Below are 576,716 nucleotides of genomic sequence, written 5' to 3' on the forward strand. Positions count from 1 at the left end.
AACAATGTCTATTGTTGGATGATCTAAAGCGGTTTCAGGGTAACCGTTCTTCGTCCCTTTTTTAATGGCCAGGTCTCGTAATTTATGACCTCCTTCGCTAACGGGTACCTATAGTGCTCAAGTTGAATACCCTTACTTCAAAATACAATTGGATTATTTGGTTTACATTAGGGAAATAAGTGTTAATAATTAGATTATAATAGACTTACCGATACATCTTAGTGTCAACAATCCAAATAATTATAAAAAACAAACACAGTCACATGCAGTAAGATACTCATGCTGTTAGAAAACCGCACCTTCTACACTAAATGATTTTAGCCGTGTTCGCGTCCCGACGATTAATTCTTGTTGACGCGCTTCCTAGTTTTTACTAACTCGACTATCTTAAAACGCTGACCGATCCTGATTATTCCTGACCGTCTCCCAGACCTTGAAACTCTGACCCCCTTGACTGTATTTCCCGCCTCCCAACGTTTTCAAACTGACTATCTTGAACCGCTTTTTCTAACCACCGACTATCGACTTCCTTCTTCCGTTCTTCAACGCTGACTCTCTTGAACCGCTTTTTCTAACCACGACTATCGGCTTCCTCCTTCCGATCTTCAACGCTAACTGTCTTGAACCGCTTTTTCTAACCACGACTATCGACTTCCTCCTTCCGATCTTCAACGCTAACTGTCTTGAACCGCTTTTTCTAACCACGGCTATCGACTTCCTCCTTCCGATCTTCAACGCTAACTGTCTTGACCGTCTCCCCGCGCTTTCAAATCCAGACTATCAAAAACTGACTACCCGCCCGCGCTCCTTAACCACGACTATCGACTTGCTTCTTCCGACCTTCAACGCTGACTGTCTTGAACCGCTTTTTCTAACCACGACTATCGACTTCCTCCTTCCGATCTTCAACGCTAACTGTCTATCCGCCCGGGCTCATTAACCACGACTATCGACTTGCTTCTTCCGACCTTCAACGCAGACTGCCTCGACCGTCTCCCCGCGCTTTCAAATCCAGACTCCCCCTTCTCAAACCAACCCCCCAAATCACCATATGCGATTTCTAATTTATGTTCTTTTGAATTCTGAATGCTTTTTGTTTTCAAAAGACAGAAATGCACTAAAGGAACACATCAATTATGGCCCTAGAACCTGTCACATTAATTTTAAATCGTCTCAAAACCAATAAATTGTTACTCCTCCAGTGAAATGTCTAACTCTTTGTTCAAAGGATGAAACTTGACTACCCCCAGTCCAGTGGCGTGTTGGCCCACCAGCATTTTAGCTCGGCTTACTATTATCAACCACCATCACGGAGGTCTCTGACGATACAGTGCATGTTCCTATATTTTTTTTTCTCTACCCTAATAAATCTAAACACTTGTTTTAAAATCAGTTGTCCAACATCTGGTAATCTCCTATGTCGTGAGACCAACTGAAAATTTCTTTCCCACCATAATAAATCAACAATAAAAAAAATTTATCCCAGGGCGAGTCCATCACACCCTTAAGCCTCCTACCCGGTCTCTTATTAGGGCTGCAAAACCTTCCATAAGCATGAAAAGTTGAGGAATTTATAAAATGTATTTAAGTTTTTCTGAAAATATCTAAAGAGCAGGTTCAGGATAATTCAACCACCGATATGTTTAATTATAACTAACCACCAACCAATCATTTTGACACTGAATTTCAAAATTTCATTGAATCCACGTTGCCCGTAAAAAATCACTGAAAAGATGCTAGTAATTTTTATTAATTTTTACAGAGAATTATGTAAACTAGCAGATAAAAACCCGCTGCAAACTTCAACGGTTCTTTTTGAGAAAACAGAGGGCGCCACTTCCCGTTACAATAATCCTAAGCTGTACAGTCACTAAGGTAATAATGCTCAAATATCCGCGATTATCTACCCCCTGATTTAAAAGTCACCCCATCTAATATTACGGTCCTTTCATTCCTGGAAGTTTCCCAGGAAGAAAGGACCAGCGTTCACCTTAGCGAAAAGTAGCGGTATCCGGAAATTTATGGTGATTTGGATTGGAGTGGTATCTGAGAGAAGATATATTATTATAGACGGATTATCTATTCAGTTTATCTCTAAATGCTTGTATTTATCGCTATCCGGAATTATTACTGATTAGATTTATTATTAAACAATAATAATTTTAATGTATTAATGTTTTCTTAGGCATTTGTGATTAAAACCTCCATTGAAAGAGCTAAATCAAATATTTATTCTTTTTAAATACATCTATTTGAATTTTACTTTTTTTAGTAATGTAAATCTCGATAGCGGATATTAACTAACTTCCCGACGTCCGATTGAGCTGAAACTCAGCGGATAGACTCGTTGTCGATGAAAATGCATTCTATAATTTTTTGGAAATAACTTACACATACGCATATACAGGGTGTATCGGCACTAACCCGACAAACTTTAACCAGCTATTCCTTAGCACATTTGGAGTAAAAAATTTCACGGGCACTTTGCTGTCCGGTAGCATTTTTTTCAATTAAAAAGAAAAAAATTAAAAAATTTCCACACTACAACACTGTCATTGGCATTGCTTTTTGTGATCAACAGCTGTTATAAGCAAGTATGTCGAAAAGCGTCTTCATTCTTTCACACACACTAAATAATAATAGTTAAAAATGAGACGAATGGTGCCGTGCCATTTCGTTGTGATTGTAAAAGTGCGCCAATATAGGCACACACGTACATTATTCAACGGAATTCGAATAAAATATTGCCAGATGGGTTTTAAAACTTTGACAAAGAATAAACCAGTGGTGACATGTGGTGAAAATATGAATAGTAAATTTTTTATTAAAAAAAAACGTTACCGGACAGCAAAGTGCACATAAGATTTTTTTCTCCAAATATGCTAAGGAATAGCTGGTTAAAGTTTGTCGGGTACGTGCCGATACGCCCTGTATATACGCATTTCTCTGAAATGAATGACTGATGGTTGTTGACTACAAGGAATCGGAGGAAGTACGAAGGTTCAATCTCCAGTCTAAATATAAATAATATAGATTTTATAAGATATTTTAAAACAGATGCTTTTTACGGGTGGATTTTTTTTATTCTTTACCGATTTTTGAAGATGAAAACAGATTAAAAAAGTATTTTAATGATATTGTAGCTATACAATGCGAGAATATACAAAGCGGGAAATATGTGAATCCAAATTACTTTTGGAGTCAATATTGTTGTTTATATATTTCAATAATTTGGGCTTTCCTTTTCGAGTAAAACGAGTCCGAAGATTGAATTTTTTAAGTCAAATTGATTGTATTTTGAAATGTATGAAAGCATAGACTCGGCTCCGCAACTCCTTAATTGCCGAAAAAAAACGGAAAAATGATATATTTTTTTGTTTCTGTTTTTATTTTTAACTCCAATCAGGAGACACTGATAACTAATAATTTCACTCAGTGCCTATGTCATCAGGGCTTTTTTTAGTTCTGGGAAGCAAAAAGGAATGCCCACTCCCACTGCGATGCAAGGCGTTGTGGTTAAAGTTGAGAGTCCGGCTGAAGAGGTAAAATGGTGTCCCTCTTTCGGTTTCTCCCGATCCGGCCCACCAAGCACCTGGTGGACTGGATTAAGAGACTCATCCACCACCTCAACCCATGAACCTGGGCACCCCTGCTAAGTAGCCAAACGTATCGAACCACCCGAATGAATGGTTTCCGGGGCGCCTGCCTAACAAATTATAAATGGTGTAAATTTACCAGTTTCCGCTTATACCACAAGTTTCCGGAAAATTTGTATTGTCCGGTCACGGAAATGGTACTATTAAATAAATTTAACACTTTTTAATTTATTTATAAAATAACTTAAGGAGTAAAACCTCAAATTGTGATATTTAATCATTTAGATTTAGTCGCATATGCCATATAGTACTGAATCTTTCTGTTTAAAATTTTTTCGTTTGAGAGTCGTCAATATTGTCTTTAATGATTAAATATTTAATACTATTTGATCACCTCCATGGCAGAACAGTAAGCTTAGCTTCTGACTTATAGGTAACGGGTTCAAAACTCCGGCGCGGACTAATAATTTTTAATGTAATTTATCTGTTTTATAAAACATGAACCTACGTAATTTAATTAATTATGTATTATAACTGAGTGGTAGACCATATCTGACTAGCCAGTCCACTCTTTCCACATATCTTTCCCCCACATCTTTCGCCTCACGACAAACCCCTAATTAGAGATGCCATACTCTCAAAGGCTCCGGGAAGTTTTAACTTATAACTATGTACATGTAGAAAGTTCAGCGGCTTCCAGTAGTCTGTCATTTGGTAAAGTTGCCGGTTTCTCAAATTTCTGTAAATAGAAGTTAACTTGTTTATTTTCTATTGAAACACGTCTTTCGTGAACTGAAATATCCATCCACTTAAATCACAACTCAAAGGAAATAGACATTCAATCCTTTATAATGTACATTTTTCTTTCGTTATTTCCCAAGAAAGACTTATCTGGTACATTAAAAGTAATGAATGTCGAAAGCCCATCAATGACCGACGGGAAAATACGATATATATTCTCGGAAAAATCTTGGCAATCTCAAAGTATTTAGTGTTAAGTTAAATTTAATTTATAGTTATTTTAGAAACAAATATTTCAACATCACATCAATGGGATGACATTTCCAACATGTTCAGGTGGGGAGCACTATAAAGGAACCTGTAAAAATGGAGGAAGTTATGTCATTTTAAGTTATGTCAGTTATGTCATTACGAATCAGAATAATGATGAAGTACTTAACTTTAAATTGCATTCGTTTAGAAGTGGTGTGTCTTATACCAGGCCGTATATCATGGTTCGTGTGTTCATTTTATTACACTCAAACAATGTTATAGAACTATGTCGGTTGGTATTTGACCGGCCGGTGGCCGAGTTGACATCGCGCTTGTGTCCCACTCAGGTGTAGTGTGTTCAATTCCTCGGCTGGCTAAGTCCTCCATCACAACACAAGCAACATTTTCTGCTTACTGTGGTGGTAGTAGGAGATTTTCAAAAAATTGTCAGGTTATTCGTAATTCGGGAATGTTTGTCTTTCTTTTAAAAATTAAAAAAAATAAAATGTCGTTCGTAGTATATGAAGACATGATTATATTTAAAAAATATATGTATGTTATATTTAATTTAAAAAAAATTGAAACGGCACTAGTGTCCCAACTGTTCCTAACCGACAAGAGCCAGTGAGACTATGGCATCCACAATTGGGGTATGTTGTGAGGCTGAAGGTAATGGGGTGGGGAAGGGACGGGAAAGAGGAAGGTGAGGAAGTACCAGACTATTCATATATAGTCTTCAAACACGGCCACAGCCATTTCAAGCAACGTTTCAGTTCTGAATGATGTTCTTACAACAGGGCGATACTGAGAGGATCTTCCACTCTGAAACGTGCAGCAAATATACTTAATTTTAGTTTAAATGAGTAAACTGTGAAATAACACAAATTAATCAAATAAAATTTACTTGCGCATGCCGGGATTTGAACCCTTGCTTGCTAGTCGAGAGCCTTACCACTCGACTACGAAAGCCGTCAATATGAAACATTATGTGTGCACAAATTTTACCAAATTTCAAAAAATAATCAAATATAATAATAAAACAACGTAAATTTCTACAAAATTTATTCGACAATAATTCAACGTTTTGCAATAATAATCATATTAATTAAATGTATCATAATAATTCAATCAATGTCTTTTCAAAACATAACAATTCACATTTAGAATGTGCCTTAAAATATGCGTCTTGAACAGGGGCTACTTTTTATACTAATGTGTACAAAATTTTATACTTTCCTAAAAACGATATTTACAAAACACTTACAATCGTGGACACATTAGAATATCATGATCAGTGAGGTGCGGAGTACATTTACTATGTTACAATACAATATACTCGTATATTGTATGTGGTAAGTGGTAAGATATTCCTTTTAGTTTCTAGGGCGAACAACATGGTTGTGCGTGATACAAAACTAAATAGGGTTTTAATGTTGACACAACCATTGTTCATGTTACTTTTTAGGCGGTACCTGATTTATAAATTAACACATTTTTAAGCAATTTATATACCAATTCAAGATAATTAATTGTAATTTTTGACATTACGACTTCAGAAAAATATTTCGTGCTGTGACAAAGAAGTTCCCTTATTTTAAGTACATACATATACATATTTAGACTTTCTTTCCTAGTTTTGCATTTCAAAAGTAATTAAGGACTTACAACAAAATAAAATCAATATTCCAAAAAAAATGATTTATTAGTATTTTTTTGCATTAACGATTTTCTTCTTTCGGGCGTTGACTTTTATAAAATAAACTAATATTTGTGACTTATTTATTTTCTAAAACATGAAATTCGTGAGAAACTAAACATTACATTTTTTTAATGAGCATTGTGAATTTTTTTCTTCTTGTTTGCGGGACGTACGCCGATTTGCATTATTTATAAAGTACTGCACGCCCCTGGCGATTAAAAAAAAGTTTTAATACATAAGCTTTACCACAATAAATGATAGTTAATAATAAATACATTGTTCATGAAAACACAAATATATTAATTCTTACATACCATTTCATTATTGTAAAATTGAATCACAAAATAATACAATGAAAACATGATAAAATTAAAAACAGGTTAAGGGTGAGGTTTTTAGTAGGAATTTTAAGCTAATGTTTTAGTAGTGTTCTTTTTGTTTTTTTCTTGTTTAAAATCTTATAAACTCGTGAATATTATCTTAAAGTTTATTCACAATGGGGTCATTGCCACACTGAGTAATGGTAAATGGTATAACTTCCATTGAACTGTAAGTTAACCCTCTGAGAAGACAATTAATTAACATGGGAAAAACCAATAAAAATTATGTGATAAATTCTATATAATAGAATGTGATATAGAAAATAAATCTTAGATTTGCGTCACAATACAAAAAACATGCTTTACTGTAGTGTAATTAGAAACAAACAAAATTACTTAATTATCTTGCTGTATTATTTCTTACTAATATAATCGCATGGAAAGTAGAACACACAATAGTCAGTAGAGTATTTTTAATGTCTAAAAAATTAAGAATAAAATGACGATATTTATGGCATTATTTTACATTGATAAATACATTTTCTATAACGATTTAAAACTATACTATTTTTTATATGCTGCCGAAATGGATTGTTTGTTTTTGTTCGTGAATATGGCGTAGTTGACGTCACGCCGACTTACCAGCTATCAGCGTTGTAGCCAGTACAAACTGTTCAGGAATGTATAGTTTAAGATCGTTTTTAGAATCAATAATTATGAATTAAATTAATTAATTTTCAGTTCAATGATCAAAATCAGAAAAAATAACTTTAAATCTTTCACAATTTTTTTACGGTATCCTATTGCCCCGGTCCACAAAGAGGACGTTGGCGTGTATTAAGAAAGCAGTCTAAAAAAGTGGACTTGTGATCTCGCTCACTCAATTATAATTTGTATTTTAATTTACAGCTCTAGTACTTATACTTTTATGCCCCATATAAGAACTCTCTTCTGGTCTTCTTTCTTGAAATAAAATTTACGGTGAGTTAAGACTTTTCAAAATTTACTGAGGTTTGATGAATTTTAGGTATCGCTTCCTGGTAAAAATATTTAAGTTTTACAAAGTACCACAGGGTGGCAAGATAACAGAATAATAGCATTACGATACTTTGAAACTTTTTTGTAAGACCAACCTGAAGGTTAAACCGATCCAGTTCGAAATAAATAAGTGGAAAAAGTATTTGGATCAAGATATCACAACAACAACAAAAAAGCAGAAATCAATCTACTACCGCATATTAAAAATCTTGAGTTTATTCACAAAAAATTAATTTGAAATTACATTATTACAATTAATTGTTTTAGAACAAGTTCGGGCCTCAGAGGGTTAATTTACTTCTTATCTTACGAAGGATCAGGGGTTATCAGTCGGCTTGGTATTAATATATTAAAGTCAGCTGCTTTCACCTAAATATGTTGATGTTTAGCAACTGTGCACATGGTAATTTACCTTACTAAACGTAAACATCATAAAATTATTGAATAATTTACATAAAATAAATTGAGTTACTTTAAGTATTTAATTTGATGTACAAACATAACACAATCAAAACAACACGTGTTCAAAACAGATATTGATAATGCATACGTAATTTTCAGGTTTATTGTAGTTTTATGACAATAATGAAATAATACATTTATTAGCACTAAAGGTAAAGATATAAATGGATAACATATTTTACGTAAATAGAAACAAAGTTCGGAAAGAATCGTTTTAAAGAATAAATACTTTTTCGGGTAGAATATGTAATTGTCTCGTTATCTGATTATAATCGCAATATTTTTATGTGACAGAAATAGACATTGAATCAATTTAATTGCAATTGTTTTTTATCTTTTCTGATATAAAACTGTGATAAACTTATCTTTATATATGCACATTACATTATCATATGTGACACATGACCAAGTATCTTTTTATTTCTCAGAATTTGTTAAGTATCAATGTTACTATTTTTAACTGTTAATTTGTAATGGAGTCCAGTTCTATTGTGTAAATAAAATTTATTTCTTTGATCCATTTATTTTTAATTAAGACCGAATCGGGTACAGCCTGGAATGTTTGTCTTTGGACTGGTACATTTTAAATCATTTTAGGAAATTTAAAAAATTTCAATCACCTATAACCGAGAATTTTGCATGTTAAATTAATGAATGCAAAGACTTTATTAAATTATCTGCGGAATGTAAGTTTTTCAGCATGTTATCAGAGGTTTAAAATATTCTAAAATAATTATGGTGATTTATTTTTGAGGTATCATGCCGTGTTGCGCCACCTCCTTCTTTAGCCAACGTTTCGGATAGCATTGCAGTGTGAAACATAATACCCCAAAAACAAATCGCTTTATTACTTTTGGCCGTAAAAATCTCAAACCATAGCTATTCAAAAAGAAGTTTAAAATAAATCTCAATACGCCGTTATTAAGGTATAATTTAATGGTTCAGTCTTAAATGAACCAGTGAAACTACGTTATGAAGTTTTTTAATCATGAAAGATAATGTTATTTTCCATGTTCGATAGTATCTCTGTAAAGTTATGACATGTAATGTATTTTTATGGCAAACAATTTAATCTCTTCAAATAAATATAAAATAGTTTTAAAGATCGGGTCAAACACGTCGTGGGAGCAGAGAATCGGTAAAGTTAGCTAGAATGTCATCTCAGCTTCGCAACCATCTGAAAGTTGACGATAATCAGTTGCCGGAGTTAACTGCTGTGGATATACTTGACTGGAAACTTTGAAAAGATAGCAGGACGTACATACAACGGTTCGTAAACTTATATCAATTTTACAGCAAGTTTCTGGATTGCAGTCTCGCAAATTCTTTGACACAATAAATTTAGAGCTTTCTGCAAAGTAAAATATTAAAACAGTTTTTAGAATTTTTATTTATTTGTATAGTGAGTAAGTAATATTTAATTGTTGGTTTTGTAAGTTGCATGTATCACTAACCCCTTCAATCAGGCCAAGCTATTAGCAGCGCCTCTAGTGGTAGATTTATGTGTACCATGTTCGGATTTCTTGAAGAGCTATTTATTTAATTGCACGCAAATACGTCGCTTTTTGACCCATGACACAATCAATTTTTCCAAGAAAATACCTAACTTCAATAATCGTCAGTGTATAGTATATATAGACGTGTGTTGAGTTGAATCTCGACAGAAATGTATTAATAAATCTAAAATTTCATACTGCGTTACTTTTAAATAATTTTCATAAATATCTTTGTTATCAATGATAAAATGACCAAATAAATTTACATTATTTATTGTGAAAAATTCTGTTTGAACGAGATCGACGGCCATCTTGGCTGTCTACGCCTCTATGTAGATGGTTTTGCTTGTACGTACTCCAATTTCGAAGGATTGCAATTATTACACAAGCAAAACAAAACAGCGTTTGTAGTTGCGGAAACATAACTATACAATTTATATAAAACGTTTAAACCACAAAATAATGATATATCCATCATCTTAATATAGGGATACCGCTGATAGCTCAGTTGTAACTTAAAACTCTTAATAGACATATTGTACCCGAGAAGCATACGGCATCAAGTAAAAAACACGAAATCTTTAGGAGAGCCAAAAAACGATGTGATTTTGGCAAAAACTCTCGTAAATTTCACAAATATTAAAAAAGATAATTGCAAAAAAACAACATTTATTTCAATTATCTATCAATTTTTTTTTGACAAAAACATAGTTTATTGGCTATCGTGAGACATTGGACTTGAGTCCGTATACTTCTCGAATAGAGAATTCTGTAACACACCGAAATTACAACGGAGCTTCCAGAAGCAGTACACAAATTAATGTGAATCAAGCTCTATCGAGTCTATTGAGGCGGGATCAGCTATGAGTCTCGTGACGTCACGGAGCGCGGGTTAAGTCGGTGTGACGTCACCGATCCGGGGTTAAGCTGGTGGGTGAAGAGCAGTAGGGTGAGCGTGAGGGTGCAGAGCAGAAGCCGGTGAAGGGGATGAGGTAGGGCGAGGGCCCCCGTGTCGGTGGTGGCGGGGGCTGGGCCCCCCACGGCGGCCCTGGAGCGCCACTTCACTTGATACACGGGCGCCGTGCGAGTCATCGCCAAAACCCTGAAATAAAAAAAAGATTATTAATGATCTTGTTTTAGCAAGTAAAAATAAAAATAAAACTTTTAAATGGTTGGTTACATCATCCGTGGTATTGTGGTGTAGCAAACCAGTGGTAAAATAACCTACAGTCAATCTTGTCGAAAGTTATGCTTAACTCTTTATGTAGGAACTTACCCCCCCTTTAGATTAAAAAACCGGGATCAAAAGAACAATGAAGATGTTTGCCCGGTCGGTGGCTGAGTTGACATCGCGTTTGGGTCCCACCCAGGCGTAGTGTGTTCAATTCCTCTGCTGGCTAAGTCCTCCATCACAACACAAGCAACATTTTCAGCTTACTGTAGTGGTAGTAGGAGATTTTCAAATATTGTCGTTATTAAAGGTATATTAAAGGTTATTCGTAACCCGGGAATGTTTGTCTTTCTTTAAAAAAAAAATAAAAACTTAGTATATAAAATTACAAAAAGTATGTGATTAATTGACATAAAAATATGACTTTTTGAATGCGAGTTAATATACGAGTAAATGGATTGTAATTAGGTGATAGCTACTTATAATGTTTTTATTTTAAATAAATAATGAATGTGCCTTCTTTGGGCATCCCCAACTTCTTTTACCATTCAAATTCGTGTCAAATTTTCTCCTTAGGTACACTATTTTCCTTGTTGATCCGTTCTACAAGCCCAAACCATCTGAGTGTCCCTCTCTCATTTCTATTGGACATAAAAATTAATTAGATCGTTTCACCCTAGGCAGACACGAGTCCGGTCTTTGTCTACCATTTACTTACGCAAGTTGAAATGACTTCATAATATACCTTTACTTGACCGGTCGGTGGCTGAGTTGACATCACATTTGGGTCCCAATCAGGCGTAGTGTGTTCAATTCCTCGACTGGCTAAGTCCTTCATCAAGAAACATTTTCAGCTTACTGTAGTGGTAGTAGGAGATTTTCAAATATTGTCAGGTTCTTTGTAACCCGGGAATGTTTGCCTTTCTTTTTAAAAAAATACCATTTTAGAAAAGAGTGTGATAATAGGTTGTTGATTTTATATTTCTTTTGAAGCCTCCCCTAGTCTTACTTGAAAAGCTTATTTTATAACTGAAAGCTTTAAATAAGAACATTAAGAACTCGACTAACCTGACGACGACAGTGTTGAGTCTCCAGGGCAGCGTGAGCAGCTTGTTGGTGTCCCTGGGACAGAAGGTGTGTAGGACAGCGCCCACGTGATGCTGTTCCTCAGCAGCGGCGGAGTACTCGTGGACCGTGATATTCCACGCTCCACACGGCCGGGACTGCATACAAAATAAAATTATATACAATCCATCTATCCCGAAAAATCAAGTGTCTACTTTTTTTGGATTAACCGGAAATTTTTTTGCTATAAATTTCTACTTTTTCACTATCTATCCCGGATAATCGAGAGCCTCCTGTATTCGTATTACCGAGAAACCCAATTAAACGAGTACTTATTTCTCTCTCCCCAAAAATGGAGAGTCTAACTGCATTTGGATTAACCGTAAAATCCGTTCAACGGGGATCTTCTAATAACTTATGATGACACAATACCCTAATAACGGGTGTATTCTCGAGGCTCACATTTTGATTAATTCCTACGAATTCTTACATATACTAACTTTCATTTTTCAGACCAGATACCAATGGACCTAAGTTATTTATATTTAAGATTAATAAAAAAGCAGTACCGTTGCTATTAAAATTTTATTTCTTACATAAAATATTACTTATTACATTACATAAACAGTTGAATTACCATTAAAATATTCAACGTAGAACGGTGAGAAAAATATGAAACATTTTTTAACTAATAAATTAGCGGGAGGCATCAGATTATTTTTATCTAGAAGATGAATTAGTAACATCCTGGCAAAGCATAGCATGACGAGGAGAGTGGTGCTGTTGAACGAACTAGCAAAGAATTTGGATGTAAGTGACTGTTCTCTAAATGACCTAAAACAATTATTGAAGAGTCACAGATATTGTATCTCCACTTAAACCATGGAAATTAGATAAAAATACTTATAATACCCACACCCAGGCTTCGCCTTCGTGGGATTTTTTTAAAATTATGTACATTTATTACAATATTCTTTTTACATTTTTCAATATTTTGTGTATCTAACTATCCATGTATGTATAAAAAAAATTTAAAATAAACCCCGCGGAAAGAACACTTTTCTAAGCCTGTTAGGGCGAATTCGACCGTAGATCCGCCCAACACGCCAAGACCGCGCGTCGTATATTTTTGTCCACGCTTTCTTCACTTACGTCGTTAGGATTCCGACTTTATTTTAGGGTATTATGTCGTTTCAACAATAATAAATATGCATATTGATGACCTTTAAGTTTGGGAGCGATCACATGTGTGATTACCAATTGCTTCGTTGTGTCGACCACCTTCTTTGAATGTAATAATTTACATGACTCGAAATATTTTATCAAAGAATGTAGAATAATTCCGGGTGGTATAGGTATTTCTAAAAAGTTTCACAAATCAGTATTTTAATGATTACAAAATTCTCAAATAAAAGAAATTGCCTTAAATAAGGTCGTAATCAGATAAAACATCAAGTAAAACAATTAGGTATAACATTAGCAGTGGAAATAATGTTACACACGGAATATTAGGCAATGGTAAATGTTTGATACCCTGCCCCGTAATAGGCCTTAATTCACGATTTGTATTTCGACTAACACGCAAACTAATAAATAAAACAACACATATATATTCAAATACGGTAAAGTTTTTACATTAACATTATATTTTAATAGTAATTGCAAGTTACAGCCCGGCCTTACACGAGTTTCAACTATATTTTGTTAAATCGACCACTTAAAAAATATGGAAAAACAAAATAGCGCTATCTCTAGTTGGATGATTTAAAAAACATACATTTTTGTGAATAACGCACAAGAGTCCCAACCGCTCCCAACCGCTTGTAGCCTGTGATGCTATGGCATCCTCAATTGGGGTATGTTGCGAAGTTAGTGGGGAGGGAAAGGAGATTGGAAAGGAGATGAGAAAGAGGAAGATGGGGACATGCCCGGCCATTCAAATCTGGTCACCAAACACGGCCATACTCATTTAAAGCAACGTTTCATTTCTGATTGGTGGTCTTACACCACAGGGTGATACTGGTGTAAGAAATATATATATATATATATATATATATATATATATATATATATATATATTTCTTACTACGAAACGTGCTGCAAATATATTTTCTTTTGTTTTAAATGATTAATTTATGAATTAAACCCGCGACCTCCGGGTTTCTAGACCACGGAGGCCGTGCGATGATGATACGAACTAGAAATTACTTTGATCTATAAAATTATACACATAATTAGCAAATTTCATAACTACAGATTAGATATGTGCATTTTACTCGATGACAAATATTTTTATTCAAAGGTTTTTTAAAGCATAAGTCATGATTGCAATAACATTACTAGATGAAAATTGTATAGTTAGAAAATACTCGTAAATCCGTTCAAATTTCATGATGGCAAACAGTGAAATCAGCGTTACGTGATAGATATATTATATATTTACAAATCTTTTACGCGGTTTTATTTCGATTACTGTATAATAATGACTAGCCATTTAATAAATAAAGATTCGAAATTTTAAAATTGGAATTTAATATGTCATACGGCATATATTCTGGTCTAGTAATGTGTAATTTCTATCACCTAAGAAATTCTAAAAATATAGTACTATAGGATTCATATGTCTTATACTGATTTATAAATGTGGAAATTCTAACTATACAATTGTAAATGTTCTCCAAAATGCCCTGGAAAGAATCTCAGACTTGTATTAACGTAAAAACGAAAGAAACCATTCATCTGTTCTGAATGCAATTACTAATGTTATCCAAATTGACCCTGGTAATAAATAACATCTTTGCGATTCTTTCAAGGAGAAAAGAAACCATCCTGTCACTTCGAATGCAATCAACAATGTTCTCAAAATTTGTTTTGATGGCATCACCATTCCATTGTAAGAATATTATGTACTAAATACACAATTTGGCTGTCCTGAAACGGGAATCCTTCTCAGTTGGACAGACAAAGCTTCATTTTGTTTTGTATTGTTTGTAATTTATATATATATAAAATAAATAAATACCTATTTTTTTTATTTCGAAGATGCTCATGATCTTCCTTATTAAATTTTACACATTTGATCCACAACTTGATAAATAGTTTATCAGGTGTGTAAAATTTCAACACGTTTATTAGTAAGGGAGGGAATTATTTTGTTTGGGTACAATTTCTGATTATGAAAAGCAGAAATGTCATAATTTGTAATTAATATTATAATAAATTTACAATATAGGAAGGCAAATTAACTCAATATTACAATTAACAAAATAATGGTTATACTGACAAAACTAATACCTGCCAAAAAACGTTTTATGCGATTAAAACCTTTCATTTCTATTTTAATTATTAGAAATAAATTATTAATCTAATGGCCATTGTGTGGTTAGGCCACTGCATTGCTAAAGTAAACAAAACCACTGCTGGTTACAAATAATGGTAGTGTAAAGTACATTTACCCCAGCGAATAACTAAATTATTATGAATTTCTCGATGCAAAACAAGCAAATGCTAATTTCGTGATATAATTAAATGAGATTTGTCATCATAGTGTGGATGGTTTTACTGCTTATTCAGTTGATTTCACTCAAATAATAGTTGAATCAAACAAAGAAATACTATATCAAAAATAAATAAAACAATTATATTAAAAATAATAATTTTTAATATAATTGTCTTTTTTTACGTGCATACGGAGTAGCAACTGCTCCCAACCATCTGGAGCCAGTGAGACTATTGCATCCCCGATTCGGCTATGTTGTGAGGCTGAAGGTAGTGGAGATGGGAAGGAGATGGAAAGAGCAAGGTGGGGAATTACCTGGATATTCAGATCTGATAATCAAACACGGCTAAAGCCATTTCAGGCAACGTTTCAAATCTGAATGCTGGTCTTACACCAGGTCGATACTGAGAGTATCTTCCACTCTGAAACGTGCCGTATATATATAAATTGTAAAATATTTCAACTTAATAAAATATATACACTTATGCACGCCGGGATTTGAACCCGCGACCTCTGGATTGCTAGTCAAGAGCCTTACCCCTCGATCACGGAGGCCATCAGTTTGATTAAAAAAAATAGCCTTGTCAGAACTAGAGTTATCAAATATTTAAAAATACTGCTGAAAACAAACAACTATTTAATTAAACTTTTTTTAGTAACCTTTAAAGAAAACGTATGGGAAAATTAGGTGAGGAAAACATTGTTAATTGTGTAATTGAAATATGCGATCGACAAAAGTGATGTTAAAAAATCAAGTTACAATGGCCGAGTGGTAAGATTCATGTCCCAGTAAGACAGAGATCCTGGGTTCGATTCCAAGTTGCGACCGTTACCTTTTTTTTATTTTATGTGTTTTCTGTTTCATGTTTCTTTTAGAAATATAAGTATTATCTTCTTCTTCAATAACTATAGATAATTAATTTTATTTAGTTAAAACGATGCCACAAAGTGAATATTACAATTTTATTATTAGAGAAATAAAACCATGTTCAGGTTGATTTGCTTCGAACATTCATCCCGCACGACATTGTAAGAATTCATCGATTATAGTCATTTTTTGTTATTGTTTTACATATGAACGATTATAATAACAAAAATAACAACATTTATGTAGAGCAGTTTTGTGTTATTTCACTTCAAATGCGCTTTACTTTACATAAACTGAAATATAATGATTTTTTAATCCGCACTCTGCGGTCATGTACTTAAGAATTACTCCTCCATACAGCGCTCCTTACTCATGACGTAATTGATAAAATAAAAATGACAACATATTCAGTATCTGTATACAAAAAAATAAGACGGTAACAAATTTGTACAAAGCAATATGAAGATAATACATCAAAAATATCATCGGAACAAAGGACCGGATGAATAGATGTAAAACGGGAGTCAGTTTATATTCAGCAATAAGAATATTACACGTATATACAAAGTACAATTACCGGTGGCTTGAGAATATGGCTGATTATAATAATTTGATAGAACTTTAAGATTTATGAAGAGCGGAATTAAACCGTTTTCAGGTGAACTTTGGATATAAAAGTGCCGAGGGAAGTTTATTCCAATTGAGCTGGCCAGTTACATGAAAAGTGCAATCATAGTAGATGGATCGGTTTGACCTAGAAACTTCGATAAAACAATTAGCAACATCGAGGTCTGCTAACCTCAGAGAAAGCTGTCTTCATAGCTAAATATCGATTCTCCGTTCGTTTCGGAGTCAAGCGCATTAGAATTGTCTTATTATTTTTGTTTCGGTATTTGATACTACTACTATCATGTAATGGCAATAGTGATTTATTTTTTGGGTATTATGCCGTGTCGCGCTGCCTCCTTCTACATCCAACGTTTCGGACAGCATTAAAGGGTCCATCATCTGAGCAGATGTATAATAATGGTCATTACTCACAACTTTTTATGTAAACAAATGTAGCGTCATTGGCCCAAACGGATTCGACTCGCAGTGTATACGAATTCTTTCCATTCTAGGAGCTTTGTTAGTTCAACTCATCATTTGTTCGTTATTAAGCCAAGAAAAATGTGTATATTGTCAGTTAACCGAAGTTTATCTGATACTACGGAGGCCACGCTAAAATTTGTCGTCGGTCGGATATTTCTTATCAATCGTTGACCGTGCTCGCAAATATCGCAAACTGACGATATTGACATAGAGCTTTATCAATTGTCCGTGCTAGATCTCCTGAACCGATATATTCTTAAATACCCAGTTTTTTGACAAATTTGTTGCCTTGTGAAAACGTAAAGTGAAAGCTTGTGATGTTTGGATACTCACATAAAATAAACGAGACAAACATACTCCAAAAAATTTTTTGTTTAGAATATGAGAAGATTTATTGACAGGCGGCCCTTGAAGAAACACATTCACACGGAACAGGGCGCAGGGACGGACAGTCGGGTTTGGAACTTGAGTGCGTTGACAGCTCCATGAAATCTATACAAATGAGAAGTGTTGTGTGAAATTGCAGTGAATTAGTGGATTCAGATGGTGTTAATAGTATTGTGGAATTTTGAACTAAAGTGAAATATTATTGAACCGGTTTTGTGCGAAGTGAAAGTGGTTGGACTCAGTGAGAAAACAATTAATAATAATGACAATAATAATAATTGGAAAATTTGTAGAGCGCCGTTTTGTAAAAACCCACCTCAGGGGCGCCAGGTGTTGTGCAATCGCGATTGTGTTATAAAGTTGTGTTGATTTAAATGTGTAGTTCAAACTAAATTACTTGTCTTAAAAACATGAAAATAATAAAAATAATGATCGCGTTTTTAAAACAAAGTGAACATATAAAGGCAGGAAGTGTTTAATCGGGCTAAGTTATTGATTTGGCGAGATGGCATTCTATCCACGGAGACCGAAACCCAGAGAATCAAATAGATTATTAACTGTGGGTTCGAATCCTAACAGATTAGGGAGGTACAATTTTATTTACAGGAATATTTAATTACCCTTTTATAAGCGTAGGGAGGAGGTCGAAAATTAAAGTGATTTAGCTATATAGTGTAACCAGGTAAGTTTCACACGAGGATTTGGAGGTGACTAACAGGGTGAGTTTTTTTATATTATTTATTAAATTCCAGAGGACCCCCTTTAAAAGACGGATACAACTAAGTTTACGACACCTGCCGCCCAAATAATGTTATCATTAAAAGGAATACCCTAGACGGATTGTCAATCAGCTGTGAGTGAGAGACAGGCCAATGACTTTTCATATATAGGACGAGAGGCGCGGAGTACAGTCAGTCAAAGGGGAAGTTTTGCTAGCGTATGCCGTCCCAAATTGAAAGCGTTCGGATGCAACCAGACGGAACAAAATGAAAACTTTTCTTCTGTTATTTGACTTTTCTAATTTAATACTTTTCATCTATTGTTTGACTTTCTAAGTTACGAATTGGGATGCACGAAAACAAATCTAAAGTCGAAAGAGGGAGATGGTAATCTCCGAAATAAAACTACCAACCGAACAACTTTTCTCAACAGGTATCTTTCGAGAGGTAGGCAGCCTCTTTAAATTAAATGCAAAACATCAAACCAATTATCCGTTTATACCTTACCTGAGAGGATAGGTATTCAGTAGGAGTTACCCATACCTAATACACGAGGATGCTAGTAACCTCATAAAATAAATACTGGAACCAAATATTAAAATACAGACAGTCCTCATCCCAAATTTGGCATATCGAGTAGACCTTACATATATCTCACATGATAATTGGCTGAATGGGTAGGCACACAACCTATCGTTAATAAGCGGGCAAAATGTCGACAAGATCGTCGTGTGTTATATATGTATTGACCTAGAAAGGGATGTAAATCCCCGACGACGTGGGAGTTACAATGTTTTCTAGAGGTGGCTCGTAACTTAGGACCTTACGTGTCACACTTTCGCGACTAGATTCGTGACAAGGGATGTCATGGCTTTCCCCTTCTACACTCAGTAAAGTAGGTTATCCTGGAGGTGTTTGAGATTGGGGCAATTCTGAAATTGGTGATGAGACCTGGTTTTCTTTATTCTGGCGTGAAGGTTGCCGATTTGGAACAAGGGGAGACCCGGCCGGTTGTGATATCCAGACACGCAGATATCGATCGCCTTGCTCAAATTATCATCCATCAGTTTTGTTTGGTAAGAGGAGGAGTCAATCTTAGCTTGAAAAAAATTCATTTCCTTTCCTCTCCTTCCCCTCCCAAAAAATATACATGGATGGCGCCGACAACTAACACCATAAACTTATCGTATGTATATCACATATATAAAATCTAACACTTTATTATATTCACATTACCCTACGATAGGTAGAATCGAGTAGCTAGTGGGGGGAGAGCAGGCGACTTAGAAGATAAGGTTTATGAAATGGTTTTAAAACACAGCAGTAATGAATTCAACTCACTCTATCTCAAAAGAACCAAGGGATACCACACATATATAGATAACTAGGTTTCTAAACCGAGAAACAAAAACCCAACACAACGTTCGGTGAAGCCTTTTTATACTGAACCGTCACGTGAAATGAGTACGTTCAAGGTCGTACGTCGCGTAGACAAACTAGGATGTACACACTTGAAGGGGTGTGTAATAAAGAAAAGACGGCAGGGAGGACCTTCCTACCCCGGATATATATATAACCAAAGCCTTATGGAAAAGTTACCTACGGGACTTAAGGAAAATGTATCGTAGAAAGAAGAGAAGGAAAAGTTTGAAGTAGAAAGGGCAGATCATTACATCTGATGCCGCAAACCAGGAGAGATAGATATACAAGCTGGTTTGAATTCATTACTGTTGTTGAAAAAAAAAAAATGGATTTCATAAACCTTATTAATTCACATTAACAGCAAAAGAAATGGTATCTATCGTCAAAAATGATAACAGAGACATCGTACTTCAAAGGCAAAATAGAATAAACAGACAGACCCGGAAAACATTGAATTCATTGTGACGACAAAAAACATCTAAAATGTTCATAAACAACGAAGCCAAAGGATAAACAAACATCGAAATCGGATTAATTATAACACAAGAATAAGATAGCTGGGACAAATCTAAAATAAACATTGCATTCAGATATCGTGAAGTATATGGCATATTTTATACCGTTGATATTTGAATAAATGTAAACAATTATTGTTTATTCCAGATCTAAAAGGCAGAGAATGTTTAAGTCATAAATAACACAGACGGACAAAAAACCATCGGATCACAGCCGAGGACACAAAATAAATCAACATGAAAATAAATAACACTCGAACATAATACAAATAACGCATTGAGATGGAAAAAAACACAAAGTTAAGTCAAGTACTGTTATGTAATAAACAAAACTCGGAGTTTAAAATTCTAAAATAAACAAGTGTGACATGACATATTGAATTTCTACCCATAGCGACACGAAACACTTGAAAAAGCTGAGGGCGGAAAAAAACTCACCAGTAGAACAAGCCGATAATCACGGAAACCAAAAAATAAACAGATGGTAGGTTGCGAAGAAAAAACCGAAGAACAGGGGCGCTCAACATTTTGGAAGAATTAAAATAAAATTTAAAATAAAAATAAAAAAATAAATACAGAGGTATTCGAGAAACGTAAATTACCTATAGTTATTTCTAATCCCATCGACTAACACGAGGAAGCGAGATTACCCGCTGGGCTTAGAACTAAAGGGAGGCTGTGATGTTTGGATACTCACATAAAATAAACGAGACAAACATACTCCAAAAAATTTTTTGTTTAGAATATGAGAAGATTTATTGACAGGCGGCCCTTGAAGAAACACATTCACACGGAACAGGGCGCAGGGACGGACAGTCGGGTTTGGAACTTGAGTGCGTTGACAGCTCCATGAAATCTATACAAATGAGAAGTGTTGTGTGAAATTGCAGTGAATTAGTGGATTCAGATGGTGTTAATAGTATTGTGGAATTTTGAACTAAAGTGAAATATTATTGAACCGGTTTTGTGCGAAGTGAAAGTGGTTGGACTCAGTGAGAAAACAATTAATAATAATGACAATAATAATAATTGGAAAATTTGTAGAGCGCCGTTTTGTAAAAACCCACCTCAGGGGCGCCAGGTGTTGTGCAATCGCGATTGTGTTATAAAGTTGTGTTGATTTAAATGTGTAGTTCAAACTAAATTACTTGTCTTAAAAACATGAAAATAATAAAAATAATGATCGCGTTTTTAAAACAAAGTGAACATATAAAGGCAGGAAGTGTTTAATCGGGCTAAGTTATTGATTTGGCGAGATGGCATTCTATCCACGGAGACCGAAACCCAGAGAATCAAATAGATTATTAACTGTGGGTTCGAATCCTAACAGATTAGGGAGGTACAATTTTATTTACAGGAATATTTAATTACCCTTTTATAAGCGTAGGGAGGAGGTCGAAAATTAAAGTGATTTAGCTATATAGTGTAACCAGGTAAGTTTCACACGAGGATTTGGAGGTGACTAACAGGGTGAGTTTTTTTTATATTATTTATTAAATTCCAGAGGACCCCCTTTAAAAGACGGATACAACTAAGTTTACGACACCTGCCGCCCAAATAATGTTATCATTAAAAGGAATACCCTTGACGGATTGTCAATCAGCTGTGAGTGAGAGACAGGCCAATGACTTTTCATATATAGGACGAGAGGCGCGGAGTACAGTCAGTCAAAGGGGAAGTTTTGCTAGCGTATGCCGTCCCAAATTGAAAGCGTTCGGATGCAACCAGACGGAACAAAATGAAAACTTTTCTTCTGTTATTTGACTTTTCTAATTTAATACTTTTCATCTATTGTTTGACTTTCTAAGTTACGAATTGGGATGCACGAAAACAAATCTAAAGTCGAAAGAGGGAGATGGTAATCTCCGAAATAAAACTACCAACCGAACAACTTTTCTCAACAGGTATCTTTCGAGAGGTAGGCAGCCTCTTTAAATTAAATGCAAAACATCAAACCAATTATCCGTTTATACCTTACCTGAGAGGATAGGTATTCAGTAGGAGTTACCCATACCTAATACACGAGGATGCTAGTAACCTCATAAAATAAATACTGGAACCAAATATTAAAATACAGACAGTCCTCATCCCAAATTTGGCATATCGAGTAGACCTTACATATATCTCACATGATAATTGGCTGAATGGGTAGGCACACAACCTATCGTTAATAAGCGGGCAAAATGTCGACAAGATCGTCGTGTGTTATATATGTATTGACCTAGAAAGGGATGTAAATCCCCGACGACGTGGGAGTTACAATGTTTTCTAGAGGTGGCTCGTAACTTAGGACCTTACGTGTCACACTTTCGCGACTAGATTCGTGACAAGGGATGTCATGGCTTTCCCCTTCTACACTCAGTAAAGTAGGTTATCCTGGAGGTGTTTGAGATTGGGGCAATTCTGAAATTGGTGATGAGACCTGGTTTTCTTTATTCTGGCGTGAAGGTTGCCGATTTGGAACAAGGGGAGACCCGGCCGGTTGTGATATCCAGACACGCAGATATCGATCGCCTTGCTCAAATTATCATCCATCAGTTTTGTTTGGTAAGAGGAGGAGTCAATCTTAGCTTGAAAAAAATTCATTTCCTTTCCTCTCCTTCCCCTCCCAAAAAATATACATGGATGGCGCCGACAACTAACACCATAAACTTATCGTATGTATATCACATATATAAAATCTAACACTTTATTATATTCACATTACCCTACGATAGGTAGAATCGAGTAGCTAGTGGGGGGAGAGCAGGCGACTTAGAAGATAAGGTTTATGAAATGGTTTTAAAACACAGCAGTAATGAATTCAACTCACTCTATCTCAAAAGAACCAAGGGATACCACACATATATAGATAACTAGGTTTCTAAACCGAGAAACAAAAACCCAACACAACGTTCGGTGAAGCCTTTTTATACTGAACCGTCACGTGAAATGAGTACGTTCAAGGTCGTACGTCGCGTAGACAAACTAGGATGTACACACTTGAAGGGGTGTGTAATAAAGAAAAGACGGCAGGGAGGACCTTCCTACCCCGGATATATATATAACCAAAGCCTTATGGAAAAGTTACCTACGGGACTTAAGGAAAATGTATCGTAGAAAGAAGAGAAGGAAAAGTTTGAAGTAGAAAGGGCAGATCATTACAAGCTTAAATATTAAAATATAACCCGTGTCAACCGTCTCAAACCAAAGACTTACATAATAATACACACTGTTCAAACAAAAGTTATTGAAAAGACGCAATGTCAGAGTTTGGTTAAATACAAAATTTCGCGTTTCAGTCGTTTTAAGCAAAAATGATTTCTAGAGCGTGGAAGGTATTTAAATTACTTCGCAGAATCCACAATCACATCGCTGGAGAAATGCTTCAAATGTTTTCCTCGAGAAATCATTGAAAACGAATCTTTAGCGCGGAACATATTGTACGGCTTATGCATATTTTATGGACGCCTTTGGAGTTCAATACGAAAAATACAGCAGACTCTAGACTTACAAATTTCGGATTAACCGGATTTGGATTAACCGGGTTCGACTTATCCTGGTTTGGCTTAACTGGCTTCGGCGGAAGAGGAAAGCGGCCTAACCGGGTTTGATGTAACTTCAAGAGGACGTATCAAATATCCAAAATATTTTTTTTAAATAAAAAGAACATGTTCAACGATATATCACACAATGTTCCGGCAGTTTTTCGTGTACCTACCGCTTAATAATAATTTATGTATGTGTACAGAAAAAAAAAGGTTTTTTTGGAAAGTGCATCTCTGGGCATCATCTTGTAATTTTTTGTATAAACCTATATAGGCCAGTGCAATTAGCGCCAAAAAGGGGGTCGCGATCGTAATTATTCCGGTAGTCTCATTTTTTTATATGTTTTATAAACTGGTCCCCTGATATAAAATCTGAGTTTCCGACCTTGGCGCACCTGTGCTCGCGCCGCTATTTTGAAAAAATCTAGTTTTTCCCAAATATCTCATTTCCAGTGCAAATTTCGGCTAAAATAACTAAACAACTTTAATAGAACATAAATTTACCTACAACTTTTGTGAAAATAGTTTTCTTCTATCTCTAATAGGTACCGAGGTAGAGAGTCTTAAATGTGCGTATATTTTTCAAAAAACTAGTTTTTTGCCTGTTTTTTTTTTTTATTTTTTTTATTATTTTAATATAGATCATAGTTACATTAATACATACATATTTTGCAAAATATAATATTTAGGTACATAATTGGTCATGTATACCTTATCAGAAAAGAGGAGCTCTTGTGCCTGATAAGGGAGCCACGATTCTTACTTAGATTCAATGTTATAATATTATGTTATGTGTAATATATAAATATAATATTTTTTTAATATTTATAAATTTTTTTTAATATAAGTTTTTTTGGAAAAAAAGTTTGATTTTATTTATTTGTTCTTGTTGGTTCGTAATACAGCGCAATTCGGAAGGGAGATTATTGTAGTTTTTATGGCTTGGTAAATATAATGGTTTTGCATTTGAGTTGTTTTAAAGATTGGCGTAATAAATTGATTTCCATTTCTCATCAGTTTGTAAAATTCTTGATATTCTGTGTTATTTTTTTCTTTACACATTTTTATAATTGAAGTTTGCTTAAATATATCATCAATATTTGGTACTGGAAACAATTTAAAAAGCAATTTTGTTGGGAAAGTAGAGTTTTTTTTAAAGTATTACCTTTATAATAATTTTTTGCGAGACTTTTACTGAGTTTATGTTGTTTTTATAAGATCCTCCCCAACCTATGATTCCGTAAATAAGCAGGGAGTGGACAAGAGCATAATATATTTTTTTAGTATTTTCACATTTAAAATATTTCTTAATCTAACAAATATATATATATATATATATATACATTACCTTATTCTCTTTACTAACTCCGTAATATGGCTTTTCCATTTCAAGTTTTCATCAAATGTTAGGTTTAGTTTTTCGTAAATACCTCGCTTCCAGTGGAATTTCAAGAAAATTTTATTGATACTAATTATGGAGAACACAAAATTTCCAAAATATGTGAAATTTTAATGTTTATATAGTTTGTTTTACCGATATAAAGTATAAACTAATCTAGGTAGGTACGCACAAAAAATCTAGATTTTTATTTGCTTTTTTAAAGAAATACATCTGAAAAGATGAGGAAATTTGCTATGTCTAAAGTTATCCACCAGAACTTTGGAAACCTAACCTTAAAACGTAATGATGCGATAGTTTCTCTTGCGGCGGTGACCAGCAGTGTCAAAAATCAGGGTGTGACTATGGCAATAGATCCATTAATGCTATTCCATCGTATGTGTATTGCCAAAAAGTCTGAACTTAAAGAATATTTCCAATGTGAAATCTTTCCTGTCCCATTGTCTCTTTTCTCAGAAGAAGGCATGCACAAAGGAACGAAGTCAATATTTTACTCATCATTCAACCCTCTACCAAATAATACAGAACTGGGAAGCAGTAAAATACACGTAATTGATGGAGGATACTGCACAAAGTTGTATGGGGTCGTGCTGAATCTTTTTCAGTGATTTTCCAGCAATATGTCAGGTATGTACAAAATTATTATGGATCGAATGCAGTAGTGGTCTTCGATGGATACCCAGATTCTATAGAAAAGAAAAGCACTATAGGGGTGGAAAAAGCAGAGCGTGCCAAATTTTGTTTTTTGAAAGTATGCATCCACAAGTGCCACAGGAAAAGTTTCTGGGAAATGAGAAGAACAAGTCTCGTTTTATTTCTCTACTCAGAACTTCATTTGCAAGATCCCAATTAACGACAATACAAGCTGAAGAGTATGCTGACGTTCTTATAGTAACCACAGCAAATATTTCAACATGATGCAGTCATAATCGTTGGTCAGGATATTGACCTGCTGGTACTCCTCACAGCTATCTCACCTCCCAACGTATATAACCAAAAAGTTGGTAAAGGTAAATCACCTAATGCGTTGTACTCTAACAAATGTTTTAAACACATTGAAATAGTTGAAAACATTTTATTCCTTCATGTTAGTAGTTGCGATACAACTGGAGCTCCGTTCGGTCAAGGCAAACACAAATTTTGTAATATTCTTCTCAAGAACCACTCAGTGAATGAACTTGTTCGTGTATTCAAGATTCAAAAGCAAAGCCAGAAACAATCACTTTGGCTGCAGAACAATTATTTGCAATTTTGTGCGACGGCAATGAGAAATCAAATTTGGAAAATTTAATGTACATCATTTTTGTTAAAGGAATAGAAAAAGAACAAATTCAATTAATCCAGGCTACCACCCATCAAAGATACAGTCCAGCAACACGCTTCAAGAACATACTTGCAAGTGCAGACTTGGCTTGGTCACGATAAAGATCCAACTGAATGGGGGTGGAAAAAGGATACCGTTGGGTAAATAACTCCAGTATAAATGTTGAAGGAAGCTGCACCTCAGGCCTTGCTGAACTTTATATAATGTCAATGCAAAAAGGTTGCGTTGGAAAGTGCACCTGCAGAAAGTCGGGTTTGAAAAGCTCCCTACTATGCATTCATTGCAATGGAAATTCCTGCGAGAATGCTGTAGAAGCCTGATGAAGGTGATGACGATGACGAGAAATATGATGACCCAATCGCCACAAATTTGGGTGATGAGATAGATGAAGAAGCTATTCAGGGCTAGGAGTAAGAAATTATAGTTAAGGGCTCGTACTTCTGTCTAAACTGATCTACCATTAATTTTAATTTTTGTTATGTTGACAAAGTAAAAAAGGAAAAGAATGTCAATAAATGTTAATTTTAGGAAAATAACAATTTTGACGATTGATGTCAACGTTTATGTTCCTACAACAATTATTGTTAAAGAAAAATAAAATCAAGGAATGCCAAGTATAAAACACTTTACCTCTGCTTCAATTTTCGGCCTGGTTTTGGTGGATTAAAGCTTGGATATGTAATGGAGATAAAAATACATAAATCATTTACCTATTTCTTTTATAAAATTTTTTTTTCTACAAAATTAGTAACAATAAATTTTTCACAAAATTGTACTGGAAACGAGGTATTTACAAAAAACCAAACCTAGTCGCGCAAAAAATTGTTTTTTAAAAATACACGCACCTTTACGACTTTCTACCTCGGTACCTATTACCTAGAGATAGAAGAAAACTGTTTTTACAAAAGTTGTAGGTAATTTTATGTTCTAAAGGTGCACCAAGGTAGGAAACTCAGATTTTACATCAAGGGATCAGTTTATAAAACAAATAAAATAATTGGGACTACCGGAATAATTACGATCGCGAATCGCTAATTGCACTGGACTAATAATAAGTGATCCACGCTCATATCGCGAAACTGTTTGTATCGGAAACTGTTTCATAAAGTTAAAAAAAAATCCTAAAAAACCAAAAAATAATTGTATTAAAAATCGTCCACTGTAATCGTAGCTTTACTTTTGTAAGTAATGCACGTGTGCAGTGTGCACCCTCATATTTCAAATCTTAAATAGAATAGCTGATTGAGGGAGAAGAAATAATATTTATAAAGGTGTGTTTATAGGAACGCTTTATAAACCACAAAAAAAAAGAATTTTACCATTACTTTTTATTTGGGAACTGATGGAAAAAAACTTAATTTATCGATTTTTTTTTCGTTTATAATCACCTCTTAATGTTTCGCGGTATGAGCGTGGAACACGGTCTATAATAAATTTTATAATGGAGTATTAAAATCAATTAACAGAAACAATAAAATCCGCTCAACAAGGTTTTTTCACAAACTATCCCTCGAAAAAAAGTAATTAAACTCTAGGTATATCTCAGAATAACTGGATAATTTTTTTAAATTTAATTTTAATTTTTCATTCAGAAAAATAAATATACGCGATTTTTCCATTGATTATTCTAGTTTTTCGGGATTCTACTGTATTTTGCATCACTAGAAAATCCATCTAACCTTGGAGTAATAATATATTTCTACATCATCAATCCCGTTTGATGTAGCTACTATTATATTTGGATTAACCGGAAATTCATTCACCATCTATCCCGAAATATCTAAATCCTACTGTATTTGGATTAAACATAAAACCGCCTTTTTTATTTACCGTCTATACCAGCGAATCGAGAGTCTACTGTATAATATGAATCGTTGTGCATGTCGAATGCGCGGTTGAGCGAACACAAAACCCCACCTTAGCCTTTGTTTACCCTCTGCAGATAAAAATTCCTTCTTTTAAAAAACATCTCAAAAAAAAAATTGTCTTTACGATTGTTTTGCTATTATTTTCATTGAAGTAGAGTATGGAGCATCGAATAGAATGCAAGGCAGGAAGAAAAAATGATTTGGACATTAAGAGTGGACGGATGGAAAAAGTAGAGTAGGAAGAATTCGAGAAATATATAATAACATAATTTTTATCAAATAAAAATTAGTTTTTTTGATAACATGTAGGTAATTCTAGACGAATAATTAATATTTTGTTACACTCTGAAATTGTACATAAAAAAGTATTGCGTTAAATAAACATTTTTTAAATGTTAAATAATGAAACCTTTGTATTTTGGTATTGTTAATTGTGAAGAATTTATTATTGTCTTAGGACGGGTTGTTTCGGAGAATTTGAACAATTCATCAAATTTCAAAGTTCATTTCCGGGTTCTGTGAAAGTCCTATTCAAGTTCTGTTAGTATATCATTAAAGGCTATTTGCTTGACAGAAATTGAAAAAATCTTTCGCATAACTGGAAAATGAACGATGAAATTTGATGAATTGTTCAGATTCTTCGAAACAAACCGTCCTTAGAAATAGGGGCTACCAAACGCTGATTGCTGAAAAAAAATATTTTGCCATTAAATACGTACGGTAATGGAGTGTAACAAATCTATTGCAATTTCTACTTTATTTTTAATTTTTATGTAAAGTCAGGGGAACTATGTCATCCGGTTATGGTAGGGGCAGTAGGAAGGTCTTAATTAATGCGGGTCTTGAAGAGGCATGGATTATACGAAGGATGAAAAACAGTTGCTACATGAAAGCCGACTTTCACAAAACCGAGTCGGAGAAACGATCCATTCTGATGAAGCGGACATCAACTGTGAACGGGTGTTCCGTGAAAATGCTTCTAGTTCTTTCGAGCAGGCTCCGTAGAAATACCTGTCGAACAGGCTAAGCAAACTACCATGCCGATATACTAAAAAAACAATATTTTGCTAAAATATTGCTCTCACTAACTCAGTAATAGAATTAGGAATATGTTAGCTATAAAATAAATTATTCATTTGAGTAAAAATATTGCCAAATTTCAAACATACACAAATTTTGTGATCCCGCGATCTTCGAATTTGTAGTCGAGGACCTTACCTCTCGGCCACGGAGATTTATACATACTCTACATAATATATACTCCGTTCGTCTTCCTCCTTTCTTTCATTTATTTCAACCTAACAATACCCCCCAGTTGGGCAAGTTGGGACTATAGAGCAAACACATTAAAATTTCGACTGCTAAATTAATCAAAATTGTAAATTTGTTGCCGCAGGTAAATATTTTCTAAGAATAATGTTTTCCCAGTAGAATTTGTCACACAATACACTATATGAATGGTACTGTCCTGTCCTATTTCACACATCACGTGGAAAGAGAAATAGGTCACACTGGGAATATTTAGAATTACGTATAAATATGCATGAAGGTTGTTAGCACTTCAGTTCTCTCTTGGTCGGCGATTCTAAGAAGCTCGTGTCGCTCAATTGTCTCTCATCAACGTGACTTGCTCGGTTGTCTCTTTTAGGTCAACAGCGGTCTTTTGAACGCCCTTCACGCGGGCGACGTTTAATCAACGGGTTCCAAAAGTCGCGAGGAGGCTTCTAATAGTCGTTGACTCTTGGCTGTTTTGAAAATGTAGACCAAGTCTATAGATATACATATGTAGACGTCGTATCATACAACACTAAATGCTTGAAGTGGTTCCATTTTATTGCAGCCAACTAGATTTACAACAATTAATAAGCAGACGCGTATATGCGTCTGTCAACGCATGACGTAGCACGTAGCCAAACGACTTTGCCCTAAATTGTTGATTTAACCGCTGAAACCGTGGTAAAAAACTCTCCGAGAGAGCAGACGTAATAACGTAAGTAACTTTTCACAAGAAAGGGTGTTATTACAACATTAAATTAACTGCGAGAATGTTTTTTTTGCTATCCGTAATAATATGATGTTACAGAAATACAAATACACGCAACCGTCAAAAAGAGCAGCACATTCGGCAGCGTCCGTAAATTGCCGTAAACGTGCCAGATCGAATCAACCGAATCGAATAGATCCGAACAGAGCCGAACCGAGCAAAGAACCTAGATGAATCTAACTGAACCGTGCTGAATCGAGTCAAATCTAGACGAATCGAAATGAACCGAGCCGAAATGAATTGAAACGGTCGCGATAGTACCTACACTACACAAAACCACGCAACTCACCACAAAGAAATGTAACCATTTGAAGTCGCGTTTTTGCGGGCTGACAAGTCCATTATTATAATGGAGTTGTATTTATAACGTCATTTTATCTCCAAAGAAAATGTACACTCTAATATTATGATTTTTAATTAAACCATATAAATGTTATAATCTACTATAATACCCACGCACAAGCCCTTGGTGGGATTTGTTGCTACGTACTACAATGTATTTTTTGATTTATATAACTATTCCAATGCCATATCAAAAAATTCAATAGAAAAATATAATGGAGTAACCTTTTGCCTTCAATATATTAGTTATTCAACGCTCTATGTCCTACGTGCAATTCAAATGTATACTGTGCTGAGATTGAAAGAGAGAGAGAGATGAAAGGGAGATGAAATAGATTTTAAATATCGACTAAAAACTTGAAACTGGAATACACATACATGTGTGCGAATAAAAGCTAAAATTAACATCTAATAAGTTCAAACTGGCGCGGAGATTGGTATAATCGACGGAAAATGTGGCACTGGAACAAATAACCAAAAAATGTTTGAACCTTTGAATTTTTTTGAACACTCTCACAAAATAAATTAAAGCTTTTTTTTTCTAGTAATCATATGTTTGGAAGATATATTTTTTAAACTGATTTCGTACCAACTAAAATTCCATATGCACGAAGAAAACGGAACTACGGCAATATCATTTATGCGATTGTTGTAAGGTTGAAGGATTTGGGGTAGGTAAAGAGAAGGGGTGGATGAAGATTTGATAAATGCTCGGCTATTCCGATCTAGTCACTAAACATAGCAAAAGTTATTTTACCCAAGGTTTTGATTATTAAAGGTAGTCTTTCATTAGGGAGTTACTGATTCTTTTGCTCTGCATTAATTGCTTAAAATTTAGATTTTTCATCGATTTCGATGACTTCTTCATTCAATAGGCTCAAATTTCATTAATATAGAGCACCTGACATAGATATTTATAGTAATATAAAAGTAAAGCTCTTCTAGAATTTATCTTCAGATACGGACTACCGAAATGTATGAAAATTGGGTGAAATTCTTGGATCCAGTTTATTTAAAATGATAAAAATAAAATGTTTGAAAAGTATCACGCCCAACCTGTGACCTGTGACACGATTCTGGAGATAGTATCTGGAAGCTGCATTCAAAGCTTTCATATGTCTTCGCAAACACCGCCCATCGTCACCGCCCTAGTCTCGCGCCTGCCGCCCACGTTAAGATACTTTGTTCTTCGCGTGGAATATCTTATAAGAACGAATGCCAAATATATTAATTATAGTTTGTATTATCTAAGCTGAGACGTGTTCTAAGTTAAGTGCAGAAAATACTGAAATATCTGTGAAGTTAAATTAATATTATGTAAATACATTATTTAAGTTAAATTATATTACGTAAATACGAACAAAAAACATAATAATACACTTGTTAAGTTCATCACAGAAAAGGGATTTTTAATTCAATATATAAGAAATTTTGTAGGTGTGGTAATGTTAAGATCAGAGAAAAATCTCAGGACAGTGTAAGAGCATGCACAAGGTTGAGAAAGGGACCCTTTGATGATTTGGACACCCCATACAACTACCCTGTTAAAAAAACGGTTAGTGTTTTATGTATTTCTGATTAGGCAGACAGTTACTTTTCACGATCATTAATGTGTCACTTGCATACATGTTATAATTGCTTGAAAAAAATCGTGTGACAAGATCTTTATACTAAGATTTCGAAAATGTTATATAAAAAAAAATTGGTTTATTTAAAAAAGTCCGGTCTCCCATTTTCTTGTATTTATTTTCTTAATTTATTTTTTAAATATCTCAACACTGAGATTTCCGTAGACTTTGACAATTTGCATTTTGACAGTTTCATTATTTGTCGGTACTGGTCGAAACAATGAAAAATCTTATGCTTATAGCAAAAGTATTTATGCATAAATAAGCTATTTTAATAACTTTGGTAAATAATTACCATAACTTTAGTTATTTTTACGATCTTTGACCCTACGGTAGTAAATGAATGCGTATTTCAACAATAAAATACAACGACAATAACACGGAGTCCGCTAAAATTTTGACATATATTATGACTTGAAGTCATAGCATATCAAAATCGTTTATACTTAAAAACACAATATAATCTCTCATTTTATTACTATATTGAAATCCTTTTCTCTTATTTCTTATTCTTATTTTCTTATTTTCTTATTTCTTATTCTTATTTCTTATTCTTATCTCTTTCCTTCTTTTACATCCTTTTCTCTTTTCTATTTGATGTAATTATGTTATATATATGTTAAATTATTATTTACACGCGTTTTTTCTCCGCCTTTTCAACACGAGCATTTGCTCTAAAAAAGGTGTATCAAGATGTACTAAAAAGAAAAAAAACTCAATGTAATGTAATAAAATGTAATTGTAAATTTAATGTTATATTTGTACTTCATCATAACTTGAAATAATCTAATAAAAAAAAATAAAAAAATAAAAACAAAAAAAAGTTCGTACGTTTCTTTGACTTCTGACTTATTGGCTACAACTATTTCTTTTTAAAACTGAATTTTGATTATTTGTTTATTTCGCGAGGATAAAAAAATATGTATAACTTTCAAGTTTATAAAAAGAAAAGTCCGATTTCACGGATTTAAAATTAAAAAAATCGACTAAAAAATTATGCAGAGTGCATTAGAATTTTTGCCTAAATCGAAAAAAAGTTACGCAAGTGGCCTGTTAGCTCACAATATAATATAGGTATATCGTATTGGGATGATGATGAAGTTTAAAAATAATGCATTATAAGAGTAAAGAACAAGTTTAAGGAAGGGAAGCTTAAATGGCTTCGACATTTAAACATTATTTTTATAAGAAATTTATTCATACAAAAATATAATCATAATAATAAACTGTTTATTTGTGAAAAATGAAGTAACATTTCAATTTTATAGTAATGTATTTTTATTTAAAGATGTAACCCATTAAAAGCTATGCATAAGTGTGTGGGGGATGTTATGTCTTTATTTATTAAGAAGATTCTTATTGCAGGTTTTGTTTTCTTAGTTTTATTTTTTGACAAAAATGTGTAGAGGGGATGAATGGTGAACGGGGTATCTGAAAAATATATGACGTAAAATTAATAAGAGAAGAAATCGGGGTCGTCCCGGAAAGACATGGCACGATGGAGACATGTCGTTATAATATAATAGCAAATACTGTAACCTAATTATTAATTAAAAACTTCTCAATTTAAATTGATCCTCTTTAAAGCATGTATTAACAAATCCCCCTTACAGCCTCTCAATCCTTCTTACAGCCCCCTCCTTGCACATTCTCGATGGGACTGCCAGTGGACGGGTGTAATACTCTCCGGTAATATTTATATATGTTAAATGTAGATTCCTACAATATAAACATGAATGTATATGTGTTTACTTTCTTTTTTTTTCTCTTTCTCTACAGATGGCCTAGGCTTTAAGCAGTTATTTCGTCCTGTATTATTTTTAGGCATATTTTATTCCACTATACCTGTACATATTTTAATATTGTTATTTGTGTTTTTGTGTAATATTGTAGGCATCCTGCAGCCTAACCACTATGTAGGGACATTGGAGGTCTAGATTCATTTTATAATAAATGTAGAGTCGTTAAACAAAAAAAAATTAGAGTCCTTGTGAGAGCCCTGAAGGGGTAACCATCTGTTACTTATACCAGGGCGGGTAAGCGGTGGATAACCTCCAGCCCCCTCCTTGACCGGCATCATAACGTTACCCAGCCGGGTGGCGAAATATTTCCCCCGTATATGCATCAGATCTGACAGACAGTGGAGCTATGAGCGGTCACATACAAAGGGAGCTTATTTACCTTGGAGAATTTTCAGTCGTAATGTGAAATTTTGTAAGGATTTGTTTATGCTTACGTAAACTAAACTAAAAGATACATATTTAGAAAGCTGGGCAGACAAAAAGGTTTTTTTACTGGTTGGAATTTAATCGATTGTTGTTCGTCCGTATAATAACACAATGTTTTGTCCGCGCTATGTTCATAGGAACCCATTAAGGCGGGTCCTTACAAAGTGTGGCCGCTCGTAGGTGTGAATTTCATTGGGATTTAGCGAGGGGTGGGTGGGGAGGATGTTATCCTGTTTATGTTCTTAAGCCACGTCACATAACCCTACATTATCTAACAAGGGAGGGATTCTCAAACCATTTACTCCAAAGCACTCAAAATAGCAAGGGCGGGCGGGCCACGTATGCGAAAAGTCACGTTGATTTAGGTGTAAAATGTCTTACAATAATAATTATTAAAAAGACCTTGAAAACGTGAAAAATTATGGGATATTATAAATCCAAAATAAAAAAAAAACATTAAAATACTTTGAGTTAATTGAACTACATTTCACGAACAGACAACCGAAATTATTATTTTTGATATGATGGCGGAGTTCTACGAATTTAACATAATCCGACTTACTTGTTAGATGTTTACGTGTCTATATATTATATTATGTATGATGTAGTGAGCTGTTTCTCCTTGTCAACTGTATCTCAAAATCATTAGTAAGTAAGTTATTAATAAATTTATGCAATTCCTGAATGATTTCTTTCGCGCTGTGAAGGCTTTAATTAATAGCAATATCTTTCTGTGATCTATCTCGGGTGCATAGAAGTAAGCTAGCAAACGTAGACTACCTTGCTTCTGAATAAGATATACGGTCTGTTGTGAACGAAAAAGGGAAGTTATAATACGTGACTCACACATACTATAAACTAGTTGTTCTGCGAACAGTAGACCTCTAGTAATAGTGGTTATTCCGATTTGACAGCACGTAACGCTCAGGCGAACTCTATGAGAGTAAAAAGGTAATATCCAACACGCCTATGATCTTGACAAGATAAAAATATTACAGAAAGACTAAATGAAAAGCGCTCGAGTCAAAACAGCACTTCGCTACGCTCAATCAATAAAGGGAGATGGCCTAAAAGCCATACTGAATGTCAAATAAAATGAAAGTTATGTATAAGGTGTGTAGGTATAAAACAAAGGCGTGGCACCGCTTAGGTAGTGTCATACTAATATTGTTCATGGCTCATCTCCCATGTTACAATTATCTATGATGTATCTCGAATAAGTTTAAGAGTTGGGTGTTCATAAATATCATTGATATTTTCAACGTCACTTACAGACAGTAACTATATTTTGAAGCATGTCACAAAATAGTAAAACTGCCTTCGAGATCTTTTATAATTACATGTACCTCAAATTATCCATAATATATTGGTGCATAACCGTTGTTTGGAGAAGATGAATAAATAAATCATATAATATATCTCAAAATAATATAAAATAAAGTTGCTATCCGTGTTTGTGCGCTACGTTCTTCTAAACCACCGTATTTTGATAAGATTTTCATTATCATTTAGAGAATTTCTTCCGCAAGGTTTACATATATAATACGTACATATTATATTTATAGAAAGTAGAGAAAAGTCGATGTTTTATAATAAAGTCGTAAAGTATATTATCGGGCACTACATTGCTAATACTGTCTAAACCTTATGAGATACATCAAAATAATGTACTACGGAATTGTACATATTAAAGAGGCCTAAAGAAAAATCCACTATGGTATTTGTCCACCTCCTAAGGATAACCCCCAGCAACGCTGGGTACACATCAGCATGTTTAATTTAGTTTAATTAAGTTTTTTGCCAAGCTCAGAAGCGCTCAGCACGCCACTGTGCAATTCTATGATTATACAATATACGTACGTCACTAGGCGAGCGAGCGAATCGGATATTTATGAAAAAGATAATGCGATTCGGTTGTTTCAACGAACGGGAGTTTTTTGTTCCACCAAACATCGCTGATGGGAATTATCTTCAAAGGAAACAAAAAGTTCAGTTCGTGCTCGAATTTAGTTGGATATTTTGAAAAATAAAACTACGCTTTTGATTGTAAAAATTGCGTTTGTCTATGTAACAATATGTTTGAATCTGTCAAAATTGGGAACGAATCCATTTTTGTTGTTTGTTGTCAACGTACGTATTTTGAAAATTTGTAACTTTGTGTCGAACATTTCCAAAAATAATGAAACCCATGCAAATTGAAAAAAGAGCTGTTGACCAGCAATTAATTTTTTCTCAGGAGATTTCGAGGAACTATTTTAACTTCATTGCCCGAAGACAATAACACTACGACATTCCATTTTGGGGAATATTTTCTTAGGAGATTTCTAAGCACTATTTTAACTTCATTGCCCGAAGATAATGTCACTACGACATTCCTTCTTGAGGAATATTTTGAGGTTGAATGAAATGGGGGAGGAAAAGGTTGAGGAAAAATTGGAGGAAAATAGGAAGTGTCAGACTATTCAGATCTGGTCACTAAACATATTCTAAAGCCAATTAAAAAAACTCGGCGAATCTATATTTTGGTTGTTTAACGACAGTTCTAACAATTCTAAGAGAGTAGAACGTGGTGTAAATTTGCCATAGTAAAATGTGTGTAAATTCTTTACCTACCTGTGTGAAAAACCCATCTAAATAAAATACCTGTTCTTTTGTTATTTTGGGTCCAGATATTCGTGTTAATTAGTCCAGAGTCAAGGAGCTTATCGATCTGTCACAGAGGTCAGCAGGATTACGTCGTTTCGGTTAGAAATTTCCACGGAGGTTTTCGAATAATTATATCACAGGGCTGAGTGAATTCAAAACCTTTATGCATGATTAATATTCTAATTAAATACGTTTTCACGAAGCATTACATATTACCAGTATTTGCGGTATTCTTAATTATTCCTTCACCTCTTTACTTGTAAAATTTCACCGCTTAGGAAGAATTTCCTAGCTTACGGTTTAGCGTTTAAAAAGGCGTAAGATAATTAGATAATGTATTAAGTAAAATTGCTATTCAAGACTCCCTTGTCGCCTGAACTCCTGTGATAGAAGATACGAGCCAGATTCATGCATAAGTGAACGAAATTTACGGGGAAATGGGCTCAGTCAACCTATAAAATAAACAAATACTTAATGAGATACCACTACCTACGTTAGAGTGCAGCTACATAGTAGTTTAGTAGAGCAATAGTTTCTTTCGAGTCAAACAAACGAACCTGCCTATGAAAATATGGTTCTTAATTCAACAATTGTTTAACTACCTACCGAATAAAAATAACACACAGTAAAAGCGATCAGTTGAAAAATAAATTAGTCGTGGTTATTAGTAAACAATACAATCCGAAATAGGTGCGAGATTTCATCAAGAATCATCGAGAGTACTCACTGCATAAATTGTGATATAAATTTTGGCAATGAAGTGAGATCATTCAACTTAATTTCAAATAATTTAAATCTTGAAATGGCTTTGGTCGTGTTTGGTGATCAGATCTGAATAGCCAGGTACTTCACCACCTTCCTTTTCTGCATCTCCTTCCCCTCCTTACTACCTTCATCCTCGTAACATACACCAAATAGGGATGCCATAGTCTCACTGGCTCCAGAAGGTTGGGAGGAGATGAGACTCTTATGCGGTTTTGACAGTGAAATTGACTTTTTGTTATTTGTTTTTGGGGTGTTATGCCGTGTTACGCTAACTCCTTCTTTAGCCAACGTTTCGGACAGCATTGCAGTGTCCATCATCAGGGCAGATGTGTTATTTGAGGTTGTGTTAAAATGTGAGCTTATGTATGAGGTTGTGATACCGTGTTGCCAGCTCCAACCCTCTGAGCTAACATTAACGTATCATTTTATATTTAAAGTTGTTTTATTCGTTTAGCTCTGGTGTATCCGTCAATTACCGGATACCAAGAACTATTGAGCTTAGCTCCATCGTCTCTATTAATGTTTACGGGATTTTTATGAATTTCAATGGCTTCCGTAATCAGCCGTGCTCTATAAGTTTTGGGTCTCCCCAGGATTTCAGGAACAAATCCAAAGTAATGCCCGGTGTCAATCAAATGCTCGGCAATTGCCGATTTGTCAGGGTGGCCGAGTTTACATACATAAGCTCATATTTTAACACAACCTAAAATAACACATCTGCCCTGATGATGGACACTGCAATGCTGTCCGAAACGTTGGCTAAAGAAGGAGTTAGCGCAACACGGCATAACACCCCAAAAACAAATAACAAAAATACTTTTGGCCGTGAAAATCTTAAATCATATTTAAGTGAAATTGACATTTAACTAAACTAAGTGAATCTCTTGTGATTGGTCAACACCATCGCCATCTTTCCTACACCAACTATACAGATTGATTCGGCTTGCATTCTCAATCGTGCCATTCGTTGTGTGTATACAGAAACGGGACGATAATATACACGATGACTTATAATAATAATATTTGTATGATTTTTTTCAGCACCGTTTTTGTAAAACAAATCACATTAAGGTGCAAATCTTTTTACTCAAAAATGCAAGCGATGCGGAGCATCCACAGCATGTATGGACGGACCGCGCCTGGTAGGTACAGAACCGGCCCTGAGCCGAACGGCGCCTAAAATTTAAAATACGGCGTAAAATTTTAGCGCCGCTTATCAAAACCAGTAGACAGAAGGTAAAAGATCACTGTAATCAATAAAATTAGGATGATTTGTGTTTTCGTGTAGCGTCGCGGTCGTGTTAATGAAAAAATAATCTGAAAAGCGATGTGTTATGGTACGTATAATATAAACATACATATTATACGTACATCTATATATGTACACGTGTACATTTGCGAACTTAAACGCGAACCGAGTCACGAATTATGGGAAAGGAACGAAGCAACTGCAAGCGGCGTTTCGCGCCATTTTGCGGTTGCTTTTTTCCTTTCCCATAAGTCGAGGTTCAGTTTGGCAGTTATGCTCGCGTTTGTATACTTACCCTTAGGTGTGGTATTGCCTTGGCACTACGGCGCACACAAGGACGGGAAAATGAAACTACGGCGCAAAAAATAGGTGAAAGGATTGTCTTCAAACTAATTATAAATACCTTTGAAACGTTCTTTATAAACCAGCTCAAAATTAACCACAATAATTTATTCTGAGAACGCAATCCAATAGTCTGCACATTTGCGCAAAGTCGACTTATTTTTCGCTAGGCCAATATTGCTTAGCTGCGTCTGATTCATTGATGTGGAAACCACGCTTGTCATAATATTTTCCCTATTTTAAAATCAGAAAGTTTTCGACATAGATACTGAAGGCATGTTATTTAATTTACAATATTTTTAAACATAACAGTTTTACAGTAAGCTTTACATAATATATGTTTTATGAAATAAAAATATTTTCTTTAGCTAGAGTTTTAAAAAAAGTTCCACGGCGTTCCACAATATTTTCTTACTAGTTCGAAAACACATCTTATAAGTAGGAGTACGTAAATTTCGTTTTTACGAAAGAGATGCGATAAAAGCGAAATCTGCATTTTATTTGCGATAAAAGCGAAATTTGAAAATTAAATACTTTCGCACCTTTTTACGTTACGTGCTTTCAAATGTTAATCAGACGCGCTAACAATTATTACAACTCTGTTCAAAACAGACAGAGACGGCACGAGTTGTTGCATATATGAGGAGCGAGCGTATTGCGGGATCGTGTTTTGGAAGACGCAAGTCAATTGCGCCTTTAAATTCGAGTTCTGTTTTCGTAGGCGCGAGCAATTGCGCCTTAAAATTCGAGTTCTGGTTTGCTGCTTAGCTAAGAAGTAGTGTAGATTGCGGGATCGTGTTTTGGTAGGCGCGAGTCAATTGCGCCTTTAAGTTCGAGTTCAGGTTTGCTGCTTAGCTAAGAAGTAGTGTATGTTGGCGTCCGTCCATCTCTTGTCTTTCAATCAGTCACTCGCTCATGCGCGTATGGTATAGTTGTGTTACTAACGTCAATATGGGCCGCGGAAAAGTAGAATTATCTGAACGAGTAAAAAAGTTCAAAGAGGATGGCTTGTATTTAAGCGATAATAACATCGTAACGTGCAAATACTGCAACGTGCGTTTGGAAGGAGAGAAGTTAGATACTTGGAAGATGCATACGACTTCTGTTACTCATTTAAGAAAGAAATCTGATCCTGATCCTCAACCAGGGTCCTCTGGAATAAAAAAGCAATCCACAATAGTTGGTGCTTTTGAAGTGAAAAGCGTGCCAAAACGGAAAAAGATGAATTTGTGCTTGGCAATGTAAAAATGTGTTTGAAAGCAAACATTCCGTTGAAAAAACTATATCATCCAGCTGTTTGCAGTTGCATGGAAAAATATGTGCCTGGCTCGGGTAACCTGCCTTCTGGAGATAATTTGAGACGTAAGTACGTACCACAGTGCGGTGTTTCGGAGAAAGATGAAGTGAAACAAAAACTAAAGGATCAGCCTGTAGTTGTGGTGGCCGATGAAAATTTTGACAAACAAGGCAAATGTGTCTTTGCAGTTTTACTTAAAACTGTCTCTTCAGAACCACAGCAGTCTTGTTTTTTAGCAAGTGTATATTTTTTAGACACTGCCAATGCTTCCACTTGTTCTCAAGCAATAATTGATACTTTGAAAGAATACGAAATTCAATACTCTCAAGTACATGGTTTAGTGTCTGACTCTGCAAGGTACATGGGTGCATGTTTCAACTTGCTAAAAATACTACTGGGTGACCATGCACTGTACTTTCAATGCTGGGCGCACAAAGTGAATCTTGTGGGTGACATTTTTATAAAAGAATTTAAGGAACTGAACTCTATTGTGGCCAAGACAAAGTCAGCCTTTTTGCATTCTAGAAAAATGAAAAGTTCCTATTTAAACTTTCTACGACAGCATGCTCCACAATTAACTCCAAAACTTTACCCTACGCCTGTTGTAACCAGGTGGAATTCTTGGTTTAAATCTGTGATTTATTTGAATGAGTATATGCAGCAAATTATCGATTTTCTTAATGAATACGAAGACGACAATTCTAGCACTATTTACCTTAAAGAATGTTTTGAAAATGATATTCTAACCAGTAAAATTCAAGTTCAACATACATTCGTATCAGAATTCTGTCCGAAAATTATGAAACTATTTGATAATTTAGAAGGTTCAAACTATTCTTTTGCACACATTTTGTGGAGTAAATTAGAAGATTTGAAGTCTTCTTTTCAGCGTCGATGTAAAGGCTCTTTTGGCGAAAAAACAATGAATATTTTATCAACCGAAAATTCTATCGATCACAGCATGATGTTGAAGACAGCAGCTCAAAAGAGCTTGGATAAATTGTTGGTACACCATGGGGGGGGCCGAATCCAACAAATGAGTGCTACAAGCACATTGGCAGATTATTTTGTCCATCGGAAGCAGCAAATGTGCCCTCTTCTTCTGTCAATTGAAATTCCATCGTGGAAAGCTTCGCAAAAATTCCGTTTTTTAAAAGTGTACCACAAGAAGAACTAATTGACGGGTATTTTCACAGACAATTACTTCGATTGGTCGGCCAAGAAGCTCCTGTGGATGTAATGCAAGTTTTAGTTACATCAAAATCTGTCTACCCTGGATTTGCAACAGCAGCTATTCAATGTCTCAATAGCCCTGTCAATAGTGTTGATGCCGAGAGGTACTTTAGTATCTACAATTGCCCTGTCAATAGTGTTGATGCCGAGAGGTACTTTAGTATCTACAATTGCCCTGTGTTGATGCCGAGAGGTACTTTAGAATCTACAACATTGTCGTAACTGATCGCAGGCAAACAATGAAAGATGAAAATGTAGAAATTACAACTATGCTAGCCTTTAATTGAGTTTTTAACACTGTATTTTTTTTTTTGCGAAATAAATGCGAAATTTTCTATTTTGAGATTTTTAAATGCGAAATCACGATTTTTTATTGGCGAAATTTACGTACCCCTACTTATAAGTAATATAAAAACGTTAATTGTAATTCTCCATTTTCCTCTTTTAAATCGAGGGCTTTCTTTTCAGGTAGTCTTGGCGACCCCGCTCTAAGGAAATGAAGACTAAAGAGAAAAGAATCACATATTTATAATGTAAAAATGAACAGTTTTATACGTTATAATAATTTTACAGTTTAAACACAATTATATGTCATATTTACCTATCTCATTAATTCTAAATACAGAAAAAATTGTTTTTGGCAATCTGCAAGCATAAGTAATCCTATTTAGGTATTTTCTAAGGTACTCTCCTGTCAAGCATTTTTGATCAGAATAAGAAACAAAAATGTTTTTGCAGCCGTAAATCGATAATTCGGCCTTGTTTGCGGGGCCCAGAGCGGTACGCGCTGTATAGGGTGGTAGTATTAACCTACTATTGCGTAATGTAAGTACCCTCGTTGAAATGGTAAGTCACTTTATTTTATTACAAAAAAAGTACTAATTTCGGTTGTGTCACTCTTGCGTAACTCTGGTCCAATTACCTCTAATTTACTTTGAATTTTTCATTTTCAAAATTGGAACTCATTGCAGAGGGATGAGATTCAGACGAGCGATACAGTAGGTATCCTACCTATTATGTTTGATAATTACTTAGAATTATATTATCCTGTGATTTTTAATGAGTCTGCGATAGTATATTACAGTAAAAATATATTTTAAATGCAAGGGGTTACGTTTTGTAACTTTAGTCAAGTTTTTTTCTTAGCATATTTATTATTGACTGGGAAAATAATTTTACTTCAACATTATTTGCAAAATTAATTTGTGGCGTCATTTTAATTATATAAAAATAAGATACTTTGTATAAACTATTATTTAACCAAAAAGGTTCGACATGTTTCGAAACCAATGGTTTCCGCGTCACGTTAAATAATGTTTTGTCTTTATTTATTTACTTAATTACCAATCGTTTATCCTGACCAAAAAACCACTGGTTTCGAAACATGTTTATTGCTTTAGCACCATAATTTAATTAATTTTTGTTTCGGTTAGTTTTAAAATTTCTCTTTTAAATAATAAGTACCTCAAAGATTGTGTTTCCTGCCATTATGTACTTTTAATGTGCACTAATTTGGTAAGTACTTACCCGAATGCATGACAAATGGTTTTAGTGTATGTTTCAAAAAATAGAACTGTTTGCATCTTGTGATTTTTCGGTGTCTATTGTCGACTACTGGTGTTTGAAATTCGGCATCTGCAAGATTGAACAATTTTCTTCTCCTCACAAAGACAAAAATCTGCTGCGCATATTGCATGGGCCAAGCGAAACCTTACAATTACAGGAAGGGATCTAGAAAAGGTTAGTGCACGTTTTTATTATAAGCTTATGCAATTCTTGACCATTATCTTTGAGGTGAAAATAATTTTAGTCAGTTATGCTTTCTTGGTTATAAAGCCCGTTTTTTTATTCCAACATCGATCATTTTTGATTAAATATAGAAAAAAATTCTCATTTTCATATAAATAAATTTAATTTATCACTACGAATATATAATTGAGTTACGAAACAGTAAATGGCCATTTTAACGAACCCAATCCTGAGGTGAAAGCTCGTTAAATAACCTGCAATTTATATTTCAAATTCAATAATTTACAACCATTCTTAAGATTGAATATTATCGGTTATTAAAACCAACTTCAGTCCATTGCACCGTCATTAAACTTGCACACAAAGTAAACGAATGCAAGAATAAATCGAACCTTTGATTAGGGAGTTGCTTTTCAACGAACTTTTATAATGAGAACGGAAATAGCTGATGATATATATTAGTATTGGAGGTGGTGTTGATACAGGGGTAGGTAGGAAGGATAACGAGACAAGTTATTAAAGCTATCCTTTCCTGGTACATTAATTAGGTTCAGGACCAACTTTACAGCAATGTGGGTAGAAGCTCGGCTGCACGAGTCTTGTGGAACTTCTTGTAGCGACACTGAGTTTCCGGAACATTTTAACGCATCGTCAGTTTGTTGGGACAACACGCCAAATGGGATATCCACAGTTGAGTGCGGGGCACAGGTCAAGAGGCTTAGTTCAAGAGGCACTTGGATCATCTCTTATTTGTTTCAATACGTTGCTGAGAGGATGCTTTTTTGAAAACAACTTTTCACACTTAAAGCTAATTGAAAAATTACTTTTCTTTATGACTATATTTTTATGCATTACAATTTTTCTTATCATTTTCAATGAGCTTTTCAGCAGGAGCCTGGCGTTAAATACTACATTTTATAAATTTTATTATTATAAAAGGCATTAAATATTTAATTATTTTTTAAATGATAAACTAATGTTTATAAGACAAGGTTTTTATGCATAGAAAAAAGGATAATAAATTATTATAAGCAATAATTAGTCGCCTGTATTAATACAAAATCGAAAATATCTCCCGAGTAAAAATAAACGCCGCCGACGGGAATTGAACCCATTTGACCATCTGACAGGACATCAGAAGGCGCGGGTAGTAATAATTTATTATTAAATATGTAGTTTTTGATTCTCTAGACGTTTCAACCTATCTGTTTTCAGCACGCATCTTAATTAGGTACCCTCCATTAGGTTATCTGAATAGCAAGGATTTATCGATGATGTCGATAACTTGTCATCGTATCCGAGCACGGCTGCAGATCGCTTATTTACGAACAACAAATTAAGAATATTTAGTCGCTATAAACTGTTGTTTTTTCATTGGAGTTCTGCAGTCACGTTTGGGAACGACGAAAAGTTACAGACATGAACGATAAAACCTTCATCGATCGATTCCAATTTATTTGTGAAAAATAACAAAGATGTTTTTTTTGAAAAACCACTGTGAAGCCGTGTAATAATTTATAAAAGAATCAACGTGGAAAACTAGTTTTAAAAACTTTATTTATTTAACATGAAAGAAAACCAATTTCATGGCAATCTTGCCATCAGCCAAAAAGTTCAAGTTATTTCAGCTTGTACTCCCATAATCAAAGATTTTAATTGACATTCTCTTTCTATCCTTCTCTCGCCTGGCGCAAAGTACAGTAGTTGCACTCAAATGAAATCTGCACAGTGTAGAGTGCAGAGCGCAGAGTTTCGGAATTGCATGCGTTAGCGAATAAACAATTAAGCTCGCTGAGAAAGTTAGTTTGTACAGCTTGTAGAGACTGGAGTAGGGCGGCTGGAGAAGTTTATTGTGCCTGACGATATTGTTAAGTGAACCAAATATTTGGAATTCCAGAACATTGTTTCCACTCTGCAGACGAGGAATACAAATACTCCACCATGTTTACAGAACATATATTAAGGAGTTAAATGTACCACGATTTGCAACCCAAACATTCTAGGCGGGTTAAGTAACACGGATTCTAGCAGAAACAACTTCATGATCATACCAGTTGTCTGTGATAGAATTTTAATTGTAACGTGAAATAATGGTGGATGAAAACGTATGTTTAGTTTAACACTGTTATGAGACTATAAACTAACATACAGAGTGCTCGAGATTTTTTTAAAGATATTCTTCGCAAGGAGATTTGTTGGTGACTGGTCCACAGTCGCGTCTTGTTGTGGATTGTTGTTCTAGCAATTGATGTTGTTGCATTTAGCGGTTTGTCGTACATATGTATTTATCTCTTGAATATATATTATTATGATTTATTTATGTATTTATTAACTGCCTTTTTCGAGGCTTTTATATATGAATATTAAGAAATATATATTATTTATTGTACATAACTGAATTGCTTAATTAACAACATTTTATATTTGTTTAAAGATAAATTGAAGATGTCCAAAGACTTGGTATAATTGATTCCCCCCATTAGTATTCTGGGCAGAGAGGAATACATATGGTAGTTAGTCCCAGAATTTTTGCACTGAAATAAATCCTGACTTCTAGTATTACGTTGTGGAATCCGGAAGCTTATCAATTATCTATTTTAGCAATACCAGACTATCAACTAAATCAAAAACAATCAATCAATATCAATAAACATTTAGAATTTTATATAGAAATACCAAGTCAGTAAAAATTCTTCTGTCTGACAATTTGAGCATATTCATATAATTTAAAAAATAGTTCAGCTGGAATACAAATTTTAAAATTTATAAAACTTAAGAATATGTTTTGTCTTCTTTCAACAGCTTGTACATGTGTATTATAATGTGGGTTCCAGACAGGAGAATTGTACTCAAGTTGACTTCTTACATAGGCAAAATATAACAATTTAATACACTTTATATTGTTTGAATTTCTGGTTAGCCTAGTTATAAATCCCAACATTATTAATCCCTTAATAGAGATTTCTATCATGTGGTTAACAAATGAAAGATTTGATTGAAAAGTGATGCCTAAGTCTTTGATTTGTGTTAATGTCTCAGGAGCATTGTTATCAATGTTGTAATAAAAAATAACTAGATTTTTTATTCGAGAAAATCTAACTATTTGAGATTTTTAAGTAAAGTCTATTTTAATGTAATGACACCAAATTAATAATTTGTTGATATTGTCTTGAAGAATCATATTTGGATAATATAAAATAGATTAATTTTCCTTGTCTATATTATCTATATAACAATGAGGGCACTAAATCAGAAATAACATGGGAAGATTAAAATGATTGAAATGTTGATACCAGTGGTTCGTGATCAAAGGGAAGCTGTGTGCAGAGGCGTGCATTCCACATAGGTACATAAGCACTGCCTACAATGCCTCAATCGCATACAAATATGAATAATATTGAAATTTATAAACTTATTGCAAGAAATCAATTTAAAATTTAAAAAATACGCGCGAAGTTCCACCTACGAATCGCAGCGCAATGCGCACCGTACCGAGACCGCGCACTATAACGTGTGAAAAGCAGAAACTAAGTACGCCCAATGTCGCTCACGTCACAGTATTTAATGTTTAACTTTTTAAGACTGCAAACAATATGTACTTGGGTTCAAGAGATTAGTGTCTGAATAGGCAGAGCATTTCCGAACAAATTGCGACGGCCAACAAATATAGCATATCAGTGCCATCTGTCGTTACCTCTAGATATTAAATTAATACAACTGAAATAGCGAAATAATGACATGATTATACGTTGCCTTTCTTATTAAATAAAGTCTTGTTTTTATTGTGTCTGCATTTATTAAGCGGAAAAATATGGAAATTTTATAAATCTAGTAGTAGGCGTGCAGTATGCATAGGGGAATGATTGGGTTTATGAAATCAGTAGCTTAGCCATTCTTAGCGAAAAATTTTATTAAAGGAGTACCTAGTTTTCTATGGTAAGATTTTAAATTTATTTTACTAATGAATTCGCTCTTTTCCATTTTCCTACCCTTATCCAAAACTATGTACAGGCCGTATGTAGTTTTATAAGTAAAGTAAACCAATCATTGGAGATGCCATAGTCTCACTGGCTACGGATATTGGAGAACAGTGACTCTTAGATAGTATTCACATAAAAGCAGCTACAGTCTAGCACCCTGAATACATTATTTTCAAATAGTGGGTTTTTCGATGAATAGACTTATAGTGAATAGTAGTGCGTCGACAAAATATGCAGACAGCCCCAAGCTCAGCAATTGTAATTAGTAAATTTATTGCACAGAAAATCCAATGGAATCGAAAAACCATTAGCTAGGTAGAATTAAAGCTGACAGAATGCTAAAATAGCAGCATTCAATCAAAACAAAAAGGTTTTCCAGCCGTTTGAATTTTAGACAAATTTCCATTGAATTTGAGGATAAAAATAATATGGTTTACCTGATTTGTTGAGATTTCAATAGTGAGTTGTCTTTCCACGTTGGAGTCCAGGATCCACGTACAATGTTGATGGTAGAAATTGTTTATTGTTCCCATAGATGAAAGATTCTTAGAATATATTTCGCCTTTGGAAAAAGAGAAAATATTGAATTAGAAAACAAGTAATACAAAAGAAAACATTTTGAAATCATATAACAATAACAAAATGAATCAACCTTCTTGAAAGTTAAAGAAATCATGTAAATTTCCAGTTAAATTTGCATATAGTTAACTCGTAACTTTAATATAGCTTAAAACTTACGGAATGGATTTTTGTTCAATGTCTCGTACATTGTTAGTCAGAAAAACTTATTATATTCAGTATATTTGTTAATTGTATAGCTGTTAGGAGTTACTTTATAAGAAGAAGAGAAGATGATTGTAAAAGTTGTATATTAATGTGTGTATATATATATGTGTGTGTATATATAAAAATATAAACATTTAGAAAAAAGTGGGAGATGCTAAATGAAAGATTTAAAGATAATTCCACCGAGGTTGATTGACTTGCAATTGCTTTATTATTATATTCAGAACAAAGTGGGAGATATTACAAAAAAGATTTAAAGGTGATTCCAGCAAGGTTGATTGACGAATGACTCGCAATTGCTCTATTATTATATTCAGAACAAAGTGAAGAAATTAAAATGAAGATTTAATGTATTTTCAGCAAAGTTGATTGACGACTGACTCGCAGTTGTTCTATTCTTATAATATAAAATAATATCGCGCCTATATTATCCCAAAGGATTGTAAAATAATCTTTATTAGTCGAGAAATTTTGTCACAAATAAAACAAATTAACAATGATGTAATTACTGCCTGTAAAGGTTAACTCTTAAGTATTTTATATTATTTAATAAAATGTTAATTTATTTAGGGCATTAATTTCCATGCAGAAAGAAATATTAATAACCCGAACAATGCGTAATTAGCCACTTACTGAGGAAATAATTCTTGGATTCATGTAACATGTACAATAAAGATTCTGAGGGATTTATTGTACGGGAAAATGGTGGAGTTAAAGGACACAAAGCCCACGGCTAATTGGGGTTGAGTCGGAAATCTCCCTGCCTTATACCGAAAAGAAAAGGTAAAATACTAGCGGGATACTTTACAAAATACAATACATGTGGAAACAATTCTTTTCGTTTTTGTTGTCGTAACTTCATTAATAGAATTTTTCTGGGAAAAATATTTACGATCTTTTGGATTGTGCTATTGTTGCCAGAGTCTATACTTGGAATTGGTGTGATTTCCGAAAAATCTTATCTCGCAATAATATCGAAGTAAAAAAAAACGGAATTCTATCTAACGGAATTCATACTTTTGCTAAATGCCCTGAAAGAGAAAAAACACCGGTTTGTGCAAATTGCACATCGCAAAATAAGAAATATGGCGAGAAAAATAAAACAGACCACACAGCTTTCAGTAACTTATGTCCGTACAAAAATAAAATGCTGAAAGTAGCAAGAGACAGAATAGACTTCGAAGAAAAATGACAGAATTTTTATATAACGCACTAGACGAAAAAAATAATATTGACGAAAAAACATATAGCAGCTATCAAGAATATCGTACCCACCAAAACGATCTCAATCTCAGTCCTTTAATTCTACACATGAATATAAGAAGTTTGGAACGAAACATGGATGAATTTTTGACAACAGTAAATAATGATCTCAGGAAGCCCGCTTGCATTGTGTTAACGGAAACACATTCAAGTGGCGAAGTGGCGTACTATATACCGGGATATACCTGTGTATCTACTACAAACCGAATTAACAAAAACAGTGGAATCGTTATGTTCCTACAAAATAATTGTGACATATTGTGCGAGGAAGAAATTAATGTGAATGGAACAAACTGCTTACACGTACAAATGAAGTGTTATAACAAAAAAATTGATATTATCTCTCTATACAGAACGCACTCGTCTACTGTAGGTTTGTTTATAGAAGAATTAAGACATGTGTTATTAAACTACAGAAACGCGAATACAATAGTTTTAGGTGACATTAATTTAAATATATCGCACGATTATACATCGAACGATAAAGATAATTACTTAAATATGATGGCGGAATTGAATTATGTGTCGTGTATTAACTCTTACACCAGAAACGTCAATGGGCAACGTCCATCATGCATTGATCACATTTTCACAAATATCAAGGATATAAATAATTTAAACTCGGGAATTATAAAAACCTCAATTACCGACCATTACATGACTTTGCTACATTACAATCCAATAATACCTCAGGCGATAAACCAACATTGCGGACAAACTGCTAATAATAAGAAAGAAATATCTATTGTTAATATCGAATCTTTGAAAAATAAATTGTCATCTGAATTATGGTTAGATATTCTCCGAAGTGAAAACGTCAACGAGTGCTGTAAAATATTTGAAAATAGATTAACAAACTTTATAAATGATTCAAAACAAATTATTCCAAAAGGAAATACAGCAAAATTTCGTAAAATCAAACCGTGGATAACACATGGGCTTGTTGTGTCCATAAGACACAAAGAATGGCTTTATAAAGAAACAAAAAAAAAACCACTAGACATTAAATTAAATGTTCATTTTAGAGAATACAAAAATAAATTAACCACGCTCATAAAAAACACGAAAGAAATTTATTATAAAAACAAACTTGATGATTCTGAAAATGACAGTAAGAAAGTTTGGAATATAATCAATGAAATCATGGAAAATAAACAAAAAACCAAAAGTAATACTATTAAGAGTGTAATACAAAACAATAACATAATTAACTGTATTGAAGAACCTAAAAAAGGAGCAAACGCTTTTAATGATTTCTTTGCAAATATAGGAAAGAGTCTAGCAGAAAAAATTACCGTGAAAAAAATAAATAATATGTATATTGAAAATATTCCGAATATAGAAACTAAACTTGAACTCTTCGAACCAACCAATCCGTCTGAAATTGTACAAATTATATCAAAAATGCGAGGTGGTTCTGCTCCGGGATTTGACGGTCTCACCGTAAAAACACTAAAAATCATTAAAAATTATGTTTCTACACCAATCTCTCATATTATAAACAATAGCTTTAAGACAGGAGTTTTCCCGAGCACGTATAAGAAAACCATAATCTCTCCAATATTTAAGTCCGGTAGCCCGGAGGACATTTCTAATTATAGACCCATTTCACTCTTATCTAATATATCGAAAATTTTTGAAAAAATTGCTAAAAAAAGACTAACTGCATTCTTAAATAAAAACAAAATTATAAATGAAAATCAATTCGGTTTCACAGAGGGAAAAAGTACCCAAGATGCCATTGCAAAAATTTCATCTAGTATTCAGAGTACCCTGGACAAATCAAATAAATGTATAGGAATTTTTATTGACTTAAAGAAAGCATTTGACAGCATTTCCCATGAAAAACTTATATTAAAATTAAAACAAAATGGCATTGACCAATTAGCCCTTAAATGGATAGAAAGCTACTTAACAGAGAGACCTCAAATTGTAAAATTAAACCAAACTTTTAGTACACCACTAACAAGTACATTTGGCATTCCTCAAGGCACGGTCCTCGGACCATTACTATTTTTAATGTATGTAAATGACATTTTCCAACAGAAAATCAAAGGTGAATTAATCTCTTATGCTGATGATACTGTTTTATTAATAAAAGGTCAAACATGGGAACTAGTTAACAAACTTGCAAATGAATGTATTAATATCTTAAAATCATGGTTTGATAATAACCTACTCACACTTAATGCTAAAAAAACAACATATGTATTATTTTCACTACAAAAAATACCTAAACACGAAGTAAATATCATAATCCATGATGAAAATTGTGACAATATCAACTGTCAACTACTTAATCCTATGTGTACTGTAATCAACTCTTCTTCTGAGATCAAATATCTTGGTGTGATCATCGATGAAAATCTGAAATGGAAAAGCCATATTAGGGAGTTAGTAAAGAGAATAAGGAAATGTATATATATATTTGTTAGGTTAAGAAATATTTTAAATGTGAAAATACTAAAAAATGTATATTATGCTCTTGTCCACTCCCTGCTTATTTACGGAATCATAGGTTGGGGAGGATCTTATAAAAACAACCTAAACTCAGTAAAAGTCTCGCAAAAAATTATTATAAAAGTAATACTTAAAAAAAACTCTACTTTCCCAACAAAATTGCTTTTTAAATTGTTTCCAGTACCAAATATTGATGATATATTTAAGCAAACTTCCATTATAAAAATGTGTAAAGAAAAAAATAACACAGAATATCAAGAATTTTATAAACTCATGAGAAATGGAAATCAATTTATTACGCCAATCTTTAAAACAACTCAAATGCAAAACCATTATATTTACCAAGCCATAAAAAACTACAATAATCTCCCTTCCGAATTGCGCTGTATTACGAACCAACAAGAACAAATAAATAAAATCAAACTTTTTTTCCAAAAAAACTTATATTAAACAAAAATAAAAATATAAATATATATTATTATTATAATATATATTATTATATTTTTATTATTATATCTCATTATGAATTATGAATCTAAGTAAGAATCGTGGCTCCCTTATCAGGCACAAGAGCTCCTCTTTTCTGATAAGGTATACATGACCATATATGAACCTTAATATTATATTTTGCAAAATATGTATGTATTAATGTAACCCATATGATGTATATTAAAATAATAAAAAAAAAAAAAAAAAAAAAAAAAAAAAAATCTAACATCCAAATGCTATGAGTATTATTTATTCATTATTTATGGCAACATATTCTCCTCGCCTTACCTGTACCAACCCCAAACACGTTTCCCAGTCTATTTAGATATAGTTATAATTTCATTATTCATTTCTATATCATCTGATATCGGTGAAGGCAATGATTTATTTTTCCCCTTCTTCATTCTTTTCCCCACGTAACTTACTAATTGGTAATGCAATAAAACATGGAGTATGTTTGGCCAAACCTTTTCGTACACTCCCCAAAAATAACCTTTCGCACTTTACACAGAGTTGGAACAACTATTTCAATATATTTATTGTTTTTGTGTTTAATTCGTAGAACTCCTTTTAATTTAATTAAAATCAAATTTAATGATATAATTCTTTAGTTCTGCAAGTATTTTTTGGTTTTTGTTATTTTTACAGCTGTTCCGGCTTTCAAGGCCATTTTCAAACTGTGGTTTTAACCACGTTTAGACGACTTATTTATATGATTCTATTTTACCCCTCCCAATTTAAAATTATTTACTACTGGTTAAATCGATTTACTGATAAAATAATTGTGACAATAGATTTCATATTCTGTGGGGGTATTTTGGAGTCTGTTTTCCCCACATTAATGTTATCTTAATTGTTTAATAATGATGTAGCCGCTATTAATTTATTTAAATGTGTTATATTGTTTAGGTTTTGTGAACATACTAAGTTTTAAATTTTCCTTACTTTATTAATGAATGTTATATTAGGGTCATTGGTTATTTTACTGATTTCTAATTGTTCAAGTAAATTTAATTTAAGGCTATATTCTTTTTATATGTAAGGGTTTAAGTTCATTGTGGTAATTACTGAAAGAAAGAAAACACTTCTGTAGGACTGTCATGAAAGCAAAATCAGTTTTGGGACACAATCCGATCTTGCTTAAGCCTGCATTACACCTGCCAAGTGCTCTGCTGATGTGATCAGTACAATCAGTGCTCAGCCTAGTAGCGGGCAAGTGATTCGGCGAGACAGTGATGGAAGCAAAGCCAAATGACTCGATCTAGTACCACCTTCACCTGCATACTCAAATACTCGTAAGTGCTTCACACGTTCTCATCAATCAGAATATTTAAATTTTTTTAGGAGCGTTTGACGTTTTAAGATTTTGAGATAGGATTAAGTAAAACTCTTAATTTTTATCTTTTCTTCCATCGCGAAACCGCGTTAACGGCATTTTAATTGACTCGTCTACACTTCTACATGACATATGATCATCGTTAATCTCCAATAAGCTGCTTGGCCGAGTAACAAAGCTGTTGACTCGGCCAAGCAATCGGCAGGTGTAATTTGGCCTTTAATTTGGCCTTTGGGGACATTTCAAATGTAAAAAAAGCAAAATTGCGCTTTGGTTATTTGATGACACTGTTTTAAAAGTTCTGGGAAACACCTCAATCTGTATGATATCATATATTACCCGAGTGCGTGGTGACGGTGTGGTGTCCACAGAGGGCGTCGTCGTTGAACTGGTAGGAGGCGCCGAAGGTGAATCCCTTTGCCGTCCATGTGTAGTGCCCCACGGAGTACACCAGCTGCACGCCCGTCCAGCTCCTCAGTGCCACGGGCAGCCACTCGGCCTGAAATAATCATCACTTTCATAAGGACTCTCTTTTCGCTAAGTGATAAGATAACCCTTGAAAATCCCCCCCATCATTTTCAAAAATATACTTTTAAATGTGAATATCGCACAACCTCTCCCAACCGTCTGGAGCCAGTGGGGCAATGGCGTTTTCAAATGTGGTATATTGTGAGGGGTTCCATGATAACTCAACACATTGTCTATTCAAAACACCTTTCACCCGTCATAACACAGGGTCATCCCTAGCATGGAGGGTGAAATATCACAAAAACCATATGTACCTTCTAAGTCTTGTATTAATAAAATAAAATAAACCTTAGAAAAGTGAAATAAAGTGTGTTGAATTATGACTTTGGTGAGTTATCCGGTCACCGTTGTGAGGAAATAAGAATAGGATTGTGAATTAGGATTGGAACACCCGGGTATTCAAATCTGGTTACCAAACACGGCTAAAGCCATTTCCCGCTATGTTTGGATTCTGAATGGTGATCTTTCATCACGGTTATACTGCGAATATCTTCCCCAAGTGTCTGGGGGTAAAGTGCGCTAACTTTGGCAGGTGATTCTACATGATGGCACAAGTAAAAAAAATGTTTATTTTCCCATACAAAAAATTCAACATTAAACCTAGAAACAACCTTAAAACATTGGTATTTCCAATAAACTAATTAAACTTTTTTACTTCGAAAATTATGTAAAATCACCCTTGAAGTTATCGCACTTTACCCCCCGGACACCCTGTATTTGATAAATAATTTTTATTATCAACCATAATTTCTACATTCCACCCACCTTAATTCATTTCTTTTCTCAAAATTCGGAAGGTGTTCGGAAAATTCGTCTTAAATTTCTTCTAATGATTGGTTTTACTTAACAAACTGACCGACAGCTGTGTAGATATTTGGCTTTATCTCGTAAAATTGGTGTGACCAACGACAACTTAGTGTTACACTTAAAGATAAGTTGACAGTGTTAATTGACTTTTCATTGAACTACATTGAAGCCACAAATGTGCTAAGAAAATAGTTACCAGTGTTAGTTTAGAATGATAAATTACACAGATATCTTTTAAAAATAAGCAAAATGGTCGATGTTAAGTGTTGATTTCCCACAAACAGTTCTCCAACTCGTCGTGGAATGTGATTTTAAATAATAGGTTCTTTGTGTTAAATCAGGGATTTATTAATACTTCGCGTATTACAATGGTGACTCAATAGTCGACCTAACTATGAGCTGGCTAAATGAGATCTGAAAACACCAAGTTTGTCTGGGAGCCTTCTCACTGGCCCTGGCGACTACTGGCTACTCGCTGCCATCTTGCGGACTTCCAAGCAAGCTCTATGCACTGCCCTCTAAGAGTGCATCTGTGAAGCTCTTTCCTCCCAACATTAAGTTTTACCTATTTAAAATGCACTAGCCTCGGTCAAAACATGAAAGAGTTAAATCTTAATATATAAAAATGTTCAAGTTTGTTGTCGCAAAACTCGAAAATTCTTCGACCGATATCGCTGAAAATTTCAAGGTTTGTTTTTATTAGTGCCAGGAGTGTTTAAAGAGTTTGAATGATAGAAGAAGTCGTGGACGCTCGAGGAATACTAAGGAAATATCTCTGGATGTAATGTAGTTTTTTAACAGTAACACGTGAAAGAAGTCCGAGATACCGGAGAAAGACATTGGCAGTAGCGATGGGGTCCACCAGCAATCCATAAAATGCTAAGGGATTTACAATATAAATCAACATACATAACACGGCATAATACCCAAAAATAAATCACTATAATACTTTTAGCAGTGAAAATCTCAAATCGTATCCAATATGGAGATGTTCATTTTTAATAAATCTACGCGTGCGAACCGAAGGATTATTTTGGGGTTATGTAGTATTTTTTTAATTCCACCACGTTATTAATTCCTTTTTTCTCGTACTAGCTGACGTGTACCCGGCGTTACTAAGGGTTATCCTTAGGAGATAGACATATACAATCAAGTGTTTTTCTGTAGACCTTTTAAGATACACAATTCCGTAGTACATTATTGCAGGGTATCACATAAGGTTTAACCAGCGTTAGTAATGTAAGCGTCCGAAAAAAAATTTTTACGACATGATTACATAAAATCGACTTATATCTACTTTCTATAAATATAATATGCATGAATCATATATATAAACACTCCGAAAAAAATTCTCAAAATGATAGTGAAAACTCTATGAAACTTTGTTGCGTAGCTTAGAAGAACTAAGCGCACAAACACACATACTGATGGCGACTTTATTTTATACTATTTAGAAAAGGTAAATATTAATATTTAAAGAAAACAGTTCCACAGATTTGTGATATTACATTTCTCGTAACTCATCATTATATAATAACCACAGATCTAATAAAATATGTAAAACTATGCTTGCGATAACGTCTTAAAATATCAAACAGCTGAATGGAAATTCTGATGTAAAGTTTAATAATACGTAAGAGAAGTTTTAATCTAAAATCTTTTTTGTTTCAGAATGAATAGTGCTTTTTACCGAGAAGTAAGACATCATTAAGCAAAACCTTTATTTTTTTCAGATTTCCCAAAAGAAATTAACTTACAATGGAATAAGGCTTCGCAAATCCTCAGAATAAAATACCGAATTCGCAGGAAGTAATTATTATTTTAAGAAGAATTATAATAATGACTCGCTTTTTCTTACTGTCGTAGTTACTATCCCATTTAATACATGTGAAAGAGGAATAAAATTAAAGAAATATTATTACGTTTAAAACCGTAAAAATAATATATTAAAGTAATAAAAATGTTTGTGCGGGTATCATTATAATTATTAGTAAGAACGCTTTTGAAGATTTGGCCACAGGGGGTAACGTTGAATTAATTATCTCCTTGTTTTTCTAAAGAGCTATCTGCATATATCTGTTACCCTGGAAAAGAGTTTTAAAATCATAGTTAAAAATATAAGTAAATAAAATGAAGTATTTTACCATAACACGGGTATGTGCCAAGCATGGTGGTCGAAAAATCCTCAATGCATGTAATAAACAATTTCAACGAATAAAGAAACTTAAAAAAAAAATATATATACAAATTTTAAAATGTCTTTTAAAATTTTAAAATATTGATTTGGCTGAGGATTGAACCTTCCCTTCCAAGGATCGGAGTCAATCGCGCTATCGACCTTGCCAGATATCGATCGTGTAGGACCGACATCTATTACCTATATTGACTGCTGAAATTTCGTCCGATTTCGGGGAAATGCGTAGATGTTCGCGTTTGTGTACGTGATTCACGGTTCAGTTGTAGGTAAAGAATTACCAACAGTTGGAGTAAAATTAACACCTTTTGATTAAACCGACTGCCAATCTCATCGCACAATTACCCTCCTTTTATTCATAAACACGGGTACAATTAATCAATAAGTAATAATCTATTATTTAAGTCAACTTTGTTATAACTATCTTTAATTGTGACAAACTAAACGATATTGATTCAACTTATAGACATTGACGGTTGTAACACATATTTAAGCACTGAAAGTCTCCTATGTGCTAATTATATTAGGTACGATAACAGTTAATATCAATTGTAGATATGTAGTCAATAAAAGTGTTTTATTTGAAATAATCCATCACAAATACGTAAAATTTCATTTATTCAAACAACTTTCATTCTTACTATGCGTAAATTTAGCATGTTATTATTCATTAACTCCTTCCTGTTCCATGTTTTAACAATATATACTCACCCTCTCTCTGTGAATAACCTAATATCTATCTATTAAATGTAACTGTTGTTAATATCACTTAAAATGGGCGAAGCCAACTAAGTGCCGCCCGCAGGGCCTAGCAGAAACTTAACTGCTAGTTATGTTTATTACGCTTACGTCAACCTTACTTTTAGATCTCCCCATCCGAAATTCACGGTATTTTATATTAAATAACTGCCCTACAATCTTACAAATATGTATGTATAATTATAAAACTTCCTAGTTCATCACCAGCGCTATAAACTGAGTGTTTATGTATCTATAATGTTAAACAATTGTTCAAAAAATAAAATCATAAAACCTTCGGGGAATATTAACACTCACGTTTTTGGGAACATCGATAAACAAAGCAGTATTTCATTCGAGCAGCTTAAAATTACCGACACCAGTTTGTAAACAAATGAATAAAATTGAGGGTTTATTTGTGCCCAGCGGGTCTGGTCGGTCAAAAAACTTATGTAACAGTCGCCTAAGGTTAAATATTAAAAGTTTTGACTTTACTGACCTCAGTAGCCCGGAGTTAAGTGGGGACACGCACCACAGGGCCCAGGGTAATACCCCAAATACGCCGAATACTGCCAACTTACGAACACCCCCAAACTCGAGCCCTACAAGGCTGAATACAGGTTAATAATACCTATGCCAGGAATGGCGAACCCATGACAAGCGACAGTTTTCGATGACACCTGAATAAAGTTTGAATTTAGTTTCATCATTATTAATAAGATCTAACTTTTTACGGCTATGCTCACAGGCTGAACGTAACGAACCTTTTGTATTCTACTTTTGCAGTATACGTGTAAAAATCAGTGAATGTTTTTTTCATGTTCCGTTATTATTTTTCCATGAGCCCGTTGTTTCACAGTACTTGGACAATAACGAAACTTGACTTTTTTTAAATTTGTAATTTAAATAGTTGATCTGTGAAATAACCCGTCCTAAGAGTCTCTAACAATGAACTATACGATTTGTAAAATTGGCGACCGTCACTGTGATAGTGCTTCTAAATCAGACGTGAATAAATAAAATATGCGTTGAAATAATAAAAACGTGAATGTTTCGAGCTCAGATTAATACTAAAAATAATAATAATAAATTGTATATTTGTGTATTGTATCTTAGTTAAAGACACAATACACAAAGGTAGTATGTAACAAATAGAACAAATGAGGTTTCGTGACTAACTTGTGTTGAGGCAGTAATTTTGAAAGTTACTTTAAATATTTATGAATATACCTACATTTATATAATAATATAATCGCTCAATATTTATGTAACATCAATAATTTCGAATTTTTGTGAGGGCACCGGTGAAAGCCCTATTATTACATTAGATCCAAAATAAAATGTTCTTTTTGAAATTTGTTTGAGCATCACATTTTTTTATGTTCTTTGGAAGAGTATTGTACAATCTTTTTGCAATTAACCTAAAATATCTTTGACCGAAAGTAGTATGTATTACAGGAATTTGGAGTAAACCTTTATAAGGTACTCGTGTATAGTATAGCTGTTTGTGTATCCCTGATTAGAAAAGTTGTTTGAAATGGATTTAAAAAATTTTTAAGTTTGCCTATTTTAAATATACAGGTATTTTCCAAGCATCACCTTCATGCTCGTATAAAATGAGTAAAAATAAGTAAAATAACTTAGGGATTCGATAGATTCACTTGTTACGAAAAATTTGAAACATTAGTGCGTTGTATTATAGGAATATATTTTTCCAACATTGGAATCTGTTCTGACCCACTTCAAGAACTAGTATGCCGTCCCTGGCCCATCACATATACACACATACTCGGTTATAGATATGTTCAATGACTCCGTTTAGATTAGATTCGACAAGAAAGGCGAAAACAGCCCTTTGACTAACCAAAAGGGACCGGATATTGGAACGAAATCAAAAGAACCGAATTTTACAGAAAGACAACGGAGGCAGTATTTAGTAGCTGAATCAATTCAAAGGCAAATTAAATTACCTTCAGTAGATTTCAATTTTTTAAACAAATCGAACTTGGCAGCGTCCGCGTATAACAATAGTACTAAAAGCGGAATAATTTTTAATTTTTAATAGAATTGACGTTCCAATCTGGAAATAGTGTAAATAAAACCTTAAAATTACATGTCATCAGAGTAGACCCCATTACAGATTTTTTGATAATCCTTAACTAGCTGAAGTCCCCGACGTTGCCGGGTCTTTATGCAGAATTTTTCTCTTATTTCGAACGTTAAGTGTGCAAAATTTCATCAAGAAGTATCAAAATTCTGCTTTAAGGGGTGAAAACAGTCGATAGGGGGTATTTTGTCGAAATCTCATATCGACAGTGACCTCACTATTATTTTGTGGGTCAAGTGTGCAAAATTTCACCAAGAAGTATCAAAATTCTGCTTTAAGGAGTGGTAACAGTAGACGAGGGTGGCTTGTCGAAATCTCATGTTGACAGTGACCTCACTTTTATTTTGTTGGTCAAGTATAGAAAAATTTAACAATTATAAATAAATTAATTTAAACTTACCTACACAAAATGAACCTCCGCTTACCATGAGTGACTTTTCGGTTACAAAAAACACAGTCGACTGAATTAGAACAAAAACGCCTGGTTTTTGGGAAAGGGAATAGATAAAGAAACGAGGGTCAACCCTTCTGGCAGTCGAGATCACGGGAAGGGTATTGGAAAGTCGTCAAACCTTAGAGGTTTCTCCGTTCCTGCCATTTCAGAGCTCTCACTTTAGCAACGATTCCAAGACAAAAAAGAACATTAATTAAATTATTTAACAATCTTGCATATAGATCTATTCTAAAATTGCTATAAATATGTTCTGTTACATACTTTGGACTTTACAAGAACATAACCCAAGAAAAACTACAAGATTTTTAGCCTCCTTCACATTTAAATGGAGTTTATCGAAAATTTTATAAAAAGTGTACTCGGGGTTAATCAGGGTTGTGAATAATTTGTGTGTATGGCTGTAAATTTTAAGATAAACGTCGACTTTTCTCTTCTTTCCATAAATATATAATTCCGGAAGAAATTCTCTAATTGATAGTGAAAACCCTTTCAAAATCCGTTAGAAGCACTAAACACACGAACAGACAGACACAGATACAAAAATTATTTTATACTATTTATAATAAATATTGTTTTGTGTTAAACTCGTTGCAGCTTCTCGTAGGATAGCCATGAACTGGAGGTTATCCACCTCTTACCCGCCCTGATATAACTAACAGTTAATTACTCCTTCAGGGTTCTCACAAGGACTCTATCCCTGCATATAGCCATGACCTGTAACTGTAAAAATTTGTAACATTTTGTTTTTTATTTATTTTATAAATAAACAGCAGGGTATTATTGACTGTCCCTTGCCACACATTTAGCCCATTACTTATAAACGCGGTGTAAATATTGCGCAAGGTCAGAACAATGAAAAACTTAACTTATTCCCGCGACGGTAAACGACATTAAAGCAGGTTTAAGACCGGCTTTACTGCAACAATGTAAGAACTTTAGAATATTGAACGAATTGGCGAAAATAAAAGAATATTGAGAAAAATGATGAAAAAATGCTAACCTAACCAAACCTTAAATATATTTTATCACTCTTCTGTTTTATTGCCATTCGTCATTTTAGAACCGTCCCATTAACAATGATTCCATGTCAAAACAAAACAGTGAAAAAAAATAACATTGAAAAAAAGCTACACTATACTAGCTACAAACATAACCTAACATAACCTAAGTAAAGTACCTATCCTAATCTAAACTAACCCAACATATCCTAGTACTTAAATATGTTCCGTTTTGTCAATGTTCTGGTTTATACGGTTACCCTTAGCAACATAACAAAGAACTTTTCGTTCTAGTATCTTTCTACACAGGACGAAATCTGCCAACGGGGAAATCCTTAAGGCACAAAAAAAGAGACCGAATATCAAAGGTTGCCAGTCAGATACTATTTTTTGAAATTCTATTATTTTTCAATGTAATTATTGAGGAAAAAAATATTATTAAATAAAACCTCACATTGTAATATTAATGAAAACATTAACCACTCTCAAACGAAAAATTTGAAACAGAAAAGACAAAAAGATCAAACGATCGCATTTGGGAATTGAACCTTGGACATCTGCTACGCCGGTCTAGCTCTGACCTCTGAGCTATAAGAAAATGAAGATAATATTTGTAGTTTGTAGTCAAAGTATGATACAGTTAAAAATGATAGAAGTTGAAGTCGAATCAGCTCAGAGCAAAGCCCGGCAAGGCAGAGGTCCTGGCTTCAATTCCCAGATGCGAACGAATCTTTTCTGTTTCACGTTTTTCGTTTGACAGTGGTTAAATGTTTAACTTTAATGGTCCATTATTTTTAATAATTTAGTTCAGTTTAGGGACTTCAACACTTAACATAAATCAGCTAATAAAAATAAAATTGCCAACAAAAAATTTAATGATGAATAGTTTAAGTATTGAAGACTAAGAAGCGATTCCTAAACGAAAATTTGAAACAGAAAAATCGGAACAAGATACGGTCACATCTAGGACTTAAACCCTTGCGTTGCCGGGACAAAGCTCTACCAACTGAGCTAATGGGACCCTATCTCCTTCGGACATATTTACCTGTATCATACTTCGAATAAGAACTACCAACATTGTCTTCATTTTCTCACGGTATATGTTTATTGGCTACTATATTTATACATGATCGCAAGATTTTACTCAAACTAAATGCAATTTAGTGAGTGTCTTAGATAAATATGTCTTATTTTAATTTTAATGTCCTACATCTATTGACTTTTTCTGCAAGTCAAGGATGAATATTTTATTATTGGAATAACTTAGTGAGTAAAACCTCCAATCGTAATATTTAATTATTGAAGACATTTACAATTACAACATTAGAGATACTACACACATTTTTTGTGCACATTTAAACAATATTGTAAGGCAAAAATTTGTAGAAATGGTTAAATAATAACAGCATTGTAACAATGGTTTTATTTAACCAAAGTAACACATCAAAGAAGGAAACGACGGTTCAGAAATAATAAACAAGGCAATGTGACGAGAAAGGAAGAAAGACCCATGGAAGAAATAAAAAAATGTTTCCAAAGAAATTGCAAGAAATATGTCGTAATGTGTCACGGCTCTTTATCGATGATCGTTAAATCGTATGTTCTAGTTATACTGGCAGCAACATGATACAATAAAATAGTATCCAATTTATATAAAAAGCTTCCGACAATTTTAACAATCCCGAAAAATCGGTCCAGAGAAATGAACACCACTAAAACATAACTAGCCCCGTTTTGTATTCAATCGGCGTTCCTATCGCCGCTCCGATTATGTTTCTAGTTCCTAGCCCTTGGTATGAACATAATAGGGGATGAAAAAAGGGTTTATATGTAATGGACACGGAAAGACTCGCATTCATAAGTCTCAGAGAACAAAGAGTTGCGCAAAGTTCGTACTGTTTCCTTAAAGATAAAATAAAATTACCCTTTTCTTTGAAACACTCGGAGCGCAAGAATTTCAGAGTTCACTTTGTCTAATGTTCCCTATTTAGGTACCTATATGGTGCATTTTTTAATGGAAGGCGAACAATGGAACTAGGTTAACTTGTACTCGCGTCAATCTGGGAAGTTTAAAGTCAGGAGCGCAGAAAAGCGATGAAGAAAACAGATGTATCTCATAGCTAATGTAAGGGAAACGTTGGAATTGAAAAAAATTCGCAATACATGAGATCTCTCGCGGGATCTGTCGCGGGCGGCTGTCATGTTTTGTTTCCATCGACCTCAATGTGTATTGGAGCACTCAACGTATTAATTTTCTCCGCGGAAAATAACAAACTTATTTCTATGCCACTGACATTTCGATTGGAAAATTATTTTTTGGACAGATATGTAATGAACATGTAAATGATAGGTTAACTATTTGAGACGTCTATTAATGTTTGTTAATAATATATCTTAATTTCAAACCAGAATACCTATGTAATGAATGCTTTCCAGAAATTCCTACATTCAGCTTGCATAGATTTTTTATTCGGAATCACTGCGTCTTTGCTAACATCTATTTTTAATTCGTAATCAACTGTTTATCAAGATCAACGGAGCTTTGAAATATAAATTTTATTTTCAAAGCACAATCAAACGACGCTATAATGGTTTGTTCAATATTTTTAACAGTTAATAAGAATGACGGGGCTATTTGGGTCTAATAATGACGGCTAAACAATAACTAAAAGCAGAAAACCTCATTAAGAGGATTAACGCTTGCAGTATGGCATCATTTTCACATCTACCCTGATGATGTCAGGAAAGGAAGCGCAACGCGGAATAATTTAATTTAACCCACACATTTACTCTATAGAATCTTAAATGGTCTCATTTGGCCATTTTCTCATTATGTTATAAAATGAAAAAAATTATGTTATAGTAAATTAATACAATTCAAATTTTGCTCAGTTGACCTTCGAGGAAAATAATGTCATTTCACCCGCCAGACATCTGACCTTCCCCCGGGATAGGCCATCCCACCCCATTCCGATATTTGTTTATTATATTGTACGCCATTCCTTTCACATTATTATTTTGCTCACAATCGAAGACCCTGCCAAAAATACAGTCATCTTATTACCAAATAGAGCTCCGCTTTCTCTCGTCTGGACCAGATTTTGTATACGTCATTTCTCTCTAGAACTCTAGGGCAAAATAAATGCTTCGCTTTATACACGCTTCTTGCTTTTTGCTGACAATAATAAGGTCCTTAAGAAAATTAAATCCTACCTTGACTGTTTTGTTTTCATCTAAATGTTGATTCATTTAATAATCGGTGTAAAATTAACTTCTTGGAATTGGAACTAAATATTGAAACATTAAAATTTGTGCAAATACAGAGTCAATAAACAGATTCAGTTTGATTATAAACCAAATAGTATCTGCAAATAGTCCGTCTGCATTTCTATTAAAGACCTGTGGGACACTTTAGATTGCAAGCTTTCTTTTCGAGACCACTGTTAACTACTGTCACTCAACTCTGCTTCATTCATGGTTATTATCTCTGAATTTAAACACATTCTTTACTGTTCGTTGGTTCGCCCCCATCTAAAATATGCTAGTGTCATTTGATATTTTTTATATCGACTTGTTTTGGTAAAAAACCTTTTATCCAAATTTTTGGTGGTCACTTTTCAGTAGTTTCACATAGAATAGATTTCAAAGTACAACCTGGTAAAAAAATTATTGCTAATTAAAAACATAATTTATGCATATAAAGGTTACTTTAAAAAAAAGATACCGTACATGAAATTACTCAACCATCAAATTTCTCAAAATTTAAACAGAATTGCAATATTTTACATCACAATTTTGAAAAACAGATTACCTCTTTCACACAAACTTCATGATTATTAATTATCTCTAATTCCGTAAATATTCGTATTTATCGTCTCCTGAAATTTTTAGGTTTTGTGTCTTGAAAGGTTTTACCGTACCACAGTCGATATGCTATCCATATTCATCATATCGAATCCATACAACATCTCTTCTTGTGAGGAATTGACTTGAAAGAGGCGAGAACTCATATGATGATATTGAACAAACTTCATATCTTTCTTCTTTAAAATATATTTGTCCTCGAGAAATTTCCATTTTTTTTAAAATTAGAATTTTTTTAAAATATCTATTTAAGTATCTTGTAGATTTTCTTAGAATTTCTCAGAGCACACCAGAATTTTATGAATCCGGGGTAGGGTGAAGGAAAAATCGCCTTTTAACAATGTCGAACGCTACTGAAAATAAAAACATTTTTTAAAAAAAGAATCCCATCAATATTCCTGATTTTAATATTTCACTCCTTAAAGAGACGCCCTTCGGAAAACGGAGAAAGATGGTACCTTGCCGCTTATAAAGTTTCCAAAAGATGCATAAATTATCGCTGATGGCATATTTATATGAGCCAGCAAATAACTCTTATCCCGTTTCAATATCACGGAAATGGAAAAGGGTGACTATTTATGTGCCACAAAAGCGATGAAATATGCGATATTTATCTACAGAAAATGGGATGTTTGTTTAAACAGCATTTCGGTGTATTCGCGCTATTCGTTTCACGCATAAATTGACATAAAAATTACATTTCAGTTCGTAAAAAGTCAACCGAACGGGAGTTATTCCGTTTATCGCTGTTTGAAAATCAATATTTCATTATTTAATAAACATTTGCGTTTGGAATGAACAGAATTGCATAAGCGAGCTTCGTTTGTTCAACTAAGTAATGGAACAATATTTGCTGTGTTTTGGAATGCAAAAAGAGCCCGCGCATGAATATTCCGCCAAATTATCTCCGTTTCGTGTTCATCAATAGTGGGACGGAAAAAAGGATGAATTATTGGGGAACGGTTGTTTCAGAAACCGGGAAATACTTGTAGTCTGGTGAAATACTGAGTGTAGTAACAATATGTTGTATAATTAATGATAAATACATTATCATTAATTATACAGCGTTCACGACTAACGGTTGATGCATCATCAAAGTTATAACAATGATGTATCATTTGGGTAAAGTTGTGAGAATGATGAAGAAAATGGGAATGTGGGAGGAGGCAGGGAATACAAAAGTCCCTGGATATTCAAATCTGCTTACTAAACAATCCTAAAGCCATTTCAAACCAGTTTTAATTTGAACGATAGTATTTTATCAGGGCGGTGCTGAGAATAACTTTTAGATTCACATTTATACTGAATTAGCGACCCGCAAAAAATCACGGTAGGTAGGTATATTATAATTGTAGGATTTGTGAAGCTGAAAGAATTTATAAAATATTTGCGTCAGGATCACACTGCATTTAAAAAGCCAATATTGTAAATTTTATTCAAAATATATTTATTTTGTTGAAAAATTGGAGAAACGTCAAAAAATTACCTTTCGAATGAACATTGTTGGCAAACTATAAATATTATCTGTAAAATTTAAACAAAAGAAATACACTATTCAAACAAAGAATAATTAATCGAATAAGAGTATTTTTTCTTCTTCGTTTTTTCTGATTATATTCCTACTTTCTCGCTTGTCGGAATTAACTTATTCTATAGAATTCACACAATTATGAGTTCCAATTTCGAAAATTTCAAAGTAAATTTTAGTTATTTACGCAGGAATATTTATATCACGCACAGCATCACAGACAACTGAAATCAGTATGTTTATTTTAAATAAGTATTCTTTATTTGTGAATAAGTCTTTTCCAGTAGGGTAAAAATTTGTTAGCCTGCGCTGGAATTCGACGAAGAATTTTCATCGCTTAGATATATCCAAAGAAAAAAAAAAGATTTTTATTTTAGAACTGCCTCGCTCCGGTGTAACGAGCTGCTTCCTTCCGACTTCCGAGTCAAATGCGTACACTATAAAGCTACGGAAGCTTTCGGTGTTCAATCTATTCAATGTCCAAGTCTAAAGAATTCATTAATCAACTAGTGAAAGGCGAGGCAGGATCAATTGTTAGAAAAATTCAGTTTACTAACAACCAAGTGGTTTTGCGACGGCGAAATAAAGCCGCGTAACTTTTAAACGAGAACGACGCGACAAAAAATATACAATTTTTGTTGATTGAACCTCCGCCATTTTGTGAAAAAAGTCACAGGATATTGAGAAAGTTTTGATTAATCGAGAACAATCCAGAAGTGCAGACCTGTTTGGTTGGGATGATAGAGAAGAGAGATGCATATTTGGTCGCTGCTCGAGTTGGATTTGTCGCAAGTAAATTCTATATTGCCCTAGTCTAGGCAGAGGCAGTGGTAGTGCAGTCCTTAAAGTAATCTCTATATTGCCTTAGGCTAGGCAGTGGCAGTGGTAGTGCAGTCCATAAAGTAAATTCTATATTTTCCTAGGCTCAGGCAGTAGCAGCGGCAGTGCGATCCATAAAGTAAATTCTATATTTTCCTAGGCTCAGGCAGTAGCAGCGGCAGTGCGATCCATAAAGTAAATTCTATATTTTCCTAGGCTCAGGCAGTAGCAGCGGCAGTGCGATCCATAAAGTAAATTCTATATTTTCCTAGGCTCAGGCAGTAGCAGCGGCAGTGCGATCCATAAAGTAAATTCTATATTTTCCTAGGCTCAGGCAGTAGCAGCGGCAGTGCGATCCATAAAGTAAATTCTATATTTTCCTAGGCTCAGGCAGTAGCAGCGGCAGTGCGATCCATAAAGTAAATTCTATATTTTCCTAGGTTCAGGCAGTAGCAGCGGCAGTGCGATCCATAAAGTAAATTCTATATTGCCATAGGCTAGGCAGTGGCAGTGGAAATGCAGTCCATTATAAGTCAATTCTATATTTGCAGTACAGTCTATGTAGGTTGAAAAGCTGTACGTACCTGTACGTACTGTATATATGTAAATATATCACATATTTTCCCTTCTATTAGCTTATTTAAATCTACGAAAAACATCGTATACAACGCAAGTAGGGTCACTAACATCTATAAAAAAGAAGTTATTCAATATTTTATTCAGATGTATATTATCTAACACACACGGAGAAAAATGATTTTTACTAATTTATTAAGAATCTCCTCAAATTATTGGTAATTACGGTTAAAAACGAGATTTCAGGCCTTACGAATGAATTAACAGGTTTCATGATAAAGTTTTAGTACATTACGAATATATTATGAGACTAATATATAAAAAATACCAATAATTTAAATTTATGTTTAATAAACTAGCAATAGTATTTTTTCTCCGTGCAAAATTTATACCCGAACTTGAAACTATACACAGCCCACCTTTGGTCATAGAGCAAATGCACGCCACTGCCCCTAGGCGGTGAAACTACCCCCCTGCACAGGGGCCGATTTACCTGTGGTAGATATTTGAAATTCCCCATGAAATTATTTCATATCCAATCAAATATTTTTTTCTAATATCTCATTTAAATCCATGATAAACATAGTACAATATGACTAGCCGAAGTAGGAGGCAAATATATATTTAGTTGATGAATAGGTACTTATATTCATGAAGAACTTGTGTAGATAAAGAATGCAGTTTTGGAGTGCTGTGACAAGACATTTATTTATTCGAAATACTTTTATTATTTTTATTTCCCAATTTTGTGCTGTAGTGTAAATTATATTCTTTTTCCATGTCGGTCTCAATTTGAGATTCAAGTTGTAATTAAACTGTAACAGGTATGTAGAATTAATTAGGCACCAACTAAACCTAGAAAAATAACAGTGCGTTCATAGTTCATAAGGGTTTTTTCATTCACTGATTGGTTAATTGTTAGTTTTTGTTCATATGAAGCAGATACTTTGTGATATGACACCACAAGTTAAAATAAAATAATAATAATAATAATAAAGTGTTTATTACGGTATGTGGGGAGGTTAGTGTAGTCCCGCACATTCCATATAGAGATACAACGAAATATATAATCAAAAACAAAAAGATAGAACAGAAAAACAAAGAAAAGAAAACAGAATAAATTGAAAATAAAATATAATAAAATGATAAAATAATAGAATAATAGAAAGTTGAAGCCTTTAGGGAGCCGTGACTATATTAGGCGCTAGTATTTTTCTCCATTGTGCGTCAATGCTGGAGGATGGAGTGAGGCGGGCTTCCATAGTGAGGATATTTCCAGAGCTTCTTATCCTTTCCCTCATTCCTGCCACCCTGGATCTAATAAGGGCTGCATATCCGGGAACTCGCCCCTCCGTGAACATACGTAAAGCAATTACTTAGTCAACATCACTTTTATTTTTTAAACATAACACCGACCAGATTTCGTTACAGCTGTAGCTTCTTCAGGGCATTACAATACGCTACTAAAATCTAAAATCCACTAGTAACATGTAACAAAAATACATTATGTGAGTGAGTGTTTATTTAGGAAAGGTTTTAATATAAATTATTAGTTTGTTACAGATTGGATATCGTTAGGACGGGAACGCTATATCACACAGCGGATACCCGAATAGGGCCGACTGAATCCGCCCCTGCCTTGGTACAAACACTCAACTAGTGGAGTTCACATACTTAACATGTTAGTGAAGTTCTAATGGTATAATGACGTGACGCCCGTGCTTTCAATTTCCCTTTGTTTTGCAGAGCTTTGATTACCGGAATGAATGAGCAAGGAAATTGGAATTTTTAAATTAATTATATAGAAATGTGCAATTCTTAAAATATTTATTAAGATTTTGTAATAATTCTTTGAAAAGTGTAATATGTTATTTATTTGTAGATATATAAGATAAGCATCAAACTAAAAAAACTTAAAATTATATTCAAAACAAATACTTACTTTCCTTTACAAGAACCTAAACACATTTAAAACTTCACAAATTTCTCACAATACTAGAACAAGACATGCACACCAACTACTTATACCAAAAACCAACACATCCTTTGGATAAAAACACTAAAGATTCCAGGCTATAAAACTATACAATTCACTTCCAACACAATATAAAACATCTAATCTTACCGAATGCAAAAAACACATATAGAACTGGCTACAATCCTTTTAATATTTAATTTTGTTATATTTTATATTTGTTTTTGTTAAAACTATGTCAAAATCGATAAAATATTTTAATTTTTATTGTTTCTCTGTATAAAAAATCTCCACTGTATTGTTTACTATAATATAAATTTACAATTGAAAAAGTCCTCCACAACACAGGTGAACTCCTAGCGTGGAGGACTACACCTTTGTCATACAAATATAGTTAAGAATAATAAAAATATATATATATATATATATATATATATATATATAAATACATAATTATAACAGTGAAGTTAAAACGTTCGAGGGAGAAAAATTAATAAATCTAATGCTTGAAATATCACTAATCTAATATGATTTTAGCGCGGCCTTCTAAGTGTCAGATAATCTGTCAATATGCACATTTTGGATAGAGAAAAAAAATAAAGGATAGTAAATAACTGGCTTATTAACAGAGATGAACTAACTTTCCTAGAATTGAAACAAATTGTATACACGATCCATTGATTTATTTCATCTAAGACGCGAATACTTGATTCCATTTCAACTACTATTTTTTTTTAGTTAATACTACATGCAGAATGTATAAAAGATAATATTTCAATTCGAAATTGTCAATTTATTAGTATTTTTAACTTTTAAGTAGCCGTCTGACGTTTAGGAATATAAATTTATGGAAAATACCTCCAGTGTTGCCAGCGTAGATCGAGTTATTTTATAATGCATTATCAATATCAAACTGTCTGTCAACAGTGCGACCATGCTAGGGAAATCGGTGTTCGATCCGATATTGTATAGTTCTCGATTTCACTGTATAAACCTCCTGAGATATATAAATATTCAGAAAAGTTTAATGAGCCAACATACTTATAAAAAAATTCAAATTTAATATAAAAATACTAATAGTTTACATATAATTTAAAACAAAGCATTTTCATCTAAACTGAATAAATATAGTTTTATTCTTCAAACACAGACAACTTATTCATAAAGGCTATCTTTTTCAAATATTCAAATTATTAGCAGCATAGTTTACATAAGTTTCATTTGCTCAGTCATTTTTTTTTAAATTTCTTAATAAGAAAGCCATTTATCAGTATAACCGCGTGTAATGAAAAACAGGCATTTCATTAAATTTCTCATATTAAAAATCATTGCCTAGGGGAGTGGGAACTAGAGCCAGGATGAAAACTGAAATATTCCTGAAAAAAACTTCTTTTTTTTTAAAAGAGAGGAAATGAATGTTCTTGTACACGAATAAATATTTTACGAAAAAGAAAATAAAGAATGTTCTAATGAAGGTTAATATTGTTACATTAATTTCCTCACATTATTAGTTACATAGTATATAAAGCGAATGTAAAACTATGCAGGTTGGTTCAGCTCGAGGAAGGAATATATTAATAAATTTGTGGCTCCCAAATTTAATATGGAATCGCTACTTTCGAGTTTCAATCAGAAAAGTGGGAATACCTTCAGCCAGACAACCCAAAGTATTTTCTGCTAAATTTGCTGCCGACTTTTTCGAGGTTTTTGAGCGCTTCGAGAGCTCACAAGTGTAGGCAGGAATTACGGTTTGATGAAAAGACGTGGAGAATGTCAAAAGTAATGGAATTTACTAACGTACAATGTATACATGTACATCATATTGTTTAAATATTTTTTTGTGATGCTACTAATAAAAGTACTATGTTAATTATGGTTTTTTAATGATTTTCCATTCATAGTTCACACATAATAGGTAAATTTAACACAATAAGTAACGTGGAGCCCTTCATACCATACGTTTTGCAATATCACGGATTAATCGGTTATTAGCGTGGTACTATTTGCAATATTATTAAATTATTTGTAATGTACCTACACTAACTACGAATTAGTTGATTTAATAAGGAAAATGTTTTTTTTAACCTTCATTTCAGTTCTTCACCGCCCACTTGCAGCCTTCACTGATACCGCCCCCGGTGCTCCAACTTATACAGGATGTTTTTATGTAGATGTTTCTGAATAAGTCAAGTGTTCAATCGCTTCTTACCCTGAAGTTCCCACACAGGCAGGCTGCAATCTGTCCCCCTTCCGCCAGCAGGAGTAGGTGGTCCAATTGCTCCAGTGGCAGCAGCGCGGCCCGGCACTGGCAGCCGCTGTCTCCGCACGCGGTCACGCAGTGGCGATCGTGGGATACACGCCCCAGGGAGTTTATCTATAAGAAAAACAAACAAGTGACAGTGAAAAAAGGCAAAACAGAACAGTGACAAACAAAACATTGAGGAAAAGTGAAGGCAAAAATGTAACCCAACATAATGGCATGGGGGCTCCATCGACGCCAGAGTCAAGTTAGTCTCTCACAGGGCGTACTGTACAGGGCCCGCAGATACTTTAATAGTACACTACTGCTGACCCTGTTGCATTTTGCGAGTGCGCCTCACTGTTGAATTTGGCAGCCACTTCTGGTCTAGAGCCCAAAAATACCTGATCCTTAACTCTATTCAGAAACGGGGGGTCCGTTGGATAGATTCCCCTCTATTTACAAACGGATTGCAATCCTTAGATCACAGGCGTCAGGTAGGTATGCTGTCCTTGTTCTACCGGTATTACAATGAAAGATGCTCCAAGGAACTAGCGTCATTGATCCCTTCGGCACCGGTGCATAGTCAGAAAACACGCCAAACGCGCGCCCAATATGTACACGGATGAAATTTGTCGCATGAGAACGGGTCGCTTTTACGACTCATTCTTGTATTCAACAGCTCGGCCTCTAAGTTTTCTTCCTCCTAACACATAGGTCTATTCAAGATCCATGTTCACTCCTTTCCTTCTTCAAAAAGACCCTCCACACAGCATATCCAAATATGACACAGGCCTCTTGTGTGGAGTAAATGTAACATAAAAGAATTATCTGTCATTTAATCATGTTTTGTTTTACCCGGTTGCCGTGGGGATCAACAAAAAAAAAATAAGAGGAATGCTGTTGGCTTACTTCATGAGGATCGGTCGAAACTTTGAGTTTGAGTCAAAATCTTGGAGTTGCGTCTGTATAACAGTGAAAGTATCGACATTTTTAGTACCCAACTAAGAGCACTTGCTATAATTGAATTATATTTCTTTTAATTCGAATGAACTTTGCGCGCAAAATGCATTCGCAGATATTGGCCTCCGTGGGAAAGGCTCTTGACTAGCAAGCTGGAAGTGGCGGATTAAAATCCCGGAGTGCGCAATTATTTTAATTAATTTGTGTTATTTCACAAATAGTATGTTTGCTGCACGTTCAGGAGTGTAAAATACTCGTAGCATCGCCCTGGTAACTGCAGCAATGTTGTCTAGGGGCTGTCAGTCATGATGACATATGGATGATTTACTGTGCCTAATGAACGGAACCTGTTTCCTAGGACTAATTACTGTTGACCCGTTGGCGCATATTGTCAAAATTTCCACAACAGTTTGTGCTTTTTTTAGTTTTCACAATAATCACATGTTATTACGTCGAGCGTTCCACGACTACAAAACGGAATAATGGCATTTGACAGGTGCGCGTTTTTGTTCTGCAAAACAATGCAATAATTGTATTCATTAGGCAGATACTTATAATTTTTTCGTGTTATTTTAGCAGAATTAGCCGTAGGTAAGAGAACAGCAATGTACCGTGTTAGTGACACATTGATTGGGTTAGGTTGAGTTACAATAGTTTATTATAAAGAGGGAGCGATTACATCGGAGCCATCAGTGGCAGGTAAGAAAACAGAAACGTCCTGTGTTAGTGACACATTGATTGGGTTAGTTTGAATTAGAGCTGTTTACGAGAAAGAGGGAGAGATTACAACGTAGCCATCAGCAGCAGGTAAGAGAACCTTAACGTTCCGTATTAATGACACATTTATTGGGTTAGGTTGAGTTATATTTGTTTACGAGAAAGAGAGAGAGATTACAACGGAGCTATCAATGCTAGGTAAGCGAACAATATCGTGCCGTGTTATTGACACATTGGTTGGATTGGTTTGAGTTGCAGTTGTTTATGAAAAAGAGGGAGAGATTACAACAGAGCCATCAACGGTAGGTTCTCTATATTGGAGTAAGTCATGGACCTAAAAAGCCCTGGAAGGAGAAATTTGAGAACAATTTAAAGTCTCGGGGTGAGGGGGAAGATGTATGGAAAATGACAAAACCTACTTTATTTTTTTAATGACGTTTCCCATTCCTTGTCTCATCAAATATCCTAAAATAATTATAAACCGTAATAACTGCATGATAAAACACAAAAATATTTTATTTTATTTTATTTGGAAAACCAACAGTTATAATAATTACAAAGTATGGTGTATTAAGTGTTAATTATTTAACCAATAATAGATTTTCACTTAAGTAGATAAAATATAGTAATAGTAGTTCATTACGCACCAGTTTGCATACAAATCAGTTTGAAAGTTAGTAATACAAGATGGCTGCCAGAAAATTTCCCCTCAACTTAGATTTGACTTCATTGCTGCTCATAAAAAAAAATCACAGAAATTCTCTGTCCTGGGCTTTTTAGGTCTACGGAATAAGTAAGAGAATAACAAAGTATTAAATCAAATAAAACACTTTGTTTATTAACCACGACTTTATTATTATTACATCTACCGGTTTCGCTACGGTCGAGCTTCATCAGGATGTGAAATATAACTAAAAACTAAGACAGAGGTGATGCATATTTATAGGAAAACAGAGGGAGACAGAATATAATACATTATAAAAGTGGGAGGGGTCAAATATTACATAGGCATAGTGAATTGAAGATATATAATAACAATTAACATTTTTACATGAATTATACATATAATAATACATTTTAAAGACATAAGAAAAAGCATAAACTTATTATTTAAGAGTGGAAAGGATTCTGGGAAACAAGTTAAATATAGGACTATAGAATGTGTTTTTTTGATTGGATAAATTAACTTGTGTATTTAATAAATGGTCTGATAAGTTACTGTTTATAGATTTCCTGATTTCTAATGATTCTAAATTGTCTAACCTAATGCCTATACTATTTTTATGTAAGAGGCTAGTACCTGTTATTTTATCAAATCTATGGTCTGCTGATATTAAGTGGTTGGCGAGTTCCGAAAAACCTTTACCATTTAAACACCGTACATGTTCCTTCACTCTGGTGTTTACATTGCGCGATGTTTTACCTATATAAAAGGCGGGACAATCACTACAGTTGAGTTTATAAATACCCGAATGGCTTAGTATGTCATCCTTGTCTTTAGTATTAATCAAAAATTTTCCTAGGGTATTGTTTGTATAAAAGGCAGGTTTAATATCTAAAGGAAGGTTCCTAACGCTTTGATTTGAAAAATTATTTATAAATAAAATCCTACGCCAGTGGTGAATAGGGGTGTTGATATTAATTGGCGGAATACTGCTATATAGAAATTTGTTTGTGGAAATATGTTTTTGTTTTTTATTAAGAATTTTATCAATTAAGGCCGAATCATAGCCATTATTTGCTGCTATTTGTTTTATTATTGATAATTCATTTGAGAAATGATTGGTAGATAGAGGGACGGAAATTAACCTATGTATCATTGAATGGAACGCTGCATGTTTATGGGAGATGGGATGATTAGAAGTATTGTGGATGGTTATGTCTGTGTAGGTCGGTTTTCGGTATATGTTAAATTCAATTCTATTATTTATCAGGGTGAGCGTAAGGTCTAGAAAATTTAGAGAAGCATTGACACCTACTTCTAGGGTAAACTGAATTTGGGTATGGAAAGAATTTAAAAGCTGGAGGAAGATATTTAACTGTCGATCCGTACCTGACCAAATACAAAATATGTCGTCAACATATCTTTTCCATATTAGCACATTTTTTAGGAGCGGCGATTTACAAGTAAAAATTTTATTTTCTAAATTATCCATAAATAAATCCGCGATCAAGGGTGAAGTTGGAGAACCCATCGCCAATCCGGTAGTCTGGTTATAGATGATGTTATTAAATTTAAAATAATTTTGATTTAAGCAGAGATTAAACAAACGAGAGAGGTCATTACTAAAGTCACATGGTAATTTAGAGTTAGTCAGTAATTCACTAATTAAAGATTTACATTCTGTTGTTGGGATATTAGGGAACAAGTTCACTACATCAAAAGAAATGAGTTTACTGTTACTAGGAATAGTTAGGTCTTTTAAGTCGTTAATTAGTTCTAATGAATTTTTAATAGTATGTTTTGGGGAAAACACTTTAGCATTATTGAACACATTAGTAATAAATGATGCTAATTTAAAATTTGGTGACTCACAGGAAGAAACCACAGGTCTAATAGGGGTGTTAGCTTTATGGATTTTTAGAACTCCATATAACTTGGGGACTTTAGGGTTTTTTGTCAAAAATTTTACTTGGTTATGTGAGTTATCTATAAAGATTGGGGTTTTACATGATTTTAAAGCATTTTTAACATTATTGAGGAATTTATTTGATGGATCTTGGGATAGGGTCTCCACATTACCATTATTAATGAAATCACCCATTTTTGAATGATAATCACATTTATTCATAATAATAACAGTATTTCCTTTATCGGCTTTAGTTAGAATTAATTGGTCTTTCTCTAACTTTTTACGGATGTTTAACAAGTGGCGTGTTTCTGGATTAGGCATGGGTTTAAATTTCGGTATTAGATTTTTTAATAAATCAGCACTTTTATAAAAGAACGGGTTTGGACTGTTATGCAGGGCGGTCTCTATGTCGACGGCAACATTTTCAACTGCGTCGTTGAAACTGGTTTTGTTATAGTTTAAATTATATTTTAGGCCTTTCGACAGAAGGGCCAGTTCATCTGGAACAAATTGTGTAGACGACAGGTTCTGCACTCGATCAAAGAACTGGTGATTTGTATCAACAGGTATGTTATTGTGGATATTATCTACGAGGCACAAGTTTTTTAGTTTGTTTTCTAAAATTTCACGTTTTTTAAAAACTTTTAAGGATGCAAAGTATCTGACTTTATCGTCAAACATATCCCATTCCACTGGGTGAAGTACATGAACTAACTCCGTGTGCAAGACATGTAATTTTAGTTTAATGCTGTTTCGTTCTTTGTAAGCATTTTTTAAATCTTCTTTAAGCCATGCTATTTTGGCTTTTAACACTGAAGATTTCGGAGTTAATTTGATATTTATGCGGTTGAAATGACCACTTAAATAGTTAGGGAACACTTTGAATTTTAAACACTGTTTATAGAAAAATATATTAATAGACATAACTCTGTACTTAATTGTATAGTTTTTATACATTGTTGCTTTATTAGCTGTACTTGCTGATATTATTTTTTCGTAGGAAGCAATCACTTTGTGGTTAGACATATTATATTAAATCAAATAAAACACTTTGTTTATTAACCACGACTTTATTATTATTACATCGACCGGTTTCGCTACGGTCGAGCTTCATCAGGATGTGAAATATAACTAAAAACTAAGACAGAGGTGATGCATATTTATAGGAAAACAGAGGGAGACAGAATATAATACATTATAAAAGTGGGAGGGGTCAAATATTACATAGGCATAGTGAATTGAAGATATATAATAACAATTAACATTTTTACATGAATTATACATATAATAATACATTTTAAAGACATAAGAAAAAGCATAAACTTATTATTTAAGAGTGGAAAGGATTCTGGGAAACAAGTTAAATATAGGACTATAGAATGTGTTTTTTTGATTAGATAAATTAACTTGTGTATTTAATAAATGGTCTGATAAGTTACTGTTTATAGATTTCCTGATTTCTAATGATTCTAAATTGTCTAACCAATGCCTATACTATTTTTATGTAAGAGGCTAGTACCTGTTATTTTATCAAATCTATGGTCTGCTGATATTAAGTGGTTGGCGAGTTCCGAAAAACCTTTACCATTTAAACACCGTACATGTTCCTTCACTCTGGTGTTTACATTGCGCGATGTTTTACCTATATAAAAGGCGGGACAATCACTACAGTTGAGTTTATAAATACCCGAATGGCTTAGTATGTCATCCTTGTCTTTAGTATTAATCAAAAATTTTCCTAGGGTATTGTTTGTATAAAAGGCAGGTTTAATATCTAAAGGAAGGTTCCTAACGCTTTGATTTGAAAAATTATTTATAAATAAAATCCTACGCCAGTGGTGAATAGGGGTGTTGATATTAATTGGCGGAATACTGCTATATAGAAATTTGTTTGTGGAAATATGTTTTTGTTTTTTATTAAGAATTTTATCAATTAAGGCCGAATCATAGCCATTATTTGATGCTATTTGTTTTATTATTGATAACTCATTTGTGAAATTATTGGTAGATAAAGGGACCGAAATTAACCTATGGATCATTGAATGGAACGCTGCATGTTTATGGAAGATGGGATGATTGGAAGTATTGTGGATAGTTATGTCTGTGTAGGTCGGTTTTTGGTATAGGTTAAATTCAATTCTATTATTTATCAGAGTGAGCGTGAGGTCTAGAAAATTTAGAGAGGCATTGACACCTACTTCTAGGGTAAACTGAATTTGGGTATGGAAAGAATTTAAAAGCTGAAGGAAGATATTTGGAATTAATTTATATGAATGTACCTGTTAGACAAACTCGAAACAAAGACACTTTTAAATGTAACAATAACCTCAATACGATAAGTTAGGTTACAGTAGTTTATGAGAAAGAGAATATAAACGAGACATCAGCGGTAGGTATCACTTATTGGAGTAGGTAAGAGAAGCACAAAGTACCGCGAGTTAACTTTTGTTGTCTTCTTAGTGTTAAAAAAAGAATATAACTTGTGGATGATTTATCCTTTATTAATTAATTTAAACAATACAACTTAAAATATGTAAGTACAATTTCAAAGGGAAACTATTAAGTGAACAATACGACAAGCAAGTGCTTGGATTCGATACACGGAATCGAGTCGTCTGGAAGCTGGAGTTGGGGTTTATATAGTCCATGCTGGTGCGGTGGAGTGGGGCGTCATCTTCCTATTTTCGGGCTGCGTGTCAAAGTGTCAATGTGTCATTCCGATAATGGGGTTATTGTACCAGTGCACGTGGAACACGTGGTCTTTCTTAAATCGATCCTTTGTTTTGGGATTGCTGCGCGTGTGGCCGCGTGTTGTTTTAAGTTCATCTAAATGTTCGTTTGTTTATTAATGGTCTTCTCCAAGTAGCCGTAGAAGGGTACGTGTTGGTATGTCGTTTCAGGGATTGTGATTAGAGTATATCGTCCCGGTGATTGTCCTTGTCCGGATGCAACTGCTATCCATAAACTATTAAGGTTTAATAGTTTATTTTAGGCGAGATGAAGTGCTGGTTGTAATGGGCGTGCTGCGATGTCTTCCTGTAGGTGAGGGTCGTCTTGGGTGGTTAACTCTCCCCCCCTAAAATTGAAACTCCTTCGCACTGTGAAGGGTTTATATCTTCTCCAAAGGATATATCCGATGGCCGTAATTATCAAGCAGCTGGTAAGTGTGATGTGTATAGTTCCTTCAAATCCCGTCGTGGTGGTAGGGATATCGAATTCTCTGCGTGGTTCTTGTATTTCATCTACATGTAGGATGGGTAGTTTTAGTACATGTAATTCTTCCTTTGAATATGTGATGAGTAATGTTTCTTGGTTAACGATTCTTCCCATAGTGAAGGTTTTGCCTTGTATACTGCACTCGTCATTTGTTACAAGTACAGATTTGGAAATTACTATATTTTGTTGGTGTTGAGGGCATTGTGCTTGTAATGCTGTTGGTTCGTTGCGAAACAGGTACATCATATTATCTCCAATGACATGTGTATATTCTTCTGGACATATAATCTGGCGTAGACTACAGTTTTGTTCGCTGTGGTTTTCTAGTACGGTAGTTGTGCAGTCATCAATAGAGTTGAGTTCCTTGTTGCATATGCTGAGGCTGTCTGTAATAACTTGGCACTTGTGTGCATTATACATCTGCTTTCCATCTCTCAATAATCGTCTCGGTAGGAGGTGGGGTTGGAAACATTTATTGTTAGTTTTGGAAATGATGGGAATTATTTCGTTATACATATAAACGGTGCGTTCTACTAAAGTTAGAGAGAGAATAAAGTGTAAAGTTTGTTTAACTTTAACGAATTTAACTTGCAAAAAGCGTTGAATAATATCAAAATCTTTAGAAGGTAGTTGTTCAGGATTTACATGTGAAATAGATTCCATAAATACCTTCGGTTTTATAATGCTAGGGTGGTACATTCCATGAGAGGCAAACGTGATAGCTTCCGTAATTCTAGTTATTAACTCGGTAATAGTTTCCGTCTGATAAATCAAATGTGTAATCAACAAGTCTGTTTTATCTTCATAATGGTCATGGCTCATTTGAGACCAAAGTACCAATTGATTATGTGAAATATTTTTTAGTTTGCCGTAATAATCCTCCAATGTTCTTGAACTCAACGAGATTCTCTTTTCATTTATATTTTGGTTAGTTTCAATTCGTTGCACTAATTTATCCAAATCATTATCATCTAAGTTTCCCGTAATTCCTTTAATTATTGAACCGAGTCCGTTTATTAGGCCTCTTTTATTCCTATTTATAACTAAATTATCAATTATCTGATTATTATGATCTATTAAATATTTCAAACGTTCTAATCCTACGTGTGGTAAGGTTACATTGTTACATTTTATAAGTTTATCGTAATTAATTCCTAGTTGTTGCGATTGTTCAATTAGTTTAGATAAATCTAGGGTATGAATGACGTGCCACTGCCCTTCGACGGCTCGTGCATTTCCCAGGGGCGCGACGATGAAGTGCTCATTGTCTGCTAATTGGCGGATCCGTAGCGCTTGCGTCATGGCCGTCAGCCTGAAACAATTTAACACTGTCTTTGTGAATTGTTGTTAGGCCTCTCAGACTTTTATATTCAAGTACATTATGTGGTAGTATTTTAGTAATAGTGAACGGTCCTTTAAATTTATTTTTATGTTTACCCCGTGCGGTAACCTTTATAAGTATCTGTTGTCCCACGGACATTTCTTGCTGCGTACGTGTTTTGTTTACTCGTTCGCGTGTTTTATTTTTTGTTTTATGCTGTAAATCATGTATCAATTTTTTGAGTTCTTTACATTGATTTGCGTGGTCGGCTACGTAGCTTTGGGTAATCACACCATTAGGTTGTGGTACTCTGTTCCCATGACAAAAGTGTACCTCGTTTGGTGTATGTTTAGTTACACCATGTATGTTATTATTATAAGCATTCAAGGCTAAATTAATTTGGGTTTCGGATGTTACGTTCGGTATTGCCGTGCGTATTAATCTCAATATTTCTGTCAGAGTGGAGTGAAAGCGTTCTATATCAGCTTTTGATTGTGAATGACCAGTAGTAGTCACATGTGTTTTAATATTGTACGTTTCTAATAACTCTCGTGTCGTAGTGGACGTGAACGTGGTTTCACGATCTAAATGTATTTCTTTCGGTATACCGATTAACGAAAATATTTTAACAAGTATTTCACATATGGCGACATTGTTGTCGACAGTGATTAAAGTACAAGATGCCCATTTAGAGAATCTATCTACAATGGTTAAGAATTTTTGACGTCCGAAATGGTAAGTATCAATCTGCCATATTTCCATTGGACAATTGGGGGTAACGGTAGCCTCTAATGGGGCAGACTTTGGGTGTCTTTCGTATTTAGAGTTTTGACATATTATACATGTTTTTAAAAAATCTTTTATTTTGGTCCGCATGTTATTGAAATAGTGCGTCCGTTTTATTTTACTAAGTAAGGCATCTAGGCCCATATGACGTTGGTTCTCGATATGCGTCGAACGAATTACTTCTTTTTGTTCTTCTAAATTTATGGGTTCAATCTTAACATTTGTGAAACGTATTAATTTTAACGAGTTCTTATCAATATTTTTTCTATAGCATTCGCTTAAACACTCATATAGTCTATCATTATTTATAATTACTGCGTATTTATCCTTATCTAAACATGTTTTAATCAATTTTAAAAATACCGCTTCCGCATTTGCTAAAGGAATGCACCATACAAGGTCCGTACCTTTTTCTTTAGCTCTTAAACTATTCTTCTCAATATCGCTTAATTCGATAAAAATCCTATTCATACGCGGGGGTGGGTGTTCGTTACGAATTGGGATTCCACCCTCATGGTCATCCACATTGCTATGCACGGTGTCAGTGACACTCTGGGCACCCGAGGTGGCTTCTACTCGTAATGAATCGTGCTCCTCACCGTCCTCACTACAATGAATTTCGACCCTTGAAAGTGCGTCGGCTACATGATTATTACAACCTCGCTTATGTCTAATTGTATAATCATATTCTTGGAGTTTAAGTCTCCACCTAGTAAGTTTAGCATTGGGTTCTTTCAATTTGGTTAACCATACTAACGGTTGATGATCCGTTTCTATAATAAAATGTTTACCATAAATATACGGACGGAATTGCTGGAGGGACCATAGTATACCAAGCAATTCTTTTTCCGTCGTATTATACTTGGTTTCCGTTTTCGACAGTGTCCTAGAAATATAGGCAATAGGTTGAGATTTTTGGCTCAACACAGCCCCCAGAGCAATGTTACTTGCATCTGTGGTTACAGTGAATTCTTCGTTAAAGTCGGGATATTTTAATATTGGGGCATTCATCAGTAATTCTTTACATAGCCTAAATGCATTTAAAAACTTTTCGTCTTGGTTATTTATTTTTACGTTTTTTCGGGTACATTCTGTGAGTGGTTTCGTCACTCTGCTTAAATTTGGGGCGAATTTACGGTAGTAACCGATTAGTCCTAGAAAAGATTTTATATCCCTGACTGTCTTTGGTAAGGGAAATTTTCTTATAGCATCAAGTTTTGCGGGATCAGGTTGCAGTCCATCACCATTAAGAATATGGCCTAAGAATTTAATTTCTTCCTTGACAAATTCACATTTATTGATATTTATTTTTAAATTTGCTTCCCGCAGGGCGTTGAAAACTATTTCTAAGCGCCTGAGGTGTTCTTCTTCGTCGTTGGCATATACTATAACGTCATCTAAATATACCAAACATATTTTCCCTATGTATTTACGTAATACATTATTCATCATACGCTGAAATGAAGCAGGAGCATTTTTTAATCCGAATGGCATTCTAACAAATTCGTAGTGTTGATTAGGAATAGTGAATGCTGTCTTTTCTATGTCTTGATCGGACATTTTGATCTGGTGGTACCCACTTGTCAGATCTAAAGTTGAAAAGTATTTATTACCATGTAACTGTGAAAAAATGTCTTCGATGTTTGGGAGCGGAAACTTGTCACTACGTGTCTGTTCGTTGAGTTTCCGATAGTCTATGACCATCCTCCACTTTTTTATACCCGATTGGTCGAGTTTTTTCTCGACGATGTGGACAGGGCTTGCCCAAGGCGAATCGCTTGGTCGGATGATTCCATCCTTCAGAAGTTGAGCGACTTGTCTTTCAACTTCAAGCCTCTGTTCGTACGGTAATCGATAAGCGCGTTGATACACGGGCTCTTCTTTAAGTAATTTTATTTCATGTTTTACATGAGGTGAGCAATTAACTACCAGTTCTTCAGAGAATAAATCCCTATTTTTCTCCAATAACTCATCAAGTTTACTCATATCCATTACATGGAACAACTGAACTTGTTTGGTTGGAGTTTTTAAAATATTATTTGAGTTGTTTAAAATTAATGTTGCATTCATTAATTTTAACATATCTATTCCCATTAACACATCGTATTTATGGGAAAAGTCAAAAATATAAAAACGCATTTCAGCATTATTATTGCCGAATACTTTTCTCCAAAATGGCGTCACGACTGTACCTCTATGGGCGGTCGTAGAGTGCGCTGTTTGTACAGTAAACTCTTCATTTATATATCTACAGTCACGAAACAATCTATTATATACATTTTTAGTCATGAATGATTTGGAGCTTCCCGTATCAATCAGAATTTTCATATTTAATGGCGCTACTATATATGGTAGGCCATTATTGATATGATTCAGGTGGATTAGGTTTCTCGGGGAGATTCTTGGTCTTCCCAAAAATCCGGCCGTTCCTGATCATTGCTGTTGGTATAGAATAGCTCCTGCGCCGTACGTCCGTTGCCGAGGTCGATGACCGGGCCTTTAGGAGGTCGGGACATTGGGGCCGTTCTCATACTGACATCACCGGCACGTGTCTGGTGCGTATTAAAATTGTTGTTGTTATTTCCGTGCCACGGGCGGTTTTGTCCGAACTTATTATTATGCGTCTGGTTATTATTATGCCACGGTTTATTATTATAGTTATTGTGATTAAAATTATTATGTGGTTTGAACGAGCTTTGCGTTTGCGGAGTAAAAGGTTTATTTGATTGTTGTCCTGGCCGCATAAAATTAGATGGTCCTGCTTGTGGAAACACAAGATTTTGTTTAGACCGCTGGTGGAGCTCGCCATGGGCCTCCAACATCCTTATTTCTGTGCACAGGGCATCATAATTTTTTGTTAAGTTTGCGCATTTAATGTGCGTTGGCATGAGGTTTAATAAAGTATTTCGAGCCGTATCTTTGTATGGTTCCATCAATATGTGAGCACTAGGCCCTCCATATTGATCGGAAATTTTAATTTTAATCGAAAAGAGAATTTGGTTGATCTCATGGATCGTTGAGGAGAAATCCTTCTGACCGCGGTTGAAGTTTATCAATTCTGTTTGTAATAACGTCACAGACTTATTGTCCCCACATTCATTTTTCAATGTTTCTAATATTGTTTCAATATTGTTATCATGATCGCTCATGAGAATTACGTGAAGTGCTTTCCCACGTAATCTTGAGATTATTTTCTCAACATTATTTGGCGTATTGCCGTTTCGAGTAATATACCCCCTGGCTGATTTTATAAATAAATTAATATCTTGGGGAGAGCCACTGTACTCCAATATCGATTCCGAGTATTGGGGAGCGGGCCTCTCATTTGGCTGTGCCATTTTAATAAATTAGAAATATACGAAGTGACTTTTAATTAAAAAAAAAAAAATAGTTTTCTCTCTAACCTTTTGGATAAGGAAGGGAAGGGATCTATCGTACGTATGGGATAGACGATCAATTGAAAAATGTACTCACAGAAGTATTGATGCGATGATCTTCATTGCCTAGTTAACGAATTTGTTTGGTGTGTGGTCCTCTTCGCGTCGAGATATTAAAGAATATCTAAGAAGTCCTGGCTACGGCCAAGTTTAACAGCTTCTTCGAAATGACCCACGTACTGGGCGCCAGTTAACTTTTGTTGTCTTCTTAGTGTTAAAAAAAGAATATAACTTGTGGATGATTTATCCTTTATTAATTAATTTAAACAATACAACTTAAAATATGTAAGTACAATTTCAAAGGGAAACTATTAAGTGAACAATACGACAAGCAAGTGCTTGGATTCGATACACGGAATCGAGTCGTCTGGAAGCTGGAGTTGGGGTTTATATAGTCCATGCTGGTGCGGTGGAGTGGGGCGTCATCTTCCTATTTTCGGGCTGCGTGTCAAAGTGTCAATGTGTCATTCCGATAATGGGGTTATTGTACCAGTGCACGTGGAACACGTGGTCTTTCTTAAATCGATCCTTTGTTTTGGGATTGCTGCGCGTGTGGCCGCGTGTTGTTTTAAGTTCATCTAAATGTTCGTTTGTTTATTAATGGTCTTCTCCAAGTAGCCGTAGAAGGGTACGTGTTGGTATGTCGTTTCAGGGATTGTGATTAGAGTATATCGTCCCGGTGATTGTCCTTGTCCGGATGCAACTGCTATCCATAAACTATTAAGGTTTAATAGTTTATTTTAGGCGAGATGAAGTGCTGGTTGTAATGGGCGTGCTGCGATGTCTTCCTGTAGGTGAGGGTCGTCTTGGGTGGTTAACTCGCGATAGTGACGCTCTGGTTGGGTTAGGTTAGGTTACAGTCGTTTATTGGAGTAGGTAAGAGAAGCACAACGTACCGTGATAGTGACGCTCTGGTTGGGTTAGGTTAAGTTACAGACGTTTATTGGAGTAGGTAAGAGAAGCGCAACGTACCGTGATAGTGACGCTCTGGTTGGGTTAGGATAGGGTACAGTAGTTTATGAGAAAGAGAATATAAACGAGACATCAGCGGTAGGTATCACTTGTTGGAGTAGGTAAGAGAAGTACAACGTACCGTGATAGTGACGTTCTGGTTGGGTTAGGATAGGTTACAGTAGTTTATGAGAAAGAGAATATAAACGAGACATCAGCGGTAGGTATGACTTGTTGGAGTAGGTAAGAGAAGCACAACGTACCGTGATAGTGACGCTCTGGTTGGGTTAGGATAGGTTACAGTAGTTTATGAGAAAGAGAATATAAACGAGACATCAGCGGTAGGTATCACTTGTTGGAGTAGGTAAGAGAAGCACAACTTACCGTGATAGTGACGCTCTGGTTGGGTAAGGTTAGGTTACAGTCGTTAATTGGAGTAGGTAAGAGAAGCACAACGTACCGTGATAGTGACGCTCTGGTTGGGTTAGGTTAAGTTACAGTCGTTTATTGGAGTAGGTAAGAGAAGCGCAACGTACCGTGATAGTGACGCTCTGGTTGGGTTAGGTTAGGTTACAGTCGTTTATTGGAGTAGGTAAGAGAAGCACAACGTACCGTGATAGTGACGCTCTGGTTGGGTTAGGTTAGGTTACAGTCGTTTATTGGAGTAGGTAAGAGAAGCACAACGTACCGTGATAGTGACACTCTGGTTGGGTTAGGTTAGGTTACAGTCGTTTATTGGAGTAGGTAAGAGAAGCACAACGTACCGTGATAGTGACGCTCTGGTTGGGTTAGGTTAGGTTACAGTAGTTTATTGGAGTAGGTAAGAGAAGCACAACGTACCGTGATAGTGACGCTCTGGTTGGGTTAGGTTAGGTTACAGTCGTTTATTGGAGTAGGTAAGAGAAGCACAACGTACCGTGATAGTGACGCTCTGGTTGGGTTAGGTTAGGTTACAGTCGTTTATTGGAGTAGGTAAGAGAAGCACAACGTACCGTGATAGTGACTCTCTGGTTGGGTTAGGTTAGGTTACAGTCGTTTATTGGAGTAGGTAAGAGAAGCACAACGTACCGTGATAGTGACGCTCTGGTTGGGTTAGGTTAGGTTACAGTCGTTTATTGGAGTAGGTAAGAGAAGCACAACGTACCGTGATAGTGACGCTCTGGTTGGGTTAGGTTAGGTTACAGTCGTTTATTGGAGTAGGTAAGAGAAGCACAACGTACCGTGATAGTGACGCTCTGGTTGGGTTAGGTTAGGTTACAGTCGTTTATTGGAGTAGGTAAGAGAAGCACAACGTACCGTGATAGTGACGCTCTGGTTGGGTTAGGTTAGGTTACAGTCGTTTATTGGAGTAGGTAAGAGAAGCACAACGTACCGTGATAGTGACGCTCTGGTTGGGTTAGGTTAGGTTACAGTCGTTTATTGGAGTAGGTAAGAGAAGCACAACGTACCGTGATAGTGACGCTCTGGTTGGGTTAGGTTAGGTTACAGTCGTTTATTGGAGTAGGTAAGAGAAGCACAACGTACCGTGATAGTGACGCTCTGGTTGGGTTAGGTTAGGTTACAGTCGTTTATTGGAGTAGGTAAGAGAAGCACAACGTACCATGATAGTGACGCTCTGGTTGGGTTAGGTTAGGTTACAGTCGTTTATTGGAGTAGGTAAGAGAAGCACAACGTACCGTGATAGTGACGCTCTGGTTGGGTTAGGTTAGGTTACAGTCGTTTATTGGAGTAGGTAAGAGAAGCATAACGTACCGTGATAGTGACGCTCTGGTTGGGTTAGGTTAGGTTACAGTCGTTTATTGGAGTAGGTAAGAGAAGCACAACGTACCGTGATAGTGACGCTCTGGTTGGGTTAGGTAAGGTTACAGTCGTTTATTGGAGTAGGTAAGAGAAGCACAACGTACCGTGATAGTGACGCTCTGGTTGGGTTAGGATAGGTTACAGTAGTTTATGAGAAAGAGAATATAAACGAGACATCAGCGGTAGGTATCACTTGTTGGAGTAGGTAAGAGAAGCACAACGTACCGTGATAGTGACGCTCTGGTTGGGTTAGGTTAGGTTAGGTTACAGTAGTTTATTGGAGTAGGTAAGAGAAGCACAACGTACCGTGATAGTGACGCTCTGGTTGGCCGCCGGTACAAAGTGGTGTCGGCAGCGCAGTGGCCCGTCCACGTTCCAGAAGAGTGGGGCCGCCGCGGGGCTGGTGAGCAGGCCGCTGGGCGCGCTGCTGGCCCCGTAGTACTGCGCCTCGCACAGACCGCCCGGCTGCAAGGTGCCCGACACCTGCTCTGGAAGGGGAAAAACAACATCAACCTCAATAAACTCATTCGACACTAAAATGCCCGTGCTTCGGATCTGTGACAAAACAGAAAAATCACCTAACCTAACCAAACTAAAGATAATAACATAGGTTGTTGGTGCGTGGGTAAGTAATGTGAAATTTTTCCGCGTAGTGCGTTTCATTATATGAGTTCAATGAACTTTAATTTAAAAATATTGGAATTATATCAATTATTAGAAAAACGATAGTGTAGGTCTTAAAAGATGTTCCCCGTCACGCGTTGCTGTGGTTTAATCTATCTATACAGCTAGAAAAACAATAGCGCGTGTTGCTTTTACGTCCAAGAGATGGCGTTATTTAAAAAAAAATCGTCTCACAGGTGACTTGTACTCGTATATAATATATGTAGGTATATAAAAATACAAGCGTATTCGAAGGCAAATTTATGTCAAGATTTATAAGGAAACGTAAAAGAACTGTCGAAGATTTAAGATTTTGAACAAACAAATTTTTAATTATTTACAAAATAGATAGGTATATGTACACATTATCTAGTAAGACGGTAAAGTTTACAAAAATATAATTTTGTCAAAAACAAGTTATTAAAAAAATAGAATCAGCTAGTGTAATGCGAAAATTTTGCGTCAGCTCTTTAGCGGGACTCTTTAGTTTTTTCAGATATTTTCTTTGAATGGCTATCCTTTTCAAATGCTGTACTGCTTTCTTTGTTTGATTAGTATGAATATGAAGTGTTTTTTTTTTAAATTTTAACAATCTCATTGGATAGTAGACCGATGTCGTAAGTTTTCAAGTTTACTAACATTTGTCTAAAATGGACCGAAATGACAATCTAGTCTCCTTCAACGAAAGTTGAAAAATCTTCCCAACATATCTTCAATTGACATATTTGGTGTAACTCGAAGTGATCAGCTAAGGCAAGGGGACTCCATTGAAGCCAGAGTCAAGTAAGACTCTTAGCAGCTGGGCGTACTGTACAGGGTCCGCTGGTTCTTTAATAGTATACTACTGCTGATCCTGTACCAATCGAAAGTGTACCCCACTATTAGATTTGTTAGGCACCTCTAGGCCTCGATTCTCCACCAAGTCATTCCACTCGAACAACGAGTGGTTCAACCTAATGAATTTGAATTAACTTTTGAAGTTTGGCGTATGTAAATGTGTACCTTCGACAAGACTCAAGAATAAGAATGTCGACTAATGTATGTAATTTCGACGGCGATTGCGAGCGGCCTGGATTGGAGAATCGATACCCTGGTCTAGTGCCCCAAAATATCGATTGAACGGAATGGATTGCAATATTTAGAGCACATGCGACAGGTAGGTATGCTGTCCTTGTTCTACCGGTATCACGATGGAAGTTGCTCCGAGGAACTAGCATTATTGATTCCTTGAACTCGCGCCCAATATATTTACGTGGTTGACATTTGTCATACAAGAACGGGTCGCTTCTGCGATTCGTTATTGTGTTCAACAGCTCGGGTTCGGAATGATTTGCCGAGTTCTGTGTTTCTTCCCTCCTACAACATAGGGTAAATTTATTCTTTTGAAATGTGTGTGCTATGTAAGCATGAAGAAGAGATACTTTCTTGCGCGATCAATCCTCTTATAATTATCCTCGCATTTCAGTACAATAATTATTAATATGTGGTTTTCGTAGTTTAGTTTTAGTGTAGCCCTCAAATACCATGTAACAAAAAACTATGAAGCTTAGCCCCTACGTTTACTTTTGACGATTTGTCTTTTAAGGAATTTGGGAACAAATCCAAGGCCGATTAGGATTTTAACATTGTTTAGTGACTATATCTAAATAGCCGAGTACTTTGTAAACTTCTCCTTTAATCCCTCCTATTTTTTTCTGCCATACAAATTGGGATTCCGTAGTTTCTCAGGTTCCGGACGGTTGAAATTTTCAAGCGATATCATATTAAAAAGGTCTGTTTTCTGAGAAATCTCAATGCCTTATAATTGAATAATTCTACAAATTTATATTTTTACATCAACAATGGGTATATTATTGTAATACCAAGTTATTATGAAACAAAATCAATGATAATTATTCAAAGGTTTATCGGAAGAATCACAACAACAACGGTCTAACAGAACCCTCTAATTTAATACTGCTTTCATTACGTATTCAAATATTCAATATCGACTGAATAGTGAACTAATAGAATTTAAAGTGGTACATGAATCGGCAATTAAGCTGTGCTCTATTATATAGGACTCGTAGAGAGTAACTTGTAGTTAGTTCCATCCCACGAACTCTGTGATTGCTCATCAACGCGATATGTATTTATGGAACTAATTAAATAATATAAGCCGACTAATTTGTAATTTATATTCACACATGACAAGTGCACACTTCGGAAATAATTGGAAATAACTGCGGTACTTTTCAATTTCGCTGCGATATGTCGATTTTAACCTATTGTAGATTATTAGAATTTGATCAATAATTATTGTTTCTCTCAGTTATATCAGGCAAGGAAAGATTGAGAGATTACGTGGAATCTGTAGATGGCAATAACACTTAAAACATAAAACAGTGGGAGGATGAACATTTCAAATTTTAAAAATTAACATTTACCAAACTTGTATCTGAAAAATGAAATTAGTTGTATGGTGCATTCGGGAGCAAGTAGCGGTATATGAATTATAGTTAACAATAAGATATTTTTTTCATATGAATACTAAATTCACCTGGGAATAACTAATAAATGTCTATTTTATTCAGTTTTTTTTAAAAGTATTAAAATAAGTACAAAACTCTCTTCTAAAATAAATACCACGTTCTCTTACAAAATTTATATTTGTTAAAAATCGAGCTAAAAGGAATTCGAAAATTGAACGTGTTCCAATAATCGATTTGTTAATATCGTGTACGACTTTTGTCGACCTGGCTTGCTCTACAAGGTCTTCTGTACTCCATCGGTGGGGTTGATTTCCACTTATTGCGGTCCTTCACCATTCGCATGCAGTCCTCGATCCTTCCCGTCCTGCTTCAATGCTCGTCAACCCAGTCCATCCACCTCTTGGTCTGCCTCTAAATCACTTTTTCTGAGACACCCACGTAGCTATTACTTTTGGTGGTCTAATACAGTGATCTCCAACTTTTTTGTAGCCGCGGACCGGTCAACGTCTGAAATCTTACCGCGGCCCGCTGAGGGTGGTTAAATTAAATGTTAATATTCTAAAATGTTTTTAATATTTTTATTGAATTGTGTTCAACGGTATTGTGTTGGCGGTTACTTAGCGTAAAGATGTTTTCAACAGAATAAGTTTTTTTTCGCGGCCAGGTACTATTTGCTCCCGGACCGGTACCGGACCACTGCTCTAATACATAAAATATACAAATAACCGGTTGTAAGCATTTTCCCTGTGGTAGACAAAAAATAACATTTTTAACTCTTTCTAGTATGATGAAGTATCCAAGTGAGGCATCCTAAACCTGGGAAATTGGGCCACGATGGAGTTCATAAACTCCTTTTGTAGCAGTAGTCAGTGAAACATACGAAATGGTCGTAACTTCACGAGAATGCAGAATGTGCACGAGTAAATACTTTGCTTTGTGAACTTCCACTAAATCAGGGATGAAAGGTCAAAAGAAAAATACTATTGGGATATCTATCTTCCTATCTATCTATACTATCTATCTTCCATTACGCATATACTTTATTGAAAAAACATATTCTTTTCTTCCAATAGTGGCATTGTGTGAACTAAGTATAAATTAAAAACCGGTCGGTGGCCGAGTTGACATCGCGTTTGGGTCCCACCCAGGCATAGTGTGTTCAATTCCTAGGCTGGCTAAGTCCTCCATCACAACACAAGCAAGATTTTCAGCTTTCTGTGGTGGTAGTAGGAGATTTTCAAATATTGTAAGGTTATTCGTAACCCGGGAATGTTTGTCTTTCTTTTAAAAAATTAAAAAAAAATTAACTAATTATTTAAAATATCTAAGAGAATGAAAATATAAATGAAATTTGTTTTTAGAAATCTGATATACATTTTAATAAGAAATTATACCTAATTTTTGTTTAATTCATATAAATTTTACTGACGTCTTATGGTCACATAATTTCTTTTATAGATAAATTAGTTCCCAAAGTTCTGTACGTGAAAGAGATTGGTTTTATATGCAGTTTTCCAATGGATCAAGTTTTGTCGAAAATAATTTAGGAAAAATTATCAACGGAAAAACATAAGCTTTTGAGAAACTGTAATTGAAACCTTGCCATGATCAATTGTTTAATGCTGCCAACATGTTTTCTCATCAACATACTTGCATTATTATAATTCCAATAAAAAATAAAAACCAAACACTTTGATAAACGTCTCGTCTGCAGTACATATTATTTCCTTACTTCAATGTTAAAAAGCGATAACACAAGTTTGTAACAGACGTGGACATGGGACATGGGACGTGAGAAATTGGACGTGGGACATGAGACATGGATTATGGGCAGTGTGAAGTATGACATGAGACACAGGACACGGAATATGGGATTTGGAACACATATCATGGAACACAGGACATGCGACATCGGACATCGAACACGTAACATATAGTGAAATGCGAATTATTGTGACATGTGACATCGTATATGGGACCCATGAGATATAGGACACACGGGACATGGGTGAAATTGGACATACAACACATGGGACATGGGGAACGTGAGATATGGAACACATGGGACATAAGACACACGGGATATGGGGTATCTCACTTGGGCCATGGGACATTTGGCATGGGACATGGGACACATAAGTCGTGGGACACATGGGAGAGTTAATAGAAAAAATATATATTTACCGTCATGAAACATAAACGCCCCATCTAGGTACTCCGAGTCGGCTTGCGCGGCCTGGTGCAGCGGTGCCGGCCGCCGGAGCAGCAGGGTGAGCGAGCGGCCCTTGGAAACGTGCGTGCCGGGCTCCACGAAGCGGCCCGCGCCGTCTCGCGCGAACCTCGACGCCGGGCTGCACAACTTCAGCAGGAGCGGCTTGTCCAGCGCGTTGTTGCCTCGGTCTGTCCACTCGCCGTCGATCACCTCGATGACGGAGCGACACGAGGGGGCTCTGGCAAAAGAAAAAATTGAAATTTTTGGTAAATTATATAAAGTTACTTGAGAGGTGGAAAAAACTAACTAACTAAATTACGCCGCTTTGTATTGGCACAAACTGCTCGCTTCATTAAAATTTATACACCGTCTTATCTACTTTACTGCAATTCTGACTGTTGATATGGAATTTACTTGATTGAACTATGATTTATTTAACCATTCACTTCTGCGTCATATATTCTCTTTACACTCCTTTATTCGTTCATCCGCTCTACGTGCCCTAACCATCTAAGCATCCTTGCATTCTCTACGGATCTCCACATTTTTAATAAGGTCGTACATGATTTTACCTTTCATATTTCAATTTAATTTTTAATGAAAAATGCAAATCTTAGGTTAGGTTAAGTTGTTTAGCATAGTGTAATTTCGTTCATGTGTAATTCCGTTCGTGTGTAATTCTGGTAGCGTAATATTAGTACGTGAAATTCACGTCTGTTGAATTTCGTCGTGTAACCGGAGAATACGTATAAACCTTCAATACATCTGAGAATTGGAATCGAAAAATTCAGAGCTTCACTTCAAATCATCAGAATTGTTAGAAAAATGCAATCATTCTCAACGATTTTGAAAAAAATGATCATTCCGATCGACACTTTCCCTGTAAAACATAAATACAAAGTACATTTTGGTAAAAAAATATTTGTTTTAAAGAGCATCTCAGATGCTTAAGCGATAATGGATTTTCTGAATTGGCCAATCATCTTATTGATAAAGACCATACGTTCAATCAAAACACCGGTGCTAATATTCTACACTCAAATGGTTATGGTAACATACTAAATAATTTAAAAGCTCTCTTAATAAAGAGAGCCGTTAAAACCAAAATCAAAATCCTCAATTATTAATTAAATGTGTCCAATAGCCCAATATGAGGGAACCCTTAATAATATGTTTAAGTGACACTTTGTCTCTTTAGATATAATATTTATCTCAATATGCTTTCTTTCTCTCTCTAACTATGTTAGATTTTAAGTTTGTGCTATCTCATGTTATGTTTTGTCTTACTTTATATGCATATACAGTGGCGGCTTGTACTAAAAAATGAGTAGTGCGCTAAAAATATTGCTAATCTCTACCTATTGGAATGATCGGTATGCGAACCGTAAACTGAAGTGGCGCCATCTCACCGAAGAGTAAGAGGCATTGGCGAGCGCCGTTCCTGTTTCCGACAAATTTCAATGCTGTGGTCGACATCTATGCTCTGCGCGTATAGATAATTTATATTCCCGGGATACGTTTCTCGATGAGCGATATAGAATTCGCTCGCAACACGTAACTTATAACACGTGATAGAAGAACGAAATTTCGAACCGGTTGAATTTTAATACTTTTATTACTCTTATTTGCTTTGATTTTCGATGATATTATTTTCGGTTGATAATTATCATTTTTAGATTGACTGATATTTTTGGGTTGCATTGCTCCGACGCTCCTTAGAGCTAGCCGCCGCTATTTATATAAACACACACATTGTACGAGGCGTATCCAGAAAGTAAGTGTACTGAATTTTTGTAGGTTACAAATTTGTTTATTGAAACAAAAAAATTACACGGTTACCGTAATACATATTTATGTAAGCTATTTTTCGACATATTCGCCATTCCTCTCAATGCAGGTGGTGAAGCGGGGCATCAACTTTTTGATGCCTTCATCGAAGTAGTTTCCCGCCAACCCCTTCGTCCACTTCTCCACTTCTTCCTTTACCTCCTCGTCCGTTGAAAACCTTTTTCCACACATGTACAGCTTCAGGGAGATAAAGAGATAATAATCTGAAGGTGCTAGGTCAGGGGAATGCGCGGGGTGGTTCAGGACATTCCATTTAAACGAGGCAATCAGTTCCTTCGTGGCGTTGGCCGTGTGTGGTCTGGCATTGTCGGTCAGCAGGCTGACTCCCTTTGTCAGCATGTGCCTCTCCTCTTGTTTTGAATCGCCTTTCGCAATTTTTTTAGGGTCTCACAGTATCTTGCAGAGTTGATGGTCTCCCTTTGAGGCAGATATTCAATCAAAATTATGCCTTGACAGTCCCAAAACACGGATGCCATGATTTTCTTGGCTGAAATTGTGTCAAAATTGAAGGTCTTCCGCTCCTCTGATCATCATGCACAGATGTACGACCGTTTTTAAACTCACGATACCACTTGTACACACTCGTACGATTCATAGCTTTATCACCATATTCAGTTTTTACCTCATTATAAACCTCAAACGGAGGTTTTCCCTTTCAAACGAGATAACGGATGACGCCGCGTATTTCGCACTTGGCGGGAGATTGGATTGACATTTTTCACGAAACGTTTTGTCGCGTCGACACTTCTCAACGTACTGACCTTGAACTAGTCTCGTTGCGGAAGAGAAGAGTCAGGCTACACGGAAGTGTAGCCTACATGTCGAAAATAAAATTCATTCGGTCGTGAGAGCCTCAGTACAGTTACTTTCTGGATACGCCTCGTATTTTTAGATAAGTTTGGTTTTATTCCCTGAAGATGCATGTACTAAGCGAAACCAGTAGGTTTTAGAAAATCGAATAAATTAAAAATTTATGATTTAAGATTTTCACGGCCAAAAGTATTTTTGTTATTTGTTTTTGGGGTATTATGCCGTGTTGCGCTAACTCCTTCTTTAGCCAACGTTTCGGACAGCATTGCAGTGTCCATCATCAGGGCAGATGTCTTAAGACATCTGCCCTGATGATGGACACTGCAATGCTGTCCGAAACGTTGGCTAAAGAAGGAGTTAGCGCAACACGGCATAATACCCCAAAAACAAATAACAAAAAAAAAAAAAAAAATTATCTATAAGTTTATTATAAGTCATAATTTCATAAGTTATTGTTGTAATGTATTATTTTCATCAACTCACGTGCTTGAATCCGCCAATTGGTCAATTTGGTTTCTTTGATGGAATCTAATAATGGAAACAATATTTTATTTAGTAACATTCTAGCAAATTGAAACTGCCAATATTATGTTTGACGGCATCAAAGGTATGGGGTTATTTCGGTGTATCCCAAAGTTGGCGACTTCACCTCCCGGAGAGGGGGCGGTAGGGGAGTCCTAAGGGGGCGGTGGTGGCCTCATTGAAGGGCAGCAAAGCAGCGGTGATTGCAGTAAGAGGTCATACGAGAAAAATAATCTTCACTGTTTAATATAAGTTATTTATTATAAAATCAATATCTACACACATTTTCAGTACCCCGCCGTGCAAGAATCATATCGATGAATCTTTCATGCATGTTTCAACCTTTATTTTTAAGATAAAGTATCTACACAATGTGTACTGTCTGGTCACCGCAGATTTATTCTTACTATTGTATGTCTACCTAACCATAAATCCCATTTTCCGATCCTGTTGTCATCGGGAATTGTATATTGCCAGTTATTGGTACAAGAGATGCAACGAATATATTTGACTTTTTTTAATATACACCTTTCAACCGAATGCTCTCTACTATTCGGCCGAAAACTGAATACCTAATAATGAAAATAAAACTCATTTCAATAAAAAATGTCTATTTAATAAAAGAGTATTACGTTTATTAATTAATTTTAAGTTAGCTCACATCGTGGGAAGTGCTAATAATTTTAGAAAAGTATTTATATAAAAATTAACATTATTTGTGAAACATAATATTTGAAATAACATATTAAAAATATGTTATGATGCAGTTGCGTAAAGTGATTGATTGATACTTTGTTAATCAAGTACTAATTTTATTTTTCTTTTCTGCGGAATTGTCTATGGTTTTTTGGTGCTACCAACACTTTCCCGCGGAAACGTAGGAATGCAAGTTACTCTCCCTGGGGAGTAGGAGGCGAAGCTGCTTTCCAAAGACAGTCGTATTTTTTTTATAATGACGGAAGTCTGATAAATAAGTTGGGTTTTATTTTTATTTAATGTTGAACGGGCGTTAATCCACGGTCAATGGGCGAGACTCGCGGTCTATTTGAGACATGTTGAACGCGAGATCGTTTTAAAATCACGTTGGAAAAAGTGTTGAATCGTGACCGCCGCCATGCGGTTAGAAAATATATAACGAGTGTTATCAAGTCAATCGTAGACTCGGATGCCTAGATATGTAGACAACTTGATTGTGCTGACGTAGCCGGTTGGAACCTTATTTAATTTCTCTGCCTGCATCATACCACCACACCTCTACTTCTACGCATGTCCATTGGGCCGGACATCACCCGCAGGCTGTTCCTGCATCATTCCACAACGACTTCTACTACCACGAATGTCCATTGGGCCGGACATCGTCCGCAGGCTGTTCCTGCATCGTTCCACAACGACTTCTACTACCACGAATGTCCATTGGGCTGGACATGGTCCGCAGGCTCTTCCTGCATCGTTCCACAACGACTTCTATTACCACGAATGTCCATTGGGCTGGACATGGTCCGCAGGCTCTTCCTGCATCGTTCCACAACGACTTCTATTACCACGAATGTCCATTGGGCTGGACATGGTCCGCAGGCTCTTCCTGCATCGTTCCACAACGACTTCTATTACCACGAATGTCCATTGGGCTGGACATGGTCCGCAGGCTCTTCCTGCATCGTTCCACAACGACTTCTATTACCACGAATGTCCATTGGGCTGGACATGGTCCGCAGGCTCTTCCTGCATCGTTCCACAACGACTTCTATTACCACGAATGTCCATTGGGCCGGACATCGTCCGCAGGCTGTTCCTGCATCGTTCCACAACGACTTCTATTACCACGAATGTCCATTGGGCTGGACATGGTCCGCAGGCTCTTCCTGCATCGTACCTCTTCTACTTCTACTTTTACTTCTTCTTCTTCTTCTTCTTTCGTATGGTGGGGGGTCAGAGGGGGACATCTAGATCTGCGAGCCATTTTAGGGCCTCAGGCGTCGCCATGTGGACCTCATCAATCCCACTTCTACTTCTACGAATGTCACTTGGGCCGGACATCGTACTGCGAATAGGCCGTTCAGCATCACGGTAGAATAGTTTAGCTCCTTTGGTCGGTCACAGTGGGGGTTGAACAGTTGTATATTTTGTAATAAGTGTATAAAATGTAATTTCTACCCAGCCAATCAAATACATGTTGTTTGGCTACTAAATGCAATTTTTAGTTTGAATATTTAACTATAGTACCTAGCCTTCCATCATAACGCAGGGATTGCAATTAACAGTGCCCATGAGCCCTCGAAATAGTAATCATGCTTCTACCCTCAAAGGGTGGCACCCAGGAAGCGCCCTTAAACATAATTCCACGTCACTCGGGAATTTTGGCGCATTACGTAACGTAATAAAGTTCATGGGTTCTTCCTGGTAGAGCTGCTTTTGGCTGAGTACGCCACCAATTCTTGTCCAGGCCTGCTGCTGTAACAAATACAAATTAACAACTATATTTGAGGTGGACGTACTTTCTAAATACTTCATTGAAATTAATCATATTTTCAACCTCAATAATGTCATTCTTATTTTTTTTGTTGGACGGCCTGGTACACCAGAGATTTCTGGATGCTTCATTTGTTCCTTGTGGACAATCCAATTCGCTTTGCATTTCTTGTCCCGTATCCGTGTATCTCGTAATTGTCATTTATTTTTTCTTTCATTTAGACTTCATCTCTATTTTATTTTATGTATAAAAATAAATACATTAAAATGAATAGTTCGCTTCACTGTCATAAAATTTAGCTCCTTGAACATGTCTCTTATCCTTGAGTATATATTATAATTTTCATTGATTTATTTTCCAATATTTGCATTTTCTTCATATTCTCTTCATTGCAAAGAAAAATAATACTTGAACAGTAATTGTTGAAACGACTGTATTATATATTATCTGACACGTTATTTGATATTTAAAATCACAGGCAAATTGTGGAGAATAAAAACCAGTTTCTCTACGTTTGCTGACAGCGGAAGATATGGTTCTTATTGGATTATATTAATTTGCAATTGAACTTTCCTCCATCCCCTCATATTTACAGAAGCGATAATATTCGGCGGTCGAAAATTCGGCGCTTAGGCGGAGATCGCTGCCAAATGTTAGGCATTTGGCCTAATCACTATTCGTTGCATCACTAATTGGTACAATTTTGACCATTCAACAACTTAGAAGTGACGAGTTCAATGCACGTTGTGCGCAATAAGCATTTCGGATTCGCCGTGCATATGAGTAGACAAGAGTGAACATGCGGGGACAAGAGAATATCCATCAAAAGGTAGGCCTATTTCAATATTCTTGTGGCACCTTCCCAGCTGGAACATTTTTTCTGCACCCCTGATTAATTAATTTCGCATCCCGGATTGCAGTTTACAAGAGCTTTTGAAACACGTCCTAGGATATTTTTTTCCAAAATGGAAGATCTTAAATATTGCCGTTGTTGTCCAGCGCAAAGCGACAGGAATGGAACTTCATTACACTACAAAAAACATACACGAGAATCGTGAAATCAGTTCTGGATTGTTTTTGTGTGGTTAGCAATTAAAACTCTGATGCAGTGGTATGATCTGAAAGGTGGGTGTGGGCTTTAAAAAAATATTTCAAAAATTGGCAGTAAGCTAAACAGTTTGAGTAGCTCTGATCCATATGATATTGCGTGTGCGTGTGTTTGTGTGTTTGTGTGTTTATGTGGGTGTATCTCACGATATTCCGTGGGTCTTCTCACGTCACTGCTCCTAATGTAATATTGTCCCGCAAATTGATAGGATATTTGATTTGGAGCAAAAGTAACTTTCATGCGTCTATGGGTATACGTATATGTAAGCGAGGGATACGTAAATTGGAAGAGCGTGCTCATATTATCAATATTTAATAAAATAGATTTCAAACGACGTTAGAAATACGGTTTTACGTCGGTATTTCAAACGGTGCGGCGGTTATTTTAAGGAAACAAATCTATATTTATGAATCAGCTTAACATAAAATAGGAACAGCGTTATCCCGTCAAGGTACGTAAGGCAAAGTGTTACAACTAAATAAAACCCTTTCTTTACAATAAACACGACGTCTTTTTATCAGATTGAAACATATTTATATTGGTGACGACTGTATTGGACGACCAGGAGGCTAATGCCCGTTCTCTAGTAATGTAAAAGTATCTTCAATCTTGAGATAATCTTGGGCATCTATTTAAACTGAAGATATTGCAATTTACTCTACCGATTAGTTACTTACTCTATGACCAGAGCCATCTGTGCACAATGACGGAAAATAAGATCTTAAATATCAGAAATTTAACGCCTATCCAGTTTGAATTAGATAGTTGACTCTCGATAGACACTCGTTGACATTTTACAAACAAATGCAATTTTTCTGCAGGGGTGGGTGGCAATCGACCCGAGGAGGGGTCGTACGTACGTCATCGACGAATTTATCCTCCTTTTCACGTGTTTTTTATAAAAACGAAAAAGACAGAAGAAGATACTGGAACTATGTCGTCACGTTCGACCTCTATCTCGGACTACTTTAAGAAGGAACGTCCAATGCATACTCTTCTGTTACTGACTTTACTCGCATTATGGGTGGGGGATGCCCACCAGCTGCATGGCGGGCCGGATCGGGAGAGGCCGCATGATAAATATACGATCTTTGACCTCTCCAGCCGGACTTTTTCGATCGCAACGCCTTGCACCACAGTGGGAGAGGTGGATTGATAATAATAATGATAATAATATTTTATTCCAGGATGTGGGGAGGTTAGTGCAATCCCACACGTCCCATATAGATATACATTTTTTTTGTACAATAGATATAATAAATTATCAAATAAGGAAAACTGTGCAGGGTGTGGTCTTGAGTGCGCTCGGGCCCAGCGCTCACTCAGGAGTGGCGCTTGGTGCTGGTAGGCTGCCGTCACCAACGTGTTAGCGGAGGCCATTAGCCGCATCCTGGCTCCAGTGACCCGGTGTCTCATCAGACCGGCAAATCCATTCAGTCCTAGTTCCGTGAACATTGTCGACGCGCTGCTGTATCTTCGGTATCCAAATATTATTCTACAGGCGTCATTATATTGAATTCGGAGCCGTTCCATCGAGCAAGATCGGTAGTGACACCATGTCTCACACGTATACAGGCCAGTACAGAATGCGTTGAACAGTATTTTTTTAACGGTATTGCTGCATTTGCAAAATCTGCGGGCAATCATGTTAGACACTATGCTTAGGCTTCTCCTTTGTCGTTCGATATCGCCATCGTCCGATAGGTCTTCCCAAGTATTTCACGTTCGAGCATGTATTTATTTTTGCCTCGTTAAGGTATACGGGGAGCATCTTACTTGTATCTTGACTTTTTCCGTGGTGGAACGCAATCACCACGGAAAAATGCGTGACTCCTGGACACACTGACCCCCAGATTCCCTCCCACCCCTCATACTATTTTTATTTCCGAGAACTTCCTCTCCTTCCTTCCTTCTTTTAAAATTACCCTGCGCCCAGCATCCCAAAATACGTATGACGTAGACCCTGTAGGAAATTAACTTGGACTTGCCATGTTTTCGTGCAGCAACTCTGACTACACCCGTCCACTCGATGCAGGTTATATCAGATGTGTGTCGGTTAAACAGAGCTCTCGAACAATTAAGAGAGTCACATTACAGATATTGCCAGCGCAACGAGGTCATAAATATGACAGTGCCACTCAGGTGCTGTTGTAGTAGATCAAAGGTGATAAACATGAAATATGCAAAGCGATATGCTAAGCAACCAAACATCAAATTCCTCCCTTCGTTGGCTTCAGCCGAAAGATCAGAGCTTTGAGTTTATTCGGAGTGCCGTATATTCTAGTTATACCACTAATATTATTTTTGAATGCTTTATATAGTGCGTATTTACTGTGATATATATTTTTCTTCTTTTAGTGGAGTATCAGATACCTAAATAACACATTATAAAAACTTTTTGAAGAATCCATTGTCATATTTATATAGGACAGAAATTCGAGAAAATTGAGCTCTCATGTTCTTGATTTGTCAAATACATCTACGCCACGGATACCGTCATGTCCTATACCATAATTTGTCAAATACATCTATGTCACGGAGACCGTCATGTCCTATACCATAATTTGTCAAATACATCTATGTCACGGAGACCGTCATGTCCTATACCATAATTTGTCAAATACATCTATGTTACGGAGACCGTCATGTCCTATACCATAATTTGTCAAATACATCTATGTCACGGAGACCGTCATGTCCTATACCATAATTTGTCAAATACATCTATGTCACGGAGACCGTCATGTCCTATACCATAATTTGTCAAATACATCTATGTTACGGAGACCGTCATGTCCTATACCATAATTTGTCAAATACATCTATGTCACGGAGATCGTCATGTCCTATGCCATAATAATATACCATAATATACCGTTCTACCGTTCTACTATAATAACACACATACATTATCACATTATTACTCACCAATCAGTCGATAACACATTTTGGGAAATGAACATGCTAACATCGGCGACATTTATTTATTAAAATTAGCGCAATATAAACATGCAATCAAAAATTATTTTTCATAATGTAACTTTATATACGCAATATGGACATGTTGAAATGAAATGATGATATTTCTCATTGTTCTTTTTTTGTTATTTTTGGTTGTGATCCACAAAATAATTGTATGTTATTTTTAAGTTTAAAACCACTATTATGTAATGATATTATTTTTATTACTTTTGTACTCTATAATATGTTTATTGATAAAAGGCAGTATAGCCGTTTATGTATTTAAAAAAAAAAATAATAATAATTTGTCAATTACATCATTGCCACGGAAACGTTGATGTTACCACAAAGAAGATAAGAATGCTGATATATTTATAAGAATTTTAAACTATATAGTACCCAAAATTTTTAACCTATTACCAATGACAATTAAAAATAACAACATGTATACTGCTAATGTTAAATATAATCTAAGGAAATGGTTATTGGATAATAATGATCTATACTGATGCCCCTGAAATGGAATTCATATTCTTAGAAAATGGAAAAACAATTATTTTGTAATACCTGACTACCTACCTCTATTTATGAAACTATTGATGTACTTGTTGATAATACTAATTTGTTCATACATTTATTTTTACTTGCTTATTATATGAGGCTTTTATGCTGCTATTTAAACTTTTCTGCAATGTAACCGATTTATGTAATTATGTACCGTTCAAATTTTATCTTATGAGTGTATAAATGTTGTCTCTATGTCCCTGCTGACAAACTACATAAGTAGTTTATCGGGTTTAAATGTGAATAAAAAAAAAATAAAAAAATGATTTTGCATTATTATTTTGATTAACATCTATCTGCCTTAATTATATGTCAATCCTAGTTCACTGAATTTATTTTATATTAATTTTTAGACGTGTTTTTAGAACCGGTTGGCAATAATCTTAATTAAAAAAATCCCATTGAATTAAAACACTGCGCAAGGAACAAATTAATTCAGACTCAGGAGGCGGATTCAAAAACTCCATATCACCAGATATGGAGTTTGTGAGTCTTATAAACTTTTCAAACGAAATACAACTTCTTTATTGGTTTTGGATGCACGGGAATCCGCAGAAATACTCGTATATGGGGATGGGGATACGTGACCTAAACAATTATCTACACATGTTTTTTTTCAAAATGTTATATTCCTGTTGTATTTCCTTTATTGGACAAGAAAATGTTTTCATTTTGAATATGCGTTTGTCAATACAGAAGATCTATATTCTGAATGATGTACCTAGTCGCACAAAAACATCTTCAAAGCTATTCATACCTACCTGCTCACTTTTATAAATTACTTGCGGCTTCTACGGGAGTGGAATATTTTTCGGGATGAAAGTAGTGTATATCGCTTCCCAGTCACGGGATATGATGGGATTAGCGATTTTTCGATGATAATAAAAATAATCCTGAAAGTACCCATAAGGACTCCATCAAAAGAAATTTTTAAACAATTTAACGTGTTCAGCGTTATAAAACTGTACTCAAAAAATGCACCACTCAATTTTAAATAAAAATATGAACACCTTGCTGAACAACACACCTACACTACAAGAACGAAAACCTCAAATCTACTAAACATTCCAAAATTATATACATCTTTCGGCCAGAAGAACCACTATTTACATGCTATAAAATTATATAATGCCCTTCCTATTGAAATTAAAACCACCATGGATGTAGAAAAGTTTAAAAAAGACATCAAATTATGGCTAACTAAACATGAAGATGAGGAAATCATAAAATTTATGAAGAAACCCCAACGCAACCTACAGACAACAAACATAAATACTTTTTGCTTAATTTATTTTATATTTTGTGGGAACCAACAAATCAGAAGATGAGGAAATCATGATCAACACAAATACAACAAACAACAGTCCGCCTCGGAACCGGAATACCTAGTGAAGAGGACTGAGAACAAACTACATCACTTTATATATTTTACTTAATATTGTATCATTTTTACTTTACTTTATATTGCCGTTAAATAAAAAAAAAATAACTTACAGAGGTGAGTATTCAGTAAAATGCTTAAAATCGAAGTACTCGATTTAAGGTTAATGATTCAAATTCTTCACAACTCAAACATTGTTCGAGTTAAATTAACTAAATACTGTACAAATATGAATACTTACATAAAAATGTTTAATAGCTTAAAATTACTGTATGCTTTAACTCTTCAGGCTAATTTGTTTGGTAATTAATCAAGCTAATTTGGGAACAAACAGCTTGTACCCGTAGAGTCAATTTATTCACTTTTCGGAACAGCTCACTTGGTCTTAGAAATCCTTTTGTCTCCCTTACCGTCATATTAAGAAATATCAACGAAACGGTGTTAGAAATAAAAAAAAACACAAAGCTTTATATTCAAATATTGAAATTTACCACAGGATAATTAAAATATAACCCTCTATGAAACCAAAGGTTCCGACTGCGATTTGGGGAAATTTATAAATTTTTTTATTGCCTTTTTTATATGAAACGATAAAAAGTCAGGTAGCAGTAATGTTTATAACACATTCATCCAATAAAATGTGTATTTTATTTGCTATCAGTAATTTTAGGTCAGTGTTTAGACGTAAAAATGCAAGGTGAGCCATTTTTTAAACATTTTTATGTTTTATATCAAAATTTTAATATAAAATTAAATGTTTATTTTTAATCATTCAAATATATTTACAAAATAAATGGTTATTTTACGAACGAACCTTCGATTCCGTGCAATATGGTTCACTTGGGGAATTATTTATTTATGTCTATTCTTAAATACACATTTTACAAATGATTACAGTGGTTTATACTGTAGTACAGAAAAAATGTACAAAAATAAAGAAAATAGGTTGATATAGGTAAAACTGTGTGTGGGTGATATTGTATGTTACGTGAACACCTCATTAGGAGAACCTGTGCTGAGGTGTTAACGTGTTTGTGGTTAAGTGTGACAGTTTTGGCGTAAAGTTGTCTTACTGACATGACGTCTAATGTTAATTATTAATTAGACTATGAGTTTTGATGTTTTGAAAATTTTATTTTATAGTACTTCGTATTTTTATTTTAAATCATTCAGGGAAAAAAATTTCTCACGTTTTCGTTGAAAAAAACTGACATATAATATTATATTATTTTCCAGACAACCCTGCATGCACATATTCTGAAAGTGCGATGACCTTAATGATCATTTGAACAACAGTATTTCAACAAACTAGAGAGTAAATCAGAATAGGTCGTTAAACGTAAGAAATAACACCCCCCGAATGATGAATTAAATCAGACCCATGCGGACAACGGTCGGTCAGTATTGATTTGCAAATGTGGGGAAGATAATCCTAAAAAGCAGGTGATTAATGATTCTACCCTCTTTCTGAAAGCAGAACCCTAGAAAATGATATCTTCGATTCATTGACGGTTGTAATGGCATTATCGTAGAATGATTTATATTCATTGGAAAAAACAAGATGGATTGTGTGAGACAAGCTAGATCAGATGAATAAGTACACTTGTTGTAAAAATAAATATAAAAATGACATGAATATTGGTTTAAAATAAATAATCATCATGAAATATGAAGTCTATTTGTCGGTTCAATGTTTTTATACTGATTCGTTGTGTGTATGGTTCGATAGAAAAAAACAAATAGTGCCACACAGAACATTGTAGAAAAATAACAAACAAACAATGAACCTAACCTAACCTTTACTAAACTAACCCTACCTCACTCTTACCGTATTGTGTAATGTAAAAAATTAAAAAAGTACGTTTTTTTTCGAAAATTTAATTTATAAGAATACTTCAGGTTAATCATAAGTGTAAAGCAAGAACATTAATGTGATTATCCGCTTTTTATCCATTCCAGATGACTTAAGTAATGTAAATATCCCACGAAACGTCTATTTTCAAAGTTTTCATTGTTGTAAGTGCTTTACAACACACGTGTGACTTAACATAAGTGTGCTCATCGTTATTATAGATGGTTTTACACTGTTCTTAATGTTTTCAGCTTAGTATGGAGACTTTATGGGAAATAAAATATTAATAACATCACATCACATATTTATGTATATAGTGCATTTTAGTGATTTTCACTCGCATGTGAGCATTATTCTAAACCCTTAAATATAATAGGTTAACCCTTAAATAAAATTACTCCCACAGTACTGTTAAAATGACAGTATAATCCAATTTTTCAGCTTGGTTAGTACTATTGATTTAACCGTAAAACCAATATTTAATCCCTCAGGCCTCTGGCATATTAACCATTATACTTAAAGACGGTGTTAGAAGGTCGGAAAATACGAGTGTATTTCCGTTTTGCAATAAAATCCAAATAAATGGAATATTTCTGAACGTATCCGAAAACTAAAAAGTGTTTTTGAAAGATGATGAAATAAGCTTTCAAATTTTATCGTCAGAAATAAATTTTAGATATATTAAAATTTTGAAGGCAAAAATAAAAAGTTTAAAAAATTGCACACCTTTTTTTTTCGTTTAAGCACTGCACTAAAATAACAGAAAACAAAAAAATATTAATTTTATTAGAAAAATGTATTTTAAATATTACTGACAATTCAGTTTTTTTTAATCGTTTCATATAAAAATAATTTTAATTTTTTTCTCAAATTGCGGTCGGAGCCTTCGATTTCGTAGAAGTGCACATTTTAGTTCTTCTATAGTTTACATCTAGATTTGAATATAGAGTGTAATGTTTTCTCTTTCAAACACCGCGTAGAACATATTTCTCACTATGGCGTAAGGGAGTTACAACGATTTCTACGAAACCATATGAGCTTTTCCAAAAAGCGAACATACTGAATATAAACAAATTACTAATATTTGTTTGTTCGTAAAACTGAACAAATTAGCCTGAGGGGTTAAGAGAAAACTAAGAAACATTCAAAAATTGGCAGTGCCTTTTCACGTTAATCTAAAAACTAGTTTGAAAAGTGTCTAAATTATTTATGCCGATGTAACCGAAACGTTTTATTCAGCTAGGTAAGTTTTTGTTGGAAGATTTTTTTTCAGACTACTGGAGCCTTTTTCAACCTTTATCCTCCCGCTTAAGATAAACCACTAAAAAATGATGTGTTTTTTTGATTCAACGAAATCGCCAAAAGAGAATATTGTCAAGTTGAGCTTTCTGTAGGATAACACTTTTTGTGAACCGTGTGCCCGAAGCACAATTTTTCTCATTTAATTTTTTTCTTATTCAAATATTATTTTTTATGTAAATTATAAAAAATACTAATTTCGGTTGTGTTTCTATCTGTAACTTCAATGAACTCTGGAACTCGGATTTGCTTTAAATTTAATGGTCATTTTCATAATTGTAATTATAATATTCAGTGATTTTTCACGAGTCTCCGCTAGAATGTTCTCATTATAAATGTGATTTAATCGGAAAAAACAGTACAGGAAGAGATAGCAATAAATAACCTCACATTGAAGATATATTATCATAATTAATTAATATTTTTTAATAATGTGTTAATACGTACTACGCCATTTTCTATTTAGGTATCTTTTCTGATTGGTTAAGTTAAATAGTAAAAGACATGATAAAATAATGCTGTAGCTTCGGATTGACTAACAACTCTTTGAATGGTAAAAATATTTTGGACTTTTATTTAATAGATAGATTACAATGAGCTCGGATAACTTTATTTGAAGGCGTTAGGAATGATTCACGACCCCGACCTTGAGCTCGCAATCCTATTTAATATCAATCAATCCCTGCATTATCGAAAACTTTATTGTTATAAATGATATCTACGAATAACCTCTTGAACTACCATGGTATCATCGACGTCCGGACCGTCAGTCTCCGCGGCTCTCCGTGAAGCGAAGGACCGCGAATAATTGAGAATTGTTCGATGAGAAAACGATTAAAGAAGAAGAAAGCTACCTGAGTTTGTAGTTAAAGAGGGAGATGTGCACGACGTCTGTGTGGCGGCCGGTAAAGGTGATGCGGCACTCGGTGTGGAAGGGCAGGGCGCGCGTGTCGAAGCTGCCCGACCGCCCATTCCGCTCGGCCGAAAAGCTCAGCTCGCAGCGGGATGCCGACCCCTTTCCTTCTCCTCCACGCCCTCCGCCCGTATCTGCAACAAAACATATATATATTAGCTGTGGAGTTTAAGTTTAGCGTGTGGGTGATTTTTTTTTGATTATGGATTCTTTCGTAATCCTCTAACTAGCTAGGGCTTATAGCAATAAACTTTCATATTTCTAGCTGACTAGTACTGCGGCTCATTTGGCCTTATTACTATCACCATCTGATGGTTGTATTTACTTAGGCTGATTTTACGTTACATTAAAATAGCGTGTGGGTGGAATTATTATAAATGTGTATTTATGTTGAATGTTCTTATAGTCAAAACAAATTTGCAATCAACTTTTGCCGTTAGTTTTGGTAATGTGGCAAGTCGGATATTTTCATCCCAAAAATGACACCGGAAGTCGTCACTTTCCAGGACTCCTCCCGGGCCGAAATCTGGATGAATGCGTTTTAACTAATCTTATTTGGGGTTAGCGCCTACAAAACTCTCTACTTATTTACCCATAAAATAGTTTTTGTAACTCTTCTGATAACAGCGAATTTCTCATAGTTTTGGAATGATTCCGAGTTATTTCAAATGTGCTGAATATTTCATATTTAAAGTTGTCATCAAAAATATACCATCTTAAAAATAAGATAAAATTATCTATGAAATATTTTATATTTCTAAATAATAAAATTTTAAAATCAAATGAAAATGTTAACAAAAAACTTTCCGGAAAATTTTGTCTTGAAACGTCCATAATTTTGAAAGAATTCGATATTGATAACACATATTCCCTTTGTGTGGGGATTTAATAACTTCATCACTTCACTTTTTTATGCCGTTTTTGCTACACATTGTACAAAGACTACAATTTTTATTTAGAATTATTACTAATATAAAATGTCTCTTAACATTACATTTTTCAAACTTATGCGCGTGCGCTACTTTTACGCACGTCTTTTTCCCCGCAAATGACTTGATTCAATTTGATTTGGCATTTGTGATTAAAATCATGTTTTTAATAATAATCTCTATTCCAATGACCAATTCACTATTACGTTAGTATAATTCAATGTATCTATAATATTATTATCCTAGCGTCTGGACGGTCTGGGCCCTCTGATTGGTCGAATTCAAATAGTATGTTTCGGATAAATTCCGCTAACTTGAAAATTAAGACCCGATTTCATACTAAAATAGTATCGCCTCATAATAATACGAGATTTCTTCAAAAGAATCGTTTCTGCTCATATAATTTTTGGATAATATCGAAGAAAATTTGAAGAAAGTTCATAATCCATTGGATTAATTAAATTACAATGAAAATTATCCACAGTTACGTGATTATGTTTAACGTTTACAAAAAAGCACGCGTTCCTTCAATATGGCCGATACGCACGGTTATAGATGGCCAACAGAGCGCACCTCTGGCGGTATAAAAACGGACCAAATGACTGGCGCGAATATTTAAATATGCAGCTCACAATACTTGACTACTTGACCATTAACAAGCGTAAAGTAGAAGATTTCTTCTGGAAGCTTATCACTTTGTAATGGCATCTTCATTATTATTTATATATTTTTTGCTGATTAATTATATCTGATTTTATATTGAAAATTAAATTATTTATTTGCGATGATTTATATCCTGAGTGAAGTATTTTAAGACCTGAATTTTTATCGAAAGTGTGATCATTATTCAAAAGATGATTTACAAATTCAGATTCACTATTTCCATTTAGAGCCCTGAAATATTTTTTACTTCTGACTTCAAAGTTTCTATTAGTTCTACCTTTGTAAAAGAAATTTCATCCCAATTGAGTTTTTGATGATTTTTCCTGATTTTTTTGTTCGATTTTTATTATTTAGAATATATTTCTTCATTGTTATTAGTATAAAGTTGAATAGTACCAGGATTGTTTTTATGATTTAAGATTTTCACGGCCAAAAGTATTTTTGTTATTTGTTTTTGGGGTACTATGCCGTGTTGCGCTAACTCCTTCTTTAGCCAACGTTTCGGACAGCATTGCAGTGTCCATCATCAGGGCAGATGTGTTATTTGAGGTTGTGTTAAAATGTGAGCTTATGTATGAGGTTGTGATACCGTGTTGCCAGCTCCAACCCTCTGAGCTAATATTAACGTATCATTTTATTTTTTTAAATTTTTTTTATTTAAAGTGGTTTTCTTTGTTTAGCTCTGGTGTATCCGTCAATTACCGGATACCAAGAACTATTAAGCTTAGCTCCATCGTCTCTATTAATGTTTACGGGATTTTTATGAATTTCAATGGCCTCCGTAATCAGCCGTGCTCTATAAGTTTTCGGTCTCCCCAGGATTTCAGGAACAAATCCAAAGTAATGCCCGGTGTCAATCAAATGCTCGGCAATTGCCGATTTGTCTGAAAAAGTTGCGATGGGCAGTCCGTTATCGCCAGTACTAGCCAACTTTTTTATGGAGAAGTTTGAAGAAGTGGCACTCGACACAGCTTCGGCTGTCCCTAAAGTATGGTGGCGCTACGTCGACGATGTCTTCGCCATTTGGCCTCATGGAACGGAGAAACTAAACGAATTCCTGGATCATCTTAATTCTCTCCACAGCAAAATTAAATTCACAATGGAACTGGAAAATGAAGATAAAATCCTGCCCTTTTTAGATGTGGAGGTGATGCGGAAACACGATGGTAGCCTAGGGCGTACTGTATATAGGAAACCAACCCATACAAATCGGTACTTACACGCTGATTCGCACCACCACCCAGCGCAGAAGAGAGGACTTATCCATACATTGGTGACCCGAGTGACCAAAATATGTGAAGAACATAAAATCGGAGCGGAACTTACGAAGCTGACCGATGCACTGGAGCGTAACGGCTACCCAGCAAGTCAGACAAGGCAAATCATAAGAGACAAATCTGCACCAAACGAAGACAGAATTGAACAAGAGTCGAAAGGCTGTGCCTTCCTGCCTTATGTGCACAATGTGACAGACAAAATTGCCAGGCTATTGAGAAAGGAAAATATCAAGACTGTTTTCGGAACAACAACAAAGATACAGGACTTACTGAGGTCTGCAAAGACTAAGTTTCCTCTGGAAACAGATGGAGTGTATAAACTCAGCTGTTCCGGATGTGACAAGGTCTATGTAGGCCAGACAGAGCGGACTATCTCCAAAAGGATTTCAGAACACTTCAGAGCTTGTAAACTCGGCCACCCTGACAAATCGGCAATTGCCGAGCATTTGATTGACACCGGGCATTACTTTGGATTTGTTCCTGAAATCCTGGGGAGACCGAAAACTTATAGAGCACGGCTGATTACGGAGGCCATTGAAATTCATAAAAATCCCGTAAACATTAATAGAGACGATGGAGCTAAGCTTAATAGTTCTTGGTATCCGGTAATTGACGGATACACCAGAGCTAAACAAAGAAAACCACTTTAAATAAAAAAAATTAAAAAAAATAAAATGATACGTTAATATTAGCTCAGAGGGTTGGAGCTGGCAACACGGTATCACAACCTCATACATAAGCTCACATTTTAACACAACCTCAAATAACACATCTGCCCTGATGATGGACACTGCAATGCTGTCCGAAACGTTGGCTAAGGAAGGAGTTAGCGCAACACGGCATAGTACCCCAAAAACAAATAACAAAAAAAAAAGGATTGTTTTTATATATAATTTTAGAAGTATCGTTATCCACAAACAGAATTCTACGCCATTGCTTATTTCTATCTTTAGAAATACCGTTTGAAGAAAATATGTTAAATTTTTTTATTTAGTATTTCAACTTTCAATTTATTAGAATAACCGTTATTAAATGCTATTTGTCTTATGAATATATTGTTTTATGGTTATATGCTATTTGTTTTTTTCAGGTCTTAAAATACTTCACTATAAATAATTTAGAAATTTTAGAAATTAGGAAACATGTTAATACAAAAGCAGATATAATTAGCATGAATTTTTTATAAACTCTCTTTTAAATATTTTCCCGCTTAACTGGTCTTTCCCGTCTAACGATATTGTAATTCCTAATTCTTATAAACCCAGCCTACTCTTACCCCTCCCCCCTCCTTCCAATTCTTCTTTCCAATTGCAATCTATATTTAATTTTTGACTTCGGTGTATACACAGTAAAATGTAAACATTATATTTATTTATTTATTGGACAATTTGCATAGCGCCGCTTTTGTGAGATATCACCTCAGGGGCGCTATGTTGTAATAATCTACCTTTATATATAGATTTTTACTCTCCTGATGAAGGTGTATATATAATCTAAATTTAAACTTTATTAGATACAGTAACAGTTGTAGGTAAAGAATTATCAACAGTTGGAGTAAAATTAACACCTTTTAATTAAACCGACTGCTAATCTCATCGCACAATTACCCTCCTTTTATTCATAAACACGGGTACAATTAATCAATATGTAATAATCTATTATTTAAGTCAACTTTGTTATAACTATCTTTAATTGTGACAAACTATACGATATTGATTCAACTTATAGACATTGACGATTGTAACACATATTTAAGCGTTGCAAGTCTCCTATGAGCTAATTATATTAGGTACGATAACAGTAACAGACATGCAGTTAATAATAGTGTTTCATTTGAAATAATACACAATCACAAATATAAATCACAAATACGTAAAATTTAATTTATTCAAACAACTATCATTGTTATGATTTATTAACTCCTTCCTGTTCCGTGTTTTAACAATATATACTCACCCTCTCTCTCTGTGAATGACCTAATATCTATCTATTAAATGTAACTGTTGTTAATATCACTTAAAATGGGCGAAGCCCAATCAAGTGCCGCCCGCAGGGCCTGGCAGAATGAAACCCGCGAAGCAGGTTTTTAACTGCAAGTTTATTATTATTTGTGTTATTTTTGTCAGTTTTAATCCATTAATAAAATCATTTTGTGAATGTGAACGTACTTTTGCCGCTTAAAGTTAATGAAACTTCCATGAAAGTGCTATTGTTTAGTAACATAAATGCCTTATGCATTTGTAGATAAATAGAAATAATAAAACAACGTTTGTATTGATGACAAATTGATCCAAAATGTCTGTTGTTCTGAAAATTCTCTTGAAATGCCTTCTTGACTGGATAAGCAATGTATATATCTTTTCAAAAACTATTTGATGTCAGGTTCTATTTAAGGTTTCAATTAGAAAGATTTTCAAATACACGGTGGTATATCAATTGAATAGAATTTTCACCACTTTTTTCAACAAGACCGTAATGATTGATTATCTAATAGAAAAAAGTTTGTGCTTAAATATTTAAAAATAAATTTTGTAGATGAAAAGATCTGTTTGATGGAGAAATGATATTTAAAAATGCACTATGATGTACGTATACTTATGATACAGTTATGCATGGAAGCAAAAGTCAAGGACATGGCACGCTTTAGTGAACCGGGAAAATACACGGACTTGGCCGAGAGCCATATTATTATAAAATGATGCAGTAGCTACCAGCTAGTGAGCAGGGAAAGATTAATGAATTTGGAGGAAATGCGACATATGGACTTTCGAAATTCCATATTCAGTAAATTGAAGATCATTCGATATATTTGTAGGATCTTGGTATTGTGACAATGAAATATAATGATGTTGTTGTTGTCACAGGGTTTACTGTTAATCAGAATAACACATCAGTTGAGTTGCACAGTTGGGAGATGGCTCTGGATCGATGATGATGATGAAAGCAGGCGTAGACGACGATGGCGGCGATGGAGTCATGGAGACCGGTCTTGTTGCTGCGTTCAGCACTGACAAAGACGTGGGGTCTTCCCAGTACTCCAGTGTAAACGAGGTAGGCAAAGGTGCGATGGACTGGTCTGCAGATGAGTGGAAGATGCTGACCGGCGAATGCCACGGGGCCGAGGCGCAGGCTAACGTTATGCCAAGGCGGACTTGTTGACTGGAGTGATGATGTACTTAGGTCCTCCACCGCTTATATAGCTGCTGATTCCTTTGTTCTTGTCTGCCACGGGTCGGAGTAGCATCTGGACTTCGAACCCGCAGAATCGCTGACTGGTTCATTGTATGAGCATTTGCATCACCCTGTATGCAAACATTCTTATCAGCAGTTTTACGTATCGCGGTACCGATATTTTTATTGAAGTTTGTAAGATCGATTGCTGTCTCAGCTTTTTAACTCGTGCAGTCTGGTTATGATATGATGACCCTAGGAGCGGTGACGTAACCGCTACATATTGTTACAACTTATCGAGATATATTCTGGAACAGGGGTACCCAACCTTAACTAGCACACCGCCCGCCTTCCTAATATATTTTTTTCAACGCTATTAAAATAGTTTAACAAATATACATTTTGACGGCCTTCATGGTCAAGGGATAAGGTTCTCGACTAGACTGAAGGTCGCGGGTTCGAATCCTGGCGTGCGCATATTATATTGGATTAATTAGTGTCATTTCACAAATTACTCATTTGAAATAATATTTGCGGCACGTTCTAGAGTGGAATATACTCCCAGTATCGCCCTAGTGTAAGACCGCCATTCAGAATTGAAGCGTTGCTTGAAATGGGTTTGGCCCTGTTTAGTGACTAGATTTGAACAGCCAGGTACTTCACCATCCTTCTCCTCATAACTATCTTCAGCCTCACAATATACCTAATTGGGGATCCCATAATCTCACTGGCTCAAGACGGTTAGGAGCAGATGGGACTTTTGTGCGATTTCACATAAAAAAATATATAGATATTTATATATTTTTTGGAAAAATCACAGAATATCACGACCAACTGGTTAGTAGCTTGGTAGTTATTTTAGTTTAGTTTTGTCTTCCATAATTGCGCAAGCCACTTTGTAACCCGGAAATGTACCTATTTAAGTTTAAAAAAGGTTATCTTTTTAAACTATACTTTCGAAATGACAAAATAATATTAAACCATCAATAATATCTAATCACTAATTGAATGCTTTAAAAATTAGATTATAAATTGTGTATCTACGACTTATTTGAATTCATCATAAAAAATAAATACTTTGTTTTTTTTTTTAAATTCGTCTTACTTCCATTTCAGCCATTCACCGACTCCATTTGCTATCGATGCCACGGCACCTCTCTCCTAATCTTACCGAAGCCATTGAAGGGGCAAAATCGCCCATAAGTAAAGGTCAGATGGCATGGAATTGTATTCAGAATGCCGACAGAGTAACCACCAAACATAAATCTATTTGTGCTTCCAGATTGCAGACGTTCAATTGGACGCTAAAGAAAAAGTCAGAAACTGTGCAGAGAGATTGGTCCTGCAACAAACCGAAAAGGAAATAAGGACTCGTCTGGATATTGATTAAATTCGTCATCATTGTTTGCGAGCACGGTCAACGAATGATAAGAAATGTACCGACAGCCAATAGAAAAATATAGCGCTGCCTCCGTAGCATCAGATAAAATGTCAATATACACATTTTTTTATAATGTCGTTCGTCATTCCAAATTATTGGCTTATTAATGAACGGAATTGAACTAAAGTAGCTCTTAAAATTGAAAGAAGTCCTTTAAAGGCGCGAGTTGAATCCGTCAGGGCCAATGACGTTACATTGGTACGAGCTTGGAGAAACAAAATTTGTTAACACAACAAGTTGTGAATAAAGACCAAGGGGCCCACTCTGTATCTTTAGGGTTAGCAAACCAGTGTGTTCGTAGTTTAACCATTCCTCGCCGGTGCGGTAAGCTGATTGAACATCGTCTCGAATTAATAAAAAAATCTATGTAAATATACTAAACACAGAGTAAAATTTTTAGGTATTCCCCCACAATACTTTAATGTTTTGCAAACCCTTAAATGCATACTGTTGTAAAACTGCAACATACCGTTCAAACCACCTTTAACTCTTTGGTGTATACTTAATGCATGCCGTTTTAGAATTATCAAATTCACGGTAATATATTTTATCGAGTGGCATCACCTTTTTTTTCTTTCACGAATGTCAAATGTCACTTTTTCTTCAACTAAGTGAAGATTCTCGAAAATTGGTTGGAGGTTAGAATTACAGTTTGGTTTTGCTGTTATTATTTTGATTTTCTTAGGTAAGTAGATACAATAATACAATACTTATATGCAATAACTCGTATTTTTCCGGTACACTTATTAGTTTTGAGAATTTTTTTAGGTTTTTTATTTTTTTTTTCATACGTAAATTGTTCATATTATTTTTTATTAAATACATGGTGTTGTAAATTTGCAACATTTTTTTTTTCAAATATAATTAAAAAATTACAAATAAAATAAATTCTTTATATTTCCTTGCATATGCATGTAAATATCTACAAAATATATTTTTTTCCAGAAAATTTAATAAATCATGCATTTAAGGGTTAAGTAATTACAATATATAAAAAAATACCGAGTGTATAGCAACCGGAGGACGAGGAATTTTTGAACATCGTAAGGGAAGGGTCAATACGGGTTTGTGACGTGGCTAAACTGGTGGCAGGAAAGTTTCGAAAGATACAGAGTAAGCCCCCAGATCAACAAATTAACCCATTTTTAGTGTTAAAAAGCAAATGCGTACTGCCGACGCATATTTAGTTTCGTATTTCAATTCCACATTGTCAATTTATTAATATTTTTACGTGGCTATCTGACATATCACGTTCCAAAATATCAATTCATAATCAACACTTCCAGTGTTGCCAGCGTATATTGATTTCTTATTTATTGCATTATCGATATCGGTCTGGTTTTCAACAGTGTGAACGTGCTTAGGAAATCGGTATAAAATCATCGATAGTCACGCCTATCTAGCCGATATTGTAAAGTTATGGATTTCACCGTGATAGATCCCCTGGGGGCATTTTGTTGAACCAATGGACACACTACCGGATTTGGTAAAGAGGGTGTTAATGGTGGTTTTGTAAGAACAAAATTTAAAATGCTTTATGAATATTATGTACTACTAAAAAAATAAATATTGCAGTGGTTTCGATTTAATCCATTTGATTAGTTGCGGAGATATATTCTAGTGTGGGATTTAGATAGCAATATGTACGATTAAGTTAAATTCAACCTCATGTTGGTGTATTTATTTGTCGCATTTACTTTTTATAATGCTGGAGAAATTCTGAGTATATTCGTGGAAATTTTCCCTTTGGTGCTAATTAAATAGATTTTTTTATAGATATCAATAAATGTACTCTTTTCCGTGAGTTATTAATTTGACTTCGTATTTTAATATGCTCAAATAATAAACTTCTTATTTATTTTTCATTCCTTTGAAGCGAGTTATTCTTGTACGATAGTGGTCTGATATTAATTTTTCTTCCTTTTGAAATATCACTCTTTTGAAAATTTGCACAGTCAACATATTTCGATCGGCTAGGATTTATCATAAAAAACGCAGGATTAATGGATATGTAAATGTCGACAAGGAGTAGGCAATAAAGTAATCCCAGAGAGAGGTCGTACATAATTCATCTACGATCGTCCACTTCCTTCTCACATGTCTTGTATGAAAATGAAAAAGACAGAAGATGCTAGAATGATGACGTCACGCACGACCTCTCTCTGGGACTAGTGTATCTAGAAAACAATCTAGATTGTGAGGCCTTTAGCCATTGCTTTTTAACAAATTATTATAAGCATTAATTACTCGCCTGAAATATCCATACAAATTGAAAATATCTCCCGAGTAAAACTAAATACCGCCGACGGGAATTGAACCTGCATCTTCTGATGTCCAGTCAGGTGCTCTGGACCACTGAGCTTCGTCGGCTTATTCTCAACCAATTCCCGATCAATTCCCGGTTCAATTCCCGTCGGCAAAATTTATTTTTACTCGGGAGATATTTTAAATTTGTATGGATATTTCAGGCGAGTAATTAATGCTTATAATAATTTGTTATCCTTTGTGCTTTGCATAAAGATCTTGTCTTATAAATATTAGTTTATCATAAAAAAATATTTCTTTTTAGGTCACCGGTAAATTCTGTATAAATTATTGATAGCTAGTATCTACCCTTGTAAGTTGACGAAAGGTTTTTTTATATGTATTATTACATATTCCAATTAAGATAGGAAGATGGTAATGGTACATCAACCTTCGTTGTCACAAAACAATATTTAATTAAAGACATTAAATTACACAAACCTATGGGTCCCTTACATTAAATCTCATAAACATATGCCGGGTTCACAGGCAAACCTTTCCACTGACAAGCTCTCAATTGCTAACGACAAATTCCTTAGTTAAGAATTAGTTCACTGAAATGGAGATGCCAAGTTGTCTGAAAGGTCTTTTCATTGTTCCTTGGAACCGAAGCGTAGTGGAGAAACTTAAATCTGATTTGTGAACACGAAGACGGGAGTATACTGCTTCTTGTAGTCGGCTGAAGGGATGGAAAGGATAGCCGAACTGAGAACTGAATAGTGAGCACAATGAAATCGCTTCCTCAACCCTATCTCACAATCTTCATTTCACCATAATAACATGAACATGAGTAAAATGAACAGAATTTCTCTAAAAACCTTTCGTAAACAAATATGACTTTGATCATATTTATAATCAAACATTTTTATAATTTTATAAGTTCTGGCTTGGAAAACTAGAAACATAATCTTTATAAATGTTGAGATATTGGAGCATACTAAAAAAAACCCTAGACAGATATGATACCCTCAGGTAATCTGAATTGGTCGAATCGGCCGTTGGCGGTAGTGTAGCCGGGGTCATGCTGTCTGTCAATTTAGTTTATTGATTAAATAATGTTATTTCTGTCGTACGCCGCCAATATGAAATTAAACATTAAAATCGTTTTTGTCTCATTCTTTTAAAAGTATATGTGCAGGAAAACTATCTGAAATAATTTGACGTTTCAATTAATTAATTCTTCTCTTTTCGCAATCACTTTTGCATTTCTATTTCTCAATCCATTTTTAAGTCCTCGACACTTTAACCACCCCATTTATCAAACTTTAAAAAACCTCATAAAAAAATATCTATAAAATGAAGTCGTCAAAAAATATCCAATCCGTCAATGATCCCCACCACACCAGCGCCGTCTGCTTTGAGATTTCCAAATTACCTGCCATTAATGGTGAAAATGGCATTGGAACAGGCATTTTCAATATCTTATATCACGAGGACGAGAGTAATTTATTTATAAATTTTTAATCGTATTATAGACCACCCTGCTTTACTCAGCCTTATTACCTTCTACGTACAAAAATATTTTTTACTAGCTGTATCCCGTCACGCGTCGGCTCAATCTGTCTGTGCAGATAGAAAAAAAAACAATAGTGCTTGTTGCTTTTACGTCTAACAGATAAGGATGTTTAAAAAAAGTCTTTTTGTCCTACAGATTACACTGTGGCGTCGAGAAAAATCTAGATTAACTAATTAATAATAAAGCGCTCGACCTACTCAGTACCTACTCCCGAATTATGTACCTGCAGTCGAAATCGCATCGTAAACAAAGCAATCTACTTACTACAAGCACCTACTTGTCCACCAGGTGACAATACGTCACAGGCCGTCTTTCACATTACGAGAACTCGCCAGAAGGTTCGAGTCTACCGCCTATGCATAATTGCCGCGCTGTCGAAGATTCTTGAAACGCACAGACTGTGCGAGTGCCTAGGATTTAGTTTCCATTTAACTACCTGATGTTGCTACCGGTCGAACAGTATAAATAAGCCCGACGCAGCGAGTCAGTCAGTCAGTCATCAATCTGCCGCCAACGATGTACTAATCTCACGAGTGACGGTGCGCCCCCGCGCCCCCCGCGAAGGACAAGATACCCGGTTTCACCCGTACCATCATGGACTTTATCGGGACATCATCGTAGCGCCTCTTCCAGATCACCGTCCCTGGCAAGCGCTACTCGGATTACAAGCGCCCTGGTTCCAGTGTCTCTGACCAGCGCTTCTTCCACGCCACCATGACCACCTCGAGGACACGCAGCATCCTCACTGGTCTACGCTGCTCCCGTTCAACTGCCTACAAGGTCCGCCGCACCTTCGGCCTCCGTCAGCACTGGAATATTGATTCCCCAGATCGGCAGTGCCTGACAGACATCGAGTCCGGTCTCAGCGCGCCGTCGCCAACTACCGCCTGGACCACAACACCGCAGCAACCGGAGTATTCAACATTTGTCCTACATCATCTCCTCGTCACGGCAACTGACTCAATAAACACAGTGACCTTCACCACACGACTTTTATTCCGTGCTTCACCTGATCCCCAAAACACCATTAAAAAAATAAAAAAAACACGTTTTTATCTCTCAAAGGTAAAAGATATACGCAATAAAAACGCACGCGTATTCGAATGCAACGTTGTGTCAAAATTTCAAAGCAATCGGTGAAGAACTTTTGGAGATTAAGATTTTGAACAAACGAAGATTTATATCTTTATTTATATAGATTACAACAACAATATCCGGACCGAGTCAATGATTATCGTACATAGACTGCATGCAGTCTAGTACAAGTCTGGGCAATATTTACCCAGAAATAGTAAATGTTTTATGTTGCGACTAACAATCGTATATTGTAAAGATATCGATTTCACCGTGTTAGACCAAAATCTCCTATATCACAAGGCAGGGACACTGAACCAAATCAGTCTCCTAACTTTTATGAAACCTCCTAATAATTTATAATTATATATTTTTTTAAATTAACTAAAAAAATTTAAGATGTTTTAATAAATAAGTATAAATTAAAACGAAATTTTTTGTAAAATTCCACACAAGTTAGGAGGCTGATTTGAATGAGTGTCCCGGTCTTGTGATATAGGTGATTTTGATTATACCCCCTGAAGAAGAAACAGCTTTATAGATTTGAAGATTGATAATATCACCCGATGTTCTTATGCTGTAATTTTTAATTTTCATGATAAACTTTGGTACTGCTTGTTATTCCAAGTTTTTGAGGAGTAAACCGATCCATGTCTTGTTGATTTATATTCTGGGTTTGTTTACTTTACAAATGTCAAAATAAAATTGCCATTTGGCGCCATTTGCAAAAGTTATAGCGTTTTCCAATAGGGTGATTACTTTTGCTTCATCCTGTATTATACACAAAGAAACTAAACTAGACTTTGAAACTAAATAAACTAAAATATTTAAAGCCCCTTCAATCACTTCAATCAAGATGGTTGTTAAAAGCACGAAATTTATAAAATAATTTAAATGAGTCCAAAACTGCCTTCAAAATGTTTTCATATTAATCCGAAATCTGCGAGAAGTTCTTATTTATTGTTTCACAAAGAGCGAGAAATAAATTAGTTTAGGCAACACTAATAAAAGTTAATAATCTAGTGCTCGACGGGAAAGATTTTTGTTTACTGTATTTTTTTCTTCAACCGATTATCATTTTTTTATCGAATAACGATAAGAAAATTTGGAATGAATTATTTTCGAGAGTGATTTTATAAATGACAACAGTTTCGCGGAATCAACGGAGCTTGCAATTTTTTTTATACAGAACGCTTTTATTAAAATTACTTTTCCAGAGAAGCAAGTTTATACTATAATCACCTCCTTTTTGAAAGAAAATAATTTGTTTGTGAAAATTTTTAAGAAAATACATTAATACGTTTTTGGTTTCTTTATGTCAGTGAGCATGTTTTAATTGTAATTTAGTGAGGTGTACACAAATCAAATTTACCAGAATGTGTTTTTTTAATCATCCAAAATAATAACTTATAATATAGATACAAAATGTTCCCCTGTGTCCATTGTAAGTTTAATAATAATCGATGAAAAATTAATTTTTAAACATTGAATTTAATGTAATTAAAAAAAAATTAATTCGCCAGTCTGGGGCTTAAATGTACACGAAGAAAAATGGGTATTGCTTATTTATTAAAAATCTCTTCAAATTATTGGTAATCTCATTAAAAACGGGTTTGCGGCCGTTTCCTGATAAATTTTTAGTGAAGTCCCAATGCACCTGCATTCACTTTAATAATGTACAATGACCATATGCGGAAATATTAAGATTTTTGTGAACACGTTCCGACATGGTAATAATAGATTCGTATTTTTATAAAAGTTTATTAGGAAACCTATTAATTCATTCTTTAAGGGCCTGCATTCCGTTTTTAATCGGATTACGAATAATTTGTAGAGATTCTTAATAAATTAGCAATATTCAATATAAGTATAAATGTTCTTCGTGTATTATGTAAATTACCTTTCTTTAAAATCGGTTCTTCATCGGTTCAATACACTTTTTGAGATTATCTGTTTAGTGAGGAAAACGTACTTTTTGGCTATTATTATAACACACTCTAAAATTAAATAATAAATTTAAGCACAAAATTAAAAAAATAAAATAGTCACAACCTTGGAAGGAAACTGCGCTGATCATTACACCATATTTCCACCAACTATTTTAAGAACAGCGGCCAAAATTCGTTATATTTACTGAAAATAAAAATTATTTTCTTACATAAATTTTTACGTTTGAACGTTCTTGACTCTTGAAATATGCTTAAAATTTCGGACGGATTTTCACTGAATTAGTATTTTTATATAAAATTTTCAACAATACATTTGATATTCCAGAATTTCTCACATTTATAAGCCTTCGGATTCCATTACGTAATACTTCAAGTCGGGATTTTTTGATTACAGATATTCTGGGACTAACTACCATATGTATTCCTCACTGTCCAGAATACTTATGGAGGGAAATAATCACACCGAGATAGTGAACATCTTTCTATCTAACAAATACAAAAGATTGTTACTGAGGCAGTTTAAGTATGTGCAATAAATTGTATATCATAATTCTTACCAATCTCATGGAAAAATCCCTAAAAAGGGTGTTAATAATTTAATAAATCTACATAAAAAAAATTTTAATGTTCGTTTGTTCAAAATCTTAAATTTTCGAAAGATCTTCACCGATTGCTTCAACTTTCTATTATTCTATTTTATTTTCAATTTATTCTATTTTATTTTCAATTTATTCTATTTTATTTTCAATTTATTCTATTTTATTTTCAATTTATTCTATTTTATTTTCAATTTATTCTATTTTATTTTCAATTTATTCTATTTTATTTTCAATTTATTCTATTTTATTTTCAATTTATTCTATTTTATTTTCAATTTATTCTATTTTATTTTCAATTTATTCTATTTTATTTTCAATTTATTCTATTTTATTTTCAATTTATTCTATTTTATTTTCAATTTATTCTGTTTTCTTTTCTTTGTTTATCTGTTCTATCTTTTTGTTTTTGATTATATATTTTTTTGTATCTCTATATGGAATGTGTGGGACTGCACATACCGGAATAAACACTTTTATTATTATTATTATTTGAAATTTTGAAACAACGTTGCATTCGAATACACGTGTTTTTTTTATATATTTAGATAGATGTCACCTGCGACAAGTAAAAATATTTTTTTTTTAAACAGCGTCATCTGTTGGACGTAAAAGCAATACGCGCTATTGTTTCTCTGTCTGCGCAAACAGACTGAGCCACAATAAAAAATGTATGTTTGAATACTAATTATCACGTAATTTAGAATTTTATAATGTTACACGTACACAACAATTTTGTCTTTAATCATAACAATTTCTCAGAAGAAGAATGTAGAAGGCGTGTAAGTAATTCCTACTAGAGACTCGAGACTATGGTGGTTCAGAAAGCTATTGATCGAGAATGGTAATACCTTCAGGGAATAATACCCGCTTAGGAATATCAGCTCGATAAGTCGGGTGCCAATCCTGGGCTAGAGCCAAACACACAAACACTCCCGTTGTTTACACTCTGACTTTGAGGGTTATATGCAAAAGAACAAAGGCTTTCAATATCGATGTGACAATGAAAGTTTTCTTTCGATTTGAATAAACACGATATATTTGAAAAACATTGTTTTCGAAAATGTGTGAAAATCTTTTTTATGAAAAGAAATTTTTCTTTGTAATATCTTCAACTTTTTCATAAGGTCACGTTTATCCGAAAGAAGGGACCCAACGGAGCTATCAGCGGCAGGATAATTTAAAAAAAAAATTGATTTCGAACATAACTATAATTTACAATGTTATTTAAAAAATAATTTACAACAAGACAACCCCATTTATTATAAAACTTTTTTTTTACTATAATACGTCATCTTTTACTTATAAAAAAAAATATATATATATATATTTTTATATATGGTTTGAATGACGGCGGTGAACATTTATAATGTCTTTTGAAACTTTTTTTTGGTTTGACTGAGGATTCAACCTTTCTCCTCAGGGACTAAAGTCAACCGCGCTAACTACTGAGCCAAATGCCAATTGGGTAGGAGGTAGGATTGACATTTATTTTGTATATGAATTCCTGTATTGTCATCCATTTTCAGAGAAAATGAATGAAGAAATGCGTGATTGAAGCCAAAAGTTGATATAATGTAGTTTAAGCCATATCGGTTGTCGGAAACTGGGTTAATATTCACTTCCAATACGCCAATTTATTCATACATTCATTCAAGATAACGACATCGAGTCTCAAATAGATGTAGTTAATATAAAAACATTTGGTCGGCAATTCGAAGAGAATTATTTTGATTTCAAGTTGGTTCTTTAATGTTAGTCACGCAAATCAAGACTAAAAATCACATTACTGGTCTCAGTTCATTGTACTTGATGTAAAATAGCAAAAGTAAAGTTGATTCATATTAAACATACTTCTTATACTAGTGTTAATCGTGGTTCGCAAAAACCACATCGTAATTAATCACATGGTTCCATATTTAATACTTTTGTTGTTTGAATTAAAATAGTTAAACTAGTGAAACCTCATAAATTTTTTACACTAAAGCTGAAGTAGTTACATAACGAAAACCATAATTATTTGAGAATACTCTCACATAAAGTGGGAAGGTAAATGTATTTGTTTTTGAATTTCCCGGAAAGAAATGTGATAAAGCAGCGCAACGCCATGAAAATCAATCTTCTTTGAAAAACACAGGAACCTAAACGAAAAATCCCAATTTAGGAGAAAGAAGCAAATGTACGAATAAAAAGTTTCAGGCTGATGGGCTCTCCTGAATATTAAATAAAACTAGCCCTGGAGAGTGGAGAGTACGTACCTAACTATAAATCTATCTCATCAAGTTAAAACCCTCCTCAGACGGGGGTGAAGGAAGGCGCTTCTTTTACAGATGGTCACAAATTGAGGGACGCAATATCGCGCGGGTACTAGTCCTCAATCTGTCCAACAGGTAGGAGATAACAGTATGGAAATATGGAACTATTTATAAGGCCTGCGCAGCCTGAAAGGTTCGAAAGGTCACGTGTTACTTCTCCCGGGGAGCCTATTTGTTTCTTTGACAAAGGGTATAATTTTTCCCCAATCTCCTAAGTGCTCATCCTGTGTTATCGAGAGCCATTTGGGTTTGAATATCATTTATACGTTAGAAGAGTGTTTACTTTTGCAGGTGTGAAGGGAATTTACGCATAAGACAAAGTTAAAAAGTGTTTTCTTCGCGGGTGAACTAAAATGATTAATATGAAAACTTGCTCCAGCTTGAAGGTTTTAGGCATGATTATATTGCTTTAATTATTTTACAGAAGATCAAAACAATGTTTTGAAAACGAATTCGACAGACATTGTTAAAAGTTGATACAGTATAATATTTTGAAGTATTAACTTAACTTTGTATTAACAAAGTATGGTGGAATTCCATCGTAATGAGTTTAATGAAATTTTTGCAACAATTACAACTCGGTGGAATTCCATCGTAATGAGTTAAATGAAATTTTTGCAACTATTACAACTCGGTGGAAAGCCATCGTAACTACTTTAATGAAACTTTTGCAACTATTACAACTCGGTGGAAAGCCATCCTAACGAGTTTAATGAAACTTTTGCAACTATTACAACTTGGTGGAATTCCATCGTTACGAGTTCAATGAAACAAATTTAATACTTTATTCCACTTGATAATTTCATCAGACCGGATAGGTTCAAACTCTTATCTTCAGACGGGACATTTTTTCCGGAATATCATAACACTGATCAACAAAATGTACACGTCTGAAGATGAACGCGAGTTATTGTTTTTTTTGGTTATTATGTCGTGTTGCGTTCGTTCTTTCTTTAGCTAACGTTTCGGCTAGCGTTACACTGTCTGTCATTAGAGCGGATGGGACGTTGGCTAAAGAAGCAGGAAGCGCCACATGGCATAATAACTAAATAATAAATTATTCATGAAAATACCGTGAAGATCTCAAATCATGTATGAAAGTGATTGTAACTGATCCGGTCTAGTAAAATAAAGAAGTAGAAAAAAGTTTTAAACTTGGTTTGATTTTACTAATTACAGGAATTTAAAAGAAAAGTTTCTTCTTCGCATTTCAATACACACAACCGGTATTTTTTTCTCTCAAAGTAATGTTGTTTTTAAATTGTTTTATTAACTTATTGACATTTAAGTACAGTATTACTTAGTAGATTATTTTAAGCATTAAAAAGTCACCAAACATATTAAAGTAAATTTGAAAATATCACAGTTGGGGTGACAATATTTTACCATTTCGATCAGACATACACAGAGAAAATGAATATTGCTGATTTATTAAAATCTTTTTTTTGTTTTTAATGAGTTTTTATTATTCACAATGTACATTTGTTACGTATAAATTGTTTTTTATAAAATTAGCGACCGGTTTCGACACGTCCGTGTCATTAACTAGCTATTTTAAAACTAAATTTTTAAGTGCAGAAATATGGGGTTTTATTTAGTTTGGTTCTTTGGTGGGAGGGATTTGAGGGAAAGGGAAGGGGGTTGAGAGGTTGAGGAGTTAGAACACGAACTATGTTTAAAAAATAATAATTTCTCCGAGTTCGCTAATCATTTGATAGAGACAGGCCATAGCTTCAACCGGGATAAAACTAAGTTTAAACATTCTAACATTAATAAATATTTTAATTTGTGCGCATTAGAAACATTAGAAATCAACAAAAAAAATAATTCAAGCATTAATATAGTAAATAAAATAATAGCACCTTGCAAATCACCTCTATTGACAATGTTCCCCGTTATTTTGACTCCTCCCTCTGTTTCCCTCTCAACCCCCTCCCCCTCCCTCGAATCCCTCCCACCAAAGAACCAAACTAAATAAAACCCCATATTTCTGCACTTAAAAATTTAGTTTTAAAATAGCTAGTTAATGACACGGACGTGTCGAAACCGGTCGCTAATTTTATAAAAAAAAATTATACGTAACAAATGTACATTGTGAATAATAAAAACTCATTAAAAACAAAAAATGTCTAGAAATTGTTACATAGTGAATGCCAAAGAAATACAAAAAATATTAAAATCTTGTTAAAGGAACAGCAGGCCGTTTCCTAATAAAATGTCAGTACTTTCCGAATCTATCGGAACACCTCTTCATGCACCTGCCCTGTTAATATATAATGTCGAAATGTGAAAATATAATGATTTTCGTCGATACAATGATGACGTCGCGTTAATACATTTCGTTTTTGCGAAAAGTTTAACATGAAACCTATCAGTTCGGTCGTTTAGAGCCCGTAGTCCAGTTTTTAACAACATTACAAATAATTTGAAGAGATTTTTAATATTTTATATCAGTTAGTTGAAAGAAAATCAACCCTTAAAAAAATAATGTATTTTTATTAATATATGTGATTAAATTTTATTTTTAGTTTGACAGAGGGTTAAACCTTCCTCACCAAGGACTGGAGTCAACCTTGTTTACAACTGAGCCAAATTTTAATATTAAGGGCTGTAATATCATTCAATATCAGATAAATTCATAATTGTTTGCGTGTGTATGCGTGTTTGTAACAAAAACTTGAAGGAATTCATTGTCATCGAAAACGAGTCTATGTAGCGAGTTTCAGCTCGCTTGGATGTCGGGAAGTGGGTTAATTTACACTTCATTCAAGAAAATAAAAGTTAAATTAAAATATACTTTATTTAAAAAAGATAAACCTTTGTTCACAAGACAAGATTTAATGCAACGCACAAAGGATAACAAATTATAATAAAACGTAATAATCATAAGCCTGAAGCACCGACGGGAATTGAACCCGCAGCCTTCTGATTAGTATGTGATTAGCGCACCTGAGGGTATAAATACAATAATTAAAAATGCACAGAAAATACATTTACGACACTCGTTTGCCACCTTAGTACAACTTTATTGAAGATACAATAGTATGACGTATCATAAAAGAAAACTTTAATATATTTTGAACATTTTATTTTTCACAAAAAGTGCGGAATATACCCACAGTCTACACGTGTCAGAAGCAATATTCATAAATGTCCAGAAGTGGTTTGAAGCGTCAGTAGGCCTGATCCTCGCTTTTAATGGTAACAGTGTGGAAAGAAGAATACAAATCAGAGCTGGAATATTGCAGAAATAATTGCTTTCGTTATCAGTCTGATATTATCAATTGTTTTCGGCTTCGGGCTTCCAGTGCCACCGTCATTTCCCCCATCTTGTTCACCTGTAGGGGTTTCTAAAAAATACAAAATGAAATTGATTGGTATCGTTACGTAAAAGCGAAGTAGGGAATAAATGAACGAATAAATTGTTAAGCGAAAAATAAATACTATTCTCAACTGAGGGAACCGTAATAATAACAAGAGAAGTAGGTACTGAAATACAGTTTACGGGAAGTTTAGATTCTTTTCATGTTGAATACAATATAACAAAAGGGAATACTTTTTGATGTTTCTGCCATCCGTTAAGATAAATCACCTTACGATTTTTTTAACCAGAAATATTTTGATTTGGATCGAAAAACAAATATAAAATAATTTTATTTCATTTGTTGTTTGTTTTGCTTATTTCTCTTCAAGGATTATCTATCCCACGAACTATCTAGAAGGGTGATTATCTCTGCTATTCAAGTGCTTTCCGATGCGAAAATAACTGAAAATACAAAGACTTTCTTACTATCGAAAAACAAAAAAAATATATTTTCTCCCAATCAAGTAAATATCTAGCGATTATTTTTAATAGTCACAAGAACCGTTTTCGAGTCGCACGCTTCATGAAGTATGTCTCTATTATGTTAAAACAACCTAAATGTCGCATTCATTCTTTATTTAAGCTTTCATCCTCGGTCCATTTAATTTGCATACAAACGTTTTACATAAGAAATTGCCCTTTCCCCCCCTTTTCCTACCTTTCTACCCCGCACCATACCTCTCCGAGCCAACCACATTATTATTCTACGTTTTTCATAAAATATTTACCCCACTTTTGAGTCCGCGTGGCAAAAGGTAATTTTAAACACTGCTTAGGTAGACTTATTACACGTATTTTAAAACCTAATTTCACAGTTTTACGTGTAATTTATTGGATGTTATTTTTATACTTTAGATAAAATTTTGAGGCAGGTGAAGATTTGATTTACTTATTAAGGTAAGTATCGTTAATTAAATCGGGAAATTGTGAAATAAGTATTTATATATATATATTTTATTTTTGTTTATTTTTTTTATTTTTTAAGTAAGAAGATCATTTATGGTTTACGAATAAACTGACAATATTTGAAAATTTCCTACTACCACCACAGTAAGCGGAAAATGTTGCTTGTGTTGTGATGGAGGACTTAGCCAGCCGAGGAATTGAACACACTACGCCTAGGTGGGACCCAAACGCGAAGTCAATATTAGTTGTCAAACTCCTGCTTTTATGAGACGCCTTCATTTCAAACATTCTCCAATTACCGAAAGACCACGTAGGTAGATCCAATGAAAAATATATGTAATATTAAAGGTAGAAAGTCTTGCGGCGTAATTTATAATTTAAGACGGCAGTAATATCTATGTTCGAAGCTATGCGATCAAATCAATTTCTATTTGTAAATCATATGTGTTGGATGGGTGGACAGAGCCTTCCATCACAAAAGGGTTAACTAGGTTTCACTGGTTTGGACGTTTAAATGAAATAATATCAGTAAAGGTTCCGTCACTAAACAAAGAATACGCGTACGCCATGTGCAAACGGAGGTGACTTCATTTTAAAAAGCGCCTTCACAAATCAGAAATTGTTTTCATTGATTTGGCTGAATTATTATGGCATATATTTTCAGAACGATAGTCTCACTTTGTTTTTAATGGAGATCTTTTTCATAGGCTGGCATAGGAAAAAAGTTATTTCTACATTCTTGTACACGTGCAGAGAGAATTTGGAGCAATTTTAAATTTCTTGGCTTGGAGTTTATCACTGATATTATAAAATGATTGCAAACCATTATCGACTCCCGGTACCAAAGATCTCACTCAGTATGAAGTACTAAGGTTCTCTCTTCTCGACATCCTAATCAAATCATTAAATTTGCCGACACATCATTACGGTTAATAGTCGTCTGCGGTGCGATACGGAATCTAACGATATCCTCCGTCTATTAAAAATTTCAACATTCAAACAACATTATACATTATTTCAAAGCTTCATTCTAAAAAAATTCGATGCTTTAAGATTTCTAATAATTTAAAACTTAACTTAACTTTGTGACATGCACTTGCTACACGGAGAAAAATGATCATGTTAAAAAAGTGAAAGCATGCCAATTTCCCAATAAAATATTAGTCAGTCAAAAAAATATGATTAAGGAACGCGAAAATATTAGTTATTGTATGAATACATGTTTCGCTGTCCTCATAAAACATTCTATTTTAACTGATACTTTTTTATGAACTCTGTAAAAGGCCCGCAGTCCCGATTTTAGCAGGAAAACGATTCATTTTAATAAATTAACAGTATTTTATATTAAAAAGTTTTTTCCGTGTCGGATAAATTAGACGACAGTACGTAATATTGGCTAATGAAAGAAATACAAGATAAATTATAAATAAAAAATATTATTGCTTGCTAGCCTGTTTTTTTTTTAATTCTGCACTAATACATACTTATTTTTCTTACCTACTAACTTACCATGACTACACTATACTACTACACATCTTGAAGATGCTATTCTGTACTAATCCATAATCATTCTTACCTACTAACTTCCCATTACTACACTATATTACTATACATGTTGAAGATGCCATTCTGCACTAATACATAGTAATCATACTTACCTACTAACTTCCCATGACTAAACTATACTACTAGATGCTATTTTGCACTAATACATAATCATTCTTACCTACTAACTTCCCATGGCTACACTATACCACTAAACATGTTGAAGATATCATTCAGAACTAATACATACTAATCATTCTTACCTACTAACTTCCCATGACAACACTATACCACTAAACATGTTGAAGATATCATACATACTAACACACTAATACATACTAATCACACTAATACGAACTAATCATTCTTACCTACTAACTTTCCATGACTACACTATACTACTATACATGTTGAAGATGCTATTCTGCACTAATACTAATCATTCTTACATACTAACTTCCCGAGACTACACTATATTACTACACATATTGAAGATGCTATTCTGCAGTAATACATACTAATCATTCTTAGCAACTAGATTTTCATGACTACACTATACTACTACACCTCTCGAAGATGCTATTCCATTTCGGAATTTCCATTTGAACCAGAAATGCTTTTACTCCATCCTCTCTAGATTAGTCAATAATATTATATTAATGAAATGAGCTAAAAATAATTTCGCTCACCTCCAAATTACAGAAAATAGGTGAGCAAATGACGCCAGAGTTCACCGTTTAACAGTTTTTGCTGTTTCAGGTGAACAGGTTCTGACAGTTAAAGTTGAAAACGTATTACCTGGTAGAATGGGATAATATTATAACCACTATAAATTAAAATATTGAAACCTTTACCGACCCACTTTACTATATGGGGCGTTAAGGGTCATACCCGACAAACTTTAACCGGCAATTTATGAACTAAGAGGGGAGTAGAGAAGAGGGGTTAAGGTAGGAGCTGCAGGAAATATTTTTTAATGCGGGTCTTGAAGAGACCCTGATTATATTAATAAGGAAAAACAGTAGCTCGTTCCACATACGAGCCGTCTTACACAAAAAAAAGAGTTAAGGCCCGTTATCATGAAGCGGACGTACGTGCACCGGTGCACCGGAGATCAATGCTGTTAATTCCAGAGAATATGCTGCATTTAATACCTGTAGAACAGACTCAGCATGTTCACATTGCGTCTGAGCATTGATGACCGCAATCAGTCATGTTAACAATGAATACTTTATCAGACGGACCGCCCTCTTTAGCTCAAAATCAAGTAGGTTTATCAAGTATTGTGGGGCTCCAGCCTAGAGGTGGCTCCCAAAATAAATTGTTGGGCATACTTGAGATTTGTATATGGTTAGCAGCTGGTCACTATTAGAGAATCTACTAGCCCGGCGCAATGAAGACAAATGTGATCTCCACAAATTTTACTCCAAATGAGCTGAAGAATTGCTGGCAATAGTTTTTCAGATATGTCCCTCACCCTGTATACTTCATCCATTACACCCTAAATCGAATTTTATTCACAAAGACATTTTAAAACAAACAGTTTGTTAATGTTGGTGCTTTGGACAGAGAGTCACAATTCGAGTTGATTGTAACGTAACCAAATTGACAATTTTCATTCGCTTATTTGAATTGAAATATGGCACGGTGTCTTTAGAACGATGCCGACGAACGATAAATGCGTAGAACCATAGAATATAAGATAAAACAAGAAGTGCCTTTCACAAAAAAATTAATGGAAACAAATGTTCCATTTAGTCCATTAGCCCAGCATTCTGTCTACCTGCACTCGCCTGTAAACACAGTTTTGTATTGAAAATTCAGGCCTCAATTGGGAAAATATTTGAATCAAGAAACACGCCCACAAGGCATTTCTTGTGTTCTTCTTTATTTTATACGTAGAACGGAATGGCATGACAAATTGGTTTCAGACTGATTGAAAAGAACATGGAAGGATTTGCATAATCACATGTTCGTTTTCTGAGCAAATTTTCTCTATTAGCATGCACAGCAAAATCCCACTGGTTTTGCATAATCCATTTAATTTTCCACATGCAAATCGTTAATGAAGGCAATATGCAATGGTTTGAACTCTTTTCTTGAACGAAATGACATGCACCAATATTTTGAACAGCTTTTGAAAACAAGATAAAACTCAAATTAACTTCCTTTCAATTTATTATAATGAGACGTATTATCAAGTATCAGGTAATTGTTTGGGTTAAGTTGCTTTGTTGATGTACTTTTCTTCTTTTATGACTGGAAAAAAGCCAAATGTTTTAACTTTAAATCTTGTAATTTTTCCTGTGCTCTGATTTGCTTACGGTACAAGTACTTTTAAATACAGAATACAACATTTTTTTACAAAAAAGGATTAGAAAATTATTAAACAGTATAAATATACAAATATGATATTTAAATTTTATAACTCAAAATTTATAATCAGTCTATAGGAAACAAAGCGGTAACTAACAATTTCATCAATTTGGGAGGCGGGTTTGGTATCGCCGCTCCGAGAACCATTTATTGGATAACCAACACCTCTGCCATTGGTTACCCGAAGTGGATCGCAACGTTTGGTGAGTTGGCAGGGGTGCCAGAGTTTATTGGGTGAGTATTTTCCAGGACGTGCCTCCCCTATTAATTAAAAAAAACAGATTTTCCTAATGCAAATCTGGGAATCAAATAAACATAATGTTATTATTATTGAGATTAACGGGAATGGATTTTGGAATTCTCAGATCATTATCTGGGACCTCATAAATTAGAACTCTCAAAATATGCGGTTAATGGCCACGGAACCGCGTAAAAAGATAGAGACATAGTCCCCTGATTGTGAGGCATATGGGGTGGAATTGATATATAGCTCCGAACTGTTACCTCTGGCCATTGGAAGCAGTGACCAGTGACCAGATCAGAGATCATCTAAACGCGTGTGTTAAAATAATAAAAAAAATGGTTAAAAAAAAAAACTAACTAACCATCACGCCGTTTCCCCGCAGGGGTAGGCAGAGAGGACGGACCGCCAAACAACTCGGTCTTGGCACACACTCCTTGCCTCATTCACATTCATACATCGTCTCAGACATACTCTTCTATTATTCTGACTCTTGACATGGCCCGACTCTAGTATCTGATTCACTTGATCGTGCCATGTCTTCCTCGGGCGTCCCCGACTTCTGCTACCATTCACATTTGCATCTACCTTACACTCCTATCTTCGCTCATTCGCTCTACATGCCCAAACCATCTAAGCGTCCCTTTCTTAATCTTACTCATTACGCTTACATCAGCCTTGCACTCTTTGCGGATCTCCACATTCCTCACACGATCAAACATGGTTTTACCACACATACGCCTCAGGGATCTCATTTCAACAGCATTCAATCTATTTTCATCCTTTCTTTGCCAGTTCCATGCCTCACTTCCATACATCAAGGTAGGTACCAGCACTCCGTTGTGGACTGCTAACTTCGCTTCTTTGGACAATTTTTTGTTAGCGCCAACTGCGTTCAGTCCCCCATTAACGGAATTACCTGCATTTACCCTTCTTTCAATATCAAATATCTAAAAATGGTTAAATATGATTAAAAAAAAAGAATATTGTACAATATATACAAACATCAACAAATATCGATGGCCATTCAAAAATATCTACAGAAGTAAAATTAAGTGTACGATTGTTCAAAATCTTAAATCTCCGAAAATTCTTCACCGATTGCTTTGAAATTTTGACACAACGTTGCTTTCGAATACACATGTATTTTTATATGCTTACTAGTATGTGTGTAGGGTAAAAGTATTGTAAGAAGTATTATTTTAATCCTACCTAGTTATTTACTTACATTATTTAAACGCCCGAATGGCTTTTACACACGATTCAGTACAAATTTTTTGAACATTACAATGAAAGAATATAAGTGGCATGACATAAGAGTTAACAAAATGCCAAATTTAAATAAGTGAAATAAAAATAGATATTTGCCAATATATGTACTCTAAATCAATAATTATTATAACAAAAACGTATAAAATTATTTTTAACAATAATTCATACCAGGTGGAAAAAAAATACGGCGTTTGAAGTTTGTCAGCTTCAAATTATTGTCGAATACATCCATATCATTTAAAATTTGTTACCAAGTCTTTGGGGTAGGCAAACTATAGTTGGAATCGATGTATTTATATAAAATGTTCATGTTTGTCTAGTTGTTCATATAGGTACATGTAGATTTATTTGATGCAGATTTTCACAACAAATCGAATTAAGATTTTAACAATTTTAATAAAAGATTCAGGTAGTGTTGTATTGTATTTTAGGTACGCATAATTATTTATATTTGTAGATAATTGTAATGATTCATTGATGATTATGAGACTTTATATATTGGAGATATTAAATAGTCACATATTACTTATTGTTTAATTATCCAGGGTTTTTCAATAAGAGGTGTTATTTTGAATAGCCCGCTATTTCAGTAGATGTTACTTTGAAGCTGTAATTTTTTTGACATTTGACAAGTAGAAACTACGCCATTGATAAAAAATGGAACGATACACGCTTCAACAACGCATTGAAATTATTAAAATTCACTTGAGTGAATCAAATGCAAATCATCTTGAGTGATGAGGCCCATTTCCACCTCGGTGGCTTCGTCAACAAGCAAAATTGTCGCATCTGGGGCTCGAAAAAACCAAACAGTTATTGTTGAAACGCCTCTCTATCCTCAAAGTGTGACTATTTGGTGCATTTTATGGTCCTTACTTTTTTGAAAATGAGGCTGGAGCAACAGTTACGGAGAATGGATTGCGCTATCGAGAGATGATTAATGATTTTTTATGGCCGGAATTGGATGGTATTGATCTGGACAACGTTTACTTTCAACAAGACGGCGCTACGTGCCACAAAAGCAATGAAACTATTGATCTTTTACGATTGAATATCAAAATAACACCTCTTATTGGAAAACCCTGTACATCCACATCATTTAAAATTTGTTACAAAGTCTATTAAACATTGGGGAAGGCAAACTATAGTTGGAATCGATGTATTTATATAAAATTTTCATATTTGTCTAGTTGTTTATACAGGTACATGTAGATTTATTAAATGCAGAATTTCACAACAATCGAATTGAGATTTTAACAATTTTAATAAAAGAGTTTAAGAGAAAGAAGACGGCGCTACGTGCCACACAAGCAACGAAACCATTGATCTTTTACGATTGATTTTAACCTCAACATGAGTGAACACCAAATCTGATTATTCCAAGAAAACGTACAGTGAAATAAGTCGAGGTGGTAATAGGGAAAAGTACAGTGGAATACTTCGAGGTGGTAATAGGGAAACATACAGTGGAATGTGAAAGTGAATCGGTAGTGAAATTGGGTTTACCTGGAGCGTGGGCCACGGCAGAGTCCTGGGAGTGCGTGGTGTTGAGGCTGAGGGCAGCGGGGGCGGCTGTTGTGGCGGGCCTCTCGAAGAACTCGATGCTGGCCATGAAGCCGTTATAGTCGTAGGGCGGCACGTGGTCCCCAGAACTAACAACACATCAATTAATACCATGTTAGTTTACGTAAGTACCTACAGATAACAGAAATTTATAGGAGATACGGTGTACGAGAGGTTTGCATTAGTATGGGTAATGGATGTTGGCAACACCTTTGTGTGCCAAGTTTCATACCTTTAATGGTTCATCACACATCTTCCTTGTTCCTATCATTAATTAATTTATTTATTCAAGCTTTGAAGACTTTTACATATATATACACATTATTAAAGGTAAGTTCTGTGGCATTTAGGGGTTACGTCTGCACTAATTAATATATTCGCACTGTACCACAACCGTCAAAGTATTAAACATTATTATGAATAATTAATTCATTAATTTCTCAGAAATGATTACAATAGCAGAATAAAACAATGAGATACTACTTGATGGATACCTACTGTTAAAAACACGTATAAAATTTTTAGTTTTTTTTCTGGTTCTGATTGTTGCACTTAAAATGTAAAATATAAAATATTCACAAATTATCATTGATTTTGAAACTAGAATTAATCGAAAATTTCGAAGCTGTTCCGGGACTCGGAACAGCCTTTATAAACGTTGGCTAGCGTGGCGTCACAAAAGCCCCTAGCACGAACATATCGATTTGGCGAAAAATAAAAAAGGCGTTCTCTAAATTATTGTAGAAAATTTATTTGTCAACATACAAATAAATCAAATATCATTACGATCGTATTTTTCTCTTCTTCATTTGTATGGCAATAAAAAGTAACACTAATATCATATTCAAATTCAAATATCCAGTAAGTCTTCCAAGACGAGACGATCGATGGGCAATTTGACTGACCTGAACTCCAGCAGCAGATTTGGGCCAGCGAACTCCAGGAAGGTCGGCCTAGGCTCGCAGACCTTCGCCAGAAGCGGGTCCGTGGGGGAGGACCCTTGGTACAGCGCAAGGAAATCTGTGGCGCATCGGCTGGAATTAGGAAGAAATACACATCAATTATTCCTACTAAGTCAGTGCAAGGATGAAATTTAATTATTAAGCGGTAGATGTGAAACAACTCTCCATAATTAATTTAGGCATTAAGTTTAAAACTTAAGGCTTTTGATTAATTTTGTAGCTGGCGCTTAAGCTCTGCATACCCAATTCCAAAAAAAAAATTAAGTTGAAGATAATACTTAAACATTTGTTATATCGAAATGTTAATTATATGAAAATCTCTTCGTAGAAAAAAATCGCAATGTAAGCTTCGAAAATTATTAAAAACACGTTTGTTTGTTATTTAATATGTTATAGGAATGAAAAATTCACAGTGTATCTTTATATACAACAAAAGCATTTGTTGAGAGAGATTTTTGCTTTATTTCAAAGGAGTCGTATTTTATTAAATATTTTCACCATTGTTATCGTTTTTTTAATATTAGCGCGCTTCTTCTAACATTCGTATTTACATAATTCCCTTTAAAACCATCTCTGAACGCTTACTAAAAGGCATTAAGATTAAAGCTGATTCTTTAGTAGATAGTTAACTGACTAACTAACTAACTAAAATAGTTAACTAAATACGATAAGATAGTTAACTAAAACCATCCAAACCACAATTCTTGCACTATACAGGTCACCTAAACACCAAAATATTTCATCCTTCCTTAAATCTTTAGACTTGGCCTTATTTAACTGTACACCAAATGAAGAGCTAATGGTGATCGGTGACATTAACATAGATTTACTTAAACCAAAAGCATCACAAACACTCGACTATAAAAATCTCATGACTCAACACGGGCTTATTTCTTATATTAATGCTCCTACTAGAGTAACTGATACTAGTAACTCATGTATTGATCACATATTTCTACGATAAAAAAAAATGCAAAAGGAATTATATATCAATCAACCATAACGGACCATTTCTCAATAGCAATTGGTTTTATGCATAATAAACCCACTACCGAAACGTCACGTAGTAATATAAAAAAGAAACACATTAATCTCGAGAAACTAACTTCTAAAATTATTTTAGAAAATTGGCTCTCCACTCTAAACTCCACAGACGTAGACATTGCTTTTAATACTTTCTCTGAAACTCTCTTGCAACATATTGAGGATGTCACTGAAGAATCCCATGTGAATAATTCAAAAAATAAAAAACTGAAACTATGGATAACAGATGGCCTAATTTTTTGTATTAATAAACGGGACAAGCTTCACAAAAACTTACTCAATAATCCAGACATTCAAGCCCAAATATTTTATAAAAAAGTACAGAAATATATGTAATAATATCATTAAAACCACAAAAGAAAACTACTACAAAGAAAAACTGTCCAGAGTCGGTAATAATAACAAACAAATTTGGAATATCGTCAAAGAAATATCTAACACTGATCACCTAGTACAACCAATCAATAAATTAAACATCAACGGCCAAGACACCTCTCTAAATGACCATCCAGACACTGTGACCAATCACATAAATGAATACTTTTGCAATATCGGTAAAAATCTAGCATCAAAGATTTTAAATAAGACATCAACCGATGAAAATGCCCTTGCCGACATTATCAATCAATGTGCCAGTGAAACAGATAATATACTCACCTTAAACCCGACCAACTACGATGAAATTTCTCAAACTGTTAGACAATTAAAGCCCTCTCATTCGTGCAATCATGACAAAATTTCCTCAACTATACTAAAAACAGTTGAACCCTTTATAATCCATCCATTAGTACATATCATTAACCTCAGTCTCACTAAAGGTGAATTCCCAAACAAACTCAAACTTGCCCTAGTTCAACCAATTTTTAAATCCGGAAATCCTGCTGACATAACAAACTACAGACCAATTTCTATATTATCATCACTATCAAAAATTATTGAAAAAATAGTAAAAAAAAGACTTATCGACCATCTTACAAAATATAACATACTCTCGTCAAACCAGTATGGCTTTAGAGAAGGACTAAATACAGATTCAGCTATTTTAGAACTAACATCACATATAACACAAGCCTTAGACAAAGGTGATAAATGTTTGGCAGTATTTCTGGATTTAGCTAAGGCATTTGATACAGTATCTCATCCAATCCTTCTAGCCAAGCTTAAAAAAATCGGAATAAAGAATAAGGCATTTGATTGGTTCAAATCGTACCTCACAGACAGAAAGCAATGTGTTAAGCTACCATCGCATAAACCATCCCATTCAACTAGCATTAACTTTGGTGTGCCACAGGGCAGTGTACTCGGTCCCACACTTTTTCTCATTTATATCAATGACTTATGTAAACTATCTATTATTGATGGCAATATAATCACTTTCGCCGATGACACTGCCCTAGTACTAAAAAGTAAGACATGGGAAGAAACATTTCATAGAGCGGATCTAACATTGCAAATTATTAAACAGTGGTTGGATGATAATCTACTCACCCTAAACATAACTAAAACGAAATATATAACGTTGAGTCTTAATATTCCGAGTCAGCCTTCAATCAATCGTACACTAAAAATACATTTTTGTAGAGATAACTCTAGTTGTCTTTGCAATCCACTAGAACGAGTAGATTCCATCAAATATTTGGGTGTAATAATTGACAATAAACTACGATGGGAAGATCACGTAATAAATGTTACAAACCGTATACGGAAAATGGCATATATCTTCAGGTCATTACGAAATATTCTAAATAAAAATACACTAAAAACGGTATACTTTTCTTTATGCCAATCAATTATATCTTACGGTATAGTAGTCTGGGGAGGATGCTCTAACACGATATTAGATCCATTAATTAAAGCTCAAAAATTGATAATGCGGACTATTTACAAAGTACACTATATTCACCCCACGAAGGACTTATTTAACGACTTCAAAGTACTCAACATAAAATCCTTATACGTCAAAACATATCCTCCTACTATAAATTCAAACATACGAAAAAAAATATTTTTGAATCGACCCATAATACAAGATATTCCAACAAATCCAATTATACTATTCTCCCAATAAAAACCTCAATGGCACAAAGACAATTTAACTTTCTTGCTCCAAAAATATTCAATAATTTAACGTTAGAAATAAAATCAATAGCCAAATACGACAGTTTCAGGAAAGCGCTCGGGGATTTTTTGATGTGTGATTGTTATAGTGTTAGTAGCCTATTCCAAGTACTCAGATAGAGGTGTATATATTGTTTATATGCGTGAGGATGCGTCATATGGGTGTATGTATACATGTGTTGTTATATGTATATAGGTATGTCTGCTGCTATATACACATGTGTGCTTGCATGCACACATATTAAAAATTATATATATAATTATGTACATTTTTACAATCTAATGCTAATTTACTTCTTTCTCCTTTCTCCTTTCTAATTTCTATCTTCTACTCTTTATTACAATTTTTCCAAAATTTTAGCTTCATCTATAGTTACTAATTTCATATGTTTACACTAGATTTCATATTTCATACAAAGTAATTACACTCAATTGGTCACCATGAAACAGGCAGCCGCCTAGTATGGTGATTCATTATATCTACTTTATGTAAATTTCAAAACAATGTAACATGTATTAAATAAAATTAAAAAAAAATTAAATTAACTAACCATCACGCCGTTTCCCCGCAGGGGTAGGCAGAGAGGACGGACCGCCAAACAACTCGGTCTTGGCACACACGTCTTGCCTCATTCACATTCATACATCGTCTCATACATACTCTTCTATTATTCTGACTCTTGACATGGCCCGACTCGAGTATCTGATTCACTTGATCGTGCCATGTCGTCCTCGGGCGTCCCCGACTTCTGCTACCATTCGCATTTGCATCATATATCCTCCTTACGCTCCTATCTTCGCTCATTCGCTCTACATGCCCAAACCATCTAAGCATTCCTTTCATAACTGGCTACAATCCTGTTAATATTTAATTTTTTATATTTCACTTTTTTGGAATATCTATGGAAAAACTACTGTTATAACTATGGAAAAATCGATTTTATATTTTAATTTTTAATGTTTCTCTGTGTAACCAACTCCACTGTATTGTTTTAGAATTATATAACTTTACAATTGAAAAAGTCCTCCACAACACAGGTGAACTCCTAGCGTGGAGGACAATATACTATACCATTGTTTAACAAATATATTAAAGCATAAATAAAAAGCATAAAAAAAAAAAAAGCATAAATAAATAATCTTACTCATTACGCTTACATTAGCCATGCACTCTTTGCGGATCTCCACATTCCTCATACGATCAAACATAGTTTTATCACACATACGCCTCAGGGATCTCATTTCAACAGCATTTAATCTACTTTCATCCTTTCTTTGCCAGTTCCATGCCTCACTTCCACACATCAAGGTATGTACCAGCACGCCGTTGTGGACTGCTAACTTCGCTTCTTTGGACAATTTTTTGTTAGCGCCAACGGCGTTCAGTCCTCCATTAACGGAAATACCTGCATTTACCCTTCTTTCAATATCTCTGTCAGCCTTCCCATCTCTCGTAAACATACTTCCTAAATACACAAACTCATCCACCTGCTCCAAGTATTCCTCATTCAAAATTATATTGCACACTGTTTTCGTACTCTCTCTTTCAAATACCATTACTTTAGACTTACTTACATTCATCATTAACTCATTCTTTATGCATACTTCGTTCATCCTAGACACGAGAGACTGTAGATCATCTATACTTTTAGCAATCGGCACGGCATCATCAGCATACAACAGGCAACATACTTTCAAATTATTCAAATTCGCGCCCAATCCCACCTCTTTCAATTCTTGCATACAATTATCCATGTATAGATTGAATAACCACGGTGACATTACGCAGCCTTGTTTAACACCCTTTGTGATATCAAACCACCCCGTAAAACCACCGTTTACTCTAACACATGCAACGCTTCCCTCATACAGAGACGCAATTGCCTGAGTCAGATTTGTATTCACTCCATACTTGGACAACACCTTCCATAGTCGTATGCTTTTTTTAGATCTACAATTACATGTAAATTACATGTAAAACGAAAAAACACCGATAGTAAAATGTAAAACACCTATAGTAGTTTGTTCGAACTCACACTAGAAAGTTACAACTTGGATTCATTTGAAGTTTTCACATTTCATTTTTGTTTGTAATATCTTTCTTCTTTCTATGTTAATATAAATTAATATTTTTTTATTTGTACCCTAGAGACTCCAAAACTACAGGACCGCTTTGGCTGAAAATTTCAAAGTTTGTTTTTATTAGTACCAAGAGTGTTTAGAGAGTAGTTTGATATCAGAAGAAGTCAGGGACGCCCGAGAAAGACTTGAGCTATATCTCTACATAAGAATGGAGTCAAAGTAAAGTCTGTATAGTGAAGCTTTTCTAAGGTAACAATATGTGATACAGCAGTGAATTGTAGAAAAAATCACAGACGCCAGAGGAAGACACAAATCAAATAATTATTTGCAGTAAAATGAGGCGCACGTCACGAATGGAGGAATGGGTGTAAGAAGAATGTAATGAGGAAGGCATGGCACGATCAAGTGAGACAAATACTCATGTATGGTAAGATACTTATGTTTGGTCAAAATTTTACTCCAAACAATTCATGTCTCCGAGCAACGAGAAAACCAATAGTTTGGTGTTAAGACTCAAAATAAAGCAAAAGCAGTTCTTACAAATAATGTTTTGTTAAGAAACTTCCTTAAATGTTTGCTTCTAATTATGTAGTTTATCACAGAAAATGGCGAAATTTATAGTGAAGGACTTGGTTTATGATAATGGTGTCTTGTATTAGGTAGCCAGTGGAATTTTTTCTGTAGTTAGTCCGTGACAAGAAAAATTTATGACTTGTTTGCGAAATCTCAGAATGAACCGAATTCGATAATTAGGGAATCTTTATGGGAAATACTCAAGTTTTTTCTTTGTTCAGATTTTTGGCGATCCACTCAGAATTCTACCGACTTAATACTAAGTACATTGCGATGGTAGGGATGGGTATTTTAATAAAAATAATATTTGTAAACAACTATCTATATTAATTGTTTCGTTCATTCTCATTCATCGTCTCATACCGTTTGGTAGTGTTAAATTTATATCCATTATGAAAAAGATGAAAGGTAAATTATTTATCTGGGAGAATATTAATGAAGATACAAGATTAAGTAACATTTCTACCAATTTTCTTTATTAATTTACATAATTTTATAGATTCGCTGGACACGCTTTACGCATTACCAAAAATAACACCTGGTTTTAGCTCCATTACTACAGGAGACGAGTATTCACGTCGGGGGAGATGAAAGAGTATATGCAAAATACGTTATTATGTTTTTAGCTTTGGTTATATAAATAATTAATATACGATAGAAGTCAGATCAACCATATGGTCAAAACACGTGAAATTTTTAACTTGGATTAAAAAAAGGAATTTTCCATTTCCCCCGATGAAAATATTTCTTAAAGTAATTAAGTTGAATCGAATTGTTTTCTAAACGTGTCCAGTATTTTTGAAATTTTACCATTATTTATTCCATCAAGAACGAGATTGGTTTTTTAACCCCTGGATCTAGACCAGTCATTCCCAAAGTGGTTTATATCGACCCCCAGGGGTCTACTTTGACCTCCAGGGATCCATGACAGTGAAAAATATTAGGGGTGTTTGAGATGTAAATAGTCACGAGAGTGGATTCCATTTAGGCAGTAAGTCACCAGAATTTTTGCTTCCCGTAAATGTATTTATCAAAGACAGTTAACTTATTACCGGTCGGTGGCTGAGTTGACATCGCAGTTGGGTGCCACCCAGGCGTGGTGTGTTCGATTATTCGGCTGGCTAAGTCTCAATCACAAAACAAGCAACATTTTCCGCTTACTGTTGTGATAGTAGGAGATTTTTAAATATTGTCAGGTTATTCGTAACTCGAGAATGTTCTTTAAAAAAAACCACAAATAGTATCGTAGGTACTTACGTAATAATTTGTTATAATAGATGTGTACCGAAATTTCCTAATTATTATGTCGACTGTGTTTTGGTAAATCCCTTCAAGCCACGTTTTTCGGAAATGTTTTTTTTCTGTGGTTTCTAGTAGAATAGTTTTCAAAGTGCAACATGGTAAAGTAATATTTATTGATTGAAACAATGAAATTTTGATATCCAATCAGGCTCATCCATCCCATTAAGAGTTTTTTTGTATGAAAAACTTAATTTTAACATTTTTAATTTTCCACTCTAAAGTAAGCCCTATCAATATGTCAGCTTCAATAGCACATTTAAGTTAAAGAATTTGTAAAAAATCAATATAACAAGAGCAGGGAGTTTACATAATGCAGAAAAAAATGGCATATGGTCTACGGAAAAAAAATGTTTGGGGATCTCTGATCTAACAATACACTATCGTTAATGACCTTAATTACTGTACTCGGAAAATCGCGAGTCTTTCAATTTCAAATGTTTTACCCATATACCTACGTATTAAATATTACAATTTTAAATGCAAAGAGAAAGATCAATGTTTTCTGTTTTTAAAACTGTTGTATCATAATGCAAAATAAGATAGAAAGAGTTTTTGGGGACGTGAGGACGGTGACCGATATAACACAACGTGACTCGGCGGCCTTTGATGTTTCGTGACAAAAACAGCACAACGTGGCCCGTGTGGTTTTAATAAAAAATTTGAAATTATAAAACTAATCATTTCGGCTTTAAGCGCTGACAAATTCTGTTGCAGAAATTCTAGAAATTGTATAAAATAACGCACGCTGAGTTTCTAAAGAAATTTTTTAATCAAAGAGCAACATTTTGATCAAAATATGGTATAGAAGAATATACTCGTAGCTGCGAGGGATTCTGCAGTACATTGTGTAAATAATAAAAGCATACATTATTGATGTTCATATAATCCGCACATCCAGATTTCCAAGGCTTGAATATATTTCAGATGAAAATTTTTCCGTACGCATTGTGTTACCTAGGGGCTAGTATTTGTAACATTGTTCCTTTATTTGTAAAGTCCTTTTAGTAATAACTTTTATAATTTTTTTCTACTTGTACAGTTAATATTTTTTGAATTTCATTATGACTGATCAAAAAATTATTATTATTTCATTTAATATTTCTTGGTGTCGAATTTATTATTAGACCGAAGGAGATAGCGTCCCATTAGCTCAGTTGGTAGAGCGGTGCCCCGGCAAGGCAAGGGTCTTGGGTTAGAATTCTAGATGTGACCGTATTTTTTTCTGATTTTAGTTTTAAGATTTTCATTTAAGAATCGCTAATATTGTCTTAAATAATTAAATTAAAAATTTTATTTATTTTCTTAGGATTGTTTCGAAGAATTTGAAAGATCATCAAATTTCATTGTGATTTTCAAGTTCTGTGAAGGTTCTATCCAATTTCTGTTATTATTTAAGTATTGTGAAACAATAATGATATAATAACTGAACTCGAAATTTGATAAATTGTTCAAATTCTCTGAAACAACCCATCCTTAGAGATAAATGGAACATAGATACAAACTAAATAATGTCCCTAGGCATACGCGTCTGCGGCATTCTTATTATTTTACTCACAAAATTAAAGTAAATCAAAAAAAATAATTAAACATAAGTGTCTTACAGGCTTTTTGCTTTATTTTGACAGATTATTAAGTTTTCACCGCGTAAATCGATCGGACCATGTCAAAATCCTTAGTTTTACGTTTTTTACTGCCTAGATCGATCGGAACATGTCAAATACCTTGGTTTTACGTTAGTCCATCTATAATGGAATTCACATTGCCTACTATCACGAACAAGCTTAGTTAAAATATTTATTTCTTAAAAAATATTTAAATAAATCTCGAACTAAAATGTATGAAAATTGTGTACCATTATCTTTGTCTATAGATCACGGAGTATGGAATAATCCCATGGGCAGGAGCAACACTATCAGCCATAGATTCATTATCGAAAGCTTCAAAATTAATCAGTAAAGTGATACTCAAATTTCCAATTACAACAAGCACTGTATGTGTATATATATACAACAAATTTTTCATCTATTTAAAAAAAAACAAGTCGTTTTTTACGTAAAACACGCGGTTTTAATAGAAAGAACCTTAACAAATTCTCTATACAACATTTGGCTAAGGAAATTGCAAATACACTGGGACTAAAATATGCAATAATTTTCCTGATTAAAGAAGAATATTAAAAAATCTAAACAAATTTCAAATCTTGGATTGATTCAAAGATTGGACCATCAACAAATCGTGTGTCGTGTAATAATTAGTCAACTCACACAAATATAATTAGTTCTCTATTATTGTCAACAAATATGAAACTGAATTAAATAAATTTCTCATTAATTTTAGCTTTCAACTTATCAAAAAAAACCTTTCAAAAATAACCTTAAATGTACTAATCAATCGATAAAATAAACTGGCCTGTCTTAACACAGGATGTGCCTAGTGAGACAGGCCTTGTAAAAAATATGTATAAGATTGTATAAAAGTATTTTAGAGATGGGCAATAAATACATTAATTAAACTGTGTATTACTTAGTTTTAATTTTTTAATGGCATTTGATATTCAAATAAAATATTCAATATAAGTCAATTAAAAAAAAACAACTTATTTAAAGTAAGATTTTTCAATCCAAAAATTACTTTAAGCTTAACATACTTGTTTTTAATTTCATTTTCTGAAAAATTCTTTATCATTCAGCATATTGTAAACACAAAGAAAATAATACTGGTCTACAACAGGATTACATGTTATTAAAAAAAGGATATTAATTTTTTGTTTATTTGGCCCACGCTAAGAGATAAAATATGAGATCCCGTATTTAGTGTTTACATAGGAGATAAAAATACACGATAAGTTGTGAAAAGTCTGAATGAATTTTCATTCCAAAGGGTGTTTCGTGTTTATTTAGGCAGCAGTACCAAAGCTGAATTTCGTCTTGAGTTGATTTAGAGATGAAAACCGCCAAATCTGACAAGTAATTCAATATGCGGGACCACGCCACCGGTGTCAGTACTACTGTGAACACTCCGCCGAAAGGTTGATGTAATTTTTATTATTTGTTCAATAAATCAATAAGGGTTATTTGTTCTGGCACATTATATTTGACTAGGTTTACTATACTGGACGGCATCTACGGCGTAGTAGTCGGCAAAGAGCTGCTCGCGAGCCATATGCGAACCGTTGGGTATTTGAAAATAAGGGTTAAATAAATTTTTTGACTTTTTATTTATTTCACATATACGGCACAACAAGTGCCATTAACATACTAATTTACGGAGAATAGTACAGCAACATAAGGAATGCAACAATATAAATGTAAGTATAATGGTATAATCAGTAAATAGTAAGTAAGGTTAAAACTATGAAAAAACAAAGAGATATAAATATAATATAAGTAGCAATCTGTAGTATAGTAATAAATCAAAGTAAGAAATTATATGTAATAATATACAATGAAGATAAAATAATATACGAGTAAGAATGAAGTGCTTATAAAATGTCTAAAAGGCATTTAGAGTTTGTAAAAAATAAAATAAAAGATAATAGAAAGGGATATACTATAAGAAAATGAAAGGAATAAAATATATACTTATCTTATCTTAATATAGACTTATCTACTAAATAATGTGTAATGTTTAATATACTTACTGTAATATCCTTGATATTGGTGTATGAGATCACCTATATATGTCACTGGATTATTTTATTAGGTTACCCATAGATGGCGTTAGCTGTCTAGAATTGTAGATACCGAGGAGACAGTAAATAAGGGGGAACCTCAAGTTCAGGGACCATATTATTCCAACCGTCTGCTAAATAACGTATCAGAGCCATTGAAAATCTATCACAATAAAAATGTTTTGTTGATGCCGGAGTTTTATTTAACCAGAACGTTCGTGAGAAACCTCGGAGACACATCATTTACAATATTATAGAACACATTAGCTGCTCTGTCTGAATCTATTTCGTCAGTTCTAATTCTAGTAATAGGTATCTAACTATATTTTGTGAACGGAAATGAAACAATATAACCTTTTTAACATTTACCGTTCTTCAGCTTGAAACTTTTTCCGAAACTGGCTTGCGCATTCGTCAAAAAAAAAGATTAAAAATATTCGAGAAGAATTATTTGGTATATTATGGTCTAAAATCTGTAACAAATTCCAAAATCATTGTTTCAATAAAACTAAAAACGCCCTTATTTTTAAACAGATGGTTTGGCAATGAATTCCCGTAAAATTTTAAAATTTAGTACGTGGGTAATATAACATTATTGTAGTAGTTTTAGAATTGATGTAAAATGGAAAAAAAATAATATCTAAATAAAATATACTTAAAAAGTTTTTATAGTTACAAAAAAAAATCAGCCATAAAAACATTAGCAAAAACTTTTATCTACGCAAAGTGGAAAATTCATGAAAATTCATCTCTAAAATACTTTTATGCAAAATTCAACAGTTGAACTGGATTTCTTCAGGAAAAGAAAAACATATTTTTTCTAAGGCAGTTCCAGGAATTCGGAATTTAACTCTACCCCAGCTAATAAAGCTTTTGTATAAAGCAATAGTAACGATTTCAACTTGTCTCCTTTTGGGATTGACCGGATATTTCTTAAATTTCATTGGTGGGTTTGACGATCTGATTAAACAAGATTCCTGCGTTTCCCCACCCAACATGTTACCCAATTACCTGTACCTGTCTGACTGAGTGGTGTAGCTACATCAGTGAAATTTGCAATAATTTAATGTCTCTTAAGAAAACCTGTGCAGTGCACACGTTTCATTTTTCAAGTGTTCCCTCGGTGCGTTTGATTAGAGTTAATACGGAGCTTGTACAGTAGCATGGAGCGACATTTCAAAAATCAAATCCCGGTATTGTAATAGCTGCCAAAAGATGCTTCATGTCATTCATATTCTCGTAAAAATACTTAAAAAAATCTAAACTTATGTCTTCATTCAACAACCTAGCGATTTCGTAACGTAGAAAACGTAAATTTAGCCTTTTTTCCCAAAATCTGAGTACAGTCTCAAAAATATAAAATAATATCCATTACTTTCAATTGCATTTACCTTATTGAACATTACATGTTTTATAAAAAAAAAACACTGCATAAATTGCTGTTAAACTAGTGAGTTTGTGAGCGCTGTGGAGGTGGGGGGGATAATTTCGCTCCTATTGTTTCGTCGCAGAAACTAGATGCGACTTGCATCTAGTTTCGTTTCGGCTACCGCTGACGTGTTAGAATCCTTGTCCGATTAAATTTTAACACATATAATTGTTGTGAAAATGAATGCAAATTACACGAGAAGCAAAATTTTATGTCCAATATTCGGGGCACCAACTGAAATGAACTCTCAAGTGTTACCTACTGTCTCAGAAGTGATTAAACATTATTTGTTCTTACGATATGAGCGTAATCTTAACTCTACAAAAAAACCCTCAGTGTTCGAAATAAAAAGTGTTATATCTGCAATTGTTGAAGGAATTTGGAAGTGCGCTTCTATTCCCATTGTTTCACACAATCGAGTGATGAAACTGATCCAAGATCATTATAACGAATACTTAAAACTTAAAAATTGGCCAAAAAAAGTGTGCATTATTATGTTAAGTTAAATTCTTATAAAATCAAAATGAATAAACTTTTCGATATTGCTTCATGCAAATGTAACAATCTGAATATGTGTTCCTGTGAAAAGACGCGCAAAGTACCCACCAAAGAACAAGCATTCCTTCAAGACCAAAGATCCTTGAGAAAAATGATGCTGGGAGCAATAGACACCGACACAACAAAAAAATTACATCGGAAAATGAGGATGCAAGCTCGTTTATCTGAACTTGCTTCGAAGGTCAGCTCATCTACAGCATCAGCGACAAAACCACGTCAACCATTTTTTGATGAAAACCAATCATTTTCTTCACATTCTTCGCAACCTCCAGAAAATTCCCGTATGATGTTAAAACTCCCCACTTTGGCCAGAATCTGCGATCAGTATGGTTTGTCAGAAAGGTCGGCATCAGCTGTTGCAAGTGCTATATTACAAGATTTTGGCATAGTAACCGAAGACGACTCTAAAATGGTGATTTGATAGGAGCAAACTCAGACGAGCTAGACAAACGTGTCCACTTCTTTAATAAAAACATGGCAGATGTCGTCGGAGTCAACAAAAATTCGAGGTCTATATTTCGATGGAAGGAAGGATAAAACCTGTCTCAGGAAAAAATAGGGGATAGATATCATCGGAGAACGATTTCAGAAGAACATTATTCCATTTTATCTGAGCCGTGGTCTCAATATGTTGGACATGTTACACCATCATCAGAAACTGGCAAAAACATCGCAAAGAGCATGTTACACCATTTAAAAATGAATGGTTTTAATTTGAATGATTTATCAGCGATTGGATGTGATGGGACTGCTGTCAATACAGGCAAAAAAATGGAACTATTAGATTCATGGAATTGGAATTAGGTCATCCGTTACAATGGTTTATCTGTCAGCTGCATGCAAACGAACTTCCCCTTCGCCACTTGTTTCAACACTTAGATGGTGCTACAACAGGACCTAAAGGGTTTTCAGGACCTATTGGAAAACTTCTTTCAAGCAGCTCTAAAAACACCGTTATAAATTATTCACCAATACACTTTGAGATGCACAAACTCAACGCAGAGGAATTGAAAAATTTGAGCACGGACCAAAAATACTTGTACGAAATATGTTTTGCAGTTTCAACAGGTCACTGCCCACCAAATTTAGCAAACCGTCATCCAGGTAGTATTTGTCACTCACGCTGGTTGACGACAGCAAACTCAATACTTCGATTATATATAGGAACAACTAACCCTTCAGTGAACCTAAAAATGAATATGTTGTTAAAGCATATGCTCCGACATGGTTTGAGATAAAGAGACACCCGTCGTGTAAAGATGGGGCATTACATGTTTTTACTATAATAAAACTCACCCGATATTTGAGCACCGATCTACGAGATATAATTAATCCAGTAATTCAAAGAAACGCCTATTTTTGCCACCCGGAAAATCTGCTACTATCCATGATAATGGATGACAACCTTATTGTAAGAGAATTGGGTTTGAGACGAATATTAAAGGCGCGAGATAGATGTCCGAGTCCATCTGTTGTTAGAGATTTTATTATTCCAACAATAAACTTTTCAGCAAGTAAATATTACGATATTATCAACTGGCAGGAATGCGAAATTACACCGCCACCGATACTATCCGAAATCAGTAATGACGACCTAGTCAAAATGATAAATAATTTCGGTGAAGAAAAGGACAGTATTGAATTTCCCAGATTTCCCTGCCACACTCAAGCGGTCGAGAGGTGCATCAAATTAGTTACCCAGGCATCGTTGTCTACAGTTGGGCCTGAAGAAAGAGATGGATTCATTCGGGTGACAATAAAATCTAGGCATATAATGCCCGAATTTCACACCAAATCTCATTTCAAAACACGATAAATATTATAAAACTTCGATAATGTTTAAAAAAATTCTCTTTGTTAAAGTATTTTATTTAATAAAAAAACATGTTTCTCAAAAACACGAAAAAAACAATAAAAAATCAATAATCCTCTTCAAAAAACCAAAAATAGACCCCGCCTTGAAACTATGGTAATTTTATTTTTATTTTCACATGTGTTATGCACCTTATTAGCTATAAAACCCTTAATAAAATTGTATTTTTGCTATGAATATCGCTTGTTTATAATGCTTGGCAGAGTTTTCAGCGACTTTTTTCATACAATTTTTTTCTAAATATAAATGTGCTGGTTGTTGAATAAAGGAATGTTTCGATCGAGTTGATTTTTTTAGGCAAAAGAGGTGTTATATAAAGGCAACTTTTTTTTGCTCTTACAGTACTGGCATCTTTAAAAAAAAAGTCCCATACAACGTCACTCCACCCTATTGTACAGTGATGATGACGCAGTGTCACTCAAATCCATAAAATCGATCAAAAAGGCCAAGGGGTAGGTAAGAATCCTTTCTAATTTGAACTGTTAACTGTTAACATCTACCACAATAGTTGTGTAAAATTTTGATTACAGGCCACAATAAAACCACCGAATGATTCACATACAATATTGCCACTACATAACTTAAAAAAAATAATAAATCTAATTTCTTAGGCTGACTTATTCTTCGACTCAGTCCATTGAACAAACAAACCTGCCAATGGCTCTTGAAATTGTTTTATATTGTATATTTAGGCGACTTTTGAATTACTGGTTCGATTACCGCGACAATGGAAAATATTTTGACGGTGAATCTTTCATATAAAAAATTGTGCCATGTTTTTGATGGCTGAGTTACAAGAAGCACTAAGAAACGGCCTTACAGATGTCAAAGGATTATATGACAACTTAATTAATTTGATGGCTTTGATGAAATATTGAAAAGTAAACGACTATTTACAAATATTTCTGCTAATATAATATAAAGTAATGAAACATTGAAATTCAAACATTATCCGATAGCTTCTTAAGTTAGGAAAGAGAGACAAATATTGCCTACAGATGAAATGAACTGTTGCCGGCAACACAAAACTAATAACGGTGGTGCGAGAGAAGAATTAGTAAAGATAATAAACATTTTTTACAGGGATCCTCCGACAGATTTAAGTTATTCAAATATAAGATTAATAAAAACGTTAAACGTTAAATATTTTAAATAGAAATATTTAAAATAAACTCCATGGAAAGTCAATTTTCAAGGTCTGCTGGGGCAAATTCGACTGTCCATTACGCCTGTCCGCACGCCGAATATTTTTTTTACACGACTTCACTACTTGTGTCGTTAAGATACCCACATTATTTAAGAGAATTGGTTAAGTCATATTTGTATAATGTCATTGAATCATGCATATTTTCACTATTAGTTCATATATCCATTAGTGAATAGTAGACCTCGCTCTTAAAGATGTGTTTCTAATTTGTACTTATTTAATAAATAAACACAATTTTTTCTCCGAAATCATATAATTTGTAACCTACTTTAATTCCTAATTAATTAACCTATATTTTATATACAATATAAAAAAAATATCACATGAGGAAGTATACAATTTAAAAAAAAAAATCAGTATCTCAACAAGAATTCTAGTCCCTTATGGCATACTTTACTTCTTTATAGCCCCTTATCTCTCTGAGGCATCCTCTACGTCTTTAGAGTCCTTTATCTCTTTGAAGCATCCTCTATTTTTAAAGTCCCTTAGCTCTCTGAGGCATCCTCTACTTCTTTATAGCCCCTTATCCCTCTGAGGCATCCTCTACTTCTTTATACCCCTTATCCTTCTGAGGCATCCTCTAATTCTTTATAGCCCCTTATCCCTCTGAGGCATCCTCTACTTCTTTATAGCCCCTTATCCCTCTGAGGCATCCTATACTTCTTTATAGTCCTTTATCTCTCTGAGACATCCTCTAATTTTTTATAGTCCCTTAGTTCTCTGAGGCATCCTCTACTTATTTATAGTCCCTTTATCTCTCTGAGGCAACCTATACTTCTTTATAGTCCTTTACTTCGCTGAAGCATCCTGTACTTCTAGTTTTTTAAAATCAAATTACGCATCGCATACCTACCTTTCTGTTCTCATAACATTTGGGAGGATAGATATAAAAAAAAAATTGAACGTGTTTTTTTTTTTTTTTTAATGTGACACCTCACAAGAGTGTCCCTGCCTGTGCAGTGTACAGACAGGGGAACTATGTCACCACCCGGTTGAGCGGCGTTGTGAGGCGTAATAAGGTAGGGGCTGTAGGAAGGGATTTGTTAATGCGGGCCTTGAAGAGGCTCGGATTATAGGAGGGAGGAAAAACAGATGCCGGTAGCTCGTTCCACATACGAGCCGACTTACACAAAAACGAGTCGTAAAAACGGCCCGTTCTCATGAAGCCAACGTCAACCGTGAACGGGTGTTCAGTTCGTGTCCGTCGAGTTTCGCGCACGTGCACCGGTGCATCAGGAATCAATGCTGCTAGCTCCTTGGAGCAGGCTCCATTGAAATACCTGTAGAACAGGCACAGAATGCCTACATTGCGTCTATGCATTAAAGAAGGCAATCGGTCTGTTAACAACGGATTGTCAATCAGACGGATCGCTCTCCTTTGCACAGATTCAAGCAGGTTTATTAAGTATTTTGGGGCACCAGCCCAAAGGTGGCTCCCAAATTCAATAGTTGGGCGGACTTGAGACTTGTACAGGGTCAGCAGCCCAACTTTTTGGAGGCCTGATTTACTCGGGCTTCTATGGATCCCCGATACTTGAGCTGGTCTGATATAGTAACTCCAAGCATTTCAATGGAGTCTTTATTGGGGAGAGTGCTCCCATCAAATTGCACCAGACAGTCATTGATCTCCCTCTTTGCCGAAATCAGACACGCTTGGGTTTTTGATACGTTGAAACTGACCAAGTTGGCCTTACCCCAGGCACGAACCATCTCGAGGTGGTGGTCAATTTCTTGCTTCAAAACTTCCCGAGCTGTTCGGACATCATAGGTGGAAGGGGGTCTGTCAAAAAGATAACCCTCGTGAACGGTGCTGTCATCAGCGTAGCAGTGAATCGGTGCACATTCAACGAGATCGTTGATGTGAAATAAAAACAGCGTCGGAGACAGCACAGATCCTTGTAGCACCCCCGCATTGATTTGGTGCGGTGAGGAAGAAGAGCCATCAACCACGTTTTGAATTGTTCTTCCCCTCAGAAAGTCCGCAATCCAACTATGCAGAGTTGGGTGGATCTCATACGATGGTAACTTCCCGATAAGCGTCCGGTGCCAGACTCTTTCAAAGGCTTTGGAGATATCCAACCCAACGGTTTGAGTTTCACCAAAACGTTCCATGTACCGCCCCCAAATATGCGTCACATATCCGAGTAGATCGCCACACGATCGGTTTTGACGAAATCCATATTGCCGATCGCTTAGGATATTGTTATTCTCGAGATATGTGAGCAATTTGTTGTTAACCACCCTTTCTAATACCTTCGAGAGTATGGAAGTGATGGCTATGGGGCGGTAGTTAGAAGGGTCGGAGCGTTCCCTTTTTTTTGGGATTGGGTGGACGATTGACTTTTTCCAAAGATCTGGCACCTTTGAGAGAGAGCCTAAATAATTTCGCGAGCACTGGAGTTATTTCTACAGAACACCTCTTGATGACCAAGGCAGGTATTCCGTCCGGCCCACTGGCTTTGTCAACTTTCAGCTCGTTCAAGACTCGGAGAAACTCTCTGTTCCGGATCTTCGGTTCCTCCATTTGAAAACCGCAGTGCGGAATGGAAGGGGTAAGTAATTAAATAAATCTACTGTCATTCATTTAAACAAATCATTTAATTGCACCACTTTTCTTGTCGCGCTATGCTGCGCTAGGACATCTGCTCTGCCGTCTGGTATCTATAACAAGTCAAGATATCACACCACCCAGACAGATTGCTAGAACCGCCCCTGCGTAAGCATCTTCACACCATTAAACCAAGCATTTTCCGTCTAGCTTAATGGTTGTAAACACTAGAGCATTTAATTTTCCGGGTAATTATCTTTTTCACGATGCTACTAGAATAATAATTATGTAATCTCCATTCTCAGAGAAGCTTACGTGTAAAATAATTACACGATTGAACAGAACTACAAAGGCTGCGAGTTCCAGAGAAACGTTCGTACCGTATGGGTAAAACTGAGTGAAAATTATAAAGCACGCCGTCATCGCTAGCTGTAGGATATAATAAATAATTTTTAATTGACTTTTAATGCTGTGCTTGAATTAATGACGAGTAATGAGCTGCCGTGGTGCCACAGGATTCGCTGTTCATTCTCTACCAGTTAGTTTGGACCGCAACCCACGCTTTACCACCCGTTTCACCGCATTATTACCGGGACTTGTGGCTAACAATATTTTTATTTTCTCCCCCGCCGGGCAAAAATGCGAAAATATTCGAACAGCCAAATTTTAATTATATTTTTCGCTTTGAGTCTCGCTCATTATTTCTCTACTTTCCTTGAATTCGTCAGTCTTTGTAATACTGATTGAGGTGTATTGGAGGAAAGAATTGTTTTTCAGTCTATTAAATATAGACCAGAAAATGTTTATTTTGAAGGAATGATGTTTACAAAAAATACAAGGTGTTATTCATTTTCTCTACACACGATAATATTGAAGCATGTGATTTTAGATTTTCATTACAAAATGTATTGATTTTAATTACTTTTGGTTTTAATCTAGCAGGAGTAGGAGGATAGTGCAATTACAGTCTGCCATATAACATTAAAAATTATAAATATTAAATGTATGTAATGACAACATAACATAAAAAAACACAATATTTGCAATTACAGTTTGCCATATTACACGAAAAATTATAAGCATTAAAAGTATGTAATGACAACATAACACAAAAAAACACAATATGTGGAGTTACAGTCTGCCATATTACACGAAAAATTATAAACATTAAAAGTAAGTAATGACAACGTAACACTTAAAACACAATATAAATAAATTAAATTAAAATATCATCGTTATTAATATTTGTGTAATTTTGAAGTTTTGCGCTTCTTCCGTCTGTAGTCAACGTTTCAGACAGCGTTGTAATGTACATCTGCTCTCACGAAAAATTATTTATAATTAATGCTTTTGTGCTTAGTTAGAAATCAATTTTATTATTTTTTATTATTTTTAAGAGAGGCTTAACGCATAAAAATAATAAAATAGCATAACTTAATACAGTATTTGAGGTGATTTTTCACAAAAACAGTGCGATACAAATTATTCACTTATTATTATTGGCTGAGCGCAGCAAAGTTCCGTTTTAGGTCAAGCGTTTTGCATTTCGTTGATTTGTAAAATTGTTTGAATGTTCCGTGACCGGTCAATCTTGTAAAGATGGTAGCTGTGTTAAATAGTTCCTTTTTACGAGTTGTCTAATCTACTACGGCTACTGTTCACAGAATTGCTCGCTAATAATACATAAAACTCTTGTTCTTATTTGATTAACGCGTACCAAGAACGCACATCGTAATTAAAATATAAATTTTCACTAATAAGGGCTAGCGCTGGTCAGAGTGCAGTTATACATAATATTAAAATAATAATTCTTACAACTGACTAAGTCAACATTTTACAATGAAACAAGCTAAACATTAGTGTATCGCTAAAACTGCGTCGTACGTAGGCGAACAAAGCTATTTAATTTAGAAAATTAGGAAATACTTAGAATTGAAAATAGGGCTTAATAAATTTACACGCGAGTAATTACTGAAAAGTGGCCCTAAATTAACAGCGTAACGTAAATCCTCGAGGTGGGTCTCGAAATTTATCCCAGTCTAACCACAATTCTGAAATCTGAGCGATTTGCTTTAATATGACGAGCAAATGAGCATACTTGGATCAATCACATTAACGTTTGATGTTCAAAGTTCGACGCAAACTCCTTGAAATCGACTATGTAAATACAAATTACGCATGGCGCTGGGAAAACGGCACAGATCGTGTGATGTTTCTTGATACACTTATCGCCGCTTATATCAATAAAAAACTGAATGAATTCTTAGTTAAACATAAATTAATACAATTAATGATTAAATAGGCGAATGAAAATAATAATTATTTTTAATGATAAACTAAGATAAGGTTTTTATGCATAGCATAAAGGATAACATTTTATTTTTAAGCAAAAATTATTACCCTGAAACACCTATATACAATGAAAAAATCTTCAGAGAAAAAATACATTCAGCCGACGGGAATTGAACAAGCAGCCTTCTGATTGCCTATTTTTAATTAATATAGGTGTTTCAGAGTAATAATTATTGCTTAAAAATAATATATAAAACGATTATTTCTGTTTAAATAATTATTTAATAAAAATTGTCTGTATGTTTCAGATCCAAAGGATGCTTCCACAGAATAAAAAGTACAGAAAAAATAATACATTAGAATAAACAACTAAGCGCAGATAAGAGTATAGTAATTATTGTAAAAATTATATAAATATACTATAATAATTATAAAATAATTTTGGTATTTCTTTTACAAAAACTATTACAAATAAAATCAACAGAATAAATAAGCAATCTAGATGTACTTAAAAAATAAATGTTTTTTTTTGTCACTTCTTTTTATTTTTATTTATTTATTCATATTAAACTCCCATATGGGCTTTTACAAAAATGTACCTATTAATTCAGTGGAACAGTAGTAGTGTTAAATAAATGAAGAAAAGTATTATGCTATCCTTAATAGTAGTTATTACTGATATATACACACCAAGCAGTAGAAAATATAGCATTATGCATGTAACAATTAATAAGTAGTTTGTAACCTTAAATGTACAAATTATTAAAATAAAATTAATAATTAAAAATAAAATAAATGCAGTTCCGTGCAGTTGAACACATCGACAATTTCTGCGAAAGTGTTGCCAACTGCATGCAATCAAGGTACAAGCGAGTATTTATTTGACTCAGTACTGATATTATTGTTGCAATTAAAAATAGTAGTTCCAGTTGGTATATTGTAGGTGATTGAACTAATAAATCAGAGTGTCTATAATTTCAATAATAATTTTTAAAAATAAAAGTCATCTCGGAAACGAGCCTTCATCTGAGAGTTAAATCATCAAATGGTTGTAATTTATAGTTTTTATTGACAGACCAAGTTTATAGTTAACATATCTTACAAATTTAAGCTGAAAATTTTCTTTGGTGAGTGGGTTTTAAAGGGAGGGGAACAGATATAAGAATTGTATTCGACATGATTTGGAACTAAAGAACAATAAAAGAGATTTAAAGTTGATATATTTTCAAAGTGATTTTACGATCATTACTGAGAAAAAGGCCAAAAATTTTTAATCCTTAGTTTGTCAAATGATTATAAAGTGATATTGCAGTAATTATTCCCATGGTAATAATTCAAGTTTTTCACAGTTCTTACAATAAATTGTTGACAAATTATGACATAATGTAATACTATGCAACTGTAGGGAAGATTTTTATATTAATTTTATTATGTTGTCAGGGCGGCTGATCAGCAAAACACTATTTACTTGGACAGCGTTAATTTTTACAGTTGAAGGGAAAATAAATTTTGTGATTAGTCAATTTTATCTTAGCTATTGCTCAGTCTAATTATCTGAAAATTTTATCTAAGCTATCGCTCAGTCTAACTATCTGACAATTTTATCTTGGCTATCGCTCAGTCTAATTATCTGACAATTTTATTTAAGCTATCGCTCAGTCTAACTATCTGACAATTTTATCTTGGCTATCGCTCAGTCTAATTATCTGACAATTTTATTTAAGCTATCGCTCAGTCTAACTATCTGAAAATTTTATCTTGGCTATCGCTCAGTCTAATTATCTGACAATTTTATTTAAGCTATCGCTCAGTCTAAATATCTGACAATTTTATCTTGCCTATCGCTCAGTCCAATTATCTGATAGCTGGTCTTCTTCTGCTCGTACAGAGGCGGGATTAAATGACATAAGCACGATTCTGAATTCAAAACGTGCATTTTTTTAAGTTCTTACTTGTAAAAATATTTCAATTGGATATTTTTAGGTAGCCTAAATATGTCAACAATCATCAACTTTTTTTTTGAACCTGTTACAAAAATTCTATTGCTAACGGAAATAATTTACTGTCTCACGACTTGATATATATAAACGCACGTTAATTGCTTTCTTTATCGTATAACCACTGTTTTTAGTTTATAAATAAATTATTTCACCAGCTTGAAAATTCTTAATTTGCACAGGGAATTTCAATTAAAATATTTGAACTTTACAAACAAATATAACGAAGAAATTGAATATAGTCCTATTTTGAAGAATACGTTGGAAAGCTTTTTGTGTTCAAAGTGTTGTTTCTGTAAATTAGTTAGAGTTGCCTGAATCGGAAACTTCTCGGAGTTGTCACGTGATATAAATATATAATCTGCTGACAGAACAGACATGGTTTCTATTTCAAACTTCGGGCTAAAATGAATGTTAAAACATAGCAGGTATGTTTTGAAATTCTGAGGAAAACGGCATTTATTATCTAAAGAAAATTTATAATAATTTATTGTTATAGATAATGTTATTCTCTTTTTTAACATTGAAAACGCATAGAAGGCCGTGAGGAAAATTATTTCCATCTTTGGGGATACTGTGTAGCGAGTCTTTTTAAGGAGAGAAATAAGTGAATATAGGTCTTGAAGAGACACATGTTGCAGGAGGGAGGAAACACAGAAGCCAGAAAATCGTTAAACAGCCGAATTTTTTTAGTACTCAAGAACCAGTCGTAGAAACGCCCATTAAAATACAATTTCTAAGATAATGGTGGTGTTTGGGGTATCGAAAATCATGGGTATTTTGTTGAGAGGTAGGTAAACAAAAAATATGTATACTCGAAAAGAAATAAAAACTATTTCTTGATCTTTATTCTTTGACACTTTAAGATTAGTTTTTTCATGCCCAAATGTAAAATTTAAAAACAATTTGAAATATCTACAAAATTTACCCAACTGATAATCCAGGGGAGGAATATTGAAAACATGATGAAGGAATAATAATAAATAATTAATAGATTCGAAACTTATACAGTTGCGCAGAGTTCTGTCGATATGAGACAAACCCCGATACGAGATGGCAATCAAAAGAAGAAAAGGTTGATTTGCATTACACGTAGACATTGTCGTGAAATTAAATTTAAATGAATTTACCATAAAATTTAGGTAGAACTTGCAGGCAAACTGCCGAGTGGCAGCTTTGCGTGACCATTTTTTGTTATTTTTAAAATTCTACAATAATAAAGGTTTATTGGTATTTAAGAGTAACTAATTATTCCAATCGTTTTGCCATTAATCATAGTTGTTGTAGGTTTAAGGTAAATGAGAATGTTGTCAGTTTACCATTTTCAATAGTACTTTGATATTTCTATTTAATTTTAGTAAAATAAAACTCGTCGCCATACCATTTTCCAAGAAAATGTTGTGAAATATAAACAATAAGGAACTCCAGACAATTTTTTATCTTTAATATTCACCTTCTAAATACCTTAGCTTAAATTGGTGACGGATCCAAAATCTGTCAGGGTATCAATAGAAAATGGTCTTATATTAAAAAATGTTTCATAACACTGTCTTATTTTTATAATGGACCTTGTGGCGCCATGATACACAGGTGCTATTATAATTCAAGCAGTAAAACCCATACGCCAGAATTATTTAAATTGTGTTCTTGTCTATATTATATAAACCTTGATCTATTCTACTTATTATTTGTCTGTTTCAGTTTGTCTAAGGTTTACAATATACAGTCAACTGTAGTTTTTAGTTTATTAAAATACATTTTTATTTCCTTAATTATTTTGTATACTTTCCAACGTAAAACAGTTTTTAAATTGGATGTTTGTTTGATGTAAGTAAATAAATAATTACTTTCAATGAAACGCACAGCTGCATTTCCTGTGAATTGAGTATTCACGAGTGAATATTCCAGGACGCCGAAGGCTGTTAATGTAGCCAGCTTAATTCACGTGTTTATAATGGAGGTTGTATGTAAATAATTTCCTTGTGAATGAATTAAATCCCCGGCAATTTAAGTTTCCAGGTACGCTGAACAGCATTAAGCTGATACTCCGAGGAATTACCGGAGATTTATATTATATAGCTTACTCCACTGAGAACAAGGAATATCACTATTTCGGTTTAGTAACATCAAAACCTCGTTACTAACTTGTTCATTACATGAACGTATTGATTTTCAAAGTTCAATACAAGCTCGTATTTGAGAACGTTTTGTTAGAATTAGAAAGATTAACAACCTTACTAATAAAAAATCACTTCACACCGTTACACGGTGTTTTTGTTACACATTGTATGTTTCTACTATCTTGGTACGAGATCACCCTATGGTAGGCAGGAAAGAAAAAAATATTTTTCTTCTTTTCACATAGTTTTATTGTTATTAAATACAAACACAAATGTTAATGACTATCAGCCGCGGCTGAAGTTTACTGGTAGGTACCAGATTAAAGGTCTAATTTCCCTTAATCAGTGGTGGAATTCCACTACTTACCACTTCTGATAAAAGACTGTCACAGCCTACTCTCAGATTAAGGGTCTAAATTCCCTTAAATGTATTCAAATTCAACATGCTATAGCATCTTAAACAAGAGCGATTGGGAACATTAATTAAATATTTCTTATACACTGTATCGAGGAAATTATTTTAAATAAGCATACTGAGAGCATAAGATCAATGAATTTCCTTCATATGATATAAGATAGTCAATAAGGTCATGTAATCTACATTTCAAAGACTTTTTTTAAACCGATTCTACGATTTTTTTTGGCAGGTATTGCATAAAATTTAAAAAGTTACATGTTTGGTGCTTTTTTAACTGGTGGCAGGAATTGCATAAAATTTAAAAAGTTACATGTTTGGTGTTTTTTTAACTGGTAACCTAAAGTATACATTTTTTCAATTACCCCATCAGATTTTAAGATTTTACAGATCTTACAGATCCATCTGTTATCTTACCTACTGCTTGAGTTAGCAGACCACAAGCTTATTTCCAGTGCATTTTTTTAGTGTCTAGTCTTAAGGCCCCGTAGTAGGCGTTCAAAGACGGTTTGAAAGGGAGTGTAAGAGATAGAGGGAGCGCGCTAATATTAAAATATTAAAAAAAACGATTATAATTAAACGAAAAAGGTAACAATAATGAAAAAACACTACTCGTTTTAAAGAGAGAAAATCTCTCGAAAAAGGCTTTAGTTGCATTTAAAGATACACTGTGCATTTTTTCTTGCATATAACATATTTATTAATTGAACAAAACTTGTTTTATATACTTACCGTTTCGACATTACAAGTGTATAGATATCATTTTTTTTCCACAGTTTGGAGATTAAAAACTTAAAGAGTTAACGAGAAACTTGGTAGAAATTGGGTGTGCGGGGGTATATACTAGCCTTATATGGTCGGGAAATCTCTTAACATTCGGCGCTTTATAAGATAGTTTCGTATCGAAATAAATTATCAAAACCTGACCTACAAAAATATCAAAAATAATATACTGCACAGTAGTAAAAAACCAGACGTTTATTTCGGAATTCCAGGAGGTTATCACCTTTTTCAGTTATTATTTACCCGTGCGAAGAAAGAAGGAATTAAAAACACTTGCGAACTAAACGCTTACTAAACAAACGTTTTCATATTGTCATGCTGTCATACATCTGCTATGTATTTCATATTTCTAAAACTCATTGAATACAGTATAATTATCGCTATTAGTTTTTTTACTGTAGGAACCTTGAGGCTAACGATAAACAATTAAATAGCTCGATTTGTTTTTCGATAAGTATAACGTTTTTTATTGTGAGTTCTATATCGAGTCAAAGACAAAAAACAATTGATGTAAAATGTATTTACTAATGACAAACAATCGCTTTTTGCCCCGTCATCAGGGCGACCATCTTGCCACTGAATAGATGATACTTACTAGAGATTCCTTCCATATAGATTTGAATACAAACCAATTAGGTTGTTGACTTAGTACCCTTTGTTTGTAGTCCATTTTGCTCGCGCTGTCTCTTTTACATAGTTTACACGGAGAAATATGATCCTGTTATAAAAGTGACAGCATGCCAATTTCCTGATAAAATATTAGTAATTCTGAATATATAAAAAAATAAGTGTTCCTCTCCTAATAAATATCATGACGGAATGCGACAATATCCTACTTATCTCAATATCAGTGTCAATATTTGAATGAATGTGTTCTCATAAAACACGATTCATTCGTTAAAAGCCTACAGTCCCGTTTTTAACGGGAAAACGAATAATTTGAACAGAATTTTAATAAATGAACAGTATTTTATATCGGTAAGTTTTCTCTGTGTTACCCGTCTCAGTTGATCGAAATGAAAATTTCATAACGATGATGAAAGACAGTTCCACATTTGAAATTTAAGCAAAGTCAGACTTTTGGATCATGAAACACGTCCATTTCTAGCTGTTTTCTTTATTCTATGGCCACAGCGAAAATTTGAAATGCTGTTATTAAGTTGCTTGGAAAATAGTAGATCCATCAGGTTTGCTGACTTGCCAATTAGGAACAAAAACACACAAAACTTAATCTAGGTCGTAACATCGACAGTTTACTGCGGATATGATTTAATATTGATTGCTAGGATATGGCTTGTAAAAGCAACTAACGAATACCTAATGTTTTTATTTGATGACTACTGCATTATCAATCATCTCAACATGAACACCTCAAAATGTTATGTTATTACTTTCACTAGAAACAAAATAAAATTTGAACATAACTACCACATAGCCAGTCAAGTACTTAAAAAGGTTACACAAATTCGTGACCTAGGTGTTCTGCTTGACAGTAAACTTACATTCGAGGCGCATGTTGATATGATTGTGAAGAAAGCCCTTAGAATGTTAGGATTCTTATTCCGTATTGGAAAAGAATTCAATAATATTCAAACACTTAAAATATTGTATTTTTCTTATGTTCGCAGTCATCTTGAATTTGCTTCTCCCACATGGAATCCTCAATATAATATTTATGTAAAGCGCATTGAAGCCATCCAAAAAAAAATGTCAGTCATCTAAATTTTAAGATGAATATTGGTAACCACGGGATTAACAGCTCGATGGAATATTATGGACTAAGGCCATTAAAAACTAGAAGAGACTCCGCAGATATAATATATCTCTATAAAATTATCAATGGCCTTATTGATTGTTCACCCCTTTTGTCTGAGATTAATTTTAGAGTCCCAAGATTTAGAACTAGAGATAAATCACTTTTTCATCTTCAAAAATGTTCTACTAATCTCTAAGACTTCAATTATTTAGTCTGTAGTCTTTGAATTGGCGTATTTTATAAATAATTTTTAGCAGACTTTGGAAGATTTTTGACTCACATAGCAGTCAGAGTCGTGTGTCACGCGTAGGTACACGCAAGTATAATAATTAAGTATGTAACCTTATCAAATATATGTATAGGACTAAGTCTTAATTATAGTATTGACGTTGCACTTTTTTTAGAAAAAAATTAATAAAAAACAATTTAATTTAAGCTTGCAATGCTCTAACAAGACGTGGGAAGAAAATTAACCAAATTCCCGCCATGTGCAGCAGAATTTGTCACGGCACCAAAAGAGCTTTCAACCTGCCTAGAAAATTCTATTCCTGGCCTGTCTTCACCCCAGTAATAGTGTGAAAGGTAATTTAACTTTGCTAAATAATTCTGTGGGATCGTTTAAATTAACTTCATTCCTGCCACGTACATTAGCTTACGTAACGATACCAAAGGAGCTCAACGCCTGATTTGACAACTCTATTCCCGGACTGTTTTTCCCCACCAACAGGGTTAATCTAAATACAATATTAGATTCTCACAACCAAAAGTATTATCGTTATTGATTTTTGTATAATATGCCGTGCTGCTGTACAAATATAAATATTAATCCATAAATAATATAAACCATGCGAATATAGATAGATACGATGAAGATAATTTATACATTTTTTTTTTACATTAACCCCACTAGACGACCTGAGGAAAATAATTTACCTCAGGGCTTATGTCATCTTTTTAAACTTAGGACGGGTTGTTTCGGAGAATTTGAACAATTCATCAAATTTCAACGTTCATTTGCGGGTTCTGTGAAAGTCCTATTCAAATTCTGTTATTATATCATTATAGGCTAGTTGCTTGACAGAACTGAAATAAAAACAGAACTTAAAAATTCATTCACAGAACTTGAAAATTAACTTTGAAATTTGAAGAATTATTCAAGTTCTCCGAAACAACCCGTCCTTAGAGTATTATTGCTTTATTAGGTCGCCTCACCAAACAATTCACGTTAAAAATGTTCAGAGAAAGTTTTTACGATTTATTAATTTTAACAACATCCCGTTAGAACAAATTAACTATTCTTTTTATTTATTTAATACTCATATGTAAAAATATACAATTCAGGATCAGAGTGGGATAAGCGACTTTTCATTGTAAATTTGGATCTTGACTAATTTTAATTTTTTTCATTTCAATAATTGACAATTGGATAAAATTAAAAAAACAAATGATGATAATGAAGTGAAAATATCGGAAATAATATCTTGAAGTTTGTTTTTTTTTTTTTTTCGGGTTCTGGTTTCGGTTTCTTTTCTGGGTGAAAGTCCTGTTCAAGTTCTTTTATTATATCACTATATGCTAGTTGCTTGACAGAACAGACATAATAACAGAACTTGAAAATAAACGTTGAAATTTGATGAATTGTTAAAATTCTCCGAAACAACCCGTCCTAAGACTTACCTACGTACTACGACACACTAGGCACACTATAACAAAGTCGTCACACACAAACTAATTTTGTGGCAAACTCGCCAATTCCTCGCCTACATAGTTTAGCAAATGAATATTACAATGACGTCAATATTTGTAAATGTTAAAAATTCGATATTTTAACAAACTTCCAGATATTATTTCCGATATTTTACTTCATTATCATAATTTGTTTTTTAATTTTATCCAATTGTCAATTATTCAAATGAAAAAAAAAACTTTAGCAACCATTGTTTTTAACCCTTGGGTAAAAAATGTAATCATTTCAATTTACCCAATGTAAAAGCCCCACGGGCCTATATGAAAGAGTAAATAAAGAAAAATACTATAAAAATTAAATATAATATACATATAAATCACGAACGAAGCGTTGAATTTAGGTGCACTTCCTTAAAAAATAACATTCTACCACAGTCTAGTATCGTTCTTTTTTACATTACCTCAATACAAGGCCTTGAGGAAAATAATTTTCTTCAGGGCCTAACGACCTTTTCTTCAGGTTTAAGGATGCTGTTTGGGGGTTCTAAATTTTGGTCATTCTAGTATCTCATATTAAGAAAAAGACTATTGAATGTTGAAGTGCGGATAGTGACTCACCCTCTAGGCAACAGCACGGCCGTGAAGTTGAGCTTGACTCTGGTGTGCACAGAGCTGGTGGCGATGCGGTAGAGGCAGCGCGCGCGCGGCGGGTACAGGCCAGGGTAGCCGGGGCTGGCAGCCACGCAGGCGCCGCGCACTCGGCAACCCACGTCCTGGTACAGCCAGTCGCATTCTGGAAGAAGGAAATAGTACGCAGTGTGAAACCTACGAGTAACTTGAAGGAACTAATAGGGAAACAAAGGAGAGACACGAGGGTAACGTAGGGAAACTTAGGGGAAACCTAAGAGGAACCCGAGGGAAACCTCAAGGAAACCTAAAAGAAATACATTGGTAACCTAAAGGAAATTGAATGAAAATACGAGGGTAACGTTAGGGAAACTAAAAGGAAACCTAATGTTTATACGAAGGTAACTTAGTGGAAACGCGAGGGCGACCATAGGGAAACTGAAGCGAAACCTTAGGAAAAATCCGAGAGAAGCTTATGAAACCTAAGATAAACCCAGGGGAAACCAGGTACTTTGTGGAGCGTCTTTTCAGGGTCTTAAAAATAATTGTAGGTACACATAAATAATTAAAAACAATAATTTCCAGGAGAGAATGGAGTGAACTTTGAAGTAACCAAGATAAGGACAGTAAAAATGGCTGGCAGAAAGCCAGGTCTGATTTTCACAGAAATTCTTAAAAATTAAATTGATTAACTTTTGAACACGTGTTTAGCCTGTTTCTACACAGTACTAAAAGAATAATGACGTTGGATTGTAAAAGTAATAATTTCTTGAAACATTGTTTTTAAAAAGGTACTTATTCAAACATACCTAATTCTAGTATCAAGTTCAAAAAGTTGGGGTCGAAAGACACTTTACTGTTTGTAGGGATGGGTAAAAGAAAGGCAAGTTTAATGAGTGACTGAGCCACTTATCCTGGCCTAGAATACCCACTTCCTCGTCTCCACGTGATATCCAGGGAACACACAGACTACACACTATTAATTTAATGAAATATAGATTAGTTATGGAGAACCTTATCGCGTGTATCGGATTTCAGCGAGGCTGCGCTTGGCGGAGCCCGGATTGGGTAGGAGATAAGAAATATTAGTGAATTTGTAGGAATGTATCGAACAGATCTTTTAGGATAGATTACAAGACATGAAAATACCATGTAAACATTAAATTTAGTTAGCACGAGGACAATTTGTTTCTTCAACTTGTTCTTGTGATAACACAGTTTTCCCAACACACATACGAAGCGATTTCATTTAAATTGGAACCAGGCCATTATACAATGCCCTACTTCAATCCCTTTTTTGACTATTTCCATAATTTTGAACAGTTATAACCAGCGAATTTTAGTTAATAAAAACTTAAATAAAATCGTTTTTGAGCTACAGGAAATTGTTTTTGTTAAAAATCCATATTTCCATCTTCAATAAATCAAAAACTATATTAACTTTTTTCCATTCGCTCCATACAGGAGGCCCAGAGGAAAAAAATCCTTATTGGCCTATTTTATCTTTGCGGATGCTGTATGTAGAGTTATTTTGTTACTTTAATATCTATATCAAACTACTTTGGACAACTTTCGATATATCATATGTTCATGTGCAACTTTTATCGCTTATTTTATTTATAATATTTTAAATTTAAAACTCCCAATCTGGTTTAATAAAGGTTTGCTCAATACAAACACGCTTTACAACAAACTGCACATATTTGCTTTTAGAAATATCAAAAAGTTACTCTTAAGAAAATACTATCCCTTGGGGCCTATGTCATCTTTTGGGATGCTTTTAATACTTTCGTTAATCTCAGATTGCTTAACATACGATAAAACTCCAAATAAGTTAGCAACACAAAGACGATTTCCAATTAACTCGATTCAGAGTTAATAACCAGCAACTATTGTCGTGGAAAGCGACTCCGGGTAAGTGGCTCGGCAGTTAGGCCCCTCCACCGCTTGAAAGATAGCAGAAAAAGACAAATAATTAGTTTTATATTAACATTTACTAGCTCCAGTCCACCACCCGTTGCCCCCCGGCACCAGTATTCCACCCCCTTCACCCCAACAGCCTCCCAACCCTTCTCTCTCCAGGCTGGGGATTGGTTAATGAGTTTCCCCCGTCCTTAGGTGGCGAACGAGGTTCATAAAAGCATAATCATGTTCAATTTCGTCCTACTTCAAAGAACAGCCATCTTTACGACAAAGCTCGGCTGCGAAAATATGATAATAGTTTTCCACTCGATCGTTTAATTTACCCGATAAGAGATGATACCTTAATATCTGTCGTAATCATGGCTTATTAACGTTATTATTTTATCTTCAACCTAATATTTCTATAGAGGAAAGCTTTTTAAAAGGGCGATGGTAGATGTTCATTCATGAACTTCCGTTTCAGCTGAGCTCTAAAATTCATTAAACAAAAAGCTTCAAGAATACTTCCTGCTTTTTTTAATTCCGTCCTAAAGAGAAGTTTATAAGCTCGCAATGATTTTTTCACATAGGCAGGTATTTATTTATGAGTAGGTACTTTTGTGCGGAAAGGTCGTTTTATAATGTTCTTGAAAGTAGTGACTTTATTTTCAATTTATTTCAACTTTTTTTCCATGTTATAAGCACTCTCGTAATCCATGAAAAACGTTATGATAATTATAGAGGGTGTCCGGGGGTAATGTGCACTAACTTTAAGAGGTAATTCTACATAATGGTAGAAGTAAAAACAAATTTAAGGTAGTTTTTAGGTTAAAAAGTTGAATTATTTGTATGGTAAAATAAATATTCTTCATTGGCAAAATATTTGTGTATGGGTAAATGAACGTAGGAATTTTGAAAAAAAAAAATTTCTCTTTAATTCTACCATCACCCCCAACTCCCGAAGTAAAAAAATGAACACCGAAGCTATCTTTAACACCGGACAACCTGTACATCTAGCGCTGACTTTTAGAATATTTTATAATTAACAGATTTGTGAAGCCGAAAGTGTTTATAAAATAATTGCCTACCAAAAATAATAATAATAATATATATTTTTGCTAACAATAACGCTCTCAATAACGAATTTCGAACCCAGAATTATAGGTAGGTACCTACTTTATCGCTTGCATGAATTCTTGGTTCCGATTTCGATCAGTTCCGATTTTGAAAATGATAATAAAATTAAAAGTAAATTTGAGTTAATTAAATCAGATTTCACATTTCACACACATCACAGACAACCGAATGAAGATTGTTTGACTATCAGAATTTGTGTCAGAATTTTGAATTCTTGAAAAATCAGTTTTTAAAATAATAAAATGTGAGTAGGTACTTTATAGCTTTGAATTTTTCATAAAACTGAGATCAATTTTGTAAATGAATCTTAAATTCTACGATTTTACGCAGGACTAACCGACTAACGAACCGTCAACCAAGTTTCGTATGTTTGATTATATAAAATGATGAATCCACAACTGCGCAGAGTGGGAACCTATCTTGAACCTTTCCGGTTGTCCTGCGGAAAATACGTAATTCACTATACTGCGAAGATCGTATATATTATTTTTGTATAAATGATATCTCCGGCCTTAAATTACCAAAGGATAATATGCTAAAACTGAACCTTAAGTATAGACGAATAGTGATTGAAATACTATTTATAAGACTATTACTTAAATTGCTGTTAGAACAGATCATTCAAAAACACAGTTTTTTGACAAACTTGAACAAGTCCTATGTAAACTAGATAAGATTTGTCTAACGAACCAAGAATTTCAATGTTGTAGCTATGGTTAAGATAAAAGTAGGTATTCAGCTTTCATTTTAGCCATCAACTCATACCAAAACAACAACAAGACTTGTTGAAGAGTCACCGAAGTGAAATGCTCAGATTAAACCCTCGTGGCCCAATTGGAGAATTCGCACAATTACTCTCTTAACTCTCTCCTTAATCATAATTACACAGGGTGTCCGTGGGTAAAGTGGGTTAACTTTGGGAAGTGATTCTACAAGATGGTAGTAAAAAAGATGAAAAACTTTTTTCGATAATCTATTTTTTTTCCATAGAAGAATATTTGTTTTCCCATACAAACAATTAAACTTTTTTTTTACCTACTACGTGAAATTTTGGAAATTCGAAAAAAGGTATTTTTCTTTTTACATGTACGATCATGTAGAATCATCCTCTGAAGTTAGCCCACTTTACCCTCGGACACCCCGTATAGCAATCGCAATACGCGTTGAGTATCGGCAAACTAATGTGACTCTTATGGCATCGCCTCTGAGTACTCCCTTGTAACCTCCTCTTCTGACACGTTCATCGCTTGTGAGAGAGAGGGAGAGATAATGACCGAGCTATCGGTAGTATGTATACCGTGTGAGACAAAGGGGAATCGAGAGGAACATCATTGTAACACATCAAAAACACAAGCCGCTGAAAGCTCCGTTGTATCCTCTCTTTTTATATGTGTGTCGTTAATAAGAGAGAGGAAGAAGTTACAGCGAAGCTATCAACGGTACGCTTTTAGCATACTTTCAGGTGGGAGTAATATTGCTTTTCTATAAAACCAAAATACCTATAATGTTATAAGTTATAACTGTCCGCCTATAATACGAATTATATTATCTTTTTGGGTTTAATACCTTCATATTTAATACTTTAGTCTGGAACCCACGTTATAATATTTTTGTACAAGCTATTGTAAGAATATAAAATATATTCTTACGTTTCCTATGTTTTAATGTGGGTATTCCAGCAAATTTGTTGAATTAGAATACGTTTTTAAATGATGTCTGGCTATCACCATTGAAGTAATAATCATGTATTGTTCATCATTGTGCTTTCACACAAACGAAGTATTGAATTCCGTAAGTCTAAATTTAAACTATAGGGCGCACGGTGTGATGGACTCGCCCTGGGATAAATTTTTTTATTGTTGATTTATTATGGTGGGAAAGAAATTTTCAGTTGGTCTCACGACATAGGAAATTACCAGATGTTGGACAACTGATTTTAAAACAAGTGTTTAGATTTATTATGGTACTAGAGAATAAAAAAAGGAACATGCACTGTATCGCCAGAGACCTCCGTGTTGGTAATTGTAAGCCGAGCTAAAATGCTGGTGGGTCAACACGCCACTGGACTGGGGGTAGTCAAGTTTCATCCTTTGAACAAAGAATTAGACATTTTACTGGAGAAGTAACAATTTATTGGTTTTGAAACGATTTAAAATTAATGTGACAGGTTCTAGGGCCATAATTGATGTGTTCCTTTAGTGCATTTCTGTCTTTTGAAAACAAAAAAGCATTCAGAATTCAAAAGAACATAAATTAGAAATCGCATATGGTGATTTGGGGGGGTTGGTTTGAGAAGGGGGAGTCTGGATTTGAAAGCGTGGTTAAGGAGCCCGGGCGGATAGACAGTTAGCGTTGAAGATCGGAAGGAGGAAGTCGATAGTCGTGGTTAAGGAGCCCGGGCGGATAGACAGTCAGCGTTGAAGAACGGGAGAAGGGAGTCGTGGTTAGGGAGCGCGGGCGGATAGACAGTCAGCGTTGAAGAACGGAAGAAGAAAGTCGATAGTCGAGGGTGAAAAAAGCGATTCAAGAGAGTCAGGTTTTGAAAACGTTGGGAGGCGGGAAATAGAGTCAACGGGGTCAGAGTTTCAAGGTCTGGGAGACGGTCAGGAATAATCAGGATCGGTCAGCGTTTTAGGATAGTCGAGTCGGTACAAACTAGGGAGCGCGTCAACAAGAGTTAATCGTCGGGACGCGAACGCAGCTAAAGTCATTTAGTGTAGAAGGTGTGGTTTTCTAACAGCATGAGTATTTTACTGCATGTGACTGTGTTTGTTCATTATAATTATTTGGATTGTTGACACTAAGATGTATCGGTAAGTCTATTATAATCTAATTATTAACACTTATTTCCCTAATGTAAACCAAATAATTCAATTGTATTTTGAAGTAGGGGTATTTAACTTGAGCACTATAGGTACCCGTTAGAAAAGGAGGCTATAAATTACGAGACCTGGCCATTAAAAAAAAGGACGAAGAACGGTTACCCTGAAACCGCTTTAGATCATCCAACAATAGACATTGTTTATGAGTTAGACTATTTTATGCAATTTAAAATGATTTAATAATTCTCCAGTAGTTATATTTAGCGCCAAAATTTATAGAACACAAACCATTGTATTTATGCAGTGTTTTTATGGTCCGGCGAACGGTTATTAGTCGAAACAATCAGATACCTATGGGCGGAATAGTAACGGATAGAACGGTTATTAGTCGAAACAATCAGATACCTATGGGCGGAATAGTAACGGATAGAACGGTTAATTAAATGCTTCAATGCCTGTTATTTGACAATGAGTTGTCGTATCCTCCTTGGGAATTCAACTTATTCTTCACGGAATTCATAGAATATATTTAATTAAATATAATTTATTCAAACATCACTCTTTTCATTCATTTTTTAATCGGGATAACGCAGCGGATTGGAGCTAGCCGCCGAGAGAATTCATCTGTCTGGCATTCCTATTCTATCAAGTGAGATTTTCAATTTTCATAAGTTTGGCGGGGACGGAGTGTACGAATTTTCCGTAGGCTGTCCTATCTTACCAAAGCGACAAAAGCGAAGGGAACGAAATTTGTAATTGGCTTGCCTAATAGGGACTTTTGTGTTAGCAAAGTCGATAACCCTGGATACCGAGATAAAGTCTATTTTAGTATAGCAGCGCCGGCTTTTTCCCCTGCTATTGGTGTGGTTGAGTTATTCCCGTAAAAAGCACCGGTTTCTGTCGAAGGTGTTGGCGGACCAGCCTTAGATAGTCACCCTGAATGGACCCCTGTTTCGAGTATTTTCAGCTGGTGAGAGGACGCTTTCACGGAGTTCAAATCGAAGGGAACGAAAATTGCTAATGGGCTTTCCTACTTGAGTTAGCTGGTAGACGAAGGAACGAAGCGGGTAATGGCTATGCTATTCTTGTCTGGCGTGTGGGGAGAATTTTTTCGCTGACAGAACGAAGGGATCGTGACGAATATGAAGTTGTTTCGGCGCTTTCTGACGTCCTTCCTGTCAAATTCAATAAGTACTTACCCCACTATAGGAGGAGAAGTCATCCAGAATTAGGTTGGAAATTGACTCCGACTGAAACCGTTTGAGCTGACGGAGATCGGATGATTTCAGATTCACGACCTGATGATTCCAGTATCCCTGATCCTTAGCGCCGGAAGTCGAGGATATCAATTTCTACCATTCTTTGATATTTGAAGCGAACGGAGGGTAACCAACGATAGAGCGAATGACCATGACTTTGAAGTGGGGTAAAATCTCCCGTCTAGGAAACATTCGTTATGTCGGATGGACGCCCTCATCCAAATTAAATATTGACATGACTATTTTGAGTGTGGACGAAAGACTTGAAGTATGTTCTGTATTGTACATATGATAAATATGTGTCATTACCTCTACTGGAACGAGAAGCTGTATAGACTGGAGCCAGGAGCTATTTGGAGTAGCGTGACTGCAGAGGCGAAGTCGAACAAACTGAAGCTGAATTCATCATTATCCTTACGAGCGTAAACCAGAGGGGTGTTCACGGGACTCCCGAACTCCTGACGTTGCTGATGCAAACCACTTCAGTATATGTTTATGTTTGAGGTTAGTAGAGTGGACTCCTAATTTTCGGCATGCTGGCGATGCTTAACTCATCATCGATTTGGGGGAGGTTGACGCGACCTAGACCTCGCGCTACCCACGTGACCCAAATGGTTCCTGACACCAGGCTATCATGCCACCGGACCGGAGCAGCTCCTTGTACCTAACGGTATAAGATGAATCTTCATCATTCATCATCAACATCAACATCAACAGTTACCACCAAGGACCCACATTCCACCTTCATCACCCTCCGGCAGGAGGCAAAACATGTCATTATTTCATCTGTCGCTGAGCGATATTCAATTCATTTCTGGAGGTGTTGGGATTGGACCATCAACTTGGCTGCTCTCGAGCTGGTCACGTTGATGGATGGGATTTGGACGGAGACCAATCGAAAGCAACACATGTTTTGTCTCTAGCTATTCCCGAAAATACCTACTCATAGAAATAACTCACAAAACTAACAATCCTTAGTCAAATCATTAACTTAGAATCTTGTGCATCTTGAATTGAATTGTCTATAGCGAATTTCATGTACTTGTAATTAATTGTCTCATTATATTAGCACACTATCGACTGCAGCAACCGGAAACGTTTGGGCGAGCAAACACGGTAGGAAAAGGTAGTTAAAATCAGGGTAGTCGGTCATTGTCTTATTTTCAAACCATACAGAATGTAACACGCCTCATCTAAAAGAACCAAAGTTACCACAACCAATTAAAAGGATCCTTCAATGAATTAATCCCTGTCGAAACAAAAAATTGACACAACGTGACATATTAATTCGTTAAGATTGAAGGGTTGATAAACCGCGAGAAGTTGCAAATCAAACGTAACAAAATGTTAATTCGTTATAACGCAGGGGAGACGGTAAAAACATTACAACGGTTTACACCCGCGCTGTGCAAGTGGGTTCCCTACAGAGGACTTGAACATCCTGATGATATAAAAAGGCTTGAATTGTTATGCAGAGGTATTTTAGCTGCCTTCGTATTTTTATGTAAAATTCTAAATAATGCAGTTGATAGCCCAGAATTGCTTGGATTGATAAGCTTTCGAATTACGCCGCGTAATACTAGAAATCAAGAGTTTTCATTACAGGAATTCTGGGACTAACTGCCATATGTATTCCTCTCTGCCAGAATACTAATGGAGGGAAATAATTATATCGAGTCAGTGGAAAGTTTCAATTTATCGCTAAACAAATACAAAATGTTGTTACTGAGGCAGTTCAGTTATGTATAATAACAATGTGTAATTATTAACTATGAAAAATAACTTTGTATGTTTACTATTTATACGTAAAAGCTCATAAAATGCGTTACTAAATAAATAAATTTAAACCGCTTTTTATAATTTGAAATAAATAAAGTGAATAAGCTTAGAATACTTTACAAGATTTTAATATGGCAACGTTAGAAAATACACCCGAAGGGAAAACACTTAGAATGATTTATATAGCGCCGTTTTTGTGAAAAATCATCTCAAGGGCAAAGCTTCTGTAAACAGACTTCGCGTCCAAAAATGTGTGTTTTTATTTTTTTTTACACAATCAAAATCAAAATTTGCTTTCAAGAAATTTACGTACATACCTACTTAAATGTAAACCATAAATATTTTACGAAAGTAACATTTTTTATTTCAAAAAAGGAATTATGACCAAAGAAATTTCACAATATAAATGATGAATCTTTTTAAAAACTTTCTTCGAGCTACCATAGTATTGATTTTTCCAATTTGACAGCTCGTAGTAGGAACCACAATCATGCGAACTCTGGAGAGATAAAAATTTAGTATCCAATAGGCCACCATCTTGAACCAGAACTAGAACCGGAACGCAGCAAACAAATTTACAGACAGATGGAATTACAAATGGTAGAAAAGGATTTCGCTACGCTCAGTCAAAACTACAACGCATTGTTATTAAATTAATCTTGGCAATTTATTGGAACCCTTAGACTTGAAAATGTAAAATATACGTACAATTATAATACGATAGCTATATAAACGGTATCTCATAGGTAGGTACTCTATAGGACTTGCAGTATTGACCCAAAAGGCGAATACATGGATGATTAGTACACGTACAAGATTGATTTGTTGCATGAGAAAAAGATGTTTCTAGAACTGGCGGTTATAATATTCTTCTGACCTAAACCACAGGTATTTTCCTCAAAAATAACTCTTGCACAGTATCTCTAGAGAGGAAATAGGTCCCGAGGGAAGATCTTCTCTGTGGAGTTAACGGGAAAAAAATACCGCCGAGCTGTTTACAGAGCTCATTAAATAGACAGCGGGGTCCTGCCGTGCCTTGCCTTGCCTTGTCTTGTCTCGCCTTGCTTTCCCCTGCCTTCTCTTGCCTTGCCTTACTTTGTGAGATTGGAGGGGAGATAGGGGAGGAAGAAAACAGAATAGACGATAAAAGGTGCTCCTTTCCAACGGAAATTACCAATCTATAAGGAAACTATTAATCATTGTAACTCAAGTTGGCAAAAAAACAACGAAGACTTTCCCGTTTCACGAATAATGTGATGTGAATAAGATAGCACACACACCTACCGTAACATCTGACTTAAACAGCACTCAGAATTATTCGCTTCTTCAACGAGTTTCGGAAGTTACGTAATTGAAAAACGTACTGAAAATCAGTTAGACGAACACAACGCTAGAAGCGTACGACTTCCGAACGTTTTCGTTTAAAGCATTTTATATATGTGAAACATTATTCGAATTCAATCTCTCTCAAATTAAGAAGTTAAATGCTCGTCACGGGTCTGAACGAAGCCGTAGCAATAGAGCGGGGAGCTGCTTCCAGTTTCCAGGGTTTGATGAGTGAAAGCGTGACACGGTAGGGTATTGTGACACGTTGTTGCCGAGTTGATAGTCGTTGCCCGGTGGTGTGTGCGCTGTGGCGGTGTTGGGTTTCCCGCGCGCGCGGCATTATGGCGGGAAGCTGCAAGTGACAGATGTCATCGGCCCAAAATGGCTTTGCTTTATAAATCGACGACTCACGGCGATTATCGCTCTTTACGGAATAGCTCCCAGGAAATAAATCGTTATAAATCACGACAGAGTGTTTGCAGAACTTCGCTCCTTCTTCTGCTGTAATAAATCCTTCATACGTGTTGGTTATTTTCAAATCGGCTTGATATATTTATCTTTTGGGGATAAATCACCATTGTACAAATTTACTTTGCTCTATAATGGGGCTAGTTGTGATATGTATGAAGAAAGTAGGTTCCCGAACACACATGTTTGAATTAGGATGATGAGAAAATAATTTGATATGCCTAAAGCACGCGTACGTGAGTTTGCTAAAATATTCGAAACAATAATGTGGTTTTAAGTAGCATATTCATGATAGAAAACGAAGAAAAAACAACAGAGGTCACCTTTCTTTCGAGGGCTCTAAATCTTCAGTAAATAAATGATTTGAAAACATCTATTTAACCGCTCAACTAAATTAGTTATATCGGTGAGCAATGGTCTGTTCGATTTCTCTGGCAAATAATCATATTATTCCAGAACACAAAAACGATGTGTACCTACGTATAAACGAAGCACAATTGCTATAATCTGTGCGACGTTAAGTCCCCCTGATAAGCGTTCAAAGATGGTTTGAAAGGGAAATATGTATTTTTTTTATAAGCAATAATTATTAGCCTGAAACACTCATCCACATTGAAAAATCTCCTGATAAAAGATACATGACGCCAACGGGACTTGAACCCGTGTCCTTTGATTTCCGGTAAACTACTACAACTCTCGGTATGTACAACTCTGACCACTGAGCAATAATTATTAGCAATAGCAATAAATATAAGCAATAGCAATAAAATAAAGTTGGTTGTTTCAGGTGAAAAAATGTAACAAGCAGTAATTGTTGAATGAAACACTAGTATATATTGCATTATTTCGCGGATAAGAGATAAGCCGCCATAGTTCAGTGGTCAGAGCTGTCGACCAGAAATCGAAAGGACACGGGTTCAAGTCCCGTTGGCGTCATGTATCTTTTATCAGGAGATTTTTCAATGTGGATGAGTGTTTCAGGCTAATAATTATTGCTTATAAAAAATAATTGTTACCCTTTGTGCTATGCATAAAAAATCTTGTCTTAAAAATTAGTTTACCAAAAAATAATAATTAAGGTTAATATGTAAATACGAATTTTTATTTATTTATTTATTTATTTGACGCCCAGAGGGCTTTTACATGGTTGGTAGTATAATTTTAATTTGACAAATACTTTCAAACATAAAAAATAAGAATAAAATTACATTTGATAAAAGCTATGTAACAAGTTATACAAACACAAGAAACAAAAACAGAAAATTACAGCTATTTGTTGGTTTACATGATGTGTTTGTGTTTATATATGTTAGAGGGAGCGCGCTAAATTTAAAAACCGATAGTAATTAAGTGAAAAAACAACTGCTTTAGTTGCATTTAAAGAAACATTGTGAATTTTTTCATGCCTATAACATATTAAATAACAGAATACAAAGTGTTTTTAATAATTTTCGGAACTTACTTTGCAATTTTTTTCTATCGAGGAAATTTTATATAATTAATATTTCGGAATAACAAATAAGGTATTATCTTCAAAAGAAACTTTTTTTAACGTAAAACTTAACGAGAAAACTTGTTACAAATCGGTAGAAATAGGAAATGCGAGGGATTAAGTCATAAGTAACTGATTTTATAGAAGAATAAACAGTTACTCTCAACTCTAAGTCTCCTTCAACGGAAGCAACCTTCCGAACAGGACTTCCATTGATATGCTTGGTGTAACTATAAGTGACCAGCTCAGGTACGGGGGCTCCATCGAAGCCAGAGTAAAGTTGGCCTCTCAGAAGCTGGGCGTACTGTACAGGGCCCGCAGATACTTTAATAGTACACAACTGCTGACCCTGTACAAATCGCAAGTGCGCCCTACTGTCGAATTTGGCAGCCATCTCTGGTCCGGAGCCCCTAAATATCTGAAAAAACCCTTGACTCTGTGCAAAAACGGGCGGTCCGTTTGATAGATTCCCCAATCTTAACAAACGGACTGCAATCTTTAGAGCACAGGCGTCAGGTAGGTATGCTGTCCTTGTTCTATCGGTATTACAATGGAAGATGCTCTGAGGAACTAGCGTCATTGATCCCTTCGGCACCGGTGCGTAGTCGGGAAACACGCCAAACGCGCGCCCAACATTTGTACACGGTTGACATTTGTCACATGAGAACGGGTCGCTTCTACGATTCGTTCTTAAGTTCAACAGCTCAGCTGTGGAACGAACTGCCGGCCTCTGTGTTTCCTCCCTCCTACAACATGGGACTCTTCAAGACCCATGAAGTCACATCACTCCTTCCTCTCCACAAAAAGACTCTCCACAAAAAGACCCCTCCACACAGCATCCCCAAAGATGACATAGGCCCTGAGGGAAATTATTTTCTTCAGGGCCTCCTGTGTGGAGTTAATATAAAAAAAGAAACAAAAAACTTATTAGGTTGATGATTTAGTATAATCTGCACTTTATTTTTTTATCTATAAATATAAAAAATAATGTTTCTTTGTTTTTCCCCTACTGACTCTAACTACTAGACAGATATCGCTGAAAATATCAAAGTTTGTTATTATTAGTGTCAGGAGTGTTTAGAATGTAGCTTTAATGGTAAAATAAGTCGGGACGCCCAAGGAAGACTTAACGCATTATCTCTCCACTGAAATGAGATACGGAGTCTAATAGTGAAGGGTAAAAAAAGTCGGGGATGCTCGAAAAAGACGAAATGCATGCATTAGAAATCTTTGCACTGGAATGGAATGGAAAGGCCTCAGCACGGGCAAGCCAACCAGTGAGGCCAACATTACTGGAAAACTTTGAAATTTAAAAAATATTGTATCATATAAAAAAAATTAAAAATGAGTTACGAAGTTGAATAAAAGTTGTAATATTTAAATTTTTTATAGCAACAATGTGGTATAAGGTAGTGAAGGGTAGAAGTCGAGGACGCCTGTGAAAGATATGATACGATCAAGTGAAAAAGCCTTACGGCTATTTAGAAGAATTGAAATATATAACTAAAACATGGCCTCATTTTCATTAGGGCTGAAATACACTGTTAATTATCTTTTCCCCCCCTCACCGAAAGCATAGGTACCTAATTAGTAAGATAATTTTTTATTCCACATAAATTATTTACTATTTTATACCATTTTTTTATATGCTTTTCGACTACCATACTAGACATAGGCCCGTATTAAGGTTGTCGAAATTTTGTCTGCCAAAACAGTTTTACAGCTTTCGTAAGGTATGAATGAAATTACTAATAGGTATTAAATATTTCAAATTTATAAAGAATCTCTTCCAATTATTCGTAATCCGGTTAAAAACGCATGAATTGATCGGTTTCTTAATAAAAAAAAATGTAAAATACGAATGTATTATCACGATTTCGGAATCCGTCTTCATAAAAATCTAAATATTTCCGCATTTCGTTATTGTATGTTATCAAAGCAAATGCAGGTGCATGAACACTTGATCCGTTAAAATTGGGAATTTACTAAAAAAATACCAGGAAACGACCTGCAATTTCAAGAAAGATTTTTAATAAATAGTACGAGCAAGACATCTCAAGAAATAAATCCAGCACAAGTAAATGAAAAAGGTTTTTCAAGCAACTTCAACAAAAAGGTGGAGCAAAATGAAAGTTTTGTGTTAAAATACAATTCTTGAAAATATAGTTGAATCTTGTTAGCGCCTTCCTTTCGGCGCAAGTTCTAAACAAAAAGGTCGCCCCGAGCTGCGTAAGTTCCCCGGAACATTATACACGTTAAGTGCACTATCTGAGAACAAGTCGTCCTCCAGAATAGGGGTCAGAATAGATAAGGTGTCCAGTTTTCTCAAATGGAAATTGAAGCAGAGATGGGGAGAGAATGGCTTATAACAATTCTCGCCAATCCAAAAATCTCCCAGGCGAGGCGCTCCGAATGTTAAACTTATCCACACAATTCAACATAATGGAGTCATTTTCCAAGTGCGAAGACATTTGAACAAATATAATATTGATCTCAAGGGTAACTTTGTATTCAATCTAGTTTATGTTCTGCGGGTTATTTTCATTTTCAAAGAGAAATATATTTTTCGGATTTTTTTATTATTCTTATTGTTGATGTGTTCAATCTTTGGATTGAAGAAATTTTACAGTCACTTAAGAAAATTTATGTTCTTGAAAAAATGTCGGTAACTCTATTAGCCGTCGAGCAAACATTGCTGGGAAGAGGTACTTAAGTTATGGATCGATATTTATAGCTGAGGGGCGGACGAGTAGTGTTAAAGATCTCCTATAGATTACAGCAATATGTCTTCCGATTTATATTGGGGAGTAAAGGAGTTCAGAGTGGCGAGTAAAGATTCTACAGTTTTATAAGTTATATTTTTTTAATTTACTGGTCGATTTATTAGACGAGATGATTGCATATTTGCAATGTAATTTAAGCACTAGTCGATCAAATTTAAGAAACTCCAACGTTCTATTAAATTATTATTTCAATATCTAATATGTTTACGTTTCATGTTGTCGTCACAGGGTAAATAAAGTGACTTGTATGTCCCCTATCAACCTTACGATTTCTTCCTCTCTCCCCTTGCTGTACCTACAAAATGCTCCCCTTGGCAGATTTCAGATCAACATTCCGCGTCAAACGTTATTTCATTCAATATTTTGCTGATTTTTCAAGTAAAAAATATATAGTCGATTACTCCGCTGCTGGGGAGAAATCGTTTCGTCGATTTTCAAGAGAACCTACGTACACAAAACGCCGGTCGTATAATACACTCATATCTCAATATTTCGTACATAGAATTGGGATACGCGTGGTCTGGTGGCGAGTCGGCGCTATTTGTAATGTGCCTGCATAATGTCAGGAGGGTGTTTAACTAGTTTTATCCCGTGGAACACCTGCGCCCGTTACCCGTGGTCGAGGCGCTTCTTATGTTATGCAAGGGCACGCACTTCTCCTTACCAAAAAATGATCATAAAAGCTTAGTTTATGAGAGAACACGTCGCGTAGGTGAAGGTAGAACCAGACAGGTATTAATTGTACCGTGGGTAGAGAGGTGTGTACGTGTATTTGTGCGGGTGGAGGTTGTGTTCTTGCTGCGGCGAGTGGTTCCGGTAATCCGTGTGCTCGGGACTTTACGATACGAGCTCCGGTTTATTTCAGTGCACATGAAGCCAGTGTTTTCTGCTAAATCGTGGCCTTACTCGCCGCTTGGTATAAAAATGTGATACGGTGGTGGGTTCGCCGGCACCTTGAGTTAATACTTTAGCGTTTCTCCGGCAAGATGGGACTGTTTTATTAAAATTTATTTGATCCCTTTAACAGTGTATTTCCGGCGCACTGGTGATACAGTTGAACTGCGGAAGCGCGCTCAACTGTAAACAATGCATTTTTACGAGTTTAACTTTCATTGAATGTATTTCAATTACTTGCTATTATTACAGAGTTGTAAAAGAAGTATTTAGGAGTTATATTATTATTATTTGTTAAGGCGACGCACTACGTCGTGTAATAATTTAAATTGAGCCGCTATCAATAACAACCCTTACGTAGATGGCGATAAGGTTTAAATTCCCGCTTAACACCATCCGCCTGTTTTGATTTATGCAAGAAAAAAACATGGCCAAAAAGTGCCTTTTATTTTATTTTGTGGATGTTAAATAACTTAATTTCCACATTATACAATAAAATCATAACCGAAAATGGGTTCGTAAGTAGGAAATTTTGAACTTTAAAGTAGTTTTCAGAGGGCCTTATACATCATTTTTTTGGGCTTATAAAAAGACTATCTAAAAAATACTCGATTATTTCAAAGGCCAAGCTGTATTATACTCGCAGTATTTAATTAAACCGTCTGAAACATTTCTAGGCGACCAAATTTTCAAACCAAAAACACATGATTTTGCATTACTACGTATGGCATCGCCTTAACCATGTTCAGTTACGCGAACCGATTCAATTTACATAAAAAAATCCATTTCTAGTTAATTTTTAATTCAAAGGATTTGTCATGTAAAAAAAAAAATTTGGTCAAGATTTCTATTTAAAAAGCGATATAAAAACTAAAGCGGTTACCGTAGCATGAAAAATAAAATAAAATTAAATTCATTAAAAATATATTTTGTAGAGTGCATAAACCCTTTAATCAAGGGTAAACGTAATGTACGTCATAATTTGCTTGTTCATGGATGGCAATAATTAAATTATTTTAGGAAAGACCTTTTGCTAGTTAAGCTTTAAAATGTCAAGATCAAATATTTGTTTGCGTCTGTACATGCGCAATATGAATATGAATAAATAATTTTGTCCGTGTACAAAGTCAATTCTTTCAAGAAATGCATACAAATACAATATATTGCGTTAGTGATTCAATACAATATTGTATTTGTATGCTTTTCTGGGAAGAATTGAATTTGTATGCGGACAAAATATTTATTCAAATTCATATTGCTTACGTACGCATACAAATACTTCATCGTAATATTTTAAAGCATAAAATGCAAAAGAGTTTTTTTTTTCTAAAATAATTCAAAATTTAAAGTCTATGACGAGCAGATTTATTTTACCCACAGAAAATTTTAATTTATTTTTTTTTACACTTGTTTCCTTTACATATATTTTCTTTCTTACTACCTTTCAAAATTCTACTTTAAAATATACTGAAATATTATTTCAGTATTTGGCAATTTGACAAAAATAAATTAATAAATCAGCTAGAACGAAATAATATGTCGATGAAATACTTGTTTAAAATCAGTACCCGATGAAAAATAGTGTGGTAAGTGAGTGGGTTGGTACACAATGTATGTTATTTATTAAAACGAATAATGTTAATGGCACATTACTGAGACATATATCAGAACATTAAGAGCTGCATGATTATTATTAAAACCTTTGACAAGGATAATCTTCTCTTTGTCCTGGAATTCTTTTGATCAATGTCTGACTGAAATTATGCTTCCTCTGAAGATCCTTCACAAAGTCGAGCTAAATTACCTTTCTGAATTCTTCATTTCGCCCCCTTCACCTATATATATGTTAATACATGGAAATAATTTTGTAAGATTTATCCAGGAAATAAGGTAGGAACAAATAAAATAGTATGAACATTGTATTTGTACATGAGGTGAGATTTGAATACTACTCTTCCATGGAAGAGTTAGCTTGTAGGTAGCTAAAACAAATCTAAAGTGATGTGAATGTGAAGCGTAATAAAGACATTATATTATGTATAAGTTTGTAGAAGAAATTAATGAGATTAAGGTTATTTTGTAGATCAATTCACGAGGAAATATTTTTATTTGATAAGATTGTCTTTTAAAATATTATTTCACAGTGTTTAAAGTTTAATTCCGTTAATGGAGGACTGAACGCGGTTGGCGCTAATAAAAAAATGTCCAAAGAAGCGAAGTTAGCAGTCCACAACGGAGTGCTGGTACCTACCTTGATGTATGGAAGTGAGGCATGGAACTGGCAAAGAAAGGATGAAAGTAGATTAAATGCTGTTGAAATGAGATCCCTGAGGCGTATGTGTGGTAAAACCATGTTTGATCGTGTGAGGAATGTGGAGATCCGCAAAGAGTGCAAGGCTGATGTAAGCGTAATGAGTAAGATTAAGAAAGGGACGCTTAGATGGTTTGGGCATGTAGAGCGAATGAGTGAAGATAGGAGTGTAGCAGAAGTCGGGGACGCCCGAGGAAGACATGGCACGATCAAGTGAATCAGATACTCGAGTCGGGCCATGTCAAGAGTCAGAATAATAGAAGAGTATGTATGAGACGATTTATGAATGTGAATGAGGCAAGAAGTGTGTGCCACGACCGAGTTGTTTGGCTGTCCGTCCTCTCTGTCTACCCCTGCGGGGAAACGGCGTGATGGTTAGTTAGTTAAAAGTTTAGATTTTGACATTTACGGTTCTAATTTCTTCCGGTAGTCGATTGAAAAAAGTTCTTCTTTTGTAGGTATAATAATTTTTGGCCATGGAAAAATTTATGTCGAGTACGATTTTAAATATTGTTGTTGAATATTGGTACTTGTATTTTGTAATTTTTAATGTACAGATCTTTAATGAAGGTACTTGAAAATCTTCGAATAAGCGATCTGTTGGGTAGTCGCTGGGTTTTTAAATGAATACATAAAACTTATAACATTATTAACCATTGGATTATGTACCTATGACTGATGAAACATAATATTTTGCTTATTTTTAAGCGGCCTCCGTAGTCGAGGGGTAAGGCTATCGACTAGGAATCTGGAGGTCGCAGATTCAAATCCCGGCGTGCACAAGTAAATTTTATTGGATTAATTTGTTTTGTTTCACAATTACCAATATTAAATATGTTGTAAGCTTGCGGCACGTTCCAGAGTTGAATATTCTGATGAAAAACGAACATCCTTTGTTTGAAACGGCTTTAGACATGTTTGTTGACCAGATGTACATAGCTAGGTATTTCTAATATTCTTCTTCTTAGTTTCCTTTCCCTGCCAACTGCCTACAGCCTCACAATATACCCCAATTGGAATGCCGTAGACTAACTGATTCCAGATGGTTGTGAGCGGTCGGCGCCGGTAAGAATATTTTACAATCCATAAACTCAAAAAGTCATTTTATTTCTTCAATTGTATTAAACTCAAATACATTATGAACACACTCCGAGTACAGTACAACCACGAATACAGAGCCCTATTTTGCCTCCCCTGGTGATTCAGCGCCTCACAGATGTTCACCGAAGGAAGGGTGCATGGGTTCGCTGCTTTGAAGCGCCACAGAATAGCCGGGACCAGTCAACGCTACCAGAGATTGGACAACACTCTTGTCCAGGCCGTTGCCCAGTGGCAGAGAGCGCCTCTACAACAGAGATGGAGAATTTCACTCAAGCCACCATAAAGTCCTAATGTGCTCATCAATGTATTGATTATTTTTATTTTTATTTATTTCTTTATTCATTTTATTTTTATGTATTAACTTAAATGTAAACTTTTATGGCAGGCAGAGCATTGCACACACCGCTATGTCCAGCCATTATTATTATTATTATTAAACTCAAAACTCAATAGCATTAAAAGCCCAAAAACCCAAAAAGTCATTTTATTTCTTCAATTGTCAATAGTATTAAACTTTTTATAAGAAAGAAATTTTTTGTTTTCTAAATCGGGAAGAAATTTGTTTGAAAATAATGTTTTGTCTTGTTTATTTGTCAATATGAAGGCAGAATAACAAAAACATCTCAATGCTAAAAAATATTATGAAGCCTGCCAATTTCTAGGTCTGTCTGAAAAACTACCCCCAAACGAGCATCATTTATTATTACCCTTTTCAAATAGGAAAACTCCCTTCTCCCCGATCGTATCGTTCATGTCATTTGGTACAAACATATTTCCCAAAATACAAAACGCCAACAATAATTAAACATTAAGCCCTCGGTACTAAAAAGTTTATGTGTTAATGACGCGCTCCGTTAATGATGGAATACATTTACGTATATATTTGAATGTATGAAAAGGAAAAATAAAACGTTTGTTTCAAACAAGTTCAGTCATTCGGGACAATCTCCCAGGGACCGAGACATACATATTTATGAGGAGCGTTGATCCGGAGCTGATAAAATTGGGTTAAAAATGAGAGGTCAAGGCAAACAACATTTTTTCAACGGAGTATTTTTTGGGAGAAAATAAAAACAAAAATGTTTGTTACTAAAAGAATAGGTAGCTAATAATTGTTTTCGAAAACAAAACTATTATAGTTATTTGATTTAGAGAAATATTTCATTAGTGCAATTAAAATTTCATAAAATCTTTTGAAAATATTTTATAGACTTGTATTTATTAGGTTTTGGGGTATTATGATGCGTTGCGCTACCTCTTTTTTAGTAAACGTTTCTGACAGTTTATTACTGTGTCCACCATCAGAACAAACTGTATGTAGATGCGATAGCATTTTGCCACCTCCGATCACGATACCCTGATGATGGACGCTGTAATGCTGTCCAAAACGTTGGCTTAAATGGAGGTAGAGCAACATTGCAAAATACCCAATCATAAATATCTATAATTCTTTCGGCCGTGAAAATCTGAAATCATATCATATTTTAGAATGTTCTAATGAACGATCTATTTGAAATTCTGTTAATCGCTATTCTAATAAATATATATTTTTGATTCTAATAAACGATCTCTTTGAAATTCTGCTAGTTGCTTTTTTAATAAATATATATATTTGTGATTCTAATAAACGATCTATTTGAGACTCTGTTAGTTGATATTCTTGTAAATATATATTTTTGATTCTAATAAACGATCTATTCGAAATTCTGTTAATTACTATTCTAATAAATATATATCTAAGAATGATATTTTTGAATTCCCATAACGGTATCTTTTATTCGATAGAAAAATAAGCGGTGGAAATAAAGTTCGATATTTTAGTGAAAAGAAAACATCAGTGGAAGGGTAAAAAAGCACATGGGAGCCGGGAGCTCTGTTACAGACCAAATATAGGATTCCCTTGAGCAATTCCAGAGAACAAGTGTCTGCACTTGTGAATAGCTTCTGCGGTAGACAAATAATGTTACAGAACAAAATTACCGGTGAAAAAGGAAAAGCTCGAGGAATAGGCAGGTTTATTCTGTTCAATTTGGAGCTTTTGGAAGACAGATCCACTGGAAGACGAGAAACGTCTTTTCACAAAACCGGAAAATTGTATTGTTTACATTTTACGACTGAGTTTCAAAACGACAAGAGACAGGAAGTAATTGAGTGATGTGCCAAGATGTCAAAGAGAATTTCCACAAGACAAGAGTTTCTCTTTCACAATTGAAAAGAAAGAAAAAAAAACACAAAAGAATTTAAAGTCAATTTAACAATGGCTGCTGTAACATCGTGGTTGTAATAATAATTGAATCTTTTCATTTGTCCTGAAACGGAACTCTTGAAAGCAAGCTCCCAAAAAATGTTCTATTTTTACAGGAATACTAAATATACATTTGAAAATAATAGAAAAAAATTATGACCCTCCATTCATATTTTACAGGCATTTTGATAAATTGAAACTGTAGATAATTTATTTAATGTGAATGTGCCATATAATTTGCGAGGACGTGACAGGAGCACATAAAAAGGAGGATAAACTCACCGGTGTTCAGGATCCTAGTGCCCCCGCGGGGCTGGAAGCCCACGCCCTGCGAGTTACTCAGGGCTGTGAAGCTGTAGTAGGCCAGGAACTGAGACCGCGCTGTCCTCTCTGTTATCCTGGGAACGATAAAATATATACATCTTAGAAACATCCCAAAAAATTACAAAAAAATTATAATAATCTAATAAGCTAATCACCAATTTAATCCCATTGCTCTATACACTCATAGAAAAATCACAGACATTAATTAGAAAGTATTACATTTCGTTACCCTGAATAAAGCACCGGACCAAACGATTTATATAGAATATCATATCTTAAACCTAAGCAAAATTCATTAGTGGGATGTACACGTTTGAAAAATATTCAAAACCTTACGAGATGTAGATATTTTCAACTGTCGAAAGATACAATTCAAACTGGATGAATTTAAAATATGAAAACTATAGATTAATATCTACTCATTAAAAGTGTATTCAATATGCTCCCTTATCCTTGTAAATGTCTTTATCGTTATCCCACCAGAGTCTAGATTCAAGCATCGAAGCGCACTTGAGAAAGATGTTAGCCACGTCAATATATTAAGGGTGGAGACACATTACGTAATACGCATCATGGTTTGGCCTATTTCAGTATATCGCTCGCCATACACTACCGATGGGAATGTATGGTGAGCGATTTGCTGAAGTAGGGAAAACGACGAAAATATAGCGCGCTTGCAGCGTGGTCTGTCACAGGCTTAAAGCTTTAACGTATTTTTTTACCACGTTTAATAAAAAATCTTTGCTTGTACATTCTCACTTTTCACGTGTATGTATATTATTGTATATGCTTTATGGGATGTTATTGTTGCATATGATTGTAATATTATTATACTATTATTGTATATGTTTTATGGGATGTTATTGTTGCACATTATTGTAATATTATTGTACTATAATTGTATATGCTTTATGGGATATTATTGTTGCATATTATTGTAATATTATTGTACTATAATTGTATATGCTTTATGGGATGTTATTGTTGCATATTATTGTAATATTATTGTACTATAATTGTATATGCTTTATGGGATGTTATTGTTGCATTTTATTTTAATATTATTCCACTATTATTATATATGGTCTATGGGATGTGTGGAATCGTACAAACCACCCCAGATGCTGGAAAAAACATATATATATATTTTTTAAATTTTATTTTTTTTAAATTTTTATTTTTTTATTTTATTTTATTTTAAAAAGAAAGACAAACATTCCCGGGTCACGAATAACCCAACAATGTTTGAAACTCTCCTACTACCACCACAGAAAGCCGAAAATGTTGCTTGTGTTGTGATGGAGGACTTAGCCAGCCGAGGAATCGAACACGCGACGCTCGGGTGAGACCCAAGCGCTATGCCCACTCAACCACTGACCGGTCATTATTATAATTATTTTGTTTTTGTTAATGTAGTATATAGATATAATTGCGCATAACTACTTATTTGGTTTATCGTACGTTGTTTGATTCTTCAATACTGTTTGATACCTAAATATAATTAAAAAAGCAAAAGTAATAAAATAAAATAAAATACTTTTTGTTTTAAAAGCATGAGCTTTTAATAATTTTTATAACCGACTGGTTACGCTTTACTCAAGCATCTTCAGGGTACAGATTATTATTAGACAAGAAGTACAAAGTGTGAGCTTATATATAAAAAAAAATTGAGGGAGACAACATGATATAAATATTACAAACACAGAGAAATTTCTCTGTGGCGGTCTGTGACTTCTTGTATAAGGGATGCTGAAGTATATACCTACTATCAAATATATATTGGAATACCCCACGAATAAGATGCAATTACTGAAAAAAAAGTATATCATATCAGCTCTAAAAATCTTTTATGCTCCACAGCATTAATTACATATCGAAAATTAAATTAATTACTTACCTAGGTAATCGAAATATATTCAATGTTTCCATCGGTTTTGGTTGTTCAAGCTAAACTGTCAAAAATGGTCGGGCAAACAAATGTCTAATCGTACTAAAACAATCCACTAGCTTTGAGTATGCTATTCTGTGCATTATGCCCATAGGCATTAAAGTCTTTATTGTGCATTGAATGGTCTTGCCGAAAACGTATTTGGCCTAGGCAGATCTACAGACCTACGAATATCAAACTCTCTCTAGCTTCATGAATACGGAATGGAGAGGAAATTCACTCTACATTGTTGCTGGTGTCTGTGTGTTTACGAAACGTTTGAGCCTTGAGAATATATTGTATAAAGTATTTCAACCCGCTTCCCGCGTCCACGTCGTTGTCATGGTGTTTTTAAATTATACTATAGGGATATTACAGTACCTAGTGCTGTTTAAGTACAGAAAAAGGTGCAGAGATTTTTTTAATTCGGATTAAATAAATAAAAAAAATTATGATTTTATTAATTTTAGGCCCAAAAAGGGAAGAGCGGCATCTAAAGTACTTATGAAGGGACCGCGCTTGCTAAGTAAGATTGAAAAGTTTTAGCTATTTACAATATTGGAAAGATTTTAGCAAGTACCCCACTTTGTAGTAGGATGAACAATAAACCTTTCTTTATCCTTGGTGGTTTTCACTTAAAAAAAGCGTCGAGCAGTTTGTTTTGTTTAGTGTTTAATTTTAAGCGCAATTTTAACCACAATGCCCTTTAATTTTATGGTAAACTCGAATCTCTGTTTTAAATGAATATTTTTTATGACATCCTTTATGTGCGGTAAATGGGATAAGCAAGGTTTAAGATATTTTGCAAATTTCATTAAAAATTCTATAAAAACAACGGACGTAAAATATTATGAAGCGATAGGAAGAAGATTATTTGCAATTTAAAGAAAACTGATTGTAGAAAGATAATGCTATTCCGAAATATTTTATCTATTATCGTAACGGTACAAAAATGATCGTTAGATATTTTTTTTCATTTGAAAATAAAAAAAAAATTCCCCGACAGTGAATATACAACTTACTTATCCAAATCAAACATGATCGCAACATAAAAATATGCGTTTTAAGACACTTTAGACAACTCTGAAATTTCCCGTTTCAAAAAAGACCCAAGTATCTCCTACTTACACTATCGGATGTGGTTTAATTGCATAATGTGGAAAATTATTCTCTAGGTTATGATTTGAAAACATTTTAATATTTGTTCCCAGAACTTCACAAAATAATGTACTTCGCCCTCTGTTTTTTTTTTTAATAAATAAAATAAAACGGTGTTGAGCTGGCATTTTAACATTTTTTCACCCGATTTCAAATCTTACAAGTATAAAAACAATTATTATAACCAGTGGTGGCTCGTGACTTTTGAGTGTACTAGAGTCGTAATATTACAAAAAATAGCGCAGTTTCAGTTTGACTGTGATTTCCGCCGCACGGATCTCCTCAAAATCTTCATACAAAAAATCAAATTTACAATAAAAATCGTTTTCAGATACAACAACATCAATAATGCAATTTTTTTGTAATATTAGCACTCTAGTACACCCAGTAGCCACTGATTATAACAAATTATTATATTATTATGAACAGAGAAACTTTAAATAAAAACCTAAAAAAAGGACAAAGTTGAGAAGGTAGGTGGGACCCATAACAAACAATAAAGCTTTATAATTTTGATAATTTTTATATGTTATGTATTTCAAAAGAATAAATTGCGAAAATACTTTTTATTTCAAAAAAAAATAGGCGAAAAAAAATATTTTTTATGTATTTCAAAAGAATAAATTGAGGAAATGCTTTTTCGAAATAAAAAAAAATAGTCGAAAAAAATATTTCAATTTTTTCGACTATTTTTTTATAAAGCATTATGTCCTTTGCTTTATTTTGTCGTTTTCAATTTTTTGGGACTATTTATTCTTTTGAAATATATGTTATGTATTTCAAAAGAATAAATTGTGAAAATGCTTTCTCGAAATAAAAAAAAAAATAGTCGAAAAAAATTGAAAAAGATAAAATAAAGCAAATGACATAATGGTTTTGCTGTATTCGAAAAGGCATAAAATGAAATTGCTAATAAAGCATTTAGGCTGAAAAGCTGACTACTTTTGCCCTGTGGGTGTAAATCTTAAGTTATTAGGTTTGGAACTTGAATGAACCCTGTTGTCGTATCTATTTTTCACTGGATAAATGATAAAGCAGATTTAATTGTTTATATACTTTATGAGACAAGGTAGGGCTACTTCAGGGCTCGGCTGTAAACACAGGTTCTGTCTGTTATTGGATTGGTTCGATTTCTGTTTTAGAAATACAAGAAACTCGCTTTAAACACGTTCGTACGCGGGGTATAGCAGTTCTTTAGCGAGGTAGAGATTAGAATAGTGCAAATCAGTATGTAAATTGTTTCTTTTGCAAATAAACGCGGACGAATATTTTAAATCGGAGTGTTTTCTTTAAACAAGTGAACTAAAATCTTAACAGAAATAGAGATTGAAATTTCAAAAGGGAATTAATCCCAAAGGACTGACAATATTGTATGTACATTAGTAAAGCAAAAAACATTGATGCCCTACATCACATCCTTTGTCAAATGGAACAACTTTTCCCATGTGTAATAAGTACGGCCCTGTATGTATGGTATAAATTTCATAAATGCCTGTTTAATGTATATAGTACATAAAGTATACAAGGAGTTAACAAACTGCGTCGTACGCAAGTAGCCCAGACCATTTTGCAGGATAATTTGGCTCCCTTAGGGGAAATAGAGTATAACATATTTCATTCCTTTTTACTCAAGAAATATGGTTTTATTAGCTTCGTTTTATTTTCCTAACCATGCTACATGTGAGGGTATAAAGTTTTCTTTGGAAACCTTCCTAGAATAATATTGATGTACGTTTTATTGGTTTTAAGGGTCATTCAGATCTGGTCAAACGGTCAGTTTTGACATGTTATTTTTATGGTGATAGCAAGATTTGATAGACGGGTAACCTTATTTTATTTAGAAATATAACCATCTGTTTCTTCTACAATAAAATAAACACATTATTTTTACAACTCTGGAAAAAAAGACAATTATTTTTTGGCTTAATACGCTCACATACAGTAATTCATGATAAACTTGAAACCGTTTATTGTCTTAGCAATATTCACATTTAAGTTACTAATAGACGTCATTTAAGGAGTCATAATACATTCCATCTTGAATTATAATATAACAATAATTTATTCAAATCACTGTCCACAAAATCTGTTTAAGAATGTTACAATGTGACAAATATAGATAGCACTGAAAAAATATGCAGTTAAAAATGACGTAAGTTATTATAGTAAATTAGTTTGGTGGTTAAAGCACTTCCCCGGCAAGAAAGAGGTCCTAGGTTCAATTTCCAGATGCAACTAAATCTTTTTCTGTCTTTTCTGTGTCACGTCTTTCGTTTGAGAGTCGTTGAGGTTGATGATAATGATTAAATAATACAATTTGAGGTTATACTCGTTAACTTATTCAACTTTAAAAACACAATATTTTACTGTATTTATTTCCACTTAATGTAAATTACTTAAATAGTTGAATAAAGGTGGACTTGCTGCCGCCAGGCAATTTAAAGGACCCAGATTTATAGAAGAAATAAAATTATGTAGCTTTTTTTCGGCGAAAAGTTTTTAGAAAAATAAATATAAATTGTCTCTAAGTGGAATGGCATGGGCAGGGAATTAAAGTTGGTGGAATGGAAGATGAGAATTAAGTTGGCGGGAACAGAAAGTGCCTCTATAATTTTTCCTTGATGGTGGTGGTTTAGAGGGATCCCTTATTCCTTGGGGCGCGGGCGGCTTGTTCCTATTATCTATTAAACATTAATATGTGTTAATTATTTGGTAGATATGTTGTAATATATCTATATACATATTCTCGTTTGTTTATTCTTTGTTTATTCTCGTGATATTCTTTTATGACCTGGAAAATTTAATTCCTCGTACGGTTCAACAAATCCCGGAGTATGTGCGACATATTATTGTTAGTGACTTCAGTTTACGTAGGTTTGGGTCAAGATTATCCTTTGAAAATATATACATATGTACACTGAATTCTGGATTGTTTATGGTTTCTTTAAATTGTACCACAATTTAACATTATATTTTTAACCATACTAGGAGAAGCCTCTGTGGAGGTTAAACAAATTACAAAATAATCTAAATAACGATTAATTAAAGTTTTTAGCATAAATAAGTTCCCAGAAATAATATTTACCTACATAGTACCTACTAGGCCAGTGGTCGGCAAAATTATTGGCCAAATAGCCAAATATGTACATTACAATGATTAAAAAAAATTCTGAGAGCCAAATCTGTTTTTTAATTTAGTAAACCGTTATTATAATTTGAGACCTTCATTAAATTAAGGTATACCGAATAAAACTTGATTTCACACTTAATAAAGATTTATTCGTTGATAAACAGTAATATGAAAGTAAGGTATCCATAAGTTTAAATCATGACAATGACTGACAAACACTTAATGCGAACAATGCCCTTGCATCTCCGGTCCAAGTCAGGTTTGTATGTTGTTGTTTTTAATTTTAGGCTTGATTCCAGGTTCTCATCAATATGACGACTTCTCAGCTTACTCTTATGCTTAAAAACGATTGTTCGCATGAATATGGAGAACCAAAAAGGGATAGAATATCGTCAGGAATACTATTGCAGACGTCGAAAATGATCATGTCTTCCTTCTCCAGGTCTTTCAAAGCAGACCACTTGTGTTGTGAACTAAGATCACATTTGTTCTTCTCCAATATTTCCAAATCAATACAAAGACGTTGAAATTTAGAGCTCCATGTCTCCTTTTGTCAATGCCAAAAGGGGAAAATTTCAACTCAGTTATTGTAGCATTAAGAGGATTTTTGAAGAATGCTATGGTCGTTCTGCTGTTTTTGAACTCCTGAAACCTGCTGATACCTGCTACCCGTGGATATTTGTGCCAGAGCCGCACTCAATAAGCTAAAGAGCCGCATGCGGCTCCGGAGCCGCACTTTGCTGACCACTGTACTAGGCTGAAGGAAGCCAATTCCCAAAAATTCATTTGAATAAAATGTAGTTAACATGTAGGGTGACCATGTGTTCATAGATAGATAGCTTCTCGGCTAAGTTTCGGGAGCAAGAAATAAAATTGTTGAAATCATAGCATTCCCATTTTCAAAAATTACCAGTAACTTGATTTAAGTATTTTTAGGAAGAGACACGCACTTAAGGCAACAATTCATCACAATTTTAATAGTAATTAACTGATCAATGAAATATTTGTATACAGAATAACACCATTTCATCTTAAATTAGCTCAACATTCGAAATAATGTAATCCATTAGGTTTACAGTCGTCAAAACATAATTCCACGCCATTGTTCTATTTCCGAACAGTCGCAGACTTAAGTGAATCCTGTCAGTTGACACAGACACAGATGGACCCGTCAAAGTGCCTAAGAACAAGGCACCGAAATATATGAGTAGGGTCAGCAGACCTTCTGCTGTTTTCAAAACTTGCCTCTACAAATAAACTCGGGAAATGCTGCACGTGTGTTGGAGATAAGAGGTTTGGATTTAACGGACTTTTGGGGGCTCGTGTTCATATTTTTCGCGGTGACTTAGGGCCCCAAGGGCTCATTATCTCAAATATAATACTCGCAAAAAGGGGATACGTTAAGGTTTAAAAGCATTTATTATTTAAGAGCGAGCATATTTTTTTGTGGAATATTTGGTTTATCTGAGATATTAAAACAAAGTAAAAAAAAATATGTTTTTTGGGCCACAGCAATTTGGAATTCGCATGTTTTGGAAATGAGTAGGTGATTTTGTAACATAACTTCGTTAACATTGTAACGTTTTTCAGAAAACTTTACTTATACAAGTACGTCAATGTGTTTCGGCAACATACTTTCCTTAATCAGGGCACATATAAACCGAAATAAAATTTATATCTTCCGTCATAAAGGCATTGCTATAAGTTATGTAACTACGCAAGGTTAGTACCTACAATTGGCATTGCGCCTAGAAAAATCTGCCAGAGGAATATTTCTATACGAAGCTGTTAATTTCGTTAAAAATCGTGTAAGCGACTTAAATTTTTGTCGGGGAAATGACCAATCACAAAAGAGGTCGCGATTTTCAATTTTTATCTGCCAATCATAACAAACACCGCAAATCGATTCAAGAAAATACCTTCGTACATTATTTACAAATGTAATAATAATCTTGAATAATTTAGAAGATGTGTGTACCGTTATTAAGTACTGTTCAAATTCCACAATGAACTATTCTGTAGTCAAAGTGAATACCTAATTTCAGAACTAAATATCAGTCGAGTAATCGGGTACACAAATTTATGTTAATTTAACCGTATGCAAGGATGAATACACTAAAATGTTCAGTAGTTGACGGTTCAATGCTCCTGAATTATTGGTGTTAGAACGTGCACAACGCTTTACAGAAATTTTCATCTAATTTGGTCTAGTGATGTATATTTGACTGTCATAATTTACCGTAGCCACTGCAAAATTTTAATGCAAAATGAGGGAGGAGTTTATTAACAAAACGCTAGCTATTATTTGAGGTTAAAAAACAAAACCAAATAGGTTGAAAATATGGCATCGAGTTTTATAACTGGGGCGTGTTGTGGCTTTTTTATCCAGTACAAACAGATTCCATTGAGTATTGTAAAAGCAATTTTTTGTTGCTATGAAAAAACCATGCCATGTAAGAAGAAGAAATGGAACAAAAAATTCACTTCTGCTCTAAAAATATCTACCAATCATTTTACACGAATAAAGTTTATTAGGAAACCTGTCAATTCATCCAGGAATATGAATAATTTGACGAGGTTTCAATAAATTAACTTTTATTACCAGTTGGTAATAAAAGAAAATAAGAATGTCGTTATTGCAGGATGACGTATTGATAATTACGCGTAAATCTTCCCAGAGTCTTATCGAGTCTTTTAAGCGGAGAACAGGAAATGCCTTACAAGAAACTTTCTGGCGGGCTCCTGAAAGATGTTTATCTGCATCGTTCTTTTATGGAAGTCAGGGAAGTAAATCTTTGTTGTTAAGCAATCGAGATAATGGCAAGAGGAGGAAGCGATGAGACTGCCGATCCTGCCAACAATTGTTATCCAAGGAGCACTAATTTGGTTCTTTAATAGTCCGGGAGGGGTAGAAAGATCAAATATTTACTTTGCGAGAACAAATATTTAGTCAAATTGTGGAAACTCTCATAAAACAAACAACGTTTTTTCCCCTTCTATCCCGTAAACGTTAACGGCAAATTGGACGCAATTTAAAACCGTGAATTTGGGAGAGGTGAATTTATTTTATTTTTATTCACGGCGATGTTTTTACTTTGTACACATTCATTGATTTGTGTTTTAAGTTAGCGCTAAGTGCTAACTTAATTTTGTTCCGAACACTAGAACCAAATGGAATTGACCCGAGAAGATATTATTATACTCGTAGCATAGGTGCTTATACTGATTACGCTTTTAGCAATAATAGCTTCTATGATGGCTTGGAGCCGATTTCTATCTCTCTTAGACCAGATCTGCCGTTAAACTAAACGTGCACCTAGGTTTGTTAGGGTTATGGACGTGGAACTACATACGAGTAAGCTGGACGTAATTAGTTATGTAATGACCAAATCTTCTTTGGGAAGACTCTTAGCTTTTATTAGAACATATATTTCCTGATCTTTAAGATTGCCTTAGCTGATGTTCTATTTTTTTCCAAGTAACTAACATTTTCATGTTTTTATTTTAATTACATTTTTTTAATTTAATTAAGTCAGAACATCAGTAAGTATACAACAGACATAGGTTAATATTAAGAAAATTGCAAAGTATATATATATATATATATATATATATATATACCAACCTTCCAATGTACAAAAGTATGTTATTTCAAATGATCTGCATAGTGATAAGTAAATAGTATATGTTCCCAGCTGTTAATTAATACCTCCCCGTTTGAGAATAAATCGAGTTTATGTTTTTACATTATTTTCTTTTCTGGTCGTGAATAGGGTATTTTCACTGATTTTTTACATATAGATAAGAGTACAATAACGATGATGAAGGTATTTTTATGTTGACGAATAAATTTTTTGTAATGATTTAAAAAGTACCATTTTCGATTTTCCGCCAAAACAACGTGTTCGTGAATTCGGCGGCGTTGACGTCATGCCGGGCACCGTAGGTGACAGCCGTCCTACCAGCCAGTGTCGGCTTATATATCATAATGACGTTGTAGCCTATTAGAACGGTTTTGAATGTGCGATTTTTGAAATCAATAATTATAACTGAAAATATGAATGTTTCACATTTTTAGTACAATGATCATAATCGGAAAAATAAACTTTAAATCTTCCTCACATTTATAATGGTATTCCTAGCTTGTGAAAGTATCCCATTGATAATGCATAAAATGAGAATAGTAGTTTTACATTATCTTATAAAATATATAGCAACAATTGAATATATCTTTTTGCTATTGGTACAGCGACCGAGCATTTTTCTAATGCTTAGTTAAGGTCATTTGATGAGACGAGGAATGGGATGTTATTAAAAAATTAAAAAGAAAAATACAAAAAATACCCTTTTGAATTTTTCATTCATCTTCCTCTCACCCCGCGGCTTTAAATTGTTCTTGAATAGCTCCGCACAGGGCTTTTGAAATGATTTGTAGGCAAAGAGGTATGAAACGAACTAATTTTATTTTATATTGATAATGCGTATAACGCCTTTTGTTTTTTGAGGTATTTGAAGACCCAGGGAATGCCTGTCTTTTAGGTTCATGGATAATACAGTCAATATAATATTATGTTTGGTAGCGAGACCGTTCAAAAATTTAATGAAAATAAATAAATTGATAACCAATTATTATAAACAATTTTTATTATCCTGAAACACCTACAAACATTGAAAAAAAATTTGTTGAAGCCGACGGGAACCTAATGTAATTAACGTAGTGCACCCGACCGGCAATCAGAAGTCTGCGGGTTCAATTCCTGTTGGCCGCTGCTAAATTTTCCAGGAAGATTTTTTTCAATTTATATTGGTGTTTCATGCTAATAATTATTCTTTATAATAATTTGTTATCCTTTGTGCTTTGCATAAAAATCTTATTTGGTAATCAAAAGTTTATTTAAAAAACATAATGAATTGAAAATCGTTTTAAATAAATGCGTTAAATGTTTTATTTTTAATTAATAAAAAAATCTTGTGAAATTCCATTGTAATTATTAATATAATTTAAAAAAAAATTTTTTTCAGATTTTTAAACGTCAAAGTTTTATTTTTTTTAAATTTTTTTAGTGCAATGAAGTTTAAAATTGGTTTTAAATAAACCCATAAAACGTAACCTAATGTTAACTATATCATAACCTAAACAAACCTACGTAAACCTATCATATTCCAATGTTACATAACCATGTCTTGCAATACCTATCCTAAATCCTACCCTATAATTATGTGTTCATTTAAAAAGTACAAAGTTGTACACAGTTATTATACATAACTGAATTGCCTTATTGTGGTTTTTGGTAATAAGTTGGGTTTCAAAACAATAGATGGCACCAGTCATCAAGCTTACTCCAGAGTCCGACAGATGTCGCTAGAGTGTAGAAATTTCCTGTGGGATATTATTGACAAGACAACAAGCTTCTCGAAACAGAGAATTACCAACCTTCGGGTAATGAACAGTGTAGCTAAATCCAGACTTAATTATTGTAACGTAAATAAACGCAATTATAGTAAAAGAACCTTTTACTTTTCACAAGAGTTCCAAACACTAAATCTGCAAGAAAAGCAGAGATATAACACTTACTAACCACATTTTGTATTTGTTTAGTGAAAAATTGAAAATGTCAATATGTTAATTTATTCTTGAATGTTAATTGATGAATTCTTACCCAAAATACATTTCATTTGTATAAACATTTTTTTCATAAAAATATATAAGCAAAAAAATAAACAGACAAAACAAGAAGTGTATTGGAATATCCGGAGTAAGAGAACATCAGATAATATTCGCGAAGTATTTCGATAAAGCGACAAAAAGTTTAATTGCTCTCTTGTTCAGTTTCATTTCGTCTGCTCTGTAATAAGTCAAATGAATTATAATCACGATTATTTGAGAGTCTTCCCAATAGTTTGAAGAGTTTTTCGTTAACTCGTAGACATCCGGGAGTACTTTATTGACGCCGAGATTTTAGTTGATTTCAAATTCTAAGGGGAAATTTATTGCTGCGACCAAAATGATTTACACTGTTGAAGTTGTTCTCAACAAAATGCCGAAAGAATATTTTATTTTTGTTTCTTGCTAGAGCAATCCCGATGAGTTACAACACTCATTGTAGGACAAGAGGAATTTAAAATACATAGATGGGAGTTAAAAGGTACAATTTTACATTTGTATTTTCATATCAAAATTATAAGTTTCACATACGAAACAATACAACAATAGAAAAAGAGAGGTCCAGTAGAAAAAACAAGAAGAAACAAAAAAGGGATATACACATAAGCACAGAGCCAAGATAGGATTTAGTAATAATATTTGGCTAATTTATATAGCGCCGTTTTCGTGAGAAATCACCTCAAGGGCGCTGTACAAATATATTTCTTAAATAGTTAATACTAGAACTACTGACTTATCTCTATGACTTATATCTAGTGACTTACGACTAAGGCCTATAACTACTATCTTAACGACATATATACGAGTATTTACATATTTAGCAACTTACAACTAAAATTAATATTAACAATCTAATCTTACTAACGCCAGAAGAAGAAGGAAGTTCCATTATATTAGGGTGTTTTATTGTTAGCTGGATATATATGTTAAATTAATGAAATTAATGAATAAAATCAATCGTCAATCTTAAACGCATTTAGATGATTCATCTGCCAACAATTAAACCGATTGACTTGTTATGTTCCCGCTGATATTGTCCATTGTCCATTGGTAGGCAAGTTAATAGAAAAATTGAATAAACGGAAGCGCTAGGTAATGTAACAATTACAGTATAAAAAAAAAAGAAGGAAGGTAATTACCCACTAACATTGGTTAACAAAGATTATGCTCGATTACAAATACAGGGGATAAAAAAGGAGAGAGAATAAAACAAAATAAAGTACAACACGACAAGAATTACGTATTTTCGTTTTCATATGTTTAAAAAAATATTCTTTTAAAGCCTTACTTTGAATTTTTAGATTATGCTTGCTGTTTTTATACATATTTGAAGAGAGTTATAGAGTGTGTAGGAAATATATTTAAGAGATTTTATTCCATATTTCGTAGTGTGTGTTAGAAGAATGCGGATTTTATTGTTATTCCGAGTATTGTTGTTGTGCATGTCTTGATTGTAAAGTAGCTTCATATTATTGTGGGTTGATTTTTGGGTAATTTGTAGGACGGTGGTTGTGATGTCATGTTTGGGAAGGACTGTGATTGAAAGGATACCGGAAATTGAATAGATGTCCTTGACATGTTGTCCCATGAAATACCAAGAACATTTCTGAGAATTCTGTTTTGGACCACCTGCAGGTCAGCTATCAGTTTCTTTGAGGCAAAGCCCCGGATACAGCAGAGATAGGATAGGTGTAATATACCATGGCATAGTACACTGAAGTTAGTATATGAATGGGTAGAAGTTCTTGAAGCCTATATAAAACCCCAGTAACGGGGGTAATTTTCTCCTTCACATATAATATTATGGTTTAACTTTTAGTAAGAAATACTACTCATTAATTTGAAAATATAATATTGCACCTACCCCTAGATAAAAAAATAAATGCAATGAATAAATTCTTTGATATAAAATTGTATTATGAAAATTCGTCGTTTGAACAAAATTTGAAGTTAAAACCTTCTACCCCGTGCCCAACTTTTTAAATAAAATACTAGTAGATCCGCAATGCTTCAAAATTGCCTATGTATTTCTCGGGCTTCTCCGACTTTTTCCACCATTCACTCATGTATACCACAATGTTACCGTTAAAAAAACATTACATCGACTCCGTATCTCATTCTGGTGCACAAATATTACATTTAGTATTCCTGGGGCGTCTCCGTCTTCTTCTACCATTCATACAAAATAACTTATTAAACACTCCTTGCACTAATAAGAAAAAATTAAAAAATGTTCATCGAAATCGGTTGTGTGGGAGCACAAACATACACATTCTGAATTTTTATGTACGTATATTGATTTTGTTTTTTTTTTCTATTGTATCTTTCTTCTTTAATTTCTTTATAACAGTTTGTTTTATTTTTTTCTCTACACAAAACAACAATTGTTTACTTTAAAATTAATATGATTATGATTATACCATTAAAATTATTTGTTTTTGGGGTATTATGCAGTGTTACCTCCTTCTTTAGCCAACGTTTTGGACAGCATTACAGTGTCCATCGTCTGGGCAGATGTGTAATGTGCGATGTGTGCCTAATGTGCTGATCATGGATTTTATAATGCTGTCCAAAAAGTTCGCTGAAGAAAGAGGTAGCGCAACAGGGCATAATACCCCAAAAACAAATCATTATAATACTTTTGGCAGTGAAAATCTTAAATTATTTATGATTATTCCAATTAGTTTTCTTGTTCATCAATAATAATATCTTTTTCATATGCTCTTGCTACACCGAAACCGAATTTACATTGTAACTAGGTCACCATTAATAAATATTTTAATTAATTGTTTTTCTATTATTTTCGGAAGTCGCCAAATTTTGTTATTTTAACATGATTAGAAATATACAAACGTATTTCTTGATTTGATGTCAAGAAAAGTTGGTAGAAATCAGTTAACTTACTCACTTAGTTTAATTTGATTGGGTTCAGAAACCGGGGCAAAGCATCACGTAGATTAAACGTGAACCAAGATAAGATAATTCTGTTCTGTTTGTAACGAGTAGATAAATTACCTTCAATTCCAGAGACCTGTATAGCAGAGACATAAAGATATAACCTACGCGAAGGTTGTAGTATACCATAGTACGGGGCGGATATGAAAGCACCCGCCTAGTTTGTAAAGTAATAATTTCAATGCAAATAATCGCATCCAAAAGATGAAGTTTTCCCATCAAACTGTAAACACAGCAGAGGCTGAAATGTATGATCAGAACGGATAGGGATTTTGATACGTTGGTGCTGGAACCTTATTTATTTTTATTTATTTATTTATTCGAGACACAAACAGGATATTTATAAAAACATTAATTATGGATTACAAAATAAAAAAAAGTACAATTATAAATATCCCTAGACTAGTGTGTCTGCAGCAATCACATTTGCACATTCACATAAGCAATCATGTAAAACAATGACAGTATTTACATTTTTTTATTAATTTTTTTTTTTTTTTTTTTATCTTAGTACCGAAATCGTGGAGATATTTCTTGTAACAAATTATATTATTTGCAAAAATATCTATGACAGTGTGTGTTTTAGCAAGATTATTGTATGATCAAGACATTCTAGACATAGGATTAAAAGTGTTATTGGCAAAAATTTCGGTCCAAAATATGTTATATCAGGAGGTTATAACATTTTATATCAGGAGGACTGTGTATACATACGAATGTGGGCATACGTATAATAAGGGAAATTTTATCACCTTAAAAACATTGTAAGCAAATTTTTTTTTACTGTATATATAACGCATTAGCAGAATCAATCATAGGATATGAAGTAAATAATTATGATTTAATGTAAAACGTACTTATATAAAATAGAACAAATACAAATCAATTTCCTAAAATAGATTTCTAACAAAAAAATTATCTGACTTTATGAAGGCTATTAAAAAAAACTGTTTTCATTATGCTCTTTGCCACTGTATGTGCTCCTCACACATAGTAGAGTAGATTACTAATTAACGCTAGAAGAATTCTGAAACACAGAAATGAAAAAAAACCTGTTAACCACAACTACCCTACTAAAAATAGAGAAGCACAAATGTTTATTGTTAATAAATCGCAAAATGTATACGCAGATAGAACAAAAAGGCATAACATTCTTGAAAGGTTTAACGCATTACCCGAAGACGTTAAAAAAGAGATCTCTATTTGAAAATCAAAACAAAAGTCAGGTTGTTTTACCTCCGTAGAACATGAAAATAAAATACATTATTTTTTAAACAAACGCGTAGGCCTGTAATCCTTACCATGTCCTTAATCCTTAACGCACTAAAACTGTTAATATAGCACTAAATACCCATATTTTTTAATGTTAAGTATTAAAAGATCAAGTTTAGTATTATAATGTTATATTAAGTATTTTAATATTAGGTATTAAATTAAGAATTATAGTATAAAGTTTTAAGTATTTTTTGTAAGCAAATGAATGAGAAAAATTAAAGAGATTTCTTACAATCAAATTGCTTACTCAGTTTTGTAAAATACAATATTGTTCATAAACATATTATTAAAATACAAAACTTTTAGATTTTTTTTGCAATTTTTTTTAACATTGGCTCCTTTGTCATCTTTGGCGATGCTATGTCGGGGGTCTTTTTATGGAAAGGAAGGAGAGAAAGTCCTGGGAAAGAAAAATGTATGAAGGGTGGGTAGGAATCCAGGAGTGATGGACGTTTGAATCCATCCTTCCCACTGAGGTGCAAGGCGATGGGTCGATAGAGTCTGGATGGAGAGATCAAAAGGTCTCTTTTTACCACTCTCTCCCGATTTGCCCGTCACGCAGTGGGTGGGCAAACGCATCCAATACCAAGACCTAGAAAAAACTCGCCCCATGAACCCGAGTACCCCTGCTAATTCACCAAACGTAGCGAACCATTTGGGATGACGTACGGCAGGGGTGTTGGTTACCCGATAAATAGTTCCCGGGGCGGCGGTACCGTTACCTGCCCCCGTAGGCTCAACAAGAGGATTTTTGAAAGGAAACTTTTGTTGTTCAAAATTGAATTTTGTAAGTCCCAACAGCCCTAATCGTGTGGAGCCAGTGAGACTATGGCAACCCCAATTGGGGTATGTTGTGAGGCTGAAGGTAGTGGAGATGGGAAAAAGGAAGTTAAAGAAGTATCTGAATATTAAGATCTGGTCACCAAACACGGCTAAAGCCATTTCAAGAAACATTCCAATAATTAATGGTGGTCGTTTCAGTACTGAAAACTAGGGCCATACTAAGAGTATCTTCCACTCTGGAACGTGCTGCAAATACACCTTATAACAAAACCTAATCAAACGTTTTTTTTAAATTATTTTTCTTCAAAGTACAATGCCATTAAATGGCAATTAAGCAGTTTTCAACGGGATGTTCATGTTCACATAATAACATTACTAATTACAGTACAACTTATACATAGTATTTATCACTAACCACTGCCATAATCAGTAGTATTACTAATACAGAGTATCTCTGCTTAGTAGCCATTTTTCAGCGTATATCTGAATCTCTAAGGTATTCCCAATTTTTTATATTGCTTAGTAACATGTTGTAATATTAAGTAATATTTTGGGCACGATGTATTTCAGGGTTCGCTGTTCGTATTTACTGTCATATTTTGGTACAAGCATTCCATCATTTTTTGTGAACCTAGTATTGTGTTCATGTTCCACCTTCCTCTTATATTCGGTGTCTGATATATGCTGAATCAATATTTTGTGCCATAATAAGGCCTATACCGGCAAGACATTTGAGTTCCGATACAACAATGATATGTTTTGCCTCTGTCAAAATATCTGTTTTGGAACTAGTAATTTAATCATAGAATTTTGTGGTCCTTCGAGCGGGATGTTATTATATAATAAAAAATATTAATCAAATAAAATTTACTTGCATTCTCCGGGATTAAAACCCTCGACCTCGGATTGCAAGTCGAGATCCTTACCCCTCGACAACGGAGGCCGTCGAATAGTTTTAAAAAATATAAAACTAATGTAACTTTGGTGACTTAGATGGATTCTTACGTCCGTCACTCCTGAACACATTGACCCCAGATTCCTACCCGCGCTCATACCCTTTTCCTTCCCAGAACTTATACCCTCCATACAGCTTCCTCAAAGATGACATACGCCGCGAGGGTAATTATTTGCCTGTGTGTAGGTAGTATGAGCAAAAATAACTATGTTATAGGATCAGTTATTCACTTTTTAATGTTGTAGGTACACAGTGTCCGGAAACTAGTGGTGCAAGCGGGGAACTGGTGAAAACACATAGTCAAATTATTTTTGGATTTTTTGGCATCTTAAGGGTTAATTTTTTGGGTTTGTATTTCGACGCATTTTAAAAGACAATAAATAGCAGATTTTTTCAAAATTTACCTAACAATTCCAAATTTGAACTCGATTCGCTCGAAAATGAAACTTTAAATAAAAAAGTTAGAGCGAAAAATCGACTACAAATCAGGAGTAGTATTCACAGGTTTCCCAATTGTTTTACAATGTATATGAAATATTTTATTGTATTATACAGAGTGTCTGGAGGTAAAGTGCGCTAACTTAAAAAAAGATTAACAACTTTTCTCGAAATTGGTAGAATATATATTTTCTATGAAAAAATATTTTTGTAATGGAAAATAAACATTGGAATTTCGAAAAAAGTTATTTATTTTTTACTTCTACCATCATGCAGAATCTGCCAAAGTTAGCGCACTTTACCCCCGGACACCCAGTATTATGTAAAATACTTAATACATGAATTTACGAAACGCGTGATAAATGTAAACATTGAAAAAAAAATACGCAAGCATAGATATTTCATCATATTTAAAGAGATTTGGATCAAATCTTTACAATTTTATCTACAGACCTCCACCGACCTGTTTCTGTCTTTTATAAATTTCGGTAAATGTATAAAACTATGTACCGATTGAAAATGCTATAAATAAGAATTTTTCACATTTGAATTTGATGGGTAGGGCATTTTCAATATAATAAGAAACCAAAAATATAAAAAGTTCGCTAAACTGACCAATAAATTACTTTTCAAGCTTATTGAAAGGTAATGGAACATTTTAGCTTAAATACGCTATTTAATCAAAGCTTGCAAATTAAACGATATTGTGCTTTTATTATTAAAAGCACGGCTTCTTTGAGCTGTCGAATCTCCTGAAAGTAACGACTTTTCAGACATCGTTACTGAAGTAAATGCCACTTTCACGCACGAATTCAAATAAATCTTAATTACTAAGAAACACGCCGCATGCTTTACTTCAAACAAGCATTTAAATACCAGATAGTAAACATTTAAATATTATTTCTCAGCTAAAAAAAAATGTGTGAGTACATTAACTTGAGCCGTTTGAAGGTTTTTTCGCTGAATTTCAGATGGATAATTTAATATCTTTTGATGGAGATGTGCCAACGCAACGTATGTAGAAATGCGATTTGCTTGCTTTAGCACTGTGATCAGTTCATCCGACCGGAAATCAGTTTAAATTCATACCGTGTGCTTATCTCTGAAGAATGTTGCCTAAGAGATTCATTTTGAGAATTTTTTTAAATACGTACTTGGGTGTATTTATAATAAATCAGCCTTACTTTGGTGGGTGGCCTACCGAATTTACATTTATCAATCTACATGTGTTAACATGATCCGATTAATGGGAAGGTTAGATTAGTTTATGGAATTTAAAATAAGAATTGATGTTCTTATTGAAATGCAGATCATTTATTACATACACAACAACAATATTTATAATACCCGGTTGACAGCGTACATGTATGGTACATCCGCTGCGTAACGTGCCAGATCGAGAGAGGCTGGTTTGGAGTGAACTGGTCTCTCAACCCTTCACAGACATATATTTATATGTCTCTCACTCCTGAACGCACTGCTCCCCAGATTTCTAACCAAACCTAGTACCTTTTTACCTTCCCAGAACCTCCTCTACTTCCTTTCCTTAAAAAGAAATCAAGAGCATCCCAAAAGATGAAATAGGCACTGAGGGAAATTATTTTCTTTAGGGCCTGCAGAGAGGAGTTTGTGTGAAAATAAAATATTTTTCAAGGTTTTTAGTGCATTCTTTAATAAATTTTCGGTTAGGCTTGTAGAATTCATGATTTATTATAAAACAAAAACAACAATAATAATGCCTACATTATATTATGACCGGTCGGTGGCTGAGTTAACATCGCGTTTGATTCCCACGTTGTTTCCTCGGCTGGCTTCTCTAGTCCTCTATCACATCACAAGCTAAATTTTCCTCTTACTGTGATGATAATAGGAGATTTTCAAATATTATCAGGTTATTCGTGACCCGGGAATGATGTCTTTCTTTAAAAAAAATATCACGTGTGTGTGGTTAATATTTATTTATTTGAGTACCTATGTCCATGTGATATATGTGCCATACGCCTATGAGTATATTTGAGTATGCTATATGCCTTTGAGAATGTTTATGCCTATCAGTATGTTGCCCGTTATATCTTTATATATATATACATATATTTTATGTCTGCAGTGAAATCATTTATTCTTCCGTCTCTATTTTCTGCATTGTAAATTGTCGTTGTATTTATGCTACAGTATTATAATAACATATTGTAAAAATAACCTGATGACTAACTGCTCTGGTAGTTTGGCGGGTATTTATAATGAGGAATAAAAAAAGGCATCATAATGAATTAACAAACTTTTCAAAAAAGTTGTAATCAAAATCGATTATTTTAAATTGAAAAAGTCATTTTCATACATGCAGGGCACACACAAGGTGTAAATAATGTTCCTTCCACATTTATTGTTTTTAAATGGCACGTTTAATTAATTCTAAGCTTTGTCTAACTTAAAGAAAAAGCGCGGAGAAGTGAAGATTAAGGTGAAATATTAAAGTTGTCAGTAAAAAATGAACAGCTTTCTTGGATATTCATTTGAAACCTTGAAGCGTTCAGCGAAAAGCACAGCTTCCTTAAAACATAATAATAATGTCATTTTGTTCAAAACGCCCGGTTTTATTCAATTCATTTTCAACACGGGCTGTTAGACAAGCTATTATTGTTGAAAACAGATTTTAAATATGCATATATAGACTAAAATGGGGTATCTTTGTCGCGCCATGCAACTGAGAACTAAAGTGGAAATTGTAAATCTACAGAAATGTTACTGTCAACAGTGAGTGTTCCAAGAAATAATTTTTAATGTTGTAAATAAGTGGCTGATGCATGGGTTTTCAGCTTTTGGATTCTCTCTTCAATGAGATTATTTTAGTATCTCGGGGTCATTTTGATATTAGGTATTATATTCTTGAATACGTGTAGATTTTTTTGTAAATAGCTTGTTATTATTGTTCGTAAAGAAAACGGTGTCTCGAGTACAAACAATTTCATGAGCTTGATATCACAGTTGAAATTATTCCTTATGAAATCGTAAACCAAATTACCAACTTTCTGAATTTCATTATTAAACAGAATTGAATTGAAAGTTCCTACGCGACATAAGCGTTCGTGAAATCTTTTTAATGAAAACAATGTAAAAAAATCGAATCAAAATGCTTGTCTTATAAGATTGTGTTAAACAAATAATAAAATTCTCTCTGATGTAGACATCTTCAATTCAAATAAATATGAATTCTCAATTAAAAATATATATTTATATCCCGAATAAATAAACATAAAATATAATGATATATTAAAGAGTATCTCTTTTTGCAATTTTATTTATTTCTAAATTCACGCCCGGCTGGGCTTTTACATGTTATTTTTTTTTTTAAAGAACATCTAAATAAACACAACAATATAAAAAAAAAAAAAAATCAAAGTAAAATCAAAAAAAAAAAAGAAAAATGAAGACATAATAAAACACAACCTCTTAATGTGATGCACTACGTAGTAAAGCAAAATCATGTATTTTTGGTTTGAAAATTTGGTCGCCTAGAAATGTTTCAGATGCTTTAATTAAATACTGCGAGTAGAATACATCCTGGCCTCTAAAATAATCGTGTATTTTTTAGATAAGTCTTTTTATAAGCCCAGAAAAAATAATGTATAAGGCCTACGAAAACTGCTTAAAGGTTCAAAATCTCCTACTTACGAACCCATTTTCGGTTATGGTTTTATTGTTTAATTTGGCAAATTAAGTTATTTATAAAATGATCGAAAAACATTTAAATATTTGTGCCTGAACATCCACAAAATAAAATTTTATCCATGTTTTTTTCTTGCATAAATCAAAACAGAATGGTGAAAAGCGGGAATTTATTCCTTATCGCCATCTACGTAAGGTGTGTTATTGATAGCGATTCGATTCAAAATATGACACGACGTAGTGCATTGCCTTAAACAAAAACAATGTCAGAATGAAATAAAGTGGAAATTAGACACTCCACCATACAAGATGGAAAATAAATACTACGAATATTACAAAACTTTGGTAATATTAACAGAGCTACGTAGTTTCTTTAGTTAAATTATATTATATTTGATATTCTTCTTTCTGAAATAAATTGGGTATGGACTTGTTTATATTTGGTGAATGATGTGTTAAATATATCAACAACATTTTTATAGTCATTACCCGAATTTTGTATATGGCGAACGGGGGTATAGAATTGAGATTCTGTGTTGGAGTTATCACAATAGAACGGTAGATCACCTCGATGTTGGTTAGCGAGGTATATGTAAAGAAATCAAGTATAATAGTTCAGGGCTGTCAATTATTGAATTTATGGTTTTATATAAACATTTAAGGTCATCAACTATCCTACGTTCAGATAATGTTAATAAATTGAGTTGACATAGTAGATAATCATAGTTGACGCATTCTCTTGTAATGCCCATTCTGAAATTAATGTAATATCTTAACTATATTATTGTTAAATAGGTACGGTTTTACTTAAAACGTGGTGATTCAATTGAAAAACGACCGTATTTGTGAAAACCTTACTAATTGAAATGTAAAATAGAAACTGACAAAATAGATCTAGAAATATACATAAGATATATTAATTGCGTATCTAGTCAAAAAACAACCGCTGTATTGTATGAACTTGAAATAATAATAATTTCGGAATTTTTCCAAAGTATAAATTTTCAATATATTTTTTTCATTTGAAGAAGTCGGAAAAACAGATACGATTCTAGAAAATAGATAAATTTAGTCAGATTTTTTTAGAAATAAGCTTTCGTATTTAAAAAGTGAAATATTTTAATTTCAAACATAAAAAAAGCAAACTACAACTTTTTTGATCAAAACGTTGTAATGTTTTAGAGAAAACTAATTTCGAAAAACACAGCTCTTTTATTTAAGAAGTATGCAAGAAAGCTGTCTCTTCACTTTATTATTGTTCTTACAAATAAAAAAACGAACCTTTTTTAACCTGCTTTTAATTTGCAGAAAATAACAACCGTAAAACGGAAATTTTCAAGGTATTGCTTGCACATTTTAAAACGTTTAGTTATACGATACATGGTTACCAACACGTGCATTCGGCAGTTATGTTTGAAAAAAACATCACTTTAATGAAGTTTTTGTTAAATACAGACCGTAAAATTCAATTTTAATATTGGAATAACCGTTTAACCCCACTTTCTGACTTAACAAGACAGAACACAATTATTATGTAATGACTTGTCTAAAACTGACGAAAAATAACACAAATAAAATATGTTGAATTGTGCGAATGTAATAGTAAATTTACCATTTTATAAAAAAAAAGATTGATATAGATATTACAGAAGACATAAAAACAGCTGTCAATGGTGGTATCTGATGGTGATATGAATAGCCAGGTACCCCTCCACATTCCTCTTCCCATCTCCTTCCCCTCCCCACTACCCTTCAGCCTCACAAAATGCCCCGGTTGGAGATGCCATATTCATATCCACTGACTCCAGAAGGTTAGGAGCAGTTGAACAAAACCAACTCGAAACTAAACTTTTACAGTCTTTATACAATTTGTAACAAAAACACCGTTTAACGGTTGTGAAGTGATTTTTATTAAAGGCTGTTAATGTATTAGTATAGATAATGAGGAAACCTATAATTGATTTCGAACTTTAGTAAATTGCACATGTTTAAACCAAACATATTGTAAACTGTTGATTTCCAAAATAAAATAAATAAATATGTATTTTGTAATTTGTATTAATAACATATCCCTGTTATACCTACAGTAACTAGTTTAAATATTGTGATTTATTTCTTCCTTCGTAGCCTAGATTTGAAAAGGCAAAATATTAAGTTAAGACGTATGTTCATAATATTTGTAAATATAAACCAAATAACCGGCAAGGATACATTTATAATACATCTCCCTCCAAATGCGACAAACGAGTCCTTTGAGGATGTTTGATTATTACGGCTTAAGCAAATTTACCTCCACGATTACCATAATCTCATACTGAGAAACGGAAATATTTGTTCCTAGCTGCGATATCCCTCCGCAAAGAAATGGGCGTATAACTTAAGACTTAAATATTTGAAAAAAAAGGGTATTTGATGTTGAAATGAAAAACCCGTGTAACCAAGCGTATCCATGTTCTTGCGAACATACTTAACAAGTGAAAAAAATGCTGGCAGGATTTTAAAGGTAAGATGTAAATTGACATTTCTTTTCTAAAAATAAAGTTGTTCGGTCCTTTTTGGCTTTGATAAAGAAAAAAAAAGCATTACATTTGTATCCTCATAAAAATGTTTTCTACGTGGAAATTTACCAAAGAAAGTTTATTTTCCATTTAATTTACAGGAGTAAATTGATGAATATATATAAGCTATCAATTACGTAATGATCGTCCGTTCAGATTAGTATATTAGAATTTTTATAAAATCTATAATCGATATCAATTTGTTAAGGGATCTAGAATTGTTTTGGTACATCTGTCCCGACCTAAAGAAGCATGTACCTTAAACGATTAGTACTGTGTCAAATGCTATTAAAATCTTGTGAAAATATACTATAATTTAATTGTGATTTCGCCAGCAGCATTAATTTTTTTACATTTAAAATCATTTTTTAATCCCAGTCCTAAAGCAGTAATTGTCGTGAGTTCTCTGTATTCTCGGTGTTGCGAAATTGCTACAGTCCCACACAATGCTAGGAATATATATTTTTTAAGTCTCCCAGATAGTTTACATTCCTACAGGTTGGATGAATAATGATTCTCACTCATTTGATTCGATGAACAAAGTCAAAACATGAAGCAATATATAGTTGGAAAATTTCACACGCAATCATTGACTAGCAGTTCTGTGCACAGTAGATCTCGCGTCGAAAAATGGATGTTTCTAATTTTTCCTTACTTAATAAATCAAAACAAAAATTTCCTCTGAAATCATAAGACTTGTTCGTAGGTAATTACGTTTTTTTAATTTCAAATATGGAATTATACAATTCGTCCGAAGAAAAACTCAGAAATAGATCACTTGATACTGTATTCGTATAATTGAAATCTCACATAGGTAGTAGGAATTTTACAGAAATGAACCTTCCAGAACGAATTATATTATTATCCAGTAAAATAATTGCACTGAATATGTAGTGTTTTTTTTTTAAATATGAAAATATTTCTTAAACATTTATTGATGATTTTAAGGAACAAAACTGATGTGGCGATTGGCATATTATAAATGGTTTGAATGTACATATGACTTGAAACCGAGCACACTTACGGTATTTTGTTTAGCCATTGGCGTTTAAATATAGCCATTTCTTGATATTGTGTAAAACAGCTTCAGCATTGTTAAATATTTGCTCCCAGTTTTCTCCATTTGGGAGGATAACTATACATAAGAAAAATTATATTACATACAAAAAAACGTAGTCACCACTAATCTTCCATCGATCATCTTCACGAAACCCGTAATGCATCCAGTACTACAAAGACATTCCTTGTTCAAAGACAATTACCTTACTTAGGGGCAAAAATGTTTAACCTTACACATGATAGATAGAAATCAAAAAGTGCACGCATTCTGCGTAAATTGGTTAAAATGTGCTTCTGGAGAGAGGGTCGAAATCGAGCATATGCTAACCTACAGATAAACAACAAACGTACGTTCATATAAATTATTCAATATTTTTGGCCTCTAGAACTAGAATTCCCACCACACTTCACAAACTCAAATATATGTACTATAAACACGTCGTAAATCAGTTAAAATAATAATTCTTACGCATATAGATATATGCATAGATATATTCTAGAAATATTCGTAGATATATTCTTACACAACATAGAAACAATGAAAAAAATCTCTTATATTGTAACCATGAAATTAATATCCACAATGTTACGTAAAAGTAATTTCTCCAATTTTTTTAATTTATTCATATTTATTTGTTTTTCATTACCTACTTAATATGAACTAAACCTATAAATTTGACTGTCCTGAACGGGAAACCTTTTCAGTTGGACAGTCAAAGCTTCATTATTCTGTAATTGTATTTTTTAGTATCTAATAAATAAATAACCAAAGGTATCAGAATTCACATTGTTTAGTTGTTAGATTGATTAATCCAGGGCCGGAAATTTGGGGCATCCTAACCACAGTGCTCAGTGGTCAAAAGATTGATTAATCGCATTGTTTGGAACGTATCAACGCAACGTCTTAGTTGATTAGTCAAATTACTGCGGATATTTGGGAGGAATATTCATATCAATGACTCTGGTTGCCTTAATATTTATTTGTTTATTTACGCCATTTTAAAGGCTTTCACATAAAATTTAATACCTTAGTAAAATAAAATTTAATCATTGAACTTAAACGAATATTTGAAACAAAAAAATCAGAACAAGATTTTCAAATTTTTCTTTGCGGGTCGCTTATATTCGGTGGTTAAATATAACAATTTGAGGTTTTACTCTTTAAAAAATAAATATATAATCATCCTAGACTTGTAGAAAAGTCTATAGATGTCGCACTTCCAAAAATATATATATATATTTATCAAAGACACTATCTAGATTGCATCTAGTTCGGGAAGAATCTTGCAATCATACATAAAGATAGCAGCCAATAAAAATATGCGTTCAGAAAATGTTGGTAGTTTTTAGACGAAGTTGCGTCAGTCAAGAAAGGCTGAAGACCTTGGTTCATTTCCTAGATGCGACTGTATCTTTTTATGATTTTGATGTTTCAAATTTTAGTTTGAAAGTTGTTAATATCGTCTTGAATGATGACATATTTAAATTTGAGGTTTTACTCATTAAGTAAAATCCCATTAATAATAATATATTTATTCCCAGCTACATGAATTGGATTTGCAATTCAATTTATCCATATTGGCACAATAGACAAAAAGCTAACTAACTTAACATCACGCTGTTTCCTCGCAGGGGTAGGCAGAGAGGAAGGACCGCCAAACAACTCGGTCTTGGCACATATTCTTGCCTTATTCACATTCATACATCGTCTCATGCATACTTTTCTACTATTCTGATTCTTGACATGACCCAATTTAAGTATCTAATTCATTTGATCGTGCTATGTCTTCCTCTCATATTCTTCGCACACTCTTTTCTTTATTCATTCGCTCTACATGCCCAAACCATCTGAGCGTCCCTTTCTTAATCTTACTCATTACGCTTACATCAGCTTTGCATTCTTTGCGGATCTCCACATTTCTCACACGATCAAACACGGTTTTACCACAAAGGGTAAAAAATTATTCTATGTAATACTCGTATGTACAATAAATACAAAGAAGTGAGAAGAGAAAAAAAGTTTTGATACCTGCCTAAAGTAAATGGCAGATATCAACATTAAAAATTTTTCATTACTAACACCAAAAAAAAGTTACCGATTTATAATGGAATTAATGAAAATATCAAAATAAATTATTTTATTTCCAAGCCCACGTAGCCTGTGGATTGGGAAATGAATTAAATAGGTGGTTTGTTTTCGATTAATAAACAAAGAATAACTCAGGAAGTCTCTGTAAGTATATTATCATCTTGATGTTACTGGAGAAATAATTACAATATATTAATTAAACAGCAGCGATACTGATAGAATCTGTTATGGTATAAATTTATTTTCCTCCTGGAGCAACAAAACTCCCTCGAACGGTGAGCTATGAAGTGGAATTTCTATGACTATTTGACAAACAGACGTGTTGTCACTGTGAATTCCCCGAGAGGCAGAGCCGGCAGCTGGCCAGCCTGCTGAATTTGGTAGTTTCCATACACCAACCATATAAAAAAAAAATAAAAATATATATTTATATATAAATATGACATTTTTTGTATAGCACTGTTTTCATGAGAAAATCAACTCAATGGCGCTTAACAACTTGATTTATGTACGAGTATTTAATCTATTCCTATCAATTAGACTTTTAGCTGGCAGAGAAATCAAACCCACGAAGTATGGATGGGAACCCGATGCATTTTTAAACTCAGTTACTTACCAGTCAGTATAAATTTAGTTCATATATCTAAAAATTCAGTCTCCATTCCACACTACATGAGAACACATACATTTTAAGTACAAAGTAAAAAACGTACCAATCCTGCCCTGAAGAAAATATTTTTTTTGTTGAGAAGAGCTTGTTGCATGGATTTTTAACAAAAAACAGTTTTCTGTTAAAAAAAAATAAGCAATAAATAAATGTTTTTTTTGTTATTTTACGACAAATTTGTTTATCTAACCAATTTGCTCGTTACGTGACTACAATAAATGGTGCTATTTGCTTAATTTTATAAAAAAATACGGCGAATTTTATAAAAAAACCTTAGCCACACTAGACAAGCCTTTGAAATAGAAAGCATTTTTTTTTTTTTTTTTTTTATTGTTGATACATTTTTTTTTAACAATATTTCATATTTCAATTTAGTAATGTTGGCCTCACTGGGTTGTTTACCCGTGCTGAGGCCCCCATTTTATAATTTAAGAATTTATACATTTAAAAAAATAAAAGAAAAACAACATTAAAATAAAGATAAATTTAAAATAAAAAATAAAGATTAAAAATTAAAATATAATTATAACACTAAAAGAAAAATATCAAAAGAGAATTGCAACTAGGTAATAAAAAAATGGCAAATTTTAACCGGTGCACGTAGTTTTAACGAAAGTTTTAATTACACTTTCATCGTTGACGGTAGTTGGTTAGCAAAAAAACTAAAAAAATAGATTTTGCAACTTAATTTGACAGCTGTGAAAGCAATGAGTCCACATGACTAAAATGAAAATAAAAAAATAATAATAGATTGAAAATCTAATACTAATGCTTAAAAAAATCCTGAACGGCTAAGAAATCCAATTAATATAGTTGCTTCTCGCACTAATTTTATGTTCAACTCTTGTCTTCAGATATTGCATCGTGTGGGGAATGAAACATGCTCTGTTGATGTATTTTTAATAAAAAACATCGCTTCCTTTAAAAAGAGTATATGTATGCAGATATTAAGCAAAAATCCTGTTGATTGTTAACAATAACAAACTTTATACTCTGTAACTATTTTCATAATACTTACTTCTTTTTGTATGTAATTGTTGTGTACCTTTTATTTTTGTCATAATAATTACAAATTTACGTACATTTAAAATAGCAAAAAAAAAAAAAAAAACAATAATATATTTTATTATTACAAGAATATTACCAACTTTTATAAATCGCTAGAAAATGTTTTACACCACTGCCAACCGGTATGCTTCGAGTATGTTTGTAATTATGTTTTGTGTAATATTGTGACAATTATAATTGCTGAATGTACTGTAGCCTGAGCCCAAATAAGTATTTGCTGGTTGAACTCCTTTATACAATATACAATTTACTTATCGTATACTAATACCTACCTGTGTTGTGCCTACTTATGTCTTTCATGCTCAGCTTATTATTTTATTTACTATGTTATACTTCTTATGATGCTAAATACTTGCTATAATGTTCCTGTATGATTTACATTGCATCTAAAAGCCGTCAAGGCGTGAACAAACAAATAAATAAATGTCAGATGCCAAATCATTCACGAACGGTAAAAATATAATCCTCATTGTGGCTCATTATACTTACTCAAGGAGCACTGAACACAAAATAAATAATGATTTGATCTATAACGCTTTGAAAGAAAACTGATGTCGCCAATTGAAACAAGAGCTTTTGACTTATGTGCCCCAGACAGGCCAATGAAATTTGAGTATCTGTTCAAGAAAGAATATCAATATTTGAAATTTTTTGAATATTTTCACAGGTAGTAAGATAAATTGACCTTACTTCAGGCACGCAAAGATGCCCACAACATACTCTATTCGTTTATATCTTCAGTGTCAAGAGGAGGATGTGGCTTAGCTAAGGGAGGCATGAATGCTGGTTTAATTGAATTCGAAGAATCTCAAAAGAAGAAAGAGATTAAAGATAAGAGAAAAATATTCGACCCGATGACATTTACGAATTGGTATTGTTCGTCTTAATGAGGTTATCTGGAAAACGTTTATTGTTTTCTTATTCGAATCTCCGATAGACCCAGAAATATAATTAAGATTAGTTATGTTTACCCCGGGGAGTGCTGGGGTTAGATACAATATTTTTATAAGCGTTTTTATTGGTTTTCCATCACTGAGGGTAATAACAAACTTTATGGATACGAATTCAATTACTTTCAAAAACAATCGGAAGGAAATAATTTGATTGGGATTTATATCGTAATTAAGTATTCTCAATTGGATTTCCAATTAAGTTTTATGCAATCGATGTCCTCATTTATGACAAGAAATTAATGATCAAAAAGGCCTTCGGCTAGAAATTATTTACTATACGTTTCCATCGACATTTATCAATGGTTTTTATAAAATTAAAACTTTTGAAAGTATTTATTTTTTAATGTCTGAAACATAATTTATAACCGATTGATTTCTATGTTTCTAGAAGGTTGTGATGGTGGGGGAGAAACCAATCGAGAAAGAATCCAACAGTCCAACACCAATCAGTATCTCAAGATACAAGAATAGTAAATACATCAAGTAAAATAATTTAATGAATCATTAATAAAATATTTTGATTACTTATTGACACATCGATAGGTAACTTGACTGTGCCTATCGCTAAATAATTTGTCTTTCGATAAACGGAGTCCATCTTAATATATATTTTTTTAAATAAGTAAAAAGTAAAGTATAGTATCTTTAACTTATGAAGCAAAAAATCTATGGATAAAGCAGCTAATACTCATGAACTTCAAATTAAATCGGTTTAGTATTTTTATTTTTTATTTCTCATAATTATTTCTATCGTGAGTTAAGGGGCTTTGACAAATCAATTACATGTCAAAATACAAGATACTGCTACATTTCCGATCCATTTAAAAAAAAATGACAGTAACAATAAGGTGTTGAGATTCTGTCAAAGCCATATTGTACATGGTGTCCGTGGGTAAAGTGCGCTAACTTCGGAGGATGATTCTACTGAATTTTTTTTTTCGAAATTCTAGTTTATATGTAGTTTTTAGGTAAACAAATATGAATTGCTTGTATGGGAAAATGAACATCGAATTTCAAAAAAAGTTATTTTTCTTTTTTACTTCTACCGTCATGTAGAATCGGTTCCATGATAACTAAACACATTACAATTCAACACACCTTTAAAAAGTGATATGAAGTCATTAAAAGCGATGAAAAAACTAACCTACGTATTCTGTCTGTCTAGTTTTGTTTCATCACTTTTCACGAATTTTACATAATTTTTTAAAGGTATATTGAATTGTCATTGGGTTGAGTTGGCCAGTTACCAGCGCTACTGGAATATTTTGTAAATGCACCTAATAAATATGATGGAAGGTCCTATAGGTGCCGATACTCATAACGCACCTACGTGATTTGGAATTTATTTCAAAAGGGAGAATGGGAGATTTTTTAGCATGGAGTTTGAATGGTGCTCGAATTATAATACACTTTTATCTTATTACCTTCATGCCGCGACTAGACATGGTTGCAATTCCTTTAATGAAAATCAGTAGTTTTCCAGTTCCAAATTACCTTGGAGGCGGTGAGTCGACTAACTTCTGACAGGGTTAAAATTTAATGGTAACTTTGCACCCGGAAAACCGCAACTGGTCTTCAGTTAATTTACACGGCTCACCTTTCATACGATACCCAGCAACGTACAGCGTCATAATTCTATGGCGAGCATTTATAAACTAAGATGATAAATCATGAAGTTGATGTTTCAGGTGAAATTGCTGCATTAATTCAGCAGTTTGTGTTGCAGGTTGAAAGGCGAACTTTCAACTCACTCTGCACTTCGCAAAGTGTATTATATTTGTATGTGTTGTTTGGAAAGTAATTTATCGGATTGGCATAAATAAGTTATGGATAACATTATCAGTTAGTTGGTCAGGTGATCCAAGATGTCGGGTTCCCATAAAGGCATTGTAAGTTCAATCATCTGCCTCGCCCCACTGCACAACCAACATTTTTTGCTTATAAAGATGGTACTAAGAAGAATTAAAATATTGTCGGATTATTCGTAGCTTAAAGATGTTTATCTTTATTTTTAAAAGGAACAAATAACCGTCACCTGTGGAAAATTCAGCACTACTGTCTTCTTAGAAAATTGTTTTTCTGTAAAACAAAAGTTGTTAAAGTTTAAAGAATGGATAAAAAAATCGTGCTATATTTGCAAAATATATTTACATCAGATTAAAATCATTTCAACAAATGTCGGTACCTATATGAATTACAAATGGTAATTGTAGAACTTACTGAGCAGAAACTTTGCATGAAATGGTTGTTGATATGCTTAGTAAATAGATCTGAACAGTCAGTGACTCCTAATAGTCCCAAACTTCCTCTTCTCGTTTGGCAATTTTATATCCCCACCGGCTCCGGGCAGTTTGGACTCTTGTGTGGTATTAATATTAGGACATCTAACATTGTTGACACCCAACCTGCTACCCAAATACATGTCCTTGTCTGAAAGTGTGGAACATCTAGATAAGTTACATTGACAACATTTTATTTGACATTACTAATCTGTTAAGAAAACCTGTGCAGTTTATTCGTTAAGTATATCAGTGCGTTTAGTTCGAGTCTATACGGAGCTTGTGCAGTGTCGCTCAAATCGATAATATCGATTGAAAAGACCAAGCATAAGTCAGAATCCTTTCCAATTCTAACTGTTAACCACAGCTAACCCAATAGGTCCACAGTAAAATCACAAACTGATTCGCATACAATATTTTGATTACAAGTATAATGATACCCGTCCAATCACAGTAATGTTTGATAAAAGCAAAAAATAAATTCTAGAGATTACATTCAGCTTCTAATACAAACTCCCCAACGAGAGAACGATAATATGAAAAAAACACTACAGTAAATTTTCTCAAAAAAAGCTAATTTATTTTCAACAATACTGCCAGAAAGCTAAATGTGTTAATATTGCTGTGAAATTTGGCATATTTCAATAAAGCTACAAGTATTCGAGTGTGTTATTCGAGGAAAGGAGTAATTCGAACCCACATCTCTCATAGAACTTGTCAGGCGTGGGAGAGATCGTATCGGATTATGTCGTGTATGAATTTAATTTCAATCATCAACATTCTATATATATCACCCTAACTATCATGACCTGGGTTTGGCCTGTGCCAGAAATTTGCAAACTCTTAACTTAAATCAACTTCCCACAATCGAGTAATTGGACACTTTTTAACTTATTCATATGTTTTTAGTTTTCAAAGTAGTTTTGACTTTAGAAACTAAACAAATGTTTAGAACACGAGATATTAATTTATCGAATAGGTAAGTTATTTGAACTTCCTCTTATTTAAGTTTTTATCGAGTTCTTTGTTGGCTTATGAAAAATAATTAGTTTAACTGTTATCACACATTTTAAGATGACTAATCCTTTGTGAGGTTTATCACCAGACTCGTCTTATAAATATTGTAATTAATATTGAATTATTTTTTTTGGTTCCTTAATGTTTATTTATTGTTTATTGTTGTTGTTATACGCCCATAGGGGCTTTTACATAGATTATAAATAAGTTTTACATAAGTTATCGAGTTAGAATTTATACTAAGAGTTATAAAAGTGAAGAATTTTAAAAAAAATATACAAGTAGTTTTTGAAGAATATGGCGTAAAGAAACATTTTAAACAACATAATATTTAACAATAACAAAGAACAAAATATAATATAAAACATTACAATAACATTTCTAATCGTTAAATCTATTACAATAATTTGTATGATTCCACAAAGTGTTGGTTTAATTTGAATTTAAGATTATAAAGGGAATCATGGAATATATCTATAATACCACCAAACTTGTTGCCCAAATCATGCATCCTATTGGTAAGTGAGTTTGACTGATAGTTGGTTTTATATGTGTCGCAAAAGAATGTTGTATTTTGTCTAGTATTTCTTGTCGGTACATAGAGTTTAATAGCAGCAACGATGGCAGGGCTGTCAATAAGGTTGTTCATGACTCTGTATAATAAAATTAGGTCTGAAATGGTTCTTCTGTCAGACAGCGTAATTAAATTAAGTCCATTCATCAAATTTACATAATTAATGTTTTCTATTGGAATTTTAAGCTTGAAATTTAAGTACCTAAGAAATTTGTGTTGAACCCGTTCTAATTTGTTAGAGTGTACTTTATAGAAAGGAGACCAAATAGGTGAATTATATTCCACTTGGCTTCTAACTAGTGAAATGTAGAGTGTTTTCATGCAATCCAATGACTTAAAATCAGTTAGGGTTCTACAAAGGAAGCCAAGAATCTTTAAAGCCTTATTAGTTATATCATCTATATGCGCTGTGAATGTTAAGTTTGATTCGAATATAACTCCCAAGTCACGAATTTGTGATACTGGTGTTAATTTAACATTATTTAAATTATATTCATGTAAGATATGAGAATGAGTTCTGGAAAATCGTATTACTTGACATTTCTCAATGTTCAAAAATAACATATTTTGTTCGCACCATTTAAAAAATTTATCTAAATTAGCTTGTAAAATTAGGCAATCATATATATTTCGTATTCTTTTAAACAATTTTAGATCATCTGCAAAAAGTAGGACTTGTACATCTTTAAATATGTTTACAATGTCATTAATGAATATTAAGAATAATATTGGGCCAAGGTGGGACCCTTGCGGGACACCACTTGTGGCCTCGAATACATAGGATTCTATAAAATTAATCCTGACACAAAGAACTCTATTACTGAGGTAACTAATAATCCATGTCAATAAACTACCTTTGATGCCTAACAGTCGGAGTTTGGATATAAGAATATGATGTCGAACCTTATCAAATGCTTTACTGAAATCGGTGTATATAGAATCCATTTGTTGTTTCAGACTGAGCGATTCAGATATGTAATTATTGTAGATAGTTAAATTACTTAAGGTAGATCGACCTCTGATAAAGCCATGTTGGTTAGGAACAATAATATTGTTGATAGGTTTTACAATGGTATCTAATACTAATGACTCGAAAAGTTTGGGTAAAGCAGACATAATACAAATAGGTCTGTAGTTAGATATATCGCTTTTGTCGCCTTTTTTATGAATGGGCGTTAAATAACTCTTTTTCCACAGAGCCGGAAAACAGCCAGACGCTAAGGATTTGTTAAAAAGTTTATGTAAGGGATATATCAAACTATCAATGCAAGTTATTAAAAATATGGGAGGAATACCATCCGGTCCAGCAGATTTATTACTATCTAGTGCTTTTATGCTTCTTTCTATGGAATCTAATTTTATGAAACATTGACTTAGGTTTAATGACTCTTCAACTGACGTACTGGAGACTGCTTTGATGGGAATATCTTTGTCGTAGACACTTTTAAATGAGTCAGCAAAAAGATTAACTATACCCTCAATACTGTCGGCACATTTTTCTTTAAAGAACATGCTATTAGGATATCCACAGTTGTCTTTTCGTTGGGATTTAGTAAAATTCCAGAATTTTTTCACATTGTGATGATGTACCTCATTTTCAATTACGTTAACATAGTCACTATAGCACTTTATTGATAATTCTTTACATTGTTTTCGTAGTTTAGTAAATGCTATATAATCGTTAGAATTTCTGGTATGTTTATATTTTCTGTGGATACATTTTTTTTTATTAATTAAATTAGTTAGTTCCCTTGTAAACCATTTCGGATAATTAGATGATGTAAAGCTAACCTTGGGAACAAATTGTTCTATAGAGGTATTTAAAATCGAGTAAAAGTATTCTAATTGATCATTTATATTATTTTCCTCATCTAAAAAGGACCAATCTGTTTGGGCAAGGTACTCCGTAATATGATGGTATTCAGCTTTGGAAAAGTTATACGATGGGACACTTGTTTTTTTTGAAGATGTTAAAGGCCTATTTGTTATGATAATGTCCAACGGTGGGTGGTGTTGATCTAATGGTAATAATAATTCGTCGGATAGCTCAACCACTATTTTCGAATCACTTGAAAACACTAAATCCAACATTCGATTGTTAAAGTTGAAAATCTTGTTTGATTGAGTTAGTCCCAAAAATAAAGACATATCACGAATTTCACTACATTTAGCACACTGTAAATCGGCTTGGTTTGTAGCAGGTCCGTTGTCATCTTGGCTGGTCCAGTTAGGAAGGTTATAATCACCAGCAATAATGAATTTTGCTTTAGGATATTTGAATTTGAGTACTTCTATGTCCTCATTGTGATTTTTATACGTTTGCAAATCCGATGCAGGTGGGATATAGACACAGCCAATAATAATTTTTCCATTAGGTATATTGAGCAATACAAAAATTTGTTCAACACTTTTGTGTTTTACCGGTAATTTAGTAGATGATATATTCTTGGATACGCACAGCATCACACCTCCTCCGTTAGACTTTTTGCTCGTAATAGAATTTCGATCAGAACGATATGTGGTATATTGATGTAGGCCTAATTCTGACGAGCTGATATCAGCATTTAACCATGTTTCAGTTAAAAACAGAATATCGTGTGAGAAGATTGGGGAGTTAGTTTTTAGTTGGTGCAATTTTGTACGCATTCCCCGTACATTTTGATAATATCCTGTAAGTCTAGAAAATCTGTTCTGTTTGTTTTTTAGTTTTTTGCTTGGGTTTTGATGATTTTGGGAATTCCGTTGAAATGTTTGATTCGTAAATCGACTTCGCCCTTTTCTTTCCTCTCTTCTAATTCCTTCCAGAGGTCAGTTAAGTGATTTCTTTGTTGTAGTGTCCTGTCAGGTTTGATTATAATTCCATTGGACAGAGTAGTTTTGTTAAAGAGTATTAGTTTCGCCTGTTTGACTTCATCAAATTCTAATTTAATTGGCCTGGTTTTGTTTGGAATTTTACTTCCGAGCCTGTAAATTTTCACATCTTCTAGATTGAACTCGCTATTAATTTCACTAATAGCTGCTAATACCTTTTTTCCATCCTCCAAGACGCTCACTGTAGTTGAGTTCGAATTACACTCGGGGACGTTGAGTAAAATTATGTTCTTCGAGCGGGTCTTGCGTTCCTCTATCTCAGCGAGCACCTCAGAAATTGGCGTTGTTTCCTGTGGTAATACTTTCTTTTCAATGATTTTTTCGAATGTCATAACTTTTCCTTCAAGAACTCCAACAGTTACTCCTAGGTCTTGCATAGTTCCAGATAGATTAGAAAGTTTACTGAGTATTTTTGCCATTTGGTCTTTTGTTATTTTTAAGACAGGATCGGTAATGGCATTGTGGATGCTATTAATCTCCTCCTTAGCTTTGTTTAGGAAAGCAATTGCTTCATTATTATTCATTTCGAAAGTTAAATTTAAATTTTTTTTTTTTTTTATAAGAAAATAATATGAGTGACAACCCTGCTCGCAATGTACAGGTAATTAACTCAAGTAGGTAGCGGGAGCGTCCACAAGTGTTATCCAGTAAGTGCGAGGGAGAGAATACCTTATCCTGTTACTTGTTAGAGCGAGACGTAGGGAACACTGTGCACAATTGATTATTAAACAAATTGATTTATAAATTTTATAATAATGGTGAATATTTACGATGATTTCGAAATGATTATTAATAAATAAACGTAGTGCACTAAATTATGTTGCAGTATACTGAAACTTGTTTAAAAACACTGTTTTTTTTTGTTCTATTTATAAGTTTCTGCTTATTCATACTGTTTAGATATAAAAAAATAATTTCTCCACGTTAACACTTGTAGAAACTGTATAATTTTAACTCAATAGATAAGAAAGCGACTGCAAAGTCCAATCAGTCAGTTGTCCGACGACATTCGTGAAGTCTGTTTGTCATTTGCAAATTTTTACCCAAGATACTCTCAAGAGGAAACCGGAAACTTACAGCCGATGTCACCGGTGTGTCCAGTACAGCATTATTAAGTACATGAGCTCGATTGGTTGGTCAATGCATGTCACCGCATTCTCCTGACCTTGCTACAATGACCTTAATGGCTTCTGTAGTCGAGGGGTTAGGTAAGGTTTAAATCCCAGCGTGCGCAAGTAATTTGTGTGTTTTTATTCCCATCAAATAATAATATTCCGAATAGCAAGCTGTTGCTTGAAATTACTTTAGCCGTGTTCAGTAACCAAATTTGAATAACAAGGTGCCTCAAATATTCCTCCTCCCCATTTCCAACCCCTCCAACAATTTCACAACATACTCCAATTGGGGATGCCTGGCCAGAGCCTCATAGTTAGGAGCAGTTGGGATTCTTGTGCAGAATTCACATAAAAAATACAATATTACAACCAAAGATATTAGAAGAACGAGATATGCTATGGTGGCCGCCGGACCGTAGACGGAGTACTACCTAATTAGGGTACTTTGAATACTATCGGGACGTGTACGCACAGAAATCTGTTCTATGTATTAGTGCGGATACCTTAGCGTAAGCGAAGGTGTGCAGTAGTATTGGTGAACAAAACCGGCGACACTGGGCAAAACAATTCCACACAGTATGAACTGCTCATAGCACATCTCGTTCTTCTAATATGTTTGATTACAACGCATTTTCCGCTCTCTATCTCTCAGGGTAGAGTGTAAAGTTCGATTTTAAAACCCAGAGAGATTCACATCACATGCGAAAGAAATTAAAATTCTGAATATTTGAAATAATAAAAATCCACACATTCGAATAACCAAATATTTACTTCAATAGCCTCCTTGTTCCCATCTCAATTCCTTCAGCCTAACAGTATTTATCATATTGGTGATGCTGTTGTCCCACTGGCCCGAGAAAGCAGTGCGGTATTTGATAAAAAAAAGAGCAGCAGGTACAAACACGAAATGTGAAAAAAAGAAATCGTATTATTTAACAATTATAAGGTTTAAAGTTGAAATTTAACCAATGTTTGAGGTTTTCAGAGCTGGTATCTGATTTGAAGAAGTGCCCATTGTGTGCAGGAGCCGGTACATTGTGTGCAGAAGGTAAAAGGTTAGAAAGGGTTACGAGTTCATTAAACAAAGCAAAAATTTGTACAGGAGCCGCAGTTTTCCTTCCCATGGTCTAAGCCTATTGCAAAGTCAACAATTGTAAGGAATACAGCCTCAAATAGAAAGCCATACCTTTGTGCGCCGTTTACTAAATAAGTCACGTGCCTTCTCCAGGATGCGGTGGTAGAATTTTATCACACATGATTCTACTGGATTTCGTAGCTGAAATTGTTAGAGCTAAAAATAATTTTTAAATTCTATTGTGAAATGCCGAATGCTCTTCATTTTCCCCATTTCAGAAGAAATTAAATTTGTTCAAAATTATTTTTATTATTAAATTTTAAATCATAATAGTGGGCCCGGGCAGACGTTGTGCAGCCACACTTGGGCAGTTTCGGAGATTAGCGTGTATAAACACAGTGACAAGTAATTTTTATATATTAAGATTTAACCGTCTTAGGAATGTTATATTATTGACCAATGAAATAACGACACAGCTCACGCTGTGATTCTTTAACTTTTATATTTACTATAACAATCGGAGGGGACGAAATATCATTAACCCCTCTCTTCTCCAATCCTCATTGCATCGACCACATTCATACACAGTTTTCAATTATTCTGACCCATTCACCGATCATAAAGCATAATCGGTCTTGCAATATTTTTGGATCTCTTCACTTGTAATACGGTCCGATATAATTTATCTATACGTACGCCTCAGAGACCTAAAATTATCTTATTCTACATGACATCTGTATAAATCACCGTAAATTAGCATCAGAGTTCTATTGTGGACTGTAAAGGTTGCTTTGGTTCATAAGTACTCAAAATAAACTTTTGCAATAACATAGTAACTATCATGTTTTTACATGGCCGTGGTATTTAAAGTTCAGAAAAGATTTCAAGAAAAATTAAAACATTACTTTACTTTTAAATGTTGAATTCAAAAGTTAGTTCTTCTGGGCAGGTCATTTTGCTAAATTAATCGAATTCAAAACAAACGAATAATATAACGACGCAATAAAGCACATTTCAGTCTTGGATCTTGGCCAATAAAGAACGAGAAAAAACATCAGAGAACAGAGATATAGATTGCGCTTCGTGGCCCCGGTGCAAAAACGTTTGACCTACCTTCCCATCTCCCCCACTGTCTAATCTCACCCCGGAGAACCTGCGGCTGTTTTCAGGGATTCTGATAGTTTCAACCCCAACCAGATCCGGATGTCTACAGAATTTTAAGGGTGGGCCGAAATTAACATATTTTTCTCATGGAATTTCTTGAGAGATAAAATAATATTGATTCGAATATTTTTTATTTCATTTTGATATATTTTATTCAAATTATGTTTGTTTGATCAAAATTGAAATACATCAAAGAATATGTATTGACATGCAAATAATATTAAGGAAAACAGTTTGCGCGGCCTTTTTCTAAACTTAAATTTAGATTTGAGGCCAAAATACCGAACCAAACTGAATAATTATTTTTTTAATCAAATGGTGTAGCAAATATCTATTGCTCATACGATAAAATATGGGCAATTAAAGAAATTGATTTTTCACAAGTTTAAAGGCAAGTTTGGTAATTATTTGTGACGTAATGGTAATTAATAAAAAATAGAATAGTGTATTTGTTTGAATTGGAGAAAAGCACCAAATAGAAATATGTTTTTTTGGTATGATCGGGTTTTAATGAAGGATTTTTTAGTTTTCCTAAAAACAATACCAAAACCCTGTGCTTTCCTAAAAACTATACCAAAATCCTAAGCTTTAGTAGGAATCTTGAAACCATTCGTGACACTCGTTATTTAAAAAAAATATATACGTATTTTATTTTTAGTTTGCTAGACGCCTACCAGAATCTTTGTTAGCGCCCTTGAAGTAATTTTGCACAAAAACGGCGCTATAAAAATCATCCAAATATTATTATTATTATTAATTATTGCAAACATACATTATATATTTCTGAATATAATGCGTTACGTTTTTTTGATCTTTAAATAAACAAAGATTTTTGAGAATCTCCAGCTAATAATTACAATCCATAATACATCGACACTGTGCAACCTAAAATTAAGTGCCCAAAAATAATGCAGTACGCCCAATACTGGGTTATCCCTACTCCAATACCATTTAATTTTTTTTCGGCAGCTGACTTCAACAATAAAAATTATTTATTTAGTGTCTTAAAGAGTCATATTTTTTAATTAAATTTTTATGCCACTCGAGCGACGATAGAAGAAACAGAACAACCAAACAACGCGTTAATACAACCAGGAAACTTTCACAACTGGAAACAAAATGACATCGCAACAACCACAAAACAGCGCTGGTTAGTTTAAAACAATAAAAAAGTGATTTATCTATCCAAAAGTATTTGAGAGTCAACGCTAACTAGACATTGCTGGGGTTATCGTTCATTAAAAAAAATGATGGCGGATTTACACAATTAAAAAAACTATATAATGTTTAAATTCCTTTAAAAAAACAGATGTTAAAATTTCAAAGTAATTATTGATAGTACTTTTTGTGGTGCGTGGAACCTCAGTAAGTTTTCTTAATGAGGTTCACTTAAATATTTCATTAGAAAACCTTTTCTAAAAATTGTTTTCGAGATGTTTTCGAAAATCGCGCATGCGCATTTGTACGTCAATTTCGAATACCGCGGGGAGAATCCATTGAATCTTCTCGTAACAAAATACTGAACCGTTTGTTTTGCTCAAGAAAGTTTCGTAGTTTATTTTTATTATCATCTTCATCATCACTTTTGGCTCTACAACCCCTGGTGGGTCTTGGCCTCCTCAAGAGTCTTCCTCCACTCATCTCGGTCCCGCGCCAGCTCTCTCCAGTTTCGAAGCTCCAAGGCAGACAAATCTTTGAGGACGTTGTCGCTCCATCTTAACCTTGGCCTTCCCAGGCTCCTTCTCCCTATCGGTCTTGAGCTCAGCAGGGACTTTGGTTCTTGATGCTCGGTCATTCTCTCCACATGACCTAGCCACCGAAGTCTTCCCAGTTTTATGAACTTTGTGACGTTTACCTCCTTAAACAGAGTATAGAGCTCATTGTTATAACGTCTGCGCCAAAATCCATTTTCTAGAACTGGTCCGAAGACGCGCCGCAAAATTTTCCTTTAATTTAATTTAAATTAAAAAAAATTGATTTTAATTTTCCTTTTTACCTTTATCTTTATTATACAGAATTATTAATTAGTATTATATCTACAGACATTTTAATTTATTTTGTGCTTAGACACCTAAATAGTTGACATGACTTCAATTTTTGTTGTTTAGTGAGATTACGGTACAGTAGGTGGGTCCACGTAAGCAATGGGTTCCATGACAATTCAATACAGTGGCAATTCATGACACTTTTTTTAAAAGCATTTAAAGTCATTAAAAGTGCTGAAAAAAAAACTACATCTAACATAACCCAGTTTTTTTCACTATTTCATATCACTTATCAAAAGTATGTCGAATTGACTCTGTACTGAGTCATCCGATTAACAAACAATGTCGGTTCCTACCATCAAAGAAGTGCTCGAGAGGCCACTGGTATTTTATATAAAAAAATGGCAAATACAATAACGACAATCAAAAGCTAATCGACGGATCCCGAAATAATGAACCAATTAACAATATTAATCTATCGTTATGAAATTTAAATGCAGGTATTTACTTTCGAACGAAATTAATGCCTTATCCAATTAATTCGAGTTATCATTTATCATTTCACCCCAGCCCAGTTCAGCCCCGCTCTCCCCTCCCGTCGATCTTGATTGCGTTGTGGTGTAGAGAGGACCAACCGACATCAATTAAACACAAACTTAAGGAATCGCGGGGCTAAATGGGCCAGCCCTCCCCGCATACCCTATTAGGCTATAGTAGCCCCTACCTAGCACTAAATTCTGTGGCAGAACGGGAGATCAAAAGGGCATGGACATTTTCAAGAGATACTTGTGATTCCTGATTCGCGATAAGAGCAGGCATTCAATTTATTTCTTTACCAAATGACAAAACATAAAGTGAGGAGTTCTTAGAACGTTTTCGAGAAAACGAAAATAATATTAAATGATAAATAAATTCAAAGGAAATAAATATATTGAAAATGTTTCTCGCGAAAGTCGTCTCATAATTTTGGGTTGGAATAAATTTATTTTAAGCATCAAGTATTAAAACATTTAATTTAAAGATATTGAAATATTGGCTTTACTCTTAGGTTAAGCTAGAAATCGCATATCTGTTCTTGTCCTACCGAAGATGAATCCTTAACCACTCGAGTGATCGGTGTCTAATATATAAATTTACCATATTATTTAATTAACCATTTCTTAAAATATTAATATCAAAAAATATGAACTGCTTACTGCGGTTAAAAGCCAAAGAATCCACATAGATTTCACTATTTATCCTATACTTTTAGGTAATATAAATTTGACATATTATGGCAAGTGCTACTGAAGTATTTGATCTTACGATAGTCGTCCTTTGAGGTACTATGTTGTCACAATCATTTCGGTTAAAGAAAAATAATTATATTTCGCTTTCTATCAAACTACAAAAACAAAATATTATTTTTATTTAAACATTAGCTCCACACAGCAGCTATATGTCGTCTTTGGGGATGCTATGTGGAGGGGTTTTTAATGATAGGAAAAGTTGCCAACTGAACATAGATGACAGATTCAGTGAATATCGTATTGGTATAGGGTTTTAACGATCCACCGTGTTGGATACCCAGGAGGTCGGCTGCCTATTGTGATGCAGGATATTAATGTTACCCCTAAATTCCACGGATTGAATAAAATACTAACTAACATATGTATTCCTCATTGCTCAGAATACTTATGGAAGGAAACAATTTACCGACTCAGTTGACATCTTTAATTTATCTCTGAACAAATACAAAATATTGTTATCGAGGCAGTTTAGTTATGTACTGTATTATAATTTTTACTATTTAAAGGGCATAAATAAATTAATAAAAGTAGAATACCGTTATAAGATTCCCAATTGCCCCCAACCATCTGAAGCCAGTAGGACTATGGCGTCTCCAATTGGGGTACTTTGTGAGGCTGAAGGAAGTGGGGAGGGAGGAGATGAGATGAATGTTTTTGTGTAGGTACTTTGGTAATATTTAATTATGTTCCCAAAAGAAAATATCGCGTATAAAAGGAATGAACGTTTATTACAAATAATTACGTGTGGGCAGGAAGTTATCAAATTACTTTCTAGTAAAATATATTACCAAATAACAAAAATTAGATTTTTCGTATAATAGACCAATTGACAAGGGTAGTTCAATGTGACATGAATAGTCTCATGGTCATTTTGAGGTCACCATGTCATGAGTGTTCAAAAAACCTTTGCGTGGTGCGTGATGGATAAGTGGGAATGACACACGAAATAAAGTACCTACTTTTAAAGTGTAGTTTGAAACAAAGGTTGGCAATAAATTTCAGTCGAGTAATAGAATAAAGATGAAATTATCTATTTCGTGAGTAATGTGAAGGTGTAAATAAAGATGAAATTATCTATTTCGTGAGTAATGGTAAAGGTTTAAATAAATATGAAATTATCTATTTCGTGAGTAATGGTAAAGGTGTAAATAAAGATGAAATTATCTATTTCATGAGTAATGGTAAAGGTATAAATAAGGATGAAATGGTGTATTTCGTGAGTAATGGTGAAGGTGTAAATAAAGATGAAATTATCAATTTCTTTAGTAATGGTGAAGGTGTAAATGAAGATGAAATTATCCATTTCGTGAATAATGTTGAAGGTGCAAATAAAGATGAAATTATCTATTTCGTGAGTAATGGTGAAGGTGTAAATAAAGATGAAATTATCTATTTCATGAGTAATGGTAAAGGTATAAATAAGGATGAAATGATGTATTTCGTGAGTAATGGTGAAGGTGTAAATAAAGATGAAATTATCAATTTCTTTAGTAATGGTGAAGGTGTAAATGAAGATGAAATTATCCATTTCGTGAATAATGTTGAAGGTGCAAATAAAGATGAAATTATCTATTTCGTGAGTAATGGTGAAGGTGTAAATAAAGATGAAATTATCCATTTCGTGAGTAATGGTGAAGGTGTAAATAAAAATGAAATTATTCATTTTATGAGTAATGGTGAAGGTGTAGGTAAAGATGAAATTATCTATTTCGTGAGTAATAGTGAAGGTGTAAATAAAGATGAAATTATCTATTTCGTGAGTAATGGTGAAAGTGTAAATATTTAGGTTAATTTTTAAATACGAATAGCATTTGAATTTCGCCTTTGTTTTCGGGAATTAATGAATGCAAATCTTTGAAGTTTAAATTAACCCATGCGATCGAGCTGAAACTCGGCAGAAAGACTTGTTGTCGGTGGCAATGCATTCTATCATTTGTGGCAATCACGCCTACAGTCGCGGACAATTCTCTGAAATTGTATAGCATTACAGAAGTTAATATACTAAAAAAATTGACTCCCTGGGGAGGAAGGTTCAATCCTCACTCGAAATATTTTTAAAAGTTAACAGCAGTTTAAAAGCCAGTCCCTGAGGAGGAAGTTTCAATCCTAAGTCGAACAAAAAAAATCTTAGAAATTGGCTGCTATCCGGCCCAAGAGATGGCGCAACAAAGTAAAAATTAACAATATCATTAAAAAAAATATTTGTTTTTCGGAATAACTTTATTGAGTAAAACCTCAAATTGTAATATCAATAATTAAATATTACAATTTGAGGTTTAACTCAATAAAGTTAGTCCGAAAAATAAATATTCATTCTAGACTTGCAGAAAAGTCAATAGATGTCGCACATTAAAAATAAAAATAAGATAGGTTTATCTAAAAAGACGCTGTCTAGATTGCATTTAGTTCGGGTTGAATCTTGCGATCATACATAAAGATAGTTACCAATAAAAATGTGCGGTGAAAAAATGAAGACAATGTTGGTAGTTCTTATTCGAAGTATGATACAGTTAAAAGTGACCGAGGGGGATAGAGTCCCATTAGCTCAGTGGTAGAGCGGTGTCCCGGAAAGACAAGGGTCCTGGGTTCGAGTCCTAGATGTGACCGTATCCTTTTCTGATTTTTCTGTTTCAGATTTTCGTTTAGAAATCGCTAATATTGTCTTCAATAATTAAAAAAAAATAGTAAATATATACAACGCTGTAACACCGGGTGGTGAAAAAGTTCATCAATCAAGTAATTTTAAGTATTAATTCTAGTGAGAGAATTCTAACCCCTTTCGAAATAAGTACCAATCATTCCTGATTTATTTTACATTTTACGGACTTTTGTTGCACACTACATCTCATTAATTAAAGACTCGCGACGAGCGCTTTACAAGAGTTGTTATAAGTGGGTACATGATTTAAGATCTCATTTGATACTTCAAAAGAGATTTCTATTCCAATCATTTATTCCAAAGTTACATTAAATCATATTTTTAAGAGATGAGTCGTTCAGATGGGCTGTGACAAGTAATTCGATTAAAATATTTGTAATACCTTCAGAAATAAGTACAAATCCAATTGATTTATTCCGGATGTTTAAAACGTTGCACACTACGTCTCATTAGTTCCCATTTAAGTGATGAGCCGTTTGGATGAGTTGTCGCTTGTAATTTGATCGCCTGATCCCGCGAAATTAGGGCGGAATCAGGGCATACGGCGGACTAGAGACAAGGCGAGACGCGAGACACGACCCGGCCGGGCGGAAATATCCTGTCTCGCCTCAGCGAGCATTCCGGACCATTTCTCACGCACGGGCTAGCGCCAGAACAAATTATCATCCAGCATTTAAATATGAATATTTTCCTCGGCAGTCGAGAGTCTGCAGCGAGTAGCGTTCCGCCTGTGCGCCCGACTGTTATGCCTAAACGGGTGGTGTTTATACCGGCGCTGCTCCAAGCTGAAAAGGCCTAAGTAATAAAAGGCTACTTTTAAAAAGAGAAAATATACAAATATACGGTTTTACTACAGCATGTGAAAGTTTTGGTTGAATATCGCGGTTTGTGCTCTTATCGCGAAACTTCTGAAACCCGTGAAATATCGCGAGATTTTACAATTGTAGGATTTATAAAATACCATCTGACGTGTACCCGGTGTTGCTCGGGGTTATGAATGTTTTAGAATAAAGTTGAATTCTCGTGTACTTGAAAACTGGGTGCATTTTTAATGTGGCTATAATATTATCGTAACAATTGAAAAACTTAATTTTTAAATGTATTTGTTTCACTTGATCGTGCCATTTCTTCCTTGGGTATCCTCAACTTCTTTTATCTCTCACTTTCGCGTCATGCATTCTCCTTACCCTCTTTTTTTTCATCACATACGCAACATTTTACCACATTTATGTTTTTGATTCATTTGATCATACCTTCGTCGGGTGTCCACGATTTTGTCTACCATTCACTAATACATAACACATCATCACTGTTAAAAAATATATCATTTAGAATTTTATTCGACTCCGTATCTCATTTCTCGTCTTCTTCAAGTCTTTCTCGGACATCCTCTACCATTTTAAACACTTTCTAAACACTCCCGGCACAAATAAAACAAACTTCAAAATTTCCAGTCCATAAATTGGTCAAGTAGTTTTTGTGTCTATAGGGCACAAACAAAGAAAAAATCATTTACATTTACACAAAAAATATTGTCAAATTTTCATCAGATTCGATCAATTTGTGAAATTCAACCCGTGAAATTTAAAAAAAAATATTTATCAATAATAAAAAAAAATCTGACCATGGGTAAAATTAATTAGAGTCCATACTGCTCCCAACCGTCTAGAGCCAGTGAGACTTTGGCATCCCTAATTGGGCTATTTTGTGAGGCTGAAGGTAGTGGCAAAGGGAAGGAGATGGAGAAGAAGAAGGTGGGAGAGTACCTTGCTATTCAGGCCTGGTCACCAAATACGGCTAAATCCATTTCCAGCACGTAGGAATTTCACGTAGGAATATTATTTTCACATCTCGCACCGACATCCCAAGTAGTAAATTATTGCTTATAATATTTGTTATCCTTTGTACTATGCATAAAAAACCTTGTCTTATAAACATTAGTTTATCATTAAAAAAATCATCGTAGCAAGTAGTTGTGATTATTATTTATGAAAATCATACGTATTTATATCTAAGACGGTCTCAAAATTTCATCTCCATGGCGAGCTTTATGTTCTCTTGTTTCGGACTTCTGGTTAACGGTTTTAAAACCCGAAATGGTCAAATAAATTTGAATTTATTATGCATTGTTTAGTTTACATATCTTTCAAACTTCTTCATGTACACTTTTATCGCTGTTTAGTTCAAATATGTGTTCTGTAAAACACCCAATTTGGCGTAATAAAGGTTCTCTAAATAAAAAAATGCTTTCTTATAAACTGTTCATGTCTTATTTATTTTAATATCAACTAAGTTACTACACATTGCTTCATACTTATTTTGTACTGATGGTATTGTACACAATTATCGAATTCCTTTGTACAACAGAACTCTCTATGATAACTTGAATTGTACCTGCTTATATCTTTCATACTCAATTTATTATACTATAAACTTATTATTGTACTCCTGAACAACTTACCTATAACAATGTATTCATGTAAAAGCCTTCAAGGTATGAAAAACTAAATAAATATATCACGTAAAAGTAACACACACATATAAAAATAAAAACTCAGCTATTCAGTTTTTGATTACCATATTTGAAAATGTTTGAAATGACTTTAGCCATATAATGTGACTAAATCTGAACATCTGATTTCTTCGCTACCTAACTCTTTCCTATTTTCTTCACTTCCCCACTTCCTTAAACCTCAAAACATACACCAAAATGTAACCTATCTCCTTTGCACCAGGCAGTATTGTTTTAAAATAAATATTTATTTCACGAATTGAAACATACAAATTCTAACTTTAACCTCCCTGAAAAGCAGCATTTTGCTACTTACACCCTTTTGGCTTGGGGCAGTCGATATTTTTTATGCGAGTAAGCAAACAATTTTTTATGCGAGTAAGCAAACAATTTTTTATGCGAGTGAGCAAACAATTTTTGCGATTTTTAAAAGGCTTGCGGGCTCTGTATACGGTTTTTGTATACGTGTCGGCGTAGTTCGCATCGCGTTACTCTCTTGCTAAATAGGGCGTTCCTGTGTGATGTTTTGATTATGCACCGTGATTCACGCTCTTACCGCAAAATAACAGACTTGTTTATGACTACACGAAAAAAATACATCATAAAAAAATGTTGTTTTTAACAATTAATTTATTAAAAAATCATCCCGCAAACAAGTTAATTTACTCAAATACATCTATTTCAAATATTTTATTTTATTATTTATTTGTTTTAAGGAACATTCAAACAGTCTTAATATTAATTTAATATACAAACGAGGATGCATAAGAAACAGACCAATTATAAATGTCCACAGATGGTTGACTTGTTAATATATAACTAAGTATTTAGTGAATGTAGACTAAAATATAAAAAGCAGGACTAAGTAACAAATTTAAAAGACAAACTAAGTAATAAGTATAAAATGGAATTAGAACAAATGAAATACATCTATATAATGCATTATACAAGAATATATGTGTTTTAAAGTATACAGGATGGATGTGAGAGTGTTGAGACAGGATTTGGCGTTGTAGCGGGATGGGGGAGGAAAGGAATGAGGGAATGTAATTAAGGTTTATGTATTGACAGACGATTGTCTTAATATTTTTTCGTCCTTGTCCTTTCTTAAATAATAAGATTTTATATAAGTCCCATTTGCTAAAAACTGAATGTCACCCTATCTGTCTTTATTATCTACTTTGCCTCTTCTTTTGAATAATGGTTAATGATTAGTTATGGTTCAAATATTGTTACAATATACTGTCAAATTAACCATCTGGTAACACATCTAATACTTATTTTTTCTTTAATTTTGAAATATTTTGTGTTTGTATGTAGAATTACTTTATGTTTGTGATACTCTTATGTTTGCTTCACTCAAATGTAAATTGTTAACCTCGGTACAGGCTTAGTCCTAGTGAGGTTGATTTTTATGTGAAATGTTTTATGTATAGTGAGATGCAATAAATAAATAAATTTTGCCGCGCAAGCGAAAGTAAACAAAATAATAAATTAGCAATTTAAGGCGAAAATTTAATGCCAAATCACTATTTTGATTGATCTTTACAACGAATTGGTGTACATTATGAATACCAAAAAATATGCTTTAGATAAATTGAAGATTTTCCTATCGCTTTGTTTGAGTAGAATACAAATAAAAAATAAATTACCCAATAAAAAATATAAATACAAACTACAAACAAAATATTTTTTTTTCAATAGAAATGTATGAACGCATAAAGGGAAACAACTTTAAAAATACATTTTTTCTTCATATGAAGCGGTTACTTTGTGATTTGACATTATAATTTAAAATTAAACAATAACTTTGTAAACATCACTTAAAGTTATTGTTTAATTTTAAATTTAAAAATACAGTATTATAGCTAAGATTATCTGTGACAGTTTCAGTTGATAAACTTTTTTGCTTTCTTATAAAATTATTTACAAAATAAATAAAAACCAGCTTTTTGCTTGAAATCAAACGTTCCTCGATTCCGTTTGTAAAGCGATTTTAATGCCTATTACCTACGATATAAGGTATACCAAGAATATAAACATTTTTATCTTGTAACTTCTTCTTAAAGATAAAATAAGGTACAATTAGATTAATCATTATGATTTTGTGATATTCATACCTAAAATGTGATACAACCAACTTCTGTAACGATAGTAACTAGCAGTGAACATGTCAGCATGTATGTCTATAATTGAAAGGTTTTTGTTGTACCAACTGCAGGTTCTGTCCATAAATTCGTTTTGATTGTAGTTGGTGTTGCATTTGTAGAAAAATATAGAAAAGGTTCTGTATTGCAATTAAAAATTATTAAAATATTATATTATAAATATTTTTTTTTGGTTTGGCTGAGGGTTGAACCTTCCTTCCCAGAGACCGGAATCAACCGCGCTACCGACCTCGCTAGTTGCCGAGCGGGTAGGACCTACAATCATCTCATATACTGACCAAAAGTCATGCGATTTCAGAGAAATACACATATGTCCGCATGTATGTAATTCCCACCAAACGACGGGTATATCTGTTAAGTTTCAGCTCGATCCGCTTCCAAGATTTTCATTAATTCACTAAAGAAAACAAAAGTGAAATTTAAATACATGTATTCAAAAATACATATTGGCGACATGTGCAAGATACTCACAGTGTCGCCCTGGTGAAAGGACACTGTTCAGAACCGAAACGTAGCTTCGAATGGTCTCCTTTTCCCCATCTTCTTCCCATCGCTACTATAGTCCAGTCAGTGGGGGATAAAAAAGGGCTCCACCTTGCAAAAGGTTAGGTAGTAGCGATTTTCACATATGTTGTTAAGATTGGGACTCTAAAGAAAAAAAAAAGTTTTCGACCTTGGAGGGGTCGAGCTCGATCCGCCATCTTGGATTGAAGGTGCCAATATTTGGTTTTTTCAAAATAATTATGAAGTGGTTGATTTTACAATCAAATTGTCGAAGGCAAACTTAAAGACAACTAAATTACCTACATTTTTTGTACAAAGTTTTTTTTTGTAAGTCTAATAGATAACGAGTTACAGCGGTTGAAAGAAGAAAATTTTGACAAAAAATTGTAAAACCCCAGTTTTCTTTATAAATTTTGTACCAACATATTACACAATATCATTTTAACGTATTTCTACGTTACAATATACTTATATAGCATCATCCGTGTGCTCGATGACGTTGATTTGTTATAGTGGGATCCTAGTCTACAGCTGACTTGGCAACACTGATTGAGTCCTGGTTACAGGACGTTGCCTGGATGCTCATGTCTGCAAATGTTCTTTTCGGTGAAACAATGCCAGTTCAAGTTTCACAAGAAAGATTTTTAGCCAATGAAAATAACAAACTCCGTCTGATTTCGATGCTTACAAAGCAATTTATACAGGATGATTTTACAGTTAAGCAGGCTGAAGAAGATGCTGATGAGTTGATTGTCAATACTGCGATTTCCTTGTGTTCATCATATGACGCTGTTTTCATTATTGGCGAAGACGTTGATCTCCTAGTTTTGCTGACAGCATTAGCACCACCCAAAAGTAGTATATATCTTCGCAAACCCGGGAGAGGCAAAACTTTTGAAAGACTGTATTCCGCGAATAGTGTGAAATACAAAGAGGCGGCTGAGAATATTCTGTTTCTTCATGCCTTTAGCGGCTGCGATACAACATCGTCCTTCTTCAACCAAGGAAAAACAAAATTTTGTTCGCTTGTGCAAAACGACACAAGACTCAATGCCATGATAGGAATCTTCAAACAACATGATGCAACACCAGAAGACATAGCAGTTGCAGGAACACGCTTTCTTGTTGCTTGTACGGGGGTGACATGGATAAGGAAACCTTGGAAGAAGTCCGCTACAAACGTTTTGCAAAGTCGACAGCAAAAAGCAAATTCAATCTTGCCTCTTTGCCACCAACGAACGACGCTGCACGGTACCATGCATTTAGAACGTACCATCAAGTCCAAAAATGGTATGGAATCCAAAAAAATCCAGAAACTGGGGCTGGAAACGTGACACCAACGGGCTTGTTCCAGTACGAATGACAAAGAAACCAGCACCCGAGACTTTATTAAAATTTATTTCATGCAATTATTGTAAAAAAGGATGCGGCGTTGCATGTAGCTACATGAAAGCTGGATTGAAGTGTTCTATTGTATGTGGGTGCTGTAATGGTCAAACATGCCGAAATTCGCCAGAGGTTCACATCGACGTCGAGGACGAAGAAGAAGAGATTTTGTCAATGGAAGCCCAGAATCTCAGTATCACAGGCAATGAGTTAGATGATGACATTGATGACGAAGACTGTTATTAAGTAACATAATTTATAGTAATATAATTCATAGTAATGTAATATAATTTCGAAATCTACCATCGCTGGTATATCTGTGGAGTAGACCTACTGGGGATACCACAATAAAAAAATGCACCATGTTCCCCACCTCATGGTGGTGTGGAAATGAATTAACAAAATTATTATAATTATGTAATGAATAACCCGAAAAAATTACAAAGTTAAGAATTTCATTATTTTTCAGAAAAATATTCACATTTCCGCCACTGTAACTCGTTACCTATTAGACTTACAAAAAAAAACTTGCAACAAAAAATGTAGGTAATTTAGTTGTCTTTAAGTTTGCTTTCGACAATTTGGTTGTAAAAACGACCACTTCACAATTATTTTGAAAAAAACAAATTTTGGCACCTTCAATCCAAGATGGCGGGTCGAGCTCGACCCTCCCAAGGTCGAAAACTTTTTTTTTTCCTTAGAGTCCCAATCTTAACAACATATATCAAAATCGCTACTACCTAACCTTTTGCAAGGTAAAACTCCCCACTGACTGGACTACTACCTTCAGTCTCACAATATGCTACAGTTACTGTTGCGATAGTCTCACTGGCTTCAAAGAGTTGGGAGTAACTGAACACATTTAAACAAACTCAAATTTGGTGACGCCTAGCTCACCTTTTGTGTAATTTTGCTGCTTCAGAACACACCTTTCTGCTTTATAGATTATAAAAACGGGTTTGCTCTTACAATAAATTGAATCACAATAAATTAAGTCGATCAGTTTGTTATTCGTTATCTTCAACAATTTATGTTATAACCTGAAATATAATTTTTGTGAAATTAAAAAAATGAATAAAAGTTAAGTATTAAATTGGTCTTGGTAGAAAGTTCCCCTGGAAAGATCATGTATTTCCTTCCTTTGTAACTTCTAAACGTTCAAAAGGTTAGTTTTAAAGTAAGTATTAAGACCAATATCCTTATAACGCTGAAGGCTCTATCTAAAGCCTCCCAACTAAACAGCGCTCTGAGATAATGTGGGCCGAAGAACAGTAGAAGAGAGACTGGAAGTTACAGGGAAAAATGTGTCTAGATTGGGCTGATTTTTTTTCTTCACAATTCCATGTGGTGCGAGTAACGAAAAGTTGTCTTTGTATCTAAAACATCAATATAATATAGTTTTAAAAATATTCTTAGGCTCCCCTTATCTTCAGGGTCCTTTGAAGTTTAACAAATATGCTAAATATTCGATGTTTTCAGTCTCTTTATAAAATATTTTGGTACAGTTAAATGATATTTATTTACGTGATCTTGTTGAATAAAGTCTATAAATGTAGTAGATACAACTAACATTTATTATTTTTGTATTTTTATGACACTAACACGCCCGACCGCATTCCCCAACCCACCCTCGCCAGGGCCTCGTGCCCTCCTATATTTGCGTTAGTCGACTAAAGGACCAAAAACTCTCCGACGGTCAGCAAAAATAAAAAAAGGAGTCTTTTACAGTTTACTTCAAGATCGTTGATAAGTATCGGGTCGAGCTGGTGTAGCAATCGAACCTGCCGTCATGTAATGTTATCATAATCACGAAGAATAATACGATTAAAACAACAGAAGTATGTACCACATCTAAACTCTGAAAGCAAAAACTTGGTTTGAAGTAGGTGGATTATGTTTTGATGGTAAAAAGGACAACATTTAAGATTACATAAAAAAAGGACATACATATTATAAAAGCACAGTGGTTGAAGAACATGTATCCTTCGTTGATCATGTAACCAGGCTCATATCTCTTATCGCATGCCACCCCTAGGTCAGACACTGCCGTAAACATAACCAAAACACTAATATCGTGTAACCAGGCTCATATTTCTTATCGCATGTTACTCCTAGGTCAGACACTGCCGCAAACATTACCAAGAAGCGAATAGAATATTTTACTAGTCAAAACATTTTACTTGACCATTTAAATCAATTGTTTGTGACGGTTAATACACGAATAACTGGAGGTTAGGTTAACCAACATTTGAATCGTCTAGTATAGTGGCTGTTCTGTCTTTTTCATTGCAACGAGCTGCTTCTACGCAGTTTGATTAATAAGTTGGATGGTACAGCGATTGCACTTTTTTCCGGCTTTTCATAATTATTATCCAATGCTGCCATTAGATTTTAGCACCGATCAAAATTACTTGTTTTGTAAACAGCAGACGTTGTTATCCCAATCTTTCCAAAAGAAACCCAGGAGTCCAGGAGTGGTATCACAAGCACGTTGGATTATTCCATCGAGGCGTCACGCCATCAGAAAATTTGGCCATATTAACCACGATTGTCACGAAAACTACACGAGTCGTGCAAAGAAAGAGCAAGGCATATTTTAATATGATGAAAATACTCTTGACGATGATAACCGATGATTCGCCTAACACCAAATAACTTGGGATAAGGCGTTTATTGAAAGCCAGAGAGTCAGCCCGTCGACACACAGGTCGGATAGCAATTGACATAAACCGAGTGCTGTAAATTAAGCAGACATTTAAGATCGTAAGAGTAAGGTAACGGTCTGCAGAGAGAACATTTAAAGTGCCGTCATAGAATTTTGTTCACAAACATAAATTGATATGATATATATTGGCAAGAAACGCCAATCGCATAACTTCCCATTTCGAAAGATGTAACGAAAGAAGAACTAGAGGAATGTATAATGCCAAGAATTGAGTTCTATTTTCCTCAAATATGACAGGTTGCCCTGTTTCACACAATCGGTTGAACGTTGTGTGGAGGTTGTTACTGGAGCATCTTAGAAAGTGTGTGGCAAGAATAATAGGGAAGGTTTTATTACTACAAACATAAATTCTTGATTGTTTTATTACTACAAACATAAAAAAATGAAACAAAACGATATTTCGTACCGGAATTTATTTATGCATTCTGTAGTAATTATGACTTCAATTCATAATGCTGTAATTGGTTTTCATTCTAAATAAATTGTTATTGTAATTATAACTCTTTCTTCGCATATTGCTTGGGAATACTTCACAAAAATAATTTTTTAACTAATTTTCAATCGCTCGGGGGAACCTAAGGATGATAATATTAATTATTTTTTATTAACATTAAAGACCTAGGACAACTCTTTATCAGTAGCACGTATTGCAACATGACATTTTTTTCGACGTACTGTAGCGGCTCGCACTGTATAAATTCGAACTGAAGAGATTTAACGATAGAAGCATTTTGAGGGCGTGTCTCGCGTGTATGAAATAAGTTAATTTTTTCCTGGGTCCTTTTTCAAAAATGTAAGTACTGTCCCATATTTATTCACTTAATTATTTTTTATTGTAAATCTCCCCAACTGTCCGGAGCCAATTGGAGTACGGCATCCTTAATTTGGGAATATTGAGATTCTGAATGGAGCGTGAGAGGTAAAGAGATTTTTAAATTACTTTATCAATTAGTCAGTCTTTACAAATTCATATTTACTCTTTAATCTTTTAAAGAAGGCTGCATTATTGATCAGTAAAATAACGACAATTGCAATTGAATAAAAAGAGAATACATTATAAAACAGTTCTTTAAAAGCGCATCTACTTAAATCTACAAAAAGTGTCATTATGAAATACATCCTGTATACCTTTATGTTTAATTTTAAATATGGGTTTATTTAGTTGTAAACCCGTGTTGCATGATAAAAAGAACGAGGATGTTAACGGCTCGATAGTGGGGGGCGTCAAATATGTAAAATCAGAAATGTCTTAGGTTAAATGGCGATATAAGTTTTCGATATTTCTTGTGTAGAACGTTCTGTGCTATTAGTAGCTCACACACTTCTTTAAATGTTCTGTTCAGTGTTTCTTGTGTAGAACTTTCTGTGCTATTAGTAGCTCCTACACTTCATGAGATGTTCTGTTCAGTGTTTCTTATGTAGAACGTTCTGTGCTATTAGTAGCTCACACACTTCTTCAGATGTTCTGTTCAGTGTTCCTTGTGTAGAACGTTTGTGCTATTAGTAGCTCACACACTTCTTCATATGGTCTGTTCAGGGTTTATTGTGCAGAACGTTCTGTGCTATTAGGAGCTCCCACACTTCATGAGATGTTCTGTTCAGTATTTCTTATGTAGAACGTTCTGTGCTATTAGTAGCTCCCACACTTCATGAGATGATCAATGCAGTGTTTCTTATGTTGAACGTAATATGCTATTAGTAGCTCACACACTTAGCGAGATGATCTGTTCAGTGTTTCTTGTGTAGAACGTTATGTAATTAGTAGCTCACACATTTCTTCGAATATTACGTAGTGTTACGTGTATAGAACATTCTGTGCTATTAGTGCCATGTGTTAAAAGAGGTTTTCGTTGCTGGGCGGCTGATATTTTCCCGTCAAACTGTGTATAAACCCAATTACGGGCAGATCCTAACCAATCACGAGTTAGATTGCATTTTGATGTGGAGCTATCAGCTCGAAAATTCTGTATTTGCGTAGAGCAGTATCGGACCAGCCACAGAGTTCAGGCTCTCCGAGAATGTGAATGTGTTTAACCGGTTTATTATTTTATAGAAAATTGACGTCAGTGTCAACGTCATTAAAAAAGGAATAATGGACTGTAAATTTGTTTGTAAATTCCGTTTCTAGCTTCGAAAGCATGTTGCTTCCATTTTATTGTTCAATTAAGCCTTACTTATACTAGATGGCTAACTTTGACTATGTGGCTAACTTTGTTTGAGTTTTTTAATACTATGGTAAACTATTTCTTTATTGTTTTCATTAATATTTTAATCATATAATTTAAAATATACTTGCTTCCTAATTAATAACCATAACAAAAAATGTTATTGGAACATAACTGGTTTGTTTTATATTCAACTAAATAAATAATCTCAAACTCAAACTACTAAAAAATAATTAATCGTCATTGGGATAGTGATGTTAATAGGACAAATTGTGTAATTCCACAGTGAAAATAAAATATTACATGATTTATAAATAAGTAAGCAGTTATTTAAGTGTATAATTACTTACAAATGTTGTGGTTTCAAAGGATACTTTTTGTTGTTGATTTATTTCATAAGAGAAAATTAGAAACATACTTTTTTAACGTGAAGTTTACAATTGACAGAACTAATAGTTTTAAAGCTTCAAATTATGAAGGAAACATGGTCAAAATTATGCACAACATTAACATTGGTTGCATTTCCTTAAACCCATCTCAAAAAAAAAAATAATGAAAATAATTCTTTATTCCAGGATGTGGGGAGATGAGCGCAATCCCACACATCCCATAGAGAGTATAAGTACATATAATATTTACATCATAGGTATTTTATAAATAATGCTAAATATGAAGAAAAAAAAATAGATTAAAAGTAAAAGTTAAAATGAGATTAAAGCAAAGAAGCACAGGAATCCATCGGACCTAAGATTGTAGGAGCAAGTATCTTTCTCCAATGGGCTTCAATGCTCGATACTGAAGTAAGACGGGATTCTATGATGAGAATATTTCTGGAATGGTTTATCCTTCCCCTCAGTCCTGCAATCTTGGTTCTTAATAGAGCTATACATTCTGGAACTCGCCCTTCTGCAAACATTGAGGAGGCACTGCAGTGCCTGGGAAGTCCGAACATCAATCGGTATGCGTTATTGTATTGCACCAGGGTACAGGGTGGTGCAAAAGGCTATAAAGAGCGTCTTTTTCATTCGTGAAATGCAGAGCCGAAATCTTCTACTGAGCATGTTACATTTTATACTCAATACTCGCCCCTGCCTGTCAATATCTTCATCATCCGTTAGCTTATTGTTGATAACATGTCCTAGATATTTTGTGGTTTCTACTATTTTCAGAAGCTCACCATTCAAAATGGTGGGGGAATTTTTTTTTGGGCCCTCCCCGTGTTTTATGACCAACAATGCTGTTTTTTTCGCATTATAAATCATTTTGGTTTCGTGTGCAAATTCTTCACAGCTTTTTAGCAGAATTCGTAATCACCTTATTGACGGTGCCATCAGAACCATATCATCTGCTTAACTAATATTATTAATACACATACCTCCAATGTGGCAGCTCACTCCAGCATTGTTTAACCTGTGGGTTAGTTCATCCATGAATATGTTAAATAGTACTGAGGACATACATCCTCCCTGTCTTACTCCACTTTTCAAGAAATAGGGTTCTCAGAATCCATCTTTCCACTTTACAAGGTTTTGCTGTTGACGGTGCCATGTTTCGAGAATTTTTAACACTTTCCATGGTATCCCTCTTTCCTTTAGTTTTTTTTCCATAATAAGGGGTAAGAAACTCTGTCGAATGACTTACTAAAATTTACCTACCTTAATTAAAAGAGCCCCATAGCAAACATCAACCAAGAAATAAAACGCAATACAAGCACAAACGGTAATGGAGTTGTATTTTTAAGAGTTAAAGGTGTTTGTATGTCTTATATATTCTAATATATTGAATCTGTTCAACATCGGTTCTTAAGAGGGATTGCTAGGAGGCTAGGATTAGTAAAAGGCAAATACTCATATGATGAAATTGAACTAACTCTTTAAAAGTCCGTCGGGAAAGAAATGACCTCATTTGCTCCTTCAAAATTATAAATGGTATTATTGATTCACCTACTCTACTGCACCTCATTCCCTTCAATATCCTCTCGCACAGACTCAAAAATAATGAACTGCTCTTCCTCAACCATCATTCGACAAATTATGGATATTATTCACCAGTGTCCAGAATGTGTAGACTGGTCAACTCAAGTCAAAACCTTAACTTTTTTGGGATAAGTCTGAATGATTTTTGCCAGTCGCTAAATAAGTGACGGAATATTATAAGTGTCCTGTGGTCCTGACCCACGGCGTAGTCTTGTCTTGATTCGACTTGTCACTTTATTTTCTTACATTATATCTGCCTTATGTCTTTGCTTTCATGTACCTTTGTATACTCCTGTATTTTTCATTTAACTGTATTCGTGTTATTATTTTGTAATTTGGACGATGTCCGTTAATAAATAAATAAATATATTCTAACCGTTCTAGCCAAAGACATGGTACTTTGTGTACATCCAGTACCCCGTAGCAAAACCAGATTTTCCCAAATGCATATTAATTTAAATATACAATTCACTGCGTACAAGATTTGAAGAAATCGTTTGCACGAAAACATTACTATTATAAAAGAAACCGACCGGAAATTGACCGGTCGGTAACCGAGTTGAAATCGCATTTAAGTCCCACCCAGGCGTAGTGTGTTCAATTCCTCGGCTGGCTAAGTCCTCCATCACAACACAAGCAACATTTTCAGCTTACTGTGGTAGTAGTAGGAGATTTTAAAATATTGTCAGGTTATTCGTAACCCGGGAATGTTTGTCTTTCTTTAAAAAAAAAAAATAAATAATCATCTCTTTTCTTAAATAAACTGAAACATATACATTTTCTTATATAAGTCAACAGTCATCTGTAGTAGATTTACTAACATCAATTTTGTTTTGATTGTACCAACAGCACAATATTTATATACTTTAAAAAAAACTTTTCAGTGATTTATTTTCCTGGTACAACTTGTTGTTGCATTATTTTTTTCAGGATGGGTGGATTTTATTTTAACAATTTGTTGTCAACTAGTAAGATAGCTCTTAAACCAAGCTAACATGTTGCCTTTTATACTAAGCTTTTTTTAAATTTCCAAGTAAGAATTTTATGTGAAACTATATTGAAAGCTTACCTAAATTAGTAAAACCGTGTTTTTAAAAGCATTGTTTGTAAAATTTTCAAATATAATTTAAATTGGAAAGAGTACGTCTACCTAATTATGTACATATACATCAAAAATTTTAATAATAAATAAACATTCATATAATTTGAAGTCCACACGTTCAAAGCAAAAATTTAAATAATAACAAAAATATTTTTTTTTCGAAGGAATCAAACACTGTGGGCTTTATACACCACCAGCCTGTCAGGCAGTGAGCCCCGACAGGCTGTCATTATTAATTAAAATAAAAAGTGGTGTATTACAAAGTGTGTTTTTTTCATTTAGTAAAGATGTATTAATTTCCGCCCTTTGTGTGTCGAGAAACGACGGGACAGTTTGTTTGCATGGATGTTTAATATTCTCATCTGCGCTTAATATCGCAGAAATATTCTGTGTCTTTGATATGGTCAAGGTAGAGCATTACGGGCAGGTTTCCTTTGTAGACACAAAGGAAACTTTGAATATCTGCCCTACGGATTGTGCTAACATCACCGGATCGCCTACATTCTCGTGGCTTGCACAGCTAACTTCATCCGATCTTTGTTGCAGTTAGTTGTTGGCTTCGTTTATTTATTTATTACACGCCCTAGTGGGCTTTTTTTTAAAAACAAGCATTTTGTATGAGAGTAAACACTAAAAAATTAATACAATAAAGAAGAATGTAAACATAATAGCAAAAATGAATCCTCACGCATATAATTGAATTTAAAAGATTCAACAAAACAAAATAGTAGAAGCGGAGAAGTTACATGGGTACATAGGTATATTTGTGTCTAAAAGAATAAAAGTGATAGAATATACAACATTTATACTGATTAGTTTTCAAATGGAATATATTACCCAGATCAGAATATTTGTTTCCGAGATTGTGAAGTCTCGGAATCGGAGAATTTTGGTAAGCTAGTGTCCTGGTGTTATTGAAGTAAAAAGGTAAGAAATGTCGGCATGATTTTTTGGGGACATGGATATTGATACATTGAAGTAATTCGGGATAGTCAATTTTAAAATGTAGTATTCTTTGTAACAGTATTAAATCTGTGGTTATTCTTCTTTCTGAAAGTTTCAATGGAGACATTTTATCCAAGAGGTAATTGTAATTTATGTTTTGTATAGGAATATGCAATTTATAATTTATAAACCTTAGAAACTACCGTTGAATATTTTCAATGTTATCTGAATGAATATTGAAAAATGGAGACCATTACGTAGAGTTATACTCAAGTTGGCATCTGACAAGGGTATTATATAACATAATAAATGTTCCTAAATCATTGATATCTTTTGCAGCTCTCAAAACAAAGCCAAGAGTCTTTAGGGCCTTGTTGATAATATTATTAATATGACATACAAAGGTGAGTTTACTGTCGAACATAATGTCTAGATCAATAATTTTACTAACACAAATTAAATTTTCATCATATTAAGTTAAATAAATGTAGTAACATACAGTCACCCGGTCCAAAACCCGATACGAGGAGAGCGGATTGAACAAGAAACCCTTTCATTGTATTTTGTTTTGTTTTCTCTATACCATACTATTTTGTGAAACATCTCTTAGCACACTTAGTGGAGTAAGTGAAACAAGGCAGGCAGGAAGAAGGTCTTGCACGGAAACGGGACGCGTCGTCCCGTTTCCGTGCAAGACGACGCTCTAGCACGGAACTATGCTTCATTCGGCAAACCTCGTGAATTGTCGGCTCTCCGCCCGGCCGCCAAACTGTTAATTATGACGAATTTTAAATATATTTCGTATAATTCAATTATAATAAAATATTTATAAAAAAATATTAAAACTTACTTTCATTTAAACTTCCTGTAATACAAATCAATTTCGATGTTTCACATCTATCTGCCTGACGTCAAGTGACGGCAATTTTTATTTATTTATTTAGAAGTTGAATTTAGCGATATCTAGACTATTCTAGACCATTAAAAGTCCTGGGCCACTGCTGATAAATTCTAGATTCAACGATCGCTCGATACAAGACTACGCAATAAGTGAATATGCGAAATTTAATACAAATAAACTACAATCTTCCTCCCACTCTATAGGCGTGGGGAGATAAGCTTATGATAATATATATTGCCTTGAGCGAATATTTTATTGTCAAACCTCCAACATGTTTGGGAAATTGAAGAAATAATACTTGGTTTTATACGTTTACGTCGCTTCTCCAATTTTAGTAGGTAAAATATTATTTATTGTCAAAAAACTATAGTGGTTAAATAAAATTATCGTGTTCCGAGGTAGTCAAAGCGTATTAGATTAGCGAAGAAAGCAATAGGTTTGCGTCTTGAAATTACACTTAAATGAAAACATACTATCGAAGAAAGTAATCGGTTTGTGGCTTGACATTACACTTAATGAAAAAATATTATCGAAGAAAGCAATCGGTTTGTGGCTTGACATTACACTTAATGAAAACATATTATCGAAGAAAGCAATCGGTTTGTGGCTTGACATTACACTTAATGAAAACATATTATCAAAGAAAGCAATCGGTTTGTGGCTTGACATTACAATTAATGAAAACACATTTTGATTTAACATTTTATTTTTTTATTGTTTCTTCACATGGCATCATTTTTTATATTTCAGTTTTTGAAATCACTAGGAGGACTAACCTGTGGTAAGCTTAAAAATTTTATCTGAATAATAATATATAAAATTCCGTCTACGAATGTTAGCATTCGAAAAAACTCGAAAAAGTAGTCGATTGATATCGCCGAAAATGTGAACGCTTGTTCTTATTAGTTCCAGGAGTACTTAGATAATGGTTTGAATGATAGAAGAAGTCGGGGACGCCCGATGAATACTAAACGCAATATCTCTGCACTGGAATGAGATAAGTAGTCGAATTCAAGTCGATGTAGTTTTTAACAGTAACATTGTGGTAAATAGTAGCAAATGGTGGAAGAATTCGGAAATGCCCGAGAAAATTTTTTTTGAGGTTCACTAGTGTAATTATAAAAAATAACAAAGTAATATTAAATGAATAATATTGTTGCATTAATGTTTCTTAAAAATAATAAGTACACGGAGAAAAAATAGTATTGCTGATATATAAAAAAAAATCTCTTCAAATCAATCTTAATCCGGTTAAGAACAAGTTAAACTTTTAATACATTCTTAATATTTCGGAAAACGTGTTCATGCACCTGCACCATGCCTTTTGAATATATAATGCAAAAATATTATGATTCTTTAAAAGTTTAAGAGAAAACCAATCAATTCATTTGTTAATGGTGTTATGAAAAGTAGATTTTTTTTAGTAAAATATTAAAAAAATTCAATCTGTAAACTTCACCCGCCATAACACCTAGCATGGCGGGTGAAATAATACCAATTGTGACTACTCTGCAATTTTAGGTGTTATGGCGGGGGAAGTTTACAGATAAAAAAATTGAATCTGTAAACTTCACCCGCCATAACACGTAGCATGGTGGGTGAAATAATACCAATTGTGACTACTCTGTAATTTTTTTATAAAAAATATAATAAAAAAAACAATTATCGACCAAAAGGACAGGGATGACAAAAAATAATGTATTGTGTTATACTATTAATTTAATTTTAATGTCTGTATATCCTGAAAAAAGGTTTAACTAACCGAAACAACTTGACAAAATATAGAAATAATTTTAACAAGTAATATGAGTATTTTATATTATAATGAAGAGCATACTACGGTTTTCACATATTCTTTATTGAAATTTGTAATATGTGGTTATCATATATAAGTGAAATTTCACCTAATGTAATAACTGAAAGCCCATCAATGTTGACGGGTTAAATATAATTATTATTCACGTGATAAAGCCGGCAACCTAGATGGAAGTTCTTCAAATTGCTCTCCTGAAATTTGCAAATTAATTGCATACCCCACATTACTTATACTTCCAGTCAAAACTTTGCCTTAAAATCAAACTTTCAAACACACACCTTCAAGTGTTATGCTTTTCAATATGACGTGAAACACTTCGACCCCGATAAAATGTGTACATAAATGTAATATTTTTAAGTCGCTGGAAGTATCATTTGCCACAAGTATACTTTACTTTAGCAGGATAGTATTAAAATTGGGATGCGTTCAGATATAATAATCTTTCAAACCACTTGAGCATATTTTAGGCACCTGTAAGCATCGACAATGTTTCGAATTAACTACGAAATCAGTCGTACATTGACCGCCAAAGAGTGCACATTGAAATAACCAAACCATGCGCAGAAAAGTAAAGTAAGGCGAAGGTTTGCAGCGTTGTCCATTTTGAGACTTAACCATGCAGGATCCGAATGTTCCTTCTTTAAAGGAATCTCCTAGTGTAGCGACCCTGAAATTGTGTGAGGTGGCTAAATTCGGTATCAATGCATAGTAATAATATTACGCACGTAGTATTGTGTTCTTCCACTAAAAAACGGTTTAGTTGCTACTAGACAAAGTTAATAAAACAATATTGGTTAGGCACTTTAATATAATAAATTTTTGTTTCGGTTAGTTTATAACTTCATAGTATTAAATAAATACCTCAAAGATTGTGTTTCATGCCTCTATGCAGTTTCAACGTGCACTAATCTGGTAGGTATTTACTTGAATGCATAACAAATGGCTTAGTCTATTTTGATAAAATACTTCAAAAATAGAACTCTTTGTCGTCATGCTCAGTGCTTTTCGGTGTTCTATTGTCTCTTACTACTGTTTGTTTGGAAAATTTGGAATCTGCAAGATTGAATAATTTTTTTCTTCTAACCTAGATACAAAAAATTGATTGATGTGCTACCTGGTAAGAACTTAATCTGCTGCACATATTGCACGGGTAAGACGAAGCCTTATATCTATAATCTTTGAGGTGAGAAAAATTTGGAATCTGCGTAATAATTTGTCAATTGTTATACTTTCTAGGGTATAAAGCCCGCCTTTGTTGGGGCTATATACACGTTCCAACAAATATGGTGAAAATTTGTGTTTATAATGACGTCCCCGTTTGACTTTAAACCACAAATTTGATCTACTTAATTTCTATCGTAAAAATGTATAAACTGAACATTTACCGAAATTGAGATATAAATATATATATATATGGTATAACATGAAATCTTGGTATAATTTCGACGAGCTGGAGACAAACTACGTGACCATATGTTTGGCACCAGGAGGGTTCAAAAATGCTTTGGATAAACTACGACATCAGTTGTTTAGTGGCCGCCGAAGAGCGCACATTTTAATAACCAGACACTGCGCAGATAAGTGAAGTTCGCCAAAGTCAAACAAAGATTTGCGCCGTAGTACATCGTGGGACTCTTCTACGCAGGATCTGAATGTTCGTTACTAAAAGAACCGCCTGGCGCAATGACGTTAAAAATGAGTGAGAAGGGTAAATTATAACAAACCTGTAAAAGTGTCAAACTAAATTGTCTAAGAAAATAATAAATTTTGGAAACAAGCCCGAACTTTTATTAAGTACTTTACGCAGCCAGCAATTTGTGTGCCATTGTAAAGAGGACTAGTAATTTGTAAGCAGATTTTATTTCTAGAACCAAGTGGTGATATTACAATGCGATTTGCAAGTATACTGCGAGATTCATTTATTGCCAAATCACCGAAGTGGTATGGTCACGCCGCCACCCGCGCTCCGCGCAAGTTGGTTTGTTTCCCTTTCCCCGATTGGCTCGTCTGTTATTTTGGATGTTTACGGTTCAGACAAATAAAATAGTGTAATTGAATTTAAAGATTGGAAGTTGACTTGTTTGGAATTTATTTAGTTTTTACTTCTTCCCGAGAAGCATAAAAACTCCACAGAATTTAGATTGAAACTTAAACTTCACTTGTGTCTGAAAATCGTATCCATAAATAAACCATAAGTCAAACCCTTATTTCCGAGAAGGCCCAAAGAACCCGAATTTGTTTTTTTGAGGAAAAAATTCCTTTTATGCAGATATATCGATCTCAGATTGTATAATAATATTCTCTTGTGTACCTATAGTAATTTTCTTAAAGATAATTCTTATATTTCTTTACTATTTATTGAATGAGCGTAGCGAAGTCCTCTTTCAATTCGACCATTTGATCAGTCTCTAAATTTGTTTGTTATGTTCCAGTTCCGGTTCAAGATGTTGGTCTCCTTGATTACTACTTTTTTATTCCGCCAGAGTTCGCTTGGCTACGGTTTCTACTACGAGCAACGAAAACTGTCAAATCAAAATTATCAATATTGCGGTACCCATAGGCCGGAAGACAGTTTAAAAAAAGATTTTTTATTGAGATGGTGACATTTCTTTGAACGAATTGATTGAAAAATTACCCACATTTATGGTTTATTACTAAGTCGGTAAGTATTTACGTACTTACTAAAAAATCTTACGATTTCAGAGAAAATTTTGGTTTTTGATTTATTAAATAAGGGAAAAGTAAAAACATACTTTTTAACGTGTCTACTGTTCAAAGAATAACTAATACCTTTTTTTCTATGGCACACTATTCTACTTTATAGTTTTCCTCCCTTAATTGATAGTTTTTAATAAAATATTTTTCTTCGAACTATATGATTTTTTAGCAGTTCTTTACTGATAAAAAAATAAATAAATGGGGAAAATTTAATTTAACCAATGTAATATCTTGGTATAATAGTAATGAGATGAGGGAGGGTAATCCTTGCTTAACACTTGTACCTCGTCTCGAGCCATGTTAGTTTCTACCGAACCCACGTCAAAGTCTATCAATTTAACCGAGACCAAACAAAGAATTTTGTTTATGCAGCGTTTAATTATTTCCCACGTTATGAGGGACGGCCATTATTTTACAGAATACGTGACTCTGATTTCTGCCACAAATTACTTAGTCCAGACAAGCGAAAGTCTCAAAGCGCGGCCCGGAGAATTTTTCCAAACATAAATCTCATAGCTCGTTGCGAAGCGAGACTATTCTTTCTATCGAATATAAATAGCCCAATTAAAATTTTCTTTGGATTACGTAAATAATAACTCAAGTTTACAAGTTTTATTATCAATCTTAAACGAGCTTTGGATAATAATCTGTTAATGGCGGGTACTTTAACCCTAAGAAGTTTTCTCCAAAAACAAACAATATTTCCGCACCCGAAGCCGTTGAAACTATGAACATGAACATTCCAATAAAAACTTTGTAAAGTATCCACATATATGAACAGTAACGTACGATAAGTGTTTTCAGATACCTAGAAAGTTGTGGTATTTTTAGCAATTATTTTTTATTGCCTCGAAATATGGTACAAACATACATTTGGAGAGGACATAAATATCCAGTTTTAAAACCATAACCCAACAAATATTCTCAGAGTTGGATATAAGTTTTATTATTACAAGGCAGGCAACGAATATGGGGAAGTTCTTGATGTTTGCAATCCGAATTTATATGAAAACGAGAAATTCCTAACATCACAACTTCTTCACCTAACAGTATGGAAACATGTGATGTAAATTAGCTTTACTTTTTGTTTTGACATTTCACCCTTGTTATGTTGCTTAAACTTAACATATTATTATCCTGATTATGTGTATACATGGAATATGTATTATTGATAGATACCATCCTAGTTAGCCCTTCAAAATGTTATAATTCTAATATTATACAATGTGAATTTTGTCAACTTTAATGTTCTTGGTTCTGAAAAAAGATCGCAAATAGATTTAGTACTTAGTTGATCTATTGAACTTCAAATTACGCTCAGTTTCAATATTTTCCAAACAAACCCGAATGCTAACCTCTTTACAGCCATAGGATAATTACAAAAGCTAACCTAGTAACTTGCGTTAGTTGTGTGTACTAGGATAACCGGACAATTCAACACATCTTTTATATGATATAAAGCCGTGAAATGTGATGGTACGAATACCATGATAAAAATGATCCAGTTAAAAAAAATGACAGCATGCTAACTTCCTGAAAAAATATTAGTCATTCAGCATATAGTGATAACACGTGTTTTTTTCCGAATACACATCATGACGGAATGCTACAATTTAAGTATGTCAGTATCAATATCAGTATTTGTATGAGCACATGTTCCGCCGTCCGCATAAAACGTTTGATTTGACTGATACTTTGTTACGAACTCTTTCAATTAAATCGTCATAGGTCCGTCGCCCCATTTTTAACAGGAAAACGAATAAATTGTCCAGATATTTATTACATTAACAGTATTTCATATCAGTAAGTTATCTCCGTGTAGGTTAGGTTTATAGGTTTGTTTTTTCATGAATTTTAGTGATTTTATATCAGTGTTAAAAGGTGTGTTGAATTTTCACTGCCTTGAGTTATCATGGAACTGTGTAGTGGGTGTCACTAGGTGCTCTCTGTTCTTTGCCTCCTTGACTCGGGCACATGAAATCGAGCCGCGACGAGTCGAGCGTGCGCATCAACTACATTCATTTCGAGTTCTCTCGGGTTGTCCTACTGAGAGAGAAGAAAAGAAGAGTGATATAATATAATATAACGTATGTACTCACTCAAATAGTAGAGTGGTGTCCCCATGATCAGCGAACAGCACAACTGGCGGAGTGTAGCGCTCATTGACACCGCAAAGCTCTGTACCGCCCAACCGAAGGGCGCCACCGATACAACTGAAATTCACATAAAAATAAATTATTTTTAAATTCGATTATTAAATCAACGAAGTATTCCCAGATTATCGTAATACAATGGTTTATCTTCATAAATGGGTAGGCGATTCTAGACAGTTTTAAGGTTTCTGTGTTCGATTCTTCTTATTTTGGCATCAATTATTAACATTGTTAATATCTTGTTTTATTTTACACTCATGATTTGTATTGTGTTTGTAGTTTAAAAACAGACTCTGCGTTCTTTACTGCAAGCAAGAATTAATTTTGCAACCTATTAGGAAAACCAGCCCTTTCCTTACATCAGCATCGTTCGATTAGAATTTTTTATTATTATTGTTGATCATAAACTAAATTCAAATGCCATGCTTCTTTTTAAGCATTTTTTGGTCTTATTACTTTGCATCTGTAATAAAAATTAAAATAGATCGACTAAGACAAAATTTTGTTTTGGTTATTGAATTAACTCTCCCCAGAGATGGTCACATCAATTCTCTTAAAAAACTGTCATTTCCAGATATCGGCTTTATTGTGGGAAGATTACATTAATCTTACGTGGTTTCATTGTGTTCCCCACGATTAAGGCTTCAGTGCGGGAGACTTGATCTGTTCCGATGTCTTGCCTGACTAGTTGCGGAGCTGGCGGTCATCTATCGTCATTTTATGTTATAACATTAATCTCACTTGGTTACATTGTGTTTCCCAGCAGCCACACAAATGTAGCGCTGTATCTCAATCCGCTGCCCTAAAGCCTGTCGGTCTTGAGCACTTCCAGTGCGGGAGATAAGACTTGTCGCGATATCCTGCCTGACTTGTTGTGGAACTGACAGGCATTAATCATCACGTTACATAAAATTAAATTGTAGCGGCAGCTATTTCTAGGTTATAGAAATTCAACACATGCAACGCGCATCACATTGGAACCTACTAGTAAAACGGCAAATGTACGCTGCATCTACCTATCTAGAATAATAGCAAAGCCGCTAGCTTACCTCCTTATAGTCTGAAAGGTTCTAGACTTTACTAGCCTCGTGTGACTACTATGTAAATACCACATTAACAATACTTGAGCTATATTGCAGCGCCGGAGACTTGAACTGTTCCGATGTTCAATGTTGCTGAGAAGCTGGCGAGCATCTATCATCATGTTGCACACTATAAAATTAATCTCACCTGGTCCCATTGTGTTTCCCAGCAGCTACGAGCCTGTAGAGCTGTATCTCGACCCGCTGTCCCGCGGCCGGCTGCAGCCTGTAGGAGCAGGACGTGGGCCCTTCCAATGCGGGAGACTTGATTTGTCCCGATGTCCTGCCTGACTTGTTGCGGAGCTGGCGGGCATCTATCGTCATATTGCACACTGAGAATTGAAAAGAATTATGACCGTTAGTTTTCAATAATAGTTAAAAGCGCTTATTAAAAGAATACCTTTGGGTGATAAAAAATTTACAATAAATAATACAGTATATACCTCTGTGACATAAATTGACAGGTTTCCGCTTACCTATATTTGTAGTAATGATTTAGAAAACATAATTTTTTTACAGTGTTTATGTAGTGATTTGTCGGAAATTTGTATGCCTCTGTAAAAATTATATTTTCGTCATATTTTATAATGTTGCCCTCCCCGGAATGAGTCATGTTTGGTTTGAATGAAACCTGAAAAATCACAAAAACCTACTTTTTTCTTAAAAGTATGTAAGAGCAAAGCACTAGAGATGATATTTCATTATTGTTATTGTTATTTAGGTTAGGAATGCACAAGGGAAACAAGGGAAATCTTTGTATTTGAACCATGTTTGAAGTTATTTACTGATGTTAGACGGTAATAATCACCACAACGCCTAGCTTTTTGGTCTAAACATTTTTAATGACAGCAATAAGCAATGCACTGAATAAAGAAAAATTAAAAAAATAGTATTTAAGTAAAATATTTAAAAAAACTTAATAATTTTGCGTTTTTGGAGAAGCAGTTAGTAAATATGAACTAAATTTAAAATATCATTAGCACTGCAAAGGTCAATATTATTTCCAAAGAAAGAAGAGTCAGGAATTCGCCCAGTTATCACTAAAAACGTGGGCTTTATAAAGTAATATTTTAAATGTCTTTTAATTTTTACTGTAAAATAACCTACAGAGGGGAGAATGCTCAATTTATTCCTCTCTAGTACTTGGCACTTTGTGTGCCGTACCCCCCACCACTTACAGTGCTTCTGTTAGTAGACTTGGTAGAGTCCACAGACCCCAGAAAGGATATTTTAAGACAAATAACGTATTCCCGTTGAAAGGAAACGAGAAAAGCGGGAATTAACATCCCTAATGAGTCCGTAGAATAATCCCAAGATTATATTATATTATAAAACCTTTTGCCGAAGAATGAACACGTTCTATTTCCTACACGCATATTCCTTCTGCGCGGATTACACGTATTATATAACGTATGAGTTATCATTATTAGATTACGCATTTTACCTTTCAGGAAGGAGATAACTGAAAATAATTATTAGATCGGTTGGATTATGCCGAACAAGGGGAACATAAAATGAACAACGCAGTAGGCTTTGAAAATATTAAATATTAAATGAAAGCGACTTTGATTAGTGATTTAAATTCATTTCAAGAACTTTTACGTAATGAACTATAATTATCTTTTATCAAATCTGACTGATTTATTTTAAAAGTATTAACAGGATTAACCCATTGGATCTAACCATGGCAATGTCTAGGGTTAGATTAGGTCAAACCATATAAAACTAATTTCAAATGTCAATCTATCTATACACGATTAAGAAATCGTTTTGCAGTTAAAAAAAGTTTTTATGTCCAGTTTTACACACATCAATAATTGTTTTAAAACTGTGAATACATTTTTATATACGACGATTCAATACACAACTAAATAAAAAAATTAAAATAACCTCATAGTTAAAACTTCTGTCGGATTTAGAAGATTGCTTTTTTGGAAGAAAGTTAATTCAGGGACTAATGGGTTAATAGTCCTACCCAATCGAGTAAACCTGACTGAGCATATCGATATGTATAGGTATTTAAGTACCTACTTACAAATAAATAAATTATAAACATACCTAGTTTTTTGGACGCGAGGCCTACACTGTTACAGAACTACGACGATGAAAAAATATTTACTCTAATCAGTAGCCTGATTGAGTGTTTGATGAAGTGCTTCTGCGATGTCGTATATCGACTCTCGACTATCTAATAAATCACTATCTTCTCAAAATGGGATTTAAGATTAAAAAAAATGTAATTACCTTATAAAACGAACCTCATTTGTTGAGCAATTGACAACGATTCAAATACAGAATCAGAACATTATAAAATCAACAAATATTTAATTAAATGGGAAAATTCAAATTAAGGCATTCAATTAATGAACCCCATATTGAAAATTAGTTAGTAGTACTGCGTATCATACTGAAAATATATATAAATTAAAATATATAAACACAAAGCAAAGAAATAATAATACAAAAAACAAACTTCTACACAAAGAATTAAACATTAACCAAAAGTAAACAAAACACGCACCAGAATCCAACTAAAGTTAGGTTTCCCAGGAGGATGAGAGCTCGCAAAAGTCACTTATGAAATTTGTTCTGCATTTCTGAGAAGTTTGGCGAGTCAATAGTACCGTGGAGGCAGGAGTGGTGGGGGACCAAAGCGACCCCATAACCCATAGAAAGCCGCACTTAGAAACTTGTGCCACACATCAATAAATTATGAAGGTTTTTGTGAGAATGGCTCGGCACAATGTGGATCTGCACCCAGCCCAGACGTCTTATCCTACTCAGTTTCTTAGATCTTAGAAATTTGGAGATTACTACTAGGGAAGCTTGCCAAAACTATTTCAGTGAGATGGGTGACTTCCGACTTAATTGCAATCTTAACTTCATGCTTTATTATATTGTTTTGATTGTCGCTTTAGAAGTCATCAAGTAATGGCTGCTTTCACCAAATGAAAACTGAATTAATGCGATGTTAGCCAAAAAGTTAAAAATATAGCATTCATATGGTAAATCGCAAACTGTCTTGCATTCTTCTCTCTACATTTAACCCCTAAAGCAATTTTGGGAAATATTTCTCACAGACTTCAATCCCATGGAGTCTTTTTGAGAGATATTCCTCATAGCCTGATAAGGACTGGATAAAATTCATCTCATTATCTAATAAAGTGATTTAAACACTGTTAGAAAGAGAAAACATATCGCTCTGCATACAAAAGTTAACCATAGAAACTCCGGAAAATTGAAATAATTCAATGAAACAACATTTAACATTTGAAAAATATTTGTGACAACCAGTAAATGTTTTAATAAATATTTTTATGTTAAACAAAAAAAGTCAAGTGACAACATTTCTTGTAATATCTTTGTCTAATTTCATATATATATATATTTTTTTTTATTTGTGTAAAGTGTAACATTTACCTATGTTTGCGTTCAAAATTTGATGTTTTTAATTGCGCACGTCGATTTGTAATATTAAAATCTAAAAGAATCTTTCATCTGCCACCATAAACTGTATTCTTTTAAAAATACTTTCAAAAACAGCGAATTTATTTGGAATCGAATTTAATGCGAAAATATTTCCTGGGCAATCATCGTTTGACAGATCGCTTAAACCGACATAAGACTCTAATATCGGGGGTTTGCTCGACGCTCACATTTTAATTATTTCTGAAAAACGTATTAATAAATTCTAAAATATTTCTAGAGGGATCCCTACGGATGTAAGTTATTTAAATTTATGATTAGTAAAAACAGGACCTTCCCATTAAAATATTCAAAAATATGTAAAACGTTTTGAAAATTTTATGCAATTAGTCGTAAGCACTAGAACCATTTGTGATTTTAGTAATAAGTTCATCAGAAATAATTTAAATAAACCTCTTGGAAAGATCGATTTTCTAAGCCTGCTAGGGCAAAGTCGACCGTAGGTCCGTCCGTAACGCCGGGCCGCGTGCCGTATATTGTTTTTACACGACTTCATCACTTATGTCGTTAAGATTCCCACTTTATTTTAGAGATTTGATATGGCAAATTTAAGCCCGTGTATTTTTGTGCACGGCTGCTCCACTTACGTCGTTAAGATTCTGGATTTATTTTAGGATATATATTTTAAAATATCGGAGTCTCTACGGGGGTTAATTTCGCATTCCGCCTCAGGTAAAAGCGCCCATTTCTTGCAGTATCGCCCGTGAAGTGTCTAAGATCCCGAGGTACGTCATAAAACGTTAGGGATTATTAGGTTTAGTGTACCGCTCTGATGCAATTAATGAAATAACCGTTGTACTTATGATTCATGCAAATATCTCCTCAACTTATAATTTAATATGAGAAGGATAATATGTCTGTGGTCTGAGCTACGATGAAATAACTACTGAGGCTAAAGAAGGGGGTCCGGGTTTGATTAAACCCGAATTCCATCGTCTAATATTATAAAATCCGCTTGGAACGCAGATGGACGCAATACTGGATGATATGAATTTATTCGCTTTTTATCAATTATTGCCCTAATAATAATTTGAGAGTCCGGCTGGAGAGGTTAACAGGTCTCCCTCAACCAGTCTCTTCTGATCCGACCCACCATGCAGCAGGTCAAACGCAAACGCATCCATCGCCAAGACATAGACAAACATCACCCCACAAACCCGGACACCCCTGCTAAGTCAACAAACGTATCAAACCATTTGGGGTGACCTATGGCAGGGGTGTTGGTTATCCAATAAATGGATCCCGGGACAGCGGTACCCGTACATTGTTACTCGATTCATACATTAAGTACGATTCATGTAAATTTTTTCATGAAACAGATTGAAATATAAACAGTAAATCTTGACGGGTAATTAAAGCTATAAAAGTCCATAATGGCTCTTGCGTGCGTGTCAAGTACCTACGTACGCCGCACCCAGTGACCCAGACTTGTGAAGAGCGGCCACTACAAGCGGTAGGTACTAATGGTATGTAACCGCGCGCACAAAAGTCTCACCAACACCGTTTACCCGGAGCACTGTAAATCGCATTGACGCACAGCGGCGCCCCATCCTCGTTTCTACCTAATACTTTTCATTTGGTTCTGCCGCGTACCGCTTTGCTATCAAATGTTTATCATAAATGTTAATAATAAAACATACACAAATTACAAAATACGAACTATACACAACTGCATCTCATAATTATAATAATTATTATTATATTGCATAATTTTTCTATTTTATTCTATGTTATTATTTAAAATAATACCCATGCATTTGTTATACCGAAACGTGAATTATATGAAATCCCATCGATAAAAAATAAATCGCAAAGTAAGCTCCAAAAATTATTAAAAACACATTTTGTTCTGTTATTTAATATGTTATAGGCCTGAAAAAATTGAGTGTATCTTTAAATGCAACCAAAACATTTGTAAAAACATTTTTGCTCTTTTTCAAATGCGTTGTGTTTTATTAAATATTTTCACCACTTTCGCTTAATTATTATAGTTTTTTATATTAGCGCGCACCCTCTAACATTCGTATTTACATATGTAGTTATGTTCGGTATTTTTTTTATTAATAAATAACTACGAAATTTGGCTGAAGCGGTTTTTAATAATACATCCGAAAACAATAAATAAACTTAGAAAATAAAACAAAATGATTTACGAAAGGAAGGTTCGAGAATGTTCCGAAGCGCGTCACGTAGGCAAAATAATTCGATCTCGATATCGCGGTTGCTGGTACTGTACTGACCATTTCGTTCACGTTGTCGCTTATCTAGGTGTAAAATAAAACATTCTCGAACATTCCAGTTGCTACAGAAAAAAATATTAAAAAAATGAAAGAAAATCCAAAAAGCTTGTTTGAAAACTTCTAGAATAACGTTCGAGTCAAGTAGTGGCGTACCACTACACATACCTCCCTTCAAACCATTTTTGAACGCTTACTACGGGGCCTTAAACCGGCCTACCGTTTGTGTTTTTTATAGGGTATTTCGAAGTAGTTTGGGGCTTAGAGCTGGCTACAAAAATCAACAGTGGGGGGCACTTGTGTTTTGTGAGGGGTCAGCAGTTACATACCATTAATTATTACCTTTTAGAACAATTAAAACTAATGACCTAAAATTAATTCAAAATTTTTAAAAAAAATCTCCTCTCTTTTCTTTATCCTGGTGGTTTCGATCTTTTCTGTTAAACTAGAGGACCGACTCTTTTGACGTTTAGCGGTAACAGCAAACATCCCCCTGTCATGTAAACAAGCATTGTTAGGCTCGTTTAGCTTAATGCTTAAGTTTTTTTTAATGCGGTGGGCGCCAACACGCGGGCTTAGACGTAATATTATGTCTGCTGGGATCCTTTTGGGAAAACGCGCTACATAATGATCCTTTGTGAAGAACATCCCTTTGATGTTGTGTCATTGTGTATGATTTCTAAGAAATGGGCCACTTACGATGTTAATTTTTAAAATGGCAAAAAAAGAAATAAACGTGCATTAAGGGTTTTCTTTATAATATTGTAGCGACAAAACCCCATAAGAATACCTGTCTAAAATAGTACGTGTAGAATGACCGTAAGAATTGTGGCATTTAGTAATTTCAGTATAAATTACATAATTATAATAATTAGAATAAAAAAACTTTGTTTTTAATACCACTTTATTATATATATTTTCAATGTATACAACAAATCGGTTTCGGTTTACCCTGAACCTTCGTCAGGGTTGTATAAAAAACATGTTTTTTTAGTTTCAGTTTTTTTTTAGTTCATGTTTCAACCAATTTTTATTATCTACAATAATAATAATGATAAACGAAACCGGTTGGTTTTATTTATTGATAATATATACAATAAAGCGGTATTTAAAAAAAGATTTTTATTGTGATTATTATAATTTTTGTATAATTGCTATTTGTTATCCTGTCTTTTTATTGATATTCCGTCTTACTAATTTTATTCGTACATGCCCCCACAACGTAAGTGGGGTTAAGCCGGCCTTGAGCCTGGTTTAAGACCGTTTTAACCAAACAAACGCCATGGTAATAAGTCAAGTTTTTCACTGTTCTGAAATTACGTGCAGCCTAATATTTACACCACGTTTTTTAATAAGGCTGATTGTGTTTAATTCTTAGAACTCCATTTAATTTAATTTAAAATTTAAAATAAATGAAATTTAATAAAGTTATAATTAAGTTCAGCAAGTATTTTAGTTTTTACTATTGTGACTGCTGTTTCGGCATTCAAGGCCATTATCAAAATGTGATTATGTCACATTGAGAGAACCTATTTATATTTGTCTGACGTATTAAGTTATTTATTAATATTTTTCTTAAGAAACTATTCAACCAGAACATCACTCGTTTGAGAGACTTTCAGAAAACAAAATCCCCGCTTTGATTAAGACAGGTTTGTCTTAATTGTTTTATAATTAAACCTATTATTTCATTAACTTTTAAATATATTTTATGAAAAAACAAAAGTACTTAATTGAAATAAGTGGTACGCAGTTTACAAGATTTGAAATTTATTTCTGGGTTTTTTCCGTTTACAAGAAAGCGTTATTTACTAACTAACTAGATTTATTAACATATTATGTGATTTTTTTGAATCTGTGCTAGTTCTAAATATCTGCATTAATGATAGAAACAATATTCAATATCATTATTTTATTTGTAGAAGATTTATGAGGTCCCAGTCACACCGTAGCTCATCAAGCGACAGTTTCGTGGTGCGCTAAAAACGAAATTAAAATGGTTACGGTCCGCCCATTGCCCATTATGCTGCGAATTCATAACCTTTATGCTCACAGGCCTTTTAGACTCGAGTGATAATTTTCATACAGCCTCGCGCAGCATCATTTTTCAGGGATGTAATATCTTCCCGGAGATGGAGCTAGTGTCTGGAAAACAGCGGTGACAGAGAATTTATAGAGAATTTGTTACTTCACGTCGTAAAGCCTCGGTCACACAGCGCAACTTCGTCGCTGCTATTTGAATTACTATTTTGCTAGTGATTCATCTCATCATTCTACAGGTATTAAACCAAACGTATTGGCAAACAAACTTGAAACACTCGGAGAGAGATTATGTTCAATGAAAGTTAAGACATCCTGTAAATTAATGATATTTATGTGCTACACTAAAACTGCCAAAACTTTCTATACAGAGAATGTTTTTTATGTGAAACTTACAAATTTAGCTACTACTATTTTACTTAATTATTGTTCATCCTGTGTTATGTTCGTAAAAATCCTAGGGCATTCAATACCTAAATAAGGAGCAGTGAAAATATCAGAATATGTTTGTTAGGCGCGAATTTGGCGGTGATGTGAAATAAAATAATTACTAAAGCCTATAGACGCGAATTTAGTGGTGATGTGAAATAAAGTAATTACTAAAGCCTAAAGACACGAATTTAACGATGATGTGAAATAAAATAGTTACTAAAGCCTAAAGACACGAATTTAGCGATGATGTGAAATAAAATAGTTACTAAAGCCTAAAGACACGAATTTAGCGGTGATGTGAAATAAAGTAGTTACTAAAGTCTAAAAACACGAATTTAGCGGTGATGTGAAATAAAGTAGTTACTAAAGCCTAAAGACACGAATTTAGCGGTGATGTGAAATAAAATAGTTACTAAAGACACGAATTTAGCGGTGATGTGAAATAAAGTAGTTACTAAAGCCTAAAGACACGAATTTAGCGGTGATGTGAAATAAAGTAGTTACTAAAGCCTAAAGACACGAACTTAGCGGTGATGTGAAATAAAATAGTTACTAAAGCCTAAAGACACGAATTTAGCGGTGATGTGAATTAAAGTAGTAACTAAAGCCTAAAGACACGAATTTAGCGGTGATGTGAAATAAAATAGTTACTAAAGCATAAAGACATGAATTTAGCGGTGATGTGAAATAAAATAGTTAATAAAGCCTAAAGACTTTATCTTAAAAAACAAACGGAAAGGGTTGTGCAAATAGTAACGAGGCCCAAACTAAAAGAATGAGAGTTTTAAATTGGAACATTGAACCCGATTATCTGTTTATTTGTTGATGTTTATTCGTCAAATATTTATATAATACTGAAAAATAAAGATTTTAAAATTAAATGTCAATATTGTTTTCAATTCACAAATTTATATTACAAGACAATCTACGTTTGTTTTAGAAACAAATAAAACAAAATTGTTTTAATATCTCTGTAAATAAACTAGTCCTAGTGATTGATTGGTTCAATAAGCGATTTTTTTGCCAAAAAAATATCCGTTAACAATTCCATATGCATAGCAGTTGAACCACAAAGTAATGTCATTAAGGTCAATTTGATTGTTGTTCTGTATCCTTGACAGTGAACCATCATAGCTGGAGGACGTTAAAAAGACATTTAGTCAACGGTGTCGGCCCTAAGGCTTTCATTGTTATGTTACCTTTACAGACAGTATTACCCCATTTTTCCGGAAAATTACCAAAATGAAACATGGAGCTGATTTTTCATACTTACTCTTACATGTGCCTGCTTTATTTACAGCGAAAAATTCTATTTATTAAAACATTACGATTATAAGAAATGACTCAATGACTCTATCATGGATTCAAAATGTTTCATGATTTGAAGACAAAGTAAGGCAGTTCGAAAAATTAGTAAGAAAATGTTTTTCTTGTTCAAGGTAGGAAAACATCGACCATTTCAATGGATCCTGTGATTTTATCAATGCCCTGTGTGAGTCTATTTTTATAGGTGACCTTCTGATCCTGAAGTCATTTGTATCAGATTTTCGTATTACTAACATAATTTATTACGACATTTTATTTTACTTGAAACTTTTTACATGTATTGGATACTAATGATATATTTAAATAATTTTGAATATAAATATACGATCTCCGTGGTCAAAGGGTTAGGCTCTCGACTATCAAGCCAAAGGTCGCGGGTTAAATCCCGGCGTGTGCATGTAAATTAAATTTTATGAATTTGCGTTATATCAAAATTGATTAATTTAAAATAATATTTACTATACTTGCCGCACGTTCCAGAGTAGAAGATATCTCTCAGTATCGCTCTGGTACAAGACCACCGTTTAGAATTGAAACGTTGCTTGAAATGGCTTCTGCCATGTTTGGTGACCAGATCTGAATAGCCAGGCACTCTCCCACTTTCCTCTTCCCCATCTCCTTCCTCTCCCCACAACCTTCAGCCTCACAACAATCCCAATTGGGAACGCAATTATCTCACTTTCTCCAGACTGTTGGAATCATGTGCGGTATTCACGTAAAAAAAAACTGTTCATGACTCCCTCTATTCTAAAAAAATATTTGATTAAACAATTGTTTCAATGTAGATATTACTATTTTTTTTGATTTTTTAAAAATGTATGTATAAGTGTTTGAAAGTAACAATAAAGTGTCAATGATACAATTTTAATCATTTTTAGGCCTGCATCGCTCGCTAGTATCAGACACACTCCAATAATACATTATTAATGATCAGGCATTCGGGAGAACAATGCATGATATTCCCGCGGCATATCTTTCTGGCCGAGAATTCCTGCCTACAACATGCATAAAATAGGAATTCGGAAAGTGAAAAGAGAATTTGAATAAGAGAAAAGTGATTTATGGCGGGCTAAAGTCGAATTACTACGGCATGTCAAGGCGCAGACTCAACGTGATCTTTGCCAGCTCTCGAGGGAGACTCAGACATTACAACACACGTGGATGCTGTATGCTGTACGTAGGTATGATTATACATTAAGATTATACAAGTGAACACACTTCAGATCACATTTTAAATGAAAACTTTACTGATAACATTATGTAGCGACAACTAGAAACTTAATGCTAACATATAAAAACCACAAGCCATTTCAGGCAGGAAACCCTAGTAAGGAGGACTGTGGAAACTGTGACATTTACTATCGTATTATTTATTTATTTTTGCTTTATATTTATATCAACGTTGTAACATACAAAAACTCGCTGGAGCAGTTCTCCGTTTAAAACTTCAACGGTACTTTTTCAAAATAACAGAGGACGCTACTTCTGTTTACATTAATCCTTAACTGTATCTACAGTCATTATGCTACACTATCACAAATTTTCGAAATTATTTTTTCAATAATAACAAAATCACTTTTTGGCGTCATTTTAACAAAATAAAACAGCCCAATTTGTTTTATTTAGAAAAAATTCTATTTTTCAAAATAAAACTAATAAATTAAAAAAAACAATGGTTTTCTAGATCAGGGTGTAGAAAATAAATATCAGTTTTGAAGCATATTGATCATTGTCATTAAATGGTCGTGTAAACAAAGTAATTTTATTGAAAATTAAATTTATGTTTTTGAGTTTGGTAATTTCTCTGGCTTGAAAGTTAAATATAATTATCAAAAAAAGGTTCAATTGCACTTCGTGGAAGTTCGTTCGTTTGAGGGGAAGAAAATATCTTAAATATTTATGAAGATAAACCAGCAGTTGGAATTTAAACATTGATTGATATTGTTTCAGATAAGTTTAGTGTCTAGATCCGAATATTAAATAGGTATTTCCCAACCTTTTTATTATTATTTCCTTACCCTCCTAATAACATTGATCAAGTTAAGCGCACTTGAAGTGAAATGACACTAAACTGCGCTATATAAATGCCATGTTATTATTATTATTATTATCATCATCACATTCCCAGATTGGGTAATCCATAATTTGGCGGTCAACGGCAGTTGCAACAACAGATACATAATGATGTCAGTACAAAATTTTGATTTGGACAAATTATTGGGAAGAATTTGTTCAGACCTATTTTATTTATTTAAATTCGTTACCAACCTGTTGAACTCCCCTAAACTTCTTTCGTTAATATGATTCCAAGTGCCTAGTCGATCAGTTCGTTTCAAATTACCATATCATTGCAACAATACAGGATCTAACGCTGAACTCAATTCCATAATGAATCGCCTGCGTGTACTTGGAAATAAATATGTTTTGGATGAATCTATAAACATTGCTAGTTTAACCTCATACAAACACTACTCAATTAAAACTGTCTGTCAGTGCTTTTCAGATTGACTATAATCAAATACAGTTTTAAAGTATTAATTTCTTAACACTCATTACATAATATCCGGGATTTATAATATGTTGTATTGTATTTATAATAACCTACTCATTGTACTTTTTTATGTTGATACTACTATTTCTATTGTTCTCTTTTATGTATTTAATATTTATATTTTTTTTATCTATGTATATTCTGTATTCATGTGTAAAACAATTGTTATTCTTTTGTAAAAGCCGCTATAATCGGCGTTAATAAATAAATAAATAAAAAAAAAATTCGTTTACTCGTTTTTTTAATTTGTTAAGGGAGGAAGGTAATGTCGGAATCAATTTGGATAAAGATTTTAAAATAAAAAAAACATGCTATATGGTTTAACCCTTACAGTGGTTAGATCAGAATAACAAGGTTTCCCTTATCATCCACTAGTCTTCTCTTCCTGTCTAACAAAATTCTCTAATGTTGGAGGTTGTATAGTAGCGCAGAGCGATATATGGCACAGAAGGACGCTAAGCAAGAAATTCGACATACCTACGTACAAGAGAGTGCAGTCATCTAGTAAAGAAGCAGGTATTCTGCGTTCTGTACGATCTCCATCGTTTGAAAGCTTCAGGCCAGGTACACACAGGGCGTCATCAACATGCTCCGAGTGCGGAGAACAACATGCCTTTGATTTATTGTTATTAAGTTTAATTTGTAGAACTCCATTTTATTTTTTTATTTTTTATATATACAATAATATTATTATTGGGTTTATAAAAACAGTTTATTTTTAAACAAGTTCTGCTGTGTAATTATTATTACGCGTGACAGCTGTTTCGCCCTCTGAAGGCATTATCAAACTGTGGGTAGCCCACTTACAGACGATACATTTATATTATTTCTAGCTAGGTATTTTAATTTCATTTACTGATTTCTTAATTGATTTCTAAGTAAAATATTAAAAATTATTAATGGTTATTACCCCAGCAAAGTTTCCCCAATTAGTGTAATGTTTAAATTTGACTGAATGTCTTTATGTTAGTTATTCCCAAACGATGACTCATAGGGTTATTTTAATAGCATAATTAAGTACTTCATAGTGCACTCATATTTGCATTAGGTTTGAAGATATCTAGTAGGGGTGAACGAATTATATTTGTTTGTTCATTAATTAGAATAGCTTTCGGATTATTAGAGTTTTTGTTAATTTCTAACTGCTCTAAAAGATTCAGTTTACGGCCTTTATTTTGTATGTGTAGCGGAGTTGGTTTATTATTATCATTAAGTGAGTGATTTTCATCTAGGAGATGTTTGGCAAATTGAGATTGTATTTTATTATTATTTTTAAAAGATCTTATATGTTCTTTAAACCTAGTGTTAAAGGACCGGCCCGTTTGTCCAACATAAACAGCATTGCATTCGTCACACTGGAGTTTATAAATGCCACTATTTTGTAATTTGAGTACCTTACTTTTTGAGTTTTTAAGAGATGATCCTAAGTTGTTATTTGTGCGGAAGGCAATATCTAAACCACACTTTTTGAGGACTTTGGCAATTTTATTAGATGTCTGTCCGATGAATTCTAAACACCCGAATTTATTATTCGTCTTATTATTAGTCGTTGGGTAAATTAATTTAAGGTTATTTTTGTGTTTGTTATTATTAATTATTTTTTCAATGTCTCTACCCTTGAAGCCATTATTTTTAGCAATAGTTAGGATTGTATTTTTTTCCTTCTCGTATGCTTTCTTGTCGAGTGGGATATTCGTAAGCCTATGTACCATTGAGTGGTAGGCAGATAATTTATGTGACCATAAATCTTTACACCCATGGTCACATAAATTATCTGCCTACCACTCAATGGTACATAGGCTTACGAATATCCCACTCGACAAGAAAGCATACGAGAAGGAAAAAAATACAATCCTAACTATTGCTAAAAATAATGGCTTCAAGGGTAGAGACATTGAAAAAATAATTAATAATAACAAACACAAAAATAACCTTAAATTAATTTACCCAACGACTAATAATAAGACGAATAATAAATTCGGGTGTTTAGAATTCATCGGACAGACATCTAATAAAATTGCCAAAGTCCTCAAAAAGTGTGGTTTAGATATTGCCTTCCGCACAAATAACAACTTAGGATCATCTCTTAAAAACTCAAAAAGTAAGGTACTCAAATTACAAAATAGTGGCATTTATAAACTCCAGTGTGACGAATGCAATGCTGTTTATGTTGGACAAACGGGCCGGTCCTTTAACACTAGGTTTAAAGAACATATAAGATCTTTTAAAAATAATAATAAAATACAATCTCAATTTGCCAAACATCTCCTAGATGAAAATCACTCACTTAATGATAATAATAAACCAACTCCGCTACACATACAAAATAAAGGCCGTAAACTGAATCTTTTAGAGCAGTTAGAAATTAACAAAAACTCTAATAATCCGAAAGCTATTCTAATTAATGAACAAACAAATATAATTCGTTCACCCCTACTAGATATCTTCAAACCTAATGCAAATATGAGTGCACTATGAAGTACTTAATTATGCTATTAAAATAACCCTATGAGTCATCGTTTGGGAATAACTAACATAAAGACATTCAGTCAAATTTAAACATTACACTAATTGGGGAAACTTTGCTGGGGTAATAACCATTAATAATTTTTAATATTTTACTTAGAAATCAATTAAGAAATCAGTAAATGAAATTAAAATACCTAGCTAGAAATAATATAAATGTATCGTCTGTAAGTGGGCTACCCACAGTTTGATAATGCCTTCAGAGGGCGAAACAGCTGTCACGCGTAATAATAATTACACAGCAGAACTTGTTTAAAAATAAACTGTTTTTATAAACCCAATAATAATATTATTGTATATATAAAAAAAAAAAAAAAAAAAAAAAAAAAAAAAAAAAAAAAAAAAAAAAAAAAAAAAATGCCTTTGATTGTTGCCTTGATGGGACACGAAGCGGAACGAGACATCGCTGCTAGAATTCCGAGAACATGTTTGTGCTGCAATAGGGCTCTTCTAAAATTGTCTTGTCTTGCAATGACATAGGCCACTTGTGGCTTTTACTAAAGTTATTATTGATTATACCATTAATAATATATTGCTGCATAACTACATTAATTTCGTTACCGATGTTTCTTAAATGCTCTTTAGAAGTTTGTCTTGAGCTGTGTAACGGGTATAAATTTGTTTACAAAATATCTGCTGTATGATAGATATATCATCCATTTGCTGAACAAGTTTCTTATTTTAACAATCTTGACATTTGGGAAGATAGGTATAAAATAGGTTTTAAGGTTAATTCAACATATATATTGTTTTAGAAATTTCATTCCCCCTGCAATGCTATGCTGTGCTAGAATATCTGTTCTACGGTGTGGTATCTTGAATAAGTCGCAGTGACGACAATGGTTGACGTTTTGCAGGTTCGTAGGTAATAGCCAAAGCATTCCAAGAAGAATGGGCTATCAAAGACGACTCTATTCACGCATGGTTAAAAAATAACATTAACATTACGTTGACCACTTTTCAACTTTTCTTTTCCCCAAATCCTTACCCTGTCAGTCTCTTCAACTTGACAAACATGCCGCAATTTTTAAATTTAATAATTGTATTATTATTTTGAAATTTAAAGATGATATATCATATATGAAATATTAATGTAAAATAGAATAATTTCTTTGTCCTCCTTACTAGAAGGTCCTGTGCTGAATGGAACTAGGTTTTTGATAGGGTTTTTTTTAATGATTTCCATGGTTCAAACTTCATGGTTTGGGTAGGTTTATTTCAGCAACCTTTGTGAAAATGTTTTAAAAATACGAGTCATTTCCTTTTTTGATATTTTTTAATCCATGATTCGATTTGAATTAACGTCGCTATTTTTTGTTTTAATTTGTTTGATATTGGGTAGACGGTTCGTTCCATAACTATTTGGTTTGCGCTAGTTTTATAAATATCGTCATTTTGTATTTTATGAGATGATGAACCAGAGTATTTTTTGATTTAATTTTTTGTTTACTTCGAACTATTTAAAAGTTTCTGGTGTTGACGTCCTAATAGTCTTAGGGCATGTTCCGTTGGCTCTGGATAGTTAGGTTTTAAAAAATTTACCATAAAGTGATATTCATAACTGTGTTGGACAATATATGTTGGACAAGTATTGCATCCAACGTTGATTTTAGTTAATTTATTAAAATCACATTAAATACATTAGTTCGTAAATCGGTCCACAGTTTGACATTTAGTTTATTTCCAGTTGTTTTATCGGGATCTAATTGATTTATCTTCTATCCCATTTCACAGTACATAATATTATATTTATTTGCTACATTTAAATCATATTCTCATCTCAATCCATCTACTTTGATATCTCTCAAATTCCAAGCATTTACACAGCTTACAATATCAACAAATACATAGGTATTTTGAAGCTCAGAGATCAAGGTAACATATCCTCACAACTCTTTCATCCCTAGTTCCATATTACTTTAACAGTCACCCTAGTTCCAGGAATGTTTATGCATTCCTTTGTATTAACTTTGCCTATAAATTTGAAGCTCAGAGATCAAGGTAACATATCCTCACAACCCTTTCATCCCTAGTTCCACATTACTTTAACAGTAGCCCTAGTTCCAGGAATGTTCATGTATTCCTTTGTATTAACTTTGCCTATAATATTCTTTCGCTCGAATGGTAAGCATACGCTCGGATCATAATATAACAGACAGCGAAGTAAATCCGCACAAGTAATTGAATATAAAATATTCTCAGCAAAGAATAATTTCATTTGTTCGAAGTAAGGCCGTGGCAAATTGAGTTAAATTTCGCTGTCCCAGCTTTGTGTATTTTAAAAAGTATCGCGAAGAAGTAAAATTTTGCGACTTTTTTCACGGGAATTAGCACAACTTTGATAAAAATTTATCAGCTCTTCGATAATAGTATCTACTTAACATATTCCTATCCAAGTCTAATTTATTAAAAATATTTTTTATTCTGGAAGTTTTTCTTATTGCAACACGATAATGTGGTTTACCAAGAACAAATCATTTGACGATCACTTTTCTAGCCATAATATAGTTTTGTAAAACAATAAATAATAGTAAGCGTGGAGTGAGTTCGGAACAAAGAATTTATTGAAGTAATACTAAAAAAATTACAGTAAACATTGAACAGTTATTAAAACACCATGACTATTTTCAATCTCTGACTATATTCGAAAAGTAAAGAATTACTCCAGGCACCCTTCTACCTCACTGAATAAGGTATTGAGCCAAGAACTTCTTTAAGTCCTCGCTGGAAGGGACGACATATCTCGTTACCAGTATCAAATCTTGAGGCTCAGGATCTCTGCTTGGTTCAAGGCCCTGCTTATCTGCTTTTGTAGGCCGCCGGCGGTACATTCTAGGTAGCGGAAAAGCGAGCCACTTATTGGTGAACCGTGAGCTGCATGTCCAGTAGGAGATCAACGATGACCTACGTTTGTAGATAAGGGTACCGTATTAGATGTAAGCGAGAAAGCATTTGGGCTTGTACGGTTTAAATTTTTTTAAGCAACACGAAGTTCTGAAATTCATTCTTTCAAAACAAAGATTTAATTTATACAATAGACTTTGGTCAACCAAAATCATCCTAAAAAAACACATTGAAAATAGATATTTTTCTGTTAATTTTTTCATTCAAGTGATGAATATCTGATACAACCTCTAAATACAAAGTATTAGCATGTATTGAATAATAACAGTATTGTTAAAATATATTATCTTCGAATTGATCGATTGTTTTAAAGGTGCAGTCTCTTGAAGAAAAAAAAAACAGGCGAAAAAATAAGTGACGATTGATTTAACAATCGATAAAATATTATTCGAAATAATTAACTCTTTCTTAGCACTTCAGGCCTCTGGCATATTACATTTGTCCGAGTCCGTTAAATTTCTCAAAGATGCTGTCAGAATGTGAACATTTTTTTGCGTATTTCCGCTTCTCAATAAAATTAAAACTAATTTTTTTTTAATTATTAAAATTTAGAATGAATTCATAAAAGTTTTAAAAATGGCTCACCTTGCGTTTTTTCTTCTAAAAACTGAACTAAAATTACTGATATTGAAAAAAAACACATATTTTATTAGAATTATGAACATTTCTGTCACCTAACATTTTTCGTTTCATTTAGAAATAATTAATAAAAAATTCACATATTTCATAATTTTTTCTTAAATTGCGGTCGAGCACTTTGGTTTCATAGAGTATATACACATATATATATTTGTTGATTAACTTCTATATTTGAATGTAAAGCATGGTATTTTTTCTTTCATTTAGTTCATATTTACAACTACGACGGTAAGTAGATACAACAATTCCTGTAGGAACATGTGAGCTGTTCGGAAAAGCGAACAAATTGTCTCTACCGATGTTTGTTCAGAAAACCGAAAAAGTCAGCACGAGGAGTTGAAATGATAAAATAACATAAAAATCAAATTAATCGAATTATTCGCTCGAATATGAGATTTTAAGTATATCAAAATATACCCAACACTAATAAATCATGGACCAATTCCCTATGGAACTGTGGGCGCGTGCACCTGTGACCAACTAACAATAGAGATGGGATTATTACCGCTAGGCTTACTAGTATTAATCGTCCTCAATTATCGATATTCTATAATCCGCTCAAAAAGTGCAAAAGTGGGTACATAAATTTATCTTGGAGTTTATTTATTAATAGCTGTTATAAAAATAATCTCCGTCTACCTTTAATTACAGACACGAATTTAATCTTTAATATTATGAATGTGTTTGACCTAACAAAAATTTACTCCGAATACTGTACTGCGAACTACTTTCGGTCAACGAAACTTTAGGTACCAAGATTTTACATTATTTTCCAAGATAGCATAAAAATGTGATACACAAACAAAATCAAAAATAACATAAAAATTTGGATCAAAAGTAAGGATAGGGCCTTGACTGGTGAACTCACCCAAATTAGAAATTATCGATAAGAAAACTAATAATAATAATAATAATTGGATGACTTGTATAGCGCCATTTTTGTGCAAAATCACCTCAAGGGCTCTGTACAAACTTATAGTACATTTCTACAGTGATCTATATTATTACGTAACTATTTATGGAGAAAATATACAGTACAATACTTACCTGGTAGGTCACTTGAGAGTAACACTTAATTAACATTATCTAATTGTTGTAAACTATTGATAATTGTAGGTATATTCATATCCTCAACAACTTCCTCAACAAAGGCTAGCCGCTAGCCTAATGAAGCGGGTTACGAAAAACATCAAATTATAACTACACGTTTTTTTTGTATTTGTTTCTTAAATCTTTATATATTATTATTGTCTGTTATTTACTTACTTAATTGCTAAAAAATATACGTAGTCACATTTAACATGTATTTTTATTTACAGATTTCTTATTATAACGATATATATATGTAGGTATATATTTTTTTGTTTTGTTTTTTGTCCCTAATTATTTTTTTTTATGTATTGTTTAAACATTTACAGAGTGTTAACAATGATTAAATTCATAAAATTATCATTGGAATGCACATAGATATTAATGAATAATAATAATATTATGCACATATTATTGTGTTGCTCCAGTAAACCACTGTTTAGTTTTCACTAGGCGTAGTTAATAATTTTCGAAACAACACAATATTACACTGAAAATTTCTATTTTTAATGAAATTTCGTTTGACTTTAAATCAGAAGTTTGCAGGTTCAATCGTAAAAATGTTAACACTGTCCATAGATATCCAAATTAATAGACTTGCCCTAACATGAAATCTCGCTATCATTTCGACGAGCTGGAACAAACAACTTGACAATATTTTTGGCACCAGGAGGGTTCGAGAATTCTTTGAATAAATTACGACATTAGTCGTGCATTCACCGCCGAAGAGCGCTTATTTAAATAATCGGACCATGTGCAGAAAAGTAAAGTCCGCTAAAGTAAGATAAAGATTTGCTGGGCCATTGTGGGACTTTTTCTACGCAGGATCATAAAGTTCGTTTTTAAACGCCGCCTGGCGTAGCGACGCTTAAAATGATTGGGGTGGATAAATCATAACATGTTCGTAAAAATAATTGCTTTGAATAAATAAAGTAAAGTTCGCCAAAGTAAGGCAAAGGTTTGAGGCGCGGTACATAGTTGGACTCTTCAACGCAGGATCTTGTGATGAAAGGCTTTAAATCACAGTGAAAAAACAGATAAACCATAGCTGCAAAAAAATATACAAATTATTTATGAAAACGGACATGCTAACGACATCTGGCGGAGAAAGAATTGATTCAGCTTGCTTGCAGTAGACACCTGTAATAGTTGGAATTAAATCAAGGTTCCGGGACGAAAGCAGAGAGGTCGTAAAATCGTCTAGCACGAGAAAGAAAACCCCCTTTCTAGGCCTAAAAATAAATATTGAATTTTGTCAACCAATAGATCTGAACAAAGAGCTATAAAATTTTGAGTAACCAATCAGTGAACGGAGGGGCGTGTGTCTACGAAAGACAAAGGAATGAACTATGGACCCGAAATTAAAATAGATAATTAACGACATTTCGATTCCCACAGAAATTAGAGGTGAACGCACTTTAGGGTAAGCATCGACTTTCAAGGTGACAAACTCCTGGGAATGTTTACAATAACTGAGAAATTTAGGAGGTAGCGAACCATTGTAATCGAGTGCTTTGAAGTTTTCATGTTGGAAAAACACACACACGAAAATGCAATGAAAAAAATTATAAACGTGATAGTATAAAAAAGGACGGGAAAAGCGAAGGAAAGTTACTGGCGGAATTTTCAACTGTAGTGCAGTTATTTATGATAGAAGTAGGGTGTCGAGTTCGAAAAAATCGTACTAAAGAGAGGTGAGAGTTTTGGAAACAATGGAAATTAATCGTTATCAATTTAAGATGAAACGGACATATTGGTAAATCAATTTTGAATGAAAATCTCGCAAAAAATAGACATTTTAGAAAAGTGCGGCGACCGAATGGAAGGATAATACAGAGATTTTTGAACTGCTACAAAGGTCCTAGGGACATGAAAATTGAGTATCAGAAGAAGACAGTAAAACTAAACATATAGCGATAGATTAGATTCAGGAAAAGTAGACATTTTACATAATTATTAGGTTAGATAGATATTAGAGCTACACAAGATTACAGAGGGATCGAAACAAGATAAAAGGTTGACGGTCTCATGTGTATTTTGGAATATAAACAATCGAAATCCGAACATGATTTTTATTTACGTTAAGGTAATAAACGATTGGAGAGACGATTAATTTTAACGTGGACCTTATGGAATGTTTATTTAAAGCAAAAGAGATTAAAACTAATGGCTCTAAAATTAAACTAAATTTACGGCCGTAGTACATAAAATCTGAGACGTAAACATATGTCCAGACGTATAATTTATGTGAAATCTTGTAAGTGAGGGATGAAGAATGGGCGGAGATTGGGTCAGACAATAAAAGTGACAGATATCCCAGAATCAAATTAGGTATATCTCCCATAGAAGTGTGGAAAACTATATATTAATTAATAATAAATGAAGTATGAAATTTTCCTGGAGACCACACACATCGGGAAAAGTGAGAGAAAGATAAAAGAAAGGGTAAAGAACGGAGATAAAGAATAATCCAAGTGGAGAAAAGTGATACAATTCAAATTTATCCGTGAAATAAATAAATACGACTTGGAAAATAATTAGTTATAGAGTTATGAGAAATAACAAAAGAATAAAGAAGACATTGTGCAAGAAAACGTCGCGGATAAAAGAAAATCCAAAAAGATAAGGAAAAACTCAAATCTGCGACATAAAGATAGAAAGTACGGGTGGAAATGGAAAAGCTCATATAAGTGACAATAAAATTAAGTAGAATTTTAACAAATCGAAATTCAAAAATGCGTAGTAAAGATTTCGACATGGATTTAAACAATTTTCGCACGAGATGCATGAAATTGAGATCTATATATATGTTATTGAGGACGGACCTATCGCGAATTGAGAAAAAAAAGGAACGCAAAATCATGAGATTTTAACTACATTTTGTATGAACAGAGGACAAAGGAAGCTTGGGCGATTAACGCAGGCTTACCCGATTCGGACCCTATCGATTTAGAGTCGTGAGATAAAAATTAACAACCGCCCAGAGCCGGAAAACAGAAGATCGTATGTAGGAACAAGTGAAATTAGGGGGAGATGTGTTGGGATTTGCGAGTTGTTAAAAGACAGAATTGATTATCAAAGAAAATTCAGATACGTCTTTTGGAACCTGAGAAGGGTATAAAATGGCGGTGCAGACCAGTTTTCGGACAGTCAGTCGAGATTTTGAAAACGGAGTTTACGTCGCAGTACTACGTCTATTGGTAAAATTCTAGTGAAATAATCTAAGTGTTAAATTTTGAACAAGTCTAAGTATTAAATTTTGAACAAGTCCCTGGACTTAGGAAGTTTTGTGAAAAGTTAGAAATTTTAAATTCAGTTTAAATTCCTTTGAAAATCCCATCAGTGAAGTTTTGTTGGGTCAGTTTAATTTGGTTAAACAGTGAAAATAAATATAATTTAAACTCAGTGCTTAAAAAGTGTTTAGTGAAGTGCAAAAAAGTGACTACTGAATTAAAAATTAAATCAAAATTTAAAAATAATTATTCCATTCAAGTGAAATTAAAATTCGATTGAGAGTTTTGTCGTTCATTTAGAGTGGATGTGCTCGTGAATTGAAATTTAAAAATAGATTATAATTTAACATCAATTTGAAAGAAAATAAAATAATAATAGTAATAAACATTTACATCTTAGTTTAAAATAAACACAATTTAAACAGTTCGAAAAAGAAATAACAACAAATGCTCAAACCTTTGTTCTAAAAGTAAAAGTTCGAAAAAAATCTAATTTATTAAGAATCGAGTTAATTAAAAGGTTGCGCAATTCGGAAAAATTTTCGTATAAATTTATATAAAAGAAATTTAGAATCAATAAATTGATCGATTAAAACCCATCGTGCGCATAGCGACCGTGTTAAAAGTGTTTGTCGTTCTAATCGGAATTTTAAACATCAAGCCATTATTTCGAAAAAGAATTTGAGATAGCTATCACTCAAAGCCTAAACTAGAAAGGTGTTATTAAATCAACGGGTTTTCTGGATTAGGATTTCGTTCGGAAGAAAAATCAATTATCAGCAAATTTATATGATTCAAGCAAGAATAAAATATTAAATAGGAATAAATAGTCGAAAAGATTTATTTTGAAATTAGTTGGAAAATTCAGTTAATTAGGTAGGATTTTCTTCGGCAAGATTTGTTGTGTGGCACCCAACCGGAAAAATCTTGTAGAGGGTGAGTTTTCCTTTTATAAATAATTTTCAGGCCCAAGGAGTGAGGAGGCACAGCTGATCAATGGTATATCATTTAAATTATTAAAACAACAAAACAAAGAATTACACATTAAAATATGTATATTGTGTATTTGTGTATATATATATAAATATAAAATAATATATTGTATATAAAGAATATATATATATGAGTAATGTAATTATATATATGTATTTTATTTATTAATCGAAGCATCGAAATGGTAGCGATTTTAATACCTACCCGAGGACATATCTATATTATTGAAAAAGAAAATATGTATTTATTAATATTCCAGACTATGTAGAATCATATAGTACTCTTTTTTTAACATATTTTGACAATCGAGATATGTGTACATATATATATATATATATTTATTCTTCAATTAAACTCTAGTAAATTTACTAAATTCGGAAAATGAAAAATAGTTTAACTTCAATAAAGGAATTAAAAATATTTAAATTAACTATGCACAGTGAACGGTGGCATAACTGAATCACAAGGAGAGCGCGAGATATTTTAAAATAAACAATCTCACATCTGGGTTGGTGGGTCAGATGAGATGTTTACATTGTTCAATTTGTTGATAAAACAAAGCATACACTGAAGAATTGGGTCAGTCAACTGCATAGTTTGAAAACGACCTTGGCCATAACTAGATAATTTGTCAGGGTTATAAGGATAATTAACAGGATGTCATTGTACAATTTGCAGCGATTTTTGCGTATTCAAAAATACCTATCATTCACAAACAACAATTGAAAATCACGGGTTAGCAAGATTTATATCGAAAAATTACATGAAACATTTAAATATCATTGATTAGATAGTCGCATAGATTTTATTAGTTACCTGAAACAGCTGGAAACTGCGTGCTTACAAATACTTATCATTCACAATCAACAATTGGAAAATCACGGGTTAGTAAGATTTATATCGAATAATTATACAAAACATTTGAATGTTATTGATTGGGTGTTCATACAAAACCCCATCAGTTGCCTGAGACATTTGAGAGTCGAGTACTCTCTAATTTGGCAACCAACTACTTGAAACAATTGGAAAATCACGGGATAGGATGAACAAAATTAATGTTGAAACCTGGAGGTAAAATTTAAAACAAATACAGTTCATCAAACAGGAGGCAGTGGTCGCTCCTACAACAAGACCATTAACCAAACCAAATAGAGATGACGATTCTCTTAAATAAAAACGTCAAAACCAAACAAAAAGCCTGGAGTTCGATAGCTCTTCAAAACAAACTATCAATAAGACCATATTCTACTAGTATTTATTAGTATAACCTTATTCTTACGTATATATTCGGTTACCAAGCCTAGAGTTTCGCAGAACTCTTCGTGCGAGATCCGAGCTTGGAATGCGAGGTAGATAGCCTCGTATTGCGAGTTATAAACCTTTCCCAAACTGTATGTATACATATATTTATTCGTATGTACTGTTTACTGGAGGATGCGGACCTGCATACAGCTTGCATTTTAGGTCTTCCGGACCACTCTCGCATCCTTTCTTAAACGTGGAATGAGGATTCACGACCCGTAAGTCCACACCAACCATGAGTATATGATTGTATATAGGACGAAACCGGTTCGCCCTAAGTAAATTGTAGTCCAAGGAGGGGTCGGAATTTGGGGGTATCGGGACTCGAGGGAAAATTTGAAGGCAGTGCATGATGACGTGGTAGGCTTTTTGGGACGCGATAACTTAGGTATCAATCAAAGAGCCGTGTCAAAGGATTGTGCGAATTTCTCGTTGACTCAAGATCATCTCGTTTACTTGCAGGAGGATTTGGAGCCAAATTATGCCAGCAAATGGGCTATTCCGAGTTCGTCAAATATGCAATTAACTAATTACATTAACCTACTAAATCAATCTTTACATGTACCTTATAGCAGCAGAATCATAAAGGAGTGGCGCCAAACTGACACAAGAGTTTACCAAAATCAAATTTACTAACAATTAACCATTTGAGTTATATTTAATTACCTGTCCAAATAAACATGTATAATATTTTTTATCAGCGTTTAACTACGACTTTGTTAGGGTGCAGGGAATCAGGATAATTACAATAGGAAAGTTAGCTCATTCAGGGAATTCATTTAAGTCTAGGTTTGCAATGGAAAGGCCAATTAAATTGTGAAACTCAACGCCTCGATCAGAACCAAGGGGGTTACCACAAAAATGAAGGTAATTAAAATCCTATATCATAAATTAAAAAAATTACACAACGTTTGATGGAATTTAATTACAATATAAATACGGAAATATTTGCGTTCAAGTTCGTAAATAACGTATTAATTAGTTAAGTACATATGTCTATAAAGATATATAGTACAAGAGAGCTTTAAGTAGCTTTCTGTAGATATCAAAGAAAAGGGTCCAATTTTCATGGAGGCTTATGTGTTGTAGGGGAGGAATTTTCCATCCCTGCGAACACATATGCAAAGCCTTAGAAAAAAAAAATTAAATATCGATCATAGCCAAGAGAGAAGAAAATTTTATATTGTTTTAAACAAAATAAATGAATGGCGAAGAGGTAAAATATTACAATCTGAATGTTCGTTTTTAAACGAACTGCCTGGTAGAAGTGACGTTAAAAATGAGTGAGAAGGGTAAATTACAACACACCTGTAAAAGTACCTAGTTAAATAGTGTAACAAAATATACAATTTTGGAAAACAAACTCGAACTTTGGTTTACCCGATTTGAGATATCTTGTTATGTTTTTTCGTAGCCAGCAATTGCAAAAAGAACTAGTAATTCTTAATAGATTTTATTTTCAAGTACTGAATAGTGATATTACAATGCGAGTTGCCTGTATACTGTCAGATTCATTTATTGGCGGATCACAGAAAGGGAAACGGTAACTCCGCCGTCTTTGCTCCACGAAACATAGTTTGTTACCCTTTCCCTGATTGGTTTGTCTACCAATTTGAATGTCTATGACACCGACCTGGATAGATTGACTGTATAATGAATGCACGGATTTTTTAATGAATTTGTCATACAGATCAAAAATAACGTAGATATTATTTTCTTAGTCGTGAATTAACTATTATGTACATTATTAAATTTATTCTTTCTGGCAATCTTACTCAAATTAACAGAGACTGAAAAATCAAATACTCATGATCACAAATTTATTTTCGCATTCAGGATCCCATTCTAATTATGAAGGAATTGATTGAACCGTGAAATTAATCTATCCTTTTGCTTGAATTATTATTAAAATTAACATATTTATCCCATTTTATGAATAAATATCATATTCAAAACCCGCAAGAAACTAGTGTTTTACAAATTAGATTTCTTCGAACACACTGTAATTTGTTCTAGAAACTAAAGTGGAGAATCTATCAAGATATTAATAATATTGAGATCGGAAATTTCCGAAGAATTCTAATTAGTATACCAACAAAATGGTAAATCAGGTCAAGTAAACCAACACAAGTCTAAAAATCTCGGAACTGTCTGACCTCAACTCCGGTTAACTTCAGATATTAAATATTGAATTTTCTCGTAGGAACTAAGTTTAAAACATTATTTTTCTTGGATTTTCTGCATCGCTGGTCTTCTCTGGAATAGAAATTTATAATGGGACCTTAACGGAATGTGTTGAAAACCCACCGCTACATGTTTTGATAGGTCAAATTTTCCATATTCTATTTTGAGTATCTAATTTAAGAGGTAGTCACAATTACTAGAATCTCATTGGTCATTCTGATATTCTAGTAATTGTGATAATATTATCATCTTATTTAATGTTTTATTAATTTTATTATAGCAATCGAAGTTTACAAAAATCTGTTTTTTTAATATTTATTACATTTTATTTTGATTAATATGGCTTCTACAATTCAGTTTGAATCTATCAATTGGTGCAGACTTATTAACTCATCATTATATTGCATTACTTTGTACAACAGACTATAATAATAATATTTTTCCTTTTTTGTTGCCTTATTTCGTTGCACGTGCTTGTATTGTGTCCGCGAATGTCTGCAAATGATTTCGTTTTAACAGACTTTTGATAAATGTTATTTATTATTTTATGTATTATTATCATCACGCCCAAAGTCAGCATCTGTTGTACTGTTCGCCAGTTTACTTCCTTCAACATTTTAGTTACAATTGACGTGTCATTTCTAAAAGTAGAATTTCGAAAGTAGAATTTAGAAGAAAAATACGTATTTTTTATCTCACGCTATGTTTTATAAAATAACTGTATTTAAAAAATGAAAAATGTTGATAAACACGGAGGACTATATTATTCTTTGAAAACTTTAATAGAATGAGGCCGTTCTGTACTTAATATTGATTTTCTTATCAGGCACGTCAGTGATGATGTTCTCTTTAATATTCTAGTTGCGTTAGCAGAACTGCCTAAAAAACACATTTCCGCTTGACATCATGATGTTATCAATTTCCGACTAAAAACACGTTTTTCACTACACTATGGAAAATAAATAACAGTTTTGCAAGTTCCATTAACAACAAAAATCAATTTTATTTCAGGTTGTTTAGCAATATAATTCTTGTTTATTTTTGCAAAAAAGCATAGGTTTTTATGCTTTTAAATTTTTTAAATCTCACCCCTTTGCCTTTTAATTGTTGCAAGTTTTTCATCATTTTACAAGGAAAATTTTCCCCTTATAAGATATGGTTGTAGTAGTTTTTCAAATATTATATAGGTTATACGTAAATCAGGATTTTTTTAATTAAGAAAGAATCATTGCATTTGATTGTTGTAGTGTTGCAAACGTGAAAAAATAGAATAAGACACTTTTTATTTTTAATGAGACTGGGAAATGTTAACTATAATAGTTCCCCTTTTCATGTGAATACCGCCTAACAGTTTAAACTGCTGCCAATGAAACTATGGCATCCCAAAGTGGGGTACACTGTGAGGCCGAATTACTGAGGGGAAGGAGATGGGAGAGATAGGTGTGGAAATAATGGCAATTCAGATCTGGTCACCAAACACAACTAAAGCCATTTAAAGCATCGTTTCAATCTGAATGGTGGTCTTACACCAGGGCGATACTGAGAGTATATTCTACTTAGGAAAATGCTGTAAATATAGCGCATTATATTTTAAATGATTAAATGGTAAAGTAACATTAATCAATCAAATTAAATTAACTAGCGTTTGCCGGGATTTTAACCCGCATTGCTTGTCAATAACTGTTGAACCGTTGAATCAGGCAGTCACATCTGGTCTGTGTCTTAAAATACCTGGCATTTCCTCCTTCAACATGTTGACTCAGTCCTCTACTCACAGCATCCCCAAAGAAGAGATACGCCAAGAGGAAAATTATTTTTATCATGGCTAAAAAATTTATTTACCGAACGGAAATTTTTTAAGATACTTAATTTATTTTATGGGATCAAATTATTCATGCTAGAGAATCCTTCAATAATTTTTGAATAATTATGCAAATAGAGGACTCATTTTTTACAGTGCGCAAGTTGATAAAAAATCATCATAATACAATTAGCGGAATGAGTGAATAAAAAAAATGGTGAAATAAATATTTTGTTTGGATCATTTATCGTTATGACGGAGATAATTTTAAATGTTTTTTGTTCAGTGTGGGAGGTTAAACAAAATAAGTGTTTTATCAAAAATGCATAAATAATGTAAAATGTAAGTTTCCAAATAGAAATATTTTTAATCAAATAAATAACTTTGTAATAAAAAATGATCGACATGTTTCAAAATCAATAGTTTCTTCATTAGGATAATATAGATAGGGTCAAAATCAATGATTTCTTCGTCAGAATAATATAGATAGGGTCAAAATCAATGGTTTTTTCATCAGGATAATATAACAGGATAATTTAGATATGATGAAAATTATAAATTTAAATAAAGAAACTATTGATTATTTTATATATTTATTCTGATGCAGAAACTATTGCTTTTGAAACATGTCGATCCTATTTGATTAAATAGTGATGTTCACAAAGTTATCTATTTCGTTTAAATTAAAATGACGCCACAAACTGATTTTGCAATTATTGAAGAAGAAATAATTCAGTTTAATCCGTAGAATAGCTCCGTTATTGCACATTCACAAGTAATATTAGAAGTCATCTAGAAAAATCACGCTGAAAACAATATGTTTTCATGATTATTACAGTTTTGCAGCGAACACGAAGTGTTCTTTTGCTTAACGACTCTATTTATAGAACACGCTTTCATTGCTGCCTCTTCAGTTCAACTATCATCCACAACTCCGGGAAGTAGCGGGCACACAGGGTGCTTTGATTATTCCGAACACATATATTGCGCACAGATTATTCCGAACACACGAGAATCTCGTAGCGCATAACCGCGAGGAGTCGAAGAGCCTTGTCCATCATTGAAATCGTAGAGGACGTGATGAACCATAGTGATGAGGAAATGACTAAGAAGATGACAAGAGAAAGAACTATTAGTCATTGATAGTCCCAAATGCAACATACAAACGGAAAGTGAACAAACCGAACCCCTTTACTGAGTTGATGTATATTCGTTTAGGGAATTGTTGTCACGGCTAGGATCAAAAAATAATACCGATGAATTCGCGCACCATTATTAAATTTAATGGTTATTGTTAATAAAACAATATAATTATAGCAAAACGAGAAAAATTCATTGAAAATATTTACGCTATCGGATACAGAAAATATAAAAAAATGAACATATTTTGTTCTGGCGAATAATCAGTCCGTATTTCAAGTAATTAATTATTCATCAAGCTATTTTACCAGAGGGGTAGACATAGAGAATAGACCACAACACAACTATATATTGACACTCACTCCTTGCTTCATTCACATTCGTACACCACTTCGTACATACTCTTCCATTATTCTAACTTTTAACACGGCTTAACTCAAGAATTTTATCCACTTGATAGTGCCGTGTCTTGCTCGGGTGTCCCTGACTTCTTCTGCCATTCACTACCTCATAATTTATTCTCCATCTTCGTGCATCTACTATATATGCTTTCCTAATTGCTCCTTTCTTAATCTTATCTATTACGCTTAAATCAGCTTTGCATTTCTTCTGATCTCCACATTTTTGACACGGTCATTGTTCAACAACATATACGCCTCAAGGATCTCATTTATATAGCATTCAATCTTCTTTCATCACTGCAACACATCATACATACGAACTTCAATGTGCGCAATTATTTGCGTTCAGAATAAACGCTGTACGGAATAATATCGTGTTTCCGGAGTTTATCTTGTGCGCAATAATTTGTGTCAGGAATAGCCACGTGCGAAATAATCACTGAACCAATGAACATTACGAACAGCGAACACCCTTCCCTGCTAGCGCTAGCTTCTAGCTATTTGCTACGTATGCGATTATTATATGAACAGGGTAAAGTGGCACTATCGCGCTGCAAGCGATACACGGAGCATAATCTTTACTTGCAATTAACTTTAGCTTAATTTCCTCGTTACTTCGGGGGCGAGAAGTCGACTCTGATTACTCTTGACGCTTATGAGCTTCTGAGATAACGATAATGTACCTTGGAAATGGAATATAATAATTTATAAGGGATATACTTACACCTTCATAAGCACATTACAAGTGAACAGCATATGGTGATATTAATATTGATCAGAGTGGTCTTAAGTACTAAAAAATATTTTTTTGATTCTGATCATCTAACTAAAAATGTGTAGTTTTAATAATTTGATTCAAAATTATGTTGATTTTTAAATCGACCTTAAATCGCAAATTTCTGGAAATGATTCGAACTGGCTACAATGTCATTGTAATGTAGGCAACGCTACTGGCTGTTAAAACAGGACCTTAACAATGTTAGCCAGAGTGAGGCCACCAATGCGCCTTTTTGCCATTTTGCGCATTTTTTGCGCACTTTTTGCGCACTTTTTGCGCATTTTTTGCGCATTTTATTGCGAATTTTTTTCCGACAAAAGGTGGCCCTTTTGTTGGCAAAAAATAGGCTTATTTTAAATCGTCATAGAAAAATTATTTGTCAATCTATAAATATGTAGTAAAAATGGAAACTACGAGTATATTAAAATTATGACGTTTTCCGTATTGTTTTCAGATTCCTTAATTAAAAAATACCCTAATTGGAAAAACCCTATTCGTAAGCCGTGAAAATACTCGATTCTGGCAGGGCCTGTGTTAGGTATTTGTGTTCTTATATTTTATGATATAGTACGATTTAAGATTCCCATGGCCCAAAGTAAAAGATATAGTTAGGTTAGGTCCTCTCATGTTCTATTTCCTTTTCCCCTTTGAGCCAACGTTTTCGTCAGCTTTGTATAGTCCATCATCATATCTGTCCTTAGGACAAATACCGCCAGGTTGTCCTAAACATTAAGGAGCTCAAGAAGGAGAAAGCTCATCATGGCTTAGTGTTTTAAAAATCAATCAACAATGTTGTAAAGTGTTTTAAATTTTTCTGAAGAATGCAAGGTTTTTCTGAAACACATTTTTTAAGAAGAATCAAGTAATCAAACAATTCGTGTTTTCGAATGTATTTTTACATTTAAATTTTTTTTAAATCCAACAAACAATATGGCGTGGTGTGCCTTAATATTGACAAATAAATTGATGAAAATGAGTACCGATATTTTGATGGAAAGCAATCTCTTTGTGGTTTGATATACTAATAAAATAAAACAACAATAGTCAGTTTGAGAGGAGGGTTTGGGTATCGCCGCCCTGGGAACCATTTTTTGAATAACCAACACTTCTGCCATAGGTCACCCCAAGTGGTTCGCTATGTTTGTTTACATTTAGCAGAGGTGCACGGGTTTATCGGGTGAAATTTGTTCAGGATGCGGCTGCCCACCAGCTGCGTGGTTTGCCAGATTGAAAGAAACTGGTTAGGGAGACGCTTTGATCTCTCCAACTGGTATCTTGACCCATCGCCTTGTGTCGCAGTGGGAGGGATATATTCAAATGTCCATCGCTCCTGGACACACTGATCCTAGATTCTTACCCAACCTTCATAACTTATACTTTCCCATAATTTCAAAACAGCATCTCAAAAGATAAACTAGGCACTAAAGCAAATTATTTTCTTCTGGACCTTCTGTGTGGTGCTAATGTAAAAAAAAAACTTTGTATAGATCCACGGATCTTTCTGAAAAGTTACGAAGCTGTTACTGTTAATGTCAGCTTTAGTCATGATCCAATATTCATTTTGAAAATTTACTAAAGCTGACAGGGAGAATACAATAATGATAATCCCTCAAAGTGAATAAAATACAAAAGGGTAAGACTTCATTAATGGTGACAACTTCGCAATTCTTCAGAAAGATCCGTGGTTATGTACAATGTAATTATTGTTTTATTTAATGTAGATATTTTTTCTGACCAAACAATTTGCAGAAGAACATCGTAATACTACTGGTACGTTGTACGTAAGAAACTTATCAAACTCATCATGCAAACATCTAGATTGTTCAGTTCTGGAGGATTTAGTGGTATTACAAGATACAATATTAAAAAGTATATTATACAGATTACCAGAAATTACTGCCTAGCTTCGTCCAAAATTTCAACACCATTTGCTTAGGCTATCAATAGATCTGTAATAAAACTTCCAAATGTAACAGTTTTCTTTTAGTACTGTTACGTACGTAGGGAAGTCTTTCTGAAAGCAACTCGTGAGACTTTTATTTCAGATCTCACCGTCACTTTATTGAACAATTGAAAATACCGTATGCGCACAGCGTCCTAGAAGTGATTATGCACAAAAGCGGCGCTATACAAATCATCTAAAATATTATTATTATTGTCTTATTTTTGACAGTTGGTCAGTATTTTAAGGCTTCTCGATCGCGATGGAAATTATACAGAGTGTTAAGGGACGTATTCGACTTAATTTAACCAGTGATTCCTGACATTATCTTAACGAAAATTTATTACTTTTTAAATTAAAATAATTATTTTTTTACTTTTGTTTTGGGTAAAAAAATGCTAATGAAATTTCGGTCTCCGGTATCATTTTTTTTTTCAAAATAAAAATAAAAAAATTTCAAATTTCAAATTAATCTTCCACTTATCGTAATATGACTTTAGTTGAAAAAAACGTAAAATATGTCAACGGAGACCAAAATTTAATTTTTTTTTTACTCCATACAATGTAAGGAATCACTGGTTAAAGCTAGTCAAGTACACCCATTAACACCGTGTATATCTGTGACTTAACAAGGACATTTTACACAGAAGTTGCCCAAATATCATTATAAATTAAAGAGTAAAAAAGCTATAATCTTATTCATTCATACATTTTTTACATTATCTCCACACAGGAGACTCAGAAAAAAGTAATTTCCCTCAGGGCTTGTGTCATCATGAGGGATGCTGTGCAGAGGGTATTTAAAGGAAAATATAGAGAGAAAATTCTGGGACTGTAAAAGGTGTGCAAGGTGGGTAGGAATCTTGAGGTCAGTGTGTCCGCTGTGGTGCAAATTGATATATCGAGGGAGTCCGGCTGGAGAGGTCAAAAAGTCTCCCTCAACCAGTTAATCCCGATCCAACCCGCCTAGACTTTGAAAAACCTAACCCCATGAACCCGGGCACCCCTGCTAAGTCACCAAACGTAGCGAAGCACTTGTGGTGACTTAGTGCAGAGATGTTGGTTATCCAATAAATGGTTTCTTGGGCGGCGGTTCCCATTCGTGCCTCCCAATTGTAATTTATAAAACTTTTAAAAATATTTTTTTTACTTAGGACGGTTTGATTTACATAATTTGAACGATTCACCAATTTTCAAGCTCATTATTGGCCAGTTATTTCGCACAACAAGTTATAACGGAACTTGAATAGAACCCTTAAAGAACTTGACAATTAATTTTGATATTGTATGAATTGTTCAAATTCTGTGAAATAACCCATCCTAACCCATCCGTACTGCACAGTAAACACTTTCAAATTAGTGTATTCAATATAACAAATAACATGATATCAATCAAGTAGGTGCTTACTTACGTAAAAGTTTTTAGTTTGTTTATCTCTTTCGACCCATTTCTTTTGCAGCAGAATGAAATAAAAGAGCGAAGCATTCAATAGTTCCTAGACGGTATAAAGATAATGGCCCTGTCAGTTCCGCCCTTTTCCGTCGATAGCAATCTAGTAAAAGCTCGGCGACAAAAGTGCAATCCGGAATCACCGTTTAAACCTTGAACGCTTTTAGAAAACTTTATTGTGAATCTTTATTTGCAGCGGCTGTTTCTGAAATTGTTGGTAACCATTAAACATTTTACTAAAATATATTTGTTTGAACATTATTTTATTGAATATAAACGTGTTCTAAAATTTACACAACAAATAAACAACTATTAATGTATGATAAGTGATTGTTTATTAGTTGTGTCAAACTTAAAAAATGCTTATTGGTAAGGGGTTGGGTAAATAACTAATCGATTACCACACAGTGATTGCTTCCTATGTAACTGAAAAATTTTCGGTTTGCCTGAAGGAATTAAAGATAAGACGAAAAATGAGGATTATGAGGAACGGAGTCTGTTAGAATATAGAACATTGCTTTTCAGTTTTGGTAACTTAATCTAAATTAACAGTCTTACTAATAAACGTGTTTTATGTTTTACGCAACTGATAAACAACCGTTTACGATATTCTAGTGGTTGTTTATCAGTTGTGTAAAATTTTAAACACGTTTATTAGCAATCAGATTGAAGTCACACAAAAATATTCCACATGTTTGACGTACTAGACATACTACAATTATACACAAAAACCACTAATCTACACTTTTTATCAAAAACAAAAACTTCAACAAAGAAAAAATAGTCCAAATAGACCAATTAGACTAGCGAACGAAAAAAAATAAAAAATCCAACGGTAAACACAAGCTTTGGACTAATACACTGCAAATACAAATGAATGGGCAGTAAAATCAAACAGTGTTCTATTATATATAACAAATAAGGAAAACAAAAAACCTTTCGGAGACAAAACAAAAAGCCGGTTTAAAGAACAAAAAAGACAACATTACAAAAATATTTCAACGTAAAAAAATTTCAACAAAATAAATACATAATATACAACACCAGCACAATGCCCACATCATTATGTGTAATCGTACCTTATATAAGGTACAAGAATTACAGATTTTTCAATGTAATTTTTATTTTTCTTAATCACCGCCTTGATATTTATAATTTTTTTCGACCTTATGTCCGGGTTAAATCTTCCCCACAGGGATAACTAAACCCTTCCACACAAAACAAAAACCACAACACTTTATTAAACAGTAAAATGAGGGCCTCAGCACGGGTAAACCACCTAGTGAGGCCCACATTATCAAATAATATATTAGTACATAAGTATTGTACCATAATAAAAAAAAATGCATAAAAATCTTGTTTATTTTTGTAGGAAAGGCATTGATAATCTCCTACTAGATATCGTCGACATATATTATATCTTCAATTATCGGTGAAAATATTTTGAATTGTCAAATTTTACTATTTTTAATGATAAACTCATGTTTAAGAGACAAGGTTTTTTTCTGCATAGCACAAAGGATAATATTATTTTTAAGCAATAATTATTAGCCTAAAACACCTATATAAATTGAAAAAAATCTTCTGAGAAAAAATAAATGCCGCCCGCGGGAATTAAAACCGCAGTCTTCTGATTGCCAGTCAGGTGCTACTGTTTTATAATGTTTAGTTACTATACATATATAAAAGCTCCTATAAAGGGCGTTAAAAGCAGTGGGCGTTTTGTTTCATAAGAGTAAAGTGCAAAGCAGAGAGTAATTGAGTGCTTCCCACGTAAAAAGTATTCAATTTGTTAACCACTGAGGACGGTATTATTTCATGTACTATTTTTGATTATTTTCCAGAGTTTATTATGACCTGTTTGTCATCGGCATACCAAACTAATATGGGGAATGTTGAATGTTTTATTTTGTAAACATGATCAAAATGATTCAATTTCGTCATTAGCTGACGAAAATAGATTATTTTTAATACAAAAAATTGTATCACGATGGCATGTAGACGTTCGAGAAACCCTATCAAATTTGATTATTGTATTAATAAAGATATATTGTCACCAGTAAAATCCATCAAGGACCTCGGGGTAGTCTTTGATCCCAAATCTTGTATTTTCACATTATGTTGATATCATCATGCTACAAGCTTCGAGGGTTTGTAATAAGATCTTTCTAACAGTTTTCTAACCCGGAAGCAATGATGTCTATGTATGATTTAAGTAAAAGGTATACAATTGAATATGCCTTAGCAGTATGGCCCCCATACCAGCAAAAATACACTGAGAAATTAGAATAGACAAAGAAAAAATCCTTAGATACCTCTATATGAGAATGCATGGATTCTCATAAATATAGATTCATGCACCGCACTACTAAAGTCTCCAGTCGAGGAGTGGAGACCTTGCAGTAACGGCGTATAAAATTAATAATAATTTAATAGGTAGCCTGGGAATATACCTCCTGGGTATCGATTCTCTAATCCAGGACGCTCGCAATCGCCGTCAAAAGTACATACGTTGGTCGAAATTCTCATTATTGAGTATCGTCGAAGGTACATACTTAAATAGACTTCAAACAACGAGTGGGTCGAACCACTCGTTGTTCGAGTGGAATGAGTTCATCGAGAATCGAGGCCCTGGAATGCTATAAGTTATTCGTGCCACACAACTACAGACAGTTACGGAACCATGTTCTGCTATGTATCCCACATAGCAAGACACGAGGTATGACGTTATTAAAAAAATATTTCAATTATTTACAAAGTATTTCAATTATATACAAAGTTTTTCGAAATCATACCTAGACAGTGTTTTTTTTGTTTGTTTTGAAGATCAAGTATTCACAATTTCATCAATCTCAACATAAAGCTTTAGGTTTGTATAAAAATCATGTGCCCACACGCCCACCGCCTACCGCCACAGATAATCTTCTCTATATTAAAATTTTATTTATTTATTTATTTTGGTATTTATATATTTTTTACATTTGAGTTATTCAGTAAAGTTGGCCTCACTGGGTGGCTTAATAGAAGATAGACAAACTAACTCTTTGGTTAAATAAGACAAAAAAAGTTTTCTATTTTAATTAGGCGTCGTTTCTGTACATTTAATAGTTCTTTTTTGAATATTTATGAATTTATTTTAATTTTTAACCAATTGATAAAAAATAATTTTTTATATTTAAAAAATCTCAAATTAAAAAAAGGAAGACAAACATTCCGGGGTTACGAATAACCTGACAATGTTGGAAAATATCCTACTACTTATATAATTATTTATATAATATCCACGGTATAAACATATGAAGCAGAATAATGACATGTCACAGAGTACAAGCATAATCAAACAATAGTAATAATTAAAACAAAATAACAATTAACTGTGCCATTTGATCGTACAATGACGACAGAAAGTATAAAACTAATACAAGCTCTAGGAGGAGACACAATTACATACAAAACATTATAAACAAGTATGACTAGACTTAGGTTTAATAAATAATGATTTGGAAGATGTGGTATTATAGCCTTTTTGTACCTAGCTTTTATTTACTAACTTCATGTAATCTAGGTACAAGCGAGTGTTTAAAATGCTCAGCCCTGGAATTGTTACACCCAAATAGGATTTTAGAACGAGTAGCTCTTATGGGTATATGAAATTCGATGAGATTAATCAAATAAATCTACATTACCATTCACAATTTTGAACATAAATATTAACTCGGATATAATTCTTCGATATGAATGTTTTAATAAATTAAAATTTTTCGTTTAAAGTTTTAAAGTTTTAAAGTTTTAAAATTAATGTGTTATAGGAATAAGTGTTGAATTTTTTCGATTGAATCTAATGTATTTAAAAATGGGGGAACAGATCGAGGAGTGATATTGGACTTTCTTTCGAACTATAGATGTACACTACATTTATTTTCAAGGTTGAATTATTTCTGAAGCCTCTGGAGGTTCAAAGAATGAAGTCAAACCTCCACAGTAAGCGAAAAATGTTGTTTGTGTTGTGATGGAGGACTTAGCCGGCCTAGGAATAACCGGAGTTTCTACATATTCGCACATTTCAGAACATCTTCGTAACCTTCACTGGCTTAAGTGCCCTGAAAGAATCCAGTACAAATTGTGCTGGATGGTGTTTAAATCCATACATGAAATGGCCCTACCCTACATCTCTGAACTATGCGTCCCGGAAAACACTGGTACGACGCAGTCAACTCTGAGATCAGCAACATCATCAGCTGCATGACTGATGGAACCTAAGCGCAAGCCAAATACTAAGTTTGGTGATCGCGCTTTCGGAGCATCTGGGCCGAAGGCTTGGAATAAACTTCCTCAGGAACTAAAGATCCACAACAAGTCCTACAGAATTCAGGTCTAAACTAAAAACTTACCTTTTTAAGCTGTCATACCCTTAAATTAAATATACCATTCCTGAGAAAAAGTCCAGTTATATCCAATTTTCCAATTATGTCCTAAATCCTATATCCAAATTTCGTTAATAAACAATCAGTTAAACTTAATTAAGTGTTAATCTCAAGTGACCTACCATGTAAGTATTGTACTGTATATTATTGTCTATATATACCTGTAGTTAGTAAAAACAAAGATCATTGTAGAAACGTATTTTATATTTGTACGGAGCCCTTGAGGTGATTTTGCATTAAAACGGAGCAATACAAATACAAATCATCCAATTTTTATTAATATTATTAGGAACTGAACACTGACTGGTCGAATAATAATAATTTAATTATTCCTTTTATCAAAGCCAATAAAATAATTGAAAACGAACCCTACCCCTCTATTTACAACACAACCAACAAACTATTAGTTATAGAGGTGGTTGTCGTAACTTAAATCATTATTTCGCGTAATTAAATTGCAAGCAAACTGAATAAGTGTTTTCGCGGTGAAAGAGGAATGCAATTTCATGCATATTATTCGTTCCCGTATTCGTGGAAAATTTAATATCGTAAAGCGTGGAAGGAAATTAACAATAATAATACTTGCACAATACGGTGAACTATGAACTGCTTTTAAGATTTACTAGAATGCAGTGAGATTTAGTAACAAAGTTACGAGTTCACGTATTGTTAAGAAAACTTGAGCTGTCTCAGATGTAATATTATGCAAGTATAATATAAAAACTAAAATTCTTAATTTGTAACTGTTATCATAACAATACATTTATTATGACTTTAACAATGGTTTAAATATTTGAAAATACAGTAAGTATACGTTATCTAGTTTAAAGTAAGTAATGGTTGAATAGGTGAAGATTATGTATTTAAGAAGTATGTTTACGAGAGATGAGAAGGCTGACAGAGATGTTAAAAAAAGGGTAATTACAGGTAGCACCATTAATAAAGGACTGGACGCGGTTGCAATTGTCCAAAGAAGCGAAGCTAGCAGTCTACAACGGAGTGCTGGTACCTACCTTGATGTATGGCAGTGAGGCATGAAACTGGCAGAAGAAGGATGATAAAGACTGAATGCTGTAGAAATCCGATCGCTGAGGCGTACGTGTGGTAAAATCGTGTGTGGTCGTGTAAGAAATGTGAAGATCCGCAAATAATGCAAATCTGATGTAAGCGTAATGAACGAAGAAAGTGTGTTAGCGGAATATATGACTCAAATGTGAATCAAATACTTGATACGTGCCATGTCAAGAATAACAGAAGAGTATCCATGAGGTGACGTTTGAATGTGAACGAGGCAAGGAGTGTGTGGCAAGACCAAGTTATTTGTTTGCTTCCTTTAAAAAGCAAATATTATACATACAGCTAATGCAATAATCCTTAACAGTTTGTTATTATTTTTACTTACCTTTTTTTAATAGCTATATAAGAGCTCAATAAATAAATATACGAAGAGAATTGAAAATACGACTTTTCGACGTTGGTACCCAAATTTTAATTATAAAACAAATTTTCATCAAGGATGTAACCGCTTGAGAGTACCATAACGTCAGTGTCTTGCGTGTTTACTAGCTTATATGTTTGCACATGCGACATTTTAACCATTGGAAGCATATGATATAAATAAAGTACGTTCACACTTACTGTTTGCGCAGTAGGGCTCCAGCCCGCACTGTGCGCACCGGGTGGGCGTCTCCCGGCCGCACGCGCACGCGCCATCCTTCACGCAGCACGCGCAGTCCGTGCGCGAACTGTCCCAAGTGCACGTGCAGCCTGTGGTCGACTGCGTCCAGAGGTCGACTTGACCTGTGCATGGAAATCCGTATTAGCGACAGTGTGAATAAGGCTTAATGTAATTACATAATTGAAATGCATTGAGGCGTACGACACTTTAAAATTATTCGTTTTACACCATTTATTTGTAAGCTCTAATTTATTCACAAGCTTACCCTACACTCCACAACAATAAATTCGCATTGCATTTCCTGCCATTTAAGTATTAATTTATTTGTACAAATGTTGCCATGTTTAAAGACCATAGACTAAATTAGACTAGACACGGCATATTCATTTAAAAATAACCCCAACACAATTTTGGTTTGGTTCACATGCACATTTATGAAAAGGCCCACGCATTATGTCGCAATGCGAAATGGGCACTGTGCATTGCGTTTTACTTTTTGTTGGTCTATTTTGCTTCTCAGCTATGCTGGGCAAGTTCATTTTTTCAATCACAAAAGTAACCGAGTTCCAAATATTTAAATTTGAAATATGTCCATTAGGGTGTCCCAAAAAAATTAAAGTTGTTATTTTTTAACGCATACCCTCTAATTTTGTTTTAATAATGACAAAACACTTATAATTTTTTTTTTGTTTACTTTGGACAACTGCAACCCGTGCCGAATTGCATCGAAAGATGTCAGTACTTGTACATTAAGACGCCAGCGAGCAAACGTGTTGATGAGCTTGTAGTAACTTGCTATTTTGTTAGTAAACGAAAATCACTCGTTCAGGCAAGATGTTGTTAGATTTACGCACTTCTAAAAAGAGTATATTTTTAATAGGAGTCGTAAAACACCAAATATCCGGTTCTAAACTGCCATCTAATGGACAAGTTCTTGAAGTTTTGTTCTACAATATCCGGAAAGTGAATTTAACTGTCAATATATACCAAATATAGCCATAGTTGGTATTAAAAGCTGTGTTTGAAGTAAAAATCAGTCAAGTGACTACAAGCCCTGACATAAAACTCTTCAAAAAGTTTCGAGATAACTGTAAAAATGTTGATCCAGATAAAATTCAGTGCTACAGAGAAAATCTCACATTGCACCTAACCGCTTCCGAAATCGATGATTTGCTTGACTTTTACCGTACTGCACTGACAACAAAAATACTTGGAGATGACTAATGAGAGTTTTTAGAGCTCTGTGTGATAGTTTTAGGAGGAGATACAGCGAGAAAATTTAAGATTCGGCCTCCAGGTGCTCGATGGATGGCAAAGGCGCTTTATTCCTTAAAAATATCATTTATTTGTGCGCAATTTAAATTTACCGGTAAGGATAAGGCGGCACTTTTAGACGTTTGCACAGGCAATAATGTGTATGAACAGTCATAGTAACATCCTATGTCTAGCCATGGTTGTGCTTTTTGAAATCGATGAAGGCTTAAGAAAAAATTGATGAAAACATCTCAATGGCAGCTTTATTTCTGTTCAGTAAGCAGTTATGGTATTTGACCGATGAAGGATCTATTTTATCGCTGTTTGACGACGCTGTGGATCAAACAACTAAAATAAAAATACTCGAAATATCAAAAAAAATAATTTATCAACCCATGACAAACGTTACATCCCATCGAAGGAAGATCTTGATGGTAAATTGTATGGTAAGTTTATTAAGTAGTTTAAATTATGTTTTGTATTGAGGTTTTCGTTCATATCATAATTTAGTGACTTTTTTTTCAGAGAAAAATATTTACGACTTCATTTCAGTCAAGAGCAAGTATTTGTTTGATCGTCTGAAAACAGTTTTCTTAATCTCACGGTCGAAGAGGAACAAAAATAATTTTTGTTATGATGCGTTCAGGAACACCGGAAGATTTATCCTGACTGTAAAAAACAAACTATGAATAAAAAATTTAATCAATAAACCATTTTAAATATAAAATACTACATAATTGAACATTTGTGCATTTTTAAATTTTATTTATCCGACAAAAATGAAAGTTGAAAATCTTTCCATATTAACTATGTACCATATGTTTGGCATCAAGTCGGCACGGGTTACCGGTGTTTAATCAAAATAATATTTATTATTTGAGTTATTGGGATCAAATGGAATAAAATAAGAGGGTATGCATATTTAAATTCATGAAAAAAAAATTCTTCCTTATGTCCTGGGACACCCTAATGTCCATATTACAACACCTCTGACAACAAATTCTCCGTGGTTTCGCTTACGAGTTTGAACGCTTGTACAAGGAGTTTAAACAGAGTTGGGTTGTTAAGTTCATCTCCATATTTGTGACGTACGTTACGTGGCGTTATTTTAAAAATGAATTTAACTAGACAGGGCTAATCTAGTATAATACATCAATGTTAAAGACACATTTAAAAAATAAGATGAAAAACTCATTTTGACGTTTGGGAGAAAGATATTAATTTAATTTATATTTATTTTCATACTAACCCCACACAGGAGGCCCTGAAGAAAACAATTTCCTTAAAGGCCTACGTCATATTTTGGGATGCGATGTGGAAGGTAATTTTTAAGAAAAGAAAGGAGAAGAAGTAAAAGGTATCAGGGTTGGTTAGGAATCTAGGGATCAGTGTGTCCAGGAGTGACGGACATATGAATATATGCTTCAAGGCAATAGGTTGAGAGACCGGTTGGAGAGATCAAAAGATTTACCAAAACCAGTCTCTCTCCATCTGGCACATCACGCAGCTGGCGGGCAGGCGTATCCTGAATACACCTCTCTCCATCAATCCGAGCACCCCTGTTAAATCACCAAACGTAGTGAACTACTTGGAGTGACCTATGGCAGTTGGTTATCCAATAAATGGTTCCCGGGGCGACAGTACCTAAACCCGCCTCCCAAATTGACATTTTTATTTATTTAAAATTTACGGCACAAATTCCATTTACATACAAAGTTTTTATTTTATTTTTTTTACATATACATAGTGCAGTATTAAATATTGATGAGAAAAATTAAAGCATTAAATTTAATTAAAACATAACAATTAAAATAACAGTAAAGAAAGAAGCAATGACAATAGCCTGTTGTGTACGTGTAGTGACCTCATTAAAATAAGTGGCGTTAAAATGTGTTATTAGTGCAGCTTTATACTTTACTAGGGGAATATTAAAAGTATCTGCGATTTTAGCATAAAAGTTTTTTTTTATATTTTTTTTTTTTATATTAACTCCACACAGGAGGCCCTGAAGAAAATAATTTCCCTCAGGGCCTATGTCATCTTTGGGGATGCTTTGTGGAGGGTCTTTTTGTGGAGAGGAAGGAGTGAACATGGGTCTTGAAGAGTCCCATGTTGTAGGAGGGAGGAAACACAGAGGCCGGCAGTTCGTTCCACATCTGAGCTGTTGAACTCAAGAACGAATCGTAGAAGCGACCCGTTCTCATGTGACAAATGTCAACCGTGTACAAATGTTGGGCGCGCGTTTGGCGTGTATCCCGACTACGCACCGGTGCGGAAGGGATCAATGACGCTAGTTCCTCAGAGCATCTTCCATTGTAATACCGATAGAATAAGGACAGCATACCTACCCGACGCCTGTGCTCTAAAGATTGCAGTCCGTTTGTTAAGATTGGGGAATCTATCAAACGGACCGCCCGTTCCCAAGTGTGTGCAATCTTTTTATAACTGAGTTATATCCTGGAATTGTGGTATAATTGTCACAATAATACATACTAGAGGACCTTGATCTAATGGTAGGTACATGAAATTGAATCAACATTAATATGTCAGGGCTTATATGAAAAGAACATTCAATTTTACGTCTATGCTTATGAATTATACAAGCACTATTAAATTTATTCTTCAATGTGATTCCCTATTGCATCCGTCACCCTTTTTCAGAGTATTGTTATGTTTATCTGTATGATCTTCTTCTTCAATGTTTAATCTTATATTGATGGTTATAACCTTCAAATCATTCGAAAAAAAATTCTTAGAAAAGTCAGTATAATTAAAACGTGTCTCGTATAATTAAAAATCGGATATTTTTATCTAAGACACTATCCAGGTTACAAATAAATTCGCTAGAACTTTGTAATAATTTAATACAGCAGCCAAAAATAAGGAAAAAAAATAGTTGAAGACAATATTGTTAATTCTGAATTTGAAACAAGGGATCAACAAAAATGACATAAAAAATCGGTCACAATAGCCAAGTGGATTGAGACGTTGTCCTGGTAAGATAGATATCCTGGGTTCGATTCACCTTTTTTATTTTCTGTGTCTTGTTCTGTTTCATATTTCCTTTAGAATTATTAGTATAATCTTCCTCTTCAATGATTAGATTTAATTTACTTATAAATCTTTAGTGTTCAAAGTCTGTTTGTTTGCAATTGCAAAATATACTAATTTACTTACGCGATATTTGCACAGTTTTTCCTCCCTTAGATTTCTACATATGTAAAATAATTTCAGTTAACAACGATATTTCCAAGTTTTTTTTCTACGGAGCTTTGATGTTTCGAAATATTTATTAATATTTATATATAAATTTTATAATTTATTTTCTCTAAATTACCCGAGAATTGACTGTCTGTTGAGTTCGATTTCTTTTTATTTAAAGTATCTGCTGCAGTAAGAAGCAACCTTTTAGCAATTACACCCCACTTACGGTTGTCGGTACTTAGGTGCATCCCTGCAGTGATTCCTGCATAGTTCGATGAAGTTTTAATTTTTCAAAATTGGAACTGTTAAGTATAAATTAAATGAAAGAAATGATAAAGTAGGTACAAAATTAATTTTATTAGCGATTAATTCCTCATTTGAAATGAGTATTTATTTTGTTTAAATGTTTGATACGAGTCGTAACTTTTCGAGTTTACTATTTAATATTCGAAAGGTAAATTTCTTCATACAAAGGCAATCCATAAGCAAATATTTTTTTATAAATACTTAAATAGTTAAACAAATTTCGTATTTTTTTCACGGGTCGGCGCTAGTATTATTTGTACAAAAACAAGAACCTACTTCTTTGTTAACTGAAAACTAACAAAATATTAAGAAACTATCCAAAAATATGTGCATGAAATACATTTTAAAATTAAATATATATAAATTCAACATTTTTTGTACAAAAAATATAAGAAACAAATAATTTTGTATAATATGTGAAAAACTCGAAATAAGAGAAAAACTATAAAGGGTATGTGGGTAGGTATAGATATTTTAAAATTCCAAACAGGATTCACATTAACATTGTGTATTTATATAAAAAAAAATATTCGGCTAAGAGCTAAGCTAGCACAGCCCCAATCCTCAACATTGTTATTAAATGGAAAAATAATATGCCGTGCATTTGAATAAATCCAAACACGAAATAAAAATGGGTAAGTTTTCCCGGTGAAGTTAAGTCTGAAAATGATATATAATAAACACGCTTCCACAAAAAATAGTTCTTTTCCATGGAAAATGAAATTTTAAATAACTTAGGTCTGTTAAAATTGAATTGAAAGTGGGTAGAGTCATGGTAAAAAAATAAGGTACAATAAGTGGTTAAGCACCTAATATAATTTTATTTTTGTTTCGGTTAGTTTATGGTTTCTTATATTTAAATAAGTATCTTAAAGATTGTGTTTCATACTTCTAATCTGGTAAGTACTTCCCGAATGCATGACAAATAGTTTTTGTTTATGCTTCAAAGTACTTACCCGAATGCATGACAAATGGTTTTAAACTATGCTTCAAAAATAGAACTACTCGTCATTGTGCTTTTTCGGTGTCTATTGTCACATACTGTTGTTTGAAATTTAGGATCTGCAAGTTTGAATAATTTTCTTCTCCTCACAAATTGATTAACGTGCCACCTGATGAAACAAAAATCTTCTGCGCATATTGTATGAGCCAAACGAAACCTTACGGAAAGGGATCTACAACAGGTTAGTGCACGTTTTTATTATACGTTTAAAGCAATTCTTGACCATAATCTTTGAGGTGAGAATAATTTGTCAGTTATACTTTTTTGGGTAAAAAGCCCGTTTTTTGGGGGCTATTTACACGCTACAACAATAAGTAAAATACATAAAAAGTTATGGAACAATAAAAAACCTTGGATTAGGTACACCGAAAACATCTTATCGGAGGTGTTTTTTTATTGCTATTGCTTAAAATACATATTTCATGACTCCTGCTTTGCATATCAATTAAAACTTTGAATATTCTGGTGGCCATTTATCTAAATAGTTATCGCATAATGTTACGACGAATAAACGGTACAACTTGATTCCGTTTATTTATTTTAGACCGAAATGGTTGAACGAACATTTCCTATTGATACGATAATATTCTATTTAGAGTAATAAACAAAAAATATTATAAGCAGCATTAAAGAACGTGGTGAAAATTTTATACAATTGATTGGCAACCCACGTGTACCCCATTTTTAGAAATAACATTAAATGTTTTTACAATAGTAATATTTTATGAACAAAAACTCGATTTATGAGTATTACAGAAGGCATTAAAAACTGTCTTAACGGGAAAAATAAACACAAATATTGCTGGATTTATAAAAATAGAGTTAATGATTTTTTTTATTAGTACCAACTTGAATCTAAACTTTTACAGTCTTTATACACACAATGTGTAACAAAAATACCGTTTAACGGTTGCAAAGTGATTTTTTTATCAGTTAGGCTTAAAATGTGTATATTAATGCATTTTACTGGTGCCATTTTGTGTTTTATTTGGTTTTACGCCCAGACTCTCTTTTACATATTACATTATAAATTATTTAGTAAAGATTTTAAATAAACCAGACTTAAAATACCCATATCAGAGTGAAACCAGTCAGGTTATAATAAAAAAAGTGAAACAACGTATTATGGTCATCTTCAGACTGATTGCTGTCAAAGTGAAACGTAGTTTCTTAATCGTTTCATTTCAACAGAATATCATTGAAAAAGTAATTGAATTTATTCTATAATGTGTAAGCAGTATTTAAATATGCGATAAATTATTTTTTGATATCTGAGATGTCTGAATTATTCAGAAAATAGAACAAACACCGGTCGAGATTTTAACAGTTAATTGGGCAATTCAAAATACAAAAGATCATGATAAATTTGTCAGGTTTCCACCCAGGCATTTTGAGTTCCATTCTTGCTAGCTAGCTAAATCCTCTGAGCGCTGAACAAGCATCGTATTTAGAGTAGAATGAGTTTTTAAAATTTGGTCAAAAAAATTGCAGCCAGAAATTTTTGTCCACACAGAGAAATTCAATACTTTTGCTATCCCATTGCTTACCATTTGATGTTTTCGCAATACAATACTAATACAGTTTCTGCTAGTCCAGATTATTTATTTATCTTGTTGATTCAGTCCAGAAAATTAGTCAGCGCTGTACAGAGTGGTTGTTATCCCCTAAGCTATTGATCCGCTTGTTGTTTGCTTCCGGGTCGGCCTTGGTTATTTACGGAGAAATTTGATGCATGAATAATTTGTTATCCGGAGAGACGACCCGAACTCAAAGTGGCAAGCAACCTTTAGTAGAGAAACTTTCCCCAAATCAATGACGAAGGAAATTGAAAAAAAATCACATTATTTTTCATCGAAATACGAAAAGTTATCAAGGGGGGAGAAGTGACGATAAGGTTTTTTTAATGCAATATTGTAATTGTTCGTGCAAAAAATATTTCACGTTTGAGGAAAATTAACTTTTATAAAAGAAGGCTTCAAACTTCATAAGATTTAATGGTGTTAATATTTTATACGCGTACGGAATGGAATACAATTCTGACACGAAGAGAAGCAAGTCGTAGTTTAGTGTACCACCTACTTTAGAACTCATATATTTAATTGTGCATGATATTCACAAGTTACAAAAACTACCATAATTTCAAGCGGAAAATTACTTTGTTTAAAACTCTTCATTCTGTAATATGGAACCCACATTTAGGTGACTTTGACGATCGAATATCGCCGTTATTATTTCTCATTGGCACTCAAAAATATCTGGTTATAGAGTAAATTTAAGTACTAAAAATGCTGTAGATAGTTTCTTTTATTTACATTATAAATTATATTAATTTTATGTCTTAATCCATAGCACCATACGTATAAATTCTTACAAGCTCATGTAATGTAAAATGTAAAATAAACCAATCTGCATTTCTCACGTTTCGAGAAAACGGTGCCTGAAGATCATTTGACGAATTTTCAAATATTTGTCAATAATCAAATGACTGTAGTTTAAAAAAAATCTGCAAACACTAACAAAGAGCTTTTATTTTATGTGTTTTTTTAAAAATAAAATACGTAAAATCTGTAATAAGCAAAGAAAAACATCTAACAATAACGGTGAAATTAATTTCGCAATTTTCGCATATATGAGCGATTGCGGAGTTAAATTGATTGCCAATATTTCGTCATTTATTTAGTTCAAGCCACATGGCCAACACTAAAATAAGAATGACACAAGTGATTTTATATTTTTCTATGTGCATTTTTAAAGATACTCTGATGAAAGAAGTCACCCCTTTTACGATGCACCAAATGATTGTCCTATTTAATACTGTCCGATCACAAGTTATTTGAATGAATGAATCAATGTTGGTGTTTTATATAATTAATTAATGAACTTACTGCTTCCGTCGACGTAGATTGGGGTCCAGGCGAACTGCGCAGCGGCGGGCCCCGGTCCAAGCCGCAAGTAGCAGGATAGCAGAAGCAGTGTCAGGCAGCGCCGCATCATGCTTGTTCATCCTACCTCTCCGCGCCGCGCATCTTTACTCTTCCTGCGACCTCCGCTCCAATACAATCTGCTACCCTAGTACTAGCACCCCATTCCGCAATACAACTAACCGACCCAGGTACGCCACGCTTTAAGATTTACATCACGTTCGGGAATTGATTTTACGAAGAATACCTGATATTATTATGCTCCCCGGGCGTTCGGATTTGGTTAGATCCCAACAAAACCACTTTATGCCGTCGCGTTTATGAATAAAGCTAACAATAACACTTTAAATATCGTTATTTATTATTTAAACACACACATTTAATTCTAGGCACACTTCACAATGAAACGAAGTCGAAACTTAAAAAAAAATCAAAATTTAATCACTAGCAACTTGCACTTCGTTGTAAATAATTCGGAAGGGAGTTCACCTGGAACAAGAGAAAAGAAAATTAATCTTTATACATAAGTAAAATGGAAAAAAAACAATTTACGTCAGAGATCCCAAAAAAAGTGATGTTAAAAAGTTGTTTAAAGTCTTTAATTGTCTATCTGGTCTTTGAATGATCAAATTTGAGAAATATTTATTTATTTACTTTTTCATGTTCTCCATAAAATTGTTATGCACCAATATATTACGGAAAAGATTATAAATTTGAGGTACATGTAAGTATAAAAGGACATGTAGGAATTTTTACTATTTTGTGACATACTCCAAGAGGTAGTTGCTAAACTGTCTGTGAGTGACGTTAAAATATCGATGGTCGGTACAGAATCGTTAAGCAGTTGAGTCGCGAGTTGATCGATGAGTACTGATAGGCTCAAATATCGCTTTCGGATTATAAAAAAGTGCATGTGATCTCCTACAAGTATACTTCTTAGAATTCTTATACAAGTTAACTTCTTTCAATATAAGTGGATTAAGTATCGTTCCAGAGATTATTTTTAAAAAATGTTTGTATAATAATATTTTTGACGTGCTTCTAAGATGTTGAAATCGAGCATTCCTGTTGAGAACAAGGGTGGGTACAGGAATGATAGTACGTATATTCTCTTATATAGGTCTCCTTCAACCAGTCTCTCCCAATTCAGCCCGCCACGAAGTAGGTGGGCAAACGCATCCACCGCCGTATATAGGTAAACCATAAACTTCTTTTCTACTTTTTTGTTTTTGGGTTAAGGTTTAGTTTAAAAAGGGCCCAAATAATGGAGCTGTATTCCAGGACACTGTGAACATCTGCTTCATACGTTCTCCGTATTGCGATTCCCTTAGTAAACGTTCTCGCATTACGAAGAACAAATCCAAGCGTTTTGTTGGCGCGGGAGACAATGTTAGATATGTGGAAATTGAAAGAGAGGTTTCTATAAAAAATTACGCCATTTTTGCGTGTTAACATATTTTTATGAATGTGATAGCATTTCTAGATGCTGAAAGGTAGGTTGTTCAGTCCTTACCATTTGAAAAGTGATTCAAGGACATTCTACAGAAGAATGTAATTGATGTGGCTTTTAAATATCATCCTAAGAGCGTTATGCAAAATACATAATATTTGTTAAACTGTGGTTAACGTTAGCTTATAATGCATGACCATTTTAACCAGATTAAACGAGGAGGCAATAATTGGTATTTGAATATTTATGGGTGGCAGGACTGTGAAAAGGTTCGGACTTGTGGCATAATATGAAGCCTTTACTTAACCGGCTTAAATACAGTTTAAGCCTCTCACGATGCAATGCGAATTCTAATCATTTTAATTTATTTATTGGCCAGTGGGTACCTAATGCTTAACTAACCTCTTTAACTAACTTCTTTTAATGTTTGTGTTTATCTTTAAAGTGACAGGTTGAACACAAAATCTTGTGCCTTTTTAATGAATAAATTTCTTAATTTGATCGTATCCACCATACACCTACACACGGAGAAAACTGAGTATTTTTAAAATATTATGAATCTCGATCTTAAAGATTGGTAGTCCAGTTAAAAACGGTATGCAGGCCTTAGGAATGACTTGAAGGGTTTCCTGATAAAGTTTTAGTAAATTAGGAGTATAATATGACAATGTCGGAACACGTGTTCGTGAAATTCCAAATATTTACGCATCGTGATAATAGGGGAGAGTATGGAATATTGGACCGGTCGTTTAATTGGACCAGCGTAAAATTAACGAAACTACAAAACATATTTTGATCCTGGCAACACTGAATGTTGCGCAGCTAACTTCAATGTTGCCTTACTGACCGGCATCACATTCGAGAAGAATTAACAGAAGTGACAGGGACAAAACGAAATCTCTCTGCTTCAACGTAATATTTGGAAAACTTTCATACGTCTTTAACTGCAACCATGTTTAACGTTTTTTGACTATCTTTTCATATTAAACTCGGTAATTTACATAGTTTTATGCCCGCAATAACCTGAATTTCCAAATATGTAGGTTATGTTTGATAAAAAAAATTGTTTGAAAGAAGTAAGAGTTCGATTAATTGGACCACTGTGAGTTCGGCAAATCTGACCGGTCCAATGTATCCTACTGAATGGTGCTACAAGTGAAAAAAATGTGATTGCAGTTAAATTTGTATTTATTTTAGATGGCGGATAGTAAACATTATTACAAAAGGAAACAAGAAGACCTATGGCATGCAATATTTGCGTTTCTTAATGAACATGTTGGTTTGAATGAATGTGCCCGTGTTTATAAAATTTCAGAACCGACTTTAAAGAGGCATCTAGATAAGGATGAATAAAGAAGAATACACAAAGGACGAACAACAGTTTTTTTTTCAGAAGCAGTTGAAAATGATTTAGTGAACCATCTCCTAACACTGAAACAGTGTATGTTTGAAAAAGACGCGTGGTGCTCAGAAAGCTTTCATATTAACACCAAGCCCTTATAAAAAATGATTTGGCAATATCTATTCAGAAACGTCTAGGTAAGAGACCAAAAATGGAGCCTATTAACAAAACCAGTAAATGCGTAGGAATCAGAAAAAAGAAAAGATGAAAGCTGCAAGCAATATATCGCTCAAAGGTTAAGGCATTGGAAAGAAGACGACTAAACCCAATAAATACAACAGCAGCAGTGATTAAGATAATGAGTTAGAAATTGTGTTGGACGACTCTGATAGCCTACCATCTGCAAATAAGGAAAATGCGTGCGGTATATGCAATGAAGATTATTTTGATTAGCAAGGACCAAAAGTAGACTGGGTGCAATGTCTGGGTGTAAATGGCATCACAAAACCTGTGTAAGCAACCCAGTTATTTGTAATAATTTCTTGAAAAAATAAAGCGTTCACTCGTATTACAATACATCAGGTAATATTAGTAAGGTGGGTTGGGTCTGGTTGGGCTAGTTATTTCATGTTTATTTTTTATGTAAAAAAGGTATACATTCTAACAAAAGAATAATCCTAGGTCCAATTTACAAGACCCACAGGTCCAATTTAACAAACCGGTCGGCTAATTTGGAACAAATGCCTAAATTAAGTAAAATATTTTTAATAAAATAACTGTTAACATTTAATATAAAATAATAAACGGACTTTGTAGTCTGATAACGCACCTTTCATGTCAGTAAATTTGAAGTCCTCTAATGTAATGAAATCCCAATAAATTTACTTCTTTCCGAAAAGTGGTCCAATTTAACAGACTCTCCCATATATTCGCAATTCACTAAAATTTTATCAGGAAGGTCTGCAATACCGTTTTAATTGTACTACCAATAATTTGAAGAGATTCTTAATAAATTGGCAATACTCATTTATCACATTAACCTAACCTGTTCATTTCTGTGTTACATATATTGAAACATAACATTATATTATTATTAATAATAATTATTTTTTTTATTTTTATTTTTTAAACATTACATTTATTACATTATATTATTATTATTATTAATAATAATAATAATATAATGTTATGTTTCAACATATGTAACACAGAAATGAACAGGTTAGGTTAGGTTAGATATATATATATAAATTTGTATTTTTTTTAAAGAATTTTTTCATTCCTGGGTAACGAATAACCTGACAATATTAGAAAATCTCCTACTACCTCCACAGTAAACGGAAAATATTGCTTGTTTTGTGATTGAGGAATTGAACACACTATGCCTGGGTGGGACCCAAACGCAATGTCAACTCAGCCACCGACCGGTCAATATAATAATAAATAAACTTTAAATTGACTTATGTTTATTCTGATATCTATCATCTTTTGAATGTGATATTATTAGCGGTTAATTCCCGCAATAAAATAAAATGTCATGAAAAAAATAAAAATCCTAATGGCGACTATCGTTCGAAATGATCATTAATATTTAAATGGAAACCAATATTTAAAAATCTGAAACTCTTCTATGGTCAACACGGAATATAGAAATCAATGATTTCAAAGGAATTTTTATTCAGCCATTTTCAATAATATCTACTTTATCTCAGTCCAGCCTCTTTCAAAACTCAAATCTGCTGACATAATAAGGATTTATAATTGAGAAAATTAAAAATTTAATTAATTTAGTAGATGTACATTTCTTCCAGCGGTGGCCGGCTTCCCTTGAGATTTTACCTTAATTAAGTTATTTAAAGAATTTTTTTATTAAGCTCAACTCCAATTAAGATAATGTTCAAGTCCAAGTCAAAAGATTTTAATCAATGAAACAGTGTTGATATTTTAAGGCAATAGTTTAACAGCATTCATTTGGAGGCAAGTATCATGTTAATTAAATTACTGCTGTGTTTGAAGTCTCGGTTTTTCAGTGTATTAAATGTATTTTTATTAGAATAAATAAAATTCATCTCGTTACGTTTTCAGACAGCAAAATTATATTATATAATATGTTATAAAATATATAATTCTTCATATTAATTTTGAATCAATTCTTCAAATTAATTTTGAATAAATTAATAAAGTCTTCAAATTAATTTTGAATAAATTGATAATTTCTTCAAATCAATTTTGAATAAATTCTTCAAATTATTTTTTTCATTTATGATATAAATAAAATATATAATTCTTCATATTAATTTTGAATAAATTTTTCAAATAAATTTTGAATAAATTTATAAATTCTTCAAATCAACTTTGAATAAAACTTCAAATTATTTTTTCATTTATGATATAAATAAAATTTATTATTCTTCAAATTATTTTTTTCATTTATGATATAAATAAAATTTATTATTCTTCGTATTAACTTTGAATAAATTCTTCAAAATAATTTTGAATAAAAAAATAAATTCTTCAAATCAATTTTGAATAAATTCTTCAAATCAATTTTGAATAAATTCTTCAAATCAATTTTGAATAAATTCTTCAAATAATTTTTTTCATTTATGATATAAATTAAATATTAATTTGAAGAGTTGTATCTTTCATGATGTCAATAACTTTGCCAGCTGATAAATATTCCGTTCACCACTCAACATTCCAGTCCTTAGAGCAAAGCAGACAACTAACGTGAAACTTTTATTTATTATGTGAATATCGCACAAGATTCCGAACTGCTCCCATCCGTCTGGAGTCAATGAGACTATTGTATCCCCAATTGGAGTCTGTTGTGAGACTGAAGGGAGTGGGGAAGGTATGGAGAAGGGGAAAAGGAAGGTAAACTATTCAGATCTGGTCACCAAACACGGCTAAACCCATTTTAGACGGCCTCCGTGGTAATGGGTAAGTCTCAATCTACTCGTATGTAGGCTTTCGACTATTTAGGCTTTTCTATCTAGGCTTTCGACTAGCAAGCTGGAGGTCGCGGGTTCAAATCCCGGCGTGCTCAAGTAAATTTTATTTGATTAATTTGTGTATATCACAATTTTTTCATTTGAAAAAATTTATAGTATATTTGCGGTATATAGTATGGTATATTATTATGATATATAGTATAGTATATTATTTAGAGTATATTTACAGCACGTTCCAGAGTGGAAGATACTCTTAATATCGGCTTGGTGTAAGACCACCATTCAGAATTGAAACGTTGCTTGAAATGGCTTTGTTTGGTGACCAGATCTGAAAAGTAAGGTTCCACCTTCCTTTACCCCATTTCCATACTTTCCCCACTACCTCCAGTCTCACAAAAGACCCCAATTGGGGATGCAATAGTCTCACTGGCTCCAGACGGATGGGAGCAGTTGGAACTCTTGTGCGGTTTCACATTAAATTTTTTTTTTAATTCTGAATGGTGGTCTTATACCAGGGCAATACTGAGAGTTCTATTCTGGCGCGTGAGTTTATTCTATAATGTTTAAAGAAAACTAATTATCAATGAATTACCACGCACAACAGAAATGCTGACAAAACTCTGGATTGTAAAAAATTAAATATTTTGGCTGTTACATAACGCATTTGAAAATTCGCAAGAGAGAATAATAAAACAACACGAGTCGATCAGAATCTCATTCATCGGCCGTTAGAATAAATAATTCATAGAGGTTTCAGTAAGAACGAGCTTCCTAAACGTAGAAATAGCCTAAAATCTATCCTGCTCGGAGGATGTATAGAAAGGCGACTGCGCCGTCTAGTAGAACACAGTGGCGGCTCGTGACTCCCCCAATCTAATATTATTAATTTGGAAGGAGGGTGTGGGTACCGTCGCCCCGGCAAACATTTATTGGATAACCAACACCCTTGCCATAAACCGCCCTAAGTGGTTCGCTACATTTGGTGACTTATCAGCGGTGCCAGGGTTCATGAGGTTTCTCTAGGTCTTAGCGGTGGATGCGTTTGTCTACTTACTGCGCGGCGGGTCAGATCGGGAGAAACAGGTTGAGGGAGACCTTTTGGCCTCTCCAGCCGGACTATCTCTCGAGCTTTCGCCTTGCACCACAGTGGGAGTGATGTCACTCCTGGAAACATTGACCCTAAGTTCCTACCCACTCCCTAAATCAGAATTCTCCCAGAATCTTCTCACCTTCCTGATCCTCCACACAGCATCCTCAAAGATGACATATACCTTACGATTTTTTTTCGCCAGGGCCTCCTGTGTGGAGTTAATGTAAAAAAAATAAAATCATTAGACAACAGAGGTTAAGCAACCTATCAACAAGAATGTGAGCAAGAATGTCGTCGGTCATACAATTTTTTTTCGAAAATCACCATTTTCCCTAAAAAACTATTCGTTTTTCACATTAAAAGTACATCGTCAGAAATCAAAGTGTGTCAATAACAACTCAAGACACGATAATCACATAAAAAAATCTACTGATTCGTGCTCAATACTTTTCTATAAAAAATAGTGTTAACATATCTCACACTCCAACTAGGCGGCTTTCAAAAATTTGCACGCTCGCACGGTTTACCGCTGAAGCGCCACAAGTATGTTTTGTATGAACTATTTCTTAGAATGGAAAGTGCTGATTTTGAAACGCACATACGGAATTAATTTCTGACTCATTTTCGGGCAGTATAAACACGGACGGGTGATTTTATCAGTACAGGATTTGAATAGCGCGCTATTTAAACTATGTCAAAAGATTTGTTAAATAAGTTTGTATTGTATGTTTTTGTTGTGGGAGTTAACTGCGTAAACGCACTTTAGAGAAAACCGCCACTGAAAGAACCCCTATTCAAGAAACAAATCTACCCCACGCTGGCAAGGGCCACTACGTTCTTTATTCTGGCAAATGTGCCCCAATGATGGATTGTTTGACGTGTGAGGATATGTACAAGTATTTGTAACTTGTATAATACTAGTAGAAAGATTGATCACGCGCTTCGGAGTAATAAACAAACCATCAGGTAGCGTTTGATTGATTTTTATTGTGAATCCTGTTATTTAAAGATGATGTGTTTCCATATTGGGATAGTTTAACATCTTTTCTTGATAGACATAGTATTATCATAACTATTTTGAAAGAAGCATAATTCTTGGAACAACCCACCAGAATACTTTTTTTCTTAGTTTTCGCGTATGTAAACAATGTATATTAACTCTTGACAGGCCAAGATGCCAAACAAAACGTCCGTAACCAAGTGGGTCTTCCGATGGCTCCATGCATTTTTCTGTGTTATGGGCTTTTAAACTATAAAAATCCCAATTATTCAGTCAATTATTAGTGGTAACTTATGTATTTGCGCAGGAATACGTAAAATACTTAAATGATATGTCAAGTATTTAAGCTAATATTAGGAGGATAGTAATTTTGGGTACTACCTACTCCCTCACTTGGCTGCGGGATAGTTATTAAACCAATGATTACCAAGAGCGGCAGTTTTCTCTAAGGTGCGTTTGTACAGCGAACTCCCATCAAAATATAGGAAAATAAGATAAACCTGTATTATAATTAACCAAGTTTTAAACAGCGCGTCATTATAATTAAGTAAAAATCCGCGAGTACGCATTACGCTGAACAAAAGTCTGAAATGAATCCCATTTGTGTATTGTGTATGACAGTAATAACTAAGGGACTGTTTGATCTAAGAAATAGTACGCACAAACACGCCAGCAGCGCTAGAGCTTTGCAATCCTTGGTTTTTTACTAGGTGACCGTGTGCGCTGCGACTCGTATTTTGCAAGATTTTTTTTGCTGTATTTATTGTTGTTGTTGTTTCAAAGACCCAATCCTGTCTGATTACGTCTAAAAGGGATCCAAATGATAATCTAGTCTCCTTCAACGGAAGCAATCTTCCGAACAGGCCTTCCATTGATATGCTTGGTGTAACTATAAGTGACCAGCTCAGGTACGGGGGCTCCATCGAAGCCAGAGTAAAGTTGGCCTCTCAGAAGCTGGGCGTACTGTACAGGGCCCGCAGATACTTTAATAGTACACAACTGCTCACCCTGTACAAATCGCAAGTGCGCCCTACGGTCGAATTTGGCAGCCATCTCTGGTCTGGAGCCCCTAAATACCTGAAAAAAACCCTTGACTCTGTGCAGAAACGGGCGGTCCGTTTGATAGATTCCCCAATCTTAACAAACGGACTGCAATCTTTAGAGCACAGGCGTCAGGTAGGTATGCTGTCCTTGTTCTATCGGTATTACAATGGAAGATGCTCTGAGGAACTAGCGTCATTGATCCCTTCGGCACCGGTGCGTAGTCGGGATACACGCGCCCAACATTTGTACACAGTTGACACTTGTCACATGAGAACGGGTCGCTTCTACGATTCGTTCTTAAGTTCAACAGCTCGGCTGTGGAACGAACTGCCGGCCTCTGTGTTTCCTCCCTCCTACAACATGGGACTCTTCAAGACCCATGTTCACTCCTTCCTATCCACAAAAAGACCCTCCATACAGCATCCCCAAAGATGACATAGGCCCTGAGGGAAATTATTTTCTTCAGGGCCTCCTGTGTGGAGTAAATATATAAAAAAAAAAAAAAAAAAAAATTGTGTTTTATGTAGTTATTCAAAAAAATACTGAAGATGTTACCCCTTAACATAAAAAATAAGAGTTTGTTATGTTAACATTCAACATATAGAGTATTAACGTGAGGATACATATCCTCACGTTAATACTCTATATAAAACTATGTTAATATTCATTGAATCGCTGACCTGTATTTTGTTGGTAGATCGCTAAAACATTGATGTGATGAGGTAATAGGGAAAAATAGACGCAATATTAAAAAGTCCAACTTATAATCTCCGATTAAACTCCCAATGAACTCTCAACTGCCAATGGCTACGAACCACCACTGATTTTTTTAAAAGATACAATTATTGTTTTCGTATATTTTTTTATCCTTTTTTTTTTCACTTTATTTATTTTCATTTCTTTACATATACTATACATATTAATAGACAGTAAATAATAACATAATAAATATTACCAAATTTATTACTTGCTATTGCCACTAGGTTACAATTAACCGTTGCTAAATATAATTTATTATATTCACAGTTCCTAGTCCTAGTAATGTTTCGAATATTGAATTTACAGCTTAAAAACTAACTTCTGTTCTATAAACTAATTTTTAAAATTATTATTACTCTAGAAACTTTGGGTATGTGGTAATGTGAGATAAATGAAAGATGTTGTAGTATCACGGGATTTATTGAAGTCAGTGTAGATGTTGCGATGACTTCGGACCGATGCCCGATGCAGTTGGCGGGCGTGATCGGTGGCTATTTCACCAAGCCGATGATCGACACCACGTTGGTGGACATAGTCAACGGAGAATCCTCCCGGACGATGGTCAACATGTAGAAGCAGAGATGGTGGGTGTGGCTCTTACAGGTACTCCAGTGTGAAGTAAGAGCTGAAGAAGCTCAAAAGGCAGAACATACCCGTGATCCTATGCAGAGTAAGTGGGGTGCAGCGCGGTGTGCGGAGGCAGTTCACGGGACGGGGCGACCGCCCATCTCAGTTGCCGCTGGCCATTCGTATGGTACTAACTGACATGTAAGACTGACTTGGTACTGGTATCTATTGTGCAATTTCGAGTTTCGGGGAATATTTTCTCCATGTCTCGTGAACTGAGGGTGTAAAGTACCTGGGGGATGGTTTTTTTCTACCCGATGAGTGGGCTGCCTATAGCAACTTATAGGACTGAAATACTATATTTTTTTGTATTTTTTATTTTTTTTTTGTCTGTAGGTATTTTTAAAATTTTATTTATATATATATTTTTTTTTTTTGTAAAAGATTTTTTATTTTGATTTTTATATATTGTTTTAAATAAATGTGTTTGTAAAATTTATACTATATTTTTTGTATATCTGGTTGCAATTTAATTTTTTATTTAAGTCCACTCATCAAGGGGGGAAGGTTATAGAGACTGGGAATGGATAGGTGGGTTTGTCGTCGGGACTTGAGCGCCCGAGACATGCTATGCTTGGATTTGAGTGCATAGGAAGTTTCGTATAGAATCTTTTGGCTAATTCTACCACATGTGTTTTAAATGGGGGGATTTTCGTGCCTGAATTAATAATGCTGTTTCGGACAAACCAAGGGCTTTTGGTATATCTTCTAAGTGTGACATTCTGGAATGTGGCGAGACTTTTTGTGTTACCTGTGCCCCAAATGGGTGAGGCGTATGACATGATGGGGCGTATTTGTGTTTTGTAGATGAGTAGTTTGTTTTGTATGGAAGTTTTTGAGTTTGAGTGTAGCAACGGGTAAAGGGCGTTGGATGTGTTTTTTGCTTTTTGTAGAGTGTTTTTTATGTGTTTTGTCCATGTGAGTCGTCTGTCAAGTGTAACTCCAAGATATTTGGCCGATTTTTGCCACGGTATAGATTGGCCGTACATCGTTATTTCCTCTCGCGGGGCGCGGCTGCCCTTTCTACGAGAGAAAAAGACGGCCACGCTCTTTGAGGGATTCACGTCTATACGCCATTTATCGTACCAATCTTGGAGTAAATCAATGTTTTTTTGTAGTCGGTATGTAATCATCCTGGGTGAACAGTATCTAACCATAACTGTGGTGTCATCTGCGTACAAAGCTTTGTGAGAATTTGAGTTTTCAGAGAGGGGGATGTCGTGAGTGTAGACATTGAAGAGGATTGGAGAAAGCAGAGAGCCCTGCGGGACCCCTGCTGTCATGAAACGTTTTTTTGAAAGAGCGCCACCGTATTTTACTTGAAAAGTACGATGGCGTAGAAATGATTTGAAGGCACCGAGTAGTTGGGGATCGATGCCTGTTTCGTGGAGTTTGAGAAGCAGGCCGTTTATCCATACTTTATCGAAAGCTTTGGCTATGTCCAGGAAAATGGCGCCAGTTGATCGCTTGGTATTGAAGCCTCCGATAATGATTTCGGAGACTCTGAGGAGTTGATGGAGGGTGGAGTGATTTGATCTAAAACCGTGTTGCTCTTCAGGTAGTGTTGAAACCTCGTCAATGTGCTTGAGGAGCCGTGTCAAAAGGATCTGTTCGTAGATTTTACCAATATTTGATAGAAGGCTGATTGGACGGTGATTTTCGCAGAAGAGGGGGTCTTTTCCCGGTTTTGGGATGAGAATGACGTGCGCGTGTTTCCAGCTTTTCGGGAAATAGCGCAGTCTGAGGGCTGTGTTGATGAGATTTACTATCGCTAGTATTCCTTTTTGGGGGAGGGCTTTAAGAGCGAAGTTTGTGACGCCGTCGGGGCCGGGGGCTTTTTTATTTTTCCGGCTTTTTATAGCGCGGATAACCTCGGCTGGGGTAGTAAAATGTATATTTGTATTGGGGAGATTATTTAAAACATTATTGATTTTGCGGTTGACATTTGCAATGTGATCTAGATCGGCGTGTTTGAAGCTGGGGCTGAATTGATTTTCAAGACTGTCAGCGAACGCCTCTGATTTGTCCTGATCGTCGAAGACGAGACCGTTTTCGGCGTGAATGGGGTGGTTAGGGGTGGGGGTGGCTTTGAGAGTTTTGGATAATTTCCACAGAGAGCCGTCCTGTGGATTTATCTCTTGAATTTTCAAATTCCAGGTGAAATTTACGTGCTCTTGAAGTTTTTTTCTGATGAGGGCTTGGATTCGGTTTATAGAAGTTTTCAAGGTGGGATTTTGATATTTTTGCCAGTGGCGGCGTAAGATATTTTTTGTTTTAATTAGGTCTTTTACTGAATTTGGGAGGTTTTCCTTGAAATTTATTTTGGGGGGTGGGGGGAGAGGTTTTGAGGCCTCGTCAATTGCGGACATTATTGTCTTCGCGAATTCGTCAACCGCTGTATCTAAATCTGAGGGATTTTTAATGTGGGGATTTATGGATATTTTTTCCCCGACTCTGTGCGAAAAATATGTCCAATCAGTTTTTTTGTTAATTTTTGCAGGGGGGGGGGTAAGAGAATTCGTTGAGAGTTAGCAACACGGGGTTATGGTCGGAGGAAAGGTCGCAGATGGTTTCGATACTGTATGCCCAGGACGATTTGTGAAAAAGTGCAATGTCGAGTACGTCAGGTCTGTGTCCGATGCTAGAGAAAAATGTTGGCTCTATGGGTCCTGCAATGTTTATGTCGGGGTGAGAGTTGGCAAAGTCGTGTAGGATACGTCCGTTTTTGTTGGTGAGCCTACTATTCCAAGCGGGGTGTTTTGAGTTAAAATCCCCCGCTAGAATAGTAGGCGTTTGTCCATCGAGAAGCAATTCAAGATCCGACTTTTGTAAAGTCTGAACAGGTGGGTTGTAAATTGAATTAATTCTCAATGGACCTGAATGTTTTGTGAATACAGTGATGGAGGTACTTTCAATGGTGGTCAGGGGGGGGGTGATGTTGTGTTTGTGGGCGAGTTTAGTTTTCACGAAGACGGCTGTGCCACCGCCCCGCGAGTGTAATCGGTCGTTTCGGTACAGTGTGTAGTTAGCGATTTTTGGTGTGTGTGAGGGATTTAGGTGTGTTTCATTTATGAGTATTATGTCTAAATTATGTGTGTTGGTGAAAATTCGTAATTCGTGCATGTTTTTGTCAAGACCATTGGCATTCCAGAATGCCAAACGTAGCGCGGAGGGCTTGGTAGAATTAGCCATTTAATTAGTAAAGAGGGCAATGATTTGAGGGGCTGCTACAAAGAGAATCGAGAGGTAGTCTGCCGGAGAGGTGGCAGATTGGAATTTAGGGAGTAGATCAGCGATGAGTTCGCCGATCTTTGAAAAGAAGTTATTTTTGAATAAGTCTGAGAAACTAAAGGGGGTAGCTGAGGGCTGTGGGGTGTTGGTGGGGGGGGGGGGGGGGGGGGGGGGGGGTTGACGGAGAGGGGGTGGAGGTTGGAGGGGGGAAGGGGAGAGGGGGTGGGGGAAGGAGGGGGGATTTGGTGGGGGGGGTTTAATGCCTGAGCATAGGAGGTGGATGGTTGGACTGGGCGGGAGGTGAAAGTGATTAAGGGAGGTACCTCAGTTCGACGGGGCGTGGATGTGGAGGGTGCGGGGCGTTTCGGGCAGTCTTTGAAGTTGGCCGGGTGAGGGCCGGCGCAGTTGGCGCAGGTAGCCGGGCCGTCCTCTCTCTGCTTCAGACAGGTGGCGGTAAAATGGGGCCCCGCGCATTTGACGCAGCGGGGGGGGAGATGGCAGCCTTTGGCGGAGTGGCCGAAAAATTGACATCGGTGGCATTGGGTAGGGGCTGATTTGTGGTCGAGGAATTCTGCTTTGATGCGAAGGTGGAATATGTGAGTGATGTTGAAGATTTGTTTTCCCTCTTCGCCGTGGGTGAGCTGCACGAGGACCATCGGGACGTTCGTGCGGTCGGGTCCCGACCTCATCCTGGAGACGGAGATGGCCGGGAGACCGAGGTCCTGCAGTTCGAGGAGAATCTCCTCCTCCGAGATTTGTGTCGGGATTCCCCTCAGAACTGCCTTGGTGGTTTTGTCCTCGTGCAGCTCGAAGGTGTGGAAGTCTGTTTTTATCTCTTCCAGCATTTTAGTGGCTAGTCGGAAGCTAGAGGAGTCGGCTGTGTGGACCACCACACCCGTCGGGATGGCTTTGGCGTGAGAGATGCGCACACCGGCGTTCTCCAGCTTCTTTCTGATGGTATTCCAGTTAGAGTCGGATTTTATGATGATGGGCGGGATTTTGATGGGACGTCGGGCGGGAGTCGGGGTGCTGGTGGTGTTTGTATGGTCTATGGTATCTGCTCCGTCAGTGGTGATTGTGTCCGATATTGTTTCGTTAGAGGAGGGCGGGGCCAGGGTTTGGAAGCGGTTGGTGGTAGCGAGGGTCTGAGGAGGCGTGGGCGGTTTTTGCTTGATCGGGTTATTCGGGGTGGTCCAGAGAGGCGGGAATTCCTTGGTTGGTGATGGAGGAAGTGCAGTGAGGCTTGCCAGGCTGTGGTCGGCGGAGGTGGAGGCGGTGGAGGTGGAGGCGGAGGTAGTGGGCGGTTGGGTGGCGATGGGCGGGGTTTTACGTGCGGTGCCTGAGAGGTAGGTGGTGGCCGAGGGGTTTACCCCATCCGGGTAGAAGGTCACCTTACGTTGGGGGGTTTTGGTGACCGTTCTTTTCATATTGTTGATAAATGTCTGGAGAGCCTCAATTGGAGGATCCAGCTTCTCCAGTTCAAGGAGGTATGATTCCATGTCAGTGGGAGGAGATGCAGGTCAGATAGGGCGGGGCACGGGTAGGTCGTAGGGCGTGCGGTTTTATATAGGGCACACATGTTCGAGATTATTAGAGTTAGGTACTATATGTACTGCGCCCTGCTCTGAAAGACCTCGAGCGATCGATGTAGTAAAACTTACTAGTAGGTAGTAGCTTTCCGTTACAAAACTAATAGTTACGCCTTAAATATATGTCAACATTTTGTAGTATTTTTGTTTTTACAATATTCAAACAATCAATCGAATATCCACTTATTTATTTTGCTTTTTTAATATATATATTTTAATTTTTTAATATTATTTTCGGTTATGATCTAGCGTGTCAATTTTTCAACATATTTCATCTCTTTTTCACGTATTTATAGTTAAAGTATATAAATATCTACTATATCGTTACGTAAAATATATGTATAAATATCTTTAAATTAATACACACATTGCTAGGTTTTCGATTCGGCTTCGCAAAGAACATGGATCGATGAATGAGAACAATTTTTTTTTTTATTTGTTAAGAGTTGAATATTTTATTAAGTTTGAAAATCTAAGCAAATTAGAATACACAAAGAATTCCAACTTGAAGTTATCCCTGCTTTGAGGTGTGACAACTTCCTGACCGGTTCAACTTGACGCGCGGAAATTGCATTTTCAATATCCTTTTATGTGGACTTCCTCCCGGTGTCGCTTTTTCATGGCGTCACAATCAGGTGCGATGGACGCTACAGAGCAAGTCACGTTCGCAGGTCGTATAAATAATGGATGGTTGTTTAAATAATAACGGCTGGCGAAGGGTGGCTCGCGGGACATGGTAGAGGAACCAAATCGTTAATCTTACTGCGTGTTTTATTCTGATTTAATATGTCGTGTTTTGATGAAGATGATTAGAAACAATGTAGCTATCACTGTCGATAGCGTTTGCATCGAAAAACGTTTCAAACATTTTTTTGAAATGTAAAGTAGCGTAGTAATTTTAATTTATTTATTTTAAAAGAAAACACAAATGCGAGTCCCAACTGCTTCCTACTAACCGGAGACAGGCATCAAGTGGGAAAAGGAAGGACCTGGCTATTCGGATATAATCACAAATTGCTGAACCATTTCGAGCAGCGATTCCGAATAGTTATGTTTCACCAGAGAGATATTAAGAGCATCCATCTACAAAATTTCTACTAAATAGCACACATATATTTTATCGAGATAAAATGTACTGAAAAGCACTAAGCAAATGTATAGTTCATTATCGAAATATACAAAAACGGTTTAACTACACCCCGCAGTTCAGTTGTGTCCGTAAAACTTTTAAACAGCATTTTTACATCATAAATCTGCGTAAACAATTTATCCCTCGGCCGTGTTAGAAGGAAAATGTTAGCGGTTTTCTGTGACGGTATTTGTCACCCCACAGTTAAGATACTGTGTCGTGTGGCACAGCGGGCGTCCCGAAGGCCTGTGGACGGCAATCATCTATGGATACACAGCCTTCGTGTGAGATAGAGCCTTCGCTATTATAGATTGAACCACCCTTACATGTTACTTGCTTTCTTGGGAACCTGTCCCATATCCTTTCTCCCATATTTCTACGCGTATTTCCTCATGCCAAGAAACGAGGGAGCAGCTGACAGGGATGTTGTAGAAGGGTGGTTTATTTACAAACCTTTGCGAAATTTTCCGGAGAATTATTTACGCTCTCAGATGTCATCTGTAAATAATTTTCCTTGAAAGCAGACAAATATACGTACGATCGTGGTATGGGCAGGCGTAGATCATTGACCGTTACGTATTGTACATAAAATACAAAATCGAATCCAAGTGTGACGCAGATTCACCACTCGTATTTTATTGAAAAAGAGAAGTAGCACATATTCTGTTGATTTGACTTTAATATTATTGAAATCATTTTTTATTTGCTCTTTTTTTTCCAAATAAGCAATGACTTTCTTAACAGTACAATAATTTCTCAAATTGGATTTCTATATATTTAAGATACACTGTATTTGAAATCGTGCAAAGGGGAATGAGTTCTGGCAAATGTATTTTCTTTCTAATTTAATCCGGATCTTTAAGAAGCCGTTCGTTTCGTGGCTTCTTAAATCTGCCATATTTTCTAAGTAGGTCTGCAAACAGGAAAACATACGCCATGAGTTACTCTAAATAGATACACTTATTTCAACATCAGTTTTTAAAGTCAAAACTAATAGTTTCACACTATTTAAACTGTGTTTATAAAACAAACAGGAAAGCAAGTAAAATAAAATAAATAAAAGGCCTGGAAAAAGGCACCTTCTTTCGCAAAAAAGTCTCACGTAGTGCAAAGCATGAAATTCATCATTTTGTCCCACATAATGTTTTGCGAAATGCTAAAATTCTGATTTTTATTATTATTCAGTCCATGTTTCTCCGCTTTTGAGTTAAACCGGATTTCTTGTTCATTTTTTAAACGCGGGGAGCGGGAATTTCAGATCAAATGTATAAAATGCTTCGTCTACATGGTTGAAAAACGACGTCGAAATTTATGGTAAAGGAAATTATTCTTCAATAATTCAATAAAGCAATCTTCCATTTCAACGAAAAAACATAACTTGAATCAGTGAAAGCAAAAACAAATGTTTCGACTGATAATTAAAATTCAATTATTTCCTTACTACGTAATTACTTTTACTCACCTTTTACAGACAAGAGTATCTTAAATTTATAAAAAAATATTTCTCGAAAATTTATCGCAGAAAATGTTTTTTGATTTGTTCAAATTTAACAAACTGTTAATTTGAAATTATCCCAGAGTCAAGTATTTAACAGCTCAACCACAAAGGGCTCCAAAATTATGCGGATTCAGAATACCGTGAAATGTTGTTGTGGTGTACTATTATTTTCCTCTTGAATAGAAATACACTTGATCGGGAGATTTTAATGACACTTTGGTTCGTTCTGAGATTGCGGGGTTTGTTTATTAAGGTGTCGTTTTAATAATTAATATCTAACTGGACCCACGTCCATTTTATGGAATGCTCTAAGATATTCTCATAAATAAACCACTCACTAGATCGATGTCTCCGGGATTTTTGCATTAAAAAAAGTTTGTACACTACTTAACTACGAATATGGCCGACGGAGCGGTGATGATAGACAAGTAAGAGAAACTCAAGGCCATTTACAAAAAGGTGCGACCATAGACAATATAATTGCACTCAGAAATTCATTATTTAGCCCAAAAAATTATTTAAAAAAAAAAATGTCCTTGAAGCAGAACAATATCAAAATATTTCCATAAGGCATATTTCACATAAATTTCATATGTTCTTATTCTGGAAACGGGAGAATCGCTCACTAAAGATGCTCGCCTGTAGATTGGCTATCTTCGTAACCATTTGGGTATTATACCCAAACGTCAGACAGACGTCTCTATCATGTGATACGACTAATTAAGACACCTTAAAACTTCATAAAACTGTGTATCCTGAAAACACCTGTTGAGAGACTTTTGAACTATAAACATATTCACAAACATTACAGTTGCCGAGTTATGATTAATTTTGTAACTGATTTAATTTTTGAAACTTTTGATTTGTGGTGAAAATCCAAATTAATATTTAAGAAAGCACCCTGAACAGAAGTAACAATAGATTTTTGAAATCATTATCTTATTGCTTTTTCCTATTTTGAGTTTTAAAAATACATTCACCGATCATAATCGTAAACAATTTCTTCACAATACGAAAACAATTTATATGGAGATTCCACGCGTTCATTTCAAACTTATAATTAACGTTCATATTTCAACGTCACCATGATCCACTCCTAAAGCAAACGCAAAATTAATCTTCCCACGGAAGCTGTTGATTATTTTATATTCTCTTTTTTGTATAATTAATCGGAAGGTTCAAACAGAAAATTTGACCCGGCTTATGTTCCCCTTGTTAAACATGCTCCAGAAATTTCCCCGAAACGAAGGACTAAGGTTTAAAAACTGTGGGCGATACACAAGACTGATGAAAAAATCAAAAAAGGTAATTAGAGTATCATAAAAGTAGCCACCGAATCGAAAATATTGGCAAACAAGATTTGAAGTGTTGTTCAATTTACCTACCTATATATTCTATGTACCCCGTTAAACCTTCTCGCAGTCAGCAGCAAAGATAATTTTGAAGCAATACGTGAGTTTATTAACTTTGAAACTTTTAAGTCAACGGAAATAAATAACTTAAGGGAGCCGGATGCAATTCCAACTCAGCCACTGACCGGTCAACAAGTAACAGACAACACAACATTGTACTGCTATTTATGGTGCTCAAATTGCTCAGAGTGTTGGAGTAAAGAATAGTTATAGGGTATTGTAAGATATTTTTGAAACCGTACAAACAAAATCGGACAGGTACAACAGCGAGTAATACTAATTAATTGTATGAGAACTGCCAATAACACGATTCACGAAACTGGGACAGCGTTGATGTGCAGAACTGGCAGCAAGAATGGAGGAAAGTCATCCACCTAAGAGGCTCCTTTACAGCAGAAAGAGTTCTAAACTTGAATATCTGTATGGCGTGTAGGTGAACACCGTAGCCTTAGGCACAAGGAACAGGAGGAGACATGCAGGAGTGGAAACGTATCACAAAGGGAATAGTGATTCTGACCTTGACGGATCTTCTTTTCTCCATACCAAATCAACGCCGACGTTCCACAAGGATCTGCGCCGTCACCGATGTTATTTTTTTAGCTCTTCAACGATCTCTTGAATGTGTATTTATATACTGCTATGCTGAAAGCACCATTTATGAAAATTTTGAATATTTTTAAGGTCGGAAGATCTTCCCGCTCTGTCATAGAGTCGTCATGATGGGTAACACATCTATTACGTACTTCATCATTGGACAGGGTATAATTATTGTATTGTGTTTGAAGGAAGTCAAAGGTAACAGCCTAATTAAAGTGTATTGGGGCTCAGAACGAAAAGGATCGGGGGCGGTGAAGTGTGAGAAGGTTTACATAGCGGAGTTGACTTTTATTTATTCGTATGGGAACCCCTTTTCGTGGACAATTGCCCAATTACCTGCTAAGGCAACCAATTGAATAATTTAATTAGTCAACCCATTTATTTCTCTACTCGTCATTTTTTGCTAAAGAAGAAACAAGCAGAAGGGAATAATAAAAGTGTTTATACATCTTTTTACATCGACAATCTAAAATAAGCTGAATACACACACCAAACAATTTTTTATGAAAGAAACTCGTTTGAATAACGTTTTATTTGTTTGGAAAACAATAAATGTTCCAAAATAATTGCTTACATTTTTTTAGTAAGCTTGCCTTAATAGGATATTTCAGTTTTTTTTTTTTTTTTATCTCCCGAGTGAAAATAAATGCCCTCCGCCTGTGCTATGCATAAAAAATCCTTCTCTTATAAGATTATAGTAGTTTTATTTAGTCAATGTATTAATTAGATTAATTACAACAGCGACTAACTAACTTTTATGTTGAAACAATTCCATTTAAAACAAAAATTGCCATCAGAAATAATGCATTAGCAGAAAATCTTAATTACTTTGAACAATGCTTAACTTCTTGATAATTCACTTTTCCAAAGATTTAGGATGAGCGAACACTGAACACTGAGCGGCACTGGAAACTTTTGATGATGAGTCGTTTTGAAAATAAAGCGCGCTTCATTTAGCGAATTAGCATTCTATAAAACTTTGTCAACTTTTACGGCTATTTATCACGCTAATTGACAAGAACATATTGCCAAAGCTGCGGACTTTTTAGCTACATGGAATGAAGTGCATGATGGTGAAGTGAGACAATTAATATTGTAGAATAAATTATATTTGTTTCCCTGTATATGCGATTGAAACTAGCGACTATACTACGTTTTACGTTATTACGTAGGTAAACAAATTATAACAAATAATATTGATGGCCTTTCAGAAACTGTATTACTGCCGTTGTTTGTGGTCAGTTTTTTTTATGTGGTGATCTTCACTGCAACCAACTTGTGGTGGACTGGTTCCTCTTAGTGTGTTAATTCTGGTAGAGATTTAGTGATATCTCTGAGTATAATAATGATGGGTAGACTGAGAATAATACACTTACTGTGTAGGTACACTAATTACTGTTTATAGTCGCACTTCTGGTACAAGTTAATTAAAGGAAGCTTTCTGGTAAAGTGACACGAAATTAGCAGACATACCCATTTATACGAGTCGGCATAATAATGCTATCACTTTCATACAAGAATGGTACATTTAGACATATGTTCATTACAGTTAGCATGTCAAATGTTTATGGTATCTCTGATTGAACCTCAGAAGGTAAAGCATGGGTGCTTGATAAGCCCTAATATGATATTGACTGAATTCAACTTCTATGGTTAGTTAGTGATATTTGCGAGCACGGTTGATTGATAAGAAATATTCCGACCGACGATAGACAGTTTTTAGCGAGGACTCCATAGTATTAGAAAAGTTTCGGGTAACTGTCAAAATACCTACACATTTTTTACAAATAATATCGTATCAAAATTCCTGGCTTATGAACGAACGAAGTTGAACGGATTGAAAGAATTCGTATATGCGGCGAGTTTACTCCGTTTGGGCCAATGACGCTCCATTGGTTGGGGCTTGCAGAAATGAAATTTAACACATAACAAGTTGTGACTAATGACCTCATTAACTAATTAACTCCCTTTTTAATGTCAAAAAGTAAATCATAATTGTATCATGTTTGACGTTTCGGAATGTCAATTCAGAGTAAATTCATCCAGTCTTGCCAGCGTCAGTTGATTTATGGTTTATTGAATTATCAACATTTGTCTGGCTATCAACAGCGCGACCGTACTCAGGAAATTGGTATAAAACTATCGATAGTTACGCCTATCGATTCAATATTGTAAAGTATCGATTTCACTGCGCTGGACCTTCTGATGGTACTAAATAGTCGCGTTGACTAATACCGTATTTAATAAATAATTATAATATCTGTCAGCAATGTACGGGACATGTTTGCCTGCACAAGAAAAGACTGTAAATAATAAGCACCGGCACACATCAGCCCTCAACCTGGATAATGATTTAAGTAAAATACCGTGAGGTGTTCTATCCAAACCATCATGAAAGAAAGACAATTCAAATCAAAATTCACATTTTAATTACAAGTATTGTATAAGTATACAGAACGTACAAAGGGGTGTAGCTTATAGGTACTTCCTATTTCTTACAGCCAACCCAATTCACGAGAAATAGTTATATGTATTTCAATACAACTGAGTTTTAATACACAGATAGAAAACTGAGACAATCGGAATTATTTTAGCGATAATTTCAGATTGGAGCACATTGTGCATTAACGCGCCATACGATACAGCAAATGGCGTAGGCGACTGTTGCAGCAGTGGCCAGTTCTATTGGTAGCCAGCAAAAATTGGCCAGCCTTTAGGTGATCAGCATCATTGGCTGATTCAGTTTGTAGCCAGCAAGAATCGGCCAGCCTCTAGGTTGTCAGCATCAATGGCTAACTCAGTCGGTAGCCAGGAAGGATTTGACAGCCTCTAGGTTGTCAGCATCAGTGCTGGTTCAGTTGGTAGCCAGGAAGAATTGGCCGGCCTCTAGGTTTTCAACGTCATTGGCTTATTCAGTCGGTAGCCAGGAAGAATTGGCTAGCCTCAAGGTTTTCAGCATCAATGGCTAATTCAGTTGGTAGCCAGGAAGAATTGGCCGGCCTCAAGGTTGTCAGCATCAACGGCTAATTCAGTTGGTAGCCAGGAAGAATTTGCCAGCCTCTAGGTTGTCATCATCAATGGCTAATTCAGTTGGTAGCCAGGAAGAATTGGCCGGCCTCTAGGTTTTCAACATCGATGGCTAATTCAGTCGGTAGCCAAGAGGCCTTGGCCAGCCTCTACTTTGTCAGCATCAGTGGCTAATTCAGTCGGTAGCCAGGAGAAATTGGCCAGTCTCTAGGTGATCAGCGGCAAGTTCAGTCGGTGGCCAGCTGGCATTTGTCAGCCTTTAGGTTTTCAGCATCTGTGGCTGGTTCAGTCGCAGGAATTCAGCGGCGGCATGGTCATTTGATTATAAGGGCCAGCACACGGAGACGCCCATTATTGTAATGATGACAGATGCGTCTGGCTTAGCTGATAGAGTGCCGGCAGTAAACGCCTCGTTGCACATAGTAATCTTTAAAATGATTGTACCGTGATGGATGAACAGAAGCGACTACAGATTTCAGTTGACACTCAGGAATTTATAATTTTAAATTATCGCGTTGTAACTGGAGGTGTTCCGTTCACTCGTGGTAATTCTTGAATGCCCGAATATTTTGTTTTATTTTATTTTATTTTTATTTTATTTTAAATACGTAAACGGCTATACTGCCTTTTATAAATACACATATAATAGAGTACAAAGTAAGAAAAATAATATTATTACATTACAGTAGTTTTAAACTTAAAAATAACATACAATTATTTTGTGTATCACAACCAAAAATAACAAAAAAAAGAAAAATGAGAAATATGATCATTTCATTTCAACATGTCCATATTGCGTATATAAAGTTACATTATGGAAAGATAATTTTTGACTGCATGTTTATATTGCGCTAATTTTAAGAAATAAATGTCGCTGATGTTGGCATGTTCATTTCCCAAAATGTGTAATCGACTGATTGGTGAGTAATAATGTGATAATGTATGTGTGTTATTATAGTAGAACGGTAGAGTCAGTCTATTGTTAGCGCGACCAGGGCAATGAAATCGTATTAGTTCTATTAAATCAGGGGTATCCAGGACCGAGTAAATTATTTTATATAATATTAATAGATCACAGATTTTTCTGCGATCTGATAAATTTACGAGATAAGTCCAGTTCAATAACAAATTATAGTCCACGGATTCTCTTGGAATACGTAATTTAAAATTAATATACCTAAGGAATCTATGCTGGACTTTTTCAATCGCTTGAATATGGATATTGTAATGTGGAGCCCAAATCGTAGAGTTATATTCCAAAATGCTTCTCACTAGCGTTATGTATAAAATGCGAATAGTATCAATGTTACAAAATTGTTTGGTTATTCTAATAATAAATCCTAAAATCTTCATTGATCTATTAATAATATTAGTTATATGGCTAATAAATGTAAGTTTTGAGTTAAAAATAATACCTAGATCATTTATTGTTTCTACTGAGTTTAATATAATTTTGTCAAGATTGTATTCATAAATTGTCGGTTTCTTTATTTTATTAAATCTTATTATTTCACATTTACTAATGTTAAGTGTCAGTTTATTGCATATACACCAATTAAACAGGTTGTTTAAATTTTTTTGTAAAATTATGCAATCAGAAATATTTTTAATTTTTTTATATAATTTTAAATCATCAGCAAATAACAGGATATCCACATCGGAAAAAACCTCTACAATTTCATTAATAAATAAAATAAACAGTATTGGTCCTAAATGGGAGCCCTGTGGCACACCACTAGTGGCAGAAAAGGCATCCGATATTACGTCATTTAACTTTACAAAAAGTTGCCTATTTGTTTAATAACTCTCTACCCATTTAAGGAATTTCCCGGTTATACCCATACTCCTTAATTTATTTATCAATATTTTATGACAAACTTTATCGAACGCCTTGCTGAAGTCAGTATATATCGAATCTACTTGACATTTATCTGCAAAGGCATTCGCTATAAAGTTTTCATATATTAGTAGATTTGTCAGAGTTGATCTATTCTTCATGAAACCGTGTTGAAACCTTGTTATAATCCCATTTAATTTAAAACTAATTTTATCCAAAATAATTTTTTCAAATAGTTTTGGAATAGTTGACTGTATACACACAGGTCTATAGTTGCGTATATCGCATTTGTCACCTTTTTTTAAATATGGGTGTGATGTAACTATTTTTCCATGCAATTGGAAAATATCCCGATGACAATGATATATTAAAAATTAAATAGAGGGGATACGACAAGGCATGTATTGTATACAGTGTATCAATAGAATTGGTGGTATTTTGTCAGGACCCGAACTTTTTTTATATCTAATTTGTTAATATGGGTTTTAATTTCATTTATATCTATGTGAATGTTAGAAATTTGTAAATTGATGTTAGATGAAAAAAAAGGAATTTCACTATTATCAATTGTGTTGTCATATACATCTTTAAAAAATGAAGCAAATAAATTAACAATAGTTTCTGCATTATTTCCATTTATGCCGTTATAATACATGCTAGCAGGTATATCAATTTCATTTCTTTTTAACCCATTCATGACGAACTATTTTTTTTTCGAATTTCGCGCAGAAAATTCACAGAGTGGTTGGTTTTGAAAGTAGAATAAGAACATTTTTTTCGGAATTTGAAAAAATCGTCTCCTCATCCCCCAGGAGCCTTGAGAAGGATGAGGTCCATATGGATCTTTCGGCAAATAACTAGTCAGAAATTTCATTTTTTCATCTTTATTGTTCAAAAAGTGTAATTTTCAACAACATTATTTAGTGTGATAGCCCTCGAAGCATTTCACGCATAGTCCGACCTTGCATGTGATGCAACGGATGCGCTGCTTGCTTTTACAAGATGCACAAGACAGTTTTCCTCCCTTATTAGTCTCAGTTATCGGTATTGGCCCAGGATAATGGGGGACGGAGGTATCATACTGCATCGCCGTTTGACCTATTTTGGTGAGTTTGTCGGGTGCCTTGAAGTATTTCTTGATAGAATACTTCTCGCAGTAATGCTTTGATATTTCTTCACGGAATTCTAACTGCCCCAATTTAAAATTGCCCGTGGCTTTGCGCTTCAGAAGCCAGCAATTCTGAATGGTTACATCAATGGCCCAGGTAAAAATGGACCACCACCATTTCTGTTGGCGAACAGTAATGCGATAACATGCAACGTTTTGGTCCATTCTGTCAGTTCCGCCCATATTCGTGTTATATTGATGAATTGCATATGGCCTCTGTATACTGATCTTTTTTTGCTCCTTCCGTGAGTAACGGCTTGCTAGATCCAATGGATTCTTTCCGTATTTTGTTGAAGCTACAGAACAAACAGCGTTATCAACCCATTGAGTAACGTAGATGGGGGTCTTGCCAAATGATGTCTGCGCACTTTCAGTATGTCCTCGAGAAAGCACACCTTTGTTGTATTTTGACATTGTTGCCTTCTTCTTGGGGATAGGAGATGAACTGGGAATCCGATTGTCTCGAATTGTACCTGTGCCATTGTATCCATAAAAATGCAAATAGTACAGCAATGGCATACCCGTAAAAATATTATCAAAGTAGAAGTGATATGGCAATTCGCGCTTTTCCACTGGCAATTGATCGACCAACATAAGTAGTAGTGAAGCATTCAAGCCTACAACACCATACTCCTTTGGAATCCGGGGATTGCTGCCTTGCTAGATCTCAAAATTGATCAAGTAACCGGAGGGTGTATTTAGGCTCCACTGAAAGTTGAATCCAAACGCTCGTCTCCGAAATGCTCTAGATTAGGGTTCTCTTGATCTGAATCATAATCGGGCGTATCTTGTCCCTTTTTGTGTCGACGGCGATTTACGATTTGGCAATTAGAAAACAATTGCGCTCGAGAAATATTGGCAATTATTCCACCGTCATCTTCATCAGCTGAATCTGCTCCGGACAAATCACTCTCATTTGGCGGCTCCACATACACATCCACATCCACTACCTCATCATCCTCCAAATTCGTATCCGATTGTTCTTCAAGCAGTAACATCACTTCTTCAACAGTCAGACCCCTAATAAACACGAAAAAACAATGAAATCTGCGAAAAATTACAATTTATGTATAGTGAGATCTGCCGAAAGGTCCATATGGAGCCAAAAATCAAACCTTCAATTCAAAGTACTCTCTTTGATACAATAAGGATTATTTTTGTAACAATATGTCTATAAATAGTTAGTAAATTTCATTCTTTACGGATCATAAACGGTTTTGGAAAAAAAAAATCAAATCTACACATAAGTTTATTGGATTACTTACTTCACTCGATTTGACATTTTGAAAAATTTGCACTTTTTTTCAAACTCCGTTTATACACGTCTGTCCACGCCGGCACATGCAAACGAACTGAGCGCCTCTAAGACAAACGTGTTCGTACATGCTTGTAGACTACATAAAACTGAATTTCGCATCGCCATTTTAATATATCGGCATGATGTGACTAATTGAGGTCCAACACTTTTTCGAGGTCCATATGGCACCTTCGTCATGAATGGGTTTGACTTTGAGTACTTCCATAAAGTGTTGATGTCGTTATTTGCAATTGAATTTTCCACATTATTTAAGTATTCTTTGTAAATTTTTTTAGAAAGATCGTGACATTGGCGTCGAATTGAATTGAATTGAATATTATCTTTAATTGATTTAGAATTTTTGTACTTTTTATGTATTTTCTTTTTCAATAGAGTCAAGTCAATTAAATCTTTATTGAACCACTGAGGGAAAACATTATTTTTGCATTTAATGTAAGGCACATTTTTTTCTATGATATTGTGTAATATTTTATAGAATACGTTTATATTTTCGTTAATATTTTCTTGTTTTAAAAAAGTCCGATCAGTAGCATTTAAGCATTCATTAATATGATTAAAATCAGCTTTATTAAAATTGTGAAGTGATTTTTTGCACTGTATATTTGGTATTTTATTTAGTGATACGCTAATATTTAATGGAGGATGATAGTTATCTACAGGTAATATTATTTCACCTGATTTTACTACAGTTTTTTATTTTTCACTTGTTTTAACTGACTATTTATAATTTCTCCCACAAGCGTTCTTTTGACATCAATATCATCAAAAAAACTTGTTTACCGTTCCGCACGCAGGTGTTCTTATGAGTCAGCGTCAGGTGTTCAATATTCATTTTTTCCGGCTTGAATCGCCTAGTCACCGATTATTTTGATGCATTTTTCAACTGGCAAATATTATAATATTAAATGCAATAAAATCATGTTTTCATGTTCGATACAAACAATTTGAATTGATAATGCTGGATTACACAATTTATGTACAGAATACCAGAAAACTCTTTCTTCGCTCTCTCCGCCATTTATTATCCTTTTAACGACACTCCAATAAAGCTCGTTTTTGCTTATCACTTAAGAAACCTGTGCTCTTGCATTTAATGTTTAAGTGCATTTAATGTTTTAGTGCATTTACCCATTTCTTTAAGTACCTATAAAATCGAACAGAAATCCAATACAGTATGATCAAAACAATAATTTAATACGATTTTTTTGCGAAGAACACAATAAATGGGATGTCGGCGTGTTTCAAAAGTATGATCATTCTTTGCTTAAATTTGAAAGAAAAAAATTCGTTTCTTCATCAGTATGACCAAATTCGCTCAGTTCGATCAAATTTAATGGAGAGACACGATGTCAGGCAGTATAAGAGAGATGGCGCGCGTGCTAAACGGGCTAGAATCAAAAGACATCGGCGTCCATTTAAATCTACGTGGAAGACATTTGTAGTATGTATAATCTATTCAATAGTAGTAATCAACTCATATCAAACCCAAATAACAGATGTGGATGACAAGACAATTAAATACTAGAAGGACAGGAAAATGGAAAGTGCGTTAAAATGAAGTAGATTATTTTTTATTGTGGCAAACTCAAAAGTAATATTTTGAAACGTAACATTGAAGTGTACTCATAACATGAAGAATATGATTTTTTACACACATAGCAGGAATCGATGGAAATAGAACACCAAATATATTCCCCTTTGCTTTGTGTTGGTTCGTTGTATTTTATAACCAGAAACGAGGGAATACGTTTTGCATAATAAATCCGTTTCCATATGTTTTTCTCTCATTTTATTTCATGATCCGATAGGCTTATTGTTATATTTGAGAACAACGAAGTGTTTTTCTTTTCGTTTTCTCATTTTTTCGCAACTAGAGTAATAGATTTTCTTCCGAAAAAAAAAACTCATTTGAAGTTCGAAAAAATTCTGCAATTTCATCTATTATTTAGCGTTTTCGCGATGGTGTACCGAAATTTTGGCGAATTTATCTATTTTCTGGTGTTTTCGTTAGGTTAAGTAATGCCTAAACCCTCAATTCATTCGGTTAGGCAATCTAAATGTTTACACTAACGGGAAGGGTGGAAGTGGATGGTGGAGATGCGGGGGCGTCTCCGAGGTATCCGCTCATCTGCGCGAAGGAATAATTGGAAAAGTCTTCGGCCTGCGGTGGTGGGGATTTATACATTTTTATTTCAATTCAAAATCAATCAATCTCCGCGCACGCCGAGCCCATTTCCTTTTATTTACTTTCTTTGCGAGAATCGATGAAAAAAGGAGAAGGGAATGAAGTGGAAAATAAATCAACGCGAGCGGATAACGAAGGAATCGTATAATCTCTCTTTATTTGCTTAGTCGTTTCTGCGCTGAGGAATCTTTGTAATCGTATTACACGAGTTACGTCGCTCGAACATAATAAAACAGAAAATGAGGAAAAATTGATTCGATGTTTACACTGATTAGAGAGGAACTCGTAGAAACGAAAATAGCTTGCTAGAATTGAGCTACCCTTACATTTTAAATTTAATAAAAAAATCTGCTCAACGTTTTTCCTTTCTCAAAAATAATCCACAATTTCCACGAGCATTTATGTATTAATGTGTCGCCCTTCCAATAACTTATTAAAACCGCAGATTTGTAATCCTCAAATAAATAATTTGAAACATTACATAAGCGGTACAAATTGAAAGCAAAGTAAACCGACCAAACAATTCGATCCCTTGTCAAATATCGAATATCCGACTCACGAACATTCCCGTTACATAACATTTCTTTACCGACATAAGAAGGGTTGGGTTTTTAACAGAGGTTTAAAGCCTTTTGTGACGATAATAATATTATACATGTCTGAAAATTGAAAGGATTCTATAAATACGGCGTTTTCAAGGCTTGTCGATAAGGTTTTCATTACCAAGCAAAGAATTATTGAAGGATATGTTTACATGCTTAGAAATCGTACGTACGTTCATTGCTCCTAAAATATACAATGCATTGAACACCGATATATGGTCAAATGATTTTATATTCCTTTTTACTATCCGTGTTCAACATTAACTATTTGAAAGGGAACGAGCTTTCTTTAAAGAATACACCAGTTCCTAACACTGTTTAAAAAAACAAATTTAACTCTATCATTTACATCGCTAAATTTAAATTTGGCCGTAAATGGGTACATTTCTAGATAAGTACGTACCACGATTAACCCTTGTTAAAAGTGTGAAAAGTACAATAATTTGGTCGTATTTAATGTATTGTAATCTTGATTAATATTGATTAAAAAAATATTATTAATAAAACGTTATTTTCCTTTACACAATTCAACAAAACATTATTTTGCAAACTTATTTTGGGGCACGATTTTAATAAAAAATAATCACATTTTTCACCACTTTTACTGTTTAGATAAAATCAATGCAACGTGAAGAATTTAAATATTATATCTATTCAGAAAACCCCTTTGAATGATTCTCCGCTAAATTTGTTCCCATTTTAACAACCCCCTCGCTCCCCCACCGATCCTTACACTGCCACTACATCTTTAAGTCTAAATTTATAATTTAGTTATGAGTAAATCCTGATAAGGTGAGCATTACTCATGAACTCGTATTTCGGCTGTAACTAAACAATAAATGTGATTGAAACTATTGGCCAGTTGATTCACAGAATTTGAACAATTCATCTAATTTTAAAAGTTATTTATTAAGTTCCGTGGAAGTTCTATTCAAGTTCTGTTTTTTTTCTTCACAGAATTGAAATACAAACAGAACTTGAATAGAACCCTCACAACTTGAAAATGAATTTTGATATTTGACGAATTGTTCAAATTTTGTAAAAATTCCTGTAATAATAATACGTATTATTATCATTAATCAGTTATATATCTTCAATATTTTTAGTTTATCAAGTGGTTCAAAACTAGCCTAACAAAAGTATTCTTAATTTTATCTGATTCGTATTTAACGACATAAAAGAATAAGTTAATAATGACATCAAATTAAAATGATTAATTAAAATTTGACTTGAATAAAAGTCCGTTGCGACCATGAACCTAGAAATATACGTACATAATAATACCTGGACAAAGCATTAATGCGATTTTGTATGAAGTACATTGAAGCCAAATCTAGAGTAAGGGGAAATTGCCTGGCGGCAGAAAGCTTGTATGGCAAACTTTTGAAATGATTTGAATGCTAAGTGGTATAAAATTAACTATTTTAATATTGTTAATGCAGCGTACACAAATCAGCTTATGAATATCTTTTTGGATAATTTTTGTGGGGTATGGGACATGTAATTATAAAATGAAGTAGTTTTTGGTATTTTTCACAAATATTCCGGGGCATCAAATTGTACTCGAATAGCTCGTCTAAGGCCTTTTAGGTTGATAGATGCGGCAGTGACATCGAGATGGTTAGATATTCCATCTCTCAATAGACATACATACCGATATTACAGATACAGTACGCGGGAGATCCCCGGAGAGGGACTGCGAGGAATGCGATGTTGACGACAGAACAGGGTAATTCCCTGTTCGCGAGCGGCCATTTCGTTCGCCGAAGCGGGAGGACGTTTACGGATTATCGCATGCTTTGAATTGTAAAAGTCTTGGCATTTCAAATTTTTCAACTCATACGGGAATTCCTCGATAGCGGTAGGTAGAAGCGTCAATAAATATGTAATGACAGTGCGGTTGGGGGATCTTAAGCATTTGCATCTGAAAATATATTTTGTAAACTATTCCATTTCTTATCCTCTAGCTTTTGATTTTGACAGTTTATTTATTTATCAACGGTTCTAATGACAGCTGTAAACACCTTTTAGAACCATCCATCGGTCATAATTATCACGATCATCTTGGAAAACGAGATCCAATATCAAAAAGCATCTGGTATCGAAAAATAATGCTCTATCTGAAATAACCGAATTTGTTAAACTTTTTTTCAATAGTGTACAAACGATTTGTTCGAAATCTTAACTAAGTAATACCGCCGAGGACAATTATTTATAAGAAAATCTCGAAATGAAGCTCAGGTTTAAAAGCCAACATTACTTAAACCACAAAACCAGTCAGAACGAAATGATATCTTGACTCGAAGCATTCCCGAATTAACGTGTGTTATTCAAATAATGTCAAATGTATTCAATAACAATACACGTTGCAAAGCCGTAATTCCATTTATCCCAGCCAATGTTTTTGAATGCCAAGAAAGCTAGCCCGATCCGACATTATCCCGGGGGCGGGCCGCCCCTCGCCCGCCGCCCCCGCCCAGAGCCGCGCCGGGACGCGGTTTCCCCGCAGTTCGGGTTTCGGGATAAATACACTCTTGACGCGGTACTCGCATGTTGTTACAATGAATTCATATGAAAACACATTAATCTCCCGGCCGACAGTCCTCGGTGCGATGCCGTGTTATAATGTTTGCAGGATTTTTCTGTAACCATAAATTTGGGGCATGGCATCGCCGCGGGACCCCCAACGTAGTCCGCCCAGTCACATATAAAGGGAAAGTCAAATTGTCATTCAATGTATTGTTATCTGTGGCGCATTCATCGCCCTTGGCTTAAAAATACTTCATACACTGTGACAGAGAGACGTATGAATGGTGAATGGAAAAAAGTATTTACACGATTTTATGAAAGGATAAGCAGTAAGGACCTCCTCGCATTTTATGACGCTTGCTTTATTAATAAAATACTCTAACACTTAAAAAGCATATGCGTCAATGTTGCCAACAAAACAAGATTGATTTAAAACGGTTTTATTTAAACAGGGTTCGTTTAAGACCAACCTTTTTAAAACATTTAATTCTATTACGTTGGCAGTTTTTCTCATAAGCAGTCTTCTTATGTGGCTTCGATTCGGGGTGAACCTAGGAATTAAACACAAACACTGTACCAGTCAAATGTGTTAATACAAGTAGATTGTAGCATTACTAAAGATGACCCACGATTATTATTTAATAAGATAGACACATTAAAGTTCTTCGGTGAACTAGTGCGTATCTACAACAGAATGTTTTTACTTCTACGATACAAGAACGTTTAAAATTTGACACAATTTTACATGATTTTCTGCTTAAATTCATTACCGCTTTAAGTTTCAGAACCAGTCATACTGTATAAATAAATAGGATGAAAATTCAAAAAGCGTTTTCGTTTATATTGTAAAGTAATAGAAATGACTGGGAGTCAAGAAATATATTTAGATTTGACAGATTGCTAGATGGCTGTCACATTTACTCAAAGAAAACAGCTTAATTTGAATAAATTCCGAGAAAACAGCAATTATTCTTTTCAATCAATTTATATGAGATCAGGAGGGATGTTTTTTGTACAATCTTTTGTTTACTGAGGAATTTTCAAACGTTTTATTTTTTCTGATTTAAATTAATTTTAAATTTGAAGCGTTTGAACTTATAATCTAGGGCTCTAGGGCACGTGGCGGAATAAGTGTTTGCAAAAGGCGAATATTATTGTGAAGATTTCTTTCTGCAGGTGTTTTAGTGTTTATTATTGTGACAGCTGTTTTGGCTTTCAACGCCATTATCAAATTGTCGTTGTGCCACATTGAGCCGACGTATTGGTGTGATTTAAAAAAAGTATGATGTTTAAGTGATTTATTAATATTTTCGGTAAAAACCGATTGACTAAGAAAATCAATTATGTGACAAATGTAGTGGTAAGTTTATCTTATTTAAACTATGTTTAAAACAGTTAAGCCACGTTTTGTTCGATACCTATGTTGTTGTTTTGGATGATACGCATATAAAGAGAACATTCAATTTGTTTGTTGGTTGAAGATTTTTTGTTTATGTTAGCGACGGCCGGCATAGTCCAGTGGTAACGCATTGGACTGCCATTCCGAAGGTCGCGGGTTCGAACCCGGCGGGCGCAAATAAATTTTATTTGATTAATTTGTGTTATTTCACAATTAATTAATTAAAATAATATATAGTATATTTGCGGCACGTTCCAGAGTGGAAGATACTACCAGTATCGCCCTGGTGTAAGACCACCATTCAGAATTGAAACGTTGCTCCAAATGGCTTTAGCCGTGTTTAGTGACTAGATCTGAATAGCCAGGTACTTCCCTACCTTCCTCTTTCTCTTCCCCACTTACCTTCAGCCTCACAACATCCCCCAATTGGGGGCCATAGTCTCACTGGCTCCAGACGGGAGCAGTTGGGACTCTTGTGAGGTATTCACTATATAAAAAAAAAAGCCTGCGATACTAGAGACTTCTAGGTCTGAGTCAGAAGTATGAAATCGTTGGACCACGAGAGGGCAATTTGTTTTCATCGAGTAATGCTTCCTTGACTTTGTTTATTTTAACAATCGTCATATCAGAGTATTACTCGTATTTTTTTCTATTTCACAAAGATTTCATTTTAAGAGAAGTGTCCTTTGTTCATACACAGAATTTAAAAATAAATGAGTTTTTAATTTATAAATTCATTTTATTAATTTTTTGGCATAACTTTATTGAGTAAAACCTCAAATTGTAATATTTATTTATTGAAGACAATTTTAGCGATTTCTAAACGAAAATCTGAAACAGAAAAATCAGAAAAGGTTACGGTCACATCTAGGACTCGAACCCGGGACCCTTGCCTTGACGTGGGACGGCTCTACCACTGAGCTAATGTGACCCTATCCCCTTCGGACCCTATTCCCCGGCAAAACAAGGGTCCTGGGTTCGAGTCCTAGATGTGACCGTATCCTTTTCTGATTTTTGTTTAGAAATCGCTAATATTGTCTTCAATAATTAAATTATAATATCTTTGTTAAATTTTTATTTACTATTATTTAGATAATTCATGGATACTGGAAGAATTAGGAAGAGGAAAGAAGAAGGAAGAGATAGAAGTCGGCTAGCTGAGACAGGATACTTGATATATAACACTTTATTTAAATTACATACAAAATTTCATTTTGGTCGGTGGTTCCCGGTACTCACGTTCGGATATATGTACAAAATTTTTATATTTAGAGTACTAAATATTATTTGGCCTGTATTTTAATGTTTAGTTATTCAAATTTAGCAGCAATTTAGGAAAAAAATTACAAAAAATTTTTTGAACATCGGAAAATCAAATTGAGAAACAGTCAAAGACTTCTGATTTATTTTACATCATTGACGGGTTTTCACACAGAGTTGAAAATATAAATAAATAACAAACACCCATGAAGTTAGGAAACAAATTTAAATACGTTTTTGATTGTTTTGACTGCTGGGTAATGTTAACAAAAAGTTTAACATTTGTACCCGAAAACTTTCATATTTTAATGAACGGATTTCACATCCAAATACGTTCTGCTTCTGAAAATGTGTTATTTTATATTTTTTTAAGATTTACTTAAATATTTTGCTTGTGAAAAAATACAATGACTTATTCATGTAATATTTTATTAGAGAAAAATGGAGAAATACCTATTTATTTTTAAAATAACTATATAAATGCGTAACAGTGAAATGTAGTGTAAATGTCAGTGGGGTGTAGATTTAATGTGTTCTACTAACATCACTGGAGCGGAGATAGAGCTAGATTCGGATAGATTATAAAATTGATCCTCTCATATAGATGAGATGAAATTATGTGTTACATGGTATGTATTTGTATAATAAATAAAGCTCTAACTTAAAATGCGGTTAGTGGCAATCGAAGAAAAGTATGCAGCCCTGCTTAAATCTCACAAGATTTCGCAACATCGCAACTGAGTCCACAGAATTTTAAGGAACACAGGATCTTTAGGGGCAGACATAAACTTAGATATAAGTTCCTCGGGGAAATTTACAACGTTTTGTGAGACATTCTACGAAGCATTTTTTTATCAGAACTGCGCCACGAACTGTGGGTTACGCCGTTTGAAAAAAATAGGTTACTGTATGGATGTTTCGTATATCATAAGCGAGGACTATTGTTTTAAAATAGAGGTTTGGAAGGAACTCTCGATACTTATAGCGGGTGTGTATTTTTCAGAACTATTTATGATGTTCATTTTATTGCAACAATTTATTCAGGTAGCATTTGATATTTTTATAGTCCGGTTTTGTGCAATAAAACTACCGACAGTCGATCTGTTCATAGAAAATAAAGTAATTAGATTAATTTTCCGGTACGAAAAATAAATAAATTTTAATTAACGTTACTGCGAAATAAAGATATTTGCCTAGTTACCAGAGGAAATAAAATTTAAAATATTAACGAATTTAAACTTAAATAACGAAAACGTGTGATTGATTTACACATTTTTTTTGTAAATAAAATACAAGGCTTGCATTACGGAAAAGATTGCTATGCATTTATTTAAAAATCAACTGTGAAAAATTGATAGAAACGTAAAGAAAACCGAAATTAGACAGACGCAGATTATTCTCTTTTGCGACTCCGATACAGAAAAACAAAGATAAATGTTAATAGACATACGTAGATCCTTTTTTCTTGTGACCCTGATACAGAAACATAAACATAAATGTAAATAGACATCCGGAGATCCTTCTTTCTTCCAATTCTGATACAGAAACACAAAGATAAATGTAAATAGACATACGCAGATCCTTCTTTCTTTTGAACCTGATACAGAAACATAAACATAAGTGTAAATAGACATCCGGAGATCCTTCTTTCTTGCAACTTTGATACAGAAACACAAAGATAAATGTAAATAGACATACGCAGATCCTTCTCTTTTGCAACCCTGAAATAGGAAAATAATAATGAACGTGTGGTTTTGTGGCTGCTAAGGACTTTCAAAGGCTCTGCCGCACACGTGATCCCGAAACATTGCAGCGATACCATAATGTTCCTTTAGCGTTATTCCATTGTATGACGCCGCGGCATAAATAACCTTTAATTAAGACATTGGCCATTAAACCAACAATTTATGTAACGGTGAATAAAATCGACGACTTTAACTGCTCGTAGAGAACAAAACACGACATTGTTTAAGGTGAGTTATTACACTTTTATGTTATTTATTCTGACATAAATTATGATAAGAAGCAACCAATTAAGAGTGGTATGCTTTGGTAATGAAGCCTTTCCAAGATCTCAATGAAATTATTCGAAAAAGCAGAATAAATTATTGCAAAAATTAAGGACCCGTTTATAACACGAGTGTTATTTTGTTGTAAGGTTTTTCGTCTTTTAAAATCATCGTGATATGATTTGCAATAAAGAATCTTGTTATAAAAAATCCTGTAAGATATAGGATGCTAATTACGGCCGCGTGAATTTCAGTTATTTTACCGTGGCTAAGATAACAAGACTAAAGCAAACATTTTGGTAGTAATTAATCACAACGAAAAAGCGTATGTTTGGTGGTAAGAACTTTTGTTTACCAACAGAGGATGTTCCTTGCAATTTATAAATATAGTTAGAAGAAACTGTGAAAACAGACATATTTATAGCTCGATTAGTTACTCTTAAGACACCATGCAGCTTTAAAAGTAACCATTACACTGATTCATTGCATTTGCAGTGTCTGTATTTACAGTCTACTATACGAATTTTACACAAATATTGTAATAACAGAATACAGCGGTTTCCCCGGAAATGTTCAATGCATCTATGAGTACGTATGATTATTCTATTAAGCTTTTATCAATTGTGTAAACTTATGTAAACCTAAGGTGTCCAGTCATATCTATAAACAGAATATAGAGTTAAAAATACTACTAGTATTTTTGATTTAATCCGCAGTATTACATTCAACAATATATTTCATTGTTATTTTTACTCTACTGTGTTGTGTATTTTTAGTATTTAAATACCTATAAATTAAACATTTTCACAGTGTGATACTTAGCTTGCGATAAATTTTCTAGCATTATTTGTTTGTTTTTGTGAAATATACGCATTTTTAAAAGGTGAGTTCAATAGAGTTATTTTATAGTCTTGCATAGCGCCGTGTGGGGGTGTTTTGCAAAAGAGGTGTTATTAATAATATTATAAGTTGTAGCTCCCATGAAACTAGTTCATCACCGATGGTAAAATAAGATGTGAATAATAAATATAAAAATCGCGTCCCCTGATAAGTGCGATGATACTCACAAATTTATGTAAAAAGAGGTAAGAAGGTAAGGTTAAAAACAACGGTAATTGATTCAGTGAATAAAAACCTTAATCACACGAAATGCAGTGGGGTGAAATAACCTCCCCATTTCTATAACCTCTTCCGTTGCATTTTTATGTGAATATCTATGGTATTTACGATTGAAGCATGTTGTGAGGCTGGGGTAGTGAGGAAGGGAAGTAGTGGAGAAGTGGAAGTTTTTTGTTGTATGTTTTTATTTAGTTATAAAAATTTACATTTTTAAATCAAGTGTAAATAACTTATTTCTATGACATTAAGGACACTTTACAATACATCTATAATTTATTATTTACAGTATTTAGGCATAACCCACGAAAAACAGTAAGGCTTTTAACTTCTTTAACATCTGTCGGTAGTTCATTAAAAATCGTAAATCCTTTAAAATAGATACTATTTTTCGTTCCCGACAAATTTGTTTTTGGAAGTCTAAAATCTCCACAGTTTCTGGTCGGGTAGCCATAACGAAATAAAATTTTACATTTTTAAACATGTATTTCGGAAGCATCTTATTTTTTAGCTTAAATATAAATATGAAGGTATTGTAAATTATTCGCTGTCTCACGCTTGACACTCCAAGTTTTTTCTGCGTAATAATTAATGTTGGGGAATTACCTGGAAATTTTTGTTCTGGTCACCGAAAAAGGCTAAAGCAATTTCAAGCAATGTTTCGATTCCGAATAGTGGTATTGTACCAGGGCTGTATTGAGAGTATCTTTCACTCTAAAAAGTGCTGACTATACATAATTCACTAGGTATGTCGAAAGCTGAAAGCATTTGGAATATTTTCATTTTCGTTTCGACTTTATCGTGATTCGTATCCGATACCCCCGAGAAAAGCCAAAGCTCCTGCTCGTATACCATAGCGTCGACTATTATTAAACTTTAAATTCTTGTGCCGGAGAAATGCTGTTAATTTACAGCACTCTCACATATTCGAGGAAACTGATATTGCAGAAACCTCTTAAGCACATTAACGGTATTTCCTTTGAATTCAATTCCTTGTTACAAACCCTCTTTGTTTTCTGTGGTTAAACTAATGGTTAACATCTAAGTATGCTGAAATAATAATAACTGATGCTCCTTTTTCACATAAACATCTTTTAATGATATCTCTTTGTGTTTCGCGAGTGAAACTTGTTTATTGAGCCATAAAGACACATTAATTCAGTCGACAGATAAATCCTACATTTTCATCTACTTCACATTTTTTATCTGTTAAATGGCACACACAGAATTAACCGTATGATATATTGTTCTCATATTGTTAGGATTTATTTTATATGTGCGCCATTAAGTTTTTCATGTCAGTCGCTTAAAAAAGCGCGAATTAATGATAATCCGGAGAAGATATAAATGTTAGTGTGAGCACATCTCGTATCAGTGTTTTTAATGATAACTGCTCGGAAGCAGTTAAAAGTTTTATGGAATAAGCCAATTTAACTTTTGATTAAGTGGTGATACAAAGTTGCTGAAGTGTTTGTTTGCTCGATGTGTCTTCAAATGTTAAATAGATACTACTACATGGTGCACGGACTAATTTCGAAGCGTATACAGGAAGTCTGGCAGACTATGGATCAAACGTAGTAGGGTGATAGTGGAGGTTATTTGAAAACAAAATGACCAAGCCTGTAGTGATCCAATTCTTAACCTTTTCAATGCCATTAAAATTTTGGTATTTTTTTTAAATACTCTGTCTAAAATTATTTTATTAGTATTTTGGTAGGCGAGTGTGGATACCGCCGATCCGGTAAACATTATAACCAACACCTCTGCTGTAGGTCACCCCAAGATATTTGCTACATTTTATGAATTAGCAGGGGTGCCCGGGTTCATGGAGAGAGGTTTTTTTTTTTTCTAGAAGTATTTGAAGATTTAATTTAATTTAATTAGATTTAGTTTCGCACACGTCAGCAATAATTTAAATGCGTGTATTTATTTTTTTTACACATAATGTTGAAGATCTCCTTATATTTACTTTAATACATACTCTACTTTTATTTACCAATAAGCCAGTAAAACTATGGCATATTCAATTTCAATAATATTTAAGCTGTAAGGAAAAAAAAGAGGATATCTTGGGAGGACCTCGCAATTAATATCTGGTCAATAAGAACAGAATAGTCCATTTTAATATTATACAGGTACGACAGAATTAAAATTTTTGAGTCAGTCTTAAACGAACAATTAAAAAAATACTGCCGTTCTCAGAAATGTTTAACCCGCCTCTTGTGACATGAATTTGAGTTACATCTTTCGTGTCGCCGGTCCTAGGCACCGGGTTTTATCAGATTTTACTAAAAATCAAAACTTCATGCTACTTTTACTTGATCAAATATTAAAAAGATATATATTTTAAATAAAAAAATAAAGATCTATCAAAAATCACATTTCGTTTATTAATATTCACACTTATTATTTAGAATACTAAAAATTAACAAGTTTTTTTTGACATCAAAACTTTTAGCAATCATAATTGTTTATAGCTAATCAGCCTTTGAATCAGCCATGAACTTCAAAAAACAAACAAAAAAGATTATCCTTCCGAACCAAAAAAATGGTCTCCGAAAATAACTCTTCTTCAAGAGCCAAGCAGCTAGTGTATGTTAACACTAATGTTGACACAAATATTTCTTGCAATGGCAGCAAGTTTATTTTGTGTTTCGCTTTAATAATAATCACAATAATCATTCTATCAAAAATGAACCAAAAATAAATACATAAACTTTAAAAAAGTTAAAATTCTAAAATTAAGCTTCGACTGTTTAACTTACTTAGTCTGACTACCGGTTGGGGACGCGCAATGAGGTATGTAAGTACATTATCAAAAAAATTATTATTTGTTTCATACTTTTGATACTCATTTCAGAACGGTCTAGTAAGAGTTACGAAATATATTTTTTACTCAATTTAACTTCTAGGCTGCCAGCCATGAAATTATTGATAAATTTACAATGAAACTCGTCAAACACTACCATGGTAGACAGTCCTGGAACCAGCACAATATAATTTACATAAAGTGGGTAAATACCGATGCCTTGATTTTGAATTCTCGTCAATATTGGACCTAACAAAATTTCGAACAATAGAATACATTAACAGCTTATCGGTTAACACAATATAAATGGGGAGGCTTAGTATGGCAGTTTGCATTTTTAATAACTGTCAATTTCTTTAGAGAAGTGATTGGGGTTATTCGATTTAAAAATTGTGTACAAAAATGAAAACAACAATTTTTAGTAAAGCCTTTTAAAGGCGTTGACAGGTTCTGGTATGTCGACGCTAGTGCGCGGATTTATTTGTTTGGAAATTATTTGATTTTATTTATTCATTTAAAAATAATACAGTGAATAATCCTCTGTATTAAACTCACTGTGAGAGCATGCATCAGAGTGCCCACAGTTATAATATTTACTAAAGTGTAATGTTTTACTAATGTAGCATCTCACAATCATGTTGAGATATTAGCCCGGAAAGATCGTTAAAATCAAAAATAATATAAAAGCAGTAGGCATACATTCATCATTCGTAATATATTATACAAATTCATATTGTTGACGCAACTCCCTTCAACAAATGTTTCTGCATTCTCCCACCCAATTTCCTGTCCCTGTCTGGAGTCAGTGAGGAGTACATACCTGCATCACTGACACTGCAACAATTTATGGTATTACCAGGCAGTTAAGAAAACATGTGCAGTGAACATCCTAAGTACACCCTCAGTGCGTTTTATTCTAGTCTATCACTGAAGCTTTTGCAGTGTTTATCACCCGCAGTTTCCATCAAGGCCATGTTAACGATTTGCAACGAGACGTATACCAACGGCGAGGGGTAAGTCAGAATCTTTTTAGAATTCTAACTGTTAACGACAGATCCCCAATAGTTTTGTCAAACATTAATTACAGCACACTTTGTGAATAAAACCACAAAATTGATTTGTACACAATATTTGCTACTCCACATATTTCTACCGATGATAACTGATGTTTGGCTTGTCGGCAACCGTGGTCGAGCGGTCAAATTCTTCAGTCCAGTGTGGAAGATTCATACTATCAGAATCGCCCTGGTGAGTGACGACTTTCGGATTCAAAAAGTTGTGAAATGGCATTAGCCATGATTGGTGCCAAAATCTGAATAGCTTGGCATATCACAACATTTAGCTTGGCTTATTTTCTTTTCCTACTTTATTCAGCCTCACAAGGTGCCCGAGATTGGGGATGCCATAGTCCCACCGGCTCAGTGGAGAGTTATTGGAACTCTTTTGTATTATTAAAAAAATGTACGAAATTTATTTTTATTAACTTTTAAGTGACCTCCAGGTTATCAAAAATATGATGCAGAAAGAACCTTGTGGTTTTACCTAAATGGAAATTTTAAACAATACCCGTTTTAAAAAAAAAATTAATCTCCAATTATACCGTGTCGAGTGCAGCGCATCATCCATATTTAGGCCCTGTGAGTGGGTTTCCGTGTACCTCCCCACGCATCCTGACCCTGTGTAAAAAATAGAAACCTACCCTCCACCCCCAATTTTATATTTATTGCTAGAGAGCTAAAGTCGCACGCGAGGGGTTGGAAAAAAAATCCGCATTGTTTATATTTCATTGTACATATTTTCCCACCCTTCGGAACAAGGGAGTCCACTCCAAAATTTAATCCTTACCATTTAATCATATTATTTTAATATTACGTTTACGGTTTTAAAGCCTAATGGAACGGCGGATGGAATAATATCACTCTGGACCGAGTCGGGTGGAAAAAGTGAAAGGGTTGTAACTTGTTTTGTATTAATTTATTTATGTGTGCTTGTTTAGGCGTGCCTTTTATTGTTTTGTGTCTGGCTTTTAGAATTTCGGCATAAATCAAAATGGAAATTAATTTCCTAATTATGGGGTGAAAATAAATAACAATGGAATACGCAACACGATAGATGATCTATAATAATTTTTTAACGTGAATATCTATTTATTCGCGCCTTAAAGGCTTTTACATGTATACATTGTTTTAGGTACGTTATTCAGCAGTACAATAATAAGTGTATAGTACATTACATAATAAACTGAGTATGAACAATATAAGCAGGTACAATACAAGTCAGTATATATATATTATAATAAGTGTATAGTACATTACATAATAAACTGAGTATGAACAATATAAGCAGGTACAATACAAGTCAGTATATATATATTATAATAAGTGTATAGTACATTACATAATAAACTGAGTATGAACAATATAAGCAGGTACAATACAAGTCAGTATATATATATTTATTTTGTATACCTATATTTAATAATTATAGGTACTAACAGGAGTACATAATAAGTACTTAAGGTACTATAAAAGAAGCAACGTCTAGTAACATGAACAGTTTGTTGTTAAGCATGTTTGTATTTAGCAAATTTTTACTACGCCAGATTGGGTACTATACAGAACATAGCATGTTGTACATACATTCATATAAATATTGAATAAGAGTGCTAAGTGTTAGATACAAACCGGAGTAAGTAGGACTCTGGCATTTCCAATTGAGTTATGCTGTGAGGCTGAAGGTAGTGGGGAGGGGAAGGAAATGATATAGAGAAAGGATAAAAATTACTTAGCTAGTCACCAAATGCTGCTATAGCTATTTAAAGCAAAGTTTAGAATATAATCTTATACCAAGGCGATGCAGGGAGCATATTCCTCTACATTTGTAGAACCGTCTAATGTTTCCTTTATTAACGTTCCTTCAAAAGGTTACTAAAAAAAACACTTTTGACCCTTGTTTTTGGTATCTGAATTATTTATAAAAATTGACGGAATTCCACTTTCAAAATCAATAAATTCCCCCTTTTCTGCGGACTCTTCAAATTCAAATCATTTTCGAATAAATCGTCTTTTTTTGTCAGGCCCGAATATTAAATGATTGATAATGCGGGAGAATTTTTTTGAAGTGGGACTACTTCCGGAAGTTTTATAGCAGAATCTGGAAGTGGGAAGCTGTAAACTGGAGAATCTGTAGGTACAGTCTGACAACAAATTTAACATATTTTATAAAATAGAACAAAAAAATTTCATCGATTTTAAAATAAAAGTACCCCATTCAAAGGCTTAGAAAATAATTAATTGGCATGAAATGTTTGACTGCCGAATCTGACAGATGGACTTTAACCGGAAAAATCACATAAATCATTTTTTCCAAATGTTTTTGTTATTTGTTAAAACAGGATAAATGCGCACTCATTCTACGCCATTCTTAAATAATAATTTAACATCTAAAAATGGCTTCTTAGATATGTATATATGTATATCTCGATAAATTATAAGTTCAAATATAATTTTTTTAGGAAACACTGTTGTATCATTTTTTCTGGAATTGACACCATTTTCCGAACACCGTTTAATTTTTATGTTACAAAAATTTAACTTGGAGTAAAGTGCTTTTTAATTTATTGTCTTTTTTCTTTAAGCCTTGTTGATGTTGACATTTAAAATAATTTAAACGATTGCAATGCCCTCCATATATTCCTACAATTTCTTGACAGACTGTGGGTGGGATGCTGAGGAAGTCCATTTCTCACGTCTGCGGTGGAGAGTATAAATCACGTGACATATTGTTCATTCAAGGTTGGCGGTGGAGCCGAACTGTGTAAAGTTAAAACCTTCCCGTTTCGTTAGATGGCGCCCGGATAGTGGGAGACGGAAGGGGGTAGAGAAGAGCACCGTGAATACAGGACGAAGGGGGGTTCAAGGGGTATTTTATGACACCCATTAAAAGCCTTTTCTAAAAATACCTCGTTCAAACTGATTTGTTTATAAATAGCCTCATTGCGTGTTTTTAAATTATAGATGCTCAGTATAATAGCGGCAAACGTAAATTGTATGATAATTTTATGTGTAAAAATCTACGGTTGATACAATTTCTGAGCATTAATTGAAGTAAAGGGAAATTGTGAAAGTCAAATTATACTTTTAAAATTTTCCTTATGAAATTAAGCCCTCTTTTTCGTCTATTCGTCTATTGTATGGTGGAAAAACGGGGTTAAAAGTCTGAACTGGAAAATAATGGATTATTAAACTGTATTTATTTATTTATTTATTAACGCCATTTTTCGGGGCTTTTAAATATAAATATTAGGAAATATAAATTATTAATTGTACATCACTCAATTTCTTTAGTAAAATATTTTATATTTGTTAAAAGATAAATTGAAGATGTCCACTGGTAAAATTGTTTCCCTCAATTAGTGTTCTGGGCAAATAGGAATACATATGGCAGTTAATCCCAAAATTTCTTCACTGAAATAAATCCTGACTTCTAGTATTACGTTGTGGAATCCGGAAGCTTATCGATTCTAGCAATACCGGACTATCAACTAAATCATTTAGAATTTTATATAGAAATATTAAGTCAGTGAAAATTCTTCTGTCTGATAATTTGAGAATATTCATATAATTTAACAGAGTATTATAGTTCAACATAATTACTGGAATACCCATTTTAAAATTTATAAAATGTAAACATTCGTATTCTTCCAACAGCTTGTACATGTATATTATAATGTGGGTTCCAGACAGGAGAATTGTACTCAAGTTGACTTCTTACATAGGCAAAATATAACAATTTAACACACTTTATATCGTTAAACTTTCTGGTTACCCTAGTAATAAATCCCAACATTTTTAAGCCCTTATTATAGATTTCTTGCCACGAAGTGGGTCTTTATCCTGCCAAAGACATTTAAATCGTTGTCCCCGTATCTCTGCTATATAATAAAATAAAATATTTGGAGAAACTCTTTCCATAGCGCAATAAATACAATAATAATTTAAACATAATTTAAACCGGCTTTTTTAAATTTCTTCTATTAGTGAAACATCTTCAGATCTGTCTTGCTATCCATGTGTTACACAAGTTTGTTTACAAATTTGTTTTGATTCCCAGAAAAGTCACATTGGTGAGTTTTGTTACCTTCGGCCTACACCTTGCGGGTACGTATTACTGAAAAAGGTAAAAAGCGAGATCCAATCCTTCCGAGGCCTACACTAAAATAAAATAGAAGGCTTTCATCTAGAAATGATAAAAACTTATCTGGTCTCATAGATTTCATTAATTCCTGCTTTGGAAACGAAATCCTTTCGAGAATGCAGAAAATAAAGAAGCTGCACGATATAAAATCAGAGTCAATTGTTGCTTAGATCACTATCATCCCGACAATACTGTGACATCTTTTCAAAACGATCTTTAATGGCGCCTATTGTGTTGCGTAGAATGAAATCTTTTTCTGCGAAAGTAAGGGTGTCATGAAACTGATTCCTTTATCGTTCAACGATAATTGAAACCTCTTTAGAGAGGTGAAAATATTGTTATCGGGGCACAATATAGGCACTGACTTACATTATCATTTCTTTTGAGAGTAAAAATTCCAGTGTAAAAGTTGAACACTTGCCAGAAAAATTTTACAATCAATTCAGTCTACTCTAATGGAAAATTAGGATAATTAAGTTCAATTAATCATTCAAAGTTTCAAATTTATTTTTTTAAAGTTCTGAAATAGCAGACCTTGCCAGAAAATTAATTGGAAATCACATGAGAAATGACTAATAAAATTAAAATACAAAATTCGCATAAGGATAAACAAGTTTTTTTCTGATAAATGCTCAAGATTCGTATTTAAATTTTGTCGAGACAAAGACGATTATAAAAGAATGAAACCTGACTTATCTCAAAACCGTTTTTAATGAAATCCTTATTCTGATAATACGACATTGATATTTGTTAAGATCCACAAAACAATTGCGTTGTTAGTAAAGTTAACATCGCTTCATTGCGTTGATCACTTTTTTAAACTGTCTGCGAAAAGAAAACAATAATTAATAGATTTTATTACCACCCCCAATATCTTATAGGAAAATTTTTGATATTTCCAACGCGAAATAGGATATTTTTATGATCACATATAATCAGACCGAAGGAACATGGTTTTATTAATTTAGAAGTTTCCCAAAAAATCTTACTTTAACCTCTTTTTTCCCGCTCACAAACCGTTCATGTTGCTGGCCTTTGAATTTCACCCTAGCTGGAATTTTTCGATAAGCAATTTAAACCCATATGCCATGAGAAAATGAATATTTTTTTAACAGAATCGGTTGCAGAAACACTTAAGAGTAAATTTTTTATTCCATTTTTTCCCTTAAAATGGATCCCAAGAATAGCAAAAACATCAATTTCTAGCAGCAATATTGATATTAAACGAGAGTTTCTCAGTATGTTATTTGATTCTAGGAGCTATAAACAAATAAACCACGCCCGACATTCAACCCAGAATTAAAGTTTGATATATTTGCAAAGTATTCAGTACATCTATTTAGCAAGCTGTCGTCCCTTGGCAAGCGTAACAAGCACTGAGATAGCCAGGGGTGGATTACCTACAGGGCGAAAGGGTTTCCTCGATAAATGGTTTTTAACAAATTTAACGTTTTCAAACGAAATTAATGAAAAAAAGTATTAATTACATTATGTATTGCTCTTTTTATCATACGGAAACTATTCTTGTTAGAACTGACGTTTGTATGAGTAAAAGTTCACGGCGCCATAAGATTTAATTTTTTTTCTAAAGCTTTTTCTTGATGTTTTTATGTTATATGTATTTTTTTACCTTAGCTCCAAACAGGAAGCCTTGAGGAAAAAAAATCTCTCAGGGCCTATGTCATCTTCGGGGATGATATGTGGAGAGACTTTTTGGAAAAAGGAAGGAAAGAAAGTTCTGGGAACGAAAAATGTATGTGGGGTGGGTAGGAATTTGGGGGACAGTGTGTCCAGGAGTGACAAACGTATGAATCCATCCCTCTCACGATGGGTTGATAGAGGTCAAAAGGTCTCCCTCTACCAGTCTCTCCCGATCCAACCCGCCATAACCTTGACAAACTTCACTCCATGAACCCGGGCACCCCTGATAAGTCACCAAACGTAGCGAACCGCTTGGGGTAACCAATGGCAGAGGTATTTGTTATCCAATAAATGGTTCCCAGGGCGGCAGTACCCATACCCCCCTCTCGAATTGTATGACCCGGATATTACGGCCGGCATAGTCCAGTGGTAACGCATTGGACTGCCATTCCGAAGGTCGCGGGTTCGAACCCGGCGTGCGCAAATAAATTTTATTTGATTAATTTGTGTTATTTTACAATTAATTAATTAAAATAATATATAGTATAGTTGCGGCACGTTCCAGAGTGGAAGATACTACCAGTATCGCCCTGGTGTAAGACCACCATTCAGAATTGAAACATTGCTCCAAATGGCTTAAGCCGTGTTTAGTGACTAGATCTGAATAGCCAGGTACTTCCCCACCTTCCTCTTTCCCTTCCCCACTTACCTTCAGCCTCACAACATCCCCCAATTGGGGATGCCATAGTCTCACTGGCTCCAGACGAGAGCAGTTGGGACTCTTGTGAGGTATTCACTATAAAAAAAAAAAAAAATAATTACTTTTATTTTTTTTAACTGGCATATTTTTGGACTAATTACACAAACCTCTCCGCAATCTGATATTATTGTTAACGTAAATAAACTTCAATGAAAAAAAAAATTAAATAAAAATTGATAAAAAATAATAAAAATAGGAAAAGCGAGGAAAAAATGGATTCAATCCATAGTTTTTATTTCACGAAATTTCCTCTAAATAAAGTTATTGCATTATTTGCTTACCTGACAAAATAAATGCCACTTTGAACGGATTACCAATAAAATATTAAAGTAGCTACTTATTAGATATTAGATATTTTTTTCCTGTATAATAATTGGCATATTTATTTATTCATATTTTTTGTCGTGTCCATAAAGGTGGCCAGTCCACGCCTGCTGGTGATGAGAGAGCAGCAAACGGCAAGCACAAGCAACAGAATAGAGGGCAGAGGTTGGCTGAGGGTTGGAGGGTTAAAGAGTGGAGGGTTGTAGGTAGGTCTGCGGCGCCCGCTCATCCCTTATTAGCAGTGGGAAAGTTGGCTGCGGTCCCCCGCCGGAACAACCGCCACTTGGGTTGCTTTATTACACAATGAAAGAAAGTCCAATTACCAAGTTGCGCACCCCTGGCTGATACTATAGTGACGAGTAGCACCCGTACTGCTGTGAGCTGTGCCCGGTGTTCTAGTGGATACGGTGTCGAATTTAACAACCCTGGAGTCTGCAGTACCAGCTCTGCGATGAGAGTCTTAAAAACTTGTGTTTCATTAAAGTACACAAATTTTGGCCCTTTGCTGTTGGTAGTTTGCTGACCACTGGGTGGTGGTATCATCAAATTTATGCGCAGTGATGTATTTTCACAAACTGTTAATACCGTTAAAAATGTGTGGGTGATTTTTTTTCTGTTTCTTTAATATTTTCATTCACAATTATTCATTTTAAAACGATCTGAAACAGTACATTCCGAAACGGTTCCAACCGGCTACAACGTCATTATAACACAGAAAACCTAAACTCTGGTAAGACAGCCAATATCGCTAGGCATTTAGTCAATGTTATTTTTATTTTCGCAATTCGCAATTGGCTCATCTAAACGCTATAGAAAATGTATTCATCAACATAAAGTACCTACATTTTTTTTGTTTTTTTTTAATCGTTAAATGTGGAATTATGACGTGCTCTCATATTTTTCAGATATGTAATACATTTAGGCAGTGGCTGCTTGTGATTTTTGAGAGTGATAGATTGCTTAGTTTTAAAGTTTTCGACATAATTGTTTTTTTTAGTCCAAAACAACATTTATTTTTAAGATTTTCAAGGAAATTTCAGTTTGACCGTGCACCGTACGGATTTCCTAAAAGTCTTCTTACAAAAACCGAATTTTCCAAAAAAAAGAACACGTCTTCGGCTAGAACAACATCAATCTATCAGCAATGTTTGTAGTATTAGCGCTCTACAGCAATCAAATGTCACGAGCCGCCGCTTTATTTAGATAATATATGCTACATGTCATACATGTTTATAATGGTGACCGGACAACTCATCAACATGATTCAAAACACCTATAAAAAGTGATTAAAAGTTTTTTAAATTTTTTTTTAACGGCAATATAAAGTAAAGTAAAAAAGATACAATATTAATTAAATAAAAATATAAAGTAATGTAGTTTGTTCTCAGTCCTCCTCACTAGGTATTCCTGTTCCGAGGCGGACTGTAGGTTGTTGTATGTGTGTTGATCATGATTTCCTCATCTCCTCATTTTTTTTGGTTCCCACGAAATATAAAATAAATTAAGTAAAAAGTATTTATATTTGTTGTCTTTAGGTTGCGTTGGGGTTACTTCATAAATTTAATGATTTCCTCATCTTGATGTTTAGTTAGCCATAATTTGATGTTTTTTTTAACTTATATATATCCATGGTGTTATTAATTTCAATACGAAGGGCATTACATAATTTTATGGCATGGAAATAGTGTTTTTACTGGCCGAAAGATGTATTTAATTTTGGAATGTTTAGTAGATTTGAGGATTTCGTCCTTGTAGTGTAGGTGTGTTTTTCATCAAAGTATTCATATTTTTCTTTAAAATTGAGTAGTGCATTTTTTTAGTTCAGTTTTATAATGGAGTTCTTATGTTCTTCGTTTTTATGTTCATCACTTTTAGCTCTTATTAAAAGTGATGAAACAAAAACAAGGTTAAATAGGTTACATAGGTAACTAAATATCACCCTTTAAAGGTGTGTTGAATGGTTCCTTTGCCTTTACGCTCATGAAAAATTGACAAATCGTAGGAATTTCTAGGGCGTATGTGTTCGTCACTGACCCTCATTATATGATAAGGGATAGAAAATAAAAAAAAGATAATTTCCTGATTTATGACGGGTTATTCGTTTATTTTAAACGGCGTTCCACTTTTACCTCAATGATAAACGGTCATAAGAATGGCATGTATTTTATTTAACTTTGCATTTAACCACTTCGGTAAGCCCAACGACGAATAAATAAATTGAAATAATTCATTAAAAAGTTAGAGAGAGCACAAACACACGCAGAATGTTATGAAGTCAAAAGTTAGAGAGAGCACAAACACACGCAGAATGTTATGAAGTCAAAAGTTAGAGAGAGCACAAACACACGCAGAATGTTATGAAGTCAAAAGTTAGAGAGAGCACAAACACACGCAGAATGTTATGAAGTCAAAAGTTAGAGAGAGCACAAACACACGCAGAATGTTATGAAGTCAAAAGTTAGAGAGAGCACAAACACACGCAGAATGTTATGAAGTCAAAAGTTAGAGAGAGCACAAACACACGCAGAATGTTATGAAGTCAAAAGTTAGAGAGAGCACAAACACACGCAGAATGTTATGAAGTCAAAAGTTAGAGAGAGCACAAACACACGCAGAATGTTATGAAGTCAAAAGTATTATAGTACAAATAGGTTGAAAAGATAAAAATTGTCTGGAAAAGCAATTTCCGTGAAAATATCAAGGGCAACCTGAAACGAAGTGGTAATATTAACTTTTTACCAATGCCATGTAAATATATTTTACCGTAAAACACTTTGTCTAATTTTTTGACGCGTAAACTTTAGAAGTTGAGCGTAAAATTATATATTTCTGAGTTTGGGAACATTATGTTTTCTCTTAAACGTGAGTGGAGTGAACCCAAAGGAAATTTAGTTTGAGTATCGAATTGTGTTTTGGCACAGAAAATTAAAGAGAATATTTCCGTAGATAATATTAAATAACAACGAGTTGAAGTAATTTAACATCATGTGGAACATCTTCACCAAAAACATGTCTTGCAAAAACCAAAAATCCTTGATTGATATCATTACCATATTTTAATTTTATTTCCCTAATTTCTAAATTTTGTAATTAGTGTTTATTTCTTTTTTGTCTAAAAAAACTATGATTCATTCTTTTATTTGTATTAGGTTCCTCTCATTTACGTTTGAACGTAGATCTATCTAATTAATAAGTTATGTTGTTGAGCTTACAATATATAACTATTAGCACATAAAATAACCAAGTAATATCTATGTAGCGTAGTGAATTAAATATTGTGTTTCAGTAGGAATGTCGTTAGTTCGATACCCGCTAAAAAAATTCAATTTGAATTTAAATTGTTTATTTACATGAATGTAGCATCCGAAACTGCTAACAAATAACAGCTTCACATCGACGTGAAGGTAGACTGCGAATAATTTTAATGTAACGAAATGAAATGTTCGTTGCTGGAATTGGGTGAGAGTATATGAAGGAATGAACAAGGCATGGAAGAAAAGAAAACGGGATGACCTATCACTTCCCACTGTATCTCTGCAAAGGAGCATACAACACAATCACAATATAGTGAGTTCCACCGCGGTACCTCTAGGTAATTATAGCCACAACAAAACGCATGCGTAATTAAACGTTATTATGCACTTCAAAGATAGTATTAATAGCTTCCTTCTTTTTTACTTTTCAACGAGATTATGTTTACAAAAACACCAACAACTCACTTCTAAGGTAGTCATAATTCTTCCTCTGTTTGTTATTGGGCTGTCCATTCAGAAACTTTGATTGAGAAAAAAATAGTTATTTCTTATAGTAATTAAGTTGAAACCAAGTGATTTTTTGCGTACTAAGCATGCAGCGGAATTAGACAAGTATATCAAAAAAGAGTTACAGAGTAGTCGCCATAAATAGTAAAGTGAAAGTGAAAAAAATCTCCGATGAAAAGTTTTACGAGTGAAACTCCTTAAAAAAAAGAAAATAACATTGCCTTCATGAATAAAGCTTGTTGGTTAAATGTACGAAGACACCGGTCCCGAATGTTGCCAATACCTGACTTTGACTCTCTGTAAAAAAGTGTCAAATAAATATTCACCGTAATGGGGAGCCACCCCAGACTGAGCCACTTTGTATTCCAGACGCTCAAAATACTAAAACGAGTTAAAAAAACCTTTCGTTCCGAGGTAGCGAGTGACTTTAATTAAAGTTAAAGGTATTCTTCTTTTTATAAAACGAGTAAAAAATGCGAAGGCCACACATTTTTCTAAGGAAAAGTCAAGTAGTAAGCGACCAATGAGACTCGCATTGAATTCTTCTTAGGAAATTTTAAAAGGCTAGTTCAAGTCTGAACCGTTCAATTTGGGTAACGGTTCTAGTTTATTTTGGAGTTGGACAGTTTTTTGCCGACTATGTAGTAAAGGATTAGAGCTTGCTTACTCAATTAAGCCAGTGTTAAAATGCAATTATGTTTAAAAGATGACTACTACTGCCCTCTATGTTATAAATCTTAAGATATTAGGTTTGAAGCTTGACTGAACCGTGTCGTTTTAATTATGTTTTACTGATTATACGATAAAGCAGTTTCTATATTGATAAGGTAAGATGCTACTTCAGGGGTTACATGTAGGTAGAGAATTCTATCAGTGCTTTGTTATTACGTTAGTTCGATCCATTTTTAATAAATACTAGGAAATTCTTTAAAAATCACTTCTATGTATTTTATTTGTGGAACAAGGCAGTTTTTTCCGAACTATCAAAGGGGCCGAGCCGTCCTTTATCTAGGATGAGATTAAAAACAGTGAAAGTCTTCATGTAAATTGTTCCATTGTAAATAAACTAGAATATTTAAATCGGAGTGTGTTTTTATTCACTCAGTAAATTATATAAAAAAAATTATAAATTGTCATTAATTAATTGTCATCTTTTTGCCAATGGATTCCATAACAGCGCTTATACAGGGTGATTCAACATAAATGTGGTGTTATTATTATTTTTTCGATATTTCGTTTTTCCCATGCAAAAATATTTTTCCATCAAAAGGTATTTTTTCCAACACAAACAATTCAACTTTTTACCAGAAAATTATTGAAAACATTGGAATTTAGAAAATGTCATATGTTTTTTTATAACTTGTACCATCATAATATGAATGAATCACTTCCCGAAGTTTAGTGCCCTTACCACTGGACACCTTCTATGAGTAAAATATGCAAATTTTGTGTTTCATCTCATATAAGAGCATATCCTATTCTTTTCTTATATTCTTCATACTCTCTACTTATACGGCATAATAAGACTCTAAGCAACATTAGCGTCAGAAAATTTATCGGCTTAGCATTAGTCAACCTATTTATTACATATATAAAATATCTGTGTATTATATAAACCGTTTGTTTCTTACAATTAATACATATTATGTATTTTGATAAGTATCGGGCATTTCGCATTCCGAAAGTATTTCACAAGAGCGAAAATGATTTAAAAATGATTATCGAGAATGTGCATCTATATGTAAAAGATTCAAGATTTAGATCATTCTGCACGCCGATATACAAGAAGATGGAATCGAAAATATTTATGGGTTGAAATAATGTTACCGTCGAATACTTCCATTTACAGTTTAAAAGAGATGCTAGCATAGTCACAAATATCAACTCAAAGGGTGACATTGAAGAACGCGTCTACGGGAATTTACTCGAGACACGAGAAAAGCAACGCCTGGTTGAAGATATATGAAGGTCACAGACGATGGTGGTCAACGTCGCGTCGGTTTAAAATCACTGGGCACAAGAATGATATATACATATGCCTCACACCAGTCCTCAACATGAAAGTACCGCACAATTGAGATTATTGAGTGCCGAAAGTTTAAACATTCATCTATCGTTGTCTTTTTCACATTTTATTATATTATTAACTGAACTTTGGTGCAGAATTTACGGGATCTAATAATCATTTATAGAACAAAAAAAAAGTATTTTATGTTAGTTAGTTAGTAAAAAATTCAGAAGAAGATTCGGTAGCATCCAGGAATCAATTCCAGGACTTTGACCGTGTCCCGGCTGTGTTTAAATGATTAAATAATACAATTAAAAGTTTTACTCATTAAGTTATTCATAAATTTATAAATAAATTGTGATTTTTTATTATTATTTTTTTATTTTTATTTATTAACACACGTTTGAGGAGATATAACATATGAATAGAAAACACTATTCAGTATTTATTGTACAAAACTGAACTGCCTCAGTAACAATCTTTTCCACTGACTCGGTATAATTATTTACATAAAATAAAATAATTTTTATTTTAAAACCACGAGTTTTTAATAATTTTTAGAACCGACCGGTTTCGCTTTACTCAAGCATCTTCAGAGTACAAAAAGTTTTTTTATTTTATTAAATATGTCAAACCACAAAGTGATTGCTTTCTACAATAATAATTGTTTTACTCCAATCTGGACAGTGAGGAATTGATATGGTAGTTAGTCCCAGAATTTTTTCACTGAAATAAATTAAAATTTCTAGTATTACATGGTGAAAGTCATAAAGTTTTTCAACGCAAACAATTCTGGACTGTAAAATGCATAATTTTAAATTTTATACAGATATACCAAATCAGTGAAAATCTTTCTGTCCGACAATTTAAGCATATTCATATAATTCAAAAGAGTGAGTTACTATAGTGATTTATTTTTGGGGTCTTATACCGTGGTGGGCTATTTCCTTATTTAGTAAATGTTTTGGACAGCATTGCAGTGTCTATTATGAGGGTAGATGTGTTGTGTTGTAGTTCAACACAAGTACTGGAATACCCACTTTAAATCTAATAAAACTTATGAATTTGACATAATTTTAATAGCTTGTACATGAATGTGGAAATGTAGGTTCAATTAATATTTTAATAATATCTGTAAAAATATAAAATAATATATCATTTCAAGAGCTGTAGGTACTCACTTCTTGTACTACGTTGTGGAATCCTAAATCTTATCAATGCAATCAATTGTGGACTGTGAAATTCATCACTTAGAATTTTACATAGACATACCAAGTCAGTAAAAGGTGTATTTTCAAAAGTCAATAAAGATCCGTTTACCGTTCCAGACTAAACAAAATTGTGACAAGTTATTATTTCCACCCGAGATAAAATAACATTAAACAAATTTTTAAACGCTCCGTTCAAAGACGATAATTTAGCAGCAAGTCAACCATAATGTGGTGTGACATTTACCTGTGAGTAAGCTGAGAACATGGAGATAAGAAACGGAAAGGTTTTTCACCATCCTCCCGAGACAGGTTTGCTAGTATAGCCTGATTAATGCGGTCGACGCTGGCCATTAGACGGGTGCTCCAAGCTGCCGTACGACGCCGACGCCCGCCGCACGACGCTCTACGATACGACGCCGGATTGAGATGGCTCGCGGACGCAGGGCTATTCCGGGACCGAACGTTTTGCCGGGTAATTTTGAGAAGCGATTTGTTTTTAGTACACTACTTTACGCTGGTTTATGATGAGATCCTACAAATTCTGGTCAATTAGTGGAATAATCTTTTTGGGGCTTGTTGTTGGTTTATACAAAACCGGAAAATAATTTTAAATCGATGATATTTCGAATAAATTAGGCAAATTACTTGGATTTTAAGATAGCTAACTAGAATGACTAGAAGTGATTGAATTTTATTTTCAATTCAATGAATTGAATTGATTGAATTGAAAATAAAATTGAGTGGTTGAAATGACCTGTTCAATAAAAATAGCCTTTTATAATATTGGCTTACTTTTAGGCTGTTGAGCTGAAGGTACAAGAGTTTTCCTGTGTTAAGTCTACTTCTCGGACAACCAATAATAACAATAACGTAGAAGAGTCCCAACTGCTGAGAACAGTTAGATTTTGGCATTCAATGTTGTCAGGTTGAGGAAAGTGAGGAGGAGAAGAAGGAATTACTCAAACGTCGCTAGCTAATCCAAGCAATACATCAATTTTGAATCGTAGGTTTTTACTAGTGCGACACTGAAAGCAACTTTGACATCATAATATCAGACTTCTTGATTTTTTTAATCCTATGATATATTTTTTAAATAACTTGCATTTGTAATTTTATTGAAAAGTTATTATAAAAATATTCACCAGATTTTTTACGCCGCACTAGAAATCAGCAGCGTTACGGCGTTACGGCATTTTGGCAATGTGACTAAGGTACCCCGCGCTGTATTGCGTTCGTGTTGTTCTGCAGGTCACGTGCTTCACCCCTCCCTATACTTATCTCTACCTTACCCCTTCGTCAACCCGCCCTACCAGTCTGGTTCATCCAAGATTGTCCTTAACCCCCTCCGCTCCCCATCCGACAGCTTTATATGACCCAAGAATGTGAAAACCTAAAATCTGTTTCCCAAAAATAAATTATAAAGTTACTTAAGGCGATGCCATACGTAGTAATGCAAAATCATGTGTTTTTGGTTTCAAAATTTGGTCGCCATTATAAATGTTTTAGATGCTTTAATTAAATACTGCGAGTAGAATACATCTTGGCCTTTGAAATAATCGAGTATTTTTTAGATAAGTCTTTTTATAAGCCCAGAAAAACATAATGTTAAGGTCTATGAAAACTGCTTTACAGTTCATAATCTTCTACTTACGAAACCATTTTCGGTTGTAATTTTATTGTATAATGTAGCAAATTAAGTTATTTATAAAATGATCGAAAAAAAAATTAAATATTTATGCCTGAACATCCACAAAATAAAATAAAAGGCACTTTTTGGCCATGTTTTTTTCTTGCATAAATGAAAACAGGAGGATGGCGTTAAGCGGGAATTTAAACCTTATCGCCATCTACGTAAGCGTTGTTATTGATAGCGGCTCAATTTAAAATATTACATGACGTAGTGCATCGCCTTAACGCGAACATTTCTATTGCTGAAAAAAACATTGAGGGATTTAATTTTTAAGGTTGCCGCTCTAATTTGTTGTGTAGGTGTTAAACATTCCTTTCATGACGAAAAACTATAGCTTACGTGATAAAAGTAACGTTAGATTAGTTTTATGCGTGTTTTTATTATTATACTTTGTCACAGAAGAAGAAATGATATACGACTCGCATGACGATGGAAGTAGAATTATTCAATAACGACCCAGAGAGACAGAAGCTGTAAGTTAATCAAATGCTTGAGTCAGTTCTCATCAGTAGATGGAATAACAAAATAGTGCGAATTAGACAAATATGCATTTAAAAATGGATGAAACTAGGATTACATATCAAGACAAAGTTGTAGGTACTATATTCATTTACTGTGTTTGTAGGGTATTGGAGAAACGGTAGGGTAAACACATTGTTTTTCTCCTCCCAGGAGCCTTGATGAAAATATTTTATTTCTCGGCCTATATGTCATTTTGGGGATGCCGTTTGAGAGGTCTTTTTTAAGGAAAGGAATTTCTGGGAAGGTAAAAGGTACGAGAGATGGGTAGGAATATAAGAATCATTGTGCCTGAGAGCAACGGCCATAAGAACATATCCCCCCCACTGCAGCGTAAGGCAATGGGTTGTGAGACCAGTTGGAGAGGATAATGGGTCTCCATCAACCAATCTCTTCCAATCGGGCTTGCCACGCAGTTGGTGGGCAGACGCAACTGTCGCCAAGACCCGGACAAACTTCACCCGGGCACCCTACTAAGTCACCAAACGTAGCAAACCTCTTGCGGTTACCTATTGCAGACGTGTTGGTTATTCAATAAATGGTTCCCGGGGCGGTTGAAGATTTATTGAACATTGAAGATTCGAGATTGAAGATTAATTGATTAATGACCGGTCGGTGGCCGAGTTGACATCGCGCTTGGGTCCCACCCAGGCGTACCGTGTTCAATTCCTCGGCTGGCTAAGTCCTCCATCACAACACAAGCAACATTTTCCGCTTTCTGTGGTGGTAGTAGGAGATTTTCAAATATTGTCAGGTTATTCGTAACCCGGGAATGTTTGTCTTTCTTTTAAAAAAAAAAAAAAAATAACCATTTACGATGGTTATACCTTTATTGCATTGACAGATGCTTGTTAACAAATACAATCAAAATAATTAAAACGTTGGCAATGTCGCTACTGATTAATTTAATTCTCAGATCCTAAGGATTCCGATACGTAGTGAAACGTTAAAAGTCTTAATAGGCTTTAATTTACTAAACTAGGCTAACCTTTAGCGGGAGTGGCAGGACCTAAAGCGCCGTACTGATTCTGTTACTCGAACGGCTTTCATGGTAGAGGAGTTATACTCTCAAAAACAATTCCGGTGGTTGCGGGTTGAACGCTGTTGTTTCAGAATTTATTAATTGATTTAAAAACGAGATACTGTGAATTTGTGGCACTTTCCAGAGTGGAAGATACGCTTATTATCACCATGTTGAAAAACCACCGTATATAGCTAGATACTTCACAACCATCCTCTTTTGCAACCTCTTCCTTTTCCCACCACCTTTAACGTTACAAGATAATATATTTAAGATGCTACAGATTCAGGCTTTGTCAGTTAGAACGGCACACAAAAAAATACTCGATTGAGCAACTTTTTAGACAATTACGTTTTAAAAATTGATAAAAAAAGTTTGACGGTCCACCTAGTAGGTATGTAGGTAGGTATTATTTACAGTACTGCAGATCAAGTCCCCATTCCGCCAAATGCACAACTGCCCAATACTGCGGCACTAATGGCCTAACGATATGGAGTATAGCGATTTAAGCGAGACTGAAAGGGCAGAACAAGTATTACTGAAAAGCCAGAGAGCTTCCAGCTTGGAACTGATCCAAGGTGCGGCACCAACCAACAACATGGCGGATTCAACGGGATGATAAATCACGGGAACTAGGACTACTACAAAAAGAATCCGCATTTCGCACAAAAGAGTATTATGATTTACATGGATGGAAATGATTTTTCCCGCCGCACAGTGCAGCAATCACACATAAGGCTAGGGAAAATATTTATTCTTTTATTTTCCAAATAAATAACATTCTCTACATTCATATTGGAGGATTAATGCATGTTTCTCACAAGCGAAAAAAATTGTTTCAGAAATAGTCACAGGAAGCAATGATCAAGGTCATTAGAGATTACGCATATTATAATACAAAGGAAAGTGTAATCAATTCAATCAATTGTCTGTAAAACCAAAATACCTGAAAAAACCTTCGACTCTGTGTAGAAACGGTCCATATGATGGATTCCCCTATCTTAAAAAACGGATTGAAATATAAAGTAGGTAAGCTGTTCTTGTTTTACCGGTATTGGGAACTGTAATGGAAGATGCTTCGAGGAACTAGCGTGATTGATCCCTTTGACACCGGTGCATAATTGGGAAAAACGCTAAACGCCAACTCGTTATTGAGTTCAACAGCTCGACTGTGGAATGATTTGCCGGCCCTTGTGTTTCCTCCCTCCTACAATATGTCAAGAGCCATTTTCACTCTTTCCTCTTCTCAATGTGTGGAATATAGTTTTTGAGTTCAACAGGCCTTCGAAGGCGTAAATGTTTAAAAAAATAATGTTTATTGTTTCTGTGCAATTAAATGGTAAGGCTTCGTTTTTTTACATTTAATATTTTTTTATAATTTTTTTTAATTATTGTGATAGCTGTTTCGGCGTTCACGGCAATTACCAAATTGTGATAATGTCACATTTAGTCGACTTATGTATGTGCTTTTATTTACCCCTCCCCTTTTTATTTGCATTACGTTTAATGTGATTTATTATATTTTGGGTAAAACCCGATTTACTATGGTAGGTTTGTCTTAATTGATTTACATATATATTTTAGAGATGAATAAAAACACAAAATTAAAAAAAAAATAAAAATTGGATCAGTTTTGCAAAGAGCCTTTGTCAAGCGGATTTGGAACCCTTAATCTCATGATTGTCGGTCAGCTAAACCACTGAGCTACGTCAGCTTATTGCAGACCCGCCAAATAATTCAATATTTACTAGTATATTATTAAAAAAATATTTCTTATTACATTTTTGATGTGTAAATGTGATAAGCAATAATTGTTGAATGAAATACTAGTAAATATTAAATTATTTGGCGCGTTTGGAATAAGCCGACGTAGTTTGTTGTTTTAGAGCAGCTGACCGGCAATCGGAAGGCTGCGACTATTTTTACTCTGGATATATTTTCATTTTGAATGGGTGGGTATTTCGGTTCCATGAAAACTCAACACAGTGGCAATTCAACACACTTTTAAAAAGTGATATAAAGTCATTAGCAACGATGAAAAAAATAATTTTTAACCTAACCTAACCTACTTAACTCAGTTAATACAGTTTTTGTTTCATCACTTTCCATGATTTTATATAACTTTTTAAAGATGTGATGAATTATCATTTTGATGATTTATCCGGTCACCGTTTTCCATATATTTGATATTTGAAAAAGTGTTCGAAATATCGTTATGTCCGTCAGTTTTGTAAGCAAGAACTGGCAGCGGAAACACTATCGATTTTCTTGCACGAAAGAAACACCATACAATAAAAGCATTTGGTATCGTTCGCTTCTTTTGTTGACAGTTCATTACTTTAAGAAATGAAGTAAAAAAAACATAATGTATCGTCATTATCAGTCCATGGTTTTCCCCTATTTAGCTTTGTCCAAACATTCCGCACAAAGTGAGCCATTCCCAGGTAAAAAAATAAATAAATGGCGGTCAAAATGGAAAAAATAATGTAAATGAAATCAATTGCGACTATTAGAACCAATTGCAAGTTTTTTTGACTTACTTAGTTGGGAACGAAGCTTTGACTTGTGCGCGCACGATTTTAAACCCATATAAAAACCTACAACGTGTTTACTTTATTATCATTTAAAGGTTTATTCTTGGTAACATGTAATTAATTAAAAGCTTTGCCAATATTTTGTTACTTGTTTTAAAAGCAAAATTGCCTAAGCAAACTAAAGCAGTGTTGCTCAACTTTATCCACAGTTCAGAAATTTTAATGAGAAATAAATAAACACACCAAAACTTCAAGGCATTTTGAGAGCATGAAGTGTACATTTTTTTCTAATGGTAATACCACTTTTAAAAATTATGGTTGTAAGCCAAAAAAATATGAAGCAACGTTAATTTTATCACAAAGAACTAGAAAAGAGTAAAAAATGGTTTTTTAAAGTTGATGAAGTCTTAATATATTATGTATTAATGAAAAATATATATTTATGCTTATTGTACAAGAACTTAATAGCAGTATTGAAAGAAATATTATAATTTATTTCACCTGAATACATTTCAAAGTAACGTCGCCTAACCCAAATGTGTCGACTAAATTATAATAATATAGAGTGTGCTGAGGTAGACATTTTTGTCGACAGTTTATACATTTCCATGAAGTTTGCTATATACACCTTGTATCTCTTTGTGTTTCTTGTATTTCTTGCTTATTTTTGCATTATTTGTCAGTTGAGTGAGTTTTTTACAATTTAATTTTTTTGTTATTTTATAAAGATATTATGTTTCCTTTGTTTGAGTAGGTGTTTGGAATTTTTTGATTTTTATATTCGTATAATAGCAAAGTTTTTATAACCGAAACTTTTTAATGCAAAAACTAATTTTTAAAAGAACATACTCCTGTACATACACTTGGTAAGTTTGTTATTAATGAATGCAGCTATAATATGCTGAAGTATTTCTCGGTTGGTTTAGAGAAGTTTGAAGCCCCTAGAGGGCCGCAGCCTCCAGTTTGAAAAGAACAAAGCTAAGCGGATAGAATAAGTTGACTTCCATAATTATTTTAAAGCAACTTTGATTTATTACCCGATAATCTTACTGAGCAGTGACCGAATTACTTCCACTCGGTATTTTTATTCTTTCAAATGTGTAAATTACAAAAAAAAATCACAATTTAAATGACAACGTTTCATACACACGTGGCTGCTACGAGTGTTGTAGCCACTAGTTTTAGTTTTATCTGATGATATTTGGCTGATTTATATAGCGCCGTTTTCGTGAGAAATCACCTCAAGGGCGCTGTACCTGATTGGAAGTAATACTTCACCAAAAGAAAAGCTATTTTTAAGCATATTGAAATAATTTATAATGCATTCCACAATGCATTGTGTGCCTCTATCAAAACAAAGAATTATAAACTATTAATTAGTACATTTACCAGTCTTCTGACAGCAGATGATAGCCAACCTCCGACAGGAGAGGGCACTAAAAGATACAAATGCCTCCAAATATTTAATTGAAACCAATTTTTGATTTTTATTATTTTTATTTATTTATTTATATATACGCCTAAAAGGTGATACATGATGCAGTTGTACATTGGAGAATATCTGTACTTTACATGAGATACTGACAGTAAATAGATGTAATCCATTGTAAAGTAGGTATAAAATACACAATTGTAAAATTTTGATCAAATGTAATGAGAGAATATTAAGAAATAATTTAAAAAAAATAAAAGTAAAAAAAATAAAAATATTGTGTAACCTCAATTTTTTTACTTATTTAATTTCGGAAAAAAACGTCAGTTTAATTTCCAGAGTTTGCATAAAATTAATTATGAATTTCTTTCCTGAAACTGTACCTCGAATAAGAAAACATAATAAGAATAAAAAACATTGAACATTATGAGAAAATTATATAAAAACAAAAAAGTATTGCTCGGAATAAAATATTGAAAATTAAGTTTAAAAAAATATTGAACGTTATAAAAAGTATTGGAAATGATGGGAAAATTATGTTTAAAAAATATTGCTCCTTATAAAAAGTATTGAAAATATAAAAACAAAATATATTGCTCATATATTTTTTTAAATTTTTGCCAAAATTATATAAAAATAAAATATTGCTTTTATTAATGCTTATTCTCGTGTAATTGAACATGTCATTTTAAGACGTGAACGTTGTTGGCGACATTTTTGCGTGTGATTTCATACTGGTCCGTGACCCACCTTCCTTATTTTTATTATCTATGGGATTTACATTTATCTTAAAAAAACGAAACGATAATTATTATTATTTATTACGTCGAGGGGAAGTCCCAGCTTTCATCTGCAGTGACAAAAGAAAATCCATGTATCCGGGTACCAGGGCAGCAGAAGCGGGAGAGGGTCTAGGAAATCCGCTAGGAGGAATCGATCCATCAAAGTGAAGCCGGGCTTCTTGTAGGGATTACGTCATCATCACCGCCCCTGGTAGGGACTTTTAATCATGCCGCCCGTCCTATCACGCTGTGCAGTGTACATTGAAATTTCTGCTACCCCGGGAAGAAAGCCATTGTATCTAATATTAAGAATTTGGGACAAAGGGATGCAGACGTTTTGATTAGATTCATGCAAATCATTTCCATATTTGCCAGAAAATATTAATGTGCTTCAGTAGGAAAACTTCAAATCATAACAAAATGTGACAAAATAATTATCAATTATATTAATTTTGGTTGTGGGTCTGTCTGTGAGTGGTTATAACTCTGGTACAATGAACATGTTTTGTCTTGTTTAGTCTAATTTTCAAAACTAGACTAGAATCCGTCAAGAATTCAGACAAGCGATACCTGTATTTTAATATTGTTAAAGAAAATTATTTTAACTGTCATTTTCAATTTTATCTGATATGCAATTTTGACAAAGGGATCAATAATTATTTTTTATTACAATTCTTTTTTTATTTGATATATTTATTTCCTGTAAAAACTTCTTTTAATTTACAAGTTTCCGTTCTTGTGATTAAATAATAAAAAAATTCAATTGTAGTCTGCCCCAGAGTAAAAGAGACTTACTATTTTTACTAACCCATTGATGTAATTAATTATTACTTTAACAGTTAATTAATTAAATAACCAAAAGGCCATTTTTCCGCAGAAGTATGCGAATATGATGGATTTCCAAAATTTTGTTTCATTTACAATTATTCATGCACTTCTTTTATTCTCACTCCTCCGTTTTTCCTTTATTCAGTTAAGATGTACCAGCAAAAGCAAAGAGGAAAACATTTTGAAATATTAATATACGGCACTTTATAAATATTCTCATCTGCGTTCCCTTTGTATTTTTTATATTGATTTATTAGAAATATATTGACTAATCTTTTCAATATTAGAATGGTGTCAAAATGAAATCATGTTGAGCTTTCTACCAATTTAGGTGTCGTATTTACATAAAACTTTCGCATATACTCTCCAGGATAATAGTTTGAAACGAGATCGTTCTAAGGATGTCATTTACTACATGGCGGAATATCGTGTCTGCTGAAATAAAACGAATTTCGCAAGTTGTTGAAAATAATTTAATCATATCAAATTTTATTATCGCTTCCTCGCGTGACTATCTGAAATTTATCGTCATTCGCAATTTCTTCGAATCTTTTCTCGTGGCCCATCAATAATCTTAGAAACAATTTCGTGACATGTCACGGGTAACGAAATTAAGGTGAAAAAGTAACGTATAAAAAGTGAATCGTTCCTGGGAGGAAAATGTTCGGAGAAGATTTTCTAACTTTGTGAGTTTTCGCCTTATCTGAACATTTGTCATGATTTAGCAAAACGGAGGCTTGCAAATAAAATACAGGCAGCTTTAAAAGTCAACTTCAGGGAAGACTTTTTGTTAAAAGTTTTACAACAGACCTTTTATTCAAAGTTTCTTCTTATTTATTATAATAAAAAATGTCACATTTTCCCAGAGATTCATCAGTTCGGTGTGAGGAGCAGTTCGCGCTTGTACCACTCTACACAAAAGAGTGCTTTGTAACGTGCCAACTGTGTAAGAGCTCGAAAAAATTCCCTGAAATAAACTTCTACGATATAATATTAAGATTTTTTTAACCTTGATATTATTATAAAGATTATTTTAGGTACACACATAATCTAAAATAATCATTTTTATGAAGTAAAATTCCAAAAACCTACTGTGGATAATGGGAATAGATTTAAAAAAATATTTGTAATGAATCTTTTTGTTGCTTAGTGCTAGTGAAATTAAATTTTATAAAAGTTTGTTTGATTAATAACGAAAAAGCTAAAGTCATATTAACATGGATTTCACTATGGATTTTTAAACTTTTTCAATGGAACTATGTCATTCCTATTGACATACGATGTGAGGCTGAAGGTAGCGAGGATTAATAATCTGAGATTATGTATTTTTTCCAATTGTAGTGAAATCAACTAGATTTGGCGATAGCTGGAGGTTGAGATCTAATTCAATAAAAAATCCTTGTCCGATTTAAAGTGAACATTAGATTTCTTGCGGCCCGATGTTAATGCGTTAAACAGAATCTAACTTAATGATTGCCTTTATTTGTATAGGAACAATAGAAGAACGTGCTATAACATCTGTTTTACTGCTAATTCTCAAATTCTGTGGCGATTATCTTCATGACCATCGCGGAGCTAGAACGAACAATAAACAACTAGCCGCAAAGGAGAAAAAGAAAAGCTGCACAGAGCGGTCAACAATAAAATAAACCGCAAGAGTCAATGTTGCCAGCATACACCAAAGAAAGGTTAAATACAAAAAATAAATGAAAATACTTCAACTAAAGCAAGTTTCGTGTCCTAAGTCCGTACTCTAAACGCAGGCAGGCGGGACAAAATAGTTTTTGAAAATAATGTTCGTCATAACTATTTTGATTTTTGACTCGAAATATCGGTTAGTAAAATACTTATTTAATTATTTATTTATTTATGTATATTTTCGAAATCAACAGTTGAATTTTATATTTTTTTACATAAAGTACCTAAATATTGCACCAACAGTAAAACTAATTACAAATTTCATCCCTGTGATAAGATACGATCCGTATGAACACAGCGCAATTACACAAAACAAACAAACAAACAAACAAACAGAAAAAAAACATAATAATACAGGATGTAAAACAAATCAAATTAACAATACATTAACAACAACGAAGAAGTTACTCATGGACACGTAAGGAAAATCTTATTTTATGGAATTTTCATTAATTTATTCAGCGTGAAATTGAAGATGTCCACATTAAAATGTAAGCTGTTATGAATTGACGGCCTCCGTGCACGACGGGTGAGACTTTCGACTAGCAAACCGAAGGTCTCGGGTTCAAATCCCGGCGTGCGCAAGTAAATTTTATTTGAATAATTTGTGTTATTTCAGAATTTATTTATTAAATAAATAGTATATTTGCGACTCGATCTATAGTGGAAGATACTCCCAGTATCACTCTGGTATAAGAACACCATTTTGCTTGAAATGGCTTTAGCCATGTTTGGTGACAGATCTGAATAGCCAGTTACTCCTCCACCTTCTTCTTCCTCATCTCCTTCCCGTCTCCACTACCTTCAGCCTCACAACATACCCCAATTGGGGATGCCATAGTCTTACTAGATCCAGACGGTTGGGAGTAGTTGGGACTCATGTGCGGTATACACATCAAAAAGCGGTTTTTTAACCTTACTCATTACGCTTACATCAGCCCTGCATTCTTTCCGAATCCCTATTTTAAACACGATTATACGTGGCTTTACGACACATGCGCCTCAGGGATCTCATTTCTACTTTCATCTTTCCAATGCTATTCCATGCCTCACTGCCATACATCAGGGTAGGTTCCAGTATTCTGTTGTGGACCGCTAGATTTTTTGAACGCACGAACAAAAAGCGACAAATCAAAAATGGAACATTTTTAACCATCGTAGAAAAACAGTCAAAAAGAAAATAAAAACAATACCTTTGTTATAAAAACCACATTTAAACACTTCATTTAAAAACAAATTTCCACCAAAACATTTAATTCTTTCATCAAGTAATTGCAAAAAAATACTTTTAAAAGACCAACTTATAATCACGAAGTTGTGCAAAAATTACCAGCTAAGTTGGAGAAAAAGCACATTTTCCTTACTTAAATTAATTAATAAATTTATCTTTTTTTTTTAAATTTATGTGGGCGGATTATTAAAATATTTATTTCCTGAGAAAACATAATTGTTTTGCATTTCCTTAGCGTTACATTTTGTAATCTCTATATTCTATTGATATCTTTCTTATCTTTTCAGATATATAAGTTTTATTTTAGATATCGTCTACTGTAGGTACTGTCAATGTTGGAAAGTGTATTTTGGTTGGGAAAATAAACAAATATCCGCATATAGCAAGGCTGGTGTCAAGGAGGGTCCGCGACGTGTTTAAAATAATGGCCGCCAGTAATATCGCAGTTTGGACGCATCCGCTGAATAAAAAATTTCCCCACCGGAGCAAATGTGCGTAAATTAGGGTGAGGGGAGCTGCAGCCAATAGTAGAAAGGAAGGTGGAAAACCAGGCAATAATTATTATCTGTGTACGCATCATAGCATAATTCCGGAATAAGGGGTAATTATGGCGTCGCGTGCAATCAAAATAAGGGAAAAAAATATTCTTGCATCAAATACACGGAAAAATAAGATCCTAGTAAAAGAGTGAAAACATGCAAACTTCCTAAAAAAATATTAGTCACTCAGAATATATCGAGAACAAGTGTTTTTTTTTCTATGACGGAATGCTGCCATATAAGAATGTCAGTATATTAATATCAATATGTGTACTCACAAAACATTTGTTTTTGACTGACACTCTGTTAGGACCTCTTTCAATTCATTTGTTATAGGCCCGCAGTCCCATTTTTAACAGGTATAGGATGCATAAGTCGACGCTTACCTCGCCGTTTTGCATACTATAGGGGTGTCGTGTCGATTAAAATAAAGAAGATTGTATTTCACAGAATCTATCGTTTATTACACTCATTCGCAATATTACAAACACGACGTTAATATCAGAAGAAATGTAGGCGAGCTACGTACGCGAGCCGCTACACCAAACCAGTCTCCAACAGCGAATGAAGATGGCGATTATTCCACTCAGCATGTAAGTAGGACGCTGGAGATACCATATACAAAAATAATATTATGGCTACTAAATGCGTGCGTAGTGGCTGCCTACACAGGAAAACGAATAATATGACCAGAATTTTAATAATTTTAACTGTATAACAAATCAGTAAGTTTTCTGCTTGAAGATTAACGTCAAACGTTAAGCATACGTCAAGGGCATTTGAAGTGAAATGACACTTAACTTCGCTATATACATGCAATGTCATTTGATAGTATTATTATGCTATCGTCTGTACGTTTTCAACCCTCTGATTGGTCAAATTCGAATCGTATGTTTCGGGTAAATTCAACTTAGTCTTCGCGCAAAAAAATTAAATCAGGGGTCTGCAGGCGAAAAACGACCATTCTGCCCCTCAATTTTAACCGGCCGTAAGGTTCATTTCAGTTTGCAGGCAACCGGATCCAAAAAATTAAAAATAAGACCCGATTTCATACTGAAATACCGTTACAAAATTAACCTGCGACCCCACGGCGAACAAAACTGGAACCTCTCATAACTCACCGAAGAAATTCCGTCGTAGTTATATTTCCAAGCGTCAGGTTCGCCAGTAAAAAAAGTAAGCTTTGACAAGGAAACTTTCGTGCCAAAAACATTTTTAAAACTAATATTTTTTTTCCTACATATTTGAAACGTTTTTTTGCCGTCGTGCCGTTAGAAAATGTACTATTACGACATTTCTTCATAAAGATCGTTTTTGCTTATATAATTTTTGGATAATATCGAAGAAAATATGTTTTAGAAAGTTAATAATCCATTGGGTTAATCACATTAAAATAAAAATTATCATTATCACAGCAGGGCATCGGGACATTGGGAATGTCCGATGGGACAGAAAATGTCCAGTGCGCAAATGTCCTGTCGGACAGAGGAAGTGTCCGGTCGGACACAGCCAATGTTCTGTCGGACAGAGGAAAAGTCCGGTCGGACACTGCAAATGTCCTGTCAGACAGAGAAAATGTCGGGTCGGACAGTTTCTCTGTCCTATCGGACAGAGAAACTGTCCGGCTGCAAATGTCCTGAAACTGCAAATGTCCTGTCGGACAGAGGAACTGTCTGGTCGAACACTGCAAATGTCGTGTCGGACAGTGGTAATGTCCGGTCAGACACTGCAAATGTCCTGTGGGACAGAGGAACTGTCCGGTCAGACACTGCAAATGTCAGGACGGACAGAAGAAATATCCGGTCGGACACAGCAAATGTCCTGTCGAATAGAGGAAGTCTGGTCAGACACTGCAAATGTCCTGTCGGGAATTACATTGGGAATGTTCGATGGGAAATTTGCAGTGTCCTATGTCCTATGTCCAGTGGACAGAGGAACAAGCGTAGTTGAATTATCGAAGCTTATAGAATTTTTTTTATTTTTATTTTTTTATTTAAAGAAAGCAAGACAAAAATATATATTACAGTAAATAATAAAATAAAATACAGAAAAAACAGAAAAGTTCCAATAAACTACTTTTCAGTAGTTTGTCGATGGCAACTTTTCACATCAAAAATATCAAAAAAAGATAAAAACTTATTTTACTTAATGACAACAGTGATAACAATAAAAAATAACAATTTGTTTTAAAAATATAAAAACATATACACAACAGTGATAGTATCTACCTATAGTTTGTATTAGACTCTAATACAAACTATTTCTTTCAGCGAGCCAATTTTTCAACATAATATTTGTTTTTACATTTGTACATTTTTTTATTTCAGCAGGTAACATATTTAAGCAACTAGGTATTATGTAGTCCAGTGTTCTTTGTCCATATTTGTTTAAATGATTAGGTACAATTAGTCCTTCATTTATCGTAAAACGAGTATTGTAAGTGTACGGGACGTGTTTGCCTGCACAAGAAAAAACTGTAAAATATAAGCACCGGCACACATTTGCCTTTGTCCTGTGTAATGATTCAAATAAAGCACTTGAGGTATTTCATTTGAATCATTACAGAGTTATTTAAAATATCATAAAAATGCAGGGAATATCGACTATTGTAATATGTTTGCCTCAATGAATGCGTCTTGAGAAAGACGATATATTCGAAATTTGTAATTTGCTTTTGAAAAGAACGCCTTTATAAAGGCGGTTGTTTTTATTGCGGATAAAACTCCTTGTATTCGTCCAAGGTCAGTCAGTAACGGCTCTGTGACATCGGGGCCAGTGAGCAGGACCGCACGCTGGAGGGAAGACTCTCCGGGACTGGCTGGCAGGCGGGCTGGCAGGCGGGCTGGCTCAGTCGGCAACGTTCAGTCCCCTCGATCCAGGGAATATCGACTCTTGTATGTTTGCATAAATGAATGCGTCTTGAGAAAGACGATATATTCGACATTTGTAATTTGCATATTGAAAAGAACGCTTTTATAAAAGCGGTTGGTTTTTATTGCGGGTGCAACTTCTTGTATCCCTCCAGGCTCAGTCGGTAACGGCTCTGCGGGGCGCTGGCTGGTTCAGTAGGCAATGGCAGATCCTCTCTCCGAGGCTGGCTGTTGGGAAGGCTCAGTGAAGCCCGAGGCAGAGGCGCCGCGACGTCGGGGCGTCGTTGGCTTGTCGGTGAGCAGCGAGCTCAGCAGCAGGCAGTTGCAGTAGACAGCGGAAGTGGAGCGGGGGGGGGAACCGGGTTGAAATCAAACACAGCGTGTTGCTCTCAGGTAGCGAAGCGGGTCAGGCAGAGCGGACAGCGGTAGATGTTGCTCGGTCCAGGGCTTATGGCGGAATGGGGAAGGGACCGGTTTTTGCGGCGCCTTTATAAGATTCTATAGGACCGCGCCTCCGACCCTTGATTGTATTATGAAATTCCCGTAACGAGCTTGCTTTTTTCTTGCTATGAAGCTCGCCACGCTTGTAGGATTAAATCTGTTTATCTCAGAAATATAGGAATATTTTATAATATTAGACCTTATCTGCCTCTGTCGCCCTGCCAAAACCACATCGTCGCAATATTGTTTATTTAGTTATAATAAGACATATTCTACAAGATAAGTGGTCAAATCTCTGTAACATTTTCAGAGTTTCGCTGATTACATAATTATCTTACGTGTAACATATTTTATTTTTATTCGAGCTTATTTAATTAACATATAAGTATCTTTGTATATAATTATTTAGTTAACATTGTTTCCTATTATTACAGGAAGGGCTTGCAAATTTGTATTTTTTTACAAATCTCTTGGATACACGTGGGTCGCTCAAGCAGGTTTTGTGCTTAGCCAATCAGCGGCTGCCTAGCCAGAGTAAGATGGTTGCTTGAGTTGAAGCGAGACAACTGCTTTTTAGGTCCGAGCGATAAAATTTACCGTTAAACGGCAGGGCAGGTTTTTAAACATGAGTTACCTATATGTAAGGCAGGTTTATCAACATTAGTTTTATGGAAGGTTTTACATAGTTTTCGACAGTGGTAAATATGATGGCATTTTGTTGTGTTTTTTTATAATTGATGTACATTTTATATTGATGATGCTGATGACGTTCGATACAGTAAGTGTGGTCCAGTCTATTTATGTATATAGGGCTATTCATATACTGAAATATAATTTTATACCACAGAATCGATCTTACTGAGAAAATTTTAAGATTCTGATAAAGGTATGGAAATTTATGCCTTTGTTCATATAAAATTTTATGAGCTAATAATTTAACTAGTGAATTTTGAACTGATTGAACATGGTTTATATTTGTTTTACATGAAAGTCCCCATGCTGTGATTCCATACCTTATAATAGATTCAGCTAGTGATAAATAAATTATTCTAAGTGTACGTATTAGAACATAGAATTTTAATTGATATAATCTATTAACAATAGATCTCAGACGTTCACAGACTTTATTTATTTGTAAGTCCCATTTGAAAAAACAATCAATAATAATACCTAAATATACATACTCTGTGACCAGTTCAATATTTTCACATGTACATATTGCAGGAATACCAAAATGTTAGCAATTTGATGTGTGTGTCTTTATTTCAGGTGTAATAATATTTGCCTTAGCATTGGGTGATCTAATATGTATCAATTTAGTTTTTTTGGCATTTATAATTAAACCAGAGTCGTGAAACCATTTCAAAAGTTCAATGTAATCTTTTTGTAGTAGTTCAATACATAATTGCAAATCACTGCGAGAAATCACCAATGCAGTATCGTCCGCATATACAAAGTGTTTTTATGTTTGAAAATGTACTTAATAAAAGATACATAAATAATATATAAAATTGGGCCTAATATGGAACCTTGAGGAACGCCTGCTAATATTTTCCTTTGTTTACTTAAGGGGTTCAAAAGTTTTATTTTCATGCATCGGTTGCTCAAGTAATTTTCAAAGAGTTTTAAAAGTTTCCCTCTTATTCCTATGATTTCTAATATTTTCAATAATATTTTATGATTAATAGTGTCAAATGCCTTGGAATAATCTATAAATAAGACTAATACATGATTTTTACTATTTAATTCATTATTTATTAGGCTGGCAAACTTCTGAATTAGCATTTCAGTGCCCCTTTTTTTCTGGAAGCCGTATTGATTTTTATCAATAATAGAAAAATCTTCTAAATATTTAATCAATTTCAGCTGAATGTATTTTTCAAGGATTTTTTCGAGTGATGGCAAAATACTAATCGGTCTATAATTACCCAATACAGTGTGATCACCGCCTTTATAAATGGGTCGTATGATACTACATTTTAAGTCATCTGGAATTTTTGCCTCAAATACGATTCTATTAACGAAATGGGTTATAATTGGACCTAAGGTAGATATGTGTTTTTTAATATCGCTCATTCTGATATTATCAATTCCAGGAGAAGAGTTTTTAAGTTGTCTTACAATGCTTTCTATATCAGCAATTTTGGCCCTTGTTAGGTACATACTTTGAGGCATCTCCTCTGGTTCAAACCCAGTTGTCCTGTAATTACATTTATGTAACATATTGCAAACACTATCAGAGAAATAATTAACAAAATCATTATTTACATTTTCTTTGGTCTGATCTTTCATTAAATATTTGGAGGCAACTTGGTCACAATTATTTTTACATTTCTTTCCTAAAATTTGATTACACTCGTCCCATGTTTTTTTTTAATCTTGAAAAAGGTTTTTGAATTTATCATTATAGTATGTGGTTTTTAATTTAAGTAACAATTTATTTAAAACATTTCGGTAAAACTTATATTACTGATCCTCAAAAACAAATTAACTCCTGTTTAGTATCAAAAAGTACATACGAAGTGACAAAATATATTAAAGTTAGTATATCCATTAAAAATTGGGAAGTTATTTTATTTTTTAGGACTTATCCCAATAAAATAATTCTTAGTATATTTTTTAAAAATGTATTTACTTTGAGAATCTTTTGCAAAGAGCGTTATATTATTTCACCCAAATATGTAGATTTTTTAGGACTTAATAAAATAATTCTTAATATATTTAAAAATAAATGTTATTACTCGTACTTTGACAATCTTTTGGATTAAGAGTATAATATCATTTCAGCAAAGTCATATGTAATATTGTTGATATTTTTTTATATATTAAGTATTCAATTAAAATTTATCGGTAAACGGCTTGCGATCCCGTATTTAATCGAATTACCAATAATTTAAAGATATTTTTAACAAATTAACAATACTCATTCTTCTCCATGTACCTAACTATCTACGTTAAATTTATACATTGCTACAAAAAACTATATTATAACTATATGCTTTTTCCTAGTCCACCGAAAAATCATCTATAGCTGTTTTTTAAAAATGGTTTTCTTCTTGTTATATTTATTTATTTTAGACTTTGCATTTAACAACTAAATCAGATGTTGATAACCCTGCAAAAAATGTATATTTTTAAACTATTTGTCTTACAGTAAGCCAAGTTATTAGCATTTCAAGCGGTTAACCCAGTACGTTCAAATATACGAATTCAGTTCAAATCTGTGTGCGCAGAAACCAAGAAAAGCTAGTATGGAAATTTGCTCAAGAACAGCAGCTTTAAAACATTATTCAACGAGGCTTGCACTTCTCTACCGGGATGCGGCAGTTAAAATGTTAATAAATATGCGATATATGAGACGGTTTATTTATATATGAAAATGCACAATCTGGAATGAAGAGTCTTATCGATAAAAGAATATGCACGAAATAGAATTTTTCCACAACCTTCATCGGATTATGGTAAGGGGCTGATTTAGATGCAGTTTTCAGCCTCCCTGGCGCGCTGAGTTCCTGGTATGAGGAATTGGAAGAAGGTAGGTGCAGGTCTGAGCCAGTGGTGGGACTTATTGAATTTTGAGACCCTCCCCTTACACAAATATTCAACCTCCCTCCTGTAGAACAAACGAATTTTCTAGCGATTATTATTTAATTTAATGGGTTAGTAAGACAAAACATTAAATTTGTGAAACAACTATCTTGAAAGGAGATGCACTATTACAACCTCCCCGGCTGGTTTTGTGGTAGGAGGATCTGAAAGGAGTAAGTACCAGTAGAATAGGTTAGTTGCAGGACATAACAATGTTATATCATAATGACGGCCTTCATGGTCGAGCGATGAGGCTCTCGATAAGCAATCTGGAGGTCGCGGGCTAAACCGGTGTTCGCAAATAAATTTTATTAGATTAATTTGTGTTATGTAAAAATTAACTCATTAAAAAAAAAATATATATATATTTTTATTTTTCGGAATAACTTTATTGAGTAAAACCTCAAATTGTAATATTTAAATATTGAAGACAATATTAGTGATTTCTAAACGAAAATCTGAAAGTGACCGAGGGGAATAGGGTCCCATTAGCTCAGTTGGTAGAGCACTGTCACGGAAAGACAAGGGTCCTGGGTTCGAGTCCCAGATGTGACCGCTTCCTTTTCTGATTTTTCTGTTTCAGATTTTCGTTTAGAAATCACTAATATTGTCTTCAATATTTATATATATATTTTTTAATATATATATTACATTGGCGACACATTCCAGTCGAATATACTCTCAGTATCTCCATGGTTTTAGACTACCTTGGTGACCAAATTTTATCAGCCAGGTACTTTCCCACCTTCTTTTTCCCCATTTCCCTCCTTACTACCTTCAGCCTCACACCATACCCCAATTGGGAATGGCTTAGTCTGACTGGCTCTAGATGGCTGGGAGCAGTTCAGTCTGTTGTGCGATATTCACATTAAAAAATGTTCCTTTTTTAACCTTAATCATTACGCTTACATCAACATTTAAATCTCCGTTTCGTTTTACCACACATTCGCCTCGGGGATCTCATTTCATCTTTCCTATGCAATTCTATGCCTCAATGTCGTACGTCGGACCGCTAGCTTCACTTTTTTGGACGCTCTAACAAAATGGCGACAAATCAAAAATTACACATTTTAAATCGTCAAAAAAATAGCATTTTTATTAAAAAAAAACCATTCAAAACACCTCATTTAAAAACAAAATTCCACCAAACGGCACCCCGTAGTTCTACCACTGCACCGGGCGCGGGCGAGCAGAAAACCACCAGGATCGGGGGTCGGAAGCACTTCCCCCGACTGCAATCCAATTATAGCGGCAGACTCACATAAACGGAAGAGATTTACATAAATCTACAGCTCTTGCTCGACTTTTGAGCTGATCGCGTACGAAACAGTGTTAAAACTTACCAATTTACTTGAGAGCTTAAGTGCACCACGCGCATATGTTTATGGGTGTATATCAGACATGAAATTGGGGGCACTCTCAATACACGGGGTAACGGCAGACAGAACGGTACCGAGTCGTGTAATGGACCCGTCGTACCCACTTTGCGAGAGGTGAAGGTGGAAGTTTTGGGGTTGCGTTCCACATTCGTCGGCCGCCATTAGCAAGGGGTCATATTTTCCCATAAAATTTTAATGCTACAGGGATGGTTGCTTGTTTATTAAAAACAACACGTTTCTGCCGTCAGTTTGGGAATATCAGATATGTGTGGAACATCACACGCGCGTTTATTACTTTCTAAGAATCATTATAATATTAAATTCGACTGAATAAATGTAATAAACTTTTTGAAAAAATAATGAATTAACCATCGGCATGCCAGGATGCAAAAAAAACTTTGGGTTCCTCGAGGGGTGACATTGTAACCCCACGCATTGTGTCAATTTAAATCCATTTTTCATTCATAAATTTCGTTGCAAATTATTTTTACAGCCATGTATAGATTTAATGATAATAATATTAAGCTAATTTATATAGCACCGTTTTCATGAGAATCACCTCAAGGGCGATAATGTCTTTTATGAAATAATTATCATAATATAGTAAATTTTATAAAAACTTATTTATTCAATAGCGAAAGCGGTACTTTGGTACCAGCTGGCAGCCAGCCCGCGGCACATAATGTTCTTATTCCTTCACGCAGCTTTGGTAATAGGGAGTGAGATGGCTTCACCCAAAAGTTAGTTACTGATTGAATAGATTGGTCCGTAAGTAATCTAATGCGCAAGTAAGATGGGTCATTTTTCGACCGCTTATTCTGCAGTGGGTACGGTTCCAGTGAGCAAAGAGTATTATCTTCGGCAAGGAATGTTACTTACGTACATATTTGCAAAATATATATTTTTTAAATTTAACACTGGTTTTTTTAGGGTAGATTATGTATTTTTAGGATTTGTAGAAAAAAAAAACTCTTAGGAATTATACATGGAGGTTAATTACATTAGAGATTTCGGGTACCCCTGTTGGTAATGGAAGGGTTATAAAATCTTTCTTATTAATTTTACGATTATTTAAATACATTCATAACACATTATTTATTTCCGACATTTGCGTGGGTATTTTAGCACGGGAAATGTTTATTTAGGAATAATAACAATTTAAAGACCGCGGTCAATTTTTTTTTCATTTTTTTAAAACACGTAGCTCGAAAGTGTAGTTAAGGTTTGTTGATAAAAATAAATTCGTGGGAGGAATTCTTTTCACCTCCATTGTTCCGCCGTCAGGGTGATAAATGAGATCTGTAGAAGTGTTTATTTAATACGGGCTTTTACGACTCTCATAAGAAGCATTCAAATGTTATAATAAAGAAAGGAATAAATTCACACCAGTTTGTGTAGTTTACGACCATCCACGAACTACCAAGTGAACAGATTTTTTTATGAGTAGGTATGTGCGAAAAAACTCTTAGGCAATAAAATACAAATGTCATAACCATAGATAATGAGATGAGAGAGATGGGACATGAACTATTATTAGTACGAATCTAACAAAAGTTTCGCCAACATCGTTCACCCATGTTACTGCAAATCGCATTTACGCATAATGGCGACCCGCTTTTTTATCTGAACAAAAACCAATTTTTTATTCTTTTTTTTTAATTGTAATAAAAGGAATATAGATACATAAATATTTAACAATATTACAATTTAGATCATCATTGGTTATAAATATATACCTATCTGAAAAGAGGAGTTCTTGTTCCTGATAATGGAGCCACGATTCTTACATAAGTTTTATAATAATATTTTTGTATAGAATATTAAATTTTCAATGTAATGTGTAATCAATGTTTTTTTCATATCATTTATTGTTCCGATTGGTTGAAAATACAGTGCAGTTTAGAAGGGAGATTATTGTAGTTTTTTATGGCTTGGTAAATACAATGGTTTTGAATTTGTGTTGTTTAAAAATTTACCTAATTAATAATAACTAATACGTTAATGGGTGAAACAACTTAAATACACCGTGTTTGGTAGTAGCTTGGTTACAGTCAGCACGCTTCCATGCTATATTATCCTTTGTTTTTATTATCAATAGACATACCAATTAAAACAATATTATATTATATACTTCAGTGTTGCCAGATAAATTATAAGAATTAACTTGCTGCTTGAAATGCAGCGGTATCATATTATACTCGTACATCTCGATTTGGATGTCGATGAGCGGTGTGCTTGTAGCCATAGAATAATGACGAACAAGAAATGCCAATTTATTGGGTGCGTTTCATGATTGAAAAGTCTGACGATGCTACACTTAAAGCCCAGCTACACTACTCGCGAAGTTGATCGAAGTTGACCGAATACGATAGTGTGGGCACAAACTTCGCTTCGCTTCTGGCAACTTCGCTTCGCTTCGCCCGACTTCCGATTGTTGTCGGTAAATGCGCCCGAGTCAAAGGACTCGAAGCGTTACTCGCGAAGTTGCACGAGTGTGTGGGCACGCACTTCGAACTTCGGCACTTTAAGCGTCAGCTACACTACTCGCTTCGATGCTTCGACGAAGTCCTCGACGAAGTTAGCCGAAGTTCGAAGTGCGTGCCCACACACTCGTGCAACTTCGCGAGTAACTCAGTCCAGTCCTTTGACTCGGGCGCATTTACCGACAACAATCGGAAGTCGGGCGAAGCGAAGCGAAGTTGCCCGAAGCGAAGTGAAGTTCGTGCCCACACTATCGTATTCGGTCAACTTCGATCAACTTCGCGAGTAGTGTAGCTGGGCTTTTAGATTTCATATGCAGACGTGTATTTCACCATTATTACGAAATTCCAAAGGGATGGGGATGACGATAAAAAGTGAGTGTAAGAGAGACAGCATGTGCTAAAAGGGTTTGAACCAAAAGGTACTAAGTCAGCGGGTGGTCAGTAATTTATATGGAAGGATCTTCCTTATTATATGCTAATAGCTCTCTTCAGATTACTTGGTGTGTGTAAATACATTTGTCATATAAAAAAAAGTTTAAAGTGAAAATTTTATTTATAGATTAAAGATGACCTGTGTAATGTTGTTATGTGGTTGTATTGTCGATACCGCCCACCAGATTTTGGTATACTGTGTAAATCAAAGTTATTATTATCATCCATTGTGTATTTTAAAAAACAATCCATAGATGTCGGTAATTAGACTATCTGACAGAGACACAATGTCATCTGTACCCGAATGGTTACGAGTACAGCCGATGCTAGCCGACGCTAGCCGATCCTCAGGTAGCCAGCTCAGTTCCAGTTGCTTCCATCATTAGTCAATAGAAAAACTCATAGTCTCTGACAGAACGGACATATGTGCTGCTAGAGATTCATTGTAATCATGTTACGATAACAAAGCATTTATTGAATACTCCCGATCTTAAGTGTATTCCGTACTAAAAATTTAAATAAATACTACAACCTATAATGAAAACTGAATGTATTTTACGTTCTGATTACATTTTGTAATTTTTGTTTAGCTGCCACAAATACGCGAACAGTTTTTGAAAAAACAATTGGGTTAAAATTTTAAAAACTATTTGAATCATTGTTTTTCCGTTAATTTTTGTATCCCTCCGTTTTAATTTTAATTAATTTACATCACACATTTGTCTTCTTCCGAAAACATTTTCAAACTGCCACGGGTATATTAGTTAATAGCAATAACAAACACACAATTAAAATGAAAATATTTGATTTAATAATGTGTTGAAAATTTTTAATGCTTTGCATACATTTTTTCTTCCAATTGATAACAGAGTTTTTTTTAATTTTATCAAACAAATAAGAAAAAACGAGAATGACGAATTACAAGGGGATCGTAGTTCAAAAGGTTATTTTTTCCGTGACATTTGAAAAAGCCTTGGAAGGCTGCTAAGATTTACGTGATCGCTGAATTCTTGTCTCCTCTACAAGAGCGATGTCGGCTCATTAGCAGGCGATTCATTACGTGATTTTTCACTTAGACGCATAAAGCCTCCGCCATTTTACTGCGGTTAAAAGGTTCATAAGTCCTTCACTAACTCTTTCTGGAAAGCCCTTCAACTCAAATTTGGAGGCTTAGGAAGTTCGGTCCTTCGGAAAGTTTAAGTAAGTTCATAACAAATACCGAGGAAACGTTGAAGATATTGATTGGGAAATTTCGTAAGTATCTGAACAGTTCTTCGATTTAAATCAATAATTTAGAGCAAAACCGACAAGTGAGTGGCACACGTACTTATACAATATCTTACTCTTCAATTTATATCCCATTATTGTCATTGATCCCTAACATAAAAAAGCACCCCAAGGCGAACATTAGGTACCTATGTATATAAAACATTTATAAAAAGATTTTGTTTAACCGCTTGAGTGACCGCATCAACAACTGAACTCATATGAGTTGAGTGATATAGCAAAAATCATAACTCGGAATTATAATACCTGCGAGTCAAAAATGGCATATTATGACGTGCGATCACTCAAGACGTTTTGAAAACTCGGTATAATATGCCTAAAATCAGTTGAGTGATTAAATAATTCTTTAATTTTATTAAACTTATAATATTCTAAATAGATGTTAACTCAACACAAGTTTTTCTTAGGAACTATGCAAAGTTTGACGATGCTTATTTTTCATATGTTGTAAATATAATACAGGGTTTTCCAATAAGAGGTGTTATTTTGATATTCAATCGTAAAATATCAATGGTTTCGTTGCTTTTGTGGCACGTAGCGCCGTCTTGTTGAAAGTAAACGTTGTCCAAATCAATACCATCCAATTCCGGCCATAAAAAATCATTAATCATCTCTCGATAGCGCAATCTATTCACCATAACTGTTGCTCCAGCCTCATTTTCGAAAAAGTAAAGTCGAATGACTACGCCGGACCATAAACCGCACCAAACAGTCACATGTTGAGGATAAAGCGGCTTTTCAACGATAACTCTTAGGTTTTTCGAGCCCCAAATGCGACAATTTTGCTTGTTGACGAAGCCACCGAGGTGGAAATGGGCCTCATCACTCAAGATGATTTGCATTTGATTCACTCAAGTGAATTTTAATAATTTAAATGCGTTGTTGAAGCATGTATCATTTACCATTTTTATTAATGACGTAGTTTTTACTTGTCAAATGTCAAAAAATGACAGCTTTAAAAGTAACATCTACCGAAATAGCGGGCTATTCAAAATAACACCTTTTATTGGAAAACCCTGTATTATCATAAATATATATTTTTAAATACATGGTAGTGAATACACGATTCAAATAAAGAATTATTGGTTAAAATTAAATTATTTTGTTTCCAAATTAACGCTTGTCTGAATTACTCCCACGATCAATTCCAATTTTGAAATAAATTCAAAGCAAATCTTAGTTCTGGTTACAGCGGAGTTGCAGACAGAGTCTCTACCGAAATTAGTATTTTAATTTACGGTAATGCTGTCTCTATTAGAAACCAGAATATTATTGCACGACTGTCTTATCTTTTATAGTATGGACTTTACCTTCCCGGAATGAGTTTGTTATTATATTTTGAAATATAAAGTTGTTAGAATATATTTATTTCCAATAGCTTTGGGTTTTTTCTTGGAATATTCCATCAAACTGGATTCGATTGTTTAAATTATTATAATTATACATCATAAATTTGATAGGACAACATTGCATTTCAGACAAAATATTTTCAGTTAAATCATCACTGCTGGTATTTAACGTGTACTTACATGTTTTTTCATTAATGAGAAAATTGAATAAACTTATAAAGCGACTAAAACCGTTCATTATTGAGTTTGAAGTTTTATTGGCGCACTACGAAGAAACGAGCTTATAAATGACAGCGAACACTGTGGCAGAAACGTCCGACAGAAAATAATACGAAATCAAATAAAACAGTCGGTTAAGTATCAATTGCTCGAACTTCTGCACATTGGCAGCAAAGTTGGCAAAGAAACGAAGGCGCTCTATTTCGAGCCAAATATAAATCTCGCAACCACCGAATTTGAACCGAAAGTTTAGCAATACGGCGGAGTTGTTATCCCCTTAGTCGTTATGGATGGCGTGCCCCGCTGAAATACAGTAGCGAGCCACCCTAGCGGGAAGGTTTGCTAGGGCCGACCCTTAGTCCATGGATGGACTGGACAGTATGGTTTCTCAGACTCTAGCTTAGTTTGTTTCTTGGTATTCAAGCTAAGAATTCATTTATAGGTTAATACCAGGCAGATATCCTAATAAATAACATCATTGTTACAAGACCGATGTACTTGGGAGATAGTATTGTTGTATTTTTCGTAATTCCAAAACACCTTGTCTCCCGTCCTACTTCTCACCATTTGTGCATATACAGTTTGCTTGCCGCTTTATTAAGAATGATATTCCACCGCTGAACCACGCATGTTCGCTCGTTATCTTCCGCAGAAACACCTAATGAAATTTTCCGCCAGCCTTTTTGTAAGTGCCGCGTGTGTCATTTACATAGAGAACTAATCAGCTATTTCACAAATAAAGATTAATTCGATGAACCACAGAATTTTGCTGTAAATACATCGTGAAGTCTTTCTCCTTTTCCTTGCAATATATATTTTTTTATGCAGTGGTCATTCATATACCAACATTCACAATCAACGGTCCTTCGATTACACCTACAATTACACATCACATGAAGTTTTCTCTAAATAATTCAAACACGGTTTTAAGGTTCAATACCTGCTAAGTGTTGGTTAAAACCAGGGATCGAACCAGGTTATGTATTGACTAAGCTCAGATAAAAAGGTAGGCAGATGAGACTCGTGTACTATCAGGGGTAGGTAGCTTCCTGATCATCAGCTCGTCCATCGGTTAGGAGGTTGGAAAGGCTAACACACAATAATAACACAAGGATAAAAAGGTACAAGGTATATTAATCATCTCGAGAAATACAGGGTTGACATAGAACTCTACTCTCTCTCTATAACTTGACGACCGGATGAAGCGTGGATTTTACAAAGTTAATTATTGAACACAAGAAAGGGTATGCCGAGAAAGCTTACAGGTTTCCAAGTTCTGATGATGGATGGCGGCATGACGTATCGAGCTGGGAATTGCCCGCGCCCGTAAGGGCAGCGGAGCTGTTGAGGTGAAGATATGCCCTCGGAATTTGACGGTAAGACAAACGACTTCCAACGGGCCGAGTATAACGGATCCAGAACATGTTTAAGAATGATACGGCAAACTATTGATTACAATAATTGAGTTGGTTTAAACACGCGAGAACCGTGAGGTTCGGGTGAATTGATAATTGCCAACTGTGAGAGCGCGTGGCTAATTACAAGCCAGAACAAGATCGCGTCTATTATGCGCGCCAAACATTGCGGGCGATTGCAGTTTTGCACTCGGGAAACACTGTTGTCGGTGCCGAGGTCCGTTTTTGACTGACGGGGGGGCCGGAAGCGGCCCGTGTTGAACCGAAAACGCTGTGTGTGGTCCGGTTGAACACGCTGTGACTAGCTGCGAGGGTAAGCTGGGGTAACTGAAGCCCCATTTGATTTAATAGGGAGACTGTATTACGTAACATACCGCACATAACGTTTCTAGATTTATTAAATTATTACCGCATTAAAAGGTTGTCTGGATCCGGAATCAACTACATAACCCGGACTTTACGACCTCTGATGTGGGAGTATAACTTCTATTATTTTCAACTGTATGCTCTTACTTCCTTACCTTACTTATTTGTTTAAACATATATGTAACAATAATAACGCACTTATGTAAATGGCAACTATTAGCCGAAATTGGGTAGCTACGGTACTCAGCCCTATTAGGTACTACTGGCCGGCCCTAACAGACCTCTGCATCCGCAGTGTGGATACCCTGCCTTTACAAGCTACATAGTTGCCCAGGCTCTCTTGCAACCACAGCTTGTTTTCAAGGAAGATTGCTGAATTAATTAAGTTACATTAATCAACTTTTGCACGGGTTATCGAATCTGTGGCAAGCATCCATTTACCAGCGCTTGATGGGCAAAGCGATCGAACTTGCGAAATTGCAAACTGATCGCGTATTAGAAGCAATTTCGGTTGATGAATCGGAAACTCAATCGCGAGCATGTGTTTCGGAGCGCCAACTCCTCGTTTCCCACTTGAAAACTTAAACAGCTTTCTTCACCGGGGAATATAAAAGTTTCATTGGAAATTGTAGTCAGGCAACGTAATCATTTGATTCGAGACTTTTTCTGATTAACGCTGGGTGGATTTTCTAACACAAAAAACTACCCAAAAGTATCTCATATCCCGTACAATAAAGCTGCCGGATTTAGTAGAAATATCGATACTTAAATTAGATGGACATATTATACGATATAAACAAAAAAAGGTGTTTTTGTTGCGGATTTATCCATGTAAACAAAATAACATAAATATCAATAGTATCCTTCGGTAATATCGCATTTGTAAGCTGAGTTATTCGCGATGCGGTAAGGCTAGATGAATTCCTGGAATGCCTTATCTTAACTGGGTGAGGGATGTGACTGGTGAAGGAAGAAGAAAGTGTGTTCCCCAGTAAACAGGAACATAAAAGGCATATTTCCCCGGCGATAAAGCGCCGCTTGAGCCTGGGATCGCACGAGACAGAGGAGATGAGAGATCGGAGAGGACTCGAGGCGGGGAGAGACACCCCCGCCCGCGTGTGCGTTGAATATCAACGGAGACAGATCAACGCGCTCAGGGAAATTGCGGTTTTATTCGACGGAAGTAATAACGTAATAAAACTTCTGTCTCATATGATTTTTCGACGCGATAAAACAACTAGAGGCATTAATTTATAGAGCAAGAATATATGTAGTTCACATTTATGTATAACCCAATGAGAACAAACCTGCATAATGTTCTGCAGTCTAAGATTAATAAAAAAAGTTAATTTGATTATTTTATTACTTCGGAACAAAAGCAATAAATTACGTTTTATTCATGGTTGATTTTATTCTCTTGTTTGTTTTGAGTAGGTGATACGAGATCTCTGCGCGTTTAATATCTTATTTAAGTTTTACGACATTTCGAGTATTTATGTTATAATAAAATCGACGTATTTTTATATATTTTAACATCTTTATTCAGCCTGACTATATTTTCTACTTAATTATAAAAAATATCATTATTGCTTTGGTACCTTTATATAAAAGTAAGCTTTTCTGGAATATGCCTCTAAACTCTAGTGACATTGCTTACTTTTCTACGACCTTGGGATATAGCTAATAGCAAACACACCGCAATCACCGCCCCATTTAATGTTAAATGTTAGAAATGGTCAATCAACATTCACGATTCATTATGAAGTGTAAATATGAGTAAAAACGCTGGAAATCGCAGACTATGATCAGGTATGTTCGATTTATTGCCATTTTAATTACGTTGTGCCCAAATACAGGGTTTTCCAATAAGAGGAGTTATTTTGATATTCAATCGTAAAAGATCAATGGTTTCGTTGCTTGTGTGGCACGTAGCGCCGGCTTGTTGAAAATAAACGTTGTTCAAATCAATACCATCCAATTTCGGTGATAAAAAAACATTAATCATCTCTCGATAGCGATCCATTCACCGCAACTGTTGCTCCAGCCTCATTTTCGAAAAAGTAAGGTCCAATGACTCCGCCGGACAATAAACCACACCAAACAGTCACACGTTGAGGAAAGAAAGGCTTTTCAACAATAATTCTTTAGTTTTCCGAGCCCCAGATGCGACAATTTTGCTTGTTTAGTTTAGCCACCGAGGTGGAAATGGGCCTCATCACTCAAGATGATTTGCATTTGATTCACTCAAGTGAATTTTAATAATTTAAATGCGTTGTTGAAGCATGTATCGTTTACCATTTTTATTAATGACGTAGTTTTTACTTGTCAAATGTCAAAAAATGACAGCTTTAAAATTAACATCTACCGAAATAGCGGGCTATTCAAACTAACATCTCTTATTGGAAAACCCTGTAAATTACCTTTCGATACCTTATCTAAAAGTTGGAAAACTTCTTAAGAGGAAGGTGGACAAACTACCCAACCTTACTAAAATAATTTAGTACATATATTTTTTTTTATCAAAAGGATAACACATATCCTTATGTAATTGAACCAAATTCATTCCATGCATATGAGAGCGGTCCATCTGATTGACAATCCGTTAACAAACTGATTGCCATTCTGATGCACGGATGAAATGTAGGCACGCTGAGTATGTTCTACAGGTCTTGCAATGGAGTCTGCTCTAAGGAGCTAGCAGCTTGATCACTTGTTCACCGATGCACGGGCGCGACACTCGACGGACACGAGTGGAACGGTTCGTTTCGTCTACTCGTTTTTGTGTAAGTCAGCTTGTAAGTGGAATGAGGAACCGGCAACTATTTTTCATCCTTCATATAATCCGAGCCTCCCAAAGCGCAGTCGTTCCTCTTAAGAATGACAAAAGCTAAGGTAACGTTGGGTTTTACAAATGATTCCGAATTAAAGTTGTTACCACCCAACATGATTCAAATTTCAGCTCTTCTAAACGATTCTAGATCATTTTCAAGTAGATACCAGATTCAGAACGATTCTGCATAATACGTTAGCACCAAATGATGATATCAAACCGAATTCAACGTTATTCATGTATTGTATTTAGGCACCCGTGATTTTAATTTGATTAAACTTTATCTTCACATATCACAATGTATTTGTTAGCGTAAACCAAGTTCATAATACACATTTGAAATAGGAGTAAGATTGATAGTAAAAGCAAGCATCCTTCGTTAAAACCAAGCTCAAATATTGCAGCAAGAATTTCTGTCCTGGTAATTAGCATCGCGTTTCGAATAATAATTGTTGGAATAAGTTAAGGGATTTGCGAACCCTGGAACACCCGTGGTGTTGTGATATCTTAACCTAGATCAAAGGCTGACAGTTCACCCTCACGGCGCACACACCCTCATCCCTTAAATATGGGACTTTGCTGGTATGTATTCGACGCCTTCTCGCACTGTTCCGTTTAACTGGTGAAAATTGGATGGAAATGCCGAAATAAATTTAGGACGACACATTACCCTAAAATAAAGTCAAAATCTTAACGATGTAAGTAAAGAAGGCGTCTACAAAAATATGCGACATGCTTTTCCGGTGAATTGGACACACCTACGGTCGAATTTTCCCTACCAAATTCTCTAAAACAAAGTGGAAATCTCAACGACGTAAGTGAAAAAGGTACAAAAAAGCACAACAATATTCGGCGCGCGGCACGGCCTATTGGACGGACCTGTGTTCGAATTGTCCCTAGCAGGTCTGGAAAAACCATCTTTCTGTGGGGTATATTTTTTGATTTAATTCTGATAAACATAGAACTTAAACCTCGGATGGTTCTAAATATTGGATATATACGAATTTATCGCCTAGAAAAATAAAACCTAGTTCTCACTGGTAATTTTATATTTGAAAAACGTTTTACATAAAATATTTTAATGTAGATTTTTTTTTTACACTAACCCAACACCTCCTGTGTGGGGTTAAAAAAATCCCTCAGGAACTTTGTCATCTTTTGGGATGCTGTGTGGAGGATCATTTTTAAGGAAAGGAAGTTTTGGGAAGGTAAATGGTATGAGGGTTGGGTAGGAATTTATGGATCAGAGTGTTCAGGAGTTTGAGACATATGAATATATCCCTTCCACTGCGGCACAAGGCGATGGGTCGAGAGATCAGCTGGAGAGGTCAAAAGGTCTCCCCAAACTAGCCTCTCTTGATCTGGCATGCCACGCAGCTGGTGAGCACGCGCATCCTGATGAACCATTGCTACTTGTGACCTATGGCAGACGTGTGGGTTATCCAATAAATGGTTCCCGGGGCGACGGTATCAAACAGTCCTCCCAAATTGATTGTTTTAATTAATTTTAAGGATATTGTTTTTATTATCCTAAATTGCAAATAAAATAAATCCTTGAGCAAACCCCGTTATTATAGTCTTGTATTTCCTTAATATCAAAAGGTGACCATCTAGTTTGTATATGGTCACTTAAAATGCTCTAGTAAAATACAAGCCAGGTAAAATTGAATATTTCAAATAGGATTCAAAATGAAAACACTGTTTTAGAGCGATATTATTTACACAATAAAATTAATCATAAAATTGTATTTTGAGTATTTCGCTAACTTGAAAATAATATTGTAAAACTGTTAATTTTATTAGGTGTAAAAAAGCCATAACGATAGATAACATTGGCGTACTGTCCTTACAACTTGAATAACCTGGAAGAAAAAGATAAAAAGCTTTGAAGAGTTTATATTATTTCTAAATTTGAGCATTTATGGCCAATGTTTTTAAAATAACGTTTATTGGTACTTTAAATGTTGTGTCCAGCATATCAACATTAAAATATTTGAAAACATTAGTTAAGCTGAATTGAAAGTGCCCCTGAGGTGGTAGATAGGCAGTGTCTTATATAGTAGAGTTAATAACATATTTAGATGATTTATTTACACGAGGAATATGGAATGTACAGTAAAAACTTAACACAATTTTAAATTCGTCTGCATTATCACGAATATCGCAAACCTAAAGAGAATAGAGGACCAGTATTTTTTTGAAGTGAAACTTCTTTAGGCGCGTAATGAATTTTCGGGGACGGAGTAAAACCGAGTCACGATCGAAACGAAAATGCGGGTACCCCCACCACCGATTAAAGTTCATTTGATCTAGTCAAAGTTTTGAAGTAACATATAAATGCTTCTTAGCTCATCCCGACAACTGGCGTTGGTGGTGTAATGGTCAGCATAGTTGCCTTCCAAGCAGTTGATCCGAGTTCGATTCTCGGCCATCGCACATTATTTTTTTGTTTTTAACGCCTTTTTCATTCAATATCTTATTTTTTAGTAGGTCAGAACATTTTTTAAAAGAAAATAATATTGCAAAATAATAAAAACACTTATCTCACTGTGATAAAACGTTACTCCGCTAGAGCGCGCTTTGCGTTATTGTGTTGGATTAAAATTATTATCTAATCCGTATATTATGATAATTGTATTACATTTATTTAATTAATTTATTTATTTTGATAATATGTAATAATTTACAGAAAAAAAAATTAAAACTATCTCCCTCTGATAAAATATCCGTTCGCTAGAGCGCACTACGCGATCTTGTGTGGGATTCTATTTCTGTACATTGTACATTATTTTTAAAAATATATTATATTGAAGTGAAACTTCTTTAGGCGCGTAATTCGGGGACGGAGTAAAACCGAGTCAGGATCGACACGAAAATGCGGGTACCCCCACCACCGCTCACCGTTCACTGTCCCTCTCTCACCATATGCGCTTGTTGAGGTGGGGGAGCCGCTCACGAACGTTCTCTCTCTTCTCTTCTTTCCTCTCTCTCAGACACCAGCGAACTGCGCCACGCCAAGCATCAGCTGCTTGGTTAGTATACTGCGTCGTGAGTGTAATACGAGTGAAATACGTAATTGATTGTGGTTCATACGGTTTAACAAAAGAAGTTTCACTTCTGTCTTGCGTAGGCTTGACACACCCACTTTTTTTAAATTAACGGATGAGGTAAAGCTTTATTTTATTGACATATTCTAAATCTAACACAGTGGAATGGAGCAGTTGACAGTGACATCGGCAGCCCTCAGAATAGCAAGCACCATTCTCCACTTCAGTGACGCTACGGTACTACCGTACTACGGTACTACGGTGCTACGATGCTACGATGCTCGTATCGAGGAGTTTGCTCAGCATTTTAGTAGGCAGCCATCGCAAAGACAGATGTATTGTTTGAAAATGTGTCGAGTGCTCTTTGTTCCCAGCGTACATGCAATATGCCCCGGGAATCCACATGACAAGTGTATCGAACGTCATCAGCATCATCAATATAAAATGTACATCAATTATAAAAAACACAACAAAATGCCATCATATTTACCACTGTCGAAAACTATGTAAAACCTTCCATAAAACTAATGTTGATAAACCTGCCTTACATATAGGTAACTCATGTTTAAAAACCTGCCCTGCCGTTTAACGGTAAATTTTATCGCTCGGACCTAAAAGGCAGTTGTCTCGCTTCAACTCAAGCAACCATCTTACTCTGGCTAGGCAGCCGCTGATTGGCTAAGCACAAAACCTGCTTGAACGGCCCACGTGTATCCAAGAAATTTGTAAAAAAATACAAATTTGCAAGCCCTTCCTGTAATAATAGGAAACAATGTTAACTAAATAATTATATACAAAGATACTTATATGTTAATTAAATAAGCTCGAATAGAAATAAAATATGTTACACGTAAGATAATTATGTAATCAGCGAAACTCTGAAAATGTTACAGAGATTTGACCACTTATCTTGTAGAATATGTCTTATTATAACTAAATAAACAATATTGCGACGATGTGGTTTTGGCAGGGCGACAGAGGCAGATAAGGTCTAATATTATAAAATATTCCTATATTTCTGAGATAAACAGATTTTATCCTACAAACGTGGCGAGCTTCATAGCAAGAAAAAAGCAAGCTCGTTACGGGAATTTCATAATACAATCAAGGGTCGGAGGCGCGGTCCTATAGAATCTTATAAAAGCGCCGCAAAAACCGGTCCCTGCCCATTCCGCCATAAGCCCTGGACCGAGCAACACCTACCGCTGTCCGCTCTGCCTGACCCGCTTCGCTACCTGAGACCAACACGCTGCGTTTGATTTCAACCCGGTTCCCCCCCCCGCTCCACTTCCGCTGTCTACTGCAACTGCCTGCTGCTGAGCTCGCTGCTCACCGACAAGCCAACGACGCCCCGACGTCGCGGCGCCTCTGCCTCGGGCTTCACTGAGCCTTCCCAACAGCCAGCCTCGGAGAGGGGATCTGCCACTGCCTACTGAACCAGCCAGCGCCCCGCAGAGCCGTTACCGACTGAGCCTGGAAGGATACAAGAAGTTGCACCCGCAATAAAAACCAACCGCTTTTATAAAAGCGTTCTTTTCAATATGCAAATTACAAATGTCGAATATATCGTCTTTCTCAAGACGCATTCATTTATGCAAACATACAAGAGTCGATATTCCCTGGATCGAGGGGACTGAACGTTGCCGACTGAGCCAGCCCGCCTGCCAGCCCGCCTGCCAGCCCGCCTGCCAGCCCGCCTGCCAGCCCGCCTGCCAGCCAGTCCCGGAGAGCCTTCCCTCCAGCGTGCGGTCCTGCTCACTGGCCCCGATGTCACAGAGCCGTTACTGACTGAGCCTGGAGGGATACAAGAAGTTGCACCCGCAATAAAAACCAACCGCTTTTATAAAAGCGTTCTTTTCAAAAGCAAATTACAAATTTCGAATATATCGTCTTTCTCAAGACGCATTCATTGAGGCAAACATATTACAATAGTCGATATTCCCTGCATTTTTATGATATTTTAAATAACTCTGTAATGGTTCAAATGAAATACCTCAAGTGCTTTATTTGAATCATTACACAGGACAAAGGTAAATGTGTGCCGGTGCTTATATTTTACAGTTTTTTCTTGTGCAGGCAAACACGTCCCGTACAAAGTGGTCCATTCGAGCCGGAACCACACATCACGCCTTCAGTCCTGCCCCGGTGGAGATGTCATCACCTTGCAGTGGCTGAGAGACCCGGAAGTCATCTAAGATGCCGGTTTCCCGCCCTGAAAGCAGACACACGCCGGCTCCCGACCGCCTTCCCGCCAGCGTGCGGTTCTGCTCGCTGGAACACCAGCCGATGTCAGAGCAGTCCACGGGCACCCCCCTCCCACCGAGCCCTGAGCCCTCTCGGCTCGGGCTCCCTCATGCCCTGAGCCCTCTTGGCTCGGGCTCCACCGACAGGCCAACGACGCCCTGACGTCGCGGCGCCTCTACCCCCGGGCTTCCCTGAGCTTGCCGGTGACCGACGCCCCAACGTCGCGGCGCCTCTTCACCGGGCTTGCCGGAGACCAAGGCCCCGTTGTCGCAGCGCCTCTTCCCCGGGCCCACGTGCTCCCCTGTGCTCGCTGCTCCCGATGTCGCAGCACCTCGGCCCCGGGCCCCACATGGCTCGGGTTTATTTGAGCTTGCTGTCGCTTACCGAGGTATATAGAGCAGAGGCCTGTGCAACCAGTGACATCCCGGCGGCGGTGATTACACACAGTCACCGCTCCAGTAAGCAAACAACGCCCACACGGCTTGCCACTGCCTGTCAAACTCTACATTGGACAGCCAGCCAGTATACCAACTCAGCCAATGTATAACGCGCACGAGGCCTGCGCAACCAGTGACGTCGCCGGTGACAACCTGTACAACACCGGTGACAACCAGTGACATTGCCGGTGACATCCCGGATGCAGTGTCTTACATACTCAGAGCGGCACGATGAGCCACTGCCTGTCAAACTCTACAGTGGACAGCCAAACAGCCAGCCAGTATACAAACTCAGCCAATGTATAACGCGCACGAGGCCTGCGCAACCAGTGACGCCGCCGGTGACAACCAGTACATCGCCGGTGACAACCAGTGACATTGCCGGTGACATCCCGGATGCAGTGTCTTACATACTCAGAGCGGCACGATGAGCCACTGCCTGTCAAACTCTACATTGGACAGCCAGCCAGTATACCAACTCAGCCAATGTACAACGCGCACAAGTCCTGCGCAACCAGTAACGTCGCCGGTGACAACCAGAACATCGCCGGTGACAACCAGTGACGTCGCCGGTGATATCCCGGATGCAATGTCTTTCATACTCAGGGCCGCACGATGAGCCACTGCCTGTCAAACTCTACATTGGACAGCCAGCCAGTATACCAACTCAGCCAAGGTACAATGCGCACGAGTCCTGTGCGCCGGTGACAACCAGTACATTGCCAGTGCCAACCAGTGACATTGCCGGTGACATTCCGGAGGCGGTGTCGTACCTACTCAAATTCTACAGTGGACAGCCAACCAGTATACCTAAACAGCCGAGGTACAATGCGCACGAGTCCTGTGCGCCGGTGACAACCAGTACATCGCCGGTGACAACCAGTACATCGCCAGTGCCAACCAGTAACATTGCCGGTGACATCCCGGATGCGGTGTCGTACCTACTCAAATTCTACAGTGGACAGCCCGACAGCCAACCAGTATATCTAATCAGCCGCGATACAATGCGCATGGGTCCTGCGCAACCGGTGACACCGCCAGTGATAATCAGTAACATCGCCGGTGACATTGCCCGGGTGAGCAACCAAACAACGCTCACACTGCTTGCACTAGCCCGCAGAGCCGTGAGAGGTGTCAGCCTGCCCGCCAGACAGCCAGAATATCTACTCAGCCGGGGTATAACATGCACCCCGAGCGCGCTGGCGGCCAGAAACATATGCAACCAGTGACACCGCCTACAGCCGGGGTAACCTACTACCTTATACGATGTGCCAGCTATACAGTGGCCCGTACCCCCAGGGCTCCGATAAGATGACGACACACAATTCGAGTACACTGGGGGTCATTACGTGCGCTTTGCCAAGGGACGCACGCAAAACAGATTGCAGGCCTGTAAAATAAAACGATTTGCCGCCAAGCTGCCGAGTTTGCAGTACCGCAGCCCGCCTCTTTGGACAGGCCCCCCCTACTACACTGGGCCACCTTCACCTCCAGAGCCCCCCTGAGCGCGCATATGATGGCTACGTCTACCCACGAGCTTGAAGCGACCGGCCCGACCTCGAATGCCGGCCCCCGGATACGTAACATCTCGAGAGCCGACACCATTTGGAGCGCAGCCCGATTCGTCACCTCCGTGTTTGCTGCGACCGTCCCGGCCTCGAATGCCGGTCCCGGATATGCAGCAAACCACAACTACATAATGGCCACCCTATCGCCCACTAGTTTGCGGCGACCGTCCCGGCCTCGAATCGTTGCGGATATGCTGCAAACTGTGACTAAATGTTGGCCATCCTGTCAATCACGTGTTTGCTGCGACCGTCCCAGCCTCGAATGCCGGTCCCGGATATGCAGTGAACCGTGACTACATGATGGCTAGCCTGTCACCCACAAGTTTGTAGTGACCGTACCGGCTTCGAATGCCGGCTCTGGATATGCCGCAAAGTAATCCCCGTGACTACATGATGTCCGGCTTGTCATCAAAATTGCAGCAACAAGCTAGCCGGATTCAACTCTGGCCCCTTCACAGTTCCAGCGCGCACCTAAGCGCACATCCGGCCTGAAATGCCCCCCTCCCCCGGATACGCAACAACTCAAAAATGCACGACCGATACCCCGACACAAAAGGATACCAGTTCACCGCCATTCAAAACCTGCGAGCGCGCCCAAATCCCACGCGCGTCACCCTGCAGCCGCTCCCCGGAACCGAGAACTTACAAGCAAGCCCCAAGAGTAATCACCACGGCCAGATGGGAGGAGTGACCACGCACTCAATCACTGGATTCGGATGCAGCAACCACCACCGAAGACTGACACGTTCGAAAAAATAGCTCGGTGCAGCCACTACTGCACGGGAAGGAGTGTATCGAACGTCATCAGCATCATCAATATAAAATGTACATCAATTATAAAAAACACAACAAAATGCCATCATATTTACCACTGTCGAAAACTATGTAAAACCTTCCATAAAACTAATGTTGATAAACCTGCCTTACATATAGGTAACTCATGTTTAAAAACCTGCCCTGCCGTTTAACGGTAAATTTTATCGCTCGGACCTAAAAGGCAGTTGTCTCGCTTCAACTCAAGCAACCATCTTACTCTGGCTAGGCAGCCGCTGATTGGCTAAGCACAAAACCTGCTTGAACGGCCCACGTGTATCCAAGAAATTTGTAAAAAAATACAAATTTGCAAGCCCTTCCTGTAATAATAGGAAACAATGTTAACTAAATAATTATATACAAAGATACTTATATGTTAATTAAATAAGCTCGAATAGAAATAAAATATGTTACACGTAAGATAATTATGTAATCAGCGAAACTCTGAAAATGTTACAGAGATTTGACCACTTATCTTGTAGAATATGTCTTATTATAACTAAATAAACAATATTGCGACGATGTGGTTTTGGCAGGGCGACAGAGGCAGATAAGGTCTAATATTATAAAATATTCCTATATTTCTGAGATAAACAGATTTTATCCTACAAACGTGGCGAGCTTCATAGCAAGAAAAAAGCAAGCTCGTTACGGGAATTTCATAATACAATCAAGGGTCGGAGGCGCGGTCCTATAGAATCTTATAAAAGCGCCGCAAAAACCGGTCCCTGCCCATTCCGCCATAAGCCCTGGACCGAGCAACACCTACCGCTGTCCGCTCTGCCTGACCCGCTTCGCTACCTGAGACCAACACGCTGCGTTTGATTTCAACCCGGTTCCCCCCCCCGCTCCACTTCCGCTGTCTACTGCAACTGCCTGCTGCTGAGCTCGCTGCTCACCGACAAGCCAACGACGCCCCGACGTCGCGGCGCCTCTGCCTCGGGCTTCACTGAGCCTTCCCAACAGCCAGCCTCGGAGAGGGGATCTGCCACTGCCTACTGAACCAGCCAGCGCCCCGCAGAGCCGTTACCGACTGAGCCTGGAAGGATACAAGAAGTTGCACCCGCAATAAAAACCAACCGCTTTTATAAAAGCGTTCTTTTCAATATGCAAATTACAAATGTCGAATATATCGTCTTTCTCAAGACGCATTCATTTATGCAAACATACAAGAGTCGATATTCCCTGGATCGAGGGGACTGAACGTTGCCGACTGAGCCAGCCCGCCTGCCAGCCCGCCTGCCAGCCCGCCTGCCAGCCCGCCTGCCAGCCAGTCCCGGAGAGCCTTCCCTCCAGCGTGCGGTCCTGCTCACTGGCCCCGATGTCACAGAGCCGTTACTGACTGAGCCTGGAGGGATACAAGAAGTTGCACCCGCAATAAAAACCAACCGCTTTTATAAAAGCGTTCTTTTCAAAAGCAAATTACAAATTTCGAATATATCGTCTTTCTCAAGACGCATTCATTGAGGCAAACATATTACAATAGTCGATATTCCCTGCATTTTTATGATATTTTAAATAACTCTGTAATGGTTCAAATGAAATACCTCAAGTGCTTTATTTGAATCATTACACAGGACAAAGGTAAATGTGTGCCGGTGCTTATATTTTACAGTTTTTTCTTGTGCAGGCAAACACGTCCCGTACAACAAGAATAAAATGATCGCCAACACGAGAAAACTGAAACGGATTATTGGCAGCACGCTAGTCAGATGAACATTCCGCCGCAAAATATCCCGTTCTCGTGAAATCCTCTTTTAAAGTTTCCGGACGGAAGAAATTTGTGTCACGACGACATAAATCTTCCATTTGGACTGTAGATTTCTAAAGAAAAATTAAATTAATTCTAGAAATTTACACAAAAATTATCATCACGGCTGAAAAGGTTTTTCTCAATTCAAGGTATGCAAAGTGTTTTTAAATATTTTTCCGACAGCTACTGTTGCGAAAAGGAATTGTGAAACAAGAGATTTTTAATTCATTAATGCTCTGCCAAGGCTTGGTATTTGACTTTTAATGTTTTCTTTGGGATTTATTTTCAAGGACTTTTGAAAGTTAATGAGATTTTGTAACATTAATCTTGTATCGTGACCGCACTAGGGAACAGAGCGAGGAAATCCGTAATAATTCAATTCCTTATTTATTCTTCTCTGTATTGATTTTATTCTTTATTTAGTTTGTTCACATAACAGACATGGCGGATAATGATCTCATCGGAAAGTTTTTGGGAGTTATTTGATATTTGACACTGGAACAGAAGATTCGCCCTTTTCGAATAAATATACCAAATGACGAAACGTATTATTTATAAAATATTGGTTCAAAGGAAGATGTCTTTCAAGCTTGCAAAGGTACAATGATATCTGATTAATTCTAGGAAAATAACTATTTTGAATATTTATTTGGGGAAAATGGTAGCGGGATAATTTGTACTTGTAGTTTTTGTTACACAATATTGTAGTAACTTGTTTAAAATCAAACATTACGTAAACGGAACTATATAAAGTTGGTAATTTAGCTAATATAATATATTTTTTTAATTTTTTATATTTATGTGAATGATCTATGATTAAAACTCTAAGGATAGGTTGCTTCATAGAATTTGAATAATTCATCAAATTGCGAGTTCTGTAAATGTCTTATTCAAGTTCTGTTATTATATTATTATAGGTCACAGTTACTTGACAGAACTGAAATAATGACAGAACTTGAAAACAACTTTCAGAGAACTTAAAAATTAACTTTGAAATTTGAAGAATTCTTCAAATTCTCTGAAACAACGCGTCCTTAATGTAAGTCGGAAGTCAAATCTTTAACGGTCCATTTTTTTTTCAACCGAGTATCTAAGTGAGTAAAGATAATATAATATGTTTGTAACAAAATTGTAAGTTAAACATAAGTACAAGATGCACTACTCAATTAAAAAAAAAATGTGTACACCTTGCTGAACAACACACCTCCACTACAAGAACGAAATCCTCAAATCTACTAAACATTCCAAAATTAAATAGATCTTTCGACCAGAAGAACCACTATTTGCATGCTATAAAATTATATAATGCCCTTCCTATTGAAATTAAAAATACCATGGATACATAAAAGTTTAAAAAAGACATCAAATTATGGCTAACTAAACATGAAGATGAGGAAATCATTAAATTTATGAAATAACCCCAACGCGACCTACAGACCTGTGGGAACCAACAAATTAGAAGATGAGGAAATCATGATCAACACAAATATAACAAACTACAGTCTGCCTCGGAACAGGAATACTTAGTGAGGAGGATTGAGAACAAACTACATCACTTTATATCTTTTTTACTTAATATTGTATCATTTTTACTTTACTTTATATATTGCCGTTAAATAAAAAAAAGAAGCGTAACAAATTTTGAAGAGAATAATTTTAAAAATGAGTTAAGCATTTTTTTGGAGGAATGTTTTGAAAACCTACTCAAATCAATAAATTATAGTTAAGTATTTACCTCCGTCACAATAAATTATAGTTAAGTATTTACCTCCGTCACAATAAATTATAGTTAAGTATTTACCTCCGTCACAATAAATTATAGTTAAGTATTTACCTCCGTCACAATAAATTATAGTTAAGTATTTACCTCCGTCACAATAAATTATAGTTAAGTATTTACCTCCGTCACAATAAATTATAGTTAAGTATTTACCTCCGTCACATAAAATGATTAAATTTAAGACAAAAACCATCGTATTAAAATATAAAAAAAGGCGAAGAATTTACCGAAAATGCGGTAGGTACACGAAGAAAAATGAGTATGATAAATGTAATCAGTTAAAATCCTGTTCAAAACGGAATTGCAGGTCGTTTCCTAATATATTTTTAGTGCATTCATAATAAATCACAACACGTGTTCATGCACCTGCGTTTGTCCTGATAATATACAATGACGAAATGCAAAAATATTATAGATTTTATGAAGACGTGTTCCGACATTGCTATAACACGTCGCAATTACGAATAATTTGAAGAGATTCTTAATAAATTATCAATATTTTAAGTCAGTAAGTTTTATTCGTTTATATGTGTTATAGAGGGGTACCTTAATTTTTCATATTGCTTAGTGAAAAATGTTAATTCCAAAAACTTTTTCCGATAATAATCGATGTCATACTACCCAGATGAGCGCATGGTTGCACCAAGTGGCAGCCGCTGCCCTGAATTTGTAGTGGTTCACTGACAATCCGTACAAATGAATACCGAAAAGTTCAATTAAATCCAATTTTTCAATTATGTTATATATATATAATGGCCAGCGACTCTTGACTGTGTATATAATATTATATATAAGCTACACCTTATAGAAAAATCGCTTTCCCTGATAATACTCATATGGTGTTATATTGTTTAATAATATATTTAATTATTAAGTAATTTTGGGCTTTACAATTTACCAGTGCTGCACATTTGTTATGAGTCCCAACTTCTCCCAACCTTTTGGAGCCAGTGATACTATGGCATCCCCAATTGGGGTATTTTGTAAGGCTGACAGTAGTGGGGAGGGGAATAAGATGGGAGGGAAGAAGGTGACGTAGTACATGGCTATTCTGATCTGGTCACCAAACACGGCTAAAGCCATTTTAAGCAACGTTTCAATTCTGAATGGTGGTCTTACACCAGGGCAATACTGAGAGTATCTTCCACTCTGGAACGTGCCGCAAGTATACAGTATATTATCTTAAATTAAGAAATTTTGGTAAAACACAAATCAATTAAGTGAAATTAACTTGCGCACGCCGGGATTCGAACCCGCGATCTTGGGTTTGCTAGTCGAGAGCCTTGACCCTCGATTAAAGAGGCCATTATAACTAATGCACCGTCATAACCATGAGCACACTGTGCAACCAGCGGTCCTTGGTTGTAATCTACTGATTTTCACACTGTTCTAATGCGGTTATGATTGAACTTACTGATTTTCACACTGCCGTAGTAAGGGTATGGTTGAACCCAATGATTTTCATACTGCCGTAATAAGGGTATTGTTGAACCTACTGATTTTCATACTGCCCTAATGAGGGTATGGTTGAACCTACTGATTTTCACCCTTATCCAATAAGGCTATTGTTGAACCGACTGATTTTCACACTGCCGTATTAAGTGTATGATTGCACCTACTGATTTTCACCCTGCCCTAATGAGGGTATGATTGAACCTACTTGTTTTCACACTATCCCGTTGATTGCATGATTGCAACTACATATTTTTACACTGCCCCGATGAAGGCAAGGTTGTACAGCTTATCACACTTTTCTGATGAAGGTTGTACTGATACCTGAAATTAGTTTACTCTCAACCAATAATGAGACATTGTACAAAATGACACATCACTTGTGTAACGACGTGTCTCTTTTACAAAACTAATATGTTGAAATACGATGTATGTAATTTATTTAAACATCATCATAATAAATAACGTCACATGGTAAAAGAGCGCCTCCGGCATTTCCATACCTACGAGTAGATTCCTCTGGCATTCCTGAATTCGCGTTTGCTTTGTGCTCTGAAAAAACACGTCGCCATCAAAGATGTTATAGTACTTCACGGCAACGGAATTGTTACTAAGGAAAAAAGCAGGAACAGGGCTAAAAGGGGGCTTAAGATACAAGGATGAAATGTTACACTGTCTACTAAGAAAACAGTTAAGCTGCATTTATTTTCTAAGGTTACATGAGTATACAGAAGAAAAGTGAAGAAATTTTTTTTTACCTAACCTATTATTTTCTAATGTTCTTGTTTTTCATTGTTCTGTTTTATCTAGTAACAATTTTCAAGGCACCCTTACTTTGATTAATATTTGAATATCTTTAAAATGTGTTATAAATACTCTGTTCTCTAGTATTTTTTAGTTCTCTAGTAAGTCCAGTAACTCTAAAAGCAAATGTTTTGATTGTAATTTGTGATTGTTTGATACTATTTCTTTAATGTAATAACTGTAAGCTTGATTGCTAGTTTATGTAGATACTTCATCATGTTAATTTAGCTTGTTCTGTGATAAGTATATAAGTATACATTGTAGTAATATTTATTAAATGTGGTTTTAATTCATTCTACCAGTCAGTTGGTAACCTCTGTTTTATGACTTTTAATCCTTGGATCCTTTAACGTTTATGAACAAGAGCCCCAACTGCTTCCAACCGTCTGGAGCCAGTGAGGCCATGGCATCCCCAATTAGGGTATGTTACGAGGTTGAAGATTTTGAAAGCAATTTTGAATGATGGTCTTATACCAGTTCGATTCTGAGTGAACCTTCCACTCTAGAAAGTGCCACAAATATACGGTATATTATTTTAAATTAACTATTGCCTATATAAAACAAAAACTGAATATTAGGAGTTCTACAAATTGAACATGAAAACTATGAATAAATACTTAAAAATAAAGATTAGACGTTTACACTACGTAAAGACCACCGTAGGAGGAATTCTAAAAGTGTACCGTTGAATAGATTTTAGAAATAAATGTATAGTATTAATAGGTTTAATGCCAAAGCACTTTGAGTAAAATATCATTTAAAAGTCACCAACGCTACAAAGAAGACCTTTAAGGCGATGCAATACGTAGTAGTGCAAAATCATGTGTTTTTGGTTTGAAAATTTGGTCGCCTAGAAATGTTTCAGATGCTTTAATTAAATACTGCGAGTAGAATACATCTTGACCTTTGAAATAATCGAGTATTTTTTAGATAAGTCTTTTTATAAGCCTAGAAAAAAAATAATGTAAAAGCCTATGAAAACTGCTTTAAAGTTCAAAATCTCCCACTTACGAACCCATTTTCGGTTGTGATTTTATTGTATAATGTGGCAAATTAAGTTATTTATAAAATTATGGAAAAAAATTAAATATAAATGCCTGAACATATACAAAATAAAATAAAAGGCACTTTTTGGGCATGTTTTTTCTTGCATAAATCAAAACAGGCGGATGGTGTTAAGCGGGAATTTAAATCTTAACGCCATCTACGTAAGGGTTGTTATTGATAGCGGCTCAATTTAAAATATAACACGACGTAGTACAATGCCTTAAAGAGGATACGTTTACCTCCGCGCCGGCTACCGTTAACCTGCAAATTCTTACAGATAATGGGTGCGCAGCGACTCTTATCATTTCTGTTCAATCAAATTTAGACTCACGATTCAATAGACAATGTTCATATTTTTGTTACATTAAAAAAACTCTACAGCTGTATAATCAAGATCGTGAAACATCGTGACATTTGTGTAAGAAGATGTGCCGTTGTCGCCGGAAAAATTATTTTTTCCTGTTTTTGCAAATGATAAATGGACAATGAAAACAGATACGTCGTAGTTGAATAAAAGTTTTAATATGATTTTGATACTGATGAATAAAACACAAATATTTTTTACGGAATTATGAAAAATTAGTAAGATGCTTATAAACATTATTATAAGACTATAAGTAAACATTAAGGCCTAGTTCGAACCCCCGTCACATCACAAAGATATACATTTTCAGCGATTCTTTTTGTTTATAAAAAAGCGGTAATACACAAAGTATAGGATAATATGTTAAACATAATCGTTATTGAATGTAATGTTCTCCTATTTGCGTACAAAGATTTGTTATATATTTACAATATTTATAATGATATTTCAATAACAAAATTGTTTTCATGTTTATAGGGACAACTTTAAAAAAAAATTATTATACCCATCAATGTAATATATTATTGATGAAGAAGATAATACTGACAAATCTAAACGAAACATGACACAGAACAAGACAGATAAAAAAAGATAACGGTCTCAACTTGGAATCGAACTTACGGGGACAACGTCTTTATCCATTCGACCATAATACAGCACCGTAATCTTTTTATTTTCTATGCATTATCGTATAGTATTATCTTCTTCTTCAATGATATTTTACATTGATGGGTATAACTTTAAAAAGAAAAAAAATTCCGATAAAACTTGAAATTTTTTTATATTTTTGGAAAAAGTCAATATAAACTAAATCCCACATAAAAAATCGGATACGTATGTCCGAAACACTATCTAGGTTTCATCTTTCCATCTTTCTAGAACTTTGTAATCATTCAAAAAGTTAGCTGCCAAAAATTTGGGAGAAATTAGTTGCAAGATAATATTGTTGATTCTGAATTTGAAGTATGAGATCGACAAATATAACGTATATTAATTAGGTCCGAGTGGGCGAGTGGAAAAAGTATCTGCTTCATATGAGCAAATAATATTTCTATTTAAGAATGTTATTTTTCTGTCTACGTTATTTATTTTCGAATCATTTGAGAGTCGGCTAGATGAATTGTATTGAACTGTGTGAGGTGAAATTGTCTCACGAGGCGTAAAAAGGCTTGTAAATCGTCGGCAAAATTTGAGTTGTCTACGTGGATACGCTGATCTCTTGGTTCCTCGCATCGCGTATCGATATTTGAATTCAGCAATTTCTCCTCCATTGAACACGTGTACTTGTACGTGGACATCTGTTCACGTACGGGGACATGTAGAATTATAGAACCCTGTCTAAGCGTTGTGAAACGTATGCAAGTGTGATCGCAAAGAATTCCCATCCTTATCGGATCTTCAAATCAATTTTCAACTTTCTTTGAAATTCGTACAATTGCGTTCGTAGAGAAATTCATTTTTACCCCTTCTGTATAGATCGCGAATTCAATTTTCAATTTCACGATGACAATGCGATCTTTGTTCAGTTATGAAAATACTTTGATTCGCAACAAGACGTGCGTACTCTTAGATTATAGATACATGTGGTCAAATAAGTACAAAATGGTAAAGAAAATAATATCAAACGTGCCTGCAAATATTTATTATATTTTGATCTCCCCTCTTCTTGGAGGTTGTATATCATCTGGAAAACAAAATAGGAATAATTCAGTGGAACCGTTTTATACCACTAACATAGTTTTCAAAATTTTGCGTTCTTTATGCAAGATTCAACTCGAACTAAATACAATCGAGGCAGTGTCTTAGATAAATATATCTTATTTTTATGATGTCTAGATTGCATTTAGCAGCCAATCAAAATGTGCGGTGAGAAAATGAAGACAATTTTGGTAGTTCTTATTCGAAGTATGGTAAAGTTAAATATGATCGAAGGAAATAGGGTCCCATTAGCTCAGTTGGTTGAGCCGTGCCCCGTCAGGGCAAGGGTCCTGGGTTCGAGTCCTAGATGTGATCGTATCTTTTTCTGATTTTTCTGTTTCAAATTTTCATCTAGGAATCTCTAATATTGTCTTCAATAATTAAACATTTATTATACGTACAACTTTTATATTATTATAAATGTTAAACTTTTTTTCTATGTTTTTTACACCTTTATCACCAGTAGTCATTAAAAAACTAATTATTTAAAAACTTTTCTGCAGCGTTAGTAAAGTTTATTTTCTTAGTTGTTTTAGGTAGTAAAAATTCAACATTAGAATATGTTATTTTCGGCTGAAAATTGAATATATTTTCAGAAGAAGTAGTTCAACTGTACTAATTTGAATACTCTAGCAAATTGAAGTCGTATTTCACTTCCAGCATTTAATGGAATGGACACGAGACATGTTTTTAAGCAATTATCTCACTATCCGCTGCTATCTCTGTAACATTGTACCACAATTCCAATTGAGAAAAGTAGACAAGTGAACTTAAATGTAATTTGCATAAATAAATAATATTTCAATTCGGGCGTGCTGTGAATAAAACTGAACAAAAATCTTGTAAAATTCATGATTCAGAAGTTAAAAATGCGATCTTTAGGTAATTTGCATAGTCTTGATAAGCGTTTTGTGTAAATATAACAACTTCAATGGGTAACTACTTAAAATTCATTGTCACAAACTTAAGAAGCAATAATGCAGTCGATAACATGTTTATTTATAAAATGATCGTAAATAAACACTATCACAACAAAAAGATATATTTTTTTTATCCTAGATAAAATAAAATTACATTTTCACTTATTTAACTAGAAATAACTAATATATTACACATAAATACATTAGATAACGATATTATTCACTTTCATTGTTTTTTAGATTGAGCATAAAAGTAAATATTTTTTTCTTAAATTTACCTGCGTTTTTTAATTTTTAATTTTGTTTGGGAGGCAATTATATATGTTGCTCCCCTCGTAACCAATAGATTGCTTGCCATAGTGAGTATGTATGGTGTTTAAATGTATTTTTATCATGTTGCCGTGTAAAGTGCGTGTGTACTTGGGACGTTTTAATGAGGTCTGTATTTGTATGTATGAGTTTATTATTTATTTTGTACATAAGAAGACATGTAGTTTATTCATATTATTTTCTCAATGTTAATTGTTTTGTTTCCATGTATAATTTTTGTGGATGTTCTAGGTTTGAAGTGAAATAGCATTTTTATTGCTTTGTTTTGTGTTACTTGTAGTTCATTTATATATGTTTCATAAGCGTTTCCCCAGATTTCAATGAAGTAGTTTAAATTTGAATGTACGAGGCTATAATAAAGACCCTTTTAAATTTTATTTGGTAACAGATATGATATCCGGCTAAATACGCTAATTAAGGGGGTGATTTTATCTTTAATATGCTGTTTAAAAGATAGGTGTTTATCAATGCACAGCCCAAGATATTTATCCTGTATCAGGATTTGCAGCTTGTTATATTCAATTTTTAAGCGTACATGAGGAGGAATGATCTAATACAAGCCAACTCACATATTTTACTTGTTATTAAGTTGACAAACATAAGACACTTTAAAATTACGTAAAGCACATGATTAAAGTTTCTCTTTTCATACACGATCAATGTCATACAAAATCAATTATCTAATAAAATACATTGTTTTAGATTTTACTGTTTTTTCTTCAGTAATTGAAAATTCACGAAGTACTATAATTTAATTACACTAAAAACTATGATTAAACCACAATTGATTATTATAAATTATCTAGATATTTCAGAACCAAAGGTTCCTTCATCAGCATACAAAATACACTGAAAATCAAGCTATACTTATTTGTTTATGCTAATTTGTCATAATTTTCTGTATACTATTCCTTTGTATCCTAATGATGTTCGTATTGAAAAAATATTCGTATATTTAGAGTAAATGTTTTGAAGAATTCAAGTATTCCAGCAAAAGTTTGGTATGACACAAAACAAAGATATTCAATTCCAAATAAATTTTGGTTACATCACATATTTGGTACTACAGTTATCGCTGGTTGAATGCTGAACCATACATAATTATCGTTATGTCTCCCGAAACGTACCAGTAAATTCATATAACCCAGCAGTATACATTTTTAAAACAATTATGGCCACTTTATCGTCATGTTAATGTTTCCATGTGTATTATTATTTTTCCGGAGTCTTTTCTTTTCATTCGCGTGTCTTTGAATTTATGAACCGCCATGTTTGTAGTTGTTTTTATGGCTGTAGCAACGAGACATTTGGGCGGGACTGGGTTTTCCCAGGTTCGTACTTATCGTGACGTAACGGCCCGGGATGGCGGATCCCACACTCGAAAGAGAAGCTGTGTCCAAAAATATATGAATAAAAGCTATATAAAATTTATGTCACCGTGTACATGATGGTGCATTATTTCTGGTTAAAAAATCAAATCAGATGTCTTAAGATCTCGGAGAAATATAGAAATAAAATATAAATCCTAAAGTGGGATTCGGATTTTTTATCCAAAATTATTTAGTTAAGTTGATGATTTTATAGCGAAAAATTTGGAATGGTGAGCTCTTGCGCCATGAACACAGTTTTCAATATCAATTCTACAAGGCGAATTTCAATAATTAGTTGAGATTTTGCTCCGTATGTGTCAATTTTTGTTCGATAAGATAACGGCTTTTGAAAAAGAGTGTCGACATTTTTATAAGTTTTATTTGTTTATTGTTTTTGTGTTTAATTTACATTAAAAAAAAATTGAAGTTGACAACATTTAATGTTGTTATTATTTAGTTCTGAAAGTATTTTAGTTACGGTTGTTTCGGCGTTTGTAAAACAAATATTGTTTTAGTCAAATGACAAGGAAACAAACGTGTTTATTATTTTACAGTACTTACAATTTATTTTTTATCAATTTGCTCTTATAAGGAATTTATACCCGCCTGCTTGAATATAATGAATATCATAAGGACATGTTATTCAAAATTTTGAGAATCTAGACTAAAATTTCAATCTCCGTTGTGATTAAATCATATCTTCATCTCCAAAGGTTTCCTGCAAGTAAAACAAAGGCACCTTCTTAAAAATGACAACGAACAGTCCTGGCTAAACTTAATATAACGACCGTCATAAAAGCACTGTGTTACTCAGAGGTAGTTCACTGCAAAGTCTGATATGGAAAATCTGTGGAGAATGAACCTCCTTAAATAGAAAATTGCATTTCCCGCCCAGGACGAGAGATGCATGCTTTTCCGCCATTATTTTCTTGCTGCCCTTTTTTTGAAGACTCGTAGACGTGCGGGTTCTTAGAGATTATTTAGTCAACTTTAAGTAGCGGGTCATGCCTTTTAAACTGAATAATTACAAACAAGTAAGTACTACGAAATTGTTTTCTTAACACAAATAGAAAATAAGAAATTGGTTTTTGCACCCCGAGCCAATATAAAAAATGTACAAACTTTTAGACGGAATCTAAAAGATTTGAGTTTTATTTTTATTTTTAACGTTACATTCGAATTTATAAAAAAATGTAATGCATTCGTCAGAATGTGGAAATGTCTTCGGCTTAAGGGCTCCGTAGTAAGCATGCAAAAAGAAGAAGAAGATAACCGAAGATGATTTGTAAGTGAGATGTAACAGTACAAATGATAGAGTAAATATTTAATAAAGCATGATAAAAAGATCAGCTTGAATTTTTAATACCCATCATGTAAAATAACGGAACCAGATGTTAGAGTGGTTTATTTTTGGGGTATTATGCCGTGTTACGCTACCTACTTCTTTAGTCAACGTTTCAGACAGCATTAGAGTGTCCATCATCACTGACACTGACACTGTAATGCTGCCCAAGACATTGGCTTAAAAAGGAGTAGCGCAACACGGCATAATACCCCAAAAAATAATCACTAGTTGAAGAGGAAGTAGACTTAAAATTAGTTTGAAATAAAAATTTTAAATTAAAAATTGTGGACAGAAGAGACATCTCTGGTCAGTTTTGTATAGATTTTGCTCTGCAGGTGAGTGATAATGAATTACAGTCATCTTTGCATTATTCAGATGGATTCATCCGAATTATATCATTTGACAAGAGAGGGCACCACTCTGTTTGGTGGATTTAAGACAAAAGGATTAAAATATTTTTGTCACAATAAAGTGACCACTTTAGAATTACAATGTGATCATTATTTACTATTCTAAATTCCACTATCTTGAGAGCTGGTGGTGACAGATTATAATTTTATACTGTGAATGCAAATATTATTGTGCCGATCACCAGTTCGCTGCCTAATTTGAAGATTAAGGAGCTAAACTCAATGCGAGTGATATTTCTGGTGAGTCTTCTGTTTTTATGTATTTGGTGGCTGGATTATAAGTTGTTACTTCCCCTGCAGAGTGAATTTCATAAAATTAACCAATTTTTCTCAAAGGGAATTAATTTCCCTGATAGTCTTACAAGCCAGATCATTACCACTAGTTCTTGCCGCGAAAGTCTCAAATCATATCAGAACCAGATGTGTGTTTTATAATAGAAGATTAATTTGTAGAGATCATCTTTAAAAATGACACATATTTTTAAAAAGTAAAAGTTTTCGAGGTAGGTGTGTTATATTTTGGTAGAATTTCTGATTGCGGGTTCTTAACGAAGGTTCTCCTAGCAGTATCTCAGTGCTAACTCTGAGTTGATACCATTTTTTAGTTATATTTTTAGGAGACATTTAATTGCTTCGTTGTTAATCGCATAAATTATCGTAACTGCGCGACTTTTTGAGTCCTATAAGCATTATTTAAAATATATGGTATACTGGTAGCAATGCGGGGTTGAAATTGGATACCCAGCACAATTGTGCATGTTGCCATTCAATATTGTACTGCACTGGGGCACCCGACATAGGGCACAATGAATTGCATTACAGATTATGACGGCTTAGTGTCTCCGTCTGTTTGAATTAAGCTCTTTGGTTACGTGATGAACTTCGCTATAGTGGAAATGTAATTGAATTCAGGGTTAAATCATTCATTGGGAAAAGCAAGCATTTAATGAATTTGGATGCATTTAATTTAGATATTTTTATGCGATATAAACACTTAAACAGATTCTAAGCTTTGAACGTAACGAAAATATAATAACCAAACGTGTGGAAATGCGACGTAACAAAAAGTCTTGGAAATGATTGACAATATTTTCGCGTTAAATTTTTTGGATTTAGTAAGTAATTTCCGCATAAATAAATCATTTAGTTTCGAGAAGTAATCAACAAAATAGATACATTTTTATTTATTTTTAATTTTACTATAAAGAATATGATTCACATTGTACACATATAATTTACAAAATATTATAAGGTTATATTTAGTCATGTATACCTATCAGAAAAGAGGAATTCTTGTGCCTTGATAAGGGAGCTACGATTTTTACTTTGGTTGTATATTATAATTTGCTGTAATAAATTGATATCCATTTCTCATTGTTTTTTAGAATGCTCTACATTCTATGAAATTTTTTTCTTTACACATTTTGATAATTTGACAATTGGTACTGGAAATAGTTTAAAATCAGATGTAGTTCAGATGAAGTCATATAATGAACAAGGATACATCTTCAAAAATAGCCTCAACACTTTTTTCCCAGCATTCTAAAAAAACAACATACAAAATTTGACCGTTTGGTGGTTTAATTGAAAATGCCTCAGGTTACCAACCAGGCATCGTGGCTTCAATTTTACTTCTGGCTAAGTCCTCCATTATTACACAAGTAACATCTTCCACTTATAATGATGGTAATATGAGATTTTCAATATTGTCAGGTGATTTATAAGCCAGGATCGTTTGCCTTTCTTTAAAAAAATAAAAAAATCTTAATTTAAGAGAATGTTCATAGTGAGAATTTGGTACGCAGTATAATTTAACTTACTTTATGAGTATTCTAAAGAAATTTTATTTTCTACTTTTTAGTGCATGTTAAAAAGCAGGAAATGGGGTAATTAAATGCATGTTTGGGCTGCATTCAAGACTAGAACCTCAAGTGCGCGGAAGTGTAACATTTTTCGTAAAGGAACAGCGAAAAGGTTGGAAACCTTCTATGATTTACCCCTGGACTTGTCCATCACAAAATGTTTTACCCAGGGGAAGATTTAGGTACCCTACTTCGTTGTAGCTTATGACTCTCTTGGGTGCTTTCAACCATAAAAAAACGAGCTTTTCCAAAAAAGAGTATGGATTGGTCGGCAGACATTTTAATCGATAGAAACAGATGTGATATTAAATCGTTCACGTAAATTGCTTGCAAATAAAAAAGGTCATGTAAATTTAAAAAATCCATCTTTTTCCGAATTTTAATGCGCATTTCACTCGTGATAATAGGGTTTAGAACACTTCTGGTACGCATGAAATGGCCATAATTATATCCCCATTACAGTTTAATGCTTATCGTAGCACCAAAAAGGGTCGCCGAGTAATCCTTTAAGACCGGATTTAACAGATTGTGAGGAATAGCAACCCACGGACGGGGCATTGTGAGATTGCCTTATATGTGGGCGGGACGCCGGATTACGTCAAGCAAATTAACCAAACATTGTCAAAAGAGTAAACAAGATACATATCTACATAAAACAAGCCTCACACAATGAAAAATATTTTTTGAAAAACAGAGTTTTAAACTCATCTTGGATAAGATCAAAATTGACTCATAAATTCGTGTTATTGTGGAAATTTAATAATTTAACGTTTGACTAGTAAGCTCCAAAAGCAAACAAGGGATATTTGCATGTATGCGTGAAACCTCGTGTCATTTGTAGGGAAACACTCGCTCAAATAACTCTTTTAAACTCGTGTCGGACTAAAGGCACACAGTTGGCGGATATCCGCCCCGCCTACGGAGTGCTCATAAAAATGCTGAACGATTGGTATACCCTTTAATACTGCTGACTATTATTTTCCACCTAATGGATCAGACCAGTGCGCAACTAAATAAGTATTTATGTCGACAAAAGGACATCGCTACCTGTTCTTATTAATTATTTTGACAAGCCAAGAGCTGAAAACAATTATTCAAAAAGTTTATTCCAGATTGTTTTGTGCAGCATATAAAATATCTAACATAAATATACCAAATGACAGAAAATTTGTGGTGATATGACCAAAGTATATAGCACGGTCGAACTATAGAGATTTTATTGATAATTTCGGTAACTTGACGTCGTGCCCACGCATGACTGCAGATCGCCAACGAATAAATAACTCTTCGCAATGACTAAATATTCTCTGTTTAGTCGACGTGAACTGTTGTTTGGACATTGAAACGCGAACTGTACCACGAATTAAGGGAAAGGAACGAATCAACTGCAAGCGGCGTTTCGCGCCATTTGCGGTTGCTTCGCTTCTTTCCCATAACTTGAGGTTCAGTTCGGCAATTCAGCTCGCGGATGTAAACGTAGCATAACCTGACAAGTTATGTTTGTTTGAAACGTATATGCGCATACATTTTGAAATATTGACAATTTCAAATTCAAATTCAAAATTCTAATTCAAAAAAATATTTATTGCACAAAAAGAGTACAAAGGGTATAGCTTATAGGTTACATCCTATTTCTTCCAGCTAACCCAACAAATACACATTATATTACATAACCCAACAATTACATGTTAACAAATGTATGTAAATAAAAAAAAACAGAGGTATTTAATTTATGTAAGGTATTCATTTAAGGTGTAGTGACATTTGTTTAAAAGAAATGTTTTTAGTGTTGATTTAAATTTAAGTATGTCGGTTATTTGTTTGATACTACGTGGAAGGTTGTTATATACTTTAATGGCCATGTAGTGTGGTCCTTTTTGAAATATAGTTTTGTTTGTTTTTGGGATTAATAAGTTTTCTGTGAACCTTGTAGCATGTTTATGTGTTGAGTTTTTTTGTGGGAACTTTTCTGGAGATGAACTAATATATTATATCACCAATCTAACTAACTAACCCAAAAAGAGAAATAATGACAACTATTCTGAAAGTCCCTGTAAGAAATAAAACTGACGAAATCTCTACAAACTTAACGCCATGTCAATTAAATAACCCTATTCTAAAACAATACTCATTTATATTCATAAATACAAAACACTACAAATAACAACATACACGCATAAAAGAAACTCAGGGTCAAAAACGTATCCAACAAAAAACTACAGATACAACATTTGGGCAAAAAAGCTTTCTATATTATTTTACTAATTGTTTTACAATGAAATCCAACTCTCATTTAAAGCTTACAACCTATTATAAATAAATCTCAAATAAAAATTTGGATACAAAACATAGTGGGATAAAAAATAGATAATGCATTGTACCAAATATAGACTGAAATCGACCAACTCAACTGCTTTAAAAACGGAGTGTAATATATTTATAATTATTTCAGAAAAATATTACATAATATATTTATAATTACTTCATACTATCCGTACTACCTACTAAATTTAAATAATATGAAAATGAAATCCTCAGGACGGGAGATCCAATGTGAGGATATCATCATCTTTATTTGCTATAAAAAAGCATGATAATGAATCATGTATTATTATTATCATATAATTAACACCTTATATACCTAAATCTCTTTTCGTCAATCAACTCGATAGAAATTTGTCTTTAATCACGCAAGCAACATTATATGCACGCATTTTAATCACAAGCAACATTGTCGGCAAGCATTTTAATCACAAGCAACATTATCTGCACGCATTTTAATTACAAGCAACATTATCTGCACGTATTTTAATCGCAAGCAACGTTTTCTGTACGTATTTTAATCACAAACAACGTTTTCTGAACGCATTTTAAGCCCGCTGAGCGCTTGCAATGAATGTCAGAGAATTATGCGATGAAGTGTGGGAGCCTCTTTGTTTACATCCGGAAACTTTATAATAGACAAATTAATATAATAAGTATGATGGTTGTTTGTCACCAAACGATAAACTGTATGTATTTATGTGAGTGGAGGCTAGTTAATAATCTTTAATGAGTGTGGAGCGTTGAAGATTGAAGGTTTGTTGAGACGTTCAGAAGGGAACATACTAAATACAGTACAATGTTTGATGTTCACGTGAGACCTAAATTTTAGCACCATAAGAGTAGAAAAAGAGTGTCGATGAAATTTGGCGTCACGTTATCCATAATCTTCTGTTTAAGAACGTGGAAGTATTCTTGGAGATATTTGATAAAATGTTATTTTAGTTGTGAAATCCTTAACACGCAAGGAAGAACTTGGACGTGTTTCCGAGTAGGAACGAAAAAGAAGTAAGTCTTGTCACGTCTCGAGTCTGTTCTTTTCCTTAAAAGAATAAAAGTTTCCTACAACCTGCGTACCCTTGTTATCGTACAGTGGCGGGCAGTGACTTTTTTTATATTTTCACGCTGTTACCAAACAAAAAAACTAAAACGCTGGTATTTTTACAGTTGATTTAGCCCATAAAATATATTTTTATAAAACTGTCTGAAGAATTTTCCCTAACGCTGTAGACGAAAAACGTAATTTTAAAAAGTCTCTATTGATGTAAAAAATCAACCAGTAATAAAAAAAGTTTTTTTAATCTATTTTCAATTTTCGATCTAGTTATGCTATGGCAAAAGCAGACAATTTCAAAGTTTTTTTTTGTTTTGACTGAGAGTAGAACCTTCCTCCCTAGGGACTGGCTCTGTTGTGAACTTTTAAATCTTTATTTTTGTAAAAAATTTGGTTCGACTGAGGTTCAAAATGGAGATCCCGTTGATTGGAGTCAAATCCTAATCGGATGATACCGATATTTATTTTGCATATTTACTGCTGTAATTGTTTAAATATAGTCTCATATAGTTAGCCAATTTCAGAAAAAATCGCATTTTTGACGGTGTGTTTGTCATGGACAACGAGTCTATCAGCCGAGTTTCAGCTCGATCGGATGATGGAAAGTGGGTTATTTCCACTTCCCAGATTCCATTTCGTTCAATCAAGAAAACAAAATCAAAATTCAAAGAGATGTAAAAGTTGGTAGAACATTACTGAAAACTGTAGGTACGTTTGTGATATTACATTCCGCTAGCACACAGTAGATATAGTTCTATAAAACCGAGACTTTAGGATCTTGTCTTACCCCTTTAATTTTTAACTTATGAAATATGACGGTATCCATTGTGAAATGGTACACTCATTTTGTAGTCTAGTTCTAGGTAGATTCTAAGAAGGTGCGCCGTAAAATAAATACATAACATTATGTCAAAGGTATAGGTATAGGTAGGCTGCCATACAAAAAAGTAGAACTTAAACTATAATATCATAGTAATTCAAAATGGTATGGAATACAACAAAATATTTTGGAACAAAAAAAGCAAATCAATAATAAATATAAATGTTTCAACAATTGATATGTTTATCATAACATTAACGATGAGTAACACTAATGCAATGCTTTGAATATCGCACAAGAGTCTCGAATGTCCCCCATCCTTCTGGGGTCAGTGGGACTATGGAATTCCCAATCGGGGTATGTTGTAGTTGTAAAGCTGAAAGTATCGGTAAGGGGAAGGATATGGGGAAGAGAAAGATTTTATTTTATTTTATTTTATTGATACATGATTTAGAGAGTACATGTGGTTTTTTGTGATATTTCACTCTACATGCTAAGGATGACCCAGTGTTATGGGGGTGAATTTTACAGTTTGCGGACATAGAATCTATAAATTACTATAATTTAAAATAAAGAAATAAGAAAAATTATGTATAGCTAGTTTGGGTAGCAAGAAGAGGATGGAGAAATTAGAGAACTATAAGAAGATGAAAAATTTGAGAAATTATTAGTAAATAGATCACACTAATTAATTATGTACATATTATACCGCTAAGTTAGGGAATAAGGATATATTATGTTTTGTCTGAAAGGTGATTAAATTGATAGAGTGTAAAATGAATGGGTATTGTAGTTGTAATGTATTCCGTGTGTAAGGATCCATTTCGTAATTTGTTTTTTAAAGGAATGGGGTTGACTCACGGTTTTTAGGTTTTCAAGGATAAGGTTAAAGATTTTAGGAGCTAGGAAGAAAAATTGTCTTTGAGCTGACGTGGTATGTAGTGAAGGTACTTTGTAGTAACCGTTGGTTATTGTTCTGGTGGTGTAGTTGTGTTGTAAGAGAGTTTTATTTTTATATTTGAATAGGAAATATTAGGTGGAGTTATCGTATGTTTAAGACCTTATACTCTATGAAGATTCGAGTGGAGGGGTATCTTGTCGGTCGCTTGTTAATGACACGTATTACCATTTTTTGGGCTTTTAGAAGAGAATGGGAATGAACCTGGCTTTTCAGATGTGTTCACCATATACGGCTAGAGCCATTTCAAGCATGGTATCGATTTTGAATGATGGTGTTTTACCAGGACGATACTGAGAGTGTTTACCACTCTTATAAATACATATTTAATTAAGTCTTGGGTTTGTAGAACTATGCAACGGGACTTTAACGAAACACTTAGCCCCATATTTTACCTTAGGCGTAATATTCTATGATGAAGGAAATATTGTTTAGGGTTACAGTGGCTTATAAATATGAATATATGTTGAAGTAAAGATACAAAACAAAGAAATTTTAAAACAGTCACACACCGCGACGCATTACAATGCCTTATAACACAAGGGAATCACTATGCAAAATAAAACTAATGTTATTGAAATATTAATAATTCACGTTTTAAAAGTTTAGTACAAAAACTTTAAAAAAATCCTATTAAAAGAACAACTATGAAAAATGCTGAAGTATTATCAAAGAACTTGTTAACTTTCCTGAAATTTTATCACGTTTTCCGAGACAATTCTTTTTAAAATTAATAATAACAAGTATTTCATTTCGGTGTAAATTGAATAATTCGGTAACTTTTTACCGTTATACAGGGTGTCCGGAAACTCGTAGTACAAGCGGGAAACTGGTGAATCTACATCACATTTGGAGTCGATTTTGTGGTATATTTTTTTTTATTTGAGCTTTCGTTATCGAGTAAATCGAGTTTGAAGTTGATTTTTTTTTTTTTTTTTTTAATCAAATTCTTATAAATTATTACTGAAGATCAAAGTACCCAACTAATTAAAACTATTTGAAAGTAAAACAAATGAAGAAACTCGGATTTGAAGCATTATTTTGAAATCACCCTTCATTTAACCCGGTGTAATCATAAAATATTTCTGCTATGCAGGGTTAAAACATCTGTTATTCAACCCTAAACACCAGAAAAAACTTTAACCCTAAAATAGCCGAAAAAAATATTTTTTTGGTTTTTTTTTTTTTTTTGAAAATGCTCAAATCAAAAAACTTTATGTTTTTTTGGGTTCCCCATGTGGTGTAGATTCTGCAGTTTCCCGCTTGTACTACGAGTTTCCGGACACCGTGTATAAGTAAGTACGGTAAAATAAGTTGTGAAAATGCAAAAAATAAGTTACTTTAGTAATTGTCATCGCCAGTAAGTAGGAAGCCACGGGTTAATCATTGACAGTCATTAAAATGTTAAGTTCCTGGTTATTGGTGGAAGGTTCAGAGGTAGATTGTTTTTGTTTATCTGCATCATTAGACTAACTGAACAACTAACACGCCATACTATTCTGTTACCCTGACTATTGAAATGACCCGATTCAAGTGTATATTAGCTTGACCCTGCCACGTCTTCCTCAGGTGTCCCTACCAATTCTACTGTTCGCTTTCACACTACACACAACGCGCAGAATTCACACACGTATTTGCTCGAGCCGATTTGGACATTTGTGATGGTATGTTTAAGGAAATTTCCCTAGATGAAGGGTGTTCAGCACTTGGTACTCCAAACAAAATCATTCTGAAATCTAGGATTTTTTTAATCCGAAATATGGAGAAAAAAAAAGGGTTCTTGAAACCTCAATACGCCCGTTTTAACACAGTATTCACACGCTCGGCGGATCGGCTCGCCAAGTTCGACATTCGACCATTCGAGCGGCGAGCATCTCATGAAGTGAAGGTATGTCTAGGGAAATTTCTCTAGATCCAGCGAAAAAAATGGTTAAAAGGGAAATTTTGAAATAATGGTTTTGTGGTCAAAATTCTCAGGCCAATCTTGGGTTATTTTCGAATATTCTGGAAAATTCTGGAAACTTTGAAATTTACATCATGTAAGCACATTATGAAATCTAGGGAAAAACAGTTTGGTATAAATATAATATATACAAAATAATTGGCCCGGGCAGACGTTGTCTTGCCACAGACCGCTTTCTACATAGACCACATTTTATATATATCTCATTTTATGTAGACCGCCTTTTATCTGTCGAGAGCATTTATTTTTTCTCGAAAGTTTTTTCAATTTATAAGGGTGTTACAGGCTAATAATTATTACTTATAATAATTTAATGGTACATGTGTTCAACTGCACGGAAAATAGTTATAAAAAGGCTATAATAACAAACCTAAATAATAATTAATGTTAGCATAACACTTTCTTAAATCTTACTTCATGATTACCGTTCCACTGAATTATCACATAAATATATCACATATTTGTAAAAACTCGTTTGGGCGTATAATATATAAATAAATAGTCACATCATTTTTGAACATCTTTTTTATTTTTCCAGAACACCGACAAAAAGAGATTTCCCCAAAGTTTGTTACGAACAAATATATTGAATAAATAATAAATAGTTTGGTCAATGTTTGCTTATCATTTATCAGCCTTCAGAAGTGCTAATGTGGCAGTAACAGTTCAAGTACTAGACCTATTTGCCCTCTGAGTGAATCTTGAAATCACAGCGAGGCGGTCCGCTATAATTTGTCATAAGCGTAGGTACCGTGATAATACTACCCAAATCAACTTATGTTGTTGCGAAACCTTATTGATGTAGACTGTACGGTATAAGGGTTATTTTGGTAGTATTGGTCCACTTAGAAACTTGAGATTATTCCACCAATTAGCCCAACAGACAATGACTAATGATATCAACGAATTTTATTAAATGATCGTTTGAGAAATGTGGAGATCCGCAAAGAATGCACGGCTGATGTAAAGGTAATGAGTTAGATTAAGAAAAGGACGCTTAGTTGGTAAGGACATGTAGAGCAAATGAGCGAAGAAAGGAGTGTAAGAAGAATATATATGACGCAAGTGTGAATGGTAGCAGAAGTCGGGGACGCTCGAGGAGGACATTGCACGATCAAGTGAATCAGATATTTGAGTCGGGCTTTGTCAAGAGTCATAATAAAAGAAGAGTATGTGTGAGACGATGTATGAATGTGAATGAGGCAAGTAGTGTGTGTCAAGACCGAGTTGTTTGGCGGTTCATTCTCTCTGTCTACCCCTAGGGAAAAAAACGGCGTGATGTTTAGATAGTTTGTTTAACATGGATAATCAGGTCAATATACTACAAAAAAATAAGGTTCAAAATACAAAATTGGATACATTAATAATATAGCTTCAAATTTTACATAATATTATACTTTCGTAGTGTTTTTGCTATTACTTTACATTCTTCATAAGTGTGGCACCCACTCGTAAATAAATGTACCTACTATGTATTTTATCTCTCCTTATACATTTGAAAAATATTATCTATGGATTTAATATTATGTCTTCTCCTCGATCTTTTACAAACACAAATTATTACTTTTCACTTTCAATGGGGGATCCGCTGCCACACAAATCGAGTGAATTTTCAGAGAAATTGATTTTGAGACATTATCATTTTAATTTTTAAAAATACAGAAAATAATCACGGGTATTGAGATGCAGATGAAGTATATTTTTTATGATGGATACGTAATTATCATTGTACGGTTTCTAATATAAAATAAATGCTTATTTCAATAAAAAAATATTGTCTTGCGATTTAATTGCAAAACGAGTGTTCACATTGCGAAACGATTTTCCATTTTACTATTCAAGAACGATCTTTGTTCACGTTGACGAATATTTAAGAACGATTGTTGTTCATTTTACTATTCTAGAACCATCATTGTCCACATTGAAGCGTATTAAATAACGATGATTGACCATTTTTTATTCAAGGAGGATCATTGTCCACATTGGCGCATATTAAAGAACGATGATTGTCCATTTTACTATTCAAGAAGGATCATTGTCCACATTGACATATATTAAAGAACGATGATTGTCCATTTTACTATTCAAGAAGGATCATTGTCCATATTGACGCATATTAAAGAACGATGATTGTCCATTTTACTATTCAAGAAGGATCATTGTCCACATTGACATATATTAAAGAACGATGATTGTCCATTTTACTATTCAAGAAGGATCATTGTCCATATTGACGCATATTAAAGAACGATGATTGTCCATTTTACTATTTAAAAAGGATCATTGACCACATTGACGCATATTAAAAAACGACGATTGTCCATTTAGAACGATGATTCCCACCCGTGCATATGTGTCACTCTTTTAAAAGGTAATTTTTCTAGGCACTGTGAATACTTTAAATATATACAAAGTTGCTCTGCAAACTAAGCGTTCAAAAGGCATGAACATCTTAATTACAAAATCAATTATCTGACCTTCTACGGTCTTTCTATGTACCTGTCAAATATATTAAATGTAATTTCAGATCCGTAAATCTTATTTGAATCGGCTAGAACTTATCACAAGAATCTTTTAAAAAGTCTATATTGCCGGAAGGATTGCGCATTAAAAGAATTCAAATTCCCTGAGTCACAGTTACAATAGGCAAATATAGTACACAAGGACGCTTTTCCAGAGTTAACCGAGTGGTATTTGTGATGAAAGATAATCAACTACTGATTATGTGATTGGGTAATGTATTATACCAATTTCCACAAAGATACATTGTGGCTTAGCGAGTTGAAGAGAGAAATGTTAAACTTATTCGAGATGAAACGAACTGCCGACTAGATAACAGACAAACAATTGTTTGGAGTCGCTAATCTAACGTTTATTTTAATTAATAGCCATCAAAATTACCGCTAGAAAGTTTTAAGGCAGATTAGTTAACGTTTCGGTTGCACATCTTCTACTTAATATAAAGTAGCTATTATATGATACAGAAACAAATTTAAAGATGCGGAAAAAAATGTAAAAAAGGGTTTTTTATCAAGTTTTATTTGGTGCAGTGATTCATAGAAATGATATTATATCCATTTATAAATTACTTCATTATGATGAAGACTGTGAATTCATTATAACACGTCACGTTTCAACAGTAGTACTATAGTGTATTACTACACCCTATAGTGTACAAGAAGATGTTATTTTTATTATTTTTTATTTACTGTTTTATACGCCCATTGCGTTTTTACATTGGGTACGTAAAATTGTTATAATTTTTTACACAAGAGTTATTGGATGCATAAAATAATTACTTATAATAGCTAACAAGAAGAAAAATATTAAAAAAAAATAACCTAAAATCGATTAGGTGCGTTTTAAAAATCGATTTTGTTGTGAAATATCTATATTATTTTTGTATATTCGCTTGCTTAACTATGTAGGTAAGGAATTGGCAAGTTTGTTTCATAATATTTTTGGGAACGGACATATTGAAATAGGCCATTATGTCTAGTGTGTCGAGTGGGTGCTCTTATATTGCCTTTGTCTTTGACGGGAGTTACAATAGTCGAGCTCCTAATTTACAATTAAAAAAGGAAGCAAAGCTACTCGTCTTCGATCCTCAAGATATAGGTAACCTTTCATAATCTTATATCTAAATTATATGGAAGAATTTTGGATTTCCACAATTTCTTGGTCGACAGAAATATTTTTATATCTCAACTTCATTTCCGCCATGACCCATAAATCTTTGAAATATCCATACGACCGCCAAAAAATTTAAAAAAAAACATGCCGCATTATTTTTAACCGAATTCAGATTACTCAATAATAATCCAGTAAAAAATAATGTTGAAGCCTAGTAATAAATAACCGAATTTTTCCCCTAGCAAAAACCATATACGGACGGTTAGTAGACGAGTGATCTAAAGCGTCGGGTTTGCACCCAGGCAACGTCTATTCAATCATCTACCAACTAAGTCCTTCATCATTGCACAATTCACAATCAAACATTTTCAGCTTTAAATGATGGGAGTAGGGCTGATGTTACAAATTTTTTTTATTTAAACCAGTTAAATCATGAAATAAATGTCGGTACGGTAAAAATAGGATGGTTTTATGCGCGCTGTTTCATACTAATTATAGTTCGTTGCCCATCTCCATTGTTTCTATTATTTATGAACAAACTGCTGTAATGAAATTATTTTTCTTATGAGGCCTTCAGGACCTATCTCATCTTTAGAGTTGCGAGGAAGTTCTGGGAACGAAAAAGGTATGAGGGGTGGGTAGGAATCTGGGGGTCAATGTGACAAAGAGTGACGGACTCCATCCCCCCACTCGGGTGCAGGGTAATGGGTCGAGAGAGTCCGGCTGGAGAAGTCGAAAGGCCTCCCTCAACAGCCCTGCCACGCAGTAAGTGGGCAAACACATATGCCGTCAAGACTTATGACCCTATGAATCCTTTACTCCTGCAAAGTCACCAAACGTAGCAAACCTTTTGGGGTGGACGATAGCAGGGGTATTGGTTATCAAATAAATAGATGTCGGGGCAGCGGTACCCGTACCCGCTTCACAAATTAATGTATGTAGTAGATGTCAAACTTGAAGTGTAAACAGACATAATTATTCACTGATTCCGAATAGAAGCCGAAAGCTGAAGTGACGTATATTAACACTTCACAATTGACATGGCTTTCAAAAATCACCGAATCGGACGTCCGGCGTCCGTGTCCGGCCAGTGGACAGTGGACAGTGGATAGTAGTGAACAGCGGAGACGGCCATTAGAGGGAACGTCAATATTTGCGGGTAAATGTTTTGACAGTAGATAGCCCCGCGTCCGCCGGAATAGATAAACGGGACCGGAAAGGCTTTCAAGCTAGAATCACTAATGCGATTGGCCGCTGGTCATTGGCCGTCACCCTCAGAAGCTCATTGGTCATTTGACAAGTACAACATACAGTGGACACTGGACATCAATCTTCTGGAGACGCTCACGACAACATGGCGGCAATTACCTAGTGCAAATGTTGACAGTATTCATGTCAATACAACAGATGTTGCTGAAACGGGATAGGTGGTGTTTGGATACTGGATTTAAGCTAAACTTACGGGGAATTACGGTGAGAATAAACCATTTAACTGAAAAATACGCGTGTATGTAATTGAACTGTGCTTATAAATATGATCCTCTTTAAAATGAGCGGACAAGTGGGTAAGAAAAACGAGGCAGATAAAATAGTATAAATATATATGTAAATATCACGTGTCACTGTGTTCGTACTCGCTAATCTCCGAAACCGCCTAACCGACTTCAATGAAATTTTGCGAATGTGTATGTTTGGTTACAACTTGAAATATAGGATTTTTTTGGACCCGGTATGTGGCGTTCTAGTCGAGATCTAAAAAAAAAATAGTTTTTTTTTCAGCTTTGTCATCAAAAACCACATAAAACCACAAAATTTTAACTTCTCTATACCGCCCCCAAACCCTAAATTTTTTTTTATACTATCTTAAGGTTTTTTTTTAAAAGGGTGGTAATACATTTTTAAGTTGTGTAAGCTTTATATATTCATATTGGCATAAGAAGGATTTGGAAAAAATATTGTTCACAAGATCGCACTACATTAAATTTATTCATTACTATAATTTAAAACCAGAATATTGTTTAGATTTATGAATCAATCATTACTTATCTTTTCATTTATAAATTATAGAATTTTTAATTAAATGTTAAAAAAAAAATTTTTATTCATTATTAATTCCGAAATTCAATTTTATTTATTACAGATGAATAAAAAAATATATAAAAATAGTGTAAGGAAAGTGTTTTTTATGGATCGTATTCGTGTGTCTATCTGTCGCACTGTGAAAAACATTTAATTCGAGGCAGTATTAGGAGTGTAGAATGGTAACGGTGCTTTTTTAACTTATTTTCTATTATACTGAACAAAAATCACAATCTACCGAAATGATCGATATCTACGATGAATTTGACTTGCGCATGTATTCTATGTATGTCAAATGCATAAAATATCCGAAAACAGCGACAACAGATAAACGGCGGTCCACATAAAATGAGGTCTTTTTAAGATTTGGTCGATATAGAAGGTAGTCTGTGGCAGGACAACGTCTTCCCGGGCCCACTAGTATATTCCCCACGGTGATGTTGGACTATAACTAAAGAAGGAGGAAGCACAATCACGATCATAATGCCGTTGTTAAAGGTGACGTTTTATGTGTTTATCCATCCTCCATGGAGAGCAGTAAATATTTTCACTTCATCCCAGATTGAATTAATATATTTCCTTTGTCATTTTGATGATATTGAATTGCATAATTTCTTAATGGATTGAACTAAATTTAGTGACCAGATTGGAAGAGCCAGATATTTCCAAACATTTCTGCCTTTCTCTTTCCCTCTCTCACTTTCATCTGCCTCACAAAAGCCATAGCTCCATTGAATTTTCAGAAAAAATTCTGTATTGAATGAGAAGCCTAAAAAAACATATTTAGAGAGCCTTACTGGATTTCTTAATACCTTCAGTTACAGCATTATGAGTAATTTCTTTTTTTACAAGCTTAACCCTCTGCCACGAAAAAAAATACCATACGCTAAATCTCAAGAACGGGGCTCGCTTCCTTATAATTTCTTCTTTACCGCTTCCAATATTATTTGAACCAGCATGAAAGCTTAAATTCACATTTCTTGTTTGCACTAACGAAACCAACCAGCAGAGATCATAAAGGCAGTTTGAAAACCAAGAAAAATAAACCTGTCAGAAATAAATAAATTATAAACGAAAAATCTGCAAAAAATGTCGACCAAAAAATAATGTCAGCGTCATATCGAATAAAGGCAAACAATGCCTGGCATAAATACATTTTATAAAAGAAGAAAAAAAATCATTTTTCCATTAATTATGCGCGTTTTGCCTGACATGAGGGAAAATACGAAACAAAGCTCCTTTCAGAATAAAATATGATACTTTAATAGAAATATTTTTGTAAGAACTTGTGACCCTGAAGAATTTTATCCTACGGAATTTGTGTTTAAATGCATACTGTTTGCGTGCACATGAGGGATAAATAATTTATTCCATTTAGTATTATTTCTACCGTAATATAAAATGTGTATAGATTTAATTTTTTAATTTTGGTGTAGTTTAGTAGTAAGACGGCCTCCTTGGTCGAGGGGTAAGTCTCTCGGCTAGCAATCCTAAGGTCACGGATTCAAATGCGCAAGTAAATTTTATTTGATGAATTTGTGTTATTTCTCAATTTATTTACTTGTAGAACGTTGCACAGTGGAAGATACTCTCTGTATCGCCCTGGTGTAAGACCACCATTTACAATTGAAATGTTGCTTGAAATGGCTTTAGCCGTGTTTGGTGACCAAATCTGAATAGCTACTTTCCCCCACTTCCCTCTTCCCCCTATTCTTCCACTGCCGAAATTTAGCCTAAAAAAATACCCCAATTGGGGATGCCACAGTCTCATTGGCTTCAGACGGTTGGGAGCAGTTGGGACTAGTTGGGCGGTATTCACAATTTTATTTTTCATGACTAGGTCAGTCTAGATCAGACTCGGTCTTAGGTATCAATCTAGATTAGTCGCATCAGACCTACGTCTCAGTTCTGAATCAGACTAGGTCTCAGGTCTAGACTAGGTATAGCTATTTACATAAAAAAGAACAGATGTTGTAAAAAGCTACAAGGAAAGTTTTTTTCGACTTTTAAATAAACATATATACAAATAAACACTAAAGCTTTTATTAACCATAGTATCCCGAGCAGGTAATGTAGAGAACTTGTGTAGTGTAGAGATTTTTAAATGGACAATGCCTTCACCGCATTAAAATGGGCACAAAATACAAGGTCTCTCAAATGATAAACCAGGGTTTGATGAAATGCCAAAATAGACGAAACATAATAATGACAGTTTTCTGTGATGCTGCTGGTTGCAGTCCACAAGGTAATGATTAATGCCTTGATGGTAGCCAACATCCCATTTGATAGAATACAACAAGAAAAATGATAATTTAAATTTGAAACAATAAGGTTCAAAAAATTGCTTCAGATACTTTTATTGGTAAACTTAATTAGTGTAGAATTACTTAACATGATATAAATCTAATATTATTTTGTTCGTAATATAACTACGCCATTTTAGAGTGACATAGTTCAACTGGCTTAGAGCAGTTCAAGTATTACGAAGTATTTGCAAAAAGTTAAGGTTCCGAAAAAGTTTTGCCTCATTAAGTGCGTTGATCTGAAAAACCTGACCCTATTTTACTGCCTTTAGTTTTTCTGCGGCGAAACAAAATATCGCTTTACTGGAAACCCACTGGAAAGGCAAAAGATGTTTTTTTTTCTATTTACTTCAACAGATTTGTATTCAAATCGTTTAGCAGAAAAAAATTCGCTCTTACGCAGGGATTAAATGTAATCATTTCTGGTGCATAATAAATTGTTTATTCAAACGAAATGAGAAATCTTCGTCTGAAAACAGCTTTTTTGTAATGCAACCGGGCAGTAGAAAAACCGACTTAGAAAATGTATATAAAAACCAAATTTATTTTAAAACCACGTTTTTTGTAATATATTCATCAAGGCACACTAATTTCGCTTTGTCATGACAGTATATGCCAATATGACTAATCTACGTCAAATTGAAACACCGCACTGTACAATGAAATCGTGTTAACAGAGTTAATTTTAAACAAACTAAATTGTTTTTTTTTTATCCAGCACATTTAATACTAACCTTTTAACATATAATCGGGGAGCATTTTGTTATTTTATATGTAATTAAGTACTAGGATATTATAGACTAAGGTTTGTTATAAACTTTTTATTTAGTGAGCTTAAGTTAGATTTCTGACAATTTTTAAGATACAGGATACCGGTAACATTACCTCACCCCAGTCGTTTCAGAATTTAAGATACAAAATACCGGTAACATTACCCCCCGGTCGTTTCAGAATTTAAGATACAGAATACCGGTAACATTACCCCGCCCCAGTCGTTCCAGAATTTTTAAGATACAGAATACTGGTAACATTACCTTTTTTTAAATTTCGAATTCGTCCTAACGAGGACGTTTATTAACATAAGTGGTTATTTACAAATCATGTGCGATATCCGACTAACTAGAAAATATCTGTTCTGAGCCGGGTAGCAGTATCATTACATATATTTTGTGAAAAATCAGGGCTTAATAATAAATACAAAATAATATATAAAATAATCTACACATAAAATATTACATACATATATAAAAAAAATTAACAAATTTTAGTGTGAGAGTTCTTATTTAGATGGAGTACCCCATAAAAATTTGTATAGAGTAAAGTTGTATTTAAAAATAAAAATAAGTATGAAAAATGCTAGCAATTGTATTTAAAATATTAAAAACAGTAAAATAGTCTGAATAGATGTAAAAAAAAAAAAAAAAAAGAAATAATAACACGCTCAATTGCTTAACATAAATGAAGTACACATAATAAATACAATGCAAGAAGGAAATAAAGAAAAAAATGCAACAAAAAAAAAGAAAAAAAGAGAGAGAGAAAAAGAGTACCTCAACCCAGTCGTTTCAGAATTTCAAAGATATAGGATACCGGTAACATTACCTCACCCGGTATATAGTTTCAGAATTTATTACTGATGGCTTGTTGAGCTGATTGCCGTTCTATATTTTTCCCTTGGACGAGATTGGCGTCAGAGGTCCTGACGTGTCATGCCATCCTAACGACATATTAACACTTCTATATGCCAAATAAGTTAGGAAAGGTTTAGCAGGGAGATCCTCAATTCACCAATTGGAATATGTTGTGAGGCTGTAGGTAGTGCGGAGAGGAAGGAAATGGAGATGAGAAAGGTGGGGGAGTACTTGGCTATTCAGATCTGGTCAGCAAACACAGCTAACGCCAATTAAAGCAACGTTTCAATTCTGAACGGTGGTCTTACATCAGGGCGATACTGAGAGTTTCTTCCATTCTGGAATGTGCCGAAATTATAGCATATTTATTATTAAAAATTATAAAATTGTGAAAAAACACAAATTCAAAAAATCAAATTAACATGCGCACGCCGGGATTTGAACCTGCGACCTTCGGATTGCTATTTGAGTGCGTTACCCTTCAACCATAGAGGTGGTCAATATTAAGTGGAATTCAGATATAATTTAAAAATAACAGCATCTACACATTGTGTAAGCGTCTTCCAAAAGCCAGCAATTTATTGTATCCTAAATTGGATTATTTTCTGAGGCCGAAGCGGGTGAGAACAATGAGATGAATAAGATGAATGTCAAGATGTACCTGAATATTCAGATGCGGTCATTGAACACGGCTAAAGCCATTTCAATCAATGTTTCGATTGTTAATGATGGTCTTCCAACAGGGCAATACTGAGAGTACCTTCTACTCTGGGAAGCCTTACCATACTTAAATAGGATCTCTAGAAATATTAAACATCACACTCCTTACTAAGGCGATTAAAAAAAACTGCCAATACATATACCGACCTTTTTGATATATTTAAAACCTCTCCGTCCTTCATCAAAGTAAAATAATTAGTAGAGAATATAACTGATATGTTGATTGTATTATGTTTGCAAAATTATGAGCATATTTATTTATTTTGTAAGAAATAAATTTATATAATATACCAGATAAATATACAAGCTAACTGAAGTCAAGCCACAGAAGTTTCTTATGTTAAAGTACATTAGATATTAAGTTTTAGTATCTTAAAATTAATTTGGTGTTAAAGGAAAGGGAGAGGAAGAGGAAAATAGGAAGAGGATAGGAGATGCTGCGGATACATTTCATACTCTCATATTAATAATCGATCATACGCATTACTTCATATCGATATTTCTTTAGGTTATTACCAAAAAGGTCAATGCTGTAAAATTTTATTATATTGTACACATATACGAGGAATTGGGGATTTTTTTAGAATGTTTGTTCTACACAAGGGTAGATAAAATAAATCAGATTGTCGAATAAGAAAGTCGGAATAAATACGATGATTTCACATATAAAAAAAATACTATGAAACGAAAACGGAACGTACAAATACATTTACAGGCAGACGATATGCAAAACGGGCGGATTAAAACATGAAATTCCTACGCTCAGCTAATAATATCCTAACTTCTAAAATAGTTCTTGTTGACGCAACTATTAATCTTCCTTTAACATTATCATTGCATATCCTATTCTATTTACCTACAAGTACCTATCATTATCTGACTATACCCACGTGTGTGTATGACATTTTACAACAATTAAAGTGACTGTCAAACCAGTTTATTGATGGAGCCTGTTTGATATACATCTATTTGATATCAGTGCTGTTATTAATATCAACTCATGGTGAAGGCCTGTGCAGTGAACATATTCGGTTCCCTCAGTGTTTTTCGTATCCAACCTGGATGTTAGGGAAGCTTGTGCGTGAAATCATATCTCCTGTGAGTGAAATCATACCATCATCATCTTTGAAGAACATTAAAGGGGTAAGTCGGATTCCTTCCTTACTCCATGTTCACCATCTCCAATTATAGTTGTGTCAACTTTAAAGTTCACAATTAATATTTTACACTCCAGTCTTGATTCGCCTTGTAATCACAGTTCTTATTCTCACACATTTCTCAGACCCCATAATAAACGGCACACTATAAAATCCCTAAAACACAAGCAATAATACATTTAGCCAACGCAATAACGGGCTCATGGTTAGATTGGTTAGCGGTCGCTATACCCTAATAAAATAAATCAAATTAAGTTTGAAAGCATAAATAAAATAATAACAAATACATCATCCACCTTTGTAGAATTTTTTTTTGTGGTTTGTAGGTGTGGGGAATATTTGGGAGCGATCCATATCTTCGATAAGTTATTGCTGAAAGCGACGCACAGGGTCCGTCCGTTCCCGATCCGGTGGGATGGAAATAGCCCGTCGTTACAAGTTGTATCAACTGGGAATTAACTACCCCCTGTACGGAAGGACTGTAAACATTTGACGTGAATACCTTCGAAATACGTAAGTACCCATTATTCGTCGGAAAACAGTATAATGAAAGGTCGATGTTTTAGCGTGAAAAAATACGTAAAATTTTACAGTATTTTGATGTTTTATTTTGGCGACGTTTATGAATGAAAATGAGGTGACATCAAATACCCAACTCCATTAAAATATTCGAAGTATTTACTTATAATGTCTGGCAGCTCTGTCCGCTAGAGGCGCTGATGTACCATGGAATAAAATTAATGAAATAATGTAGGAGCGCTAGTGTGGCATTCTGCCATTAGTAAATATGGGAAATTTTGTAGGTTGGAGGTATATAACTATTCTACAGTATGTGTGACAAATCAAGAAATCATACCCAATTTTTTTTTTTTTTAGTTTGAAAGATCTCCATTAAACGCCAAATATTGGAGCGTTACAGCTTTCTATTAAATTATAATAGGTTGATAAGCTTAATGAATTTTATTAGCTGATTATAATAAATTAAAATTTTTATTTTTGATTAACCAATGGACAATGTCCAATTACAACACATTATATATTACACGAAATGAATACAAGGAGAAATTTTTCAATATGGGATAGTTAAAAAAATTTACAGCCATTAAACTTTTAACAGTTTGACGTCATAAAAAGATCAGTAATATTTTCTGTGCATATCGCATAGGGAGCGAACGTTTAGATAATGTTATTCTAGTTGATAGGTTTGTTAAACCTCAAAAATCAACCTGTAAAATAACAGATTTTTTTACCATAAACATCTATTTAAATACTGGTTAGACCAACGATTGTACCTTCTTTCCTAGTAATGGGAGTCGACAACTCTACCAAACATAACTTAACAACTTAATCTCGCCAAACACCGATCGAATAGGTCAAACATTTTTTTCTTATATTAACTGATGTAATGTCATCTGATTTCAGAAAAATGCGTAAACGTCCGCGTTTGTGTATTTGATTGCCACCAAAATGTGAAAGATTGCATTGTCATCGATAACAAGTCTATCTTCTGAGTTTCAGCTCCATCGGATGTCGTTAAATGGGCTAATTTACGCTTTCAAGATTCGCGCTCATTCATTATCGAAAACAAAAGTGTAATTTAAATAGGATAATTTAAAAAGGGATCCTGTTCGGGAACTGTTCTCAAAAGGGACTTTTAGAAAATTATAATAAAAAAGACCCATAGCCGTTTATAATAAATCTGGGTCATTAAAGCAAAGACCTGACTATTCCCGAAATACTCATTCCAGATAATGGTTAAAAAAGACTTCTGGGGTGACATCGTTGCAGGATAACAAAAGGGTTATTTTAAAAACAGGATCTCTTATTTCGGTCCAAAAATAAACTACCTTGATCCTTTGGAAGGGATCCCGATCACATTTTTCGTCTCCGGGGAGACAAAAAACAGATTTCCATGTTTTTTCACTTAACGGACACCGCCCCTGTTAGTCTATAGCGTCGAAGTTTTTCCATTATAACTCTCGATCAGTTGCGAAATACCGGCTCCAGTAGCTTTTGGAAGTTTTATCAACACCTTTATTACCTTTTCTTTACTTCTCGCGATAAACCCTTAGTTAAAATTTTGAAAAAAAAAATATGCACAGAATCAAAGATCTTTAATGAATTTCTTATCTTATTGCCATCCAGGCAACTGACTGTTCTAAACCACTAACATCCTTACTAAAAAACGTTCGTAAGGTGATAATAGAAAAACTTGACTTATTTCCATGGCGTTTGTTTGGTTAAAACAGTCTTCAACCAGGCTCAATGCCGGCTTTACCACACCAAGGTGGAATGGTCGTGTAATAATCTAAATAGTAAGATGGTTAGTATCCAGAACCTTCTCGGAGTAGCCATTGTTGAAAATATTAACAACTTATGCCACAATTTTACATATTATGTTATTCATACAATATTGATTAAAAATTTACATTCACATTTCGAATTTAAAACATTCACATGTACATATAAATTGTTAATATATTTAAATTACTTTTATTAACGTTCTGGAATTTTTTACAGCAATTTTTAGATGAAGACTACACCGTATTGAATACAGTAAAAATGCTTCAGAATTTTTTCAATACTGGGTACCTCATTCTTTGACGGCCGCCCCCACCTTTCATTTTTCAAAGGGGAAGATTTTCCAAGGATTACTCAATTCCGTTCTTCCATTTTTTCCAAACGCTTCGCTCAATACAAATAACCATAAAAATAATCGTTAAAGTATTTAAAAATGTACTTCACGAACATAAAATTAATCAGTATTCTTTTTGGTGAATGCTTTTAAACATTGCACTTTGAATTTTGCTATCGCAAAAACTACGCAGCTGTAACTTTGATAAATCAGCGCTTAGCCGAGGATAATTTACGATAAATAAGCGCATTAATAACTGCTTTTTGAGTTTGAGTCAAATTTTGACAGAGCAGTTTAGAATTTAATTGTTTTAAACTACCCAAGATTCTAAGTTCCCTTCAAAACTTCTTACAAACGCAATCTCTTCGCAAACATTCGCTGCACAAGAATTAGCAGTGTTTCTAACAAACTAAGATTTAACCCTTTCGCAAGTCACCTGGCAGTACACCGTATAGTGTATACTCTTACATCTTTGGGTTGCTCATTCCCGAGCTTTCGAAAGTGTTGAAAACTTTTCTGATCTCCCGCCTGTAACTCTTGGCTCTTGCCTGTAACTCTTGCCTCCCGCCGGACGCTGGTGGCTCGTGTCTAAAACAAAAGTTGGAAATAAAGGTCGAGAACAATGCGAAACCACCAAACATAACGTGAATTCGCCCTTATAATGGAATACTTTATGTATGCAAATGAACTTCTTACCACTTGCTGGGGGAAGAAGCGAAGTGACGGAGAACCATCTTTCTAATGCACGGGGAACGAAGAAACTGAGACGAGGCAGCCGGAGCAAAAACTCACCAACTTTGCCAGTGCCAACCAACTTCGAGAAGATAATTCTCTAGCAAAACGTACCATTCAGAAAGATAACTTCAGCAGAAAATAAAGTTAATTCATTTTCTTATCTTTGGAGATACCTAATTTTGTAATAAGCAAAACAATGACAGTAAGATACTTAATTAAAAATGTATAACCTTTTTTTAGGTACAGCATCTACTGTTGAAAGACGTTCATACAGATAATCGTCAGTTTCATTAGGGATAACTTATCGAAACTTATAAAACTCATTGTAATGCTGAATCACCGACGAAGATAATTTCAACAAATCCAATGAAAATATGAAACAGAAAATAAAAATGATGATGGCAGCCAAAGAATGAGTCAAATAATTGAAGAAGATAATGTTAGTTATCAAATGAAAGATATGTAACTATGAGTTTGATAAAAATAATGAAATACAATGAGGTGACAATAATTTAATGGGTAGAATGCCAGTCCCGATAAGACTGGAGAATCTGTGTTCGAGTCCCATTGCGTCTGTTACATTTTATTTTTTGAGTGTGTCTATTTTATAGTTTCATTGATAGTTGTTCATATTTTCTTCGTTAATGATTAAATAATTTTTTTGTCGGTTGATTTTCATAATCAGTTCACTGTCCATTCGGTGTCAGAATCCCTTACTTATATAGGAACTTGTGAATGCAATTGATGTTTCAGATCGATGCATTAAAGTTTAAAAAAAGCCGTCTGACGCCTCTCTGGATCTTGAAGCAGAATTCCTTACAATTGTAATCCTTTCATTGTTCTACGAGTATCTAAAAAACATAAAAGTTTTTATTTGATTGAAGTGAACGCTAGAAACAAAGTAATTATTATTCATTATGTCTGCCACAAAAATACTTCTTGTAAGACTCTGCAAATTTACCCTGATGTTTGTTCTTGTAAATTTTGCATAAAATTAAGTTATTCTTGCCTTTGAAAATGTCAATATTCTCCAACCAATGTATTCAATATCCCGAGTATTTGTCGTTCTTTTAGTAATGCCTTCATCAATATCCGACAAAGGGCTTATCTCAATCCGAGTCTTAAGCTCGTCTTAGCTGGAAGCGGCCTTCATTATCTTGATAGGCAATCGTTAGCCGAGCGTTGTTGGGAGAAAATGCTGCGGTGAGAAAAGTCCGCCTAGGGAGAAAGCGCGTGGGGAAAATGCACGATAGACTAGCTGGTAGCGGATAGCGGGTAGAGAGAGGGTGGTCGGTATTGGCCGGTCAAATAGACAAAGTAAGTGGATAGATTAGCCGGTCTGGCCTCAGCATAATCAGCTTTATTACGCTCAGTGGGCGAGGGCTTTGCAAGAACTATCGTCCAAGATTGTGTATTAACAGCATATAAGCAAAATGGGGGAAATTGGTGTTGCTGGAAATGATATAAGCCGATTTTTGGATTAGGTAATCTTTCTTGTCAGTTTTTATTATGACGATGAGTTTTAATTTCTATTTTAGATATGTTGTCTAATATGAGGTAAAGTCACAATGAGAAAAACCATACATTTTTTTAAATATATTTTATTTTTATTTTGGTTGTATACTATTCACACACAAACTGATCAAATGTTAACTATGGATTTCCAGAAAATGACAGAATAAAGAAATAATACGTCTAGATGTAGAGACTTTTATTTCAAAAAGTTAGATTTAATTAACAGGTGCAGTTTCAAAACCCGTTTAACAAATCAATTCTGTTAACTTTAATAAACCAGCAGGAATTAACAAGGCACGGATGTTCCTAATCGTTACACCGCTGCAAATTGAGAAAATAATTGATTTTCAGTACTATATATTTTTAATTTTAAGTGTTTCATAATATTTATATTCACAAAAAATACTGTTTTATGGGTACCTATAAATTGGTGTTTGTGTATGTAGTTTTTTTTGTAATTTGAATATTAATATTGTTAAATATGTAAAAGAAAAACTTAAAAATAAAATGAAGTTCTACAAATTAAACTTGATACCGATAAAAAAATAATATGATATTAGTATTATTATGACTTATTATGTACTTCTGAATAGGAGATTTGTGGGCTTTCTTCTGATTTAATGTGAGAATTCCGAGCTTTAGTGATTGACACTCCAAAAAAGCGATCTTCTAATTGAGTATCTAGATTTCGAGATAGTTTTTTCAACCTTACAGTAAGTATTAGTAATGGCAAATCATTTTAAAAATACCCCCGCTTAGTAATCAATATTTTTTTCTATACAAACCAAACTAAAAACGTATTTCAAAAATGTATTACTTTTGTTAAATTTTAGACTAATTCATCATTCGAAAGGTAAATTTCTGATCATCTCTAAAGTACATTTTTTGTTGTTAAAAGGCAATGATCCTGAGGCAATTTTTAATTTTTTTATAAATAAGTTCAGCACCACATCCCAAAAATATAACACCTCATGAATTTTCACAGATCTGCGCTAGTTTAATAATAGTTTTGTTGCTGTTAGAAAACTGAAGAACTAAACATAAAAAAAACGAATCACGAGTGAATCGCGAGTCTAAATTTAAACGGAATTGATAAACATTGCTAAGCACCCAGTATTTATGGGCATTTGCAGGGTAAGAAGGGACTGCGATCGGGTGTTCCAAACAAAAAGGATTTTTTTTTGAAAATTTTGAGAATATCGTTATGTATCAATAATAAATTCATACGCAAGTATATGATTTGCCCGTTCGTCACAACAGCTTGATTCATGTGTCATCACTATATATGTATATTCTTTCCTAGATAAACGATTGTGAGATTTACAAAAAAATACAATATCTGTTTTATTATTGCCTGATCATAAAATCATTAAGTTTGCATTTGTGGCTCCCGTTCCCAAAGCTGCTCCCTTTCTTCCATTATAACAAGATCAGATGCAATTCCGCGGAGTCAGTGAGACAGTAAGTCTCGCAGTATTGACAAAAGCATTAGGCAAATGCGTTCCCTTCTCGCATTTGAAAGTCCATTAAGAGAAAAGCAAATAGCTGCCAAGCAAAACTGTGAAGTTTCCACCGAAAGCATTAAAAACGTTTTTAATTTCGAATCTTTTAAAGATGATCTCGCTCTAAAATAAAACAATTTCCAGTTGACTCAATGCAAAAAAAATGCGATGCAATTATCTCAGAGAAAAATGCATTTTTGTTTTCAACTATTTTATGAAAGTCGTTTTTTTTTTGAAAAACAGACTCACGTTAAGGAAAGTAAAATAAACGGAATAAAATATTTAAAAATACTTTGTTTATATATGCAGCACACGTTGTATTTTAATGTAAAGTTTTCTTATTAGATAAAAATGTGTATGTTATTATTTTGTCAGTTTTCTTAAAACAGATCACACATGAAAATATGTATTTGCTGCCGCAAAAATCAAGAAAAATAATATGACCTTTTTAGTCAACTAATTTCTATGTGGTCGACTTATTTTGTTTCATACCCTTAAGTGTTACTTACGTCTGAATTCAATGACCATAATTAAATTAAAATTGTGTATTAAGAAATCACATTCGTTCGAGTCCATAAATAATTTATTGTAACTATGATCATATTCAAGTTTAAGACCCAAACAAAATGACTTTTCAAGTTAATAATATTATTGTATTTTTCACGCTGAGAACAATGAATTAAAAAACCCTATTCAAAATTATCGCGGATATATCAAAGCAATTTATTTATGAAGTAATAATTTTTCAATCAATGAAAACAATATAAGCGATTCTCAAACGAAAATTTGAAACAGAAAAAGATGCTGTTGCATCTAGGAATTGAACCCGTTATTATCCCGTATTATCCAAGGTGGATATTTTTAGTTACGAACTTTCCAAATAGAAGAGGTCCATAAAATAATCTTTCTCTGATTACCACCAATGATGAAAAATTGGGCCAGTTGCTTGGGCCAGTTGCTTTACCTATAATAATTTTTTTTTATTTATTAATTCTTCTGGAAATCGACACTGTACATTTATTAAAATTTGTACATATGTATTATATAGCCAAAATAAATCCAATTATGGATTTTGATTTTGTTCTTAACTCTATGAATAATGGAAAACAGGTAGATTCCATCTACACAGATTTTTCTAAGGCTTTTGACAAAGTAAATCACGACATACTGTTAAACAAGCTCTCGAAGATTGGTATATGTGGGAATCTTCTGAGATGATTCTCTTCATATATTAAAAATAGAAGTCAAGCTGTTGCTTTAAAAGGTTACATGTCACAAATTATAATAATTCCCTCAGGAGTACCGCAAGGCTCCCATCTCAAGGGCCTCTTCTTGTTGATTCATAATATCTGTTAGAAAAGATTGCATTTCGTTGCCCCAAGGAAAACAGCAGATCGAACGATTTATTTAGAATACCACATTGTAAATCCAAATACGCGCAAAACTCTGTAATAGTACGTATCTGTGAAACTCACAATGCCTTACGAGATGTAGACATTTTCAAACATAACTTGATATCATATAAAATTCAGCTTAATAAATTAATAAATTAAAATACTTTTATTTTATTCGATTTTTTTGTTGTGAAAATTACATTATTATCACCCGTAGTGAATAGTATAGCTTTTTTTTTTTTTTTTTTTTATTAAAGAAAGAAAAACATTCCCAGGTTACGAATAACCCAACACTGTTTGAAAATCTCCTACTACCACCACAGAAAGCCGAAAATGTTGCTTGTGTTGTGATGGAGGACTAAGCCAGCCGAGGAATCGAACACGCGACGCTCGGGTGAGACCCAAGCGCTATGCCCACTCAACCACTGACCGGTCGTTGGCCGAAAAGCGAAAATGCGAAAAGTTGTATTTTTTCTATTTGTTTTTAATTTTATGTATTTCTTTATTATGTTTAATAGTATAGCTATGCGAAAAGTTGTATTTTTTCTATTTGTTTTTAATTTTATGTATTTCTTTATTATGTTTATTTTTTGCAATTTAATATGTTGTGTAGGTAAAAAATACTAAATCAACATTTAACTCAATGGAACGTAATTGGTCTAGAATATATGAATGTTTATTGTTATATTTTTTTACTGTACGACTGTTTGCTTCCTAAATAAAAAGAAATAAAAAAAATCCTCCTTGCGACTATATATTATACTTTCGATTTCATGAAAAACGGTGAATAAGATATTTCTTAATATTATTTTTAATTTAGGGAACTCTACAGTTTGTAAACAATATGTTTATGCATGTGCAATTTACAAAACTGAGAAACCAATTATAGATATCCTGATTATACTCATACATTAAGTAATAAACAATTAAACAGTATATTTACATAACAGATAATACATATTATAAAATGCATAAAACATGATATTTCTCATAATATGTGTAATTAAACAATTTGTCAATACAGTTTATTTTACGCAGTTTGGTTTAGTTGGGACTTGAATATATTTTTAATGGAGATGTTATATTATTTTAGTTGCAGTTGAAGATATCCACATCATAGAAAATTTTATTATTTGTTGAACACAGTCTCTTAAGGCAAGCATTTTGGTTTGGTTACAATTTTATTTCATTTAACATAATATATTGATATTACTTTTATTATAAGAGCTTGATTCTGCATTTGAAATGCGTGTTGGTGTATTTGTAATGCTTTCACATGGAATTTTTTCATTCTTTTATGTTCGGTCTGCCCATAGTATATACCCTTCCACTGGTAAAGAATAGACGAAGATCCGACAGCTTAATCCGGTTCATAGGAATAAAATGTAGGATTGTAATCGAATTACAGAGATGGGTAAAACCTTGTTTACAGGGAGGCAAAATATTTAGCCGTGAGAACGGCAGGGGGATCGGATTTCAAACGTGCGCTAACGCATTTTTTTGTTAAATTTCGCTGTCATGTCAATTGGATATTCACAAATAAGGTACATAGATTTTATATATGATTTAAGATTTTCACGGCCAAAAGTATTTTTGTTTTTGGGGTGTTATGCCGTGTTGCGCTAACTCCTTCTTTAGCCAACGTTTCGGACAACGTTAGAGTGTTGTTACTGTATTTTTGTTTTTTGTTTTTGGGGTATTATGCCGTGTTGCGCTAACTCCTTCTTTAGCCAACGTTACAGTAACAACACCGTAACGTTGTCCAAAACTCCGAAACGTTGGCTAAAGAAGGATTTAGCGAAACACGGAATAACACCCTAAAAACAAATAACAAAAATATATAAATAAACCGGTCGGTGGCCGAGTTGATATCGCGTTTGAGTCCCACCCAAGCGTAGTGTGTTCAATTCCTCGGCTGGCTAAGTCCTCCATCACAACACAAGCACCAACACAAATATTGTCAGGTTATTCGTAACCCGGGAATATTTGTCTTTCTTTTAAAAATTAATAAAAAAAAAATTATATAGATTATATTAATTTGAATTTACACATTTTTAAATTGCTCATGACAGTCGATGTGCCATTTTATATTGGTGCAATGCATTAAGCAGGCGACATCACAGATTCTTTATAACACACTTAAAACGGGTTTTTTAACAGAATTTGAACGATATCAAATTGAATATTCAAGTTCTCTTATTATCTGATTACCGTGAAACAACCTCCCATAATGAATTAATAACAAAATTTGAATGGAACTCTCACATAACTTTGAAATTTGACAAATTGTTCAAATTCTATGAAGCAACCGGTCGTTAATGAAATATTATGTCAAAATTATCTTTATCGAAATCAAAGTACATAGGCTAATACTCTAAGCAATAATATATCTTTTTTTTAAGAAAGGCTATCGTTGAAGGTATACAATTAATCTGAAAATATAAGAATTCTTCACGCCAATAATAAAAACCAGCACTCTATAAATAGGTCTAATAGTATAAAGTATTATTATTTGGACCAATTGGCTACTATCATAGATTAATCATAAAGGAAGAGTTAAAGTTTTAAATTACTCAAGATACAATAGTTACGTAATTATTGTCTCTGCAATCTAAATGACTTTACACTGCCAAATGTTGAACGAAGATATTCATTTATAATAGCCGACTGTGGTCATGAAATTAGCTACATATCATATAATCTTAAACGAGGCGAAAACCGCTTCGCAAAATCAATAAATACACAGAGAAAACTTTCTGATGAAAAATATTCCTAATTTATTAAGAATCCTTTCAAATTATTCGTAATCCAGGTAAAAACGGGTTAGCAGACCCTTTACGAATGATTTGATAAGTTTCCTAATAAACTTTTTAATAAAATACCATTGCATTGTCACGATGTCAGAGCAGGTGTTCAAAAAAATCTTCAAATTTTCTCACTTCGTCGTTATATTTTATTAAGACAAACAAAGGTGTTTTAGGTTATTACGAATTAACTTAAAATTTATCATGAAACGGCCTGCAGTCCCATTTTTAACCGGATTTCAATAAGGTCACAGTCTACGTAAAGATTCTTAATAAAATAGCAATGCGCATTTTTCTCCATGTACGAATAAAATTTTCACACTTTCTTTTGCAAGCCATACACAAACATGGCGAATTTTGAATCGCGATAAAAACCCTTATTGATAACGAAGCTTAAAACCACGGGCCCATCTTTTTGACATTTGCCGTAAATAATGATCTATCAAGTATAAATATATATCAGACATTTACGTGGATCCGTACGCCTACTTGAAATAATCTATTTCTATAAGACCATAAATTGAAAATAAAATTTAAACGTCAACGGAGGGTGATCGATCAAGATTTATTCCAGCGATAAATGTGATCAAATTTCTTATGCATCACCGTAGGAAGTGATGGAAAATGTATTTTTAAAATTAATTTTCTGCGATTTTAAAATAAAATGACTGATTATTTTTCGGATGAAATATCACAATCATCAATTCTAACAGATAAAAAATAGATTTCAGTTATTACAAACTTTTTGTGAGCAATTTCACTCAAATCGCGTCATAATGTAGACAAAATCTAAGATCAAATATTACAAACCTAACAAATCACATGATAATTTAGACAAAATCTAAGATCAAAAATTACATACCTAACAAATCACGTGATGATTTAGACAAAATCTAAGATCAAATATTACGTACCTAACAAATGATATTGTACTACATCACTACATCTACTTGTTGTGGTTTTGTCAGGATTTTTGTCGTTTTCACTTGCTAAGAAATTAATGAGATAATAATTTCAATAGTTAAGCTTTAACAACTCCCCTTAAAAATGTCATTTACTTGTTTAAGAATGGATATAATTTCTTGCCCGACAAATACATTTATTTATAAATATTCGTATTACATCGTAGTCGAATATGATTTAGATTATAATGTAAGAACTAGGAAAATAATATGTTTTGAAACGTATAATAGAACGTTAAGGAAAAAAACATACTATGAAAAAAAAACATAAAATGAAACACAATAGAAATAAAAATGATTAAACGGAACGATAAAAAATATTTAAAAGAAAATAGAAATAAAAAGGAAAATATTAGTTAGTTTAAATTTAGTTTAGTTTTTTTTTTTATCGTTTTTTTTTTTTTTTAATTTAGTTTTTTTTTTAGCAACGCTAGTTTAGGCATATACTTTGCATTTGCTCTCTGATTATTTTTTGTAATATCAGATAGAAAAGAATTAGCTTTGATCCCAAAAAATATAAATATTTAAAGAAGAGTATATCAGATAACGCATTAAATAAACTGCCAGTAAGCCATAGGATATTTAGGTAAATAAATAGGATTTAAAAAAAAATTTATTTGAGGACCCCAGTAACCAAGGTAAACAACAATATTTGACATTCATTTGAAAAAAATAAAAATATATTTTTATGTTGATAACGTTTTTCTGGAATATAATATATCATAGATTCGTAATGTTGAAAGGTAGTTGAATTAGAAATTATAGATTTGTTATGTCGAAAGGTAGTTTGATTAGAATATTTAATTTGGTCACATTGAAAATTATTTATTGATTTGGTTACTGGAATGTAGTAGTAAAGATACAATCATCTCCAAGTTGTTTTGCAAAATGACAACAATGTCATTTGCAACCAACGTAGATGAACAGGGGATTATTATGTCATCTGTACAGATGAACATGGATAGTCTAAGACCCCAAAAAACAAAAGCAGGTATTCCTAGACAGCGTATGAAATGGACGAACGATGTCAATATGTTCATTGTTCGTTCATATTTTTATGTAACCAAAGTAGAAACAGATATGTTGTTATATAGGAAAAAATTACATTTACTTTTCTCACAAAATTATCCGATTGCCCAAGTAAGCGAACAAAGATTAGCAGACCAAAAAGGAGCTATTTTCAAAAATAATTTAATTTCTGTAGTCACATTAGAACAGATTAAAAGAGAAGTAGCAGATAGATTGCAAAGGGGAAATAATTTAGAACAAATTAACACAAGTAACAATGTCATATCAGATGCATTGAATGAAGATAGTTTGGATAATATTCTAGTCGAAATGTCCAATGATATTACAGTAGATTCAAATAACTTAGCCGTTATTTATAATCTTAGGGAAATCAACATTGCAAATTTAAAATTTGTTAATGAAAATGTAGTAGAATTAGCTAACTTACTTCATAATAATATAAACAGATATATTGATGTAGAGCCAACAGTTAGACCAAAATTACCGAAATTGCATACGTCAAAGAAATTATCTAAATTAATTTTTGAATTAAATAACATAATTTTACCAAAAATCATATTTTACGAAATTAGTGTTTTTTAGATCTTCATACAATAGTATACGCTAGTGCGATTACTGTTTGTAATAAGTTAGGAATTAAATTATCATCCTCTGACGATAGATCATATAGTTATAGTAAACCAGAATGGCAGATCAGATTAGAAAATGATGTAGTATTTTTAAGAAGTAACATAGCTAGAGTAATAGAATATAAAAATGGAAATAGAAGTAGGAAAATTTTGAGACATGTAGATGAAATTGGTAGAAAATTTGGTTATAACATTGATAGTCATAATAATGAAAATATAATCAATGATTTATTAGATTTATTAAAACAAAAATTAGGCGTAAAAGCTAGTAGATTAAAAAGATATAATTATACGTATAATAAAAAAAATAATAATAGATTATTTCAGAAAAATGAAAAAATATTTTATTCCAAACTTGACGATAAACAAAATATTATTTCGAATAATAATATTCCGTTACCATCTGAATCAGATATGCGCGATTTTTGGACTAAAATTTGGAGTAAAGATATAAAACATAACGAGTCAACTCCATGGATAGAAAATGAAGAACTCAATTTTTCAGGTATTGAACAAATGAGTTTTTCTAATATATCGGTTGAATTGTTAACCAAAATTATTAAAAATACTCATAATTGGAAAGCCACGGGTTGCGATTGGATACATAATTTTTGGTACAAACGTCTGACTACTTTACATCCTCTTTTGGCAAAAAATCTTTCAAAATTTGTCAGTCAATCTCAAAATTTTCCAAATTTTCTAACTAAGGGTATTACTTATATGTTACCCAAAAGCGAAAATATTAATAATCCTTCTCAGTACAGACCCATTACATGTTTACCGACAATATACAAAATTTTAACCTCTTGTTTAACAGATTTAATATATACTCATTTAGATAAAAAAAATATTTTATCTGAACAACAAAAAGGTTGTCGCAGAAAACATATGGGATGTAAAGAACAATTAGTTATCGATTCTGTAATTCTAAAACAGATTCAAACTCGAAAACGTAATTTACATACTTGCTATATAGACTACCAAAAGGCTTTCGATAGTGTCCCGCACTCGTGGCTGATCAAAGTATTAAAAATATATAAAATTAACCCCATTATTATTAGCTTTTTGGAAAATATTATGTCCTTTTGGAATACCAATTTACTTATCAATTTAAAAGGTAAGAAAATAGTAATACCGGGCATTTCAATTAAAAGAGGGATTTTTCAAGGAGACTCATTGAGTCCTCTTTGGTTTTGCTTAGCATTGAATCCTCTATCTAAAATGTTAATTAAAAGCAAGTTTGGAATAAAAGTTAAGGGTAATACAAGGGAGAGTAGTACAATTTCGCATTTATTATTTATGGATGATATAAAATTATTTTCGAATTCTGAACAAAATTTAGAGAAAATGATCGAGGTAGTTAAAAACTTTTCAGATGATATCAAAATGACATTTGGTTTAGATAAATGTAGAACGATCCATATAGAGAAAGGCAAAATTGTAGATGGGGACGAGAGTATATTTAGAAATTTCCAAATTACTAGTATGAAAAGGGATGAGGTTTATAAGTATTTAGGATACCCACAATCAAATAGATTAGACCATAGTAGTATTAAAAATGATATTAGGATTAAATTTCAAACTAGGATAAGGAAAATTTTAAAATGCAATCTATCTGCTAAAAATTTTGTAAAAGCAATAAATACTTGGGCAATACCTCTATTAACGTACTCATTTGGCATAATTAAATGGTCTTAAATTAAATCATCCAAATTCAGCTATAGAACGAGTTAATTTACCTAGAAATTTAGGAGGTAGAAGTATAGTCAAAATAACTTCTTTGAAACATAATCAGGTAGAAATGCTAAGAACTTTTTTCCATAGGAAAGCTCATAGCTCAGAAATGCAAAAAATAATTTGCAAGGCAGATAGAAATATTACACCTTTAAATTTATACGATGAGAATGCCAACATTTTTATAAATCCCAACCAGGAATTATTAGATTCCTGGTCAAATAAAATTTTACACGCAAAACACTTCAATTATCTCAACCAAACGTATGTTGACAAAATTAAGTCAAACAAATGGTTGAGTATTGGAGAGTTGAGCGCAGAAATAGAAGGATTTATGCTTGCAATTCAGGATAGAGTCATTAATACTAAAAATTATAGAAAGCATATAATCAAAGATACAAATCAAATTGATGATTTGTGTAGAAAATGTTTGGCTTTTCCGGAAACTATAGAACATATTATATCGGGATGTTCTATATTAGCACCGTCCGAGTATACATTTAGGCACAATCAAGTTTAAAAAATAATTCACCAAAATTTGGTAATTAAACATAACTTGATTGACTGCCGTAATGTAGTACCATATTATGAATACGAACCAAATTCATTTTTAGAAAACGAATTTTATAAAATATATTATGATAAAACTATACTAACAGACCGAGCGATTAGTCATAATAGACCCGATATAGTTTTACATGACAAAATTAAAAAAATAACTTATATCATTGATGTTGCTATTCCAAATTCCTGTAATATTCAAAAATCTGTTAGTGAAAAAATAAGAAAATACACAGATTTAGGAAATGAAATAAAAAGAATTTGGCATTCTCAGACTATAAAAATATTACCATTCGTTATTTCGGATACTGGCATTATACCTAGCTCTCTAATTAAAAATTTAGGCGTATTAGATCTATCAAAAAATTTATATATAAAGATGCAAAAGTCGGTCATTTTGAATACATGTAGGATAACAAAAGATTTTTTAAATATTTATGTTGAGGGATCAGTAGGATTTATAGGCCCTGTTAGAAGTTCTACCGAGCCGAACCCTCTGATATGAAAATATCTGGAGACGGTGAATTTTTTTTTCCCATTTGATATCTGGTGATTTGACGTGTTGTTGTTCTTGTATTGTTTTGTATTTATTTTACTTATATAATGCACTTACATAGTGTTGATTGACTAGCTGATCATTTGTGGAAAAGTGAGTGGAAGGGTTAAGTTTTTCCTTTGGGGAAGACTTAACCCGGACAACTAAATCGGAAGTTTAAAAAGAAAAAAAAAAGTAAGCTTAAAATATGAACAAAAATATACAAATATTTTACATCAAAAATGTTGACGCAGATTAATCATGGTGGGTACCTATCTACAAGAGTACATATTTATGGTCACATTTGAATTTAGGGATATGAAAAAAAAATGAAATGACAAAATTATTCATAAAACATTATATTTACAAATTTTTTGAACAGGGTTAACGCATGCATCTTTTAAAAAAAGCTCGTAAACTTTCAAAAATGGACAGAATTTTTTGTATTATATAGGTGCTTAATGCACTGTTTATTTTTTTAATTAACCCCACACAGGAGGCCACGGGGAAAATAATTTCCCTCAGGGACAATGTATTGTATATTTTATGAGCGATAAATCGGAATTGTCACTGAGCGAAAAAATGTAGTTCTAGTTTCAGATTGGGTTGTTTGGTTGTTGGTTTGTTGAACAACTGATCAAATTTCAAAGTTCATTTGTGGATTCTGTGAATGTCTTATTCAAGTTCTGTCACACATCATTATAGGGCAATTACTCGACAGTACTAAAATAATAACTAAACTTGAATAGAACATTCACAGAACTCGCAAATGAACGTTGAAATTTGAAGAATTGTTGAAATTCTCTGAAACAACCAGTCCTTAGTATCCCAGGTTTGATGAAAAGCGGTCGTGTGCTTGATGTTGTGGAGACACCAGCAAGTTTTTTTTCCGTATGTAATACAACCGTGGAATCCAAAATTAGGTATTTGTAAGACCGCAGAAGGAAGTTTATGACCTTTTTTTAAAAACAATCAACGAATACTATATATAGTAAATAACAACGTTACAATATGTGTATATTTAAACATAAAACAATATATTTATCCGCGAGATGATGCAACAAAATCTCTCACTCTAAATAAAATGCACGTCTTCTTTTGTTTTAAATGTATATATATGTCAGCGTTTTTATTTTCTGATTGCAATGTATTTTCCACAATGATTAAAAAACTTTTCAATGTCCTTGATGGTCAAAAATAATACGAAATATTTTCTATTTTATATTAACATTTGCTAAAATAAAAAAAAAATCACTTCTTATAAAAGTGTTTTGAAACTTTAGAAGGTCTTGAAAGTAAAAGATTAGATACATGTAAATATCATTAGCAAATAACTATATCAGCCCAATGAAAATTGTTGAAAATGTTTGTAATACTTGGTAGAATAAGAATGAGAAAGTTTATGAAAACTTTTTTCGTTTTTTAAATTTTCATTCAGTAATGAAGTAGGAACATTTATTTAAAGTTATCCAGTGTTGTCTCACAATGAATAACTTTCTTAGCCAACTTGATGAAAAAATCCTTGGACAAAAGGGTTAAGCTCGAAAGACAATGAGAAAAACCTTCAACCCTCATTGAAACTTTAAATGTTTTCCGGTTAACAATATGATTACTCCTGAGAGCCAGATTCAGACTTAGGCAATTTTCACAATTCCATTCGTACCCATGTACGTTATTTATTTTAAGTTCTGCCTGTATTTTAGTTTTTGTTTCAGTTTTAAACTGTCTTCATTTAAAAAAAATGTCAATAACTCTTGACAGGCCAAGATGCCAAACAGAACGTCTGTAACCAAGTGGGTCTTCCGACGACCCATGCATTTTTCTGTCTTACGGGCTTTTAAACTATAAAAATCCGAATTATTCTGTCAATTATTAATGGTAACTTATGTATTTACGCAGAAATACTAAAATTATATGTCAATTATTTAAGCTAATATAACGAGGATAGTAATTTTGGGTACTACCTACTCCCCACTTGGCTGCGAGATAGTTAAATGTAAAAAAATAATAAAAAGGTTAAATAAATTGTAATTGATACATTTCATTAAAAAAAATAGAATAATTGATGGAGTTCTACAAATTAAACACGATAACCAAAAATACAAAATAAACTAAAGCCAACATATATTCCTGTACATTGTGATAACGGATTAAATCGTGTTATTAAGTATTTATTTGTACTTCATGCATAAATATATTTGAAACGTCAGTTGTCATGAACAGCCGTTGGTTTTGATCGGTTGTTAATAACGTTTGTAGAAAATTATACACGAGGCAGATGTGTTATATCATTATATACGTAATTAGGTATTTAAATTACGAACAGTAAATAAGTTGAATTAATGTGTTATTTGAAAAAATGAATAATAATCAATTGAGCAAAGTAATTTCATTATAAACTAAAAAACTAGTGCTATGAGTTGTGGTTTCATCAAGTTATTTATATTTTTAGTTGTGAAAATAATATTGAACAAATTTCTGAAATTTCTTCGCGTGAATTAGAACTATCGACATTAATTGTGGTTTCGAATGTTCAAAGGAAATATCCCTTAGAAAAATATTTCTAGAACTTCGTTCTCTAAAGAAGTTTACATCTATTTTGACCACTTAAATTAGGAAAAAACATTTAAAATTCCATTTTTTTTAACAAAGAAAATTTAAGTTAAGAGATGGTTAAGTGAATGTAGAATTGGTCTGAAAAAATCTAAGCAAAAGTATATGTTTCGCGAAGCCAGAACTCGTATTTCGATAGTTTCTTCAGACTAACATAAGTTTTGTTTTATAGTTGACTAGCTGAAGTCTCCGGCATTGTCCGAACTTTACAAAGATTTTTTCTAAATCAGACCTAGATAGTGACATTCTTATTCTTAATGACCGGTCAGTGGTTGAGTGGGCATAGCGCTTGGGTCTCACCCGAGCGTCGCGTGTTCGATTCCTCGGCTGGCTAAGTCCTCCATCACAACACAAGCAACATTTTCGGCTTTCTGTGGTGGTAGTAGGAGATTTTCAAACATTGTCGGGTTATTCGTAACTTGGGAATGTTTGTCTTTCTTTTTAAAAAAAAAAAAAATGTTAAGTATGCAAATACACGCCGACCGCCCGCTGTCCACCCGGTGCCCACCAAAGACGTTTTTATTTATATATTAGAATAAGATATATCTAGTTAATTAATAAAATGTTATTATTGGAAAGTGTACTATACAGTTTAAATACATCTTTTGAACTAGAAATGGAAAACATAGAAAAACATGGCTAAGAAAACTGAGTAACAATCAATTTGCAAATATTATGAAAAATACTTACAAAAAACTACAGGCCGTCTCAGAACAGGAAACCCTAGTGAGGAAGACTGAACACTGTGACACCTCATGAGGGTGGCGAAACATTAAGCTATACGCATATAGTATAGTATATAACACAATATTGCTTGCCATACAATCCCAACAGACCTGTCACACCTGACAGATGATGTGTTATAAGTGTGGGCGTGGCGACGATGATATGCTGTGATCTGTTAGCAATGCGATATTTGAAAATGATGCGGTCATATAAATTTACGGACGCCGTGATCACGCGACTGTTATCTGTCAAGGTGACAGTACCGGTACAAATAAATGACATTTCGTTAAATGTTAAATGATAGCTCCCCAATTAATTTGAGCTCCTCTCCTGATAAAGTTTATAGCGTAGTGTGACACTTCAACATATAATCTGTATAGGCTACTCCCAAATAAGCGTAGATGCGTACAGCGTAATGTATCTTAGGCTTTATACTTATATATTTCTTAAATGATTTACACAATCTGTAATTATCCTTTGATCAATCAAACTTTACATAAATATAATCTAATAAAAAATAAGCAATAATAAATGACATTTCAACATACAAAAATTATTAAATCTGACATCATAGCTTTGTGTAAACAAGAAGGATGCTTCAGAAAAGGCGCAAAAATTATTATTATTTCATAAATAAAACTTTGGGGACCTCCTCCCCTTCCTTAATGGGGTTGGGCGGCAAACTGGGCGGCATGTTGGGCGGCAGGCTGTGCGGATACCTGTTACTCGCTTCAGGTAGGCGGCAGTAATTACTTAAGATGGTCCCCAGGGCCGGGGCGAAATTGAGAAATTAACAATCTGCCGCTCGACACGGGTGCACCGGTGGGCGACAGAGGGAGAGTAGGAGGCGAAAAGAGCGCACAGGGAGGGCAGGCGAATCACTATTTAACTAGGAAATTAAATAAAGCATTATTTTAAACCTGACCGGTGTGAAATTATGGGTGAAAAATTTCTTCGTAAAAATTTGACAGAAACCTCTACCTCTACAATAATGGCTATAATCTAAAAATTTTGTCAAATTAAATTGGTTAATCGAAACCGGACTGCCTCGATTTGCTTAGCAAGTTATTATCGTTAGAGCATCGATTTATTAATGTTTAAATTTTGGTTGTCGGTTCATGTGTGCGTGATTTGAAAATGTATTTCTTTGTAATTAATAATATCATAAAAGATCAATGAACTTGTAATTCCCAAAATTGGAACTGATTAGTATGAGTTGTATATGATGGGTGATAAAGTAGGTACCAACATTATTTTATTTATTAATAATGCTTTATTTGAAATGTGTATTTCTTTGGTTTCAATGTGTGATATATGTTGGTAGATTTTGTTGTTGTTCAAGTTTACTAACATTCGATACGTAAATTTCTACGTTTGAAAGGCAATGATCCCTAGGGAAATATTTTTTTTTATAAATCCGTTAAGCTCACTAATCCTACAGCTGGTTTAAAATATATATTTTATTTCTGAAAAAAGTCACGATTATTAGGGATCACGCTGGGTCCCAATCTCATTTTAAAAAGTAAATTTTCAAAAGAAATTTTACCATGTGTTTCAGTATATTTGGTAATTTTATTTAAATCTAAGCTAAATACTTGGAAACCAAATAACCTTGTTATCATTTTACACGTAAAAAATATGCACGGTTAAAAAACGGTATTTAGACCTTTCCACGAAAGATGGAACGGCTGATAGAGTTATTGAATGAAGAGTAAATGCAGCAAACTCCATTGATGAAGGACTGGACGCGGTTGGCGCTAACAAAAAAAAATGCCCAAAGAAGCGTTGTTAGTAGTCCACAATGGAGTGCTGGTACTTAACCTGATGTATGGCAATAAGTTAAGGAACTAGCAGAGGAAGGACCAACGCAGATTGAATGCTGTAGAAAAGAGAACCGTGAGGCGTACGTGTGGTAAAACCATGTATGATAATGTGAGAAATTAGGAGATTTGCGAAGAATTTAAGGCTAAGCGTAACCAGCAAGATTAGGAAAGGGACTCTCAAATGGTTTGGGCATGTAGAGCAAATGAACGAAGAAAGGAGTGTACCGAGAATATATGACGCAAATGTGAATGATAGAACAAGTCGGGGACGCCGAAGGAAGACATGGCACGATCAAGTGAACTAGATACTTGAGTCGGAATAACAGAAAAGTATGCATAAGACTATGTATGAATGTGAATGAAGTAAGGAGTGTGCGCCAAGACCGAGTTGTTTGGCGGTCCTTCCTCTCTGCCTACCTTTACGGAGAAATGGCTTGATGGTTAGTTAGTTAGTTAAGATACATTTTTAGTGCACATTTTAAGGTACGTAATGTGAGTTAAAATTGTTAAACACATTAAAATACTGTTTATTATGTGAAATTATTCTCAATCAGACGACTGTGGAATTTTAAGAGAAGAATTTTAACATTTTAATCAAAAATAATCATAATTTTTCTACTTTACTACATTACTACAACTAATCCCTTTCTATATCCCCTCCCGTAGACTAGAAAAGATGCTGCTTTTCCTTAATCAACACTCAACTAATAATGAATACTATTTAACATTGTCTAGAATGTGAAGACTGGTCAACTCAAGACAGGGACGTGAGTCCAGAATGTGAAGACTGGTCAACTCAAGACAAGGCCGCGAGTCCAGAATATGAAGACTGGTCAACTCAAGACAAGGCCGCGAGTTCAGAATATGAAGACTGGTCAACTCAAGTCAAGGCCGCGAGTACAGAATATGAAGACTGGTCAACTCAAGTCAGGGCCGTGAGTCGAAGATGTGAATACTGGTCAAATCAAGACAAGGCAGTGAGTTTTTTTAGTCTAAATGATTTTTGTTTATCATTGAGCAAGTGAAGAAATATTTTAATAATAATTGACTTCTGGCGAGGTCACTTCTATTTTCTTATGTTTAAGTCCCTTAGTAAATAAACAAATATATTTATATATCAAGACTTTTATTCGTTCCTAAAAATGTAGGCAGTGGTAACAAGCAACAGCAGTTAACTCCTGGATGGTGAAATAGTCCCTCAGTTCTGACGTAAAATTAGATCACCCGCTATATAAGGCGATTCCTTGGTTTACGAGCGTAAGCTACGTAATTTGACAGAAGGAAATAATTTGTGTAGACATTTTATGTGACAAAAATCTAATTAAACTGTTTTGTGAGGAGCTTTTACAAAGTGAAAGCTTCTTTCGGGTATTTTGTTTTAATTAAAATAAAAAAGGACTAGAATTTTATACGGCGTGATGTTAGGTTTTTTACGGCCACATAATTTTGAAATTAAATTTTATCTAAATTTATGCAAACAATCATTTCGTCATTTTCTGGTTGCTGTTGATAGTAAAATATAATATTAAAAAAAAAGATTTTTAATTTTTAATTAAAATCTTTTTGTCGAGATTTTACTTATTTATTAATTTTATTTTGGCCGTTTGTTCACCCAATTTTACAAATGTCTAATTTATTATTACTTATATTCATTTTCTTTTGTTTAATATGGCTCCTTAGTCCAAGTTGAATCAATCACTCGGTGCAGACTTTATAGTTTCCGGCAGCGGCAGTTTAATTACAATAATGCATTTCTTTGTATAGTTAACTATTTTGTGAAATCTAAGCAGTGATAACAAGTTACAACAATTAGAGATGTAAAAATTTATTAAAATATCCTATTAAGACCCAAGGACCCTTGCAAGAATTTGCATGTTTATACATAATATCTAAAATCAATTCAAATGCACGATTTGGTATTTTGCATTTTGGTAATGTTCCCCATCAAAGAAACATGTACAGAGAAAAAGAAGAGCAGTATTAGTATAACATAATATAATAATATATTTTTAACACCAGCTTTCGGTCTCACCTAAATTCAGTTTTGCAGATTCCATACAAAATCAGGAACACGAAAATTACATTCCAATAAAAGATTTAATTTTTCAATTCTGGTTTACGTGGAAGTAGAATGGTCAATGTAATAATATTACGGGTATATGGATTTGTGATATACTTCAAGGCTTTGGTATGGATTCGCGACACACTTCATGGCTTCGACATAGATTTGCGACACACTTCATGGCTTCAGCATGGATTTGCCACACAGTTCATGGTTTTGGCTTAGATTTGCGACACATTTCATGGCTTTGTCATGGATTTGCGACATACTTCAAGGCTTTGGCATGGATTTGCGACACACTTTATGGATTCGGAATGGATTTGCCACACATTTTATGGCATTGGAATGGATTTGCGACACACTTTATGGATTCGGAATGGATTTTCCACACATTTTATGGAATTGGAATGGATTTGCTAAACACTTCATGTCTTCGGAATGCAGGTGACTGTACTACTGAAGTTTCGCTGAGCTGTTACTGACTGCAGATTCATGATAAAGATTGCCCCGATGATAACTAACATCAAGAAAAAGGGAAAACATCAAGTCTACAAGTATAACTGGTGGAACCAGACAATAATACAAAATATGCACAGCAATTTTGTCTTAAACTAACATTCACATTTATATATCGTCTTATACATTTTCTTCTCTTATTCTAGCTCTTGACATAACCCGACTTAAGTATTTGATTCGCTTGATTGTTTCGTGTCTTCTTCGGGCGTACTAACTTTTTCTACCATTATGTTCTTCTTAACTCCTTTCTTTGTTCTTTCACCCTAAATGCCCAATTTATCTTAATTATTATGTCAGCCTCCGTGGTCGAGAGGTAAGGCTCTCGACTAGTAAATTACAGGTAGCGGGTTCAAATCCCATCATGACAAATAAATTTAATGTGATCGTTTTTTTCACAATTGGCTCATTTAAAATAATAAACAGTATATTTACGGCACGTTCCAGCGCGGAAGATGTTCTCAGTGTCACGCTGGTATAAAACCACCAATCAGAATTAAAATGTTGCTTGAAATAGCTTTAGCCGTGGTTGATGACCCCAATAACATATTCTCAATCTCCTTCTCCTCTCCAATTCCCTCAGCTTCACAACATACCCCAATTGGAGATTCCATAGCCTCACTGCCTCCAGACGGTTGGGGCAGTTGGGACGGTTGTGCGGTTTCAGCATCCCTTTCTTAATATTAACCACTATGCATTCGTCGGCCTTGCACTCTTTTCGGATCTTCTCGATTTGCACTGTCATTAAAAGTTTTATTACACATTCGTTTTAGAGATCTCATTTATACAGTACTCAATGTACTTTAATGCTACCTTTGTCAGTTTTACGTCATTATATAAGCTTTAAATATCATTAATTTCTACCTGTATTTTGTATTTATCGTAAGTGGTCATTAGCCTATAGGCATCCGTATATAATATTCTCAACAAACTCCTGTTGTGTTTACATTTCCTATAATATATTCCGCTATGAGAGGTTCGTTAGCCGCGGGCTTGAAACGGAATGAAAACCAATTTTCATTGAGACCTATTATTATTGTAGAAAAAATAATGTTGTGTTTGATCCGTCGAGGGTTGAAATTTTTGTTTTTTGTTATTACTTTTACGGGAAATGTTCGGTTTAGTGGAATTGTATTGAACCCAATTCGGGCTGCATTAAATCATTATAATTTTCGCAGTATACTGTTATTTCTTTTCGGGCGCGATCTTCATGAAACAAATAAAAATCATCTATTGTTTCACTGTGCTTTCACAAAAACGAAGTATTGAATCCCGTAAGTCTAAACATGAACAAAAGGGCGCACAGTTTACTCCTGCGCTGTGCAAGAGGGTTCCCTACAGAGCATCGGACCACCCCTAAATAATATTAACATAAATTTTAAATGCCTTTTGTAATTTACCCATTATCTATGGCCTTAATATGAAATCAAAATGATGGATTGAGTAAAGCAATTATAAATTTGTGTATTCTGTATATTTTTCTAGAAAGCAATTTTTTCCGGAACTCTTTTCATGTATAAGTAGGCATCTTAAGAATCGACGGACATTGCGCAAAAAGGCAATCTGTAAAGTTGAGGTTGCTAAAAATGGGATAACCTCTTTAGTGATCATATTTGAATAGCCAAATACTTTCCTACTTTATTCTTCCTCATCTCCTACCTACCCCTTCAGTCTTAAAACATACCCAAACTGGGATGCCGTAGTTCTATTGGCTATTGCGATATCGCGCGTTACTCAAATAAAAAATGTTTTTATTGACAAATTGAACCAATTTATTGAGTTTATTTTCAAGATATTCTATGCCCAAAAACCGAGTACTCCTTACCCATAAATTAAAAGATGTATAAACAATATTAAATAAAAAAGAAGTATCATTAAAATAGGTTAATCATATAAACATTGGTCGTATGGTAAGTTTATTTATGGACAAAACAGGTCATTTTGAGGCCGTTTGCCTCAGTTCGGAAAACTTTCTCATTATGTGTAGTGCACGTTTATCTTATTAAATTACACAGCTTCCAGAAGGAGACAACTGATTGAAGTATTCTGGTATTAGGCTGGACGTAATGTGGGTTAAACTTTATTGTGTAATAAAATTATTCACAGAATGGTAAAGCAAAACGAATGCTTTCGATAAATAATATAAAATATTTAAATGCTTATTTAAGATAGTTTTATTATTTTTTCTTCATAAATATTGTCAAATTAACTTAAGTTTGCTATTTTCTGATACGTGTCTTCTACAGTACAAGGTAAAGGGAATAATACCCTTGTCAATTCCACCTAATTTACGTCCTACGTCCATTTCTATATTTTCTGTAAAAATTCTTTTAGGCAACTAGTGATCTACTAATTATTTCAACAAAATAATCCTACTTATTTGAAATACTTCAGTGCACAAATTTAATGCAAACTCTTAATATTTACGAAAATTCCTTGTTTTCTGTTATCTTATTCTAAGTACCTATATAATACTTACCTCATATGTACCTATATATAAACAAGTTATTATACCTTTTTTTCACTCAAATTAATCTAAAATAATTGCACTTGTCTTGTTCTCGATGATTACTATGAGAGATTAATATAATTTCTCCTTCGATTAAATAAGGTACCCTTAAATAGGTAACTATTTTTAAAAACAACCAACACGCCACATAAAAATAACATACATGAAACGACCATATTTAAAAGAGCGTTAATTGAGAAAAAAAAAATAATAAGAATTTTTTTTATAATCTTCACGCGATAACTTTTAATATATTGTTTTTAGATATAGCCACGGGTAAAAATGGCGCTACAGAATTAGCCAATCGCTATTATTGTAAGATGTGAAACAAAGCAATACAGACAGACCCAATCTAACTTAGTCCCGCTCTGCCGTTCCACCATCAGTCAACATCGAACATCATCCGGACATGTTCATTGATTAGATCTGTATCGAGGATTGCCCCCCTCGCCTCCCTTATCAATCTAAACCTACCCTATACTATAGAATCGTGAAACTCGCAGTGTATAGTAACACATGTGGGTGAGGATACGCTACAAATTCGGAAACCTACGTCTGGTTAACTTACTATGAGAGCATTCACCAAAATCAACGTTTGATTGATTAAATATTTTCACTAAACTATACAGGAATAATGATTACTTTGAAATTTTACAAAACTGTTTAGGATTTGTGTTAAGAAATGTAACATGTAATTTATCGAATTTATTGATACATAAAAGCATAATATTTCTTTGTAAAACGTATTTGCGCTGATCTAAAAATTATCTGATCGGGAATTTTTGCTATTTTTGATAAACAAATTTCCCAGAAAAACAGTTTTTACCTATTCATTTACTTGATTCGTTTATTCTCTAGGTCTGTAAGCCGCCGACATATTTTTGTATTTAATAATCAATTTTTACATATTCATTTACTTGATTTGTTTAGTCCCCAGGTCTGTAAACCACTGACACATTTTTGTATTTAATAATCAGTTTTTATATATTCATTTACTTGATTCGTTTAGTCCTCAGGTGTGTAAGCCGCCGACATATTTTTGCATTTAATAATCAGTTTTTACACATTCATTTACATGATTCGTTCAGTCCCCAGGTGTATAAACCACCGACAAATTTTTGTATTTAATAATCAGTGTTTGCATATTCATTTACTAGGCTCGTTTAGTCCCCATGTCTATAAACCAACGACATATTTTTTGTATTTTATATAATGTTAAATCTGATGTATAGAAAAAATAACGGAATAAACAATAATTTTGTTATCTAGAGAAGTGATATATTGTGTTTGTACTGTTTTTCAAACTCATGGGTAAAATTAATAAGGTTACTACATACTGAAATTCATAACAAGTTTTTGCTTAAATTCTAAAATCTGAATCATAGCACTTAAAAAAAATAGAAAAAAACATAAAACCGAGAGTGAAACTAATTTGATCAAACTCATGGAATTCCTCAAAAAATTTGATCATTTGAAAATAATTAAATAGCAACCATTTAATGAATAATCCATAATGGAAGATCCTTTCTGTATCTCCCAGTATCCGGTGTGATTAAAACACAGGAAATAGCGTTAAATATGTTTACTAACCGGAACTGTACAGTCAGATTTATCACATCTTTCCCATCAAACGTCTCCCCTTCCCATTTCTTCAAGCCTCCCACCGACTGAATACCTACCACGAAGTATATACCAACACTGTGTCCTAGAATTACCCTCTTTCAGTGTAATTAATGAAAAATCTTTGTGATATCTAGCCAATAAGTGACAACTTCTTTGACGATATTGTGAATCAATATTTTTATTCTACTGACTATTTTTGATAAGTGAAATTTTTTTTAAAAATGAATTCCCCATTATTAATATAGTGACTTCAAGAAAAATGTAGATAACTCTTATACGATTATCGAGGGTAATACAAATTATGTTAATTTTTAAATGAATTACCGACTTTGTTGTGTTTCAGAACTTAATTAATTTATAGATGAATGAGTGACCTTGTTGCGTGTCAGAACCTAATTAATTTATGGATTAATGACCGACTTTATTGCGTATCAGAACCTTATTAATTTATAGATGAATTACTGACCTTGTTGCGTGTCAGAACCTAATTAATTTATAGATTAATGACCGACGTTGTTGCGTATCAGAACCTAATTAATTTATAGATGAATTACTGACCTTGTTGCGTGTCAGAACCTAATTAATTTATGGATTAATGACCGACCTTGTTGCATAAGAGAACCATATAAATCTAACGATGAATAACCGACTTTGTTGCGTATCAGAATCTAGTTAATTATGAAAAATATACTTTAACTTCAAAATATTACAAACATACAACTTAAAAGTTGAAAAAAAAAATTTTTGGAAGAACTTTATTGAGTAAAACCTCAAATTGTAATATTTAATTATTGAAGACAATATTAGCCTTTTCAAAACGAAAATCTGTAACAGAAAAATCAGAAAGAGATACGGTCACATCTAGGACTCAAACTCAGAACCCTTGCCCTGCCGGGGCATCGCTCTACCACTGAGCTAATGGGACCCCATCCCCTTCGGTCACATTTAACTGTATCATACTTCGAATAAGAACTACCAAAATTGTCTTCATTTTTTCACCGCTCATTTTTTATTGGCAACTATCTTTATGTTTGATCGCAAGATTCAACCCGAACTAAATGCAATGTAGACAGCGTCTCTTTAGATAAATCTATCTTATTTTTTTATTATTTTAATGTGCGACATCTGTTGACTTTTCTGCAAGTCTAGGATGAATGTTTATTTTTGGAATAACTTTATTGAGTAAACCTCAAAGTGTAACATTTAATTATTGAAGACAATATTAGCGATTTATAAACGAAAATCTGAAACAGAAAAAGATAGGGTCACATCTAAGACTCGAACTCGGGACCCGTGCCCCGGCAAGGCAAGATTCCTGAGTTCGAGTCCTAGATGTGACCGTATCCTTTTTTGATTTTTCTGTTTCAGATTTTCATTTAAAAAACGCTTATATTGTCTTCAAAAATGAAAAAAAAAAATTAAAAAGTTCTAACACAAACAAAAATGATATTATGAAATAATTTGGAAAAAAATTCATCCAATCTACTAATTTCAGTTGTTTGTCTGTGATTGTAACTCTGGTTTAATGAACTCGGAAGCATCAGACAAGCTATAAAGTATACTATAATGTAATATTTTAAAAGAAAATTATTTAATTTGTCATTTTCAAAAACGGAACTCTGAATGTGTCAAGCATAGAGTAGGTACGTATCTCGTAATTTAAGCTTGTATGTATTTGTACGAGGATGAGGTTGTATGAAGATTGTAACCAGTTTCGTATCAATGATATTTGCATTATGTTAGTGTAGAGGTTTGGATTGTGTTTGAAATGATTATAAAGTTTAATAGCCTGATAAATTAATAATAAATAAAGGTGGACTCCGAGTTTGTAGGACATTATAAATTCTCTAGTGCGATACAAACATGTTTGGTTGATATAAGATATTTTTTAAATAAGAAACGAAGAAAATGTGGTATTCAGTTTAGCTAGATCTAACGTTTAGAGTCGTATTGATGCTTTATAAAGCAACCTTTAGAAGGTTTATATTTAAAAAAAATAGAAAAAACCTTTTTTTTGATAAACGTGAACTAACGAAAGATAATATGGATACTGCCAAAGAAAGGAAAGTAAATTAATTGTAATAATGATATTTCACGCACCACCTACTCAAAACACGTGTCTGTTTTACACTATACAGAGTAATGTGAATAAGACATTAAGTGTGTGCATTATGACAAATATAATATTATAAGGGAGCCCACAATACAAAGCACACCAAAGGCAAATAATAATACAATCCAATTGTGCTTCAGAATTTGAGAGTAGCTTTTATTTATGAGCTTTCATAGCGAGCACAAGATGATGGAAAATGGCAGGTTTTCGTCATTGAATATTTATTTGGAAGCTCAAAGTTTAATTGCTTGTCAAATTATCCTCCAGTTTGACAGTTATGATAAACATTTCGCGGAAAACTGTCTAAACTTTTCATTTGCTTTTAAAAAAGGATAAAAATTGTTAATGCTTTCCAATAATTTAATATTTTCGCAGACTTAAGGTTTTTTTACTCACAATAATCGATAAAAAGGTGTTGAAAAGCCATTATTGCAGTTTTTTCTAATGAATATGAAGAAGAAAAAATATACACATATAATTATTATAATTATATTTCCTTACCTTTTATTTAAATAAATTGATCCACCAAACGAAAAATGTCACTTTAGTCTTGTTCTACTAAACAAATATCATGGGGAAAAAGATCAATTTTCTTTAAAAGTATGATAAATTCTTAAAATTTCTTTACATCCGACCAGAATAAATCTGTTGCCCATCAGTCACAACTCACACTCGAGGGTCGGAAAAGTTTATACACAAATAATACGAGTCACATGTGTTCCGCGAAACTTTTCACCGCCGTCAGTCGACAGTCGAGAGTCGATATCGCGACACTTAAGCCGCACGTCCGGCCAACTCGACGCGCGCCGTCGCTATGATGCCTCGACACGCGGCGTCCGCACAACCCTAACACGGTAAGGCTGATTTCAAACCCCTCGCAGAAAGCCACCCCTTACTTTATTATGAAAAAATCTAATAGTATTACAGGTTTGTACCCTTTGTGGAAGTGTGCGTGTTACTATCCACGCTATCAGACTCAGGTAACCGCTATTAGGGTACAAATACAAAACATCACTGTAATATTGCGGAGTAACTAAAATATAGGCACAATGATAAAATCGCATTGAATCTTCTCTCTTATGTAATCCAAGAATTTGCCCTTTTTATAAACTCGCAGCGGCTTAATTAGTAGTTTGTCTTACCTTCTCCTCTGAGAACGATGTAGGATTTTCCCACCCCAACTTCACTCCCCTAAAATAACCTTCTAGTACATCCTCAAGAACAACTCAATGTTGTTTGTAGGTAACAATAATAATCAGCTTCCAGCACATTCTGAGCTTGTTCGGATTGATTACATAGGTACCTTTTTGTGATGGCGATAAACAATCTCGTTCCACCGAAGCATTGATTATCATGTTACAGCTTTCGAAAAAGTCTAAGCAAAGTGCTCCATTGTGACATTAACATCCCAGCATAAGTTATTAAGCACATATGCCTATATGTCTATAAATACACGTGCCACTGTAACCGTAAACCTCATATGTTTAAAGGTTCGTTGCTCAACCTTTCTTTAACAATAATTTTATTAAGACCCTTCTGTTTGTATGTTGCCTTTGGTTCTTTTATTTTAAAAGCGAGTTTCCGTAACCATAAAGCATAATATATTCTGACGTATCTAATGTGTAGTTAACTTAACTTTTACGTTGACAGTGGTTGAAAGTTTTAATTTAAAAGATGTAATATAATTTTGTTTACTTTTTGTGTACAATTTAGTGCTGCATCTCGGTGAGTGAATTGTTGTACCCACCATATTATTAATTACTCTTAAATAACTACAATACTGTACTCTACACTCCTCTTCCAACCACAATCTAATGTTTCCATTAAATAGTAGTATTCAAACCACACAATATGTACAAATACAAAAAAAAACTTATTGAAATATAGCTGCTAAAAGAAAAAAAATTGAAGAACTCATTTTGAAATCTATGTATACATGTATTATGTATTTGGACAGTCAAGATGATAAGCTTAGCATAAGCTAATGAGTGCCATTTGTACATTGAAAAAGAAAAAGGATTCACAGTACCTATGTACATATCATAATAATCAAGTAGTTAAAATTAGAAAAGGTATAGTTATAATTTAAACCTAATTTCTTATTTGTTATTATAACATGTAATTTAACTAATACGTGAAGTTTGATAGGTATTGGTTATTGTTATTAACCCTTTCAGACCCGAATAATGAAAACATTGTTGTAAAAATCTCCTTTTTGCAAGTTTTACTATTTTATTTTTAAATATTTTCGATGACCTTTAATTTATCTTAGGTCACCTGGGTATCCAGGTAGCAACTAACATCCACTATAGTGGGCGTTTTGGCTCAAAGGGACTCAAATGAAACAATGCAATGAAAATAAAAAAAATTGTTACATATTTTCATTCATACCACAAATACACAAAAGTTAACATGTAGTAGTTAAAATAGAGATTAAAATATTTTTGGGGCAGAGAGTAGAATTATTTCAAGTGAAATGTCTCAAAGTAATTGTTGTTTCTTGTTACACGGAGAAAAATGAGTATCTTGAAGTTCTTCAAATTATTCGAAATCCTACTAAAACCGGGATTGCAGGCCTTTAACGAATGGATTAACTGGTTTCCGGATAAACTTTTAGTACTTTTCGAATACCTTATCACGATATCGGAAATCGTGTTCAAAAACATGTTCTGACATCGTTATAATGCATCGTATATAGTTTACTAAAAGTTTATCAGGATACCTGTTAATTCAAATATGATTTAAGATTTTCAATAAGACATCTGCCCTGATGATGGACACTGCAATGCTGTCCGAAACGTTGGCTAAAGAAGGAGTTAGCGCAACACGGCATAATACCCCAAAAACAAATAACAAAAATACCTGTTAATTCATTCGTTAAAAGTCTACAATCCCGTTTTGACGGGATTAACAATAAATTGAATTCTTAATAAATAATTCTCGTAGGTCGGTGAGAAATATTTATTTGACATATTCTAAAAACAAGGTATTTTCTCAAAGGAAAAATGATGTATTGTGTTGATGATAAAACTATGTTAATTCAGAGATAAAAATAATATCTGCACGTCGACTTTCCCTTTCGCAGTGAAAATTCGAAAACTTTATAATTTTTAATGTGTGTTTTAATCTCGTACACACTAAAAGTTTCGCTCGCTAATCTCGACTAACATTTCTGGAGATAAACGGGCTTAAATTCAGTGAAGCATTTTGTTTAAAAGTTTTCTTATGGGGCTAACTAGCAGAGTTTATGAGCTGATTAGAAAAAGTGGTCGCGAAGGGAAAAATCGGGCGATGTATGAGGAATACTCATTGGGTGTTAAAACCCTTAATGTTGTGGAAAAGTTTTAAAGATGGGCTATTAAGAAATAAGGAGGTCCTAACCCTACTTTTGCCATTAGGCCCGGAGTCAACTCGATTATTTTGTAGCCCTTTTCACGTCGGATCAAATATTTAAGCCGTGTTGTATCTTTGCAGGTACCTTTTTTACGGGGTCGGCATTTTAATACGACAGATCAATTAGAATCATTTGAATATCCAGAAAGAGTGGATTGAAATGGTTCCCCATAATACAGGGTATCCCGGGGTAAAGTGCATACACTTCGGGAAGTGATTCTACGTGATAGTACAAGTAAAAAAAAGAGTTTTTTTTTTCAAAATTTCAACATTTTATAGCAGTTTTCAGGTACAAAAGTTGAATTCTTCCTATGGAGAAAACAATATTCTTCTATGAAAAAATATTTTTGTATGACCAAAAAAAACGGAGTTTTATTACCATATATATTTGTATCCCCTTTTCAGATTTATAAATATACATAAAGATTTGTGAAGGATATATTTTTTTCCCTTTACTCAACACAGGAGGCCCCGAGGAAAACAATTTTACTCAGAGCCCATGTCATCTTTGGGGAAGCTGTGTGGGGGTGTCTTTTTAAAAAGCTGTCTTTTTCTCATGTGACAAATTTCAACCATGTACACATGTTGGGCGTGCGTTTCCTAGTCTTTTGGAGCATCTTCCATTGTAATAGCGGTAGAACAAGTGCAAGAACTAGGGCAGCATAACTACCTGACGCCTGGGCTCTAAAGATTGCTATTCGTTTGTGAAGATTGAGGAATATATCCACCAAACTTCTGATATATTTTATTTTACCTAAATTATTGGTTTCCAAATATTATTATTATCGATTTTATCAAAATTTTGTAAGCATTAGTGGGGGGACTCAAAAGTAACAGGAATTTATGCACAAACAATAGTGTATTTATTTTTTTTAATGTTTATATTACAGTTTCCTGTAATGTTATTTTTGTTTGGTTTAGTTATCTAGCAATCAGGTAGTTTGAAGTATGAGGGTCGTGCTATTTTAAGAAACAGAAAACTCAGTACCTAGGGGTAGGTGAATTGGAATAGTGAAGGAACATATCACCTTCTTGACAACTTGGAGCATATCTTCCGTAAATAATATTCAAGCAATCTTCTCAAAAACCCTTCACTAAACCTAATTAAATATGGCAAAAGTACCACTGGAGATGGCTGTCAGACCATTGGTGAACAGAGATTACGGTGAAAGGTGATTCGTACGTCGCGTCGCGTCCCGGGGGTCAGTATTTTACAAGGTTGGTGTTAATCCACATTTTGCGTCGTTTAAAAACAAAAACTGTTGGTAGGTAAGGTTGGGTTTTACTGAATGGTGTATTTATCATTACAACCATTTTACACTTAAGTATTGAAAATAAAGTATTGTAATTTGGTTGTAGTTTCAATACCGCTTACCAGATGTCAGCAAAGTATGCAGATATAAGTTATTATTATCCAGTTAATGTTGTTTTAAAGGTTTCCCGTATATGAAGGTATTTACTTAGGATTCCTTGGTAGGGAGCTCATTTCCAGTTGCGTCCCACATCAGAATAACTCATAGCTTCTGATTTTATAAGACTTTCATTGTAATTATCTTACGATAATAACGTTCAATTTCATACAAAAAGTCTCTAAAAAATGTCTAAGACTGGAGGGTGTTTTAAATCTCGTTATTTCAGAAACAATTTTACCAGTATAATAAGAAATGGTCTCTATCAGAAAGAAAACTTCTAACCTCCTCTGTCTCCATAATTCCACCCCTAAGAAATCACATGTCATAAGTATTCTTGATAAGGGTTTGATGCTGTTAATATTCTTCGAGGCCAGATTATATTATTATTTTCTTCTCTAATTTTCTAGCCTATTCCTCTGGGATCTTATAAATATATTTATGATTCTTTTAGGAGTATTATTTTTCTACGAGTAAGTACTATAATATAAAACAAAACATATTTTTATTCTCAATCAGATTTTGACAGATTGTTTCTAACGTTTCAAAAAACATAAATATTATTCTAACTGCTCGAAACCAGTGAGACTATGGCAAATGGTCCAATAAGTAGAGATAAAAAGGACTTTCGTTTGCAAAAGGTGGTCTAAAAAATGTATTGATTTTATATTTAAAATGTGATAAATTTTAACTTATATCTTTTTTTTGTTTTTTTTCAACAGTTTTGTCGTCAAATCAAAATCAACCGTTGAGAAATTATTTAAATAAAAAAATTATATCAGCTATGCTGTGAGTCTGAAGGGAGTGAGGATGTAAAGGAGTTGAGAAAATAAGAAATTGGAAAGTACCGGGCTATTTAAATCTGTTTACCAAAAATGACTAAAACGACTTTAAGTAACTTTCGATTCTAAATTTTGTAGTTGCAGAAGGGCGATACTGATTTTATCTACAAATTTAACTCAAGGTACTTGCAATGTACCGCATATCGAACTTCAAATTTAAAAGTAACTCTGTATCCAAGTGACTTTCGGATTCGGAGTCAAAAATCTTGGCCGCTTTGCCATGGAAGTCGACGTGTTGTGATTTTATTAAAGAAATAAAAACATAATCTTATTTTAATAAACTTCAAAGGCTTTTTTTAAATATTCAAGCGATTTTTTCTGATTTAATTATTATTTTACTGTGTCACGTTTCAAGGTAAGTAACTCCAAATACTTGTTCCCAAAAATCTCATTGTAAATGACCCTTGTCAAAGAGAAAAGCTTCTAGATTATCTAAACATGTGGCAGAACAGGCACTTGAATAATATTTAACTAGTTTATTCCGAAAAACAGAAATAAAGCTTTATTATTTATATTAATTAGTGGCTCATAAATACCCAGGGGATAAAGAAATAAATATAACCCGTCAAAATAAATGCTCCTGGAAAAATATAAGTCAGTTTACCTGCCTTATACATGGTGAACTTTTAGATTTAAATTAATTGTAACTCAGTAATGTTCTTTAATGTATTCTAGGGAATTCACGATTAATCATGATACATATTTTATTTGTTCTTCCGACCGACTGTTTATCAAAAAAAATGTGATAAATAGTCCGTCGACAAAGTCTATACATGTAATAATATTAAATTATTTATTACTTCAGCAATACCGAGTAACACTGGTTTTAGAACAAGTTATAGAATACGTCCAATTAGGAGGCGGGTGTGGGTACCGCCGCACAGTGGACGGAATGAAGAAAAAACACGAATTAATTGTTTGTCGAGTATGTTGTAGTGACATTTTTTTGATTGTTAATATTTATTTACGTATGAACCAATAACAACAAAATAATATAGTACATTTTGAAAATACACAAATATTTAAACATTAAAGGAATATTGATTTCAAATTTACGTATTTTAATTTATACAAAATAAGTAGAATAAATTACAATTTATAATAGAAAAAATGATAGGTATGATTTAAGGGAGTCTTCGTTGTCACCACAGTCCAAATCATCACTCCGTGACTACTACAACCATCACATCCCATCAATGCTTAAAATAATTCTTCACACATCGGCCTTTCTAAAGATATCAAAAATGTTGAGGGAAGGACAAAAGATGATGATATCTTTTAAATGGCTCAAAAGTTGAGAAATCATTCTATAATATGTATATATTAGTAAATTGAAATTATGTTTTGTTTCTAAACGTTTTTTGAAATATGCGTTTGAATCATAAAAAAAAACAATATTAGTGGTTCATTATAATAATAATAAACGCATGATAATTAAGTATAATTTAATAAATTAAATTTAAAAAAAACTATCTTGAGGAAGTTCATCTACATTTTTTTGTAAATTTATTCAAATGTCACTTAAGGCGTATTAACCAGCGACCGAGAATTCGAATTTCGTCAAAAGACAGTCTCGCGATCGGACGTTTTTTAGAACGAGATAGAAATACCATATTCATTCCACTGCCAGCCGTAACTCCGCGCGGCGGTCGAAACCTACAGCATGGTTCCGATGAAATAACAATTATTGTGTTTGAATTTTCGGTTGTAGCTTTCTTCCTAATAAGTAGTTACATACATATTTGTAAATTATACGTCGGAGTGCGTAAACATAAATAAATACAAATGCAGTGCGTTGACATAGTAGGTACAAAATAGGTAGATATTTGAATAAACATTTTTTTTTTAATTTTTCAAATATTTTTATTCACTTGTTTTTTTTTAAAATTTTATTTTACATAGGTTTTACAAAAGTGATTAATATTAAGTTTGATTGTAAAAAATCTCTCCTCTTACATATTTATCCGTTTGTAAGATAGGTATTACCAGTAAGTTTTATTTCTAATACTTAAAGTAAGTATATCAAAATAACCTCGTTTTTTTTCTTCTAAAACAAGAAGCTCAATTCACAATATGACATTATGAAACTGACAAAAAGTAACACTAAAAATACTAAATATGTTGAATTATACCAATGTAATAGGGAATTGGACAATAGAATAGAAATTATTAACAAAAACATGATTTGAATCGCACATCACGAATCAAAACCGTTATTTTGACGGGAATCATATACGCATAGACTAAAATGCGGCATTTCCTGCTCTTTTGTAGCCAGTTAAATATATTTATATGAGGAAGATTTCGAAACAGAAATTGTACAGCTTAATGTGTAACTAAGAAAATTTTATTACAAATAAGTTTACATGGAAATGGAATTTATCTCCTTCGAAGTACTGTTAAAAACGTTAGTAACGTTGAATCCATGACTGGAAACATTTTACCACGAGTTACCCGACACCGTGTGTACAAGGTACTGTTGCATTCGTGTTGCTCGCGCAACGCCGGGTAGTAAATTATGGTTTATGATTATCGCGGTAATTACAGTTGAATCGGTCACCGTAATATACCATGAATTTCCCGACACCATAATAATAATGCGTAATGCCGGGAATTATTGATATTTTATAATTACCGCGATATTCACGGTTTCAGTCACCATAATTTCACCACGAGTTTCCCGACACCGTGTACACGTGGTAATGTTGCATGCGCGTAAATCGCGCAACACCGGGTAGTAAATGCTTGTTTATAATTACCGCGGTAATTAGAGTTGAATCGTTCACAGTAATATACTACGCGTTTCCCGACACCATGTATACAAGGTTATGGTTTTGTGCGTGTAACTCGCGTAACGCCGGGAATAATTGCTAGTTTATAAATATCCCGATATTGACGGTTTCGGTCACCATAATATCCATGATTCACAATATATTGTAGGTATTACCTATTTACATAATAAAATAATAATAATATTAATGTAAATTACACATACCGACGGAATTTTAGAGACAATATTTGCTTCAGAATCACAATCATTCATCGGTAGGTGATTATTTTCCCTGAAAATTAAACAACACAAAATTATCGCTAAATGTTATAAAAAATATATGCGTATTCTGACTGATTCGTTTGAACGACCCTGTAGCATATAGAGTACGTACAATGTACAAGGATAATTAAATATGACTAACCCTTTTTTTTTCTGCAAATATTTCTCCCATGTACGTTTTTGATTACGAAATTTTTGTTTTCTTATAAAACTTTTGTCCGATAGTATTTTTCTCTCCATTTTTAAACGAGGAATTTCGTTAAAATGTTATCAAGTAGACTGGCGTGGAAAAGACGTCCGCTCGCCGCCCTGTCGCAGCGGGGAATGATAAAATTTCGGCTTGCGCCGAGGTAATCAGAAACAAGGAACAAACAATAAACGCGAATCGAAATTAATTACTATTATATAATTTAAGAATATATTTCTTGGTCATAAATTATTTTTAATGTTTCAATAATATCATAGTAAATTATTTTTGTAAAAAAATCTCAACTATACCAATTTGTAAGGTCATAAATAAATAGTCAAATTGAGGGATTTTCGTCACAAAACGCGTCCTCGGATTTATTTATTAGTAATTTTATTTGAAATAAAAACAAAATTCTTTTACATACATATGATAGATAATTTATTGATTGTTTATACTGAATTATTATATGATTTGAAATATTTGTTTTATAATACAACTTCGTCTTTGAAAATGTAACAAATCACACACAAGTAACACTTTATTATTGTATGAAAATAATATTATTTTTCAAAATTTAACATCTTACTTTAATAGATAAAATAACGATCTTTCGAAATCAATTTGTGTTTTTCTCTAGAAAAGTGTCTATACGTCTAAAACTGGCCTCAAAAATGCCAAATTTCAGGTCAAGTCTACCTATTTTGCCTTAAGAACCAACCGAATAATGCATTCATGAAAATCAAATTTACGGCTAATTTCACGGGTTTTTAAGCTACATAAATGAACACATAAAATGCACATGCTAAAAAAAGACGTATTTTTTTTAATCTTAAAATTTCGAAAATTCCGCCCATAGTGCGCCGCCCCTGGAACCATTAAATGGATAACTTATATCTTTGCCATAGGTCACATAAAGCTGAGGTAAAGATAGCAGCCAATAAAAATACACATTAAGAAAATGAAGATAATGTTGGTAGTTCTTATCAAAAGTATAATACAGTTAAATATTAACAAATGAAATATGATCGCACTTAAATGTAATGAATCAAATCGAAACATGAAAATGAACAAGAAACAGAAAACTGAAATGGTAACGGTCTCAACTGGGAATCGAACTCAGAATCTTTTTCTTACTGGGACAACGCCTCTAACCGCTCGGTCAATGGGACCTAATGATTTTACGTAATTTTTGCCTATTCATATTTCGAATTTAGAATGAACAATATTATCTTCAACTAATTTTTCCGATATTTTTGGCTGCTTCCTTTTTGGAATGATTACAAAGTTAAAAAAAAATTTGTTTGTAACCTAGATAGTGTATCGGATTAAGATATCCAATTTTCATTAATATGAGACACCAATTGACTTTTTCTTAAAGCCTAAATTAATAAATGGTAAAATGGAAAATAAATATATATACATTTTTTTATTTATTGTTTTTGTGTTTAGTTCGTAGAAATCCATTTATTTTTTTTTAAATTTAATTAAAATCAAATTTAATAATATAAATATTAAGTTCTGCAAGTATTTTTTGGTTTTTGTTATTGTTACAGCTGTTTCGGCTTTCAAGGCAGTTTACAGTTTGAAAATGGCCTTAAAAGCCGAAACAGCTGTAACAATAACAAAAACCAAAAAATACTTGCAGAACTTAACAATTATATTATTAAATTTGATTTTAATTAAATTTAAAAAAAAGGGAAAATAAATGGTTAGAGGCGTTGTCCCGGTAAGACGAGAGATTCTGGGTTCGATTTCCATGATTTATTAGTATTTCATTTTTCTTCAACGATATAAACATAGATGGATATAACCTTAAAAAGTTATTAATAGAAAAGTTATTCCAATATAATTAAATAATATTATTTAAATAACTTCTAAAATTACATGAACAAAATTAATAGCTAATATTTCTACCACCCTAAATACTTAATAATTGTTTAAGTACCTACCCATTTATTAATTTGTTAAGTAAAATTAATTCAGTTCCTCATTTTAATAAAGTTACCATACATTTTGATACAGTTAGCTCCCAGTACGATACAGACATCGTGTGTACCATCCCTAACTCTGTCCTGATAAATGATGTTAGTGCATGTTCGCCCGGGCCCGGTTAGCATGAAGTATGCGCCACTGTTCCCTGGTAATTAATTGATAATGAAATTCTAAATTCTGACAGCCTACAAGTACTGGGGGAGATTTATGGCGACGCCACTGCTGGCGATTAGCCTGACTATAGTCCTGCCGCCGAAAGCTCCGTTTTAACTTCCCTATCTGTTACACGACTTGTCTGAATGAAAGAGGGAGAGGTTATAATAGATCTATCAGCATTAAACCTATATGCACAGTACCGGATACCGACCTGATTGTTGTTGACTACCGCAGGGTCCACTTGTTAATATGAATCTTTGGTTTCCCAACCAATTTTGACACAAAGACATTTGACTAAGACATTCTCTCCTTCATCGCAGCATTTAAATAGAACATTTTCGTACTTATGTTAACCGTCGCGTCGTGAACATTTAGTATTAGTTGTAACGACGTGTTTCCAACATTTTAATAGTTTTTTTTATGCATAGCTACAGATCAGTAAATTTAATAAATGGAAAACGTGAAATTAACAGTCTTAAACACAATTATTTATTATTTATAATAAGGACATTATAATTTTTTTAACTTATCTTAATATAAACAGTTTAAATTTATACTTATTTATTCGACTCTCAGTTTTCAGGCTACCGGGAAGGAGATCTTCAATGTGTAAACTCTCATAGCCTAGGCTTATCTTACCACATTCAGTCTTGTCTGTATTAGTGTTCAATTTATTATGTTGTTTTATATGTATATATAAAGTGTTCATGTACTAGTGACGTACATAATGTTCGTGCATAGAAGTCAATTTTGTGTTTTGTACATTAAAAGGCAAATTAGATGATTATTGAATTTACATTGGATGATAAATTTTGTATGTTATTTCAACCGTCATACTAGGGATGTCCCTGTATTATACACTCTGTAATGTTGTGTTTCTATGTATGTACTGTTTAGAGTCAAGATGTTTGTCAAAAAATAGGCCCAGAGATTTTCACTGTCTAGAATGTGTAAGTTTCTTTCTTGAATTTGTAATGGTTAAATGAGACAAGAAGCTGTATACATTTCATGGCCGCAGAATTCTTAGTTCACTTGTTTTAAGAGAAATATACCAACAGATGATACGCTTTATGGTTAAATACGTAATATGACAACTGTAAATATTTCTTATTATTTTTTTTGATAAATTAATGTTTTAAAGACAAGATTTTATTTTATGCATAGCACAAAGGATAACAATTATTTTTATAAGCAATAATTGTTCGCCTGAAACACTCATCCACATTGAAAAAATCTCCTGATAAAAAATACATGTATTTTTTATCAGGAGATTTTTTCAATGTGGATGAGTGTTTCAGGCGAACAATTATTGCTTATAAAAATAATTGTAAATATTTCCTTAGTAGCAATCACTTTTTTGAAGATTCTTCTAAGGCTGTACAATATTAATAGCATTTTTATTTTTTTACTATTTCCTTTTAGTTACTCTATATTTAAAGCCATTTTAGACTTTATACGACTTCATAGTATTGAAAATTATATCTATGTTTATGGCACATTTAGTGCCAATTCTATTTAAATACATATTAGACTGGCACTGAAACATTATACTTATGTTAATGTCACTTTTAGTGCCGTTTGCATTTAAACCATATTATACTGGGACTGAAACATTTGATGAAAAAGGTGATTTTTCAAAACGCTTCACCAAGCACACCAAGATTTTGTTTGAAACGAACAGATATATAGGCAGTATAATTCCACAAACTAATATAAAACACTTTGAAGGTTGGAGTTTTTTTTCTAATAATTACAAAATCATTTATTCAAAGTAGCTGCCGAAAGAAATTTTCAATGTTCAAAATTGTTATTAATAAGGTATAAAGAAGCAATGAAATTAAAAATGAATAAATTATTCAATATAACCGGAAATTATAATTATTATTTCAGGGAAATATTGTAAAATAATAATATTTACCTCTTTAAAAAAAATAACAGATTTTCCAAAATAATAATCTCTTGAAAAGTATAACAAGATTTTCAAGTACAAAATGTCTAACTAATTTCAAAGCCTTGGAATACTTTATGATAAGTTTTTAATTAACGGTTAATCGTTAAAAAAAACTTGGGCTGAACAGATTTAAGATAAATTTGCTAAATCAAACTGAAATAGGAATTATCTTTAAACATTGTCTTGAAAATAAATTGTCAATCAGTTTTGGTTTTGTGGGAATATTTAGTAAAGCTTTACACTAGGTATATGGGAATGGGTACATTCGTTACGTAACCGCCTGATTGCGGGTAAATACTTCATTGTGTTAACAGCTCGCGAAAGCTTTATATCAAATAATGTGTGGATATAACCTTCATAAATATTCAAAAGCTATAAATAAATACGAATTAAATTAAACAAAAGGCCGTCTTTGTGAAATAATTATGTTTCTTGTTCGCATACATTAAAACAGTCAAAGTAGAATTAAAAATGATAAAGTATATTGCTGCAAAAAATACGATCCACTCAAATTGTCTTTTTTATTGTGAAACGTCCTGTCATCGCCATAATTCTAGGAAAGATAAAAAAAAATAATGGGCTGTCTGAAAAGTGGGAATTGTCAGAACATGAAATAGGAAACGTTGGAACAAGATTTATCTCTATATGTATTATATCATCCTTTTGAGTTATCCACAGCCAATTGGTGGTGTTGGGGAACGGATGAATAAAACGAAAGAAGTGAAGTGAAATCAATAATGCTGTCAACTGTCAATACCTAAACAATGGCCGATCCAGGATTCAGGCCACGCAAACAAATTTAAACGTTACAAATTGAGTTGGCGTGCTGCGAACTTCGAGACTCCGATAGATCTGAATTCAATAGAACTCTGCAGGGGGAATTCAAACCAATTTTCAAAATTAGGATATTTAATATTTGTCCTTCTCAGATCATTATGATAATCTTCATTTTAATTTCAATCAAACGGTAAAATGAATTAAAAATATAAATTACAAAAAAAGCTTAAAGTGTTTTCCGCAATTGTTTGAAAAAACTTAAATGTTATCAAACATTCAGACAGCGGTAATGAAATTAGCGAGTCCTAACTTAAGAAACTGTATTAAAATATTCATTACTTTATTGAAATTTTCATTATATAGCGTTGTTTTAAGGAACCACTTACCAATTTATTGTAATAAATTCAGCAAGATGGTTTTCTCTAAAAACCCATTAAGATTTTTGATAATTGAAGACAATTTAAAACGGAATAAATTATTTCCGTGAAATGGTTTAGTCAGGAATTAATAATGATTTCATTTTTACAGTATCAAAAAATCTAAGTACTTATTGCGTGATTAAAAACGCGTCAGAAACGTGGTATTTTTTAATATTATTTGAAGTTTTAATTTTAGATAAGGCAGCTAGATTTATTAATTTTTTAAATTGAAAATTTCGGCTAGGGCCATAAATTGCTATATCAGAGCATAATAAAAAGTCAGAGATTAATTATGTTAGTACTTGTGCCTCGTACATGTGCCAAATTTCAAAGTCATTAGATATCGTTAATCTGGCTTGTGAAAGAGTATTGATATCATAAAAGCGCTGTTTATGGTTGGATGAATTGGTTCATTCAAAAGAATTAAAAATATCTCGCGTGAGCTTTTGTGCTTTCACCGCTAGAACGACTTTCAATCTCGCTACTTAGGGCTGGCTCTTACCATCGGACGCAGTGCTGATGAGTACTGAAAAACGTTGTCGGATTCAGTGTAGCCGGATACTAGAGGTCGCCTCATTTCGGCTGAAAAGCGATTCCCTTTGTGTCAAAGCGTGACGTGAAAGGAAAATTTATTACACAATGCCGAAGCGCCCTTTTGCAGAGCCTGCCGGGCCACCTCTGCCGATGCAAACGGAACTTTCTATATTGCCCACTGATCGTGCTAGCGCAATGGGAATCTTTATTTTATTTTTTTGAAAAATTGGACTCCAATTCCTCATTTGAAATGGGCAATACGGAAGCGAAATCGATTCTCAAATTTGTGGAGAAAGCTAATATCAGAGAGTAGTGTTTGTTATTTATTTATAACGACAGTGAAAAACCTTTTTGAGATGAAGCAGAAACCAATTTGACGTGGGAGGAGCTCTAATCCTGAATCCCGGAACAACCACTGCAGCATAGTGGTTTACGCATTTGAATGTTGACTAAATACAGGTTGAGATAATAGGATATATATTTTGGGGTTTTTTCTCTGATTGTATGTTGTGTATTAATTATTGAGGTTCGTGGAACTTATGCGTCTTAATGTTAAACTGTATAACGTTTAATAATGAGAGCCAACTTTGATGATTTATTTGGTGTCTTCATCAAAATATTATTGGAGTTTGTATAATTGAAAGAAAACATTTAAATGTTGTCGGAGTTTTGAATAAATTTAAATAAATTAGGTTTTTATAGATCATTTTTACATTAAGTCAAAGGTAACAGCCTTCACAGCATACGCTAAGAACTACATCAGCCAATTAAAATTGGGCCTAAGGAACAGAACAATGAATAATACATTACAATACAATAAGTGTTTAAGACGAAAACAAAAGAACAGACCAAGAAAGAGAACAAGGAAGAAAGGGGGTGCCGCCAGTGAAGACTCTGAAATAATCTTAATGATACTGGTTTAATACCTATCAAGGAATCCATTTAACTTAAACCGGCCATGTAAAGGTACAGGATATTCCTGTCGGTATCAGGATGTTCAAATTATATATTCAAATGCTCCGTTCCGACTCGTTGCCTGCATAAGTGCGACCAAATATTGATGAATAGTTTGCAAATTGTTAATGCAAAGTCCTGAAATATTATAACTATCAGAATTGATTTCGTTTCGCCCTTTCGACTGCTACAAAATAAATTTGTAGGTCGAGAACTACCCGAACGATAGAAACGTGGTGTGTAGACAGGTCTTATGATGTTATTGGATGTTAAAGTATTTGGTTTTGAATTTCAGAAATCGAGCTGGGTGGAACAGAAATATTGTATTACTAAATATGTATTTTACGAATAAATTGTTGTGTACCTAACGAGTTTGTTCAAATTACAGTACGAATAAGCTAATATGTTTATACGGATTACTTAAAATTTTGGCTGTCTATTCAGATCTGGTCACCCAATAAAAGCTATTTCAAACAACGTTTCAATTTTGAATGTCTTATACCAGGGCAATACTGATAGTTTGTTCCACTCTAGAACGTGCCGCAAATATATTATATATTTGATTAAATTGTGAAATAACACAAATTAATCAAATAATTTGAGCCCGCAACCTCCGGCGTATTAGTCAATACTCAATCAAATTTAACCAATTCAATAAATTGTACACTTGTAACCATTAATACATTATTTCCGACATTTTAATCGTACATCAATAAGGGTATTGGTCGTTAAAATAAATAAATTTGATTTTCATTATAAGTTACCTATGTATAAGTAATATAAGTGGATCGTCTGAAAGTGAGTTTACCACAATTTGACAATGCCTTCGGAAGGTAAAACGACTGTCTCGCGTAAAAAATGACATAGTAGAACTTGTTTAGAGATAAACTGTTTTAAAAAATAATTACAAAATTATTAAATATGTGGCAAGTGTTTTGCTAAGCCCAGGGTAATTTATTATCCCGACCGTCGCTTTTTATTGCGGGCAGAATACAACACTTCAACAATCACCAGGAACAGGGTTACATGGAGATGAATTGTGGACTTGCCGAACGTCACAGCAGTGCTGCCAGGGTCTTTATCTGTGTGAGGTGTCAGCGTTTTATTAGCAGCAGACACATACCTGGACGGATGATGAACTTCGTGCTGGCACTGTTAGTGGACGCGGTGGACGCTCTCGCTGCAACAGCTGGTCCAGTTTCTTCACCACCAAGGATTCTTGCTGCAGAGTCTCCATCTTCTATCTTCGTGTCACCTGTTCCTATACTTCATTTTACTTAACTTAACTTCACTCTATTTTTGTAATATTTATATTTTTTCTAATACTTGCATCAACTGTAAAGCGCCCTTGAGGTGATATCTCACAAAAGCGGCGCTATACAAATTATCCAATAAATAAATATATAAATTTTGTGGTAGCTACTAGAATAATACTCGGTACTTCCTCGAAAGATCTAGAACATCGATATACGCAAGCCGCATCGCATTGGAACTTACGAGATGCGCGACGAAAGTACATCGAGCGCCCGAGATCTCTGAAAGCAGCGTAGTACCTATTTACGGCCTAAAAAGTTCTAGACTTTACTAGGCACGTGTGACTACTATATAAATACCACATCGCGGTACCAAGCAGTCAGTTTTCAGTATTCAGTCGATCAGTCTCGTTGAAGTGCCCAGCTACAACTAACGACGGGCGGATGCTACGCCCCCGCTACACGCACCATAGGTACCTACACGCGTAACGAACTGCCGGCCTCTGTGTTTCCTCCCTCCTACAACATGGGACTCCTCAAGACCCATGTTCACTCCTTCCTCTCCACAAAAAGACCCTCCACACAGCATCCCCAAAGATGACATAGGCCCTGAGGGAAATTATTTTCTTCAGGGCCTCCTGTGTGGAGTAAATATAAAAAAAAAAACAAAAAAAAAAACCTGCTTTGCCCTCGGTTCGAGCTCACAATAATCAACAAACCAAGTCCACCATACCTTTGGATTACTTCACTCTGGAGTACCAGAAAGACAACCTGTGATGAACCCCACCTGCAAGTCCTGTTTATACCGATGCGTTGTCGAGCTACCGACATCATCGCCGTGATCATGGACTACGGATTTACATCCCACCGTGATGTGATATACATGCATCCCATCGTAATGCATATCAATTACTATGACGATATAAATACAAAGCGACATCCACATAACTATATCAATCAGTCAAAACCTTGTTTTCTTGTAAAACAAGGAATAAAAATATTTCAAAGCTTGATAGCTTAAGATTAAAACCGAAGTTCCAAGAAGAAAGTATTTCCGAATTGATCTAGAAATTTCATATTAAATGTTTTGTGGAAATCCAACTTGAAATTCGCAACCTCAGTCCACATATCTAGCGTTGCAGTACAACATTACATTACAACTACCATACTTCACATTTCATATATATAATATCAAATAATAGCATTACGTGTTCTGACGTTGGTGTAGCCCTTTGAATGAAATCGATGTTAGTTCAAATTTATTTCCTTCCTTAGAAAACTTGAGAAGGGCTTCCAAACAAAACAAAACACTTTTCTTTAACCTCCCGGGCCTCTGGCGTATTCTGTAAGAAGGTCGGAGTATTTTTGCTTTGCAATAAAATCCAAATAAATGGAACACTTCTCAAAATATCCGAAAACTAAAAACTGTTTTTGAAAGATGGTAAAATATAAATATGGCGAAATTAAAAATAAAGATATAGTTTTTGAAATACGAACGCAAATATAAAAAAAGTTTCTAAAATGGCTCGACTTACTTTCTTACTAAAATTACAGATATAACAAAAAAATACAAACATATTTTGTTAGAAAAATTTATTATTAACGTTATGGCCTCTTATTTTTTTGTTTTTTCCTGTATAATTAATTAATACTAATTTCAAATAGCTTCATTTTTTTCAATTTGCGGTCGGAAACTTTGGTTTCATAGAGGTGTACATATTTATTTGTGGTCAACTTTTAGATTTGAATATAAAGTGTGGTGTTTACTCTTTACATAGAAGTAAAAAGCCCTGGGTAGAGCATTAATTCGATTTTATATTGACATTGATGCAATACAATTTGGCTATATCTAGGGATATTTTTTATTTTTTTATTTTTTTTATTTATAAGTACATGTTACATGATTAATACATTTATTTAGAGAAGATACATTAGAGCACCATACTAGGCAGCTGCCTGTTTCGTGGTGCCCAATGGAGGAATGGTTAGTTTGAATTTAAGTGTAAACATATTTTGGTAGAATTATAAAAAAAAAATGAAAATTGGTAAACTTATTTTGGTAGAATTATAATTTTTTTTTGAAAAATGTCAAAAAAATGTTTTGTACATACACATACACATACACAACATACATAAATATACTTAAATACATGAATCTTATTCCTCACACATGTAAACAATATATACACCTCTATCTGAGTACGAGAAGCAGGTTACCAACACTATCCCACTCACTCATCAAGAAATCCCCAAGCGCCTTCCTGAAACTGTCGTATTTGGCAATTGACTTTATTTCTATTGGTAAATTGTTGAAAATTTTAGAAGCAAGAAAATTAAATTGTGACTGCGCCATTGAGGTTCCTGTTAGGATGAGGGGAAAGCTTTTGAAATGATTTGTATGTAAAGTGGTACATAATGAACTATTAAAACTCGGTTTTTATACTGTTAATGCAGTGATAGCTGCTCTTAATTTTACAAGTGTTTGATGAGACAAGGAATGGCAAATGACATTAAATAATTTAAATGGGTTTTGGAATTTTAATACATCTTCCCCCTCACCTCGCGGCTTTAAATTGTTCACGGCTTTTTAGGTTCACGTCTCTTTATAACACAGTTTAGATCTTTTTTCTCACCATGAGAGTAAGGAAGATACAACAATTTCAATGAGACCAAAATGAGCTGTTCCTAAAGGCGAACAAATTAGCCTAAAGGGTTAATACTCTATATAGTGTATATTATAGACTCGTAAATAAAGAGGATCGAATCGCAACTTTATTCCGGTCCGTATCAATCTTCTGTAAATTATGATAAATTATTCTTTAGCGAACTCGGCTTAAGGTGATTGATTGACAGCTTGTTCCGCGGGTTACCACAGCCTCTCCGGACGGGGCCTATTTATTTATTTATCGTTCTGCCGAACTGTCGAGACAATGGTTATTTAATGAGAGAGTCTTCGGATAAATATAGCACTGTCTTAGAACCACCGCTGTTCCGACCAACTGCCAGAACCCACCAGAACACAGTCATGATGAAAAATATTCTTATTTTTGGGGAGTATGTTGAATATGGAATTTATTTTGATCTAATGGCGTAAATATGCATTGATTTCTTGGAATGTTTTTAAGGTTAAACGGTATTATTAGCCTGTCAAACGCTTATACGGTGACCTCAGACATAGACAGCAAATATTTTTTTTGGTTTTAAATAAATAATTATATAAATAAATAATGTCATAGAACGTAATGAAACACCAAATTATTGAGGTAAATATGCAATTTATTTGCACCTCCTTACAAAGTGGAAGATAATTATTGTCCTCGTAAGAGATAATCATTTAGAATTTTATGGTTTTGCCTTTCTTTAGTTAACACATTCGAAGAATTGTCCAACCCTTCTCTGCCCATCTTTTTACCCTTACATATTTACATCAGTCTCACAGCATTCCAAAAACTTGGATGACGTTGTTTCCCTGGAACCCTTGAAAACTTTTTTGCAACTCTCGTAAAAAATATAAGTGAATTCATCAAAAATAGTACTTTTGTATGCGCACTCAAAACGTGCCAACTCACTCCCACACCATTGAAGAAGTTTGACCAAAATTAGATCAAGACCATTATTTCATAAGGAACAACTTCACGGGGATGTATTAAAAAGTTAAAGAGTGTCTTTGAAAACATTTTTCAAAATTTTATACAAAAAGTTTCACAGTCGAGTTTTCTTGAAAACAAAAGTAGTTATCAGTGCCGGGAAGCCCGGGGGATGCATCCATCTGTCTTAAAGGGGTGTTGCAGAGAGGGTGGGGGTGGGAATGGAAGAGAGAAGTCCAGCCGCCCCCGGAGAAATTTGCCCGGACGCCGCCACTGCGGTGTCGAAGAATCGCCCAAGGATATTGAAAACGAATAAAGGAAGAAAGGACCAAGTGGGAGATGGAAATCCGCGAGACGTTATTCCAAGGAGTTTAAAAAGAACGTTTGTGTAAATAAACTCGTGGTTGAGAATGACTCTTTGGAATAAGGTGTGATATTTAAATATTATATACATTTCTGAGCCCATAAAACCCCTCCGTGGCTTCAATGAGAACCGAGATCGAGATTTGTAAAGTCGCAGCACGTAATTTGCGCAGAGCTGATTTTGAAAAAAAGATTTATCCAACGGATGCTTTCTTTTTCAGTGATCCGTTTGGTGAATATTTAAAATCTTACATATTATAATTATTTAAAATAATTACTCGATTATATTTTTCTTATGTGCGCGTTCCCTGCTTCATCTATTCATATAATCCATGAAAGATTTCAAAGAGAACAGATTTTCTATGCCATAAAACGCCGGATAGAAATAGATAGCTAATTTTGTAACAACTTCCTTGTATTATACTTAGAATCGACTATAGAACAGAGCAAATGAAAACGAGGAACAATTCCTTTCCATTTTCAAATGGTTCGTTCTACTAATAGATCATAGAATATATCAGATAGGATCTCAGTTTTAGATTCGTCCAAAATTCTTTTCACCACAAATCGGAAAACAAAATGCAGTGCGAACGAATTGGTTTGTACTGGACAGAAATATATGTGAGGCACAATATTTTTCATTCGACTGATTTTTTTGTAAATCTTTTAATCTCAATGCGATGAGCTGACTTTCGTTGTACAAGTGAATTTTTAGGTTTATCGGATAGTGTCCATTGGTCAAAAACAATATGTTTATCAAATACCCCACATTGGCCGTAAACAAGAGAACATCGATTGGTTTTACGGCAGCAAAGATGAAATAAGCAAGGCAGGGACCAAATTTTAATGAAAAAATAACGATGTTGATGGGATTTCTTTTCTTATCCATCGCGCAACATCGATCAAATAGTTTATATATTGGCAGTGGACCAAACATTGTTCTAATTCTTTAAACGAAATTTTAATATACAAACGTCAACATATTACCGGAGACCTTTTCCGCAGCATTATCTTACCTCATGTAGTCAGCGCTGTCATCAGCGAGGTTTTGAGATATTTGAGGTTTATTCTCTCACTAAACAGAATATCATTTAAAGGTGATCTATCATTAAACATGTCAAGTTACGGCCGGAAAGATACAGTATTATCATGAGAAATGCCGCCAAAAATGAAAATATAACAATAACGTGTATTTTTTACATTCAATTAAAAAAATAAATAAAGGGAGGCCCTTTAACCTCTCCAGCCGGACTCTATAGATTCATTTCCTTGAACTGTGAGAGGGATTGATTCATGTGTCCGTCACTTCTGTACACACTAAATATATTCATACCCACCCCTCGTGCTCTTTTCCTTCCCATAACTCCATTCTTTTCTTTAAAAGACCACCCCTAGAACCCCCAAAGATGGCGTAGGCGCTAAGGGAAATTATTTACTAAGTGCACGTGGAGTTAGAATATAACAAAATGTATTATTTTACTGCATCCGGTACAACTTTAATGTCCAAAAATTGAACATATGTTCGGCTGCATTTCCGGCAACGTTCGGTGGCTCAGATGGTAGAAGTGGGGGTGATTTAGGGAGGGGAATGTGAGAGAGATTTTAGAGCGTTCCCGAGAAGGCCGCCTATTGAAAAGATTACCATTTCGCCATTGTTAATGCAATAAGAGTATGGATTCACCAGGGAACACATTGAAATTTTATGTATTGATATTTTATGGTGTGCCGTTAAGATACTTGAAAGTTGTAAAAATTTTATATTTTATTTTACATGCTGATACAATGACGCATTCGTGGTTTGTACCCGAGTTGTCCAAGGGTCGGATTCGCATTCAGAAATTGTAGGTTTGGTCCTTTGATTCCATGATCCTTAACATTTTTTACATGAGATACATGAGAGTAATAAAAAGAGAAATAAGTGATACATTATATAATTAACTCAAAATATTATTGTGCAATAGAAGAATACGTTTCCTGAATCCGTATCGATGAAAATGTCTACTACTTCAGCGCACTCTCATTATATAGACGACGCTTTGGGCAGAGGACTAAAATAGGCAAAATTATTTTTTATTTAATCAGGTGAAACAAGCCATGGAGTTGTAGACAATAATAATTGGGAATATTCATTTAAATATTGCTAAGACATAATGTAGTAGAAAGCTGACCGTGAATTATTTTAAGCAAACGTAATATTAGATTACTTAATTGCTTTCTAAGTTTAAGTGATAATTAATACTTTTGAAGTATTATGGCCGTATATCCACTCTGTATACGTTACCAGAGAGGCAGTATAACGAGGCATCAACTGTTCGGGGAATCAACAGAACCTTCGAGGGATCTAGAGTCGGGTCTCCGTCCATCTGTAAGCTCCTCTATCATTGCATCAGCTAACTTTTTAGTTTTTTTTACGAAGAAGTAATGTGAAATAAAATATTTTTAGGTGATTCGTAACCTGACAGTATTTGTTTTCTATAAAACTAATTTTCAGTATGGAATATCCAAAATTCGCATATTTTTACGTGAAAAGAGTCTACCATATGTCACGAATCGAAATGTTAACGCCTGGCCAAAACTGACTTAATGCCTCACATTTTTTTTATTATATATGGAAGATCCTTCTCAGAAGCAGCTCAAGGCTTCACTAAAAGATAATATTTATAATATCAAATATATGTTTTCTTAGCCAATGCTTATATGATATATCGCTTCCGTCTTTTTCATGTAAAATATCATTATTAGGTTTTTTGATCAGAATTAATTCTTCTCCTAAATCTGCCTTCCATCATAACAAATTAAAATCAAAATACGACCAAAACTCTTAACTCAGACGTATTTACAAAACCCACAATTACAATTACCCTAAGAGATATTGATATTTCACATAATTAAAAAAAAAAATAACCTTATAATGTACTTGTATACCAAAATAAATATTTTTATTGTTTGAATATAATTTTCATAATTTTTATTTCTTTCACTTATAACATTAAATATTTACTTTCTTTTTAACTTGTAACCATAAAAAAAATTGTAAATGAAACTGATTTATTTTATATTCAACATCTTAAATGCAATATTAATTCACATGTATGTTTCCTAAATATATTCAAATATAAAATTAAGACATCATCTGCTTTTATTTTCGAATCTCTATTCTCAAAAAAATATAAAATAAATTCTATTGTCCGCGTCTGTCTGTTTGTGCGCTTAGCTCTTCTAAACTATGGAACGTATAGGGTTTTTACTATCATTTACGAGTAGAGAATTTATTTCGGAAGGTTTATATTTATAATCCATGCAAAATACATTTATAGAAAGCAGAAAAAAGTCGAACAACGTCGGGTATACACAAACTAGTATTTAACAAATTTATAATTTCACAAAAATGCGAATATAAAACTAATTTTAAATAAAGGTGAACGGGAAAGAGACAGAAGTGGTCAAGTTTTTTCTCTACCACTTTAATTTTTTTCAATGGGTTCTTTTTTATCTATAATTTTTAAAGCAATGTTTAATAATCACGAAATAGGCACATAAAGAAATAAAGAGAATATAATTTTGCTGTAGGTAGTATAAAACAAAATATCAAACCAGCCAAGTAGTCGACTTTGTTCTAGTGTCCCCTCCCCATTTGCCTTTCAGTTTCCCCGCGTGGCCAAGATAAACACACTTTTGATCCTTTTCAATCCCTTTTCCGTCGATCAGATTCCGATTGAGGTTATATTCCGAGCTGATAACTTTTGATTTGCAAATATTTGACTTAAAGCCTCTTTTTGCTTTGTGAGAGGTCGTACCTTGATATTAAACGTGTATATTTTTAAAAAGGGGAATATCGAAATGCACAAACTTCTTTCTACTTTCTATAAATGTAATATTCATGGATTATAAATATTAACCTTCCGAAATAAATTCTCTAAATTATAGTAAAAGTCCTATCCATTCCATAGTTTAAATGAACTAAGCACACAAACAGACAGACACTGATAGCGACTTTTTTTATACTGTTTAGAGAATATAGATTCAAAAACAAAAACAGATCATGTTTTAAATTTTTATTTGAATATATTTATGAAACATACATGTGAATTAATATTGCATTTAAGGTGTTGAGTATAATAAATAAAAATTGTATCGCAAAAAACCCCATTCTATTGTGCTTTTATTTATGAATGAAATGTTTATATACAGGTGTTTTAATTATTTGTTTTGTTTTAAATTCAATTTATTAAAATCTTCAACATGTCGTCATTGGTAACTCAGCCGAGTAACCATACAATCCATAACATCGACCCTAGCCGTCCAATATCTAATAAAGTTCTTAGATAATAAAAAAAAAACACCGGAGACCAATGTTTCATTTACAAATAACGTCAAGAATCACAGGGTATGTCAAGTACGTCCTATAACACCGTGTGTAGGTATATAACATTTATTATTTATTAAAAACCAAAGCAATGATAAATTAGAACATATTGAAAGAAAACATGATCCACCTGTATCAAACATGAAAACACGATTTTATTGCATTTAATATTATAAAACTTGCTAGTTGAAAAATGCATAGCAATAATCGGTTACTAGGCGATTCAAGCCGGAAAAAAATAAGAATATTGAACACCTGACGCTGACTCATACAAACACATGCGTTTAGAACAGTAAACAAGTTTTTTTGTTTCATGTTATTGATGTCACAAGAACGCTTGTTGGAGAAATTATAAACACCCAGTTAAAATAAAATATTGGGTCAGTCAAGTTTAAAAATTACCACAAGTGGACGGAACACCTCCAGTTAAATCGCAATCTGTTAATTATAATTAAAAATTATAAATTCCTGATTGTCAACTGAAATCTGTAGTCGCTTCTGTTTCTACATCGCGGCACAATCATTTTAAAGATTACAACTATTTGAAAAAAGCTGTATAGCAGATGACGCATCTGTCATCATTACAATACTGGGGCGTCTCCGTGTGCCGGCTCTTATAATCAAATGGCCATGCCGCCGCTGAATTCCTGCGACTGAACCAGCCACAGATGCTGACAACCTAAAGGCTGACGAATACCTGCTGGCTACCGACTGAACTTCCCACTGCCGCTGATTGCCTAGAGGCTGGCCAATCCCTGCTGCATTGATGCTAACAACCTAGAGACTGGCCGATTCCTGCTGGCTACCAATTGAACTGGCCACTGCTGCAGCAGTCGCCTACGCCATTTGCTGTATTGTATGGCGCGATGATGCACAATGTGCTCCAATCTGAAATTATCACTGAAATATTTCCGATTGTCTCTGCTTTCTATCTGTGTATTAAAACCCAGTTGTATTGAAATACATATAACTATTTCCTGTGAATTGGGTTGGCTGTAAAAAATAGGAAGTACCTATAAGCTACACCCTTTTGTACGTTCTGTATACCTACTAGTACAATACTTGTAATTAAAATTTTAATTTTGATTTGAATCGTCTTTTTTATGATGGTTTGGACACCTCACGGTGTTTTACTTAAATCATTACCCAGGTTGAGGGCTGATGTGTGCCGGTGCTTATTATTTACAGTCTTTTCTTGTGCAGGCAAACACGTCTCGTACACCACCAATCTCATAAAAACATACTTAGAGAAGCTTTGATGATATCTTCAGATTTCTTTGATAAAGGAAAAACATCGACTACCAGGAAAAATAAAATAATCACGTTGTCACTCAAAGGACATTTCCACTATTGCGACTGCGAAAATTCAAGCGTTTTTTTCATAAAACATCGTAGAAACGATTTTATTCCTGATTAAACAATTGATACGATTGAGTAATTATATAAACCTACAAACATATATTATTATGTATCCTTGTAGAGTGTAGACAGGGAAGTAATGTAGAATGTAGTTCAAGAATATACCATTGTTAAGGATAAAGCAATAAAGTTTTTTTTATTGAAAATATTTTCCAAAAAATGATCTTTAATTGTTTTCAAATTGCTCTCATTGTATTCTTATATTTTATGTTGAAGTTATATTTAGGAAAAATTTTCACATCAAAAAGTATTTTCACTTTTTCGACATATATAATATTATTTGTGTACAAATTTTACAATGTCTGAGATGCCAATAATGATTGACCTATTATACAACTCCATTTTCGTAAAAAAATGCTTATCTCAAGGAGGTCTCTATCTTTCATTTATCGAGCAGATATCAAAATTATGAAATATTTTCAGGAAATCTATTTGTAGCGATATATGTGCAACTATTTAGTATTTTTTTAATTCTACTTGGCGCTGGCAATTTGTCCACAAAATAAAGAGAAACACACTATATTCATCAATAAATTGCAATTCTGATCGCATTATACCAATCAAGTTTCGTTCAGGTCATTTATTCAATAATCAACATTTTAATGTCGTTTTTTTAGATCAGCAAGTCATGTGGTTTATTGGTTTTTTTAAACTTCCGATTTAGTTGTCCGGGTTAAATCTTCCCCAAAGGAAAAACTTAACCCTTCCACTCACTTTTCCACAAATGATCATCTAGTCAATCAACATTATGTAAGTGCATTATATAAGCAAAATAAATACAAAACAATACAAGAACAACACGTCAAATCACCAGAGATCAAATGGGAAAATAATTCACCGTCTCCAGATATTTTCATATCAGAGGGTTCGGCTCGGTAGAACTTCTAACAGGGCCTATAAATCCTACTGATCCCTCAACATAAATATTTAAAAAATCTTTTGTTATCCTACATGTATTCAAAATGACCGACTTTTGCATCTTTATATATATTTAATATTCACAGTATAATTAAACCATACACAATAATTACTCGTCACATCAAATAATTAATAAAATTGTCAATTATACCAAGTCAGTGGACATCTTCAATTTATGTTTTAACAAATATAAAATGTTGTTAATGAAGCAATTCCGTTATGTACAAAAAATAATGTATATTTATAAATTTTCTCATGTAAAAGCCCCGAAAATGGCGTTAATAAATACATAAATAAATAAATAACAGAATCATAGTCAAATACTGATAATAATTTGAACAAAAATAAGTATTAACGGTAGCATCTGATCATAAAATGACGACAGAAAGTATAAAATTAATACAAGCTTTAGAAGCACCCACGAAAATATTATAAACAAGTACAAGTAGACTTTGGTTTAACTAATAATGATTTAGAAGATATGATAGTTTAGCTATGCAAAATTTGGGATTCTCTAGTGACACTGGTTCGAGACGGTTGTAAGCATTTGAGACTCTTGTACGGTATTTACATTAAAAATATATATATTCACAAAATATTTCGACTTCCAAAACTTTTAATCTAATATACTCTTTTACTTCCGATAGCGATTTCTTCTTGTTGAATAGAAAATATTATTTTATATGGACAGACCAAATAAGAATCAGCATTTCCAAAAACTTTTTCTTTGGATTAACTGTTTTAAAATTTATTAATATATTTTCCTTTTTCATCTCGAAGTCCACGATAACCGGGTCAACTGACGATGTTATTTTTTTATCCGGCGACCGTATCGGGATTTCATTTGGTTCCACAAAGCATTATAAATCCGGAACGGAAAATTGAAATGTCAGCTACAACCTTTATTATACATCTATAGAAGAGATGCTATCGCCGCCCATTGTTTACTGGAGCCGTTTAAAGAGTGAAGGACACTGACCTAAAACACGAAGAGAGTTTTGATTTCAATACTGCCTACTCTTATTTTCATCGTTATGTCGTGCCAAAATATTAAATTCGCAAAATAAGGATCAATTCAAAAGAGACACCGGCATTATCCTATGACTGTCCACATTGCTTACCGACTTAATAGTTTGTCCAGAATATTTCAATTTCGACACCTTAAATTACAAATTTAAAAGTAAAATCTTCCCTCTTTACCACAAAAGAAAATCAATATCAACCATCGTCTACTAAGAAACCGTAAAGCTTTCCATATTCCTCTTCAAAGAAAAAACTTTATATTGTCTCAATCTATTGTGAAAATGTGTTGACTACTTTAACATGCTTGAGAGTCTAGCACAGAGCAATGATTAAATAAATAAATAAAAATTAAAAATTAACTAAGCTCTTAGAGTTGAAAGAAATCGTATACATGAATCATGGACGATCGAGACGCGATCAATTAATTCCGTTCCAACATGAAGGAACATAAGTTGTTACTTATAACTAAAAACATCAAGAACTAATTAACTGAATTTTTAGTCTCTAAAACTACATGCGGATTGCCAATGTATATTGATGTTATTATTTCTATTCAACATTGTCAACTTGTTAATTTTTCTAACATTTGCGTAGCCGTCTGATGTTAATTCAGAGAGATGCGTCAGTATTGCCAGCGTGTGTTGATTTGCATTATGAATATCAGTCTGCGTATTAATAGTTCGACCGTGCTAGGTAAATAGGTTTAAAATCATCGGTAGTTCCGCCTATCCATCCGATATTGTTAAGTTATGGATTTATACTGGCAACACTGGAAGTATTTTACATTGATGTCACACGTCATAAAGTTAAATAAAAATATTAATAAATTCGAAACGTTGAATTGAAATATTAACCTAAGTAAGCATTGCCAGCTCGTACTAACTTTGTGGCACTAAAAAATGAAGTTAATTAGTTAGTGAGGTCTTTATTCACAATTTATTAAGTGAACTAATTTCGTTTAAGCGAGCTTGAACAAATGTAGCGTCATTGGCCCGAACGGATTAAACTCGCCGCAAATATAAATTCTTTGTACAAATTCCAAGAGCTCCGTTCGTTAATAAGCCAGTGATTTTTGTGAAATTAAATATTTATCACATCATTCCGTTCATAAATAAATCAGTAATTTTGCACATAGAACGACATTCAACCGATATTGATCTGACTACCAAGACGGCGTTAGATTTGGCGGGATTTTTTCTATTGTCGTTGATCGTACCTACTTGCGAATATTTGATAACTGACCATAGATCACGAATTTAGTATCGGCTTTATCAATCGTTCATGCTAAACCTCCTGTAGCGGCAAGACTGAATCTCCTGTTATCAATTAATTTCTATAATACTTTTCTTATAGATTTTGCTATTCGTCAATAGCTTTGTCCAGACATTGCACAAAACGCCCGTGACATTCCAAACTAGCAAGTGAGTACTTGAACATAGATGAGAAGGTCCGAAAACATTATTGCTGTAACAAATGATTCCATACACTTTAATTTGCTCTTTTGGCTGTAAGTTTTTTATTTGCTAGTAGGAAACGGCTCACATGCTTTGTGTGGAGTATCCGGATGAAGCTAATGTCACGAGCGGTGCATCTCTAATCTTTAAATAGTATAAAATAAAGTCGCTATCCGTGTGTCGGGGAACCATAGAAGCCCGCGTAAATCAGGCCTCCAAAAAATTGGGCGTCTTGTACAGGGCTAGGAGATTCTTCAACAGTGACCAGCTGCTGACCCTGTACAAGTCTCAAGTCCGCCCAACTATTGAATTTGGGAGCCACCTTTGGGCTGGTGCCCCAAAATACTTAATAAACCTGCTTGAATCTGTGCAAAGGAGAGCGATCCGTCTGATTGACAATCCGTTGTTAACAGACCGATTGCCTTCTCTAATGCATAGACGCAATGTAGGCATGCTGTGTCTGTTCTACAGGTATTTCAATGGATCCTGCTCCAAGGAGCTAGCAGCATTGATTCCTGAAGCACCGGTGCACGTGCGAAAAACTCGACGGACACGAACTGAACACCCGTTCATGGTTGACGTTGGCTTCATGAGAACGGGCCGTTTTTACGACTCGTTTTTGTGTAAGTCGGCTCGTATGTGGAACGAGCTACCGGCATCTGTTTTTCCTCCCTCCTATAATCCGAGCCCCTTCAAGGCCCGCATTAACAAATCCCTTCCTACAGCCCCTACCTTATTCCGCCTCACAACGCCGCCCAACCGGGTGGTGACATAGTTCCCCTGTCTGTACACTGCACAGGCAGGGACACTCTTGTGAGATGTCACATAAAAAAAATGTATGTCTGTTTGTGCGTTTAGTTTATTTAAATTACGATTAATTATTTTGATAGTGTTTTCACTTACACTTAGAGAATTTCTTCCGAGAGGTTTATATAAATAATCCATGCATGTTTTGTAATCAAGTCGTAAAAAAAAATATTTTCGGACGCTTACGTTAATGCTGGCTAAAAAGGATGAGATACCTTAAATAATGTACTTTGAAATTACACAAATATCTTAAAAATGTCTGCAGACAAATCTAATATGGTTTATGTCTATTTTATAAGGATAACCCCGAACAAAGCCGAGTACACGTCAGATAGTGTAGAATAACTTTATGCGCTGTTTAAATGAGAATACTATTTACGATGTTATGAATTAAGTTTCTCGCGGCTAATTAAACAATAGTACTAAAATAAGTCGTGTTGTGTTTTCTCCTCGTCGAATAAATACTTACATAAAAAAATCTCTTCAGTCAACATAAGAATACCACTCATTCCAGGTCAGGTACAAAAACAAGTACAAGATATGTTACACTTGTACAAATAAAAATGTTTTCACACCCAGATATATTTTTGGTATAAATCGCTTTGTCACAACTCTGTCTCACCATTATTCTCTTATTATGATGTTTGTCTGTATTTCCACCGCTGTTATTCAGTCCCTATGGCCGATTAGGAAGGTAGTTCCTCTCGATGACAGTACGGGAACATCAACTGGAGACGTGCCTAGCAGAGAAGCTGCCGCATTCTGAAACTGCGCACCGTGGTTCGTATCCGAACTGCCGGATTGTCTCTGACGATCGCATTTCAGACGGTCAGTTATCTAAGAGACATTTCATACGCTGGATGTATGGGATAACTTATGGGTTACAAATGTTGACGGGGAAAAATTATGGGATCCCCGTGCAACGTTTACAAATGGGTCCACAACAAAACAAAACCAGAAAAGTTTAAAAAACACACTTTACATAACCTTCTAAACTAGCCTAACCTAACATATTATTTTATCTTGTTCTGTTTTATCCGGTTACTACGTTAAACATTTCTAGAGTAGATACTTACCTATGTAATAAAATATTATTATCTATAAAAATAATATTTCGAAATGTACGAGTAGTATCTTTAGGTTGAATCGAAATTAGCACACTTTTAGGTACTTTGTGTGGTCAAATTATTTCGTGTTTTTTAAATATATATAACTTTTTTAAATGCCTACACATTTCAATATTAAACTCATCTTAATCGATTTGTAAACAAAGTAATCGTGTTTTAATAATAAAAAATTTCTTCTTTACTCTGAAACGTAATTAACTACAAATAAGTACTATTCCGAACTTTTATTCAAACAATTTAAGGTCAGAAAATTAAATGCATTATACTTCTACCATGCAACATTACAAATTTATAAAATCAATATTCAAAATAAAATTGCACCCTTTAAAAATAACAGAAATCTTAGACAAACGTCAATACTTCCTACTCCTAAATGCAAAAAAAATAGGACAGTTCAACCATGAATATCTCGGAGTTAAATTTTTTAACTCATTACCAGAAAAAAATAGAAACATGAATGCAAATATAAACGAATTCAAGAGCCACCTTAAAAAGTATTCCGAACAGTTGAACTGAATCATATCAAATATAAACCAATATAAAAACACCCCCCATACACACAAGTCCTGCTTATTTATGGCGGTACATCAAATACTTATATTATATTATATTATGTAATTAATAATTGTTTTATATTGTGTAATGTAATTCGTGTATCTTTTTTTAACTAAAAAAAAAATTTCTACTTGCTCTAGGTGTGTATAACGATGGAAATATTGATTGGTTTTTATTCTCTAAATAAATGAATTCTTAATTTTTTTAAAATTATTTATTCAGTATATCTCACTACAGGTCTAACTAAAATTCAATAACCTGCTAGCGTTTCATATATTTTGATAGTACCGTTGAAAATGCATCTCGCAGAGTTTCGAATGTTATGCAGATACATCCCTTTAACCCACCAGCGGGCGCGCATTGGGGAGTTACACGACCGGCCGCGCGTCGCACTGCGTGCATTATATCAAGAATCTAATATTATATGAGAATATTGTCAAATATGTGGAAAATTAAAGTTTAAGACAGATAAGTTTTTTTGTACCGTTCACATTTATTTAGACAGACACAAAATACAACTCAGTGTCTCGAAACAATGACATTCAGAATGCGAACACTTCCGTGATAAAAAACATACAAAAGAATAGAAATACCCTAAATACTCATACTGAGCTTTATTAAAATAAAATTGCAAATGATCCAAATTGTAATAAGTATTATATTTGAAAAGCGGGAGTAGGTATACATACTCATCTTCCAGAATTCGCCGTGGCAATGCAGGTTTTGCACACTATTTTACGAACATAATGACTTTTGCAAACGTTCTTGACACATTTCAGACAGCGCATGAAACAAGCGTAGGATGTCATATTCACTTATATAACGTGCCCCGCAAAAATAAATAAGTAAAATTTATTCCTATCTAATTTTCTGATCTAAGATCTAGTTTTTCTGAAGTTTTTCAGACACGAGAATGAGGTTAAAGCGAAAATAGATAATTTTTTTTATTTTTTTTATTAAAACACAAATAAAATTGTTTACATCACTTTATTTCGATACAAAATCTCAACATGTTTCATGAACCAAGTTCACTTCCTCAGGAGCACAAGTATACTCTAGTATAGAGTATACTTGTGCTCTATACTAGAGTATACTCTACAAGATAGAACTAACAAGTGAATTGTTCGTGAAGGACGTGTTCTTATCAGTGCTCTGAATATTAACTGTATAACAGTGTTGATATGGCGACAAGATCGACCCAAGCCTGGGAAACGGTCACCGCTGCCATTAAGGACCTCACGGACCAGATTAGTGGCCTAAAAAACATCATAACAGAGCTACATAACAAGGTTAGTGATCAATCGAACCTTATTGTTGCACAAAATACTACCGTCGCCAAATTGTCGGCGAAGATAGTTGCACTGGAAGCCGCCAGCGCATACGGCACGAGGGAGCACGCAACCAGTGGGCCGTCTACCTCGGGTAATTCTACGGAAGGATCAATCCCGATCAAGTCTTCATCTAGCGGGCCATCGGCCTTGGACGAATCGGCAGAAGGTACAAACTCATCAGCATCTCCGACAAATGAGGAATATCTCGGGAAATCTAACCCGGACGAAAAAATAAAGAAAAGGAAACCAAGAAAAAATAAAGCTAAGCCACTGAATGAACCAATCAATTCTAAACACGTTGATGATCAGAGTGAGTGGCAGGTGCAAGCACGAAAGCCGCGAAATCGTACATCCCTCATAATAACGGGCACTAAAAAAGAAACGGCGTTGCGAGCAATAGAGCGAAAGCATTATATCCACGCTTGGCGCTTTAGCCTAGATACCGATAGCACACACGTGCACGCATTTCTCAAAACCATTGAACCGGACTCCGAATTTGATATTGTCTCATTGAAGGCAAAAGGGAACTACACCTCCTTCAAAATAGGTGTCCCGGAAGAAAAGAAAGATACATTCCTAGATGCTGCCAACTGGCCGGCAGGTATCGCTGTGTCTAAATTTAAATTCTTATCACCATCAAATAAAGAAGGTGGCACACAATCAGGTAAATCTTTACCTACCTAAAAATGGCAAAACTAGCGTTGAAATACCAAAATGTGCGTGGTCTAAATACGAAAATAGGTGAATTTTCGAACAACGTTATTTCACAAAATTCTGAAGTTATTGCTCTAACTGAAACATGGTTGCAAACCTCTGTATTCGATGCAGAACTCTTGTCCACCAGCCAGTACACAGTACATCGCCGGGACCGAGAGGGGCAACGAGGAGGAGGGGTACTGCTCGCAGTACGTAAACCGTTAAATTCAATAAGAGTAAGGGAGCTTGAAACAGATGGCGAACACCTCTGGGTAAAAGTCTGTAAAGATAACTTTACTGTGTTTATATGTGTAGTGTACTTCTACTGCACAGATGACAGCGAAAATAGACGTATTTTCTATGAACATTTAGACAATAAAGCCAATATATTATTAAATAAGAACATAATAATTTTGGGTGATTTTAACTTAAATAATAAACCCGAAGACGTCTTAACTGATTTTTCGTATTTCACAAACTCGAATGGACTGACGCAGTACAATAAAGTGAAGAACAGTAGCGATAACATTCTCGATCTTATCCTTAGCAATATAAATGTGTGTGACGTGATGAGAAGCGAGGAACCACTGGTGAATGAAGACCAGCATCACCCGACGCTGGACATTTCCGCGCGCCTATCAAGAGCGGTTCGGTGCAGACGAAGACCCCGCCAAAACGATCGCCGCGCCCCCCGCGGGCCCCCGCCTTCGCTCCACAATTATAATTTCCACCAATTTAATTATAAGCGAGCAAACATAGAACTGTGCAATAATATTCTTTCGCATTTTGATTGGACATTTTTGTACACCATAAAATCTGTAGACGAAGCAGTGAAATATTTAAACAATGTACTGTTTAGTATTTTTGAATTATGTATACCAAATAACAAACCCAACATCACAAACGATGTATATCCGATATGGTTCAATAAGAGCATTATCGATAAACTGAAAAGAAAGGAATCGCTCAGAAAAAGATATCTATTGCACAAAAAGCAATCCGATTATCTGATATTTTCAGCGAGTAGATCCGAGCTAAAATCTGAAATAAAATTTGCTAAAAAACAATACATGAAAAATGTTCAGAATGGGATCAAAGACGACATAAAGTTTTTCTGGAACTATATTAGGTCACAAAAAGTTAACCCAACCTCACCAACATGCTTGATTGAGGAAGGCGTAACTTTTACTAACCCTAACATAAATAAGTTTGCTGACTATTTTCATTCCGTCTATAGTCAAGTAACCCCTAAACTTGAAACCAATTTCCCAACAGCATCACCCTGGAACGTTGGAGATGTCTCACTCGGATTGACCAACATCCAGGAAATAGAAACTTGTATCCGGAATCTCCGACCTGATAAGGCTACTGGTCCGGACGGTATTCCTCCTTCAATAATTATAAAAATCTCTCCAAATATCTGTGTTCCCCTTGCGTACATATTTAATCTCTGCATCATGTCTTCCACATTTCCACAGTGTTGGAAACTAACGAGGGTCAGCCCCATTCACAAAGCTGATGAAAAGACTGACGTCAGAAATTATAGACCAGTTGCAGTACTGTCAACAATTCCAAAAATTTTTGAAATGATTATCTGTGATAAAATCAGTCCACAAATCACGCCTTTCTTAAGAGGTAATCAACATGGCTTCTTACCGAAGAAATCAACGGTAACCAACATACTCTCTTTCTCTCGACGGGTAGCACAAGGCCTAGACTGTAGGCATCAGACGGACGTAATTTACACGGACTTCGCAAAGGCATTTGACCGAGTAGATCACGATATTCTAATAAAAAAGATGCATAAAATAGGTTTTAATCAACCCTTACTGACATTTTTTGCGTCATATTTAAAAGATAGAAGTCAGTATGTAAATATAAATGGATACGACTCCCATAAGTTCGCAGCTCTGTCAGGAATTCCTCAAGGATCGAATCTCGGTCCCATGTTATTCCTCATTCTGATTGATGACATTCAGGATTGCATACGTCACAGCTCATGTCTACTATTTGCAGATGACATGAAACTGATGAAGGAAATCGAATCAGATTATGATTATTCGAAACTGCAGGCTGACCTCGATTCAATCATGATATGGTCGGTAGAAAATAAACTTAACTTCAATATTAAAAAATGCGTTGTTATGACTTATAGTAGTTCACAAAATCCGGTATTCTGCCAGTATAGAATGAATGGTGAAGTACTTACACGCGTAAACATCATCAAGGACCTTGGGGTGATCTTTGATCCCAAGCTGACATTTTCAAACCACATAGTCCAGCTTACCTCGGCTTGCTCCAAAACTCTTGGTTTTGTAATTAGAACTTGCAAACAATTCAATAACAAAGAAGCAATGACCTCCATGTTCAACGGAGTGGTCAGAAGCAAGCTGGAGTACGCCAGTACTGTCTGGATACCTTATCAACTTAAATACATAAATATGGTTGAACAAATTCAAAAAAAATTCCTAAGGTATGTTTACATGCGATCATACGGAATATATCCGAAATTCATGCATCACGTGGAACTGCTAAAGGAGACAAATTACCAAAGCCTGGAGACTAGGCGTAATGCCGGACTCATGGTATTTGAATTAAAGTTACTAAAAAACCTTATCGATTGCCCATATCTCCTGTCATGCTGTGAATTATTCGTTCCTGATAAATACTGTCGAAATCGTAGCCACGACCTATTCTGTATACCGCAGGGTCGGACAGATGTCATTGCCCGACATAGCATGACAAGAGGTATGACCTTACTAAATGCCCTACCAGCGGATATAGATGTGTTTAATATCACTATACCATGTTTTAAAAAATATATGTACATGTATTGTTAGTTTTAATAAAATTGTACCATAATTGGACTTACCTGTCTGTCGTACAATAATAAAAATAATAATAAAATAAAGTATACTCTATACTCTATACTAGAGTATAGAGTATACTTGTGCTCCTGAGGAAGTGAACTTGGTTCATGAAACATGTTGAGATTTTGTATCGAAATAAAGTGATGTAAACAATGTTATTTGTGTTTTAATAAAAAATAAATAATGCCATCACAAAGTGAAAAGCAGTTAGAAGAAGTTTTCTTCGAAAAAGAAAATAGATAAGATAAAGTGGAGGGTAATAATAATTATACTTAAATTTCAGGAACGTAAGAGAACAGTAGTATTATGAGCGGGAGTGGGCCTTACTTTGTGCAAAAACTGAAGATACTGAGAGTAACGGAACCTGACGCCTTTCACTTAATGCGGAAATTCGCTACCTCTCATTTTCGTAACAGGATTGTTGACTGACAGACGATGACTAGATGAGCGTGGGTAGTGCACCCAAAGCGAAAATTTAATGAACTAATTAGGATTTTATTAAGCTCCCTAGATATTTTGTCCATTGATTCCCCTTGCAAACTGCAAAAGACTGGGAATATCGCACCCAGTGCGGCCGCGCGCCTGCCGGTAGGTTAAGTTGATTTTTTCTAGGAGGGTAAGTAAATACCCGAGCAAAGACCGGAGATTAAGATAAAATAATTTAAGACTTTACGAATCCTTTGTGAAATTTTCAATTTATATAATTTAATTTAAATATCTTAGGATAGTCTCCATCCAGTGTATTTATTGCATTTTGTGAATTCCGATTTGTGGTGTTTTTATATAGGAATTCTATGGACTAAACATGTTTCGAAAGTCGTGGGAGTCCTGTTTGTCGTTGTTTGTAATACTCGGAGCAGCTTGGGCGGGTACTTCCGGGAGTTTGACAAATAAACACAGGTATTTACTATTTTGAACAATGATCGATTGTTGTTTTTCTCGTTTGAACAGTTTAGAGGTATATATTGCTGCATATATCACATACATAAAAACAAAACAAAAACACATCTTACGATCGTTTTTGGAATGTGAATATTGGACGGCGATTTTATTTTGTGTTTTGTTTTGACAGACTTTCTGAGTTCGATTCCCAGTTGAGACCGTTATCTTTTTATTTTTCCGTGTCTTGTTCCGTTTCATTTATTAGTGTTATCTTCTTCTTCAGAAAAGTTTTATAACCTACAAAAGTCATTAAATGAATTGTGTACCATTAAAATTTGATTCATTAATAGTTGCCTGATAAAGAACAATGTTTGACTTATGGTGGTAATGCATTCATTTAACATAGTAACATGACAACTCATGTCAAAAATTTACCAGAAAAACTAAAATAAATTAAACCTATTTATATAATTTGAGGATCACAAACGTTTCTTAAAAGCACCTCAACATCATTAAAAGTTCAGAGTTGATTCCGTTGTTGTGGTTCAGAGCACTGCCAAACGAGACGGGTAAGTGTCTAAGTTAGATTTCGTGTTGCTCAGCGGTGGTACCTGCGCGTTGCATCGGTGCAACGTCCGGGCGTGTGTGTCGGTAGCGTCCGTGCCGTGACTCTACGCCACAGCGAGCCTGTGCGGAATAATTCAATTACGAAGAACGCTTTCCACTTAGCGAGCACCCGGCAAAAGCACCGGCCATCGTGCACCGGGCTCAAGGCACCAGGGGTGTTGGCCATGGGGTGAATAGTTGGAGCGAATAACTCTAACAATAATTGGAGAATCGCGCTCGTACGCATATTTAGTTCACTTAATTTATTATATTGAATTTGACAATGTTATTGTATCCAAAGTATTATTCCAAACGCATATATTTCATTATTTTTATATGCATAAATAAACACGTATTGCCGATTACAGGTACTTAAAACTGGTTTAGCTTTTTAATTTTGACATTTTCGTCAACAACAATCAACATTGTCGTAAAAGAAAACTGAGTAGGTAATTCCCAAAATTGAGCATCAAGCATATTCAAAATATCTACGTCTATCCTGTAACAATCTTCCATTTAAAATTAATAGAAGATATTCATAAATTTCAGCAATAACTAAAAATTTACCTAAAACTTGAGAGTCCATCTTTATTATTTTTTTTTTATTTATTTTCGTTTTCTGTTATCAATATTTTGCGTTTTTTCATTTCCCGATTTTTTACTTTCCCAGATGATTTTGTCACCAAATAAAAAGATCCTTGTCTCTTAATTGTTAGGAAGAAATTTTATGATACATTGTGTAAAATGTAAAACAAACCGTTTGTATTTGAAGGAACTTACCGTTAAAAATAAATACAATTTTTTTTATTTTATTTAAAAGCAGATCACACAACTTCAGTAGAAAAAATAGAAATGAAAATCTATTTATGTTAATTGTTTGATAAACATTTGGTTAAGATGAGGTGATTTTGATTTGATATTCATGTTTTTAAGTTACATAAAATTTTATTGCTCTTCTCTGGCAAAACTATATTATTTAAAAAATATATTAGGCCTGCCATGATTCGAGGTTATTTATTAAGTCAAAATAAAGATTATTTCCCGAATTAATAGTTTCCAACTAAAAAAGAAATTAAAAAAAATATATTAATTAATCATTTGACTGTAATAGTTGTCGCCATGGTTTTTGAGAAACTAGTATGGAAGTTTGGAAGGTTTGGTTTAAATAAAACACTTACGATGAAAGTTGACGAACTCATTTAATAAGAGATACTCATCGTTCTTTCTTGTATCTGATTAAAGAAAGTACACGTGCTAATGTAATTACGAACTCTATAATATCATCGCGACAGTCTCATATTTAACAAGTAAATAATAACTTAATCAATTTTATAATATTTGTAAAATTGATTAAGTTTCTTGATCTACAAAGTATCAAAAATATAATGAAAATATTCCGCATTTTCAAACTGTATTTAATTACCCATGTCGAGCAGCCGTTTTTCGCTTGCGTTTTACCATATTTTTACTTCTATGCGAGGTGTCAAAAAAGCATCAGCCTTGCCTTTTCAGAAATAATTTAGTCATTTCAAAGCGCCATTTACGCCGTAGATTTCAATTTGAAAACTGACAAGGAAGCGTGTTCGAGGCAACTAGTTAACATTAATTAATTGATGACTTCCCTGTCAGGCCAATTATTCTTGTTAAGGTGGATCAAGGACTAGGAAGGCTTTAATAATATGTTATAAAATTCAAATTAGACCTAAAGTGAAAGTTAAAAAATACTTTTAAATAAATAAATTTGTGCTTTAAGAAATAAATAAAGTCTTAAAAATGTTACTAAGGACGGGTTGTTTCGGAGAATCTGAACAATTCATCAAATTTCAACGTTCATTTTCGGGTTCTGTGAAAGACTTATTCAAGTTCTGTTTTTATATCATTGTAGGCTAGTTGTTTGACAAAACTGAAATAAAAACAGAACTTTAAAAAATCTTTCACAGAACTTGAAAATGAACGTTGAAATTTGATGAATTGTTCAGATTCTCCGAAACAACCCGTCCTAAGAGTTCAAAACGAGTTAAAAAAACATTTAAAAATAAAAAATAAAATACTGTGAAGGTGTACTTACATGCATGATTAAAGTATTTTCATCACAAAACATTTAATTTACACCACTGAGCCCCTTTACAGAGTAGTAGGAACTTTTGTATGATAAATTTAAAAAATGGGATTGTAGTGTTTAAAGAAAACCTCAAAGACCTATAATAATGTAAAAAAACTTTGTAATTCCAACATAAAATTAAAAAATATAATCCCTACATTTGCGTGAAATTTACTCTTCTTTCCTACCATAATTCACTAAAGTGACATAATTAATAACACATAATTTAAATCGAGGTCAAATAAACGGTTACTTTCATAAAGAAACATCTATTTACAATAAATTATTTAAAGAATTTTGGTGTAGCGAAACTGCGACTTAGATGGTGTTAGGTGCTTCTGGAATAAGCCTTACGCAGCGCACCCGAAGGACCAAACCCAAACTATGTTAATCGCAACGCTATATGGAACAATTAACTTTTAATGCATCCGCTAAACTTAATATATAGTATTTCTCAATGGTCTTCTGGAACATAAGACAAGCCCAGACTGGAGTATAGGATAAAAGGAACTCACCCGTCGCATTTGGGGCCTTTTCTGCCAGATTCTGCACTCGCTTGAAATATAAATATTGTTTTATATTCGCAGTAATTTATTCCATGGTTGTGGCTTTGTTACACGTCAATCCTCTCTATCTGAGGTATTATTTTACATCTTTTACACAGAGCTCTGCAGAGTTCCAAATGACCATAATGTCACTTAATTTGCATCTTGCAACAATTACACTGGTCATGGTGACATTTTGGGATAGGTACATTGGGTAGGTAAATTGCAGGATTTCAGATTTCCCATCCACGAAGTCTTTGCGAATGCATACCTTTGAATACAAAATATATTGCGGGTACAAATTTATTTCTTCACGTAATATAATGTCTGTTTTATTAGTAAATGTATACTCCTTAACTGCTTTTTATAAACTAATGATGGAGAATAATTCCCTAAAAACGGATATTAAGCTGGATATTAGCTGACATTATATCAACATTAATGATAATGTCTTCCTTTAAAAAAAAATTTAAAAAGTTATTGGAATGTTCGTGAATATTGTAGGTTAGAAATTTCTAAACAAAGAAAATAAAGTTAATATTTATACTGATACTAATTCAGTTCATTTATTTCAATTTTTTATATCAATTACACTCAATTTGTAATCTAATAAAGCTCACGCGGTCCCCTTGTTCGGGGTATTTTTAATAATACATAAATTTTTAATTTTTAATTTCTAATAGTGCAATTGTCTGTAACTGCGGTTCATTGAAATCTTAAATTTTTACTAAGATTTTATGTGCCATTTTCTAAATTAGAAGTGTTTGTTTGGGGTATTTTACAGAAAATTATTTTAATTGCTTTTTTAGAAGTTGGAACTGATTTGTTGAGAACTCTGACTGTCCGTGATTTTTGACGGATCAGTGCTACTATTGTAAAAAATATTGAATTTCTTAGTAAGTAAGTTGCTGTAATATTTATTTTTATTACTTTGGAACAATCATTAAAATTAACTACTCATTGAAAATACTTTACCAACCGCCGCAAAATCAGGTAACGGGGGCACAAGGCAACATGGCACAGGCCAATTGGTCTACAAGGTAACATGGTACAGGGCGATAAGGTTTAGCATAGTATCATTAACATTTAAGCAATTATTGGTGGAGTTCTGGGGAAAGGATTAGCGACGTCATAACGTGGGGACTACGGAAACAGGTCCGCTTTTGGTGAGCATAATTTCTAACCCGTCTACATATTCATCTATGAATCCATGTATTACGTTTGAAACGTTGTAATTTTTAAGACATCGTGATAAAAGATATGACTGTACTGTGCTGTGGATATGCAATTGCGTGCTCCTAGAAATTTCAGACAAAAATGTGCATATTTTATGGCACCAGAGCTCACAATTCGGGAGTTTTTGCAATTTATTTTAAAAAACAGATATCTGCTTTATAGTTTCACTTTTTTCGTTACAAAATCTTTAAAAAAAACGAAATTTGGAACAGAAATGAAAATTATGTCTTCACTGTCAAAAATGATTGCGATCTTTTCACTAACATTAATGAAAGCTACATTAAAATTATTTTTGTGTGCTCTCAAGGACATATTTTCGTACAAAAGGCGCCATTTGTTTTTACATCCCCATAATGCTGTTAGATGCAATCTTAGTAAATTCACAATTGCATTTTCAATGGCACAATCTGATTCTGGCTCATTAATACGGACCAGGCCTCACATATGGCTGCAACAGAAATCCCATTTCTAGCGTTGCACAATAGAAAGCTTTACCCTGTGGTTAAAATACACCGCCCATTGCTTCTAGTGTATCCAAACCATGGGTTTGTTTTATCCGAGGGTTATGTGTTATTCGTGCTATTCATGAGTCGCGCGTCGCTTGGTTTACTCCTGGATTATGTTGAAAGGTCGAGCCACAGAGCGAAGACTTGGATGTGTCGTGACATTAGAAGACAAATTATCAACACAATATGCCTAAGCTTTTAAGCCATGTGCCACACATTGTCACAGTAAAACTGCTTTGATCAAAAATTAAATCTTAATCTGTAGAAATTAAATCATAAACCACTCTGGCCACGTAGTGCTATATCTGTCACCAAATGACACGTCCGCGTAAAACCCATTCCATTTCCTTTTCTTATTTGGTTGGATATATATAAACAGACCTTTACCCGGCATTGCCGGAGGTTATGAATGGTTAGGAGTTAAGTTTTGAGGTTGTGAAGGATCCTGTATCTGAAAACTGGGTCTATTTTTAAGTTGGAAATAATATTATAAATAATTGTAAAAGTTTACTTTTTATAGGTTTTTTTCACTTGATAGTGCACAAGTCTACGTCGGGTGTACTCAACTTCCGCCATTCACTATAATATTTCACATTGTTGATATTAAAAAATATATATATTTATTATATCGATTTTTATTCGACAACGTACCTCATTCGAGTGCAATGAAATTACGTTAAGTCTTCCTCGCGCATCCCTTACTTCTACTACCGTTCAAACCATTATCTAAAAAACTCATATATAAATTAATATTTATTTGTTTGTCCCCTATAGACTCAAAAACTAGTGGACCGATTTTACTGAAAATTTCAAAGCCGGGGATGCCCGAGGAATACTTAACGCATTAGACTTGATGCATTAAGACTTAACACATAATTATCACGCTGGTTTAATTTTCATGTGGCGTCTTGCAGTGTTTAATAAAATAATTTTATAAATTGGCTGAGCAAATCATTAGTTAATCTGTATTGCATTATCTTTTAATTTGTTTCGAAAAATAATTGACTTCATTATTCAGCAACGTACCGGGTTAGCCCAGCCCCGAGTAAGCCCAGGTTAATACGAAAATGGGATAATTAGGAAAATGTTAGCAATGAGATGTCTTTCTAATTCTGCAGAAACGATAAGTGTTTGCGATCTGAAAGTGGAAATGTACAATAGGAGTGGCATCTCGGCAACACACCTATATACACTGAGATGAAGTTTCGAAGAGGATGTGTAAACTGTGTGAGTAAACTATGATAGGGTCTTAATCTCCGCTTGATTTGAATTTAAGTGTCATTTTTTAAAATTTTAACTCTTTGTGTGAAGCATTTAGGCAAACGAAAATGTAAGTACCTATTACTAATTAACTGAAAATTATTTCAATTGTCGTTTTCAAAATTGGAATTATAACACTCCGCATTTTACAAGTTTTAATATAGAAAACTATAATATTGATATTTCAGGGTGATTGTTATTTTGCCATAAAAGTGAGAATTAAAATAAAAAAAATGGCGTGACTTACACCAAATAAAAAAATTCATATGTTAAAAGAAAATCTCTATATTATTTATAATTATTAGATTTAAATACTCTTTATATGAAAAAAAGTTCTACTTCATAATAATTTTTACACGTGACAATTACAAATAACAATCACACATAAGAGCGGAACTTTTTAATGAAAAAAATATTAAGGGCAATATTTAACTATTAAAATTGTGATGAACTTGCCCTGGGATAATTTTTTTTTCCGTTTATTGTAGGAATTAATTAATTTTGGTTTCTTCAATCAAAACGTGGTCAGGGGTGACATCTAGTTAAAAATGCTGAGAACTAGAGGGAACCGGGGCGTGTCGTTTTTTTTTGATCTACGCCAAAAGATAAGATGCAACCAATCAGAGGGGCCTAATGAAAGTTCGAAATACACCGGCAACACCTACCTTATTGATTTATTATGGTGAGAAAGAATTTTTCAGTTGATTTCACGAAATAGAGACTAACCAGATGTTGGAGTTGGCTATTTTAAAAACAAGTGCTTGAATTTATGATGCTAGAGAAAAAACTTGGAACATGCCCTGCGTTTAGCAGAGACCTCCGTGATGGTGTTTTGAATTCTCAGATTTTATTCAGTGGAGTAACGACGAATTTGGCAGGCTGGGGCGGATAGAAAAAAACCCTAACAAAGCCAATAAGCAACAATTCAACTCCGTTAAGCAATGCTACTAAGTGACTTTTTGAGTAGGAAATACGCCGTTAAATATAGTTACGTAATTTTTCTAAGGATTTAGACGAATTATAATTATGACGAGCGAGGTAAATAACATTTTAACAAGACGAGTTTGGAAAATGCCTAGTAAAATTAAAATCCTGCAAGAAGATTTAAAAATAAAACTTATAAATAAAAGATATTTAATACATCCTAGAATTAGGTTGGTAATTTGAAAAGAGGCTAAAACCTGGTAGGCCGACACGCCACTGAACTGAGGGGATCAAGTTTAATTCCTTTGAACAAAGAATTTGACAGTTTACTTGAGAAGTAACAAGTTATTGGTTTTGAAACGATTGAAATTAATGTGACGGGTTCAAGAGCTCATAATTGATGTGGTCTTTTAGTGCGTTTCTGTCCTTGAATACACAAAGTTTTCAGAATTCGAAAAAGATAAATTAGATATCGCCATATGGCGAAAGGCGGAGTTGATTTGGGGGAGGAGACGAGGGGGTGGGGGAGATAGTCTAAAATGGTTAACGACTGGAGAGTCTAGCTTGAGGAGCGCAAGGAGACGGTAAGATAGTCAGTTTTTGAAAGCGTGGGAAGACGGTCAAATAGAGTCAAGGGAGTCAGTTTTTGAAAGCGTTCGGGGACGGTCAAATAGAGTCAAGCAGAATAGAGTCAAGGGGGTCAGAGATTCAAGGTTTTGGAGACGGTCAAGGATAATCAGGGTTGGTCAGCGTTTTAAGATAGTCGAGTTCAGTAAAAGCTAGGAAACGCGTCAACAAAGAATTCATCGTCGGAACACGAACACGGCTAAAATCATTTAGTGTAGAAAGTGTGGTTTTTCTAACAGCATAGGTATTTTACTGCATGTGACTGTGATTGTTTCTTATAATTATTTGGAAAGCACTAAGATGATGAATTGGTAAGTCCTATTATAAACTAATTATCAACCCTTATTTCTTGTGGATTTCTTAGAGAGGTAAATGCGTTCCAATAAATAAAATAATACAATTGTATTTTGAAGTAAGGGTATTTAACTTGAATACTATAGGTAATTATGTTAAATTCTTCAACAGAAGAATTTTAAGTCCGGACCCTTTTACAATAAGGGGTCATAAATCACATATTGCGTTAAAGCCGCCTGGGCACTTGGTTAGTTTTAACACTTTTAGATTATTGAACAATGCGCATTGTTTGGGTTATGAGTTAGACTATTTTTCGCAATTTAAAATGATTTAATAATTCTCCAGTAGTAATACTTTACGACTAGGTTATACGGAATTCATAAAATATATTTAATTAAATATAACTTATTCAGCCATCACTCTCACTTACCATACCGTACCGCGAGTGCACTATTATTTCAACTATAAGAGCTACGTGCGTATATCTACGTTCTACTAATACCTACTTCCGACTTCGTTTTACGAACTTTGTGAAGGCTACGGTGTATTGTATTTATTACAGGGGGTTCTCTGTCAGCATGTAATTTTCATTCATCTTTGAATCGGGATAACACAGCGGATTGAAGGTAGCCGCCGAGAGAACACATCTTTCTGGCTTCCCTATTCTATCAAGTGAGATCTTCATTCACATAAGTTTGGCTTGGGACGAAGTGTACGACTTTTCCGTAGGCTATCCTATCTTATCAAAGCGACAAAAGCGAAGGAATCGAAATTGGTAATTGGCTTGCCTAATAGGGACTTTTTTGTGTTAGCAAAGTCGAAAACCCTGGATACCAGAGGAGCGTCTATTTCAGTAGGGCAGCGCCGGCCTTTCCCGTGCTCTTGATGTGGTTGAGTTATCCCGTAAAAGCATCGGTTTCTGTCGAAGGTGTTGGAGGACCAGCCTGAGATGGTTACCCTGGATAGACCCCTGTTCTGAGTATTTTCAGCTGGTGAGAAGACGCTTTCACGGAGTTCCAATCGAAGGGAACGAAGGTTGCCAATGGGCTTTCCTACTTGAGTTAGCTTGGTAGACAAAGGAACAAAGCGGATAATGGCTATGCTATCCTTTTTTGACGTATGGGGAGATTTTTTCGTTGGCAGAACGAAGGGATCGTGATGAATATGAAGTTGCTTCGGCGATTTCTGACATCCTTCCTGTCACATCCAATAAATATTTACCCCAATATAGGAGGAGAAGTCATCTAGAATTAGGTTGGGAATTGACTCTTGATACCATTTTCGACCATTCTTTGATATTTGAAGCGAAAGGAAGGTAACCAACGATAGAGCGAGTAACCATGACTTGAAAATGGAGTAAGATCTCCCGTCCCGGAAACATTCGTTATGTCGGATGGATGCCCTCATTCAATTTAAATATTGATATGACTATGTTGAGTGTGGACAAAAGACTTGAAGTATGTTCTGTATTGCACATATGATAAACACGTGTCATTACCTCTATTGGAACGAGAAGCTATATAGACTGGAGCCAGGAGCTATTTGGAGTAACGTGACTGCAGAGGCGAAGGCGAACAAACTGAATCTGAATTCAACTTATTCTTACAAGCGTAAACCAGAGGGGTGTCCACGGAACTCCCGAACTCTTGACGTTGCTGATGCAAACCACTTCAGTATATGTTTATGTTTGAGGTTAGTAGAGTGGACTCCTAACTTTTGGCATGCTGGCGGAACTTAACTCATCATCGATTTGGGGGAGGTTGACGCGACCTAAACCTCGCGCCACCCACGTACCTCGAGTGGTTCCTGACACCAGGCTTTTATGCCCACCGAACCGAAGCAGCTCCTTGTACCTAACGGTATAAGATGAATCTTCATCAATCATCATCATCATCAACATCATCATTTACCACCAAGGACCCACATATCAGAATTCAAAGGAATCCTTCCTTCATCACCCTCCGGCAGGAGGCAAAACATGTCAAAACAAGCGATATTCAATTAATTTCTGGAGGTGTTGGGGTTGGACCATTAATTTGGCTGCTCTCGAGCTGGCCACGTTGATGGATGGGATTTGGACGGAAACCAACCGAAGCAACACATATTTTGTCTCTAGCCATTCCTTAAAATACCTACTCGTAGAAATAACTCACAAAACTAACAATTCATAGCCAAATCATTAACCTAGAATCTTGTGCATCTTGAATTGAATTGTCTATAGAGAATTTCATGTACCTACTTGTATTTAATTGTCCCATTATATTAGCACATCATTGACTGCAGTAGCCAGAAACGATTTGGTGAGCAAAAAGGTAGGGAAAATGTATTTAAAATCAGGGTAGTCGGTCATTGTCTTATTTTCAAACCATACAGAATGTAACACGCCTTATCTAAAAACAACCAAAGTTACCACAACAACAATATAGATCCTCCAATGATCAATCACTGTCGAAACAAAGAATGACACAACGTGACACATTAATTCGATAAGATTGAAGGGTTGATGTACCGCGAGAAGTTGCAAATCAGACGGGAGAAATCATTACTTTTCACGAAGCGAGAAGGTAGAATCATCGATTCGTTTTGCGCAGAAGAGGGGTATATACCAAAATATATACCCGAGTAAAACATTAAAATCATTTCAGTGGCTGCCGTGGCCAGGAGCCTACGGAAGAAAATATACTGTTACATAAATATAGCAAAAACATTACAAAATAAAGTAACTTAAGAATTTAAATAAATTGTCCACAATAAACTGTTTTCCTATTTTTTTTATCTATATTTAAATTTCTCTGAAACATGACCACTGTGCACATTAAAAAAACAAATTATTTCAAAAAAATAATGTATTCTTTTATGTTGGTGAAACATACAAAAACCGTTACTTATTTTTGGAAGAAGTCAAATTATGAAAAACAGAAAAAATCACTGATAGATTTAAAAGTAATTTACAATAAAAGATATAAATTTGTTAAAAACAAATTTATATCTTTTATTGTAAATTATGACGAGCCACAAAGTAAATGCTTATTACAAATATGTTAAAAATAATCGATTGATTAAATAAAAAAATCCGTAAAAAAAATAACTGGACAGTCGGGCCGGGAGCTACACGACCTTTCCAGCTGAAGCTATGGCCGTGACTGAAATATAACGCTGTAAGTACTTGAGGAGCTGCAAATGAATATAGTTACGTGCGCCGCGAGTATTTAAGTAACGTACAGCGGAGTTATCAGAGTATTGTGTCACCTTAAGCGAGAAGCAATAAAGTATGTAAGATATAATTAATTAGTAATTTGTAATCTTTGAAGTACAAACCATAAAATAAAATTATAAAAATCAAAAATAAGTAAGTGGCAATATGATGGAAGTTAAGAAAAAATATATATTACACACAAAGCGAAATGATAATCTATTGTTTTCCTATAAATTAGTCATAAACGAATATGTTTTATTTTCATTTCATGGTTTGGAGGCGACTAAGCTGCTGAGTAGCCAATTGTTAAGTTTTTTGAATCTGATTTATTGTCAAAAAAATACCTTTAAATTGAAACGTCTTTTAAACCTATGATTTTATTTATTCATGTGGTTTAGTGAGCTCAAATTCTTTAATTTAAATAAAAATACAACGATGAAGCTATAAAAACACGTTTTTTTCACTTTCAATTAAAATCTCTCTACATAATCCTGAAAATTTAGACAATAAAGCCAAACGATGCGTTGTCTTCCGACATAGACTTCAGTGACACGTGTACACTGTACTTGCCCATTAGATCCTGAATTAAGTAGAATAGCTCAGATTATATCCAAACATCTTATTTGTTCTCAACACAATTTCAGAGCTTTAAGAAAATAACAACATCATTTTCATGGGTCACAAGCGGGAAAGATTTCGTATCTTTGATAATGTTCTAGGAATTACCCGAGGAAGTTATTATTTAATCATTTATTTTCTTAACTTTTCTTTTTAAAAGTCATTTAAGGACAAAGTTTAAAAATAATAGTTTTGGACAAAACAAAATATCACGTCGATTCTCTGCAGGGTTCAGTGAGTTGAGAATTCTACAAAACAACGTCTTGGTTCATACTCTTCATCCACATTCATATATTGTCATATAGGACGCACTCTTAAATTATTCGGTTCGCCAACTAAAAAAATTTCTTGTTTGATCATGTCATGTCTTCCTGATTCAATCGTTCTATGGGATGCGGCAAAACAGATAGTGCAAAAACAGACATTACAGTTTTGAAGGGCTTTTAACTTACAGAAATAGGGTTATTTTATTTTATTTGGGATGATAGCCCCTAGCAGCGAGACATTGATAGAGTCGATTTCTGAAATTTTCACATCTCGTTAGGTATAGCGGTGATTTCCTCCCGAATTCGAACCTTGCATCCTTCCAAGGTGTGTGGTGAGGCGGCTTAGCCCCGGTTTTGTACAGACCAAACCATGGTAACGACTGAAAACGGCACTACCCTTCCGATATAATGAAACCCCTCCCAGGTTCTAACCCCCACCACACGAGATTTAGTGGCCCTTCAAAACTGCACTGTCTGTTTTACTGCACTCTGTACTTGTCGAAGACATCTTACCATCCTTGTTATGTGATTGCTAACTAAGCTTAAGATTAAACAAGCCGTTGTCAATGTAAAGAATCACCGATGTCGGTCACGATTTTTTGTCTCCCCATTCGAAGTTTGGTCATACGTGGTTCACCAAATTCACTCTTCAGGGATATTGTATCGAACGTAACGGATTACTTACTAAAGATATAACGTTTACATTATTATGAGCATTAAACAGTTAATAATAGCAGTATTTTAAAATCGATCAATCAAATATGTAGTTAACCTTAACTAACCGCTGTCAAATACCTAAGAATACTGTAACAACAATTACTGATATATTTTAGAAAAGACAAATGCAATGTTACATAGGAAAGAATTTTACTTATTTAAACCATTTACCCTTATACAAACGATCAGAGAGCTTGGAGCTTTACGAAATTAACTAACTAACTAACTAACCAGACATGTGTCTAGTGTGGTAGTCGAAAAGCATGTAAAAACCTGTATTCTAATATTATTTTATGAATAAAGAAAAAAAAAACATCATGCCGTTTCTCCGCAGAGGTAGGTAGAGAGGACGGACTCCTAAGGAACTCGGTCTTGGCACACACTCATTGCCTCATTCAGATTGATCCATCGTTCCAAACATACTCTTCTATTATTCTGACTCTTGACATGGCCCGACTCAAGTATCTGGTTCACTTGATCGTGTCATTTATTCCTCGGACGTCCTCGATTTCTTCTTCCATTCACATTTGTGCCATATATTCACGAAAAACTAATTTTATCTCCCCATTTCTTACACGAAAAAACATGGTTTTACCACACATTCGCATCATTTTTACAGCATTAAGTCTACTGTCATCATTCTTCTGCCAGTTCCATGGCTTACTTCTATACATAAGTGTAGGTACTATCACTCCTTGGTGAATTGCTGGCTTCGCTTGTTTGGACATTTTTTTGTTAGCGCCAACTACGTTCAGTCCTCAACTAATGGAGTTACCTGTATTTACCCTTCTTTCAACTTTCAATATCTCTATCAGCCTTCCCATCTCTCGTAAACATACTTCCCAAATACACAAACTCATTCACCTGCTTCAAGTATGCATCATACAAAACTATTTTTTTTTAAGTTTTCAAATTCTCTCTTTCAAACATCATGATTTTAGACTTACTCACATTGATCATTAAATCATTATTCATACATACTTCTTACGTTCATTTTAAAATCTATTGCTTCTACAAATTCAGAAAAGGCCCTTTTATAAATAGGATTATCTTTTATATTATATGATATGATGTAAGATAAAAACTTGATTTGTCTCAGTCATTTTGAATCACCAATATAAAAACTGATAGTGGTGAAAACTGAAAAAAAAACAATTCATCGCTCTACATAAACAAAGAAAGATCTATAATGTTGTATTCGTATACAGTTTTTTATTTTATTTTTTTATTATTTAATAAATGTTTATATGTTACATTTTTTGACATTATTTTAAACTACCATAACTTATTAGTTAACCTATCGTTTGCGAGTTGTTTTTCGTAATAGAAAAACAAAGAAGGTGCTTAATTTAAAAATATAAGAAGTGCAGTAAAGTACAATATATGATGTTAGATTGTATTACATCTTTGGCTTGTTTTTTTAGTAAGCTCTAAAGAAAATTTAATTTCTAAGCAATTGCACATTCCTCTTCGCTGCACTGCTTTTCTTAACATTTTATTTATCCAAGATTTTTCCAAGAGCTTTCATGCGCACGTCACTTTCAGTGTCCTGCAGCCTATAAGTTTTCCTATTTTCGCGTACCTCCTACTTCTTGGAGCATGTTCAAGTCAACAAGCTTAGAAGTTAGAAGTATTTTGGAAGATGTTATTTATTTACTCCTCTATGTTTTATTTAATATTATGACTTTAAATTAATCTACATATTTTTTTACAAAACCAATAAATAATTAATACACTCGTATTAACTTAGTAAGAAAAGATTTTTATAAAAATAAAATAATGTGTTTATTTGGATATGCTTTCACAGAACAAAATCAAAACTGAGTTGTTCAAAAAAAAATTTATGGACAATTTTTATCCGAAAATCTATCGACATACTACATATTTCCCACGAACTTTACTTATCTTTAAGTTTTTAAGCTGTTAAAAATTATATGATATTTTTTATGTTCTCTATTCTTTAACCGAGTTGATAAAGACATTATGTTAAATTACCTCGATAGAACAAAATCGCAAAGTTTGTTTCGAAAATTATATGTAATAGGTATGAAAAATTTCAGTGTTTCTTTAAACGCTACTTAAAATATTTGTCGAAAGATTTTTGCTCTATTTTAAAGAGTTCTGTTAAAGATTTTCACAATAGTAGTTTATGTGTATTAATTATAATAGTATTATTTAAATTAGCGCGCACACTTTGATATTCTTATTTACATATACCCCTTGGAAACCATCTTCAGTTATCTTTTTATTATTTTTGAACGCTTACTACTGAGTGTTAAGAGGAACGGCTACGCGGCCTATTCATATAAAACTCAAATGTGGAATTGAGGCAAAAATACCTAACCAAACTAAAAATTTAATTCTAAACTCAAAAGGTATAGCAAATATATAGTACGGTTATGTGATATTTTGTTTATTCGAGAGATTTTAGAGACGACTTTGGATTTTGTAGTGAATTTATAGTAATTAACACTTTATCAATATAATGATATAACCTACTATATCAATATAATGAAATATAAAATAATTAAAATTAAATACTGTGAAAAATGTGTTTTGTTTAAGTGATTTTAATTAATAAATAATAAATTTTGTGTGTCAACGTAAACTGGATATTTATAATTAAAATTTAATCAAGTCAAAATTCTCTTTTTAAAAATATCAACTTAATTTTTTATTCCATTATATTAACATGGTTAAAAATTTAAGGCACAGTTATTATTTTTAATAATTATCAACTCACAAATAATTGCCTCTAAAATCATGAAAAATGTAATTCTTCCATGGCTTATGTATTATAATTTAAAAAACAAATAATTAAAATAGCACATATCCGTTTCTTAGATTCTTGCTGTACCTTTTGATTTAAAAATAATAATAAATCAGTTTTGTTGGGTATTTAGGTCTCAAATTAACTTTATTTGGTGTGAAAAGGGCCACGCAGCTGTTTCTCTTAACCTTAAAAGAATACAAAAACCATTTAACGAACCATCACATTTTAGTGAAGTCTAGTAGTAATATTTATGTATTTTATATCTAAATTTCACGTGGAAATTATTTCACACATACACACGGGTAGGTAAAATGTTGTGTCACGCTCAGAGATCAAAATAATGATAATAAATCATTTAACCACTGCCATCAAAACACCTAACACAGCCAAGGTCGTAGAACAGGTTATAAAGTTTTCACATTAATTAAATTGCAGCCCCCGGAGGTAAAGTTATAATAATCATTTGGCCAGGTGTGCTTATTGCTTAGTGCTTATATAGGTCAGACGTCTCAGGTAAGCAATGCATTAGTAGTTGGAAACCACCTTCGTTAATTGTTTTTCTCATCAGGTAATGTGTGTAAAAAGATTTTACTTATGCCTGACCGCAGATCCGTGACAAATCACTGAATATTATAATTGTAGAAGTTAAAGTAAAAAAAGAAATATTTGTTTCAGGATCATCGCATCAAATTTCCCTTTCAAATGAACACCGTTAGTAAACATAAAAAACAACTGTCTTAAATTTAAACAAAAGAAAAAATACACCTTCAGATATAAGATTACTAATTTATATAATAATTTTGGTACCTACCATATCGCTTGTCTGAGTCGTTCCCACAATCAGATCAATTTTTTCAAATCAAAGCAAATCCCAATTCTGGAGGTCATTGAACTAGAGTTACACAGAAACATAAACACACACCACCAAAAATATTATTTTTACTTGTGATTGTAAACTTTTTTAAATTTTATTTACTAACAACGAAAATACAATCAATTCTATGTACGAGTACTTATATGATTACTTCAGAAATTGCATTATGTTTGAGTTTTTAATATTATAAACATGCATAACCATGTGTTCAACTTGGGAGGCGTATTTGGGTACCGCCGCCCCGGTAACCATTTATTGGATAACCAATACTTCTGCAATAGGTCACCCCAAGTCAAAGATATTAGAAGAACGAGATATGCTATGTTGGCCGCCGGACCGTAGGCAGAGTACTACCTAATTAGGGTACTTTGAATACTATCGGGACGTGTACGCACAGAAATCTGTACTATGTATTAGTGCGGATACCTTAGCGTAAGCGAAGGTGTGCAGTAGTATTGGTGAACAAAACCGGCGACACTGGGCAAAACAATTCCACACAGTATGAACTGCTCATAGCACATCTCGTTCTTCTAATATCTTTGCCCCAAGTGGTTCGTTACGTTTGGTGATTTAGCAGGAGTGCCTGGGTTCATCGGGTGCGGCACGTTCAGAATGCGCCTGCCCACCAGCTGCGTGGCGTGCCAGATCGAGAGAGGCTGGTTTGGCGTGACTCTTGGACCTCTCCAACTGGTCTCTTGAACCATCGTCTTGTGTCGCACTGTTAGGAATATATTCATTCATCCGTAAATCCTGGAAAAACTGATCCCTAGATTCCATTCCACCCCTCATACCTGTTTCCTTCACATAATTTCCTCTCCTTCGATACCTTAAAAAGACCCTACTCACAGCATGCCCAAAAATGACATAGGCCTCCTGTGTGGGGTTAACGTAAAATAATTTTTGGTGAAAATATATTTTTTTGTTTTAATCCGGCACTAGGAATGTTATCTGTTCTAGTTTGTTTGATGAACCTTTCAGAAACTTTATATATATATTAGGCTATGAGAAATGTTATAGAACAATAGTTGTATGTTCGTTCTCTTCTCAATTAACTTTAAATACATACACAAAATGAAGACAACTTTGGTAGTTCTTATTCGTCGTATGACACAATTAAATATGACCGAAGGAGATAGGGTTCCTTTAGTTCAGTTAGTAGAGCAGTGCCCCGGCAAGGCAAAGGTCCTGGGTTCAAGTCCTAGATGTGACCTTATCTTTTTTGTTGCGTTTTAATGGTTGTGTATAGATTATTTTTTCAAATGAGAAATCGTCGTTTTCATGCGGAATTTCTTACCATTTTTTTTTTCAATATTATGTTAAGTACCTGTCTGTAGAATGTTTGTAAAAGAAAGGTTATTGGTCTCGTTTCTCTGGACAAATTGCTTTATTTTTTATTTAATATATACAATGTTACATAAGCCATATGGTTTATAATTAAGTGGGTAGGTATTTAAATACTTACTTACAAATTTTATGATTTAAATGGAAATTTTTATTCAGATTTATTAAAGAAGAGAAAATAAGAATTTTTCATTAGTTTAATGGTTGCTGCATTATTACCCTCACAAAAACCAATGTAACTAAAGTAATCGGCCGGAACAACGGTATACTAGGTATACACTATGGTATACTAGTATACAAAAGTAGTGACTAGGTAATCTACTAAGTAAAGCAGTATTTCTCAAACTTATTTGTGCCATATCCAATTTCAACTCTTCAAAAATCTTCATGTCCCCCTCCCTCCTCCCCACCGTAATGTAATTCTGAAAAAAAAATGGTTGCTTCAATTAAATAATGCATTTAGTGTAAACCTGCGGTTCCCGAAGTTTGTCGGTCTCAGAAGCATGAAAAGCTGCTCGGGTTTTACTCTGATGAATTCAATTGCAATAAATATTTATTGATTCTGATCCCTACATTCCTAGCAAACCCTCAGATAAATAATTATAATTCATTGCCACACCATTAGTCGTCTGTTCTTCCTTCATCTGCCATTTTCATGTCTCTTTATCTCATTCCGTTATACATTGGCAATGGTATCAACTGTCTCCATCGTGAAAACTAGCCTAGATTGTTTTAACAACTGTTTTTTAGTGACTAGTGCAGTTTGTAGAGATAATCCTCTATTAAGCACAAATATTTCCATTTTGCGTTAGTCCTAATTTCAAACCAATTAAAATATTTAAAATTTTGAGGATTTTTTTTATTATTTTTTTTTGGATTATTACCGCTGCTTCGGGAACCATTTATTGAATAACAAACACCTCTGCGATAGTTCACCCCAAATACCTCTTTACTTTTGGTAACCTAACAAGGGTGTCGGAGACGTTTTAAACTCTACACTTACAGCCGGACTCTCTCTCGACTCATCACTTTGCACCGCAGTAGGAGTATTGTAACCATACGTCCGTCACTCCTGGACACATTGAACCCCAGATTCCTGCCCACATCTCATACCCTTTTCCTTCCCAAAACTTCATCTTCTTCCTTTCCCTAAAAATACCATCCACACAGCATCTCCAAGATGGCCATTAGGGTTTTTTTCCTCCTGGCCTCATTTATGGAGGAAAATTTAACAAAGTGAAATCCATTTAAAAAAATCAACAGTCTACTTTTCGATTTCTTAACGAAATATTCTTAGAGAATGTTTACTCTAATTCATGATTTGAGCTTTGAGAAACTCTGAAGAAAAGAGTCACATGGCGCACGATGCGGTGCGGTGACAGATTTGCCGGGCAAAAAGCATTAGGCGGTATTAGTTCCTGGCGTTGCTGATCTAATTGGCTAGAACAAAACTGGCCGGTCCGGCGTGGTGCGGCGTGCTGACCCTATGGGAAGTGATGGCCGCCGGATATCACCGGACCCGTTAAGGCAGATGTTTATGGGCGCCGAACGCTGACCGATTGGCGAAAGGGACCATTAATTAATTAGAATAAATAAATTTTATCATACTACCTTTAATATCCCTATTTACCATATGGTTAGAATGGAAATTTTCGATTATATTTTCTCCAGATTTTTTTTTATCACTAGCCCCACAGACGTGGCCTTGAGGAAAATAATCTCCCTCAGGGCCTATGACATCGTTGGGGATGCCGTGTGTAGGGTCTTTTTAAAGGAAAGGAAGAATAAAAAGTTCTTAGAAGGAAAAAGGTAAGGTGGGTAGGAATCTAGGGATCAGTGTGTACAGGAGAAACGGACATGTGTATATATCCCTCCCGACGCGGCGCAAGGTGATGGTTCGAGAGACCAGTAGGAGATGTCTAAGGGTCACCCCGAACCAGCCTCTCCTGATCTGGCACTCCATGCAGCTGGCGAACAGGCGCATCCTGAACACACCTCATCGATTAACCGAGGCACTCCTTTTAAATCACGAAACTTAGCAAACCACATGGGGTGACCTATGGCAGAGATGTTGGTTGAAATTGAAGTGAACAAACAATCTGGCATAATTTCAACCGAAAATTCAGTTAGAAGACCCAACAATCAACCTACACCAACATCAAGCTACTTTACAAACAAGACATCCACAACCACAATACTCGGAATAACAATAAAATCTGCATTTCTCTAACACACACTACGAAATATGAAATAAAACCCATGAACTATATTGCCTACACACTCTATAACTCTCTTCCAGATATGTACAAAAACAGCCAGCATAATCCAAAAATTCAAAGCAAGGCTTTAAAAGAATATGTTTCAAAAACATATAAAAACAAAAATACGTAATTCTTGTCGTGTTGTACTTTGTTGTGTTTCTTTCTCTCTCCTTTTTGATCTCCTGTATTTGTAATCGAGCATTATCTATTTTTACCAATGTATTAGTGGTTAAGTCCTTCTACTAAATTCCTAAATTGGCTCTGTGCTTATGTGTATATCCCTGTCTATTTCCTTTTTTATTTCTTCTTGTTTGTTATACTTAACCTTCTTTTTTCCATTTTTGTACTGAAAACTTATAATTTTTAAATCCAAATACCAATGTAAAATTGTACATATTAACTCTCACCTATGTATTGTAAGTTCCTCTCGTCCAACAGTGAGTTTTGTAACTCATCAAAATTGCTCTAGCAAGAAATAAAAATAATGAAAAAAATGATATGTTTTTGTGATCATCACACTAAATTTAAGTCTCCATTTCCAAGAAATAATATGTTTTTATTATCATCACACTATATTTAAGTCTCAATTTCCAAGAAATAATATGTTTTTTGATCATCACGCTATATTTAAGTCTCAATTTCCAAGAAATAAAATGTTTTTGTGATCACTACACTAAATTTAAGTCTCAATTTCTCGAAAGCGGTAGTTTGTGGAATACTCAAATTGGGAAATTTTCTGAGAAAGTCCCGTAAGTAGTTGTCAGTAACAGATCTTATATCTGAGTAAATGTCACAATAGAACTAGGATATATTAAATCTTGCGACATGCTGAAAATGACTTTGGCAGCTAAAAAAGTTTGCTCTGGTCTAGAATTTCTGGATAAAACATTATTATTCAAAAAAAAATTGGATTTTTTTCATTCTGAAAGACCAATTTAGTTCAAGAATGTTTTTTTCAACTTACAAGCGATTTGCTACGTTTGGTGACTTAGCAGGGGTGCCAGTACCCCAGGGTTCATCGGGCAAGGTGTGTTCAGATCTTGGCGGCGGATGTTCGTGCCCACCAGCTGCGTGGCGGGCTGGATCAGGAGATGACGGTTTTGGGAGAACCTTTAACCTCTCCAGCTGATCTCTCTTGACCCATCGTCTTGCACCGCAGTAGGAGGGATGGATTCATACATCCTTCACTCCTGGACACATTGATTAGAGTCCTACCCACCTTTCATACCTTTTTCCTTCCTATAACTTCCTCTCCTTCCTCATTTTAAAAAACCCTCCTCACAGCACCCTTAAAGATTACATAGGCTCAACGGAAAATTATTTTATTCAGGGCGTCCTGTGTGGGGCTAATGTAAAAAATACGCCCCCCTTAAAAGAGGAGAAGCAAAAATGCATTTCTTACGCTCTGTCCCTCAGTGCTACTTGAACGAGACTGGGTGCATATATCACGCGACTCGCTGGACTGTAACCAATGGTCATGTGAAGAAAAAATTATTTATTTTTATAATTTAAATTGTTTTTAACTTCACACAGGAGGCCATGAGGAAAATAATTTCCACCAGGGTATTAATATGTTCAAGTTCACAGGTTACAATCATTCGGGTACATGCTGATACACCCTATATGTATTGATACACGTGCACGTTATTCTTACACGTGCTATGAAATAATATTTCCTTTTCGAATTGGTTTTGTCAGAAATATTTTTCCTTTTTCTATCAACACCTTCCAAGTAAAGATTTCCCTCTAGGGACTGTAAACACAACAACAACAAATAATAATACAATAAATTGTCATGGATTTAAGACATCATAACGTAAGTGTGGATTATTTTCTCTGAATTTAGCGAAATACTCTTTACTTATTTTCATTTACAGCTCCGATGGGGAAATTTGGAACGTCCTAATAGCTGAGTACGCAGTATTTATTTTCTTGCTATGTTTATAAGTCAATTCTTTCGGCCGACATAAACAATTTGAAAATGTTGTTTATGGTTTCCATAAAATGTTAATACGTCTAGACTGGCGCGTTGTGTTAATGCCTTCGTATTTATGGATAATTTTATAAGCAAGTTTGGGCGGAACGCAAAATCAATATGGTGGCTATTGGATATTTCACATTTCAAAGTTTACAAAGTCTAGTTAGAGCTTAAAATTACATGGTTAAATGTGCGAAGACTTACCGATATATACTCGTACCCATACTGTATGTGCAGATAGAGATACAAAAGCGCGTGTTGCTTTTACGTCCAACAGTTGGCGATGTTTAAAAAAACTTATTTTAACCTGTTTAAAGTAACATCTTTATGATAAAAGTATATAAAAAATACAAGCGTATTCGAATGCAACGTTGTTTCAAAATTACAAAGCAATCATTGAAGAGCTTTCTGAAATTTAAGATTTAGAACAAACGAACATTTACATTTTTTTTGAGTCGATTATAAAAAGAGACAAATTCGTTAAACATTTGTTTCTCTTCATCGAAAACAATGACTTTGTAGTTCATCTTTAAAATGAATGCAAAATAAAAAAAATATTTTATGTCATTATAATTTAAATAAAATAATAACATTGAATAATTATGCATTAATAAATTAATTAAAAGTTAAATAGAAGCGATTAAAATCCAATAAAATTTTACAAAGTCCTATATATATGTTAAGTTCTCCGTTAAACCATTTGAATTTTCCGCCCACTAGTAAAAATTTAAGACTTTAAACTTTAAAGACGTGATTTTTTATTTTCAAATAAATTTTAATATTCCCGAATATTAAAAACTTTTAACTTACGTACAAAACCTTAGTAAGATGAAAATTTTCAATGATTTTTTTTAGCAAACCTAAAAAGACTATATGATTTAAAAAACAGCCCTTTAAATAATTATTTTCTTCAGTAAAAAATGAAAAATCTTGGAAAAGTTTAATTTTAAATAAATATTATTTATATTTATTTAAGGGACTAGTTATCATTATGTTAGTAGTTAGTAACTGTGTTTAAAAATGTGTAAATAATTTGTTTGATGAATACAGAAAATATCGCCTAAATTAAATTGAGTTGAAATTTTGAAAACGAGAAAACAAAGTTTTTAGATAAAATAATGTGCGATTTGTTTGTTTTTCATTAGAGTTGTACAGCCAAGAGTATTAAGATTGAGACCCATAAACTACAGTAAGTAAGTTCTGGGATTTATAAAGGTTCATTTTAAAAAGGTTAAAAAGTACGGATTTGTCCAATTTTAAGGTATACTAGACATAAAAAATATTTTTTTTATGAAAAAATAAAAACATGCAAAAAATTCTTTTTTCAAAAAGGCATTATTTCTGCTTTTATACTAGATCGCATTTTATTATTTTTCAGTTCATTTCGATTAGATAATGTATTTCACTTCAAGCTCATTAAACCTTAACCTTATCTAATACGGATTTATTACTAGTTCATTTATTTGTGTTTTAAATTATAATAAGCAGGCCATCATAATACAGTTTTTATTGATTTTGAGGCAACTTTAACAGCATTCATGTGAAGAAGTCTTGGCCTGAACTAAGACCAATTCACTACCTTTAATCTTGACCGCTAAGATCATTCGTCAAAGCCTGGAGTAATGACTGTTGCACCACCACATGTATCATTCGTGGAGAAAACAGAAGAATCTACCCCATTTGCTGCTTTGTCTGAGTGAATTAGGCCCTGGTTGTTCCCTTTTCAGGATAGGTAGTAAGACCTTTTTATATTTTTTTTTCACAATATACACATTTTTTCGCTGATTGCAAAATTATTTTTTTCATGTGAATCCTGAGTTGCAGTACCATACAGGCACTAACGGGATGTTACCTGCTCATAGGTACGCGATCTGAGGTATGATTGCTCTAAGTTTTACAAGTTTTCTTTTATCTCTAAAGAGAAAGGCGCTTATTTCCATTAGTTAAAAAAAACCACCACAATTCACTTTACCAAACTTCATAAAATTTTCACGAATAAAAAACTAGAATAATATTGTTGTATACTTTAACCCAAGATACGTGTAATAGAGTTGTACATTTAACGTAACCACGTAATATGTTCAACATTAGTACGGTTGGTAAGTTCCGAGCATACGGCAGTGCCTTGCTACGGTTATTTGTGAAATTAAGTTTCAGAAATCGGCCCCACATTCCAAGCAACTCGGCATAATGCCCGTTAGGATCTGGGGATGATGGCTCGGTATGTTCCAGAATCGGGTCGGCTTTCATACAATTGAACGCCAATTCCGGGTATTGACGGTCGTTTCGGAATATTATTCATATTTTATATACCTTTATAAGAGCCAGTCTTATGTTTCTTAAGAGAAAACACGAAATTTATTCATTTCTTTGCAGTTACTTTTTGGTTCTAGAAAAAAAAATTATAAAACCTTTAAACCTACAACCAAATATCGTTCCCTTGAGTAACTCGTACTCTTTTGGAATAAAGACTTTGAACAGTGAAAGGACGTATATCTTAACGGGAGGTACCTTTTCATACTCACATAAAATAAAATACAGTGACATTTATGAAATCTATGTGCTGCAAAGGTCTGTTATCTATTTGAAGATATTGTGTCAGCGCTTTATCAGCAGCAGACACATACCTGGACGGATTACGAACCTCGTGCTGACACTGTTGGTGGACGCAGTGGAGTCTCTCTCGCTGCAGCAGCTGGTTCAGTTTTTTCACCACTAGGATTCTTACTGCAGTTTCTATCTTCTATCTTCGTGTCACCTGTTCCGGTACTTCATTTTACTTAACCTAGCTACTTCTTTTTGTAATATTTATATTTTTTGTAATATCTGCATCAACTGTAAAGCGCCCCTTAGGTGATCTCTCACAAAAGCGGCGCTATATAAATTAGCCAAGAATAAATTAAGACATGGCATGCCTCCAACGAACGCTAGCAAACTACTAAAAAAATCATTCCCTTTCTGTGTATGGCAGGGGACATGAGTCCTTTGATTTTTTGATGTGAATCAAAGCATCGTTTCAATTCAGAATGTCGGTCTAACACCTGGGCAATACTGAGAGTATATTACATTTATATTATTTTTAATGAGTAAATGGTGAAATAAAACAAATAACTCTAAAAAAACAATTACTTGCGCAAGCCGAGATTTTAACCCGCGACCTCGGGATCACTAGTCGACAATGCAGTCTTAATATAACAAGAAGAGTCCAGAGTACTCTAAAAATGTAGAGTAAAAAAAATAGGCGGAAGCATGTGGTAAGAAAAAGCATGTGTTAATGTGGTAATATGGTAATGTGGTTAAGCATGTGTTAATACAAAGTGCGAAGGATTATTCCGCGGATGGAGGTTTTTTTTTACATTAACTCCAAACAGGAAAATAATTTCCCTCAGGAACTATATCATATTTGAGGATGCTATAAGAATTTTTTATTTTACTAAACTCCTCGGATATATACTTAAAAGCAATATTTTCAGCGGGTTGGATTAGCGTTAATAAAAATTGGTAAGTACCTACCTAATATTTTTTTAAATCTTTTACCACAAGGGTTGGGAGGAAGAAAATAGTCACGTGGGGTAACCGTATGTGAAACTGTGTGCAGCGATTTTTGCGACAAATTCGTGCATAATTCACTGGTGCCTATTACTCAATTCTACATTGCTGCAGGTCGCCTTAATTCCTGTTGTGTTGCAGTAAGCCAGTGAGTTCTCTTAATAATAGCAATCTTTTATCATAATTTTCTCAATTTTTTCGCCTATGTTACCAAAGGGTGCTATTGTGTAACCAGTTGTGTCAAAACGATGTGGTCCATTATAACTATTGAGTATAATATAGTGTCTGTATCACGGCTATAAAGAGGCTATTCTGAACTTTTTTTCATATTTTTCTTTTCTTGTGTGTTTTATAAGATTATTTAATTATTGTATAAGTTTGATGGAGCAAGTGCGGCGTAAACTTACGCTGTTTTGTGGGTGTGTACAATTACACATACGCATTTTTTTATTGTGATGTTTGATTCTAATAGTGGAATATTCATTGTGTAAGGAATAACGTGGATGGGTCATTTATACCAAAGAACATATTGAAAGCAGAGTGCGAACACATACACTGCCGTGTGCGTAAACTTACCCCGCCTGTGGATTAATTTGTGATCTTTTTAATACAACTTTTTGACGGTGGTTCATAACCGCATGAGGTTTTTGTATTTGTTTGAACTACCTTAATATCAATCTTGTTAGTTTTTTTTACAATAATGCATTCATTTTCAAATGTATTTTAAAACTTTAAAAAAATGGATTGGATCTTCCAGGAACTGGAATCGACAATTCTACCAACCAAGCCAAATTCCGATTAGATATTAATATTAACTGTTGTAATAGCATCGAATTACGTATATTTCCCCGTGTGTGTGCTTGATTGCCACCAAAAGTTAATATAATGTATTGTCATTAAGAACGAGTCTTCAGCTTAATTGAATTAAAACTTAAACTTAATAGAACTAAATTCTAAACGAATAGGATATATAATTATATATTAAAACTTTTTGTATGTTTTCTTTTTTATTTTGTTTTTAATTTGTTTAATATAGATTTAGTTTAAAAATGTTCTTATTTTCATTTCCTCAATCATCGTAATTATCAACCTTAGGAGTTACGAGGATTTTACTGCCACCACATAAACTGAAATGACCTTTTCCTTCCCCTCTTCCATTTCATTACGTCTCACAGCATTATCTATTAGGCCTTGACATAATTCCGTTACACAGTATGGAAGATCTACAGTCTCTCGTAAATATGAAGAATAAGTTAATGAAGAATGTCTAAAGTCATGATGTTTAAGAGAGAGAGTACGAAAACGATGTACAATAAAGTAGTGATTGAGGAATACTTGGAGCAGGTGGGTGAGTTTGAGTACTTAGGAAGTATGTTTACGATGAAGGCTGACAGAGATATTGAAAGAAGGCTAGTTGCAGGTAACTCCATTAATAAAACACAGTTGACGCTAACAAAACATTGTTCAAAGAAGTGAAGCTAGCAGTCCATAATGGAGTATGGTAGTGAGGCATAAAACTGGCAGAGGAAAGATGAATGCAGACTGAATGCTGTAGAAATGAGATGCGTATGTGTGTAAAACCGTGTATGATCGTGTGAGAAATGTGGAGATCCGCGAAGAATGCAAGGCTGATGTAAGCGACGCTTAAGAAAGGAACTCTTAGATGATTTGGGCAAGTAGAGCTAATAAGCGAAATGATAAGAAGGACACAAATGTGAATGGTAGCAGAATTTGAGGACACACGCGGAGGACATACAATCAAGTCAATCAGATACTCGGGTGTATCTGAATCGTCGGGTCCTGTCAAGAGTCAGAATAATATAAGAGTATGTATGAATGTGAATGAGGCAAGGAGAGTGTGCCAAGACCGAGTTGTTTGGTGGTCCGTTCTTTCTTGCTACCCCTGCGATTAAACGGCGTGATGGTTCTCTCTCTCTGGTTTCAATCCTGGGATTGGTTTGCAGCAATTTCATATAATCTCCTCTTCCATTCTTCCCTGTCTTGTGCGGCTCTTTTGACTTCTGCATATGATGAGCAGCGCACATCCACCAGCAGGTCCTCCAGGTACTCTCGGCGTGGGTGTCCCCTAGAGTTTGTCCCCTCGGTCATACCCTCCATTATGACATGCAAGAGGCCTTCTTGTCGTATAACATGGCCGATCCATCTTGCACGCCTTTCGGACAAGGTCCAGAGCAGGTGCCTTCCTCCTTCGATTCTTTGGAGAACCTCTTCATTTGTAATATGGTCTCTCCAGGAAATTCCTAACAGTCTTCTATAGGACCACATCTCAAAAGCCTCTAGTCTCCGTTTATCTCTTTCGGATAGGCACCATGTTTCGCAGCCGTACATCAAGATACTCCATACATAGGTCTTGATGAGGAGTATTCTCAGTTTTAGGTCTATATTATTCGATTCTATTATTTTCGACCTTTTATTGAATGCAAGCCTAGCCTGATGTATACGGCTGTCGACCTCGCTCTTAGACCGACCGTCCCATGTTATTTTGCTCCCGAGGTAGACAAACTCCTTGGTGTTCTTTAGTGGAACTCCTGCCATCTCTACTCTCATCTGATGTTGCGTTCGGCCTACAGTCAGCAGCTTTGTTTTGTCTTTATTTATCTTCATGTTGTAGTTGTTTTGAAGAATGTTTTGCATGGTTGTTATGGCCTCTTGCAGTTCTTCTTCGCTTTCAGCAACCAAAGCAATATCGTGATGGTTAGTTAGTTAGAATTCAATAAAATGTGTGTTAAAATTAAACTCACAGAAAATCTAAATCAATATATTGTGGTTCCATGACTAATTTTTACCATTAAATTGAGATTCATTGTATTGGCTTTACACCATAAAATACATTATTTTACAAACAAAAAGAGAAAATTTATTATACAGTCCGGGTTAAAATATTTTATGTGTGATTCTATGTTACTGGTGATGAATACATTTGAATTGCTATATTCGATTTCGCTCCATGTTCCTTGCAGAACAGTTACAAGACAGTACCTACTGACCATATTATTATAACAAATCTTCTTCAACGACTCAATATTGGCGAATTCAAAAGTTGGGAAACAAAGAAAAAGAAAAATAAAACAATGCTTTGATAAACAAAAAATTAAGAGTGTGTAGTAGCTAGGTATTAACGTATGTTTTAAAATATTCACTGAATTCTCTGTAAATATGAAGTAAGCTAAAAGTCTAACAGTTTTTCGTGGGTTATTGTATTGAAGTCCAAATTTTAGTACGTAGGTAATATAATATTATTAGAGTAGTTTTAGTATAGATGTACACTAGCACTTCTACACTGCCTCGGCAACCATTTATTGGATTACCAACACCTTTGCCATAGATCACCCGAGTAGTTTGCTACGTTTAATAATTTAGCAGGGGTGCCCGGGTTCGTCGGGTGACGTGTTTTCAAGATGCGCCTGCCCATCAACTGCGTGGCGTTCCAGATCGGGAGAGGATGGCTTGGGAAGAACCTTTCATCTCTTCAACTGGTCTTTCGAACCATCGCCATCGGGATATATAGGGTTTTCCAATAAGAGGTGTTATTTTGAAAAGCCCGTTATTTCGGTAGATGTTACTTTTGAAGCTGTCATTTTTTGACATTTGACAAGTAGAAACTACGTCATTAGTAAAAATGGAACGATACACGCTTCAACAATGCAGTGAAATTATTAAAATTCGATTGAGTGAATCAAATCCAAATCATCTTGAATCAGGCCCATTTCCACATCGGTGGCTTCGTCAAAAAAGAAAAATTGTCGCATTTCGGGCTCGGAAAACCCAATAATTATTGTTGAAAAGCCTCTCTATTCTCAACGTGTGACTGTTTGGTGCGGTTTATGGTCCAGCAGAGTCATTGGACTTTACTTTTTCGAAAATGAGGCTGGAGCAACAGTTACGGTGAATGGATTGCGCAATCAAGAGATGATTAATGACTTTTATGGCCGGAATTGGATGGTATTGATCTGGACAACGTTTGCCTTCAACGAGATGGCGCTACGTGCCACACAAGCAACGAAAATATTGATCTTTTACGATTGAATAGCAAAATAACACCTCTTATTGGAAAACCCTGTATATATTTATACGTCTGTAACTCCTGGACACACTGATCCCTAGATTCCTACCCACCCCTCATTACTTTTTCCTTAGCAGAACTTTCTCTCCTTCCTTTCCTTGAAAAAGACCCACCACACAGAATCCCCAAAGATGGAGGAAATTAATTTTCACACTGCCTCTTGTGTGTGGTTAATATAAAACAATACGTGAAACCAAATTGGAAAATGCTTTACTTAATTTTTAATAAATGTATGTTTGCGTGGGCATTATTTTCGTTACTGCCGACCTACAAAAGAAATAAAAGCACTCCGCGACAGGAGAGCGATGCGAATTCTGTTCAAAACTCAGCTTTAATTAAAGCTGACATTTGACAAATACAAATTATAACCACATTTTTTCGTTTCTGCTATCCGGGGAAAAGTAAACCGTTTTTAACGCAAACATGAATATTAATTATATTAATTAATGTCACATTTTAAATCCAACATAACCGGGATTTCACTGATTGGGATCACACAGTTCATGTTTCATGTTATTAATATAAAATGATCTACAAATAAGTGTTTAAAACCGAACAGATTATGATTTCAGTGCAAATTAACCACTGTCAATTTTCACTATATTTTGTTTTGTTTCAAAATAAATTGTAGTTAATATTTTCCCATTAAAATAATTACAATCCATTTGTTATTTTTTAATGAATCTCGGTTAATAAGTTAATAAGCTGTTATGTCCAGACGATTTAACAAGAACTTTACATGATAAAAAAATCTATAACGAAATACAATCTTTGGATCACATACGTCCGGTGACAATGTCATTCGGTACCGATTTACATTCAGGAAACTCGACAAACGCGAGCCCATCATTTATTCACGGTTCACATTTGTCACATGAAAACGGGTCTCTATTACGATTCGTTCTTACGTTCAACAGCTCGTTTTTGGAATGTTTTGCGGCTTCTGTGTTTCCTTCTTCCTACAACATTGGTCTCTTCAAGATACAGGTTCAATCCTTCTTGTCCTTAAAAATACCCCGCACAAAGCATCCCCGAAGATTATATAGGCCTAAGGGAAATTGTTTCCCTCAAGACCTCTTCTGAAAAGCTTTTTTTAAACATAAGCTCCACATAGGAGGCTTTGAAGAAAATAATTTCCCTCAGAGCCTATGTCATTTACGAGATGCTGTGTGGAGGTTTTTTTTATGCAAGAAAGAAGACGAAGTTCTGGGAAGGAAAGGGGTATGAGGGGCGAGTATGAATTTGAGGGTCAGTGTGTCAAAAAGTGATGGACGCATGATTCCATCCCTCCAACTGCTTGAAATGGGTTAAGAGTGTCCGGCAGGAGAATTTATGCAGCTTCCCTCAACCAGTCTCTCGCTTTGGGCCGCCCCTCAGTGGGTGGGCACTGTGGGCAGACGCATCAGCCGCCCAGACAAACCTCACCCCATGAACCCGGGAACCCCTTCTAAGTTACCAAACGTATCGTACCACTTTGAATGACCTATAGCAAAATATGAAAAATTAAGAGAGACGATGGAGCTAAGCTTAATAGTTCTTGGTATCCGGTAATTGACGGATACACCAGAGCTAAACGAAGAAAACCACTTTAAATAAAAAAATAAAATGATACGTTAATATTAGCTCAGAGGGTTGGAGCTGGCAACACGGTATCACAACCTCATACATAAGCTCACATTTTAACACAACCTCAAATAACACATCTGCCCTGATGATGGACACTGCAATGCTGTCCGAAACGTTGGCTAAAGAAGGAGTTAGCGCAACACGGCATAATACCCCAAAAACAAATAACAAAAAAAAAAAGACCTATAGCAAAGTTTGTTTGTTTAAAAGTCAATAATTTTAATATAAACTCAGTAGTATATGAAAAATAAATGTGGTGTATTAAAAATAAGTGATATTATTTTCTACGAACTTCTTGCGCAATATTCGTATATTTCACGTCGTTTAGTGTTATTATAATTTGTTTAGTTAAAAAAGAAAAGGCATACGGAATGTTCGTCATTTGAATGCTGTAAGTTAAAATCTCACGCTGTTATCTCGCGTACCTCAAGGTAATAAAAGAAATAAGGCCAGGTAGAAATCTCTTCGGAAAGTTGAGATTACTCGGGTATAATAGCATCGTGCCCGCGGGACGCGCCCGAGGAAAGCCTTTCTTCTGCGACAATTTTTATTATTCCCGTTTTATTCGTATACTGTTTCACTGCCTCATTTAAATAAGCTCGTTCTATAATAACTACTTTCACATGGCCTTAGATGAAGTCTTAAAAAGAAAGGCATAAAATTCACCTCACCTTGCCGAGCGAGGAAACAAAGTATACGCCTCACTTTGCCGAGCGAGGAAACAAAGTATTGGTGCCGTTAAAAGGGAGGCAAGGGGCAGTGACGGACATGTTTACCACTCAAACGTGCCGCCCCTAAAAATCTCGAGCCTCTTTTACGATTCCAGAAGCTATTCCTTATTTCTTAATTATCGCCAAAGCCTATTGATTTTGGCCCTTCGACCTTATTAATGTCTGGCAAATACCACTCTATACTTAAGCACGTAAAAAAATAATGATCCAACATTAAAAAAATATCTTAGTACAACTCGTAACAAGATCAATTTCCGTAATTAAATTATTTGTGAATTTCGCCGTTTGGGCTCTTCATTAATACAGTTATATTGTTGTTGACCTTATTTGATGTTTAGCAGCCCTCATAAGAACCTAGGTGACAGGTCTAAGGGAGATTATTAACAACCCCGGAAATGTCCTTATCATGGAATGCGAGAGTCCAGATTCTAGTATCGTAATAGGTTCACTCGATAAAGTTATTCGCCCAGTTAATCTAAAATGCTTCAGTTCATTAAAGTTTTTTTTTGTTCTTTGTACAAAGGTATATAATATTTTTTTTTGCTTATTTATTGTACATACTTGCTTGTATGTAGGTATATGCTTTACGCACTAACCTCCCCACATTCACATCGTTATGAATTATAGTGATTTATTTTTGTGGTACTATGCCGTGTTGCGCTACCTTCTTCTTTAGCCAAGGTTTCGGACAGCATTACAGTGTCTATCATCAGGGCAGATGTGTGTTTTTTTTTTTTCTAGAATCTTTTCTAGATTTGCCATGAAGTGGTGAATCATTTCAATTTAATGTAAATGTTCTTTATACAAATATAAAGGAGTCATTGCGCCTGACAATTTTTACCTCATATGAGTGTTTGAAATTTTACTTGGCTATTATAGACTTAGAGGCTTTGTATTTTCTCGGTAGGGATAAATTTGTTAACTAAAATCCCTACTAAAGATGTGTGAAGATTGTGTGTGCTTATGTATCCAACTCCAATCCTCTAAGAGCTGGTAATACATTTAAGAAGTTTTTTGCCTTTAGTTTAGGTGTAGCCGTCAATTATTTGATACCAAGAACTGATAAGCTTAGCCCCGTCGTCTTTATTAATATTAATTTGAATTGCCTACTTAGGACGGGTTTCGGAGTATTTCAACAATTCATCAAATTTCAACGTTCATTTCTGGGATCTGTGAAAATCCAATTCAAGTTCTGTCATTATATTATTATAGGCTAGTTGCTTGACAAAACTGAAATTAAAACAGAACTTGAAAAAATCTTTCACAGAACTTGAAAATGAACGTTGAAATTTGATGAATTGTTCAAATACTCCGAAACAACCCGTCCATTCGGCCTGCTCTGTGTTTTGGATCTTTCAAGGATTTCAGGAATAAAGTAATAAAGTAATGGACGGTTTCAATTAAATGCTCGGCAATTGCCAATTCGTCAGGGTGACCGAGTTTACATGCTTGAAAGTTTATTTTATTTTAATATCAACGGTATAAAATATACCATTATACAGTACATTATAAACAGTGACAACAGAAAATATACAATTAACAGAAACTCTAGATGGATATAAAAAGTTAGAGATACAAGCACATGCAAAACTAATAGGTAGACTAGGTTACATTAGTATTGTTTGAATATGATAGTATAGATACATGATATAATATATTACAATAGCTAAAATGTATGCATTTATATTCAGGTTTTGGTTGAAAGTAGGTAAGTGCCAGTCAAGCTGTTGGTTCACCTTATTGACTATTTTTATTGACCCAGGTTTCCTCAGTTCTCTCAGGCAGTTCATTTTATATACATATTTATTTGACTTTTTACGTAAGTATGAGTAGACTTACATTTTATTGGTGATGATTTAAAAGATATGATAACTAAGCCTTTTTGTACCTAGCTTCGGTGCAGTTAAACAAATCCGCTACATCTGCGTACCTATTACTAATTTCATGTAATATAGGTACAAGCGAGTGTTTGAAATGTTCACTTGTTACAATTAAAGAGGGTTTTAGAACGAGTAGCTCTTATGGGTACATGAAATTCAACGAGGTTAATTAAATCAAGGCTGTCTACACTACCAAAGTGTTATGAAGTTCTTTTGGAGATCGTCCGTTCTGTCTGGCTTACATAAACCTTGTCACATCCGGAACAGCTGAGTTTATAAACTCTATCTGTTTCAAGAGGAAACATGGTTTTCATCCATACCCTTAGATATTTAAACATCAAATTAGAATAAACCTTCAACCTAACATTTAAAATTCTTAAACCTTTAAAACTGTTTGATTATTTTTTATAATAAATTCTGACATATCTTATAACAAAATATTAATAAAAGTACATAAAAATACACGAGAACATTTTATATGAGTGATATATACTATCAGTGAAAGTCCATTGTGAAAAATAATTATTCAGAATTGAAATGTTGCTTAAAATGGATTATGCCCACAGACATAGGAATTAATAGACGAGAAGATAAAGGCGAGGGGTAAAATCAACTGTTGAAGAACGAAGGGAGTGAAGATGACTGTGATTCGTCAATAAATCAATCTGACAGTAAATAGGCATCTCGCATTATAATATCACCATTTACTTCTTAAAAGTAAAATCTGCTTTGAATGAATAGACATTTTTACATGGGAGCGCAAATTACTCGCCACGTTATGAACAAATTTGCGAAGTCCAAATTCGGCAAAGTAAGGCAGCTTCTATATTCAGAGTCGTAGTTAGTTTCAGAGTATTTAGTTAAGACACTTTTATAAATGTTCATAATTTACTTCCCAGCAACCAACCAGCTTTGTGTTTCGCGTCCAGACGTTTCTCGATGTGATAGTAACAACTGATTCATATTATACGATGTGAATATGCTTAAAATAAAATAAAATAATGCTTATATATGGAATGTAATACGACAATTGGGTTTATTATCTTTTTTCGCATCTATTTTTACCAGTTTTCATAGTACAAGTAAACATTTTGCCGTGTTATTTCGTAAAATCAACCGATGATGCCTCGACCATAGTTCGCACAAGAATGATGACGTCACGTTTTCAAATATCACTTGAGGCCGTACGCGAGCCCAGCCGGCTCAATGGAACCGGTATGGGGAGTGGGGATAATACGCTTTTAATCACTTAGGGCAGGTCTACCTAATATTCATATGTCTATGATTATGCCCTGATTGTTGACCAGATCTGCAGAGCCAGGTTTCTCTTCCATATTTTCCAATATATTCACCCTCACAACATATGATGCCATATTCCCACTATCTTCGGACCGTTGAGACTCAAATATTTTTAAGAAAAATGTTGTTTTTATAATGACACCAAAAGTGCTGTTTTTATTAATAATATTTGTAATAACTCTTCGTTCACATTTTCTTCGTTGACACAGATTTCTTATTTCCTATTAACTTTCACTTTACCATTAATATGACCACTTGTCAATTAGTCGAGGAAGCAAGTTGACAGTTGACCCAGATATTGCGTAATTACTCGTCACACCCTCCCAATCATTGACAGCATTTGCTCGTTAATTGATAATTAATTAAACTGAGCTCGAGTAAAAAATTTAATTTTAACAATTAAAAAAATATTTGACAACATAATGGAGTATTCTAAAATTTAAACTATAAGCTCCATAGATCTTAATTTCTCTCATAAAGGTGTGTAGATTTCATAAGACAGACCGCCAAATGTTTATTTAGATTGAAAAATATGGATTAGACGGTTCCATGATAACTCAACACAGTGACTATTCAACACACCTTTAAAAAGTGATACAAAGTAAAAAAAAATTAAACATAACCTACCTTACCTACTTAACCCAGTTAATAAAGTTTTTGTTTCATCACTTTCCATGACTTTATATAACTTTTTAAAGATGTGATGAATTATCATTTTGATGATTTATCCGGATTTCACTGGATCAAACATTACATCGTCATTTAAATAGATATATCAAAGTCCAATAGCACACCATGGTAATTTCGAGCTCACAGTTAAGCTTGAAAATTTAGGATAAAAAGTTGCAAATTTCATGATGCCAGAATTCGATAGTTTTGCAGATTTCTGCTTTAGGTTTGGTAACAATATATATAGAGCTTAACAGGATCCAAAATGGCTTTAATTATGTCTGAATATTTCCATTTGGAAATTTTCATAATTTGTTCTGAACTATTTTCTACTGGTGGCTATTCACCAAAAAATGTTAAAATTTCCATTCTACAAAGATTCTTTCATTATTTCCCGTGACAAGTAATAAAAATAATCCATCATTTCAGGTATCCGAAATCTTAATAAGTGAGCAACCTGGCAGCAATTTGTTTATAACAAATTTACCAACGGCGCGTCCTTTATTAAAGAAGAAAGAAGCATTTAGGCTGAATTTTACGCCCGGCCGACATCACGGAATATTCCGTGTACAATTTATGCGAAGATACGAAGGACATTTCTAGATTTATCATTCGACTTAAGCTACTTTTATGATGAAGAAGGTTCGTCCTTCCATGGCAATATAGCGGAAGGGCGAATATAAAAAGGAATTGTCAGGGCTTGTGTTAATATCACGGATCTACCAACCCACTGCAAATTTATTTTGTATTTTGAGTAGGTTTTTTTCATTATTTAAGCCGGACATGATTGTTCGAGACATTTTATTATGGGTACCAAATTTAACATTTCATTTTATTTTTATGTGAAATTAACTCATGACTGCGTACTGAGAATGTCATCATCATTTTAAAGACGGGTGCTGTGTGCGGAAACTTTGGGAGAATGTATCTTTCATGATTAATTACATAATTTTATAAAAACAATTAATTTTTAACGATTGTCCATAATAAAAATATTATAAAAAACACGGACGAAAAATGAAATCAAAGAAATATGCACTAACCATGTATCTACCTGGGGGTCTAGCACAGTGAAATCGTTAACGTCGTAATATCGGAACGATGGGCGTGATTACCGATTATTTTATTGCGATTTCCCGAGCACGGTCGCGTTGTTGATAGCCAGACCGATATTAATAATAATTCGATCATTATAAATCGACATATGCTGGCAACACCATATGAATTTTTTTTTATGAATTGACATTCCTGAACGCCAGACGATTTTTGATTTTATTTTTTTAATTTTGCCTTGATTTTACTTTTCTTTCATTTTGTTGGCTTATTTCGATGTTTTTTGTAATAAATATGAAAAGTAACATGTAAAAGCCCAGCTGGGCGTGAAATTAGAAATAAATAATAAAACTTTTTTTTCTCCTAGTTGGAACGGAATCAATTGATTTCATCTTCAATATATTGATTAAGTTTCATTCATTTTTAAGAGATTGGTTAATTCACCTCCATTTATTCATTATTTTGCGTAATGAACGACATTTTCCAAAAATTTGTGCACATTGACAACTTATCCTACTCCTTTGAGGGCGCGCTAAAAGATGCATTTTTTTCTGCTGACTGTTCGAATCATGTTTTGACTGTGCTCGCAAATATCGCTAACTGACCATAGATGATAGATTTTGTAAATATTGATCGTCCGTGCTAGACCTCCTGGTCACCCAATCTCATTTACCCATTACGAGCAAATAGAACTACCATACAATTAAAGGAAGAAATATCAATAAAGTAGGTTCTAACCAATTGAGATTTTATATAAGAGAACACGTAATGGTGTTGCGATCTAACTTAAGAATTGTAAATACTAAAAATAAATAAAGATATCGAAAAGAAAAAAAAAAGTGTAATAAGTTATAAGCATCGTGCACAGATTCAACAAACAAACAAAAAACAAATTGAAAATTTCTCCCCAATTTGATTCCGAGAAAAAAAATAATATCGAATAAATTCTGTGGAGATTACCACGGTCTTAATTTATCTGTTTACTTCCTTTCCTTTTCTTCTCCTACCACAATAATATCATATTAAAAGCACCTCCTTTACATTTTCCAATCGATTACGCGTACGAATGGCATAAAAACCTTTTGCAGAAGTTCCCTATAACATTAAGAAAACCGTAACATTTTAAATTGTCTATAAAAATTACAGTGTTTATTTTTGTTGAAAATTTAAATTCAGAATACAAATAAAAATACATATTTTTTTAGTGTTGACCCACGAAAATCACGAGATGTTATAATTGCAGCATATGTGAAGCTGAAACTATTTGCCCTACTATCTCAGATATATACATTTAAAAATTTACGTTTCGAATAAAACTTGTGAAAAATAACGTTGTCTATCAAAAATTGAAACGAAAAAACAACAAATTTAAATATTTAAATTGTTATTATATAAAATTCTTAGTACCTTCTTTGTCTGATATGATTTATACTTGTCTTATCAATTCTAAGTTTGAAAGATTAAAAGTTCATCTAACGTGAATAACTTACGCAGTATTACGCAGAAATACACGTCTACCAAGTACTGATGCAACTACAGCCGGAATCAGTATAATTGGTAACGCTTTCTTAAATATTCAGTATTAGCTATTTGGTAATATTATTAATCCTTTGAGTTAACCACGTACAAGGTCATTTTTTTTCCACAGTGTTTAATAATTATTAAAAAAAATATATATTTTTGTAAACTTTGCTATAAGTTGGTATGTATCCTACTGGATGTCCTCATACATTGGCAATATTAATTAATTCTATTTTATTATGGTTTCGCCCAAATGAACCAATTTAATTAGGAATGGGATTTTGTGCTGCACATTTTCTGTTCCATATGCCAATTTTGATTACAAAAAGAGATTACAAGGAAGGCTGTTTGGCCACACGGCTGCATAGACGAAAATAGTATCAGCCATGATTACGGGCCATTGTACTTTACCCAAAATAAGTACATTTATATCTTAATGCATTCAAATAAATTATCTCCCCTTATTACTCGTATTATTAATCAATTCTTATGTCGTTTCACGTCTAGATTATAAGTCTCCCAGATATCAAGTTTACAAATTGCAATTGCAACATTTTTCACACCTTTTTAGACAGTCATATCCATAAAGTGAGAAACTTTTCACATTCACAGTCCGCGACATTATAAATAACTAAATGTTTAAAAAACGTTATATTTCTTGTAGGCTTTTTAAGGACATTTCAATTGAATTATCGATTCTTTAACACTCGCGCACCGAACAGGGGGAACACTGGTACACAAAAGAGTGTTTTATGTTTTATCTCAGTTGTTTTTTACACCACATACTCTTTAATTTAGGTAATCCTAGAAAAACTATTCAGTTATCGATCTACATTTGAAAAAAACATATCGCATTTATATTTCTTTAGATATTAAATAATTTACAACAAATTCTGGAAATTTACTCCCCCTTCCGTCTCACTTCAGCTCAGTAACATTGCTGTAGTTGCCCCGCTCGTATCCCTTCCATTAAAAATATTCGCCTAGCTATGCAGGTGGCGAGATCCCGCGAGATACGAACTCGACCGTAAAAGTTGCATTTTAATAGAAAGGGCGGTGTCGTAATATTTGAGTCACGTTTGCTTTCCTACCATTACTTTTTACCTTTTCGCAACACTTAAATGATTGACCACTAGTTGAAATATGGGCGTCGGCATAAATGGACAATACTAACTGTAGCTACTAATTTCGAAGTTATACAGAAAGGGCTAAATTCCGGTCGCTTACACTGCATATTTCGTATGTCCTTTTGCTATACTAAGATGTTCTTTTGCCGGGCCAAGATGTCGGCCTGTCTGGAATACATCCGGTGTGTGTCACAAATTTTATGAACAAGATTAAAATTATATCTGTCTCTATTTCTCACATGAAAAACACATGGACCAGACAAAGACATTTATTTTATATTCAAATTTTGAAGGAAAGTGTAAACAAGGAGTTTGAAAAAAGTACAGTATGGTTTTAAAAAGTTTATCGCAAACGTGTGTTAGCAATAATTGTGTTTTAGTTTATGATTCCTAACTTTATCGTAAATAATTATAATCTGTGAGACCGAACCAGTTTCTCTCTGTTACATCTTCAGACTGGTAAGTACATTTTAAACTTTGGCAATGGTGTTTTTTAAATACTCTTAAAGGGGTGTAAAACATTTATTCTATACGATATTAAATTTGAATGAGGAATGTGGAGATCCGTAAAGAGTGCAAGGCTGATGTAAGCGTAATGAGTAAGATTAAGAAAGGGACGCTTAGATGGTTTGGGCATGTAGAGCGAATGAGTGAAGATCGAAGTGTAAGGAGGATATTTGATGCAAATGCGAATGGTACCAGAAGTCGGGGACGCTCGAGGAAGACATGGTATGATCAAGTGAATCAGATACTCGAGTCGGGACATGTCAAGAGTCAAAATAATAGAAGAGTATGTATGAGATGATGTATGAATGTGAATGAGGCAAGAAGTGTGTACCAAGACCGAGTTTTTTTGGCGATCCGTCCTCTCTGCCTACCCCTGCGGGGAAACGGCGTGATTAGTTAGATATTAAATTTTGCAATTTAGTCGTTTGATTTTATTAATGAAATAAGGGTCGGAATTTCCATCTCGGTATCTAACTGCATATTTTCGCAGCTTATTATGGCATCTTTACATAAGTTGTAAATTTGGTTCGAGATTCATATTTATTTCATGAAATGATTAGATATAGATTATGATTTCCTTTATTCATATCAATAAAGTACATTTACTTTTTTAAGGCATTTTTATTTGGTGTGCCGCGGAACAAATCACATTCATGGTTAGGAGCAGTTGGGACTCTTGTGGGATATTCACAGAAAAAAACACCAAAAACAGGTATTTCTGAGGTTACAATAAAATATAACTATAACAGTTTTAAAATACCTTGTTTTTTCACTGTTTTAATCCGTTTTATTTCGAACCTTGACAGAAGGACGCGTTCCCAGATGATCGCGTTGATTTGGTGTCATCTGCGGTTCAAAACCGTTCACCGTTAAAAATATAAGTGTCCTTAAATGAAAAACTTTTAACTGAATATATAAATATGTATATATATATTTTTTTAATTGTCAATTTTACGCCCGTAATATACCTTCAAACGAACCCATCATTTATCGTAAGGTAAACACTACGATTTGATCCTAAATGTAAATATAATATATCAAATCATAAATTAGGAGAATAAAGAATTTAATACCTTCATTAATATCTAAATATGCTATAATATTCGCAATAACATCCGTAACCAGTTTAGTAGTGGTAGATTTGTTTAAAAAATATATAATAAAAAAATATATTCATCATTTACAGACCATCCTATGCAAGAAACTAGCCACCCACGTCGACGCTTAATCGCCAATCGGCAGTCGAGATTCGGAAACGAGGCGCGATGCTTGCTACGTACCCGCCTTCTCTGTTTTCTTTGAAAACATATGCGTTATGGTCTAAATTCATTAGAACATTAATTATGACTTTATTTATGAAACGATTTTGATAATGACTACTGAAATATGTAATATATACTTCCCTCTAATTATAACCAAAACAAATTTCATCGAATTATGTCATTAACACCTTTTAATAAGCAAAACAAATTGGGGGACTGAGTGACCCCGCTTCGGATCCAATGTGATTTTTTTCTTTCCGGGACGAAAGGGTTAAGAGTCTTAAATTCTCAAGTCTTTTATAAGAAAAATATCAACTCCATTCTAGTAATGCAGGGTAAACTAGCAAATATAAAATCAATGTCCATGTTTTTACTATAGGTATATTATTATTACATTTTATTCAAATTAGCGTAGTGCAATAAATTATACAAAGTACTAATTTCAGTAGTCTCATAGTAGTCCCATACCCATGAACTATGGAGCTCAATTAATGGATATCATAAATTCAGTAACATGATTTTTTTACATATAACTCGCAAACCAACATCGAGGCATTATCTACCGTTCTATTGTGAGAACTCCAATACAGAATCTCAATTCTATACCCTCCTTCGCCGTATACAAAATTTGGGTAGTGACTGTAAAAATGTTGTTGATATATTCAACACATCATTCACCAAATATAAACCAATCATTACCCAATTTATTTCAGAAAGAAGAATATCAAATATAATATAATTTAACTATTTAAACTAAGTAGCTCTGTTTATCTTACCAAATTTTTGTAATTTTCCATTATATTTTTCCATCTTGCATGGTGGAGTGTCTTGTTTCCACTTTATTTCGTTTTGACATTGTTTTTGTTTAAGAGGTTGTGTTTTATTATGTCTTCTATTTTCTTTTTGATTTTGTTTTTTGATTTTACTTTGATTTTGTTTTCTTTTTGATTTTGTTGTGTTCTTTGTAAAAAAAATAACTCAGTCAATAATATGATAATTCTGCAAATGTCATGTATGAAATTATTGAACGATTTTGGACAAGTCAGAACAACATTAGGTTGTTTAGCAGAAATTAAAATGTAACATTGTAATCCAATGGCCATTCAGTTTCATTTTATTTTTTACATTTGAAAGGTCCCCGTTAAAAGCCGATTCTCGTTTCAGATTTCTATCAAAGTGTAAAAATCTGTCAAGCTTAACACAATGAAATTTTTTATCTTCTTCTGATCACTATGTTCAAAAGCTTAGTCTTAAGTCCAACGGAGAATCGGCATTCAATGGGAACCTGTCAAAATGTCAAAAAACAAAATGGGCCTGAATAGCCATTTGATAATTTTATCACACGTAAATTTCTGCGAAGCAACTGGCCTTAGTCTTCCAACACATGAGAAAGATTAATTGTTTTCTACGAATCTGACAAAACATCTTTAAATAGGTGCGAGGGGACGCAATTCTGGATTATCAGAATTATTAATCTATTTTCATTGAATCAACCCGTAATTCCATCCAGGAGGCATTTTCATATTACTAAGGAGGGTGTCACTGTATTAGGTCTTTGGTTATTATTAGCGTCCTGACTTTTTGGCCCCTTAACGCCTTGGAGCGAACTGCTCCAATTGCGCCTTCACAAGACCGGCCCCGGTCCCACTGAGAAACATAATAACTGAACAATACAGCTACAACAGACTGCTACCACCGAATTAAGCCTTTCCACAACAAAATGATCTGTGGCGTTTACACGATTTGACTGGATTTATACCATATAAGGAGATATCTAATTTAACATAAAAATGCATTTTTAAATGTCAGATGGGTAACAAACCCCTGGAAAAATAATCATTCGTTTATAATAAGAGTTTGTCATTTTGACTAACACTACTATCGATCCTAATAATAAATTATGACACAAATCTCTAAAATTTTTTTTTTCTTATGATAAGGTTCAACCTTATGAAAAGCGTTAAAAAATTAAACTTTCGTAACAAATTAATATTTTGTGTTCTCTGCAGATTTAACTAAACAGTGTCTCGCAAATTGAAAATGGCAGAATATACTCCGGCGCGTGGTCACTTTATACAAGCCATCGTTGGCAAATTTGACGCAGAGAACTAGCGCGATCGGCGAATTCGTTAGAGATATACATGAAATGAAATGCACGTAGTGTTAGTAAACACGACTAAGATTAGTTTTCTGGGGTTAAACTTTAAGGAGGTGTTACATAATAAATTTGTAACAAGGTGTGTGCATCACTTTACTTACATCGCAGCTGGTGTGTGGGACCTTTAATTACCTTTACATTGTCATTTTGCTATTGGTCAAATTGACAGCCCTGAAATTTTGACTTGGAGAGTTGCCAAACCTCGCGAGAATCGGTGATTTGCATTGGAAGCAGTGGCATTCTTTGATCACCAGCCGAGAGCAGTGGGCATTCCTCTTGTCTGAGGTTCGACGAACACATTCGCCATTTTTGTATGCATCAGCATTTGCATATGGAGCATTGACCATTGGATTGATTGAATCGGGTGACATCTGCCGATCCTGACTGGTTAAGAGGGACTTTTTTGGAGACCAGCAGCGCGAGGCTATTTTGCAATGGACTGCAGCATTATTTTTGGATAAAGTATAAACTGGGACAGTTGCTGTGAGAACCAGAACCTACTAATTCGCATCAAGAACAAACTGGTATCACTCCTTCATTTTACATATGCAAGCCCTTTGCCAGACAGATTTAATAGTAGGATGCTAATTAATTTCTCTATTTTAATATATTTCAGTTTTTCTAAATATTTATTTTTATATAATAAACCCATTAATAAACCCATCCTTAAATTCATTGGTTGCCATTTAATCCCACGGTAACAAAGACAATAACAATAGAATAATCGATTTGTTTAACATTTGAACTCTGTCTGTTTCTTTCCACATAGAACACCATCCCACACATCATTATAGAAGTAAAGCTCCGTAGACGTCTCAAGATAAGTCTATATTGAATTAGCAACCTGTTTGTTACAGTAGAGTACCTCCGCACCCAGCTTGTGCCACGTCCACAGAACTAGACACAGAGCACACGTGCAATTGAAACTTTTGTACAGATCGACCCATTTAACTTCGCAGTCAGTGGCGTCGCTACTGAAGATATTTGGAATACCAATGAAAAATATAAAACTCTTCTCATAGTTAATTTTTTTTTTTTAAAGTTGATAAAACAACTTTTGATGGGGTTGCAATTCTGGATTGCATCATGCAGCACTTCTCATAGGCTTTCCCATTTGCATCGCTACGATTTAAACACTAAATAAACCAACTTGAAAACGTTTTAACTGTCAAATAACAACAACAAAAAACATGGCGTCTTTAGTACCTTTTTTGGCCGCATAAGATTAACTTGGTCAATGTATATTTTATGGATATATTAACATTCTACACAGTATTAATAATACCTCCAAATTTTGACATATCCCATACATTGTGATGGCAACATTCTAATCTAATACCTTCTTGCTGCACGATTTGTGCGCCTTGGTTAACTTTTATAAATTTTATGGATTCGAATTGTATTTAATAAATTATTTGTTTTATTTGACACGAATGATTATGAATTCCGCATTAGGAGATTAGAGGAAAAATTTGGTTTGAATTCCGACATCAAAAATTGGCTGGTATCCTATTTATCCAATTGCTTACAAGCCGTGAGGGTTGGAAATAAATTGTCCAACTTCGCAAAACTTTCTTCAGGGGTACAACTTTCTTCAGGGGAGGAGTCTGCCTCTATAGTCGAGCTGACGTCAACTGTGTACGACTATTGAGTCTGGAAAACTCCAGATTCGACGTAATGTGGATGCGCGTCAATCTTGCCAGTACGGCAAGATTCTACGCATGTCTATACCGTTCACTGAACCATAGCGAATCAGACACTTCCGAGCTCTTCAAATATTTGAGAGATACTATTGATGATCTCTTGCCCCGCTACCCTTCGGCTGAGTTTATTGTTCTGGGGGACTTCAATGTTCATAACGAACCATTGTTGAAGTTCTCTGGCCCAACGGACTCGGCTGGCCGACAGGCGGAATCCTTTGCCATTTGCTATGGATTAGAGCAACTGGTTCAGGACCTACAAGGGTTCCTGATGTCCAGACTCACCGTTCCAATCTGTTAGACCTATTCTTAATTACTGTGCCACACGGTTATAAGATTGACGTCACAGCGCCTCTGGGATCATCTGACCACTGCCTAGTGACGACATCAATCCCCGTTAGCCTCAGACCAACCAATGAGAGGCTGAGGAGAAAAGTGTGGCACTATAGGTCAGCAGATTGGTTCGGTATGCGGGCCCATTTCAACGCTTTTCCGTGGTCAGCTGTTTGTTTTCGGACTTCGGACCCTTCAAAATGTGCCCATGAGATTGGTGAAGTCATCAAATCGGCGATAAATGGCTTCATACAATCGATTACTAAAGAAACTGGTGTGGGCTCAAAGCCGTGGTTCAGTCTACAATGCTCCAAAGCAGTTCGACGAAAAAACGCGGCTTACCGAGCCTACAACACATCTCGAACGCCCGAAAGCAGATCAACATACAACAAATCGGCAAAGGAATGCAAGAGAATCATTAATAGGTCAAAATTCGAACACGACCTGCAGATCAGCAAAAATCTGGCTGCCTGCACGCAAGGCAGCAGAGCATTCTGGTCCCTTGCGGGTTCATTAGGTCGGAATTTTTGCAAACCCAGTTTGCCACCTCTTACCAGACCTGACGGCTCACTAGCAAACACCGCCACCAAAAAGGCTAACTTATTAGGAAAAATGTTTGCGGAAAACTCGACCCTCGATGACGGAGGTGCTGTTCCGCCGTCGGTTCCTCACTGCGGCTTCTATATGAAAAAGCTGAGGATCCGGCATCGGGATGTACTCCACGTTATACGGGGGCTCGATGTTAACAAAGCTAGAGAACCTGATGGAATACCTGCCCTGGTATTGCAGAGGTGTGCTGCGGAAATAGTTCCAGTTTTGACAAAGCTCTTCAAAATGTCCCTGAAGTGTGGCACTGTGCCCTCTGGTTGAAAAAAAGCGGTCATTCACCCTATTCCCAAGAAAGGTGACCGCTCCAACCCGGCCAACTACCGCCCCATAGCGATCACATCAGTTCTTTCCAAAGTGATGGAACGTGTGATCAACGACAAACTGCTCACATACCTCGAGAAGAACAAAATTATAAACGACCGTCAATACTGATTCTGGCGGAACCGCTCGTGCGGTGATCTTCTCGCGTATGTGTCGCATGATTGGGGGCGGTGCCTGGAACGTCACGGTGAGACCCAAACGGTCGCACTAGACATATCCAAGGCATTTGACCGGGTCTGGCACCGAGGACTTGTCAACAAATTGCCTTCTTACGGACTTCTCGCATCCCTGTGTACGTGGATTACTGATTTTTTAAGGGGTAGGTCGATTCAGGCAGTTGCTGACGGTTTCACCTCATCCTCACACTCTATAAATGCTGGCGTCCCACAGGGATCGGTTCTGTCTCCGACTTTGTTTTTGTTGCACATCAATGACCTTTTGACATGTGCACCGATTCATTGTTACGCGGATGACAGTACAGTTCATGATAGCTTTTTGTTTGACAAGCCCCCAAAGGGCACACAAACTCCAACGGCTCGGAGGGCTTTGAAGCAGAGAATGGACGGTTATCTCGAGAGTATTTCCTCCTGGGGTAAAAATAATCTCGTCGAATTTAATGTTTCAAAGACCCAATCCTGTCTGATTACGTCTAAAAGGGATCTAAATGATAACCTAGTCTCCTTCAACGGAAGCAATCTTCCGAACAGGCCTTCCATTGATATGCTTGGTGTAACTATAAGTGACCAGCTCAGGTATGGGGGCTCCATCAAAGCCAGAGTAAAGCTGGCCTCTCAGAAGCTGGGCGTGCTGTACAGGGCCCGCAGATACTTCAATAGTACACAACTGCTGACCTTATACAAATCGCAAGTGCGCCCTACTGTCGAATTTGGCAGCCATCTCTGGTCCGGAGCCCCTAAATACCTGAAAAAAACCCTTGACTCTGTGCAAAAACGAGCGGTCCGTTTGATAGATTCCCCAATCTTAACAAACGGACTGCAATCTTTAGAGCACAGGCGTCAGGTAGGTATGCTGTCCTTGTTCTATCGGTATTACAATGGAAGATGCTCTGAGGAACTAGCGTCATTGATCCCTTCGGCACCGGTGCGTAGTCGGGATACACGCCAAACGCGCGTCCAACATTTGTACACGGTTGAAATTTGTCACATGAGAACGGGTCGCTTCTACGATTCGTTCTTAAGTTCAACAGCTCGGCTGTGGAACGAACTGCTGGCCTCTGTGTTTCCTCCTTCCTACAACATGGGACTCTTCAAGACCCATGTTCACTCCTTCCTCTCCACAAAAAGACCCTCCACACAGCATCCCCAAAGATGACATAGGCCCTGAGGGAAATTATTTTCTTCAGGGCCTCCTGTGTGGAGTTAAAATAAAAATAAAAACCCCAGGGATCAGTTTTGGGTCCACTTCTCTTCATACTTTTTACAAATGATGTCGCCAAAATAATCGAGTCATTTGATCTCTTGTCTCACTGCTACGCTGACGATCAGCAAGTTTATTTTTACTGCGCTCCAAACGAAATCAATAGTCTCAAGATCCGTATAACTGAATGTCTAGAAGCAATAATTCGTTGGATGTCTTCAAACAAGCTGAAGCTCAATCCATCTATGGCTGAGTTTCTCTGGGCGGCCACAAACAAACGTCAACATTTCATAGACTATTCACCTATTACTGTTTTCGGCAGTGATATCATCCCAAAAACAACAGTCAAACTTCTCGGTGTCAATTTAGACTCAGACTTTTCGTTTAAAAGTCAAATAAATAGGACTGTAAGCACCGGTTTTTTTCACCTAAGACGACTCAAGTCTGTCCGAAGAAACCTTCCTTCAGAAACAACAAAACTATTTATCAACTCGTACGTAGTCTCACGTCTCGATTACTGCAACGGCATTTATGCCAGCCTTCCAAAATATCAAATTGAAAAACTTCAATCAGTGTTTAATGCAGCAGCACGGCTTTAAACCGGGGTTTCAAAATATTGGCACATTTCAGAACATCTTCGTTACCTTCACTGGCTCAAGCGCACTGAAAGAATTCAGTGCAAACTGTGCTGGATGGTGTTTAAATCCATCAATGAAATGGCCCCACCCTACATCTCTGAACTATGAGTCACGGAAAACACTGGTCTGAGGCAGTCAACTCTTAGATCAGCAACATCATCAGCTGTAGGCTGATTGATAGAACCTACGCGAAAGCCAAATACTAAGTATGGCTCCTTCGGAGTATCTGGGCCGAAGGCTTGGAATAAACTCCCTCCAGAACTAAGATCCATAATAAGTTCAACAAAATTTAGGTCTAAACTAAAAACTTACCCTTTTAAGCTGTCATACCCTTTAATTAAATATACCATTCCTAAGAGAAAGTCCAGTTATATTCAATTTTCTAATTATTTCCTAAATCTTGTATCTAATTTTCGCTAATAAACAATTAGATAATGTTAATTTAGTGTTAATCTCAAGTGACCTACCAGGTAAGTATTGTACTGTATATTATCTCCATAAATAGTTAGTAATAACATAAATCACTGTAGAAATGCTTTATAAATTTGTACAGCGCCCTTGAGGTGATTTTGACAAAAACCGCGCTGTAAAAGTCATCCAATCATTATTATTATTATTATTTACTTTGGTAAATAAAAGATATTGTAAAAACAAAATTGGGTAACATTAATACCATTTTAGAATTGTTTTGCGCAAACGTAAATAATATTAAAGGGGCTATTAACTCGTTCTTTGGAGGCTTAGAAATGTAATGAATTACTTATTTGATTGTAAGATTGTAAGGTATTTATTATTTCTAATTTGTAGATTTAACTTTTCATGTAATCGAGAACATTTCATTCGCTAGGATTTGACGAACTCGTATTATATTTCCCGAACTAACTTGTCAAGGTTTTTTGGCATCCTGAAAACGACGTGTTTTTGTGGTTTGTAATAAATACATCCGTTAATTGCACAAAAAGACGATATTTTTCGGGACATTTTTAAATATTAAAATACAAGTTAGAAAGCGCAAAACACCACCAAGTACAAAATAAATTCATTTTGCCACAATTGAAATGAATGTCGAAGTGAAAATGCTACGCTAGCGCCGATTTTGCCATTTCAGTAAAGTTGGAAGTATTATCAATATTATAAGGTATTTTTAATTTTAAAGTTGAAAAAATGTCCATTTTCCTAGTTTTAGACGTTATTTTTATTTATTTATTTATTCAATCGCTATATAATAGCCTTTACAATACAGTGATAATCGAATTACAAGCGTACAGTGGCAAACCGAATAATAATAGCGATAAATTAAAGAACAATTATGTGTCAACAAAAACACTATAGCAAGTGATACAGTTTTTTATATAAGTGCATTAAGACAATGCATAATTCATAAGAAATATATACGAGTGTATCAATAGTTGAACTACTTTACGCTAGGTTTGTATAAGACCTGTCATAAATCGAAGTATGAGGTGAGGTGCGGTGATTTATTGTAACCCACAAAATTAATTGTACTTGGAATAGCTGAGTAGGCATCGAAACTTCGCATTAACAATTCAGGGCTGTCAGCGATTCAATGATACATATGTTAGTAAACACTATAAGATATCAAGGAGCCATGCAGAAGAATATTATCATTCCTGACATTGATTATGGTGTTTGAAGTATGTTATTATAGCCTTCTTATAACTATATTCCGTGCAGTTGAACACATCTACTACTTCTGAGAAAATATTGCCAACTGCATGCAATCTAGGTATAAGCGAGTGTCTAAATGACTCAGTCCTGATAACAAAAAACAACAAATTTGAAGAAACCCAAATGCTAATAAAATCACAGCTGAATAATAAGAAAGTGGTGAAATGTAGTTGTAATTTTAACCACCTGGTATGTCTTTAATTTTTATAATAATATTACCGAAGACCCGTGAAAAATCACGGGGATTATATATGTAGTATTTGTGAATCTGGAAATATTTGCCTCAAAATCACTATTGCCTTCAAAAGAAGAAATTTACGTATGGAATGTTAGTAGATTTGAAAAATTACGACACCTTTGTTATATTATCTCTATTACACTAACACAAAATCGTTAACCGCGTCTGTCTGTTTGTGTGCTTAAACAACGCAATAGACTTGGTTAGGGTTTTCACTATCATTTTGAAAATTTCTTCTGAAAGATTTAAATATATTAAATACATGCTTATTAAATTGATAGAAAGTAGAAAAAAGTCGATGTTTAGTAATCAAGTCTAAATTATAGTATTTAGATATTATAGTTTTATAATTTTTTTGATACTTTTTTCTTACTTTACTACCTCTAGCTTTTGCGACGCAGTGTTGTAGCATAAATGTATTTATGGACCTCTTAACCACTCGAGTGCTCACGTGAATAACTGGAATATGAGTTGAGTGGTTGGCGTTTGAGTTGGAATTTAAAAAAAACATACCTCTGAATTTTAACACTGAGATCTATAAACTGAAAATTATGCTCTAAAGCCAATGAATTTTCATGTTTTTTTACCGTTTTTTCTATATTTTTTAGAATTTATAAAACAAATCGTAAATGTCCGAAGAGTCGAAAATGGGATACAATGGCGTGAGATCACTCAACACGTTTTGCAAACTCGGCATTATAGGCCGAAAATCACTCAAGAGGTTAATAGACTTCAATTCCGTATGATAAGATTGCTTTAATTATTACAATAAATACACACTACACAAGAAAAAAATCTTATGATAATGTTATTTTTTATATATATTTATTAGTTCTATTATTTAGGAATCAAACAGTTTAATATAAACATATTTTAATTCTTAAAATACATGTTTGATGGTTTGCATAAACCAGTGAAGTTTGCGCATATATATCCACATTTCTAAAGCGTGCATTCAATATGAAAGTCGTCACCTAAATTTAACTGTAAACAATTCAATGTCATTTAGAGTTTCCTGTCAATGTATTAACTGCAATATGTGAAAAAAAAATCATGAAGCGGATTAAAGTAATTTATTTCAAATTTACAAAATTACCAAAAATCTATTATTCAGTACGTCAGGTACCTAATTACCCACAACGAAACATATTAAAATTTCTGGCAGCGTCAGAGCTTGTTAAATATTTTTAGAAAATCGTTGCAAAACATTAGGTTTTATGTAGAAAATATAATATTTATATGGAAATACGGATTCTTGTGCAGTACATTTTTCATTACCGCCACCCGAGGAAAAATTTATTAAATAACTAATACCTTCTGACATAGGTCACCCCATGTGGTTCGCTACGTTTGGTGATTTAGCAGGGGTGCCCGGGTTCACTGTGTGAGGTTTCTCCTGGATGCGGTTGCCTACCACCCGCGTGGCGTTTCAGATTGGGAGAGGCTAGTTTGGGAGGACCCCTTGACCTCACCAACTGATCTCTCATCGCCTTCCGCCGCAGCGTGAGGGATATATTTAAACGTCGCTCCTGGACACACTGATCCTTTGATTCCTACCCACCATCTCATACATTTTTCCTTTCCTGAAATTTCTCTCCGTCATCTCTTTAAAAAGATACACCACACAGCATCCCCAAATATGACATAGACCCTGAAAGAATTATTCTCCTCAGGGCCTCAGCTTCAGCATCACTAATGTGGCCGAGTGGGCAAACGCATCGGGTTTCGATCCATTATTGCATGACCAACATCTTCGCTTGTAATGATGAAACTAGAAGGAATTCGAATATTACCAAGAAAAATCTTTATTTAAACTTATTTTGGTATCGATCATTGAGCTACAATCCTTACAGTTTTACGACTCAATCTCTGAACACAAAAGAAAAATTAGGAGAATTTCATTTGCATTTGAATGCATAGAAATTAAAAAATATATTTATTTTATTACCGCAGTCAGCGCCCGAGGGCGGGTATTTCCATTTTTGCATCTGCCGCGACGGTTCTGGTACTAATTATTTCAGTGCTTTCAGTTCACTTTCAGGATACTTTCAGTACCGGCAAGTCTAATCGGTTAAACTAAAAAACGCTATGCCGTACAAAATTTTGTGTTTGAAAGCTCAATATGTCATAGAAATGCTACAAAAATCGAAATTATTTTATATCATCTAATCAATTACATATTCGCCAAAATTTGTATATTACGATGTTGTCAATTCCCACGATTTTGGTTGGCTTTGTTCATAGTTAAGTAATATTCAATATTATTTATTTATTCACAAAGTTATATATTTTGACCATAAAAATATTAAATTACTTAACCAGTTAAATATAACTGTCGAACTTTTAATGAATTATTTTGATCAAAAGAAAGTTTGTTTTTACCAAATCACATTTCCGTATTCAATTAAAAAAGTTTAATTTTAGGGAAGTGAGTTTAATTTTGTGTCTTAATAGTTTTTTTTTTGTTATTTGAAAATACACATTGGCATAAATTTGAACCAACATTGAAAAAATAAAGTTTAACATTCCGTTAGTTCCATTGATCGACAAGATTTATTTATTATTTAACGCCCTTTTTAGGGGTTTTTACGTAGGGATAGTTTATAAAATTATATTAAAATTTATCAATACTAAAAAAATTTATATAACAAAATTTTTTACATGGCTGAACTACATTTTTAAGAATTTTTGTATATTTTTAGGTGACAAATTAAAGTTATCCGCTGAATAATAGACATTCATTCCTCTCATATTATATTGGGCGATGAGGAGTACATATTATGGGAGTGAGTCCCAGAATGTCTGCGTTGAAAACAAAAAAAACGACTTTAATTAAACTGGTATTAGTGGAAACTTATAAATAAAACATTAAAGTAACTGATAAAAACATGTAAAAAATTTGATCAAAAATATTAATATTTTTTACTTTACGTGCTTTCTCAATATTATAAATTTGAGGAACTGTCGTAGTTTAGACTTTATAGTTGGGCCTTTATTGCCTTAATGTTTTAGGATTGATTTATTGATTTCAATTTCGAAGCAAAATATTCCTATTACAAAAGTTAAATTTCAAACACAATGCTAGTTGACTGAGCATAGCGAAATCCTGTTTTATCACAAGCGCTTTGCAGATCGTCTGCTGTAAATCTGTGTGTGTTCCGTGTTCGATCAATCCTGTCAAGATGGTAGCTGTGTTGAATAGTACCTTTTAACTCCGCTGGAGTATGTATGAGCGTTAAAGCTGTTAAATCGTTATAATCAACACTACGCGAGGTCTACTTTTCACACAAATTTTAGTTTTTAGAAAACAATATTTTGATGAAAATTGACGGTATTTGGCACAGTCATCAATTTGTAAATACGATTCTGTTTTCGGGTATCATGACTTATGATAGATTTGGTGCTGGGACAATAATATTTCAAATTATAACTTTTCTGAATGCAGGACCAATAATAAAGTAGAAATTTTGGAAATCTCTTTCTTACTTTGAAAATTTCTCTGACTTTTCCTACAAAATAACATTCAAACTAAGATCTGCCTTCTGACAATTCGAGAAATAAAAACTACTCAGATCTGCTGGATAAGATGCCACAGCTTTTGAAAAGGAAATAAGGGAACCGGCAATTCAGAAAAAGGCAGCCAATACAAAAAATGTCCCAGCGTTCATTTAATTTCCCCTGAGTGAACAAGTGATGCAATAAACGAAATACCTTCGAGAAATGGAAACATCAACAAGGTTTTTCCCACCATTTAAGTTGCAACCGAATTCTGATAAATTCACAATCTAAAAATTAGATTTAACCATTTTATTCCAGATATCCAAACTCCACCTTTTTTACATTAACTCTACACAGGAGGCCCTGAGGATAATAATTTCCCTTATGGACATGTCATCTTTTGGGATGATGAAGGAAACGAAGGAAAGGAAGTCCTGGAAAGGTAAAAGGTATGAGAGTTGGGTAGAAATCTGGGGATCAGTGTAAGCGCATCATGAACACACCTCACCAGATGAACCACGGCACCCCTGCTAAATCACAAAACGAAGCGAACTACTTGAGGTTACCGGGGCGGAGGTACCTGAACCTATAGATAAAAAGGATTATTGACCCTTATACTAATATATTATAAAAATATATATAAATAAATTTTAAAACGGGAATTCCTAGAGAATGCCTAAATTACGATAACGTACTTGGTTCATAAAATTTAATAAAATTATCTAATCGTAGAATCATTTCCGATTTAACCCGTTTGTATAAAATCATTAATTCAATGTTTGATACCCCAGATTTATTATATGTAATCTCTTTTCATACTCCAAGCAGGTGAGTTACAAGACAGTACCTACCGTATTAGTGTGGCAATTCTACATCAATGTCCAAAAACTACACTCCTATGCGACGGATTCAACAGCTAGGAAACAAATACTACGATGTTGTTGATATATTTAGTAAATCAATTTCAGTATTTAAGCATATCTTATTGAAGTTTTTTTCGTAAAATAGTGGAATATTTTTAAAAAGGTATTTAATTTGACTAACAAATAATAATATTGTCGACTGAAAAAAATTTTTTTTTTGAATTTGTTTTGTTTTGTGCCTGAATGCTGTGTGGATCAAGTCCAGTGATATTTCGACTTTATATTTATTTTTGTATAGTCGTTTCCTGCACTATTTGGTGTATAATTACGTAAATATTTTTATATATATATATATTTGAGTGTCCCAGGACAACAAGAAAAAAAAATCTTGAATTGAAATACGCATACACTCTTATTTTTTTTTCCATTTGATTATAATAACTCATATAATAAATATTATTTTGATTAAAAATCGGTAACCCGTGCCGACTTGATGCCTAACATATGGTACAAAAATTTTTACAGAGTAAATAATAATAATAATATCTTTATTTAGGAAAGTTTACACATTACAACTATAAATATTTATTATGGTGTACATGGATTTGACACTTTTATTTTTAAGGTTATAAAATGAACAGAAAAATACAAACATAATATTATGAAGGTAAAAATAAAATAAAAGTGCGGGTAATATGGAAGGATTTTGTATAGTATTTTGTAGTAGTGTTTTTATATTTAAAAATGGTTTAATATGAAAAAAACTTCAGGAACTTGTCCATTAGATGGCAGTTTAGAACCCGATATTTGGTATTTTACGACTCCTATTAAAAATATACTCTTTTTAGAAGTGCCTAAATCTAACGACATCTTCCCTGAATGAGTGATATTTGTTTACTAACAAAAAAGCAAGTAACTACAAGCTCATCAACACATTTGCTCGCGGCCGTCAGTGTACAAGTACTAACATGTTTCGATGCAAGTTGGTTTAGTAGCGCCCTTTGTGGCAGCTGGACGCGTCATGCCGTCTCCAACCGCTTTGTGTTTTTTTAGTATTTTCAAGGGAAACGAGGCAACATCCCTTTGAAGTTATTTAAAAAATCAGTGAATCAACATTTTAAATTAACTTACCAATTAGTAATCAGAACTTAATAGTAATGTGACTAGAGTGCAGTGTTTCAAAAATGAATAATCGAAAATTGTGCTAAAAACATTCTAAATTCGCTGAAGTTGAAGTTGAACTTGGGACGAGAATCGGTAACTGTTGTACGCCAGATGTTTTCAATGTTATTCTTGGAAACAGTGAAAGCCCTAACAAGTGCCCAAGGTGATTTATTATTCCGTCCGCCGCCTTTTATTTCGGAACAATGCACCACTAACATAATCACCAGAAACAAGTGTACAAGGAGATGGACTTTCCGAGCGTCACAAGGTTTGTTATCTATGTGAGGATACTGTGTCAGCGCTTAATTAGCAGCAGACACATACCTGGACGGATGACGAACCTCGTGCTGGCACTGTTGGTGGCGCGGTGCACTCTTTCGCTGCAGTAGCTGGTCCAGTTTCCTCACCACCTGGGATTCTTGCTGCAGAGTCTCCATCCTCTACCTTCGTCGAATGTCACAGCGGTGCTGCCAAGGTCTGGAATCCATGAGAGGACATTGTGTCAGCGCTCTATTAGCAGCAGACACATACCTGGAAGGATGACGAACCTCGTGCTGGCACTGTTGGTGGACGCGGTGGACTCTCTCGCTGCAGCAGCCGGTCCAGTTTCCTCACCACCTAGGATTCTTGCAGCAGACTCTCCATCTCCGTGTCACCTGTTTCTGTACTTCATTTTATTTAACTTAATTTCAATTTGTAATATTTATATTATTTTTTTTTGTAATATCTGCATTAACTGTACAGCGCCCCTGAGGTGATATTTCGCAAAAGCGGCGCTATAAAAATCATCCAATAAATAAATTGGTACGGGTTGCAGTGGTCCCAAGTAAACGAAATTTTATTTATTAGTGTTTTGTCATTATTGAAACAAAATAAGAGGGTATGCGTTAAAAATTACAACTTTAAGTTTTTTGGGACGCCCTAATATATATGTATGTAAAAGATTTCATAGGCGTGAAATAAATAAATAAATAAGAAATCCGGGGAGAAGACGTTCTACCTGGATTTGTTGTGGAAGGATTTTTCTTTAATACGCCTTGTTTTCTTAACTTTTGAAAGTAGAATTTTCATTTAGACTTCATAAAAAAATTTAGGTTAACCGATCTAAGTGCAGGTAAAGAAAGATTTTGCTAATCACAAATATTTTTTATGAAAAAAAAAACTTAAAATTATACAGTTGATTAAAATAATGCTGCATAAATAAGCACACATTGCAGGTAATATGATAATTAATTAGATGAATCTACTTCTCGAATTTACTTCCAACTGGCGACAACAGTAGGCCCTTTTTTCCTTGATAAGGTTTATTCGATTCCCATCACTAGGCCAATCCGGAGAAAGGCAAAATGCGGTGTCTATTACGTTGCTAATCCAATTTCAAGGGTTTCAAACCCTTTAGATTAGATTAGAAATAATAGATATTATATCAAATGATGGATTTATTCTCCTCATTTTTATGTAACACGTCTTTCAAAGGGAAATAAATATATAAGTATTAAAGCGTAATTTCAGAATACGATTTGAATCAACCAATGTTTAAAAATTACATTTCACTATTTTACACCCTCTGAAGCAGTGAGTGTTATAATATTACAAAAACTGCATTATTTTCGGTTGTAGCTGAAAACGATTTTTTTTATTTTGTTCGAAAATTCGTTTTTTGTATGAATTTTCAGGGATCACCGCCAAACTGAAATATTCTGAAAATCTTCATAAAAAATCGAATTTTCGAACAAAAATAAAAAAAATCGTTTTCAGCTACAACAACATCAAAAAAGTAACTTTTTGTAATTTTAGCATTCTAGTACGCCCAAAAATCATGAGCCGCCACTGCCTGAAGGTATACTGTAAATATCCTTAAATGTACTAAAACTGTGCCATTCTGAAAATGCAAGAAACAATTGGCAACAGATGTGGTGATAAATAAACAAAGAAAATGATAAGATGTATAATTTTATCAAAATAATATGTTACACATGAATTCCACCACAAAGAATTTCAGAAAGTATTATTAATAAGTAAGATAAATATTATAAGCATAAATTTTATAACTCAAATCCTTTTTATAACGTTTGTTTAGTACACAGAAATTCTCAGTGGTTTGTCTCGTCTATAGTGACAAATATGTATTTGAGATCTTGCAATAATTGTCAATAAATTGTCTTTAATTTAACAATGACATCGGAATGGAAACTCTTTCAAAATATCACTCTAAACTAAGGTAAGCAATAAAACTCTCGCAGTGCGAGTAGAAACAATCTACCAACAAGCTATCGTTGATACCAACCCTGCATAAGTAGAAAAATATTAAATTAAGCAACAATAAAGCTGACAAAGGCCAGTGTTGCGAGCAATTCAAAGAATTAAAACATTGCAAAATTAAATTAAATGCGCAGTAACATGTTGAATTATTCATTTTATCTAATAAGAGCTAATAAGCAGGTGGCAAACTCTTTTGGTAACACACTTTGTTTATGTATCCTACGGGTTTATTTAATTTAATTACACAGAACACACTTAACGGGGCTGTGCACTTGCGGAGATTGTGCAATAAACCCGGCAAGTGCGGTTAAAGTTCTAGAATTATGCTTCGAAATGATCAACGAAAATTAAAAAAAAAAAAACCTGTTATAGAAAATATACACATATTTATGATATAATTGAGTTTTGTAAGCAGAATAAAGCGAGTTAGCAATTAGCTCGAAAAGCGATATGAGCGAGTAAGTTAAATATTTTAATTAATTCCCTCTACACCGTGTTCCACGCTCATACGATGAAAGTTTGTGCATTGATTCTAATTACAATAAAAAAGATTGTTATAAAAATTGTCGAGTGGCACACACTCCTTGCCTCATTCACATTATGTTATTCCAACTCTTGACACGGCCCGACGCACGAATCTGGTTCACTTGATCGGGCTATATTTTCCTCAGGCGTCTACTGACATACGTTATCCTTACACTCATTTCTTCGTTCATTCTCTCTACATGCCCAAACTATCAAAGCGTCCATTTCTTAATCTTACTCATTATTCCTTACATTATTTGCGAATCTCCACATTTTTCACACGATCATAGATGGTTTTACATACATACGCCTCAGTGATCTCATTTATTCAGCATTCAGTCAGCCGCTTTCGTCCATCCTCTGCTTGTTCTATGCCTCATAGCCACGCAACAGAGTACCTACTTATCATCACTCCATTGAAGTCGACCTCTCCAACCGCGTCCAATCCTCCATTAAGGCGATGCCATACGTAGTAATGCAAAATGATGTGTTTTTGGTTTGAAAATGTGGTCGCCTAGAAATTTTTCAGATGTTTTAATTAAATACTGCGAGTAGGATACATCTTGGCCTTTGAAATAATCGAGTATTTTTTAGATAAGTCTTTTTAAAAGCCCAGAAAAAAATAATGTAAAGGCCTTTACAAACTGCTTTAAAGTTCAAAATCTCCTACTTACGAACCAATTTTCGGTTACGATTTTATTGTATAATGTGGAAAATTAAGTTATTTATAAAATGATCTAAAAAAAAATTTATATTTATGCCTTAACTTCCACAAAATAAAATAAATGGCTCTTTTTGGCCATGTTTTTTTCTTGCATAAATCAAAACAGGCGGATGGTGTTAAGCGGAAATTTAAACCTTATCGCCATCTAAGTAAGGGTTGTTATTGATAGCGGCTCAATTTAAAATATTACAAGACGTAGTGCATCGCCTTAACGAAGTTTCCTGGATTACCCCTTCATTCAATATCTCTATTTGCCTTTTCTCTCGCAAATATACCTACTTCCAAATCAGAGAAACATTTTTTTTAAGTAATTATACATATTTTACCACACATTAAAAAAAGTATAAATGGTGGTTTTCCAAATAAAATAAAATTAAAATAAACACGTAACAGATTTTATTACGATTCTATAAAGACTACATAATGATTCAATGAGAATTGTAGGTTTCCATAAGGATCTCATGAACAAAAGTGCCCTCGCGTAGTTTAGCGGTCAGTATGTCTGTCAAATTTAGTTCAATGCATTGTGAATTCTAGACAGGCAATTTGAATCCATGGACATAAAATGTTTGGCTGAGCCGTAATATTTCTAATAGGTTATAAACACAAGGGTCACTTGATTACTAGATAATAAAACATTGACCCGTGGCTTATACCTTTCTGTGGGCACATAAAAATATAACCCCGGTCATAAAAAAATATTTGACTATTTCACATAAAAATATATTAAAGATACGGAAAGTGGGAAAGATCATCAAATAATAAAGAAATAATAATGATAAAAATATGAAAAAAATATTTTATTAAGGAAAATTTTATTGAATTTTTAAGAAACCCTAAAATTGTAAAGAAATATTTTTGACAAATAATCATAAGCAATCATTAGTCATCCGAAACACTAATACAAATTGAAAACATCTCCCGAGTAAAAATAAATGCCGCCAACGGGAATTGAACCCGTGCCTTCTGATGTCCGGTCAGGTGCTCTGTATCCACTGAGCTATGTCGGCTTATTTCCAACCCGCCAAATGATTCAATATGTACTAGTACCTCAATCAACAATTACTGCTTATTATATTTTTTCACCTGTAAACAACCAACTTTATTTTTGTAGGAAAGGCTTTGTTAGTGCTAAATTTCTCACTAGATGGCGTCGAGACATGTGATATCTTCATTTATTGGTGAAATATTTTTTGACTTGTTAATCGTTATCCTTTATGCTATGCATAAAACCTTGTCTTATAAACGTTAGTTTATCATTAAAAAATAGAAATATTTTTTAATTAAGGATTTGGAAAGTAGATCAGAAAAATAAAATTAAGTAAAAAGAAATTGGGGCCGCCCATAGACATATGAATATTAGTAGACCTGCTCTAAGTGATTAAAAGCGTATTATCCCCACTCCCCATACCGGTTCCATTGGAGCCGGCTGTGCTCGCGTATGGCCTCAAGTGAAATTTGAAAACGTGACGTCATCATTCTTGTGCGAACTATGGTCGAGGCATCATCGGTTCATTTTACGAAATAACACGGCAAAATGTTGACTTGTACTATGTAAACTTGTAAAAATAGATGTGAAAAAGAGAATAAACCCAATTGTCGTATTACATTCCATATATAAGCATTATTTTACTTTATTTTAAGCATATTCACATCGTATAATATGAATCAGTTGTTATCGAGAGTTACAGTTATCATCGAGAAACGTCTGGACGCGAAACACAAAGCTGGTTGGTTGCTGGGAAGTAAATTATGAACATTTATAAAAGTGTCTTAACTAAATACTTAAACGAAATATTCGACTCTGAAAATAGAACCGAATTTTTTTGCCGAATTTGGACTTCGCAAATTTATTCATAACGTGGCGAGTAATTTGCGCTCCCATGTAAAAATGTCTATTCATTCAAAAGCAGATATTACTTTTAAGAAGTAAATGGTGATATTATAATGCGAGATGCCTATTTACTGTCAGATTGATTTATTGACGAATCACAGTCAGCCTTACGCCCTTCGTTCTTCAACAGTTGATTTTACCTCTCGCCATTATCTTCTCGTCTATTAATTCCTATGTCTGTGGGGCCGCCCGAGGAATATTTAACACAATATCTGTGAACCGATATCAGATACGGAGTCGAATTATAGTCGATGTAATTTAGTTTTTTAACAGTAAAATTATGGAGTGGTGGAAGAAGTCGGTATATAATCTTTTTGGATGCTGTGTGAAGTATCTTTTTAAAGATAGGGAGGAGAATGAATTCTCGGACGGAAAAATATTTAAGGGGTGGGTGGGAATCCAGGGGTCTGTATGTCCAGGAGTGACAGACGTATGAATCCAACGATAGGGGTGGAGAGAGTCCGACTGGAGAGGTCCAAGTGTCAAAGGGGATTAGGGGGAAATTAACAAGTTTATGAGGAAGGAATCATAGAGTAAAAAAAATATGTAATATGTGTAGCAAGCGAAAACAGCAGCTACTGGTCAGAATCGATTCATTCTGTTCCTGATTTCCACCGATACGCCAGCTCTAGAAGTGCTGCCGTGTTTGTTATCCACCTTATTGGTAAAATATAAAATTTAGCTACTTTTGACACCCATATGTGAATGCCACACAAGAGTCCCAACTACTTTCAACCGTCTGGATCCAGTGGGACTTCGGCATTTCCAATTAGGATATTCTGTGAGGCTGATGGAGGGGAAGAAAAATGTGAAGCAGAAGGTTAGGAAATACCCGACTACTCAGATCTGGTCAGCATATACGGCTAAAGCCATTTTAAGTAACTTTTTTAAGTTTGAATGGTGTTCTTTTACCAGGGTGATACTAAAAGTATCATATTACACATGAAATTAAATTGGATTAATACAAACAAAATTAAAAGTTATTAGTCGAAAAAAAGGTTTAGTAATTTTATCTGACCTACTAATTATTTTTTTTATTTAAAGCCCGGTACCTTCCTATAATCATGGATACATTGGTTACATAATATTTTCCAAATAAAATAATTTATCATTTTCTCAAGTGGATCAATTTGGTACTAGGAAAATAAATTATGCTGCTTGTGTAACCCGCCCGAATTACAATTTTTATTTTTGTTATGAAGGTTCAAATAATATGATTGAAAAGGGAGAATACATAATACGATATTCTACCATTGGATTTCACTAAACATGGGATATATTTCATCCGGAAGGGCCCATCGTAAATATCGTTTTATCATCGGATCGTTTATACTCTGAATGAAATCTTTATATGAAGAACGTTGGCGAAAATCAATAAATATCTTTTGGTGGGCAGCCCCGTTTAGATTGGGAGGCGAGGGTAGATCTGTGTCTTTATTCAACAAATTTTTAGTGGTTCATAAATAAACTCACTTATTTCAGAAATGCTATTTGATAAAATTATTATCAAAATGACTGTAAAGTTTAGGATTGTTCTAAACGGAAGTGGCGCCCTCTGTTATTTAGAAAAAAACAACCGTTGAAGTTTCAAACCTAAGCAGTGGGTTTTCATCTGCTAGTCCCTTATATTATGTTCTAAGTAATCATGATGTATTAAAATATAACTGGACGTTGGAAATAACAGTTGAATCATTCATTTTTATTAGAGATATATATTTTTATTGAAGCTTAAACCTCATTGTAATATATATTGACGTGGGAATATTAAGAACACTAAGTAAAAATATGACAGATACACACAGAAATAACAAAATTGTATATTCGTTCTAAACCTACCGATAAAGTCTGTAGATGTCTCAAATAAATAAAATCGGATGGGTAAATTTAAGATACCACCATATAAATTTTAGAAATATTCGGCCGAACTTTGCTATTACAACAAAAAGATTGCAGCCAAAAATATGCGAAAAAACGAATTGAATATAAAGTTACTAATTAAAAATGTAAGAAAAAGCTCAGTTGGTAGAACCTGAGTTCGTGTCCCTATTGCGACCGTTAGCTTTTTTTCTCTGTCTGTCTGTTTCATTGAGAGTTATTGATATTATCTTCGTTAATGATAATATCGGTAGATAATATCATATACGAAAATATTTTCATACTTTGTCTATGACTATAATTTGTATTGTATTAAAAGTTTCTTAATTTTGGCGTGCGGCATGTGCGGGCATCGTAGATTGCGTTCATAGTTATATGTAAGAAAATTGCGAATTGTGTTTTGGTTCCTTTGAGGACGATTGCAATGCCTGGGGTCAAGCGATTTTGCCGATGCTAAAATATGGCTGTTATAACAGTCCCGACGTCCCAACAGATGGATCTCCCTAGGTTTTGGATTTCAAGAAAAAATATCTACAGCAGCAACTCTTGAATAAAAACATTTTTTTCTTGATCAGTTATGCAAGTTCTCAAATTATGTCTGAAATATTGATTTGATCTAATTCTGAAAATAACACTACAGTGATTTTTTGTTAAAATATTATATTATAAGTAGGTACTATATCGTTTATCTGAATTATTGATAAAATCAGTTAAAATTTTGAAAATAACAATTTATTTCAAAACAAATCGAGTTCATTGAACCAGAGTAATAATCATAAATCCACAAATGAAAATAGTATTTTTGATAAAATCATATTTTATTTATTTTTGACGGTTTCTGGGTTTTTGTTACAAAATAAGGGTTTAATGTTCAGGACTTATAAATATAACAATTTATGTGTAATAATATATTGGAAGGCTTTTTTCATTGTATGAAATATCCCTGGTTTTACAATAAAGAGCGTATCGCATTTCCTTTCGGGGAAGCGCTTTTATTTTTTATTATTATCCATTGCGGAAATCCATCCTCCATCAAACAATATTATCTGCGTCCCGACGAGGTAACTATACTCTTCATAATCGGATGAGAGACTAGACCTCAAATTTTAATCTTGTACGGGTTTTTGTAGTGCACAAAAACAAGTTTGTACCGATTTCTGACCCAATATTTTTTTATCTTCTTTATATTGCTTTGCATCCTTCCATGGACTAGGGATAAGAACATGTATTATTTGGTGCGATGGCACAGTGGAAAATAATCCGTTTCACATTCCGAAGACAATGATCCATGAAGTGTATAGTTTAAGAAAACCTTACAAAAAATAATATTTATTATGAAGCAGCATGTTTAGTGAATACATAATGTTACTTAAATTAGTTGTCAGATTTCTCTAGCTTTTCATTTTGTTTGATTGATTTCTATCTGTAGACTGAAAAAAGATATTTTCTTAAACGAAGACAACAATTTGGGGTTTTTGAAAATATTCATTGTTCAAGAAAATGAACAGAGGAACGAACCCATATATTTGCAATATCACTTGATATTTTCCGAATTTATGTGTTCTTCACCATATTGTACGAGTACGAGACGCGTTAGTTTGAATAATCGTAAGTTTGAGCTAAGGGCCAATTGCTGATTTTATGATTTTTGAAGAGTAATTCTAGTATATTTATAAAATGACGTGTAATTAGACGTTAGATTTATTATTATTAAATCTTCGCTGTCCAGAGAAAACTTATCTTCACGTTTTCATTAAAACCTCTATCTTGTTTCTGAAATTGTGACAGTTTTCAAGCACATTTATAGAGCAGCATTTATAAATTTGTTTGTCAGATTAATAATATTTCATTATCTTATTTTCCCTCAAAAAAAGATATAATAGAGAAAATTAAATTGATTAGCAGGACCGGCTGCAGTAACTTTTTAGACGTATAAGTAGAAACCTAGCCACAAAACAGATAAGACAAGTATTCATGTTTAAATAAATGTACCTAAATACTACCAAAAATAAAAACAACTTCAATTAGAGAGCTGTCATTGATGTATCCCAAAAGTGCTTTGATTTTACTCCACTCTAACGTTACGATATAATTCGACCTAAATATTTACGATTCAGATCGTAAAATACGCAATTCATGTGAAAGAAATCATTTAAATACAACGAAATATTTTCATAAATCTAAATTCCGTACAGCAGAAGCGTAGATACAATTCATGGCCCGGCCGCCCGCCGAGGGACGACCATTACGCATAAAGTAAAAAATACCAATTTGAAGGGATACGTTTACTCAGGGCTAAAGGCCTATTCAGTTTCCTCTATGGCACTCGACAGAAAATATTTCGTGGCACTTCTTATAAAGATATATTTATAAATCCACTTCTGCAAGACACGAGCGGAAAATGAAAAATATAAGGACCTACATAATATCATTATATACGCAAGTATTATGCTAAAGGTTTTTTTTCATTAACCCCTCACAGGAGGCCCTGAGGAAAAAAATTCCTTAGTGCCTATGTCATCATTGGGAATGCTGTGATTTTAAGGGAAAGAAAGAGAGGAAGTTCAGGGAAGGAAAAAGGTCCGAGGGGTGTGTAGAAATCTTTGAATCAGTGTGTTTAGGGTGACGGACGAATGAATGTATCCCTCCCACTGCGGTGCAAGACGATAGGACAAGAGACCATATGGAGAGGTCCAAGGGTCACCCCAAACCAGCCTCTCCCGATCTGGCACGCCACGCAGCTGGTGGGCAGTCGCATCCTGAATACACCTCACCCAAAGAACCCGGGCATCCCTGCTAAATCACCAAACAAACCACTGGGAGTGATCCACGGCAGATGAGTTGGTTATCCAATAAATGGTTCCCGGGGCGGCGGTACCCAAACCAAATAAATTAGATTTTATCCATAACTGTAATCATTGAGAATTATCTTTTAAAGAACGAAAGCATTTGCAGAACCAACATTCAGATAACCTAATTAAAACCATTTTAAGATATTTTCCGATTCTGCGTATTGTCCTCTCTTCGACACTATTCAATTTCAGTCAATTTCAATCTGGTAGACTTTAATTAGATAGTAAACTTTCTCCTGCTGAAAGATCACCGTTAAGAATTGAAACACTTCTTGAAATGGCTTTACCCGTGTTTGTTGACTAGATCTAAATAGCTGATTATCTACCAACCTTCTTCTTCCCCTCTTTCCGACCCCTGCCCACTCCTGTTAGTCTAACATTATACCTCATTTGGGGATACCGTAGCTCACAGGCACCGAGGGCGAACAGTGGCGTATCCGGCACAATATAGAATTGTACGATATATATAAGGCCCCTAGCATCTCTGCACACATGAGACTCCTCAGGCTGAGATGGGCTGGGCATGTACAGAGAATGCCGGATACACGCGTCCCAAAAAGAATTCTGACTGGTCACCCAGGTGGAAAGAGAAAAGTGGGAAGACCCAGACTGAGGTGGGAAGATGAGGTAAGAGGGGATGCAGCACAGCTTCTCCAGGTGACAAACTGGAAGTCAGCCGCTGAGGACAGGAGGAGTTGGAGGCGACTGTTGCAGGAGGCCAAAGCTCGATATGGGCTGTAGCGCCATCGAAGAAGAAAGAAGAAGAAGAAGTAGCTCACAGGCACCGGACTGTTGGAAATCTTGTGAGATCTTACCTGCATCGTTTAAACTAACAATTTAATTGTAAGAAACTTATAAAATATTTATAAATTTTATATATATTTTATTTTTTATTTTTTTGATTTATTTATTACTTGTAAATTATTTAACATTATAAATGATAACAATATGCATAAATAATTTTTTCGTTTTTTTTATTCTACTACTCCATAAGTTGAGCTCCAGGAGCTCGTGTTTATGGGAGGAGTATTTACAATTAGTTCTAATGATTTTTTAAACAATAATTAAAAACTTTTGATATAAATACAAACATAATATATAGGTACACAAATTAGAAAAGTGTGTTTTTAAAGATTATTAAAATAATATATCTTCTTACAGATTAAGTAAGCGTGAGGAAATTAAGGGTACAATATATCAGGTAAACAAATTAGAAAAATAGTTTTTTAAAGACAATTAAATTAATATATAAATATTTTTTTACAAATTGAGTAAGTGTAAGAAAATTAGGGGTACAATATATCAGTATCCAATTTTAGGGACTTAATTAACTTTTTGAATTGTTCATAATTCACAGTTTCGGTTACACTAATTTTATTTTTGGACAATAATATATTGTACCATCTTACACCTAAATACGAATAGTGGTGCTGAGCCGTGGTCGTTCTAAGCATAGGAATGGCTATTAAGCCATTAGTTTTGAATCTATTGCTTATGCTATCTGAGGGGTGAATTTTATAAATAAAATATTCTTTATAAATTTGATATAAGGCGATTCTCTTATACAATTCTGTGATAGATGGTACATTAAATTCCCGAAATATCTCTAAAGTAGGGGAGTCATATGGTTTCCTAAGGATGATTTTTATGATTATTCTTTGAATTATATATTATAATAAATTACAAACAATGCAAAACAAAATGAAACTTTGTCTGTCCAACTGGGAAGGATTCTCGTTTCAGGACAGCCAAATTGTGTATTTATTACATAATATTCTTTCAATGGAATGGCGATGATGTCAAAACAAATTTTGAGAACATTGTTGATTGCATTCGAAGTGACAGGATGGTTTCTTTATCCTTGAAAGAATCGCAATGATGTAATTTATTACCAGGGTCAATTTGGATAACATTAGTAATTGCATTCAGAACAGATGAATGGTTTCTTATGAATATATATTATTTGACGTCATTGATAATGGCTTCATTTCCGAATAACCAAAAAAATATTCCAGAAAAATGAGTGAGTTTTAAAGCTATGTACTTCATTCTTCGAACAACACAATTTTTTCTTGTTTAAATGGGAAGCCATATTACCAGATTACCTACAATAACCCTTTTTACTGGTTTATTAAGCTCCCGGTTAAGGGTCTAACATTTTTTTATTATTTTTATTTCTTGCTAGAGCAATTCCGATGGGTTCCAAAACTCATTTTAGGACGGGAGAAACATACAATACATATGTGGGAGTTATTAGGTACAATTTTGTATTGGTATTTTGATATCGATATTACAAGTTTCACATAACAAACAGGAATATACACATAAGCACAAAGCCAAGGTAGGAATTTATAAACAGATACCTACCCATTAACACATATTTCACCGATTTTGGCTTTTGAAATATTT

General features: G+C 34.2%; 1 protein-coding gene across 1 annotated transcript; it reads right to left on the minus strand.

The window, feature by feature from the left end:
• Nucleotides 1-10,382: 10,382 nt before the first annotated feature.
• On the minus strand, nt 10,383-470,631 carry LOC149424941 (uncharacterized). The gene is made up of 18 exons (XM_089646910.1): nt 470,338-470,631; nt 311,085-311,609; nt 302,393-302,554; nt 262,025-262,208; nt 260,741-260,854; nt 191,308-191,423; nt 169,498-169,672; nt 139,370-139,498; nt 138,408-138,553; nt 109,904-110,096; nt 94,207-94,472; nt 89,195-89,376; nt 87,034-87,048; nt 73,095-73,259; nt 54,637-54,796; nt 48,401-48,525; nt 11,844-11,998; nt 10,383-10,706 (listed from the first exon to the last, which is right to left on the minus strand). The coding sequence occupies exons 2-18, from the start codon at nt 311,191-311,193 to the stop codon at nt 10,466-10,468; spliced, it is 2,637 nt and encodes an 878-aa protein (XP_089503036.1). The 5' UTR covers nt 311,194-311,609; nt 470,338-470,631; the 3' UTR covers nt 10,383-10,465.
• Nucleotides 470,632-576,716: the final 106,085 nt, after the last annotated feature.

The sequence above is a fragment of the Hesperophylax consimilis genome, chromosome 3 (genome assembly GCF_061612785.1).
Source record: "Hesperophylax consimilis isolate HC1 chromosome 3, BYU_Hcon_1.0, whole genome shotgun sequence".
In the NCBI taxonomy this organism is placed as follows: Eukaryota; Metazoa; Arthropoda; class Insecta; order Trichoptera; family Limnephilidae; genus Hesperophylax; species Hesperophylax consimilis.

Bases quoted from the DNA above. Each gene is read 5' to 3' on its own strand.
- LOC149424941 (XM_089646910.1), bottom strand. From the start codon at position 311,193: ATGATGCGGCGCTGCCTGACACTGCTTCTGCTATCCTGCTACTTGCGG. The intron at 191,424-260,740 runs GTGAGTACATAC...TATCGTTCCCAG, and splicing joins GACACCACTCTACTATTTGA to GATAACAGAGAGGACAGCGC. The intron at 10,707-11,843 runs GTTAGTCGAGTT...TTTTTATTTCAG, and splicing joins CTCAACACTGTCGTCGTCAG to GGTTTTGGCGATGACTCGCA.